The sequence below is a fragment of the Silene latifolia genome, chromosome 11 (genome assembly GCF_048544455.1).
Source record: "Silene latifolia isolate original U9 population chromosome 11, ASM4854445v1, whole genome shotgun sequence".
Taxonomy (NCBI): Eukaryota; Viridiplantae; Streptophyta; class Magnoliopsida; order Caryophyllales; family Caryophyllaceae; genus Silene; species Silene latifolia.
Genome location: NC_133536.1, coordinates 6,267,288 through 6,755,841, shown reverse-complemented (window position 1 = coordinate 6,755,841; position 488,554 = coordinate 6,267,288). Strand labels below are relative to the sequence as shown.

Below are 488,554 nucleotides of genomic sequence, written 5' to 3'. Positions count from 1 at the left end.
ATCAAGATGATAAGAGCCCCTTTTACAAGGCTTACTCCTAATTTTTGAAGTTCCAAAGCAAGTTCAGAGGTAATTCTAAAAGAATTCAAAGAATGACAGGATTTTCTCGCTAAGAGCATCAGCCACCACATTTGCTTTTCCTTCGTGATAAATTAGATTGGCATCATAGTCATTCACCAATTCTAACCATCTTCTTTGTCTCATGTTCAGATCTTTTTGGGTAAAGAGATATTTCAGGCTCTTGTGGTCGGTGTAGATGTTGCAATGGACTCCAATGAGGTAGTGTCTCCAAATCTTCAAAGCATGTACTACCGCAGCTAATTCAAGATCATGAGTCGGGTACTTAACTTCATGAACTCTAAGCTGTCGAGAGGCATAAGCAATGACTTTCCCTTTTTGCATCAAGACACAACCTAAACCATGCTTAGAAGCATCACAGTATACATCAAAGTCCACTTCTTCTTCAGGTAAGGTCAACACCGGAGCGGTAGTCAACCTCTTTTTCAATTCCTGGAAGGCATTTTTACATTCTTCAGACCACACGAATTTAGACTCTTTCTTCAACAGCTGAGTCATCGGCCTAGCAATCTTTGAAAAATCCTTCACAAATCGCCGATAGTAACCCGCCAAGCCAAGGAAACTACGGATTTCAGAAACATTGGTTGGACTTTTCCAATCAACAACGGCTTCAACTTTGGTTGGATCTACCATAACACCCTCTTTTGAAATGACATGCCCAAGGAAGGTCACTTTAGGTAACCAGAACTCACATTTAGAGAATTTAGCATACCATTTTTCATGGCGCAAAATCTCCAAAATAGCACGAAGGTGTTGGACATGTTCTTCTTCAGATTTAGAATAGATCAAGATGTCATCAATGAACACTACAACACACTTGTCGAGATGTTCTCTGAAAGTACGGTTCATCTGATCCATGAATACAGCTGGAGCATTGGTCAAACCGAATGGCATCACCGTAAACTCGAAATGACCATATCTCGTATCAAGGCGGTTTAGGAATATCACTTCTGGATCGGAATTTGATGATAGCCCTAACGAAGATCAATCTTAGAAAAAGTAGAATCACTTTGAGTCGGGTCGAAAAGATCATCAATTCTAGGAAGAGAATATTTATTCTTGATAGTAACTCGGTTAAGTTCACGATAATCTATGCACAATCTCATAGATCCATCCTTCTTTCTTACAAAGAGAACAGGAGCACCCCAAGGTGAAAAGCTGGGTTGAATAAAACCTTTGGCAATCAAATCATCCAGCTGAGTCTTCAGCTCTTTCATTTCAGATGGTGCCAGCCTATAAGGAGCTTTAGCAATAGGGCCGGTACCAGGAATAAGATCAATAGCAAATTCAACTTCCCTTTCAGGAGGAATTCCCGGTAGCTCATCAGGAAAAACATCGGGAAATTCACATACTACTGGAATGTTCTCTTTAGGAGGCAAAGAGGAAGAATCAGAAATAGTCACCATACACAAAAAGGCTTGATGACCCTTTTTCATTGCATTGACAAACTTCATAGCAGAAATTAGTTTAGTACCGGTTTGTCTTTTAACCATTTGATAAGACACACGGTGACCTGAAGGGCTTGTAAGAATTATTTTCTGATCTCTACATTCAAATCGAGCATGATAAGTATGTAACCAATCCATGCCTAAAATGACATCAAATTCTTCAAATGGAAATTGGAAAAGATTTGCTGGAAATATAGATCCCATAATAGAAATAGGAACTTCCGGATAGATTTTAGAACAGGAAAAGATATCACCAGAGGGTAAGGATATAGATGTGCTTTCTTCTTGTGATGATTCAAGTGATAATTTATTGGAAAGTTTTATTGAAATAAAAGATAAAGAGGCACCCGTATCAAATAGTACCAAACAAGGAGCATCAAAAATAGAAAATGTACAAAGAATGATATCGGGATGTGCCTCTACTTCACTGCTCATGACAAAGATACGGCCCTTCGGCCTCACTGGCCTCACTGGGACAACAGGAGTAGTAGGAGCTGTCACCTTCCTCTCCGGGCAAACATTAGCCTTGTGGCCCGGTTTGTTACAAGAAAAGCATATAATAGGATCAATGAAGCATTTACCAGGGTGTGCTGGTTTCTTGCAGTTATAGCACAGTCGGTCTCTAGTACCTTTATTATCATTAACAGCTGAAGATTGACCACCCCGGTTAACTTGCACATTAGAAACAAATCTCCTCTTGTTTGGGTCAGATGGAGATGAAATGAACCTAGGTGAAGGAGTAAAGGGCCTAGAAGAGGGATATAAAGGCCTCTTGCCAAGATTAGAACTAGTTACACGAGCTTCATTTTCAATGTCTTTTATGGAATTTTCAGCCCACAAAGCATCGTTGTAGATTGAAACAAAGCTAGTGGAATCCCGACGGACCATGCTTTTGATCTTAGGGGAGAGCTTTTCAAGATAGAAGAAGGCTTTTTCATTGTCATCCTTCACTAATCTAGTGGCATAATGAGCCAACTCATTGAATTTATCGTTGAAGGTCCTGAATCGAAGGCTTCCTTGCTTCAACTCCATGAATCCCTTCAACTTTTGTCTGTTTGAGTTCTTGAGGATAGAAACGGCCTCCACTAACTCCTTGAAACGTATCCGGTCAAATCTGGTTCAATTTGAAACGGTAGGCCCGATCATGGACCACCACCGTCTGCTTCTCGTACTAGGAAATGAGAGGCTAGCTTCACTTTATGTTCCTCCTTGACATCATACAGTGTAAAGCTTTTCTCCAGCTCGAAACCATCCTCGAAGAGCAAACTGGATCAATCTCTCCACCATAAGTGGGAGTGTTGATTCGGTCACTGATTAGCCACCCTGCATAGGTGCTGGGAGTACCCTCAAAGAAAGCGGAGGAGGAAGAGGAGCTTGTTGATTTTGTTGATTTTGTTGATTTTGGAGAATTTGAGTAAGAACTAGTAAGATAGCATCATCAATGTCTCTTCTTGGCGGAGCCATCTTTCAAAAGGGAAAAATTTAATTAGTACCTATCAATTAGCAATCACAAACAGACTACCATATAAAATCCTAATTCTACCCATCCTACCCTTCTCTCAAGTTTATTTTTAAAGGTCAAGTGATCCTAAGTGGGGTGCACAAACGTGCGTCGGGAGCAATAGGCTCTGATACCAACTGTGACACCCTTAAAAACTAGCGTTATCTAACTACTTAAAGGCGTAAATTCTACGGAAAAACTGGTAGGATATGTTTGTAAATGGTTCAACTAGATGAAACCTGCAATTTCAAAAAAATTTCTAACTAAACCATTCACGACATTTCCAACGTTCCCAATAGACAGGTGCCAAAACCTGCAATTGCTAACAATCTAACTTACTTACACCGCTAAAGGTAAGAAAATACATAATGTTACAACCCAAAATAGAAAAGGGAGACATATGTCCCTTCAAATTATATACAAAACCAAAACTTAAAAGGTTATATACATAACCAAAAGATAAAAGGTTTCTACAAAAGAAAGCCAAACTAGGTCCAAGGTTCCTTGCTCACTAGCTCGTCTGTGACCCCAACTAAGCATCAACAACCTGTCATTCGCATTTTATACAAACACGAAAGCCGCAATTCAGTGGGGAGTAACTTCGAGTCCTCCCAGCCACGAATCGTCAAAATTAATGTAACATGTAATGTAACATGTAAACAATTTGATAAACCATTTACTTATCATGTATTCCGACAAATGACCCTAAACCGACCAAACTAAACTATCATGTGAATCATATAACAAATAGTAATCCAAACTTTATCAATCAGAATCGGCTTACATCTCACCTATTACGCTTCATAAAATCACCATACAAGAAAAGGCAATATACCAAAGACAGGCATAAGTTCTTAGCACCGTCAATAGTCACTTTGTAACTCGAGTCTATACCACGAGGTAGGGAAGGTAATCGAACCGGTATCCTGGCTCAGCGGTTAATATTAATAAAACATGGCCAAGAGACAACACAACCCTAGCCTAAAATCTGCGCAGACCTAGACATGCGGATACACACCACCGCACCCAAGACCCACAACTTTTTTTAAAACAAAGTGAAGTGAGTACCCTAAGGACACCACCGAAGGGTTGGCTAGTACTTAAGCCGACCACTTACTATCAAAATAAGTAACGAGGTCATGCCCCAACTTGGATAAACATCCACTAGTCAGAACACAAAGGCTATCAAGCGTTGAACATATACTCGTCAAAGACTATAAAGACCTATCTATGATGAAGGCCGAAGTACTCACCTAGGACCTAGTCCCAGCTAGTCCCAGCTTGAATACTTTAGCCCACACCACACAAGACTCACCACATAAGTCAATTAAGACACCCACTTAACCATAAGAGGGCAAAAAGTCCTACTTACCAACATGAATTCTAACATTATATCATGTGAAAGGCTATATAAATGTCTATTCAGCAGATAAACCAACAGTTCCTCAATAAGAATTCAATACTAACTTCCAATTCTAGCAATTTTAACAATATTAAAGGCTTTAGGGGAATCTAGGGCCATTACCACAAAATAAGAAGCTATTTAAATTCAACTAACTAAATAAGAAGCTATTTAAATTCAACTAACTACACATGTGAAATAGAGATATAATAAATGGCCTAAAACAAGAAAAAGGCCGATTATCTAATTCATTCAATCGAATTTTTACCCGCAACCCCACTGCGACAGTGCGGTCAAAATTGCGGGCCGACTAATCACTCAATTAATCGACATCGCATCGCTTAAAGGGACTAAGGCTCGCCAAGCACAATCAACAAAACATTACAATTATCACTATAAAATTCATTTTGAGCCTATTAATTACAATTTCATTTTGTAAACTATCCTAACATGTGATAATTATCCATATAACATAATTTTTCTACCATTAACATAACTTTTAGTTACTATTATGATTCACTTCACAAGTTTAACCATGTGTACATATTCTAATTACATCCTTAATGAACCTAAAATGTCGGACAAAACATGGAAAACCGCGAAACAAGCAATGCACCGACCCGGCCAACCGGCTAGCTAGGTCGTGGCACTTGCCACGGCTCCATGCCTGCTGCCCGTCCCCTACACCACCATTTTTTTCCATTTTTATTTAGTAAAAGACCGTCTGAACATTAATTAATCGTTCCCAATTCAACTTTGTTAATTTAAACTAACAAAAGGCATAATTTAAGCATAGTTTAAGCATGCATGCAACAAATTTATTATGTGAAAACTACTATTCAAACAAAAATCACCAAACATACAAAAACAACAAAGATTGTGACGATAATCCGTCGAGTAACTCGAAATATGTTACCTTAAGCTAGAAAAAAGAGCAATTAGCACCTCAAAACCCAAACCCTAACGACACTAGCCGCTATCCTCTACAATATACGAGTCCCCGAACTCGTCCTCCAATTCTTCACCTAAATAGCCGCTATCCTCCAGTTCGATTTCAGGAATAACCTGTTCGATTTCAGCCTCAAATAACGAGCTCTAACACAATTTTCACGATAATCTGAGTTTCGGCGAATGCTGGTTTGTGGCACACCGGCACCCCCAAATGTCTTCCGTTGGTGCTCAAACATTGCGTGGCCGCTTTATCTGACCTAAGAAACTTTCTATCTGATTTCCGGAGATTTTTGTTCCGGGACCCCGAAATCCCGAAAAACCGTGTATTATACACTTCAGTGTCATCTGTTCGGAAGGTCGTACCGGACTCTGTTTCTTTTTCTCCCTGTTTTTCTATCACGTGTTCGAGCTCATTTAAGGAATCAACCTGTTCGATTTCAGCCTCAAATAACGAGCTTTAACACATTTTTCACGATAATCCGAATTTCGGCGAATGCTGGTTTGTGGCACACCGACACCTCCAAATGTCTTCCGTTGGTGCTCAAACTTTGCGTGGCCGATTTATCTGACCCGAGGAACTTTCTATGTGATTTCAGGAGAATTTTGTTCCGGGACCCCCTAATCCCAAAAAACCGTGCATTATACACTTCAATTTGAGTTGTTCGGAAGGTCGTACCGGAACCTGTTTCTTTTTCTCCCTGTTTTTACATCACGCGTCCGAGCTCATTTCAGGAATAAACCTGTTCAATTTCAGGAATCAACCTGTTCGATTTCAGTCTCAAATAACGAGCTTTAACACATTTTTCACGATAATCCGAGTTTCGGCGAATGCTGGTTTGTGGCACACCGGCACCCCCAAATGTCTTCCGTTGATTGCTCAAACTTTGCGTGGCCGCTTTATCTGATCCGAGGAACTTTCTATGTGATTTCCAACGAATTTTGTTCACGAACCCCGGAATCCCGAAAAACCGTGTATTATACACTTCAATTTCAGACGTTCGGAAGGTCGTACGAGACCATGTTTCTTTTTCTCCCTATTTTTCAATTACGCGTCCGAGCTCATTTCATGAATCAACCTGTTCGATTTCAGCATCAAATAAACAGCTTTAACACATTTTTCACGATAATCCGAGTTTCGGCGAATGCTGGTTTGTGGCGCACCGGCACCCCCAAATGTCTTCCGTTGGTGCTCAAACTTTGCATGACCGCTTTATCTGACCCGAAGAACTTTCTATGTGATTTCCGGAGAATTTTGTTCCGGGACCCCGAAATCCCGAAAAACCGTGTATTAAACACATCAATTTTTGCCGTTCGGAAGGTCGTACCGGACCCTGTTTCTTTTTCTCCCTGTTTTTCAATCACGTGTCCGAGCTCATTTCAGGAATCAACGTGTTCGATTTCAGGAATCAACCTGTTCGATTTCAGCCTCAAATAACGAGCTTTAACACATTTTTCACGATAATACGAGTTTCGGCGAATGGTTTTTTGTGGCACACCGGCACCCCTAAATGTCTTCCGTTGGTGCTCAAATTTTGCGTGGCCGCTTTATCGGACCCGAGGAACTTTCTATGTGATTTCCGGAGAATTTTGTTCCGAGACCCGAAGCTTAGAAAAACCATGTATTATACACTTCAATTTCAGGCGTTCGGAAGGTCGTACCGGACTCTGTTTCTTTTTCTCCCTGTTTTACAATCGCGCGTCCGAGCTCATTTCAGGAATCAACTTGTTCGATTTCAGGAATCAACCTATTCGATTTCAGCCTCAAATAACGAGCTTTAACACATTTTTCACGATAATCCGAGTTTGGGCGAATGCTAGTTTGTGGCACACCGGCACCCCCAAATGTCTTCCGTTGGTGCTCAAACTTTGCGTGGCCGCATTATCTGACCCGAGGAACTTTCTATGTGATTTCCGGAGAATTTTGTTCCGAGACCCCGGAATCCCGAAAAACCGTGTATTATACACTTCAATTTTCAACTGTTCGGAAGGTCGTAGGACCCGTTTCTTTTTTCTCCCTGTTTTTCAATCACGCGTCCGAGCTCATTTCAGGAATCAACCTGTTCGATTTCAGGAATCAACGTGTTCAATTTCAGCATCAAATAACGAGCTTTAACACATTTTTCACGATAATCCGAGTTTTTGGCGAATCGGGTTTCTCAGGCACACCGGCACCCGGAAATGTCTTCCGTTGGTGTTCAAACTTTCCGTGGCCGCTTTATCTGACCCGAGGAATTTTCTATGTGATTTCCGGAGAATTTTGTTCCGGGACCCCGGAATCCCGAAAAACCGTGTATTATACACTTCAATTTCAGCCGTTCGGAAGGTCGTACCGGACCCTATTTCTTTTTCTCCCTGTTTTTCAATCACGCGTCCGAGCTCATTTCAGGAATCAACCTGTTCGATTTCAGCCTCAAATAACGAGCTTTAACACATTTTTCACGATAATCCGAGTTTTGGCGAATCTTTGGTTTCAGGTACACCGCACCCCGAATGTCTTCCGTTGGTGCTCAAACTTTGCGTGGCCGCTTTATCTGACCCGAGGAACTTTCTATGTGATTTCCGGAGATTTTTGTTCCGGGACCCCGTAATCCCGAAAAACCGTGTATTATACACTTCAATTTGAGCTGTTCGGAACGTCGTACCGGACCCTGTTTTTTTTTTCTCCCTGTTTTTCAATCACGTGTCCGAGCTCATTTCAGGAATAAACCTGTTCGATTTCAGGAATAACCTGTTCGATTTCAGCCTCAAATAACGAGCTCCAACACATTTTTCACGATAATCCGAGTTTCGGCGAATATTGGTTTGTGGCACACCGGCACCCCCAAATGTCTTCCGTTGGTGCTCAAACATTGCGTGGCCAGTTTATATGACCTAAGGAACTTTCTATCTGATTTCCGGAGAATTTTGTTCCGGGACCCCGAAATCCCGAAAAACCGTGTATTATACACTTCAATTACAGCTGTTCGGAAGGTCGTACCGGACGCTGTTTCTTTTTCTCCCTATTTTTCAATCACGCGTCCGAGCTCATTTCAGGAATCAACCTCTTCGATTTCAGCCTCAAATAACGAGCTTTAACACATTTTTCACGATAATCCGAGTTTCGGCGAATCTTTGGTTTTCAGGCACACCGGCACCCCCAAATGTCTTCCGTTGGTGCTCAAACTTTGCGTGGCCGATTTATCCGACCCGAGGAACTTTCTATGTGATTTCCGGAGAATTTTGTTCCGGGACCTCGTAATCCCAAAAAACCGTGCATTATACACTTCAATTTGAGCTGTTCGGAAGGTCGTACCGGAACCTGTTTCGTTTTCTCCCTGTTTTTCAATCACGCGTCCGAGCTCATTTCAGGAATAAACCTGTTCGATTTCGGGAATCAACTGTTTCGATTTCAGTCTCAAATTACGAGCTTTAACACATTTTTCACGATAATCCGAGTTTCGGCGAATCTTTGGTTTCAGGCACACCGGCACCCCCAAATGTCTTCCGTTGATTGCTCTAACTTTGCGTGGCCGCTTTATCCGACCCGAGGAACTTTCTATGTGATTTCCAGAGAATTTTGTTCCGGAATCCCGAAAAACCGTGTATTATACACTTCAATTTCAGCCGTTCGGAAGGTCGTAACGGACCCTGTTTCTTTTTCTCCCTGTTTTTTCAATCAGGCGTCCGAGCTTATTTCAGGAACAACCTGTTCGCTTTCAGCCTCAAATAACGAGCTTTAACACATTTTTCACGATAATACGAGTTTCGGCGAATGCTGTTTTGTGGCACACCGGCACCCCTAAATGTCTTCCGTTGGTGCTCAAATTTTGCGTGGCCGCTTTATCGGACCCGAGGAACTTTCTATGTGATTTCCGGAGAATTTTGTTCCGAGACCCAGTAAGCCCGAAAAACCATGTATTATACACTTCAATTTCAGGCGTTCGGAAGGTCGTACCGGACTCTGTTTCTTTTTCTCCCTGTTTTACAATCGCGCGTCCGAGCTCATTTCAGGAATCAACTTGTTCGATTTCAGGAATCAACCTATTCGATTTCAGCCTCAAATAACGAGCTTTAACACATTTTTCACGATAATCCGAGTTTCGGCGAATGCTAGTTTCAGGCACACCAAGCACCCCCAAATGTCTTCCGTTGGTGCTCAAACTTTGCGTGGCCGCATTATCTGACCCGAGGAACTTTCTATGTGATTTTCGGAGAATTTTGTTCCGAGACCCCGGAATCCCGAAAAACCGTGTATTATACACTTCAATTTCAGCCGTTCGGAAGGTCGTACCGGACCCTGTTTCTTTTTCTCCCTGTTTTTCAATCACGCGTCCGAGCTCATTTCAGGAATCAACCTGTTCGATTTCAGGAATCAACGTGTTCAATTTCAGCATCAAATAACGAGCTTTAACACATTTTTCACGATAATCCGAGTTTTGGCGAATGCTGGTTTGTGGCACACCGGCACCCGGAAATGTCTTCCGTTGGTGTTCAAACTTTCCGTGGCCGCTTTATCTGACCCGAGGAATTTTCTATGTGATTTCCGGAGAATTTTGTTCCGGGACCCCGGAATCCCGAAAAACCGTGTATTATACACTTCAATTTCAGCCGTTCGGAAGGTCGTACCGGACCCTATTCTTTTTCTTCCCTGTTTTTCAATCACGCGTCCGAGCTCATTTCAGGAATCAACCTGTTCGATTTCAGCCTCAAATAACGAGCTTTAACACATTTTTCACGATAATCCGAGTTTCGGCGAATGCTGGTTTGTGGCACACCGGCACCCCCGAATGTCTTCCGTTGGTGCTCAAACTTTGCGTGGCCGCTTTATCTGACCCGAGGAACTTTCTATGTGATTTCCGGAGATTTTTGTTCCGGGACCCCGTAATCCCGAAAAACCGTGTATTATACACTTCAATTTGAGATGTTCGGAACGTCGTACCGGACCCTGTTTTTTTTTCTCCCTGTTTTTCAATCACGTGTCCGAGCTCATTTCAGGAATAAACCTGTTCGATTTCAGGAATAACCTGTTCGATTTCAGCCTCAAATAACGAGCTCCAACACATTTTTCATGATAATCCGAGTTTCGGCGAATACTGGTTTGTGGCACACCGGCACCCCCAAATGTCTTCCGTTGGTGCTCAAACATTGCGTGGCCAGTTTATATGACCTAAGGAACTTTCTATCTGATTTCCGGAGAATTTTGTTCCGGGACCCCGAAATCCCGAAAAACCGTGTATTATACACTTCAATTACAGCTGTTCGGAAGGTCGTACCGGACGCTGTTTCTTTTTCTCCCTATTTTTCAATCACGCGTCCGAGCTCATTTCAGGAATCAACCTCTTCGATTTCAGCCTCAAATAACGAGCTTTAACACATTTTTCACGATAATCCGAGTTTTGCGAATCTTTGGTTTCAGGGCACACCTAAGCACCCCAAATGTCTTCCGTTGGTGCTCAAACTTTGCGTGGCCGATTTATCTGACCCGAGGAACTTTCTAGGTGATTTCAGGAGAATTTTGTTCCGGGACCTCGTAATCCCAAAAAACCGTGCATTATACACTTCAATTTGAGTCATTCGGAAGGTCGACGGAACCCGTTTCGTTTTCTCCCGTTTTTCAATCACGCGTCCGAGCTCATTTCAGGAATAAACCTGTTCGATTTCGGGAATCAACTCGTTCGATTTCAGTCTCAAATAACGAGCTTTAACACATTTTTCACGATAATCCGAGTTTCGGCGAATCTCGGGTTTGGCACACCGGCACCCCCAAATGTCTTCCGTTGATTGCTCTAACTTTGCGTGGCCGCTTTATCTGACCCGAGGAACTTTCTATGTGATTTCCAGAGAATTTTGTTCACGGACCCCGGAATCCCGAAAAACCGTGTATTATACACTTCAATTTCATTGCTCGGAAGGTCGCTAGGACCCGTTTCTTTTTCTCCTTGTTTTTTCAATCACGCGTCCGAGCTTATTTCGGAACAACTGTTCGCTTTCACCTCAAATAACGAGCTTTAACACATTTTTCACGATAATACGAGTTTCGGCGAATGCTGTTTTGTGGCACACCGGCACCCCTAAATGTCTTCCGTTGGTGCTCAAATTTTGCGTGGCCGCATTATCTGACCCGAGGAACTTTCTATGTGATTTCCGGAGAATTTTGTTCCGAGACCCGAAGCCCGAAAACCATGTATTATACACTTCAATTTCTAAGGCGTTCGAAGGTCGTCGTAGGACTCTGTTTCTTTTTCTCCTCGTTTTACAATCGCGTCCGAGCTCATTTCAGAATCAACTTGTTCGATTTCAGGAATCAACCTATTCGATTTCAACCTCAAATAACGAGCTTTAACACATTTTTCACGATAATCCGAGTTTGGGCGAATGCTAGTTTCAGGCACACCGGCACCCCCAAATGTCTTCCGTTGGTGCTCAAACTTTGCGTGGCCGCATTATCCGACCCGAGGAACTTTCTATGTGATTTCCGGAGAATTTTGTTCCGAGACCCCGAAATCCCGAAAAACCGTGTATTATACACTTCAATTTGACCGTTCGGAAGGTAAAACGGACCCGTTTCTTTTTCTCCTGTTTTTCAATCACGCGTCCGAGCTCATTTCAGGAATCAACCTGTTCGATTTCGGGAATCAACGTGTTCAATTTCAAAGATCAAATAACGAGCTTTAACACATTTTTCACGATAATCCGAGTTTTGGCGAATCCTGGTTTGTGGCACACCGGCACCCCCAAATGTCTTCCGTTGGTGTTCAAACTTTCCGTGGCCGCTTTATCTGACCCGAGGAATTTTCTATGTGATTTTCAGAGAATTTTGTTCCGGACCAGGAATCCGAAAAAACCGTGTATTATACACTTCAATTTACCGTTCGGAAGGTCGACCGGACCCTATTTCTTTTTCTCCCTGTTTTTCAATCACGCGTCCGAGCTCATTTCAGGAATCAACTGTTCGATTTCAACCTCAAATAACGAGCTTTAACACATTTTTCACGATAATCCGAGTTTCGGCGAATCTTTGGTTTTGGCACACCGCACCCCGAATGTCTTCCGTTGGTGCTCAAACTTTGCGTGGCCGCTTTATCTAACCCGAGGAACTTTCTATGTGATTTCCGGAGATTTTTGTTCCGGGACCCCGTAATCCCGAAAAACCGTGTATTATACACTTCAATTTGATTATTCGGAACGTCGTCACGGACCCGTTTTTTTTCTCCTGTTTTTCAATCACGTGTCCGAGCTCATTTCAGGAATAAACCTGTTCGATTTCAGGAATAAACTGTTCGATTTCAAACCTCAAATAACGAGCTCCAACACATTTTTCACGATAATCCGAGTTTCGGCGAATGCCGGTTTGTGGCACACCGGCACCCCAAATGTCTTCCGTTGGTGCTCAAACATTGCGTGGCCAGTTTATATGACCTAAGGAACTTTCTATCCGATTTCGGAGAATTTTGTTCGGGACCGAAATCCCGAAAAACGTGTATTATACACTTCAATTCAATTTGTTGCTCGGAAGGTCGTACCGGACGCTGTTTCTTTTTCTCCCTATTTTTCAATCACGCGTCCGAGCTCATTTCAGGAATCAACCTCTTCGATTTCAGCCTCAAATAACGAGCTTTAACACATTTTTCACGATAATCCGAGTTTCGGCGAATGCTGGTTTGTGGCACACCGGCACCCCCAAATGTCTTCCGTTGGTGCTCAAACTTTGCGTGGCCGATTTATCTGACCCGAGGAACTTTCTAGGTGATTTCAGGAGAATTTTGTTCCGGGACCTCGTAATCCCAAAAAACCGTGCATTATACACTTCAATTTGAGCTGTTCGGAAGGTCGTACCGGAACCTGTTTCGTTTTCTCCCTGTTTTTCAATCACGCGTCCGAGCTCATTTCAGGAATAAACCTGTTCGATTTCAGGAATCAACCTGTTCGATTTCAGTCTCAAATTACGAGCTTTAACACATTTTTCACGATAATCTGAGTTTCGGCGAATGCTGGTTTGTGGCACACCGGCACCCCCAAATGTCTTCCGTTGATTGCTCTAACTTTGCGTGGCCGCTTTATCTGACCCGAGGAACTTTCTATGTGATTTCCAGAGAATTTTGTTCACGGACCCCGGAATCCCGAAAAACCGTGTATTATACACTTCAATTGTTGTTGGAAGGTCGAAATGGACATTTGTTTCTTTTCTCTCCTATTTTTCAATCACGCGTCCGAGCTCATTTCAGAATCAACCTCTTCGATTTCAACCTCAAATAACGAGCTTTAACACATTTTTCACGATAATCCGAGTTTCGCGAATCTTTGGTTTGTCAGGGCACACCGTCACCCCCAAATGTCTTCGTTGGTGCTCAAACTTTGCGTGGCCGCTTTATCCGACCCGAGGAATTTTCTATGTGATTTCCGGAAAATTTTTTTCGGGATCCCGAATCCCAAAAACCGTGTATTATACACTTCAATTTCATCGTTCGGAAGGTCGACGGACCCTGTTTCTTTTTCTCCCTTTTTTTCAATCACGCGTCCGAGCTCATTTCAGGAATCAACCTGTTCGATTTCGGAAATCAACCTGTTTGATTTCAAACCTCAAATAACGACTTTAACACATTTTTCAAGATAATCCGAGTTTTGAGAATGCGGTTTTCAGGCACACCGCACCCCAAATGTCTTCCGTTGGTGCTCAAACTTTGCGTGGCCGCTTTATCCGACCAGAGGAACTTTTTATGTGATTTCCGGAGAATTTTGTTCCCGGACCCCTAATCCTAAAAACCGTGTATTATACACTTCAATTTCAGCCGTTCGCAAGGTCGTACCGGACCCTGTTTCTTTTTATCCCTGTTTTTCAATTACGCGTCCGAACTCATTTCAGTAATCAACCTGTTCGATTTCAGGAATGAACCTTTTTGATTTCAGCCTCAAATAACGAGATTTAACACATTTTTCACGATAATCCTATTTTCAGTGAATGCTGGTTTGTGGCACACCGTTACCCCCAAATGTCTTCCGCTGGTGCTCAAACTTTGCGTGGCCTCTTTATCTGACCCGAGGAATTTTCTATGTGATTTCCGGAGAATTTTTTTCCGGAAATTCGGAATCCTGAAAAACCGTGTATTATACACATCAATTTCAGCCGTTCGGAAGGTCGTACCAGACCCTATTTCTTTTTCTCCCTATTTTTTCAATCACGCGTCCGAGCTCATTTCAGGAACAACGTTCGCTTCGCCACCTCAAATAACGAGCTTTAACACATTTTTCACGATAATCCGAGAGTTTCGGCAGAATCTTTCAGGTTTGAGTACACCCAAGCACCCCGAATGTCTTCCGTTGGTGCTCAAACTTTGCGTGGCCGCTTTATCTCACCCGAGGAACTTTCTATGTGATTTCAGGAGAATTTTGTTTCCGGATCCCGTAGAAAAACCGTGTATTATACACTTCAATTTGAGTTGTTCGGAAGGTCGTACCGGACCGTTTTTTTTTTCTCCTGTTTTTCAATCACGCGTCCGAGCTCATTTCAGGAATCAACCGTTCGATTTCAGCCTCAATAACGAGCTTTAACACATTTTTCACGATAATCCGAGTTTCTGAATAACTTTGTTTTTGTGGCACACCAAGCACCCCGAATGTCTTCCGTTGGTGCTCAAACTTTGCGTGGCCGCTTTATCTGACCCGAGGAACTTTCTATGTGATTTCCGAAGAATTTTGTTCCGGGACCCCGTAATCCCGAAAAACCGTGTATTATACACTTCAATTTGAGCTGTTCGGAACGCCGGACGACGTTTTTTTTCTCCCGTTTTTCAATCACGTGTCCGAGCTCATTTCAGGAATCAACTGTTCGATTTCGGGGAATAACTGTTCGATTTCAAACCTCAAATAACGAGCTCCAACACATTTTTCACGATAATCCGAGTTTGGCGAATCTTTGGTTTGTGGCACACCGCACCCCCAAATGTCTTCCGTTGGTGCTCAAACATTGCGTGGCCAGTTTATCTGACCTAAGGAACTTTCTATCCGATTTCGGAGAATTTTGTTAGGGACCCAAATCCCGAAAAACCGTTTATTATACACTTCAACCAAATTGCTCGGAAGGTCGCATCGGACGCATTTGTTTCTTTTTCTCCTCGTTTTTCAATCACGCGTCCGAGCTCATTTCAGAAATCAACCTCTTCGATTTCACCTCAAATAACGAGCTTTAACACATTTTTCACGATAATCCGAGTTTCGGCGAATCTTGGTTTTCAGGGCACACCAAAGACCCCCAAATGTCTTCCGTTGGTGCTCAAACTTTGCGTGGCCGATTTATCTGACCCGAGGAACTTTCTAGGTGATTTCAGGAGAATTTTGTTCTGGGACCTCGTAATCCCAAAAAACCGTGCATTATATACTTCAATTTGAGATGTTCGGAAGGTCGTACCGGAACCTGTTTCGTTTTCTCCCTGTTTTTCAATCACGCGTTCGAGCTCATTTCAGGAATAAACCTGTTCGATTTCAGGAATCAACCTGTTCGATTTCAGTCTCAAATAACGAGCTTTAACACATTTTTCACGATAATCCGAGTTTCGGCGAATGCTGGTTTGTGGCACACCGGCACCCCCAAATGTCTTCCGTTGATTGCTCTAACTTTGCGTGGCCGCTTTATCTGACCCGAGGAACTTTCTATGTGATTTCCAGAGAATTTTGTTCACGGACCCCGGAATCCCGAAAAACCGTGTATTATACACTTCAATTTCAGCCGTTCGGAAGGTTGTACCGGACCCTGTTTCTTTTTCTCCTTGTTTTTCAATCACGCGTCCGAGCTCATTTCAGAAATCAACATGTTCGATTTCAGCCTAAAAAACGAGCTTTAACACATTTTTCACGATAATCCAAGTTTCGGCGAATGCTGGTTTGTGGCACACCGTTACCCCCAAATGTCTTCCGCTGGTGCTCAAACTTTGCGTGGCCTCTTTATCTGACCCGAGGAATTTTCTATGTGATTTCCTGAGAATTTTTTCCGAACCGGAATCCCAAAAACCGTGTATTATACACTTCAATTTCAGCCGTTCGGAAGGTAAACGGACCCCGTTTCTTTTTCTCCTGTTTTTTTCAATCACGCGTCCGAGCTCATTTCGGGAACAACTGTTCGCTTTCGGCCTCAAATAACGAGCTTTAACACATTTTTCACGATAATCCGAGTTTTGAATCTTTGGTTTCAGGCACACCGTCACCCCCAAATGTCTTCCGTTGGTGCTCAAACTTTGCGTGGCCGCTATATCTGACCCGAGGAATTTTCTATGTGATTTCCGGAAAAAAAATTTCCGGGATCCCGGAATCCTGAAAAACCGTGTATTATACACTTCAATTTCAGCCGTTCGGAAGGTCGTACCGGACCCTGTTTCTTTTTCTCCCTGTTTTTCAATCACGCGTCCGAGCTCATTTCAGGAATCAACCTGTTCGATTTCAGAAATCAACCTGTTTGATTTCAGCCTCAAATAACGAGCTTTAACACATTTTTCACGATAATCCGACTTTCGGAGAATGCTGGTTTGTGGCACACCGGCACCCCCAAAAGTCTTCCGTTGGTGCTCAAACTTTGCGTGGCCGCTTTATCTGACCTGAGGAACTTTCTATGTGATTTCCGGAGAATTTTGTTCCGGGACCCCGGAATCCCGAAAAACCGTGTATTATACACTTCAATTTCAGCCGTTCGTAAGGTCGTACCGGACCCTGTTTCTTTTTATCCATGTTTTTCAATTACGCGTCCGAGCTCATTTCAGTAATCAACCTGTTCGATTTCAGGAATGAACCTTTTTGATTTCAGCCTCAAATAACGAGCTTTAACACATTTTTCACGATAATCATATTTTCAGTGAATGCTGGTTTGTGGCACACCGTTACCCCCAAATGTCTTCCGTTGGTGCTCAAACTTTGCGTGGCCGCTTTATCTGACCCGAGGAACTTTCTATGTGATTTTCGGAGAATTTTGTTCCGGGATCTCGTAATTCCGAAAAACCGTGTATTATACACTTCAATTTGAGCTGTTCGGAAGGTCGTACCGGACCCTGTTTTTTTTTCTCCCTGTTTTTCAATCACGTGTCCGAGCTCATTTCAGGAATAAACCTGTTCGATTTCAGGGATAACCTGTTCGATTTCAGCCTCAAATAACGAGCTCTAACATATTTTTCACGATAATCCGAGTTTCGGCGAATGCTGGTTTGTGGCACACCGGCACCCCCAAATGTCTTCCATTGGTGCTCAAACATTGCGTGGCCGCTTTATCTGACCTAAGGAACTTTCTATCTGATTTCCGGAGAAATTTGTTCCGGGATCCCCGGAATCCCGAAAAACCGTGTACTATACACTTCAATTTCAGCTGTTCGGAAGGTCGTACCGGATTCTGTTTCTTTTTATCCCTGTTTTTCAATCACGCGTCCGAGCTCATTTCAGGAATAAACCTGTTCGATTCAGGAATCAACCTATTCGATTTCAGTCTCAAATAACGAGCTTTAACACATTTTTCACGATAATCCGAGTTTCGGCGAATGCTGGTTTGTGGCACACCGGCACCCCCGAATGTCTTCCGTTGGTGCTCAAACTTTGCGTGCCGCTTTATCTGACCCGGGGAACGTTCTATGTGATTTCCGGAGAATTTTGTCCGAGACCTCGGAATCTCGAAAAACCGTGTATTATACACTTTAATTTCATCCATTCGGAAGGTCGTACCTGACCCTGTTTCTTTTTCTCCCTGTGTTTCAATCACGCATCCGAGCTCATTTCAGGAATCAACCTGTTCGATTTCATCCTCAAATAACGAACTTTAACACATTTTTCACGATAATTCGAGTTTCGGCGAATACTGGTTTGTGACACACCGGCACCCCCAAATGTCTTCCGTTGGTGCTCAAACTTTGCGTGGCCGCTTTATCTGACCCGATGAACTTTCTATGTGATTTCCGGAGAATTTAGTTCCGTGACCACGGAATCCCGAAAAACCGTGTATTATACACTTCAATTTCACCCGTTCGGAAGGTTGTACCGGACCCTGTTTCTTTTTCTCCCTGTTTTTCAATCACGCATCCGAGCTCATTTCAGAAATCATCCTGTTTGATTTCATCAATCAACATGTTCGATTTCAGCCTCAAATAACGAGCTTTAACACATTTTTCACGATAATCCGAGTTTCGGCGAATGCTGGTTTGTGGCACACCGGCGCCCCCAAATGTCTTCCGTTGATTGCTCAAACTTTGCGTGGCCGCTTTATCTGACCCGAGGAATTTTCTATGGGATTTCCAGAGAATTTTGTTCACGGACCCCGGAATCCTGAAAAACCGTGTATTATACACTTCAATTTCAGCCGTTCAAAAGGTTGTACCGGACCCTGTTTCTTTTTCTCCCTGTTTTTCAAACACGCGTCCGAGCTCATTTCATGAATCAACCTGTTCGATTTCAGCCTCAAATAAACAGCTTTAACACATTTTTCTTTATAATCCGAGTTTCGGCGAATGCTGGTTTGTGGCACACCGGCACCCAGAAATGTCTTCTGTTGGTGCTCAAACTTTGCGTGACCGCTTTATTTGACCCGAGGAACTTTCTATGTGATTTCCGGAGAATTTTGTTCCGGGACCTCGGAATCCCGAAAAACCGTGTATTATACACATCAATTTCTGCCGTTCGGAAGGTCGTACCGGACCCTATTTCTTTTTATCCCTGTTTTTCAATTACGCGTCCGAGCTCATTTCAGTAATCAACCTGTTCGATTTCAGGAATGAACCTTTTTGATTTCAGCCTCAAATAACGAGCTTTAACACATTTTTCACGATAATCCTATTTTCGGTGAATGCTGGTTTGTGGCACACCGTTACCCCCAAATGTCTTCCGCTGGTGCTCAAACTTTGCGTGGCCTCTTTATCTGACCCGAGGAATTTTCTATGTGATTTCCGGAGAATTTTTTTCCGGGACCCCGGAATCCTGAAAAACCGTGTATTATACACTTCAATTTTAGGCGTTCGGAAGGTCGTACCGGACCCTATTTCTTTTTCTCCTTGTTTTTTCAATCACGCGTCCGAGCTCATTTCAGGAACAACCTGTTCGCTTTCAGCCTCAAATAACGAGCTTTAACACATTTTTCACGATAATCCGAGTTTCGGCAAATGCTGGTTTGTGGCACACCGGCACCCCCGAATGTCTTCCGTTGGTGCTCAAACTTTGCGTGGCCGCTTTATCTGACCCGAGGAACATTCTATGTGATTTCCGGAGAATTTTGTTCCGGGATCCCGTAATTCCGAAAAACCGTGTATTATACACTTCAATTTGAGTTGTTCGGAAGGTCGTACCGGACCCTGTTTTTTTTTCTCCCTGTTTTTCAATCACGTGTCCGAGCTCATTTCAGGAATAAACTGTTCGATTTCGGGGATAACTGTTCGATTTTGACCTCAAATAACGAGCTCTAACATATTTTTCACGATAATCCGAGTTTCGGCGAATGCTGGTTTGTGGCACACCGGCACCCCCGAATGTCTTCCATTGGTGCTCAAACATTGCGTGTCCGCTTTATCTGACCTAAGGAACTTTCTATCTGATTTCCGGAGAAATTTGTTCCGGGATCCCCAGAATCCCGAAAAACCGTGTATTATACACTTCAATTTCAGCTGTTCGGAAGGTCGTACCGGATTCTGTTTTTTTTCTCCCTGTTTTTCAATCACGCGTCCGAGCTCATTTCAGGAATAAACCTGTTCGATTCAGGAATCAACCTATTCGATTTCAGTCTCAAATAACGAGCTTTAACACATTTTTCACGATAATCCGAGTTTCGGCGAATGCTGGTTTGTGCCACACCGGCACCCCCGAATGTCTTCCGTTGGTGCTCAAACTTTGCGTGCCGCTTTATCTGACCCGAGGAACTTTCTATGTTATTTCCAGAGAATTTTGTTCACGGACCCCGTAATCCCGAAAAACCGTGTATTATATACTTCAATTTGAGCTGTTCGGAAGGTCGTACCGGACCCTGTTTTTTTTCTCCCTGTTTTTCAATCACGTGTCCGAGCGCATTTCAGGAATAAACCTGTTCGATTTCAGGGATAACCTGTTCGATTTCAGCCTCAAATAAACAGCTTTAACACATTTTTCACAATAATCCGAGTTTCGGCGAATGCTGGTTTGTGGCACACCAGACCCCCAAATGTCTTCCGTTGGTGCTCAAACTTTGCATGGCCGCTTTATCTGACCCGAGGAACTTTCTATGTGATTTCCGGAGAATATTGTTCCGGGACCCTGGAATCCCGAAAAACCGTGTATTATACACATCAATTTCTGCCGTTCGGAAGGTCGTACCGGACCCTGTTTCTTTTTCTCCCTGTTTTTCAGTCACGCGTCCGAGCTTATTTCAGGAATCAACCTGTTCGATTTCATAAATCAACTTGTTCGATTTCAGCCACAAATAACGAGCTTTAACACATTTTTCACGATAATCTGAGTTTCGGCGAATGCTGTTTTGTGGCAAACCGGCACCCCCAAATATCTTCCGTTGGTGCTCAAACTTTGCGTGGCCGCTTTATCTGACTTGAGGAACTTTCTATGTGATTTCCGGGGAATTTTGTACGAGACCTCGGAATCCCGAAAAACCGTGTATTATACACTTCAATTTCATCCATTCGGAAGGTCGTACCTGACCCTGTTTCTTTTTCTCCCTGTGTTTCAATCACGCATCCGAGCTCATTTCAGGAATCAACCTGTTCAATTTCAGCCTCAAATAACGAGCTTTAACACATTTTTCACGATAATCCGAGTTTCGGCGAATGCTGGTTTGTGGCACACCGACACCCCCAAATGTCTTCCGTTGGTTCTCAAACTTTGCGTGGGCTCGATTCGACCCGAGGAACTTTCTATGTGATTTCCGAAAAATTTTGTTCCGGGACCCCGGAATCCCGAAAAACCGTGTATAATACACTTCAATTTCAGCCGTTCGGAAGGTCGTACCGTACCCTGTTTCTTTTTCACCCTGTTTTTTAATCACGCGTCCGAACTCATTTCAGAAATCAACCTGTTCGATTTCAGCCTCAAAATAACGAGCTTTAACACATTTTTCACGATAATCCGAGTTTCGGCGAATGCTGGTTTGTGGCACACCGGCACCCTCAAATGTCTTCCGTTGGTGCTCAAACTTTGCGTGACCGCTTTATCTGACACGAGGAACTTTCTATGTGATTTCCGGAGAATTTTGTTCCGGGACCCCGTAATCCCGAAAAACCGTGTATTATACACTTCAATTTGAGCTGTTCGGAAGGTCGTACCGGAACCAGTTTTTTTTTCTCCCTGTTTTTCAATCACGCGTCCGAGCTTATTTCAGGAATAAACCTGTTCGATTTCAGGAATCAACCAGTTCGATTTCAGGAATCAACCCGTTCGATTTCAGGAAACAAACTGTTCAATTTCAGCCTCAAATAACGAGCTTTAACACATTTTTCACGATAATCCGAGTTTCGGCAAATGCTGGTTTGTGGCACACCGGCACTCCCAAATGTCTTCCGTTTGTGCTCAAACTTTGTGTGGCCGCTTTATCTGACCCGAGGAAAATTCAATGTGATTTCCGGAGAATTTTTTTCCGGGACCCCGGAATTTCGAAAAAACGTGTATATACACATCAATTTCAGCCGTTCGGAAGGTCGTACCGGACCCTGTTTTTTTTTCTCCCTGTTTTTCAATCACGCGTCCGAGCTCATTTCAGGAATCAACCTGTTCGATTTCAGGAATTAACCTGTTCGATTTCAGTCTCAAATAACGAGTTTTAACACATTTTTCACGATAATCCGAGTTTCGGCGAATGCTGGTTTGTGGCACACCGGCACCCCGAAATGTCTTCCGTTTGTGCTCAAACTTTGCGTGGCCGCTTTATCTGACCTGAGAAACTTTCTATGTGATTTCCGGAAAATTTTGTTCCGAGACCCCGGAATCCCGAAAAACCGTGTATTATATACTTCAATTTCTGCCGTTCGGAAGTTCGTAGCGGACCCTGTTTCTTTTTCTCCCTGTTTTTCAATCACGCATCCGAGCTCATTTCAGGAATCAACCTGTTCGATTTCAGCCTCAAATAACGAGCTTTAACACATTTTTCACGATAATTCGAGTTTCGGCGAATGCTGGTTTGTGACACACCGGCACCCCCAAATGTCTTCCGTTGGTGCTCGAACTTTGCGTGGCCACTTTATCTGACCCGGGGAACTTTCTATGGTATTTCCGGAGAATTTTGTTCCGAGACCCCGGAATCCCGAAAAACCGTGTATTATACACTTCAATTTCAGTCGTTCGGAAGGTCGTACCGGACCCTGTTTCTTTTTCTCCCTGTTTTCAATCACTCGTCCGAGCTCATTTCAGGAATCAACCTGTTCGATTTCAGCCTCAAGTAACGAGCTTTGACACATTTTTCACGATAATCCGAGTTTCGGCGTATGCTGGTTTGTCACACCGGCACCCCCAAATGTTTTCCGTTGGTTTTCAAACTATGCGTGGTCGCTTTATCTGACCCGAGGAACTTTCTATGTGATTTCCGGAGAATTTTGTTCCAAGACCCCGAAATCCCGAAAAACCGTGTATATATACTTCAATTTAAGCCGTTCGGAAGGTCGTACCGGACCCTGTTTCTTTTTCTCTCTGTTTTTCAATCACGCATCCGAGCTCATTTCAGGAATCAACCTGTTCGATTTCAGGAATCAACCTGTTCGATTTCAGCCTCAAATAACGAGCTTTAACACATTTTTCACGATAATCCGAGTTTCGACGAATCTTTGGCTCAGGCACAACGGCACCCCCAAATGTCTTCCGTTGGTGCTCAAACTTTGCGTGACCGCTTTATCTGACCCGAGGAACTTTCTATGTGATTTCCGGAGAATTTTGTTCCGGGACCCCGAAATTTCGAAAAACCGTGTATTATACACCTCAATTTCAGCCGTTCGGAAGGTCGTACCGAACCCTGTTTTTTTTTTGTCCCTGTTTTTCAATCACGCGTCCGAGCTCATTTCAGGAATCAACATGTTCGATTTCAGCCTCAAATAACGAGTTTTAACACATTTTTCACAATAATCCGAGTTTCGGCGAATGCTGGTTTTTGGCACACCGGCACCTCCAAATTTATTCCGTTGGTGCTCAAACTTTGCGTGGCCGCTTTATCTGACCCGAGGAACTTTCTATGTGATTTCTGGAGAATTTTATTCCGGGACCCCGGAATCCCCAAAAACCGTGTATTATACACTTCAATTTTAGCCGTTTGGAAGGTCGTACCAGACCCTGTTTCTTTTTCACCCTGTATTTCAATCACGCGTCTGAGCTTATTTCGGGAATCAACCTGCTCGATTTTAGGAATCAACGTCTTCGATTTCAGCCTCAAATAACGAGCTTTAACACATTTTTCACGGTAATCCGAGTTTCGGCGAATGCTGGTTTGTGGTACACCGGCACCCCCAAATGTCTTCCGTTGGTGCTCGAACTTTGCGTGGCCACTTTATCTGAACCGAGGAACTTTTTATGTGTTTTCTGGAGAATTTTGTTCAGGACCCCGGAATCCCGAAAAACCGTGTATTATACACTTCAATTTCAGCCGTTCGGAAGGTCGTACCGGACCCTGTTCCTTTTTCTCCCTGTTTTTCAATCACGCGTCCGAGCTCATTTCAGGAATCAACCTGTTCGATTTCAAGAATCAAACTGTTCGATTTCAGCTTCAAATAACGAGCTTTAACACATTTTTCACGATAATCCGAGTTTTGAGAATCTTTGGTTTGTGGCACACCGCACCCCCAAATGTCTTTCGTTGCTGCTCAAACTTCGCGTGGCCGCTTTATCTGACCCGAGGAACTATCTATGTGATTTCCGGAGAATTTTGTTCCGAGACCCCCTGAATCCCGAAAAACCGTGTATTATACACTTCAATTTCAGCCGTTCGGAAGGTCGTACAGGACCCTGTTTCTTTTTCTCCCTGTTTTTCAATCACGCGTCCGAGCTCATTTCAGGAATTAACCTGTTCGATTTCAGGAATCAACCTGTTCGATTTCAGCCTCAAATAACGAGCTTTAACACATTTTTCACGATAATCCGAGTTTCGGCGAATGCTGGTTTGTGGCACACCGACACCCCTAAATGTCTTCTGTTGGTGCTTAAACTTTGCGTGGCCGCTTTATCTGACCCGAGGAACTTTCTATGTGATTTCTGGAGAATATTATTCCGGGACCCCGTAATCCCCAAAAATCGTGTATTATAAACTTCAATTTCAGCCGTTCGGAAGGTCGTACCAGACCCTGTTTCGTTTTCTCCCTGTTTTTCAATCACGCGTCCGAGCTCATTTCAGGAATCAACCTGTTCGATTTTAGGAATCAACCTGTTCGATTTCAGCCTCAAATAGCAAGCTTTAACACATTTTTCACGATAATCCGAGTTTCGGCGAATGCTGGTTTGTCGCACAGCGACACCCCCAAATGTCCTCCGTTGGTGCTCAAACTTTGCGTGGCCGCTTTGTCTGACCCGAGGAACTTTCTCTGTGATTTCCGGAGAATTTTGTTCCGCGACCCCGGAATTCCGAAAAAACGTGTATTATACACTTCAATTTCAGCCATTCGGAAGATCGTACCCGACCCTGTTTCTTTTTCTCCCTGTTTTTCAATCACGCGTCCGAGCTCATTTCAGGAATCAACCTGTTCAATTTCAGGAATCAACCTGTTTGATTTCACCTCAAATAACGAGCTTTAACAAAATTTTCACGATAATCCGAGTTTCGGCGAATCTTTGGTTTTAGGCACACCGCACCCCAAATGTCTTTCGTTGGTGCTCAAACTTTGCGTGGCCGCTTTATCTCACCCGAGGAACTTTCTATGTGATTTGGAAAATTTTATTCCGGACCCGTAATCCCCAAAACCGTGTATTATACACTTCAATTTTAGCCGTTCGGAAGGTCGCATCGGACACTGTTTCTTTTTCTCCTTTTTTCAATCACGCGTCCAAGCTCATTTCAGTGAATCAACCTGTTCGATTTTAGGAATCAACCTGTTCGATTTGACCTCAAATAGCGAGCTTTTACACATTTTTCACGATAATCCGAGTTTCGGCGAATGCTGGTTTGTGGCACACCGACACCCCTAAATGTCTTCCGTTGGTGCTCAAACTTTTCGTGACCGCTTTATCTGACCCGAGGAACTTTCTATGTGTTTTCCGGAGAATTTTGTTCCGGACCGTGAATCCCCAAAACCGTGTATTATACAATTCAATTTCACCGTTCGGAAGGTCGTCGACCCTGTTTCTTTTCTCCCCGTGTTTCAATCACGCGTCCGAGCTCATTTCAGGAATCAACCAGTTCGATTTCAGCCTCAAATAACGAGCTTTAACACATTTTTCACGATAATCCGAGTTTCGGCGAATGCTGGTTTGTGGTACACCGGCACCCCCAAATGTCTTCCGTTGGTGCTCGAACTTTGCGTGGCCACTTTATCTGAACCGAGGAACTTTTTATGTGTTTTCTGGAGAATTTTGTTCAGGACCCCGGAATCCCGAAAAACCGTGTATTATACACTTCAATTTCAAATTAGTTCGGAAGGTAAATCTTGGGACCCGTTCCTTTTTCTCCCTGTTTTTCAATCACGCGTCCGAGCTCATTTCAGGAATCAACCTGTTCGATTTCAAGAATCAAACTGTTCGATTTCAGCTTCAAATAACGAGCTTTAACACATTTTTCACGATAATCCGAGTTTCGGAGAATGCTGGTTTGTGGCACACCGGCACCCCCAAATGTCTTTCGTTGCTGCTCAAACTTCGCGTGGCCGCTTTATCTGACCCGAGGAACTATCTATGTGATTTCCGGAGAATTTTGTTCCGAGACCCCCTGAATCCCGAAAAACCGTGTATTATACACTTCAATTTCAATTGCTAGTTCGGAAGGTCGACGGACCCTGTTTCTTTTTCTCCCTGTTTTTCAATCACGCGTCCGAGCTCATTTCAGGAATTAACCTGTTCGATTTCAGGAATCAACCTGTTCGATTTCAGCCTCAAATAACGAGCTTTAACACATTTTTCACGATAATCCGAGTTTCGGCGAATGCTGGTTTGTGGCACACCGACACCCCTAAATGTCTTCTGTTGGTGCTTAAACTTTGCGTGGCCGCTTTATCTGACCCGAGGAACTTTCTATGTGATTTCTGGAGAATATTATTCCGGGACCCCGTAATCCCCAAAAATCGTGTATTATAAACTTCAATTTCAGCCGTTCGGAAGGTCGTACCAGACCCTGTTTCGTTTTCTCCCTGTATTTCAATCACGCGTCCGAGCTCATTTCAGGAATCAACCTGTTCGATTTCAGAAATCAACCTGTTCGATTCAACCTCAAATAACGAGCTTTAACACATTTTTCACGATAATCCGAGTTTCGGCGAATGCTGGTTTGTCGCACAGCGACACCCCCAAATGTCCTCCGTTGGTGCTCAAACTTTGCGTGGCCGCTTTGTCTGACCCGAGGAACTTTCTCTGTGATTTCCGGAGAATTTTGTTCCGCGACTTTAATTCGAAAAAACGTGTATTATACACTTCAATTTCAGCCATTCGGAAGATCGTACCCGACCCTGTTTCTTTTTCTCCCTGTTTTTCAATCACGCGTCCGAGCTCATTTCAGGAATCAACCTGTTCAATTTCAGGAATCAACCTGTTTGATTTCAGCCTCAAATAACGAGCTTTAACAAAATTTTCACGATAATCCGAGTTTCGGCGAATGCTGGTTTGTGGCACACCGGCACCCCCAAATGTCTTTCGTTGGTGCTCAAACTTTGCGTGGCCGCTTTATCTGACCCGAGTAACTTTCTATGTGATTTCAGGAAAATTTTATTCCGGGACCCCGTAATCCCCAAAAACCGTGTATTATACACTTCAATTTTAGCCGTTCGGAAGGTCGTACCAGACCCTGTTTCTTTTTCTCCCTTTTTTCAATCACGCGTCCAAGCTCATTTCAGGAATCAACCTGTTCGATTTTAGGAATCAACCTGTTCGATTTCAGCCTCAAATAGCGAGCTTTTACACATTTTTCACGATAATCCGAGTTTCGGCGAATGCTGGTTTGTGGCACACCGACACCCCTAAATGTCTTCCGTTGGTGCTCAAACTTTTCGTGACCGCTTTATCTGACCCGAGGAACTTTCTATGTGTTTTCCGGAGAATTTTGTTCCGGGACCCAGGAATCCCCAAAAACCGTGTATTATACAATTCAATTTCAGCCGTTCGGAAGGTCGTACCTGACCCTGTTTCTTTTTCTCCCCGTGTTTCAATCACGCGTCCGAGCTCATTTCAGGAATCAACCAGTTCGATTTCAGCCTCAAATAGCGAGCTTTAACACATTTTTCACGATAATCCGAGTTTCGGCGAATGCTGGTTTGTGGCACACCGGCACCCCCAAATGTCTTATGTTGGTGCTCAAACTTTGCGTGGCCGCTTTATCTGATCCGAGGAACTTTCTATGTGATTTCCGGAGAATTTTGTTCCGGGATCCCGGAATTCCGAAAAACCGTGTATTATACACTTCAATTTTAGCCGTTCGGAAGGTCGTACCAGACCCTGTTTCTTTTTCTCCCTGTTTTTCAATCACGCGTCCGAGCTCATTTCAGAAATCAACCTGTTCGATTTCAGAATCAACCTATTCAATTTCATCCTCAAATAACGAGTTTTAACACATTTTTCACGATAATCCGAGTTTCGGCGAATGCTGGTTTGTGGCACACCGTGTAACACCCTCTCATACCAAGGTGCCTTACCAGGACCACCCCACTTTGAAAGTGTGTTACCATCTCGGTTGCCCGAGATTAGAACATATCAAAAGCGTCTGAACTGAGCACATTTATTAAAATACCATAAAGTGTTAAAGTTTACATCAAACCAAAATCCAAAACTGATTCAATAAAACAACTCCAATGTCTGGCAACTAAAGAAATCAAAACAAAGACTCAGACGGTGATGCTACGACTTGTGATGACGACACTCCCACGACTGCCCCAAGCTCACCACTAGCAATACCTGACAAGCCTGCTCACCATCCCCGAATGGATCACCGCAGATTCCACAAACAACAACGGGGTCAGTATTACTCAAACCATATAAGACAAATAAACAAGGTAACTAGTTGATCATCCTCCACCCCCAGTCTCCCGATCTCACACAGTAACCGACTACACACTGAAATGTGTAGCCCTACCAGATTACCCACTGCAACAGGTAATCCTCGCCGCCAGTGGGTGACCGCAGCCGATCCCATCTAGTCCAGCTCATCAACGAGCGACTAACAATCCCTGTCCCTTAATGTGCACATCCCCTCCCGTGGCGGGTTCCACGGAGGGCGAACTAGGGTGTGAAGCCACTCCCGCAAGTGACTCCACCACAAACATAACACACACAGCATCACAGCTGTCACAACATCTCCACACCAACACCGTCACAACAAATCCCGAACACCGATGATCAGGAGATAACAACAATCACAACACAATTATATCTTAAGCAATGAACAGTAAACTGAGTAGGGAAAACCCTACCTTAGCAATCAACTGCAGACGGAAACCGAACAATCAGAAAGGCTCTTCTATGAAATCTTCTCCTATACAATAACCACATAACACAATTACACATTGCAAAATCTCCCCCATATTTCCCAAATTCCATACACACAGTAACCCCAAAAGAATATAAATAACATGGGAATAACACTTACCAACAGTAGAGTGAGAGATTACACGCAAGCACCACAACGATTGCACACACAATGAGATTATGGAATGATTTGGGGAGTGATTAGAGTGTGATTAGGGAAATCGTAAAGTGATTAGGGTAGAAAATGACGTTTTAGAAACTGACTTTGAATATAAAATAACCCTAAACAATCCCGCCTCAAACCGCTGAATTACTACTAACCAGACCGGATACTCGGTCGAGTAAAGTGTATACTCGGCCGAGTATCCTCTACTCGGTCGACTATTCACTATACTCGGCCGAGTATTCCTCGGCAGAACCAAAACAGACTACACCATCAGCACTACTCGGCCGAGTAGGCTCTATTCGGTCGAGTATTCACTTAAGAAAATCCGTAGTATTACACACCGGCATCCCCAAATGTCTTCCGTTGGTGCCAAAACTATGCGTGGCCGCTTTATCTGAACCGAGAAATTTTCTATGTCTTTTCCGGAGAATTTTGTTCCGGGACCCCGGAATCCCGAAAAACCGTGTATTATAGACTTGATTTGGTAGCCTTCGGAAGGTCGCACTGGGACCCTGTTTCTTTTTCTCCGTATTTTTCAATCACGCGTCCGAGCTCGTTTCAGGAATCAACCTGTTCGATTCCAGGAATCAACCTGTTCGATTTGAGCCTCAAATAACGAGCTTTAACGCATTTTTCACGATAATCCGAGTTTCGGCGAATGCTGGTTTGTGGCACACCGGCAGCCCCAAATGTCTTCCGTTGGTGCTCAAACTTTGCGTGGTCGCTTTATCTGACCTGAGGAACTTTTTATGCGATTTCTGGAGAATTTTATTCCGGGACCCCGGAATCCCGAAAAACCGTGTATTATACACTTCAATTTTAACCGTTCGGAAGGTCGTACCAGACCCTGTTTCTTTTTCTCCCTGTTTTTCAATCATGCGTCCGAGCTCATTTCAGGAATCAACCTGTTCGATTTCAGCCTCAAATAACGAGCTTTAACACATTTTTCACGATAATCCGAGTTTCGGCGAATGTTGGTTTGTGGCACACCGGCACCCCCAAATGTCTTCCGTTGGTGCTCAAAATATGCCTGGTCGCTTTATCTGACTTGAGGAACTTTCTATGTGATTTTGAAAATTTTGTTCCTAAGCACCGGAATCCCGAAACACCGTGTATTACACACTTTAATTTCGGTAGCTCGTAAGGTCGCATCGATCCTCGTTTCTTTTTCTCCCTGTTTTTCAATCACGCGTCCGAGCTCATTTCAGGAATCAACCTGTTCGATTTCAGGAATCAACCTGTTCGATTTCAGCCTCAAATAACGTGCTTTAACACATTTTTCACGATAATCCGAGTTTCGGCGAATGCTGGTTTATGGCACACCGACACCCCCAAATGTCTTTCGTTGGGGCTCAAACTTTGCATGGCCGCTTTATCTGACCCGAGGACCTTTCTATGTGATTTCTGGAGAATTTTATTCCGGGACTCCGAAATCCCGAAAAACCGTGTATTATACATTTGATTTTCAGCCGTTCGGAAGGTCGTACCAGACCCTGTTTCTTTTTCTCCCTGTTTTTCAATCACGCGTCCGAGCTCATTTCAGGAATCAACCTGTTCGATTTTAGGAATCAACCTGTTCGATTTCAGCCTCAAATAACGAGCTTTAACATATTTTTTACCTATAATCCGAGTTTCGGCGAATGCTGGTTTGTGGCACACCGGCACCCCGAAATGTCTTCCGTTGGTGCTCAAACTTTGCGTGACCGCTTTATCTGACCCGAGGAACTTTCTATGTGATATTCGGAAAGTTTTGTTCCGAGACCCCGGAATTCTGAAAAACCGTGTATTTATACACTTCAATTTCAGCCGTTCGGAAGGTCGTACCGGACCCTGTTTCTTTTTCTCCGTATTTTTCAATCACGCGTCCGAGCTCATTTCAGGAATCAACCTGTTCGATTCCAGGAATCAACCTGTTCGATTTGAGCCTCAAATAACGAGCTTTAACGCATTTTTCACGATAATCCGAGTTTCGACGAATGCTGGTTTGTGGCACACCGGCAGCCCCAAATGTCTTCCGTTGGTGCTCAAACTTTGCGTGGTCGCTTTATCTGACCTGAGGAACTTTTTATGCGATTTCTGGAGAATTTTATTCCGGGACCCCGGAATCCCGAAAAACCGTGTATTATACACTTCAATTTTAACCGTTCGGAAGGTCGTACCAGACCCTGTTTCTTTTTCTCCCTGTTTTTCAATCATGCGTCCGAGCTCATTTCAGGAATCAACCTGTTCGATTTCAGCCTCAAATAACGAGCTTTAACACATTTTTCACGATAATCCGAGTTTCGGCGAATGTTGGTTTGTGGCACACCGGCACCCCCAAATGTCTTCCGTTGGTGCTCAAAATATGCCTGGTCGCTTTATCTGACTTGAGGAACTTTCTATGTGATTTCTGGAAAATTTTGTTCCGGCACCCCGGAATCCCGAAACACCGTGTATTACACACTTTAATTTCAGCCGTTCAGAAGGTCGTACCGATCCCTGTTTCTTTTTCTCCCTGTTTTTCAATCACGCGTCCGAGCTCATTTCAGGAATCAACCTGTTCGATTTCAGGAATCAACCTGTTCGATTTCAGCCTCAAATAACGTGCTTTAACACATTTTTCACGATAATCCAGGGTTTCGCGAATCTTCGGTTTATGGCACACCGACACCCCCAAATGTCTTTCGTTAGCTCAAACTTTGCATGGCCGCTTTATCGACCCGAGGACCTTTCTATGTGATTTCGGAGAATTTTATTCGGGACTCAAAATCCCGAAAACCGTGTATTATACATTTGATTTTCACCGTTCGGAAGGTCGTACCTGCACTCGTTTCTTTTTCTCCCTGTTTTTCAATCACGCGTCCGAGCTCATAACAGGAATCAACCTGTTCGATTTTAGGAATCAACCTGTTCGATTTCAGCCTCAAATAACGAGCTTTAACATATTTTTTACCTATAATCCGAGTTTCGGCGAATGCTGGTTTGTGGCACACCGGCACCCCGAAATGTCTTCCGTTGGTGCTCAAACTTTGAGTGACCGCTTTATCTGACCCGAGGAACTTTCTATGTGATATCCGGAAAGTTTTGTTCCGAGACCCCGGAATTCTGAAAAACCGTGTATTTATACACTTCAATTTCAGCCGTTCGGAAGGTCGTACCGGACCCTGTTTCTTTTTCTCCCTGTTTTTCAATCACGCGTCCGAGCTAATTTCAGGAATTCACCTGTTCGATTTCAGGAATCAACCTGATCGATTTCAGCCTCAATTAACGAGCTTTAACACATTTTTCACGATAATCCGAGTTTTGGCGAATGCTGGTTTGTGACACACCACCACCCCCAAATGTCTTCCGTTGGTGCTCAAACTTTGCGTGGCCGCTTTATCTGACCCGAGGAACTTTATATGAGATTTCTGGAGAATTTTATTCCGGGACTCCGGAATCCCCAAAAACCGTGTATTACACTTCAATTTCAGCCGTTCGAAAGGTTGTACCAGACCCTGTTTCTTTTTCTCCCTGTTTTTCAATCACGCGTCCAAGCTAATTTCAGGAATCAACCTATTCGATTTTAGGAATCAACCTGTTCGATTTCAGCCTCAATTAACGAGCTTTAACACATTTTTCACGATAATCCGAGTTTCGGCGAATGCTGGTTTGTGGCACACCGGCACCCCCAAATGTCTTCCGTTGGTGCTCAAACTTTGTATGGCCGCTTTATCTGACCCGAGTAACTTTCTATGTGATTTCAGGAGAATTTTATTCCGGGACCCCGTAATCCCCAAAAACCGTGTATTATACAATTCAATTTCAGCCGTTCGGAAGGTCGTACCAGACCCTGTTTCTTTTTCTCCCTGTTTTTCAATCACGCGTCTGAGCTCATTTCAGGAATCAACCTGTTCGATTTTAGAAATCAACCTGTTCGATTTCAGCCTCAAATAACGAGCTTTAACATATTTTTCACCTATAATCCGAGTTTCGGCGAATGCTGGTTTGTGGCACACCGGCACCCCGACATGTCTTCCGTTGGTGCTCAAACTTTGCGTGACCGCTTTATCTGACCCGAGGAATTTTCTATTTGATATCCGGAGAATTTTGTTCCGGGACCCCGGAATTCTGAAAAACCGTATATTTATACACTTCAATTTTCAGCCGTTCGGAAGGTCGTACCGGACCCTGTTTATTTTTCTCCCTGTTTTTCAATCACGCGTCCGAGCTAATTTCAAGAATTAACCTGTTCGATTTCAGGAATCAACCTGATCGATTTCAGCCTCAATTAACGAGCTTTAACACATTTTTCACGATAATCCGAGTTTCGGCGAATACTGGTTTGTGGCACACCACCACCCCCAAATGTCTTCCGTTGGTGCTCAAACTTTGCGTGGCAGCTTTATCTGACCCGAGGAACTTTATATGTGATTTCTGGAGAATTTTATTCCGGGACCCCGGAATCCCCAAAAACTGTGTATTACACTTCAATTTCAGCCGTTCGGAAGGTCGTACCAGACCCTGTTTCTTTTTCTCCCTGTTTTTCAATCACGCGTCCAAGCTAATTTCAGGAATCAACCTATTCGATTTTAGGAATCAACCTGTTCGATTTCAGCCTCAAATAACGAGCTTTAAAACATTTTTCACGATAATCCGAGTTTCGACGATTGCTGGTTTGTGGCACACCGGCACCCCCAAATGTCTTCCGTTGGTGCTCAAACTTTGCGTGGCCGCTTTATCGGACCCGAGGAACTTTCTATGTGATTTCAAGAGAATTTTATTCCGGGACCCCTGAATCCCGAAAAACCGTGTATTATACACTTCAATTTCAGCCGTTCGGAAGGTCGTACCAGACCCTGTTTCTTTTTCTCCCTGTTTTTAAATCACGCATCCGAGCTCATTTCAGGAATCAACCTGTTCGATTTCAGCCTCAAATAGCGAGCTTTAACACATTTTTCACGATAATCCGAGTTTCGGCGAATGCTGGTTTGTGGCACACCGGCACTCCCAAATGTCTTCCGTTGCTGCTCAAACTTTGCGTGGCCGCATTATCTGACCCGAGGAACTTTCTATGTGTTTTCCGGAGAATTTTGTTCCGGGACCCCGGAATCCCGAAACACCGTGTATTATACACTGCAATTTCAGCCGTTTAGAAGGTCGTACCGGACCCTGTTTCTTTTTCTCCCTGTTTTTCAATCACTTGTCCGAGCTCATTTCAGGAATCAACCTGTTCGATTATAGGAATCAACCTGTTCGATTTCAGCCTCAAATAACGAGCTTTAACATATTTTTCACCTATAATCCGAGTTTCGGCGAATGCTGGTTTGTGGCACACCGGCACCCCGAAATGTCTTCCGTTGGTGCTCAAACTTTGCGTGCCCGCTTTATCTGACCCGAGGAACTTTCTATGTGATATCCGGAGAATTTTGTTCCGGGACCCCGGAATTCTGAAAAACCGTATATTTATACACTTCAATTTCAGCCGTTCGGAAGGTCGTACCGGACCCTGTTTCTTTTTCTCCCTGTTTTTCAATCACGCGTCCGAGCTAATTTCAGGAATTAACCTGTTCGATTTCAGGAATCAACCTGATCGATTTCAGCCTCAATTAACGAGGTTTAACACATTTTTCACGATAATCCGAGTTTCGGCGAATGCTGGTTTGTGGCACACCACCACCCCCAAATGTCTTCCGTTGGTGCTCAAACTTTGCGTGGCCGCTTTATCTGACCCGAGGAACTTTATATGTGATTTCTGGAGAATTTTATTCCGGGACCCAGGAATCCCCAAAAACCGTGTATTACACTTCAATTTCATCCGTTCGGAAGGTCGTACCAGACCCTGATTCTTTTTCTCCCTGTTTTTCAATCACGCGTCCAAGCTAATTTCGGAAATCAACCTATTCGATTTTAGGAATCAACCTGTTCGATTTCAGCCTCAATTAACGAGCTTTAACACATTTTTCACGATAATCCGAGTTTCGGCGAATGCTGGTTTGTGGCACACCACCACCTCCAAATGTCTTCCGTTGGTGCTCAAACTTTGCGTGGCAGTTTTATCTGACCCGAGGAACTTTATATGTGATTTCTGGAGAATTTTATTCCGGGACCCCGGAATCCCCAAAAACCGTGTATTACACTTCAATTTCAGCCGTTCGGAAGGTCGTACTGCACTCGTTTCTTTTTCTCCCCGTTTTTCAATCACGCGTCCAAGCTAATTTCAGGAATCAACCTATTCGATTTTAGGAATCAACCTGTTCGATTTCAGCCTCAAATAATGAGCTTTAAAACATTTTTCACGATAATCCGAGTTTCGGCGATTGCTGGTTTGTGGCACACCGGCACCCCCAAATGTCTTCCGTTGGTGCTCAAACTTTGCGTGGCCGCTTTATCGGACCCGAGGAACTTTCTATGTGATTTCAAGAGAATTTTATTCCGGACCCCCGAATCCCGAAACCGTGTATTATACACTTCAATTTCACCGTTCGGAAGGTCGTACTGACACTGTTTCTTTTTCTCCCGTTTTTAAATCACGATCCGAGCTCATTTCAGAATCAACCTGTTCGATTTCAGCCTCAAATAGCGAGCTTTAACACATTTTTCACGATAATCCGAGTTTCGCGAACGCGGTTTCAGGCACACCAAGCACTCCCAAATGTCTTCCGTTGTTGCTCAAACTTTGCGTGGCCGCATTATCCGACCCGAGGAACTTTCTATGTGATTTCCGGAGAATTTTGTTCCGGACCGAATCCCGAAACACCGTGTATTATACACGCAATTTCAAACCGTTTAGAAGGTCGACTAGGACCCCGTTTCTTTTTCTCCCGTTTTTCAATCACTTGTCCGAGCTCATTTCAGGAATCAACCTGTTCGATTATAGGAATCAACCTGTTCGATTTCAACCTCAAATAACGAGCTTTAACATATTTTTCACTATAATCCGAGTTTCGGCGAATCTGGTTTCAGGCACACCGCACCGAAATGTCTTCCGTTGGTGCTCAAACTTTGCGTGACCGCTTTATCTCACCCGAGGAACTTTCTATGTGATTTCCGGAGAATTTTGTTCCGGACCCCGAATTAAAAACCGTATATTTATACACTTCAATTTCACTGCTCGGAAGGTCGATCGGACCCCGTTTCTTTTTCTCCCCGTTTTTCAATCACGCGTCCGAGCTAATTTCAGGAATTAACCTGTTCGATTTCAGGAATCAACCGATCGAATTTCAGCCTCAATTAACGAGCTTTAACACATTTTTCACGATAATCCGAGTTTCGGCGAATGCTGGTTTGTGGCACACCACCACCCCCAAATGTCTTCCGTTGGTGCTCAAACTTTGCGTGTCCGCTTTATATGACCCGAGAAACTTTATATGTGATTTCTGGAGAATTTTATTCCGGGACCTCGGAATCCCCAAAACCGTGTATTACACTTCAATTTCACTGTTCGGAAGGTCGTACTGCACTGTTTCTTTTTCTCCCGTTTTTCAAGCACGCGTCCAAGCTAATTTCAGGAATCAACCTATTCGATTTTAGGAATCAACTGTTCGATTTCAAACCTCAAATAACGAGCTTTAAAACATTTTTCACGATAATCCGAGTTTCGGCGATTCTTTGGTTCAGGCACACCGGCACCCCAAATGTCTTCCGTTGGTGCTCAAACTTTGCGTGGCCGCTTTATCTGAACCGAGAAATTTTCTATGTGTTTTCCGAAGAATTTTGTTCCGGGACCCTGGAATCCCGAAAAACCGTGTATTATACACTTCAATTTCAGTCGTTCAGAAGGTCGTACTGGACCCTGTTTCTTTTTCTCCCTGTTTTTCTATCACGCGTCCGAGCTCATTTCAAGAATCAACATGTTCGATTTCTGCCTCAAATAACGAGCTTTAACACATTTTTCACGATAATCCGAGTTTCGGCGAATGCTGGTTTATGGCACACCGGCACCCCCAAATGTCTTTAGTTGGGGCTCAAACAATGCGTTGCGTGGCCGCTTTATCTGACCCGAGGAATTTTCTATGTGATTTCTGGAGAATTTTATTCCGGGACCCAGGAATCCCGAAAAACCGTGTATTATACATTTCAATTTCAGCCGTTCGGAAGGTCGTACCAGACCCTGTTTTTTTTCTCCCTGTTTTTCAATCACGCGTCCGAGCTCATTTCAGGAAGCAACCTGTTCGATTTTAGGAATCAACCTGTTCGATTTCAGCCTCAAATAACGAGCTTTAACATATTTTTCACCTATAATCCGAGTTTCGGCGAATCGGTTTCAGGCACACCCAAGCACCCCGTAATGTCTTCCGTTGGTGCTCAAACTTTGCGTGATCGCTTTATCTGACCCGGGGAACTTTCTATGTGATAACCGGAGAATTTTGTTCCGGGACCCCGGAATTCTGAAAAACCGTGTCTTTATACTCTTCAATTTCAAAACCGTGTCTTTATACTCTTCAATTTCAGCCGTTCGGAAGCGTACCGGACCCTGTTTCTTTTTCTCCCTGTTTTTCAATCACGCGTTCGAGCTAATTTCAGGAATTAACCTGTTCGATTTCAGGAATCAACCTGATCGATTTCAGCCTCAATTAACGAGCTTTAACACATTTTTAATTATAATCCGAGTTTCGGCGAATGCTGGTTTGTGGCACACCACCACCCCCAAATGTCTTCCGTTGGTGCTCAAACTTTGCGTGGCCGCTTTATCTGACCCGAGTAACTTTATATGTGATTTCTGGAGAATTTTATTCCGGGACCACGGAATCTCCAAAAACCGTGTATTACACTTCAATTTCAGCCGTTCGAAAGGTCGTACCAGACCCTGTTTCTTTTTCTCCCTGTTTTTCAATCACGCGTCCAAGCTAATTTCAGAAATCAATCTATCGATTTTATTAATCAACCTATTCGATTTCAGCCTCAATTAACGAGCTTTAACACATTTTTCATGATAATCCGAGTTTCGGCGAATGCTGGTTTGTGGCACACCACCACCTCCAAATGTCTTCCGTTGGTGCTCAAACTTTGCGTGGCCGCTTTATTTGACCCGAGTAACTTTATATGCGATTTCTGGAGAATTTTATTCCGGGACCCCGGAATCCCGAAAAACCGTGTATTATACATTTCAATTTCAGCCGTTCGGAAGGTCGTACCAGACCCTGTTTCTTTTTCTCCCTGTTTTTCAATCACGCGTCTGAGCTCATTTCAGAAATCAACCTGTTCCATTTCAGGAATCAACCTGTTCCATTTCAGCCTCAAATAACGAGTTTTAACATATTTTTCACCTATAATCCGAGTTTCGGCGAATGCTGGTTTGTGGCACACCGGCACCCCGTAATGTCTTCCGTTGGTGCTCAAACTTTGCGTGATCGCTTTATCTGACCCGCGGAACTTTCTATGTGATATCCGGAGAATTTTGTTCCGGGACCCCGAAATTCTGAAAAACCGTGTCTTTATACTCTTCAATTTCAGCCGTTCGGAAGGTCGTACCGGACCCTGTTTCATTTCTCCCTGTTTTTCAATCACGCGTTCGAGCTAATTTCAGGAATTAACCTGTTCGATTTCAGAAATCAACCTGATCGATTTCAACCTCAATTAATGAGCTTTAACACATTTTTAATTATAATCCGAGTTTCGGCGAATGCTGGTTTGTGGCACACCACCACTCCCAAATGTCTTCCGTTGGTGCTCAAACTTTGCGTGGCCGCTTTATCTGACCCGAGGAACTTTATATGTGATTTCTGGAGAATTTTATTCCGGTACCACGGAATCCCCAAAAACCGTGTATTACACTTCAATTTCAGCCGTTCGGAAGGTCGTACCAGAGCCTGTTTCTTTAACTCCCTGTTTTTCAATCACGCGTCCAAGCTAATTTCAGGAATCAATCTATCGATTTTAGGAATCAACCTGTTCGATTTCAGCCTCAATTAACGAGCTTTAACACATTTTTCAAGATAATCCGAGTTTCGGCGAATGCTGGTTTGTGGCACACCACCACCTCCAAATGTCTTCCGTTGGTGCTCAAACTTTGCGTGGCCGCTTTATTTGACCCGAGTAACTTTATATGCGATTTCTGGAGAAATTTATTCCGGGACCCCGGAATCCCGAAAAACCGTGTATTATACATTTCAATTTCAGCCGTTCGGAAGGTCGCACTGCACCGTTTTTTTTTCTGCTGTTTTTCAATCACGCGTCTCGAGCTCATTTTAAATCAACTGTTCCATTTCGTGAATCAACCTGTTCCATTTCACCTCAAATAACGAGTTTTAACATATTTTTCACCTATAATCCGAGTTTCGGCGAATCTTTGGTTTGTGGCACACCGCACCGAAATGTCTTCCGTTGGTGCTCAAACTTTGCGTGACCGCTTTATCTCGACCCGAGAAACTTTCTATGTGATATCCGGAGAATTTTGTTCCGGACCTGGACTCGAAAAACCGTGTATTTATACACTTCAATTTCAAACCGTTCGGAAGGTTGTACGGACCCTCGTTTCTTTTTCTCCCGTTTTTCAATCACGATCCGAGCTAATTTCAGGAATTAACCTGTTCGATTTCAGGAATCAACCTGATCGATTTCAGCCTCAATTAACGAGTTTTAACACATTTTTCACGATAATCCGAGTTTCGGCGAATGCTGGTTTGTGGCACACCACCACCCCCAAAATGTCTTCCGTTGGTGCTCAAACTTTGCGTGGCCGCTTTCTCTGACCCGAGGAACTTTATATGTGATTTCTGGAGAATTTTATTCCGGGACCCCGGTATCCCCAAAAAGTGTGTATTACACTTCAATTTCAGCCGTTCGGAAGGTCGTACCAGACCCGTTTTTTTTTTCTCCCTGTTTTTCAATCACGCGTCCAAGCTAATTTCAGGAATCAACCTATTCGATTTTAGGAATCAACTTGTTCGATTTCAGCCTCAAATAACGAGCTTTAAAACATTTTTCACGATAATCCGAGTTTCGGCGATTGCTGGTTTGTGGCACATCGGCACCCCCAAATGTCTTCCGTTGGTGCTCAAACTTTGCATGGCCGCTTTATCTGAACCGAGAAATTTTCTATGTGTTTTCCGGAGAATTTTGTTCCGGGACCCCGGAATCCCGAAAAACCGTGTATTATACACTTCAATTTAGTCCTGTTCCAAAGGTCGACTGGGACCCCCGTTTCTTTTTCTCCCTGTTTTTCTATCACGCGTCCGAGATCATTTCAGGAATCAACCTGTTCTATTTCAGGAATCAACCTGTTCGATTTCAGCCTCAAATAACGAGCTTTAACATATTTTTCAACTATAATCCGAGTTTCGGCGAATCTTTGGTTTCAGGCACACCAAGCACCCCAAATTTCTTCCGTTGGTGCTCAAACTTTGTGTGGCCGCTTTATCTGACCCGAGGAACTTTCTATGTGATATCCGGAGAATTTTATTCCGGGACCCCGTAATCCCCAAAAACCGTGTATTTATACACTCCAATTTTAGCTGTTCGGAAGGTCGTACCGGACCCTGTTTCTTTTTCTCCCTGTTTTTCAATCACGCGTCCAAGATCATTTCAGGAATCAACCTGTTCGATTTCAGCCTCAAATAGCGAGCTTTAACACATTTTTCACGATAATCCGAGTTTCGGCGAATGCTGGTTTGTGGCACACCGGCACCCCCAAATTTCTTCCGTTGGTGCTCAAACTTTGCGTGGCCGCTTTATCTGACCCGAGGACTTTCTATGTGTTTTCCGGAGAATTTTGTTCCGGGACCCCGGAATCCCGAAAAAACCGTGTATTATACACTTCAATTTCAGCCGTTCAGAAGGTCGTACCTGACCCTGTTTCTTTTTCTCCATTTGTTTCAATTACGCGTACGAGCTTATTTCAGGAATCAACCTGTTCGATTTCAGCCTCAAATAACGAGTCTTAACACATTTTTCACGATAATCCGAGTTACGGCGAATGCTGGTTTGTGGCACACCACCACCCCCAAATGTCTTCCGTTGGTGCTCAAACTTCGCGTGGCCGCTTTCTCTGACCCGAGGAACTTTATATGATTTCTGGAGAATTTTATTCCGGGACCCCGGAATCCCCAAAAAGTGTGTATTACACTTCAATTTCAAATTGTTCGGAAGGTTGTACTGCACCGTTTCTTTTTCTCCCTGTTTTTCAATCACGCGTCCAAGCTAATTTAAGGAATCAACCTATTCGATTTTAGGAATCAACTTGTTCGATTTCAGCCTCAAATAACGAGCTTTAAAACATTTTTCACGATAATCCGAGTTTCGGCGATTGCTGGTTTGTGGCACACCGGCACCCCCAAATGTCTTCCGTTGGTGCTCAAACTTTGCGTGGCCGCTTTATCTGAACCGAGAAATTTTCTATGTGTTTTCCGGAGAATTTTGTTCCGGGAACCCGGAATCCCGAAAAACCGTGTATTATACACTTCAATTTCAGCCGTTCGAAAGATTGTACCGGACCCTGTTTCTTTTTCTCCCTGTTTTTCTATCACGCGTCCGAGATCATTTCAGGAATCAACCTGTTCGATTTCAGGAATCAACCTGTTCGATTTTAGCCTCAAATAACTAGCTTTAACACATTTTTCACGATAATCCGAGTTTCGGCGAATGCTGGTTTATGGCACACCGGCACCCCCAAATGTCTTTCGTTGGGGCTCAAACTTTGCGTGGCCGCTTTATCTGACCCGAGGATCTTTCTATGTGATTTCTGGAGAATTTTATTCCGGGACCCCGGAATCCCGAAAAACCGTGTATTATACACTTCAATTTGAGCCGTTCGGAAGGTCGTACCAGACCCTGTTTCTTTTTCTCCCGTTTTTCAATCACGCATCCGAGCTTATTTCAGGAATCAACCTGTTCGATTTTAGGAATCAACCTGTTCGATTTCAGCCTCAAATAACGAGCTTTAACATATTTTTCAACTATAATCCGAGTTTCGGCGAATGCTGGTTGGTGGCACACCGGCACCCCCAAATTTCTTCCGTTGGTGCTCAAACTTTAAGTGGCCGCTTTATCTAACCCGAGGAACTTTCTATGTGATATCCGGAGAATTTTATTCCGGGACCCCGTAATCCCCAAAAACCGTGTATTTATACACTCCAATTTTAGCTGTTCGGAAGGTCGTACCGGACCCTGTTTCTTTTTCTCCCTGTTTTTCAATCACGCGTCCAAGATCATTTCAGGAATCAACCTGTTCGATTTTAGGAATCAACCTGTTCGATTTCAGCCTCAAATAGCGAGCTTTAACACATTTTTCACGATAATCCGAGTTTCGGCGAATGCTGGTTTGTGGCACACCGGCACCCCCAAATTTCATCCGTTGGTGCTCAAACTTTGCGTGGCCGCTTTATCTGACCCGAGGAACTTTCTATGTGTTTTCCGGAGAATTTTGTTCCGGGACCCCGGAATCCCGAAAAAACCGTGTATTATACACTTCAATTTCAGCCGTTCAGAAGGTCGTACCTGACCCTGTTTCTTTTTCTCCCTTTGTTTCAATCACGCGTACGAGCTCATTTCAGGAATCAACCTGTTCGATTTCAGCCTCAAATAACGAGTTTTAACACATTTTTCACGATAATCCGAGTTTCGGCGAATGCTGGTTTGTGGCACACCGTGTAACACCCCCTCATACCAAGGTGCCTTACCAGGACCACCCCACTATGAAAGTGTGTTACCATCTCGGTTGCCTGAGGTTAGTACATATCAAAAGCGTCTGAACTGAGCACATTTATTAAAATACCATAAAGTGTTTAAGTTTACATCAAACCAAAATTCAAAACTGATTCAATAAAACAACTCCAATGTCTGGCAACTAAAGAAATCAAAACAAAGACTCAGACGGTGATGCTACGACTTGTGATGACGACACTCCCACGACTGCCCCAAGCTCACCACTAGCAATACCTGACAAGCCTGCTCACCATCCCCGAATGGATCACCGCAGATTCCACAAACAACAACGGGGTCAGTATTACTCAAACCATATAAGACAAATAAACAAGGTAACTAGTTGATCATCCTCCACCCCCAGTCTCCCGATCTCACACAGTAACCGACTACACACTGAAATGTGTAGCCCTACCAGATTACCCACCGCAACAGGTAATCCTCGCCGCCAGTGGGTGACCGCAGCCGATCCCATCTAGTCCAGCTCATCAACGAGCGGCTAACAATCCCTGTCCCTTAATGTGCACATCCCCTCCCGTGGCGGGTTCCACGGAGGGCGAACTAGGGTGTGAAGCCACTCCCGCAAGTGACTCCTTCACAAACATAACACACACAGCATCACAGCTGTCAACACATCTCCACACCAACACCGTCACAACAAAGCCTGAACACCGATGATCAGCAGATAACAACAATCACAACACAATTATATCTTAAGCAATGAACAGTAAACTGAGTAGGGAAAACCCTACCTTAGCATTCAATTGCAGACGGAAACCGAACAATCAGAAAGGCTCTTCTATGAAGTCTTCTCCTATACAATAACCACATAACACAATTACACATTGCACAATCTCCCCCATATTTCCCAAATTCCATACACACAGTAACCCCAAAAGAATATAAATAACATGGGAATAACACTTACCAACAGTAGAGTGAGAGATTACACGCAAGGACCACAACGATTGCAGACACAATGAGATTATGGAATGATTTGGGGAGTGATTAGAGTGTGATTAGGGAAATCGTAAAGTGATTAGGGTAGAAAATGACGTTTTAGAAACTGACTTTGAATATAAAATAACCCTAAACACTCCCGCCTCAAACCGCTGAATTACTACTCGCCAGACCGGATACTCGGTCGAGTAAAGTGTATACTCGGCCGAGTATCCTCTACTCGGCCGAGTATTCCTCGGAAGAACCAAAACAGACTACACCATCACCAATCCTCGGCCGAGTAAGCTCTACTCGGTCGAGTATTCACTTAAGAAAATCCGTAGTATTACACACCGGCATCCCCAAATGTCTTCCGTTGGTGCTAAAACTATGCGTGGTGGCTTTATCTGACCCAAGGAACTTTCTATGTGATTTCCGGAGAATTTTGTTCCGGGACCCCGGAATCCCGACAAACCGTGTATTATACACTTCAATTTCACCGTTCGAAGGTCGCAGGACCCGTTTCTTTTTCTCCCTGTTTTTCAATTACGCGTCCGAGCTCATTTCAGGAATCAACCTGTTCGATTTGAGCCTCAAATAACGAGCTTTAACGCATTTTTCACGATAATCCGAGTTTCGGCGAATGCTGGTCTATGGCACACCGGCACCCCTAAATGTCTTTCGTTGGGGCTCAAACTTTGGATGGCCGCTTTATCTGACCCGAGGAACTTTCTATGTGATTTTTGGAGAATTTTATTCCGGGACCCCGGAATCCGGAAAAACCGTGTATTATACACTTCAATTTTAGCCGTTCGGAAGGTCGTACCAGACCCTGTTTCTTTTTCTCCTTGTTTTTCAATCACGCGTCCGAGCTCATTTCAGGAATCAACCTGTTCGATTTCAGGAATCAACCTTATCGATTTTAGGAATCAACCTGTTCGATTTCAGGAACTCATTTCAGGAATCAACCTTATCGATTTTAGGAATCAACCTGTTCGATTTCAGCATCCAATAACGAGCTTTAACACATTTTTCACCTATAATCCGAGTTTCGGCGAATGCTGGTTTGTGGCACAACGGCAGCCCCAAATGTTTTCCGTTGGTGCTCAAACTTTGCGTGGCCGCTTTATCTGACCCGAGGAACTTATTAAGCGATTTCAGGAGAATTTTATTCCGGGACCACGGAATCTCGAAAAACCGTGTATTATACACTTCAATTTTAGCCGTTCGGAAGGTCGTACCAGACCCTGTTTCTTTTTCTCCTTGTTTTTCAATCACGCGTCCGAGCTCATTTCAGGAATCAACCTGTTCGATTTCAGGAATCAACTTGTTCGATTTCAGCCTCAAATAACGAGCTTTAACACATTTTTCACGATAATCCGAGTTTCGGCGAATGCTGGTTTATGGCACACCGACACCCCCCAAATGTCTTTCATTGGGGCTCAAACATGGCGTGGCAGCTTTATCTGACCCGAGGAACTTTTTATGTGATTTCTGGAGAATTTTATTCCGGGACCCCGGAATCCTGAAAAACCGTTTATTATACATTTCAATTTGAGCCGTTCGGAAGGTCGTACCAGACCCTGTTTCTTTTTCTCCCTGTTTTTCAATCACGCGTCCGAGCTCATTTCAGGAATCAACCTGTTCGATTTTAGGAATCAACCTGTTCGATTTCAGCCTCAAATAACGAGCTTTAACATATTTTTCACATATAATCCGAGTTTCGGCGAATGCTGGTTTGTGGCACACCGGCACCCCCAAATGTCTTCCGTTGGTGCTCAAACTTTGCGTGGCCGCTTTATCTGACCCGAGGAACTTTATATGTGATTTATGGAGAATTTTATTCCGGGACCCCGAAATCCCCAAAAACCGTGTATTTATACACTTCAATTTCAGCCGTTCGGAAGGTCGTACCAGACCCTGTTTCTTTTTCTCCCTGTTTTTCAATCACGCGTCCAAGCTAATTTCAGGAATCAACCTATTCGATTTTAGGAATCAACCTGTTCGATTTCAGCCTTAAATAACGAGCTTTAAAACATTTTTCACGATAATCCGAGTTTCGACGATTGCTGGTTTGTGGCACACCGGCACCCCAAATGTCTTCCGTTGGTGCTCAAACTTGGCGGGGCCGCTTTATCTGAACCGAGAAAATTTCTATGTGTTTTCCGGAGAATTTTGTTCCGGCACCCCGGAATCCCGAAAAACCGTGTATTATACACTTCAATTTCAGCCGTTCGAAAGGTCGTACCGGACCCTGTTTCTTTTTCTCCCTATTTTTCTATCACGCGTCCGAGCTCATTTCAGGAATCAACCTGTTCGATTTCAGGAATCAACCTGTTCGATTTCAGCCTCTAATAACGAGCTTTAACACATTTTTCACGATAATCCGAGTTTCGGCGAATGCTGGTTTATGGCACACCGGCCCCCCAAATGTCTTTTGTTGGGGCTCAAACTTTGCGTGGCCGCTTTATCTGACCCGAGGAACTTTCTATTTGATTTCTGGAGAATTTTATTCCGGGACCCCGGCATCCCGAAAAACCGTGTATACACTTCAATTTCAGCCGTTCGGAAGGTCGTACCAGACCCTGTTTCTTTTTCTCCCTGTTTTTCAATCACGCATCCGAGCTCATTTCAGGAATCAACCTGTTCGATTTTAGGAATCAACTTGTTCGATTTCAGCCTCAAATAACGAGCTTTAACATATTTTTCACCTATAATCCGAGTTCCAGAGAATGCTGGTTTGTGGCACACCGGCACCCCCAAATGTCTTCCGTTGGTGCTCAAACTTTGCGTGGCCGCTTTATCTGACCCGAGGAACTTTCTATGTGATATCCGGAGAATTTTGTTCTGGGACCCCGGAATTCTGAAAAACCGTGTATTTATACACTTCAATTTCAGCCGTTCGAAGGTCGTACCAGACCCTGTTTCTTTTAATCCCTATTTTCCAATCACGCGTCCGAGCTCATTTCAGGAATCAACCTTTTCGATTTCAGCCTCAAATAACGAGCTTTAACACATTTTTCACGATAATCCGAGTTTCGGCGAATTTGGTTTCAGGTACACCAAGCACCCCAAATGTCTTCCGTTGGTGCTCAAAATTTGTGTGGTCGCTTTATCTGACCTGAGGAAATTTCTATGTGATTTCCGGAGAATTTTGTTCCGGCACCCTGGAATCCCGAAAAACTGTGTTTTATACACTTCAATTTCAGCCGTTCGGAAGGTCGTACTAGACCCTGTTTCTTTTTCTCCCTGTTTTTCAATCACGCATCCAAGCTAATTTCAGGAATCAACCTATTCGATTTTAGGAATCAACCTGTTCGATTTCAGCCTCAAATAACGAGCTTTAAACCATTTTTCACGATAATCCGAATTTCGGCGATTGCTGGTTTGTGGCACACCGGCACCCCCAAATGTCTTCCGTTGGTGCTCAAACTTTGCGTGGCCGCTTTATCTGAACCGAGAAACTTTCTATATGTTTTCCGGAGAATTTTGTACCGGGACCCCGGAATGCCGAAAAACCGTGTATTATACACTTCAATTTCAGCCGTTCGGAAGGTCGTACCGGACCCTATTTCTTTTTCACCCTGTTTTTAAATCTCGCGCCCGAGGTCATTTCAGGAATCAACCTGTTCGATTTCAGGAATCAACCTGTTCGATTTCAGCCTCGAATAACGAGCTTTAACATATTTTTCACGATAATCCGAGTTTCGGCGAATGCTGGTTTATGGCACACCGGCACCCCCAAATGTCTTTCGTTGGGGCTCAAACTTTGCGTGGCCACTTTATCTGACCCGATGAACTTTCTATGTGATTTCTGGAGAATTTTATTCCGGGACCTCGGAATCCCCAAAAACCGTGTATTATACACTTCAATTTCATCCGTTCGGAAGGTCGTACCAGACCCTGTTTCTTTTTCTCCCTGTTTTTCAATCACGCGTCCGAGCTCATTTCAGGAATCAACCTGTTCGATTTCAGCCTCAAATAACGAGCTTTAACACATTTTTCACGATAATCCGAGTTTCGGCGAATGCTGGTTTGTGGCACACCGGCACCCCCAAATGTCTTCCGTTGGTGCTCAAACTTTGCGTGGCCGCTTTATCTGACCCGAGTAACTTTTTATGCGATTTCTGGAGAATTTTATTACGGGACCCCGGAATCCCCAAAAACCGTGTGGTATACACTTCAATTTTAACCGTTCGGAAGGTCGTACCAGACCCTATTTCTTTTTCTCTCTTTTTTTCAATCACGCGTCCGAGTTATTTCAGGAATCAACCTGTTCAATTTTAGCGTCAAATAGCAAGCTTTAACACATTTTTCTCGATAATCCGAGTTTCGGAGAATGCTGGTTTGTGGCACACCGGCACCCCCAAATGTCTTCCGTTGGTGCTCAAAATATGCGTGGTCGCTTTATCTGACCCGGGGAACTTTCTATGTGATTTCCGGAGAATTTTGTTCCGACACTCCGAAATCCCGAAAAATCGTGTATTATACACTTTAATTTCAGCCGTTCGGAAGGTCGTGCCGGACCCTGTTTCTTTTTCTCCCTGTTTTTAAATCATGCGTCCGAGCTCATTTCAGGAATCAACCTGTTCGATTTCAGGAATCAACCTGTTCGATTTCAGCCTCGAATAACGAGCTTTAACATATTTTTCACGATAATCCGAGTTTCGGCGAATGCTGGTTTATGGCACACCGGCACCCCTATATGTCTTTCGTTGGGGCTCAAACTTTGCGTGGCCGCTTTATCTGACCCGATGAACTTTCTATGTGATTTCTGGAGAATTTTATTCCGGGACCCCGGAATCCCCAAAAACCGTGTATTATACACTTCAATTTCAGCCGTTCGGAAGGTCGTACCAGACCCTGTTTCTCTTTCTTCCTCGTTTTTCAATCACGCGTCCGAGCTCATTTCAGAAATCAACCTGTTCGATTTCACCTCAAATAACGAGCTTTAACACATTTTTCACGATAATCCGAGTTTCGACGAATGCTGGTTTGTGGCACACCGGCACCCCCAAATGTCTTCCGTTGGTGCTCAAACTTTGCGTGGCCGCTTTATCTGGCCCGAGGAACTTTCTATTTGATTCCCGGAGCATTTTGTTCCGAGACCCCGGAATTCCGAAAAATCGTGTATTTATACACTTCAATTTCAGCCGTTCGGAAGCTCGTACCGGACCCTGTTTCTTTTTCTCCCTGTTATTCAATCACGCGTCCGAGCTTATTTCAGGAATCAACCTGTTCGATTTCAAGAATCAACCGTGTATTATACACTTTAATTTCAGCCGTTCGGAAGGTCGTACCGGACCTTGTTTCTTTTTCTCCCTGTTTTTCAATCACCCGTCCGAGCTCATTTCAGGAATCAACCTGTTCGATTTCAGAAATCAACCAGTTCGATTTCAGCCTCAAATAACTAGCTTTAACACATTTTTCACGATAATCCGAGTTTCGGTGAATGCTGGTTTGTGGTACTTCGGCATCCCCACATGTCTTCCGTTGGTGCTCAAACTTTGCGTGACCGCTTTATCTAACCCGTTGAACTTTCTATGTGATTTTCGGATAATTTTGTTCCGGGAACCCGGAATCCCGAAAAACCGTGTATTATACACTTCAATTTCAGCCGTTCGGAAGGTCGTACCGGACCCTGTTTATTTTTCTCACTGTTTTTCAATTATGCGTTCGAGCTCATTTCTGGAATCAACTTGTTCGATTTCAGGAATCAAGCTGTTCGATTTCAGCCTCAAATAACGAGCTTTAACACATATTTCACGATAATCCGAGTTTCGGCGAATGCTTGTTTGTGGCACACCGGCACCCCCATATGTCTTTTTTTGGTGCTCAAACTTTGCGTGGCCGCTTTATCTGACCGGAGGAACTTTCTATGTGATTTCCGGAGAATTTTGTTCCGGGACCCCGAAATCCCGAAAAACCGTGTATTATACACATCAATTTTAGCCGTTCGGAAGGTCGTACCCGACCCTATTTATTTTTCTCCTTGTTTTTCAATCACGCATCCGAGCTCGTTTCAGGAATCAACCTGTTCGATTTCAGCCTCTAATAATGAGCTTTAACACATTTTTCACGATAATCCGAGTTTCGGCGAATGCTGGTTTGTGGCACACCGGCATCCCCAAATGTCGTCCGTTGGTGCTCAAACTTTACGTGGCCGCTTTATCTGACCCGAGGAAATTTCTATGTGATTTCCGTAGAATTTTGTTCCGGGACCCCGGAATTTCGAAAAACCGTGTATTATACACTTCAATTTCAGCCGTTCAGAAGGTCGTACCAGACCCTGTTTCTTTTTCTCCCTGTTTTTCAGTTACGCGTCGGAGCTCATTTCAGGAATCAACCTGTTCGATTTCAGAAATCAACCAGTTCGATTTCAGCCTCAAATAACAAGATTTAACACATTTTTCACGATAATCCGAGTTTCGGTGAATGCTGGTTTGTGGTACACCGGCACCCCGAAATGTCTTCCGTTGGTGCTCAAACTTTGCGTGGCTGCTTTATCTGACCCGAGAACTTTCTATTTGATTTCCGGAGAATTTTGTTTCGGGACCCCGGAATCCCAAAAAACCGTATATTATACACATCAATTTCAGCCGTTCGGAAGGTCGTACTGGACCTTTTTTATTTTTCTCCCTGTTTTTCAATCACGCGTCCAAGCTCATTTCAGGGATCAACCTGTTCGATTTCAAGAATCAACTTGTTCGATTTCAGCCTCAAATAACTAGTTTTAACACATATTTCACGATAATCCGAGTTTCGGCGAATGCTGGTTTGTGGCACACCGACACCCCCAAATATCTTTTTTTGGTGCTCAAACTTTGCGTTGCCGCCTTATCTGACCCGAGCAACTTTCTATGTGATTTCCGGAGAATTTTGTTCTAGGACCCCTGAATCCCGAAAAACCGTGTATTTATACACTTCAATTTCAGCCGTTCAAAAGGTCGTACCGGACCCTGTTTTTTTTTTCTCCCTATTATTCAATCACGCGTCCGAGCTCATTTCAGGAATCAACCTGTTCGATTTCAGCCTCAAATAACGAGTTTTAACACATTTTTCACGATAATCCGAGTTTCGGCGAATGCTGGTTAGTAGCACACTGGCAACCCCAAATGTCTTCCGTTGGTGCTTAAACTTTGCGTGGCCGCTTTATCTGACCCGAGGAATTTTCTATGTGATTTCCGGATAATTTTGTTCCGAGACCCCGGAATCCCGAAAAACCGTGTATTATACACATCAATTTGAGCCGTTCGGAAGGTCGTACCGGACCCTGTTTCTTTTTCTCCCTGTTTTTCAATCACGCATCCGAGCTCATTTCAGGAATCAACGTGTTCGATTTCAAGAATCAACCTGTTCGATTTCAGTCTCAAATAACGAGCTTTAACACATTTTTCACTATAATACGAGTTTCGGCGAATGCTGTTTTGTGGCACACCGGCACCCCCAAATGTCGTCCGTTGGTGCTCAAACTTTGCGTGGCCGCTTTATCTGACCTAAGGAACTTTCTATATGATTTTCGAAAAATTTTGTTCCGGGACCCTGGAATCCCGAAAAACCGTGTATTACACACTTCAATTTCAGCCGTTCGAAAGGTCGTACTGGACCCTTTTTATTTTTCTCCCTGTTTTTCAATCACGCGTCCGAGCTCATTTCAGGGATCAACTTATTCGATTTCAAGAATCAACCTGTTCGATTTCAGCCTCAATTAACGAGCTTTAACACATATTTCACGATAATCCGAGTTTCGGCGAATGCTGGTTTGTGGCACACCGGCACCCCCAAATGTCTTTTTTTGGTGCTCAAACTTTGCGTGGCCGCTTTATCTGACCTGAGGAACTTTCTATGTGATTTCCGGAGAATTTTGTTCCGGGACCCCGGAATCCCGAAAAACCGTGTATTTATACACTTCAATTTCAGCCGTTCGGAAGGTCGTACCGGACCCTGTTTTTTTTTCTCCCTATTTTTCAATCACGCGTCCGAGCTCATTTCAGAAATCAACCTGTTCGATTTCAGCCTCAAATAACGAGCTTTAACACATTTTTCACGATAATCCGAGTTTTGCGAATCTTTGGTTTCAGGTACACCAAGCACCCCAAATGTCTTTCGTTGGTGTTCAAACTTTGCGTGGCCGCTTTATCTGGCCCGAGGAACTTTTTATGTGATTTCCGGAGAATTTTGTTCCGGGACCCCGGAATTTCGAAAAACCGTGTATTATACACTTCAATTTCAGCCGTTCAGAAGGCCGTACCGGACCCTGTTTTTTTTTCTCCCTGTTTTTCAATCACGCGTCCGAGCTCATTTCAGGAATCAACCTATTCGATTTCAGAAATCAACCAGCTCGATTTCAGCCTCAAATAACAAGATTTAACACATTTTTCACGATAATCCGAGTTTCGGTGAATGCTGGTTTGTGGTACACCGGCACCCCCAAATGTCTTCCGTTGGTGCTCAAACTTTGCGTGGTCGCTTTATCTGACCCGAGGAACTTTCTATGTGATTTTCGGATAATTTTGTTCCGGGACCCCGGAATCCCGAAAAACCGTGCATTATACACTTCAATTTCAGCCGTTCGGAAGGTCGTACCGGACCCTGTTTCTTTTTCTCACTGTTTTTCAATCACGCGTTCGAGCTCATTCCTGGAATCAACTTGTTCGATTTCAGGAATCAAGCTGTTCGATTTCAGTCTCAAAAAACGAGCTTTAACACATTTTTCACGATAATCCGAGTTTCGGCGAATGCTGGTTTGTGGCACACCGGCACCCCGAAATCTCTTCCGTTGGTGCTCAAACTTTGCATGGCTGCTTTATCTGACCCGAGAACTTTCTATGTGATTTCCGGAGAATTTTGTTCCGGGACCCCGGAATCCCGAAAAACCGTGCATTATACACTTCAATTTCAGCCGTTCGGAAGGTCGTACCGGACCCTGTTTCTTTTTCTCACTGTTTTTCAATCACGCGTTCGAGCTCATTCCTGGAATCAACTTGTTCGATTTCAGCCTCAAATAACGAGCTTTAACACATTTTTCACGATAATCCGAGTTTCGGCGAATGCTGGTTTGTGGCACACCGGCACCCCCAAATGTCTTCCGTTGGTGCTCAAACTTTGCGTGGCCGCTTTATCCGACTCAAGGAACTTTCTATGTGATTTCCGGAGAATTTTGTTCCGGGACCCCGGAATTTCGAAAAACCGTGTATTATACACTTCAATTTCAGCCGTTCAGAAGGTCGTACCGGAACCTGTTTCTTTTTCTAACTGTTTTTCAATCACGCGTCCGAGCTTATTTCAGGAATCAACCTATTCGATTTCAGAAATCAACCAGTTCGATTTCAGCCTCAAATAACAAGATTTAACACATTTTTCACGATAATCCGAGTTTCGGTGAATGCTGGTTTGTGGTACACCGGCACCCCCAAATGTCTTCCGTTGGTGCTCAAACTTTGCGTGGCCGCTTTATCTGACCCGAGGAACTTTCTACGTGATTTTCGGATAATTTTGTTCCGGGACCCCGGAATCCCGAAAAACCGTGCATTATACACTTCAATTTTAGCCGTTCGGAAGGTCGTACCGGACCCTGTTTCTTTTTCTCACTGTTTTTCAATCACGCGTTCGAGCTCATTCCTGGAATCAACTTGTTCGATTTCAGGAATCAAGCTGTTCGATTTCAGCCTCAAATAACGAGCTTTAACACATTTTTCACGATAATCCGAGTTTCGGCGAATGCTGGTTTGTGGCATACCGGCACCCCCAAATGTCTTCCGTTGGTGCTCAAACTTTGCGTGGCTGCTTTATCTGACCCGAGAACATTCTATGTGATTTTCGGAGAATTTTGTTCCGGGACCCCGGAATCCCGAAAACCCGTGTATTATACACATCAATTTCAGCCGTTCGGAAGGTCGTACCGGACCCTGTTTCTTTTTCTCCCTGTTTTTCAATCACGCGTCCGAGCTCATTTCAGGAATCAACTTGTTCGATTTCAGCTTCAAATAACGAGCTTTAACACATTTTTCACGATAAACCGAGTTTCGGCGAATGCTGGTTTGTGGCACACCGGCACCCCCAAATGTCTTCCGTTGGTGCTCAAACTTTGCGTGGCCGCTTTCCCTGACCCGAGGAACTTTCTATGTGATTTCCGGAAAATTTTGTTCCGGGACCCCGGAATTTCGAAAAACCGTGTATTATACACTTCAATTTCAGCCGTTCAGAAGGTCGTACCGGACCCTGTTTCTTTTTCTCCCTGTTTTTCAATCACGCATCCGAGCTCATTTCAGGAATCAACCTGTTCGATTTCAGGAATCAACGTGTTCGATTTCAGCCTCAAATAACGAGTTTTAACACATTTTTCACGATAATCCGAGTTTCTGCGAATGCTGGTTAGTGGCACACCGGCACCCCCAAATGTCTTCCGTTGGTGCTTAAACTTTGCGTGGCCGCTTTATCTGACCCGAGGAATTTTCTATGTGATTTCCTGATAATTTTGTTCCGAGACCCCGGAATCCCGAAAAACCGTGTATTATACACTTCAATTTGAGCCGTTCGGAAGGTCGTATCGGACCCTGTTTCTTTTTCTCCCTGTTTTTCAATCACGCATCCGAGCTCTTTTCAGGAATCAACGTGTTCGATTTCAGGATTCAACCTGTTCGATTTCAGTCTCAAATAACGAGTTTTAACACATTTTTCACGATTATACGAGTTTCGGCGAATGCTGTTTTGTGGCACACCGGCACCCCCAAATGTCTTCCGTTGGTGCTCAAATTTTGCGTGGCCGCTTTATCTGACCCGAGGAACTTTATCTGTAATTTCCGGAGAATTTTGTTCTGGGACCCCGGAATCCCGAAAAACCGTGTACTTAAATTTGAGCCGTTTGAAAGGTCGTACCGTATCATGTTTATTTTCCTCCCAATTTTTCCACCATGTGTTTGAGGTCGCTTCATAAGTTACCATATTCGATTTCGACCCTAAATAACAAGTTATCATCTATTTTAAAGGAGTACTCGAGACTGGTTTATCGCATACCGGCACACTCAAATGTCATTTGTTTTTTCTCAAAATTTATGTGGTTGCTTTATCTGACCCGAGGAACCGTCCGTGTGATTTACGGACCTTTTTGTCTCGAGATCGGAAATTACCGAAAAGCGTGTATTATATACTTAAATTTGAGCTGTTTGGGAGGTTATATCAGGTCATATTTCTTCTCCTCCCATTTTTTCTATCACGTGTCGGGGGTCGCTTTATGAATTACCGTATTCGATTTTCAACCCAAAATTTGAAATATTCATCATTTTCCGAGTACCTGATTTTCGTCGAGACTAATTTATCGCATCCCGGCACCCTCAAATGTCCCCTGTCTCTTTTTAAACTTTGTGTGGCTGCTTTATCTAACCCGATGAATTGTCCGTATGATTTTCAAACATTTTTGTTCGTGACCCTAAAATCCCAAAAACCATCTCTATACATTTAGCTCGTACAGGATCATCAACCAAAGTTAAGATTTCGATTTATTTATATTTTAACTTTATTTTAATAATATTATTTTATGATAGATACGACATTTAAATCAACAGGTTATCAGTATAAATATTTAATTATCAAAACAAAATAATTTTTCTCAAATTTATTAACTACTTTTGTTGGCTTTTTGTTAGCAGGTTAGTCCTATCCTCCTACAGTCTTATTAATTTTTGTTACTGGTTTCCTTGTTCGGCTTTGGATTTGGATTTGCATTGGCTTGGGTTTGGTCCATATTAGTAAAAAATAGAACCACTTTATTTTGTCATTTAACTAACTAAAACTAGTACCAACACAAGACGAAAACTAAGGCAGGCCTCAAAATCATGTTGATGGAGCATAATCCACAACATTTACATTATCAAGGAGTACTATTGTCGACATACTAATCATATACGGAGTATTATTCTTGGAAGAACTAAGCTCAAAAAATTAAAGCTTGATGTGAAAATATTCTGGGTCACAATGATGTAATCTCACATAACCATCTTCACCTCCACTCGCAAAACTGCACATCGAGAAACAAGAACGTTTTAAGAGCTATGCGCTTGTGCGGCATAAAAATAAAAAATGAGACAATACTTGTGAACAATTCGGGTTAGGCCAAACTCAACAGTAAGCCTAAATAGTTGGTCATTTTGGATTTGGGTAGTTTTGGACTAGGTAGCACGGACACTTCTCCAAATCAGCCGTCCCGTGTCCGACACCGACACTCCTCGGACACACGCCGAAACGTGTCGGACACCTATGAAGCCGTGTCTAACTTTCTACATTTATTCGGGCACATGTCCGACGCGTGTCCATGGTATTTGGGCCGTGTCCGACGCGTGTCCATGACATTTGGACATCGTTTGAGGTGAATGATGTTCTTTAAAAGAGAAATGAGTTGTCAAAAGAGATTGATTAGAAGGTGCGCTTATATGGTAAATGAAAATGAGTTATAATTAATGGCAATTTTTAACTTCACTTATTTAAATTTAATATCAAATACTTTTATAAAAATAAAATTGAACATTTATAATTATAAAATATATATTTTATTAAATTTAAATAACGTGTCCCGTGTCCTAAATTTCATGGGATGCCATGTCACGTGTCACGTGTCCGTGTCGTGTCCGTTTTGGTGCTACTTAGGTTTTGGATCACAAGTCTACCCTGAAAAGCGGGTTGGGTAAGATTTTGACAGGTCTACTTGGAAACAAAACACACCATTATATTCTCACCTCATCAGGTGAGAGTATACAGTAATACCCCAAAAAAATCAATTGGAATCAAAGAGACCAAATGGTCGCATGCACACTAAGAGGTCCTAACTTTTGCATCGGGGAGGAAGACTTGCATTATATCAATGTCAATTATCAAAACATGTTCTGGTGCAGTAACGAAGCATGTTAAGATAAGTTGTTTACCTCTTGCCATCAGGATTGAATGCTAGCGCATTCAGAGGACCAAAATGTCCTTTAACTCCTCCAATTTCTTCTTGAAGAATCTACACAGACAAGTTCAAAATACAAGTTGGATAAATGATCAAGGTTTAAAGATATACAAAACGGGCGAGCAACATTTAAGTTCTCCTCGATGGTTTCCAATTCAGAACATCAAAATTTCACAGAATCAATCTAAGCTAAAAAAAATATACGGGTAGAAGTTCAGATGTGGAACTTTAAATGTGAGTCGACAATCTAATAGTTCAGTTTTGGCGCGAACAAAAGTGTAGAAAGGTCCAAAGGTTAATTGTCCCACAATCTAATAGTTCAGTTTTGTCTAATGAAGAACGAAAGGCTTCCAACTTCTTCACTTCATCTCCCCATGGCCGCGTTGATTACAGACATAAGTGTATAACTGAACATATTTCGTTAGCAAAAGCCTGGTATAGTCACGGGCTCAGCTAAAGCTCTCTTTCAAAGAGCCCAAGCCCAGATTTAAGCAAAATGAAACCACGCCCATGCTCAAATAGTTTGGGTATTAAGATGTTAGACAGCTTAGTTACCTTGTCATAAAATTTGGCTTCAAATTTTCCGGCAGAACGATCAATGGTCACTTTACTAGCATCCAGACCACCTCCAAGCACAACCTGTAAAGAGAGTTAGCAATGAGATCAAATCAAATACTAGAATCACTCTTATCACGTTATCAGAATATCTAGTGTAATTGTTGGATTAAAGCTTTTCAGTGTGATAATATGATCTGAAAATAAACTAGATGACCAACAAGCAGAATGACCGAGAAACAAAAACAAATATGACTATGGTCAAATAAATGACTCAAGAGGTCCACACTAGCCATGTAAACATAACCACGCATAAGTGACAGCAAAACAACAAACAGAGAATAATGGATACATACATGATCAAGAAGGGGAGACATTGTGACTGCCAACACTGGCCGCTCTGAAGCATAGGTCTTTAAGAGAGTAAGGGTTCTGGTGTCCCACAGCTGTGCAAGGGAATAGCCATATTAGCAAAAAAAATGTACACATGCCCAACACAAAAATTAAATCTTGGTAGAAATTACGCATTCACCTTAGCAGTTTTATCATGGGAGCCAGTCAGGAAGTGGGACCCATCAGCCGATAAGCAAATTGATGTAACAGAATCCGTATGACCATTCACATTGTCTTTTGTTGACCTTATCTCTTGACCAGTCTGCATTGTTCAAGTACAAAAGGAAGAGGACGTCAAGATGGCAGCTCAAGCAAACGGGTGCAAGACTAAAAGTAAACAACTACGGTGTATATTTCACAAAGCTTAAAAGCTTTAGGCCAGTGCATAACCCTGTTCAGTATCAACAAGAAACTGGAAGAAAATCTACTTACCACAGGATCCCAAATACGAATGATGGCATCTTCACCACCACTGATAATGGTCTTGTTCAAGGGCCCCCAAACAGCTCTATTGATTCGTCCAGTTGGGCCCCTCACAACAAGAACAGAGGCAGCAGTCTCTGCAAATTAAATAACACATCAGTTATCATCAGCTCTTAGGGTGTGTTTGGATAATAAAAGTGGAGGGAAAGGGAGGGGAGGGGGAAGGAGGGAAGGGAAAGGGAGGGAAGGGGGAATGGAGTGTGGTTGTTTGGATACAATTTCCCTCCAAATCTTGCCTATTGTGGAGAGATCTTGATTAGGCTTGGAGGAGGGAAATGGATCCCTCCAAATCTCTCCCCCTAAATTTCCTTTCATCCTCATTTGCTATTCAAACAAGGGATTTTAAATCCCCTAGTTTCCCTCCCTCCCTTTCTTTTCCCTCCAAATCCCTCAATCCAAACAGGACATCAAAATTTAGAATTATATTAAACTCACATATATATGGCAGATGCAACCAAGAAAAAAGCCACATTGGTAATTACTAAGACACACCAACATCCATAATAGATAACATCTTGAAATAATGTCTTTTCATTTTTGATTTTTGTTGTTTTCTGACCTCTTTCAAAATTATGTGAATGCAAATTTGAAAAGTCAGACGAAAACAGAAATATAGAGTACTTCCTCTGGCTACTCCTCACATATATTAGAGAAATGGGAAGAAAATTTATGTCCGAAAGGAGTAAAAGACTAAATTAATCCATCTATAAACACCATTTAAATGCAGCAAGCAAGTTGATCAGGTAGAGACTTACGGTCAGCAACATCTTCTGCAATTTCTTTCACGTGAATTTCTGAAGGCCTTTTCATGAAAGGATCAACGGTTATAACAGCTCGTCTATCACCAACTGAGAAGTCAACAGACCTAGCAGGACCGTCAAAATCGAAGGTAAACAATTGCTCTCCTGTTTGGACATTCCATAGCTTCACTGTCTGATCAGCACTTGCAGTAAGAAGACGCGACGAATCCCCTGATGTAATGAATGAATTCCTCATTAATGAACAACAAGGCAATATAATAAAACAAAAAAAATTCGTCAAACAAAACAACCACAAACCAAATTAATACATAAATACTTCCAAATTCCAAATGCAAATTAGCCGAAGCAAAGGAAAATCCTTGAGAAACAAAGAAAACCCGAATTTTTATAGGCGAAATTTTAATTCAAAGAAGCATAATGAGCTAAAATTTTCAATTCTTCACCAGTTTTCATTGACCATAAATTTTCTACAAATATACAACTATAAACAACCCAGGAAAAACAATCAATTCAAATCAAAACACCCAATTTAGCGAATCAAACAACCGCCATTTAACCCTTTTCAGAGCCTCCTCCAAAATTCAATTTTTCACCAATTTTCACTATCAACCACATTAATCATACAATCCAACAAACCAACAAAAATAACCAATTAAGCAAAGGGGTATCAAAACAAAGCTAACAAATCATCTTTTTCACAATACCCACAAAAAAGTCGACGCAAAATTATAACATAGAGAACGAAACCCTAATTCAAATTAGGTAAAGAAAAAACAATCAATTCACGCTAACAATTAAACATAGAGGTGTCAAATTTATTAACCAATCATCAAACGCAAAAAAAAAAGGACCCTAATTTCGCGGACAATCAAATCCGAGAAAATGAAATAGGAGAAGACTAAATTACGAGAAATCGAGCAGGTCGAAACGGCGCCGTTATGGCCTTTGTAGTTCCCAAGACGTTCGCCATTATCAGCGAACCAAACAGTAGGATTATGATCTTTAGCACACGAGAACAGAAGATCGCCATCTCTGTTGTATTGGAGAAACGTTAATGGCCTTTCATGGCCCTTCATCAAAATTGGCCTCATATTTGACTTGATTTGGGATTTCTAGGGTTATTTGAAGATAAAGATTGGATCTTGCGGTTGATTGAGGATGCAAATATGCAATTGATCGAAAAATTTGGATGAATTAGGGTTTTTGTGTTCTTCCCTCTTTTGGGAATTTTGCTTGTATATATATATGATGCGGACGGCCGTACGGGTTAGTGTAAGAGAGGTGATGGCGGTTTTATCGTTTTGTTGAACCAGGCTCAAAATTGTTCTTTTTGGTTTAATCTCGGCCTATTTCAGCCCAATTAAGGATATTAATGAGACGATACACCTCGCGAGTAATTTGAGACGGTCAAAGTTTCTCGAGAGAACTTAACGAGTCAAAAAGCAAAAACTCGGGTTTCGAGAAAGTTCACGAGAAACTCGATCTTGTGTGATTAGATAATATATTGCTGATATTTTATAAAAATATTTTATCATGATTATATCTTTGTATCACATATATCTAATGTCTCACTTATTTGCCAAATATTTTTACATATACCTTTGAGCCTTGTTATTGAAAATATCGGAAGAAAAAAAAATAAAAAAAATAAACAATTATATGTATATGCTCGATTTGAGCTCTAGTTTGGCTCGAGCTCGCGTTAAAGCTCGTCAGCTTGATAACGAGCACATTTTTTTCAAGCTCGGGTAAGCTCGAGATCGGCTCGAGCCTCGAGCTCGGATTTTGGTTCTTGGGCATAAATTGAGCAGTGTCAAGCTCGGGCTCGGCTCGTTAACACACCTAAGCCCAAGTCTATTTAGTTTAGTTTACCTTCATTCAGTTGAGTTCAGTTCAGCTCTTCACAAATTAACTCTTGCTTCAACTTCATTCGGTTCAATTCAGCTTAGCTCCATCCAGTTCAGTTCCTATCAGCCGAAAAGTACGGAGTATGATGATAACATATTTAAAATGCAATTTGTCACTATGAAATAATCGTATTAGTCTAAAAATAAAACATTATTGTATATTTTTATTCTATTAAAAGATTAAGTTGGAATTCTTTTATTTATCAGTCTTATATATAGTCCGAGATAAGATGATCTTATACAATGAGGATTAGCTTTTGACCTCCATTATTGTGGCGTAGACTACCAATAAAAAGAACATTTTTTTTTTGAGAAAACCTAAAGCGTGTTCAATTCATTCCATTAGCTTTTGAAATTACAATATCAACAATATAGTTCCGAAAATTATGTGACCGATAGTGCATATCAAATAACAACGGTCAAGTATGAGCAAGTTCATGCACTACCCTATTAAACTTCTTACTAACAAAAGGCCATACGACCGAATTAAACTAATTTGGATTAGTGACAATATGAGTCTTGGTTCGGATTTGAATTTGGATTTGGTCCTAATTTTCATTGAGCCTAAATTTCGTGGCAACAAACTACATCTAAAAATAGCACTACTCGTACAACTTTTTTGGCTCTCTACTTAACACTTATAGATCATTTTAATTTTTAACTAAAATTCCCGCTACCGCAGGGAAAAAAACTATGTCTGCGTGTCAAAAATCACGGGGGCGTACCGTAAATTGGGCACAAACTTCAAGATTCACAACATCGACAATGCTAAGGGCATCAACAATAGAGGTTTGTCAACAAAGGTTTGTGTACTTTTTAGAGGTTTGTTGACAAACCTCTCTATTGTTGGAGATGGGGTTTGAGGTTCATCCATAGGAATGGTTACACATTTGTATACGGGTTTGTTGATTGACATGGCAAGTGGTCCCCTAAAAGTTAGTATATTTTTATTCTCCAACAACATATATATGAGGGGAAAAAAATGGGTAATTTTATGTGGGTCCTATGATATGAACCTTGAAAAGGTTTGTCTATTGTTGTATATGGGTTTGTTATTGAAGAGGTTTGTTAAATTGATGATGTGTCATGTGACAAACCTCTTTAGAGGTTCATCTATTGTGGATGCCCTAACAACTCTCAAAGACCATCACGACATTTTAGATGCCGGGTTTGATCTTTATCATACAATCCCATCTCAAACTTATCCGAGCTCAACAATGGTTTGGCTAATTATCCGACATAACTTAATTTTAATAACCATTTTATTTTTCTAAATGCATCCATCTATTGAAAGGAAGATAAAAAAGTTCGCCAAAAAAAAAAAACATAAGCTCCAACTCATACTTCTAAAAAAAAAAAACTAATAAGCATCTTCGAGTTCCGGTGTCTCGACTTCAGCTCGCTCTTTCTCAGCCTCGGCAACCTCTTTCTCGCTTTTCCGTCCCTTCTTAGACTTGTAATATACATTCATAAAGGTTCCTACAGCTCCATATTTTCTCCTAGTCTTGTCATACAATGAGACATCAAACATCCTCCAGAAATCCTTCTCATTCAGTTCAGAGACGGTATACTGTGGCTGGAATCCGTGGTTTTCTATCAGCCAGTTCTCCATTTTACGCACAGCTTCAACTCCGTCAAATTCCTCTCCTCGGAAAATGGGCTCTGGGGTGTAGTAGACTCCTATATCGGTGTACATTTGTGCATAAGGCGTGTCGCCTTGTCTCCTGTGCTGTTCGAAGCCTGGTTCAGGATATATCATGGTTTTGATGGGCAGCCTGAATAGTTTGTGTGGACAAATCCAAATCGGGTACACCTAGCGTAACATAAAATTTTCGGGTTAAATTATAAAGAACTCGGGATTCCTAGCATTCTAGCAAGCATTGTAGTTATTCAGATGGGATATTCTATGTAGTAACCCCGTGTTTTTTTTTTATTTTCTACACGTTAACCTCATTTTCACCAAAAACGCCTTTGACTGGCCATAACTCACAACCATGAGTTCCGAAAACGACGATTTTTTTCCAAATCAAAGATATCATAAACGCGGTCAATTTGAAAAAAAAAATGTCGCATTCGGAACTCGCTCCAAAGATGTACGGTCAGTTAAAGTTTAAAGTTTGACTGACCGTAATTTTTACCACGAGTTCAGAAACTGATATTTTTTTTCCAAATCAAAGCTCTCGTAAAGCCGGTCTATTTGAAAAAAAAATCGCCGCTTTCAGATGTTTTGATCGTGAGTTATCGCTAGTCAAAGGCGTTTTTGTTAAAAACGAGGTTACCATGTAGAAAATAAAAAACACGAGATTAACACGTAGAATATCCCTATTTCGAACATGTTTCGCTACTGATCAAGATTCCTGCAGTTCAGTAGGTCACACAGCAAACATATTTTTCCTGGCCTTTATTGTCGCCTACACTGACAGTTTGATACGCTTCAAAATGTAAATAGATTATGATTTGACGGAAAAATGACTTTACCTCCATATTATGATGGATCCATTCAAGAGCGTCTCCAACCTTGTAAAGAGGCACAAGCATATCCTGAATAACATGATTCTCATGGTAGTAATTTCGGATGGCTTCACCTTGAGTAGCTTTAAGGAGCGAAACTTTTGGCGGCATCAGCCACCCGAGAAGAAACCTAAACCAAAACTGGTCGCCAAATGGGATAATAAGCTTTCCTTCCCAATACAACGACCGTGTATGCCTGTGGTAATACTGCCTGGTCGGAATATACTCGACAAAGGTCCCTTTTGTCAGCGCTTCCTGAGCGTGTTGGTAGAACCACTGTTTGAACCACCATCCGCAGTTATTGATCACATTTCCCGTCTTCTTCGCCTCTTTAGTAGAAGCATACCGTCCTGTCATCATTACTCCTTCAGAGGAATTGTAAAGCATACCTTCTACAAAATCAGGGACTTTCTCAGGATTGTCCTGATCTCCGTCTTTGGGCGCAAATGAATCTACATAAGCCTGCGCTAATTCTTTCAAGTTTCCTCTGACTGGCATATACGTCACTTTCATGTACTCTTTCACCGGAATCAGCTTAATTTCAGCGGAAACAAGAAGTCCGAGAGTACCCTGAGACCACGGAATGGCATAAAACAGGTCAGAATACTCGTTATCTTTGGTTGCTCTGACAACACGTCCATCGGCCAAAACTATCTCATACGCGACAACTGTATCAGAAAATAGACCGTAAATATGGGAACTTCCTTCGATCCCATACCCGTTAATAAGGCCACCGACAGTGAGATCGTCTAGTTCCGCAACTACTGCAAGAGAAAGATTCATTGGCACAGTCGCCCTCGAGATCTGACCCATGTTAACCAGAGGCTCAACTCTGGCTACCATTCTTTCCTTGTCGATTTCAAGAATGTTCCTAAAAGCCGAGAGATCGACTTCAAAGTGGCGGGCCCTCTTGTAATCAACATTTCTCATTCCCACAGCAATCCATGGTTTCCTGGCTGTGCAGACCAAACCATCTTTAGCAGGATTACGTTCTTTGAGGCGCTTGACGACTTTCTTCACATTCTCGTCGTGGTCTTGCTGACGTCTTTTGTAGGATTTCCATTCGGATTTTAAGTCGCCGAGATATATTAGGAAATAAAAGGTGGCGGAGAATGGGAGGACAACAAATATAACGAGAATCCATCGGAACTGGACTAGAAAGTCCACTATTGTTTTCTTTCGCTTTGGACGTACTACTTCTGCAGCCTGAAATTTCGACATCTTCAACAAGATCGGCTCCTGTCAACTGCAGTTCATGGATGAATTACAGTAAAAAAAATCAGATATCGAACCAGTTCTGCTTTACACAGTTGTGGAAAAGCTTGAAAGTCGAAACACAGTAAAAGAAATAATACACTGATGCACAACAGAAAGAACACCAAGGCCAAACAAGAAGAATATCGACAGTAACACAAATTTTGACAGCTGTAAATTTTAGTATTTACCAAACATCAAGGTCGAGAGGTCACAAAATGAACCTCAAAGTTAAAAAATACAGAATTATAATTAAAAGACTAGCTAAAATACCAAAATGTATGGAATGTATCACAACCGCGTCAATTTTATTTCAAATTAATGTACGCAACCTTGTCGCTAGCTAATGAGTCCATTTTAACATAAATGTACTCGAAACCTATGTTACTCTGACTCTTCTGATTCACCCACGTATCCGTGTCCGACCGTCTACACTCAGACAAGGGTATCAGGGTCGACACCTTATTTTAAGCCAAAATATGCATATTTAGATGAAAAATGGCCAAGTCGGACATTTAGACACGCACATGTATCGGATACTTCTAAACGAGTCTGGGCAACATAGCCCGAAACCTTCCACACAAAAAATAATTGCTAAATATACTAAAAGTTAGTACAAAGGTAAAAGCACAACTCACATTAACCTGTGCTTGCTATAAAACCCACTTGAATTATAGAACTCTGTGATTGCTTAAACCTGCAATTTATTTACTTGTTGAATTAGATATACAATGAATGGTAAAAATCATGAATCGACGAAAGTATCTCAATATATACTGAGTTCATGGATTATTTATTTCCTCTAGTATGCATGTAATCTGGTAGCCATTCTGTACTATTTTTATTACTCCAAATTTTTTACCAATATTGTGCATTCTATAATCTATATGCAGATGGTAAACTATCAAGTATGAATGTATAATTTTCGAGATTATGATTACATTATGCATTTAGAAACATTTTTGAGAATGAGATTACATTCATGCACTTGAAAATTGCATTATGTACTTGTCAACATATCGGAAGTATTACTCATGAGCTCTTAGATCAACCGGTAAGGGGGTTGTAACTTAGCTAAAGGCCTCGGGTTCGAACTTGGGAATGCAGCAACATTAAAACTAATAAGGAAGAATATTATACCATCTTAGTGGTCCTATCAAGCTCGAATGACACTAAACTCACACTTGGACTTTTAAGTAAAAAAACTGCATATTTTTCATAAAATTAGCCGAGTCTAAAACTTTGACACCCATTTATATCGGATACTTTTAAACAAGTCTGAGCAACATAATTTACTGCCTAATTAAGTGAGCTCACTATGTACCCCCCTAGCTAGGGTCAACTTGAAATTCTAAGCACACGAATCAAAATCAAATTAATTGAGATGATACATGGGATATATAAATAAATACGGAGCTCCGTATTTGGTAAAAAGACTTTACACAAATATTACTATTATAAAATGACATCTTACTTAAATAATCCTATTGAATATATTTTCGCCCACTACTATTATAATAAGGTTATCTTTGTCTTTCATCGATGATTTTACAATGCTTTATTATAAAATCGTAGGACATAATTTAAAACAGACTTACCCGATGTGTTATATAATACCATAGAAATGGAGGGTCTCTTTTCCAATTATTTCAAAGCCCCTTGACTGACTTTCTGTAGATAAAACTAAGGTGCCATATAGTATAACATATCCATGCATCTTTCTGTTACAACCTGTGCTTCTAATATGACATATGTCAAAGCAATATGCCCATGTGTCAAATGTAAAACAATCACCATGAAAAAGAAAAGGGTAGTTTGGAAAATACAAAAGGGGCATCATAAAGACACAAAATCCCCTATTTACTACAAAAAAAAAATAGGGAAAACTCTAACTTTTTTCGCCTAAAACATATTTTCTAAAATAATGCTTGATATTTTTATCATATACTATAGGTGTAGATATGATAAGTTATAAATAGATATATAATCTTTGTATTTAAATATTTATAACATTTAATATTTCACATTCTGCACAAATTTATCTCCGATATTTTTAGGATAAGGAAATTCTTTTTTTTTTAAAGAACTTATTGATACAAATTTATTGACTTTTTATGATAAGAAGTCGCGGCTAAAAAATATAGTATTAGTAAATATTTGTAAAAATTAATTGACTTTTTATAATAAAAATTTGGAGCTAAAAAAAATTCAAAAGAAACACTCATTTTATTTTACTTCTTACGATTTAAATTTTTATTTATTTCTCTAACCAACATACATTAAGGAGAAACATGAAAAATAAGTGAATTGTCAATTTAAATTCTATAAATAATACACTAAAACGTAAAACTCTATAAATACCGTGCATATAATACACGGGGTCTATGGTGAGCCGAAGTCGTATGCTCCCAAAGATAGTATTTATAACACTTAAAACCTCTAACTAAATGATAGTATATGGTAATAAGGATCGATCCACAGAGAAGGCGATGTAATTTACGTGAATTAAAGTATAGAAAACAGGTAACCAAAATGGGGGGATTTTAAACGATTGAGTAACTAAACAAGAGATTTAAATAAACAGTTGAATGAAGAATAATAAATGTGAATTCAGATGGTTTAAACGGTCTCGGGGTAAGAATTTCCACAAACTGATTATCAAATTGATCATAGACTAACAAGTTCCAATTGACTCTTGAGCAAACTATCGTGGGAACAATTTCCCAATTCCTTTGTAATATTATTTGACTCGAAACGCGATAATCAAATAACCTAATTATCAAACAACCTAATACACGCGATTAAGTTTAATTTAATAACAGCATGAACGAATAAGGAACGATAGAAGTGACGACCAATAAAACACGCGATTATTAGTTCGAATCACAAGTTAATTCTCTCTTTAACCTAGATATGATGAAACGCATCCAATACGAAGGGTAAAGATTGTTACTTTATCTAGCGAGGTTGAACAATTACGGATTCATTCACTAGAATAACAATAGATTGATAATTGTGAAGATTAATTAGCTACTTTAATCTAAACATCCAACAACCATAAAATTGAAACAGAGAATTAACAATACTCAAGAGATAAAAGGAAGATGAATAATAGTCTCACAATTTGAATAAATCAGATGCTTCAAATCTTAATCCGAGATGGAAGGATTAGTTGCTCATGTCTTTCTTGCTAGCAAAATACCTAGGGTTCTTGTCTCCAAAATAATACCTAACACTCCATGCTAGAGTCTAACCAAGTACTTAACCTCATAACAATTATTCCTAAAAATAATAATAATCATAATTCCTAGCTGAAAGTTTGAAACAAAGGAAATAAAACACGTCTGAAGCTGTGACACGGGCGACCCGCGCCTGGACCCGCGACCCGCGCCGATTCCTGTAAAAAGGCGTGTTGCTTTTTTCTCTTCTTCCGTCTTTCTTTGCTCAACAATGGGCTTTCCTCCTTGCTTGATTCATTCACCTGATGGGCCATAAGGGACAAAACCATATGCAAAAGATCCATCCATACAACATACTCCAATCCAAATAATACCCAAACTTCATTGATCCATAATCTCTTCTAATTATCCCAATATAGTACCAACAACTTAATAAGAGTATTAATGCAATTATTCCTCCAACAACCAATTTATACCATAGTTATTCGCATAATTCACGACTCTTAAACCCGTGCTAAACACGGCATATCAAACTTCCCCACGCTTAGACCTTTGCTCGTCCCCGAGCAAAACTCGGAAACAAACAATAGACATACCCAAGGTCCTAGAAGAGTAGCATGGAAGAAATCCGAACACAAATAACCACACAACATCTCTCACTCGCCCTCCTTATATCATCCCTCCAACATAATGACAAAGGTAAAATCAACAAAGCTCCTGCATCCCAGCAAAACACGGCTCACACCGTCACCAACAAGCTTCACTTGGCAAGTACATATGTCTACACCCCTTATGTCTCCGACCTAGACAATAACAAAAAATTCTCATGGCCACAAAAATGATCATGTCAACTCAACAACCAACCTAACATGTCTCAACAACATATTAACCACATGCCATGAAAAATTCCCTAGACGCCTCTACTCCTTAGCTAGCATACTACCAACAACCGCATCAGCAAGGTGCACCCAACAACAACGCACCGCGGTTCTCCTCACCTTAGCCACTAGTCCTACCCAAACAACCTTCTTTCGCACCCTTCTTATGACGCCACATCAAAAATGGAAGAACTTAGTGCTTTTTGTTTTTTTCCTATTTCTCTCATTTTGCCTAGAGCGCCCGCCCTTGCGGGTTTTCACTCTAGCTATTTCCTCACACTAACTCTCGTGGCACGCTTCTCAATTTTTCATTTTGCTCGGAGCGCCCTTTCGGGTTTTCACTTCGTCCTCGGCCACTTTTCCCATTTTTGCCTAGGCGCCCTTTCGGGTTTTCACCTAGCCGGGTATTTCTCTTTTTTTTTTTTTCTTTTCTTTCTTTTTTTTTTTTTTTTTTTTTTTTTTTTTTTTTTTTTTATCAAACCCGCGTCGTAGTTCGGCAACTGCTGACACATGCCCAAAGTTTATCATCTGCTGGCGTATGTCCAAAATTCATCATCTTCTGACATTTGCCCAAAATTTATCATCTGCTGGCAGGTGCCAAAATTCATCATCTTCTGACATTTGCCCAAAATTTATCATCTGCTGGCAGGTGCCAAAATGGGACGGGACTTTCCGAGGAGGTTGCCGCCACTTCCATCATTTGCTTTCAGCTGCGGAATTCTTCCATTTCATACTCTTGTATCGAATTGAATTCTTGGTGGATGTCATCCTTTACATCTTGATAATGGTCTCTGGAGCCAACGGCTTCAGAGCCCCCAGTTTGCAATGGCTCTAAAGTCGAAGACTTTAGAGCCCCCAGTTGAAGCATATCCTGCTATATTTGAAACATAAGAAATGTACGAGAAATAATCATCACTTAAGCACATTTGGATCATCGATCTTGAAATTGGATCATTTGAAAGATTGGGTCATCGACCCGAAAATTGAATTTGAAAATTTTGAATAATTGGGCCATCGACCCGAAGTTTAAATTTGACATCACTTGGTATGTTGGGTCATCGACCCGAAATTTGAGTTTGAAAGACTGGGTCATCGACCCGAAATTTGAACATGTTGAAACTTTTGAATAATTGGGCTATCGACCCAAAAAGATTCTACTACTTGGATCATCTATCCACAATTCGCAAAAAGTTTTTGAAATTTTGAAATTTTTGAAATCGAACCTTGATGGGTGAGCATGAAATACGACTCAGACACTCTGTATGACTCGTAAACCACGTGGGCGTAGCCCGCTACCGTAAAACAAAAAAGGAAAATAAAACCGTAAGTGTGCACGAGTTTAAATTCAATTATTGACTTGTTGGGGGTAGAAATGTAAATTGGCCATTCTGGCGCCAAAAGATGGCAAATGGCAATCACAAGGCCATCGGACTTGAGACAGGGATATCGTATGGCATGGGCGTGCTCCCGAGGGCACACGGGAATCAAGATCACTTGACATTGACAAGGTGGATTAAACTCACGGAGCAACAACGTTAGCTTCGCCCGACACTAAACACAGACTGATCTTATGAAAGCACTTAGACATCACACATCACTCTTGTTGGGAACATTCTGTCACTCTTCTCCTCGCCTCCTTTCTTTTCAGCGAGTTTCATCATTTCTTGCCACCGCCTTCTTTCTTTTCAGCGGGCTTTTACTATTTTTTCTTCCACGCCTTCTTTCTTTTCAGCGGGTTTTTCATATTTTTTGTTCCCAACACAAACCCACATCTATGTGCCTCAGCATCTTTGCCTACACCGTTAGATAAAGCTCATTCTGAGACTTGATACTATTCATCCGAACCTATATTCTTATCCTAGCCTACATCGAGTGCTAAGACCGATCAAACAAAGGTGGCTTCATTTGTACTTGGTTAAGACCCGTAATAAACCGACAAGATGACAACTTGGTTGATGAGTGGATTGAATCCCTTATTCTGAAGGACTGCCTACGTATTCGCGTGGAGCGAAATCAAATCCGACGTAGTTCGATCATGGTGCATAAACATGGCATTTTCATTGTGTGTACACACTCGAAGGTTTCACCTAAGGTATCATGTCGTATCCCATTCTAGCCTGTAAGGTACCGTTGTATCCCGTGTCTACGGTTGGTACAAAAGGTTGTGATTCTTTGGGATGTGGAGCTTGGTAAAAATAGGTTCGCAAGGTAAACCATCATTCTGAAGGTTCGTTTTGTGGTGCTAAGGCCAAGGGCTATGGCTTATAACGTGGTTGGAAATGGTGTCTCAGGCTTGATGAAACCCGAGTACAAATAGGTTGGGAATTGATGTGGGTTCGAATTTCCATGTCTGGACCCTAAAGGCTGGGTGTAACGACACAAGCGGAATAATTCTCAAAATTCCCGACTATCCCTTTTCAGAATCGTCTCAGGAAGGACTTAGAGGGTAAAGAGGTTACTACTTAAGCTTTTGGGCTTCGCCCATTGAACTTCAACTATGGGTACTTGACTTGAATTCTGGCTTCCGTAAATTCGACATTCAACCAAAGGCGTTCTGCAATGACTTCAACATCTTTTTCTCTTTTTTTCCTTTTCCTTTCATCACTTTTCTTTTTTTCTTTTTTTTCTTTTTTTCATTCTTTTTTCATTCTTTTTCTTTTGCTTTTTTTTTTCGTCCTTTTTTTTTCTCATCTTTTCATTCTTTTTCACCTTTTTTTTTTTTCTTCTCTTCTTGAAAATGATCTTCTATTCATTCTCTTAGTCATAAATGGATACACCTTGAAAACCGGGCTTCGCCAACTAATTTGGGTAAGAACTAACAATTCCTTGTTAGAACGGGTTGATATCTTCTCTCTTCGAGATGGGATGATTTTGGTGGGGAAAAGGCTTGCCTTCCATCATCGATAGGGGAAACAAGGAGCTAGTCCGGGTTTGTCATAGAATCATCTAAAAGCTTGTCACAAACACTGGTTCTGATGGAGGTTTTCTACCGCCAGACATGGAATAGGTAAAGGAATCAAACACAGGATCCTAGTGTACCTTACATTTTGAAATGGGACATATTTCTACCCCAGGGATGCCTTTGAGTGTGTTGTGCATTTTATCATGTTTTCGGAATGATTGAGGATTGAAAACAAGACATATTGGGAAACGAAACTGCAACTTTTTATTGGAAAGGCAAAAGCTTAAGAGACTCGAAAGAACGATTCCTAGGACACACCCTAGGTCATCGCGGAACAAACGACTCATCTCCAAGAAAAGAAAGTCCTAGACTCGACTCGACTAAGATAAGAAAACAGATCCGACTCATAATTTTCAAATCTAGTTTTGAGCTTTCCCTTGTTCAGTTGTCAACTTAGATGCTCGGCTCTTGTCCTTGATCCCTGTGATGGTTTGCCTCCATCCCGAGGTAGTCCTCTGAGGATCTACGCCAGTGATGAAAGTTGGTGAATCGAATTGTCCTTTATTAACTTCGTTAACGAGAGGAGTACATTCTAGAGCGAGACTCCCGACTTGAATTTCATTCTTCGGGTTTAGCAAGAATTCGATGCAATCCACAAATATTTTCCCGATAAACACCCCTTTCAAGTGACATGGGCGGATAAGATGGGAATAATCGACATTGTCTTCGACAGAAACAAAGTTGGCGTGATCGCCAAATGGATTGGTGATGTTATTGGGTTTAACGGCTGGGATTGGGAGCGTTCCATTCTCAATCATGTCTTGAATTTCGTGCTTCAGTCGATAGCACCTTTCAGTATCATGGCCTTTCCTTGATGAAAGGCACAAAGAGGCATTTGGTTTATACCATTTACCTTGTTGATCAGCGGGAGGGTCCGGAGTTGGACCAATAGGCTTCAGCTTTCCTTGGGCTATGAGCCTTTGGAGAGCGTATGTATAAGTGCATCCGATATCGGTGAATGCCCTAGGTGTTTGGCGCTGCGACTTCTTCGATTGCCTTTCTAAGAGATTGATGGCTTCATCAATATGGGCCGCTGCGGGTGCTTTTGCTTTTGATGATGAAGCCCCTTGGTATCCCTTTGGCTTCTCAGCTTCAGCAATTCGGACATCGTCCTCTACCTTTATCCCGATCCTTATCAATTCTTTGAAAGAACCAAAATTTTGGTATTTCAGAGCATTACGGTAAACCGATCGTAAATTCTTCACGAACTTATCTACCATTTCGACTTCATCAGGCTTCTTAGCTAGCTTCACGCTTTCAGCGCGCCATCTTGCGAGGAATTCAGTAAAACCCTCCTTCTCCTTTTGTGTCATAACCTCCAAAGTTCTTATGTTGGTTTGAATCTCAACATTGTCAGCATAGTGCTTACAGAACTCCACCGTAATATCTTCGAAAGTGGGGAAGTTCTTGAGGTCAAGATTATAGAACCAAGCCTTTGGGTGTTCACCCAGAGATTGGGCGAAAATTTCAGAGAGCATATCAGCAGGTACTCCTTTCAGTGCTAAGTACCCTTTATAGGCCTTAACATGGTGGACTGGATCTTCAGTGCCCTTGAACTTTGGGATGTCAGTGAGTACCATGTTCGTGGGCAACTTGTCCTGAACTGGGGCATAGGCCCTAGCATTCTCATAGTGGATATTCTTCCCTTGGGAGAACTTCAAACGGTCCTCGATGAACTTGAACTGTTTCTCCAAATCAGTCAGAGGTGGAGTAGATGAAGAGGAATCTTCAACCAACTTAGACTCGATCACATCCATTCGGGTCATCATGAGGTTCACGGCCTCCGTGAGCTTGTTGATAGCATCTTCCATTGCTTGACGTCGGGTTTTTGGCGGCCTTTCTACAAGAAAACCCCGCATCGAGTCAATATTTAAAGTAAGAGCCCCTGCACACTTAAGGACACGACCCTAACTTGACTTGAACAAAGACTCGACTTGAGATTGACTAACCAAAGGTTCGACTCACGGTTTGATTTAGACATCGGTTCATTTTAGACAAAACGACATGACTCAAACTGTCATAACTCGATTCTAAACTGGACTTGATGTAACTAAACCCGTGATTGGGCTAACATAGCCCAGGGTTCGAGTGAAACGTCCATAAGGCCTAGCTTGGACGTTTTTTTTTTTTATGGACTATTCTAGACCAAAAGGTCGACCAACATGACTCAAAGCCCAAGAGGTGAGTTTGGGTGACCCAACAAGGTCGTGTTCTAGACTCTTGAAACAAACCCGGCCTAACACGGCCATGACCCGGACACGACTCGACGCATTTCATGCTTGGTTGAGGTTCGAGAAACATTTTGGATTGATTTTGAAAAACGAATGATCGATTTGAAAAATGAGATTTGAAATGGGCAGCATGCCGGCTATAAAAGCTTGTTTTGGGCCGAAAATCCTAGTCCTATTTGGGCAGCATTCCGCGTTTTTAAAACCATGTTATTTTGAAAGTAAGTTGTTCAAAAGTTCGGTTTTGAAAGGGACATGGGAATTTTCGAAAAACAAGACTCGGGAAAACACATTGCACATTGTCATTCTCATGTTATAAGGATGTATGCTCCTAGACATCTCTAGGTCTCGGCAAGTCTTCTATAAGAAGGTCTATGCCCTCCATCCTTTTGCGGTCTAATAGAGCGAGGTGTCTTAAGGTAAAGTACCTAGAAGATCGTCCCCACCCTCGAGAACCACGCGAGGCGAAGTGGAAGCGAGCAATGTGCAGCTTCCTGGCATAGTGGGACGTCGCCCCCCACGCATCACGAAGAAACGCTGGGACGGCCCGGGCAAGTCCTTAAGGGTTTATGCATAAATATTTGTGGGCCATGATGCCCGAGAGTCACAGCCACCCGGATTGGCTGGAGATTTTTCTGTCCGGGTGTGAGAAACACCAAAAGGCTGCTTCTGGAAATATTCCATTGGGGGGCATGGTTACCTTACTTGCTCGTCACTTTGAAATTGAGGATCCTGAAGATGTGGTTGCAGGAGAGATCTCGGTTAGTCTGGAGTTGATGAAGAGTTGTGAAATGGTTGTGTGGGTGGCTGATTTTGCGGGGTATGTATGGACCCGTGGCACTGATCATCGTTATTACTTGCGGTTACCTAGAGGCAGAGAGGGTCGGCCACTGCCGTTAGGACCCACTCCGGCCCATTTCTTCATTCCACATGATGTAGAGCTCGGAGATTCTGAGCGAGCTTTACCACGAGTGTCACCATTTGTGTCTTCTCCTCTTGAGGCGGCCGGTCCATCTCGTTCATCAGATTTCGAGAAGTGGGGTGAGTGGAGGGAGAAGATGGAGGATATGCAAGAAGAGAGCTTAGATAATTCTCTTCTTTGTGCTGAGATGAACCGGTGTGTGAACCAGTTTTACTTGAAGAGGTACCCGGGAGAGTACGTGGAGCCTTCTTCGGAATTCTATGCTGAGCTAGCTGCTAGGAAGGAGGCCCGGTTGGCTAGGAAGACGGCACGTGAGGCTCACTCACGTGGCGCTACTTCCTCTCCCCCTTCTTGAGCTTATGAGGTGCTCCCTTTCCTTCTTTTTGTTTTGTCTTATTTTCACACATTTGAGGACAAAGTGTCGTTCAAGCGTGGGGAAGGGAGTTACACTCATTGTATATCGTTTTACTTGTAATTGTTGTTACATACTTTCTTTCATCATCGCATCTTCAAAAAAAAAAAAAAAAAAAAAAAAAAATCAAAAAAGTTTACATCAAAAAATTCTTCCTTCATCGTCATTCACCTTTCACAAATTCCCTCACCATTATTGCTCCTTCTACTCCCTAATTCACCATTGTTATTCTTATCTCATACTCTCCCTTCATACACATCAAAAATTCGTCCCCAAAAACACCCCTAATTGCTGCTCCAATTACACAAAACGCAATTCCACTGCAAACCCTAGAAATTGGGGTTAATTGCGAATAAAAAAAAAAGTATGTAACAACAATTACAAGTAAAACGATATTCCACATCCGGCCCTAATTCACCATTTTTTTTTTTTGAAGATGCGATGATGAAAGAAAGTATGTAACAACAATTACAAGTAAAACGATATACAATGAGTGTAACTCCCTTCCCCACGCTTGAACGACACTTTGTCCTCAAATGTGTGAAAATAAGACAAAACAAAAAGAAGGAAAGGGAGCACCTCATAAGCTCAAGAAGGGGGAGAGGAAGTAGCGCCACGTGAGTGAGCCTCACGTGCCGTCTTCCTAGCCAACCGGGCCTCCTTCCTAGCAGCTAGCTCAGCATAGAATTCCGAAGAAGGCTCCACGTACTCTCCCGGGTACCTCTTCAAGTAAAACTGGTTCACACACCGGTTCATCTCAGCACAAAGAAGAGAATTATCTAAGCTCTCTTCTTGCATATCCTCCATCTTCTCCCTCCACTCACCCCACTTCTCGAAATCTGATGAACGAGATGGACCGGCCGCCTCAAGAGGAGAAGACACAAATGGTGACACTCGTGGTAAAGCTCGCTCAGAATCTCCGAGCTCTACATCATGTGGAATGAAGAAATGGGCCGGAGTGGGTCCTAACGGCAGTGGCCGACCCTCTCTGCCTCTAGGTAACCGCAAGTAATAACGATGATCAGTGCCACGGGTCCATACATACCCCGCAAAATCAGCCACCCACACAACCATTTCACAACTCTTCATCAACTCCAGACTAACCGAGATCTCTCCTGCAACCACATCTTCAGGATCCTCAATTTCAAAGTGACGAGCAAGTAAGGTAACCATGCCCCCCAATGGAATATTTCCAGAAGCAGCCTTTTGGTGTTTCTCACACCCGGACAGAAAAATCTCCAGCCAATCCGGGTGGCTGTGACTCTCGGGCATCATGGCCCACAAATATTTCAAATCAGCTCGAGGAAGATGTGTTGGTTCACCCTTACACAAGAAGGTAGAAGTCAAAACTCTATGAATATAACGAAGGGCCGGATGTGGAATATCAGCATTTTTCTCACCAGCAGGACGGAATCCTTCTCCCCCCGTAATAGCCTTCCAAAAAACCTCTTGCTCTAGTGGGCTCAACTTTTGACACTCTCCATCACCTTTCTCATCAATCCCAAAAATCTCCCTCAACTCCTCATAATTCAATTCCCTCTCCTCGCCATCAAGATGAAAGGTGATCCTAGGTGGGTCATCATCTCTGTGTATTTGCAAAGTGGAGAGGAATTCTAAGGTAAACCTCCGGAAAGTGGGCACTTTGAGGTCACAGAACGCTCCCAAACCAACCCGACCAAGCAACTCCTCCACTGCATCTTCAATCCCAAGCATTTCAGTGGCAAAGGGATCGACAAACTTAGTAGCCATAATAACCCTATCATACAAAATTCTCCACACTTTCTTATGCTCAGCACTCAAATTCCCACACCCCATAAAATCAACAACCGATTTCTTTGGCTTCTTATTACCCATAAGAACAATAATCAGCTACCAAACAACAACTCTCAGCAACTTTGTGAGAGGTCAGCAATTAACCGACTGAACTATCAGAAATAGACCAACTCAACTGTCAGCGATTAATCCAACAAAAATTCAGCAATAGACCGACACAAATCCAGCAATAGTTCGACTCAATTGCAGCAATAAGCAACTCAACTTTGCAGCACTGACCGACACAATTTTCAGCAAGAGACCGTCACAAATTTAGCAATTAATCTAACACAAATTTCAGTAATAAACCGTATGACGGACAGAAATTTCAGCACTTAGACGGACACAAATTCAGCAATAAACAATTTCAGCGAGAGTCCGACGCAATGCATATCGACTAGACCGATACAAATTCAAAGAAGGGGTGAAAATCAAACAAACCTTGAACAAGAAGGTCCCGAAACAGACCCAAAGACCACTAAAACGAACCAAGTAACCCGAAAAATCGCCCCTTACTTCGTTTTTTTTTTTTTATTCGCAATTAACCCCAATTTCTAGGGTTTGCAGTGGAATTGCGTTTTGTGTAATTGGAGCAGCAATTAGGGGTGTTTTTGGGGACGAATTTTTGATGTGTATGAAGGGAGAGTATGAGATAAGAATAACAATGGTGAATTAGGGAGTAGAAGGAGCAATAATGGTGAGGGAATTTGTGAAAGGTGAATGACGATGAAGGAAGAATTTTTTGATGTAAACTTTTTTGATTTTTTTTTTTTTTTTTTTTTTTTTTTTTTTTTTTTAAGGGTAGAATAAGGAAACAGGCGGGTCGCCTCTAGGACCACGGGCCGCAGCTCGGTCTGACTTTTTTTCCTTATATCGTCCTTTTTTTTTTTTTTTTTTTTTTTTTTTTTTTTTTTTTTGGAATAGACGGGATAGCATTTTCCGACCTGAGACAAAAACACACAATTAGTATAGAAAATGATTAAAAACGGTTGAAATAAATTAACTTGAAATTGAAAGAAGAAAACTAATAAACATAAATAAAACCCGGGTTGCCTCCCGTAAGCGCTTTTGGTTATAGTCGTTTGCTCGACTTAGGGGCGAGATTTAGTCTTCATAAAGAGGCTCGTAGAGAGTCAAACTCTCCACCGTCTCAACTTGGAACCCCTCGTAGTAAGGCTTTAATCGTTGACCATTTACTTTCAAAACTTTGTTAGTAGCCAAACTACGTATCTCAATAGCTCCATGAAATGCTACATCCGTAACCACATACGGTCCAACCCAACGCGACCTTAATTTACCGGGAAATAGCTTAAAACGAGATTGAAAAAGGAGTACTTTTTGACCAACAGTGAACTCCTTTCTAGATATCATCTTGTCATGCAATAATCTCGTCTTTTCCTTGTAAATAGCCGCGTTCTCATATGAGTCATTTCGTATTTCTTCAAGCTCTTGTAACTCCAATTTTCGACTTTCACCCGCTCCTATCATGCTTGTATTAAAACTCTTCACTGCCCAATAAGCTCGATGCTCCAACTCCACTGGCAAATGACACGGTTTACCAAACACTAATCGGTAGGGAGACATACCTATAGGCGTCTTATAAGCAGTACGGTATGCCCACAACGCATCTTCCAAGCGTTGACTCCAATCCTTACGATTAGGATTTACCGTCTTCTCTAAAATAGATTTAACCTCTCTATTAGACACCTCTGCTTGGCCATTAGTCTGCGGGTGATAGGCCGTCGAAACCTTGTGGGTAACATGATACTTCTTCAGTAAAGCACCAACTGTTCTATTGCAAAAATGCGTCCCACGATCACTGATTATAGCTCTCGGAAATCCAAACCTAACAAATATGAAAGACTTGATAAAATCTGCAACCACTTTAGAATCATCAGTCTTAGTGGGTATTGCTTCTACCCACTTCGATACATAATCAACAGCAAGTAATATGTAAATAAATCCAGAAGAGTTAGGGAACGGTCCCATGAAGTCAATCCCCCATACATCGAAAATTTCACAATATATAATGGGGGTTTGAGGCATTTCATTGCGTTGGGATATATTCCCCACTCTTTGACAGTTGTCACAAGACTTACAAAACCCATGAGCATCTCGAAACAGATGTGGCCAATAGAAACCACAATCGAGCACCTTCTTTGCTGTTCTCTTCGACCCAAAGTGGCCACCACATGCATGAGAGTGACAAAAAGTGAGAATAGAAGTCATCTCACTCTCAGAAACACACCGTCTAATAATTTGATCAGAGCAATGCTTCCATAAATATGGGTCATCCCACACATAGTATTTCGCGTCACTGCGAATCTTATCTTTCTGAGCTTTAGAAAACCAAGCAGGAAACTTGTTAGAGACCAAATAGTTAACAATATTAGCATACCAAGGTTCGATAGTACGTAAAGCAAATAAAGTTTCATCAGGAAAAACTCCCTTTACCACCTCTAAACCTTGGTCATGGTCATCATTCCTTACCAACCGGCTCAAGTGGTCAGCAACCACGTTCTCTGCACCTTTCTTATCTCTCACCTCAATGTCGAACTCACTTAGGAGGAGAATCCAGCGTATTAACCTCGGCTTGGCTTCCTTCTTCACCATCAAGTGGCGAAGTGCAGTGTGATCTGTATAAATAACAACTTTAGTGCCAAGCAAGTAAGAACGAAATTTTTCTAAAGCAAACACAACAGCCAACATCTCTTTCTCAGTAGTAGAGTAGTTGCGTTGTGCATCATTTAGGGTCATAGATGCATAATGAATAACATGGGAAGCTCTCCCATTCTTTTGACCCAGGACCGCTCCAAGAGCATAATCGCTCGCATCACACATGATCTCAAAAGGGAGAGACCAATTAGGGGCCTGAATAATCGGAGCAGTTGTAAGACGGGTTTTCAGCTGATCAAATGCCGTCTTACAAGCCTCATCAAACACAAAGTCAACCTCCTTTTGCAGCAATTTGCACAATGGTTGTGCAATCTTCGAAAAATCCTTAATAAACCTTCTGTAAAAACCTGCATGTCCAAGAAAGGATCGAACTTCGCGCACATTAGTAGGGTAAGGTAAACTCTTAATTGTATCAATTTTAGCTTTATCTACCTCTATTCCCTTGCCCGACACAACATGTCCCAAAACTATACCCTGTTCAACCATGAAATGACACTTCTCAGAATTAAGCACAAGGTTAGTTTCAATACAACGCTTCAAAACAAGTGATAAATGATTTAAACATGCATCAAAAGAGTCACCATGCACAGTAAAATCATCCATAAATACCTCAATGAAATTTTCCACATACTCAGAGAAAATACTAATCATACAGCGCTGAAATGTTGCGGGTGCATTACACAACCCAAATGGCATGCGCCGATACGCGAATGTGCCAAAAGGGCATGTAAAAGTAGTCTTCTCCTGATCCTCAGGAGCAATAGCGATCTGAAAATAACCTGAATATCCATCCAAAAAGCAGTAGTATGCCTTTCCAGCGAGTCTCTCTAACATCTGATCAATGAAGGGGAGGGGAAAATGGTCTTTCCTAGTTACCGTGTTCAGCCTACGGTAATCTATACACACCCTCCACCCATTCTGGACTCTAGTAGGTACTAAATCCCCATCTTTATTCTCTACAACAGTGACTCCACTTTTCTTAGGGACAACCTGAGTGGGACTAACCCACTTGCTATCAGAAATAGGATAAATCATACCTACTTGGAGAAGTTTCAATACCTCCTTCTTCACAACATCCATCATAGGAGGATTCAACCGCCGCTGCGGTTGCCTTACCGGTTTTGCCTCATCCTCCAATAGAATCCGATGCATACAAGTTGATGGACTTATGCCTTTGATATCAGCAATCGTCCAACCTATTGCTTGTTTGTGCTCCTTCAACACTTCAACCAACCTCTCTTCTTGTTCCTCGGTGAGCTTACTAGAGATGATTGCAGGCAATGTATCTCCCTCACCAAGAAACACATACTTCAAATGATCAGGGAGTGGTTTCAATTCTACAACGGGTGCCTGCAAAATAGATGGTAACAAGGTTTCACTAGGCACGGTTAGTTTTAAAGGAGGTGGCTCTGTGTGCATGAATGACACCCCCGTCAACTCAGTAGCTCTTTCCTGCAGGTTAGTAGGCAATAAATCATCAAAATCATCTTCTACTATACCCTTCTCAATCACAACCTGGTACTCATCTGGATTGTCAAAATCAAAGGTATCCTGCACTAATGGCTCAAACGTATCAATAAGACATAAAGAATGGTCATCAGTGGGGAATTTCATAGCATCAAAAATATTATACTCCACCACTTCACCATCAAACTCCATAGTAAGAGAACCGCTAAAAACATCAATCTTAGTTTTTGCAGTTTTCATAAATGGTCTCCCTAACAGTATAGGGGTAGCATGTCTATCGTGCTCCATATCTAGCACATAAAAGTCCGCAGGGAAAATCAATTTATCAACCATAACTAATACGTCCTCAACTATTCCCTTTGGATAAACATTGGACCGATCCGCCAATTGAATGACAACATTTGTTTTACTCATAGGTCCAAGTTTTAATGATTGATAGATGGAATGGGGAATTACATTAATAGAGGCACCCAAATCTAACATAGCATTATGAATTTTGGTGTCTCCAATAGTGCAAGGTATTGTGAACATTCCCGGATCTCCACACTTAGTGGGCAATTTTTGTTGAAACATTGCCGAGACATGTTCACTTACCTTCACCTTTTTAACTCCCTTAAGCCTATTATTCCTCTTTATAGTACAAAGTTCTTTTAAAAACTTTGCATATCGAGGGACACTTTTAAGCAACTCTAGAAGGGGAATATTTACCTCACATTTACGAAAGGTTTCGTAAACATCGTTGTCATGCTCCTTCTTCCGAGTATCCTTCAATGCTTCGGGAAAAGGTGGTGTGGGCTCATAAATCTGGACCGGTGGATCCTTAGCAATCGAACTAGGCACCACAATATCTTCCTCAATCACTTGTGAACTCCCTTCTTCTATCACAATCTCCTCTTCCTCCTGGATTGTAACTTCTTTAGACTTAGCTTTAGGCTTCTCTACTTCTACCAATTGCCTTCCATTTCTCAAGGACACTGCACTCACATTCTTCCTCGGATTCTCTACCGTTTGAGATGGTAAAGCACCTGACTGTTTAGCTTCCAACCGATTGACAGCAGTAGCTAGTTGACTCACCTGGTTTTCAAGATTCTTAAAGTTTTGCTTATTATCAGCTCTATCTTGAGTAACATTGAGAGTAAGAGCCCGAATCATATCCTCCGTGGACATTGATGAGCTCGGTGGTGCTTGCTCAGCTGCTTGTTGAGGTACTTGTTGATTAAATTGTTGTCCTTGTGGTCTTTGGAGAAACTGGCCTCTGGGAGGGCCAGACGATGGACCGGCTTGAGAATTTCCCCAACGGAAGTTAGGGTGAGCCTTCCATCCTTCATTGTAGGTCTTGGAATATGGATCCCATTTCTTGTTATTTGTAGTACTCTCCCAAACACCATTCACCTCTTCTTGGCCACTCTCTCGCAAGTAAGGGCACAAATCATTAGGGTGACCCTCAGTAGCGCATATGCCACAAACAGTGGCCATTTGTCTCCCAGATAACATGTCACGGAGAGTGGAAACAATATTATCAACCTTTTCCTCTAAACCAGGACTAACACCCATAGCATTCACTCCTCTTCGTGATGGTTTCCTCTCAAACTGTCTAGAGGTCTCGCCTAGCTAGCTCGAAATAACCTCCCAAGCCTCATCTGGATTTTTGTTGGCTATATTTCCTCCACAAGCAGAGTGAATCATGCGACGGTCATCTTGGTTCAGTCCACCACAAAAATACATAATGAGATCCTGGTCAGAGTAACCATGATAAGGGCAACTAGCACAGAGCTTCTTAAATTTCTCAAGGTACTCATACATAGTTTCCCGTCTTCTTTGTTCAACATTACTAATGGCTCTTTTCAGTTGAGATGATCGAGAAGGAGGAAAATATTTCTCCAAGAATGCCTTCTTCATACCTACCCAAGTAGTGATACTTCCCGGTGGTAGATAGTTTAACCAGTCTCTCGCATTGTCCTTCAAGGTGAAAGGAAATGCTCTCAATTTCAATCGCTCACAATAAGCAGTGGCTTCATACCAAAGTGCACACAATATGAAAGTCTCGAAAGATGCTTATTTGGATCCTCAATGCTCATCCCACTGAAACTTGGTAATTGATGTATCAAACCAGATTTCAGTTCAAAAGTAACCCCATCATCCAATGCTGGAAAAGTGATGCACAATGGTTGAACGTTAAGATTTGGAGCTGTGAGCTCCCTTAATGTTCGAGTCTCCCTAGCCATATTCTCAGTAGTAACAGGAATTTCCGCAGTATCTGAATCAGAGTGTATATCCTTCTCGGAATCTGAATGCTCAAAAACAACTAACGAACCTTCTCCAATTTGCCTTAACCTGAAAAGTGTGCGTTCAATCTCTGAGTCGTAAGGCTCGAGTGGTTGGTCAGAAGAACGAGTATTAGGCATAAACTAAAACAATAAAGTGAAAGTCTATACTAAAGAAACACAAAAATTAACTATTGCCTTCCCCGGCAACGGCGCCAAAATTTGGTGAGCCGAAGTCGTATGCTCCCAAAGATAGTATTTATAACACTTAAAACCTCTAACTAAATGATAGTATATGGTAATAAGGATCGATCCACAGAGAAGGCGATGTAATTTACGTGAATTAAAGTATAGAAAACAGGTAACCAAAATGGGGGGATTTTAAACGATTGAGTAACTAAACAAGAGATTTAAATAAACAGTTGAATGAAGAATAATAAATGTGAATTCAGATGGTTTAAACGGTCTCGGGGTAAGAATTTCCACAAACTGATTATCAAATTGATCATAGACTAACAAGTTCCAATTGACTCTTGAGCAAACTATCGTGGGAACAATTTCCCAATTCCTTTGTAATATTATTTGACTCGAAACGCGATAATCAAATAACCTAATTATCAAACAACCTAATACACGCGATTAAGTTTAATTTAATAACAGCATGAACGAATAAGGAACGATAGAAGTGACGACCAATAAAACACGCGATTATTAGTTCGAATCACAAGTTAATTCTCTCTTTAACCTAGATATGATGAAACGCATCCAATACGAAGGGTAAAGATTGTTACTTTATCTAGCGAGGTTGAACAATTACGGATTCATTAACTAGAATAACAATAGATTGATAATTGTGAAGATTAATTAGCTACTTTAATCTAAACATCCAACAACCATAAAATTGAAACAGAGAATTAACAATACTCAAGAGATAAAAGGAAGATGAATAATAGTCTCACAATTTGAATAAATCAGATGCTTCAAATCTTAATCCGAGATGGAAGGATTAGTTGCTCATGTCTTTCTTGCTAGCAAAATACCTAGGGTTCTTGTCTCCAAAATAATACCTAACACTCCATGCTAGAGTCTAACCAAGTACTTAACCTCATAACAATTATTCCTAAAAATAATAATAATCATAATTCCTAGCTGAAAGTTTGAAACAAAGGAAATAAAACACGTCTGAAGCTGTGACACGGGCGACCCGCGCCTGGACCCGCGACCCGCGCCTGGACCCGCGACCCGCGCCGATTCCTGTAAAAAGGCGTGTTGCTTTTTTCTCTTCTTCCGTCTTTCTTTGCTCAACAATGGGCTTTCCTCCTTGCTTGATTCATTCACCTGATGGGCCATAAGGGACAAAACCATATGCAAAAGATCCATCCATACAACATACTCCAATCCAAATAATACCCAAACTTCATTGATCCATAATCTCTTCTAATTATCCCAATATAGTACCAACAACTTAATAAGAGTATTAATGCAATTATTCCTCCAACAACCAATTTATACCATAGTTATTCGCATAATTCACGACTCTTAAACCCGTGCTAAACACGGCATATCAGTCTATATTAGTAACTCTATAAATACCGCACATTCATTGCGCGAGATCTAAACTAGTTATTAATTACCTGTAAAAGAATTTTACATTAAGCCTTGTTCTTTTCAACACACTAAGCCCAGTTCTTTTATGTTCTTTTCAGTTTTCAGTTGAAAAGAGCTTAATTGAACTTAATGGTGCTGAACTAAATTGAATATAAATTGATCACTACAATATAATTGAATGAAACTGAGCTAAATTGAATAATATAACTGAAGTTAGAGTTAATTTATGAAGAGATGAGTTGAATTATATTGAATGGAACTGATCTAAATAGTGCTGAGTAGAAACGAAACGAGTTAAAATCAAGCCAGAAAAACAATGGACTTTCTCCGATTCCTTGAAAATAATGCTCTATATTTCTTTTTGGACTATTCACCAGAATGCCCCATTTTCTTTCTAATCATGTTTATGTTAACAAAATTTACTCTACATTATTATTGAAATTCACCATCCATTCACAGCCTTAATCTTTGTGCAAAAATAAATAAATAGTGATGGGGCATATTCTGCACCCGCTGACCGAGTCAACATATTGACCAAAGTCAAAGTCATAAGACAACAAGTCAACAAGAAGGACGGCCTAGCCGACGAAGCATGCCGGCCTGTCACTTGGGTCTTGGCCTCGGCAACTAGCCAGCCGAGAGACATATCCGTGTACTCACATCCAGTCCCCTCGGCATGAAGACAACCAGGCCTGCCGGCCTGCCATGGGTCACCCGGCCGAGGGTAGAACGGTCTTTCCACCTGCTCTGCCACTTGGCCACTTGGCCACTACGTGACAAAAGGTGAAAGTCTATAAATACTCCACTTCTCTCAACGAGAAAATGATCCCAAATCTATCCCAAATCTATCTCACAAATCACATAATCTGGTATAAACTCCCTTATCTCTCTACAATATACTTCGCCAAGTAACATACAACTTATCTCTCTAAGTTTACTGACTTGAGCGTCGGAGTGAGTACACTTGGCCCCAAGCCGAGTCCTCAGTTTGTTCATCTTAAACAGGAAAGAGCGAAAGGAAGAGTCAAGTCAACGGCATCATTCAACAAGCTCACGTGGTAACAACACTGCTCCGAAATTACACCCGGAACAATTGGCGCCGTCTGTGGGGATTAGATACTAAAAGCTAATCACCTCCTATAAAAAAAACCCAAAACCCATTCAAAAAGCTACGAAGATGTCAAAACAGCCAGAACTTGTGAGTGTAGAAACTGAATTCTACCAGGACGAGACGTTCCCTAATTCTGAGATCGGGCAGTCCCCCACCGGCCGAGTGATTGAGCCGGTGAAGTACGGGATGCCAAGAGAGCCACAAACACCTGCCCCGCCGACCAAGTCATTTGTCATGATACATGTGGTTGATGCGGCCCAAATCGAAGCTATTCCTGGACACGATGGGTAGTACGCCGCTAACCCCGTCGCAAACGGTTCTGTTAACGCACCCAAAGGTGACCAGGGCCCCTAAGGTGACTCCGAACAACCTGTCCGGAGCAATGCAAGATGTTGGGCGTACCAAAACGCCAGCGGTGCCCGTGTTGCCAGTGGCTGACCAAAGTCCTTCCCCTACTCACGGGAGGATAGCGTCGCCACGGAGACAACGAGGCCCGCCCCGAAGAGAAGAAAGAAGTCCGACTCACCAAAGTCGGACAGGAAGCCCTTCCCACCAGAGGGAGGCAAGCCGGACAAAGGGTGCGAGGAGCCGATCGCCGCGTGTCATTCGACACGTGGTCGGGCGACCCCTCGGTGCTGCGTCCTCGAAGTCCCGGTGCCGACTAAACTGAAGCTGCCGCCCATATCATACAAAGGGGATAACGACCCCACCGACCATGCCGAGGGTTTCGAGTCGTACATGTCGGTGTGGGAGCAACCCGATGAGGTGTGGTGCTGAGTATTCCCAACGACTCTTCATGGCATGTCACAGAGTTGGTACAAGGGGCTACCCAATGGCTCGGTATATTGTTATGCCGACCTAAGAGACAACTTCATGGCCCAGTACGCTTGCAACAAGCGAAGGGCCGTGCAGACGTCTGATCTCCTGACTATCCGACAGGGGGAGGACGAGTCCCTCCGGAGCTACGTCAAGAGATTCGACGCAAAGGTTCAGCAGATCCGAGAGCTGAACACTGAACTGGCGGCCTTCGCGCTGATGAAAGGCCTACCGAAAGGCGATTTCAAAAACGAGCTCATCAAGTGCGAGGACCTCAACTTAGACTCCGCCAGGAAGATGGCCGACCGAGCCATAAAGGTGGAAGACTATCACGGGACTGGGTAGGCCACGGTGAATCGGGCACCCGAGAGAGGAAAGAGCGCCGGACGACGTAGATGAAGACCACCGTGACGGGAATAAGTCACGGTCCGAGAGATTTAATAGGAAACGAGAACTCGGCGGGTGCGGGGAGTTCGGGACCATACACCCCGAGCGATGCATGCCAGTCTCACCCCCTGGTCAAATCACCGGCCGAGGTCTTCACCCTAAGCAAGAACGACGGACAGAAGTGGGCAAGGCCCCCAAGAGACGAGGGGGGGAGGGACGGTGACACGAGCCGATCTGCGAGTACCACGGCCATACCGGCCATAAGACCGACTTTTAAATCGGCACCTAAGGGACGCCATCGAGGAGCTAATCCGAAAGGGGAGCCTCGGCAAGTATGTAGTGGAGACCCGGGGAGCAAGCTCGACGGGCGGATAGAAAATCCGTTTTTCAACGGATGAGAGTAATCCGGTGATGCCCATCAGCCCCCGACACTAATTTACGTCTCGGGCCAGGGGAAGCACAAAAGAGCCCATCCTTACGGCGGGGAGGGCAAACCGATGAATACAGGTCGACAGAGACACGGAGGGTGTTCCTCTAATGAGCCATTGGAACACAGACAATCTAAGGAAATACTTCGTATAGCGGCAGAGGTGTCCAAAACCGTTGTGAGCACCCCAACGCATGATTATACCTTATGAAAAATGATCCAAGTTTTCCATCAAAGTACTTGTCCCCTCCATAAGTCATGCCAAAGAAGACGCCACGGCCAAGCCCGTGCAGTCACTACAAGTGCAGTTAAGACTCGCGAAAGCGGCCAACATGCTTAGGAACGTATAAGTACAGTTGAGACGCAAATCTATCCGCCTCGGCCAACCGAGGGTCTGGCAGAGGAAGCGATCAATATGTCTACAGATACGAACGCTGTCGAGCCGTAACCCCGATTGCCTCGGCCAAGACCGGGAGCGACGGGGACACATCGACCGATACGCTAACATGTTCACAACGGTGGTTGGGAAACGCAAATCTGACCGCCTCGGCTAAGACCGTGCGCGGAGGAGGAAGCGACCAACATGCCAACATGTTGATAAACGTTTAAGTACAATTGAGTGCGCCTTCTAACTGCCTCGGCTAAGCCGAAAGTAAAAATGAAATAAGCGCTCAATATGTTGAATCGTAATACCTCGGCCAAGCCGAGGACCAACAAACAAACTTTATTGAAAAAATGTTTACAGGTGAGGAGAATACAGACGACGGCCGTCCCCATAGGGATAGCCTAAACACAACCTACCAATGTTTAAACAAAAACAAAAAGGTACAACAAAAGATTACAGACATAAGATTTGAAGCGCCAAAAGGATGGCAGGGAGGAAAGGCTCAAAAGTTGGCCCCCGAACAGCTGAAGCTATCCGAAATGCCGGGTGAATCCGGTGACGACCGCCCGTCTCCCTATGCCTGTCCCTGCTCGCCACCGGCAGCAGTGGCAGCATCACCAACAGCGGGTGGCTCAGAAGCCGACTTGGCAGCTTGACTTGCCTTAGCCCTCTCAGCTTCCTCCCTGGCCTCCTTCACTTTGGCATCCATTCACAGCCTTAATCTTTGTGCAAAAATAAATAAATAGTGATGGGGCATATTCTGCACCCGCTGACCGAGTCAACATATTGACCAAGGTCAAAGTCATAAGACAACAAGTCAACAAGAAGGACGGCCTAGCCGACGAAGCATGCCGGCCTGTCACTTGGGTCTCGGCCTCGGCAACTAGCCAGCCGAGAGACATATCCGTGTACTCACATCCAGTCCCCTCGGCATGAAGACAACCAGGCCTGCCGGCCTGCCATGGGTCACCCGGCCGAGGGTAGAACATTCTTTCCACCTCCTCTGCCACTTGGCCACTTGGACACTACGTGACAAAAGGTGAAAGTCTATAAATACTCGACTTCTCTCAACGAGAAAATGATCCCAAATCTATCCCAAATCTATCTCACAAATCACATAATCTGGTATAAACTCCCTTATCTCTCTACAATATACTTCGCCAAGTAACATACAACTTATCTCTCTAAGTTTACTGACTTGAGCGTCGGAGTGAGTACACTTGGCCCCAAGCCGAGTCCTCGGTTTTTTCATCTTAAACAGGAAAGAACGAAAGGAAGAGTCAAGTCAACGACATCATTCAACAAGCTCACGTGGTAACAACACTGCTCCGAAATTACAACCGGAACAAATAGAGCATTTCTAAATCAGACGGAGTATGTATCATTATTTTTCAATTTGAATACTTTCTCTCCATTTCTATAAGATAGTCTCAGCTTAAATGTACGGTAAAACAACGATATTCTAATCTGTAAAGCACAAATTTCATCCTATAACCACTTGTATATGAGCATTATACAACTGTCCAATTATCCAACCCAATAGTAAAAAAAAAGAAAAAAAATCATAAACCTCTCAAAAAACATTCGTTCAGCCTCTCAACTCTCCACATTTCTCTCAGAAAACCTCCATTACTCTCCAATTTGTTCTATAATGGAAAAAGATATGCAATCGACAATATATTTTAGTTTTATATTCTTGATGATTTGGGTTTAGTGCTCGTTTGGTTCATGCAGGAGTTGAATTCATGTGGTAATTTGCAACTCACCGGATTCCAAATTCTGTACACAATTCCCATGAAATGACAAAAATATGTTTGGTTAGCTTTAGGGGAATTTGTTTTTCCCATGAATTAAACTCCAATGTTATGTTTGGTTAAACTACTCCAATTCACATGATTTTGATTTATAAATACAAATATACCTTTATCTAATCTAAATAACATATTTTATTAAGGGTAAATTGGGTGGGGGAATAAATGAAGGAGTTTTCAATTACCTAAGAGGGGTAGGTAATTAAACTCTTATATAATGTAGGAGTTGGGAACTTCATGGGATTTGAAAACTTCTCCATTTTGCAATATTTGGGGTAACCAAACAAGTTCCAAATAATGCAATGCATGAGATTTTGATGGGCAAACAAACAAGCACTTATTGTTACTGAAATAATATGATCTCTTGCGTTATTCTTTGCATTTTTCATTCCGGGTTTTGGTAAACCTTGGTAATCTAGAAAAATCTAGAGGCATAAACCTAGGTAATCTACAAAAATTTCGAGTTCATGAATGCTAACTTCGTAGAACAATTATATATTACAGACTGGTTGTATGTTACTTTTATATCACAATTCATGTTGTCTATTCCCTCTCTTAGGTAGGGATGTCAGGGGGCGGGTATAAGTGGATATCGCCCCGCACCCGCCCCAGTTGGGGCGGGGATGGGTAGAGCTTTGGCGGGTGGTGAGGCGGGTGCAGGTACGAAAATTGTACCTGTAACACCCCGACCCAAATCGGATCGGGAGCGGTTACTTATGATAGCTCACCAGGTTGTGTACATGGCCCACAAATCAACACGGGTCCTTTATAGCGCATTTTGTCCTCACTCATACGCATCCCGGGAACCCTATCACTGGACCTCTTCAATTATCGTGGGGTGTTACAGTCACCCCCACTTGAAGAACGCAACGTCCTCGTTGCGCCTGGGAGCATAACCGCTATCCCAGAATCCTCCCCGCTCGGTGTGTGATCACAATGGAGCGTATAACCACTGCCTCCAGGAGCGTATAACAACTGCCTCCGATCACCACACGGTCGCAGGGTTGCTCTGATACCACTTGTAACACCCCGACCCAAACCGGATCGGGAGCGGTTACTTATGATAGCTCACCAGGCTGTGTACATGGCCCACAGATCAACACGGGTCCTTTATAGGACATTTTGTCCTCACTCATACGCATCCCGGGAACCTTCCCAGGAGGTCACCCATCCTGAAACTACTCCCAGCCAAGCACGCTTAACTTTGGAGTTCTTTCGCATGGATGACCATAAAAGAAAGTGCACTTTGTTGATATGAGTAGTACTTCCAATCCCTTTAAGCACTAGTCATTTAAGCCTATCACTGGACCTCTTCAATTATCGTGGGGTGTTACAGACTTACAGTACCCGCCACGGGTAATGGGGCGGGGATGGATTTTGCATCTTACCCGCCTCATACCCGCCAATCATTAAAAAAATTAATACGATTAAAACAATTTTTTAAATCTTATTTAGTTATAATTAAGATATAATGTTAATAATAGCTATTTTATAAAGTTTTTTACTAACTTTGGTAAAAAACTAAAATTATAATGATAAATTTTAAAAAAATGGAAATTAATAATGATTAAATCAACCTTTCCGAAAAAATGTATCGAATAAAATTATGGTGTAGCAGGTTAATGGGTAAGCGGGGAGGGTACGGCTTTATATTTCCGCCCGTTGGGGCGGGGATGGTTTTGGAAACTTCTACCCGTCACGGGTGGTGGGGCGGGGATGGGTACGAGTTTTTCTGGGTGGGTACGGGTACGAGGGAATCTATATCCACCACCGCTCCGCCCAATGACATCCCTATACTCTTAGGCCTTCGAAAAGACAAAAAATGGTGAAGAAGAAGACACTGATGATGACAATGATTTGGGCTCCGTAAGAAAGGTTCCGAGCTCCGTACGTGACTATTCGAGCTCCGTAAGAATGGTTTCGAGCTCTGTAATTTTATACGCTAAAATTGCAATAAACCAAGACTATGTACAATTTTTTTAAGAAAGGGTTCGAGCTCCATACGTAACTATTTGAGCTCCGTAAGAAAGATTTCGAGCTCTGTTAGGACTATGTAAAAATTTTGGTAAGAAAGGTTTTGAGCTCCGTAAGAAAGGTTTCGAGCACTGTAATTTTATATGCTAAATTGCAATAAAACATGACTATGTATTACATAAGCTTCATCATCCATCGATTGTAATTCTTTGTATAGATATTTGATTATGATTAAAGATCGTGACTTAATATAGATGAAAAAATAATATTGAAGAAATAGATAATTGAGTAACTGCATAATTAAGAATCAGTTAGAAAAATATGGAGAGAGGGAGAGAGAAATTTTTTGACTGCGTTGAATATCCAGTTACTGAATATAACTGAATATTGATTTAGGCTACATAAATTAGGGAAACAAAAATTAGAGTGAAAAAGACTAAACTAACATTGGTTGTATAATAACACTATACCAGATGAGGTATATTATAGTCTACTAACTGACAGGGGGAAAATGTAACCACAACTTATGTAAAGAGGTTTTACAGTATTGATACCGCTTCATCAATTATTCCTTTTTCTTAATTTAATCGTAAATTTATATAAGGTTGTGCTTTTTCACATGGGTCGTGCTTTTTCACATACGGATTTTACTCTTTCACATACGTCTTTTACAATTATACCCTTGTCATTTCCCCAACTCAATTAATTTTTGCAACTCCCTACCCTTCACCTCCCTCCGTACAACCGTACTCCGACGACCCGTGCTCCGGCCGACCTCGTTGCCTCCTTTCTCCGACGACCCTTGTCCGACCTCCATACACTCCCCTCTGCCGCGCGCTCCTCTTGTCCGGACCACCCCGCTCCGTCTGACGACCACCCCGTTCTTGTCCTTCTCCGACAACACCTCTCGTAACACAAAATTGCTGGTATTAGTAAAAGGAGCAACAAGTGTTATGACAATCCCTTGATTTTTTGAACTCAGCGTAATCGATGTTTGCCCATTACTATTTGATATCTTCAAGTCACCATTTTCTATCAATTTAGATGATTCCAATGACTCACAACTCACATTGTTAAACAATTGATAAACATCTCACCACTTAATCTCATATGTTAATAGGTTTTAAGACAGCACTCGTATCAATTGGTAATTGGTAATTAGTTTAACTAATTAATAAACCCTACTTTTAACAAAACAAATTAATGATTGTTAAACAACAAAATTAATTCACTAATTGAAGAATTATAATCCATTAGTCAAGTTTTTGGAACAATTAGATTCGATCTTGGGGAAAAAAAATACATATAAGAGTTAGTGTGTTTAGGTTTTAAGTAAAGGGTATGATATGGAAACTTAATGAAAAAATGTATGTGAAAGAGTAAAGTTCGTATGTGAAAAAGTAATTCCGTTTTCACATACGAATTGTATTCTTTTATATACGAATTTTACGATTTTACCCTTGTCATTTTTTCTCTATTCGAAAAACAATTACCCACACCTTTGCACCCCACCCAGCACTGCCACCACCACCTTCGTAGCCGACAAACACCAGTTGGCTACCTAGTTCGACCAACAATGACGTCAATTAGGTCGGCTTTGCCACCAATCACCCAAAGTGTAACCCTAGAAATTAAACGTCACATTCACAAAACCATCAACAACAACTAGTCCCAGTTCCTCGGCTCAATCACAAGAAGAAAATAACCTGGAGCGAAGAGACAAACATGACAATATTCATGAACCCAAAACTTGAAGAAATATTGTATTTTCCACAAAGATTGTTATGACTGTTGCTCACATAATGATAATCATGACAACGAACCCATGAACAAACGCTAGTGCTGATTACATCATCATGATTGGTGCTGATATGTTGATAATGGCGTTGGTTCAAGTAATTTATCGCCAATTTATCGGTTCAATTTGTTAATTACTTCGTAATTTATTAATTGATTAATGGAAAAATTGACGGGAATAATCCCACCTTTAGCTCATCTTCCAAGAATAATCCCACCTTTTAATAATCCAAAAATAAACCCACCTTTTAACCCTATCTTCTTTAAACAATCCCTTTTACCTATTACTTGCTTAAACGGTTTTAAGTGTCTTAAAAGAGAGTTCTTTATATCGCCCGCAAATTGTATATTTCGCCCGAGTAAAGGTTAAAAATACCCCTTCCATTAATCTCTTTCACCTCCCACCATAATTCATCTCCGACTTTCATACAACTTCACGTTCACCTATAATCATGACAAACAATATATCTCTTTTTAGTTTTCCATCATTTAGTTTACTTATCATACTTGGTAATTCATATAAATTTTTGCAACATTATTGTAGATTAATTGAAACTTTGTCATTGTCCATGAAAAAAAATCAGGGAAAAAATTGAGACAATACGCTGAATGCACACGAACAAATAGGTGGGAATAAATTGATGCACTTAGAATAAATCAGCAGACCACTTTCCTCCCCACCAAGAAAACTAATCAACTTGAATGACACATCAATTAATGTCACTGACCAACGGTAGTCCCGTGCGTTCTACACGACAATTCCATGGCGGTTCGTGTACAGTACACAACACGATTACGTTGGTCCCGTGCATTGGGCGCGAATGGCCTTGTAATAAACCGAGATAAAAGGAGATGAAGAGAGATTTAAAGGAGGTAGAAAGGGTTGGTAATGAACTAAAAGAATTAAAAGAGAAATTCATACTGTCACTCATGTTATTACCTTCTATAACAAGTCATTTTTATAAGGGGATTGTTCAAGGAAGATGAGGTTAAAAGGTGGGATTATTTTCGGATTATCAAAAGGTGGGACTATTCTTAGAAGATGAGTTAAAGGTGGGATTGTTCCTGTCAAATTTTCCTTGATTAATTCACCAATGTTCCAATTCTTATTTTTGTCCGAATGTGAAAATCTGTCTAACAACTAACAAGTAAGTTATCAGGGTAATTCGCGAAGTAAGATTCATTGTTCAGCTTTTTTTGGAGCAAATGGATTAGATTTTAGGAAATATGTTGAAATAGGTTTTTGGTAAGGAAGGGTAGTGGATGAGAAGGTAATGAAAAAGTTTTCACAAAATCTTATTGAAGACGGCACATATCCGTCACTTTGGAGTGATTGATACCATTTTCTCTCACAAATGACCCAAGTAGAGGAGAGAGGGAAGCACATGGGGGTGCCCCCACCTTGTCCCCTTATCCGTTTTGTGAGTGGCATTACCCGTCCATTGCTCCGACCCGTCTTCAGTAAGAGTAGCTGGTTATTCTTATTCTCAACTTTTTCTTGATACAAACAAAATGAGCACAATAGTCAAGAGGTGATGAGATCTATGGAGCAAAACTAAATTTTAATTATCCAATCGTGAACTGCCACGTCTAATTAGGACCGTCAATTTTTCATTAAATAAACTGTCAGCCCTTAATTAGCGGAGAATTGGAGATAATGTCCATTGATCGGTAAAATTTATACGACAAAGTTATGTGCACTAATGCAGGCGTGCAGGATTGGCTCAAAAAGTTGAAATTTAGTATATAATAAAGCCGAAAGTTATACGACTAGTAGTATAATCCCCTTTGTACTAAAAGAATAAGAGATTCCAAAATTTTTCCGCTTAAATGAATTTGGCTATAATTGGACTTTCATTATATTATATCTGTAATTGGACTTTTATTATATCATATCTGTAATTGGGCTTTCATTATAGTATTATATTTACAACTGAATTATACTGAACTTTCTCTTTTCCATCGATTAATACAAAATATTAATAATAATAAATTTTACAATTAAATTTCAATTTGAGTTAAATATTAGTTTGTATAATTGTTATTTTCTTTAATATTCCTATCTAAAAACCGCGCATTCGCGCGGGATCTATACTAGTATGCCAATATGAGCTTTCCATTTCCAGGGCCGTCTAATAACAAGTTCAGAACACAAAAAATATTTGAAGCTGATATAAAACTTGCATTACTTGCTGAATATTTTCTTATTATTTGGAGGGCTTAAATCGACTTTTTGAACCGAGCCCCTCAAATTCATTAGACGAACCTGTTCATTTCTTTCACCTAAATAAACTGATACAACTGTGAAGAAACAACCGTGAGAGGCTTGATGGCTGAATCGATTGTGACGGAGCTGGTTAAAATTATTGCAGACAAAGTGAGTTCGGAAGTTTGCAGAAGAATAGCGGGCGAAGCTGATATCGATTCCCAAATAAAAGGGCTTAACGATATCAAAAATACCCTTGAAGCGACTCTTCTTGACGCAGATTCATTGCTGCAGGTGTGCAGTCAATCTCAACGAGATGTGATCGATAAGCTTGAACGTGGACTTGCTAAATTAATCGATTTTCAAGATGCAAAAGCTGCAAAAGCCAAGCAGAAACAACTCATGGTTGGAAGTAAGCTCACCAAAGAGACGCGCTTGTTCTTTTCTGCTTCAAATCAACTTGTCTCCTCCTTTAAGGATGCTAGGAAGATTAAGGGTATTACGGAGGAGCTAAGTCTTATTGCAAGAAACCATGAGCAATTTGGAAGCATATTTAGCTCGTCATCTTTGAACCAAACCCGAACATTGAGCAATGTATCAGGGTCTTATATGAGTACTGATATGGTGATTGGACGAGATGGAGACAAGGATAAGATGGTAAGCTTGCTGTTAGACTCCTCCAACGCGGCAGGGATCCTCTCTGTTGCTCCTATAGTTGGGATGGGTGGAGTTGGGAAGACTACATTAGCTCAATATGTGTACGGTGATGAAAGGATTAAAAGATATTTCGATTTGCAGCTTTGGGTTTTCGTCACCCAACATTTTAGTGTAAAGTCCGTGTTACAGAAAATAGTAGCATGTGTCACACGTGAGCAGCGATCTCTTGACTGCGAGATGGATCAGCTCCAACGACACCTATTTCAGGCGATTGCCGGGAAGAGGTTTCTGCTTGTTTTGGATGGTGTATGGGATGAAGATAACTTGAGAACAAAATGGTTAGAATTGAGAGCATTGCTCAGGGTCGGGGCTCAGGGGAGTCAAGTTCTCCTTACCACACGTAGCAACACGGTTGCTAAAATTATTGGAACCCAAGACCCATACCTGGTTGATGAATTAGGAGATGATGATTCTTGGAGTCTCTTTCGACATGTGGCTACAACAGAGTGGCATGAGCCAGGGGTGGAAAGCATCGGAAAGGAGATTGCAAAGATGTGTCCCAAAGTACCCCTTGTTATACAGGCAATTGGAAGCGTTTTAGCTGGGAAATATACTGTTCGGGAATGGCGTGCGTTTAGGAATGATCAGCTTAAAAATTTTGCCTCTTATGGCCAAGATGTCATCGGCACACTTAAACTCAGTTATGATCAATTGGGAATAAGGCTAAGACTTTGTGTTGCATACTGCTGTTTGTTCCCAAAAGGGTTTCTATACCAAAAAAGTATTCTCATTCATCTGTGGATCGCCATGGGATATGTTGAGGGCGAGTATACAGACCAAAGTCTAGAAGAAGTGGCGGAAGGATATGTGTTGTGCTTACTAAATCGAGGATTTTTCAAAACTACCGACTGGGATGGATTTAAGTTGCCTAAATATTTTTGGATGAACAGCCTGATGCATGACTGGGATGGATTTAAGTTGCGAAGACTGACAGGTCTTGAAACATTATACCATTTTGTTGTAGGGAAACCAAGCAACTCTCTCAGTCTATATGGATCTAAGGCTAATCTTGCGTGTAGTTTAGCGGACCTAAGTTACTTGGAAAATCTTAAGGGCTGGTTGACAATCGTTTTGGTTGATCGATCAAGTAATATAGTTTCAGAAGCCAAAGCTGCAAATCTGAATAACATCCAAGGGATTAAGCGCTTGCGTATGAGATTTAAAAGGAGCAGAATACAGGATGAGATGGTCCTAGAGAACCTCAAACCCTGTGCTGAACTAAAACAACTCTTTATAGAGAACTACGCAGGGACGAGGTTTCCGTGTTGGATGAGAGAACAAATCCATTTATGGCTTCCAAATCTAGTTATAGTTGAAATCAATGGGTGCCAAGAATGCATATTTATGTGCTCCTTTGGGAGACTTCCTCATCTAAAACATCTAATCTTAGACAATTTGGATAAGGTGCACTACATAGAAAATGATAGTACCAACAACAACGACATGGTAGCCGCTCTTATGGATGAGCATCATCCTTCCACTCCCTTATTTCCGTCTCTTACATATCTCACCCTAAGGAACGTACCTCAGTTGAAGGGGTGGCGGAGTGTTACAGAGTCTGCTCAAGATCGAGGTCGTCTAAGCCAACTCGTGGAATGGACGCCTACGTTTCCCAAATTGGAGAAGTTGGATGTGGAAATGGAGTTTATCAAATCATTGGCCAAAGTTTTTCCACAAGGCATTTCTTCTGTGTCGCATCTCATTGTTTTTGGGAAAACGACAAAGGTTATTGCAGAACAAACATCTCTTTCAAATGTGCCACCTAAGCAGATACAACCCGTCATCCTCCTCAAAAACTACCTTCCCATGCTCCAGGAGGTAAATTTTTCGGATGACCAAATGGAACTTCTTCCTGAGGAGTTTCGAGGAATGACTTCTTTGGAAAGGCTAGATATATATAACGCAGAAGCATTTGAGGCACTTCCAAAGTGGATTGATAGCCTTACCTGCCTTAAAATACTCACTATATACATATGCCCCAGATTGAAAATGTTGCCGTCCGAGATCAGCAACCTATCCAACTTGAAGTCACTAATCCTTAAAGAATGCTCCTGGCAGCTTGCGGAGAGATGCTTGAAGCCATCAGGTGAAGATTGGCCTAAAATTCAACATATTCCCAATATCGTCATTGAACCGCTAACAAAATGATGATTCAATTAAGTAAAGAGCTATCTCTATCAAGACGATCTTCAGGATTTAGAAGACCATACAAACCAGACCATTTACAAGGTGTCTTATCATTATTTTTGTCGAGTCCATCTTGTAGGAACTCTGTCGAGTCTATCATTATCTTTCGCATACTTGCTTTTGTTATGAGTTATTTTCTGATGACATTATGATTTATAAAGGTTGTTAGTCCCCGTTAGAGCCGCAATACCAAGGATGATGGATGAAGGAAATAAATGATCGGGATGGAGGGAGTAGTATGCTAGATCAAGGAAATAAAAAACTTGATGAGTATTGTAGGCATAAATGCCATTCAAATTACATTTTGATGCTGTGCAACAATCATGTATGATTAGTATTGTATAAGTAATTTGTAAGAAAATGTATAATCTTTGCCCTTGGGTAAGCTTGTATCGAAATTCGAGCCCGAGTGCTCTTGGTTACTTAAGTTTCCATCATATGAGGTTTCAATGCACAATCCAACTGTCCTGTAAAAGCTGCTCTAACAGTTTTCACAAGATCAGCATATTGAATACCCTTATAGATTGCTGGATTTTCCGGGCTTATCACTGCTTTCGCTGGTTCAACCCGACAGTCATTTCTCGGTCCAATGAAGAACGCTGCAGTTGTTCGAGCTTCTTTTGCATTCGTCACTACTCGATGCTCCACACTCCTCAACTTTCCATTACTAATTATCTGTCAGAAGTCAGAACATACAAATTTACATGTTACAGACTGTTTATCAGGAGATTAATCTACTCATGACTGCTAGCTTAGCTCGTAAAGTTAATCCCAGTACGGGTCTAGTCTCCTTACACATCATGACTTGGGTCCGACCCTTGTGCCGGTTAGAACTGGCACAACGGGTCGCGTTCGGGTCGGGCCAATTTGGGTCGGGTCATTTCGGGTTTCTCGAATTTTCGAGTTCGTTCGGGTCGGGTCATTTTGGGTTTTCGGGTCAAGCGGGTCGGGTTATTTCGGGTTGGGTCATTTTCGGGTCAATGATTAAGAGAGCAAAAGGCATTTCATGGTCTTTTGGGGTCAATTAAAGTTTTATTTTGTCGGGTCATTTTCGAGTTGGGTCATTTTCGGGTCGGATCAGGTCAATTTGGGCTTCGGGTGTTATTCGGGTTCGGCCGTTCAGGTCGATTTGGGTCTCAGATCAGGTCGGATTGATTTTGCTAGGTCTGGTGCCAGACTGCCAGTTATAGATAAATACACTGTTTATCAGGAAATTAATCTGAAGTGTGCAGACAATATAATTCACCTGTAATTGATATCCAATGTTTACGACAAATGCGTCAGGAATAGGCTCGATTCCAATCCAACTGCCATTATTGTAGACTTGGAGACCGGAAACATCATCTTGAAGAAGTAGGGTGATGAGGTTCGGATCACAATGCTTTCCAACTCCCAGCGTTAGACTAGGATCCGGGCATGCAGGGTAATGATTGACTGTCAAAAGCGGGACTTGACTCAGTTCATCAAAATATCCTCGTTCAAGCCCTAGTCCTTCACATATCAACTCTAGAATTCTTGATCCCAACTCGGTCAGATTCACAACATAATCTCCCACAACCTTCCTGAAATCATGTTATTAAGGAAAAACCATCAAAACAGTCACCCAATTTCTATTAGGCGACTAAGGCCCGCGACTGGTATTGGGCGACTATTTACAGTCGCCAAATAGGATTTGGCGACTGTTTTCAATGGCCCTTTGTAGTCGCCCGAGTGGTTTTTTCTTGTAGTGTTTTTTTACTCTTTAACAATTTCGACACAATTTTCCTTATACCTGTAGTTAAGGGGAGTCAGGGGCCAGTCTTTCTTGCATTCTTCAATCGGAGTACAAGAATGTCTCAAAGCATCCCGCCAATAATGAACAGCTTCTGTATCGTAATCAATACTACCCGTGAATAGTATGGACTTTTTATGGAGATCCACAGAACAGAATTTGGCTTTCTCCTCACCAGGAAGCTCAAAAAATTCTTTCAGAACACGTCTCGTTTCTTCCATTAATTTTCTCGGCACTCCATGATTAATCACCTATTTACACATATCAGTACATCACAAATTCACAACAGAAGACATTCACTTGGGTTCGGCCTTATATAAGTTATAATCTCTCCTTTCGCGTCTTTTACAAAATTAACTGATAGAGTATGAACAAACCTGAAAGAAACCGAAGTGCTGGGAAGCCTGAACAATCTGCTGAACGATATAATTGCGATCTTGATCTCCCGACTTGCTGAAATCAATGACAGGTATAGTCTGAGATGTCGGAACAACATGATCGCCTGGTCGTTTCCCTGGCGGAAAAGCATAATTGTCAGGCAATGTCTTACCATCAGCACAAGTAGAAACAAGCCTCTCCATAATTTGTTTATTTTGCAAATACATGATTTCAAAAAGTATGTCGAAATGGTACATATAAAAATCACAAATATTCATTACTCCAAATTTTTTACCAATATTGTGCATTCTATAATCTATATGCAGATGGTAAAGTATCAAGTATGATTTTCGAGATTATGATTACATTATTATGCATTTAGAACCATTTTTGAGAATGAGATTGCATTCATGCATTTCAAAATTGCATTATGTATGTCAACGTATCGGAAGTATTTACTCATGACCTCCTAGATCAGCTGGAAAAGGGCTTTTGTAGCTTAGCTAGAGGTCTCGGGTTCAGACCCTGGGAATGCAACAACATTAAAACTAATCAACAAATCTCATTGAAGACGGGCGAATGACACTAAACTCAGACAAGGGTATGACACTTGGACTTTTAAGTCAAAGATTGCATATTTTTCATAAAATTAGCCGAGTCTGAAACTTTGACACCTATCCATATTGGATACTTTTAAACGAGTCTGAGCGACATAATTTACGGCCTAATTCCAAATGAGTTCACCATGTACCCCTAGCTACGGTCAACTTGAAATTCTAAGCAAAGGGAATAAAACAAACATGATATCATAAATTTATTTTTTAAGTCGCATTATAATAGAGGCAGTCCGTTTTTCTTAAGACCATTGCTTTTGGTCTGAAATAAGACGGGTAACATGTCATCATTTTACAATAAAATGTTGTTATTTTCTGATAACATGTTACCATTATTGTTCACATCATTTTCAGGGTAAAAAATGACAACTCTAGTCATAACATTTTGTGAATTAATTGGTTACATTTTCTTAAAAAATGGCAACATTTTATCCGTCTGACAAATAAGACCAAAAGTGTCCGTCTGAAACAAGAATTTGTGTAATAGAGGAGAGGGAAAATAAACTTATGACCTATTATTCACAATAGGTTTGTCTTAACCATTGGTATAAGACATCTTCGATAAAACAAAATATCATAATTGAACACATGAATCGAATCAATTAATTGAGATAACACATGGGATATATAAATAAATACTCCGTATTTGCTAAAACGATTTTACACAAATATTGTTGTTACAAAATGACATTTTACTTCAATAATCCTATTGAATATATTTTCGCCCACTACTATTATAATAAAGATATCTTTGTCTTTTATCGATGATTTTATAATGTTTTATTATAAAATTATAACACATAATTTAAAGAAGACTTACCCGATATGTTATATAATACCATAGAAATAGAAATAGAGTGTCTCTTTTCCAACTATATTTCAAACCCCTTAATTTTGTGTAGATAAAATTAAACTAAGGTAGCCATATGCCCGGTATGCCATAAATCAAAATTCGTCGAACCTTGGATAATCGTGAAAAAATTATTAATACTCGTTATCCGAGGCTGAAATCGAATAGGTTAACTCCTGAAATGACCTCTGACGCGTGATAGAGAAACCGAGAGAAAAAGAAACAGGGTCCGGTACGACCTCCCGAACGACTGAAATTGAAGTGTACAATATACGGTTTTTCGGGATTCCAGGGTCCCGGAACAAAATTCTCCAGAAATCACACAGAAAGTTTCCCAGGTCAGATAAAGCGGCGACGCAAAATTTGAGTACCAACGGAAGACTTTAGGGGGTTCCGGTATGCCATAAACCAGCATTGGTCGAACCTCGGATAATCGTGAAAAATGTATTAATACTCGTTATTCAAGGCTGAAATCGAATAGGTTAACTCCTGAATGACCTCGGACGCGTGATAGAAAATCCGGGAGAAAAAAAAACAGGGTCCGGTACGACCTCCTGAACGGATGAAATTGAAGTGTATAATACACGGTTTTTCGGGATTCGAGGGTCCCGGAACAAAATTCTCCGGAAATCACACAAAAAGTTACTCAGGTAAGATAAAACGACCCCGCAAAATTTGAGTAGCAACGGGAGACATTTGGGGGTGCCGGTATGCTATAAACCAGCATTCGTCGAAACTCGGATAATCGTGAAAAATGTATTAATATTCGTTATTCGAGGCTGAAATCGAATAGGTTAACTCCTGAAACGAACTCTGACGCGTGATAGCAAAAACCGGGAAAAAAAGAAACAGAGTCCAGTACGACTTCCCGAACGGCTCAAATTGAAGTGTATAAATTCATGGTTTTTCGGGATTCCAGGGTCCCGGAATAAAATTCTCCGGAAATCACACAGAAAGTTCCTAGGGTCAGATAAAGCGGTCACGCAATATTTGAGTAGCAACGGAAGACATTTAGGGGTGTCGGTATGCCATAAACCAGCATTCGTCGAAACTCGGATAATCATGAAAAATGTATTAATATTCGTAATCTGAGGCTGAAATCGAATAGGTTAACTCCTGAAACGAACTCTGACGCGTGATTGAAAAACCGGAAAAAAAAGAAACAGGGACCGGTACGACTTCCCGAACGGCTGAAATTGAAGTGTATAAATTCATGGTTTTTCGGGATTCCAGGGTCCCGGAATAAAATTCTCCGGAAATCACACAGAAAGTTCGTAGGGTCAGATAAAGCGGTCACGCAATATTTGAGTAGCAACTGAAGACATTTAGGGGTGTCGGTATGCCGTAAACCAGCATTCATCGAAACTCGGATAATCGTGAAAAATGTATTAATATTCGTTATCCGAGGCTGTAATCGAACAGGTTAACTCCTGAAACGAATTCTGACGCGTGATAGAAAAACCGGGAGAAAAAGAAATAGGGTCTGGTACGACCTCCCAAACGGCTGAAATTGAAGTGTATAATATACAGTTTTTGGGGATTTCAGGGTCCCGGAACAAAATTATTCGGAAATCACACAGATAGTCCTCGTGTCAGATAAAGAGGCCACGCAAAATTTGAGTAGCATCGGAAGAGATTTGGGGGTCCCGGTATGCCATAACCTAGCATTCGTCGAACCTTGGATAATCGTGAAAAATGAATTAATACTTGTTGACCGAGGCTGAAATCGAATAGGATAACACCTTAAATGACCTCGGACGCGTGATAGAAAAACAGGGAGAAAAAGAAACATGGACCAGTACGACCTCCCAAACGGCTAAAATTAAAGTGTATAATACACAGTTTTTCGGGATTCTAGGGTCCCGAAACAAAATTCTTTGGAAATCACACAGAAAGTTCTCGCGTCAGATAAAGCGGCCACGCAAAATTTGAGTAGCATCGGAAGAGATTTGGGGGTCCCATTATGCCATAAACTAGCATTAGTTGAACCTTGGATAATCGTGAAAAATGAATTAATACTCGTTGACCGAGGCTGAAATCGAATAGGATAACTCCTGAAATGACCTCGGGCACGTGATACAAAAACAGGGAGAAAAAGAAACAGGGATCGGTACGACCTCCCAAACGGTTGAAATTGAAGTGTAATACACAGTTTTTCGAGATTTCAGGGTCGCGGAACAAAATTCTTCGGAAATCACACAGAAAGTTCCTCGAGTCAGATAAAGCGGTCACGCAAAATTTAAGTAGCAACGAAAGACATTTGGGGCTGTCGATATGCCATAAACCAGCATTGGTCGAACCTCGAGTCTCTTTTCCAACTATATTTCAAAGCCCCGTAACTTTCTTCAGGGTCGTCCCGGTAATTTTGGGGGCCCTGTGCGAAATCTTAAAAAGGGCTCCGGGTACCATTTTTATTAATAGAATAATTGAAAAAATATATTTTTACTATTTTGAGTACTTTTATATGACTAGTTTTTTTTTCTTCATTCTAGAAAAAATGTAGTACATTGTTAGGCCCAGTTTAGCCTGGTCTGACCATAACCTGGCCTGACTTAACAAGGCTGATTGGTTAAGACAAGGGCCGGACAAATCTAACTGTTATCTAGCTGTTGAGAAATATTATAACGAGCAGGCCATTAAATCCTGGAGGAAGAGCCTGATGGTCGGTGTGGAATAGCTTGGCGGAGTATTGAAGCAGGCTGGATTAAGAAGATAAACAAGAAATATAATTGCATAAGTCAAATAACCATGCCCTATTCTCAAGGAAGACCAAGTCCAAACTTAAAACTATATAATCTATGAATTTGGACGGAAAGAAGAGGAAAGGCTATAAATTGGTTGAGATTGGAACGGGTCAAGCGAGTAAATAGGGAGCATGACCTATTAATCCGGCAACAACTCCTATAATGGATAAAGACGTTGAAGAAGGCAACGGTATCATTTGTAGAATGATAAATAGCAGAATCTAAACATTTGTAAAGTCATTCAATCTTGGTCAATTATTTTACACCTTATCTCTTTCCATTCTTGATTACATAGATTTTACATACAATATTGTACTCGGCTGATCAAGATAATAAAAACGTTATTCTATATACTTAATTCTTCTTCTGTTATTTGCTCATATTATTCCAAATATATATAGAACTAGATACCCTGATTATTAAATTATCAAGTCGGACTCCTTTCAGGAAAATCCTGTTAAAACAATTGGCGCCCACCGTGGGGCATCTAGTTCTTCAATCAATAAAATTCTCCTTATCATCTTTCATTTAATATTCACACACAAAAAATGGTAGAACTTACCGCAGAACAACAATTAGCGGCTGCCCTGGCCAAGATCAAAGAATTGGAAACAATCCAAGAGAAGGCAGCCCAGGCTGAAACAGAAATCAATAGGTGTGGACAGCGGGCCGCCCACGGGGGCGCTTGGTGAGGAGCGAAAACAAGCGTTTGCATTTTGTATGGAGTCGCCACCAATTTTTATGGGAAATTGGAACCGTTCGAATACCTCATGTCATGTCAAGACATAAAGTAATGACATGAACACTAAGCAATCGTTACCCTTAGCATTCTATGTCTAGAATGACTCTCGTGGATGCCAATGAACACGGGTGCTCACGAGAGATCCGGGAGTAAGGGGTGAGGGGGTACGATTAGGAAGCTCTTTTGATCGAACACCTAATCCCGCCCGCCTCGATAGCGGCCTCTACTAATGATTAGGGAAGTTATTCGTACTTGATATATCGTCGGCTATATGCATGCAATGCAACATCCAAGTTTTAATCCTAACATGTGAATATTAGGCTAAGTCGGTGAACAATTAGTTTAGCATACAATTAATGTCGAAGTAGGATTTAATATTGATTTACATGTGAAAACATACAAGGAATATGAAATACAATAATTATAAATTACAATAATGAAAATTACAATGATTACATTTGGAAAGGTGATTTATGTCGAAAATACCTTTAAAACGGATAATTTGAGAAAAAGGAATAAAAGAATAAAAAGACAGATCAGAAGGTGATAATACGAATATTAGTTGATCAATACATGAACTAATTAAACTACGTCAAGGCGAAAGGAGTTCGAGAGTAACTCATCTGGAACAGCGAAGAGACATCACTGCGCCCTTTGGAAGAGGCGCGGCGATTCTTTGCGTCTGTTCCAAGGGTGAACTCTGGCTGTGAAGCCGGAACGCAAACCGTTAATGTTAATTGGTAATTTTAATGGATTGATTGCGATATTTGACTCGGATGAAAGTTATTAGCAAATTATTTACATATGATTGAGGTCATAAAACAGTAAAACATGGATGAGACGGAAATAAATGGATTAATTATGTGAAGGGCCGATGTTAATGAATGATTAATTAAACTAACTAACGAAACGAATTATTAACCAAACATGATGAATGACGACGGATTAATGAACAAACAGGTGAAAATATATCAACAATGAATCCCAGAAACTCAATATGAACGAATTGAATTTCTAAAACTCGAATTGAATTTAATGACGAAAAACCCGCAAATATTAATTATTAGGGATTTGAGTCGGATTTATGATGAATTAAAACATGTTAATTAATGATGAATAAATATACATGTGAATTATTAAATTATCATGATGAACGAATTAACAAACGAACAAAACGAAAGAAATCAATTTGATACGAATTACAGAGGACGGAGGAAGAAGAAAAGAAGCAGAATGCTGGCGGCCCTCACGAAGAGGCTAAAGCAGTGCTGCGCTCCTTCGAAGAGGCGCAGCAGTTGCTGCGTCTTTTCTCGACGTCTGTCTACTGGGAATCCGCAAAAAAAAGGTTTTGAAGACGGTTTTAGAAATCGGTTTTAACGAGGTACTTTCGACATAAACCTTACAATTGTTATACAATAATAAAATACAATAAATAAAAGAGAGATTAATACACCCTCAGACTTACATGTTGACGGAACGAGAAGAACTAAGAAGATCGATTAGTGATGCTCGACGCGAACGTAAGGAAAGAGTGCCCTCGTAAGAGGAAAACGATTTAACAAGTTGATTAATTAGATTGATTGAGTGTAGTGGTCAAATTGGTCGGTCATGCAACGGAGAGGTGGTACCGGAAGATCCGAGCTTACGTGGTCGGAAGTCCAAGCACGTAGGCGCCAATTAGTAAGAACAAAGTCTAGAATGCAAAGGGAGAAGAGAAGGGCGGACACTCGCGTGAGAAATATGAGGAACGAAAGCTCCTATTTATACTAATCACACGGAGGAATAGGGTTTCGGAGACTCTTTGGAAGTGAATCTCGGAAAGATATAAAAAAGATACGTAAATCATGCAAAGAAGGGCATGGGAAGAGGCGCGGCGAGCCCATCGCGTCTCTTGGAAGAGGCGCAGACTCTGCGTCTATTCCCGTGGGAGGTTTCCTCCTGTTTAAGAAAGATTTCCGTGTTTAAGTTATGGTAGGACGGATTTAATTCGATTATCTTTTGAATATTACGGGATATTATTTGCCAAAAGATAAAATTTGAGAAATATGGAATAGAAATATCCAGGAACATTCCGAACATTCGACTCGGGATTTAGTTATCGAGAAAATGGAGACGGTTTTTGACCGGACTCGAATGTACTCTAATTATCGCCAAAACGACCGTATCGGCACGTAGATGACAACTAAGAGGTTGACATTAATTTTTGAGCAATCACTTGACGATAATCTTACGAACTGTCACAAATCGTTCCGCGTACCAAACATGCGGCCCAATCATCACCGGGTGGTTTGCGAGAGGTGCAGAAACGAGGTGTCTACAGAGCCCCCACTTTGACTGAGGCTTGGACAAGGCGAAAGTCAAAGTATAGCCATCAGGTCAATCGAAGATTACAACCTGACGACTATGGCGACGCGAGGCGGCTCAAGGGGTCTGAACCAAGGACCTGTCGTCGGGAACATTTTAGAGTCTGTCGACTATCGGGGAGGGTCGTTTAAAGTCCATTAGACTACGTAAGGAAGCTCGCCAGCCATAAGAAGAGACCATACCTGAGACTTCTTTCTCGAGATGCTTCTGGAGGTGCATAGGAGCTAAGGGTAAGCGTAGGAGCTAAGGTTAAGACCTAAAAGTTAAGTAAGGATTTATGCTAGGGCGTGGGGACCCTAAAGGAAAGCATCGACGGGAAGGAAGCCAAATATAAGTTCAATTTAAGGGGTAACCAAGGTTTGGGTGTAGGAACTCTAAGGAAGTGTGATTCTAAAAAGGAATGTGATCCTAAAGGAATGTGATCCTAAAGGGAAAAGGTAATCCTAAAGGAATATGATCCTAAGAGGAAAAGGTGATCTTAAAGGAATGTGATCCTAAGAGGAAAAGTGTATGAACTCTAGGGAGTTTGGGAACCTAAAGAGCTAGATGTGTGAACCTGGGTATATGAAACTAAAAGGACGGTCGGTATGGGAACTTAAAGGCTTGTGAACCTAAGAGGATTTGGGATTCTAGGGTTAAGTTTAGGAACTACTGGGTTGCTAATTCTTGTTTTAAACACGTGAGGTATGAGAACTCCTAAAGGATTTATGGGTTTATGAACCTAAGGTCGTTGGTGTGGGAGCTTAAAGGCTTATGAACCTAAAGGAAGCCATTTTGGGATCTAAGAATCTAGGGGTAAGAATCCTAACTTTGGGTTTACGAACCTAAGGAATGAGGCCTTGGCTTGGGAACTTCTGGAGAACGACACCTTCGCCGAACTCCGCGGGGAAACAAGAAATATTGAAAACAGCAGGACGTCGGTAGAAACTGCTGGGGAATCCGCTTGCGTTGGTCTCAAGCGAACTCTGGCAAAACTTGAGGTTGAATCTGCTTGCGTCGGTCTCAAACAAACTCTTGCTGGGGAATGACTTTGTCTGGATTGAATCATTTGGAAAATCGCAGATCGCTTTCAAACAAACTCCGTCTCTCGAGAAGTGCAATCGGCTGTCATGAACTCTCGCTGGGGAATATATTGACGACTAGGAACATCTTGATCGTCATGGGAAAAATCTTGAGTGAGCAATACTGCAAAATACTACTGCGCTGGATATAAGGATTCGAGCAATCTTGCGCAAAAATCTCGCTACTGGATATAAGGATTCGAGCAATACTGCAAAATACTGCTGCGCTGGATGCTCACCTGCATGGTTAGTAGCCACACAAGAATGCGATCCAATAGGAAAAAATAGCACATAAGCACATATGCACGTAAGCAATTATCACATGGACCTCAAATGAGGAAACACATAGGTTTAGCAAAAGTTGTTTCTTTATAAAAGTCGTTTAAAACTTGTTCAAAGAAATTTATCGCTTGTAATGCGTTTATGCATATTCAATGGGATTTAGACATAGGGCTTGACATGACGTAGACCTTATGCGGACGCGACGCGAAATGTGGACTTAGATTGGTCTGACGCGACACCAACTTAGACTTGACGCGACACATGGATGACTTTGACAGACTTTGCTTAAGTACGCGCAACCCCTAGCCAAGTATGGGTGACAACGCGTATCAATTCCAAAGGTAGAAGAATTGCAAGAAAGATGGGGGCATATAAAAGCAAGACATGAGCCATAGATTAGCTTTCTACTTGGACATCCTTTGCCATCGTTTGCTGTAAAAGAGACCCCTCTTGAAGCACGATGACTTGGAGAATCGATCTAAAACCTTTGTCATTGTCCGGACCGAGTACTAGCTAGACTTAGAGGAATAAAGGATGGGTGGCATCTTGGAAGAGAAGCCCCCAGGATGAGAAGATGACTCTGGAATTTTGGTAAAAAGGGAGACTGGGCGACAATAAGGAGCCCCCAGTATAGAGGTGTTGGTTGTGGAAGGGATGTTAATTGAGGTTGAAAGGTTGAAAATTGGGATGGTTGACAATTGAGATTGAAAGTTGGGATGGTTGTGTCCATGAGGACTGCCTACGTATTCACGTAAAGTGAAATCAAACCAGATCGTAGTTCTGAGGTTTGGTTAATTTTGTTTGGGTGTTGTGGTTGTATCCTTCTTGTGTAAGAAAGGACTGCCTACGTATCCACCTGAAGAGGTGAAATCAAACCATGCTCGTAGTTCAGGTGTGTGCCTAAGCTATGTTGTTAGGACCTTAAAATGCAGGGGTCACAAGGGTAATATTCCTTTGGTGACTCGAAGAATCGACTTGAGATAATTCCCTCTGATCATAGACCAAAGAGGTATAATTAATTTTGTAAAAAATTTCCTTGTCGCGTGAGCACACCTAAAAGTGGACCCTAAGGATGATATGGGTATGTCCCGTTCTAGGTAGCAAAGTATTTGAAGACTCCGTGTCTGGGGTCAAGGTGAAACTGGATTGGATATTTGGAATGTGGAGCTCGGTAATAAGAGGCTTTGATGAACTAATCTCTGGAGCTTTGATTTTGTGGAGTTAAGGCTTGATGGGGTTATGGCTTGTAATATGGCTTGGAAATAGAGTCTCTTGGCTTGATGTAGCCTGAGCACATAAAGGTGGGTTAATTGACGTGGGATCAAGTTTCCATGTCTTGGCCCTAAAGGATGGGTATACTTGACGAGCTTGAGAGGATTCTCAAAATTCCTAACTATCTCCCTGGTAACGGTCTCGAGAAGGACTTAGGGTGTGTGATGTATGAAAGGCTAAGCGAGGGTGCTAGATGACCATCTTCATTGATGTCTTGATTCTTCAGCAGTATTCTGTATAGCATTTGATTTCAGGCTTGTTCTTGACTCAGACTCAGATTCTTGGTCTGGAATATATCTCGGCTTTTTGCTCAGATTTTTGATTCGGGTTTTTGATGATAACTTTAACCTTGGGTATTGACTTGACTTGCTTGATCGAACCTTGTTCTTATGACTCTTTCGTCTTGGATTACGGGCATAACTACGGCCTATGAATATTGACTTTGGGCATTTCTCTTGATTGAGCCTTTGCCTTTGAGTATGGCTCGTATTGTCTAGGATTTTCTTGTTACTATGAATTTGGGTCAAACTAGCACCTTTGGTGTGAAACAGGTTGGTTTTTTAGTAACATGGGTTGTTTATTGTGGGGAATGGGCTTGCCTTCCGTCATGGATCGTAAACAAGGGAGATGGTCTGGATTCGTCCTAGAATCTCTTGAGATAGGCTCGTCCTAAATTAGGGTTATATTGTGGTTTCTATTGCCAGACATGGAATAGGTAAAGGAAAGAACACGGAGTCTCAGGTCCTCTACAACTCAGAACGGAACATCGTCCAAGTATACTCACAACGACTTGGGACGTGTGGTTGTTGTTCATTTTTAAAATGTCTCAAACCAATTCTTGTTGTCACAGGAAACGGTAAAGGAAGAGATATGATTGAATATGTGGATGGAAAATTGTACTTTTATTGAAATGGATAATAAATGTATATAGACTCGAGAAGATATGTGACTCGTGGGACAGCCCCCAGGTTGTCACTGGAAATGGAAATGGACACGAAGAAAGATACTAGAACAAATATGAGATAGAAAGCCTAAGACTCGGACTCGGACTCGGACTTTGACTCGATCCTAGAACTAGACTCGTAATCATCGGCCCATGATTGAACATTTTCTCTTCCAGCAACTGGCTTCGGCATCTGACTTTGAGCATTCACCCATTTGAGCACCCCATCCTCATCATTGGGAACATTGGAAGGGTAACAATCAAGAAGAGTTTCTTGATAAGTGGTATATCCATGAGGATTGCCTAAGCTACCTTGTGGGTTAAAAGTAGAGAGAGACAATTTCCCGTTTTCAATCATATCTTGGATGACATGTTTTAATTTGTAACATTTCTCTGTATCATGCCCTTTGCCTCTATGGTATTTGCAGTAGGCGTTCTCATCCCAGAACTTTGATTTCCTTTCAGGGTTAGGCGTAGGTCCTATAGGCTTCAACATTCGTTGTTCCATGAGTCTCTGAAGGGCATCGGTGTATGTAATACCAATGTTGGTAAATTTCCTAGGAGATGTGCCTTTATTTTCGGTAGCCTTTGTAAATGACCTTGGAGGGTTGTTAGGAATAGATCGTTCACTAGTTACTTTCTCCTTAAGACTGCCAAATTGAGGGTTTGTCTGGACACTTTTCATCTTGAAAGATTGGGTCTCAAGCTTCCTATCCATTTCAGCAAATTGATTCTCCATCTTGGAAAGTCGAGAGTTTAGGATATCAATAGCTCCCTCTATTTTGGAAAATTTATTGTCAAAGGCCCTGGAAAGCATGAGCATTCCATCTTGGATATCTCCGTCTTCGAGGACATTGATTTCTTTATCATCATGAGGATCGAGGAGATGAGAACAGTCTAGAGATGACGCTTCGTCATGTTTAATGACATTGGACCCAAGAGGGTCGGTCTTCTTGGATTTTCCGACAGAAGGTGGCTTAGGAAGCTTGCCCTCTTCGATCATATCTTGGATGGTGTGTTTCAAGAGAAAACACTCTTCAATATCATGGCCTCTACCTTGGTGATATAAGCAGTATTTGTTGCCCTTCCAGAGGTTTACTTGCTTCTCTAAAGGTGGATCCGGAGTCGGCCCTATTGGATGCAGCTTGCTTTGGGTAGAGAGTCTCTTCAAAGCATCGGCATAAGACATGCCTAAATCAGTAAGCACCCTTTGATGCCTCCCAGGTTTCCTTTCAGCTGTTTTCGGCTTTCTAGGACGATGGTTATTACAAGAGGTAAACTTTGGACGACCTAGACTATAGGTTTCTCTAGGTGGTGTGTTCTTTTCCACCGTTCCGTTTTCGAGGGAGAGGACGCGAATGCTCAAATTTTCTACTGTAGCTTGAACTTGCAGGACCATGGCATAAACGTCCTGGAGAGACACGGTGATGGTGGCTTGAGCTCCTTCATGACTTTGCTGATTGACGGAACTTGCTGGATTCCTACTTGACAGAAATGACGCGCATTACAACTCGATTTGACATGGGATCACGCATACTAGAGCAACAAACAAAGGAAGGGACAAGATGGCAAATCTAGACTTGACTTGTGAATTCATGAAATGTCGTGAGCGACTTCTTGTGTTTGAATTCACGGTGCTTGACTTTAAATTAGACTCGAGTGTTGACTTTGACGGAGTGACCCTTATATGATTGACCTTATTGACGGGATTGATGACACATGTTGATTCTGGACTCGAGGTTTGCTTATAGGTGTTAAGAAGATTGTTGTAGTTTAGACTCAAATATGAGGCCCATTGAGACTCGTGTGTTAAGCCTCGGAACGTGTGACTCGAGTGTTTAGATCCTAACTGAATTGGGGTAGGGGGTCCAAAATGACGGCGTGACGCCTTAGGACTTGACTTGAATTTGAAAAGACCCAAAAAGTAAAGGAAGACGGGTTTATGACTCGACAGAGTTCCGACTAGGACATAGTCAGTTTGAACTTCGACTCTAACTTAGCCCAATTGAATTTACATATTTACATTTACATGGTTTGAAAAATATTTTGGTTTTTTTTCGTTTTTTGGATTTTTTGTTTTTTTGTTTTTTTTTGTTTTTTTGTTTTTTTTTGTTTTTTTTTTTTTGTTTTTGGTTTTGAAATGGGTTTTAGGCCCGAAGTTTGACTCAACATATGGACAGAGTTTCGACTCGGTTTTGCGCTAAATAAAAGCCTATTTTCGAAATTTTTGTTTGAAAAAAGGTTTTGATTTTTTTTTTTGAAAATTCGTCATGGTATTGTTTAGAAATGGTGATCACGTAAGGTTTACACATTTATACAAGCATTATAACGGGATGCTGAGTGCATTTAGAAGGGTTTTGGTTTAAAGGGTGGGTTGCCATACCGAACCATCAAACCCGAAGTCTGTGGAGAGGCTCGTGCCAAACAAGAGTAAGGCCGATTCCTAGTCCATTTCCTCAAGTAGTGAAGGCCCTTGATACAAACAAGAGTAAGCATCATGGTATGGATGACGTCAATCGCTATCCATCCTTAGGCCCAAATAAGAATTAGGACCGTTTAGACGGGACGATTGGTCGAATGGGTTGGGTTGGGCCTAGGAAGGCCGAATAAACGATCTAGGAAGACCGAGTTATGAAAACCGACAATTGTCTCGTACAAACTTATTCCCTAACCTTGTTCAAGTTTCACCCTAGCTACACGTAAGTGTATTTCCCAATGAGTCGCCAAAGCGTGGACAGCGGGCCGCCACGGGGCGCTTGGTGAGGAGCGAAAACAAGCGTTTGCATTTTGTATGGAGTCGCCACCAAATTTTATGGGAAATTGGAACCGTTCGAATACCTCATGTCATGTCAAGACATAAAGTAATGACATGAACACTAAGCAATCGTAACCCTTAGCATTCTATGTCTAGAATGACTCTCGTGGATGCCAATGAACACGGGTGCTCACGGAGATCTGGAGTAAGGGGTGAGGGTACGTATTAGGAAGCTCTTTTGATCGAACACCTAATCCCGCCCGCCTCGATAGCGGCCTCTACTAATGATTAGGGAAGTTATTCGTACTTGATATATCGTCGGCTATATGCATGCAATGCAACATCCAAGTTTTAATCCTAACATGTGAATATTAGGCTAAGTCGGTGAACAATTAGTTTAGCATACAATTAATGTCGAAGTAGGATTTAATATTGATTTACATGTGAAAACATACAAGGAATATGAAATACAATAATTATAAATTACAATAATGAAAATTACAATGATTACATTTGGAAAGGTGATTTATGTCGAAAATACCTTTAAAACGGATAATTTGAGAAAAAGGAATAAAAGAATAAAAAGACAGATCAGAAGGTGATAATACGAATATTAGTTGATCAATACATGAACTAATTAAACTACGTCAAGGCAGAAAGGAGTTCAGAGACAGAACTCATCCTGGAACAGCAAAGAGACATGCGCCCTTTGGAAAGAGCGCAGCGATTCTTGCGTCTGTTCCAAGGGTGAACTCTGGCTGTGAAGCCGGAACTGCAAACCGTTAATGTTAATTGGTAATTTTAATGGATTGATTGCGATATTTGACTCGGATGAAAGTTATTAGCAAATTATTTACATATGATTGAGGTCATAAAACAGTAAAACATGGATGAGACGGAAATAAATGGATTAATTATGTGAAGGGCCGATGTTAATGAATGATTAATTAAACTAACTAACGAAACGAATTATTAACCAAACATGATGAATGACGACGGATTAATGAACAAACAGGTGAAAATATATCAACAATGAATCCCAGAAACTCAATATGAACGAATTGAATTTCTAAAACTCGAATTGAATTTAATGACGAAAAACCCGCAAATATTAATTATTAGGGATTTGAGTCGGATTTATGATGAATTAAAACATGTTAATTAATGATGAATAAATATACATGTGAATTATTAAATTATCATGATGAACGAATTAACAAACGAACAAAACGAAAGAAATCAATTTGATACGAATTACAGAGGACGGAGGAAGAAGAAAAGAAGCGAAGCTGCGGCGGCCCTCACGAAGAGGCGCGCAGCAGTGCTTGCGCTCCTTCAAGAGGCGCAGCGATTCTTGCGTCTTTTCTCGACGTCATCTCTCCGGGAATCCGCAAAAAAAAGGTTTTGAAGACGGTTTTAGAAATCGGTTTTAACGAGGTACTTTCGACATAAACCTTACAATTGTTATACAATAATAAAATACAATAAATAAAAGAGAGATTAATACACCCTCAGACTTACATGTTGACGGAACGAGAAGAACTAAGAAGATCGATTAGTGATGCTCGACGCGAACGTAAGGAAAGAGTGCCCTCGTAAGAGGAAAACGATTTAACAAGTTGATTAATTAGATTGATTGAGTGTAGTGGTCAAATTGGTCGGTCATGCAACGGAGAGGCTGGTACCCGGAAAGATCCGAGCTTACGTGGTCGGAAGTCCAAGCACGTAGGCGCCAATTAGTAAGAACAAAGTCTAGAATGCAAAGGGAGAAGAGAAGGGCGGACACTCGCGTGAGAAATATGAGGAACGAAAGCTCCTATTTATACTAATCACACGGAGGAATAGGGTTTCGGAGACTCTTTGGAAGTGAATCTCGGAAAGATATAAAAAAGATACGTAAATCATGCAAAGAAGGGCCTGGGAAGAGGCGCAGCGAGCCATGCGTCTCTTGGAAGAGCGCGCAAAGACTTGCGTCTATTCCCGGGGAGGTTTCCTCTGTTTAAGAAAGATTTCCGTGTTTAAGTTATGGTAGGACGGATTTAATTCGATTATCTTTTGAATATTACGGGATATTATTTGCCAAAAGATAAAATTTGAGAAATATGGAATAGAAATATCCGGAACATTCCGAGAACATTCGACTCGGGATTTAACAGTTATCGAGAAAATGGAGACGGTTTTTGACCGGACTCGAATGTACTCTAATTATGCCAAAACGACCGTATCGGCACGTAGATGACAACTAAGAGGTTGACATTAATTTTTGAGCAATCACTTGACGATAATCTTACGAACTGTCACAAATCGTTCCGCGTACCAAACATGCGGCCCAATCATCACCGGGTGGTTTGCGAGAGGTGCAGAAACGAGGTGTCTACAATAGGCTGAAGGAATCTGAGTCTAGCCTGAAAAAGAAATTGGAAAATCAGGCTTCGGGTTCCAGGACCAGATTCGAACCAGGAACTCCATTCTCATCCATTATCAAAAACATAGATTTCTCTAATTTTGGAACCCCGGAGAAGGATACCCTATCCGGCACTCCAACCATTCCCAATGATGAGACAAACAAAACTGAAGCAGCAATAATGATGGCTATGCTTCAGGAAATTCAAAAACTCCACAACAAAATAGAAAATATACCCGGAGTACCAGACCCTGTGACTGAAGTAGAAGTTGACAGCTTTGCAGATTCACCTTTTGCAGATGAAATTGCAAAGATTGATCTTCCCAAGAAATTTACTGTCCCATCCATGAGAACTTATTATGGAACCTCTGATTCACAAAATCATGTTGCCATATTCAAACAAAAAATGTTGGCTGCCTCGATACCCAGTGAGCTCAGGCAAGTCTGCATGTGCAAAGGCTTTGGCACAACCACGACCGAGCAAAGACATTACGGTGGTTCATCAATCTACCAAACGGAGGTATCAAGAATTTTGCAGAATTGATCAATGCCTTCAATCAACAATTCGCAAAGCGGCAGAGATATGGCCAAGAGACCCAAAAGAACTGTTGGGGTAAAACAACTTCCTGAAGAATCTCTCAAAGAATTCTTGGCCAGATTTGTCAAAGAAAAGGTGGCCATTCCCAGATGCGATGAAGAAACAAAGAAGAGAAGCATTCAGACAAGGAGTCCTTGCGGTGACATCTATGCAGATCGACCAAGAAAGCATGTCCAACCTTTGCCACATTGTCCAATCCATCGCCCTAGAGCATGTCGATTAGAAGAAGATCTCAACTTCGGGACGAACTCATCCGGAGGAAAGCAAGGCTATGGACACACCAACGGGAAAAGTTCATACCAGAAAGGAGGCAATCCTAGATCAAGCACCCTATTCTAGGCCCGAACGATCCAAGTCAATATGGCACAAGAACATAAAGGTAACCTTTCTAGCCTCCCAACTATTCCTGAATATAACTTTTCTATTAATCTGCGGGATTAATCAAACGCCGGAAAACACGGGAGATACGGTCGGATGGCCGAAGAAGTCGATAACCCCGGGAAAGATCCAACGAGATGGTGTGACTTCCATCGGGATATCGGACACACAACGGAAGAATGCATCCAACTCGGGAAACATGTGGCATATCTCCTAAAGAAAGGCTACTTGAAAGACATAATCCAACAGCCAAAGAACAAAGATGAAGGACAAAACAAGAGAGACCCTCCTCCTCCTCCTCCCATCTATGAAGTCAAATTCATAAATGGAGGATCGAAATCTGATGGTGACCAGCTCGGCCCGCCAAAAGAATATCCAGGGAATCCAGACTCCAACCTCCTCCCAGGCCAAAGTCATTGCCTGCTATTACCTTTGATGACTCGGATTTGCAAGGAATATCAGATCTACACCATGACAGCCTGGTAATCACCATGCAATCCAGACAAAAGTGTCAAGAATCCCGATAGACGGAGGCGCTCAATCAACCTGGTGATGCTTGACGTCCTTAAAGCTATGAAGATAGACGAAGGAAAGATCATCAAAAAATCCAGCGTCCTGGTTGGATTCAGTGGAGAAACAAAGAACACCCTGGGAGAAATCAACTTGCCTACCTATGTGGAAGGCGTGGCTTCATATGAGAGATTTGGAGTAATGGATTGCCTATCCTCGTATAATGTAATCTGGGCGGACCATGGATCCACAATGTCAAAGCAATCCCATCAACATACCATCAATGCGTGAAAATTCCAACAGAATGGGGGATAACCACCATCAGAGGAGAACAAAGGACGGCTCAGGAATGTTACACTCAGGCTTTGAAACCCTCAAAGTCAGGTAAGTCCCCTGCATAGCAATTAAAGTCACTGTCGGGAGAAATTTATAGCACAAACGAGATGGAAACGGGAGAAGTCACATTAGATCCAGAATTCCCGACGGAAAGTACTTGTAGGGTCGATGCACCGACTCAATCGGACCAAATCTGGTCGACTTTCTCAAAACTAAAATGTCTTGTTTTGCTTGGTCGCATTTTGATATGACTGGTATAGATGCTGATGTTATTACTCATAAGTTGAACATTGACAAATCTTTTAAGCCCATGCAAAGAAAAAAAAGAAGAAAATTTCTGCAGAGAGGCACGAAATCATCAACCAAGAAGTTGACAAGCTATTGGACATGGGAATGATCGGGGAAGTAATGTACCCGACCGGCTTGCAAACGTGGTAGTTGTCCAAAAGAAAAATGGCAAATGGAGAGTCTGTGTAGATTACATGACCTAAACAAAGCCTGCCCAAAAGATCCATTTCCTACCACACATCATCGAGATGCAATGGTAGATGCCACTGCAGCCACGAAATGTTGACATTCATGGATGCCTCCAGCGGATTCAATCAGATAAAAATGCACCCAGCAGACCAGGAAAGCACAGCCTTCATCACTGAAAGAGGTATATATTGTTATACTGCTATGCCCTTTGGATTAAAAAATGCATGTGCAACCTACCAAAGGCTGGTCAACATGATGTTCAAAGATCAGATAGGAGACACCATGGAAGTCTACATAGATGACATGGTAGTCAAATCAAAAAAGGCAGAAGACCACGTCAAAGACCTGGAAGTAGCCTTTCAAATACTGGAAAAATTCAACATGAAGCTCAACCCACAAAAATGCCACTTGAGTCTCGGCGAGGCAAATTCCTGGGCTACATGGTGACAAAAAGAGGAATAGAAGCCAGCCCTGAACAGATCAAAGCTATCCTGGAGCTAGAACCACCAAAAACAGTCAAAGACATACAAAAGCTGACTGGAAGGATAGCAGCCCTAAACAGGTTCATTTCAAGATCATCAGAAAGATGCAAATCATTTTATAACCTGCTAAGGAAAAACAAGGACTTCCAATGGACCCCTGATCATCAGGCTGCCTTTGAAGACTTGAAGATATACCTATCCTCCCCCCCTTGTTGGCAAAACCAATCAAAGATGAACCCCCTGGCAAAGTATACATCGATCACTGACTATCGCTATCGGTGCGAGTCCTGGTCAAAGAAGCAGACGGACAACAACACCCCTGTCTACTATGTAAGTAAAAGTCTCTGGATGCGAGAGATCGGTATGGATTACTTGAAAAATATGTTTTAGCTTTAATTATGAGTTGCACAAAATTGAGACCATATTTTGAAAGTCACCCAATAATAGTCAGAACCAATCTCCCTATCAAGTCTGTACTTAGAAAACCTGAATTGTCCGGACGAATGTGCAAATGGTCAGTCCAGCTAAGCACATACAATATAACATTTGAACCAAGGACAGCAATTAAATCACATGCATTGGCTGATTTTGTGGCTGATTTTAGTCCGACCCTAGAACCAGACCTAATAAAAGAAGTGAATAAACTGACCAGCGACCAAATAGACCTAGAATGGACCCTATTCATCGATGGTGCAGCCAACATGAGGGGCACAGGACTGGGGTTAGTACTAAAATCGCCACGGGGGATAAGATAGCACAAGCTATTATTAGCGCATTTGAGGCCACCAACAATGAGGCGAGAATATGAAGCCCCGATAGCTAGGATTAAAGGTATGTATTGACCTTGGTGTGCAAAACCTAAAGGTACGCACTGATTCCCTTCTTATCTCCAACCAAGTAAATGGAATATATACTGCAAAAGACTCCAAAATGATACTTTATCTAGACGTTGTCCGAATTTTAAAAAAAAAATTTAGAAAATTTAATATTGATCAAATACCCAGGGATTTGAATACCCAGGCCGATGCCCTAGCCGACCTAGGATCCAACTTTAGCCCCCTTGAATTCGACAAAATACTCATCGTGCATCTATTAGAACCTGCAATAAATAAACAAGATGAAAGTTTCCCAATCTATATTGCTAATTCTTGGACAAAACCTTACTATGATGGCTACAACAGGAATCCTTCCCTTAAATAAGCAAGATGCCACAAAGACTAAAAATAAAAGTCGCTTCATATACTATTATTGCGTGCTTTTTAAGAAATCGCAGCCGGGCCGTATCTCGGATGCCTGGAACCACAAGAAGCCGAGCAAATATTGTCGAAATCCATGAAGGATACGTGGAAATCACAAAGGTGGAAGAAGCCTGGCAAGCAAAGTACTCATAACAGGTTATTATTGGCCTACCTTGAGAGCCGATTGCCACGGATTTTAGCTCTAAATGCAAAGCTTGTCAGATTCACGGACCATATATCCATCAACCATCTGAAGAACTACATTCCATATCCGCACCCTGGCCATTTATGAAGTGGGGCATGGATATAGTGGGAAAACTACCTCAAGCACCCGGACAGAAAGTTTTCATGCTAGCAATGGTGATTACTTCTCCAAGTGGATAGAGTTTGAATCATACAAGCAAGTCAAGGAGAAGGATGTCATAGCATTCATCAAACACAACATCATATGTAGATATGGCATCCCCTCTGAAATAGTATGCGACAATGGCACACAATTTGTGGGAAAAAGAAAATGACCTTACGTGCTCAATGGAACATCAATCTGGTAACATCCACACCAGGATATCCAAAGGCTAACGGTCAGGCAGAATCCAGTAATAAGGTGGTAATCAGCTGCATAAAGAAAAAGCTGGAAAGAAGAAAAGGCAGATGAGCTGAAGAACTTCCCCTGGTCCTTTGGGCTGACAGAACCACACCTAAAACATCCACAGGCCAAACCCCCTACTCCTTGGTCTATGGATGTGAAGCAGTAATCCCAGCAGAAGTGGACGTTCCATCAGCCAGATGCAGTCTGAATACAATAACAAGCAATATACCTCTAATGGAAGACAGCCTGGACTTATCAGAAGAGCTAAGAGATGCAGCCAGCATCAGATTAGCAGCATACCAGCAAAGGGTTGCGAAAAGCTATAACAAGACTGTCAAAGCCAGGGTATTCAGGGTAGTAGACCTTGTCCTCAGGAAAGTCTTCCAAAACACAAAAGAAAAGAATGCTGGCAAATTGGCCCCAACCTGGGAAGGTCCCTACCTGATTGACTCAATAGTCGGCCAGGGAGCCTATAGATTACAAACCCTGGAAGGCGAAATGATCCCAAGAGCTTGGAACATTGCACACCTAGAATTATTTCACATATAAAATATATCTCCCAGTTCAGGTATAATTTTCATGTTCACATTTCCTGTCTAGCCTGATTTGAAATTACATGTATGATACTTGCCATTACATGAATAAATGCAATACATGATTTTTCATGCTCAAATACTGATCTATGTTCCATATCTTTGCAAAGTAGAATCTTCAATACTTGTTTTTACATACTGCATTTTATTTAAAACAAATCTTAAAGATTGGGGGCTACCCCCACCAACATTCAACTAATATCCAACTGATATCCAAAATTCAGTTGCAAAATAGGCCTTATAATACTGAGCTCAACTAAACATACAAACCTGGAAAATCTATTCCTGGATTGTATAAATGGGTCATAAGCCCTCCAGACAGGCAAGGGACATAAGCCCTCCAGACAGGCAACTATCCCACCCATAACATATTAAAGCGGCGAGATCAAGACAAAACGGCTTGATCGGTCGAATAAGCGGCAGATCCGATGACGTGTCCAACATCACAAAAGTACCTTGTCAAAACACAAAAAGAAACAAAACAAAGACCAAATATTTATTCACCCAAAATAATTGGTCCTACCTAATAACCATCCATTCCAGGGACATTCCCCCTGGATGGGCCAAAATTAATAATTAAATATTCATTCCAGAGACATTCCCCCTGGATAGACCAAAACCCAAAAGAAAAAACTAAGCTATTTTTGAGCCAGTAACCGACTCACAACCATCCACCATTTCATGATCACCTGACTTTGCCTTGGAAGGAGGAGAATCCACTTCTTCTTCTTGACCCATACTGGCCAAATCAGGATACTGAGTATCCAAAGCCATCTCATCCCGGTCCGGATTCCAATTAGCCCGGTCAGATTCTGGATCTCTCATAGCATCAACCCGGCCTTTCCCGAAGAAGTATTGAGCAAAGATCGCCCAACCTCGCCTCCACCAATTCCTTTTCAGCAGCAAGCTCCTCATTTTTTCTCAACTGATCCTGCATTGCCTGCTTCTCAGCCTCCAACTCCAGCCTGACAGCCTTCTCAGCATTTTTTGCGGCCACCTCACAAACTACAGCAGCCCTGACCGCCTCCTTAGCTGTCCCCAACTGAGATTGAAGTACCACTTCATTACCCCTGGATGTGTGCAGGTCACGGTTTAGCTTATCCAGCTTTTCCTCCAAATTAGTAACCTTGGCCTAGGCATCCCTAAGCCGACAAGCGAAGAGCTGCCCGACATCCAACCCCTACATACATACGAAATCAATTAGCCAAATACAAGGTAAAACAAAAAGCACATAAACAATTAAAAATATCCCTTTACAACTAACCTCCCTAGCCTGGGAAGCAAGAGAAGCCAGAATAGAAACCACCCTGGTAGACGACTCAAGGGTACTAGCAGACAATAGCTGGTCGCTCATCTTCGCAGAAAACTCATCTATCCGTACCCGGGCAGCATCCATATCATCAATCCTGGCGGGCACCTGCCTTATACTCCTGAGAGGCTGAGCTTGGATAGGCTCTTTCCCTCTCTCTTCCTCTTCCAAGATCACATCTTCCCTCTTCCTTTTTTGAGCCTGGACGACCTCAGGCGACGCTATCCTGGGTAGATCTTGGGTAGGTTGGATATCGGAGACCAGAATATCAGGTGTCTTGTCACTCCCACTAGCCTCCTGGCTCTTAGACTGTTCAGCAATCATAGCCACCCCGGCCTTCAAATCTTTTGCAGAGAAACTGGCCAGCCTAGCAGAAGACCTAAATACTGAATGTATAAAAATACATATATGTGAGTATCAAACAAGAAAACGACAAGAAGATAACAGATAAACATAAAAACATATAGAAGACGTACAGAAAGAGCAAGAGAACTAGGCTTGCCTTTGGGTACTTTAACCCTTGATCAACTTGGTCTTCATATACCAGGGGCAACAATTCCGCCCAAACAAGTGGCGGGCCCTCTCTTCCTCAGGAATAGCGAGGAAAGCATCTATCCTGGCAACGGCCTCTTCGTCCAGAGGATCATGATTCCAATCAGGAGCTACAAACATTACAGGAACAAAATATACAGGTAAGACCTATATACCTCACTCTCATTCAATACAATTACAAATTAAAAGTACAGGAAACCTACCACTCTCCAAGGGAGGATATCTCAGGTAATCAAAGCCTGATCCCAGAGTCTCAGTCCGGATAAACAGGAAAGTCTTTGCCCAACTCTTGTCATCTCCAGAATCCAGGTTAGTAATTAATGGAGACATCTTTGACTTAATTCTCAAATTAAAACGACCAACAGAAGGATTTTTAAAATGATATACTGCCTTGATATCATTAAGAGTAATCACAAGATTGTGTTTAGCACATAAATTTTCTATGGAATGAACAAGTTTCCAAACCATCGGCATAATCTGAAAAGGTGACACTTCCATAGCACGAATGGTGTCAATCATTAAGGGAGTAAAAGGTAACTTACACCGCTTTGAATGCCCATTCGAAAATACGAGAACCAACCAGGTGATACCCGTTAGCCCGATCTGGACAAAACTCGGAATCCATACCTCGTCGACTCAGAATTATTTTCTTCTCCCTTAATATCTTGTCATAATTTGTTTTTAACAAGTTCTCTTCAGGAAAGTAAGGATCCAAAGATTGAAGGGCGGTGAAAGAAAAGAATCCTGGTACTTAAAAGCCACAAGACGACGAGCGGGGAGGATCAATCTCCATCACTTCTTCTTCCCGGACGCCGAAGGTTCAGCTCTCAGCTCAGCAGATTTGCGGGATGCGGGCGTTTTTGGCTCCCATATTTCTAAGTGTTTGATTTATTATGATTGAAATTGTTGAGAAAATACAAAGTACTCAGAACAGGATTACTGAGAAGAATTTCAGAAGAATTTCAGAAGAATTTTAGAGGAATATTCAGCAAAGAAAGTGGAAGAAATTTGGTGAAAAATAAACTTGCCCTAAATACCGTATTTATAGGAGATGAATAACGGCATGAAAAACCTAGGAATTGCAAAACTGTCAGCGTGATGTCATTTAGCCGTTGTAGTGTTCAACGGTAAGTAGGAGTCTAAGAGTCACTGAATAAATATGACTCTTCTTCTTGTTTAACCCGGTAAAGTTGACATCTCACCCCTGGCCAGATCCAGCGCGGGTAAAATGTCAAGGGCAATTGTTAGGCCCATTTAGCTGGTCGACCATAACCTGGCCCGACTTAACAAGGTGATTGGTTAAGACAAGGGCCGGACAAATCTAATGTTATCTAGTTTGTTGAGAAATATTATAACGAGCGAGGCCATTAAATCCGGAGGAAGAGCCGATGGTCGGTGTGGAATAGCTTGGCAGAGTATTGAAGCGAATTTGGATTAAGAAGATAAACAAGAAATATAATTGCATAAGTCAAATAACCATGCCCTATTCTCAAGGAAGACCAAGTCCAAACTTAAAACTATATAATCTATGAATTTGGACGGAAAGAAGAGGAAAGGCTATAAATTGGTTGAGATTGGAACGGGTCAAGCGAGTAAATAGGGAGCATGACCTATTAATCCGGCAACAACTCCTATAATGGAGAAAGACGTTGAAGAAGGCAACGGTATCATTTGTAGAATGATAAATAGCAGAATCTAAACATTTGTAAAGTCATTCAATCTTGGTCAATTATTTTTACACCTTATCTCTTTCCATTCTTGATTACATAGATTTTACATACAATATTGTACTCGGCTGATCAAGATAATAAAAACGTTATTCTATATACTTAATTCTTCTTCTGTTATTTGCTCATATTATTCCAGATATATATAGAACTAGATACCCTGATTATTAAATTATCAAGTCGGATTCCTTTCAGGAAAATCCTGTTAAAACATACTCCCTCCGATCCAGACCAAAGGTAACATTGACTTTTTGACACTATTCATGGTCGTAGGGAATTTTCGATATTATTCTTAATCTATAAGACAAAATATATTCATGTGAGATCTTGTTTGATTCATCGTCATGAATGCTATAAGAATATCAATTTTTTTATAATTTTTAATAATGTGTAACTAAAGATATTTACGTTGCAAAATGTGCCTCGACAAGTGTGAAAAAGTCAATGTTACCTTTGGTCTGGATCGGAGGGAGTACATAAACAAATTTCTTTTCCATTCTTCAACAACAACTAAGTGGTATAATGGTTAGATAAATGATAAAGAGGCAATACCACCCGAGTTCGATTCCCTGTAGCAGCTTTATTTTGCTAAATATTGAACAACTCCATTGTGTAAAAATTAAAAAAAAAAAAATTCTTAAGGCAGGAATCGAACCCGAGACCATTCACAATATATACCATTACACTCACCACTTAGTCAAGCTGATTATTATGTTAAAAATACGCGTTACATTATTTATTAACTAACAAGTAATTTCTTACGATTGGGGCCCCTTCAAGTCGGGGGCCCTGTGCGGCCGCACCGCTTGCACGCCCGGCCCTGACTTTCTTATGTAGATAAAACTAAGATAGCCATATTGGCCATATACTATAACATATCCGTGCATTTTTCTGTTACAACCCAAGTTTTTAATATGCCACATGTCAAAGCAATATGCCCATGTGTCTAATGTAAAACAAACACTATCAAGAATTGAAGGGTAGTTTTGAAAATACACAAGAATTACTTTTTTATACGAGTTATTCTTGTATAAGACCGTCTTATATAAATAATGGGTAAAATGGAGTTATTGATACAAATATCATAACCCAAGTGAAAACAAAGTTAGTTGATTAATGGATTGGCTCACAAAAAACTTCTGTATAAAACCGTCTTACACGTACGATGGTCACACAAAAGAATTTGTGAACCAACCAGTAATTTTCTTCTATGACGGTTTTTTCCGTGTTCTTTTGTAAAAAAATGGCCACTTTTTGGTAAATAGTGATAACCCTTTTATGAAATACTTTCTCTGCTCCATTCATTTGTTTTAACTTTTTTTATTCTTTGTAATAGAAATTTTAATTAAAAGTAAATAAATGATCGGGATGGAGTGTGAGTAGTATGCTAGATCAAGGAAATAAAAAACTTGATGAGTATTGTAAGGCATAAATTCCATTCAAATTACATTTTGATGCTGTGCAACAATCATGTATGATTAGTATTGTATAAGTAATTTGTAAGAAAATGTATAATCTTTTCCCGAGATTGATTAAGCTTGTATCGAAATTCGAGCCCGAGTGCTCTTGGTTACTTAAGTTTCTATCATATGAGGTTTCAATGCACAATCCATCTGTCCTGTAAAAGCTGCTCTAACAGTTTTCACAAGATCAGCATATTGAATACCCTTATAGATTGCTGGATTTTCCGGGCTTATCACTGCTTTCGCTGGTTCAACCCGACAATCATTTCTCGGTCCAATGAAGAACGCTGCAGTTGTTCGAGCTTCTTCTGCATTCGTCACTACTCGATGCTCCACACTCCTCAACTTTCCATTACTAATTATCTGTCAGAACATACAAATTTACATGTTACAGACTGTTTATCAGGAGATAATTAATCTACTCATGACTGCTAGCTTAGCTCGTAAAGTTAATGCCAGTACGGGTCTAGTCTCCTTACACATCATGACTTAGGTCCGAACCTTGTGCCAGTTAGACCTGGCAAAACAGGTCGGGTTCGGGTCGGGTTATTTCGGGTTTCTCGAATTTTCGGGGTTAGTTCGGGTCGGGCCATTTCGGGTTTTCGGGTCAAGCGGGTCGGGTCGGGCCATTCGGGTTGGGTCATTTTCGGGTCAATGATTAAGAGAGCAAACGACATTTCATAGTTTTTTGGGGTCAACTAAAGTTATATTTTGTCAAGGTCATTTTCGAGTTGGGTGGTTTCGGATCGGGTCATTTCAGGTCTATGAAAGCTCGGGTCATTTTCGGGTCGGGTCGGGTCAATTCGGGCTTCGGGTGTTGTTCGGGTTTGGCAGTTCAGGTCGATTTGGGTCTCGGATCAGCCTTTTCGGGCCGGATCGATTTTGCTAGGTCTAGTGCCAGTTATAGCTAAATACACTGTTTATCAGGAAATTAATCTCTAAGTGTGCAGAGAATAAAATTCACCTGTAACTGATATCCAATGTTTACGACAAATGCGTCAGGAATAGGCTCGATCCCAATCCAGCCGCCATTATTGTAGACTTGGAGACCGGAAACATCATCTTGAAGAAGTATAGTGATGAGGTTCGGATCACAATGCTTTCCAGCTCCTAGCGTTAGACTCGGATCCGGGCATGCAGGATAATGATTGACTGTCAAAAGCGGTACTTGACTCAGTTCTTCAAAATATCCTCGTTCAAGCCCTAGTCCTTCACATATCAACTCTAGAATTCTCGATCCCAACTCGGTCAGATTCACAACATAATCTCCCACAACCTTCCTGAAATCATGTTATTAAGGAAAAACCATCAAAATTTTAGCAAAATTTGGCCGTCGCCAAATTTAGCGACTGCTTTCAGTCGCCCGATTTCTATTAGGCGACTAAGGCCCGCGACTAGTATTGGGCGACTATTTACAGTCGTCAAATAGGCTTTGGCGACTGTTTTCAATGACCCTTTGTAGTCGCCCGAGTAGTTTTTTCTTACAATTTTTTTAGTCCAACAATCTCGACACAATTTTCCTGATACCTGTAGTTAAGGGGAGTCAGGGGCCAATCTTTCTTGCATTCTTCAATTGGAGTACAAGAATGTCTTAAAGCATCGCGCCAATGATGAACTGCTTCTGTATCGTAGTCAATACTACTCGTGAATAGTATGAACTTTTTACGGAGATCCACAGAACAAAATTTGGCTTTCTCCTCACCAGGAAGCTCAAAAAATTCTTTCAGAACACGCCTCGTTTCTTCCATTAATTTTCTCGGCACTCCATGATTAATCACCTATTTACACACATCAGTACATCACAAAACAGAAGACATTCACTTGGGTTCGGCCTTATATAAGTTATAATCTCTCCTTTCGCGTCTTTTACAAAATTAACTGATATACTTGCAGGAAATATGTTCAAAGATACAGTATGATCAACAAACCTGAAAGAAACCGAAGTGCTGAGAAGCCTGAACAATCTGCTGAACTATATAATTGCGATCCTGATGTTTCGACTTGCTGAAATCAATAACAGGTATACTCTGAGATGTCGGAACAACATGATCGCCTGGTCGTTTCCCTGGCGGAAAAACATAATTGTCAGGCAATGTCTTACCATCAGCCCAAGTAGAAACAAGTTTCTTCATAATTTGTTTATTTTGCATATACATGATTTCAAAAAGTATGTCGAAATGGTACGAAAACTCGAAAAATTCAACAAATTAGTTGAACAATGAAGATGTTAATCAACATTTAATGCCAGATGGAAGTTCATATGAATATGGTTATATGGTGCAACTATAGTAGTTGGATAATGTTTATTAAATTAAATCAAGTATTAGCTTAACTTGTTGGACTTGCAAATCCTCCAATCATATACATATAAAAATCACTAATACTTCTGTCGGACTGTCTTATACAAGTATATTGTCAAACGGGTCTTTTTCACAACGACTTCTATCTAGTAATATAATTATGCTTGGATCTATTCTATACATTTTATATATGTAAAACCGTCTTATACAAGATTAGTCAGCAAATTAAAATGTCAACAGTCAACTGCTGGATTAAATAAAGAAAAGCAATATGCTTCATGTTTAAGACTTTGCATTCAGTCAACCTTCTACCAGATGCATTATTTTTTCTCTGTGGGAAAACACAAGCAAAGTCTACTGGTGGATCCAATTATATACTTCAATTAATACTCCATCCGTCTCAATCAATCATCTGTATATCTTTGATTAAAATACCTCTCACAAAAAATAAAAATGATAAATAAATGATTGAGACAGAGGGAGTAGCGGATTATAAAACTGAAGTCAATGTTGCTATAAGTTTCATAGGTCAACATTCTATCAACACAGAATAATTTAAACAATGAAGCTTAAAAACCGCGATGTCAAATTTTTTTTTTTTTTTTTTTTGGTAACGAGGGAACAAGCAGCCGCTACCTTCGGTGCGCACTGAGTAAACTCGCGGGTGTACGTGGTAGCCTGCAAACCACGTATACCAGGTAAACCACCCGAGAGGGTGACAGACTCAAAGTCTATTACTCTATTAGGCATGGACTCGGTTTGTCAGCCCGTTATGTGTTGGTATCTACAGGAGATCATGATATGAATATTGAGAAAGATGAAGATTAGGGAAGAATAGAGAATCAGAGAGCTTGTATTTAGAGAGAGAAGCAGTATTGTATATTAGGAATTGTATTATGTGTTGTGTCTTATGTTGGGTAACAGGCGTAAATATTGAGCGGAAGCGTGGACCTATTACCCTCTTGCGGAAGTGTAATTATAAAATGGACAAGACGATAATAAATACGTCAACAAAATAGAGAATATGGACACCGATTTTCTACGTGGAAAACCCCTTTGAATAAGGGTAAAAACCACGGGACCCTTAGGCCGCTTAATATCTCCACTATAAGCAAAATAATGGGAACACAATGCCTTTCCTAGTACCCACTAGGAGATTACAAATATTATTCTGGCTACCCAGATAAACACTCGGACCCTCAGAAATAATATTCTAAATGTGTGGGACTCAGTCGGAGATTTTACGCCTTTCCGACTGGATACCGTACTGACAGGATTATTTGAGCAGTACCACACTAACTCTCAAACTCTCTGTATTTTCCTCAGTAAGTAGATTAATGCTTACTCACTGGATTTTGTGGGATTGTTGTGGATGTGGGATGATTTGCAATGCTCCGAAGCTTGGTATTTATAGTACTCCATGGCACTGCACATTTTGCAACTGAGCACGCAGAGTTTGAAAAATGAGTATGCTACACCGTCCTACTACTGACACCGTCCTACGCTCACTACTTATAGCAAACTCCAGCAATCCCATTTTTTTCTTCTATCATTTAATGCATGTGGCCCCCACTTGGAGGGACCCCATTATTCCAACAATTCTCCCCCTCCCGACTAGGTGGGGACATCGCCATACCCGCTTTCTTTCGACACACATCGAGCTTCTCCATGGGTAACGTCTTCGTCATCATATCCGACCCATTATCGTCGGTATGGATTTTCTCGAGCTCTAGGAGATTGGAATCTAACACATCTCGGATCCAATGATATCTGACATCTATATGCTTGGACCTGGAATGGAAGGTGGGATTCTTTGCGAGATGAATCGCACTCTGACTATCACAATATAGTCGATACTTCTCCTGTTCTTGCCCTAACTCTTGTAAGAACTTCTTCATCCATAAAAGTTCCTTACAAGCTTCAGTTACTGCAATGTACTCCGCCTCTGTAGTGGACAAAGCTACACACTTCAGAACCTGGATTGCCATGATATCGCTCCCCGCATAAGTCATCGGGTATCCCGAAGTTGATTTTGGGAGTCGGATCTCGGCTAGATCGGCATCGTATATCCATCTAGCACGTGGTCACCTTGACCAAAACATAAACACATCTTGGAGGTACCGCGCAAATACCCGAGGATCCATTTGTGACTTCCCAAAGGCGCTTTTCCCTGGATTTGAGAGGAACCAGGCTAACGACACCAATCGCATAAGCTATGTCCGGTCTTGTGCACACCATCGCGTACATAAGACTTCCAAGCTGCAGATGCATAAGGAACTTTCTGCATCTCTTGTTCATCGGCCTCATTTTCAGGACATTGTCGAGAGCTCAACTTGAAATGACCAGCTAGTGGAGAACTTAATGGCCGCCTTATACATGTTGAACCTCTCTAATGACTTCTCAATATACCTCTCTGTGACAACCATATTTTCTTATTTTCCCTGTCACGGGAGATTTTCATTCCAATTTCCAAGGATTTGTTTTGCAGGACCCAAGTCTTTCATAGCAAAGTACTTGGTCATCGCCTTCTTCAAATTAGCGATCTTCATAGTATCACGACCAATGATCAGCATATCGTCAACATATAACAGGAGAATAATATTATCCCCGTCGGGAAACTTCTTCACGAATACACAAAGTGGTCCGATCGTCTTCGATAGCCATGATCTATCATGAAGGATTCAAATTTCTTATACCCTTTGTCGTGGAGCTTGTTTTAGACCGTACAAGCTCTTGTTCAACCGACACACTAAGTGTTCATTTCCCTTCTCCTCAAACCCCTCATTTGCTCCATGAAAATTTCTTCTTCCAAATCACCATGTAGGAAGGTTGTCTTCACGTCGAGTTGTTCGATCTCCATATCCATGCTTGCGGCCATGCCAAGCACAACTCGGATCGAAGACATTTTCACGACCGGAGAAAAAATTTCATCGAAATCTATTCCCTTCTTTTGACTGAACCCTTTCACAACCAACCTTGCCTTGTACCTTGGTTGTGAGCTATTTTCTTCAGTCTTCAACTTGAACACCCACTTATTCTTGAGTGCTTTCCTGCCCTTTGGCAACTCTACCAGATCATATGTGTGGTTCTCATGCAAGGATTTGATCTCGTCTTGCATGGCTATTTTCCACTCTTTCTGGTGAACATCCGCAATAGCCTCATTATAAGACTCTGGCTCTCCCCCGTCACTAAGCAATGCCCATATATCAGGTGAAAGGAGGGAGTTTGGCTTTCGATGCCTATCAGATCTCCTCACTTCTTGAGGTTGTTGTTGAGGCTGTTGAATCACTTGATCTTGTGGTGGCTCTGGCTCATCACCGTCAAGATCATCATAGTGATCTTCTCCCCCATGATCATCATTCCCTTCAGGAGCTTTTGGATCCACATTAGTTGGACTCATGGGGTCAGACTTTGGTTTTCTTGGCTTCTCAAAGTCTTCTATCGTCTGATCTTCGAAGAATACCACATCTCTACTTCTGAAGATCTTCTTATCTACCGGGTCCCATAGACGATAACCGAAATCTTCTTCCCCATACCCAACGAAGATGCATTGCTTCGTCTTGCTGTCAAGCTTGGCTCTTTCGTCTCTCGGGATATGAGCAAACGCTCTACATCCGAAGACTCTCAAGTTCTTGTAGGAAACATCTTTTCCCGTCCAGACTCTCTCTGGGATATCACCATCCAGAGGAACTGAGGGGGATCGGTTAATCAGGTAGACATCTGTCCTTAGTGCTTCTTTCCAAAACGTTTTTGGAAGCTTTGCGTGAGAGAGCATGGATCGAATCCTTTCTCCGATTGTCCTGTTCATTCTCTCTGCTACACCATTCTGTTGTGGTGTCTTGGGAACCGTTTTCTCGAGCCTAATTCCATGGCCTCGGCAATACTCTTCAAACGGACCCCGATACTCACCGCCGTTGTCTGCTCTAACGCTTTTCAACTTCATGCCAGTTTCTCTCTCAACTTTAGCATGGAACACCTTGAATGATTCTAGTACTTGGGACTTGTTCGCCAAAGCAGAAGCCCATATTTTTCTAGAATGATCATCAATGAAAGTCACGAAATACAATGCACCGTCATGTGACTTTTTCATTATGGAATGTACATCCGTATGGACTAAATCCAAAACGTGGCTACGCCTTTTCCGAGGCGTTCTTTGAAATGCCACCCTATGTTGTTTCCCAGCCAAACAATCAACACAAGGTTTTAGGAGCACACCTTTTACTTCAGGGAGGATTTGCTTGCGAGCGAGGATTTGTAGGCCCTTCTCGCTCATATGCCCGAGCCTTTTGTGCCAAAGCTCGGTAGAGGCATCTGGTGCAACAATGTTTGCCTCTCCATGACTCACTTTCGCTTGAGTCATATAAAGTGTTCTCTGCTTCTTTCCTCGCGCCACGATCATAGAACCTCTAGTCAACTTCCACTTGCCATCATTGAGTTGACTGCAATAACCTTCATCATCTAACATCCCGGCAGACATTAGGTTTAACCGGATGTCAGGAACATGTCGGACATTCTTCAGTACCAACTTATGCCCAGTGTTGGTTTGCAAACAAACATCTCCAATACCAATGATTTTGGAGGAACCATCATTTCCCATTCTTACACTACCGTAGTTTCCGCAAAGAGATAAGAAGAGAAGAAGTCGACATTTGAGGTGATGTGGTATGACGCGCTAGAGTCAACAACCCACATAGTATCCTCACATGCCACATTTAGGTAACCATCGTCACCTATGAAAAATACTTCAGCACTGGCAGCTACGGCACTGGTTTCACCTTGGCTTTCGTGATCATTGTTGCGAGATTTTCCTTTCGCTAGATCACGTTTCCTTAGCCGACATTCATTTTGCTTGTGGCCCGGCTTCTCGCAATAGTAGCAGGTAACTTCTTTTCTGGCCTTCGATCTCCCCCTGGATTGATCGCGCTTTTGCGACCCTTTGCTTTTACCTCTTCCACGAGAGGTTTCTGCAACATGGACTTCCACAGAGTTGGAAGTACCAAATTCTTTTCTTCTAGCTTCTTCATTAAGCAAGCTATCTTTCACAATTGTCATTGTGAGGTTTCCTTCTGGAACGGAGTTGCTTAAGGACACCACGAGCGTTTCCCAGCTGTCCGGGAGTGAGCTGAGGAGTAAGAGTGCCTGAACCTCATCTGCGAGACTTATCTTCATGCTTGTTATCTGATTTAACAAGCCCTGGTAGTCATTGAGGTGCTCCACCATGCTACGACCGTCTTTGTACTCCTGTCTCACTAGTCGTCTAACTAGAGAGGCTTTGTTGAGAGCCGTCTTGCGTTCGTACATGGACTCCAATCTATTCCAGAGTGTATTAGCCACTGTGTCACTGGCTACATGCTGAAAAACACTCTGATCGATAAATTGACGGATCAATCCGACAACCTTTCGATTTAATGTATTCCACGCATCTTCCGTTTTATCAACGGGTTTCGTCGAAGATGCGACGACATGGTACATGTCCTTACAATAAAGAATATCCTCCATTCTTGGCTTCCATATTGGATAATTGGTCGCCGTTAATTTTATCATGCCACTAATTGTGACGGTATCCTTCATTTTAAAAAATTACACAAAGTATACCGAGAGCTACCAGAGCTCTGATACCACTCTGTTGGGTAACAGGCGTAAATATTGAGCGGAAGCGTGGACCTATTACCCTCTTGCGAAAGTGTAATTATAAAATGGACAAGACGATAATAAATACGTCAACAAAATAGAGAATATGGACACCGATTTTCTACGTGGAAAACCCCTTTGAATAAGGGTAAAAACCACGGGACCCTTAGGCCGCTTAATATCTCCACTATAAGCAAAATAATGGGAACACAATGCCTTTCCTAGTACCCACTAGGAGATTACAAATATTATTCTGGCTACCCGGATAAACACTCGGACCCTCAGAAATAATATTCTAAATGTGTGGGACTCAGTCGGAGATTTTACGCCTTTCCGACTGGATACCGTACTGACAGGATTATTTGAGCAGTACCACACTAACTCTCAAACTCTCTGTATTTTCCTCAGTAAGTAGATTAATGCTTACTCACTGGATTTTGTGGGATTGTTGTGGATGTGGGATGATTTGCAATGCTCCGAAGCTTGGTATTTATAGTACTCCATGGCACTGCACATTTTGCAACTGAGCACGCAGAGTTTGAAAAATGAGTATGCTACACCGTCCTACTACTGACACCGTCCTACGCTCACTACTTCTAGCAAACTCCAGCAATCCCATTTTTTTCTTCTATCATTTAATGCATGTGGCCCCCACTTGGAGGGACCCCATTATTCCAACATCTTACAATAATGATGAGCTTTCCTTATATAGTTAGCTTAACCAACTAATACCATAATTAGGTAACTAATTAACTAACTAATAATCAACTTTGACTTTACATAAACTAGTTTTGACTTATATATTCCAACACCCCCCCTCAAGTTGGCGGGTGTGAATGAAACAGCCCCAACTTGCGCTGCAATTGATGATGTTGTGGTCCTGGCAATGCCTTTGTGAAAAGATCAGCTGGTTGCTGAACAGTAGGAACATAAGACAAGCTGATCAAACCATCTAGTAGCTTTTCTCGTACAAAATGGCAGTCAAGATCTATGTGCTTCGTCCTTTCGTGGAATACTGGGTTCTTAGCTATGTGTATAGCTGCCTGACTATCACACTTAATAGGAATTGCTTGTATATTTGGCACCTGTAGTTCTTTTAGTAATCTGCTAAGCCATGCCAATTCTGTTGTTATCCTTCTTAAAGACCTATATTCTGCCTCTGCGGATGATAGAGATACTGTTTGTTGCTTCTTTGACTTCCAAGAAATGAGGCTACCACCCATAAACACTAGAAAACCACTAACTGACCTTCTAGTTTGGGGACAAGATGCCCAATCAGCATCACAGTACCCTGTGAGTGTATAATCTGACCTGTTATTGAGAAGAATTCCCTGAGCAACATCCTTAGCTACATACTTCAGAACATGGATGGCCGCATTCCAATGTTGCTCCCTTGGGAAAGACATAAATTGACTCAAGAGCTGAATTGCAAAGGCAATATCCGGTCTTGTATGTGTTAAAAAATTCAACTTTCCTACCAGTTTTCGGTATTCAGCAGGATTTTCTAGCAAGTTGCTTGATTCAGCATCCAATTTGATTGAAACGTCTAATGGACAAGTGACAGGCTTGCAGTTGCTGTAACCAAATTCCTCTAATAACTTTGTGGCATATTTCTTTTGAGTGATAGCCACACCATTTTTGACATGCTGAAACTCCAACCCTAAGAAGTAGCTGAGTTTTCCCAAATCTTTGATCTTGAAAGTATTGTCCAGAAATGTCTTTAAGTTAGCAATTTCTGTATCATCATCTCCAACAACTAGTATATCATCCACGTAAATTGCTAAATAAACCACTTTCCCATTGTTCTTCTTACTAAACAAACTGTAATCATTAAGAGATTGCTTATAACCCTTAGACTTGAGAGCATGACAAAGCTTGGCATTCCATTGCCTTGAAGCTTGTTTTAAACCATAGAGTGATTTTTGTAGTTTACATACCATATGTTTCCCTTTGACATGCAAACCCGGAGGAATCTTCATGTAGACTTCTTCATGTAAATCACCATGTAAGAACGCATTGTTGACATCTAGCTGAGCCATGGTCCAACCCTTCTTGACAGCCACGGCAACTAGACTTCGTATGGTTGTCATCTTCACCACAGAAGAAAAGGTCTCTGTGTAGTCAATGCCTTCTCTTTGAGTGTAACCTTTAACCACTAATCTTGCTTTGTAACGTTCTATACTTCCATCTGACTTGTGCTTCACTTTGAACACCCATTTACAGGAAATTGATGACTTCCCAGCAGGCAAAGGTACTATGGACCAGGTATTGTTCCTGTCAAGAGCTTGGAATTCTTCTTCTATAGCCTTCTGCCACTCGGGATATTCAGAGGCTTCTGCATAACTTTTTGGTTCCTGCACAGGCATCACTGGACTATTTCCTGTACTAGGGACAGATGCAGCAGACAAACAAACAGAAGAAGGCAAATGCTGGTTCTCACATAGAGAAGTTAATGTATGGCTACAGTAATGGTTGTGAGCATTATTACAACTTTTATTTGGTATCTGACAAACATAGTGTTGTAAGTAAGTAGGAGGTTTAGAAACTCTTGAAGATTGTCTAGCATTAGGAATGGTGTTGTCAACCACATTATTACCGTCATTAGTGCCAGGAGATGCATTTGTACTAATGATACTACCCGTGTTAATATTGCTATTGTTAGAATATAGTGTAAATAAGTTATTATTTACTAAATATATTGGATGTATTATATTAGGTAAAATATCTCTTGTAATTAGGGTTTGGTATCTCTTAGTATCGTATGTCTATATTGTATATATACCGCATTGATTTATCAATAATAATCAAGCATTACAATCTTTCATGGTATCAGCTTCCTAGGTTAAATCGATCTAACAAATCGCTTCCGCTACCCTAGTCTCCTTCCTCTCGGCTGCATCTTCTCCCTCGACCTCTCGTCCCTAAACTTGCAGCCATGTCGAAGAAGAACCAGTATCATCCAGCCCTAGCCGTCACGCAAATTCGCAATCACGTCACCGTTACCCTTGGAATGGATAACGATCAGTATCCTCTCTGGGTCGCCCTATTCACGAATCATGCGAAATCTACTCGTGTGCTTCATCATATCATTCCTCCAAAATCAGGGAAGCCCGCTCCTCCTGTCACGGATGATGAAAAAGAGATGTGGGAGACAATTGATGCGATGGTCCTTCAATGGATTTATGCGACGGTTTCTACGGACTTGCTTGAAACTATTGTTGAACCCGATTCCACCGCCATGGAGTGTTGGAAACGGATCGAAGACATCTTTCAAGATAATCAACACAGCCGTGCTGTTACTCTTGAGCAAGAATTCTCCTCTACCTCTATGGGGGATTTTGCATCTGTCTCCGCTTACTGTCAGAGGCTAAAGAGCCTTTCGGACCAGTTGAAGAACGTTGGTGCTCCTGTTTCCAACAATCGTCTGGTTCTCCAACTCGTGTCCGGACTCTCCTCTGCCTATCAAAACGTAGGAACAATTATTCGCCAAAAAAAACCCCTGCCTCAGTTTTATCGTGCTCGCTCCATGCTCACTTTAGAAGAAGCGAGCATCGCAAAAGCAGCTGCATCCTCCTCCGCGCTATATGTTCGACACCCTGATGATGGCTCTAATTCCTCATCTCAATCAATTCTTGGTAAACCCCCTGCCTCTTCAAATAAAAACAATGGGAATAAGAATGGGAATAACAAGAAGAAAGGTAACAACAAGGGCAAGAATGGGAAGCAGAATGAGACGAACTCAGGCAGCGGTTCAGCAACCAGTGGCGGCACTACTGTTTCTGCACCGTGGGGTGGCTATGGCGGCTGGCCATGAGGTCCTTCAAACTGGCCCTATCCTCCTTGTCCATATCCGACTCAAGGGTATGGTACTTGGCCTAGGCAGCCTAGTCCACGGCCCACTGTCACTCCAAGACCTCAGGCTTACTCGGCTGAAAATCCTCCTAGTGCGACGGATATTGAGCAAGCTATGTATACTCTTGGTTTGAATCCTCCTGATCCGAGATGGTTTATGGATACCGGTGCCACTTCGCATATGACGTCTGATGCAGGTAAACTCTCATCTTATGTTAATTCGAGCATTAATAACGGTATAATTGTTGGAAATGGTCAATCTATTCCTATTAGTGGTCATGGGCACGCTACTCTAGACAACCCGCACCCTCCCCTTCACCTTAAGAATATCATACATGTACCCCAAATTGTCAAAAATCTTGTCTCTGTCCGAAAGTTCACTAAAGATAATTCGGTCGCCGTAGAATTTGACCCGTTTGGTTTTTGTGTGAAGGATTACAAGACGGGGACGCGTCTCATGAGATGTGATAGTCGTGGCGAGCTCTACCCTATTACCTTGACGACACACAAAATTCCATTTGCTTTCACCGTTGTCTCTCCTTCCCTTTGGCATGACAGATTAGGACATCCGGAGCTCCGTTTTTAATTCGTTGCGTATTAAAAATTGTATTCCGTTTAGTTCAAATAAAATACCTTTAGTTTGCTCTACTTGTTCAATTGGAAAAATAATAAAACAGCCATTTTATGCTTCAAATACTCGCACTGTATTGCCATTCGACATTATTCACTGCGATCTTTGGACGTCTCGATTTCGAGCTCCTCGGGTCACGGGTTTTATTTGGTTTTACTAGATGATTATACCAATTTTGTTTGGACTTTTCCCTTGTCTCACAAATCTAAAGTCTATGACATTTTTGTCACTTTTCGAAAATTTATTAAAACCCAATTTGAGCGAAATATAAAAACTATACAATGTGACAATGGTAGGGAATTTGACAATGCTCCATTTTGGGCGTGGTGTGAGAAACACGGAACCTCGTTTCGTTTTTCGTTCCCATATACATCACCCCAAAATGGAAAGGCCGAACGCAAAATTCGTACCATAAATAATGTTGTTAGGACTTTACTACTTCGTTCATCCGTTCCATCGAATTTTTGGCATCACGCTCTTCAAATGGCCACCTATTTACTTAATATTCTTCCAAATAAACAACTAGCAATGAACTCTCCTGTTTATGCCCTTTACTCGAAATTGCCTTCATATGAACATCTTCGAGTCTTCGGTTGTCTTTGTTACCCACTAATTCCGTCTACCAAAATTCACAAACTTCAACCTCGGTCCACTCCGAGTGTGTTTCTTGGTTATCCGGAAAATCATCGTGGTTACAAATGTTATGACCCTCTTACAAAGAAAATTCAAATAAGTCGTCATGTTATTTTTGATGAGTCCCGTTTTCCCTTCACTGAAAAACAACCATCTCGCTTGCCCGACTATGATTTTCTTGAGAGTGTCGTTCACCCTGCTGTTATCCATCACCAGCTAAACCATACCCCTGCCCCACCCGTGTCACCCACCAATGGACAACCCGCAACTTCCCCTGCGTCATCCACTAGTGGCCAGCCTAGTCCTTCAGTGTTGTCCCCTACCCCTGCTCCTATCCCTCCGTCTCCTACCCAGCCTCAAACCGTGCCCAATACCCCACATAACGACCCCCTGCATTCAAGTCCCACTTCGTCCCCTGTTCCAAGTCCTCAACCGGTCACGAAAGCAGTCACACGCGGCGACCACGGCATCCGTAAACCAAAACCTATTTTTGATCTAAACACTACTGTTGTTGTTTCACCATTGCCCCGTAATCCCGTGTCTGCCCTTAATGACCCTAATTGGAAATTGGCTATGGATGACGAATATAATGCTCTTATTAGCAATAAGACGTGGAGTTTAATACCTCGTCCTTCTCATGTAAATGTTATTCGGTCTATGTGGATTTTTCGTCATAAATATAATTCTGACGGTTCTTTTGAGCGGTATAAGGCTCGCCTTGTAGGTGATGGCAAGACTCAGCAAGTAGGTGTGGATTGCGGTGAGACTTTTAGTCCGGTTGTCAAACCGGCCACGATTCGTGTCGTTCTTTCTCTTGCCCTATCTCACGGTTGGGATATCAATCAACTTGATGTCAAAAATGCGTTTTTACACGGTGACCTCCATGAGACCGTGTACATGCACCAGCCGGTTGGCTATAGGGATCCGAAGTTTCCTAACCATGTGTGTCTTCTACATAAGTCCCTTTATGGTCTGAAACAAGCCCCTCGAGCTTGGTACACTCGGTTTGCTAATTTTGTTTTGAAAATGGGATTTACTAATAGCAAGTGTGATCATTCTTTATTCATCTACAAGAACGGGAGAGACACGGTTTTTCTTCTCCTATATGTCGATGATATAGTACTTGTTTCATCATCAGCTGCTTTACGTCGCACTATCATTGCTCAATTAAGCTCGGAATTTGCAATGAAAGATTTGGGTCCTCTTAGCTATTTCCTTGGAATAGCGGTTCGTCGACAAGCCTCGGGTATGTTTCTTTCTCAGTCCAAATATGCTAAAGAAATTCTTGAACGCGCGGGTATGTCGATGTGCAAGCCCAGTTCTACACCAGTTGACACAAAGCCTAAGTTGAGCTCGGCACCCTCCACTCCTTGCTCCGACGCATCCTTGTATCGCAGCCTTGCTGGTGCGTTACAATATCTCACCTTCACCCGACCGGATATTTCCTATGCAGTTCAGCAGGTATGTCTCTTCATGCACAATCCCATGGAATCGCATATGAACGCTTTAAAGCGGGTTTTGAGATATGTTCAGGGGACTATTGAGTATGGTCTTTGGCTTAATCGGTCCAAAACCGATTCCCTTGTCACGTATACTGACGCTGATTGGGCCGGATGTCCTGACACTCGCCGTTCTACAAGCGGCTATTGTGTGTTTCTCGGGACCAATCTTGTTTCGTGGGCTTCGAAACGGCAACCTACTTTGTCAAAGTCGAGTGCCGAGGCCGAGTACAGAGGGGTCGCTAATGTTGTCTCCGACTCTTGCTGGTTACGCAATTTGTTGCTAGAACTTCACCATCCTTTGGCTAAAGCTACTATTGTTTATTGTGATAATGTCAGTGCCATTTATCTCTCCGGAAATCCAGTCCAACATCAACGGACTAAGCATATTGAGCTTGACATTCATTTTGTCCGTGAAAAGGTAGCTCGCGGTGATGTTCGTGTCCACCATGTTCCCTCACGATCGCAAATTGCCGATATTTTTACTAAGGGCTTGCCCGGTGTTCTGTTTCTTGACTTTCGAGACAGTCTAAGCGTTTGCAAGCCTCCCGCTTCGACTGAGGGGGTGTGTTAGAATATAGTGTAAATAAGTTATTATTTACTAAATATATTGGATGTATTATATTAGGTAAAATATCTCTTGTAATTAGGGTTTGGTATCTCTTAGTATCGTATGTCTATATTGTATATATACCGCATTGATTTATCAATAATAATCAAGCATTACAATCTTTCAGCTATTATGTGTTGTGTCTTACAATAATGATGAGCTTTCCTTATATAGTTAGCTTAACCAACTAATACCATAATTAGGTAACTAATTAACTAACTAATAATCAACTTTGACTTTACATAAACTAGTTTTGACTTATATATTCCAACATTATGTTGTTGTTGTTGTTGACAATTTCCATGCCAATTGTGAGCATCCGCAAAGCTGGGGAACTTACCTCCCCAAATGCCCTCTCTCATCAAATGGGGATACTCACCATTGCACATACCTCCCCATAATATGAGGTTCCACCATTTTTAGGGGAGATCCCCAAAAAATAAGATTAATTTGTATATTTTTGGAGAGGTTCCCAAATTTTTAGGTGTAAATTAATATTGTTGGGGAGCTCAATTGTTGCATAGATGTAGATTTAAATTGGGGAGTATAGATGAAAAAGTTAGTGAAAAATGAGGTGGACGAATAAGAAAAAGAGAGATAAAATATGGGACACTTCACCTTTACGGATACTCTTAGTGCCATCACTATGCTTAAAAATAGATCCTCACACTTGAGTACCACGTCATCATACACCCCGTCTTATGATCATTGATCAAAATTAGCTCATTTTATTTTTGCTAATTTGTTTCGATTTTATGGAATAATCTATAGAAATATGAAACATTTTCTTTCTATATATCTAAAAATTCTCACAGCAAAAACCTTAAATTAAGTGATCATTGTTCTGTTTTAAAAACCTACCAAAATGCTTCACCCGTTTGCCACCTCTACAGTATTATTTATGGGGGTGTTAGGTAAACTGATCCGCCATTTACCTAACACCCCGGCTTGTATAAACGTGGCAAAAAATTTACGGAGTATTAATTTTTAGATATTTTGCTTTTATCTCATCAATCATATTTGTCTCGTTTCAAGTTTGAAACGACTATGTCTATATTAAACACGAATTTGTGTACCTACCTTATTAATATGCCTAACCCGTTTATTTTTATTGCAATCGACATTTCATCATGTGGAATTATTTCCTTTACAAAATTATATATTCGTAATTAAGATGATAAAGATTGCATGGTTGGCACGTGAAAAAAATTACTTCCTTGAATAAATTTCGTTTCGTATTTTCTAATCGCTCGTACAATGATCGTACGTTAATTTTTGCGTAAAAAGGTGGCCTCACTCTCACACTCACCTTATCACTCAAACTCATATAGTGTGTGTTTGACACTACTTTTCAAAGTGTTTTTAGACTTAAAAACACTTTTTGGTCAAACATATCATAAATTTAAAAGCTAATACTCCCTTCGTCTTAGTCAATAGTTTACATTTGATTTATTTCCCCCTCACAAAGAAAAGCAAATGTAAACTATTCACTGGAACAGAGGGAGTAGTAGATTCTCAAAAGCTCAAATATCATCTTTTTGCCTATAAAAATAGAAGCATTAATTTGTTGTTTCTGTTTCTTGAAAACTACGGAGTACTTTTGAAAAATTAAGCTTAAAAAATAGAAATTCATTTTAAGCAAACTATGTCAAACATGGTCATAGTCAGATGCAACAACAGATCACTAGTTTTTCAAAGTGATTAGTGACGCATTAACATGTTGTTCACGTCATTAACAAATGTTAATCACGATCCTTGATTGAAACTTCGTCGACATTAAAAGTGCGCTAAAGGCGGATTAAATATCATCCCAAATAAGTATATATATAATACAAATCTTTTTGCTTTTCTCCCCTATATTCTACTTTTTTCTCATTTATCTCACATGAGCACATTTAACTTGTCAAGCTTAATTAAAATGGATATCCCACTCATAAATGAGTGCTCAATGACTCAAATCACATTTATTGAAACAGAAAATGCAACATATTTGCATAGAAAATTTAGCAATCACGTAAGATGAAGAAAGTTCTATATATAACGTCTAGTAGTTTATGCTCGTACGTAAAGAGTTTAGACAATAGATTAGACATCAACTAGTAATCCCTACATTTCTTCAATGGCTATTTTTATACTATATAAAAGCATCGTCTCAACTCTCACATTGTAGGTCTTTACTTGTTTAGACAATTATAAAAGTTCAAATATTAATTAATTTTGAGATGGTATATTGCCATATTGGATTATTGATCGTATTTGTTCATGTTAAATTCAATAACGGATTTGGATTGCACCCGAATGAATGAGAAAAATTAAAGTTCACAATATAAGCCGAAGAGGGTTCCACTCTAAAATCAATTAGCAATAGAGAGAGTAACCAATTGCCTTATATAGTAGAATACTCTTATATAATTATCCAATGTGAGATCCTTACATGTGTAACTCATATAGGTTGGAGCTTTATTCTCAATGAGTTAAAGCAAAAACTAGCGTCTTTTTAAGGCCAATTTACTGATCAAAATAGTTTCATGATTTATAATAGAGTAATTTAATAACTTATACCTTGAATAAGTCATTTTTTCAAATCTTATACCTAAGATAATTTTCTTTAATATCTTATACCTAAAATAATATTTTCTTCCAAACTTGATACCAAATCTGAAAAAAAGCCTTAAAATGACAATTTTACACTTACTAATTTAACATTGTCATCATTTGCCTCACCCATTAACACACATATCTACGATTACCACCACTAAAAGCCATCAAATTAGTAAGGGCAAAATCGTTAATTTAGGGATTTTTATAAGATTTGGTATCAAGTTTGTAAGAAAATGTTATTTTAGGTATAAGATTTTAAAGAAAATTATCTTAGGTATAAGATTTGAAAAAGTGACTTATTCAAGGTATAAGTTATCAAATTATCCTTTATAATATTATATTCGTGTCCAGTAATTATTATATAAAGCCGTTTTACAATACAATCCTTTTGTAAGTTAGATACCTCTTTCGTGTTTAATCAATCCAAGTGTCATTGATCGGAGGAGAATTATTTAATAAAATCGTACAAATACATATGTGCATTATTTTCACCCTCTTATTCAAACCAAATGTTACATTCACTTTTTAATAGTTAAAAAACTTTGACCGCAAATACCGGTAAAATTATGAAACTTAAATACATATAGATCTGTTATGAATTTTCTTTTTTATAAAATTTTATTTAACATCACTCTTGCAGCAACTGTAAGTCATGCATCATACTTTATATATTAACAATGTCTTAACGTTAATTTTAATTGCATGCATGGAGTCATGGTGGTGGTCACGAGAAAATTTTATATTTCCTTGCATGAAATTTGTTTTTTACTTTGTGAAAATGAGGTGTAAATGAGTTTGGATAGAGATCGATCAACTGATCAAGCTAATAATATCTTTTTTTTTTTGGATGAAGGGAACATGCATTAAAAAGAACAAAGTTTAGAGTACATCACGGGGCGGGTCGGGGGATAACGGCTCAGAGGCCAAAACAGAGTCACTAGTACAAAGTTCAACAACAAAAGGAGGGGCAAGAGCCCACTCAAAACAACCTAAAAGAGAACTAGTATCATGGACGGAGTGATGAGCAATAGCATCCGCCACACGGTTAGCAGTCCTCTTCTCAAAAATCAGCTTCAAATGGGGAGAGTCCTGCAAGAGGGCCCTACACTCAAGGATGATGTTAGTATAAGGGCCACAAGGGGCAGTAGACTGCAAGATAGAGTTAACGGCATCCAGACAATCAGACACAATCAAGACATTGTTCACAAGGACACTAGAACGTAAAAGCCCATCACGGATGGCAAGCACTTCACACAGGAAGGGGTCGCTCCCAGGGAAGCGGAGTGACCACCCTAAAACCCAAGACCCAGAACAGTCTCTAATGACACACCCCAGACTGGCTAAACAAGAAGAGGGAGAAAGGGCCGCATCAACGTTGGCTTTGAGCCAACCCTGCGGCGGAGGGGCCCAGCTAATAGGAAAGCTAAAAGCATCAAGAGGGGCGGTACCGGTGCAGGGGGAAGTGGGGGTGCGGTCAATGGCTCTAGTCCAGGTAAAGGCTTGGGAGAAAATAGAGGCGCAGAAAGAAGAAAAGGGGCAAAGGTTAGGAGAGGAGAAGATCGGTCGCGGCGCCTCACCCAAAGGCGCCAGATGGCAAAAGTGAAGAGGGTGTTCCAGCTAGGGGAAGGGGAGTTACAGTTATCGAAGATCCAGGAGTGAAGGTCAGGGGAGAAGAAAGAGTTTGGGACATTAAGTGAGGCCCAAAAATCAGAGGCAAAACCGCAATCACGGAGGACGTGAAGAGATGTCTCAGGGAGGGAGGGACTGTGACAGAGAGAGCAAGATGGACAAAAGATGATGTTTCTAGCAAAAAGGGAAGCCTTGTGCGGTAATTTGTTCCACCACACGAGCCAAAGGAAAACTTTGATCCTTGGTTGGGTATGAAGATCCCACAACCAGGACAAGTCAGGGGAAAGGGAGGGGCTGGGTGGCAAGGGGTTGGTTGGGGGTCCAGAAAGGTGATGGTAAGTGTCCCCCACAGAGAACTTGCCTTTGGGGGCAAGGGAGGTGGAGAGGATGTCACATCTAGGAGAGGAGGGGATAGGGATTGAGAGAATGACTTGGGTAATATGGTCGGGGAGCTCGAAGTCAAGGGAGTCAAAAGACCACGTTCCATTGCTGATAATGGTGCAAAGTCTCGCGGTAGAGGAAGTAAAGCTAAGTGGGCCAGTGATGGCAGCCCGGAGAGGCCCCAGACTGGTCCAAGGGTCATCCCACAACCGAATAGTGGAGCCATCTCCTATAGACCAGGTGAGGTGATTCTTGAGAAAGCTCCACCCAATTCCCACATTTTTCCAAATATGGGAACCATAGGAGAAAGAGCGAGGACGGGGGGTGAGGTATTTACTGTGTAAGGCTTTGGCGGCAAGGGAGGACTTGTCAAGGAGGACTTTCCAGCTCAGTTTAGCGGAAAGGGAATCATTGTGCGGCTTGGCGGCCTTAATACCCAGTCCACCCAAGGAGAGGGGAAGGGTAACAAGATCCCAATTGGCAAGGTGGAGTTTCCTAGAAGACTGGCTAGACCAAAGAAAGCTTCTTGTGATTTTATCAATGTCGCGAAGAATGGAGGAGGGGAGGCGAATGCACTGCATAATGTGACTGGGAATGGCGTTGAGGGTGGATTTGATGAGACAGATTCTCCCAGCTTTAGATAGGAAGCGGGATTTCCAGGGGAAGCTAATAATATCTTTGATAACGCTTTATTTTACGTATTTGATAGCTTCAGCTCCTCACTGGTGAGCAGCGACAGACATAGGGAGGCGGGCGGTCGTCACCAGGCTCACCCGGCGTCTCTGATAGCTTCAGCTCCTCACTAATACCATGGGCTGCTTGATGAGAACAAGTTTACAGCAGATCTGCTTCAGCTCCTCATACACTACCATGTGTTGCTTGATGAGAACAAGTTTACAGCAGATCTGCTTCAGCTGTTCGGGAGCCAATTACTTAGGCCTTCCTCCCTGCCATCTTTTGGTGCTTCAAATGACGTTTGTAATTTTTGCTTTTCTTTGTATTTTGTACAACTTTGGTAGGTTGTGTTTTGGCCTATCCCGACGGGGACGGCCGTCGTCTGAATTCTTCTTGCCTGTAAACTGTTATTATTAATAAGAGTTCGTTTCTTTTGCCTTCGGCGTGGCCGAGGTTTTTACCTCCTTTTTGCTTGTCTGAGTTGTCCCCTCACGTTTTTAATTGAGTCTCTTTTATTTCCGCCTTGGCTTGGCCGAGGCAGTTTAGAGTGTGCATCTCAACTGTTAACGCTTTTAAGGCATTTTGATTTGTTTATCAATCATGCTGGCCGCCGCGACGTCGCGGCATCGCTCGATGGGGACCGCCGCTCTTGTCGATACGACAAGTATGAGTCGGCGTCCGGATAGCGTGTTACGCGGCGTCTACCACTTTAAGTGATGCAGGAAGCGTCTACTATTTGGGGTGGCCTTACAGCGCTACATTTCTTCATGGGGACCACCGCTCTTGTCTATGACGAGTGTGGTGGCGTCCGGATAGCGTGTTACGCGGCGTCTACCACTTTAAGTGATGCCAAGCGTCTACTATTTGGGGTGATCTGCTCGGCGCTACATTTCTTCACGATGCCGCTCTTGTCAATCTTGAGTATGAGACGGCGTCGGCGTCTTCACAACGATGCCGCTCTTGTCAATCGACAGTATGAGACGGCGTCGGTTTCTTCACAACGACCGCCGCTCTTGTCAATCGGCTTAAAAGTATGAGACAGCGTCGGTTTCTTCACAGAAGGATGCCGCTCTTGTCCAATCGGCAGTATGAGACAGCGTCGGTTTCTTCACAACGATTGCCGCTCTTGTCCAATCGACAGTATGAGACGGCGTCGGCGTCTTCAACGATGCCGCTCTTGTCCAATCGACAAGTATGAGACGGGCGTCGGTTTCTTCTAACGATGCCGCTCTTGTCAATCGAAGTATGAGACGGCGTCGGTTTCTTCACAACGATCGCCGCTCTTGTCAATCGACAAGTATGAGAGGCGTCGGTTTCTTCAACGATCGCCGCTCTTGTCCAATCGACAGTATGAGACGGCGTCGGTGTCTTCACAACGACTGCCGCTCTTGTCCAATCGACAGTATGAGACGGCGTCGGTGTCTTTCTCCATGCTAGTGACTTATGGGGAAAATGGACATCTTTATGGAAGACTTGGTCGACTTTACATTAGATATAAACATGCGTCGGGGTGCCCACAACTGTTTTGGACACCTCTGCCGCTATACAAGGTCTACCCGGTTTCCTAACGCCTCACTAGAGGCACTCCTCCCCGTCACCGTCGGTCGCATCCATGAGGTCGCCCTCCCGCTTTGAAAACGAGCTCTTCCCCTTCTCCGACTGCTTCGCCACTTTGAGGGATTGCATGTTGCATCCTCTGGCAGATATCTGGACGTTGACTACCTCGTCCTTCTCGTCTTTGGAGACGAGCTTATGCGCTTCCCCCCGGTCCGAGACGTACACCAGTGTGAGGGCCCGGATGGACATTCTTTGCGTCGGCGTCGCTTAGAGTGACTCGGCCTATGAGAACGTTGTAGGCGGACGAGCCGTCAATGACCACGAACTCGGCTAAGACATTCTTAGCCGCATTCCCCTCGCCGAACATCACCGTAATCCGATTGAACCCGGGGTACCGTGCGGCCCCGGAGAAAGCTGTATAGTGGATTGGTGCGGGGGCTCAAGTCCTTCACTCTCGGCCGAGACTAAGGAAGCACTCCCGAACATGATGTTCGTGTAGGCGCTGTGTCAATCGGCACCTCTTCACCAGGTGGTTGGATATGTCCAAGTTGACTACGAGTGGGTCACTGTGAGGGGCGATGACTCCCTCGTAGTCCCTCCTCCCAATAGTCATATCGGGAATGTCGGGGCGGTTGCGTGTTGGGCACAAAGTTGATGGCCCGATCTGATTCGTTTAGGTGCCGTTTGTGCCCATGAGTGACCCGCCGTTCTCGTCCCCCGATGACCACATTGATCACTCCTATCCGTTGAAAAACGGATTTCTTATCGAGCCGTGGCGTCGGTCTTCTCGCCTTTGGCCACATACTTGTCGAGGCTTCCCTTCCGGATTAGCTCTTCGATAGCATTCTTGAGATCTGCAGTTGTCGGTGAGGTGGCGGTGCTACCGTGGTACTCGCGATCGGCTCGAGTCACCGTCTCCTTTTGGCTTGGGAGGCCGTTCCCACTTCTGGCCCTCGCTTCGGCTCAGGGCGAAGACCTAGGCGGCCGATGCGACCAGAGGGGTTTTGTCATGGTAATGCCTTTGGTAAAACATTCCCGAACTCCCCCCGGCGCCCGTCGAATCCTCGCTTCTTGGCGCAGATCTATCCGACCGTGACTGTTATTGTCACGGCGTTTCTCATCGGACCGTGACTCGTTATTGTCACGGCGTCTCTCATCCGGCCGTCATCCCGCGATTTTTCTTCTCGAGGGCTCGGCCTCGCCTGGGGCCTACCCAGGTCGTGTGGTAATCTTCCACCTTGATGGCCTGGTCGGCCAACTTCCTCGCGGCGTCTAGGCCGTGCCCCGTGCTTGATGAGCTCGTCTTTTAAGCTTCCCTTCGGGAGGCCCTTCATCGATCGAAGCCGCCAATTCGGGGTTAATCTCCCGAATCTGCTTTGTACCCCGTCGAACCTTTTCACATAGCTTCGTAGAGACTCGCCCTCTTCCTGTTTGATAGTTAGGAGGTCCGATGTCTCCACGGCCTTCCTCTTATTGCAAGAGTACTGGGCCAAGAAGGCGTCCTTTAGGTCGGCAAAGCAGTATACCGAACCGTCGGGAAGCCCCTTGTACCAACTCTGAGCCATCCCATGCAGAGTCGTCGGGAAAACCCGGCACCAGACCTCATCGGGCTGCTCCCATACCGACATGTAAGACTCAAAGGCCTCGACGTGGTCGGTTGGGTCCTTGTCTCCTTTTGCGTGAACGCCGGCAACTTCGACTTAGGTGGCACGGCGATGTCTAGGACATAATCACTGAGGGGCTGCTTGACCACGTGTCGGATGATACGTGGCGACCGACTCCTCGCATTCCTAGTCCGACTTCTCTCCTCGTAGCGGGAAGGACTCCTTCTCCGGCTTGGGCTTCTTCTCCGACTCTCCGAGTCGGGCCGCTGGTTCCCGGGGTGTGCCTCGTCGGTGTTGCGGCGGCGATGTCCTCTCCCGAGTGCGAGAAGGACTTATGTTTACCACGACCACTTTGGGCTCCTCCGGCGTCTTGATAGGGTCTGCCTCCTCCAGTGCTCCGTTCAGGTTTCTGGGAGTCACGTTCTGGGTCCTGGTCTCCTGGACGGCTTCCGCCGCTCGTGTCGGCGTGCCTGTGTGAGCTGGTGTACTCCCAATTAGGTCCAGGAGTGTCTTCAATTTTGCCACGTCAACCACCTGTCCCATGATGGTGACCTGGTTGATGGGCGGCGGTGTGTCCGGTATTATCGGCATTCCGAATTCCGGTTGGATTACTCCGCCGGTGGAGGGCTGCACGACTCCAGAATTGTGAAAGGTATCATCTTGGTGGAATGTGGTTTCGTCATTCTCGAATACCTCTTGTTGTTTTGACATCTTCGTGGCTTCTTGGGTGGGTTTTTGTGTTTTTGTTTTTGTTGTTTGGGAATGAATGTGACTAGCTTCTAGTGTCTTCCCCACAGACGGCGCCAATTGTTCCGGGTATGATTCCAGAGCAGATATTTGTTACCACTCGTAGCCCGTAGAATGATGTCTTTGCTTGAATCCTCCTTGCGGTCTCCTGAAACGATGAACAAACTGAGGGCTCGGCTTTGGCCGAGCGTACTCACTCCGACGCTCAAGTCAGTAAAACTTAGAGAGAAGTTGGTGTAACTTGGCTAAGAGTGTATTGTAGAGAGATAAGGAAGATATTACCAGATGAATAGTGGTTATTAGGTTAATTTGTGGATCCTTTCCTCAATGAAGGTTGAGGAGTATTTATAGGCATTCACCTTTTGTCACGTAGTGGCCAAGTGGCCAAGTGCTTATCAGGTGGAAAGACCGTTGTACCCTCGGCCGATGGACCTGTGGCAGGCTCGCCGAGGGTCTTGGATATGAGTACGCGGATATGTGCCCCGGCTAACTGGTTGTCTGGCCGAGACCCAGGTGACCGGCCGATGGATTGCATCGGCTAGACCGTCTAAGTTGTTGACTTTGCTGTGGATATCCTTGACCTTGCTCAATATGTTGACTTGGTCAGCGGTGCAGAATATGCCCCATCAACATGATTTCTCAAATGCTACATTTCAGGTACCTTTTTAGGTAAAAAAAGGTAGTTGCCAAACACTCTAAAAAAAATAAGGTACCTGATTTTTTTGACAAAAAAGCTACTCGAGGCAAATCAGGTACCTGAAGTGTACTGCCAAACGGAGCCTTAGATCATGTGTGTGAATAGGGAAGAAAAATAGGGGTCTGCGTGAAATATTTTGTTTCAAATGAGAAGATGGGGGCCAAGACTATTGCTATAGAGAGGGGGTCATAAGCAGCCCTAGGCATGAAGTATTGCGTCGGAATTTGGTTCATATTCAAACGTACTTCTATAGTTTGACCGGGAGTTATAACATTCTAACTACCTCTAAATGTTTTTACATAATTACAATTTGATCCATCAATGATTAAATTATGGTTGTTATTCGCAAGAAGGAGATTTGTTGCATTATTGAGTTGATTATGCAGAGTAGATATTATTGTTTTCCTTGACCAATTAAAAAACAAACAAGTATTAATGAACAAATTTTAAAAACTATCAGTCCAAGTATCATATATATAAACTTCATATTGGTTTTATTTTCCTAAAAAAAAGTATTTTATTAATCAAACACTCTTTTATTCTTATGTCAATATTATGTTAACGAGAATTATTTGTTGTTCATACGGCATACATAAAATCTTAGACATGAACGATGTACTATATGTCTATATTCCATTTTATTGTGAAATTTATCACATATTATTTTAATATCCGTGCAACGCACGGGCAAGAAAACTAGTTTACACTATAAGTTAATATTAGCCGTTTAACGTTTAACTTACTCGACTTACACCAAAAGAATAATATCTCAACAGATAAAGAAGTTTTATCAGAAAAAAGATTCAATTAACAGTATAATAACTCTCAACCCCCTCGTCATCAAAAAAAAAAAAAAAAAAAACAGTATAATAACTATGAGCACAATATAAATATTTGCTCATGTTGTCAAATAATTAAAAACGAAAATACATACTGCAAAAATCTCAGAAATGGGGAGAAACCCAGAATCAATTGAAAAGCGGCAAAAAAAGAACAAATTTTTTCATAAAATCGACGAAAATGGCCAATAACTTGACGCACTATACTATTAAACCCCAAATTAAACCCCCAAAATTAAATGTCATTCAACCTTAAATCGACCTAGAAATTTAAATCTTTATGTCAAAATAGACAGAATGAAATAATTTACTCGATTTATACCAAAAAAAAATAGCATCACGATTCACAACAGATCCAGATGTTTAATCAAACCACATATCCAATTATGACTTTAATTATTATTGAAAATAACAGGTGCAAGGTTCACTATAATTTTTAAGAGACCAATATAAATAATTATATGTGGTCAAAATAATTAAAAACGAAAAATTAAATGGAAAAATCGTGGAAAATATTGAACTCAAAATAATTAAAGTTCGGTATCCAAATACATGATGAAAATTAATAAAAAAAAAAGCTAATGAAATCGAAATCGGAAATTAATCAAATAATTAGAGTTCATTTTCAAAACGAAATTGAAAATTTAATCGAGAATCAGAAATCAATATCAACATGCATGATGGCTTTGAGAACAGATGTAAAGTATTTTCAATAGCAAATCCAATTATCAACAACATCCAATGATCTATTGATGATTTTCGTAGTTTTAGATGAGAGAAAATAAGAGGATGAGCGAGAAGTAAAAAAACGTAGCGAGAGGTAAAAAAACGTAGCGAAAAGTAAGAAATTAAAGTGATCGGAAATTGTGGAAATTGAGGGTTGATATGGTAATTTTAAGGAGAGAAATAGAGTGATGAGAGGACGATTAAACCAAGTTTGAGAGGTCAAGTGAGAGTGACAGTGATGCGAGTTTAGGGTTTACCCAATATATAGTGATGTATTTATATACTCCCTCTCAGTCACTATAATGTTCCCTCTTTCCCGAAACGGATTATTCTACTAATGTTCCCCTTTCTATTTTTAGAAACTTTTACTCTTATTTTATTCATTCCTCTCTCCTATCACCAAACCCCACACAACTCTTTTACTCCTATTTTATTACTTTTCTTTATATTTTGGCCCCACAATTCTTTATTTAACTACTAATAATTCACTATCTCTCCTATCACCAACCCCACACAACTCTTTTACTCATATTTTAATACTTTCCTTAAGTATTGTGTCCATATCAAATGGGAACAATATAGTGAATGAGAGGGAGTATGTGACTGGTTAGGGTTTTAATGAAGGATTATTATGGGTCATTGTTAATTGTTTTCGGATTGGGCCAAGTCTTGATAACGGGGAGTTCTTACTTTTAGTGTTGGGATTTTGGGCCATCTACAATGCCCTCTCAAAAATATTTTGTTTATCTTTATACATTTTAATTTTGGTTTATCTACTATATTTGACCCGTTTTAAACTTGAGACAAATACTTTCGTTTTAAATGAGAATCCATGTCATCTTAATATTGTCAAAATAAGTGTCAGTTACTTTAGTTATTTGTTTAGGTAGTGTATGTATATGGATTACGTATATAATTTTTAATACATAACGTTATTTACGACGTGTTTTATATTTTAGTAAAATTTATGAAGGATATAATATTATCCCTTACTTTTTAGTTATTAAATATTTATAAGATAGTATCACGGGTTTGAATATTTAAGTTTTCGACTGAATCATTCTAAACGTGTACAGGCCAGAGTTTTAAATTTTTTCCTATTTCACTATTTACTAGATAATAATACTCTTTCTCATCCATCATATGTTCTTTACATTTGCTTTTGATGCGAATTTTTACAACCTCACATACATGTAACTTTTAAGGGTGCTTATATTGTAATAATTATACATATTAGCCCAAGAAAAGGAAATGTCAAATTTCGATTGAATATACCGAAAAAAGAAAAATGTAAAAAAACTAATGAATACGAGAGAATATGTTATATACTTATATGTACTAAACGAAAAAGGGGTTGAAACTGCCATTTTAAACGTGCACGGGTTAAAATCTGCATGTTATCCGTGCATAAGTCCTACAACCGTCTAAGAGTTGGACTGAATGAAAATTAGTTTTTGACAATTGCACGGGCTTCCAACTTTATGACAAAATAGTTTTAACAATCGCACGGGCTTGCAACTTTATTAAGACCCGTTCAATTTTACAAACTTTGCGTTATTTTTCATCCGAATAATTTTGACTCATATATAAGTCGGGTTTGTATGAAGCCGCCTTATTAATAAAACAAAGAATAAACTTAATTTTGGTTAAGCAATACGACATATCGAACCACAATAACTACTCAACCAAGTGACCCTAATGCATCATTTAAGCTGATTGCAAATGAAATTTATGATTCAAGTCTAACTTAAATATGTCTTTAATTTAAAATTGTTTGACAAAAAGTGGAAATTTTTTATTACTTTATTTTAAAACTTTATTTCTAAAGATAATTAACTTTAAAATGAGATAACTAATTAATATAAATATTATCAATGTAGTTGAGAATATTTCATGATGCATTAGGGTGAGTTGGTAATTGCTTAACCAAAATTAGTTAAATATTCAAACTCTATGTCGCTATTTCAAGAGTCACAAGAAAAAAGGGATTGAAGATTCTGATTTGCGATAATGATAAACGCGTGTCCAATAGAACAAATAAGTACTGTATAAAGAAGTTTTTGAGAAGCTATAGTTCAATTAATTTATGATTGTACCCCGTAACAGCTTTTTGTTGTACTTATTTCTTTCTTTTTTTATGTATTTCTAGAATTGCCAAACTAATACTACCATGAAAGAGCATTCCCTATTAACAACCCTACTTCTCAACCCTAAACGACAACCCCGTGCAATTTGCACGGGCATAAAACTAGTGAATATAACAGTGTGATATCGTGAATGTAACACTACATAACACTTAAACTGAATATAAAAGTGCTAATTTTCTTAAAAGTGGAAATTAACTTTTTGTTTTATGGAAAAAAAAAGTTGAAGAAGTTGAGGATAAGTGGGGAATTGAAGCAGCCACACAAAAGAGAAAATTAATTAAATAATTGTACGATGAAAATGACATTTTTTTTGATGAAACTGCCTTGAAAGATTCCAAAACCAATAATTCATTCGCAATTTCGTACGACAATATTTTAATTTGTCATTGTCAGAATTTTTAAAAAATACTCCCTCCTATTCTGAATAAGTGTCCCATTTGAACAGTGACACGAAAATTAAGGAATATAGTTAAAATAATGAAAATTATTGTATAGGGGTAAGAATATATGAGTTAAATAATGAAAAGTATTGAATATGATGAGTTATGGGTGGTTGGGTGGTAAATAAAGAAAAGAGCTAAGGGTAGGAAAGTAAAAAATCATGTCCAAATATGGCAAATGGGACAGTTATGTGAATAGACAAAAATGACAAATGGGACAGTTATTTAAAATAGAAGGGATTATATTAAAATTAATTTCACATGTTGAATCCTATAACACAACAGTATTCATCCAGAAAACTACTGAAATGTTAGGTCGGTATTCGGATCCTTTATCCCTTTTTCGTGTCTTCTGAAATATGGCCGTAAAGGCCAATTTCTTGAAAAAAAAGGAAGAAAATAATACGTACCCAATAGTTATATTACTTCGACTTTTCTCAATTTGTCGCACTCGATATCAGCCAAAATAAGCATATTTTTTTTGTAAAATAATCGAGTCTGATACTTAACTCGATGTTATTTGGTATGGGTACGACGACGTCTAGATAACTATCATTGATTTTAAATTCCCAATCAACCATTGATCCTAGGAGAATCCCCCTTACTACTAAGAGAATAAAACTCTTAGTAGTTTTTCCCGCCTAAAAGAATAACTCTCAAATGGGCTTATTTAATTGGATACATACTGGGAATGAGATTGGTAATGAGATTATTAACAGCCCACTGTAGTGGATTTCAATTATCAAGTTAAACATGTGCCAAAACTATATATAGAAACAATAACAATCGTCTTTTAAATGCGTGGTAAAATGTTTTTACCTGTTTTTGTTATAAGGTTAATATTCTTTTTAATTAGATTTTACAACACTTAATTGTATTTTAATTTTTAATGTCATAAATTAGTTTCATGCAATGATATAGCATTATAGAGTTTTTTTTTATAGTAAAGTAAAAATAATTTAAGACAAAAATAACTTAACTTAAAGTGTCTTTTGATGGTAGTAAACTTTTATTTTCTACCTCTTATTAAGATTATATTAGTACATTATAACATTAAACTGCAAGTACAATTAATTTATGCAGTTAATTTAATGAGAACGTCTCTTTATAAAACAAAACTAAAAATACCGTGATGTAGCACGGGGATCTACACTAGTTATATATTGAAATCGTACAAATTACAAGTGCATGAAAGTTCAAGGAAAACGAGTAAATTTACACGTGAAAACAACAATTTAAAATAGAGTAAATTATCGATTACCCCATGCTTAATCCATTTTTTACGTTTACTCCCACGTTTAATCCACTTTTTTACGTTTACTCTCACGTCAATTTTTTTTATTAAATTACACCCAAATTAATATCTCAGGTTATAATATCGGATTCAAAGCCAAATTTCCGTCAAATTTCAATTTTTTTGGTTTAAACATTTAACTTATGACGATTTTGCCCTTATTCCTTCCTTTATAAAGCATATATGTGTTCATGCTTCTCCTCATTCATTCAATTCTTCATCATTCTCTCTCATTCATTCCCAATTTGATTTTGTTCATTGTGTTCCTCGTTCTCAAGGTATCTCATCCCCCATTGTTTTGTTTATGTGTAATTAATTAGCAGTCAATAAATTTCGTTTTCGTTTTATTTTGTTATGCCAGCAATTATAAACCCACAAATTAGGGTAGAAAAACAATGAACAGTTTTAACCTAATTCAATCAATGCCAGCAATTATAAACCCACAAATTAGGGTAAAAAATAATGAACAATTTCAGAGCAATGATATCAATTTCACGACATTTCCAAATTAACAGAAATCAAACAATAACTTACAAACAAATTCAAAAGAAGAGATAAAAAGACAACTTACATCAATTACTAAAGTGATAGATGGTGATGGATGAACAATTGATCAATAATTATGGTTTAACTTGGATTATTGCGGAATTTTGGGGGGATTTTTTGGGGGAAATATTTTGATGAAATTATAGGTTAAACGGGTGAAAGAAGAGAAGTAAATGAAGAGTCACAACTTGAGTGATGGTTATAAACGTGGGAGCAATTTCTACTTCATAAATTTTTTTTACTTGAAAATAGCTTTGGGTGCCAATTATAAACTGAGAGTAAATGTAAAGAAGCGATAATTTACTTTTAAAATAATTGTCGTACTATTTTTAATATATTTAATGCCTATTTAAGCAAATAAATTTAGTGTCGAGTACAAGTGAAGTAATCCATAATCAGATTCCTAAGTTGTAATCTTTCATACAAATTCAAGTCCAGCTACTGGCTACTGCAGCAAACTGTAAGTCATTCATCGTACTTTATTTAATACTGTTTAACGTCAATTTCGACGGCAATCGAACATTTCTCGTATAAATTTTTTTTTTCTTAATACGGAGTAATAAACTCTATTTTAGTACCTTGCTATATTAATTTCTTTCAAAGAAATTAATTTGTACACACTCCCTCCATTCCATTTATTTTTCCCATTTTTAAGGTCAAATTTATCAAACATTGATCTTGAATAAGTTAAAAAATAAAAATATTATTAAGACTTAAAGACATAAATATTTAGATTTGTCATCAAACAAAATCTTTCACAAAACATATTTCAACAAAACGGAATTACTTTTTCACATACGGACGGACCCTACTATTTCCCATACACTTTTTCATAAATTTTCCATATTATACCTTGTTTCTAAATCTAATCAAATTAATTCTTCCAAAAAAAACCTTTTTCCTTAGAATCAAATTTAATTATTCTATAAACTTGAACAATGGATTATAATACTCAAATTAAAGAATTGATTTTGTTGTTTAACAATTATTAATATATTTTGCTTTTTTGAAATTATAAAAGTTTATCAATTAATGAAATTCATGTTTACTTGTTTATCAATTACGGAGTAACCGTCATTGTTCGCACCATACTAAAGTTGGAAGTATTCGTGTACTTCGTATCATTTAGCAATGCCCAGATTTATAGATAAGCATTTGCACTATTATTATCAATATTATGTGATGATTTGCATATGATGCTGTAGGCCACCAGTGTAATATGCAGACTTGGTTTTTCATTAATTTTTGTTGCTAAATCAAGTAGATCGACTTTGTTTTTTTAATTTGTTGCTAGATCAAATACCTTTAATTTCATCCTCGATCATTGTATTGCTAACCCGACGGAGCAAGGGGTGGTCGGAGCGAGGTCGGCCGGAGAAACATCGACCGGTGACTAGACTGACCGAGCAAAGGGTGTTGAACGGAGGTGGTGTTGGTGGTGAAGGGAGATGAGGGAAGGGAGAAAAAAATCATTTGATGAGAGAATGACAAAAAAATGACAAGGGTAAAATTGTAAAAAACGTATGTAAAAGAGTAAAATCCGTATCTGGAAAAGCACGTTAAAAAAAAAAAAAAAAATGGGTTAGTGGAGAAAGGGGACCACATGAATAGTGTTGCAGAGAGAGAAAAATTGGATACTTTGTGAGATAAAATGGTATCCGTCACTCAAGAGTGACGGATATGCTTGGTCACAAACAAGAATTTGTGACTATATATATACGGAGTTACTTTTTCACATACGAATTTTACTCTTTCACATACATTTTTTCATTATCTTTCCATCCGCTACCCTTGCCTAAAATCAATTAACTCCTCTTCCAACTTTTTTTTTCCCTAAAATCTAATCCAGTTACTCCAAAAAAAAAAACTGAACAATGGATCTTAATTAGCAAATTATTGTAACTTACTCCGTACTTGTTAGACAGATTTTGACATTCGAAAAGAAAACTAATCGGAATATCGATCGATCAATTAATCAATAAATAAATCAGTTAACAAATCTAATTTCTTCATGAATTCATTGTGCAACAATCATGCATGATATGTTATCAAAATTAGCGTTTCATTTCTTCATAAATTCATTGTCATCATTATCATCAAGTAAGCAATGATCCTGACAATCTTGTGGAAAATACAACATTTGTTCAAGTTTTTTGTTCATGTATTCATTTTTTATTGTGCGTCTTAATTAATGGCAATTGAACGAAGGAAATGCGAATTTTAGTTATTGATGATTTGCAGATTGTGTCGTTTTTAGGGTTAGAGTTTGGGTGATTATTGTTGTCATTGTTGATAACCTAATTCGGCTAATTGTTGTCTTTGTTGGTCGAACTAGGTAGTCGGCTGGTGTTTGACGGCTGGAAGTTGGTGGTCGCCGCTGGCCTATTGGGTGGGGGAGGGAAACTGTGGGTAAATTGGTCTTGGCAGAGGTAGAAAAAATGGCAAGGATAAAATCGTAAAACACGTATGTGAAAGAGTAAAATCCGTATGTGAAAAAGCACAACCCATATATATATAGCCGAAATTGATATAAAAATACAAAAAATTGAACAACACCCATAGCAAAAATCAATCGTCAGTGACAAATCTTTTGCGTTTCCTTCCGCTTTCTGGTTTTCTTTTTCATATTATTTAACTCGTCTTAATCTTAAACTAAGACATATACACCCGTTTGAAACAAGAATTTGTCATTAGATCATTTAGTACATGACTATTAAGTCTACCAAACTATTTTTTTTTTAAAGTAAATTTGTTTTACAAGTGTAAATATTTCAATATCTTATTAAAATTCATTATAATTTTTTTTTCACAAAGACTTTGGAGAGACGGTCTCTCAATAATATTATGACTCTCAGACCTCTCCCTCATGATGGGGTGAGCAAGTTGGAGTTTTGCCATTTCCCTTTTATGTCTCACTAAATTAGTGAGAGACGGTCTCTCACAAGACTTACTGTTTTTTTTTTTAATTTCGTGTTTGTGGTCAAATACTACCAACTTTGATTTCGAGAAGTAAAATAAAAGAACTCAGAAAAACTCAGACTCGACAATTCAGATGTTCGATCTCTAACGCAAGACAATTGTACACTGAAGTTGCAGGCAGGCTAAGCAGTGAAGTGCAGAAAGAAATCACTATGAATCTGTTATTAGTTGTGAAAATGGTCACAATATGCATGATGGTGGTCGCGCCTGCGACTTGTGCCATAACTTTCGACTTAAACACGCTCTCAAAGTACGCGCCATTTGTGGCAGAAGTGCGAGATGAAGTCAAGGATACTACAAGGAGTTACTATGGCTTACCCATCATAAAACCACCTGCCACCGACATCAAGAAAAAATACTTGTACATTCAGATTGATGCTAAAGCACAAGGCACAAAACCAGCCATTTCAGTAACCCTGCAACTGAAAACAGCAGACTTATACTTAGTCGCATATCGCGATAAAGACGACAAGGGCAAAGACCGAGCGTTTTACTTCAAGAAAATGATAACTGAAGGAGAAGTTTTCCCTGATGTCAAGGGGATTGCAAAAGAATTAATGAAATTTGATCACGACTATGCAAGCATTGAAGCTGCAGCAGGGAAACAGATCAAACAACTGGTGTTCCGATTATCAAACCTGGAAGAAGCCATGAGAAATGCATATGGTAAGAGCACAACACAAGGAGACTTCAAGAAAGCACAGGCTTTGTTTGTTCTGTACAGCATTGAGATGACTGCAGAGGCAGCACGGTTCAAATATATCGAGAAGAAGACAGTAAATGAAGCCTCGAGTGATGTCGAGGTGGCTAGCTTGGTACAAAAGTGGGATAAACTTTCAGGGCAGATTGTCGGTTCTAACGCTGGCGTCTTTCAAACACCCATTGATATACAGGTTGCTGAAAACCCAACCAAGTATTGGACAGTAACGAACGTGGACCAAATAAAGCCTGACATTGGCATCTTGAGTTACATCAAGCCAAAGATTGCAGATACTTGAGGAATTGATGAACTGTAATATTAAAAACTGCTATATGGCTACTACATGTATCTTCTGTTTGAAATAAAATAAAGGCATCATATTTTCTTCCGAGTTAATAACTACAATTGCATTTCTTACCACATGAGACCATGAGTAAGTATCAATGTTTTGAAACCCTAACCGAACAAACAGAATCTTGGAGGAACAACAGTCATTCAACAAATATAAGCAGTAAAGAACACCAATTCAACAGCAATCATGTACTGTAATGAGTCTAATGACGAGTTGACGACAGTAAAGACTCGACAATTAAATCTAAGGCATTAGATTGGCCTAGTTTTATTTTCATTACACATGACAATATGACATAGCTCAACCGAAAAAATATTACCCCAATGATTAAGACGGAGGTATCAATAGGTTACGGGCTTAAATCCCCTTCTATATATTGTACTGGTCTTGCGCCCCATCCCCCTTATACTTCCCCCTTATACTAAAAGAATAAGAGTTCTCCAAAATTTTCCCGCCTAAATGAATTTGATTATAATTGGGCTTTTATTATATCATATCTGTAATTGGGCTTTTATTATATCATATCTGTTATTGGGTTTTCATTATATTATATTTACATCTGGATTATACTGAACTTTCCCTTTCCACCGATTAATACAAAACATTAATAATAACAATTTTACAATTAAATTTTAAATTGAGTTAAATATCAGTTTCATAATTATTATTTCTTTAATATTCCTTTCTAAAAAAACCGCGCATTCGCTCGGGATCTATACCAGTTTGATACTAAAAATTACAGGATATATAGTAGCTCAGTTAAACAAATAAGACCGACAAGGGGTTATGCCTTATGGGTTTGGATCTTCGGATCTCCCTCCCTCTTATATTATATTGGGCCATTGGGCTTGCGCTTCATTAAATAAAAAAATATGACTTGGGATGTTGGGTTACTTGACAAAAAGCCCATGCAAAATCAATGTTGAGTTGTCTTCGGCCCTTCGCATCATTTTCTCTCTATACAACTATTTTAAATCAACAAGTTACCCGTCACAAACTTGCGTCGGATATATCCGTCACAAGCGACGGGTCAAGTAATAATATCCATGTGGTTATATAAGATAAAACAATTGCTACTCCTTAGGCATTCTGCTTTTGTCTTATCAAGTCCACACGGGTAATACTTGGCCCGTCGCAAACTTGCGAAGGATATGCTCGTCACAAATGAAAATTTCTGATTTTAAATCGTATCTTTTTCACTCCATCAAATACTTGAAAGTTATTGAACTCCTTTGTAACAGTGAGGATCCTCTGTCCCACTTTTGCGTCCCATTCTGTGTTCCACTCCGTACACATCTTGACACATGTTGCAAATAAAAAATACACAATAAATGTGGTAATGTGTTGAACTATTGATGTGTCACAATGTGCATGGAGTGGGACACGGAATGGGATAGAGGATCCTCACTGCCTTTGTAAAGTCAATGCCGAGCTTCTTTGCAAAGTTACAAGCGCAGTAACTTTGTGAAGGAGCTCAGTATGGACAACAACTTTACAAAGGAGCTCAACAAAAGTAATCTAATTGTAATTACAAGCGGTTGTAGGATCGGCTTAGTTTTGCTAATTTAGTTGTTTGGTCTCTAACACAAGGAAAGGAGGCAGGGGCGTCTCAACTAATTTGGAGGCCCTATGCACGAACAAAACGGAGGCCCCCAAAATATGTTAAGATGATGTCGATATTTTAAAAGGGGGAAAAAAGTTACACAATGGGAATCGAACACGGACCACTTGGCTGGCATACAATAATTGTACCACTACACCACTCTATTTTTGCTAATAATATCATAGGTTAATATCTATTTATTCTGTAAACAAGCATTTTGGAGGCCCAAAAAAATTGGAGGCCCAGTTCCTGGGCTCAGCCTGAACCAGCCCATAGCCGCCCCTGAAAGCAGGGGAACAGAAGCAGGAAAACATAATGAGTTTGATACTAGTAGTGAAGGTGGTCACACTATGCCTGGTGGTGGTTGCACCAGCAACCCGTGACATCATTTTCGACTTGAACACGCCGAAAAATTATGCAAAATTCGTGGCAAAAGTGCGAAGTGAAGTCCAGGATAAGACGCAGAGTTACTTTGGCTTACCCATTATAAAAGCACCTGATTCAACGAAATGCTGTTGGAAAAACTACCCCAAAGTTCCGTTTCTGGCTACGCCTCTGAATTTATTTGTCTGTAATGTTGTTGAGGAAACTGGTTGAGTTAACAGCCTGCAGAACAGATCTTTGGCTACGTCGATAAGTATCACATGTGAGATTCCACATTCCAAAATTCGGAAAATAGGAGCAAGCAGCATTACACCATTATGATGAGCATGGAAAATTGTTAATGATCATTAATCCTAAGCAGCCACACAAAAGAGAAAATTAATTAAATAATTGTACATGAAAATGACATTTTTTTGATGAAACTGCCTTGACACATGTAAAGCTCAAAGATTGCGAAACCAATAATTCATTCGCAATTTCGCACGACAATATTTTAATGTCTTTGTCAGAAATGAAAAAAAATATTATCATTAATCTTCACATGTTGAATCCTATTACACGACAGTATTTATCCAGAAAACTACTGAAATGTTTCGTGTCTCCTGAAATATGGTCGAAAAGGCTGATTTCTTGAAAAAAAAAAAAAGAAATGAAGAAAACAATACTACCTAATACAGTAGCTATCAATTTGTCGCACTCAACATAAATCAGCCAAAATACATATTTTTTCCCAAAATAATCAAGTATGATAGGGCCCTGTTTGGCAAACAGCATAAGCAGATTCATGATAGCGGATAACGTTAGCAGAATACGGTTAGCAGATTTTAGTAGCAGGTTTGACTATCAAACAAAATAGTAGAATTAGAAAAGAATATTTGGTAATTAGCAGATTTTGGGATAATTAGAATGATTTCATGAATAAATTGAATATGCTAATGCAATCGGAAAATTCTTAGGTCCTCCGGGAGGACCATCAATGTGTCCTCCTTAACCAATAAGAAGCATTATCTCCATTTAAAAGTTATAAATATAAAGATAAATATAAGGAAAATATTCTTATTGGTTAGGGAGGACACATTGATGGTACTCCCGGAAGACCTAAAAATTTTTCAATGCAATATGCTGCTATTCAAAAACAGCATAAAAATAGTAGATTGCTTTGTCAAACTACTAATTACGCCGGAATCTACTAATTTCGCTCAATATGTTGTTTACCAAATATGGCCTAGACATGCACCTGTACCATCTAAATTAATACAAGTTACATAACTTAACTCTGTTTTATTTGATAAATGAATCATTTTTTGAAAATTGTAAAGTTAACAAAGTCGCTAATAAATGGTAAAACAATAGTCACTATTTTTAAAATCTACAAATGAGAAACACTAGAGAGCTTAAAAAAAAAAGAATGAAACCAAAACTAACTAACTGAAGAAAAGAAAGACACTTACTTGAGTGAATCAATCAAACTCTTCAGTCATCAACAGAATTACAGAAACGAGAATCGAACCACAGACTTTTGTGGAATGCGAACAACCCAATCAAGAAATTGATGTACCTTAAGGTGATGGTTGAGGCCTAACTATTATAATTATTCTTATTAAGCCCCCTCACACAAATGCCCATTGGGCTTGAAGAGTGGTTAGTGTCAGGCTCTCCCGTACCGTGTGCTAAAATTCCACTTCGTGAGTTATTGAGGTTGCCAGGATTCAAACCTCTGACCTAAGGTCAACCTGGCTCGCTCTCCCGTACTGTGTCGAACCCGTGACCTAAGGTCAACCTAGCTCTGATAACATGATAGATGAATCATCAAAATCAAAATCTTAAAGTGATGGTTGATGCCCAAATATTATAATTATACCTATTAAAAACAACAGAAACGAGAATCGAACCGAATAGAACACGTTACGAGCCGCCCTAACTTAACACGTGAAACAACAATTTAAAATAACATCATACTGTACTATTTTTATTTTTTTAATATATCCAACAATGATTATAATGCCCATTTAAGCAAATAAACTTAGTGTCGAGTAAACACAAAAAAAAGAGTACAAGTCAAGTAATCAAATCTCTCGTACAAACTTTTCAAGTGCAGCTATAGTAAACTGTAAGTCATTCATCAATTCATTTTACTTTAATTAACAATTTTTGACGTTAGTATAATTTCTTGAATAATTAGTTTCCTTAACGTATAATTTAATTACTTCGTATATAAAAGGGTTGTTTGGTTCACTGCAACTCTATATAAGGGCGACTAAAACAGACGTCTACAATGTCTAGTCGCCAATTTAACAACGGAGCAAAAGTGACGGCCACAGAAGTTATTGAACTGTTTTGTAAAGTCAATGAGCCAGCTTCATGCCGAGCTTCTTTGCAAAGTTACAAACTCAGCTAAGCTGACGCAGTAACTTTGTGAAGGAGCTCGGTATGGACAATAAACTTTACAAAGGAGCTCAATAAAAGTAATCTAATTGTAATTACAACCGGTTGTAGGATCCTTTCAGTACTAATGAATCCATTATCGATCCTCGACTTAATTTTGCTAATTCAGATGTTTGGTCTCTAACACAAGGGCAACGGTAAAATGAAGTTGCAGGTAAAGCAGGGGAACGGAAGAAGGAAAATACAATGAATTTGTTACTAGTAGTGAAGGTGGTTACACTATGCCTGATGGTGGTTGCACCAGCAACCTGTGACATAATTTTCGACTTAAACACGCCGACAAATTATGCAAACTTCGTGGCACTAGTGCGAAGTGAAGTCCAGGACAAGACAAAGAGTTACTTTGGCTTACCCATTATGAAAGCACCCGACTCCACGAAAAAATACTTGTACATCCAAGTAAATGCTAGAAAAAATGGCAAATTACCAGCAATCTCAGTAACCCTACAACTCAAAACAGCAGACTTATATTTAGTCGCATATCGTGATAAAGACGCAACGGGGAAAGACCGATATTTTTACTTCAAGGGCTTAATAGACAAAACAGAAGTTTTCCCTGATGTCAAGGGGATTAATCCAGAACCAACGAAATGCAGTTACGACTATCCAAGCATTCAAACAGCAGCCAAGAAAGAAATCAAAGACCTAGAGTTTCGATTACCAAACCTGGAAGACGCCATGAGAAATGCATATGGTAAGAGCACAACACAAGCAGACTTCAAGCAAGCACAAGCTTTGTTCCTACTGTATAGCATTGAGATGACAGCAGAGGCAGCACGGTTCAAGTATATCGAGCTGAAGACTGTAAATAAGCAAAAAAGCGATGTCAAGGTCGCTAGCTTGGTGTTACTCTGGGATAAACTTTCAGTGCAAATTGTTGGTGCTGATAAAGACGGCAACTTTATAAAAACTATTGAGGTACAGATTGCTGAAAACCCAACCAAATATTTGGAAGTAAAGAATGTGGCAGATATAAAGCCGGATATTGGCCTCTTAAAATACATCAAGCCGTAGAAAATAACTTCGTGAAAGACCGTTCTATGGCTAAATCAATGTACTCGTATGTTTTATTGAAAATTAAATAAAGGCTATGGCTAAATCAAGGCATCGTATTTTGTTCCCAGTACATTTCTTGCTACATACGGATTAAGTACTTTTGAAACCCGAATCAGACATCAATAGATTGTCTTGGGAGACTTGAACTGGTCGAACTGCATGTTGGAATAAAATTGCAGTAACAATGTAAAAGGAAAAGAGATAACCGATTCGTAGTGACGTGTTATGAGAGCCACTGCCTTGAAAACTATATTTCCGGTACGACCGTGGTGGCGATCAGCAAATGACCGGTAGTTCCCCAAGGATTTACACTACTGCACTCAGGCGCGCCCACTCGAGACTGAGAGCATTGGAACGACAGAATTTATCTTTACCCAGAAATTATATAGAGGAAGAATAAGACGAGAAGAAGAGAAGAGTGTTGTTGTGTGATTCTGAAGTGAAAGGCAGGTCCTATTTATAGGAGAAGTGGAGCAGGAGAGGAGCCAAAAACGTGTACCTGGACACAATTAAGGAACATTAACACAAAAGATTCAGCTCAAAAGATTCAGCTCTTAATTGCATTGTACCTGGACACTTGTCTATCTAAGAACCTGGTCACTTCAATCCAAAACAAAACACGCATCTCTGGCCCAAAAAGATAGGCACAGCCCGCCGCAGGCGATTGCCAAATCCCAAATCACGGATCCGGGCCGGGCACGGGCACGCGCGCGTGCGAGCTGAATTAAGCACCTCGCAAGGCTTCCACAAAAGCCTCCCATGACCCACTAGTGATATGGTATGATAAGGGTTGTTATATAAACAAAAGAAACAAGCCTTTCACTACCAATGTGGGACAAATGAAAAATACTCAAGGCATAAAAAAGCCCCTATTTTCCAACACTGCATTGGTTCAACACCAATGACAACTTTCAACGAACTCTGTATAAAACGGTTTCATATGAAGTATTAGTAATATTATATTAACATCTTAAGCTACACGAAGTCAAAGCTGGTAAAGAGTCCGAACACTGAAGGACTGTAATGCTGTTGATCAAACTGTTTGAGTTAACAGCCTGCAGAACAGATCTTTGGCTAGCTCGATAAGTATCACATGTAGGGATGTCAATTTCACTCGCATCCATCAAAATCTGATCCACCCGATCCTAAAAGATGGATGAAAACCCGACTTAAATGGATGATGGATGGATGACGGATGAAACGGATGACGGATGGGTTGGATGAAGAAATTTCACCCGCCATCCATCCATCACCCGATTATATTACTTTTTATTTAATGTTTTTTTTTACAAATAACACATTATTAAGATATAAAAGATTCAAATTGTCATATTTTTATACTTTCAATATAACTATTTTGTGAACCTACCCACTTGAAAGTTAAACTAAAATAATAATCTAACTTTATTTTTGTAGAGAATAAAAAATCATCATTTTTTTTAACTTGAAACATATAAATACGCAACACCCGTTTATCACCCGATCCATCCGTTTCATCCATGGATGATGGATGGATGGATAATGGATGATATGTTTCATGGATGACGGACGGGTTGGATGAGATTTTAAAAGAACGGATGGATGACGGATGAGGCTTCACCCGACCCGAACCCGATCCATTGACATCCCTAATCACATGTGAGATTCCACATACGGAAATTCCAAATATAGGAGCAAACGCCACTACACCATAACGGCGAGCATGGAAAACTGTTAATGATCATTAACCCTTAAGCAGCCACACAAAAGAGAAAATTAATTAAATAATTGTACGATGAAAATGACATTTTTTTGATGAAACTGCCTTGAAAAATATAAAGTTCAAAGATTCGGTAACCAATAATTCATTGGCAATTTCGCTCAAGAGTATTTTAATTTGTCTTTGTCAGAAAAGAAAAAAAAAATACTATCATTAATCTTCACATGTTGAATCCTATTACACGACAGTATTCATCCAGAAAACAAATGAAATATTAGGTCGGAATTTGGATCCTTTATCCCTTTTTCGTGTCTCCTGAAATATGGTCGAAAAGCCGATTTCTTGAAAAAAAAAAAAGAAATGAAGAAAACAATACCCAATAGCTATGTTACTCCGACTTTTCTCAATTTGTCGCACTCGACATCAGCCAAAATATACATACTTTTTCGTAAAATAATCAAATCTGACACGTAGACAAGCACACGACCATCTAAACGAATTTGAGTCATAACTTAACTCAGTATTAATTGGTACAAGTAAGACGTGTCTAGATAACTATCATTAATATTAAATTTCTAATCATTGATCCTAGGAGAATTATATATTGAAATCGTACAAATTACATGTGCATGAAAGTTCAAGGAAAACGAGTAAATTTACACGTGAAAATAACAAGTTAAAATAATTATCGTACTATTTTTAATATATTTAACATGATTATAATGCCTATTTAAGCAAATAAATTCAGTGTCGAGTACACACACAAAAAGAGTACAAGTGAATTAATCAATAATCCAACGTTGTAATCTCTCATACAAACAAATTCAAGTCCAGCAGTAAACTGTAAGTCATTCATCAATTCATCATACTTTATTTAACAATTTTTAACGTCAATTTCGACCGCAATCGACCAAACATTTCTTGTATAATTTTTTTTCCCCTTAATATACAATTATATTATATACAAATAAACTATAAAAGGGGAGTTTTTTATTTTTAAAATTGCGATGAATTGAAAAGATTTCCTTCTTAGGAGTATGTTCTCCACGATTTATTAGAGGAACTCTATTTTAGTACCTTGCTATAGAAAGAAATTTGTACTCCCTCCAACACATTTATTTTTCCCATTTTTAAGGTCAAATTTATCAAAATTTGATCTTGAATAAGTTAAAAAATAAATTAATTGATGTTTTGCAAATATTTGAGTTACCCTACTATATATATAGCCGAAATTGATATAAAAATACGAAAAATTGAAAACCACCCATAGCAAAAAGCAAATGTCAGTGACAGTGACAAATCTTTTGCTTTTCCTTGTGCTTTCTGGTTGTCTTGTTTATATTATTTGACCCGTTTTAAGTTTAAGTTAGACATATACACCCGTCTAAAACAAGAATTTGTCATTAGATCATTTAGTACAAAAGGTAGATATTGCATCAAATTTCTTTTGCAAAAAAAGTAAATGCTGACAAAACAGATAAAAATGGCCACACGTGACTATTAAATCTACCAAACTATTTATTTTTTTTATTTTTATTTTTATTTTTTGCAAAAAGTAAATTTGTTTTACAAGTGTAAATATTTCAATATCTTATTAGAATTCGTTATATTTTTTTTTAATTTCAAGTTTGTGGTCAAATACTACAAGTTTACAACTTTGATTTCGAAAAGTAAAATAAAAGAACTCAGAAAAACTCAGACTCGACAATTCAGATGTTCAATCTCTAACGCAAGGCAATTGTACACTGCAGTTGCAGGCTAAGCAGCAAAGTGCAGAAAGAAATCACTATGAATTTGTTATTAGTTGTGAAGATGGTCACAATATGCATGATGGTGGTCATGCCAGCGACATGTGACATCATTTTCGACTTAAACACACCAGCAAACTATGAAACATTCGTGACACAAGTGCGAAATGAAGTCAAGGATCCTACAAGGAGTTACTATGGCTTACCTATCATAAAACCACCTGCCACCGACGTCAAGAAAAAAATACTTGTACATTCAAGTCAATGCTATAGCACGGGGCGCAACAGCAGCCATCTCAGTAACCCTGCAACTGAAAACAGCAGACTTATACTTAGTTGCATATCACGATAAAGACGACAAGGGCAAAGACCGAGCTTTTTATTTTAAGGAATTAATAGTCGCAGGAGAAGTTTTCCCTGATGTCAAGGGGATTGCAAAGGAATTAATGAAATGCGATCATGACTATGCAAGCATTGAAGGTGCAGCAGGGAAAGAAATCAAACAACTGGAGTTCCGATTACCAAACCTGGATGATGCCATGAGAAATGCATACGGTAAGAGCACAACACAAGGAGACTTCAAGAAAACACAGGCTTTGTTTCTTCTGTACAGCATTGAGATGGCTGCGGAAGCAGCACGGTTCAAATATATCGAGCAGAAGACTGTCAAACAGCTCCCGAGTGATGTTGAGGTGGCTAGCTTGGTCACCAAGTGGGATAAACTTTCAGTGCAGATTGTCGGTTCTAACGCTGGCGTCTTTCAAACACCAATTGATATACAGGTTGCTGAAAACCCAACCAAGTATTGGACAGTAAAAAACGTCGATGAAATAAAGCCTGACATTGGCATCTTGAGTTACATCAAGCCAAAGATTGCTGATACTTCAGGAATTGATGAACTGTAATATTAACACCTGCTGTATGGCTAATCCATGTATGTTCTGTTTGAAATAAAATAAAGGCATCGTATTTTCTTCAGAGTACCAATACATTTCTTACCACATGGGTAACTAACTTGAACACCAACTGCATAAATATCAATCTTCTGAAAACCCTAACCGGCTTGTGGAACGGCCAGCATAAAACACTGATACCACATTTCACAGAAACAATGTATGAAACGATTTCATACTCGGTCTACTGGTTTCATATTGGTACTTCCTAAACTTTAAAGAGCTCATTTCACCGGAGACGATCTCACTCAATAAAAGGGTGAGACAAAACCAATCACCCATTAGTTAATCATATTGACCAATAATGCTGTAAGATCGTCTGTCTCAAGTTTTGTTGATCCCGAAAAGCAGGGGCGGATTAGGGGGGTGTAATGGGAGGGCAAGTGCCAGCCCTGAAATTTTAGAAATAAGTTCTTATTGATACTTATTAATAACATTAATCTTTTAAATGGTTCAATGGTTAAAGCTTTAATATCCAAACAAGATCACTCAGGTTCAAATCCCACCAAGATCATTAATTTAGCATTAATTTTTGGTTTTCTTATTATCGTAGTGAAATGCATTATAATATCAAAATTCAAATAGATACTAACCATAATATACACACATTTAATGTACTTGTTGGAAAAAAAATGCAAAACCAAATATTGTTTTAGTAAAAAAAATTTCTGGTGCCCTCCCTCAAGTAAAATCCTGCATCCGCCCCTGCCGAAAAGGCTGGTCATTTTCAATATAACATGGTAGTCAGCATATTATACTCCTTCGACATATAACTTAACCCAACTAGATATTAAATCGATCTTTTGGGCATGGAGGATTTATGGCTCAGTAACACCGCAATCAAAGAAACCAACAATCATTCTGAAAGTCAAATTGCATAAATCAAGGAAAACACTTTCTAACTTGTAAAAAGATGACCTTATGAGATGAACTTATTCAATTGGAAGTCGGAACATAGATAAAAAAAAGAAGAAAAGAACAGCGCAACCGCAAAAGTTTGGTCACAAATTATTCAGCTCAAGAAGTTCAACCAAAACAAATTTCACATTATTCAGCTGATGGACCATATGTCTGATATTACATTCATGAAGGGGCTCTGAAAGCATTGCCTCTCCATCCAGCAATACGGTTACACGCCTGAAAATCGCAAATGAAAAGCAAGTGAGCCTCACTTGCACTCTCTGATCTCAGATGCAACATATCAAAACTTTGGCACAGTCCGACATCAACATGATCCGTCACGTGCTACTCAAGTCAGTAAGAGGTGTCAATCATGATCCTTGATTTAAACCTCGTCGACTTTAAAAGTGCCCTAAAGGCTTCCTTTTCACCCCAAAAGGACATGCTCAAGCACATTTACTAAAAGAGCAAATGCTACACAATGACACAAGTGAATTAAGCAGTCACGTAAGAAGAAAAAAGTTCTACAATGCCTAGTTTATACTTGAAAACAGTTCGAACATTACCTAGTTGAAAAGTGGGTGAAGACAAGCCCATTAAACTGAGATGCTAAGTGCCTATGTGGGCTATGTCCCATGACCATTAGTTTATGACCACTAGCACACAAAAGTGGAGAGAGGGGGCTAGTAAATTATGTTTTTTCTACGTTACTTCACTACATTACTAATTTATCCAACCTATACTATTCAATTTATGTTTTAGCCCCCGTAACTTTCAGCGCTGACTCCTACACTACTAGTACTAGTACAAAAGGGACGTTGGTCTACACAAAGACTCGTATTATCATTCTGTAAACAAGATTCTGATAAAGGCAACCTCCACAAGCCACAACTATCGAGTCAAAAGGGAGCTTTGAGTGTGCAACTGCGCACGGAGGAAACATAAAACACCGAATATTTTGTACAGGGTGATTGTATCAGTCTAGATGCTACAGTACTCCAAAGTCCAAAAGTTTAAGGTGTTGATTGATTCGTCCCATGTCAGATTGTCAGCACCTTCAGCCATGCAGCAACAAGTTCTACTTTTTGTTTGCTAAGACAAGTTTAGTGTCCTGGTAGGCTGATGTCATTAAAAAAATGAAAACTGAGAGCCGCCTACATTTTTTTTCGTTCTAAATGTTGTACTTATATGCAAATATAATCTGCCTATAGAGGGATGCTATCCAATATCTTTGCGCAGATGGCTTCTATATAACATGTCCGATGAAAGCCATGTATCCCATAATGGAATAAATAACAACTGATATCGTCATCCCAATACTTATAAAGCGCCCTCATTCTAAGAAAGGTGAGGAAAAAGTTCGATTTAGATTCCCCAATTCCAAATTCTACATAGGCTTCCAAATGAGCTACTCCTAGTTACCATTTTAAACTTCCAACTAACTAGAGTTGACCATATTTAAACTTGCCACATGTAATCTTTCCTTTTTTTAGTACATTATTTGTAGCTGTTAAGACATATGACCAACAAAGTCACCTGTAATTCTGTAAAGCAAACACCTAACATCCAACTCAACCTAAGGCAGAACAAAGATGGACCAGAACTTGAATTGCAGTCACACAACCGAAATCTGATGAGAAACGTCAAATCAGCTGTAAATCCTCTAGACACGTCTCATTACAAAGAATAGCCTAATTGTACTTGTAAGTTTTACAATACTCAATACCCCAGTGAAGATTAATATACTTTTTTTTTTAAATCAAGTCAAACATTTCGCATTACATGGCCAATTTATAGTCATGTGGTTCACGTTGTTTGGTAGTTTCCCACGTTCCATTCACAGAGAAATCAGATGTAACCTAGCAACACACAACATGCAAAATCAACACAAAGGATACAAGTCTGAGCAAATACAAAAAAGAACCCACCTAGTGTCCATGTCCATGATCGTCATGCCCATCCCAGGGATGCCTCCAACCCTAAAACAGGCATAAATGTCCATCAGGCCCAATAGTCAACACAAAGAGACCTTCTAGTATACCTAACAGGACAAATCCGAAAGAGACGATCATGAAAAAAGTCAAATTAAGCTTACCAGCACAACGGGGCCATCCTGCTTAGCTCTGTACAGTACCCAGAACCTGAAACATCAATAAGATAGTTTTCAGACAACCTAACTCTGAATTTGATAACGCTTTAACCCACACTCAATAGTCGAGTGCTCAGTTCGTGAATCGTTTATAGCATATTCTATCACAGAACTCTATTAAAAATCTATATATATTTACACTATGAAAAGCGTATTGCGAATTGAATGTGACGTATCCTTATAAAATTAGACAACCTTAGTTGAGAGGAGCTTTGCAACTATCACAGACAAAAGAAGACATTTTGGTGTGCATATGCGTTCAATTCATCCAAAAGAAGACATTTTGGCATGCATATGCATTCAATTCATCCACCATCATTCATTCTTTTGATATAATGGCAGCATAGTCAGAAACTGAGGGGAAATCAACAATTAAACACAAAAGCAAGTATATTTTTGATGCACTCACGCACCTACAAGGTTACCACCAACCTCAAACAACTAGCCTAAGAATTAAATTTTCCTACACATAATTTTTTTATTTCGTTTCGTCTATTTCAAATTTGAAACCCTCTTCAGATACAAGGACCGTGAGACACAGAGACAAATACGGAATACGGATTACTTGTTACCTCCAAACATCCTTGTATAATAAAAAAGGCCTGCGACTTCGGCATAGGCAGGTCACATTCCAAGGATATACAATTCAATCAAACTCAAAAATCATACCCATTACATCAGAAACCATTTTATACCAAGATCAATTATCCCATTACATCAGAAAGCATTTTATACCAGTACATGACGGTTTCAAAGGAAGATTCATGTCCGCCAACCCCAAATCAACTCGGGATTAATGCTCAGATGTTGTTATTGTTGTTGCATCAATACTAAGATCACTGATTCTACCCAAAGTCCATATAAATCAAAACCCAATTCTCACACACATTCAAAGAAAAGAAACAAAACTCCCACAATTGATCTTCATGAGTCAGAATAGTCAGTTATACACTAGTACACTACCAGTATAAAACGGATCCACAAACAAAAAATTGGTTACAAAAACTAAAAAAAGTGGTTACCAAAAAACCCATTTTACACAATAATTAGTGAAACCCCCAAAAGCCAACCCCAAATCAATTCATATCTATCAACCCCAAATCAATTCGGGATTAAGGCTCTGATGATGTTGTTGTTGCATCAATACTAAGATCACTGATTTACTACCCAGAACTCTATATAAATCAAAACCCAATTCTCGCACACATTCAACGAAACCAAACAAAACAACAGTCCCACAATTGGTCTCCTATGAATCGGTTTTACACTAATATAGCATAAAACGGATCCACCAACAAAAAATTGATTGCAAAAACTAAAAAACCGGTTACCCAAAAACCGTCTCACACAAATTCTTGTGTAAAAAAAGCTGAAAATCCACAAAAATGCAAAAAAATAATCATGAACCCACCAAATTGAGACATCAAACAACAAGCAACAATGATCAGATAAAAAAAAACACTAACAAAGATTTGATCTTTTTCAACAACAAATTCAATAACAAGAGATTAATAAAGAAAGAACAATAATTGGATCAGAAAAAAGAGGGGAAAAGGAGAAAAGAGAGAGAAGTTCATACCACATAAGAGCACACATGCCCTTTCCTGTGACTGAATGCCAGCGTTTGGGAGCGTGTATTGTCATTCCTCTGTATGTTTGATCTCCATGTCCACCACCCATTTTCTCTTTCTTCTCTTTCTCTCTGTAAATCTTCTTTTGTTGTGAAATGGTGATTTTCAATGGCAAGCTGGGTTCGGTGACTGGGAGAACGGAATTGATCCGAGACCCGAAATTGATGTTGATTGTAGAACTCGAATGTGACCCAAAACTTTAATTGGCCCGATTAACCTCTAATTTGGCTCGAGCTTTCTTAGATAAGGATTGCTATCCAGCTTTCCCCTCCCACCTCCTTTTCCACATTTTTCTGTACCCTCTCACAATCGATATCAAATACCACAATCTATATCAAATATATCGGGAGGGGGTCGGAAGGCAGGTGGAAGAGCCAAGATATATAATATTTTAACCGATTATTAGAGGAGAATGTAGGTGCTGTTTGGCCAAGTTTATGTGAAAGAGTTTTACTTCTTAAAAGGAGTTTTTTCATAAACTACTTTTTGGAAAAGTTGTAGGTGTTTGGCCTAACTTTTGTAAAAACAGTTTCTTAACAAATGGATGTGTTTGGCCTACTTCCTATTTTCCAATTTTTTTTCCTTTTTAAACTAACATTATTAATAACATCTTTTGAATAAGAAAACTTGGGTTAAGAAGATCAAAATTTTGGTAAAGTTGCATTATTAATCTCCAACTTAAGAAATTCAAGCAAATATATAATTATGACATATCGAAAATAAATTATTATGATTACACATCCTCGTCAAATCAAAAGTGTGCCAACAAATAGATAGATAAAGTTAACATTTGTAATAAAAATTTTAAGATCATCTCATGTTCATAAGAGACGTAGCAATAGAATTACGAACAATAGACATATTTTCATCATCTGCAGCATCGCCATGCTCATCTGAATCATCTTCATCGCCATGCTCATTTAAATCATCATCATCTTCTACGCTAGGCATATAATTTGGATCTGCGTCACACTTATCAAACTCTTCATCTTTCAGCGCATTTTTTCGAATAAAATTATGTAGCGCCATAGTTACAACCACTATTTTACATTGTGTAGAAAACTTATAACTGGGTATGTTAAATAATATTCTCCATCTGTTTTTCCAAACGCCAAATGATCTCTCTATAACATTTCTAAGAGATGCATGTGCAAAATTGAATATTTCAAAATACCCAGTTGGAGGTTGACTCGATCGCTTATAATCAGCAAGATGGTAACGTGCATTTTTTCCCTTAAAAGGTGCCAAATATCCTTTTGAATTTGAGTAACCTGCATCGACTAGATAATACTTACCTGAAAAGAAAATCACATTTAGTACTAAAAGATAAAATAAAATATAAATTGAAATGAAAGGGATAAAAAAAAACTATGTAACTGACCTTCCGGTGGATATGGAAATATATTTTTCCCTTTTAATTTTGCTAAAGTTTCAGTGAGAATTCGAGAATCGTGTGCAGACCCTTCCCATCCAGCTTCGACAAATGTGAATAACATGTCAAAATCGCAAATTGCCATGACATTTTGAGTTGCATAACCCCTTCTACATATATAAGGGATCTCGTCTTCTTTTGGTGTAACTACTGCACGAACATGAGTACCATCCATAGCACCTATGCACCCTCTGAAATGAGGCCAAAACTTGTAATCATCTCGAATCTTTCTAGGAATTTCTTTAAAATTGTAATCAGCCGGTCTTATGATGTCTCTAGAAAACTTCACTAAAGACGTTAAGACCTCATTAAACTTTCTACTAATTGTTTCCCCTGAATGTTTGAATCTAGTTTGGAGAGTACGATTTGATTGATTATGTGCACAAACCCAAAGAAATATTGCGAGCGCCTCTTCTGCACGCATCTCTCTAGTGGGATGTAATCCATACTTAGTCACTAATAATTCAGCTAATCTTATAAAGACATGTGACTCCATTCTAAACGTCCTGTAGCTTTCACCCGGTGTATTTAGCACTTCAATCACAAATTGCCAACCTGAGCAAATTGAAGTCCTTATGTTTTGCTTATAAATATATTTAAGGTAGTATTGTATGCACACAATCAATCCCAAGGTAGCAAGCACATACATCATTAATTTTTCATGGGTTTGCTGAAGCAATATTTCACCATCCATGTCCTGATCTTCCTCAGCTGCCTCATCTTCACTCATTGACTCGATATCCGATTGTTCTTCATTATTCTCATTATTACCCGTTTCGTTTTCTTCCACATCTTTGTTCACTTCCTCAACTCTATCATCTTCAGCAAACTAAAAAAAATAAAGATTAAAAGGTAAATAGATGATAATAACTTTATACAATAAGAACTAAATGTCATACTCCACTCAAGAATTCAACAAAAATTATTACACTGTTGCACCAACTCTGTCAACCTGCAAGACAATGAAAAAAAAAAAAGACAACTGATCTCTTTAATTTGAACTCCTACGCTACTTGACAATGAAATTATAGTACGGACAAACTAAATACAAGGTAGAGTGATATAGAAGAATCCCAAGGCTGACACACTAAGAGCAAAGACATAAATTTGCCAACAAGTCAAACAACAAGAAGAATATTATTAATTCACCCGAAATTGAAAGAAATGTCAACTGTCATACTTCTACAAATCGGGAAATCAAAAGCAAAAACTTGGAATTAACGAAAAACAATGGTAAACATGATAAGATAGCACAAGTAGAATCTAGCGGCGTGGAGTGTGATTTTTCTCTCTTTTAAGCTCTTCGTCCAACCAATTAACTCGAAGATCATCTTCTTCAAGTGCAATAAATATTTCTCTGTACTCGCGCTTAACAAATAAACGGGTACCCAACATGAACAATTCACTTCTAGGCTGAATTGACGGGATCTTTTTTAACACAGTTATGCACTCGCTAATACTATATCCAGATTGATCCTTTGTTTGACTGTTAGCAACTGTAGACTCCATCACAGTACAAATTCTGTCCAGCTGACTTTGCATTACCAAGGCGGTACTCACTTTTGATTTCTTACCCTTACGTGTTATATGACTTTTCCTGTCATTTTCAGCTGTTTCTTTTCTCTTCTTAACATGCTGGTGGTCTTTTTCTAAGGGCAAATCATTACTTACCTCAATGTTCTCCAAGTCAACATTACTCTCATCACCTACCATATTATCATTAAAAACGTCATTACTTGCATCATAACCTTCGTCATCTTCCGTCTCAGTCACCATGTACGGATTGAATGAATTATCACCAGTTGCAAATGTCTTAGAAAACATTACTTCCATCTCAGTTAAATTGTCAATACCATTATGCCGAAAGCTAGCAACCTCAGGATCAACCTGCAATGTTTAAAATAATATCTTCTAAGTCTTACAAGACAAAATTCCAAGTCTAATGGTAGTGAAGATGGTATTGAGGTACTCATAGTAGTTACTTTAGTAAACTAACCTTTTCTTTTTCGGCCCACCATGCATCATCAGCATCCACAGTTCCCTTGTTATGGTCCCATCCTAATCCAGTCTCGGAACCAATTAATTGCTGCCATGCCTTATACTGATTTTTCAAAGATTCCCATTTGTTCTTTAATTGCTTCTGGTCATACTTTCTTCTAGTTCTACGCTGAAACTTATTAACTACATTTTCCCATCCTACCCTATTGAAGTGTGTGTTAGGCCTATTTCCAGCATGTACCTCCTCAGCACACACTTCACAAAATATCTTTGTTGTTAAATGATCCCAATTTGCCTTCTCCTTTTTCGTTACAAAGTTTGACGTACCAGTAGGTGCTCGAGGTTGACCTTTTGTCATCTTTTGATTACATGCCTAATGCAATTTACATTCACAATCGTGTTCAAGACAACATTTCTATTTGAACTATATACAATTTTAAATACGTAAATCATTTTTCAGCTACATAGAACATTTACCTCATCGTTCATATGAGAAGTCAACAGTCCAGTGAAAGTTTGGGATGAAGGAAAATCACGGACACTATGACGAACAGGTTGTTTCACCTAAATGGTAGAGTTTAAAAACGAATAAAATGTTACTACTATCGCACTTTGAAAAGTTAGAGATAATAGGATAAAGTATTTACCCTTTCTAGTGATGCTCTAGCCAAAAATCGCATATTGGAATCATTATTCATCTCTTCAGATGCAAATTGTTGAGTCGATGCAAACTGATGATTCATAGCTTGATGATAGTAGTTTTCTAGTATGAAACAAACAAAGATTTTCAGTCAATAGAATAGATTCCATTTGTACAAGTTGACAGCCATACGAACAATCATTCATTGAACTTAAGACACCATTAAAGCCATTGTGTAGTAAACTGAACATATACATTTTGACTCCATTTTAATCTGAGTCATTTAAAAGGAAGAAAGCTAGAAAAAAGTGTGAGAGATGGCACAAAGTTATAGAAAGTACATTATTTTACAGAAAAGTAATCCAATCCAGAAAATCAATCTTTGAGTCCATTTCTGTACTAATATTACTCGTATTAAGCAAAGAATGAGATGAGCAAGATGCTTGGATGAGTGGATGACTAATGCACAATGGCAGAGATGAATTACCAACTTTAAACCTGGCCAAACTCCTCCAGGAAATCAGAGAAATAGGAGCTGCCTTTCTACATTTCTAGCTATAATATTTTGACCATTCAATTCATACAAATGGGACACTAATTGATTTATTTAACCTTAAGACGGATATACATCGTCTTAAGAGAGACTACTTGAAAAACGGAGTCAAATTTGTATCAGCCTTACCTTAGTGTTGAACAATAGTATCTCATAGATGTTGCCCATTTAAGACTAACGTAAGGATGTTAATTGTTAATGACTCAAATTTAAATTATAGAACAAGCAAGGAGAGGCACAAAGACTAGACTAGCGTTCCGACTTCCGACCCCTTATCAAATAAAACTAGCACAATCATTTGGGCTGCTTTTTCAAAGAACAAAGAAAAAGATAGAAAATTATGCACAGTTGAAGCAGCTTGGCAGCTTGACCCAAGTCAAGGTCAAAAAGATTATAATTAACAGGGAAAAGCAATCTAGTAAATTAAACAACACAAAATATCATTGAAGACGGCGATATCCGTCACAAGCTTGTGACGGATACCGTTTCCTTTCACAAAAAACCCAATGAGAGGTGAGTGGGAAGCACATTGGGGGTGCCCCACCTTGTCCCCTCTCCCTTTTTGTGAGAGGTCTTCAGCTTGTGACGGGATTAGTCCGTCACAAGCAAGACGCTTTGATTAAACAAAGGCTCTTGAAGACTTGAAGCAGGCCTAACAAAGACCTTACCTATACATGAAGAGTTTAGCACTATACATCTTCTACTGACAATGGCAGTCGGTAATCTTGACATACAAATGGGAGGACGACTTGAAATTTTGACAAAAAAATTAGGTGCAGGGCTTGAATATTGGAGATTAGGCATAAATCATGCAGAGTGTGTATAGTAATATTAGATCACAATCAAAAGCAAAATACATACAGAGTAATTTACAAGGGAGGGGAGTCTACCCAACCTCCTATCTGAATCATGCTACAAGAAAACATTTTGAAAAACCTATTTTCTTGGCGAGGAGTGATTCGAAAGATTTGATGGGTGCTAACCTATTTTCTTCAATTTCTTCAACTTAATCAAATACTACTAGATCAAAATAAAAAAGTAAAATACATCACCATAATTATTCAACATCCCTTTGACGATTTAACAATACAGATAAACTAAAAAATAATTAAAGGAATAGATGATTACCTGGTATTATAGAGAATAATTAAAGAAGCAGATCAACAAATTTGAAAGGAGAGAAAAATTGAGTTCTATAGCAATGAAATATATAAGGGTATAAGAAAGGGTTTGTTGTATATTAATGGCGGTAAAAAAAAATTGGTTTTGGCGCTCAATATTTGTGGAATCAGTGGGAAACAGAAGCAGAAGCAGCAATTTAGTGCTTCTGTTTCTAGGGGCTTTTTTTTAGGTTTTGACTTTTTAAAAGTAGTTTTACAATCTCTAAAAATATAGTGTTTGGCCAAATTTCTCCTTTTACATTTACAAAAACACTTTTTAAACTTGGCCAAACACCCCCGTAGATAGGAGAAGGTAGATAACAATCCTCGTGTTAGATTTTAATTGACCCACATGATGATTTACCATCTAACTCAAACCACTTGATCTGAAAATAACCGGTTTTAAAAGACTTAAATGGTGGATTTGAAATCAAATTTAATGTTATTTAAGTTATAATAGAAGATAAATTGTAAAACATTTTTATATAAAATTGTCCTTAATCACATACCCTTTCCGAAAGACTCGACCTGAATGACCTATACAAGAAAATGCAAAATAACCTATATAACTAATCCGGAAATAAAATCAAAACATGAATGACCCGAATACATGACACATCTTACCCAAACTCGACTATTAATTTAGAAGTATTGTCATTATTATCTCAATGTCTCGAGGTCTTCTACAAGTGACATGGAAAGGAGAATAGATGCCCACAATCTTACTCATATATTAACAACAAAAACTTTTTCTTGAATTACTCATAATGAAAATTGCATTGAAAAGTGCATCAAGAACAAGTGCTTTACTAATAAACAAACAAAAAACCACTATTTTGCTTTTATTTCATTATAAATTACAAACCAAAGCATTACTAAACCATTGACTCCTTAGGAAATGGTACATATATACAATATACATTATACACATGCTTGATAGTACTATTTATTTTTCTAGCATTCAATGATTCCATTTTAAAGGAATATCATTAGGAATTACTCCCTCATAATAAATATAAAAGGTAAACAAATGACTGGGACGGAAAGAAAGAGTATACAAATTACTCAAAGAATGAGCTTGTTGTCACTGTCAAACTCTTGCTCCTCCATAGTATCATACAACACCTTACCCTTAGTTTCTGGCAAACACAGCACCAAGAACCCACAGAGAAGCATTACCAACCCGAAAACGCCATAAGAGTAGATCATATTATCCCTTCCAACTAGAATCAACATTGGATCAAAAACCGACCCTAAGATCATAGACTGCCTTACCAAAGACGACGTTGAATTTCTTACACAGGTCGGAAACAGCTCTACCATGTACATCAGCACCATATTATACGCCATACAGGCGCAAAACAGCGACACCAACTCCAGCGCGATAAGCATTAGATTATCGTCTTTGCCTAACAATGACATCGCGATGCTCAGTGCTCCGCTGATAGTGCAGAAACCGAGTAAAGAGGTTTTTCTATTGCAGTTTTGCATCCACCAGAGGAAAAACAGTACGTAAGACGACAGCGACAGAAGTGAATGGAATACCAGGGTTAAGTAGATATTGTAACCCAAGTTTTCGACACCCAAGAACATTCCAAAGTACATCATTCCGATACCAAAAGCTAAAAACATTATTGCTAGCAGTCGCTTCACAGCCCATCGTCTACTCAGTATGACCATGAAAGAAATGAAGGGATTCGTGCTAGTGTTAGCTACCTTCTGTACTGTTTCAATGTTTGACAAGCGCGGTATAATTTGACTGACATCTCCTAGACATCTTAACACCTCCATGGCATCCTTTCCTCGGCCATGCATGAACAGCCATCTAGGGGAATCATACAGACAGAAATGACACAGTATCGCGCATATAATTCCCGGAATTGAAGTCCAAAGATACATAGCTCTCCATGAAAGTCCTCTGGTTAAAATAGCGATCCCACTCAAGCTTAACATCCCAAGAGAGAAACAGGTGAATCCAATCATGGTCGCCTGGGGGCGGGATTTTTTCCCAACTCTTTCCGTTAAGAGGACCAGGGCACATGTTCCTATTGACGCGCGCCCGGCCCCACAGAAAAAACGGAAAACTGAGTACACCCAAATATTAGGAGAGAACGAGGAAGCGAAAGCTGCTAGGGACATGACCAGGGTTGAGATTGTCAGCAGGTTTTTTCGTCCAAACGATGAATCACCTAACGTTGCCAGCACCACGCCACCTAATAAGCAACCAGTAAAGTAGGAAGTTGCTGGCATGCCGGCAAATATTGAGCTGGCACATTGTAGGTCCCACTCTGATATGATTGAAGTGTGGACATTTCCGGAATCCCAAGTCCAGTCGGTCTTGGATAGGTCGCATAGGTTGGACGTGGGCGTGCAGGAGGAGGAGGAGGAGGAGGAGTTGTTACTGGTGCAATGCCATGTTGGTTGTGCATGAGTAAAGACACTGATGAAGGTTTGTTGATTGTCAAAGAAAGACGGCATTGAAACCAGGAAGGTTTGCAGGATTTGTGTCAAATTTAGACGTCCAATGCTCTGCTGAATTACGTCATCCAAGGACAGTATCAATGGAGCTGTGATCTCTTCTTCCGCCTTATGCTCGTCCCGCTCCATGACCGATCAATTTGTTAGACCAGGACTGTCTTGCTTCTTTCCTACAAGGTTTTTCAGGAGAAACACCACAAAAGAACAAGCATTAGTCCCAACATAATTCGGGTTGGCTGACATGAATCATCGCTTAAAAACATCAAGGGATATTCTCTCGTATACCCTTCAATTTTTTCATTTTCTAAGATGTACCCCTCTTTTTTTTGCAAAAAAAAACTTTGACAGTCAAGAACTCTTGGCTACAAGTTCAGAATACGATAAACTTTTTTTTCAAATTGACCGTCTTTAGGAGGTCTTCAGTTTGAAAAAGAATTCACTGACGTCTCAACTCGTAGTCGGAAATTATGGTCGGTCAAAGTTTATTCGTTAAAAATCTTTGACCAGTCATAACTATCAGCTACAAGTTCAAAAAGCGGTGAATTTTTTTTTTCAAATTCGAGGCCTTGGCGATATATTGGTTTGAAGAAAAAAATTGCCGCTTTCTGAACTCGTAATAGAGAATGATTGTCGGTCAAAGTTTTTTTTTGTGAAAAACGAGTGGTATACCTTAGAAAACGAAAAAGTTCAGGGGTACACGAGAGAATATCCAAAAAAATATGACATACAGTACAAAAGAACAAGCATTAGTCCCAAAATAATTCAGGTTGGCTAACAGGAATCATCGCTCAAAAAATATCCATTTGAAGTAAAACAATGCAAATATATATGAAATCAGAAAAAAACAGTTAAGGAAGATAGTTGGAACTTCTACTTACCAATGTTAGGTTTCGGATATCCGAATGAAGCTCAACATACCCCAACTGTAGTACAGAAGCATCATTTTTATAGCCTGAAAAAATGTGACATCATCAAAATTTATATATTTTGGAATCAGAAAAATAATATTCACATTCCGCACACAAAACACTACAAAAAATAAAGTCTTCTGATGTGCAAACCATGCAGAATTAAAGTAAACATAAAACAGCTCTAGTTGCTGCAGTCTATGTCACCAATATGAGTTATGCAAAATTCCTAGTTGGTCCAATTGTGTAATACATCTACACCTTATGATAACTCTTACGGAGTATAATCTTATACTAGTAGTGGTTGATGTAATTCTCGACGCAATTTTTATTATGAGTCATTTGAAAACCGATTCCATAAGTCCGAGATGGCCTGGTGTGACTTGTGAGTGGTAGGCATCTCATCTCTTAAACGCGTTCTCAGGGTTTGGCTTAATAGGAATATTTATAATAGTTGGGCCTCAACCGTCACCTTAAGGTTTTGGTTGAGATGGTTCATCTATCATGGCTTACCGGATCCACTATGAATACGCCCTTAGTGATTCGTTATTCGCTCTTTTAGAATGTGTGTTATATGTATTATCATAAACAACGGGATAGAATTCGCTCTTTAACAATTCGTGATTCGTACGGTACATGAGCGAATCCGATGACCCTGCTTTTAACTCTTCCGAATGAAAAATCCAACTTGGGAAAGTCTACCCATTAACTTGACTTACGTACCCGGAAAGAGATTGTCGCGATTGTAGATAAGATAACTTTAAATCAAGACCAAAAGAATAAAGTTTGGTAGGAAAAAAATAAATCCCAAAGGGCAAAGATTGAGATTAGAAAATTATTGTGCACATTCCTTGCAAGAAATACTTGAAAATTAAAGTAGTGTTCTCTTTAGTATTCTGATGTGCAAATCATGCAGAATTAAGTAAACTTAACTACTTAAACCTCCATAACACATGCAAGATACCTTGTGACAGCTCTATTAAGCTTATACTCCTCCCGTCCGGTCAATAGTTTATACTTTCCTATTTAAAGTGTATCAGCCAATGACACTTTTCTTTACTAGTAAATAAATCAACTCATGTGGTTGAGGACCATTACATTTCTCCTCATTTTAAGGTGCTTTTGATTTTTTAATAATTATAAACACATTCCTCTCTCCTTAACTTAATAACGTGTATAAAGCAATTGTAAATTATTACCCGGAATGGAGGGGCTTTTAAGGCGATTGTGTTAAATTGTTAATGTCGCGGATGTAATACACTATTATCGGCTAATTTTTCAGGAATTAACAGACTTGCAGGAAATTGCAACTAGACTGTAAACAAATAAACATGACATATCACCTGTAACAATACTTTAATTTACAAAATCTCATGGCTCTTGCATTCTTTTTAATATCCTCAGTCAACTAGGGAAGTGTAATAACATTAACAATCACATATTTATTTAAATTTAGACGAAAGAGCCAACCACTCGAAACATCCAGGAAGTCGAAACTACTCATAATATAAGATCGATAACAATATTATCAAGAGACGAGTCCATATGAAATGTAAATACATTATTACTGTCGTGCAAAGGCACATAAACGGTCACTTATTTAATCTCGCACCAATCTACGTGGATACGAAGAAGAAGCTCATTTGTCTCGATGGTCTTGCAATCTTCTCCAATCTCAATCTCTTTGACATATGACAAATTCAGGCCGGATGCTCCAATTGATAAGTCGAGATTGATAATAAGAGAAGTATAGGACGGTACAACAAGCATAGACCTTGAAAGTGGTATTGATCCATCAAGGCCTAGTTGTATTGCTTTATCTCGAATCCTCTCAAACAACACTACTCGGTAGTAATCTTTGTTATAACGCGAAGAGTAGTCAAAGTCGCGATATTGAGAAATAAGACTACCATAAATCCCATATTGTCCCAAATCCAAATTTGAACCCGCTTTTAGATTTACAGAAATCTTAATCACGGCTGCAACTGCGCGTGGGAAAATTGAATAGTGCACTGCTGCAAATCCATTATTACCTTGAACGAAACAACACAACTGCTGGTCACGCCAATACTCAAGTTTCGACTCATCCCACTCTTTAAAACCTTTGATAACTATATGATTATCAACATCTTTTATGTCAAATCTCAGCTCCAACGTGCTGCAATCATCATATTTCCTGGAACCGTCAAATATCAATGATGATCTCGTATCTTGTGTTAATTTCAAAGCATCATTTGCATCTCTTTTGAAAATATAACAGACTTTTTCGTCGTTGGATAATAGTTCAATTGAACCATGAATTTGTATTTCTTTTAAATTGTCTTGACTAATTATCACAACCGAGAAAATCTTCACGGCTTCAGATATCGCTGGCTTGTTCTTGTGGACACGGAGATCCCTAATAATGAATTTTAATTAAAATTAAAGAAGAAATTAATCCCCAGAGGAATTGCAACGTAGCGAAAGGTGAGTAATCCTTGTTGAGAGCATATGCTCATAGATTTGACTTGTTCGTTACAACCTCCCATATCGGTATCCTCCAAAGTAAACGACTCTTGCATAAATATATTGTCCGTCCCATCAAATAGTTTCACATATATCCTAGCTCTAAACATTGGGACGAATGCTTCATCAGGATCGATAGAAAATTTCGGAAACGGGTGTAAATATCGACGTCCACCATACGACCATATACGGAATCCCAGAACTCGGCATTTATATTTCCATAAATAGCAAACGTTCCATGCTTCTTCGTATTCGGGTGAACGGTAACCGAAATTATGTGTACTAAAGGGCCGGGTGAGAGAGCAAATCTGCTAACTCCCTTGTCCTTCTCCAAGTCCATGAAATTAGATTAAAACTATATTTTAATTTTAATATTTAATGAAGTGCCTGCAAAAATTTCAATAATAAAATCAATTGGAGCAAACGATACCCTAAATTAACGACGTCCAAACTCAAACTAATTCAATTAATTTTTTACAAGAAGACATAAATAGTAAAATAAATAGAAAATTAGGGTTTGGGTAAAACAGTAAAAGAATAAATAAAGATGAATGAAAGAAAATTAGGGTTTACCATGGGAGGAGGCTCGGGAGGTGAGAGCAGAGCTTACGGGTGAAACACTGGGGTTTTGTACTTTTCCAAAAAATCAAAACTATTTAATTACGTTGGTTTTTCGGACGTAATATGGTAAAATTAACAAGATATTACCATTATTTAGGTTTTAATGGGTTATTTCTTCTTTAAACAAGAATTAGAAAGTAAATTTTTACCATATAAAATACACTACCCTACCTGCAATTGAATTTGGAAAACACAACACACTACCCCACCCGCAAAAAAAAAAAAAATAAAAAAAAAAAAAAAAAATAAAAAAAAAATAAAAAAATGTATTATGAATTGACGAAAAATTTATTAAGAATGGGAGGGAGTAATAAAAAAGAAAACACTATATGAGGTTCAGCCATTCAGCCCAGTTAATTATTCGGAATGGAACGGGTTTCGTAGTTCAGTATGAAGAGTATTCGGGATTACTTTCTGCTCAGAAAAGTGCAGCATATCTTTGCACATCTGTTTGTAACCTGCGCTCCAAGAAGTGTTGCAGGTCTTCCAATGATTTGAAAATAACAAAGTAAATAGGTTGCTCTCGGAGCCACAAACGGAAAATTACATACTCGACAATAATTGCCTTGAATGACTGCTACTTCATCAATAAAAGAAACACGACCAATCTACAGAACCATTTTTATATACAGACATAACAGTATTTCATAATAATTCAAATCAAACAGTTGTACAAATCGCTCTTTAGCTACATCGGAAATATTAACCATCAGTTTCTCAATTATCGAAACAATACATCGCTATTCCTGCAATGTCATCAGAAAAGTAACTTCGTGTCCTGGTCGACTAACTCTTGCTCCTCCATGGTATCGCAAAGTACCTTACCCCTAGTTTCTGAAAGCCAGAGAACCAGAAACCCACACAGTAGCATCACCAACCCGAATGTTCCATACGAGTAAATAATGTTTTTCGTTCCTAACATAACCAGCATCGGATCAAAAACTGAGCCTAAGATCATGGCCTGCCTTACTAGAGACGAACCAGAATTTCTAACGCATGTCGGAAAGAGCTCTACCATGTACATTAATACCAGATTGTTAGCCATAGAAGCACAAAATAGAGATACTATTTCTAGCGAAATGAGTATACCCTTATGGCTAGTTCCCATGACTGAAAAGATTAAGCATGTTGCTCCACTGATCGTGCAGAACCCGAGTAAAGAGCTTCTACGGTTGCAGTGTTGAATCCACCAAAGGAAAGTGAGAAGATAAGAAAAAAGGGTGAGTATTGCATTGAATACAGAGGTCAAGTAGATATCGAAACCCAAGTTTCCAACACCCAAGAACATACCAAAAAATATCAATCCGATGCCAAAAGCTAGTAACATGGACGCTATCAAACGTTTCACAGCCCATCGTCTACTGAGTAGAATCTTAAGGGAAATGAAAGGATTTGTTTTAGGTAGTTTTTGTTCGGTTTTGGCATTTAGTAAGCTCGGGCTAATTATGGTATCAGATCCTAGGCCTCTTAAGACGGCCATGGCATCCTTTTCTCGTCCCTGCATGAGAAGCCATCGAGGGGACTCGTATAGAAAGAGATAACACAGTACGGAACTTATAATTCCCGGAACTGAAGTCCATAAATACAGAGTTCTCCATGAGAAATCCCTGGTTAAAAAAGCAATACCAGTCAAGCCCAATATTCCAAGAGAGAAGGTCACGAATCCAGCCATAGCGGCCTGGGCACGCCACCTTTTAGAAACTCGCTCTGTCAACAGAACGAGGGCACAGATGGCCACTGGTGCGCGCCCAATCCCACATAAAAAACGAAATACCGAGTAAACCCAAACATTAGGAGAAAATGCTGAGGCCAATGCAGCTACGGACATTACCAGGGATGAAATACAAAGCAAGTTTTTTCGACCTAGTGATGAGTCACCAAGGGTGGCAAGCAACAAGCCACCCAGAAAGCAACCAATAAAGAAGGCGGTCCCTGGCATGCCGGCAATTATAGAGCCGAGACATTGAAGGTTCCATTCTGATATGATTGAAGTGTAAACATTACCGGAATCCCAAGCCCATTCGGTCTTGGAAAGGTCACATAGGTTGGAGTTGGAGGCGCAGGAGGTGTTACTACCGGTGCAGTGCCATGTTGGTTGGGCATGAGCAAAGACGCTGATGAAGGTTTGCTGGCTGTCAAAAAAAGATGGCAGTGAAACGAGGATGATTTGCAGAATTTGAGTAAAATTCAGGCGTCCAATACTCTGCTCGATTATCTCATCCACGGACAGTAGCAGTGGTACTGTGATCTCTTCCTCAGTTGAACTGTCTACCCGGTCCATGATCGATCTGTTTGTCAGACCAGGGTATCTCTGCTTCTTTACTGTAGGGATTTTCACGAGAAGCACGAATGTTATTATGAGAACCCATGGGATAAGTACAAAGACTAAATCATTCCGGTTCTGGATTCTAATGGAATAAATTAAAATGGCTCACTAAACATCACAGACTCGATAACTAATCCACATACAAATAATAGCAAAAGCATAGCACAAAAGCATCATTTTCATTGACAGAAAATAATGCAAAAGAATAGTAAGTACTTTCATGAAAAAGTATTCCCTCCGTCTCGATCATTATTTTACCATTTAACCCTTACAAAGAATATCAAAATAAACAAATGATTGTGACGGAGAAAGTATGTGATACAGTGCAAAAACATATAAAGAACTTGAAACTAGCATTTACCTATATAGGATTTCCTAGAAGAAAGAACAATAATGCAGAGTTGCAGACTCTTCTACGTACCATCTAGTATATTACAGTAACATCATATTTATAGCAAGAGATAACTGTTGAAGGTCAATGATTATGAACTTCAAAATACTTGTAAAATATTATGCACATTCCATGCAAGAGTCACTAGAAAAATAAAGTCTTCTTCATACTCTTGTGCAAATCATGCATATTAATATAAACAGATACTAATCTGAGTTCTGAACTTCTGACCTGTCACCATAGTTGACAATTTGACAGTGTGTATGGAATATGAAATGTTCAGTTGGTCTCTCTTAAGACGGTCATATTCGTCTTAAGTGTAGAATGGGTCAAATACTATCCCATATAGGTAGATGAGAAAAGAATTTACCATTCCCGAGGCATTCTGCTTTTTGTCTCATCTGCGTCTTAAACAAGAATTTGTGATGAAATTATTGTTCATTTAATTATTATGAATTATGAATTATGATACACATTGTCACAGCTCAATTCAAACACTCATACATTATTGATGGGTCCTCATAGATACAAGGGGCCCTCCCACTTGCATTTTGTAAGAGGATCACTATCCGTCTTCAGCTTGTGACGGATAATAGCCGTCTTCAATGAGACGGACTCTATTTGAAATCGCCCATTTAATAGAGATTCAAATATTAAGGAATGTAAATAGGGGTGACTATTTGATGGGTCTCAATCTCACAATCACATTGGATACCCCACTTGAAACAATCGCCAGAAAAGACGACGCACTTTGTTCATATGAGTAACACTAGTAATTTAAGCTTATCAATGGAACATGGGTATTACAATCGCCCTCACTCACTTGAAGAACGATACGAGGACGTAAAAATGAGGCAATTTCTACATTACTCCTCTGATTTTTCATAGACTATACTTGCTAAATTAAAATACATTGACCATTTAAGGCATAATGATTAATGACCCACAAGGACAACGCCAGTACGCCACAATAAACAAAACAACATGATAAATTAGAAAATTGGGTTTTTTTAACAAGTGAAGTACCTTGCAATTTAAATTACTCCCATGTTAGAGGCGGGTCGCGTATCCGATTGTCACACCTCGATACGAGTTGATACCCTGACACTTCATTTTAAGCCAAAAACATGCAACATTTCCATTAAACGGAGTATGTGGCCCGTAATTTGTAGGAAAATTTCGTCGTTGAACTGCTACCTTAGCCATCCCCGGTGATTGGAATTTGGAAAGACGATATTCGTTTAAATACCCACCCAGATTTCTATAGCAAAGAACTTGATTTGTTTCAGTAATTTGTAACATAATTGATAGTTATTTGGATTGATGGTTGTTTCACATACCTTTTTTTCTGTATGTATGCGGGTTGTTTAGCAATTGGGTGGGTTTAGTCGTTTAGAGGTATTTGCTATCTACCCTTTCCTTTCTACCTTCTTTTCTAATAATCGCTTAAAATATTATTATATATCTCGACTCTGGTTGCTGGTCCATCCGATATAGCAATATATATATATATATATTAGATTAATCGATTGTGATAGAGAGATGAAGGAGAAAGAGATTTTGTGTAATTGGTTTAGTATTCACTATTCACCTTCTCCTTCCAATCTTCTCATTTTACCCTTTCACACTCAATCAATTAATTAATATTTTCAACGTTCATAATCTTTTTTTTTTAAAGAAAGAATCAATCATTTTTTTTTTTTTTGGTGAAAGGTAAAAATTCCATTAAGCACAAACAACTATTACAAGCTACTCGTACATTTTACAAACAAACTGTTTAAATATCCCAACGGATATTACATTACATTTTGAAGACTAGTAAACCATGCTCTATCCCTACTATCCATAGCCAGTTCAGTTTTAGTCCTCAACCAGACATTCATCTCCTTGATTAGCTGCTTGAACACCAATTCAGGTCTAAGAATGCATCCCTCAACTCTAGCTTTGTTCCTCTGCATCCAAATTTGATACAAGACAGATTGCAGAAAAGCCAACAACACTCCTTTTCTAGTCTTGGAAACTGAACACTGCCCAATCCACATGATAAGACTGGTATTAGGCAGCACCAATCCACACTTCTGAGCAAACAACTCCAGAAGCCTTCTGCTATACTCACATTCCTGAAATAAATGCTCCACAGTTTCAGGTTCATTAGAGCATAACACACAGAGATCATCACTCACAATGCCCAGATGAAAAAGTTTTTCCTTCAGTTGCAAGGCATTCCTTTGAATCAACCATCCAACAAATTGATGCTTGGGAAATGGGAATGCACCAACTATTCCATATATGGTTAGCCCATACCATACACTGGAATTTGTTTCTCAAAATCTCATACCCTTGACTGACAGAGTACCCCTGTGTACCTAAAGTCCATTGTCCATTAGAATATCCAGATGCCAACATATCCCTTACTCTACAAACATTCTTCCACCCCCAACTATTAATCAATCATTAATAAATAGTCATACGACATCTACAACATGTATCAAATTTGACCGGATACAACTCGACTAGACCCAAATAAAATAAAATCTCGTTCAAAGAAAGATCTGTAAACTTGAATTGCTCCAAAGCACGTCCTCTATTATATCGCCGCAAACAGCTTTTCACAAGAGGATCGTAGGATCTTGAGCCTTGACGAGAGACGATTCCATCTGACCAAAGCGAGTGTAACCAACAAATCGACATCATATGTAATACCATATAACGATCCGTTACGAAACTGATCTTCCGTATCTTCACCATATAAGAAACGGCCAAGGCGTTCTTATCTATATTTTCAATAGAACTAAAACCTAGAAAGACAAGGACTGAAAAAACTCCGAAAATAGAGACAGATAAACAGATCTCACAAAAAGGGAGACTTTTATTGATTAATCCATAAAGTTTCATACTAAGAACTGATAAATAAAGCTTTTGGGGGGCTTACCTTCGGTCAATTAGGGGTGAACAAAAAGTGGTCCGGACCAGCAAACCGGACCGACCCGGACCGGCCGGTCCGGTCCGGTCCAGACCGGATACATACCAGTCCGGTCTCCGGGTCCCAAAAAATATGGTGACCGGTCTCCGATCCGGTCCGGTCCGGTCCACATTAAAAAATAAAACTAAATTTGCCTTATAAATTAGTACCGGTCCGGTCCAAACCCGGAAAAAACCGGACCTAAAGGGTTCCGGTCCGGTCCGGTCCGGGTCCCCTTCTAACCGGTCCGGTCCGCGGTCTTGGGATATGTGGTTATCCGGTCCGCGGGTTCATCCGGTCCGGTCCGGTCCGGTCCGGTTTTGGACCGGTGAACACCCCTACGGTCAATAGTCGATGGAAGCCCCAAATTTGATTGATGAGGGCTAGGGTTTTTTAGAGAAAAGAGGAGGAAGTATGATATTTGATAAGTAACTTCAACGTTCATAACTTGTTTATCTTTGATTTTGCCACAAAGAAAAAAAAAAGGGAGATGGGATTATTTACACTGAGTGGACTATACATTTGATGGTGTAGTTTCTGAACATTTAGATAAAGTTTTCGAGTTTTGTTTTAAAAATTAATTATGAGTTTTATTATGAAGTTTCTGACTTCATTTACTTAAACATTAAACTCAAAAAATTAAGTTAGAAGTCAAAAAATTACATATAAGCTCAGAAAAATTTGAGTTTTGACTTTAGAAAACTAAAATAGAACTTATAACTCTATAGAACTTAAAAAAAATACACATAAATTCAGAAACCCATTGAGTGATGTATAATCCTTTTTTCCGATTATTTAGGCTGGTTGTTAGTGGATGACAGGTTGACTATATAATGAATTTATATGGTGAAATTACTCGTAAAAAAATCTTTCTAAAATAGAAAAATAAACAAATAATTGAGATACAGAATAGATGTGATTATCTGAATTACATCTTTATCAATTTGTATATAATTAATTGGAATAGAGGACTACTATGTTGGGTTGGAAGACTATTGAATCAAGCAAGGATGCATTTATAATAATCTTCGTTCAAGCCTAAAGACAAACGTGTAACACCCCAAAAACAACTGTGAGATCAGGGAATTGAGAAGGCTATGATATGTTTATAATAACTTTCACTCACCATATTAGTAACAAGGTCTCGTGTTTTTAGACTTAAGAAAGCAATACAAGGTCAAAGGTGCACACCCATCTTATTGGGATTGTGTTATGAGTTATGACGGTGTTAGGTCGGACTATTACAAGGGGTATTAGAGTAACCTTGCGACCTTGTGGTGAGCATGTACCTAGATCACCCACCTAGCACGGGAAGATTAAGAGGCTTGAATGCGGCGAGCTGCCAGCCTTCTAGACACAATGAGCCAGACACAACGAGGACGTTGTATTTTTTAAATGGGGAAGTTTGTAAAATACCCCAAAATATTGTGAGAAAGTTGTTCTACATCAGAAAATTGAGGAGTTTATGATATGTTTATAACTTTCACCTGCCACATTAGTAACAAGGTCTTATGTTGTGGGGTTAAGAGAAGACAATACCGGCCCAAAAATGCACACTTATCTTCTTGTATTTTTAGGCTTAAGCTAAGAGAAGATAATAGAGGTCCAATGAAATAGCCATAAAATTTCAAGTCACAATAACAATCTTTTTTTTTGTACACTCAATAACAATCATATATTCATAGAGGTGGCAATCAGGTCAGTCGGGTCGTGTTTGGGTCGGGTCACGTCGGTTCGGGTCATATCGGGTCAGCATACTCTTTCGGGTCGAGTCGTGTCGGGTTCGGGTCGTTATCAGGTCGGGTCATTCGGGTCGAATGATGTATCGGGTCGGGTCGGGTTTGGGTCGGGTCATTATCGGGTCTGGTAACTTAATCGCATTACTATTATTTTTTACCATTAAATTTATTTTTTAACCTATTATTTGGTTTAATTAATTCATTACTAAGTCAAACATATCAATCTAAATACAAAATCACTTTCATTTTGATCAAAATTAAGCTTAATAATTATCGGGTCATCAATTTAATCGGGTCAGTATCGGGTCGGGTCAATATCGGGTCGGGTCTAGGTCGGGTTCGGGTCACTGATAATCGGGTCGTGCCGGGTTACGGGTCGTCATCGGGTCGGTTTCGGGTCACAATATTTTCGGGTTCGGGTCGGGTTTGCTCGGGTTCGGATCGGGTCAGACTTGCCAGCTCTATTAATATTCATATGGAGTGCAACAAGAGAAGGTGACAGGCGGTGGGGGTGACTAGTAGTTAGACCTGGCAAAACGGGTCACTCGGGTACGGGTTGGGTCTATTTGGGTCGGGTCATTTCGGGTCTATCACATATTTCGGGTCGGGTTGGGTCGGGTCGGGTCACTTTCGGGTTTCGGGTCAATTTCGGGTGACCTGTTGTCGGGTCATTTTGGGTCGGGTCATTTTCGGGTATAGGTCATTTTGGGTCGGGTTGCTTTTGAGTTAATGGCTAAATACTTAAGTTAATACTATTTTGATTAAGAAATACTATTTTGCAAATTTAACTATTTATTAGGGATTATTGTAACCAATGAAACTTTATTTTGATATATTACATATATATAGTATTAATATGAGTTAGTACTAGTCGTTTCGGGTCATTTTAGGTCACTTCAAGTCATTTGGGATCAGGTCAGTTATGAGTCGGGTCTTTTCGAATTGGGTCACCTCGGGTCGGGTCAACATTGGGTCAGACAATGTTCGGGTCAGGTTTGGGTCGGGTCGGGTCATATTCGGGTCAAGCAAGTTCGGGTCATTTTCGGGTCTCGGGTCAGCCTTTTCGGGTCTGACCCATTTTGCCACGTCTAGACGTCTAGTTAGAGCTGGCAAAAGTTGACCCGACCCGAGGAACCCGACCCGATCCGCCCGAAACCCGACCCGATACAACCCGGAAATTGGGTGAACCGAAACTGAACCGACCCGAACCGAACCGACTCGATAACCGATAGCAGCCTTATTTTTTCCTAACCCGAACTGAACCGACCCGACCCGTGACTCGATATTTTCTCAACCCGATAGATGACCCGATAATGAACTAGCTTAATAATGGTTTAAATAACATCAAATTGACATTCATCTTAATTATTTTCACTTAAAACTACAATTAATACACCAACCCATTATTTAAACATAAAATTACCATCTAAAACTAAATATATAAGATAAAATATATGATGATAACCTGACCCGACACTGACCCGCTAATGACCCGACCCGACTTGCCACCCGTTGATGACCCGACCCGAAGATGACCCGACATGAACCGAACCGACCCGAACCCGTCACTGACCCGACATAACCCGAACCCAATATAACCCGACCCGTAACCGACCCGAGTGACCCGATTGCCACCTCTAGGTCTAGTCAGTAGTCAGTAGACCTGGCAAATCGGGTCAACGGGTCGGGCTCGGGTAGAGTCGGGTCATTTCGGTTTTATGGGTCTATTTCGGGTTTGTTGGTCGGGTTGTTTCGGGTCAAGCGGATCGGTTCATTTTCGGGTCAATGATTAAGAAGGAAAAAGGCATTTCAAAGCTTTTGGGTCCAATTAAAGTTATGTTTTGTCGGGTCATTTTCGGGTTGGGTAGTTCCGGGTCGGGTCATTTTGAGTCGGGTTAATACGGGTCTATGAAAGCTCGGGTCATTTTCAGGTCGGGTCGGGTTAATTCGGGTTTCGGGTGTCATTCGGGTGCGGCAGTTCGGGTCAATTTCGGGTCTCGGGTCAGTCTTTTCGGGTCGGGTCAATCAGGTCGAGTTGATTTTGCCAGATTTAGGCCAAGTGGGCTATAGCCCAACATAATTTGATGTCAAATAATTTTTACTATCTAGTAAAATCATTATAATACAGTGGCATAGTTGGTTGTTGCTAAGCATATAAATGTGAATGTATCAAAGGTTGTGTGTTCAATCCTTTTTTCCATCCTTTTTTGTACATTTTTAGAAGATCTCTTAAACCTATACATACATAAGGAAATATATTTTCGATTGTTCATTAAACTTAATATCTAGTACTCCCTTCCTTTAAAAAAAAAAATCTTCTACATTGTTTTGAGGGCTCAAGTAAATAATCATAAAAAAAATCTTCTACATTGTTTTGAAGGCTCAAGTAAATAATCATACAAATACACATATATAATTATGATGTAATCTTAAGATATTTCAGTTATATATTTGTTATAAAAATTTATTAACTTTCTAAAACCTGTGTCTCTAAATAAAGTTTTTGTATTATAGTAAAATATCTATCTATACATTATGATTAGACACTAATGAGGACTTCTTGCATGAACAAGTCTTAAACCTATAATTAACATTTTCTAATGATTCAACAACCTCAACAAATTATAAACAAATAATGAAACGGAATTAACCATTAAACACAGCTACGAGTATCTCTTGATGGAATTGCAAAATCACAAGATAGCTTATAATAATCTTGCAGTCTTGCTCTGGCGATTTGGTTTGATTTTGTAGTACATATAATGCAGCGCATTATTGTAAAAAAAATTTATACAAATGGACCGTCATTGCTGTAGTACATGCAGCTGATTGCATCGTCAACCGATAACACTACTATAAATAACAAGCATGGCATGCATGATTTGAATCAACAATTTTAAGTTTATTTATTCTCATAATTTTCCATTTTAATTTAACACAATTAGCTCTCAAAATTGCGCAACATGTTGATCTCCTCTAAACTTGCCGTCATTACTATGATCTTACTCATTGCATCAGGTTCCTTTTATTGTTTTACTTACCTTATATTGTCCTCATTTATGTTTTCAATAATCTTAATATGAGCCGGTTTAATTTTAACACTTTTACGTGACATCTATCAGTATTATATTAGATACGTTAATGGTAAAAAACGACATGAAATAATCCTCGATTAAATACTGACAAGAACTTTGACAAGGAGTACCAGATTTGTAAAAGCCAACTAGCTTAGTTTTTTTACCAGGTGTACACTGCGTAAACCCTTCCCTATTACGTACATTTGTTTTGTTTCCTTAACATTCTTTTTTGCATGACCTTAGCCGTGCAAACATATGGAAGCATCAAATTCACAAAAGAACTAATGGAGGTAGAAACAGAAACAGACTCATCCAAGAATAATGTGACAAACGTATCAGAAGAAGATTTGATCACGGTGGATTATGTAGATTATGTAGAAGAAACTGAAGGAGGCTCACTTAAAAAAACTATTAAAAAAATTGTTCGAAAAAAAAAGAATAATGTGCCAAACGTATCAGAAGAAGATTTGATCACGGTGGATTATGTAGATTATGTAGAAGAAACTGAAGGAGGCTCACTTAAAAAAACTATTAAAAAAATTGTTCGAAAAAAAAAGAATAATGTGCCAAACGTATCAGAAGAAGATTTGATCACGGTGGATTATGTAGATTATGTAGAAGAAACTGAAGGAGGCTCACTTAAAAAAACTATTAAAAAAATTGTTCGAAAAAAAAAGAATAATGTGCCAAACGTATCAGAAGAAGATTTGATCACGGTGGATTATGTAGATTATGTAGAAGAAACTGAAGGAGGCTCACTTAAAAAAACTATTAAAAAAATTGTTCGAAAAAAAAAGAATAATGTGCCAAACATATCAAAAGGTGATAACGAGGAGGTTGATTGCGTTGACGAGAGTGAACAACCTGTTCTCTGCGAGAAGTGTAAGAGATGTTGTACAAGATGTACGACTCTTGCAAATACTAATAACATGTGTATTTGTGGAGGCGAATGAACTCGACTACGTATTACTTAGCTTATCCGTTTATTCAAGTAAATTTCATACATTTGTTCAACATATATGAGAGTTGTATTTTAATTAATTAAACGTATAAAAGCAAGCTGTATTTTAATTTAATCTTTCATGAATAATACATGTACTTTTTAACATATCAATGGAGATACTTTAATTTAGTTTGAGTTTGAAAACGGCAAGCGGATTGTTTAACCTAATGTTTTTTCTTTTGTCTCGCTCATATCGTATTTTTTCTGCAATACAATCTATCCAAAAGACGATTACGAGGAGGATTATTGTTTTGACGACCATGAACATGTTCTCAAGGAGGAGTGCAGCCGGTGTTGTACCATATGTACGATGAACATGTTCTCTGCCATTTAATCGACTCTAATTTGGCCAAGAAGTCCAAGGTTGAAGAGTCAAGGACGAGAACACCTAAGAGGGGGAGGGGGTGAATTAGGTGTCCAATTAAAATTTTTAAGCTTGAATTAAGCTTCTTTGAAATCTAGGACAATAGACTGAACTGATATGGACAATACGTTAAATGATAGAGGTGTTTATACTTAGAACTATTTGAGTTAGAAGTATATACACACGAATTCAGCTCAGTATATGTCACAGTAAAGTCGACTGTTGCACATACCAGAAAAGTATGAATGAAAGAGTATTTTTTCTTCAACTTAACAATGAAGATATTAAGTGAATACTTTTTAAGTTAAATACTCTTAGCAATCAAAATCTTAAGTGAATCTCTTTTAAGTTGAAAACTTGAGATACTTAATCGTTTTAAGTTCACAAGATTGAATCAATCAAAGAGTGTCCGAGACACGGTATTGAACACGTGACACATGCATGATTGCGAGATAAACAATATATAAATAAGGAGAACAAACGTAAAAGTAAATGAACAAACAAGACGATGTTTAAAAAATTGGTTCAGCCTCTACTCCGAGGCCTACGTCCAACCGTTATTTTATTGCTTGTTTAGAAATTTACTCAAACAACTAAACCCCTTACATTGAAAATAACTCGCCAACCTACTCCGGTTGCATTTGCTTGAAGCTACTCCGCTTCAAGACTTTCACTTGCTCAAAGCTACTCCGCTTCAAGACTTAAGTTCTATCTCACAGGTTTACAGAGTCTTTGAATCTCAATCGTTAACTTAATGAACATGGAGATCACAATTAAGACCTAAACACGAGAATTATGGAACAAGCTCATATACCACAGTGCAGCGAACTGATACATGGAGATTTACAGCTCTTTTGAAAAACGATTGAAGACTTTTAAAATAGAAAACAGTTTTGCAAATAAGTTGAAGATTTCATTTGTGGCAGCGGATTTAATGGGAGAAGGCATTTGTTTCTTTGAATTTTCTCTTTTCTTTGGGTCATAAGAATCTTGAAGATTTTGAAGTCTCGGTTGTATGAGGGTTTTGGAGGCTTTTTTTGAAGTGTTGATTCGGACGGTTTTAGTGACATGCGAGAGGTGGAGAGGTTTGATTTTTGAATGTGGGTTGAGTGGCTCAATGCAATAACAATTCAAATGCAAGCATAATTATTCATATTTTTCGAACCATATTTTTGCATGAAGTAAACTAATTAACAATTAGGGTAATCACATGTATGTCCTCATCTTTAGTCAATCATTAAGGAAAATAAAATAATATGAATCACATATCACCCAATAAACCAATTTCCAACCGAAGTTTTACGAATTGTGCTCTTTCAAACGGTTTTGTAAAAATGTCCGCTAATTGATTTTCCGTTCTACAAAAACTAAGACAAATATTCCTTTTTACAACTTGATCATGTAAACATCATGTCTTATGTCGATATGTTAAGTTTTAGAATTTTGTATTGGATTCTTTGAGGTGTTAATTGCACTAGTGTTATCACAAAAGATAGAAGTTGTGTCGAAGATAATACCATAGTTATGCAATTATTGTCATACCCAAAGAATGTGTGCGCCACAGAGTACTGCACTGTTGTATACATTTTCAGCCGTGTATAGTGCAACAACTTCTTGCTTCTTGAAGGCCCATGAAATGAGGCAAGGACCCAAGAAAGTGTCAATACTCAATGTGTTCATTGTATTCATCACCGTGCTACCCGCAAAAACCTACAAGATCAAGATCGTAATGAGATGGATATCAAATATATAGGTTTATGTTCCAATCAAGTACTCAAAAATCCTTTTGACGGCTTTGAAATGTGATTCCGTAGGACTTGATTGGAAGCGGGCACACAAGCATACACTTAATTGTATGTCGGGTTGACTAGCGGTTAAATAAAGTAATGAATCAATCATACCTCGATACATGATTTCACTAACACTCTTACCATTTTCGTCTTTGTCAGGATTGATGTTAGAAATCATTGGTGTAGCAAGAGGTTTAACATTAGTCAACCCAAACATACTTAGCATTTCCTTCAAACACTTTTGTTGATGAATCATTGTACCTTTCTCACTTTGTTTGATTTGAAGACCAAGGAAAAATCCAAGTTCTCTCATCATGGTCATCAAAATCAGAACTTATTAGATCCAAAAAAAGTATTTAAAAAGGACGCCATTTAATGCACTAAAAATAATGTCATTGACATATCCTTGCACAAGCAACAGTTCCTCGCACTGTGACTTGATAAATAATGTCTTATCAACCAAACCACGTAAACAACATTTTCCTAATAGAAACTTTGAAAGCTTATCATATCAGGCTCATGAGCCTGTTTTAAACCATAAAGTGTTTTATTAAGTTTTAAAACGTGGTTAGGGAACTCATTATTTATAAAGCCCGATGATTGTTCGACAAAAATCTCTTCTTCAAGATATCCATTTAGGAAAGCAGTTTTTACATTCATTTGAAAAAGGTTTTGTCAACATGAGATGCAAAAGCTATAAGCATACGTATGGCTTCAAGCCTAGCTACCGGTGCAAAGGTTTTATCATAATCGAATCCCTCTTATTGGTTAAAACTTTGCACCACTAGTTTAGCTTTGTTCCATACGATTTCGCTAAAATCAGCAAGCTTATTGCGAAAGACCAATGTTATTGTACCAATTACATTACACTGGCCTAGGGGTAAGATGTCATACCTCATTCCTTTGATTTAATTCCTCTTTCATGGTTGTCACCCAAAGATGCAACAAAGTGAGTGCTCTTTGTGACATTGACAAGTTCAATTTGAGAGAGGAATGCATTGAAGGCACAAAAGTTTTGGAGTGAGGATTTGGTTTTCATTCCAAAATTTAGATTACTGGTTAGATTTGAGATAGGGTGAGCTTTGGTGTTTCCATTTTTCCTTTTTGGAATAAGTGGGTTTGAGGAATCGGTTTGTTCTTGTGTAACAGTCGAGGTGACTGTTGCATGGGGATTATTTGAAGAGGATGATTGTGATTCGTTCATTATTTGGTTGGGCTGTTCTTCACCATCCACATTCCCCCTGGATGAGTTAGCATCTTCTTGTGTTGGAGGACGATTAGTTCCCCCTGAATTTTGGATATCATCCTCAGACAACAGTCGCTCCAACTGTTGCTCAGCCTCTTCCACCACTTGATCCATATCTTAACAAATCATCCCAATCTCGAAATCATCATCCTAATCTTCTTCAACCTGTTCATTAGACACAAAAAGGACTAGATTCATCAAATATGAAATGAATGTTTTCTTCCATTTTAATGGTTCTTTTATTGTGTAGTTTATAGGCCATTGAAACGTGCATTTTATATAGTCTTTTTAGCCTATTTTATGCACGTATTTCTACGCTTTTATCGTAGTTTTATGCTACGAAATGCCCCGAATATGCTACTTTGGTTTATTTTGTCTTAATTGCAGGAATGGATCAAAAAGTAGTGAAATCAAGCCTTTTACCGTCTGATTTGCATGAATTTGGAGGAAGAGTGAATTTGGAGCGGGAATGTAGCTATTTTGAGATGCGCAAAGAAGAAAGATAGCTAGGCGAGAAAAGGAAGAACTTCAAATTGTTAGTGCCTAATTTGAAGAGCCATATCTCGCGTTCTACAACTTATATTCAGGTGATTCCAATTGGAGATAAAAGCTTGTCCTCTTAGCTTTCCAACGCCACCGGAATCGCTCTGTTTGCCCAAGTAACGAAGAAATGGCAGCCATTTGAAGTTCAGTGCGCAAAGCAGGAAATTGTTGCTGGAAAGTACTCGATCGAGTACAATTATGTTCGATCGAGTCCTTTTTCTACTCGATCGAGTAGTTGCATTTTAGGATTTACTCGATCGAGTAGATTTTCTACTCGATCGAGTGGTTTGAGCTTTATTTTACTCGATCGAGTGGTTTTAAACTACTCGATCGAGTAGTTTATGTTATTAGGCTTGAGTCCGTGACGCATTAGGTCTAATTACGCATATGTTTATTATAAATAAGGAGATTAGTCTTGCTAATCAGGCGGATCTCTTATCATTATCTCGGATCATACATCTCTTAGTTTACATCTCAAACACTTTGCTACAATTTCCGATCTACAACTTTGTAACCGTACTCTTTCCCTTTTAATTCATTCTTGTTTCTTTATTGCTTTTATTATTTCTCTATTTAGTTATCATGTCTTATGTTATTAGATTAGCAATTTCTAGTGTAGTATTCCGAGCCATGCGTAGCTAATTCCTTTAATATGTTAGGATTAAGGAAACCGTGGTAGCAATATGTTAGGATCGACATGATTAGATTAGTTTTGCGACAAGAATTTTATTAAGCAATATAATTGTGATTAGGTTGAATGAATGCATGCAGGAGACCGATTAACTAGTTACCCCCGACCTAGATCGAAAGATTGGAAGGGAAGGCTTGCTTAATTAAAATAGGTGATACCTAATTAGGGCGAAAGCTAAGTTAGGGAGACCCTAGGGCGATTAGAGACCGAAAGGGTATAATCGTAGGTTTAAGGACCGAAAGGTGACGACCTCGCTCTTCTTATCAATAATTTAATCGACTCAGTTGACCCGATAGTGTAGCTGCCACGGTAGACCGAGTCCTACCATATTTCTCTCTTTTATCTGATTTACCCCTGTATTTCTTCCTTATTTTCTCTTGTTTTGATTTCTCTCCCCTTAATCCTCGTAGTGTAGTTACAAAACAACTAAAACCCCTGTATTCGTTACATAGATGGACTAGATATTACTAATAGAATATATACCTCCCTGTGGATTCGATACTCGACTTCCTCTACTACATTTTAGTTGAGACCGTTTGGTTTTATCTTTGACAGGGTTGCGACAGCCGTGTCAAATTTTGGCGCCGTTGCCGGGGAGGCAATTGTTTTCTGTTTGTTTTGTTTAGTTTGTCTTCTGTCTCAAGGAACTTCGGTGCTTATATAGACAGGTTTGGTGCTTATATAGACAGGTTGGAGGAGTTTCTCGAACCAAGACGAGGAAGGTTTTCGGGACTCCAAATATGCCAGTCTATCATCCAGGGAATTAATGCCCCTACGCGAGCATACCTCGAGGCTAATGGTAAGTGGGATTTCGAAGGAATCCCCGTAAAAGAGGTATTAGAATTTTTTGATTGGTTTGCTGCTGAAACCGTTAAACCCAATTTCTCTCTTCATGTTGACTCAGACGAGGGGATGGGTGAGACTTTAGAAACCAATATAGAGGATGCCATAATTTTTTACGGAGACATAAAGGAGACTTCTAGCATGGTTGACAATCCCTTCTATAGGGAAAATCTAGAACCCCTTTATGATTCTTTCACAGACAGTTAGGACGACTGGGAGGGTCTCTTTGAGGACTTCCCTACTGACGAGTCTAGCGCTAGGGGGAGTGAGGAGACAATTGCAGACTGTCTTGAGGTTAAATGGGATAGTTACGATGATATAGTTGATGAACCTATTATAGAGGACCCAATTGACCCAATTGCCTTAACCGTCCCTTGCATCTGGGATGAATACCCACCTTCCCCTTTAGCGAGACTGATTCCTCCGCCTCACCGTTTCTACCCGTTTGAGCATCCGAATTCTACTCGCGTTATTTTCGAGTCCAATGCTCCTGAGCTTTTTCCACTTGCGGTTAAGTCCAGCTTTTATATTCCGCCCTTAATTGGAGGGAGGAATAATTTTGTGGATATTTTTAGGAGCTGTCATAGGAAATTTGTTAGACTTAAATGTTATTACATTTTAATTTCCTATACTATCACTGTTTTATGGTGCTACTTACATTTTTGTGTAGCACATGCGCAGATTTATGATCTAATGCTGCGCGCTTTGAAATTTATTTTGATTATGGTGATTAGAGAGGCTCGAAGAAAAAGAAGGTCGAGCTGGGACCTGACTGAAGCTAGCGCTACCCGGGAGGCAACCCAGAGACTTTATTTTACATTTTATTTCATTTCAGTTGTAATAAATGGTTTTCATACCATAGACTATCTCAGTATGCTTGTTTAGTTAGTTTGCGGGCTATTTTTATTTGCGTTTTGCAGGAATACACTGAGGATCACTCGATCGAGTACTTTTTGTACTCGATCGAGCACTTTTGCTGATAAATCCTCTCGATCGAGCATTTATTTTACTCGATCGAGTACCTGCAAAGAGAGAAACCGTTCGATCGACCACTATTCCTCTCGATCGAACTATTTTTGATGCCCACTCTACTCGATCGACCACTATTCCTGTTGATCGAGTGGTTTTGACTTGGATTCGCTTCCTGTGACGATATTCGGGCTATTTAGCGACCTCCCACGTTGCCGGTTTGGTTTGGGGAGGTCCCTTATTCGCGCAATCTTGTGAGCTTTCCGTATTTACTCTCTTTCTCTTTCAGTTTGCATTTCCTTTCCATGTTTTTGTACAATGAGGGCTTTGTACGGTTTGGTTTGGGGAGGTTATGCATCCATATCTGTGTCTGCATCTTGTTTTTATTTGCATTTCTGTTATCACGATTAATTTCCGTATGCATTGTTGTTTATTTTTCATATAAAATTTAAAATTCCATAAAAATTAAAAAATTGAAAATTTCAAAAATTTCACGTTTATTTTAGCATGTAGGTTGAGTCGGAACGGTTGATTTCAATGATGAAATTGCACTATAAATTGTCTTTTTGCTTAAGCCCTGCATTGAACTATTATTCTTATTAGCATTGTTTTATTGCATATCTACGAGTTTATGTTAAAATTAAGCTGAACATATAGACTTGACCTGAAATTTTGGCAACCTACTTATAAATTCTAAGGATTAGAGCCTTATAAACTGGTGTCATTTATGACTGGTTTCATGTAGGATTGTGAGTAGTTACTCCTTGCATAACATGTATCATTAATTTGCACGTATATGAAATTCAATTGCTTTTTGCCTTCATACATTCGGATTAGTGGTTGGTGTCACATGCAGGGAGGTGCTTACAATTTACCTTTCCTTTCATTTTTACCCATAAACTCCACATTAGCCAAATCTGCCTGTTGACCCTTAGCTACATCCCAAATTTAGTCTGCATTGTCAAGCTAGTTTAGTGTATGTTTTTTGCGGTATATATTTTATTGTGCCAAGTTTGGCTTATTTCATATTGATTGGGAGTTGGTATTTAATGAAGAAAAGGAGGATGATGAAAAAAGAATTGAACTGAACAAAAAAAAAACGTTAAAAAGAAAAGAGAAAAAATTCGAAAAAAAAGAAGATAAGAAACCGAGAAAAGATATAGAAAAATGAAGAAAAAAATGTTGTTTGATGAGACGGTTTCGCTCCTATGCTCTATCTGTATTTATTGAGGAGTATTTTCAGTTTGGTTTGGTGAGATTTTGTGCCAAATGAAGGGCGCATGTGCTTAATTTGTAATTGAGTTGGAAATGGATGTTGTCATATGGTTTTGTTTAGGTACTAGCTTGGCCGCCTATACCTCTACATTCCCATAACATGTTTTGCCTTTTCTTACCCATTGCCTCACTTTACCATATTTTTGTAAGCCCTCGGCTCTGACAGGACCTTGTTTGGTTGGAATGTGTGTACGGTAGTTAGAATTGTCTATCATATTAGTTGCATGCATGTTTATGCAGGTCGTAGTCTAGGTGAGCGACTATTTTTCTTTCTCTCTTACATATATATGTTCACCCTTTGCTTCATGAGAGAAGAGTGACCCGTGAGAGTCCATTGTTAAAGGTCTTGCAAGGTCGACGGTTCAGCTTTATTATAAACATCTTACAACTCGTTTGCATTTGACTATTTGCTATAAGTGTTAGTTTGCTTGCATTAAATTGGTTTAAGTGGGCATTTGTAGCTAGCTCTGAGTTATCTTTTCCATTCCATTAGTTGCATTTAGTTTACTCGAGGACGAGTAAAGGTTTGGTTTGGAGATATTTGATACGTGCATTTTATATAGTCTTTTTAGCCTATTTTATGCACGTATTTCTACGCTTTTATCGTAGTTTTATGCTACGAAATGCCCCGAATATGCTAGTTTGGTTTATTTTGTCTTAATTGCAGGAATGGATCAAAAAGTAGTGAAATCAAGCCTTTTACCGTCTAATTTGCATGCATTTGGAGGAAGAGTGAATTTGGAGCGGGAATGTAGCTATTTTGAGATGCACAAAGAAGAAAGATAGCTAGGCGAGCAAAGGAAGAACTTCAAATTGCTAGTGCCTACTTTGAAGAGCCATATCTCGCGTTCTACAACTTATATTCAGGTGATTCCAATTGGAGATGAAAGCTTGTCCTCTTAACTTTCCAACGCCACCGGAATCGCCCTGTTTTCCGAAGTAACGAAGAAATGGCAGCCGTTTGAAGTTCAGTGCGCAAAGTAGGAAATTGTTGCTGGAAAGTACTCGATCGAGTACAATTATGTTCGATCGAGTCCTTTTTCTACTCGATCGAGTAGTTGCATTTTAGGATTTACTCGATCGAGTAGATTTTCTACTCGATCGAGTAGTTTGAGCTTTATTTTACTCGATCGAGTGGTTTTAAACTACTCGATCGAGTAGTTTTTGTTATTGGGCTTGGGTCCGTGACGCATTAGGTCTAATTATACGCATAGGTTTATTATAAATAAAGAGATTAGTCTTGCTAATCAGGCGGATCTCTTATCATTATCTCGGATCATACATCTCTTAGTTTACATCTCAAACACTTTGCTACGATTTCCGATCTACAACTTTGTAACCGTACTCTTTCCCTTTTAATTCATTCTTGTTTCTTTATTGCTTTTATTATTTCTCTATTTAGTTATCATGTCTTATGTTATTAGATTAGCAATTGCTAGTGTAGTATTCCGAGCCATGCGTAGCTAATTCCTTTAATATGTTAGGATTAGGGAAACCGTGGTAGCAATATGTTAGGATCGACATGATTAGATTAGTTTTGCGACAAGAATTGTATTAAGCAATATAATTGTGATTAGGTTGAATGAATGCATGCAGGAGACTGATTAACTAGTTACCCCCGACCTAGATCGAAAGATTGGAAGGGAAGGCTTGCTTAATTACAATAGGTGATACCTAATTAGGGCGAAAGCTAAGTTAGGGAGACCCTAGGGCGATTAGAGACCGAAAGGGTATAATCGTAGGTTTAAGGACCGAAAGGTGACGACCTCGCTCTTCTTATCAATAATTTAATCGACTCAGTTGACCCGATAGTGTAGCTGCCACGGTAGACCGATTCCTAGCATATTTCTCTCTTTTATCTGATTTACCCCTGTATTTCTTCCTTATTTTCTCTTGTTTTGATTTCTCTTCCCTTAATCCTCGTAGTGTAGTTACCAAACAACTAAAACCCCCGAATTTGTTACATAGATGGACTAGATATTACTAATAGAACATATACCTCCCTGTGGATTCGATACTCGACTGCCTCTACTACATTTTAGTTGAGACCGTTTGGTTTTATCTTTGACAGGGTTGCGACAGCCGTGTCAAATTTTGGCGCCGTTGCCGGGGAGGCAATTGTTTTCTTTTTGTTTTGTTTAGTTTGTCTTCTGTCTCAAGGAACTTTGGTTCCTTGAGACCGTTCTTATGTCTTCCGTTCTTAGATTTCCGCAGGATGAGAACGAAAACTTTGGTGCTTATATAGACAGGTTGGAGGAGTTTCTCGAACCAAGACGAGGAAGGTTTTCGGGACTCCAAATATGCCAGTCTATCATCCAGGGAATTAATGCCCCTACGCGAGCATACCTCGAGGCTAATGGTAAGTGGGATTTCGAAGGAATCCCCGTAAAAGAGGTATTAGAATTTTTTGATTGGTTTGCTGCTGAAACCGTTAAACCCAATTTCTCTCTTCATGTTGACTCAGACGAGGGGATGGGTGAGACTTTAGAAACCAATATAAAGGATGCCATAATTTTTTTACGGAGACATAAAGGAGACTTCTAGCATGGTTGACAATCCCTTCTATAGGGAAAATCTAGAACCCCTTTATGATTCTTTCACAGACAGTGAGGACGACTGGGAGGGTCTCTTTGAGGACTTCCCTACTGACGAGTCTAGCGCTAGGGGGAGTGAGGAGACAATTGCAGACTATCTTGAGGTTAAATGGGATAGTTACGATGATATAGTTGATGAACCTATTATAGAGGACCCAATTGACCCAATTGCCTTAACCGTCCCTTGCATCTGGGATGAATACCCACCTTCCCCTTTAGCAGACCAGATTCCTCCGCCTCACCGTTTCTACCCGTTTGAGCATCCGAATTCTACTCGCGTTATTTTCGAGTCCAATGCTCCTGAGCTTTTTCCACTTGCGGTTAAGTCCAGCTTTTATATTCCGCCCTTAACTGGAGGGAGGAATAATTTTGTGGATATCTTTAGGAGCTGTCATAGAAAATTTGTTAGACTTAAATGTTATTACATTTTAATTTCCTATACTATCACTGTTTTATGGTGCTACTTACATTTTTGTGTAGCACATGCGCAGATTTATGATCTAATGATGCGCGCTTTGAGCTGTTTTGATTATGACTGATTAAAGAGGCTCGAAGAAAAAGAAGGTCGAGCTGGGACCTGACTGAAGCTAGCGCTACCCGGGAGGCAACCCAGAGACTTTATTTTACATTTTATTTCATTTCAGTTGTAATAAATGGTTTTCATACCATAGACTATCTCAGTATGCTTGTTTAGTTAGTTTGCGGGCTGTTTTTATTTGCGTTTTGCAGGAATACACTGAGGATCACTCGATCGAGTACTTTTTGTACTCGATCGAGCACTTTTGCTGATAAATCCTCTCGATCGAGCATTTATTTTACTCGATCGAGTACCTGCAAAGAGAGAAACCGTTCGATCGACCACTATTCCTCTCGATCGAACTATTTTTGATGCCCACTCTACTCGATCGACCACTATTCCTCTTGATCGAGTGGTTTTGACTTGGATTCGCTTCCTGTGACGATATTCGGGCTATTTAGCGACCTCACACGTTGCCGGTTTGGTTTGGGGAGGTCCCTTATTCGCGCAATCTTGTGAGCTTTCCGTATTTACTATCTTTCTCTTTCAGTTTGCATTTTCTTTCCATGTTTTTGTACAATGAGGGCTTTGTACGGTTTGGTTTGGGGAGGTTATGCATCCATATCTGTGTCTGCATCTTGTTTTTATTTGCATTTCTGTTATCACGATTAATTTCCGTATGCATTGTTGTTTATTTTTCATATAAAATTTAAAATTCCATAAAAATTTAAAAATTGAAAATTTCAAAAATTTCACGTTTATTTTAGCATGTAGGTTGAGTCGGAACGGTTGATTTCAATGATGAAATTGCACTATAAATTGTCTTTTTGCTTAAGCCCTGCATTGAACTATTATTCTTATTAGCATTGTTTTATTGCATATCTACGAGTTTATGTTAAAATTAAGCTGAACATATAGACTTGACCTGAAATTTTGGCAACCTACTTATAAATTCTAAGGATTAGAGCCTTATAAACTGGTGTCATTTATGACTGGTTTCATGTAGGATTGTGAGTAGTTACTTCTTGCATAACATGTATCATTAATTTGCACGTATATGAAATTCAATTGCTTTTTGCCTTGATACATTCGGATTAGTGGTTGGTGTCACATGCAGGGAGGTGCTTACAATTTCCCTTTCCTTTCATTTTTACCCATAAACTCCACATTAGCCAAATCTGCCTGTTGACCCTTAGCTACATCCCAAATTTAGCCTGCATTGTCAAGCTAGTTTAGTGTATGTTTTTTGCGGTATATATTTTATTGTGCCAAGTTTGGCTTATTTCATATTGATTGGGAGTTGGTATTTAATGAAGAAAAGGAGGATGATGAAAAAAGAATTGAACTGAACAAAAAAAAAACGTTAAAAAGAAAAGAGAAAAAATTCGAAAAAAAAGAAGAAAAGAAACCGAGAAAAGATATAGAAAAATGAAGAAAAAAATGTTGTTTGATGAGACGGTTTCGCTCCTATGCTCTATCTGTATTTATTGAGGAGTATTTTCAGTTTGGTTTGGTGAGATTTTGTGCCAAATGAAGGGCACATGTGCTTAATTTGTAATTGAGTTGGAAATGGATGTTGTCATATGGTTTTGTTTAGGTACTAGCTTGGCCACCTATACCTCTACATTCCCATAACATGTTTTGCCTTTTCTTACCCATTGCCTCACTTTACCATATTTTTGTAAGCCCTCGGCTGTGACAGGATCTTGTTTGGTTGGAATGTGTGTACGGTAGTTAGAATTGTCTATCATATTAGTTGCATGCATGTTTATGCAGGTCGTAGTCTAGGTGAGCGACTATTTTTCTTTCTCTCTTACATATATATGTTCACCCTTTGCTTCATGAGAGAAGAGTGACCCCTGAGAGTCCATTGTTAAAGGTCTTGCAAGGTCGACGGTTCAGCTTTATTATAAACATCTTACAACTCGTTTGCATTTGACTGTTTGCTATAAGTGTTAGTTTGCTTGCATTAAATTGGTTTAAGTGGGCATTTGTAGTTAGCTCTGAGTTATCTTTTCCATTCCATTAGTTGCATTTAGTTTACTCGAGGACGAGTAAATGTTTGGTTTGGGGATATTTGATACGTGCATTTTATATAGTCTTTTTAGCCTATTTTATGCACGTATTTCTACGCTTTTATCGTAGTTTTATGCTACGAAATGCCCCGAATATGCTAGTTTGGTTTATTTTGTCTTAATTGCAGGAATGGATCAAAAAGTAGTGAAATCAAGCCTTTTACCGTCTAATTTGCATGCATTTGGAGGAAGAGTGAATTTGGAGCGGGAATGTAGCTATTTTGAGATGCACAAAGAAGAAAGATAGCTAGGCGAGCAAAGGAAGAACTTCAAATTGCTAGTGCCTACTTTGAAGAGCCATATCTCGCGTTCTACAACTTATATTCAGGTGATTCCAATTGGAGATAAAAGCTTGTCCTCTTAACTTTCCAACGCCACCGGAATCGCCCTGTTTGCCCAAGTAACGAAGAAATGGCAGCCGTTTGAAGTTCAGTGCGCAAAGTAGGAAATTGTTGCTGGAAAGTACTCGATCGAGTACAATTATGTTCGATCGAGTCCTTTTTCTACTCGATCGAGTAGTTGAATTTTAGGATTTACTCGATCGAGTAGATTTTCTACTCGATCGAGTGGTTTGAGCTTTATTTTACTCGATCGAGTGGTTTTAAACTACTCGATCGAGTAGTTTTTGTTATTGGGCTTGGGTCCGTGACGCATTAGGTCTAATTATACGCATAGGTTTATTATAAATAAAGAGATTAGTCTTGCTAATCAGGCGGATCTCTTATCATTATCTCGGATCATACATCTCTTAGTTTACATCTCAAACACTTTGCTACGATTTCCGATCTACAACTTTGTAACCGTACTCTTTCCCTTTTAATTCATTCTTGTTTCTTTATTGCTTTTATTATTTCTCTATTTAGTTATCATGTCTTATGTTATTAGATTAGCAATTGCTAGTGTAGTATTCCGAGCCATGCGTAGCTAATTCCTTTAATATGTTAGGATTAGGGAAACCGTGGTAGCAATATGTTAGGATCGACATGATTAGATTAGTTTTGCGACAAGAATTGTATTAAGCAATATAATTGTGATTAGGTTGAATGAATGCATGCAGGAGACTGATTAACTAGTTACCCTCGACCTAGATCGAAAGATTGGAAGGGAAGGCTTGCTTAATTACAATAGGTGATACCTAATTAGGGCGAAAGCTAAGTTAGGGAGACCCTAGGGCGATTAGAGACCGAAAGGGTATAATCGTAGGTTTAAGGACCGAAAGGTGACGACCTCGCTCTTCTTATCAATAATTTAATCGACTCAGTTGACCCGATAGTGTAGCTGCCACGGTAGACTGATTCCTAGCATATTTCTCTCTTTTATCTGATTTACCCCTGTATTTCTTCCTTATTTTCTCTTGTTTTGATTTCTCTTCCCTTAATCCTCGTAGTGTAGTTACCAAACAACTAAAACCCCCGAATTTGTTACATAGATGGACTAGATATTACTAATAGAACATATACCTCCCTGTGGATTCGATACTCGACTGCCTCTACTACATTTTAGTTGAGACCGTTTGGTTTTATCTTTGACAGGGTTGCGACAGCCGTGTCAGCCATGTTATGATCAGAATATCCAATAAAGACGACCTCGTCACTATGAACATCGAACTTATCCGAGTTGTCTTTCCCAATTTTTGAACAAAGTATTTGCAGCCAAAACATCTTAAGAGGGAATATTCGGATTTCTTCTTTTCAACAAATCGTAGGGAGTTTTATTAAGAATTTTACGTATGATAACATGGTTATAAATTAAGCATAAAAGTGTTGATGGCTAAAAAATAACTTCTTTGGCAACTTACTACTTAGAAGCATGGTCCTAACCATATTCTCAAGATACGGTTCATACGTTTAACAAACTCATTTTGTTGAGGTGTTTTACGTTGGAAAAGTTATGACTAACACCGTGTTCATCACAATGGGTTTCAAATGATGAATTCTTAAATTTCGTTCCATGGTCGGGTAAAAAAAATCAAATTTATTTTACACACTTTTCAACCAAAAAAGAAATTCATCAAATGTTCCATGTTTAAAGATCAAGTAAGTAGCCAAACATATCATAAAATTATATCAACACACATGCACAAGAACCGACTTCTACCTCTACTTTTAATATACATTGCTCCACACAAGTCTATACAAAAGAGTTTTAGAGGTTTTAGAAGTACAAGAAAAATAATTTTTTGGATTTAAGGAGCATCTTACTTGTTTTACTCTAGCACAATCATCATACATCTCTTTAAAATTGAATTTTAATGTTAGGAATGTCATCAATAATGTCAAGCTTTCTAAGGGTGTTCAATGTTGTAACATTTACATGATCTAATTGTTTATGCCAAAGCCACGAGTCATTCTTTAAGACACACATACAAAACATGATTGGACCGGACAATGAACAAAAATTAGTCAAGTAAACATCATTAGCATGTTTTCCTTCAAGAACAAGTTCCCTTGTTTTTGCATCAAGAATTCTACATTCACTAACAAGAAATTCAACAACATTATCATGATCACACAAAAAAGAGACACTAAGAAGATTGTGCTTCAAACCTTTGACAAGCAACACTTTGTCGACACGTTGTGACGATGACTTACCAACTTTTCAATACCAACAATTTCACCTCTTTTTGTTATGGTCAAACGTCATGGTGCCACCTTTGTAGGCTTCTAGTGAGAGAGATTGGCTTTCACTTCCGTCCACAATCAAAGTACCAATTGATGCTGCCTCTCACTAATGCCTTTAACAAATCAAAAATTTAGTTTAGGAACCCAAATTAATTCGGGTCCCTTCTTGTGAATCATGTCCTTTACCAAGTCTTTTCGGATCCACACTTGCTTGACAACCTTAATGTTTGTTTTAATGCCATTCATTCTGTTTGTACAACCATTAAATACATGACCAATCTTGCCACAATAATTGCAAATAACATATTCATGAAATCCAACATGTTTTCTTCTTCAGAAATATGTTTTGCTTGGTTCTTGGTTTCGAATGCAACAGTGCATGTTACTGTTGCATTTGAAAACGAGTCCAGCATTCTTTTCACTTTGTTGTGACTGGCTCGTAGAAAACTTTAAAACAGTTTGACTTCCTTCCTTTTTCTTGTAAAACTCTTTTGCATCATTTAACTCTTTGTTTAAAATCTCAATTTTGGCAAGATAGTCAAGATTTAATGTTTGCTGATACGTGCATTTTGTATAGTCTTTTTAGCCTATTTTAGCACGTATTTCTATGCTATTATCGTAGTTTATTGCTACGAAATGCCCCGAATATGCTACTTTGGTTTATTTTGTCTTAATTGCAGGAATGGATCAAAAAGTAGTGAAATCAAGCCTTTTACCGTCCGTTTTGCATGCATTTGGAGGAAGAGTGAATTTGGAGCGGAAATATTGCTGTCTTGGGATGCGTGAAGCTATTTCGGGAGCTAAAAGGACAAGTCAAAGCTGAAAACTAACGAACAAGTAGTTGCTGGAGTCATATTTCACTCGATCGAGTACTTTATTGGTCGATCAAGTGGATTTAGATTAAATAATAAGTCGATCGAGTACTTTTCTTAGTCGATCGAACAGTTGCTTTTTAGTGTTTACTCGATCGAGTAGATATTCTACTCGATCGAAAGGTTTGAGTCAGGTTCTACTCGATCGAGTGGTTTTAAATCACTCGATCGAGTGGTTTCTTTTACGGGCTTGGGCTTTTTAGTTTTATTCCGTCATTAGGTCAAATAAATCATATTTTCTTATAAATAGGAAAGTAGGACGTCATTTGTAATCGGGCTCCTCTCTTCTCTCTCACTCTTCACTACCTCTTATCAATTTAATACACTGTTTTTCGTTACTTCTTTACTGTTCTCTTCTCCCGGATTCCTTTCCTCTGTAATTCTCTCTTTTCCCTTCTCTCTTTATTTAATGTTTATTATTCCCCTCCCCTTTGTTTTTGTTCTTCCCTTATTTATGTCTAGCTAATTCTTTCTGCTAGGATTAGGTGATTCGATGGACTAACGTTAATTGCTAATTAGGTTTATAGATCTGTCGTTGTAGTTATGTCTATGTTGTTAATCACTGCCTTAACTGTATCCTGCTAGTTGATTCGAAGCAATTAGCCTTTTAATATTGGTAAACCTTGACCTGGACCGAAAGGTTGGAAGGGGTGAGACCCGCAGTGAACAATAGGATGCTTTAATGAGGGCGAAAGTTAAGCTAATAGCATTTTAGGGTGAATTGAGACCGAAAGGAGATATTCATTGCCCCTTAGACCGACACATCGACTAATCTGTGACCTTAGCTGCAACTAACTGACGTTCATTGATGACCCAAAATCCTAGTTTTCCCTTCTCTTCTGTTAATTTCCCTTAATTCTTTCTCTCTTACCTTAGCCTCATTAGTTTAGTCAAAATACATCAAACCCCCAGATCGTGACATTAGACAGACCAGAATAGACAAGTAGATAGTGACCGCCTTCCTGTGGAGATCGACCCTACTTACCGCTGACTTCTGTTAGTAGTAGCTAGGTATTTATTTTTGGTACATAACGACCGTATCAAATTTTGGCGCCGTTGCCGGGAAGGCAACTATTTATTTATTTGTTTAATTTTGTCTGTTTTTAGCCTCAGGGGATTTTTCCCTTGAGGCCGTTCTAATCTTTTCTTTAGTGCTGTTTTGATAGGCCTTACAGGTTCTACCTAGACAGTTCTAGGTAAAATATCGTCAAAGGGAAGGCTTGAGTACCTTTGACCCGTCACCTATGTCCCATTATATGGCGCAGCAGGTGATTTACTGCGGGAGATGTGGTGCTGCTGAGCACAATGCAGCCTTTTGCATGGCAGAAAATGACGAGGTCCTCGAGTTCAGGCTTTGGGGACGAGCTAGCCATTCCTCTCTAGTTGTGCCGCCGCATCTTCCCTACCAACGAGGCTATCAAGAGCCTCCGTTTGTCTGGCCACCGCAACAACAAATTCCTCCTGGCATACGGAAATAAGAGATTGCGGAGTTGAAATCTTTGTTGAAGACACTTGCATTCCAAGTGCAAGAAGATGATAGACGCACTTGTGTGCGATTTGATAAGCTCGAGTCTGAAATTGCTCAGTTAGCTGTTGAGTCGGATAATAGGCAACCAGAAGAGGTATATCTTACCGAGAGCGGTTTTTCCCATGAAGAGCCCGTGTTGCCCAATGCTGAGGATGATTTTTATGACTCGGATTACGAAGTTCTATCATTTTTCAATGCCTTACACGAGGATTTCAGCACTGTACAAGAAGAATCACTCGATCAAGTGACTTATATTAGTCGATCTAGTGAATTTTCAAAAAAAGCATTCGATCGAGCAGTTCAAAGCACTCGATCGAGTGAAAATCAGGAAGAAAGTTCTCGATCGAGTGACAATTCTACTCGATCGAGTAGTCTGGCCAGCGAGAGCAATGATTTGTTACTTGGGTTCGTTTTAGACGACAATTTCGATGATGACAACGGTTACGGTGAATCGCCCCTATTCAAGGCCGAGTTGGATGCACTTGAGGCTGCGATTTACGGGACGAAATCCACTGAGGAGGCAGCTGAGTCGGTAATTGCTCTTAGCACGGAAGAGTTAATAAATTCCTTTATCTACGATTCCATCGTTGAGAGCAACCAACCCGAGGTAGTAAACGATAATTCTATTATTGTTTGTTTGAATAGTACAATGCCTCGTTTTACTCATGCTTCGTATTTTAATAATATACCTTCTCCCAGATGGTTAAGGAAATTTGTTAGACTTAAACAGTTGAACATTTTTATTTCCTATATTTCTATTCCACTGTGGTGCTACTTACATTTTTGTGTAGCACATGCGCAGCTGTTTGATCGGTTGCTGCGCGCTTTGAGTTGTTTTGATTATGACTGATTAGAGAGGCTCGAATAAAAAGAAGGTCGAGCTGGGACCTGACTGAAGCTAGCGCTACCCGGGAGACAACCCGGAGATTTTATTTTACATTTTATTTCAGTTTTAGTTGTAATAAATGGTCTTTGTACCATAACTTTTTATCAGTAATGCTTGTCTTGTTAGTTTGCGGGCTATTTTTAATGCGTTTTGCAGGAATACATTGAGGATCACTCGATCGAGTACTTTTTGTACTCGATCGAGAACTTTTGCTGCTATATTCACTCGATCGAGCAATTATTCTACTCGATCGAGCACCCGCAAAGAGAGAACAACTCGATCGACCTAATTTCCTTTCGGTCGAGCAGTTTTGGATGCCCATTCACTCGATCGACCACTAAATCCTCTCGATCGAGTGTCATCGAGTGTTTTTGACTTGGATTAGCTTCCTGTGACGGTATTTCGAGCCTTTAGCAACCTCCCATGTTCATGGTCGGTTTGGGGAGGTCCCTCTTTCATGTATCTTGCAAGCTTTCCGCATTTTACTCTCTTCCTCCTTTAGTTTGCATTTCCTTTCCATGTTTTGGTACAATGGGGGCATTGTACAGTTTGGTTTGGGGAGGTTATGCATCCATATCTGTGTCTGCATGTTGTTTTTATTGCATTTCTGTTATCACGTTTATTGCATTTCCGTTTGCATTGCCTTTTATTCTTAAAAAAAAAAAAATCCATAAAAATTGAAAAATTCGAAAAATTCCAAAATTTCACGTTTACTTTAGCATATAGGTTGAGTCGGAACGGTTGATTTTAATGATGAAATTGCACTATAATTTATCTTTTTGCTTAAGCCTTGCATTAAACTGTTATCTTTTAGCTATGTCTTATTGCATATCTACGAGCTAATGTTCAAATTTAGCTGAACGAATAGACTTGACCTGATAAATTGGCAACCTACTCTATAATTTCTAAGATTTAGAGTTGTATAAACTGGTGTCATTTGTGACCAGTTTCATGTAGGATTGTGAGTAGTATACTCCTTGCATAACATCACTACTACAAATACAGGCTATAACAACGGTTAAAAACCGTTGTTATATAAAAAAGCGGACGTTGTTAAAGCGTCCGTTGTAAAAGGTTTTAACAACGGTTGGTTTTCTTAAGGAACCCGTTGTTAAAACTATTAACAACGGTTTTAAATATAAAAATCCGTTGTGGAAAGTGTGACTCAATTTTGGGGGGAAAGTTATAACAACGGGTTGTAATATACAAAACCGTTGTTATAACTAAAGACAACGGGTTTTTTATAAATAACCGTTGTTGTTTGTTCTTAAAAAAAAAAAAAAATTAAATATTACTAGATGCATGCATAATTACGGCCCGTTATAATTCCGATGCATGCATTATTACTGCCATCCCCGTGCATATGAACGGACAATATGGAATGAGAAGGGTTAGTAATAAGATTTGAAGCAGCAGAGAGAGATATGATGATGATTATGGCACAACTTCCTAACATATATATTAATTAAAAAACAACTCAAACCACACATTGCTTAGTATAAATACATGCATTATCTCAACTAACATTCCATTATCTCACTATACATCTCCAAACCCTAACTGCTAAAACAAACTCCAAATAAACCCTACTTAATCTTTCAAACAAACTCCAAACTCCATCAACAAAATGAATGATTTCATCCTTAAGACTCTTACTATGATCGAGAACAACAACAGTTTTATCCGCCGGTTGCTCCACATTGAGGAAAGTTTCAGGAGCTACCTTGTGGATGCTCGATCCGTACTGAAGGACGCCAAAAAAGATGGCTTGACAGAGCAGCAGCAGTTGCAGCTATATGACGATATAGCAAATGCTGAACGGAACCTCCAAATAGCCAAGGAGGAGAGGACCGATATCATAGAAGAGAATAAGACTCTCTATGAAAATATAAGAATTGCATTTTTATTGATGTAATTTATTTATTTTAATTTATGTATTTATATATATATATATATATATATATATATATATATATATATATATATATATATATATATATATATATTATGTTTATCATGCATTCCTCTCTATCATGTTGCTTCTTCTTTGTTTTAGTTTATTTAATTTGTTTTACTAGCTAATTAAGCGAATAATACTTAAAGAAATAACATAATGGTCGATAAAAACACATACATGCAAATGAAATAATTAGAAAAAGAAAATAATGACGATGAAAAACGATGAAACCAACAGTGACGGCGAGATTTACCTGATAATTAGAGAAATTAAGAGACGATGAAATCAACAGTGACGGCGAGAAGATAAAGCGACGATGAGAAAGAGAGAAAGAGACGATGAGAAAGTGTGTGTTTTGTGTTTGTGTTTGTGTTTGTGTTTGTCTGCTGTGTTTGTGTTTGTGTATTAAGGTTTGTGTTTTGTGGCTGTAGCAGATTTGTGTTTGTGTGGTTTATAGTATGGAAGGTATTGACAACGGTTATTAAAAAACAACCGTTGTCAAATAAGTTTTAACAACGGGTTTCAAAAGTAACCGTTGTGATTACTTTTCACTAACTTTGCGTCAATTTTGCGCCAAATTATTAACAACGGTTGTGCATGTGTTACCCGTTGTTAAAACTTATAACAACGGTTTTTATAACCATACCCGTTGTAATTAATTTTAGTAAAATTCGCGCCATACATTCTACAACGTCTATTGTGATTTTCGTGAATAATCGTTGTTAAAGGGGCGTTGTAGTTGCCTGGATTTGTAGTAGTGCATGTTCATAAATATAATTATAAAGCGGCTTCACTTGCGGATTTAAAAAAAAGCACCATCACACATACATTCACCCAATGCCCACCTACAATCACACATGCACAAACAAACCCCAAATGCCCAAACATACACTCCATCACACATACATTCACCCATGCACAAACTTTCAATATGATTTACACAATGCCCAAACATACACTCCAAACACGGGATTGAAATCCGGAAATGCAGTTCATGTCATTGATAACAAACTAAACCAACTAAAGTTCATACAAAATAAACCAACTAAAATTCATACAAACTCCACCAACTAAAGTTCATACAAATTAAACAAACTAAAATTCATACAAATTAAACCAACTAAAGTTCATACAAACTAAACCAACTAAAGTTCATACAAACTAAACCAACTAAACTACTTGGCACATTAGCCTAATCTTGAGCGAGTCTTCTTTGGTCTTGAACTTGAACCGGTAGGTGTCTCCTCCTCACGGATAGGGGGTAAGCCTATGCTCCAAGTGACGTAAATGATATCTAGGAGGAGGTTGGTGTGGAGGGCTTGGATGATCGGCTTCAATGGGTGGGACTAGATGCCCGTGTCCCGTGCGTTGCAAGCATTCGAGTGACATTGTCTGCATCTCTCGCAACATGCCTACATGTGATAGTGGAACATCCTCCGGCATGTTACCAAGCATAGTAGTAGCATGCCTATAGTTGTATAAATGACCCTCCGTCTGCAAAATTTAACAAGTACAATTCTTGCTAAAATTAAACTAATACTAAACAAATTGAAATTGTGTCTCTTCTTGCTAAAATTAAACTAATGCTAAAGTTAAAATTGAAGAAATACTTACAAGTAGCATGTTGTCCGCCGCATTCGGATAGAAATTGTGTCTCTTCTCATACAAGTCCTTGAATTGTGTTTCGGTACTGAGGTTACTAACTACTAGACGAGTGACGGCACGATACCACGCATTGTAGGTATGCATCATTGTAGTCAAGGTAACCATTGTAAGGGACACCTCTAGGGGTCAATCTAGTCTTGCGGTTGTTCCACTTCACAATGCTTTCTTTATGCATGTCCTCATAATCAGTGGCATTTCCCCGACGATCAATTTTATGCAACTTTTTAGATGTTTTACACATAGGGGGAATGGTAGGATGCCAACCAAATTGCCTAACGACCCTATTAGGAAAATGCCACTCAACGGCTTCAAAGCAAATGAGTGGTGCATTTACAATCCACTCAGTAGGGTCTTCGGTACAAATGGCGGGAAGAAGGGAAAGGACCTTCGTAGGGTAGGGTTCCCAAGTGAACATGGTATCGGTCATTGTATCAAGAGCATGCCTACATGTGCATGAAGATGTTGCTCGGTTCCATCTTGTGGTAGGCCTTGAAAATGTGCTCTTAACCAAGAAAGTTTCAAAGTTTTCCCCTTAAATGCATTAGGTGGTGGTCTAATACCTAAGTGATGCTCCAATAACTCAGGCCAAAAGTAATCAGATTTACCAGTTATAGGTAATCCCCCGACCTTTAGACCCAACAAAACATTAACATCTTGCAAAGTGATGGTGGCTTCTCCGACTGTTAAATGAAAGGTGTGGGTTTCTTGTCTCCAACGCTCAACTACTAATGCGGTTATCATATCAGGACGAGCTACAACATAAGCTAACCTATGAATACCATGAAACTGGGTTCCACTAATGAAATTCTCAACAGCTGGGGCTACGGGGAATTTAGATTTGGAATATAGATGATTTCTACATTTTAGCTGCTCGATATCCTTCAAAAAAATGAAACATATACGTTTTAAAATAAGTTCAACAAGTAAATATTATTTTTTTAAACATAATACTAAGTTTAAAGAACCGTTAATTACCTCTCCTTCCCAAATAACCGAGCTTCTATGTTTCTCTTGCAATTTCAGAACGCTATCATCTACTGGACCCGGCTCCATTTGACCTAAACACATCAAAAAAAAATATTAACATTGTCAAGGATAATGAAAGTTTTGCCACTTGTTACAAGTACAAGTCCTTTCTGTCAATCGTACCGTGTGACTTCTTCCACCACTATTTCCAAGCCTACGACCTTGACTTGTAGTCACTTGATAAAGGCCTTGCTCAAAATCGCATTCATTAACTTCATGATGGGCGGCAATTTCTTCAATTTCATCAAGTGTCTTAGTTACCTTATCCGACCATTTAAAACCACCTAACAATCTATCCCTTGTCATTTTTCTTCTATCAACGAAATATTTGTTAACTCGTGTAAAAGTGGCTTTTACAAGGGCTTGAATTGGGAGAAATCTTACCCCCTTTAGCACACCATTGAAACATTCACACATATTCGTTGTCTTCAAACCATATCTTTTACCACCATCATGAGCAAGACACCACTTACTTGGAGGAATGCTCTCTAACAAAGCTCTCGCATTTGCATTGATCATACCAATTTTCTCCATACCTAAGTCAAATTTTCTAATTTGGTGTTGCATAACGGTGTCGGTGAAAGCTGATTTCAAATCTGAATTTTTGAACATCGTGTTAATGTTGGATGCATGATGTCGAATACAATACCTAAGAAAGGCATATGGCTCTTCCCAACCACTCCCCACTTCATTCATTGATTTTAAGATACCCGGATGACGGTCGGACAAGACATAAAGACCTCTACGCCGTGTCACATAATGTCTTATGCAAGCCAAAAACCAACTCCAATTCTCATAGTCTTCCTTCTCAACAATGGCAAATGCTAATAGAAAGAGTTGGTCATTTGCATCAACTCCCATTGCAATCAACATAACCCCTTTATATTTGCCATATAGATGAGTGCCATCTATGGTAATAATGGGCCTACAATGAGGGAAGCCTTTGATTGAGGGACCAAATGACCAAAACACTTTATCAAGTAGTTGGATGTTGGGATCATTAGTTGGCTTATTGACAAAATGGACAGCGGTTCCCGGATTTGCCTCTTTTAAAGCATCTAGGTAACGAGGAAGAAAAGCATAAGACTCCTCCCAGTCTCCATAAAGTTCCGCCATCGCTCTTTGTTTAGCCACCCAAGTCTTCCAATAAGAAATCTTGAAGTTGAATTCCTTTGTTATGGATGCCCTTAACAAACTCACCTTAGCCCCCCAATCTTCTTTCACAAGATGCTTAATAGCATTGCTAATAAACTCCCCCCTTAAATTTGGATGATCAAGAGATGGTTTCCGAACCACACAAGACGCTTCATGTGGACCTTTTTATGACACAATTGTGAAAACATCCATGGAAATGTATTTTTTACTCGCTCTCAAATACCAACTACAAGCTAAGGGTTGTCTATTACACTTATAAGTCACGGTGTGAGGTCTTGATTCGGTAATTTTATAAACTTGGTTTCTAAGAACATTGTAGGATGTGACAACTTGTCGCAAAATCTCTTTGCTTGCAAATTCTTGCCCAACAATAAATTCCCCTCCATTCTTAAATGGAGCCACACTTGACTTATACCAACTATTTTCATAATCAACCTCTAAAGCATGAACCTTGATGAATTGGGTGTTAGTACATGGTTGAGAAACAAGGTCTATCATATCATCATCATCACTCAACAACAACATTGCATCCTCCTCTTCAATCACATTTTCAATTTCATCTCCAAAAATATTTCCATCAATGGACGCTTCATCAACATTATTAGATGACAAAGACAAAAACCAATTTGGATCCTCAACTTGACTAAGCATATTTGTGAATGACAAATTAGAGGGTTGTGTAGTAGTTTGAGTTATTTCAAGAGGCATAAACTCAATAAACAAATCCATCGATGCCGCTTTCGATTGACACACACTTGCCAACATAGCTTTCAAACTACGATCATTACCCAAGGATACTACTTTATAACCTCTTACACTTGGGAATTTCATTTTGATATTAATCTCATATTTTGTTTTATCTACCTCTAAAGACTCATATATTTCACTCTTGAGCTCATTAAGACTAATAGTACTATTAACAATAACAAAGCTTTCACAACCACCCTTATAACTAATATCTTCACCATTTACCTCTACTTCACCATTCCACCAACAAGTCAATGGAAAATTATTTAACTCCATTGTAAATAATCAAACTAAATACAAACTATATCAACCAAGCTACTAATTTGAACTATCAAAGTAACAAACTAAGCTAAAAACAATTACAAAACTAAGCACAAAATAATTACTAAATTGGGGGAAGAATTACTTAAGTATGCACGAAAATTAGTAAATTAGGGTTGAATTATTACCTTTAGATGAATATAGGATGAATTAGGTTGATGGAGATGAATTGATTGAAAGAAATTTGGTGGATTTTGGGTGAGAAATTGGGTTTTTCGCACAACTAGGGTTCCGGGTTTGAAGAGAGCAATTGGGGATTTTGTTGTTCAATAGAATGAATGAAGATTCCCGTGTTTTTTTTTATAGACCCAGGAAAGCCGCTATACTTCTTAGCGGCTTATGGGGTTTGTTTTTTTTTTTTGTGAAAATTACAGAAAGCCGCTAATAATCTCAGCGGCTTTGCCTGTATTTTTTGAATTTCTTGAGTCCAGTACCAGTACATTGTTCAAGCTTTTTTTTGCCAAATCCACAAGCAAAGCCGCTAATAAACTCAGCGGCTTATTGGGTTTGCTTTTTTTTTTTTTGAAAAGTTGACAAAGCCGCTAAGAACCTTAGCGGCTTTACCTCTTATTTTTGCAATTTTTGAGTCCAGTGTACTGGATTGTGGAAAGTGGTTGCGTAGTAAAAAAAGAAGGAAAGCTGCTAAGAACCTCAGCGGCTTTGTTGAAAATCTGCGAAAAAAAAAGTGCTGACGTGGACACTAGAAACGTAAATAGTTTCAACTCAACACTAATTACCTAATTAGTTTGCTTAATAACGCTAATAAACCAAAAAATTCACTACTTTTGCTGTTATTGTAGGCCATGCATGCACAAAATAGAGATATAATAATCTCATCCAGGCCTACGATTACACACTCCGTCCCAATCATTTTCACGAGATATAATAATCTCATCCAGGCTTCTTTACTGCAGGGATTTTCACGAGAAGCACGAATGTTATTATGAGAAACCATGAGATAAGTACAAAGACTAATCGTTCTGGTTCTGGATTCTAATGGAATAAATCAAAATGGCTCACTAAACATCACAGACTCGATCACTATTCCACATACAAATAATCGCAAAAGCATAGCACAAAAGCATCATTTTCATTGGTAGAAAATAATGCAAAAGAATAGTAAGTACATAAAAAAGTATTCCCTCCGTCTCAATCATTATTTTACCTTTTAACCCTTACAAAGAATATCAAAATAAACAAATGAACCCTTACAAAGAATATCAAAATAAACAAATGACTGCGACGGAGAAAGTATGTGATAAAGTGCAAAAACATATGAAGAACTTGAAACTTATATTTACCTATATAGGATTTCCTAGAAGAAAGAACAATAGTGCAGAGTTGCAGACTCTTGTACATACCATCTAGTATATTACAGTAACATCATATTTATAGCAAGAGATAACTGTTGAAGGTTAATGAATATGAACTTCAAAATACTTATAAAATAATATGCACATTCTATGCAAGAGTCACTAAAAAAATAAAGTCTTCTTCCTCCTCTTGTGCAAATCATGCATATTAATATAAACAGATACTAATCTGAGTTCTGAACTTCTGACCTGTCACCATAGTTGACAATTTGACATAGTTCAGTTGGTGTCTCTTAAGACGGTTATATCTGTGTTAAGTGTAAAACGGGTCAAATACTATCCCATATAGGTAGATGGGAAGAGAATGTACCATTCCCTAGGCATTCTGCTTTTTGTCTCATCCATCTATTTGATCTGTTATACTCCCTCCCAGTCGCTATAATGTTCCCTCTTTCCCAAAACGGATTATTCAAGTAATGTTCCCCTTTCTATTTTTAGAAACTTTTACTCTTATTTTATTCATTTCTCTCTCCTATCACCAAACCCCACACAACTCTTTTACTCATATTTTATTACTTTCCTTTATGTTTTGGCCCCACAATTCTTATTTAACTACTAATAATTCATCCCTCTCTCCTACCACCAACCCCACCCAACTCTTTTACTAATATTTTAATACTTTTCCTTAAGTATCGTGCCCATATCAAAGGGGAACATTATAACGACTGGGAGGGAGTATTGTTTAAGACGGAGATGGATATGTCCGTCTTAAACGAGAATTTGTGATGAAATTATTGTTCATCTAATTATTAGTCTGCACATTGTCACAGCTCAATTCAAACACTCATACATTATTATTGATGGGTCCACATAGATTCAAGGGGCAAACATATATTATTTCAAGGGATTTGTTTGCCTGTTACCAATTAGGGTGGCCTAACGGCTAACGCTACTCGGAAATATACTATACCAGTCGCTTTTATCCGTGACGTAGATTGCTTAATTCCAAGCATAGACATTCCTCAGGAAAGTGACTGTCATATCATTAGCAGAATAAACAAGGCTTAGCATACCTGCAGGCTGCAGCAATACTTTGTTTGAAAGTCTCATGGTTCGTGTTCTTCCATATAAAATATATCAGCAGCGTCCGCTTCAACTTATTGAATGATCAGATAAGGACTTCCTCTTGCAGACCTCAATGGCTAGGGCATCAGAAAGAGACTATCTGTGAAAAACACCAGCAAATCCGGACCAGATCAGATCACGGAAGAGATGACTCATAAGGACCTAAATTGGGACCGTGTCAGAATGCTTGTACAGGATATCTCATGGCTCTTTCTTAAGGTTCGTCACAACCTGCACAACCCGCACTCTTCAAATGATTTTAATCATCTACAACAACAATAGTGAGTGCCTCAAGGATCTCAAAAAATAGTGTTAAGAGGGCAGATTAGAAGAAGATTCATATTACACTTTCACACAAAACTATCATTTATTCAACAAACATATTACACCGACACGCCGATAGTTCATTTATTTTGTCACAAGGGCAATTAAAGAAAAGAAGGGCTAATGTTTCGAAACTAGAAAAAACTCAAGAAAGAACCTTCTTTTAAGAATCCAAAGACTCTTGCTCCTCCATAGTATCACAGAGCACTTTTCCCCTAGTTTCTGGCAAAAATATGACCAGAAATCCACAGAGAAGCATTACCAATCCGTAAACCCCATAAGAGTAAATCAAATTAATCTCTCCCAGAAGAACCAACACGGGATCAAAAACTGAGCCTAAGGTAATGAACTGCCTTACCAAAGACAAAGTCGAACTTCTAACGCAGGTTGGAAACAGCTCCACCATGTACATTAAAAACAAATTGTAGGCCATACAGGCCCAAAACAACGACACTAGCTCCAGCACAATCACCACAATACCGTGACCTTTGCCTATAAAAGAAAAGGCTATACATAGCACTCCACTGACAGTGCAGAAGCCAAGCAAGGAGGTCTTACGATCACAATGTTGAGCCCACCATAGGAAAGTAAGTACAGCAGAAGAGAGGGACAACAATGCATGAAATACTAAGGTCAAATAAATATCGGAACCCAAATTTTCGACACCCAAGAACATGCCAAAATACATAAGTCCAATGCCAAAAGCAAGCAACGTCAATGCCACCAATCGTTTCACATCCCATCGTCTACTGAAAATGGCCTTCAAAGAACTGAAATGATTAGTAGTAGGTGCCTTCTGTTCTATGTTGATGTTTGGCAAGTTCAACCTAATTTGTCTCATACCTCCTAGGTGTCTTAAGACCTCCACGCCATCCTTTTCTCGGCCTTGCGTGAAAAGCCATCTAGGAGAATCGTACAAAAAAAAATGACACAGTATAGTGCATATAATTCCAGGAATTGAAATCCAAAAATACAGAGTTCTCTAAGAAAAATCCCTGGTTAGATAAGCAATACCAGTCAAGCTAAACATCCCAAGAGAGAAACCCGCGAAGATAATCATGGTTTCCGGGGGGGCCACCTCTTTCCAACTGTCTCCGACAACAGAACCAGGCCACAGCTTCCGATAGGTGCGCGGCCAATCCCACATAAAAATCGAAAAATCGAGTACACCCAAATATTAGGAGAAAACGCTGAGGCTAATGCAGCTAGAGACATAACCATGGATGAAATACAAATTCGACCTAGCGATGAGTCACCAAGGGTGGCTAGCAACAAGCCACCCAAAAAGCAACCAATAAAGTAGGCAGTTCCTGGCAAACTCCCCTCCTAACCACTACCGCCCTTGGTATCCCCACCGGAGGTTATGACAAACTCCCCTCCGAAACATGGGTTGCTTTACCTTATGCCTCACCTCTTAATGTTGCTCAAACCGTGTGTCCCAAAGTCATCTCTCCTGGTCCAATTAGCAATACCCAAATCCCACCTTCCCTTCGAATCATCTTCAATATGCTTTGTCGGTCTCTTTATCCCTCGGGTGATCGGAGAAAACTCACCATAGCCTCACAATATTTAATCTATCATATTGCAACTCACAAAAAGGTGAACCTAGTTGGGTTAATGTTTAAACGCTTTCATCTTATTTCAACCAAACTTCGTAGACCCTCTTCTAGCATGATTCACTTGCCCTATGGAATGTGGTTATCGGTTGTGCTCAAGGCACAAGGGGTTTTAGTGAACACTAGCTTGGGTTCGTTGGATATGTGTGATGTTATGAGTGATGGGCAAATGGGGAAGATGCTTATCAAAATTGAGAATGATGAATTAATTTCGGTGAAAATTAAGAAGGACCCGGAGGTTGGGTCATCAAGTCAAGTGAATACGGGTGGTATGCGGGAAGTGCTTAATGCCGTGGATGAGTTGGGTGCGTGGCTTAAGGAAGATGCTCGTCAAAAGGACTTGGCAATCTCGGCCCTTGCTTCTACTATGGACCTCATCCGTGGTGAGGTGGATATCATTTCCACCCTTGTGTCGACAAAAGAAGTTGGTGATGATGCTCTTGTGGATGATGATCCTTTGGGTAGTGGCTCGGATGGTGAACAAGCCTCCTCCCCTTAGCCTTTCCCTTCCCTCTCGGCCTATTAACCTTTTATCCGTACCCTTTCATTTTGTCCCACCGGTTGTGCCTTTCTAAGACAATATTTTCTTTGCTTGTTATCTTGACATTTGGTGGTGTATTTTAAACTTTGTTTAGCTATGTTGAACTTTGGTTAGCTTATGCTTAATCCTTGTTTATGTTGACTTTGTTACCTTGTCACAATTCCATGTGTCTTTTTTGTGTTTTCTTGTGAAATATCTGCACTCTAATGCTTTTGACATCCCTATCCGTTTGATGATGTCAAGAGGGGGAAAAGGTAAACTCATGCTTTGAATCTCTTTGCTTATTGATTAAACTAATGTCTTGTCTAACCTTCTTAGCTTGATTCTTGTTTTGGGGCAATGTAAATTTGTCATGGTAATTTGATTCTAACTTTTGCCTTAGGTAAGGTAATATTGTCCCTTCTCTATCATTTGATCTTGCTTGCTTAAAATCTTGAATTAAGGTGTTTACATTGCTTATACATTCGTTTGGGGCTTGTCATCATCAAAGGGGGAATTTGTTGGGTCCCTTATGTTGATGATAACATGCCCATTTGATTTGTGTCTTCTTAGTTTACCTTTTCAGGATATATGATCATATCAAGCATGGATTAAGAAGTGTTGAAGTTGTTATTAATCCCATTGTATTAAGTCATGTGTCATCTAATGTACAAGTGAGAAAGTAGAGTATATTAGAGTAATAGAAACAGTCCAGACGACTGTTGCTTTTACAAGTAAACAGCTGCTTGGATTGTTGCCACAACTCGAGAAACTTGAAGTCCCTTTTTATCTTTCAAAAGCTTTCACGTGACTCTTATTTTCAAAGATAAAAAAATCAGATTTTTATTAAGGAGATGGTATTCAATAAAGAGTGGTTTGAATTATTATTTTCAAAATGTTTCCTCTTTATGCAAATTCAACCCTTTGAGTCTTTAAGAAAACAAAGAATGCTTTTTGCCATTTTAGTGTCAACTTGTCATCATGTGACTTGTCTTTTCTCTCTTTGTTTTCTGAATTTGCATGAGCTTTTAAGGATATCTTTCAAACCATCTTTCCCTATTCTTGCCTTTGCAAAAGAGGCCTTTTTGGTGCAAGTTTTGGGTGGTTGCTATTGCCCTTCACATGTGAGGTCTTTGACCCTTCAAAACCCTAGCAACCCCTTCACTCACCTCCTCTATATAAATCGTGCATCCTCTCCATAAATCCTTAAGACTTTTCTGAAATAATTCTTTCATCTTTGCAAATCGTTTTTAAAGCTTAAAAATTGTGTTTATTTGCAAAAACTTTTAAAAGTCTTCAAGTGTCTTCAAGTTTCTACAGTCGTGGCTACTGTTACTTTTCTATACTAAACTCTCTTGCTTATGAATTGTTGATCTTGTAAAAGTTGTCCATCTCTATTCTTTGTTAAGAATATGTTAGTGGAAACTTGATCCTATAACATTCTAAGTGTGTTAGTAGAGTTTAGGACGGAGTAGTCTTTAACTCTTTGGCAACCGGAGTAGGTTGTGAGTTGTTGAGTTCTAGGACGGAGTAGTCCTTTAACTCTTGGCAATCGGAGTAGATTGCGAGTTAGCTTGTCATAAGAACGGAGTAGTTCTTGTACTAGCTTTGCAACCGGAGTAGGTTGGCGTCTTTTATTACAAGGGTCTTTTAGTTGTCGGAGTAGATCGCTAAAGGAAAGTAATAAAAAGGTAGATTGGACGTAGGCACTTGAGTATTTGCCGAACCAATTCAAAAATCTCGTGTTCATTGTTTTTACTTTATTTCCGCTGCAATTTACTTTGTTTGTTTTGCTTTGCTTTGCTTAACCTTAGAAGTAATTCATCATCATCTTTGTCGCATTTGGTCTGCAGTCATATTCCACAAACTGAGACAAATAGATACAGTCAGAATGATTGTTGCTTTCATACTTCAGCAAACATTCATCGTGATACTTGTTCAATCTTTCAATATTATTCAAAGTATCCTCTAATCTCTTTTGTTCTATTAACTTACTTTAATCCAATAAAGTTGAAGTTATAAATTTTTAAAAGAGTACCTAATTCACCCCCTCCCCCTCTTAGGTACTTGAATCCATAAACTCAACAATTGGTATCAGAGCCTCGTGCTCTTGATCGAGGCTAACCGCCTTAGAGTTTGATTCGTGGGTAATGGATTCCGAGAAACACTCCAAGATCCCGGTCTTTACCGGTTCGAATTTTGGATGGTGGAAACTCAAAATGGAACATTACATCAAAAGTATCGATTATCAATGTTGGAACATCATCCAAAATGGACCTTTTGCCATTGAGGAAACCGATATTCTAAACGGTTTCACCAAGACAAAAGAGGAAAGAAATTACAATGAGAACGACTTCAAGCTTGCCGAAAAGAATTCCAAAGCAATGTCGATTCTTCAATGTTGTGTTGGTGAGGGGGAAGTTAGTCGAATCTCCGGATGTCCTACGGCAAAAGCTATTTGGGATTCCCTTGTACTTGCCTATGAAGGGACGTCCCAAGTACGAAAACACCGTATTGACCTTCTCATGCAACAATATGAGATGTTTAGAATGTCAAAGGACGAGTCTTTAAATAGTTTCTCTTCTCGTTTTTCTTGTATTATTAATGAGCTTAAAAGTCCAGGAAGGAATTTCGAGTCCGAGGACATCATTCGAAAAATCCTTCGTAGTCTAACCCCTAAATGGCAACCTAAAGTCACCGCCATAGAGGAAGCTAAAGACTTGTCAACCCTATCTCTTCATGAACTAATGGGATCACTAATGGCTCACGAGTTTAACCTAGATAAGCATTCTAGTGAGTCATCAAAGGGAAAGAGTCTCGCTCTCACATCTTCTCCAAGTGATGAAGAAGATGAGGAGGAAGACGAGTTTGCTATGTTCACAAGGAACTTAGCCGGGTTGGTCAATGGACAAGGTAACAAAAGGTTCACTAATAATTACTCGATAAAACGCTTTCTTAAGAAATGACCTACCTCCACCGTGGGATGCTTTAAATGTGGTGATAAAACTCATCAAATTAAAGAATGTCCCAAGTGGGAAGAAATCAAATCTAAGGAAAGAAGAGAAAAGGTTAAAAAAGACTATAAACATAGAGTCATGAGTGCTATACGGGGAATGTCCGACTCCGAGGAAGATGAGGAACTCATCGAGGAGGAACTTGAGGCTAAAATGTGTCTTGCAAATCATGATAAAGAAAAAGTCTCAAAAACCTCAAAATTTGAACACTTAAGATGCCTCATGGCTAACCCCGACGATTCCGACTCCGATTCCGACAACGAGGTAAATCATCTAAAGGCCAAGGCTAGAACTTACTCCAAAGAGAAAGTATGTAAGCTTCTTGACCAACTTTTTGATAAGTGTCTGTGACACCCTTAAAAAAATAGCGTTATCTAATTACTTAAATGCGTAAATTCTACAGAAAAACTGGTAGGATATGTTTGTAAATGGTTCAACTAGTCAAAAACCTGCAATTTCAAAAAATTTTCTTCCTAAACCATTCACAACCAATCCAACTCAAAAAGAGTGTCAAAAACCCTGCAACAGCTGATAAACTAATTTACATACATAACTAAAGACGCGGAAATATAAAGATACAAACCAAAAATAGAAAAGGGAGACATATGTCCCTTTAAATAATATACAAACCAAAAGTGTAAAAGGTTTACTAATAGAATAGCCAAAACTAGGTCCAAGGTTCCTTGCTCACTAGCTCGTCTGTGACCCCAACAAAGCATCCACAACCTGTCAATCGCATTTTATACAAACACGAAAGCCACAATTCAGTGGGGAGTAACTTCGAGTCCTCCCAGCCACGAATCGTCAAAATTAATGTAACATGTAAACAATTTGATAAACCATTTACTTATCATGTATTCTAACAAATGACCCCTAAACTGACCAAACTAAACTATCATGTGAATCATATAATTCAAATAGTAATCCAAACTTTATCAACTGTAACCGGCTTACATCTCACCTATTACAGTTCATAAAATCACCATACAAGAAAGGGCAATATATCAAAGACAGGCATAAGTTCTTAGTACGGTCAATAGTCACTTTGTAACTCGAGTCTATACCACGAGGTAGGGAAGGTAATCGAACCGGTATCTTGGCTCGGTTGATTTATTAAGAAAACATGGCCAAGAGACAACACAACCCTAGCCTAAAATCAAGAGACCTAGACATGCGGATACACACCACCGCACCCAAGACCCACAACTTTTTTTAAAACAAAGTGAAGTGAGTACCCTAAGGACACCACCGAAGGGTTGGCTAGTACTTAAGCTGACCCCATACTATCAAAATAAGTACCTGAGGTCATGCCCCAACTTGGATATAAATCCACTAGTCAGGAACACAAAGGCTATCAAGCGTTGAACATATATACTCGTCAGAGACTATAAAGACCTATCTATGATGAAGGCCGAAATACTCACCTAAGACCTAGTCCCAGCTAGTCCCAGCTTGAATACTTTAGCCCACACCACACACGTCTCACCACACAAGTCAATTAAGACACCCACTTAAACATAAGAGGGCAAAAAGTCCCACTTACCAACATGAATTCTAACATTCTATCATGTAAAAGGCTATATAATATTGTCTATTCAGCAGATAAACCAACAGTTCCTCAATAAGTATTCAATACTAATTTCCAATCCTAGCAATTATAACAATATTTAAGGCTTTAGGGGAAACTAGGGCCATTACTACAAAATAAGAAGCTATTAAATTCAATAAGCTATACATGTGAACTAAAGCTTAATAAATGACCTAAAACAAGAAAAAGGCCGATTATCTAAATCATTCAACCGAATTTTTACCCGCAACCCCAGCCCTGCGACAGGTACGGGTCAAATTGCGGCTGACCAATCACTCAATTAACTGACATCGCATCAGTCAAAGGGACTAAGGCTCAGTTTTCGGCACAATCAACAAAACATTACAATTATCGCTATAAAATTCATTTTGAGCCTATGAATTACAATTTCATTTTGTAATCTATCCTAACATGTGATAACTATTAATATAAGCACAATTTTACCATTAACATATTTTTTTTATTACTAGAATGATTCAATTCAAATTACTACTCACTTGTTACTTATACTAATCATCACATTAATCAACCTAAAATGATGAACAAAGCTTGGAATACCACGAAACAAGCAACGGACCGACCCGGGTCAGCCGTGGGCTAGCCGTGGGCCTGCCACGGCCTGCCGGCCTGCTGCCCGTCACCCTATTCCTCTTTTTTTTTCCGTTTTTTCTTCATTTTAACTCGTTTTAACATCATCTAATCATTAATTAATCGTTCCATTACTAATATCCTAACTTAAACTAACCAAAAGGCATAAATTAAGCTTACAATTGACATGCATGCCACCATTCTAAACATGTGAAAATTACTACACCAACAAAAATAACAAAACATACAAAAATCAAAAACATGTGACGATCTTTCGTCGAGTAACTCGAAATATGTTACCTTAAGCTAGAAAAAAGAGCAATTAGCACCTCAAACCCAAACCCTAACTAGCAACCATCCGTTTTCCTCTACAATATACGAGTCCCCGAACTCGTCTTCCAATCCTTCACCTAAATAAACAATTAAAACACAATAATAAGCATATAAAACCGAAAATACCGAAATTTGGTCTTAAAACAACTTCAAGAAAACTGAAATTAAATTGTACCAAGTTGTAGATCGCGACGAGGGGATTCCGGAAAGGTAAATTTCGCGAAAAACCGATAAGAAACGAAGAAAATGTGACGAAAATGAGCTTGAAAATGGAAAATGGTGTTTGTTGGAAGGTAGAAGAAGAAGTAAGTAAGAAAATCAGAAAAAGAAAGAAAAGAAAGGGGGAGGGTGCCGTGTAAGAGGAAAAGAAAGGAGGAAAAAGGAAGTGCGGGATTATTAGTCGGGATTTTTACGAGTCGGGTTTGACTTGTTTCAATAATAATTAAATCCGTAAGTCAAATGCAAATTCCGTCAAGACCAAAGTCTTTAAACACGAGATTACAATAAAATTGAGTATGCATACGACCCATTTCCAAATTCGTTTACCCAACGTTCAAACGAATTGTCATTTTCCCTCCGATACGCCCTTATTTCGAATTAAACTGTTTTACACGGTTTAAACTATTTTTAAACATTTCAAAACTATCAAAATAAATACTTTTCTTCAAAATATAATAAAATTATATTTCTTTGAATTATTTTTACTTTAAATACATTAATGTCAAATTTTACTTGATTAATTAATTATTTTCGAAATATATTAATGATCCGAAATTACGGGGCGTTACAATCACCCCTCCTTTTAAAAAGTTTCGCCCTCGAAACTTAGAAGGAGAAATTATAGCAATAAGAAAATATAGGTATCTTTTCAATGAAACGGTGATACTCTTGTTGATCAGACAAGAACATCCATATTCATATCAAGATATAAAAATATTTCTACACCAATAAATGAGAAAACTCATTATTGGGACGTCACCAACAACGAGATTCAACATTCACTAATGTTAAAATCATTGAAAATCATAAAAGCATTTTCAAAATTTTAGTTTAAAGTTCTATAATAAGAATAATAATCAAAAGAGCTATATGAGTTTCATGAGGTAAGAATTGAAGTCGAACCTAAATGGGTGTCAAAGATGGAGTTTCATAGGTTACCAACATCAAACTTATGAGAGGAGTATGATGAAGTAAGGAAAAGAGGTATGAGCGGTAACGCTCATAATCAAGGAAGAAGGAAAATCAGACAACAAGGAAATGTCAGACACCTTTATCACAAACTACAACAACACCCAAAACGGTTCCAAAAACTTCCTAACAACAAAACTCTTAACCACATCACTCCCAAGGATTTCCTCAATTGCTTATGTTACCTCATCCAAATCTATTCCCTGAAACAAGGTATTCCACTATAAGTGTGATCTCATCGTTCCAAATCCTCAAACATCCAGAAACAACTTCCACAAGCCTCAGGTCAAGGCTTCCAACAAAGTTATATTCGTATCCAACTAGTGTCAATCTATGGTTTCCTCAAAAAGTAAACCTTCAATCAAGAATCCAAATACCAAGCTATAAACTCCAAGAGAAAGTTCTTCAAATATTCCACAAGTCTCTCATTTCAAAATAAGGTAGTAACATACCAACCCCAAACTCTGAAAAATCAATAGGATCTCAAGTTTTCTATCCTTTTGCTTATTAAGGATTGCCAAAAGTGGATCTACACTCAGCTACAACATCATCCCATCATCTCAAGTACTCAATGCGACCTCAAGGTCTATAGAACTATAGGATTAACAAAATCTTCTCAATACTAAGTCTCTCTTAACTCAAGAACTCTCAAGAGTCAACTAAAATACCAAATCACATAACCAAACCTTTATGGTCATCAACATCTCAAGGAATATTCTTTCAAATTTGACATCCTAAAACTTACTTATCATCAAATTCCCAAGGAACAAGGTCTTAATTGTAACAACACTTTATCACCTCAAAGTTCCTAAAACCATAAGTGAAACTATATTCTTTAACCTAACAATTGGTGTCAACCAAAACCATTACCCTTTCTAGTTACCAAAACAAGTGCTAAGACTTCCCAACAATGTAGCTTACTCTCACTCTCATAACATACTTCACGTAGTAATCAATATCACCCTCTAAAACCAACAAATAATCCCACATTTAACATTTCCCACATGATAACATATACACTATCAAACCCTCATATCCAAAATGATTATGGAAGCCCAACCCAAACTCGGCTACTTAGTCAAACCTATATCCTCAAATCACATCTCACAAACTCTGTAAACATGGTCAAGTGGTACCAACTATACTAAGGAGGTAAGGAGTGATAACGGAATAGAGAAAACAAAAACATTTCTGAAGGGTGCATGCATCTGACAAGTTAGGAAACTAAGGAGTCAGACCGTAAAGATAACGGTTGACAAAAATAAGAGGTATTCGAGTTAAGAAGATATCTCGGGAAAGAAGAAGATACGTAAAATTTAGCATAAAGACAAGGTTCAACGATCGTTAAAGAGAAGGAAAGGAGAATAGAAGCGGCACAATGAAAGGGTTCCCGCTTACCAAACACTCATCAATGCTTATGATCGATATGATAAGGTTACTTCACTAAGCTGCTCAACAAAGCCCCAAAAGTCTACCAAATTATAAGACTAACAAGGACTCCACAATGGTAGGTATTCCTCAACTCAATTGGTTCTAAGAGCCAAAATCAATTCACCACACAAATTCATTTGTTACCACCCATGTCCCAAAGTATCTTCTTTACAATTCTCGTCCTTGAACTTCACTTACTATGTCATCCCCAAGTATATCACCTCACCACTTAATACTTCTAGTCTCCGATACCATAAATTGGAATCACATCCTTGAACTCACGAACTACATTGAACAACATTCCACCATAATTCCCAAATCCAGATATGATTACTAAGATCAACCACGTGTTCTCAAATTTCGAAAGGTCAACAAGGGCTACTCTATACTAGATTTGGTCAACTTAAAAGGTTTAACAAACTAACTAATTCCAAAGTACAACACCAATTCATTAAGCAACATCAATGTCCTATTGTATTCCTTTCAAGGCCTACAAGGATTAGGGCTAACTATCATACCTTTAATTCTCCACAAGAAATATCGAGACCCTCAAATGAAGTAACTTAGGTTCATTCCATATTATGTGCTAAGGTAGTACCCATGCTTAATCATCTATAACAAACAAGCTCTCTATAGACATAAATCCCAAGGTATTTCTCAATTCACTAAATTCTCATATCAAGCACAACTAACAAGACTAACCAAAGGATCCCAAATTATATTCTCCTATACAACTCCAACCTTAAACAATCAATTTCTCCACTCGTTCACGCCCTCCAATGATACATTCTCTCAAAACTGGGTTCTCTTGAACAAGGGAATTATCCTGCGGAATAAAAGGAAGGTGTCCACATGGACTTTATTATAAGAAGAAAACGAACCTAAGATGAAACGGGAGAAAGAATTGAAAGGTAGTTACCAAGGCGAGATAAGAGGAATTTGAAAGACGAATGACCAACGAAAATGGAAGATTAAGGTAAGATACACTGAATACGAAAAGAAATATCAAGAAAGTGGAAGCATTCTACATTTGGCATAACCAACCTTTAGCGGCACCAAAACTAATAACTAACAATCAACAAACCTAACAATTAGCAATCACAAACAGACTACCACATAAAATCCTAATTCTACCCATCCTACCCTTCTCTCAAGTTTATTATTTAAAGGTCAAGTGATTCTAAGTGGGGTGCACAAACGTGCGTCGGGAGCAATAGGCTCTGATACCAACTGTGACACCCTTAAAAAAATAGCGTTATCTAATTACTTAAATGCGTAAATTCTACAGAAAAACTGGTAGGATATGTTTGTAAATGGTTCAACTAGTCAAAAACCTGCAATTTCAAAAAATTTTCTTCCTAAACCATTCACAACCAATCCAACTCAAAAAGAGTGTCAAAAACCCCGCAACAAATTGGTGATAAACTAATTTACATACATAACTAAAGACGCGGAAATATAAAGATACAAACCAAAAATAGAAAAGGGAGACATATGTCCCTTTAAATAATATACAAACCAAAAGTGTAAAAGGTTTACTAATAGAATAGCCAAAACTAGGTCCAAGGTTCCTTGCTCACTAGCTCGTCTGTGACCCCAACAAAGCATCCACAACCGTCAATCGCATTTTATACAAACACGAAAGCCACAATTCGGTGGGGAGTAACTTCGAGTCCTCCCAACCACGAATCGTCAAAATTAATGTAACATGTAAACAATTTGATAAACCATTTACTTATCATGTATTCTAACAAATGACCCCTAAACTGACCAAACTAAACTATCATGTGAATCATATAATTCAAATAGTAATCCAAACTTTATCAATCAGAATCCGCTTTACATCTCACCTATTACATTCATAAAATCACCATACAAGAAAGGGCAATATATCAAAGACAGGCATAAGTTCTTAGTACGGTCAATAGTCACTTTGTAACTCGAGTCTATACCACGAGGTAGGGAAGGTAATCGAACCGGTATCTTGGCTCAGCGGTTACTATTAAGAAAACATGGCCAAGAGACAACACAACCCTAGCCTAAAATCTGCGCAGACCTAGACATGCGGATACACACCACCGCACCCAAGACCCACAACTTTTTTTAAAACAAAGTGAAGTGAGTACCCTAAGGACACCACCGAAGGGTTGGCTAGTACTTAAGCTGACCCCATACTATCAAAATAAGTACCTGAGGTCATGCCCCAACTTGGATATAAATCCACTAGTCAGGAACACAAAGGCTATCAAGCGGTGAACATATACTCGTCAGAGACTATAAAGACCTATCTATGATGAAGGCCGAAATACTCACCTAGGACCTAGTCCCGACTAGTCCCACTTGAATACTTTAGCCCACACCACACACGTCTCACCACACAAGTCAATTAAGACACCCACTTAACCATAAGAGGGCAAAAAGTCCCACTTACCAACATGAATTCTAACATTCTATCATGTAAAAGGCTATATAATATTGTCTATTCAAATAGATAAACCAACAGTTCCTCAATAAGTATTCAATACTAATTTCCAATCCTAGCAATTATAACAATATTTAAGGCTTTAGGGGAAACTAGGGCCATTACTACAAAATAAGAAGCTATTAAATTCAATAAGCTATACATGTGAACTAAAGCTTAATAAATGACCTAAAACAAGAAAAAGGCCGATTATCTAAATCATTCAACCGAATTTTTACCCGCAACCCCACCTGCGGACAGTACGGGTCAAATTGCGGTCGACCAATCACTCAATTAATCGACATCGCATCGATCAAAGGGACTAAGGCTCGGCTTTTTTCAAGACAATCAACAAAACATTACAATTATCGCTATAAAATTCATTTTGAGCCTATGAATTACAATTTCATTTTGTAATCTATCCTAACATGTGATAACTATTAATATAAGCACAATTTTACCATTAACATATTTTTTTTATTACTAGAATGATTCAATTCAAATTACTACTCACTTGTTACTTATACTAATCATCACATTAATCAACCTAAAATGATGAACAAAGCTTGGAATACCACGAAACAAGCAACGGACCGACCCGGGTCAGCCGTGGGCTAGCCGTGGGCCTGCCACGGCCTGCCGGCCTGCTGCCCGTCACTCTATTCCTCTTTTTTTTTCCGTTTTTTCTTCATTTTAACTCGTTTTAACATCATCTAATCATTAATTAATCGTTCCATTACTAATATCCTAACTTAAACTAACCAAAAGGCATAAATTAAGCTTACAATTGACATGCATGCCACCATTCTAAACATGTGAAAATTACTACACCAACAAAAATTACAAAACATACAAAAATAAAAAACATGTGACGATCTTTCGTCGAGTAACTCGAAATATGTTACCTTAAGCTAGAAAAAAGAGCAATTAGCACCTCAAACCCAAACCCTAACTAGCAACCATCCGCTTTCCTCTACAATATACGAGTCCCCGAACTCGTCTTCCAATCCTTCACCTAAATAAACAATTAAAACACAATAATAAGCATATAAAACCGAAAATACCGAAATTTGGTCTTAAAACAACTTCAAGAAAACTGAAATTAAATTGTACCAAGTTGTAGATCGCGACGAGGGGATTCCGGAAAGGTAAATTTCGCGAAAAACCGATAAGAAACGAAGAAAATGTGACGAAAATGAGCTTGAAAATGGAAAATGGTGTTTGTTGGAAGGTAGAAGAAGAAGTAAGTAAGAAAATCAGAAAAAGAAAGAAAAGAAAGGGGGAGGGTGCCGTGTAAGAGGAAAAGAAAGGAGGAAAAAGGAAGTGCGGGATTATTAGTCGGGATTTTTACGAGTCGGGTTTGACTTGTTTCAATAATAATTAAATCCGTAAGTCAAATGCAAATTCCGTCAAGACCAAAGTCTTTAAACACGAGATTACAATAAAATTGAGTATTCATACGACCCATTTCCAAATTCGTTTACCCAACGTTCAAACGAATTGTCATTTTCCCTCCGATACGCCCTTATTTCGAATTAAACTGTTTTACACGGTTTAAACTATTTTTAAACATTTCAAAACTATCAAAATAAATACTTTTCTTCAAAATATAATAAAATTATATTTCTTTGAATTATTTTTACTTTAAATACATTAATGTCAAATTTTACTTGATTAATTAATTATTTTCGAAATATATTAATGATCCGAAATTACGGGGCGTTACATGTCGGTTTCAAAATGATAAGCTTGAGGTAATGCAAAATGAGATTGAGGAAATTGCTCAAGAGAACTTTAATCTGAAAAATGAACTAAAAGCAACAGACTGCGTCACTGTCACCTCTGAGGCATATAATGAAGTTAAAAGAGTCAACAAGTTAAACAAACACTTGACTAAAGAACTAGAGCGTCTTAGGTCGACACCCACGGACGTCTCCGACCTTGAAAATGTCAACACTACCTTGGTGATGCAAGTTTCCTCACTAACCAAGGAACGTGATGATCTTTTGAAGGTCAAAGATGATCTTGAAAATGAGATCTATGACCTTGTAGTTGAAGTTGTAGACTTAAGAGAAACAGTGTCTAAGACTGTTGCTTCTGACCATGATTTAGACAAGTCTAAAAGAAAGAGTGAATGGTTGGAAAATGAAAACGAGTGCCTTAAGAGTGAGGTTGTTTGTCTCAAGAATGAAATAGAAGATCTCCATGATAGGCTTACCTTCTTTCAAAAAGGTATGCCCGAATGTAGCTCTTCTAGCTCTTCTCCTCACCATAGATCCGATGAAGTCGTTGATCTAAACAAAAGACTTGACGAGATGACATCTAAATATGAAGAGTCCAAAGAAAGAATCATATATCTCGTGTCTAAACTCAACAACCACACCCATGACTTCATTGTTGAGAAAAGATTGTCCATTGAAAGTGTCAACAATGATGAACTCAAAAGAGAAAAAGAAAAGAATTTGCATCTCCTCTCACGTGTCAAAGACTTGACCAATGAACTTGTTAATGCTAAGAGCATCACTGAAAAGTGGGAAGGAAGTCAAACCGTGTTAAATTTCCTCACGAATCAAACCGAGAAATGTGATAAAACTGCCGGTTTGGGCTTCAAATGGAACGGTCAGACTGACTGTTGCATCCAGAAGCCTAAAACTGATTTTAGAGGAAGAAAATACGTGGGTCTTCCCGAATACATCATTTGCAATTATTGTGGTGACAATGGTCATGTTTTTAACGGATGTACAAAACGATTTGATGACATTGATAAGAACACCAAAACATTAAAAGAAATGAACATTGAGGAAGACACCACAAGTTATGTTGATCACAAAAAGGGACCCAAATTTATTTGGGTTCCTAAACTCAAAAACTAATCTTGTGTAGGGCTTGGTGAGAGGCGGCCGCAATTGGTACTTGGATAGTGGATGCTCTCGTCACATGACGGGTGATAGAAGCCAATTCCTCTCACTTAAAGCATATGATGGTGGCACGGTAAGGTTTGGTGACAACAAGAAAGGTGAATTAATTGGTATTGGAAAAGTTGGTAAGTCATCCTTACTTTGTGTCGACAATGTGCGGCTTCTCAAAGGTTTGAAACATAATCTCCTTAGCATTTCTCAACTTTGTGATAAGGGTAATGTTGTTGAATTTCGTGCCAATATGTGTCGAATTTTTGATGCCACTACTAATGAACTAATACTCGAAGGAAGACGTGTCAAAGATGTTTACTTAACTAATTTGAACTCTCTATCCGGTCACACCATGTCTTGCATGAGTGTAATGAACAATGATCCTTGGTTATGGCATAAAAGGTTTGGTCATGTTAGCACAAAAACTCTTAATACTCTTAAAAGACTCGACTTAGTTGAAGGTATTCCTAACATAAAGTTTGATTTTGATAAAGTGTGTGATGAATGTGCTAGAGGCAAACATGTTAGAAGTTCCTTTAAATCCAAAAGAATTATGAGTACATCTCAACCTTTGCAACTTTTACATATCGACTTATGTGGTCCAATGAGAACTAGAAGTAGAGGTGGTAGTCGTTATGTGTGTGTCATTGTTGATGATTACTCTAGGTTTGTTTGGGCACTCTTCCTAAGCTCTAAGGATGAGACATTTGATGAGTTTCTAATTTGGTTAAGAAAGATTCAAAATAAACTTGGTTTAAAACTTGTTTCAATGAGAACCGATCACGGAACCGAATTCGAAAACTCATCATTTGGTGCTTATTGTGATGACAATGGTGTAGACCATAACTTCTCGGCTCCTAGAACCCCACAACAAAATGGTGTGGTTGAAAGGATGAATAGAACCCTTGAAGGAATGGCTAGAACAATGTTATTATCTAGTAAGTTGCCTAAGAATTTTTGGGCCGAAGCGGTAAATACCGCTTGCTACATTCATAATCGTGTCATGATAAGGAGTATATTAAATAAAACTCCCTATGAATCGTTACGTGGAAGAAAACCCAACATTTCATATTTTAGATGTTTTGGAAGCAAATGTTTTGTTCATAACAATGGTAAAAACAACTTGGGTAAGTTCGATCCACGTAGTGATGAAGGAGTATTTATTGGGTACTCCGATCATAGCAAGGCCTATAAAATTTACAATAAACGAACCTTGTTAATTGAAGAAAGCATCCATGTCATTTTTGATGAATCTAGTGTGCTTGGACAGGTACAAAACATGGATAACGATGATGAGGATGAAGATGATGAGTTTGAGATTGGTCTTGTTCGAAAGGACTTCGTGTTCACGGATGAAGAAGCTCCCAAAGATGAATTGCAAATGATACGTAGACTGTCACCTTCAAAGGAGATCAAGAAGCTCAGGGGGAACACGTAGCAACTCTGCTATCGCTTCTTCTCTCGAAGCAACAGACCAACGATCGTTGCTTCTACCTCCGTAATCAAGAAAACCAAAACAGTGAGGATGAAGAACCTTCCAGGCCAATAGAGACAGTCACTGTGACTGATGTTGCTGAGGGGGAACAAGAAACCATTGTTCCAAAGAAGTGGAAACATCAAAGCTCTCATCCACTCACTAATCTCACAAGTGATCTCAACTCGGGAATTCGAACAAGATCATCCCTCAACAATCTCGCTCATCTCAACGAGTATTGTGCCCACAATGCGTTCCTTTATCAAATTGAACCTTCAAATGTGAGTCGCCTTGATCGATGCAGATCTGGTTGCTTGCCATGCAAGAAGAACTTAATCAATTCAAAAGGAATGAGGTATGGCACTTAGTCCCTAGACCGCCTAATCGTACCGTCATTGGTACTAGGTGGGTCTTTCGCAATAAGCTTGATGACTCGGGAGAAATTGTAAGGAACAAGGCTAGACTAGTGGTGCAAGGTTATAACCAACAAGAGGGTATTGATTACGATGAAACCTATGCACCGGTAGCTAGACTTGAGGCCATACGATTGCTTATAGCTTTTGCGGCTCACAAAGGCATTAAACTCTTCCAAATGGATGTCAAAACCGCTTTCTTAAATGGATATTTGGAAGAAGATGTCTTTGTAGAGCAACCACCGGGTTTTGAGAACAATGACTTGCCTAACCATGTTTTCAAATTAGACAAAGCTCTTTATGGTTTAAAACAAGCACCAAGATGTTGGTATGATAGATTGTCTAAATTTCTTATTGAAAATGGTTTTAAAAGAGGCTCCGTTGACAAAACATTGTTCTTAAAGCAACAGTCCAGTGAACTGTTGGTTGTACAAGTATATGTTGATGACATTATATTTGGTGCAACAAATGAACTCCTTTACTTATATTTTTCGGAACTAATGAAATCGGAGTTTGAAATGAGCATGATGGGTGAGCTAGGATTCTTCCTTGGGCTCCAAATTAAGCAATCAAAGGATGGAATCATGATCCATCAACAAAAGTACATCAAAGAAATGCTTAAGAAATTTGGGATGACTAATGGTAAGCCTCATGATACACCCATGGTAGCCGGGTCCAAATTGGACAAAGATGAACTCGGTAAGAATGTTAGTGATAAGGTGTATAGAGGTATGATAGGCTCACTTCTCTACTTGACCGCAAGTCGTCCCGACATTCTCTTTAGTGTTTGTTTATGTGCTAGGTTCCAAGCAAATCCGAAAGAATCACATTTCAAAGCCGTTAAACGAATTCTTCGGTATTTGATTGGAACACAAAATCTTTACCTATGGTACCCTTTACATTGTCCTTTTGATCTTATAGGCTTTTCGGATGCGGACTATGCGGGGTGCACGGTGGATAGAAAGAGTACCTCCGGAATTGCAACGTTCTTGGGTCCTTGCTTGACTTCTTGGGCCTCAAAGAAACAAAACACGGTAGCTCTTTCTACGGCCGAAAGTGAGTACGTTAGCGCGGCACATTGTTGTTCTCAACTCCTTTGGGTGAAACAACAACTCTTGGATTTTGGTATTATTTTTGACTCCATTCCCTTAATGTGTGATAATACGAGTGCAATAAATATTTCCAAAAATCCTATTCAACACTCTAAAACTAAGCATATTGATATCCGTCACCATTTTATTCGTGATCATGTGGAAAAAGGACATATTAAACTTATCTTTTGCAAAACCGAAAATCAAATTGCCGATATTTTTACTAAGCCACTTGCAAGAGAACATTTTGAGAAATTTAGGCTAGAAATTGGGTTAATTAATAGCTCGTGATTTTTAGTGTGAGTTTTACAAAATTCCTTAATTGATTAAATTAAAATTGGATATATGTTATTAAGTGTTCTAAGTGCATTGACATCATGTTTAGACCAAAAATTGACACCGTATTTGTGAGTCGGTAATCACTCAACCTCATATCTAAATTTACGTTTATTATATGCTACCTTGCGTTTTTATTTCGAGTGATTAAATTTGTCTAGTTGGGCCAACCACCTCACTTACCACATTTAATGGGCCATTTACTATCTCAACCCACCTTACAGGCCTACCCGTCCAAACATCCCAATCCATTAAACCCTTCATCTCCAAATCCACTAAAACTCCCTCATCTTACCTACCTATTAGCCTATTAACCCACCATGGTCAAGACATCCTTCAATACCCACATACCCATCAAACCAACAAACTTGACCTCACCACCTGTCACATCACACCCACCGACATCAACAACTCCAACAATGACCCCAACCAAAATCTCCTACGCATTCCCTCCTCAAACCTCAAACACGACTCCTTCAACAAACCCAGATCCACCAAACCCTCAACCATCACCGAACCCCACTGACCCTCCATCATCCGACGACATTCCCATCTCCACAATGGTAGAACGGCGCACACGTGGTGGTCGGAAGAAAAGCTCCACTGTTCCGAGTTCTTCCACTGAACCGGTATTGGTAAATATTGAATATGTTGAAGAAGAATCCGAGTTTGATTTGAATGAGAATCCCTCTAAGTCCGGCGAGTCTGGCCCGACTCCGGCGAAAAAGAACCTCAAAAGAAAAGAAAAAGCCTCTTCATCCCATTTACCCCCAATCTCAGAAAGTATCGAGCAGAGTAATGTCGATAACCCCATTGTTGATACTCCAATTGAAAATCCTAGTGAACCTCCCCAGAAAAAATCGAAACCTTTGAAGAAAAAACTTGTATACCTTTCTCCCTCTGATCCGGTCTCCCTAACCTCGAAATGGGACTTGGCCATTGTTTGGAATCATCTTGAAAGTATCGACCTCCCTACCTCCATTTACAAAAACTGTGAAAGGTTGATGAACATCAAAGCAATCCACTCTCCTCGGGTTTACAACCAAACATGGTTCGAGCCGCCTGCTTTTCACTCAGTCCGTGACATGGTCTTAGCTCAAGGTTGGGAAAAATTATTGGAAATGCGTGAACCGGTCTTTGTGAGCGAGGTAATTCAATTCTTTGCAACTGTCCGTGTTGATAAATCGGGTGAATTTCTTACGGCTAAGGTGAACGGTAAGCCTCTTAAACTGTCTCAATCTGATTTTGCTACCGCCCTTGGTATCCCCACCGGAGGTTATGACAAACTCCCCTCCGAAACATGGGTTGCTTTACCTTATGCCTCACCTCTTAATGTTGCTCAAACCGTGTGTCCCAAAGTCATCTCTCCTGGTCCAATTAGCAATACCCAAATCCCACCTTCCCTTCGAATCATCTTCAATATGCTTTGTCGGTCTCTTTATCCCTCGGGTGATCGGGGAAAACTCACCATAGCCTCACAATATTTAATCTATCATATTGCAACTCACAAAAAGGTGACCCTAGTTGGGTTAATGTTTAAACGCTTTCATCTTATTTCAACCAAACTTCGTAGACCCTCTTCTAGCATGATTCACTTGCCCTATGGAATGTGGTTATCGGTTGTGCTCAAGGCACAAGGGGTTTTAGTGAACACTAGCTTGGGTTCGTTGGATATGTGTGATGTTATGAGTGATGGGCAAATGGGGAAGATGCTTATCAAAATTGAGAATGATGAATTAATTTCGGTGAAAATTAAGAAGGACCCGGAGGTTGGGTCATCAAGTCAAGTGAATACGGGTGGTATGCGGGAAGTGCTTAATGCCGTGGCTGAGTTGGGTGCGTGGCTTAAGGAAGATGCTCGTCAAAAGGACTTGGCAATCTCGGCCCTTGCTTCTACTATGGACCTCATCCGTGGTGAGGTGGATATCATTTCCACCCTTGTGTCGACAAAAGAAGTTGGTGATGATGCTCTTGTGGATGATGATCCTTTGGGTAGTGGCTCGGATGGTGAACAAGCCTCCTCCCCTTAGCCTTTCCCTTCCCTCTCGGCCTATTAACCTTTTATCCGTACCCTTTCATTTTGTCCCACCGGTTGTGCCTTTCTAAGACAATATTTTCTTTGCTTGTTATCTTGACATTTGGTGGTGTATTTTAAACTTTGTTTAGCTATGTTGAACTTTGGTTAGCTTATGCTTAATCCTTGTTTATGTTGACTTTGTTACCTTGTCACAATTCCATGTGTCTTTTTGTGTTTTCTTGTGAAATATCTGCACTCTAATGCTTTTGACATCCCTATCCGTTTGATGATGTCAAGAGGGGGAAAAGGTAAACTCATGCTTTGAATCTCTTTGCTTATTGATTAAACTAATGTCTTGTCTAACCTTCTTAGCTTGATTCTTGTTTTGGGGCAATGTAAATTTGTCATGGTAATTTGATTCTAACTTTTGCCTTAGGTAAGGTAATATTGTCCCTTCTCTATCATTTGATCTTGCTTGCTTAAAATCTTGAATTAAGGTGTTTACATTACTTATACATTCGTTTGGGGCTTGTCATCATCAAAGGGGGAATTTGTTGGGTCCCTTATGTTGATGATAACATGCCCATTTGATTTGTGTCTTCTTAGTTTACCTTTTCAGGATATATGATCATATCAAGCATGGATTAAGAAGTGTTGAAGTTGTTATTAATCCCATTGTATTAAGTCATGTGTCATCTAATGTACAAGTGAGAAAGTAGAGTATATTAGTAAGTAAAGAAATGACCCAGACGATCATCGTTGCTTTTACAAGTAAATTTTGCTTGGATTGTTGTCACAACTCGAGAAACTTGAAGTCCCTTTTTATCTTTCAAAAGCTTTCACGTGACTCTTATTTTCAAAGATAAAAAAATCAGATTTTTATTAAGGAGATGGTATTCAATAAAGAGTGGTTTGAATTATTATTTTCAAAATGTTTCCTCTTTATGCAAATTCAACCCTTTGAGTCTTTAAGAAAACAAAGAATGCTTTTTGCCATTTTAGTGTCAACTTGTCATCATGTGACTTGTCTTTTCTCTCTTTGTTTTCTGAATTTGCATGAGCTTTTAAGGATATCTTTCAAACCATCTTTCCCTATTCTTGCCTTTGCAAAAGAGGCCTTTTTGGTGCAAGTTTTGGGTGGTTGCTATTGCCCTTCACATGTGAGGTCTTTGACCCTTCAAAACCCTAGCAACCCCTTCACTCACCTCCTCTATATAAATCGTGCATCCTCTCCATAAATCCTTAAGACTTTTCTGAAATAATTCTTTCATCTTTGCAAATCGTTTTTAAAGCTTAAAAATTGTGTTTATTTGCAAAAACTTTTAAAAGTCTTCAAGTGTCTTCAAGTTTCTACAGTCGTGGCTACTGTTACTTTTCTATACTAAACTCTCTTGCTTATGAATTGTTGATCTTGTAAAAGTTGTCCATCTCTATTCTTTGTTAAGAATATGTTAGTGGAAACTTGATCCTATAACATTCTAAGTGTGTTAGTAGAGTTTAGGACGGAGTAGTCTTTAACTCTTTGGCAACCGGAGTAGGTTGTGAGTTGTTGAGTTCTAGGACGGAGTAGTCCTTTAACTCTTGGCAATCGGAGTAGATTGCGAGTTAGCTTGTCATAAGAACGGAGTAGTTCTTGTACTAGCTTTGCAACCGGAGTAGGTTGGCGTCTTTTATTACAAGGGTCTTTTAGTTGTCGGAGTAGATCGCTAAAGGAAAGTAATAAAAAGGTAGATTGGACGTAGGCACTTGAGTATTTGCCGAACCAATTCAAAAATCTCGTGTTCATTGTTTTTACTTTATTTCCATTTGCAATTTACTTTGTTTGTTTTGCTTTGCTTTGCTTAACCTTAGAAGTATTCATCATCATCTTTTGTCGCATTTGGTCTGCAAGTCATATTCCACAAACTGAGACAAATAGATACAGTCAGAACGATTGTTGCTTTCATACTTCAGCAAACATTCATCGTGATACTTGTTCAATCTTTCAATATTATTCAAAGTATCCTCTAATCTCTTTTGTTCTATTAACTTACTTTAATTCAATAAAGTTGAAGTTATAAATTTTTAAAAGAGTACCTAATTCACCCCCTCCCCCTCTTAGGTACTTGAATCCATAAACTCAACAGAACTACACCATGCTACAGCTCAATGCGCGCGCGCACACACACACACATTTAAATAATGAAAGACAGTATAAATGACGGCGGGTTTTTTGCGTGGAAAAACCCTATTTAAATAGAGGTAAAAAAACCACGGGCCAGAGGGCCAAAACTTCCACGATATTAAAATGGGAGTACAACGATATAATGATCCAAATATTATTCTATCAATGGGTTAAACACTTATACCCGAAATAAATGAAAGAGAGAATACGAAAGAGGAAAGAAGAGAAGTAGAAGTAGTAGTGTTGTGGTGCAGGGTGCACTGAGTATGACTTTCGCAGGAAATTTATAAAACCCAAAATTACACAAGGCATGTGAGAATTTCATTAAATACACCAGTATTTCACCTAAATCTTTTAATACTGCAAAGATTGGAAAAAAAACACATGGCATAATACTCTACTCAATAGATGCTGCTGGACCCGGCTGGACCAAGCAACCGAGGCTGGGCCGGCTGAAGCGTGGCCCTAAACTAAGCCGTTCGACCTGTTTTCTGATTTTTTAGCGGGTTAGGCCCCACAAGTTATTTTTTTTAGCAGTGGACAGAAATTATCAAAATGTAACGATCAAACAGATCAAGATGCAACTTGCACACAATCGGCCTTACCAATTTAGACCTAGTAAACGGGTCATTCTCTTAGTTGGGCAAGGTCATTTCAGGTGCGTATCTATCAAGCCATTTCCGTGTCAGGTCATTTTGAGTCAGTCTGAGTCATAATTATGAAGGATTTTGTTTCAAATTTGTCTCTTAAAAGTCCTATCAGATCATTCCGAGTCGGGTTATTTTTATTCGACCCGTGTTCAGGGTCGATTCGTTTTTAGGTCAACCTCGGGTTGCAAGTTTTGGGTCTGGGTCGATTTAGCTTTGAGAGGTCTACATACCATTCAATGAGGCCATTACAATTATGAACACACAGCAAATAAGAATTGACTAACTTAATGCAGATACTCCCTCTGCCTCTATCATTTGTTTACCAAAGATTAAATTACATCTCACAAAGAATAAAAAAAGGTAAATAAATGATTAAACGGAAGGAGTAATTATTCATTATTTCGTCACATATCATACACATTCTTGACACGCTTTCTTGTACAAAAAAAATAGCAGGGAAGTTAAAGAAAAAATGAAGCTATTATTTCAAACAGATCAAGGAGTAATTTGAAATTGTCAATGTTAAGTACCCTGTAAAACAATGGAACAAACGAAACAAGAAAACAATATAAAAGATTTAAGGAAGAAAGACGGCACTTCTACATACCGGTAGAGGATTTCTTAGAACAATAAAGCAACAGACGTACAGGCTTCTCGGCTACATACAGTTAACCTAACCGCCTTATTCCTGTGACAATTAAGACACCATTTCCGGAAACCAAATTTAAATGTCCAGGATAGAAACTAGCAAGGAGCAAGGAGGTGGCAGGCTATGTTACTCGGACACTTCACTTAACTGCCGTGTCGCGTATCAGACACGTGTCGGTGTCCGACACGACACGACACTTCGACACTTCAGTTTAGACCACAAAACAGGAAAATTCACCCCAAATAGCCGTGTCCGACACGCCGACACGTGTCGGCGTGTCTGAGTAACACAGGTGGCAGGCGGCCAGGCGCTCTCTATTTACCAATGACATCATTTTCATAGCCTGAAAAAAAATTCGTTGATTTGAGTTGTAACGGCCTCATCTCTTAGACAAGTGAACAAGGGTTCGATTCATGATTCTTGTGAATGAAAAATCCAAACCTGGGAAGGGTCTATCCATTAACTTGTCTTCCGTACCTCGAAGAAGATTGCCTCCAGTTGTCGATATGAGAACTCCTGGTCAACATAAAAAAAATCCAGGAATAAATCAATTATTATGTAATTTGGAATCAGAACTCTAGAGTATTCTGATGTGCGAATCATGCAAATTAAGTAAACATAAGTCGGTCTGTTTTTGGCGTTCATTGACACCATGACACATGCAAGATATGATACGTCATAACGAATAATGAATACGAGTACTTACCATTAAAATTTCTCTACATGGCCTTGAATGCTTCAACTGTGCTGACTGCTGACTGCAGGACAGTCTTAATCAAGTTTCCGTTTGTAATCAGAGACGAGTAGACTTGATTTATCTTCTGCAGATATTAAAAAGTAGCTGAGAATTGATATGTAAAGCAAAAAATACATGTTCTCCGAACATCAGAGGCTCAAATTCACAATAGCAGAAACAAAATTTCAGGAGAGACAGAATAATTAGCAGCAGACACAACATAGACACTGGTAGATTTGCTCGTGTTAATCTTGATGAGTTGATGTTTCCATGGCACACCACTACGACATCTAGATCGTGAATACATTTAAAGAGAAGCAATATTCAGCCAAATTAACCAATTATTTGGAGAATAAAGAGGCTTTCATTGTTAGGGAAATTTTACCAGCTTCACAGAAATCAGTAATTCAGCTAAATCGACACGCAATTTTACAGGAAAAAAAAAATGCAGAAAGGTTCGGTGCAGATGGTCCTTAGCAGAAAGGTCCAATGCAGTACAAGCAGGGTTTTCATGGATTGTAGTGAAAATTACAAAGACAATAGCGCCGAATGACTGTTACTTCACAGTAAAAGAAACACAACCAGTTCAATGAGCCATATTGCTACAATTCATTATAAATTGGAACCAAGGATTATTGTCTTTAGTAACACGGGAAACGGGTACAAGTGAAATTAGCTCTTACAAATAACAAAAAACCTCAAACACAACATTTGCTAGTTACTGATATGATCAAAGCAATACAAAATTAAAGCCAAACACCATTACTCCATTTTACTTAGGGTTTTTTGTCAAAAGCTACCTTATATTTAGGTGTATTTGTAAAAATACTACTGTACCTTATATTATTTTTTTTGTTTTCAACTACCTTTGTTTTCTTTATTTTTGGTCAATAACTACCTACGCTAAGAATCTAGACATATTTGGTCTATTTTCCGGCTTTAACATATCTCACATGACTCTTTTATGTTTTAATCTTACTAAGGCCCGATTTTGGGAAGTCATAAAGTACTTACGCTAAACTTTAGTAGATGTTTGTAGTTATTATTGAAATTTGAAATTCATTAATTTTGCTTATCTAAAGTTAAATTTTGGTTTGGATGCAGTTGATCATTGTTGTTTGATGTTAAGAAAGTCATGTAAGATAGGTTAATGTCACTAAATCGACCAAATCTCGCCATATTTTCAGCGTAGGTAGTTTTTGACCAAAAAATGAGAAAACAAAGGTAGTCTAAAACAAGAAAAATAATATAAGGTAGGTTTTTTACAAATACCCCTAAATATAAGGTAGTTTTTGACAAAAAACCCTTTTACTTAATAGTTACTACATTGTATTAGAAAATTTTATCCTGGTCCATGAACTCTTGCTCCTCCATGGTATCACAGAGCGCCTTACCTCTAGTTTCTGGCAGACACAGAACCAGGAATCCACACAGTAGCATTGCCAACCCGAATGCTCCATACGAGTAGATCATATTTTTCCTTCCTAACAAAACCAACATTGGATCAAAAACCGAGCCCAAGATCATGGCCTGCCTTACCAATGAAGTTGCAGAATTTCTAACACATGTTGGAAAGAGCTCTACCATGTACATTAATACAAGATTGTAGGCCATACATGCACAAAATAGAGAGATTAGTTCCCGACCAATGAGTACACCTCCATGGCCCTTTCCTATGACTGAAAAGATTATGCATGTTGCTCCACTGATTGTGCAAAACCCGAGTAAAGAGCTCCTTCGGTTGCAGTGTTGAATCCACCATAGGAAAGTGAGCATATAAGAGAAAAGGGAAAGTAATGCATTGAATACAGAGGTCAAGTAGATGTCAAACCCTAAATTTCCGACACTCAAGAACATTCCAAAGTACATCAGTCCGATGCCAAAAGATAACAACATTGATGCTATTAAACGTTTTACAGCCCATTTTCTACCGAGTAGAATCTTGAGAGAAATGAAGGGATTTGTTTTAGGTAGTTTTTGTCCAGTGTTGTCATTTGGTAAGCTTGGACTAATTAGGGTATTGGATCCTAGGCCTCTTAAGACGGCCATAGCATCCTTCTCTCGTCCCTGCATAAGTAACAATCTAGGGGACTCGTACAGAAAGACGTAACACAGTAGAGAGCTTATAATTCCAGGAATTGAAGTCCATAAATACAGAGTTCTCCATGATAAATCCCTGGTTAAAAAAGCGATACCAGTTAAGCCTAATATTCCAAGAGAGAAGGACATGAATCCTGCCATGGCTGCTTGTGCACGCCACCTTTTGGAAACTCTCTCCGTCAACAAAACAAGGACACAGATTGCCACTGGAGCGCGCCCAATCCCACATATGAAACGAAATATCGAGTAAACCCAAATATTAGGCGAAAATGCAGAGGCAAATGCAGCTAGGGACATTACCAGAGTTGATATACAAAGCAGGTTCTTTCGACCTAGCGATGAGTCACCAAGGGTGGCAAGCAACAAGCCACCCAGAAAGCAACCAACAAAGTAGGAAGTTGCTGGCATGCCGGCAAATAAAGAGTTGGCGCACTGAAGGTCCCACTCTGATATGATTGAAGTGTGCACATTCCCGGAATCCCAAGCCCAGTCGGTCTTGGAAAGGTCGCATAGTTTGGAGTTGGAGGTGCAGGAGGTGTTACTAGTGGTGCAACTCCATGTTGGTAGCGCATGAGCAAAGACGGTGATGAAGGTTTGCTGACTGTCGAAAAAAGTTGGTATTGAAACTAGGAAAATTTGCAGGATTTGAATTAAATTCAGGCGTCCAATACTCTGCTCGATCATCTCATCCACGGACATTATCAGTGGAGTTGTGATTTCTTCCTCAGGTGATTTTTCATTCCGCTCCATGGTCGATGAGCTTGTTAGACAAGGGTATCTTTGCTTCTATCCTGCAGGGTTCATATTATTACGAGAATGTATGAGATAAGTACAAAGACTAACTATTCTGAGGTTACGGATTAAAATACCCCTCAAAGAATAAAAAAAAGGTAAAAAAAAATGATTGGGACGAAGGGAGTATGTGAAACAGTGCAAACAAATAACGAACTTGGAGCTAATACTTACCAATGAAGGATGGCCTAGATGAAAGAAGATGTACAGACTCTTGTACATACCAACTAGTATATCACAGAAGCATCATATTTATAGCTGGAAAAAAAAAAGTCAAAGATCAAAACAATGTGGACATCATATTATAAAATATTGCACACATTCCAGGTGATGATCGAAAGGGAAAGACTTCAATGCAATAAGAATCTCTAAACAAATACATACAAAATCTTGGAGTATTATTGTTCTTCCAATTGCATTCATGCATATTTAAATAAACAAAAAAATTAGCATAATATATACAAAATCTTAGTGTTATTGATCTAACAACTTGTCACAGCTCATTTCAGACACACATACATTAATAATGGGCCTTTATAATGCCAAGGGGCAAACAACTTCCACGGAACTTCCACGGAAGTTGTTTGCCCAATATCGAATTGCCCTCATCTTCATTCGTCGACTTTAAGTACTTACGTAGAAAAGTAGGGTCAATTTAGTAACTTTTATCAGTTTTACAGTAGCTTAGGCCCTGTAGAGCTGTATTTTTCCATTTAATTTTCATTCAGCTTACATCAGCTCGGCTCAGTTCAGCTCACTGCAGTTGAGTAGAACAGGGCCTTAACATATACACGGGAGACATGATTCCATGATTCCAAACATATATATTCTTTAAGAACGTGAACGTGAACGTGACAGTCATATGACTCATATCATAGGCAGGATACATAGGCTTAGTATACCTGTAGCAATATTTTGTGCATGGTTTTAAATTTCGGCTGTGACATACGCGACCAAGATATAAAGGTTTTGGAGTTTACCATTAAGCACTTTACAGTGATATAGGCCTTTAGCAAGATTAGGACTCGACAACCTATATTACGAGTCTGGATATGTCAGTCCTGCAAATAATAATTGTTCACATAAAATCCTTGCAAGAATCGCTTCTCCGTATAAAATTAAATTCTCCTTCCCCTGTCACCATATAATATGCGATTTTATACGCGATCTACACCTTGTTACAGCTTGCACTCACCCCGGCCTGTCAATAAAATTAAGTACACTTGTATTATAAGAAAAAAAAAAAACTGCCATATTCAAAAGAAAATTTGTCATTCATACATGACTGTCGACTGATGACTCCATAGCATATTCACAAGAACGTTTTTTCTAACGTGTACCCAATATACAGTGTTTGTTAGAACACATTTGGTTGATGATGCCAAGTTTCATTTGTTATTTAATTGTTTGCCTCTTAGTTAAATTGTTTAGCAAAATTGAAGCTATTGATGATCAATCAAAGAGTCCACAAGCTAATCAAAGTAACAAGATGATCAAGATGAAGGCAAGACAAGAAAGCCCATTGCCTAGAATGAATGTTGTAAACGAGGTAGTTAAACATATCCTCTTTATGCATAAGTGATTGCAAAACCATGCAACAGTTCCTGTGACTGTTGCACCATGGTTTCTGGTACTAACGTATGGAGAATTTTCGGGAAAATTCACAAGTGTTTGAAATTCTTTAAAAAGCTTTTCTATGTTCAAGTGGAACATTATTTCAAAATCAAGAAGAACAAAAAGAACAAAAAGAATATGCTTGCACAATAATTTAAAGATGTCAATCCCATTTGTGCAAGTTGTTTTTCATGCTAAAAATAGGTCTTATGCTTTTTCCATTTGTGGCAAAATTGTGAGTTCCCATAAATTTTATGGAAAACACTCCTTTGCTTCGAAAATTACTGACCACCTTGAGCCTCACAAATCTGATTGTTCTTTTATAATTTTAAATGAAAATGCATACTACAAACCTATGGACATTAGATTAAAGTAGTGTTAAGATCCTTCTCTTACACACTACCTTTCTCTATAAATAGCCACTTCATTTATCATTTATTGCAAGACTTTTCAGAACACTCATTGTAAAACATTTGCAAAATCATTTCAGCATTTTAAGCTTTGTTCTTCAAATATTTGCAAAACCGTTTTCTGTTTTCAAAAGTCTTCACTTGTTTTTCAAAGTCAGTAAAATCTCCAAGTATCGTTCGCTTAATCGTTGCATAAAGAATATGTTCAATGATTCTCGTGTTTAGGTCTTAATTGTAATCTCCATGTTCTTAAGTGAACCACTGAGATTCTGACTCTGTAAACCGTTGAGATAGAACTTTAAGTCTTGAAGCGGAGTAGCTTTGAGCAAAGGAAAGTCTTGAAGCGGAGTAGCTTCAAGCAATTGCAACCGGAGTAGGTTGGCGAGTTATTTTCATTGTAAGGGGTTTAGTTAAGTTTGAGTAAATTTCTAAACAAGCAGTAAAATAACGGTTGGACGTAGGCTCCGGAGTAGGAGCTGAACCAATTTTTAAAACATCGTCTTGTTTGTTTATTTACTTTTACATTCGTTTATCCTTTGCATTTTTAATCTACCTATCTCGTTGCCAGTGTTGTGCAACAGTTCATCATACTGTTGCATAGACCTGCTGTACCGTTTGTGAACTTACAATCCATTAAGTTTCTCAAACTCGTACCTAATAGATCTTACTTGTGTTAGTCATTAACCAAGTAAACGAGAAAATTTTTAAAAGGTACACCTAATTCACCCCTCCCCCTCTTAGGTGTTTATCGTTCTTAACTCTTCAATTGGTATCAGAGCCTCGTGCTCTTGATATTGGTTAAAACCAAAGAGTTGATCCTATAGTTATGGACGATTCAAAACATACTAAGTTTCCCATCTTTAAGGGGGAAAACTATGCTTGGTGGAAACACCGCATGGAGCACTATGTCAAAAGTGCGGACTACGAATGTTGGTTGATCATTCAAAAGGGTCCCCTCAAAATTGAGATGACTAATGCCGATGGCACTAAGTCCCTCAAAAGTGAGGACAAATATGTTGAAGCCGATTATAGGAAAGTCGAGAAAAACTCTAAAGCCATGTCCATCCTTCAATATGGCATCGGTGAACAAGAGATTAACCAGATATCCGGATGTGACTCGGCAAAGGAAATTTGGGACACCCTTAATCTTGCTTATGAGGGAACGTCACAAGTCAAAAAATACCGTGTTGATCTTCTCATGCAACAATATGAGATGTTCAACATGGGAAGAGATGAGTCAATTAATAGTTTGTCTTCACGCTTCTCTAGTATTGTTAATGACCTCAAGAGTCTAGGTAGAAACTTTGAATCCGAGGATTTAGTCCGTAAAATCCTTCGTAGCCTATCTGAAAAATGGCAACCGAAGGTTACGGCTATTGAGGAAGCTAAAGACCTTTCCTTGTTGTCCTTTGATGAACTTATGGGCTCACTCATGGCTCATGAGTTAACTCTCATGAAGCGCTCTAGTGAAAGCTCTAAAGGGAAAGGACTCGCTCTCAATGCTCTCTCAAGTGATGAGGAGGATGAAGATGATGAGTTTGCAATGTTCACCAAAAACATTGTTGGCATGATTAATGGTCGAAACTCACAAAGGTCAAATAACTATACTAGCAAAAGACGTTTTCCCAAAAGAAGATCTAGTTCCACTATGGGTTGCTTCAAATGTGGTGACAACGGTCACCAAATAAAAGAATGTCCTAAGTGGAATGACATCAAATCTAAAGAAAAGCGTGATTTTGCTAAAAGAGAATACAAGAATGAAGTAATGACAGCCATTTGAGGCATGTCCGATTCCGATAAGGACGATGTCCTTGAGGAAGAATTAGACGCCAAAATGTGCATCTCTTCTCAATCAATCAATGATGTTCCAAAGTCAACAAAGAAACAAAATGTCAAATGTCTTATGGCTCACTCCGTGAACTCGATTGATTAGACAATGAGGTAAATAAGCTCAAGAAAAAGGTTCGATCTTTCTCTAAAGACAAAGTTTGTCTCCTCTTAGACCAATTCATTGATAAGTGTCGTGTCCAAAACAATAAATTAGAGGCTATGCAAACTGAAATTGAAGACATAGATGAAGAAAATGTTGGTTTGAAAGAATGTCTAAATGAGATTGATCAACCTAGTACATCATTGAGTCTTGAAAAGGAGATTAAAAAGCTCCGAAAAAAGAATTTGTTTCTTGCTAAAAGTGTTGATGAAACGCATGCAACTGAGCACTGCACTGTTGCATCTGTGTCTAACAAAGGAGATGAGTCCCTCGTCAAAACTGTGTCCTCACTAACAAAAGAACGTGACCAACTCTTGATTGATCTTGCAACATGCGAAATTCAAAAAGATGATCTTGTCAAAATTCTTTGAAATGTTGAACGACGAGTCAAGTCATGTTAAAAGTGCTTTAGATCGAGTGCAAAAATCAAACGATGACCTTCTTGTTCAAATTGAAACTCGAAAAAGGTGAACAAATCCATGCAACAGATGATGATGCAACTGTTGCATCTGAGTCTAAAAGGGAAATTGAGACTCTCACAAAACATGTGTCCTCGCTAATTAAGGAACGTGACTCTCTGCTAGCTGACCTCACTTTGTGTAAAAGAGATAATAAGCAACTTGAGCAAATTGGTTTATTGCTTAGTGATGAAGTAAGACATGCTAAACATGCTTTCGACAAAGTAGGTCAACTAAATCTTAATCATCTTGCTAAAATTGATACATTAACCAAAGAGCTAGATGAGGCTAAGATGTTTCACCTAAAATGGGAAGGAAGTCAGAATGTTTTAAAATTTCCTCTAAAACAGTCCCCAAGAGTATGAAAAGCTTGCAAAGAATCTTTGAACTTGGTTTCAAATGCAACAAGAGCACGCACTGTTGCATCCGAAACCAAGACCCAAGCAAAAGCGATTTTAGAAGACGAAAGTACGCTGGACTTCCGATTTTGTTATTTGCAACTACGTGGTAATACTGGTCATGAGCTTAACAATTGTGAAAAGAGAAAACGTGACCTAGAAAAGAACACTAAATTAGCTAAAAAGGTATGGATCAAGAAAGACTTGGTGAAACAAGCTAGTGTCAAGAAGGGACCCAAACTTGTTTGGGTTCCCAAACTAACTGTTTGATCTTGTATAGGCATTAGTGGGAGGCAGCAGCAATTGGTACTTAGATAGTGGATGCTCTCGTCACATGACGGGAGAAGAAAACCAATTCCTCTCGCTAGAAGCCTACAAAGGTGGCATGATGACTTTTGGTGACAACAAACGAGGTGAAATCATTGGTATTGGAAAAGTTGGTAAGTCAAAGTCACTATGTGTCGACAAAGTGTTGCTTGTCAAAGGTTTGAAACACAATCTTCTAAGCATTTCACAATTGTGTGATTGAGGTAACACTGTTGAATTTCATGCTAGTATATGTAGAATACTTGATGGTAAAACTAGAGAGTTAATTCTTGAAGGTAAGTGTGTCAAAGATGTGTACATGACTAACTTATGCTCATTGTCGGGTCAAACTTTATCATGTATGAGTGTTCACAAAAATAACCCTTTGCTTTGGCATAAAAGGTTGGGTCATGTTAATGCTAAAACCCTTAATACTTTCGAGAAACTTGACCTAGTAGATGGCATGCCTAACATGAAATTTGAGTTTAAATCACTTTGTGATGATTGTGTTAGAGGTAAACAAGTTAAATGCTCCTTTAAATCCAAAAATTGTGTTAGCACTTCTCATGTCCTTGAACTTGTTCACATTGATTTATGTGGACCCATGCGTATTGTTAGCAAGGGTGAAAGTCGCTATATTTGTGTGATTGTAGAGGACCTTTCAAGATATCTTTGGCTACTTTTCTTAAGTTCCAAAGACCAAGCAATTGATGAATTCTTAATTTGGGTCAAAATGGTTCAAAACAAATTTGGTCTAAAACTTGCATCCTTAAGATCCGACCATGGAACCAAATTTGAGAATTCATCATTTGAGGACTATTGTAATGATCATGGTATTAGCCATAATGTTTCGGCCGCAAGAACCCCTCAACAAAATGGGGTTGTGGAACGAATGAATCGAACTCTTGAAAACATGGCTAGGACTATGATCATTAGCTCTAAAGTACCAAAGAACTTTTGGGCCGAGGCCGTAAACATCTTGTTACATCTACAACCGAGTCATGATTAGGAAAATAATTAACGAAACACCTTATGAATTACTACGAGGAAGAAAGTCTAACATCTCACATTTAAAATGCTTTGGTATTAAATGCTTTGTTCACAACAATGGCAAAAAACAACCTAGGTAAATTTGATGCTCGTAGTAATGAAGGAGTATTTGTTGGTTATTCTAGTCATAGTAAAGCTTACAAAGTTTACAACAAAAGGACTATGAAAATGGAATAAAGCGTTCATGTAATATTTGACGAATCTAGTCTTTTTTATGTCTAATGAACAGGCTGATGATGAAGAGAAGGATGCTGATTTCGACATTGGAATGATTTGTCATGACATGGACATGGTGGAAGAGGTTGAGGAAGTTGTGCAACAGTCAGAACCTCTGTTGCATGAAGAAGCTGGCCAAAATTCAGGGGGAACTAACCCTTCCTCGTCTTTAAATGGAGCTAACTCATCCAGGGGGAATGAGGATGGTAGTGAACCATTCACTACTCAAACAGAAACTGATCCACAATCACCCTCACAAAATCACCCTCATGCAATGATCCATCAGAAGCAATTGTTGCATCAGAACCAAACGAAACAAATGAAGCCTCCAACACCATTGTTCCAAGAAAATGGAAACGCCAAAGCTCCTATCCTCTCACAAATCAGACTAGTGACCTTGAATCAGGAGTAAAAACCAGGTCATCCTCCAAAACTTTTGTGCCTACAATGCCTACCTCTCACAAATCGAACATCCACATCACCATTAATCTTAATGACTCATGTTGGGTGACGACCATGCAAGAGGAGCTAGATCAATTCAAGAGGAATGAGGTATGACATCTTGTCTCTAGACCATCTAATCGTACTGTAATTAGTACTAGATGGGTCTTCCGCAATAAGCTTGATGATAGTGGAGAAATCGTAAGGAATAAAGCTAGACTAGTGGTGCAAGGTTATAACCAACAAGAAGGAATCGATTATGATGAAACCTTTGCATCGGTAGCTAGGCTTGAGGCCATACGAATACTCATAGCTTTTGCATCACATCATGGTATTAAACTTTTTCAAATGGATGTAAAAACCGCTTTCCTAAATGGTTATCTAAATGAAGAAGTTTTTGTTGAACAACCACCGGGCTTCATAGATAATGTTTTTCCTAACCACGTCTATAAACTTGATAAAGCATTTTATGGTTTAAAACAGGCTCCTAGAGCTTGGTATGATAGGCTTTCAAAGTTTTTATTGAAAAATGGATTTAATTGTGGTTCGGATGATAAAACATTATTTATCATGTCACAGTGCGATGAACTGTTGCTTGTGCAAATGTATGTTGATGACATTATTTTTAATGCAACAAGTGAAGTTCTTTACAAATACTTTTCGGATCTAATAAACTCTGAATTTGAAATGAGTATGATGGGAGAACTAGGATTTTTCCTTGGTCTCCAAATCAAACAAAGTGAACAAGGCACCATGATCCATCAACAAAAGTATTTGAAGGAAATAAGTTTGGGTTGACTAATGCCAAATCCGTTGCTACACCAACGGTATCTAACATTAAACTTGATCAAGACAAAAATGGTAAGAGTGTTAGTGAAACGGTGTATCGAGGTATGGTTGGTTCATTGCTTTATTTAACCGCTAGTCGACCCGACATTCAATTTAGCGTATGTTTGTGTGCTTGTTTCCAATCAAATCCTAAGGAATCACACTTTAAAACCGTCAAACGGATTTTTTAGTATTTGATTGGAACACAAGACTTGCATCTTTGGTATCCATCTCATTAAGAACTTGATCTTGTAGGATTATATGATGCGGCTTACGCGGGCAGCACGGTGGACAGAAAAAGGACATCCGGAATTGCTACATTCATGAGCCTTTGTTTAACCACTTGGGCATCCAAGAAGCAAAACACGGTATCATTGTCCACGGCTGAAAGTGAATACAACGGGTAAAAAGACTCTGTTGCACACAAATCATTTGGGTTCAACAACAATTGCACGACTATGGTATGATCTTCGAAACAACTCCGATATTTTGCGATAATACTAGTGCAATTAACATTTCAAAGAACCCAATACAACATTCATGTACTAAACATATTGAGATTAGGCATCATTTCTTACGTGATCAAGTCGAAAAAGGAACAATTAGTCTTAACTTATGTAAAACGAAAAATCAAATTGCAGACATTTTTACAAAACCGTTGGAAAGAGAACAATTCGTAAAACTTCGGTTGGAAATTGGTTTGTTGGGTGATATGTGACTCTAATGAATTTATTTTTCCTATATGATTGACTAGAAAAAGGGATATACATGTTTAAAGTTTAAAATGTCAAAATCTCCAACATGCAAAATGGATCGAGAATTTTAATTAAAATCGTGCACTTGCATGCGAATTATTTCATTGAGCCTCTCAACTTCATCTTATTTCAAATCAAGATAATCCCTCCATCTAGCCTATTTTTTTGAGCATCAATTCTTCACTCTTACACTCAACTAGCGCTCATTACCCACACCCTCACTAAACCAATCGACCCTTCTATTAACTCCTTCAACCCAGAATACATTGCCAAATTAAAAGTGGTCACCCAATCCGCTGCATATATCGAAAAATCCGACAAAACCCAACCGTCCCCTACCAAGCTGCTGTGATCAAGGCCCTTTGTTGCATGAAAGAAAACCATGACATGCAAAGGGCGAGGTCGTGGTGGATTAAAGAGGAGTCCCCAAATTTCAATGATGTTGGACTCTAATGTCGATATTGATTCTGAGAAAGATAAGCTTACACTTAATGAATTGGCAAGTGAAATCAATAAAGAGAAAGTGATCGTTGAAGATGTTTTTGAAGAAGTGGTTGTTATCGAAAAAGGAAAAGAAAAGGAGAATGTTGATGATGTTGAGAAAGAAAAAGAAGCTGAAAGTATTGTTGAAAAGGAAGTTGATGTCGAAAAAGAAAAAGGAAAAGGAGAAAGATGGAGTGAGTGAAAAAAAAAAAAAAAAAAAAAAAAAAAAAAAAAAAAAAAAAGGTGTTGAAAACGAAAAGGAAACCGAAGGTGGGAAAAATGATGATGTTGCTGAAAATATGGATACTCCAGTCAAAAAAAAATCAGAAAAGGAGGTTATGCATGAAGATGAGTTCATCCCAAATGATGAACAAATTGATGAACCAAACAATTATGACAAGGTACTTGATAATGGTCTTGATCCCCTCTTTACCGAAAACCCCCAATTCCAAATCCAAATCCAAAATCACAGAACTTTTTGGTGATGGTGATGAACCACTTGTTGCATCTCATCTCAAACCAAACACAAAACCCAAACCCATTACCAAAAGAAAATGAGGATCAAATCCCAAAGCGGCCAAGAAGCTTAAATCGGTGCTTGATTGGATCAACTGTTGCAATGGGTCCGGTAATGCGAAGTTAGACAAGCTTTTGACCATTGTGACTAGGCTTGCTGTCAATAATGAGACCCTTAAGAAGTAAGTTGTTGCGCTCAAAATCATCAATGAATATCTCATAGAGTGTGTCCAAATCCTTGGAAGAAATGTTCCCAATGATGATGAACGAACCATCTTTTGCCCAAATTGCCTTCCTAACCCTTTTGGCTTCTTGTCTTAATATCTCATGCAATCTGTGAACTGTTTTTAAGCTTTTCTCGAACAATTTGCTGGTGGTTTATCTTGTACAACTTGAACATGTTTTCATCCTTCTTTTGATGATGTCAAGAGGGGAAAATATGTTAATTATGTGTTTATGTCCATTCAATGACTCTTAGGCTAACGTTCACCGTGGAAATGTCTTAGCTATAATGATTAGATGTTCTACTTAGGATAAGCATGTTGACCCTCATTCACCTTGATCATGTCATGTTTATTTGATGTCTTATTGAATATGGTTCAAAGACCGACTCACCATGGGCTTAGGGGGAACTTAACACATATTTAAAACTTGCCATCATCAAAGCGGGAATTTGTTAGAACACATTTGGTTGATGATGCTAAGTTTCATTTGTTATTTAATTGTTTGCCTCTTAGTTAAATTGTTTAGCAAAATTGAAGCTATTGATGATCAATCAAAGAGTCCACAAGCTAATCAAAGTAACAAGATGATCAAGATGAAGGCAAGACAAGAAAGCCCATTGCCTAGAATGAATGTTGTAAACGAGGTAGTTAATGTGACACCCTTAAATCTAGCCTTAATTATATACGTAAATTCTACAGAAAAACTGGTAGGATATGTTTGTAAATGGTTCAACTAGTCCAAAAACCTGCAATTTCAAAAAATTTTCTAACTAAACCATTCACAACCAATTCCAACTCAAGAAGAGTGTCATAACCCGCAATGCAAATTGTGATAAACTAACTTACATATATAACTAAAGACGCGGAAATATATGGATACAAACCAAAAATAAAAAGGGAGACATATGTCCCTTCAAATTATATACAAACCAAAAGTATAAAAAGTTTACTAATAGAATAGCCAAAACTAGGTCCAAGGTTCCTTGCTCACTAGCACAAATCGTGACCCCCAACAAAGCATCAACAACCTCATCAATCGCATTTTATACAAACACGAAAGCCACAATTAGGTGGGGAGTAACTTCGAGTCCTCCGACCACGAATCGTCAAAATTGATGTAACATGTAATGTAACATGTAAACAATTTGATAAACCATTTACTTATCATGTATTCTAACAAATGACCCCTAAACTGACCAAACTAAACTATCATGTGATTCATATAACAAATAGTAATCCAAACTTTATCAATCAGAACCGCTTACATCTCACCTATTACGGTTCATAAAATCACCATACAAGAAAGGGCAATATATCAAAGACAGGCATAAGTTCTTAGTACGATCAATAGTCACTTTGTAACTCGAGTCTATACCACGAGGTAGGGAAGGTAATCGAACCGGTATCTTGGCTCAGCGGTTACTATTAAGAAAACATGGCCAAGAGACAACACAACCCTAGCCTAAAATCTGCGCAGACCTAGACATGCGGATACACACCACCGCACCCAAGACCCACAACTTTTTTTAAAACAAAGTGAAGTGAGTACCCTAAGGACACCACCGAAGGGTTGGCTAGTACTTAAGCTGACCCCATACTATCAAAATCGAGCACGAGGTCATGCCCCAACTTGGATATAAATCCACTAGTCAGGAACACAAAGGCTATCAAGCAGTGAACATATACTCGTCAAAGACTATAAAGACCTATCTATGATGAAGGCCGAAATACTCACCTAGGACCTAGTCCCAGCTAGTCCCAGCTTGAATACCTTAGCCCACACCACACAAGACTCACCACACAAGTCAAGTAAGACACCCACTTAACCTTAAGAGGGCAAAAAGTCTTATTTACCAACCTAAATGCTAACATTCTATCATGTGAAAGGCTATATAAATGTCTATTTACAGCATACAATCCCAACAGTGTCCTCAATACTAATTTCTAATTCTAACAATAGTAATCATATTAAAGGCTTTAGGGAATCTAGGGCCATTTCTACAATACAAGACACTATTAAATTCAATAAGCTATACATGTGAACTAAAGCTTGATAAATGGCCTAAAACAAGAAAAAGGCCGATTATCTAAATCATTCAACCGAATTTTTACCCGCAACCCCAGGTCTGCGGCAGTGCGGGTCAAATTGCGGTGACCAATCACTCAATTAATCGACATCGCATCGATCAAAGGGACTAAGGCTCAGTTTTCGGCACAATCAACAAAGCATTACAATTATAGCTATAAAATTCATTTTGTAAACTATCCTAACATGTGATAACTATTAATATAAGCACAATTTTTCCGTTAACATAATATTTGTTACTAGTATGCTTCAATTCAAATTACTACCCTTTTGTTACTTATACTATTCTAATATTAATTAACCCGGAAAGACCAAGATTGCACGAAAACCCGCGAAACAAGCACGGACCAACCCGGACCAACCCCAAGACCGGCCGGGGCTGCCGTGGGCCTGCCGGCTGCTGCCGGGCCCGCTGCCGCACCATTTCTTCTCTTTTTTTTTCATTTTTATACATTATAAGACCGTCTGAAAATTAATTAATCGTCCCCAATTCAACTTTGATAATTTAAACTACCAAAAGGCACAAATTAAGCTTGCATGCAACTAAGTTTAACATGTGAAAATTACTACCCAAACAAAAATTCACCAAACATACAAAAATCAAAAACATGTGACGATAATTCGTCGAGTAGCTCGAAATATGTTACCTTAAGCTAGAAAAAGGCAAAATAACCCTTGAGAAAACCCTAAAAACAGTAGATACCCATCATCCTCTACTATATAGGAGTCCCCCACATCATCCTCATAATCTTCACCTATTAAAAACAACAAAAACACAACAAAAATCACCAAAACCGAAATTATACCCAAAAATCGTCTTAAAGCAACTTCAAGAAAACTGAAATTAAATTATACCAAGTTGTAGATCTCGGCGAGAGGATTCCGGAAAGGTAAATTTTGCGAAAATCGGACTAGAAACGAAGAAATTATGATGAAATTACGATTGTAAGGTAATTTTCTTTTTTTTTTTTTTTGGAATTTCGGCCAAGATGAAGAACAAAGGAAATTTAGGAAGAAATGGGAAGGAGGAAGAGGAGGTGGGCTGCCCAAGAAAGAAAGGAGACGGGTATTTTTGACGGGATTTCATTAGTCGGGATTTTACGAGTCGGTTTTGGCTCGTTTCGATAATAATTAAAACCGTTTGTCAAACGCAAATTCTGACAAGATCAAAGTTCTTAAACATGAGATTACAAGAAGATTGAGTACTCATATGACCTATATCCTAACTCATTTACCCAACGACCGTAAGAGATAGAAAATCTCATGTTTACGACTTTTCATCGAAATACCCTTTTATTAAAGAAAAGGTTCAAATATAGTTTAAATTACTTTTAAACATTTCCAAACTATCAAAAATAATTATATTACTTCAAAATAGAATAAAATTATATTTTATCGAATTATTATTATTTCAAATAAATTAATATTAAATTAAAGTTGATTTAAATATTACTTTTAAAATATAATAACGGTCCAAAATTACGGGGCATTACAATCACCCCTCCTTTTAAAAAGTTTCGCCCTCGAAACTTAGAAGGAGAAATTATAGTTATAAGAAAATATAGGTATCTTTTCAATGAAACGGTGATACTCTTGTTGATCAGACAAGAACATCCACATTCATATCAAGATATAAAAATATTTCTACACCAATAAATGAGAAAAACCATTATTGGGATGTCACCAATAACGAGATTTAACACTCATTAATGTTAAAACCATTAAAAATCATAAAAGCATTTTCAAAATTTTAGTTTAAAATTCTATAATAAGAATAATATCTTTACTAATTATGATTAAACACGGCTTAGTAACGTGGATAAAGAGTAAGAAAAGGAATCATTACACAAAACGAGAAATAGCTTAGATATCCAATCGAACACTAGGGTTGAAAGAGAGTGAGAAATCATTTTCAAAATTTTTAGAAAGAGGTCAGTATGTAGCTTTAACTCCCAATTTAAAATATTGAACGAAAAGTTTACTCAAACTAGATAGAATCTATGCAAGATGGAAACAACTCGGGAACGAGAAGTGCAATTCGCGATAGGAAACTCACACCCAACAGACAAGAAGGAATTGAACTCTTAAAGGTGGAATTTTTGGATGAAGTCAATAAAGATGTCAACGAACAAGACGCTTTACTCAGAAAGTCAAATGAGTTCCAAAAAGGCGAACTCAACAGAATAAGCCAGAATAGCAAGAATGACAATTGTCGGAGATCGGAATTAGGAAGATCGGTACCTCGAGAAAGGTTCACTCAATTTCCAACCACAGAGGCATCCTACTAGGTCCTCCGAACATCAACAGGGCAACAACTAGAGGCCACACTAATCCAAAGAGCCATCAAAATCACTCAACGACAAATCTACTTATAAGCTAATCTTTGAGACAACCACATCCTCTACAATTATAACTTAACAATTTCCCAATCAAAATGTTTCCACCAATATCCTCCACCGAACAAAATCAAAATCTAAAGTCGAAACTAGCAACAATAGTATACCCTTACCAAGATTCAACATTCCCAAATGCATTCATGCTTGAAACCAACCCACAAGCAATAAGTTGCACTATCCAATCCATAATTAGCACTAACTATAAGATAAATGGGTTCATCACACAAATCATCTGATCGGTTTACTCAAGATTCACTATCCTACTTCCCAACAATATTCCAATAGAAAGATTCCTCAAAGGATTAAATATAAGGTCCAAACTTACAATAACATTCCACAAACTTAGCTATCAATCCCCAATACCGTAAAGTAAGGTTCAAATAACAAACGAACAATCCCCGAGCGAACAATGGCCAAAACAAATCTAAAATAACCATAGAAATACCCCACCAAGGTAAACTAATCCCATTAGTCTCATCATCAAATCGAAACCAAAGTGAGCCTTGTGACAGCTTGTAACAACTTCAAATCGTGCCAAATTAGCCCCGACATAGCTCATTAAGACTCACATAGCAACTCACCCAAAACGGTATGACCACAAGTGACAATGACAGTTTGTCCTTGCATTTGGCTTGGTTTTTCTGCTCCCACATGCTTCATTCTTGATGCCAATATTATTTCTTCATCCAAGCATCATCATAGGACTAAGGTACATTTATTGGACGGGTTATACATAGCATATGAATGGCCAAAAACCTTTGAACGTTCCTGGTTCAAAACAGAACTGATGCATTTTACTCAGCAACACTTCCAGTTTCTATGTCAATTTGCAGACCCCATATCTTGCTCCTCAAGTTGAATTAGACTGTCCCATAGGTACCAAATGAAAGGTACTTAAGTTAGCTACCACCCCCAAAAAGAATTACCCCTATATGTTTGTCGACTTGAGAGGTATGATTGTTTTAGTACCGACAGGTCAGGCTGAACCTCTGCTGTACTTTTCAGCACGCAGGGGCAGTTTTCAGATGGCATAACTCTTGACTAAAGATGAACCACAAGGTGAACCATATACCAAATCGAAGCTAGATGAGTTAACTATCATCTCCAACTGGAATAACGCAAGAAAATGGCCTGGATCTTGAGTTATTAAACTGTTTGTAAGTCCAGGCCAGAAATGCTTTAACTGCAACATGAAATCATGCCAGTCTTTGAGGGATTACTGAGGAAAATTCACACGGTGAAACTTGACCATTCCAAGTCCATGAGAAAGATGACATTCTCAACATTTTATACATATAAAGAACATAATTTTTGGCCAAGTAAAACTCAAGATATGAGCGTTTGAACAAAGCCATTCCTCAGCTCAATTCTACCAGAATGTTATGGAAATGCTATTGTTTCGGATAATCTCATGGCTTGTTTACTCCATCATCACACCACTTAATACTTCTAGTCTCCGATACCATAAATTAGCATCACATCTTTGAACTTACGAACTACTTCGAACAACATTCCACCAAAATTCCCAAATTCAGATATGATTAATAAAATCAACCACATGTTCCCAAATTTCGAAAGGTCATCAAGGGTTACTCTATACTAGATTTGGTCAACTCGAAAGGTTTAACAAACTAACTAATTCCAAAGTACTATACCAATCCATTAAGCAACGTCAACGTCCTATTGTATTCCTTTCAAGGCCTTCAAGGATTAGGGCTAACTATCATTCCTTAAATTTTCCACAAGAAACATCGAGACTCTCAATGAAGTAGCTTAGGTTCACTCCATCTTATGTGCTAAGGTAGTACCCATGCTCAATCGTCTATAACAAACAAGCTCTCAACAGACATAAATCCCAAGATGTTTCTCAACTCACTAGGCTCTCATATCAAGCACAACTAACAAGACTAACCAAAGGATCCCAAGTGATATTCTCCTATACAACTCAAACCTTAAACAATCAATTTCTCAACTCGTTCACGCCCTCCAATGATACATTCTCTCAAAACCGGGTTCTCTTGAACAAGGGGGCTATCCTGCGGAATAAAAGGAAGGTGTCCACATGGACTTTATTATAAGAAGAAAACGAACCTAAGATGAAACGGGAGAAAGAATTGAAAGATAGTTACCTAGGCGAGATAAGAGGAATTTGAAAGACGAATGACCAACGAAAATGGAAGATTAAGGTAAGATACACTGAATACGAAAAAGAAATATCAAGGAAGTGGAAACATTCTACATTTGGCATAACCAACCTTTAGTGGCACCAAAACTAATAACTAACAATCAACAAACCTAACAATTAGCAATCACAAACAGACTACCACATAAAATCCTAATTCTACCCATCCTACCCTTCTCTCAAGTTTATTATTTTAAGGTCAAGTGATTCTAAGTGGGGTGCACAAACGTGCATCGGGAGCAATAGGCTCTGATACCAACTGTGACACCCTTAAATCTAGCCTTAATTATATACGTAAATTCTACAGAAAAACTGGTAGGATATGTTTGTAAATGGTTCAACTAGTCCAAAAACCTGCAATTTCAAAAAATTTTCTAACTAAACCATTCACAACCAATTCCAACTCAATAAGAGTGTCATAACCGCAATGTGGTGATAAACTAACTTACATATATAACTAAAGACGCGGAAATATATGGATACAAACCAAAAATAAAAAGGGAGACATATGTCCCTTCAAATTATATACAAACTAAAAGTATAAAAAGTTTACTAATAGAATAGCCAAAACTAGGTCCAAGGTTCCTTGCTCACTAGCTCGTCTGTGACCCCCAACAAAGCATCAACAACCTGTCAATCGCATTTTATACAAACACGAAAGCCACAATTCAGTGGGGAGTAACTTCGAGTCCTCCCAGCCACGAATCGTCAAAATTGATGTAACATGTAATGTAACATGTAAACAATTTGATAAACCATTTACTTATCATGTATTCTAACAAATGACCCCTAAACTGACCAAACTAAACTATCATGTGATTCATATAACAAATAGTAATCCAAACTTTATCAATCAACCCGCTTACATCTCACCTATTACGAGTTCATAAAATCACCATACAAGAAAGGGCAATATATCAAAGACAGGCATAAGTTCTTAGTACGATCAATAGTCACTTTGTAACTCGAGTCTATACCACGAGGTAGGGAAGGTAATCGAACCGGTATCTTGGCTCAGCGGTTACTATTAAGAAAACATGGCCAAGAGACAACACAACCCTAGCCTAAAATCTCTTGAGACCTAGACATGCGGATACACACCACCGCACCCAAGACCCACAACTTTTTTTAAAACAAAGTGAAGTGAGTACCCTAAGGACACCACCGAAGGGTTGGCTAGTACTTAAGCCGACCCCATACTATCAAAATCGACACGAGGTCATGCCCCAACTTGGATATAAATCCACTAGTCGGGAACACAAAGGCTATCAAGCAGTGAACATATACTCGTCAAAGACTATAAAGACCTATCTATGATGAAGGCCGAAATACTCACCTAGGACCTAGTCCCGGACTAGTCCCGACTTGAATACCTTAGCCCACACCACACAAGACTCACCACACAAGTCAAGTAAGACACCCACTTAACCTTAAGAGGGCAAAAAGTCTTATTTACCAACCTAAATGCTAACATTCTATCATGTGAAAGGCTATATAAATGTCTATTTACAGCATACAATCCCAACAGTGTCCTCAATACTAATTTCTAATTCTAACAATAGTAATCATATTAAAGGCTTTAGGGAATCTAGGGCCATTTCTACAATACAAGACACTATTAAATTCAATAAGCTATACATGTGAACTAAAGCTTGATAAATGGCCTAAAACAAGAAAAAGGCCGATTATCTAAATCATTCAACCGAATTTTTACCCGCAACCCTGATCTGCGGCAGTGCGGGTCAAATTGCGGCTGACCAATCACTCAATTAACTGACATCGCATCAGTCAAAGGGACTAAGGCTCAGTTTTCGGCACAATCAACAAAGCATTACAATTATAGCTATAAAATTCATTTTGTAAACTATCCTAACATGTGATAACTATTAATATAAGCACAATTTTTCCGTTAACATAATATTTGTTACTAGTATGCTTCAATTCAAATTACTACCCTTTTGTTACTTATACTATTCTAATATTAATTAACCCGGAAAGACCAAGATTGCACGAAAACCCGCGAAACAAGCACGGACCAACCCGGACCAACCCCAAGACCGGCCGGGGCTGCCGTGGGCCTGCCGGCTGCTGCCGGGCCCGCTGCCGCACCATTTCTTCTCTTTTTTTTTCATTTTTATACATTATAAGAAAATCGAAAATTAATTAATCGTCCCAATTCAACTTTGATAATTTAAACTACCAAAAGGCACAAATTAAGCTTGCATGCAACTAAGTTTAACATGTGAAAATTACTACCCAAACAAAAATTCACCAAACATACAAAAATCAAAAACATGTGACGATAATTCGTCGAGTAGCTCGAAATATGTTACCTTAAGCTAGAAAAAGGCAAAATAACCCTTGAGAAAACCCTAAAAACAGTAGATACCCATCATCCTCTACTATATAGGAGTCCCCCACATCATCCTCATAATCTTCACCTATTAAAAACAACAAAAACACAACAAAAATCACCAAAACCGAAATTATACCCAAAAATCGTCTTAAAGCAACTTCAAGAAAACTGAAATTAAATTATACCAAGTTGTAGATCTCGGCGAGAGGATTCCGGAAAGGTAAATTTTGCGAAAATCGGACTAGAAACGAAGAAATTATGATGAAATTACGATTGTAAGGTAATTTTCTTTTTTTTTTTTTTTGGAATTTCGGCCAAGATGAAGAACAAAGGAAATTTAGGAAGAAATGGGAAGGAGGAAGAGGAGGTGGGCTGCCCAAGAAAGAAAGGAGACGGGTATTTTTGACGGGATTTCATTAGTCGGGATTTTACGAGTCGGTTTTGGCTCGTTTCGATAATAATTAAAACCGTTTGTCAAACGCAAATTCTGACAAGATCAAAGTTCTTAAACATGAGATTACAAGAAGATTGAGTACTCATATGACCTATATCCTAACTCATTTACCCAACGACCGTAAGAGATAGAAAATCTCATGTTTACGACTTTTCATCGAAATACCCTTTTATTAAAGAAAAGGTTCAAATATAGTTTAAATTACTTTTAAACATTTCCAAACTATCAAAAATAATTATATTACTTCAAAATAGAATAAAATTATATTTTATCGAATTATTATTATTTCAAATAAATTAATATTAAATTAAAGTTGATTTAAATATTACTTTTAAAATATAATAACGGTCCAAAATTACGGGGCGTTACAATCACCCTCCTTTTAAAAAGTTTCGCCCTCGAAACTTAGAAGGAGAAATTATAGTTATAAGAAAATATAGGTATCTTTTCAATGAAACGGTGATACTCTTGTTGATCAGACAAGAACATCCACATTCATATCAAGATATAAAAATATTTCTACACCAATAAATGAGAAAAACCATTATTGGGATGTCACCAATAACGAGATTTAACACTCATTAATGTTAAAACCATTAAAAATCATAAAAGCATTTTCAAAATTTTAGTTTAAAATTCTATAATAAGAATAATATCTTTACTAATTATGATTAAACACGGCTTAGTAACGTGGATAAAGAGTAAGAAAAGGAATCATTACACAAAACGAGAAATAGCTTAGATATCCAATCGAACACTAGGGTTGAAAGAGAGTGAGAAATCATTTTCAAAATTTTTAGAAAGAGGTCAGTATGTAGCTTTAACTCCCAATTTAAAATATTGAACGAAAAGTTTACTCAAACTAGATAGAATCTATGCAAGATGGAAACAACTCGGGAACGAGAAGTGCAATTCGCGATAGGAAACTCACACCCAACAGACAAGAAGGAATTGAACTCTTAAAGGTGGAATTTTTGGATGAAGTCAATAAAGATGTCAACGAACAAGACGCTTTACTCAGAAAGTCAAATGAGTTCCAAAAGGCGAACTCAACGAGAATAAGCGAGAATAGCAAGAATGACAATTGTCGGAGATCGGAATTAGGAAGATCGGTACCTCGAGAAAGGTTCACTCAATTTCCAACCACAGAGGCATCCTACTAGGTCCTCCGAACATCAACAGGGCAACAACTAGAGGCCACACTAATCCAAAGAGCCATCAAAATCACTCAACGACAAATCTACTTATAAGCTAATCTTTGAGACAACCACATCCTCTACAATTATAACTTAACAATTTCCCAATCAAAATGTTTCCACCAATATCCTCCACCGAACAAAATCAAAATCTAAAGTCGAAACTAGCAACAATAGTATACCCTTACCAAGATTCAACATTCCCAAATGCATTCATGCTTGAAACCAACCCACAAGCAATAAGTTGCACTATCCAATCCATAATTAGCACTAACTATAAGATAAATGGGTTCATCACACAAATCATCTGATCGGTTTACTCAAGATTCACTATCCTACTTCCCAACAATATTCCAATAGAAAGATTCCTCAAAGGATTAAATATAAGGTCCAAACTTACAATAACATTCCACAAACTTAGCTATCAATCCCCAATACCGTAAAGTAAGGTTCAAATAACAAACGAACAATCCCCGAGCGAACAATGGCCAAAACAAATCTAAAATAACCATAGAAATACCCCACCAAGGTAAACTAATCCCATTAGTCTCATCATCAAATCGAAACCAAAGTGAGCCTTGTGACAGCTTGTAACAACTTCAAATCGTGCCAAATTAGCCCCGACATAGCTCATTAAGACTCACATAGCAACTCACCCAAAACGGTATGACCACAAGTGACAATGACAGTTTGTCCTTGCATTTGGCTTGGTTTTTCTGCTCCCACATGCTTCATTCTTGATGCCAATATTATTTCTTCATCCAAGCATCATCATAGGACTAAGGTACATTTATTGGACGGGTTATACATAGCATATGAATGGCCAAAAACCTTTGAACGTTCCTGGTTCAAAACAGAACTGATGCATTTTACTCAGCAACACTTCCAGTTTCTATGTCAATTTGCAGACCCCATATCTTGCTCCTCAAGTTGAATTAGACTGTCCCATAGGTACCAAATGAAAGGTACTTAAGTTAGCTACCACCCCCAAAAAGAATTACCCCTATATGTTGTCTGACTTGAGAGGTATGATTGTTTTAGTACCGACAGGTCAGGCTGAACCTCTGCTGTACTTTTCAGCACGCAGGGGCAGTTTTCAGATGGCATAACTCTTGACTAAAGATGAACCACAAGGTGAACCATATACCAAATCGAAGCTAGATGAGTTAACTATCATCTCCAACTGGAATAACGCAAGAAAATGGCCTGGATCTTGAGTTATTAAACTGTTTGTAAGTCCAGGCCAGAAATGCTTTAACTGCAACATGAAATCATGCCAGTCTTTGAGGGATTACTGAGGAAAATTCACACGGTGAAACTTGACCATTCCAAGTCCATGAGAAAGATGACATTCTCAACATTTTATACATATAAAGAACATAATTTTTGGCCAAGTAAAACTCAAGATATGAGCGTTTGAACAAAGCCATTCCTCAGCTCAATTCTACCAGAATGTTATGGAAATGCTATTGTTTCGGATAATCTCATGGCTTGTTTACTCCATCATCACACCACTTAATACTTCTAGTCTCCGATACCATAAATTAGGAAAAAGTTGGTATTGAAACTAGGAAAATTTGCAGGATTTGAATTAAATTCAGGCGTCCAATACTCTGCTCGATCATCTCATCCACGGACATTATCAGTGGAGTTGTGATTTCTTCCTCAGGTGATTTTTCATTCCGCTCCATGGTCGATGAGCTTGTTAGACAAGGGTATCTTTGCTTCTATCCTGCAGGGTTCATATTATTACGAGAATGTATGAAATAAGTACAAAGACTAACTATTCTGAGGTTACGGATTAAAATACCCCTCAAAGAATAAAAAAAAGGTAAAAAAAAATGATTGGGACGAAGGGAGTATGTGAAACAGTGCAAACAAATAACGAACTTGGAGCTAATACTTACCAATGAAGGATGGCCTAGATGAAAGAAGATGTACAGACTCTTGTACATACCAACTAGTATATCACAGAAGCATCATATTTATAGCTGGAAAAAAAAAAGTCAAAGATCAAAACAATGTGGACATCATATTATAAAATATTGCACACATTCCAGGTGATGATCGAAAGGGAAAGACTTCAATGCAATAAGAATCTCTAAACAAATACATACAAAATCTTGGAGTATTATTGTTCTTCCAATTGCATTCATGCATATTTAAATAAACAAAAAAATTAGCATAATATATACAAAATCTTAGTGTTATTGATCTAACAACTTGTCACAGACTCATTTGAGGACACACATACATTAATAATGGGCCTTTATAATGCCAAGGGGCAAACAACTTCCACGGAACTTCCACGGAAGTTGTTTGCCCAATATCGAATTGCCCTCATCTTCATTCGTCGACTTTAAGTACTTACGTAGAAAAGTAGGGTCAATTTAGTAACTTTTATCGTTTCTGATGAGCTTAGGCCCTGTAGATTTGTATTTTTCCATTTAATTTTCATTCGACTTACATCGGCTCGGCTCGATTCGACTCACTGCGGTTGAGTAGAACGGGGCCTTAACATATACACGGAGACATGATTCCATGATTCCAAACATATATATTCTTTAAGAACGTGAACGTGAACGTGTGGTCATATGACTCATATCATAGGCGGGATACATAGGCTTAGTATACCTGTAGCAATATTTTGTGCATGGTTTTAAATTTGGCAGGCTGTGACATACGCGACCAAGATATAAAGGTTTTGGAGTTTACCATTAAGCACTTTACAGTGATATAGGCCTTTAGCAAGATTAGGACTCGACAACCTATATTACGAGTCCGGATATGTCGATCCTGCAAATAATAATTGTTCACATAAAATCCTTGCAAGAATCGCTTCTCCGTATAAAATTAAATTCTCCTTCCCCTGTCACCATATAATATGCGATTTTATACGCGATCTACACCTTATTCTGACTTGCACTCACCCCGCCCTTTGTCAATAAAATTAAGTACACTTGTATTATAAAAAAAAAAACTGCCATATTCAAAAGAAAATTTGTCATTCATACATGACTGTCGACTGATGACTCCATAGCATATTCACAAGAACGTTTTTTCTAACGTGTACCCAATATACAGTGTTTGTTAGAACACATTTGGTTGATGATGCCAAGTTTCATTTGTTATTTAATTGTTTGCCTCTTAGTTAAATTGTTTAGCAAAATTGAAGCTATTGATGATCAATCAAAGAGTCCACAAGCTAATCAAAGTAACAAGATGATCAAGATGAAGGCAAGACAAGAAAGCCCATTGCCTAGAATGAATGTTGTAAACGAGGTAGTTAAACATATCCTCTTTATGCATAAGTGATTGCAAAACCATGCAACAGTTCTGTGGATTGTTGCACCATGGTTTCGGTACTAACGTATGGAGAATTTTCGGGAAAATTCACAAGTGTTTGAAATTCTTTAAAAAGCTTTTCTATGTTCAAGTGGAACATTATTTCAAAACTGAAGAACAAAAAGAACAAAAAGAATATGCTTGCACAATAATTTAAAGATGTCAATCCCATTTGTGCAAGTTGTTTTTCATGCTAAAAATAGGTCTTATGCTTTTTCCATTTGTGGCAAAATTGTGAGTTCCCATAAATTTTATGGAAAACACTCCTTTGCTTCGAAAATTACGACCACCTTGAGCCTCACAAATCTGATTGTTCTTTTATAATTTTAAATGAAAATGCATACTACAAACCTATGGACATTAGATTAAAGTAGTGTTAAGATCCTTCTCTTACACACTACCTTTCTCTATAAATAGCCACTTCATTTATCATTTATTGCAAGACTTTTTAGAACACTCATTGTAAAACATTTGCAAAATCATTTCAGCATTTTAAGCTTTGTTCTTCAAATATTTGCAAAACCGTTTTACATTTTCAAAAGTCTTCACTTGTTTTTCAAAGTCAGTAAAATCTCCAAGTATCGTTCGCTTAAGCTGTTGCATAAAGAATATGTTCAATGATTCTCGTGTTTAGGTCTTAATTGTAATCTCCATGTTCTTAAGTGAACCTTTGAGATTCGACTCGTAAACCGTTGAGATAGAACTTTAAGTCTTGAAGCGGAGTAGCTTTGAGCAAAGGAAAGTCTTGAAGCGGAGTAGCTTCAAGCAATTGCAACCGGAGTAGGTTGGCGAGTTATTTTCATTGTAAGGGGTTTAGTTAAGTTTGAGTAAATTTCTAAACAAGCAGTAAAATAACGGTTGGACGTAGGCTCCGGAGTAGGAACTGAACCAATTTTTAAAACATCGTCTTGTTTGTTTATTTACTTTTACATTCGTTTATCCTTTGCATTTTTAATCTACCTATCTCGTTGCCAGTGTTGTGCAACAGTTCATCATACTGTTGCATAGACCTGCTGTACCGTTTGTGAACTTACAATCCATTAAGTTTCTCAAACTCGTACCTAATAGATCTTACTTGTGTTAGTCATTAACCAAGTAAACGAGAAAATTTTTAAAAGGTACACCTAATTCACCCCCTCCCCCTCTTAGGTGTTTATCGTTCTTAACTCTTCAATTGGTATCAGAGCCTCGTGCTCTTGATATTGGTTAAAACCAAAGAGTTGATCCTATAGTTATGGACGATTCAAAACATACTAAGTTTCCCATCTTTAAGGGGGGAAACTATGCTTGGTGGAAACACCGCATGGAGCACTATGTCAAAAGTGCGGACTACGAATGTTGGTTGATCATTCAAAAGGGTCCCCTCAAAATTGAGATGACTAATGCCGATGGCACTAAGTCCCTCAAAAGTGAGGACAAATATGTTGAAGCCGATTATAGGAAAGTCGAGAAAAACTCTAAAGCCATGTCCATCCTTCAATATGGCATCGGTGAACAAGAGATTAACCGGATATCCGGATGTGACTCGGCAAAGGAAATTTGGGACACCCTTAATCTTGCTTATGAGGGAACGTCACAAGTCAAAAAGTACCGTGTTGATCTTCTCATGCAACAATATGAGATGTTCAACATGGGAAGAGATGAGTCAATTAATAGTTTGTCTTCACGCTTCTCTAGTATTGTTAATGACCTCAAGAGTCTAGGTAGAAACTTTGAATCCGAGGATTTAGTCCGTAAAATCCTTCGTAGCCTATCTGAAAAATGGCAACCGAAGGTTACGGCTATTGAGGAAGCTAAAGACCTTTCCTTGTTGTCACCATATAATATGCGATTTTATACGCGATCTACACCTTGTTACAGCTTGCACTCACCCCGGCCTGTCAATAAAATTAAGTACACTTGTATTATAAGAAAAAAAAAAAAAAACTGCCATATTCAAAAGAAAATTTGTCATTCATACATGACTGTCGACTGATGACTCCATAGCATATTCACAAGAACGTTTTTTCTAACGTGTACCCAATATACAGTGTTATTTTAAGATCACACTTCAATTTATCATGAGAATATCCTATGTAGCTTTTCCAATATAGCTTCTTAACTTGTGGACACATGTTAGAAAAACCGATATAGAATTTGAACGGATCAATATATTAGGAAAGTCTCCTTATTACTCTTCTGATGTGCCAGTCTGGATATGTCAATTCTGCAATAAAATATTGTTCACATTTTTTGCAAGAATAACTATAAAATTAAAGTCTCCTTACAAGTTGTCACCATAAAATATGCAATTGTTTACCCTCAATGCAAACACACACATTACTAATTCAACCAAAGATTACAAAATTAATGAAAGACGGTAAAATGACACCCGGTTTTTAGTGGAAAAACCCTCTTTAAGTGAGAGTACTACGATATAACGACGCAAATACACCAGTATTCCACCTACATCTTTTATGGCTGCAAGGATTGGAAAAAAAAACATGGCATATTTTAGTGGTCGAGCGGGTGGGGGAGGGAAAAAAAACAAGGCATATTCTACAAGGTTTGTCAAGAAAAACATAAAGGCTGTTACAACAACAACAACAACAATAAAGACTTCGAATCAAAATGATTTGGGTAGGCTAACATGAACAGTGAATTGAAACCGTCAAAGTTAAGTTACCCGTAAAACAATGAAAAAAAAAACTTTATAAAAATCTAAGGAAGAAAGATGGCACTTCTATTTACCAGTAGATAACTTCTTAGAACAATGAAGCAACAGGCGTACTCACGTACAGGCTTCTCAACTGCATACCAACTGCACCACAGAAGCATCAGATTTATAGTCAAAAAAAGGTTGTGGGAATTAAATCAATAATTATGAATTTCAAATCAGAAAGATATTTTGCATATCTCTTGAGAGAACAACTATAAAAATAGTGATAAGCCGGGGTGGCGCTTTAAAGTCAAAGTCCACCGTCTCACATGCATTCTTAATCGAAGGGCCCCACTCACCCACGTGTGAGAGGGTGGCGCTGGAAATTGAAGCGCCAGCCGGTGGCGCCTTTCAATTTCCTAAAAATAAAGTATTCTTGTTACTCTTCAGGCGTGCACATCATGCAGATTTAAATAAACAAAAACCAATAACAAGAGATGTTCATATTGTGATAGCTCAACAAATAATTTTGTATATATATACACACACACACAAAAACATGAGACGCTGCGATGATTGACACGGTCAACATAATTTTTATATAGATTACACAAAAAGATGCGGCGTCCCATCAATCAGAATGAGGCTAAAACATGGGTATCTCATCCGTCCCAATCGTTTGTTTACCTTTGAATAAATTACTTCACAAAGATTATAAAAGGTGAACAAATGATTTGCACAGAACAATCTGATAACTAATTGTGCCGAATATGCTAATCTATTTTAGTTGAATATCATAGTTCATTTTGGTGAATATCATTGTTACCTACTGATAATTACATCGATGAGCCGATGACTGCTACTTCACAATAAAAAGAAAGGTAACATGTTTAGTGAGCCATTTTGCAGTATTTCATTTTCATCATAATCCAGAGCCAAGGAATATTGAATTTTTAGCTCCATTGGTATATATGGACTATGGAGACACGGAAAATTAGCTCTTATGTATTTAAAAAAAAAGTCTATAAAACTATACTAACTAGCTCTTTAAGTTATTAGCAATATATCATTTTTTTGTCAAAAACTACCTTATATTTAGGTGTATTTGTAAAAAAACTACCTTATATTGTTTTTCTTGTTTTAATCTACCTTTGTTTTCTCTTATCTTGGTCAAAAACTACCTAAGCTCACGAGATGACGAGATTTAATCGATTTAGCGACATTAACCTATCTCACATGACCCTGTTAACATCAAACAACAATGGTCAACCGCATAAAAACCACGATTTAACTTCAGATGACCAAGATTTATGTTTTTCACATTTCAATAATAACTACGAGCATCTACTAAAATTAAGCGTAAGTACATCATGACTTCCCAAAATCTGGTCTAGGCATGATTTAAACATTAAAGAGTCGTATGAGATAGTTTAAAGCCCAAAACTAACCAAATTTGTCTATACTATTAGCATAGGTAGTTATTGACCAAAAATAAAGAAAGCAAAGGTAGTTGAAAACAAAAAAAATAAAATAAGGTAGTCTTTTTACAAATACCCCTAAATATAAGGTAGCTTTTGACAAAAAAACCCTTATTCCATTAACACTTAATGCAGTGTAATCAAAAACTTAGCTTCCCGTCCTCGTCCATAAGCTCTTGTTCCTCCATGGTATCGCAAAGCACCTTGCCCCTAGTTTCTGGAAGCCAGATAACCAGAAACCCACAAAGGAGCATGGCTAACCCAAATGTTCCATAAGAGTAGATAATACTTTTCCTCCCTAACAAAACCAGCATTGGATCAAAAACCGATCCCAAGATCATCGCCTGTCTTACCAGTGATGAAGCAGAATTTCTAACACATGTTGGAAAGAGCTCTACCATGTACATTAATACCAGATTGTAGGCCATGCATGCACAAAATAGAGACACAAGTTCTAGCGGAATGACAACACCCAGATGGCCCTTTCCAACGACTGAAAAGATTATGCATGTTGCTCCACTGAGCGTGCAAAACCCGAGCAAAGAGCTCCTCCTGTTGCAGTGCTGAATCCACCATAGGAAGGTGAGCATATAAGAAGAGAGGGACAGTGATGCATTGAAGACTGAGGTTAAGTAGATGTTAAAACCCAAGTTTCCGACACCCAAAAACATGCCAAAGTACATAACTCCAATGCCAAAAGCTAATAACATTGATGCTAACAATCGTTTCACAGCCCATCGTCTACTGAGTAGAATCTTGAGAGAAATGAAAGGATTTGTTTTAGGTAGTTTCTGTTCAGTGTTGATCTTTGGCAAGCTTGGGCTGATCGAATTAATAGATCCTAGGCCTCTTAAGATGGCCATGGCATCCTTTTCTCGCCCCTGCATGAGTAGCCATCTAGGGGACTCAAATAGAAAGAGATAACACAGTACGGAGCTTATAATTCCCGGGACTGAAGTCCATAAATACAGAGTTCTCCATGAGAAACCCCTGGTCAGGAAAGCAATACCAGTCAAACCCAATATTCCAAGAGAGAAGGAAATAAATCCAGCCATGGCCGCCTGTGCACGCCACCTTTTAGAAACCCTCTCCGTCAACAAAACAAGGACACAGATTGCCACTGGAGCGCGCCCAACCCCACATAAAAAACGAAACACCGAGTAAAACCAAATATTAGGAGAAAATGCTGAGGCCAGTGCAGCTAGGGACATTACCAGGGTTGATATACAAAGCAGGTTCTTTCGCCCTAGCGATGAATCGCCTAGTGCTGCAAGCACCAAGCCACCCAATAGGCAACCAACGAAATAGGAAGTCGCAGGCATGCCAGCAAAAATTGAGCTGGTGCATTCAAGATCCCATTCTGATACGATTGAAGTGTGCACATTTACAGAATCCCAAGCCCAGTTGGTCTTGGGGAGGTCACACAGGTTGGACTTGGATGTGCAGGAGGTGTTATTAATGCAATGCCATGTTGGTTGAGCATGAGCAAAGACGCTGATGAAAGTTTGCTGACTGTCGAAAAAAGTTGGTAGTGAGACGAGGATGGCTTGCAATATTTGAGTAAAATTTATGCGACCAATACTCTGCTCAATCATCTCTTCCACTGACAATTCCAGCGGAACAGTGACTTCTATCTCAGGTGAAACTCCATCCCGCTCCATGGTCAATAAGTAAATATTTCTACAAGGTTTAGATGAGAAAAACAAATGTTAGTAAAAGAATATGAAAGAGTTCAGTCAGTTTACAAACAAATATTTCTTGAGTGGTAAAGTGGCAGAGTGTTGATGCATTTTAAGACGCATGTTTTACTATGGTCAGAACAAAGAAATAGCCTCCAGTGGCTTTACAAGGGTAAAGTTGCGCACATATGATCCCGCATTATTATCCCATCATCGGCGAGAATCATTGAGGCATGCGGATAGTGATGGTGTTACACGCCCTAACAACATCAAAGACTTTGTCCCAGAATGATTTGGGTAGGCTAACATGAATAGTCACTGAAACCGTCAATTTTACGTGAAAACATGACAAGCAAAATTACAGGCAAAACATAATTATAAATTGAAGGAACAGAGTTGGAACTTCTATTTACCACTGGTGGATTTCCTACAAGAAAGAAGCAGCAGAAATACAATCTGTTTTACACACCAACTATATCACAGAAGCATCAGTTTGACAGTTTTTATAGCCAAAAATAATGTTAAAAAACAAAGTATTCTTGTTCCTTTTTTAGTGTGAAAATCATACAGATTTAATCTACCAGTCTGGGGTCCCACCGTCCAACGGTACCTGGCACTAGATAATAACAGGAGGGAGTATCACGACCTCGCTTGGATTAGGAGTAATTATTACGCGGAAAGGAACTCAAAATAAACGAGAAAAGGAGTAAAATAATCCGTAAAAGGGTAATTACTTAGGGATGAGGTGGTAACGATTAACTCATTAATGGGGACGTAATTAGTCCTAATCCGCAAAAGGGTAATTACTTAGGGACTAATTATTACTCAAAAGGGTAATTACTTAGGGAGGAGGCGGTAACGATTAACTCATTAATGGGGACGTAATTAGTCTATTTTCATCTCCCCTTTATCCACCATTACAAGTAGTCGATTACCTCCCAATTTTAACAATTGCCCTGAATTAACGAAAGCCCTTAAGCACGCTTATCCAGGAGTTAATGTTACGGGAATAATAGACCTCAAAACAATCGACATTATTAACATCAGATATTCAGATGCAGTCATGAGTCATGAGTCATGAGTCATTTAAAAACAGACTCGGTGGTACCAACCATGATAAGGTTGAAAACATCCAACCTTAAGTCGACTGTGGTAATGGGGTAATGTTGTCGACGTATGAAATGAGATATACAGTAAACTCACAGTAAAATTAATCAGAAACTACGGTATAGTGCACAGAGTTGGCATACCAACTAACAATACTTGTTTATATTATTGAAATTTACAAGAATTCTTGTGGTCTTTAAATATTCAGTCAAGTAGAGCTACTACAAGAATCTCCCGATTAAAGGTCTAATTAAACTAATCGAAAGGATGACTTTGTGAATGTCTATAACTATCAAAAGAAAGTGATTGATTACCCCTGCCATTCTCAGGAAATTGGAATATTCTCTTCGATTATTTGAAATCGCCCCCATTTACTATCATTCAAATATATTAAGAAATGTAAATAGGGGTGACTATTTGATGGGTCTCAATCTCACAATCACAATATTGGATACCACTTGAAACAACCCGCTCAGAAGCGTACTTAACTGTGGAGTTCTACCATGCACTTTCCCAACATTGGATACCACTTGAGACAACCCGCTCAGAAGCGTACTTAACTGTGGAGTTCTACCATGCACTTTGTTTATATGGGTAGTACTTCAATCCCGCTAAATACTACTCGTCATTTAAACCTCTTTAATTAATATGGGTTATTATAATCACCCCCATTTGAAGAACACAACGAGTACGTAAAAATGAGGCAATTTCTACATTACTTGTCTCTGGATCTTCATTGAATACATATACTACTTGCTAAATTAAAATACATTGACCATTTAAGGCATAATGATTAATGACCCACAAGGACAACGCCAGTACGCCACAATAAACAAAACAACAGGATAAATTAGAACACAAAATCTCATTTGTGACGGCACGTATCCGTCACTCCAAGTGACGGGTGACGGATACCATTTTGTCCGTCTCATTGAAGACGGCCGCTATTCGTGTCACAAGCTGAAACGAATAGTGACCCTCTCACAAAATGTAAGTGGGAGGGATCCCCAATTGACTATTCATTTTGTTCCGGGTGTAATTCCAGATCAAGTATCGTTACCACCCGTGGCTTGTAGAATGATGTCTTGAGTTGAGTCCCTCGTCTCTTTATCGTTCCCCTCGGCCTCTCCTGCAACAATGAACGAACTGAGGGCTTGGCTTTGTGCCAAGCGTACTCACTCCGACGCTCAAGTCAGTAAACTTATAGGGATAAGTTGTTGTTACTTGGCTAAGGATGTATTGTAGAGAGATAAGGGAGATATTACCAGATGAATAGTAATTCTTAGGTTAGAATGTGGATCCTTTCCTTAATGAAGGTTGAGGAGTATTTATAGGCTTTCACCTTTTGTCACGTAGTGGCCAAGTGGCCAAGTGGCTAGCAGGTGGAAAGACCGTTCTACCCTCGGCCGATGGACCCATGGCAGGCCGGCCGAGGGGTCTTGGATATGAGTACGCGGATATGGTGTCCCTTTGGATGGTTACCAGCCGAGACCCGGGTGTGAGCCGATGGGTTGCATCGGCTAGTCTGTCTAAATCGTTGACTTTGCTGTGGATATCCTTGACTTGGTCAGCGGTGCAGAATATGCCCCATCAATTTGCCCCCAGCGTAGTCTATGCCGTGGTATGGGCTCCGGTGTATGCTGAGCGTATATTCTGCGCAAGTAATTTCGAAACTTTTCAGATCGGCTTCTTCTATCTCGGCCTGGTTCTTATTAGGCCGTACCATATATATCCCCCTCCGCATGGATGTGTAAAGGGCATCCGATGTGGAAAGAAAGTGATTGTTGGCCGAGACCAGGGTTGAGAGTCTTAGGTTGTTTTTGATTGCCCCCGGCCCGGTGCTACTTAGCTTGGTTGATCATGTGGCGGCGGAGAAAGATACGAAGAATTTGTTGAGGAAGATGAATAGGCGAGAGAGATATGAAGGGCGTGTTGAAGACGCTTGGTCACATGTTGCATTGATTGACGTTTGGTTATTGCGACGATTGACTTTCCGTGGTTGCATGTCCGACACGTGTCATTTCTTGATTGGTTTGGCGCTTCATGGGTACATTCTCGATTGGTCCTTCTTCATGGGCTTTTTCTATAAATAGGCGGTTATTCCGTGAAATTGGCCATCAATTTCATTCTCTCCAAAATTTTCCTCTAAACTTTCAAGGGCTTCTTTGTCTTCTAATTTTTAGAGTTGTTGCTCCGGCGAGTGTTTTTCCTCAAGGTAAACAAACAGATTTCCTAACTTCTTATTTTGTTAAGTAACCATTGCTATCATGTCTTCTCGACGCCGGGACTAGCATTTCTGCGCCGGGGGTTCCCGTCGCGTCTTGATGGGGAGGGGATACTAGATGCCATCCCGATAAGGTTTGGGGGCCCTAGGTCTCCTTCTCCCGAAGTTGATCCTCAAGTTTTGCAGGAATGGGAGGATGACGATGATGTCGATCATGACGCAGACGATTTCGGTGGTGATGCTGAAAGGGCTCGTCCTAATGAGGGGAGGCAGTACGTTATGAATCACGGCGACGCCTGTAAGGTCCGCCTTGACCGTGCTTGGACCCATAAGTTCGCCAGTTGTTCCGGCGAGACATTTTTCGAGGGCCATTTTTTCTTTGGCAGGGGATACACAATTGTTATCCCTGAGGAGGGTCAGGCGGTCTGTTGCCCTCCCCCGGGTCACATCGGCGTATACATGCGGCACTTGGAGTACGGACTCCGGTTTCCGCTGAATGAGTACGTTATGGCCATCATTAGGGCCATGAACGTTGCTGTTGCATCTAGTATCCCCTCATTAGGACCGCTGACCAAGTCAAGGATATCCACAGCAAAGTTAACGATTTAGACAGACTAGCCGATGCAACCCATCGGCCTGTCACCTGGGGTCTCGGCCTGGTAACCATCCAGCCGGGACACATATCCGCGTACTCATATCCAAGAACCTCGGCCGGCCTGCCATGGGTCCATCGGCCGAGGGTAGAACGGTCTTTCCACCTGCTAGCCACTTGGCCACTTGGCCACTACGTGACAAAAGGTGAAAGCCTATAAATACTCCTCAACCTTCATTAAGGAAAGGATCCACATTCTAACCTAAGAATTACTATTCATCTGGTAATATCTCCCTTATCTCTCTACAATACATCCTTAGCCAAGTAACAACAACTTATCCCTATAAGTTTACTGACTTGAGCGTCGGAGTGAGTACGCTTGGCACAAAGCCAAGCCCTCAGTTCGTTCATTGTTGCAGGAGAGGCCGAGGGGAACGATAAAGAGACGAGGGACTCAACTCAAGACATCATTCTACAAGCCACGGGTGGTAACGATACTTGCTCTGGAATTACATCCGGAACACATTTGTATTTGCATACTTTGAGATAGGGATATTATCCGTCATCGGCTTGTAACTTATAGTGTCCGTCCTCAATGAGAATTTGTGAATTAGAAAATTGGGTTCTTTAAATAAGTAAAGTACCTTGCAATTTACATTACTCCATGTCGTGGTTGACACTCTAACACCGTGTCGGGTCCGTAATTTGTAGGACAATTTCGTAGAACCGCTACCTTAGCCATCACCGGTGATTGGAATTTGGAAAGACGACATTTCTTTAAATACCCACCAACAAGATTTCTCTTGGATCATGAAACTATAGCAAAGAAATTGATTTATTTCAGTAATTTGTAACATAATTGATAATTTGGATTGATTGTTTGTTGAAGAAGTTGTTTAGCAATTGGGTAAATGGGGTTGATATTTACCTTCTCCTTTCAATCCTCTCAATTAAATTAATATTTTCCTTTCGAGTATGGATGTAATCCGCTTCTCTTCACCAAAAAAAAAAAAACCATCAATTAAATTAATATTTTCTCCATCTTTGTAACTTGTTTATGTTTGATTTTGGCAAAAATATTATGAAAAAGAAAATGGCATGCTTAGGCCTCTTTGCTAAAACTAATTGAAAAGGGAGCTGAAACCTAGAAAGGTAACTGAAAAGGTAATTGATAAGTTAACTCAAAATTAGGAACCGATAAGGTAGCTGATTATATAAAAAAATGTTTGTCAAACTAACTGAAAAAGTAAATGGTTTTAATGAAATGACGTAAAAGGATATGATAATTGTTTAATAATATAGATTTAAGGGACAAAAAAGTAAAATAAAAGCAAACCAGGTACCTGAAATCTCAAATTCTAACCTATGTAGCATTTCATTTCAGGTACCTTATTTGGTTAAATAAGCTACTTGTCAAACGCTTACGAAACCTGAAATTTTGGTCAAATAAGCAATTTTAAACAAATCAGGTACCTGCAATGTCTTGTCAAACAGAGCCTTAGGCTGGTTGTCAAGTTGATGACAAGTGGACTATAATGAATGTATAGGATGAAATCACCCGTAAAAAAACGAGAAAAAAGATTGTATATCAGATGTAATACCTCACATTTAATGACTTTTTGAGTTTTTGTGTATTTTTTTTTAGTTCTATAGAGTTTATAAATTACATTTTATTTTTATGATATCAAAAATCAAATTTCTCCGAGCTCATATGTAATTTTCTTGAGTTATAATGTAACTTTTTGAGATTAAAGTTTAAGTAAATAAATTCAAAAACTTTATAAAAAAACTCAAAATTTTTAGATTAAAACTCAAAAATCTTATCTTTATAAAAGCAAAAGACAATACTCATCAGAGAACGCGCCACGTCATTAATACATCTTTTTTTTTTCAAAAATCGAGATTATGGTGGGACCCATGTGTGTGCAACGTATTTAATTTCTGAGATATCCGTCTTTCAAAGCATGCGCTTAAATCCGTCTCGCAACAAATTATATAAAGTCATCTTACAAAATAAAAACATGAATAATAATAATAATAATAATAAAACAAAAATAACAATCTCAGAAATTAGAAATTACAAAACTTTACAAAATAAAAACAGGCTTAGATTTCTTTAAAAAAAATATAATATAATTAAAAAACAAAAAAAAATGACAGATCTTCGAATTAAAAAAGAAAATTAAAAATAATATCCGACTTGGTTTGTTATTAAGTTAGGGGGGTAAATTTTACTTTAAACAAAAATGTTTAAAGAAAACTAAAAATAATTGATGGGGCATATTCTGCACCGCTGACCAAGTCAACACATTGAGCAAGGTCAAGGATATCCACAGCAAAGTCAACAACTTAGACAGTCTAGCCGATGCAACCCATCGGCCTGTCACCTGGGTCTCGGCCAGGCAACTAGCCAGCCGGGACACATATCCGCGTACTCATATCCAAGACCCCTCGGCCAGCCGGCCATAGGTCCATCGGCCGAGGGTAGAACGGTCTTTCCACCTGCTAGCCACTTGGCCACTTGGCCACTACGTGACAAAAGGTGAAAGTCTATAAATACTCCTCAACCTTCATTGAGGAAGGGATCCAAAAAATAAACCTAATAACCACTATTCATCTGGTAATATCTTCCTTATCTCTCTACAATACGCGTTTAGTCAAGTAACACATACTTACCTCTCTAAGTTTACTGACTTGAGCGTCGGAGTGAGTACGCTCGGCAAAAGCCGAGCCCTCAGTTTGTTCATCGTTTCAGGAGAGATCAAAGGAGGATTCAAGCAAAGACGTCATTCTACAAGCTACGAGTGGTAACAAATATCTGCTCTGGAATTACACCCGGAACAATTGGCGCCGTCTGTGGGAAAAAGACACTAGAAGCTAGTCACATTCATTCCCAAACAACAACAAAAACAAAAACACAAAAAAACCCACCCAAAAAAGCTAAGAAGATGTCAAAACAACAAGAGGTAGTCGCGACCGACGAAACCGCATTCTACCAAGATGATACTTTTCACAATTCTGGAGTCGTGCAGCCCTCCACCGGTGGAGTAATCCAACCGGAATTCGGGAGGCCAATAATACCAGACACGCCGCCGCCCGCCAACCAGGTCACCATCATGGGACACGTGGTTGACACAGCAAAACTGAAGACGCTCCTGGACCTAATTGGGAGTACGCCGGCTCACACTGACACGCCGACGGGAGCCGTGGAAACCGTCCAAGAGACCAGGGCCCAGAAAGTGACTCCAAGAAACTTGAACGGAGCACTGGGAGAAGCAGATCACGCCAAGACGCCGGAGGAGCCCAGAGTGCTAGTGGTAGACCTGAGCCCTCCCCGTACTCACGAGAGGACAGCGTCGCCGCAGCATCAACGGGGCCTGCCACAAAGAAGCCTGAGTCGAAGAAGAAGTCCTTCCCGCTACGAGGAGAGGAGCCGGACTAGAAATGCGAGGAGCCGGTCGCCGCATGTCATTCGACACGTGGTCAGACAGCCACTTAGTGATTATGTCCTTGACACCGCCGTGCCAACTAAGCTGAAGTTGCCGGCATTCACATACAAAGGAGACAGTGATCCCACCGACCACGCCGAGGCTTTCGAGTCTTACATGTCGGTATGGGAGCAGCCCGATGAGGTCTGGTGCCGAGTCTTCCCGACGACTCTGCATGGGATGGCTCAGAATTGGTACAAGGGGCTTCCCGACGGCTCGGTATACTGTTTCGCCGACCTAAGAGACGCCTTCGTAGCCCAGTACTCTTGCAACAAGAGGAGAGCCGTGGAGACGTCGGACCTCCTAACTATCAAACAGGAGGAGGGCGAGTCTCTACGGAGCTATGTGAAGAGGTTCGACGGCAAGGTTCAGCAGATTCGGGAGATCAACCCCGAACTAGCGGCCTTCGCACTGATGAAGGGCCTCCCAAGGGGAGACTTAAAAGACGAGCTCATCAAGTACGGGGGTTTGGGCCTAGACGCCGCTAGGAAGATGGCCGACCAGGCCATCAAGGTGGAAGATTACCACAAAACCTGGGTAGGCCACAGCGAGACATTACACTCAGAGACGAGGAGCCACCGGGAGGACAACCCGGATGAAAGGCGTCGTGACGACAATAGGTCACGGTCCGACAAGTCCGCCAGGAAACAGAACTCGGCGGGCGCCGGGGGGAGCTCGGCACCATACTACCGAAATCAGTACAATGATCACACCCCCCTGGTCGTATCCGCCGCGAGAGGTCTTCGCCCGAGCGAGCGAGGGTCGAAGTGGGAACGGCCCCTGCCGAGGGCGACGGTGACAAGCCGATCTTTGCGAATACCACGGCTACACCGGCCATTTAACGAACGATTGCCGACACCTGAAAAATGCCATTGAGGAACTGATCCAGAAGGGGAGCCTAGGCAAGTACATTGCCGGAGGCCAAAGAGAAGACGCCGGCGGATCAAATAAGAAATCCGTCTCGGAACGGGTAGGAGTAATCAATGTTGTCATCGGGGGCAACGAGAACGGTGAGTCCACTCGTGGGTACAAACGGCACCTGAATGAGCTATATCAGGCCATCAACTTTGTGCCCAACACAGTAACCCCCGCTTCCAACATCCCCGATATGACCATCGGGAAGAAGGACTACGATGGAGTCGTCGCTCCTCACAGCGATCCACTTACAGTCCACCTGGACATAGCCAACCACTTGGTGAAGAGGTGCCTAATTGACACAGGGGCCTACACGAACATTATGTACGGAGAATGTTTTCTCAGCCTCGGTCTGACAGTTGAAGACTTGACCCCCTGCACCGGCCCGTTGTACAACTTTTCTGGGGCCGGCCTGGTACCCCTGGGATCAATCAGGCTGCCAGTAATGTTTGGGGAACGAGGTGCAGCCAGGAACGTTATGTCGGAGTTCGTGGTCATTGACGGTTCATCCGACTACAACGTCCTCATAGGTCGAGTCACTCTGAGTGAGGCTGACGCAGTGATGTCCATCCGGGCCCTAACATTAGTGTATGTCTCGGACCGGGAGGAGGCGCATAAGCTCGTCTCGAAGAACGAGGAGGATCCCGGTTTATGGGAGGTTTACGCTAACGGCCCCTCCACGACGAATAGCTCGAAGGCCGACATCGTTATTATCAGCCCAAACGGGGACGTGTTTGAGCACGCCATGAAGCTTACCTCATTGGCCTCAAACAATGAATCCAGGTACGAGGCGGTGATAACCGGAGTTGAGCTAGCTAAAACCGCAAGGCGGGCGTATCATGGTGAAGACAGATTCACTCTTAGTGACCAACCAGATCAGAGGAGAGTGCGAAGCCCGGGACTACGGGACGATAAAGTATCTAGAGAGGGTGAGAGATAGCGCTTCGGAACTCAAAACCTTCCAGATACAGTACACCCCCAGATCCGGAAGCGACCGGACCATCGGCATGGTCGAAGGAGCAGAGACCGAGGAGGTAGAGATTGATCCGGGCCGCACCGTAACCGTCGGTGTGTGGGTTAATATCCGTATACTACCCTTTAATTGCAGGACTATAACGTAAATTTAAACATGCAATTTATAGTCATAAAACGATAAAAACAATATAGAAACGATAAGGAATTAGAATCAACCTCGGGTCCTTATAGTGCGGCGTAAAAAAACGAGTAAATCAAATGAGATTCCCTCCTAATTGTTGCACCCAAGACTTTGTCCGAGATATGCCCTTGTGCTAGAACGTGTTCTCCGATTGCCTTGCAATATTGGGAGAACTGATGTGAGTTTTGTTGAGATGAGAGATCTCAGGTTTTTCAGAGAAGAATACTCTTCAAAACCCTAGTTTTTCTGTAAATGAAATTGTCTAGGTCAAAAGGAGAGGGAGTCTCTCCTTTTGTTTGGTTCGGCCGGACCGAATGCATGCATGGGGAAGTGGGCTTCCACTTCCTCTTAATTTTAGCTCGAGGTCCAGTTCACCAAATGCTAAAATGTATATGACGGGTTTATATTATAAACTGTTATCGGTTATCGGAAATTAAGGCATCAGCTAATAATACGGGTTAGCTGAATTATTAATACGTGTCCGACAAAACAGTATTGTATAATTATTTTTAATATACATTTAATTAAATATAAATCACGTATATTTAATTTTGAATTAATTACTGGTTAATTCGCCTTAGCCCATGATATTTAATCCGTATTAAATATAATATCTCAACATCACATATTTGACTAATTACTTAGTCAAATAACTCGGACTAACTGGTTAGTCAATTTTGGCATCTACATGACAGTATTTTCATACCGTCACATCTCTCGAACGTATCCTATAGGTGTGACTTTTAGGGACCAGTTGATCACCGCCATCTGTATGACAATAACGTCAAACTTATCTAGCAAGCCAACCGTTATTGATAAACGTGGATCAAGTGATAATAATACCAAAATATGCCCTTTGATCCTTTTAGAGGTTTATAAGTCCTTGCACTAACTGTTAAGGACACCAACCCCAACAAGCTCCCACTTGTCCGTACAAGTGTATGTGCAATGACGTTATCCGCACTAACTGGAGGACACAAGCTCCAACAAACTCCCACTTGTCCGAACAAGTGTAGGTGCGATAACCGATTCTCATATTCATTTAAAATCTCTCCCACTCAATGTAAAACAATTTGCAGATCTGGATCCACAAAGGTCGTATTTTACAATCGATCTGTATCTAGAGTGGTTTCCCCGACTAGAGAGTAACTTAACTGATAAAACGAATCCGTATCCGAGCATGGCCATGCATTTCGATTCTGACTCCTCGAGTGGCCCTGAGAAATATCGAGTACCTGATAAAGGCTGAATATTTCCTTCAACTCGACTCCTTCCGATCTAAGCACAGCATGAAATGACCCAGAAAAAATCTACTTGGCCCCCTGTTACGGATGACCGTGAGAAAGAAACCAAAGTCACCCAAAATCTGCCGTAGTCTCAAGAGACAGTCGATAGTCAAAGAATCGACTCTTAGGATCACTATGGAGGTCCTATCCACGACCGGGCAACGAATGTTATAAAACATTTAGGACTCCACGTCGATGTCACAATTGTGTCCTACGAAATATCCGTATAAATCGCCTCTGTGATTGGGTCCAACTGTTGACTTATGGCTCGTTGAACCCACCATCAACCAACGTCACAGAATAATTGCCAGAGTTATCAGCTCATGTGGGCAATTAAGGACTGAAAAGATATAATGTTTGTTCAGTTCACTTTGTGGTGTTCAAAATTTGTCGTACAAATCCACATGAAAAACAAAATATATGTATAAAATATCAAAACGATGATGTCGTATAGAGTACAAAGGAGAATGAATCTGATCCATAAGAGAGTACTACAACTCAGGAACACGTTTGATTCCCATGGAATTTACGTGCCCTTCATGCTTATCTTGTCGTAATGCTTTAGTGAGAGGATCTGCTATGTTATCATCATTAGCAATCTTTTCTATCACTCTTTTGTCTTTTGCTCCACGTAATCCGGATTAGATGAGCTTTCCGTTGTACATGTCTAGACTTGTTGCTAGACTTTGGCTCCTTAGCTTGGAAGATGGCACCACTATTGTCGCAATAGATGGTGATCGGGTCATTCGAACTAGGCACTACAGAGAGCCCATGTAAGAATTGACGCATCCATATCGCTTCCTTTGTTGCTTCGGACGCGGCATAGTACTCGGACTCGATCGTAGAATCTCTGCATGTGTTTTGTTTCGAACTCTTCAGTGACTGTAGCGCCATTAAGAGTAAAAACGAATCTGACCGAGATTTCGAGTCATCACGATCCGTTTGGAAGCTAGCATCTGCAGAATCGGTTGCGCATAGCTTTTGTTCGCCTCCATAAGTCAAAGCCCAATCTTTAGTCCTCCGTAGGTACTTAAGAATGTTCTTTGACCAACCAATGTGGTTCACCTGGTTCTTTGTTGGAATCGACTTGTCATACTCAATGCATATGCCACGTCCGGACGTGTGCATATCATGGCATACATGATTGATCCTATTGCCGAAGCATAAGGAATCCGTGTCATGCGTTCTTTCTCTTCCGGTGTCTCTGGTGCCTGAGACTTGCTCAAATGCACCCCTGGAGCCATAGGAAGAAACCCCTTCTTGGAGTTAGTCATGCTGAATCTCTCTAGGACTTTGTCTATGTAAGACTCCTGACTGAGAGATAACATCCGTCGTGATCTATCTCGATAGATACGGATGCCTAGAATTCTCTGTGCCTCTCCCAGATCTTTCATCTGGAAATGGTTCTTCAACCATACTTTCACCGAAGTTAAGAGAGGTATGTCATTCCCAATCAGGAGTATGTCGTCAACATACAATATTAGGAAGACAATCTTGCTCCCACTTGACTTGATATATAGACATGGTTCCTCGACAGATCGAGTAAATCCATTTTCTTTTATCACTTGGTCGAGACGATGATTCCAACTCCGAGATGCTTGCTTAAGTCCATAGATGGAACGCTTAAGCTTGCACACTTTCTTAGGATGTTCAGGATCGATGAAACCTTCGGGTTGTACCATGTACAACTCTTCCTCCAAAAAGCCGTTTAAGAAGGCGGTTTTCACATCCATTTGCCAAATTTCATAGTCATGAAAAGCGGCAATCGCTAAGATAATCCGAATGGAACGCAGCATAACTACGGGTGCAAAAATCTCATCGTAGTGCAAACCTGGCACTTGGGTGAAACCTTTAGCAACTAGTCGTGCCTTGTAGATATCTTCTTGCGACCTTCCACAGAATGCTTTATCTTGTAAAGCCATTTGCATTGAAGGGGACGAACCTTAGCGGGTAAGTCAACAAGATCCCACACGTTGTTCTCATACATGGAGTCCATCTCGGATTGCATGGCCTCAAGCCATAGCTTTGAGTCGAACTGGTCATGGCACCTTTATAGGTTGCGGGTTCTTGCTCGTTAAGAGTAGAACGTCATCTATGTCATGTTCCTCGACCATACCGATGTATCTGTCCGGAGGAATAGAGACTCTTCCCGACCTCCTAGGTTCCTCAGGAATATTCACCGCAGCCGGGATTGAAGGAATTGGTTCCTCCAATGGTTGCTCGGTGTTTGGTTCTGGAATCTCCGACAGGTCGAAGGTTCTATCACTCTTTGCATTCTCGAGAAATTCCTTCTCTAAGAATGTCGCACTAGCCGCAACAAAAACACGTTGTTCGGTTGGCGAATAGAAGTAATGACCACGTGTTCCTTTAGGATAACCTATAAAGTATGTCTTGACCGATCGCGGGCCGAGCTTATCCTCGTGTCTCCACTTGACATAAGCCTCGCAGCCCCAAACCCGTATAAAGGACAAGTTAGGGACCGTTCCCTTCCATAGTTCATATGGAGTCTTGTCATGAGCTTTAGACGGACTTGATTAAGTATTAGAGCGGCCGACAAAAGAGCATAACCCCATAATGAATCGGGTAAAACCGTGTGACTCATCATGGATCGAACCATATCAAGTAGTGTTCGATTTCTCCGTTCGGACACACCATTCAATTTGTGGTGTTCAGGTGGAGTTAAGCGTAGGGCAATCCCACGAGTCCTTCAGGTGTTGATCAAACTCGTGAGAAAGATACTCGCCACCACGATCCGAACGCAGTGTTATTATCTTTCTACCCAACGGGTTACGTACCTATTTTGGTATTCCTTGAATTTCTCAAAGGATTCACTTTTGTGCTTCATTAAGTAGACATAGCCATATCTACTCAAATCGTCCGTGAAAGTGATAAAATACCTATAGCCTTCTCGTGCGGTGATTGACATAGGACCACATACATCCGTGTGTATGAGCCCTAATAGGTCAGCAGCGCGCATTCCAACACCTTTGAAGGAAATCCGAGTCATCTTACCGATGAGACATGATTCACACGTGCCAAATGATTGAAAATCAAAGGCCGAGATAGCTCCATGTTTGATGAGCTTTTTTACGCGTTTCTCATTAATGTGTCCCATGCGGCGATTGCCATAGATACGTTTGATCTTTGTCACCAACCTTTAACCTTTTATTCATTACGTGTAATATTTCGTTGGTCTGATCTAAAACATAAATTCCATTCATGGAAAGCGCCTTGTCAGTAAATCATATCGTGTAATGAGAAAATGCAAGCATTGTTTTCTATTACAAATGAAAAACCAAGTTTATCAAGCGCAGAAACTGAAATAATGTTTTTGGAAAGACTAGGTACATAATAGCAGTCATATAATGACAACTCAAATCCGCTTGGAAGCTGGATCACATATGTCCCCTTGGAGATGGCAGCTACTCTTGCTCCATTCCCAACACGCAGGTCCACCTCACCCTTTACGAGGGGTTCGATGTTTGGAGCCCCGCACATGATTACAGGAGATGAGAACCACAACCGAGTATCAAGTACCCAAGTTCCGTAACTTGCGTGGTTAATCTCAATCATATGAATAAAAGTAGAAGAGAGAGAAGACATACCAACAGGTTTAACACGACCTGCCTTTAAGTCCTCATGATAAACAGGACATGTGCGTCTCCAATGCCCAGTCTTGTGGCAATGATGGCATTCCATGTTTTCACTCTTGCTCTTTGTCATGCCTGATGAGTTGCTCGCCTCACCAGGACCACTCTTACCTGAACCTGACTTCTTGAACCTCGCCTTACCTACTGTTAGGTTTGCCGGAGCTTTGCCCTTACCTTTCCCTTTGTTTGACACAACGAGAACATCTGTTTGAGCTCCCCATGCACTTCATGTCCTTCTCGGTGCATGTACGAGGAGGAGTGCGATTCATGGGGAGTTTTCTTCAAATCATTCATATAGTAATTCGCTCTAAATTGCGAAAAACCATCGTGGAGTGAGTGAAGCATGCGGTCGATAACAATGTTCTCGCTGATGTTACAATTAAAGGTCTCCGGCTTCTCGACATTCTCAATCATCTTTGAGAATGTGTGGGCTAACCGGTTGGCCCTTCGGAGTCTCGCATCAAAGAAGCGAGTGGTATGCTCATAGGTCACGATTCTCGGTGCTTTCGAGAATTCCTTAGTGAGCGTGGTGAAAATCTTGTTTGCACCATGGGCTATGAAGCGCTTCTGCAAATTGGATTCCATTGCAAAAATGAGTACGTTTTTAATCGCACCCGCTTCCATACAGAAATCGTTAAACTTGGCGATTTCGGTAGCTCTAGCCGTGGGACCTGGGTTTGCCGGGAGGGGCTCTAACAAAATTTGAGCTTCCGTCGGCGGTGGCGGCATTCCGTAATGCCGCCTCCCGATCCCGAAGTTGGATCCATCATTCTTGATCGAGTAGGCGATTCATCCGATTCATGAAGATCCTAAGCCAGGACTCACGGTCCAATGTGGCACTTGGCATTGGGTTATCACTTGAACCAGCCATTTGATGTTTAGCAGTTAAAACGTGATCTACACTGAAAAAGAAAGAAAAACAAAACGAAATAAGCAACTCATCGAGGTGATTTAAGTCTATTTTAAAATTCATTTTAAACATGTAGACTCTCGCACTTGCATAATTGATCTCCCTCAAGAATGATACAAGTGATCCCAAGACTCAATTTCAGTAAATTGATAAGCCAACTGTTTAGCTAATTCTTCCGGAAGAACTCTTGGTCGATAGATTTCTGTAAATCCTATCTATAGTCCACCATGATCACAGGATCGTACGAGTGACCATAGTGTTGAGATAAAATAGGTCAATCGGTTCCAACTTACCCGACGTAGAAGGGGTCATAGTATGCCTACCGACGAAGAAGGGACTCATTGGAGTTTGACCTATAAAGACCGTTCTCAATTTTAGTTTATACGAGGAAGATCCCATCAACAAAATTATAATTCATTTTAAGTGAACGAATAACTAGCGTCTGTCGTGAATGAATTTATTTGGAAGATGGCTTAAAAACGTGTGACATGAGAATGTCAATGAAAACTAACTCGTGACCTCTATATGTGTCAGTTTTCATGCAATAAATTATAGGTGGTTTGGTTTTTAGGCGGAATATGATGCATATTATCGTTGCATAAAAATAAATAAAGGAATGCGATACGTAAATAAAAAATTCCTAGTGTGGCCTATCCTAGTATAAGAACAAGATACAACTTTGGAATCCACCGTTGGACCCGAAAAGCTCGTCTTGTTGTTCCATCTTGATCCAAGTAGCGGGAGTGAGCATCCGGTCTCCATCTTTGGTCTTCTCAAAAATTACAATTTAAAATTACAAAATATAAACCTATTTACATTCTAATTAAAACTGTAATTACAAGTGAAAAATCCAAAACGGAGATACAAGATCTCAAAATACAACCAAGACCGTGTTCCATCATTACGGTAACACGTTCTACTAAGGCCACACTAAGTTACAATTGATTGTAAAAATTAAATACGTAATTAAAATGGCATTCACGGCATTCAACAAAAACGATAAATAAAAATGCATCAACTAAAAACAAATTCATTCGTGACATAATTCCGTAATTATGTTAAATTTATCCAAACCACCTTTTAATGATTAAAATTCGTGTGATAAAACCGCTTCTATCATTTAATTTTAATCTATTATAATCCGTTACTTTAAATATAATTTAAAATAACTTAATGGTACGTGTGTGAACCGTTTCACAATCATAGCGAGTGTACTATATCCGGATAAAGTACATTTTGAAGCCAAAAGAAAATTTAAATCAAAAGAAACAAATATTCAAAGCTTGTTAAAGACGACATCCCTCGATCCAGGGACACGAGTGCTCGATCGAGGACAGAGGGCTCGATCGATCGAAGCGCAAGTCGATCGAGAGGTAAGCTAATCAGGAGGTGCTCGATCGACTAAACTGGAGGTCGATCGAGTACCTATATCAGCAAAACTACTCGATCGAGTACGAGGACAACTCGATCGAAAGCGGAGGGTTTTGAAAGCGGTCGATCGAGTACAAAGAAGGACTCGATCGAGCAAAAAGGTTTTGAGCGAGGTCGATCGAGTACAACATGGACTCGATCGATCAAAAACAAGAAAAAGACACTCGATCGAGTAGAAATACGCTCGATCGAATGCTAAAGTGGCTGAAACTTCAAAACCCTCGTGAAAACTATATTTCGAGACAAAATCAAATGTAATTTTGATCAAAAACGCCTCAAAACAAATTTAACAATTGACAAAAACTTGACATGTTGCTATAATCTCTGTATAAAATAACAACATGTAAAAACAACATGAAATTTGAAGCAAAACAGCCGTGTAAAACATGGCACGGTTTGGTTTTCGAGACAAAACAACAACAAGAGCAACCGTGTAAACAGGACACGGTTCCCAAAGCAACCAAAAAAACGCAGCAAATTAAAAAATTTCTGCCGAGTAAAAAAAAATGGCTGCCGAGACAAATTTTTAACCAAAAATCATCGTTTCAACAATCGTTTGATGAAAAACACACATAAAAATTTACGTGGCCTCGCTCTGATACCACTTGTGGGTTAATATCCGTATACTACCCTTTAATTGCAGGACTATAACGTAAATTTAAACATGCAATTTATAGTCATAAAACGATAAAAACAATATAGAAACGATAAGGAATTAGAATCAACCTCGGGTCCTTATAGTGCGGCGTAAAGAACAGAAATCAAATGAGATTCCCTCCTAATTGTTGCACCCAAGACTTTGTCCGAGATATGCCCTTGTGCTAGAACGTGTTCTCCGATTGCCTTGCAATATTGGGAGAACTGATGTGAGTTTTGTTGAGATGAGAGATCTCAGGTTTTTCAGAGAAGAATACTCTTCAAAACCCTAGTTTTTCTGTAAATGAAATTGTCTAGGTCAAAAGGAGAGGGAGTCTCTCCTTTTGTTTGGTTCGGCCGGACCGAATGCATGCATGGGGAAGTGGGCTTCCACTTCCTCTTAATTTTAGCTCGAGGTCCAGTTCACCAAATGCTAAAATGTATATGACGGGTTTATATTATAAACTGTTATCGGTTATCGGAAATTAAGGCATCAGCTAATAATACGGGTTAGCTGAATTATTAATACGTGTCCGACAAAACAGTATTGTATAATTATTTTTAATATACATTTAATTAAATATAAATCACGTATATTTAATTTTACGAATTAACTGGTTAATTCGCCTTAGCCCATGATATTGAATCCGTATTAAATATAATATCTCAACATCACATATTTGACTAATTACTTAGTCAAATAACTCGGACTAACTGGTTAGTCAATTTTGGCATCTACATGACAGTATTTTCATACCGTCACATCTCTCGAACGTATCCTATAGGTGTGACTTTTAGGGACCAGTTGATCACCGCCATCTGTATGACAATAACGTCAAACTTATCTAGCAAGCCAACCGTTATTGATAAACGTGGATCAACTGATAATAATGCCAAAGTATGCCCTTTGATCCTTTTAGAGGTTTATAAGTCCTTGCACTAACTGTTAAGGACACCAACCCCAACACGGTGTCAACCTGGAACCCAAATTCAGAGCCGACCTCCTGGACTTGCTGAAGAAGAATAAAGATGTTTTCGCCTACTCAGCGGCCGAGATGCCAGGCGTGAGCCGGGAGGTGATTATTCACAAGCTGAACGTACTCTCCACCGCTCGCCCAGTCAAGCAGAGGATGAGGAACTCTTCGGCCGAGAAGGATGAAGCGATCAAAGCCGAAGTAGATAAATTACTAGCGGCGGGTTTCATCATGCCTTGTACTTATCCTGAGTGGTTAGCCAATGTTGTAATGGTGAAGAAGTCGTCGGGGGCATGGAGAATGTGTGTAGACTTTACCAACCTTAACAAAGCATGCCCCAAAGATTGTTATCCCTTGCCTCGAATAGATAGTTTAATAGACGCCACGGCAGGCTACACCATGCTGAGCCTGCTGGACGCCTTCTCAGGGTATCACCAGGTATTCATGGCCGAGGAAGACATGCCTAAATGCGCATTTATCACTGCTAACGGCACATACATGTACAAAATGATGCCGTTTGGTTTGAAGAACGCCGGAGCAACGTACACAAGGCTGGTGGACAAAGTGTTCCAAAATCAAAAAGGACGGAACATCGAGGCTTACGTCGACGATGCTATTGTAAAGAGCAAGTCTGACAGCGAGCACTTGGCCGATTTACACGAGACATTTTGTTCACTAAGGAAATACAAGATGAAGCTCAACCCAATGAAGTGCAACTTCGGTGTCCGGGCAGGTAAATTCCTAGGTGTACTCGTCGGTGCGAGGCATTGATGCCAATCCGGACAAAGTCCGAGCAATCCTAGACTGCGGAACCAAGGAATCGAAAAGAGGTTATGATCTTTGGCGAGGGAGAGAATGGCGGCTCTCGCCCGTTTTATCTCTCGGTCACCGACAAGAGCACCCCATTCTTCAAAGTGTTGAAGGGGAATAAAGACTTCAGCTGGGGGGAGGAACAGAGCACAGCTTTCAAGCAACTAAAAGCTCATCTTCAGACTCTCCCAACTCTGTCCAGGCCGACACTGGGGGAGACGCTATACCTATACATAGCGATTACCTCGGCCACGGTCGGTCTGCCGTGATCTTCGTGGAAGAAGACAAACAAAGAACACCCAATCTACTTTGTCACCATACACTATTGCCCGCCGAGAGAAATTACCCACTAATTGAAAAAGCGACTTTCGCCGCCGTCGTCGTTGCCGCAAGGAAGTTAAAACCCTACTTCGACGCTCATCCCGTAACGGTCCTAACCGACCAGCCTTTGGAAAAAGCTTTGGAGAAATTCGAACAATCCGGTAGGCTTATCAAATGGGCAGTGGAACTCTCTGGCTTCGGCATTCAGTACAAACCAAGGCCTTCGATAAAGGGGCAAGCACTTGCAGACTTCCTGGCCGAATGCACGTATCAAGAAGAACCAAACCCAGGTGTATGGGAGGTTTACACCGACGGCTCCTCCACGACGAACAGCTCGGGAGCCGGCATCCTTATCATCAGCCCAAACGGGGACGAGTTCGAATATGCCTTAAAATTCACCTTCTCGGCCTCGAACAACGAGTCCGAATACGAGGCGGTGATAACCGGAGTCGAGCTAGCTAGGGCTGCCGGAGCAGAACACATTGTGTTAAAAACAGACTCACTGCTGGTTACTAACCAAATCAGAGGAGAGTTTGAGGCTCGGGACGACGGGATGATAAGATACCTGGAAAGGGTAAAAGCTGACATAGCAAAATTGAAATCCTTCCAAATCCAATGCGTTCCCAGATCTGAGAACAACCGGGTCGACGCTCTCTCAAAACTTGCCAGCTCAACCATCAAGAATGTCAGCCGAACCGTGCTGGTAGATATCAGGAATACGAAGAGTATCAATGAGGATGTCGGCATGGTGGGCAACGTAGAGACCGAAACAACGTGGATGACTCTGATAATGAAATACAAAGTTACAAGTGAGTTGCCGGAGGACCGCAATCTCTCGGCCAAGATAAAAAGGATCGCCGCCAGATACTTGGTGTTCGATGGGGAACTGTACAGAAGGTCCGTAATAAGACCACTCTTGAAATGTGTCGGTCCGACCGACGCAGAGCTAATACTGACGGAGATTCACGAGGGCATATGCGGACACCACATGGGGGCAAGAACACTAGCCCACAAATCTCTCCGAGCCGGCTACTTCTGGCCCACCATGCTTCAAGACTCCAGAACGAAGACCAAGAAGTGCACGAACTGCCAGATGCATGCCCCGGTGATACATGCTCCCTCCCGAGACCTACAACCGGTGCTTAGCCCCCTTCCTTTCGCACAGTGGGGGATGGATATGCTAGGGCCGTTTCCAACGGCCTCCGGAGGAAGAAAGTTCTTGATCGCCGCCGTTGACTACTTCACCAAATGGGTTGAAGCGGTAGCAGTACCGGCGAAGACCACAGCGGCCGTCAGAAAGGTAATCTGGGAAAATGTTATAACCCGTTTTGGATTGCCCCAAGTCATGGTATTTGACCACGGCCGAGAATTTTGGAGTGACCTGATAATGAACTGGTTATAAGAGCTTGACATCAAGTTTGCGTACTCCTCCGTCTGCCACCCACAGAGCAACGGACAGGCGGAGGCAGCCAATAAGACGATCCTCAATGGTTTGAAGAAGACAGTAGAAGACCTTAAAGGAAGATGGGCCGATGAACTACCCGGCGTCTTGTGGTCCCTACGGACCACGGAAAAAGAAGCAACGGGGTACACTCCTTTCCACTTAGTCTACGGATCCGAAGCAGTCCTACCAATTGAAGCGACGGTGCCAACATTCAGAACGGCTACTTTTAACCCAGTCGAAAATGAGGAAGGCCTTAAAGCCTCCCCGGATCCGGTCGAAGAAAGCCGAAATACAAAGACGCCTCAACTTGGTAAAGTATACCAAAACCGGATGAGAAGAGCCTACAACCGAAGAGTCCACAAGAGGGACTTAAAAGTAGGAGATCTAGTCCTAAGAAAGTCGGCCGCCACCAACAAAGGAAATATTCATGGTAAACTAACGGCCAATCGGGAGGGTCCTACAAGGTGGTTGAAGAAATGAGGCCGGTACATACCGCCGACAGACATGGAGGGTGTGCCTTTGATGAGCCATTGGAACACCGACAACTTAAGAAAGTACTTTGTATAGCGGCGGAGGTGTCCAAACCCAATATGGACACCCCAACGCGTGATCATAAATGAAAAAACAACCAAGTTTTCCATCCAAGTGCTTGTCCCCTCCATAACTGCCACCCAAAAAGAAGAATTGCTATCGAGCCGTAACCCCGATTACCTCGGCGACTTCCCGAGAGCAACGGGGACACAACGACCGGTATGCTAGAAGAATTGCTATCGAGCCGTAACCCCGATTACCTCGGCAACTTGCCGAGAGCGACGGGGATACAACGACCGGTATGCTAGAAGAATTGCTATCGAGCCGTAACCCCGATTACCTCGGCCACTTGCCGAGAGCGACGGGGACACAACGACCGGTATGCTAGAAGAATTGCTATCGAGCCGTAACCCCGATTACCTCGGCAACTTGTCGAGAGCGACGGGGACACAACGACCGGTATGCTAGAAGAATTGCTATCGAGCCGTAACCCCGATTACCTCGGCAACTTGCCGAGAGCGACGGGGACACAACGACCGGTATGCTAGAAGAATTGCTATCGAGCCGTAACCCCGATTACCTCGGCAACTTGCCGAGAGCGTGGGATACAACGACCGGTATGCTAGAAGAATTGCTATCGAGCCATAACCCCGATTACCTCGGCTACTTGCCGAGAGCGACGGGGACACAACGGTCAATACATCAAAGATGTTACACAGTTGAGATATGCATTCAAACTGCCTCGGCCATACCAAAGATAAAAACGAAGGCACTCAGTTAATAGCGCAAGAAGACAGACAAAGAATTGTGATCAAAGCCTCGGCCAGGTCAAAGGCCAATAGGACAAACTTTGTTAAAAATAATTGAAAGAAGAATACGACGACGGTAGTCCCCATAGGGGTAAGCCTAAACACAACCTACCAAGAGAGTTTTTACAAACAAGGAAAGGAAAAGCAAAAGGTTACAAGCATATCAATTGAAGCGCCAAAAGTTGGCAGGGAGGAAAGGCTCAATAGTTGGCCCCCGAACAGCTAAAGCTATCCGAGATGCCGGGTGAGTCTGGTGACGACCGCCCGTCTCCCTATGCCTGTTGCTGCCCTCCATCAGAGGCAACAGCATCTTCGGTGGCCGGCTCAAGAGAAGGCTCGACATTTTCGAGCGCCTTTAGCCTCTCAGCCTCCTTTTCGGCCTCCTTTGCATCATAGGCCGCCTTGGCCAACGCTATCTGAGCCGCCTTCGCCGCCTCCGCCTTCTCAGCAGTCGCTGCTTCCGCAGCATCAGCCATCTCATCCAGGAGCTGATCAAATTTATCCCACGGGAAGGAGCCGTCGGGGATGAGCTGTCTGATTGCCTCCCTGGTCGCCTCCTCGGCCTGGTCCCGGAATTGGACGCACATTTTAGGGAGGAGATCATCTTGAAGCATTTCAATATCCTTCTCTTTTTGAGCAAGGATAGCCTGTGCGTCCCTGAGCGTCTCCGCCTGCTTCTGGAACCGATCCTCCCACTCGTCCCTCTTGGCAACCACAGCGTCGTAGGCGCCCTTATACCTGTCCCGCTCCTCCATCATCTTGGCCGTGGCGCCATCAGCATCCTCAACCTTGGCCCTCTCGGCCCTCAGCAGCTTCTCAGCTTCCTCCACACGCTTCTCGGCAGCAAGGAGATCCCGCTTAGCCTTCCCGGTTTCCCCCCTCGCAGCAGAGAGATCAAGCTTAAGCTTTGCGATCAGTGGCACAGATTGGGCCATGGTCCTCTCCTGCTCCATGACGTGGGAACCGGCTAGACGGATCCACTTTCCCAACCTCTTATATATTCTCTCACCCTCCGCCACGAGCTCGGTGGGAGGAATTGTCTGAGCTGAGGAGTCAACGGTGATATTTCTATCACCCGCCTTCTCAATAACCTTCTCAGGCTGCTTCCCTGATTGCCGTTCGTCGGAACGAACGCTGCCGATGATGGATCTACAAAAAATTTACACAGGGCATCCATGTCACCGTGCATTGACACATCAGAAAGTCTGTCATCAGGAATGTCCAACGAGCCGGCTAAATCCGAACCATAAGTTAGATCCGTACCAGTTTGGACCCTCTTAGTTGGAGGGCTGGTTGAGGCAGGCTTCTCCCCGGCAACGGTGGAAGCGGACGGTGGCTCTTTCCTCTTCTTCGGAGAAGGGACCTTAGCAACGGTCACCTCCCCCTCAGTAATATTGATGACCTCCACATGATCCTTTTGGACCACCGGGGTCGAAGAGGGAGTTGGCATTGATACCGCCGCCGACTTGACGCTTTTGCCTTCTTTGATCTCTTGCACGCTCCGAGAACCCGTGCATGGGCCGTCTCCTGATCCAACCCCCTCGTCTGCTTATCCATGATTTCGTTGGGGGCTAGTCTACGATCACGAAAATCAGCCGTAGGACGCCGCTGTAAGACCTTCCCGTCCTTGTCAAGCCCTAACCTCTCCAAGTCCCTCTCAGACAGATCCTGACCGAACCGATCTGCAAGAAATCAAACAAGATTTACATAAAAGTAGAACAAAGCTCTAAAAACAGGAATATAGCAAGCAAAGGTGGGCCTCACACCGACCCCACTCACCCTGGTTGAGGGCCGGTATGAGGCCGACGCGGCAAAGCAGCTCGTCTTGGAGAATGATCTGAGTCGGAGGCGCCATCCTTTCTCGGCGTCAAACACAACAGACGCCCGCCTCTCATCCCGGAAGGGGGACCAACGAAGCGTCCATCTTAACCTTACCCCGGGAGGTACATTTCTCGTATTCTTCCCGGTTCTCACACCGCAAGTAAACGGGGCTCTGGAAAGACCGAGGCAATGGGTAGTCCTCCGGCACTTGGACGTACACCCATCGCCCTTGCCAGTCTTTGCAAGAAGTAAGTTTGTTCACGGAGACGTAGCCTGGCTCCGTCTGTACGCTATACCACCCCACTTTGCCGGCTTTCGACGGCCGAAGACTATGGAGTCGGCGGAATAAGTTAACCGTAGGGGTCTCCCCCTTGAAGAGACAGAGCCACACAAAGCCAACTATCGTCCTCATGGCCAACGGATGCAGTTGGGCCACGGCAACGTTCATAGCCTTTATGATGGCCGCGACGTGTTCGTTCAAAGGAAACCGGAGCCCATACTCCAGGTGCCTGATATATACACCGATATGACCAGGGGGAGGGCAACAGACCGCCTGACCCGGCCTCCTCAGGAATAACGATTTTATACCCCTCACCAAAGAAGAAATGACCTTCGAAAAGAGTCCCACCGGAGGAGCTGGCTAATGTCCAGACACGATCAAGACCAGTCGTGCAGGCCTCGCCGTGATGCGTGATAGTCTGCCTCCCAACATCAGAAGGAGTTCTCTCATCATCATCCTCATCGGCATCACCATCCTCATCCTCCCATTCCTCCAAAATGGGCAGATCAACTACGGGAGGAGGAGGCCTAGGGCCCCCAAACCTTAGCGGGATGGCTTCCAGTACCCCCTCCTCATCAAGACGCGACGGGGAACCCCCCGGCGCAGAAGTACTAGTCCCGGCATCAGCAGAAGACATGTTCACAACAAATTACTAGCAAGATAAAGGAAAAATTTGTTTGTTTACCTCGAAGAAAAACACTCGCCGGATCAAAGACTCTGAAGATTGGAAGAAAAGGAAGCTCTTGAAAGTTTAGAAAGATGAAGATTTTGGAGAAAATTTGAGAAAATGAAATTGGTGGCCAAAACCACGGAATAACTGCCCTATTTATAGGAAAAAGCCCATGAAGAGGGACCAATCAGGGCACAGCCCATGAAGCGTCAACCAATCAGAGAACAGACACGTGTCAGACATGCAGCGACGGAATGTCAATCGTTGCAACAGTTGAACGTCAATCAATGCAACAGTGACCAAGCGTCTTCAACACGCCCATTCACATCTCTTCGCCTACTCATCTTCCTCAACGAATTCCTAGGTATCTGGTCTCCGCCGGCCACATGACCAACCAAGCTAGGAAGCACCGGCCGGGGGCAATCAAAAACAAACGGCACTCTCAGCCCTGGTCTCGGCCAGCGTCATATTCTTTTCCACATCGGATGCCCTTTACGCATCCATGTGGAGGGGGGATATGGTACGGCCTAACAAGAACCACGCCTATGCACTAGAAGAAGCCGATGCAGAAAATTTTGCAAAAATACTTACGCAGAATATACGCTCAACATACATCGGAGCCCATACCACGGCATAGACTACGCTGGGGGCAAATTGATGGGGCATATTCTGCACCGCTGACCAAGTCAACACATTGAGCAAGGTCAAGGATATCCACAGCAAAGTCAACAACTTAGACAGTCTAGCCGATACAACCCATCGGCCTGTCACCTGGGTCTCGGCCAGGCAACTAGCCAGCCGGGACACATATCCGCGTACTCATATCCAAGACCCCTCGGCCAGCCGGCCATAGGTCCATCGGCCGAGGGTAGAACGATCTTTCCACCTGCTAGCCACTTGGCCACTTGGCCACTACGTGACAAAAGGTGAAAGTCTATAAATACTCCTCAACCTTCATTGAGGAAGGGATCCAAAAAATAAACCTAATAACCACTATTCATCTGGTAATATCTTCCTTATCTCTCTACAATACGCGTTTAGTCAAGTAACACATACTTACCTCTCTAAGTTTACTGACTTGAGCGTCGGAGTGAGTACGCTCGGCAAAAGCCGAGCCCTCAGTTTGTTCATCGTTTCAGGAGAGATCAAAGGAGGATTCAAGCAAAGACGTCATTCTACAAGCTACGAGTGGTAACAAATATCTGCTCTGGAATTACACCCGGAACAATAATATCAGCCGTATTTCTTTAAAGATTAAATGTTTCAGTATTTATTTAAAGAAATACTAGGAAATACTCCGTAAGTTTTAAAGATAATATCAGCCGTATTTTTTTAAAGATTAAATTACTAACAAGTTTAGATTTTAATAAAAATGAAAATTAAAAATAATAATAATATAAAAACCAAAATTGACAGATCTATAAAATAATAAAAAATAATATTGATAATAAAAATCAAGAGAGTTTACTAGCGAGAGAAGTAGCATATGGGCGAAAACGGCGGACGATGATGGTCGGAGTAAGGCGGACGGTGATGGTCGGAGTAAGTCCAATGATAAAGATTTGATATATAAATGTAGAATATAAGATGAATTGGAAGACGAAATACAATGAATGTTTCACTTAGAAGTATTTATTATTTATTACTAGGGAAAAAAAGAAGAAAATTTTAGGGAAAAAAAGAAGAGCTTGGTATTTGCCTGTTTGGTGTGCATAGGCGGCGAGAAAGAAGTAAATTTTAGTAGTGGGTAGGATTTAGTTATCTTCTTATTTTTTTCTTTTGTTTAAAGTAAAACTTACTCTCTATTAATTTGGATTTGTAAAGGGTAGTTTTATGGGCTTAGGCCTTAGATTATACAGAATATGTGGGCAATTTTGTTATTGATTTACACGTTTTTCTATTAGAGCAATCCAAATTGTCGGTCTTTTCGAATTCTCACTAGATACTATCCATATTAAGGATCATATTATATACCAAATTACATGATAAATTACGTAGGAAATGCCAAAATTTTTGTCTTTATTACTACCATGTGATAATATTTGACCCGTTTTAAGATTTAAGACGGATACTCCGTCTTAAGTAAAACTGATTGTCTCAACATGTAAAAGTGATTTCATACTAATATACATTTTATCATATTAACTTATATATTTTGACGAGTATTGAATTGTTAAGTGAATACGAGTAGCTCGAAATGTTAGAGTGAAATTAGTTGTTAGCATGTATAAATTTCAGTCGGGTCAGTTGAGCGGGCTACACGATCGGAGTAGCATTGTATTCAAATACTACGGGGCGGGTGTGTTTCAAGTTTAGAAAATACAGGTCAAATTTATACGGGTTACAATAGACGCGGGTTTAGTAACACATTTACATGGATCGAGTAACACATTTACAAAATTATCGTATTCGTTATTATTTGTTCTTTACGTAACAATGATTTTACAACAATCGTTTTGGAAGGGTATGAATTGCTTTGTCAAAATGATCGCTTAGGCCAGTCATATTAAATCTCTTAATTGCAAATGTGATATTTAGTTCAACTATTAGATCTTAAATATAGTCCGTTTTATTGAAGACGGCCACTATTCGTCACAAGATGAAGACGGATAGTGACCCTCTCACAAAATGCAAATGGTGGGCAAGTGGAGGTATTCATTCCCCCCCCCCTGCACTATTCATTTACATTTTGTGAGAGAGACACTATCCGTCTTCAGCTTGTGACGGATAGTGTCCGTCTTCAATGAGAATTTGTGTCTTAAATATGATTTTCTAAACTTAATCATAATATTTTACACATATTTTATATCACAAATTCTCATTATAGACGGGAGACATACGTCTATAGTTATAGACGAACCAAATATCCACCCACTTTAAGCTTAAAACAAGCAATAACTTGCATGGTAGGGCCCAAAAATATCAACACTTTAAGCATATTTGACCCGTCTTTCACTTTAGACAGCTATATCCGTCTATAGTGAGACTAATCTTATCTTTATTAATTCAGAAGACAATGCTGAATGGAGAATGCGCCACGTCATTTGCACAATTTTTTTTTTTTTAAATTCAGGTTATGTTGGGTCCCGTTAGTGTGCAAATAATTTATTTCTTAAAATCGTCTGCCAATACAACCATGCGACAATTTATGTCTTAAAAATATTTATGAAATAATTATATACAATCGGAATAAATGAAATTAATTGCATATAATCAGAATGAATTACAAATCGGAATAAATGAAATAAATTACATTTAATCGGAACGAATTACATATTAATAATAAAATTACATAATTACGAGAATGAATTACATTTAATTACGGGAATAAATTACATATAATGGGAATATATTACAGAAATTAATGAAATTAATTATTACAAACAATGCGAATAAATTAAATAACTTAAATAATTTTTAAAACTAGATAGTACGGTGTTGTTAAGCGCTTAGTGAGAGATCTATGTGCCGAATATGGTGAAACTCTTACTGATGTTAATCCGTCTGTAACTGGAAATGAACATTCACCCGATAGTTGTGGTTTTAACGCATCTTATTTACGTGGAGAATGTTCATTTCCAGTTAGATCACCGATCTACATTAACATGTAGATCACTGATATTAAACTATTAGATAATTACAATAGAAATTTAAAAATAAAACATTCATCAAAAAACATTCATATCGTCCTAAATACAAACCCGTGCAATTTGATGTAATAATTCATATCATCAAAAAACATTCATATCGTCTTAAATACTCAAAAACTATATCATCTGATGTAAAAAAAAAAAACTTTTTAACTTTTTAATATAAAAAGATAAACAACAAATAAAGGAGACACTATAAAATGAATAAGTAACAAGTGACCAGACCAAGGTGGAAAGAGTACTCCCAAAGAGTACTCCCCTTCGTTCCATTCATTTCTAATTTTCTATGCAGAATAGATGTGTCTATCTAAATTATATTTTAATTAATTTGTATATAATTAATTGGAATAGATGACTATTAGGTTGTGTTGGAAGACTATTGAATCAAGTAAATTATTTATTTTAACGGTTGTAAGAGGAGAAGTAAAGGAGAAGGTTAAAAACAGAATGTAGATAGTAATTCTCGCTTGATAAATGGGAAAATTACTTATGAATACCCATCGGCACATTACAAACACGTTTTTCACATGTTAGCAAAAATAAGAGGTTTTTTTTTGGGGGCTGATTTATATCGACGACGTTTTAGTAAATATCGACGACGTTTTTCATAAAAAAGACGATGAATGCCCTTTTCACTTTATCTCTCTAAAAAAAAATTCTCTCAAATTCAACTAAATAAAAAACAAAAAACAACAACAACAACAACAACAATTAACAATATGTCGGATCTCGATTCAACGGTATGTAAACAACTTAATCATTTGCTTAATTTTTCAATTTTTTTTTGCGCATCGTTCATTCTATTCGATAGTTGAATTAATTGACGTATTAACTTAATAGTAGCGAATGTTAGAATTTGTTGCGTAATCTGAAAAATGTCCCCCGAAAGATGAACCATGGCCAAAGTTGGAAACCAACGTTCAGACCACGGTCCAAACGTTGGAAACCAACGTTTGCCACGGACCAAACATTGATTTCCAACGTTTGGCCATGGTCCAACATTGGATTTCAACGTTTGGCCATGGTCCAACGTTGGAATTCAATGTTTGGCCGTGGTCAAACGTTGGAATTCAATGTTTGGCCGTGGTCAAACGTTGGATTTCGTTGTTTGGCCGTGGTCAAATGTTGATTTTCATTGTTTGGCCGCGGATTAAAGTTGTATTTCGTTGTTCGTCCGCGGTTGATCGATGGAAAGTAATGTTTTGCCGATGTCGTTTATTGAGTCTCGTTGGAATTCAATGTTTTAGGCATGAATTACTCGTTTTTACATGTTTTTCTTTCGTTTTACGCAACTTATGTTGTTTATTAATCCTTTTTATTGTCTTACTATAGTCCTTATTGCTTGTAACAGGAATCGTGGGAGGATTTTGGCGAGAATCCAATTGATTACAACCCGTTGTTCGAGACTACTATAGATTTCGAAACGCGTGACGATGCTTTCAATTGGGCTCAGAAAATCGCATTCGAGAATGGGTTTGCTTTGGTTAAAGCAAATAACGGAGCTAAAAATAGGAAAAAGAACGGGTTGTTGGCAAGTTATTTTCGATGTAAAAGACATGGTAAACCAAAAGAAACGGACGATCTTGAAAAGCCAAGGAGGTCGCAGAAGTGTTCATGCAAGTTTCGTATTCGTGCCGTTCAACATTTCGTGTCTAAAAATGATAAAGAGACGATGGTGTGGAACATTCTAACCTCCGAGGGTGGTGGACTACACAACCACAACGTAGCCGTTTATAAGGACGGGGATCGGCACTTTGCGGGATTGGACGCGGAAGAGAAGGCATATGTTAGGCAACAAACATTGGCCGGGGTTCAACCGAGGGATATTAAAAATGGTCTTCATTTGAGATCCCCTGATAAACCTCAACCGTCAAGCACCCAAATCGTATAATGAAACAAGGAAAATTAAGAAAGAAGAAATGGGTGAAATAAACACCGCTCAGCAAATGTTGGCTCTAGCGGTGGCAGCGAAATACGTCCACTTCTACGAGATTTCTTCCGAGGAGTCAAAAGAGTTGACTCACATTTTCATGGCTCATCCTGAAGCGATTAAGTTGTTCCGGGCTTATCCTTATGTGGTCCTCATGGATTCGACTTATAAAACCAACATTTACCAGAATCCACTCATTGAGATGGTTGGTGTGACACCCACGGGATCGTCCTTCTTAATTGCATGTGCGATGATTCCTAAGGAGAATGACGTGAATTACCAAAGTGGTCGTTGAGAAAGTTAGCTGCGATTTTAGATGCCACCGGAGTTGCGTCCCCTGCTGTATTTGTCACCGACCGGGAATTGGGTTTGATCAGCGCTCTTGAGCAAGTATTTCCCCGGGCTGAGCATTTGTTGTGTAGATGGCATGTGAACAAAGCCGTCAATGCAAAAGCCTTGACAACATACCAAACTGAAAGTATGAGGAAATTTGTCATCTCAAATGATGAATCCGGTTGGTTTAAGGTGATCAATTCAACCACCGAGGAATCGTTTCAGCGTACGTGGCAGTGTTTCCAACGTAAGTGGCCAAAAATGGTGGATTATGTACGGACAGCATGGGGTCCACACGCAGGGAAGTTCGTTTTATGCTATACAAACGAGGTCTTACATTTTGGTAACACGGCAACTTCCCGTGTTGAGTCAGCACATTCTCTATTGAAGGCTTGGTTGAAGTCAAAGCATCTCACACTTGACTCCATGTGGTCCCGTATCCACGGCATGCTTGAAAGTCAACACTCGAAGATTAAGAAAGAACTCGAAGATGAAATGAGTAAACCTAGGAGAACATCTCGTACTTTCTCCTTATTGCAAGGAAACGTGTCTACTAAGGCCATAGAGTTAATGGAGAAAGAACTTACTAGAGGCCTTGGTTTGGGTATCGGATTGAATAATCGTTGCCGACACGTGATGCGAACGACTCATGGATTACCTTGTGCATGCAATTTGGTATCTTTGCACGGAAAAGGTAGGAGGGTCCATCTCGAGGATATTCATGTCTTTTGGAAGACATTGGTGTATGATATTCCTCAACAAATGCCGAAAAATGACGGTGATTTATGGGATGAATTAGCGAATGATATGAGGCACAGTGACCCGGTTAAACTAAGGGCGGCCATAGACTTGTTGCGTGATTTCCAAAGACCCGGAGGACCAAGAGATTTTGCCACCCCCTATTAATGAGCACCCGAAAGGTCGTCCAAGAGGTTCAACCACTAGAAACAGGTCGGGTTTTGAGCATGCAGAAAGGAAGTTCGGGACACCAAGTACTCACTGTTCAACAAATGCAGAGGTTCAACAAAGAATTGGTGATTTCGAATCAGAACTCCGGTGCTCCTTTGGGAATGAACTTTACCATTGGCTTTATATCAACATGGGTCAAACGGTGGGGTATACCTGAGATTTTGTGGGGCCACTTCGATGGTTGGGTGGATGTTGGAGATGACGGTCATTGTGGATTCCGGGTAATATCGCACGCCCAGCGAGGCCGAGAGACAGATTATATAGTTATGCGGGAATGGTGTTCGAGGGAGATGAGGTCCGACTCTATCTACGCAGAGTTATATGGAGGTTTTCTATCACCACTCAGCGGTATGTCGGGTTAGATTTAGCATTCGACGAGTTGAGTTTTTTTCAGCAGATTGGTTGTGGGCGGGACCATTGGATGTGTAGCGACGATTTGCTAGTTTTTGCAACGATGTTCAACTGGACGATATGTGTGATTGGTCATACACTGCGAGACGGGAAGAATGTTTGGGAAGGAAGTTGCAAAACTATCATGCCATTGAAGACCCGAGTTGAAGGCCGACTACCGTGTGGTATTTTGTGGTTTGTCCTACATCATAGCCATTGGATGCGGTTGCATTCTAGCAGCCCCCTTGAGAGTCTCCCTATGCCGCCACTTGATCCCGCTTGGTTGACCTTCCGAGATCCCAGTGTCGTTCACCTAGAGACTTTGTACCAACATAACATTGAGATTTGGCAAGCGTTCATGTTAGAAACTCCGAGAACACGTCGTAGAAGTCAGGTGTCTGATAGTGCGACAGTTATCTCAGTTAGTAGTTGTTCGCATTGAAAAAACAAACAATTCTATTGTGTAATGTAATATATTAATGAAAATCATAACAATTACTAATTTCTGAAATTTCTGGAATTCAAATGTTACCGTTATAATTCAAATGTTACCGTTATAATTCAAAATAACCGTTATAATTCAAATGTTACCGTTATAATTCAAATGTTACCGTTATAATTCAAATGTTACCGTTATAATTCAAAATAACCGTTATAATTCAAATGTTACTGTTATAATTCAAATGTTACCGTTATAATTCAAAATAACCGTTATAATTCAAATGTTACCGTTATAATTCAAATGTTACCGTTATAATTCAAATGTTACCGTTATAATTCAAAAATAGCCGTTACAATTACAAGCTTATAAATAGGCCATTCTATTTCAATTTCAATCACAACATCCAATTCTAATCACAACATCCAATTCTATTCACAACAAACAATTCTAAAATGGATCTCACAAATGCACAAAAAACCAGAGTTTATCAAATAAGAATCGACCTAATTGTTCAAAATTTACCAATTCTAATTGAGCGTCTTGAATCAGTGGTTCCCAGTGCCACTGTATGGCACATGCTTGAAGAGCCTCCAATTGGTAGCCTTTGTATAATTTTACAAGGAAACCGAGAAGATGTGCTAACTCCAGCAATTACAGATGAGGTTGTCTCTGATGAAGCATTAACCGAGAAGATGTGGGAGTTTCGTAGGTTAAAAAGTGACATCTTAACATATTTTGAGCGCATTCTCACCGTGATCGATTACCCAACCTGAAGAAATTGAGGTTCATGACCATGAAGAAGATAAGGAATCGTCGTCTTCATCATCGGAAGATAATTAAGTTCGATAGTTATTTAATTATGTTATGTTTTAAGTAATAATCGTTTATGGTTTGGGGTTTAGGGTTTAGGGTTTAGGGTTTAGGGTTTAGGGTTTAGGGTATGAGGTTTAGGGTTTAGGGTATGGGGTTTAGGGTTTAGGGAATGGAGTGTTGTTGTTAGTTTTGAATTTATGTTTTAAGTGGTTTATGTTTTAATCATATTTTAAGTGCTTTATGTAATGTCCTTGTATTTCAATTAATGAATGTTTTAATTAAATTATGTTTAAAGTCATTTAATTAAATATCGTTGCATTTACTTAAATACCGTCTCCAAACAATAATAAAAATAAAACATAAAAATTATCCATACAAAGATACTAAAAAACCATACAAACATCATCCAAACATACATAATCCAACGAAATAGAAAAACATAAGAAAATGAAAAGAAACTAGTCATCATACACGTCTGCATAGTAAGGACGCATCCCCGCAAACAAATCCTCTAGAGTCTCTCTCTCGGTCTCTCATCATCATCTTGGAAGACCGTCTTCAACTTACGACTAACAGCTAGGGCGACTTAGGCTCCTCATGAAACTCGACAGCCGAAAATGGACGCGGTGTGAGGGGGGATAAAAGTAGGGGTGTGAATGCTCTACATACCAAGACATGTATCCCTTAGTACACTCGAAAGGCATATATGCCTTCTTTGACAGGTGTCGGAGGTGTATGATGGATATCTCGGACATCCATGTCCTATCGGGCTCTTGCCCGAAATCCAGCCTGTAAGTCCCGTTCGCGGGCCGAGACTCCTTCACCGCAATAGGCATCGAGGCCGGGACATCCGGACGGTACCCAAACTGACGCATGCATCGATCCGGCTGGTACGGCTCTACTATATCAAGATGTCTGATAAAACCCGAGTAAAGCGATACTCTGCAATCTCCATGAGGACGGTTCCCGTAAGGCAACCATCGGACATGCTCTGCCCTAAGATCGTCCAAACTATGACGATACAACTGAAAAGCACGAGACTCGCCCTTACTCCGAGGCAAGTTGGCCCAAGCCTCAACAAGAGGACGGTCCTCAAAAAGAATCCAAAGACGGTCGGAACCTGGGAAAGTACTCGTATATCCACGCCTGGAGTAACGGTAGACACCCACTAACACCCGAATAATCTCGGCGCGATGCCATCCCTAGCTGTCGGTACAAGTAAGCCAAACAAGCCGCACCCCAAGCATATGAACCAACCCGCTCAAGACTATCAAACAAGGGCAACAACTGAGCGGACACCCTATCACCACTCTTATCCATGAAAAGAGTCTGACCCAGTAACATCAAGAGGTAAGCCCGTAACGAGTCATGCTCGTTCCCTAGGTAAACAACACGACTCAACTCCGATGTTAGTAAACCGCCATTCTTGTAGAGCGGTGGTACAACATCGGACTCAGGAACTCCATAAAACCTCGCAATCTTGCCCCTCAGACCACTGTCATCATCCTCGCCCGAACCGCCACAAGCACCCGATCACCACTAACATGGTATCCCAAGAATATCTTTGGACATCATGGAGCATGATACTAATCTCTCCAAAAGACATATGGAAAGTGTTAGTATCCGGGTGCCACCTCTCGATAAAAGCACTAAGGAGGTTATCATCTAGACCGGTGGTAAAACACTCCTTCAAAACCCCAAGCCCGCCGCTTTGTACCCCCTAGCCGCAACACCCTCAGTGAGAACCATGTTCCTAATCTCCCTCGCAGCTTTCGGCCTCTCGTAGACCTTGATCCACGACCTCATATTCTCCGGGTTAGGGTCCGACCAACGGTTGAACGCAACGTGACCACCAAAACTCCGTAGGGTGCTAATGTTCCTAGGACCACCAGGAACGGGCTCTCTCAAGATCCAAGAACTATCCTTCCTCGGCCTCCTCGACCTATCGGTGCTAGAGGACTCTCTAACACTCGAATAACGTCCACTCCTATCCCGGCCCAACTTCAGACTCAACACCCTCGGCGGTGCCGGGTTCGGTTGGACCACATACTCTCCAGCGTCCTCCTCCTCCTCCCCGTAACCGTCATCCGACGGCTCATCATCTCTATCATCTTTGGTAACTACCAAAGAACCTCCCGAGACCTCGCCTCCTCCGACTCGCTAACGACGTGACCGGGAGTAGGCATCATAACCATACCAGACGTCTCTCGAAGTGGGGGTGGCTGCTTGTGGGCTTGCTTAACTCGCAAACGACGCTGAGCTCAGAACATAACGCCCAAAGAAGACGGTCGTGTATGTTAGGCGGAGCCGGAGCATTCATGATTGCCTTTCCTCTCTCATTTCGATCTGCCATCTGCATTACGAAATTGGAAGTTGTTAGAAAACACGTTAATCGACTAAATATCATATAAAGTAACAAAAATCGGCAAATAATAGCATAAAACACGGTTTTTTAAAAAAAAAAAATTAATTTACCGCGGACAAACATTTTTTTTTTTTTTTTGACCGCGGTTGAACAAAAAAATCCCTTAGTTGACGGTGGCTAAACATTTTTTTTTTTTTTTACCGCGGGCAAACATTTTTTTTTTTTTTTTTAACCGCGGCCAAACAACGAAAATGGATGTTTGACCACGGCCAAACAATTTTTTCCAACGTTTGACCGCGGCCAAACCTCCAAATCCCACGTTGCTCTGCCCTTAAACGTTGGAATGCAACGTTTCACCACGGCCCAAACGTCCATTTCCCACGTTTGGCCGTGGTTTCGACCACAAAACGCAACAAATTCACTCCCAATCCGATTAACAACAACAAATTTCGACTCAAAAATCAATCCCAATCAAATATATTTCGCAAACAACATAGTTTGGCCATGAATTTACATAATAACAACTAATTAACATGAATTTTAATAGAAAAACTATCAATTTCTAAACTAATTCAATTAATTTTAATAAAAACCTAACACATAACCTAATTTCAATTCTAAAACAAAACCCAATCAATTTAATCGATTAACAAAAACAATAAAGGAAAGAAAACTATTTAATTTCATAGTTTAATTCAATTACTTTCAATTTTCTAAACTAATTTAACCAAAAAAAAAAAACGCCACTTACCTTTCTATGTAGCAATGGCGGCGGCGGGGCGTGGTGTCGGGCGGGGTGGTGTCGGCGGCGGGGCCGTGGTGGTAGCAAGTGGTGTGGTGGTTGGCATGGGGTGTGGTAGTGGTGTTGGTGGAAGGTTGATTTTTAGTTGTTTTGAGTTAGAGAGAATAAAGAGAGAATTGGTGAAAGGTTAGTGAGATAGTAGGGGCATTCATCGTCTTTTTTTAAAAAAACGTCGTCGACGTTTACTAAAACGTCGTCGATATAAACGAATCCGGTTTTTTTTAGGTTTTTAGCCGGACATTAACTTTTATTTTCGGATATCTTTTATATCTAATTCCCCTATATACTAAGATAATAAAAATTCTCAAAAGTTTTCCCTCCAAACTCATCTACTTATATACGGAAAAAATGAGATTTTTACCATTAAATTATCATATTTCTTTAAAGTATATTATTTTCTCTAAATTCTCAATTGTAATATTTTAATCAAAATAAAATAAAACTGGTATAAAATTATAAAATACAAATTGCTAATATTTCTTAGAGAATGCTTGATACATTTTTACACGGTATAAAATAGAAATATAAACTAATATTATTTTTTTTCGTGAAAAAGGTAAATTCATTAAGATGATTTAAGAACGAAAAGTTGCATTAACTTTGTGATAAAAAATTCATTAAAATACAGATTTATGACATACTCAATTTTTTATTAGTTTTGTTTTTTACGGCTTCATTTTTTCTCATATCAAAATACAATATAATGAGGTAAAATATATATATAAAAAAAAAACGTATAAATTTGGAACGGATTAGTAATACACACTAAAAGGTAAAAATTTTATAAATATCGCGCATTTATTGCGCGGGATCTCTACTAATTTTTATAAAAAGTTTAAATTTTTTTTGAAGTTGAACGTATAATTCGCACAAATGAAATATCATTGATTGAACATTCATTTGCCTAGCCAGCCCAAGCCTAAAGAGAACGGAAATTGATCCTCTCCATTTCCCCTCACAATCTCTTTAAATAATAATTTTTCCTTTCACTCTTATTTTCCTTTATCTTTATACGTAAATTTAGAACCGTTAGATGTTATTCTAATGCGATCCGGACCATTGATAAAAACTTTCCTCTCTATTTCTTTTTAGGAAATGGAGAGGAAATGGGTCAAAGACATTCGCCTTTGCCTCCACGTCGTACTTGGAGGAGAGTCCACCTCAGGATACCACCATCCACCTGATGTGTCTCGTAACACTGCCTAATATTCACGAAATCAGCATAGTAGGCCCTATAGGCTATATTATTCGTTCTATTCTAAAGTCTTGTAACACCCCAAAAACTTGTGAGATCAGGGAATTGAAAAAGCTTATGATATGTTTATAATAACTTTCACTCACCATATTAGTAATAAGATCTCGTATTTTTAGAATTAAGGTCCACACCCAACTTATTGAGATTGTGTTACGATAGTGTTAGGTCGGACTGTTACAAATGGTATCAAAACAACTTTACAACCTGGTGATGAACCAGTGGTCAGGAGTACGCTGGTCACCCACCTAGCAGAGGAGGATTTCGAGGCTTGAATGCGGTCAGCTTCCACCCTTTAAGGCACACCGAGGGCGTCGTGTTCTTTGGGAGATTTTGTATAATACCCCAAAAGTTTGTGAAAAAGTTGTCCCACGTCGGGAAATTGAGAAACTTGTGATATGTTTGTACCTTTCACTTGCCACGTTAGTAACAAGTCTTGTGTTTTTGGGCTTAAGAAAAGATAATACAGGCCCAAAGATGTAGACTCATCTTATTGAGGTTGGTTTTTGGGCTTAAGGGAAGATAATACAAGCCCAATGAACGAGCCATAAAATTTCAAGTCACAAGAACAATAATAACAATCTTAGGGGTGTTTGGTTCAATAGGTCGAAATTGATTGGATTCGAATGAGATGCCATGGGGGGATGGATTTAGAATCGTATACGTGTTAATTGTTGTTTGATTCACTCTAGAATTGTATGGAGGGAAAATGGAGTTAAAAACTTGAGCGGGGAGGTGGTCAGGTGAGTATGGAATTTCAAGGGTTTGAGGTGGAATTAGAATCATATCATTCCAAAATGGCCCAACTAGACACCAGAATTACTAGAACCCATTCCTTCAATTCTAAATCTTCCAACCAAACACCCCCTTATTTTGTTTGGTACTCAATAACAATCTTATGGAGTGCAATAAGAGAACAACGACAACATAAAGTACGCTATTTGTCTCGGTAATTTATTTACATATTATATTTATGAGTATCTCAATCAATTGTTTACATTTCTATTTTTGGAATGTCTTGGTGGATAATTTGATTATCCACACTCAATTTGATCTATTTATCATCTAAGTATGACCCATCCTTTGATTTTTCTCAGTCTTTATGACACAAAAAATTATAAATAAATGACCGGAACTAAGGTATTACTCGTATAATTTTTCAAATGTATTCGGATATTTTTTATCGGTTTATCGGGTTTGGTTCTTGTGAGTTGTTCTTTTCGCTTTACTTTTTTTTTATTAGGTAAGAAAATTAGGTTGATCCTCTAGGGTAGGACCAACCTATCTCATCCTTTCGAATGAGTGAGGTAAGTTGAAGCCACCGGCTATCAAATCACCTCGAAAGAGTTGGACATGAATGTCCAAAAGAAGCCATGAAGTCAGCAACTTTGTTGGCTTCACGAAAGCAATGTTTAATTATCACTTCATCGAAAAACTGAAGGTCTAATTTCACATCCTTGATAATACTAGAAATTTCCCAAAGAATTTGCCAAGTATCTCGAATTGAGTTAATCTCCCTTTAACCAAAAGAATAAGAAACTCTAAAATTTTCCCGCTCAAATTTTTAGTAAGGAATTGAACCTCCTATATTTGGCTATATTATTCTATTGAAATATTCTATATAAATTGGGCTTAACAAGTGAACATATAATTTTTAATAGAAGTAAATTGGGCTTAACAAGTGAACATATAATTTTTAATAGAATTATCTTTCAAGACTAATGTGCGAAATAAGATTGCAATATACTCCCTCCATTCAACTTCACACTACACATATTCCATTTTCATCCATTCAACTCCACACTACACCTTTCTAAAAAAAGGATTGATAAATAACCATTTTATTCTAATTAAAACAACTTATTTACATAAATTGCCACTCATACCCCACTAAACCCCACCTTTTCTTACTAATAAAACCACTTTATTTACCACAATTTGTACCTTTAATAATTTTCTAATTTTTTTCTTAAAACTTGTGCAAAAATGATATGTGTAGTGTGGAGTTGAATGGAGGGAGTACCAAATTAAGTAGCATAAAAAATCTTCCACCTTAAATAAAATATACCAAATAATATTCTTACGAGATTTAGTTGTTGCCCCATTTTTAACTCATCCCCACTAAACTAAAATAATAAGAGTTGCTCACAATTTTCCCGCTCAATTCAGTTGATTGATAAATATGATAGACACACATTAAAATTACGTAATTGCTATTTTCTACACACTAATTTACTCAATCTTACACAGAAATACCGATTTTTCCGAATATGCCCCTTCCATTTCACCCAAAAAAAAAACTAAACCTAACTCAAACCCAAATTTGATGCCTTAATCATACTTGAACAAATCGTCTTCATCTGCATCACTCTCCCAGGCCACACCATTCTTCATCTTCATCGTTTTCCAGCGTCAATTGCATAATTGCATTTGACCTGTATTCCGCTTTAAAATGGTAGTATTATTAATTATAGTAGTAATTAAATACTGTAATTTTTTCGATGATTTTATTCGTCTTCGAATTTTTCCTATTTTATACTCAGTGTAACAATGATTTGGTCAAATTGATGAACAATTAGGTCAAAGACTTGTCCAATATGTGTTTCTAATCATGTACACATATGACGAAGTTTTGAAACGCGAGACTTTGCAGTACAATGAATTGACGGAGTTTTTAATTTCTAATTAATCGTTTGCGGTGGTCATTGTCGGTGACCATGGTGGGCCGGGGGAGGGGAGACGAGGCTAAGGGGGGGAGGGAGACGGGTGGTTAACATTGGGGTTTGAGTTGGGTTTAATTATTCTCTCTTTTTTCTCTCTTGGTAGGGTGAGAAATGAGAGGGGTATATACGGAATAATGGAAAAAAATGTGCGGGATTAAGTAAATTGGCGTGCGGGATTTAGTAAGTCCCTAAAATTATGGCTTTTAATTTATTGACAAAAAAATTCATCCACAGAATAAAATATTGCAATCAAATCAAATGTCAACTAAAAATAGGATTAACACTGCCAATCTGCCATTATTCACGCTTAATATATCAGTAGTATACTAATTTGTTCCTTTTTAAGTTGGTGCTTGGAGTTGATAAAGTTTTAATTCTATTTGTTTTTTAGTTTTTTTTTTCTAAAATAAATTGTCCTTTTGTTTTACGTTAACTAATCTTTATTAATATGGGTTGTTATTAATAAAGGATAAGGAGTAAGAATCAAGTGAACTACTTAAAATTAATTAAATTTTAATTAAGATAGATTATACAATCAAAAACACCATCCTCCTATACATGTATGTACAGAGTACGGTTGCATATCAACTCAAATACATATTGGTATTTGAGTTGTTCACAAACTAAAATTTTGTGAGAATAGCAACACTAAGCAAAAGCAATTACCTCTACGTGTATATATATAATTCCTTCTTCTCTTAAAACATATGATTAATCTGCATGTTTTTGATTATTTTTCTTCTTATTTTTGTGTTCTCTAATTACGTATTTACGTACTAATATTGTTTAGTATTAATGTGTATGTATATTGTTATGCTAATCGTATGTTTGCTTATATACGGCCATACAAATATACTTTTAGTGTAGTTTGGTAAAAATTTCAGGTTCAATATGAAGTTGAGTGCATGTATCACACGGTTTTTCAATTCAACGCGAAACAAATATTCAATGATTTTATTGGAAAGGGTAAGCATTCAATAGCCATATTACTTTTATAATGCTTTCAGATCATTTAAACTTTCATCGGTTAAATATTAAAGTTTATGATATTGAAACTTCTTAGATTACAAATTTTCTGTATACATCATTCTTTTACATCAAGAAAAAGAGTAAAGAGTATGGAGTAGTAATGCATATTTTTTGTAGACAGCATTATGGTATTTATAGAAATACATTCGGAATATACAAAGAGGTAGTATTATAGTTCTTTTTTAATTCCTTTTCTGTTTAGTTTGATAGCCGTTTTACACACAATTTTATTCATCCCTATCTATGCTTTTTAACAAGCCTTCCTTTAATCACACACTCGAAACTTACACAAACAAACGAACACGCCTTTACTCACGCTCGATAACATGGCATACTATTAATTCTGTACAGCCCATAATACGATGTTAATACGACTCGAAAGTGTCACAAAAACATGCCCAAATTAAACGGCCTCCTTTCGTCACCCGATCAACCCTCCATCAACATCCGAGCAATCCTATGCAAAAGTCGACCGAACCGCTACATATATAACTCGAAAACAGAGCAGTAATGACACGACTTTAAACTCGAGATTTCAGCAACCTATGTTATGGAAATATATTGTCGGTCATATTTTGGTAGTTGTTATTTAGGAAAACACGGTCTTGGTAAATATTCGGGTTTCCTTAAGTCGTGATTAGGGTTGTATTGTATGCACTATAAATACGTTGTTGTATCGTCTGTCAAACACACAATAATAATAAAATACAATAAAATTCCCAAACCTTCTCCTGTCCGTTTTGCGTCTTAACTTGGTAATCAGAGCCGTTTTTTTCTCCTTGTCTGGTGTCTTGCGTCTGTTGTCATGACGAAGGATGGAGAAGCCAAGAACTCTAAATCAATCAGTCCGTATTTTCTGTCAACTAGTGATAAACTAGGGGATAAAGTCATTCAAGTTGTGCTCAATGGTGATAATTATGACGAGTGGTCAGTCAAGTTTCGCGGTGCTCTACGCGCTAGGAAGAAGACGGGTTTTATTGATGGCTCAATCACAAAACCCGATGACAAGTCCGACGAACTCGAAGATTGGTATATGGTGAACGTGATGGTTGTCAATTGGATTTTTAATGTCATTGAACCGGGCTTGGGTTCCACAATCACGTATGTTGATGAAGCTAAGGTGTTGTGGGATGACATCGAGCAGCGGTTCAGCGTAGGTAATGGACCCAAGCTACACCGTGTCAAGGGTTCCATATCGTCGTGTAAGCAAGGTGAGAAAGAACTTGTGTCTGAATATTATGGTCGTCTTAAACGTCTATGGGATGAATGATACCCGTCGCTGTGAGTACCAAAGATAAAATTTATAATTCCTATTAAGACTAACCTAGGCTAGTGGTAACAGGGTCGATCCGCAAGGAGACAGTTGTAAACTTTAGTTGTCTAATGAAAGTCTAAGGTAACAATTATGGGGGTTGATTTGAATTGTTCTATAGCTAATGGCAATAAAAGGAAAATAAACTAAAATACGAATTTAAACAGATAAAAGAAGGGTACTAGGATGATCGGGTCATTATAGCTTGCGGCAAAGAAACTAAGTCGGTCTGAAATAAACACAGGTAAGGCGGGAAATAAGAGGTCCTTTCGGTCCACTCCTAACAAATAGCATCTCTCGATCTCGCTAAAGGTCCCTAATGTCACTAATACTAACTTTCGTCCTGAAAAGCGACTAATGGTCTAAACTATACCTATCTTTCGATCTTAGCACAGTTTAGTCGAATTAATTGACGGTCAAGCAACCTACCCTACCTTTCGGTCTAATGGGTCAGTCACAAAATAGGTATCTAACTGGTCGCATGCATTCGATTCGTTAAACACAAGGTTAAAAACAATTAAAACGAAAGATGACCTTACAAGGTCAGTCGATCGACCAACAATGTCAGTCGATCGACTGACACGCGGGTTCAGTCCGTGATCAATCTAATGCCGCCTAGCCATAAATCGCCTACATCCTAGCACTAACTATTTAGCTACTCATGGTGAATGTAAAAACAGCAATAAAACTCATGATTATTACGGAATTCATACTTAAAATAAATAGCAACGATGATGAAGCGATAATTGGCTTGGGAATGCTAACTATCAATTCTACGCTAACAATGGAAGTAAAGCAATAAAAACTGGAATTAGGGCAGAACGATTACCAAGATTCAAAGGAAAGATTAAGAGCAAAGGCAGAAATCCAATGTTAAAATCGATAACCCGAAACCCTAACTTGAAATAAGCTAGAACTAAAAGCACTGTATTGTGATTGAAACTTAGATGCAAAACTTCCTCTCAAACTAGATGTTGGTGTTACGTTATATATCAATAAACGCAGCAACCTCTTCCTAAAACCTAAACTTCACGGGCTTTTAGATTCACGACTTTCTAATTCTCGTCTTGTAACGAAATCGGGTCGATCGACTACTCAGGATGGTCGATCGACTGCTCCTCAGCAACAGTAGCTTCTGGGATCCGATAGTTGGTCGATCGACTGATTGGACTAGTCGATCGACCGGATGAGCTGCTACTTGACTTCTTTATTCTCGTGGACTTGTCTTTTGGGCCTTGGATCGCGCACCAAGCTCGTTCCTTAAGTGATTCTTTTACGTCATTTGCAATGCAGATTACGGGGTTGATTTGGCTTGATTTCCGTCGAATTCTTCACATTTCGCAATAAAGCACAAAATACGTATAGACGGAAATAGGGAGAAAAGCAACAAATATTACACAAATGAGCTCTGAAATGCGTGTAAAAAGAGATGTAAAACATCATATAAATGACACGCATCAAATCTCCCCAAACCAAACCTTGCTTGTCCCCAAGCAAGAACTAGACTCGATCTAATGACCTAATGGAACGAGTTCAATCTCAGAGCGAATTGACAACTGTAAAGCCTAAACCAATTTAATGCACAACCAACAATCAATTAGTAATGTGAATCATGCAAACGAATTATAAAATCGTTAAAAGGCTGCTGAACCGTCAACTGTAGAGACTTATCAAATTGGGCTCTCGCGGGTCGCTCAAATCACTCAATTAAGCACAGGTGATATATATGTAAGATAGAAAGAATTCATTTTGTAGTGACACTCACCTAACTACGACCTATGAAAACATGCCAGCAATAAAATATGAAAATGACCTCTATGACCGTACATATGCATTCCAACCAAACAGATGACCATTGACACATGCCGAGGTATAATTATGGAAGTGTGAGGTATGGGTAAGAAGGGGCAAAACATTTTATGGTAAAGTGGAGGTACAGGTGATCAAGCTAGTACCAAAACGGAACCAAAAGAACAACATCCAGCTTCTTGCTCATAAACAAACGAAACGGTGCTATAGCAAGCACGAATCTCACAATCTCCAGAATAGAAGTAATCAATTAACTCCCCATAAAATATGAATAATACATGGGAGCAAAAATCGCCAAAAGATAAGGATTAAATTATGCGAATTGATTTTTCTTTTTTTCGATTCTCAGTCGATCGATCATGTGTGGCAGTCGATCGACTGCTTTGAACAGTACATGACACTTTTTTTTTTTTTTTTTTCGAATCATTTTCTCTTTCTTTTTTTTTTCCTTTTTTTTTTCTATTTCCATTTCTTTCTCAATCTTTCTTTCCTTTTTTTCTTTCATTTCCCAACAACATCTCAATAAGAGCATATACCACCAAAAACGAGTAACAATCCCAAAAACTAGGCTACTAGCTTGACAAAGGCAGGCTATGTGTAGTATGTAGTAGATAGGACAAAAAAGGATATTTTTGGCATAGTGAAGCTTATGGGCATAATGAATAAAAGGAAACCTCTACCACATGTGTCAACTAACCACAAACCGAATGCATACAGGTATTAAGTAGATCAAATTCATAATTATGCAAATTAAGGAAACATGTCTCATAAGGAGTACTACTCACATTCCTAGATGAACTGGTCATGAATGTCACCAGTTATAGGCTCTAAAACTCAGAAAGTATGATGTAGTTTGCCAATTATTAAAGTCAAGTCTCAAGTTCAGCAAGAATGTAACGAAAATTCGTAGATATGCATATGTGATTCTACTAATAACATGTCAATCAAGCACGGCTCAGGCAAAACAGATGCAAAAAGCAATATCATCCTAGAAATACTACCGCTCCGACTCAACTATATGCTAAAATAAACGTGCATTTTACGGAATTTTTTTGAAATTTTTCAATGAAATTTTTCAATTTTTTTTTTTGAATTTTTCTTTATATATGAGAAATGAAATAAACAATGCAAACTGAAATGTAAACGTGAATGCAAGCAAATGAATGAAGTGCGACGCAAAACCCTTCCCCAAACCAAATCGCACAATGTCCCCATTGTGCAAAATCATGTAGTGAAAGCTAAGAGAAATGGGAATTTGCGAGAATATAAAATGAAACGTAATGACATAAAGTAAAGACTTTGGGAACTTACAAGACTTTAAGCGCAGCAAAGGAAACCTCCCCAAACCAGCGTGAGCTAGGAGGTTTCAGTAGCCAGCAGTGCTACCAAAAGTGTGCCTGAAAGACAGAAAGTACCACACATGAGACTGAAGAAAGCAATTTTGAAGCGTAAAATTGTGCAAAAATGAGGCAATAGAAGAAATAGACAATTCGACGGAAATAAAGTGGAGTAGAAGACTCCCTTAGGACCGCATATCGACCAAACACAGCAGGGGAGAGGTCGTGAATGAACATAGCAGCAGCAGTGGTCGATCGACCTAAAGAGGCAGTCGATCGACCAGGTGGGCGTGAACAGTAGCTCCTGTAAACCTGCAATTCAGTCGATCGACCCATTGTGCCAGTCCAGCGCAGCAGTATTTTGCAGTATTGCTCACCCAAGGCTTCTTCGACGATCAAGATGTTCCTAATCGTCATTTCTCTCCAGCGCAGCGATATTTTGCAGTATTGCTCACCCAACGAGAGTTTGCTTGAGGACGAGACAGCAGATTCCCCAAAGTCATCGTTTCATTCCCGGTGAGAGTTTGCTTGAGGACGAAACAGTGAGATACCCGTGCGATCCTTCATCCCTTTAGGTAACCCTTTCAAAATAAACCTTTAGATCTTTTAGATCCTTTAGATATCTTTCAGAATAATCCCTTCAGATAACCTTCACATAATCCATTATCCTTCAGATCTTTCAGGAACTTACCTTAATTTTTCAGATAACCCTTTAGATAACCTTCAGGATAATCCTTCCTTCAGCCTTATCCCTTTCAGAATAATCCTTTCAGTAATCCTTCAGATAACCCTTTTTCAGTTAAGTTCCCTTTAGTCCTTTCCTTTAGAGAGAAGTATCCTTCAGCCTTCCCTTTAGAGAGAATTATCCTTCAGCCTTCCCTTTAGTGAGAGGTAGCCTTCAGAGTTAACCTTCGAAAGTGTTAAGAAGCTTCTTCAGAATCCCTGTGACCCCTAATGCCTTGGACACCAAGTTATCTTAGACAAAGAGTTTTTTGCCGAAGCGTCTTGATTCCGCTTCACCCAGGGGTATCTCGGTATGGTCTCTTCTTATGGTGGCGAGCTTCCTTACGTAGTCTAATGGACTTTAAACGACCCTCCCCGATAGTCGAGAGACTCTAAAATGTTCCCGACGACAGGTCCTTGGCTCGGACCCTTGAGCCGCCTCGCGTCGCCATAGTCGTCGAGGTTGTAATCTTCGATTGACCTGATGGCTATACTTTGACTTTCGCCTTGTCCAAGCCTCGGTCAAAGTGGGGGCTCAGAGACACCTCGTTTCGCACCCTCGCAAACCACCCGGTGATGATTGGGCCGCATGTTTGATTCGCGGAACGATTTGTGACAGTTCGTAAGATTATCGTCAAGTGATTGCTCAAACATTAATGTCTACCTCTTAGTTGTCATCTACGCGCCGATACGGTCGTTTTGGCAGTAATTAGAGTACATTTGGAGTCCGGGTCAAAAACCGTCTTCATTTCCTAAAACCGTCAAATCCCGAGTCAAAGCAATGTGCTTATCTACCTAAGGTTAGGATGTCATAAAATGTTGAGATTATGTCTCATTTTGAGTCTCATGTCACTTCATTAGGCTAAACTAAGAGTTTACATTACAAAATGTGCATTTCATTTAGCTAAAATGATAACCCGACCTTTAGGCCCGTTTTACGAGGTCATAACTACTTTTGTGGGTCAGGCCTATTTCACAGAAAGTTCTAGATCTTTCTCTTAGCTTTCCAACGCCACCGAAATCACCTAAATATGAGTCTTGTAGAGAAAGTTATGCCTAAAATACGACAGGCTGTCAAACGCGTTTTCTACGCGCAGAGGAACCTACCCGGGAAAGGACGCAGCAAGTGCTGCGCCTCTTCCAAGGAGCGCAGATGCTCGCCGCGCCTCTTCCCAGGGCTTTCTTTTTGTCCAAGTTTCCGCGTTAAACCTAAGTCGGTTGTTTCCGGATCTTTCCTTCCGTATCCTAGTCTTACCATAATTCCTTCGCGTGATTAGTATAAATAGGAGCTTTCGTTCCTCATATTTCTCACGCGAGTGTCCGCCCTTCTCTTCTCCCTTTGCATTCTAGACTTTGTTCTTACTAATTGGCGCCTACGTGCTTGAACCTTCGACCACGTAAGCTCGGATCCTTCCGGGTACCAGCCTCTCCGTTGCATGACCGACCAATTTGACCACTACACTCAATCAATCTAATTAATCAACTTGTTAAATCGTTTTCCTCTTTCGAGGGCACTCTTTCCTTACGTTCGCGTCGAGCATTCACTAATCGATATCTTAGTTCATCTCGTTCCGTCAACATGTAAGTCTGAGGGTGTTAAATCTCTCTTTTATTTATTGTATTTTATTTATTGTACATCATCGTTGTAAGGTTTATGTCGAAAACACCATTAAAACCGATTTCTAAAACCGTACTTTAAAACCTTTTTTGCGGATTTCCAGTAGACAGACGAAGAGAAAGGACGCAGCAACTGCTGCGCCTCTTCGAAGGAGCGCGGCACTTTCGCCTCTTCGTGAGGCCGCCATTCTCGCTTCTTTTCTTCTTCCTCGTCCTCGTAATTCGTTCTTGTTTTGTTTATATTCGTTTGTTCTGTATTTCTTCGCCATATTAGCATATAATTCATATGTATATTATTCATCATTGATTCACATGTTTATTTGTCATAAGTCCGACTCAAATCCTAAGTAATCAATATTTACGGGTTTTCGTCATTATATTCAAACCCGGATTTTTAGAGGTTCAATTTAACCATGTTGAGTTTCTGGAATTCGTCATTGATACATTCTAATCTGTCTTTCATCACACTTTCACCTGTTTAGTCATTAATCCGTCATATTCATCATGTTTAGTCTAATCAATTAATTAATTTGTTTAGTTGTTTGTTGATTTCATTCATTAACATCGACCCTTCACATAATTAATCCGTCTTATTTCCGTCTCATTCATGTTTTACTGTTTTATTGACCCATTCATATGTAAATAATCCATTAATCACTTTCATCCGAGTAATTATTTTAATTTATCATTAAATCATCAATTACCATTAACGATTTGCAGTTCCGGCTTCACAGCCAGAACTCACCCTTGGAACAGACGCAGCAACTGCTGCGCCTCTTCCAAAGGGCGCAGTGTCTGCTGCGCCTGTTCCAGGATGAGTTCTGTCTCTGAACTCCTCTTCTGCCTTGACTTAGTTATTTAGCTACGTATTAATCGACTAATACCTGTATTATCACCTTCTGACTTATTCGTATCTCTTTCTAATTTATTCTTTTATTTCTTTTTCTTAAATTATCCGTTTTAAAGGTATTTTCGACATAAATCGCCTATCCGTTGTAATCAATGTAATTTTCATTATTGCAATTCATAGTTATTGTATTTCTTTCATTGCTTGTATGCTTTCACATGTAAATGAGCATTAAAATCCTACTTCGACCCAATTGTATGCTAATTATGTGTCAACCGACTTAGTCTAATTCTCACATGTTAGGATTAATCCATGGATGTTGCATTGCATGCATATAACCGACGATATATCAAGTACGAATAAACTCCCTAATCATTAGTAGAGGCCGCTATCGAGGCGGGCGGGATTAGGTGTTCGATCAAAAGAGCTTCCTAATACGTACCCTCACCCCTTACTCCAGATCTCCGTGAGCACCCGTGTTCATTGGCATCCACGAGAGTCATTCTAGACATAGAATGCTAAGGGTAACGATTGCTTAGTGTTCATGTCACTACTTTGTGTCTTGACATGACACGAGGTATTCGAACGGTTCCAATTTCCCATAAAAATTGGTGGCGACTCCATACAAAATGCAAACGCTTGTCCCTCGTTTCTCGCCAAGCGCCCCCGTGGGCGGCCTGCTGTCCACACACACTTACTCGATCGAGTAACTAACGTACTCGATCGAGTGCCGCTTACTCGATCGAGTACCAAGGCTACTCGATCGAGTACCCAACAGGTCAGAAACTATTTTAAAACGCAAAACACACTTACTCGACAGAGTAAGGCCCACTCGATAAAGTACCCAGAGACACATAAAACCGTGGTATTACAGTCTTCCCTCCTTAAAAAGAACTTCGTCCCCGAAGTTCAACCCATACCTAAAAACAAACATACTAACTTGATCAAGATACAACAACCAACTAAGAACTCAAAACAAAACCCCAACCGACCAAACATGAACTCGTAACCCCAACTCCATCAACTATTCCTACTTCCACAACGTGGCTCACGATATCGTACCAACTCCATTATATCTCTCTCGATCCTAACTCCATCACCGGGTGGTTTGCTTTGACTCGGGACTCGAAGTTGCACATTACCCCTTTCTTGCAACAGATCCTGAGGCAAAAGTGTTGCTAAATTGATACCGTCCGTGATTTCATATGTGACTACGGGTAAACTGTGGACAGCGGGCCGCCCACGGGGGCGCTTGGCGAGAAACGAGGGACAAGCGTTTGCATTTTGTATGGAGTCGCCACCAATTTTTATGGGAAATTGGAACCGTTCGAATACCTCGTGTCATGTCAAGACACAAAGTAGTGACATGAACACTAAGCAATCGTTACCCTTAGCATTCTATGTCTAGAATGACTCTCGTGGATGCCAATGAACACGGGTGCTCACGGAGATCTGGAGTAAGGGGTGAGGGTACGTATTAGGAAGCTCTTTTGATCGAACACCTAATCCCGCCCGCCTCGATAGCGGCCTCTACTAATGATTAGGGAGTTTATTCGTACTTGATATATCGTCGGTTATGATGCATGCAATGCAACATCTATTGAATTAATCCTAACATGTGAATATTAGGCTAAGTCGGTGAACAATTAATTAGCATACAATTAATGTCGAAGTTGGATTTAATGTTGATTTACATGTGAAAACATACAAATGAAAGAAGAAATACAATAAAAGAAAATTACAATAATGGAAATTACATTAATTACAACGGATTAGGTGATTTATGTCTAAAATACCTTTAAAACGGATGATTTGATAAAAAAAAAGAATAAAAGAATAAAAAGAAATAGGAACAAATCAGAAGGTGATAATACGAGTATTAGTGGATTAATACGTAGACTAACTAAACTAGGTCAAAGCAGAAAAGGAGTTCAGAGACAGAACTCATCCTGGAACAGGCGCAGCAGGCACTGCGCCCTTTGGAAGAGGCGCAGCAGTTGCTGCGTCTGTTCCAAGGGTGAGTTCTGGCTGTGAAGCCGGAACTGCAAATCGTTAATGTTAATTGTTAATTTTAATGGATTGATTTAAATTAATTGACTCGGATGAAAGTAATTTAACAGGTTAATTTCATATGAAGGTGTCATGAAAGCAGTAAAACATGGATGAGACGGAAATAAAGACGGATTAATTATGTGAAGGGTCGATGTTAATGAATGAGTAATAAACAAACTAAACAATTAATTAGACTAAACATGACGAATGACGACGAATATGGATGCAAATATATCAATGACGAACCTCAGAAACCCAATATAAACAGATTGAACTTCTAAAATTCGGGTTTGAATATTAATGACGAAAACCCGTAAACATTGATTATTAGGGATTTAAGTCGGATTTATGACAATTAAAACATGTTAATGATGATGAATAATATACATATGAAATTATATACATGTGAATTATTAATGTCGACAATTATACGAACGAATTAAAGAACAAACAAAAGAAAACAAAACAAAAGACGAATTACAGAGGACGAGGAAGAAGAAAAGAAGCAGGAACTGCGGCAGCCTCACAAAGAGGCGCAGCAGGTGCTGCGCTCCTTTGAAGAGGCGCAGCGATTCTTTGCGTCTTTTCTCGACGTCTACATCTCTTTGGAAATCCGAAAAAAAAAGATTTTGAAGACGGTTTTAGAAATCGGTTTTAATTGGTATTTTCGACATAAACCTTACAATTGTGATACAATGAAATAAATAACAATAAATAAAAGAGAAATTATCACACCCTCAGACTTACATGTTGACGGAACGAGAAGAACTAAGAAAATCGATTAGTGATGCTCGACGCGAATGCGAGGAAAGAGTGCCCTCTAAAGAGGAAAACGATTTAACAAATTGATTAATTAGATTGATTGAGTGTAGTGGTCAAATTGGTCGGTCATGCAACGGAGAGGCTGGTACCCGGAAGGATCCGAGCTTACGTGGTCGAAGGTTCAAGCACGTAGGCGCCAATTAGTAAGAAAGAAGTCTAGAATGCAAAGGGAGAAGAGAAGGGCGGACACTCGCGTGAGAAATATGAGGAACGAAAGCTCCTATTTATACTAATCACACGGAGGAATTATGGTTTCGGAGACTCTTTGGAAGTGAATCTCGGAAAGATATAAAAAAGATACGTAAATCATGCAAAGAAGGGCCTGGGAAGAGGCGGCAGCCCATCTGCGTCTCTTGGAAGAGGCGCAAAGACTGCTTTGCGTCTATTCCCTGGAGGTTTCCTCTGTTTAAGAAAGATTTCCGTGTTTAAGTTATGGTAGGACGGATTTAATTCGATTATCTTTTGAATATTACGGGATATTATTTGCCAAAAGATAAAATTTGAGAAATATGGAATAGAAATATCCAGGAACATTCGAGAACATTCGACTCGGGATTTAACAGATTATCGAGAAAATGGAGACGGTTTTTGACCCGGACTCGAATGTACTCTAATTATGCCAAAACGACCGTATCGGCACGTAGATGACAACTAAGAGGTTGACATTAATTTTTGAGCAATCACTTGACGATAATCTTTAATCATGTCACTAATCGTTCCGCGAATCAAACATGCGGCCCAATCATCACCGGGTGGTTTGCGAGGGGTGCGGAAACGAGGTGTCTCTGAGCCCCCACTTTGACCGAGGCTTGGACAAGGCGAAAGTCAAAGTATAGCCATCAGGTCAATCGAAGATTACAACCTGACGACTATGGCGACGCGAGGCGGCTCAAGGGGTCTGAACCAAGGACCTGTCGTCGGGAACATTTTAGAGTCTGTCGACTATCGGGGAGGGTCGTTTAAAGTCCATTAGACTACGTAAGGAAGCTCGCCAGCCATAAGAAGAAACCATACCTGAGATACCCCTGGGTGAAACGAGACTGAAGACGCCGGCAAAACTCTTTGGTCCGAAGATAACTTGTGTGTACGAAGGCATTAGGGGTCACGGGATTCGAAGAAGCTCCTTAACACTTTCGAAGGCTAACTCTGAAGGCTATCTCCCTCTAAAGGGAAGGATGAAGGATAATCCTCTCTAAAGGGAAGGCTGAAGGATACTTCTCTCTAAAGGATTGAAAGGGGACTTAACTGGAAAGGGTTATCTGAAGGTTACTGAAAGGATTATTCTGAAGAGTCTGAAGAAATAAAGGATTATCTGAAGGGAGGAAGGCTGAAGGAAGGATTATCCTGAAGGGGATATCTAAGGGTTATTTGAAAAATTAAGGTAAGTTTCTGAAAGATCTGAAGGGATAATGGATTATGTGAAGGTTATCTGAAGGGTCATCTGAAGATATAAAGGATTATCTAAAGAATCATGTGAAGGGTTGTCTGAAAGGATTATTCTGAAAGATATCTAAAGGATCTAAAAGATCTAAGGGTTTATCCTGAAAGGGTTACCTAAAGGTAGGAAGGTCTATCCTGAAAAGGGTTACCTAAAGGGATGAAGGATCGCCTGGGGGTATCTGCCTGCTTCTGTCCTCAAGCAAACTCTCACTGGGGAATGAAACGATGACTTTGGGGAATCTGCCTGTCTCTGTTCTCAAGCAAACTCTCACCGGGGAATAAAACGATGACTTGGGGGAATCTGCCTGTTTCTGTCTTCAAGCAAACTCTCGTTGGGTGATTATATTGACGACTAGGAACATCTTGATCGTCATGGGAGAAATCTTGGTGAGCAATACTGCAAAATACCGCTGCGCTGGAGAGAAATGACGATTAGGAACATCTTGATCGTCATGGAAGAACCCTTGGTGAGCAATACTGCAAAATAATGCTGCGCTGGATATAAGGATTTGAGCAATACTGCAAAATACTGCTGCGCTGGGGAGAATGGAGACTTGAGCGAAGCCCCCAGTTAGAGCGAGCACTGCTTCTGATACTTATCTGCATGGTTAGTAGCCACACAAGAACGCAATCTAATAGGAAAACAACACACATCACATGAGGAAATGCAATTAGCACATGGACCTCAAATGAGGAAACACATAGGCTTTGCAAAAGTTGTTTCTTTTTTAAAAGTTGTTTGAAACTTGCTCAAAGAAGTTTGTCATTTGTAATACGTTATGCATATTCAAATGGGCTTTAGACACGTGACTGACGCGACGTAGACCTTATGCGGACGTGACGCGAAATGTAGACTTAGGTTTGACGCGACACAGGGGATGACCTTGACAGACTTTGCTTAAGCATGCGCAACCCCTATCCAAGTGTGGGTGGCAATGCGTATCAGTTCCAAAGTAGAATAATTGAGAGAATGATGACGTCATATAAAGGCAAGGCATGAGCCATGGATCAGCTGTCTACTTGGATGTTTTCTGCCGCCGCTTGCTGTAAAAGAGACCCCTCTTGAGGCATGATGGCTTGGAGAATTGATCTAAGATCTTTGTCATTGTCCGGACCGAGTACTAGCTAGACTTAGAGGAATAAAGGAAGGGTGACATCTTGGAAAAGAAGCCCCCAGGATGAGAATATGACTCTGGACTTTGGTAAAAAGAGGTTGGGCGACAATAAGGAGCCCCCAGTATAGAGATGTTGGTTGTGGAAGGGATGTTAATTGAGGTTGGAAGGTTTAAATAGAGGTTGAAGGTTAATGGTTAAGGATGGTTGTGTCCTTGAGGACTGCCTACGTATCCACCTGAAAAGCTGAAATCAAACCAGATCGTAGTTCTGAGGTTTGGTTAATTTTGTTTGGGTGTTGCGGTTGTATCCTTCTTGTGTAAGAAAGGACTGCCTACGTATTCACGTGAAAAGGTGAAATCAAACCATGCTCGTAGTTCAAGTGTGTGCCTAAGCTATGTTGTTAGGACCTTAAAGTGCAGGGGTCACGAGGGTATATTCCTTTGGTGACTCGAAGAATCGATTTGAGATAACTCCCTTTGATCATAGACCAAAGAGGTATAACTAGGTTTGTAAAAATTTTCCTTGTCATGTGAGCGCACTTAGTGGACCCTAAGGATGATATGGGTATGTCCCGTTCTAGGTAACAAAGTATTGAAGACTCCGTGTATGGGTCAAGGTGAAACTGGATTGGATATTTGGAATGTGGAGCTCGGTAATAAGAGGCTTTGGTGAAACAAATCTCTGGAGCTTGATTTTGTGGAGTTAAGGCTTGATGGGATTATGGCTTGTAAGGTGGCTTGGAAATGGAGTCTCTTGGCTTGATGTAGCCTGAGCACATAAAGGGTAGGTTAAAATGATGTGGGTTCAAGTTTCCATGTCTTGGCGCTAAAGGATGGGTATATTTGTGAGCTTGAGAGGATTCTCGAAATTCCTAACTATCTCCCCGTAACGGTCTCGAGAAGGACTTAGGGTATGATGTGTGAAAGGCTAAATGAGGGTGCTAGATGACCATCTTGATTGATGTCTCGATTCTATACCGTAGCTTGATTCTATATAGACTTTAGGAGTATTCCGTTTAGTATTTCTTGATTGATTGATTCTTGGTCTAAAATATATCTCGGCTTCTTGCTTAGATTCTTGATTCGGTTTTGAAGGATTACTTTGTCTTTGGGTATTGACTCTGACTTGCTTGATTGAGCCTTCTTCTTTTGACTCTTTTGTCTTGGATATTGATCTTTGGTATTTCTCTTGATTGAGCCTTTTGTCTTTCATCATGGCTCATATTGTCTTGGATTTGTTTGCTACCATGGATTTGGGTCATACTAGCACCTTTGGTGTGAAATGGGTTGGTCTTTAGTAACACGGGTTGTTTATTGTGGGGAATGGGCTTGCCTTCCGTCATGGATCATTAACAAGGGAGATGGTCTGGATTCGTCCTAGAATCTCTTGAGATATGCTCGTCCTAAACTAGGGTTATATTGTGGTTTATATTGCAGGACATGAAATAGGTAAAGAAAATGAACACGGAGTTTGGTCCTCTACAACCTAGAATGGAACATCATATAAGTGCACTCACATCGACTGTCGTACGTTGTTTATTTTAAAATGTCTCAAACCAATTCTTGTTGTCACAGGAAAAGGGTAAAGGAAGATATAGGATAGAATATGTAGAGTGAAAATTGTATTTTTATTGAAATGAATAATGAATGTATTTAGCATAGGCTTGAGAAGACATGTGACTCGTGGGGGACGACCCCAGGTTGTCACTAGAAATGGAAATGGACACGAAGAAAGATACTAGAACAAATATGAAATAGAAAGCCTAAAACTCGGACTCGGACTCGGACTTTGACTCGATCCTAGAACTAGACTCGTAATCATCGGCCCATGCTTGAACATTTTCCCTTCCAGCAACTGGCTTCGGCATTTGGCTTTGAGCATTCACCCATTTGAGCACCCCGTCCTCATTATTGGGAACACTGGAAGGGTAATAGTCAAGAAAAGTTTCTTGATAAGTGGTATATCCATGAGGATTGCCTAAGCTACCTTGTGGGTTAAAGGTTGAGAGGGACAACCTCCCGCTTTCGATCATATCCTGAATGACATGTTTTAATTTGTAACATTTCTCTGTATCATGCCCTTTGCCTCTATGGTATTTGCAGTAGGCATTCTCATCCCAGAACTTGGATTTCCTTTCTGGATCTGGTGTAGGTCCAACAGGCTTCAACATTCGTCGCTCCATGAGTCTCTGAAGGGCATCGGTGTATGTAATACCAATGTTGGTAAATTTCCTAGGCGGTGTGCCCTTATTTTCGGAAGCCTTTGTAAATGACCTTGGAGGGTTGTTAGGTTTCTTTGACGAAGGATCCATGGGGATGCCTTTATTGATTTTGACTCCCGGATAAGAAGAACTAAGAATAGATTGTCTACTTATTGCTTTCTCCTTAGGACTGTCAAATTGAGGGTTTGTCTGGACACTTTTCATTTTGAGAGGTTGGGCATCAAGCTTCTTACCCGTTTCGGCGAGCAGGTTTTCTATGTTGGAAAGTCGAGAGTTTAGAGTATCAATAGCTCCCTCTATTTTGGAGAATTTATTGTCAAAGGCCCTGGAAAGCATGAGCATTCCATCTTGGATATCTCCGTCTTCGAGGACATTGATTTCTTTACCATCATGAGGATCGAGGAGATGAGAACAGTCTAGAGATGACTCTTCGTCATGTTTAATGATATTGGACCCAAGAGGGTCGGTCTTCTTGGATTTCTTGGCGGAAGGTGGCACAGGAAGCTTGCGATCCTTGATCATATCCTGAATAATATGCTTTAGACAAAAGCATTCCTCCGTATCGTGTCCCCTACCTTGATGGTACTGACAATATGAATCGCCTTTCCATCTAGGGAATATCTTTTCAGGGTCCGGGGTTGGACCGATTGGATGAAGTTTTCCCTGGGAAACCAGTCTTCGTAGAGCCACTTCATATGTGGTTCCGAGGTCAACGAATTCCCTATGGCCTCGTCCCGGCCTTCTGGGTGGAGTTTCCAAGAGGTTGACTCCCTTGCCTTCATTGGCCTTCTTAGATGGGTGAGTCGTGTTGAAGCTATAACTTGGCCTTAGGGTATGAGAAGATGGTAAAAGTTTTATCATGTCTATCTTCTTTTCCATATTGATGACACGAGCGCTCAAGTCTTCGACGGTGGCTTGAAGCTTAATGACTGCAGCACTTAGTCCCTTGACGTCGACAGATAAACGCTCTTGAATACTTTCATCGAAAATTGCAGAATTCCTACCGAGAAGAAAATGATACGCATTACGACTTGACTTGACATGGGATCACGCATACTAAGGCAACAAACAAAGGATACATGACGAGACGAGATGACTAGACTCTTGACTTGTGAATCCAGGAGACATCGTGAGTGACCTCTCGTGTTTGGACCCACGGTGCTTGACTTTAATTTAGACTCGAGTGTTGACTTTGATGGAGTGATGTTTATGTGGTTGACCTTATTGACGGGATTGATGACACGTGTTGATTCTAGACTCAAGGTTTGCTTATAGGTGTTAAGAAGACTTGTTGTAGTTTAGACTCAAATATGAGGCCCATTGAGACTCGTGTGTTGAGCCTCGAAACGTGTGACTCGAGTGTTTAGATCCTAACTGAAATGGGGTAGGGGGTCCAAAATGACGGCGTGACGCCTTAGGACTTGACTTGAATTTTGAAAAGACCCAAAATGTAAAGGAAGACGGGTTTACGACTTGTGAGTTCGACTAGGACATAGTCGGTTTGAACTTTGATTCTAACTTAGCCCAATTGAATTTACACATTTACATGTTTTAAAATATTTTGAATAAAACATTTTTTTTTTGTTTTTTTTTTGTTGATTTTTTTTTTTTTTGATTTTTTTTTTTTTTTTAAAATGGGTTTTAGGCCCGAAATTTGACTCGACAAACGGACAGAGTTTTGACTGGGTTTTGCGCTAATCAAGGCCTATTTCGAAAATATTTATTAAAAGAAAAGATTTTGATTTTTGCAAAATCGTCATGGTTTCGTTTAGAAATGGTGATCACGTAAGGTACAAACATTCATACAGGCATTATAACGGGATGCTGAGTGCATTTAAAAGGGTTTTGGTTTAAAGGGTGGGTTGCCATACCGAACCATCAAACCCGAAGTCTGTGGAGAGGCTCGTGCCAAACAAGAGTAAGGCCGATTCCTAGTCCATTTCCTCAAGTAGTGAAGGCCCTTGATACAAACAAGAGTAAGCATCATGGTATGGATGACGTCAATCGCTATCCATCCTTAGGCCCAAATAAGAATTAGGACCGTTTAGACGGGACGATTGGTCGAATGGGTTGGGTTGGGCCTAGGAAGGCCGAATTAAACGGTCTAGGAAGACCGAGTTATGAAAACCGACAATTGTCTTGTACAAACTATTCCCTAACCTTGTTCAAGTTTCACCCTTAGCTACACGTAAGTGTAATATCCCAGTGAGTCGCCAAAGCGTGGGACGGGCCGCCCACGGGGCGCTTGGCGAGAAACGAGGACAAGCGTTTGCATTTTGTATGGAGTCGCCACCAATTTTTATGGGAAATTGGAACCGTTCGAATACCTCGTGTCATGTCAAGACACAAAGTAGTGACATGAACACTAAGCAATCGTTACCCTTAGCATTCTATGTCTAGAATGACTCTCGTGGATGCCAATGAACACGGGTGCTCACGGAGATCTGGAGTAAGGGGTGAGGGTACGTATTAGGAAGCTCTTTTGATCGAACACCTAATCCCGCCCGCCTCGATAGCGGCCTCTACTAATGATTAGGGAAGTTATTCGTACTCGATATACCGTCGGTTATATGCATGCAATGCAACATCCATAGATTAATCCTAACATGTGAGAATTAACTAAGTCGGTTAACAATTAATTTAGCATACAATTAGGTCGAAGTAGGATTTTAATGCTCATTTACATGTGAAAGCATACAAGCAATGAAAGAAATACAATAACTATGAATTGCAATAATGAAAATTACATTGATTACAACGGATAGGCGATTTATGTCGAAAATACCTTTAAAACGGATAATTTAAGAAAAAGAAATAAAAGAATAAATTAGAAAGAGATACGAATAAGTCAGAAGGTGATAATACAGGTATTAGTCGATTAATACGTAGCTAAATAACTAAGTCAAGGCAGAAGAGGAGTTCAGAGACAGAACTCATCCTGGAACAGGCGCAGCAGACACTGCGCCCTTTGGAAGAGGCGCAGCAGTTGCTGCGTCTGTTCCAAGGGTGAGTTCTGGCTGTGAAGCCCGGAACTGCAAATCGTTAATGGTAATTGATGATTTAATGATAAATTAAAATAATTACTCGGATGAAAGTGATTAATGGATTATTTACATATGAATGGGTCAATAAAACAGTAAAACATGAATGAGACGGAAATAAGACGGATTAATTATGTGAAGGGTCGATGTTAATGAATGAAATCAACAAACAACTAAACAAATTAATTAATTGATTAGACTAAACATGATGAATATGACGGATTAATGACTAAACAGGTGAAAGTGTGATGAAAGACAGATTAGAATGTATCAATGACGAATTCCAGAAACTCAACATGGTTAAATTGAACCTCTAAAAATCCGGGTTTGAATATAATGACGAAAACCCGTAAATATTGATTACTTAGGATTTGAGTCGGACTTATGACAAATAAACATGTGAATCAATGATGAATAATATACATATGAATTATATGCTAATATGGCGAAGAAATACAGAACAAACGAATATAAACAAAACAAGAACGAATTACAGAGGACGAGGAAGAAGAAAAAAAAGGAAGCTGCGGCGGCCCTCACGAAGAGGCGCGGCAGTGCCGCGCTCCTTCAAGAGGCGCGCGATTCTTTGCGTCCTTTCTCTTTCGTCATCTCACCGGAAATCCGCAAAAAAGGTTTTAAAGTACGGTTTTAGAAATCGGTTTTAATGGTGTTTTCGACATAAACCTTACAACGATGATGTACAATAAATAAAATACAATAAATAAAAGAGAGATTTAACACCCTCAGACTTACATGTTGACGGAACGAGATGAACTAAGATATCGATTAGTGAATGCTCGACGCGAACGTAAGGAAAGAGTGCCCTCGAAAGAGGAAAACGATTTAACAAGTTGATTAATTAGATTGATTGAGTGTAGTGGTCAAATTGGTCGGTCATGCAACGGAGAGGCTGGTACCCGGAAGGATCCGAGCTTACGTGGTCGAAGGTTCAAGCACGTAGGCGCCAATTAGTAAGAACAAAGTCTAGAATGCAAAGGGAGAAGAGAAGGGCGGACACTCGCGTGAGAAATATGAGGAACGAAAGCTCCTATTTATACTAATCACGCGAAGGAATTATGGTAAGACTAGGATACGGAAGGAAAGATCCGGAAACAACCGACTTAGGTTTAACGCGGAAACTTGGACAAAAAGAAAGCCCTGGGGAAGAGGCGCAGCAGGCACTGCGCTCCTTGGAAGAGGCGCAGCACTTGCTGCGTCCTTTCCCGGGTAGGTTCCTCTGCGCGTAGAAAACGCGTTTGACAGCCTGTCGTATTTTAGGCATAACTTTCTCTACAAGACTCGGATTAAGGTGATTTCGGTGGCGTTGGAAAGCTAAGAAAGAGATCTAGAACTTTATGTGAAATAGGCCTGACCCATAAAACTCGTTATCACCTCGTAAAACGGGCCTAAAGATTGGGTTGTCATTTTAGCTAAATGAAATGCACATTTTGTAATGTAAACTTTTAGTTTAGCCTAATGAAGTGACATGAGACTCAAAATGAGACATAATCTCAACATTTTATGACATCCTAACCTTAGGTAGATAAGCACATTGCTTTGACTCGGGATTTGACGGTTTTAGGAAATGAAGACGGTTTTTGACCCGGACTCCAAATGTACTCTAATTACTGCCAAAACGACCGTATCGGCGCGTAGATGACAACTAAGAGGTAGACATTAATGTTTGAGCAATCACTTGACGATAATCTTACGAACTGTCACAAATCGTTCCGCGAATCAAACATGCGGCCCAATCATCACCGGGTGGTTTGCGAGGGGTGCAGAAACGAGGTGTCTACAGAGCCCCCACTTTGACTGAGGCTTGGACAAGGCGAAAGTCAAAGTATAGCCATCAGGTCAATCGAAGATTACAACCTGACGACTATGGCGACGCGAGGCGGCTCAAGGGGTCTGAGCCAAGGACCTATCGCCGGGAACATTTTAGAGTCTGTCGACTATCGGGGAGGGTCGTTTAAAGTCCATTAGACTACGTAAGGAAGCTCGCCAGCCATAAGAAGAGACCATACCTGAGATACCCCTGGGTGAAGCGGAACTGAAGACGCTTCGGCAAAAAACTCTTTGGTCTGAAGATAACTTGGTGTCTGAAGGCATTAGGGGTCACAGGGATTCTGAAGAAACTTCTTAACACTTCTGAAGGCTAAACTCTGAAGGCTACTTCTCACTAAAGGGAAGGCTGAAGGATAATCCTCTCTAAAGGGAAGGCTGAAGGATACTTCTCTCTAAAGGATTGAAAGGGGACTTAACTAAAAAGGGTTATCGAAAGATTCGAAAGGATTATTCGAAGAGTCGAAGAAATAAAGGATTATCGAAGGAGGATATCTAAGGGTTATCTCGAAAAATTAAGGTAAGTTTCGAAAGGTATGAAGGGATAATGGATTATGTGAAGGTTATCGAAGGGTCATCTCGAAGATATAAAGGATTATCTAAAGAATCATGTGAAGGGTTATGCGAAAGGATTATTGAAAGATATCTAAAGGATCTAAAAGATCTAAGGGTTTATCCTGAAAGGGTTACCTAAAGGTAGGAAGGTCTATCCTGAAAAGGGTTACCTAAAGGGATGAAGGATCGCCTGGGGGTATCTGCCTGCTTCTGTCCTCAAGCAAACTCTCACTGGGGAATGAAACGATGACTTTGGGGAATCTGCCTGTCTCTGTTCTCAAGCAAACTCTCACCGGGGAATAAAACGATGACTTGGGGGAATCTGCCTGTTTCTGTCTTCAAGCAAACTCTCGTTGGGTGATTATATTGACGACTAGGAACATCTTGATCGTCATGGGAGAAATCTTGGTGAGCAATACTGCAAAATACCGCTGCGCTGGAGAGAAATGACGATTAGGAACATCTTGATCGTCATGGAAGAACCCTTGGTGAGCAATACTGCAAAATAATCTTTTGCTTTTGGATATAAGGATTTGAGCAATCTTTGCAAAAATCTGCTGCTATTTGGGAGAATGGAGACTTGAGCGAAGCCCCCAGTTAGAGCGAGCACTGCTTCTGATACTTATCTGCATGGTTAGTAGCCACACAAGAACGCAATCTAATAGGAAAACAACACACATCACATGAGGAAATGCAATTAGCACATGGACCTCAAATGAGGAAACACATAGGCTTTGCAAAAGTTGTTTCTTTTTTAAAAGTTGTTTGAAACTTGCTCAAAGAAGTTTGTCATTTGTAATACGTTATGCATATTCAATGGGCTTTAGACACGTGACTGACGCGATGTAGACTCTATGCGGACGTGACGCGAAATGTAGACTTAGGTTTGACTGACGCGACACTAATTTAGGTTTGACGCGACACAGGGATAACTTAGACAGACTTTGCTTAAGCATGCGCAACCCCTAGGCAAGTGTGGGTGACAATGCGTATCAGTTCCAAAGATATAAGAATTTCAAGAATGATGAAGGCATATAAAGGCAAGGCATGAGCCATGGATCAACTGTCTACTTGGACATTTTTTTCACTACCGTTTGCTGTAAAGGAGACTCCTCTTGAGGCACGATAACTGGGAGAATCGATCAAAGACCTTTGTCATTGTCCGGACCGAGTACTAGCTAGACTTAGAGGAATAAAGGAAGGGTGGCTTCTTGGAAGAGAAGCCCCCAGGATGAGAAGATGACTCTGGACTTTGGTAAAAAAAGAGACTGGGCGACAACAAGGAGCCCCCAGTATAAAGGTAAATTTGGTTGTGGAAGGGATGTTAATTGAGGTTGGAAGTTTGAAAATTGAGGTTGGTTGATAATTGAGATTGAAAGTTGGGATGGTTGAGATGGTTGATAATTGAGATTGAAAGTTGGGATGGTTGTGTCCATGAGGACTGCCTACGTATTCACGTGAAGTGAAATCAAACCAGATCGTAGTTCTGAGGTTTGGTTAATTTTATTTGGGTGTTGTGGTTGTATCCTTCTTGTGTAAGAAAAGACTGCCTACGTATCCACCTGAAGAGGTGAAATCAAACCATGCTCGTAGTTCAAGTGTGTGCCTAAGCTATGTTGTTAGGGCCTTAAAGTGCAGGGGTCACAAGGGTAATATTCCTTTGGTGACTCGAAGAATCGATTTGAGATAACTCCCTTTGATCATAGACCAAAGAGGTATAACTAGGTTTGTAAAAATTTTCCTTGTCATGTGAGCGCACTTAGTGGACCCTAAGGATGATATGGGTATGTCCCATTCTGGGTAGCAAAGTATTGAAGACTCCGTGTATGGGTCAAGGTGAAACTGGATTGGATATTTGGAATGTGGAGCTCGGAAATAAGAGGCTTTGATGAACAAATCTCTGGAGCTTGATTTTGTGGAGTTAAGGCTTTATGGGGTTATGGCTTGTAATATGGCTTGGAAATGGAGTCTCTTGGCTTGATGTAGCCTGAGCACATAAAGGTAGGTTGAAATGACGTGGGTTCAAGTTTCCATGTCTTGGCCCTAAAGGATGGATATATTTGACGAGCTTGAAAGGATTCTCAAAATTCCTAACTATCTCCCTGGTAACGGTCTCGAGAAGGACTTAGGGTGTGTAATGTGTGGAAGGCTAAGTGAGGGTGCTAGATGACCATCTTGATCGGTGTCTTGATTCTTTATAGACTTCAACCTTATTCCGTTCTGTATTTGACTTCAGGCTTATTCTTGATTCAGATTCTTGGTCTAGAATATATCTCGGATTTTTGCTCAGATTCTTGATTCGGTTTTTGAGGATGACATTGACTTTGGATATTGACTTGACTTGCTTGATTGAGCCTTCTTCTTACGACTCTTTTGTCTTGGGCTACAGGCATAACTATGGCCTTGGATATTGGTCCTTAGTCATTTCTCTTTATTGAGCCTTTATCTTTGATCACGGCTCGCATCGTCTTGGATGGACTTGGGTCAGACTAGCACCTTTTGATGTGAAACGGGTTGGTCTTTTAGTAACACGGGTTATTTATTGTGGGGAGTGGGCTTGCCTTCCGTCATGGATTGCTAATAAGGGAGATGGTCTGGATTCGTCCCAGAATCTCTTGAGATAGGCTCGTCCTAAACTGGGGTTATATTGTGGTTTCTATTGCCAGACATGGAATAGGTAAAGAAAGAACACGGAGTTTCGGGTCCTCTACAACTCAGAACGGAACATCATTTAAGTGTACTCACATTGACTTGGCATGCGTTGTTGTTCATTTTAAAATGTCTCAAACCAATTCTTGTTGTCACAGGAAAAGGGTAAAGGAAGAGATAGGATAGAATATGTGGATTGAAAATTGTATTTTTATTGAAATGAATAATGGATGTATTTAGCATAGACTTGAGAAGACATGTGACTCGTGGGACAGCCCCCAGGTTGTCACTAGAAACGAAAATGGACACAAAGAAAGATACTGGAACAAATATGAGATAGAAAGCCTAAGACTCGGACTCGGACTCGAACTTTGACTCGATCCTAGAACTAGACTCGTAATCATCGGCCCACGCTTGAACATTTTCTCTTCCAGCAACTGGCTTCGGCATCTGACTTTGAGCATTCACCCATTTGAGCACCCCATCCTCATCATTGGGAACATTGGAAGGATAATAGTCAAGAAGAGTTTCTTGATAAGTGGTATATCCATGAGGATTGCCTAAGCTACCTTGTGGGTTAAAAGTTGAGAGGGACAACTTCCCATTTTCGATCATATCCTGAATGACATGTTTTAATTTGTAACATTTCTCTGTATCATGCCCTTTGCCTCTATGGTATTCACAATACGAGTTCTCGTCCCAGAATTTGGATTTCCTTTCGGGTTCGGGAGTAGGTCCTACAGGCTTCAACATTCGTCGCTCCATGAGTCTCTGAAGGGCATCGGTGTATGTAATACCAATGTTGGTAAATTCCCTAGGAGATGTGCCTTTATTTTCGGAAGCTTTTGTGAATGACCTTGAAGAGTTGTTAGGTTTCTTTGATGAAGGCTCCATGAGGATGCCTTTATTGATTTTGATTCCCGAATAAGAAGAACTAAGAATAGATTGTCTACTTATTGCTTTCTCCTTAGGACTGTCAAATTGAGGGTTTGTCTGGACATTCTTCATCTTGAAAGATTGGGTCTCAAGCTTCTTATCCATTTCAGTAAATTGATTCCCCATGTGGGAAAGCCGAGAGTTTAGAGTATCAATGGCTCCCTCTAACTTGGAAAGCATGAGCATTCCACTTTGGACATCGTCCTGCTTTGGTGCTTTGATTTCTTTGTCATCACGAGGATTGAGAAGATGAGAAATGTCTAGGAACGATCCTTCATCGTATTTAGTGCTATTAGACCCAGGAGGGTCGGTCACATCGAATTGCTCCACAAATGGTGGCATTGGAAGCTTGCCATCCTCGATCATATCCTGAATGGTGTGTTTTAAGAGAAAACACTCTTCAATATCATGGCCTCTACCTTGGTGATATAAGCAGTATTTGTTTCCCTTCCAAGAGGTTCACTTGTTTCTCTAAAGGTGGATCCGGAGTCGGACCTATTGGATGTAGCTTACCTTGGGCAGAAAGTCTCTTCAAAGCATCGGCATAAGACATGCCTAAATCAGTAAGCACTCTTTGATGCCTCCCAGGCTTCCTTTCAGCTATTTTTGGCTTTCTAAGACGATGGTTATTGCAAGAGGAAAGCTTTGGACGACCTAGACTAGAGGTTTCTCTAGGTGGGATGTTCTTTTCCACCATTCCATTTTCGAGGGTGAGGACGCGAATGCTCAAATCTTCCACTGTAGCTTGAACTCGTAGGACCACGGCATAAACGTCCTGGAGAGACATGGTGATTGTGGCTTGAACCGCTTCGTGACCTTGCTGATTGACGGAACTTGTTGGATTCCTACTTGACAGAAATGACGCGCATTATAACTTGATTCGACATGGGTTCACGCATACTAAGGCAAACAACAAAGGAAGGGATAAGATGACACATCTAGACTTGACTTGTGAATTCATGAAATGTCGTGAGCGACTTCTCGTGTTTGGATTCACGGTGTTTGACCTTTACCTTTAGACTCGAGTGTTGACTTTGACAGAGTGACCCTTATATGATTGACCTTATTGACGGGATTGATGACACGTGTTGATTCTAGACTCGAGGTTTGCTTATAGGTGTTAAGAAGACTGTTGTAGTTTAGACTCAAATATGAGGCCCATTAAGACTCGTGTGTTGAGCCTTGAAACGTGTGACTCGAGTGTTTAGATCCTAACTGAATTGGGATAGGGGGTCCAAAATGACGGCGTGACGCCTTAGGACTTGACTTGAATTTTGAAATGACCCAAAATGTAGGAAAAGACGGGTTCATGACTCGACGGAGTTCGGACTAGGACGTAGTCGGTTTGACCTTCGACTCTAACTTAGCCCAATTGAATTTACATATTCGCATTTACACGGTTTGAAAATATTTTGTTTAAAACGGTTTTGGTTTTTTTTTTTTTTTTTGGTTTTTTTTTTTTTATTATTTTTATTTAGTTTTGAAATGGGTTTTAGGCCCGAATTTTGACTCGACAAACGGACGAGTTTTGGTGGGTTTTGCGCCAATCAATGGCCTATTTGAAATTTTTATTTGAAAAAGGATTTTGATTTTTTGAAAATTTGTCATGGTTTTGTTTAGAAATGGTGATCACGTAAGGTTTACACATTTATACAAGCATTATAACGGGATGCTGAGTGCATTTAGAAGGGTTTTGGTTTAAAGGGTGGGTTGCCATACCGAACCATCAAACCCGAAGTCGTGGAGAAGCTCGTGCCAAACAAGAGTAAGGCCGATTCTAGTCCATTTCCTCAAGTAGTGAAGGCCCTTGATACAAACAAGAGTAAGCATCATGGTATGGATGACGTCAATCGCTATCCATCCTTAGGCCCAAATAAGAATTAGGACCGTTTAGACGGGACGATTGGTCGAATGGGTTGGGTTGGGCCTAGGAAGGCCGAATTAAACGGTCTAGGAAGACCGAGTTATGAAAACCGACAATTGTCTTGTACAAACTATTCCCTAACCTTGTTCGAGTTTCACCCTAGCTACACGTAAGTGTATATCCCCAGAGTCGCCAAAGCGTGGATGGAGCGGGCCGCCCACGGGGCGCTTGGTGAGGAGCGAGAAACAAGCGTTTGCATTTTGTATGGAGTCGCCACCAATTTTTATGGGAAATTGGAACCGTTCGAATACCTCATGTCATGTCAAGACACAAAGTAGTGACATGAACACTAAGCAATCGTTACCCTTAGCATTCTATGTCTAGAATGACTCTCGTGGATGCCAATGAACACGGGTGCTCACGGAGATCTGGAGTAAGGGGTGAGGGTACGTATTAGGAAGCTCTTTTGATCGAACACCTAATCCCGCCCGCCTCGATAGCGGCCTCTACTAATGATTAGGGAGTTTATTCGTACTTGATATATCGTCGGTTATGATGCATGCAATGCAACATCTATTGAATTAATCCTAACATGTGAATATTAGGCTAAGTCGGTGAACAATTAATTAGCATACAATTAATGTCGAAGTTGGATTTAATGTTGATTTACATGTGAAAACATACAAATGAAAGAAGAAATACAATAAAAGAAAATTACAATAATGGAAATTACATTAATTACAACGGATTAGGTGATTTATGTCTAAAATACCTTTAAAACGGATGATTTGATAAAAAAAAAGAATAAAAGAATAAAAAGAAATAGGAACAAATCAGAAGGTCATAATACGAGTATTAGTGGATTAATACGTAGACTAACTAAACTAGGTCAAAGCGAGAAAAGGAGTTTGAGGAGAATTCACCTGGAACAGCGCAGAGACATGCGCCCTTTGGAAGAAAGCGCAGCGATTCTTGCGTCTGTTCCAAGGGTGAGTTCTGGCTGTGAAGCCGGAACTGCAAACCGTTAATGTTGATTGTTAATTTAGGGATTGATTAAATATTTGACTCGGATGAAAGTAATTAGCAGATTATTTAACATATGAAGGGGTCGTAAAAACAGTAAAACATGGATGAGACGGAAATAAAGACGGATTAATTATGTGAAGGGTCGATGTTAATGAATGAGTAATAAACAAACTAAACAATTAATTAGACTAAACATGACGAATGACGACGAATATGGATGCAAATATATCAATGACGAACCTCAGAAACCCAATATGAACAGATTGAACTTCTAAAATTCGGGTTTGAATATTAATGACGAAAACCCGTAAACATTGATTATTAGGGATTTAAGTCGGAACAATGATGAATTAAAACATGTAGATGATGATGAATTATAATACACATGAAATTATTAATGATGATGTGAACGAAGAATTAACAAGAACAAACGAAACAAGCAAAAACACGAACGAATTACAGAGAATAAACGAAGAAGAAAGGAAGCAGGAACTGCGGCAGCCTCACGAAGAGGCGCAGCAGAATCGCTCCTTCAAGAGGCGCAGCGATTCTTTGCGTCCTTTCTCGACGAGTTTTTACTCGGAAATCCGTAAAAACAGGTTTTAACAAAGGGGTTTTAGAAATCGGTTTTAAATGGTATTTTCGACGTAAATCTTACAACGATGAATACAATAAAATAAAAGTACAATAAATAAAAGAGAATTATTACACCCTCAGACTTACATGTTGACGGAACGAGATGAACTAAGAAAATCGATTAGTGAATGCTCGACGCGAATGCAATGAAAGAGTGCCCTCGTAAGAGGAAAACGATTGATTAGTTTAGATTGATTATTGTGTAGTTGGTCAAATTGGTCGGTCATGCAACGGAGAGGCTGGTACCCGGAAAGATCCGAGCTTACGTGGTCGGAAGTTCAAGCACGTAGGCGCCAATTAGTAAGAACAAAGTCTAGAATGCAAAGGGAGAAGAGAAGGGCGGACACTCGCGTGAGAAATATGAGGAACGAAAGCTCCTATTTATACTAATCACACGGAGGAATTATGGTTTCGGAGACTCTTTGGAAGTGAATCTCGGAAAGATATAAAAAAGATACGTAAATCATGCAAAGAAGGGCACGGGAAGAGGCGCGCAGCGCCCATGCGTCTCTTGGAAGAGGCGCAAAGACACTTTGCGTCTATTCCCGGAGGTTTCCTCTGTTTAAGAAAGATTTCCGTGTTTAAGTTATGGTAGGACGGATTTAATTCGATTATCTTTTGAATATTACGGGATATTATTTGCCAAAAGATAAAATTTGAGAAATATGGAATAGAAATATCCGGAACATTCCGAACATTCGACTCGGGATTTAACGGTTATCGAGAAAATGGAGACGGTTTTTGACCGGACTCGAATGTACTCTAATTATCGCCAAAAACGACCGTATCGGCACGTAGATGACAACTAAGAGGTTGACATTAATTTTTGAGCAATCACTTGACGATAATCTTACGAATTGTCACTAATCGTTCCGCGAATCAAACATGCGGCCCAATCATCACCGGGTGGTTTGCGAGGGTGCGTAAACGAGGTGTCTCTGAGCCCCACTTTGACCGAGGCTTGGACAAGGCGAAAGTCAAAGTATAGCCATCAGGTCAATCGAAGATTACAACCCGACGACTATGGCGACGCGAGGCGGCTCAAGGGGTGTCGAACCAAGGACTGTCGTCGGGAACATTTTAGAGTCTGTCGACTATCGGGAGGGTCGTTTAAAGTCCATTAGACTACGTAAGGAAGCTCTTGACCATAAGAAGAAACCATACCTGAGATACCCCTGGGTGAAACGAGACTGAAGACGCTTCGGCAAAACTCTTTGGTCTGAAGATAACTTGGTGTCTGAAGGCATTAGGGGGTCACAGGGATTCTGAAGAAGCTTCTTAACACTTTCGAAGGCTAACTCTGAAGGCTATCTCCCTCTAAAGGGAAGGATGAAGGATAATCCTCTCTAAAGGGAAGGCTGAAGGATACTTCTCTCTAAAGGATTGAAAGGGGACTTAACTGGAAAGGGTTATCTGAAGGTTACTGAAAGGATTATTCTGAAGAGTCTGAAGAAATAAAGGATTATCTGAAGGGAGGAAGGCTGAAGGAAGGATTATCCTGAAGGGGATATCTAAGGGTTATTTGAAAAATTAAGGTAAGTTTCTGAAAGATCTGAAGGGATAATGGATTATGTGAAGGTTATCTGAAGGGTCATCTGAAGGTATAAAGGATTATCTAAAGAATCATGTGAAGGGTTGTCTGAAGGGATTATTCTGAAAGATATCTAAAGGATCTAAAAGATCTAAGGGTTTATCCTGAAAGGGTTACCTAAAGGTATGAAGGTCTATCCTGAAAAGGGTTACCTAAAGGGATGAAGGATCGCCTGGGGGTATCTGCCTGTCTCTGTCCTCAAGCAAACTCTCACTGGGGAATGAAACGATGACTTTGGGGAATCTGCCTGTCTCTGTTCTCAAGCAAACTCTCACCGGGGAATAAAACGATGACTTGGGGAATCTGCCTGTTTCTGTTCTCAAGCAAACTCTCGTTGGGTGAGCAATACTGCAAAATACCGCTGCGCTGGACATAACAATTTGAGCAATACTGCAAAATACTGCTGCGCTGGAGAGAATGGAGACTTGAGCGAAGCCCCCAGTTAGAGCGAGCACTGCTTCTGATACTTACCTGCATGGTTAGTAGCCACACAAGAACGCAATCTAATATATGCACGTAAGCAATTATCACATGTACCTCGAGTGAGGAAACACATAGGCTTTGCAAAAATTGTTTCTTTATAAAAGTTGTTTAAAACTTGTTCAAAGAAGTTTGTTGTTTGTAATACGTTATGCATATTCAAATGGGCTTTAGACACGTGACTGACGCAACGTAGACCCTATACGGACGTGACGCGAAATGTAGACTTAGATTTGACGCGACACAGGGAATGACCTTGACAGACTTTGCCTGCGTATGCGCAACCCCTAACCAAGTGTGGGTGATAATGCGTATCAGTTCCAAAGGTATAAGAATTGCAAGAATGATGGGGACACATAAAGGCAAGGCATGAGCCATGGATCATCTGTCTACTAGGACTTCTTTTGCTGCCGTTTGCTGTAAAAGAGAGCCCTCTCTGAGGCACGATGACTTGGAGAATTGATCTTTGACCTTTGTTATTGTCCGGACCGAGTACTAGCTAGACTTAGAGGAATAAAGGAAGGGTGGCATCTTGGAAGAGAAGCCCCCAGGATGTGAAGATGACTCTGGACTTTGGTAAAAAGAGGCTGGGCGACAATAAGGAGCCCCCAGTATAGAGGTAAATTTGGTTGTGGAAAGGATGTTAATTGAGGTTGGAAGGTTGAAAACTTGAAAGTTGGAAATGGGGATGGTTGATAATTGAGATTGAAAGTTGGAATGGTTGAGATGGTTGATAATTGAGATTGAAAGTTGGAATGGTTGAGATGGTTGATAATTGAGATTGAAAGTTGGAATGGTTGAGATGGTTGATAATTGAGAACTTGCTTGATTGAGCCTTCTTCTTTTGACTCTTTTGTCTTGGATATTGATCTTTGGTATTTCTCTTGATTGAGCCTTTTGTCTTTCATCATGGCTCATATTGTCTTGGATTTGTTTGCTACCATGGATTTGGGTCATACTAGCACCTTTGGTGTGAAATGGGTTGGTCTTTAGTAACACAGGTTGTTTATTGTGGGGAATGGGCTTGCCTTCCGTCATGGATCATTAACAAGGGAGATGGTCTGGATTCGTCCTAGAATCTCTTGAGATATGCTCGTCCTAAACTAGGGTTATATTGTGGTTTATATTGCCAGACATGAAATAGGTAAAGAAAATGAACACGGAGTTTCAGGTCCTCTACAACCTAGAATGGAACATCATATAAGTGCACTCACATCGACTGTCGTACGTTGTTTATTTTAAAATGTCTCAAACCAATTCTTGTTGTCACAGGAAAAGGGTAAAGGAAGATATAGGATAGAATATGTAGAGTGAAAATTGTATTTTTATTGAAATGAATAATGAATGTATTTAGCATAGGCTTGAGAAGACATGTGACTCGTGGGACAGCCCCCAGGTTGTCACTAGAAATGGAAATGGACACGAAGAAAGATACTAGAACAAATATGAAATAGAAAGCCTAAAACTCGGACTCGGACTCGGACTTTGACTCGATCCTAGAACTAGACTCGTAATCATCGGCCCATGCTTGAACATTTTCCCTTCCAAAGCAACTGGCTTCGGCATTTGGCTTTGAGCATTCACCCATTTGAGCACCCCGTCCTCATCATTGGGAACATTGGAAGGATAATAGTCAAGAAGAGTTTCTTGATAAGTGGTATATCCATGAGGATTGCCTAAGCTACCTTGTGGGTTAAAGGTTGAGAGGGACAACCTCCCGCTTTCGATCATATCTTGAATGACATGTTTTAATTTGTAACATTTCTCTGTATCATGCCCTTTGCCTCCATGGTATTTGCAGTAGGAATTCCCATCCCAGAACTTGGATTTCTTTTCGGGGTCAGGTGTAGGACCGATTGGCTTCAACATTCGTTGCTCCATGAGTCTCTGAAGGGCATCGGCGTATGTAATACCAATGTTGGTAAATTTCCTGGGTGGTGTATCCTTCTTGTCAAAAGCCTTTATGAATAACCCTGGAGAATTGCTAGGTTTCTTTGACGAAGGATCCATGAGGATGCCTTTATTGATCTTGATTCCCGGATAAGAAGAACTAAGAATAGATTGTCTACTTATTGCTTTCTCCTTAGGATTTGTCAAATTGAGGGTTTGTCTCGGACACTTTTCATTTTGAGAGGTTGGGCATCAAGCTTCTTACCCGTTTCGGCGAGCAGGTTTTCTATGTTGGAAAGTCGAGAGTTTAGAGTATCAATAGCTCCCTCTATTTTGGAGAATTTATTGTCAAAGGCCCTGGAAAGCATGAGCATTCCATCTTGGATATCTCCGTCTTCGAGGACATTGATTTCTTTATCATCATGAGGATCGAGGAGATGAGAACAGTCTAGAGATGACTCTTCGTCATGTTTAATGATATTGGACCCAAGAGGGTCGGTCTTCTTGGATTTCTTGGCGGAAGGTGGCACAGGAAGCTTGCGATCCTCGATCATATCCTGAATAATATGCTTTAGACAAAAGCATTCCTCCGTATCGTGTCCCCTACCTTGATAGTACTGACAATATGAATCGCCCTTCCATCTAGGGAATATCTTTTCAGGGTTCGGGGTTGGACCGATTGGATGAAGTTTTCCCTGGGAAACCAGTCTTCGTAGAGCTACTTCATATGTGGTTCCGAGGTCAACGAATTCCCTATGGGCTCGTCCGGCCTTCGGGTGGAGTTTCCAAGAGGTTGACTCCCTTGCCTTCATTGGCCTTCTTAGATGGGTGAGTCGTGTTGAAGCTAAAACTTGGCCTTGGGGTATGAGAAGATGGTAAATGTTTCATCATGTCTATCTTGTCTTCCATATTGGTGACACGAGTTCTCAAGTCTTCAACGGTGGCCTGAAGCTTAATGACTGCGAGCACTTAGTCCTTGACGTCGACGGATAAACGTTCTTGAATACTTTCATCGAAAATTGCAGAATTCCTACCGAGAAGAAAATGATACGCATTACGACTTGACTTGACATGGGATCACGCATACTAAGGCAACAAACAAAGGATACATGACGAGACGAGATGACTAGACTCTTGACTTGTGACTCCAGGAGACATCGTGAGTGACCTCTCGTGTTTGGACTCACGGTGCTTGACTTTAATTTAGACTCGAGTGTTGACTTTGACAGAGTGACGTTTATGTGGTTGACCTTATTGACTGGATTGATGACACGTGTTGATTCTAGACTCAAGGTTTGCTTATAGGTGTTAAGAAGACTTGTTGTAGTTTAGACTCAAATATGAGGCCCATTGAGACTCGTGTGTTGAGCCTCGAAACGTGTGACTCGAGTGTTTAGATCCTAACTGAAATGGGGTAGGGGGTCCAAAATGACGGCGTGACGCCTTAGGACTTGACTTGAATTTTGAAAAGACCCAAAATGTAAAGGAAGACGGGTTTACGACTTGACAGAGTTCCGACTAGGACATAGTCGGTTTGAACTTTGATTCTAACTTAGCCCAATTGAATTTACACATTTACATGTTTGAAAATATTTTGAATAAAACATTTTTTTTTTGTTTTTTTTTTGTTGATTTTTTTTTTTTTTTTTTTTTTTTTTTTTTTTTTTTTTTTTTAAAATGGGTTTTAGGCCCGAAATTTGACTCGACAAACGGACAGAGTTTTGACTGGGTTTTGCGCTAATCAAGGCCTATTTCGAAAATATTTATTAAAAGAAAAGATTTTGATTTTTGCAAAATCGTCATGGTTTCGTTTAGAAATGGTGATCACGTAAGGTACAAACATTCATACAGGCATTATAACGGGATGCTGAGTGCATTTAAAAGGGTTTTGGTTTAAAGGGTGGGTTGCCATACCGAACCATCAAACCCGAAGTCTGTGGAGAGGCTCGTGCCAAACAAGAGTAAGGCCGATTCCTAGTCCATTTCCTCAAGTAGTGAAGGCCCTTGATACAAACAAGAGTAAGCATCATGGTATGGATGACGTCAATCGCTATCCATCCTTAGGCCCAAATAAGAATTAGGACCGTTTAGACGGGACGATTGGTCGAATGGGTTGGGTTGGGCCTAGGAAGGCCGAATTAAACGGTCTAGGAAGACCGAGTTATGAAAACCGACAATTGTCTTGTACAAACTATTCCCTAACCTTGTTCAAGTTTCACCCTTAGCTACACGTAAGTGTAATATCCCCAATGAGTCGCCAAAGCGTGGACGGGCCGCCCACGGGGCGCTTGGTACGAGGGGAGCTCGGAAACAACAAGCGTTTGCATTTTGTAAGGAGTCGCCACCAATTTTTATGGGAAATTGGAACCGTTCGAGTACCTCGTGTCATGTCAAGACACAAAGTAGTGACATGAACACTAAGCAATCGTTACCCTTAGCATTCTATGTCTAGAATGACTCTCGTGGATGCCAATGAACACGGGTGCTCACGGAGATCTGGAGTAAGGGGTGAGGGTACGTATTAGGAAGCTCTTTTGATCGAACACCTAATCCCGCCCGCCCCGATAGCGGCCTCTACTAATGATTAGGGAAGTTATTCGTACTTGATATACCGTCGGCTATATGCATGCAATGCAACATCCATTAGATTAATCCTAACATGTGAGAATTAACTAAGTCGGTGAACAATTAAGTTAGCATACAATTAATGTCGAAGTTGGATTTAATGCTCATTTACATGTGAAAGCATACAAATGATAGGAATGCAATAACTATAAAATTACATTAAAGGAAAATTACAATAATTACAACGGATTAGGTGATTTATGTCGAAAATACCTTTAAAACGGATGATTTGAGAAAAAAGGAATAAAAGAATGAATTAAAAGAAATTACGAACAGGAATTAGCGATATTACGAATATTAGTAAATTAATACGTAAATTAATTAATTACGTCAAGGCAGAAAGGGGTTCAGGGACAGAAATCACCCTGGAACAGGCGCAGCAGGCACTGCGCCCTTTGGAAGAGGCGCCGATTCTTTGCGTCATTTCAAGGGGTGAGTTCGGGCCGTGAAGCCGGAATCGCAAAACCGTTAATGTTGATTGGTAATTTTAAGGATTGATTGATAATAATTACTCGGATGAAAGTGATTAATGGATTATTTACATATGATTAAAGTCATAAAAACAGTAAAACATGGATAAGACGGATTAAAGACGGATTAATTATGTGAAGGGTCGATGTTAATGAACGATTAATAATTACAAACTAAACAAATTAATTAACTAAACAGGATGAATATGGCGAATTAATGATGAATATGGATGCAAATATATCAACGATGAATTCCAGAAACTCAATATGATGAAATTGAACTTCTAAAACTCGGATTGAATATTAATGACGAAAACCCGCAAATATTGGATTATTTGGGATTTAAGTCGGATTGATGGATGAACTAAACATGTTAAATACACAATATACATGTGAATAATATGCTAACATGGCGAAGAAATACAGAACAAACGAATATAAACAAAACAAGAACGAATTTCAGAGGACGAGGAAGAAGAAAAGAAGCAGGAACTGCGGCAGCCTCACGAAGAGGCGCAGCAGGTGCCGCGCTCCTTCGAAGAGGCGCAGCAGTTGCTGCGTCCTTTCTCTTCGTCTGTCTACTGGAAATCCGTAAAAAAAGGGTTTTAAAGACGGTTTTAGAAATCGGTTTTAATTAGATGTTTTCGACATAAATCTTACAATGGTGATTACGATAAAATACAATAAATAAAAGAGAATTAATACACCCTCAGACTTACATGTTGACGGAACGAGAAGAACTAAGAAGATCGATTAGTGATGCTCGACGCGAACGCAAGGAAAGAGTGCCCTCGAAAGAGGAAAACGATTTAACAAGTTGATTAATTAGATTGATTGAGTGTAGTGGTCAAATTGGTCGGTCATGCAACGGAGAGGCTGGTACCCGGAAAGATCCGAGCTTACGTGGTCGAAGTTTCAAGCACGTAGGCGCCAATTAGTAAGAACGAAGTCTAGAATGCAAAGGGAGAAGAGAAGAGCGGACACTCGCGTGAGAAATATGAGGAACGAAAGCTCCTATTTATACTAATCACACGGAGGAATTATGGTAAGACTAGGACACGGAAAGAAAGATCCGGAAATAACCGACTTAGGTTAAACGCGGAAACTTGGACAAAAAGAAAACCTTGAGGAAGAGGCGCAGCAGGCACTGCGTCCCTTGGAAGAGGCGCAGCACTTGCTGCGTCCTTTCCCGGATAGGTTCCTCTGCGCGTAGAAAACGCGTTTGACAGCCTGTCGTATTTTAGGCATAACTTTCTCTACAAGACTCGTATTTAGGTGATTTCGGTGGCGTTGGAAAGCTAAGAGAAAGATCTAGAACTTTATGTGAAATAGGCCTGACCCACAAAAGTCGTTATGACCTCGTAAAACGGGCCTAAAGCTCGGGTTGTCATTTTAACTAAATGAAATGCACATTTTGTAATGTAAACTCTTAGTTTAGCCTAAAGAAGTGACATGAGACTCAAAATGAGATATAATCCCAACATTTTATGACATCCTAACCTTAGGTAGACAAGCACATTGCTTTGACTCGGGATTTGACGGTTTTAGGAAATGAAGACGGTTTTTGACCCGGACTCCAAATGTACTCTAATTACTGCCAAAACGACCGTATCGGCGCGTAGATGACAATTAAGAGGTAGACATTAATGTTTGAGCAATCACTTGACGATAATCTTACGAACTGTCACAAATCGTTCCGCGAATCAAACATGCGCCCAATCATCACTTAGGGTGGTTTGCGAGGGTGCGTAAACGAGGTGTCTCTGAGCCCCACTTTGACCGAGGCTTGGACAAGGCGAAGTCAAAGTATAGCCATCAGTCAATCGAAGATTACAACTCGATGACTATGGCGACGCGAGGCGATTCAAGGGGTCTCGAACCAAGGACTGTCGTCGGGAACATTTTAGAGTCCGTCGACTATCGGGAGGGTCGTTTAAAGTCCATTAGACTACGTAAGGAAGCTCGCCAGCCATAAGAAGAAACCATACCTGAGATACCCCTGGGTGAAACGGAATCAAGACGCTTCGGCAAAACTCTTTGGTCTGCGAAGATAACTTGGTGTCACGAAGGCATTAGGGGGTCACGGGGATTCGAAGAAACTTCTTAACACTTTCAAAGGCTAACTCAAGGCTATCTCTCTCTAAAGGGAAGGTCAAGGATAATCCTCTCTAAAGGATTGAAAGGGGACTTAACGGGGGAATCAAGGATTCCGAAAGGATTATTCTGAAGTGTCTGAAGAAATAAAGGATTATCTGAAGGGAGGAAGGCTGAAGGAAGGATTATCCTGAAGGGGATATCTAAGGGTTATCTGAAAAATTAAGGTAAGTTTCTGAAAGGTATGAAGGGATAATGGATTATGTGAAGGTTATCTGAAAGGATCATCTGAAGGTATAAAGGATTATCCAAAGAATCATGTGAAGGGTTGTCTGAAGGGATTATTCTGAAAGATATCTAAAGGATCTAAAAGATCTAAAGGTTTATCCTGAAAGGGTTAGCTAAAGGTATATGCAAGTTTATGAAAGATCTGAAGGGTTTATCCTGAAAAGGGTTATCTAAAGGTATGAAGGTCTATCCTGAAAAGGGTTACCTAAAGGGATGAAGGATCGCCTGGGGGTATCTCGCCGTCGTCCTCAAGCAAACTCTCACCGGGAATGAAACGATGACTTTGGGGAATCGCTGTCTCGTCCTCAAGCAAACTCTCGTTGGGTGAGCAATATCGCAAAAAATACATTCTTACTGGAGAGAAATGACGATTAGGAACATCTTGATCGTCATGGAAGAACCCTTGGTAAGCAATCGCAAAAAATACCATTGCGTTGGACATAACAATTTGAGCAATCTTTGCAAAAATCGCTACTGGGAGAACAATTTGAGCAATATCGCAAAATATCATTGCCATTGGGGGAGAATGGAGACTTGAGCGAAGCCCCAGTTAGAGCGAGCACTGCTTCTGATACTTACCTGCATGGTTAGTAGCCACACAAGAACGCAATCTAATATGTGCACGTAAGCAATTATCACATGGACCTCGAATGAGGAAACACATAGGTTTTCAAAAGTTGTTTCTTTATAAAAGTTGTTTAAACTTGTTCAAAGAAGTTTGTCGCTTGTAATGCGTTATGCATATTCAAATGGGCTTTAGACACGTGACTGACGCGACGTAGACCTTATGCGGACGTGACGCGAAATGTAGACTTAGGTTTGACGCGACACAGGGGATGACCTTGACAGACTTTGCTTAAGCATGCGCAACCCCTATCCAAGTGTGGGTGGCAATGCGTATCAGTTCCAAAGTAGAATAATTGAGAGAATGATGACGTCATATAAAGGCAAGGCATGAGCCATGGATCAGCTGTCTACTTGGATGTTTTCTGCCGCCGCTTGCTGTAAAAGAGACCCCTCTTGAGGCATGATGGCTTGGAGAATTGATCTAAGATCTTTGTCATTGTCCGGACCGAGCACTAGCTAGTCTTAGAGGAATAAAGGAAGGGTGGCATCTCGGAAGAGAAGCCCCCAGGATGAGAAGATGACTCTGGAATTTGGTAAAAAAGAGACTGGGCGACAATAAGGAGCCCCCAGTATAGAGGTGTTGGTGGTGGAAGGGACGTTAATTGAGATGGAAATTGAGGTGGTTGAAAGTTAATGTTTGAGGTGGTTGATAATTGAGATTGAAAGTTGGAAGTGGGGATGGTTGTGTCCTTGAGGACTGCCTACGTATCCACCTGAAAAGGTGAAATCAAACCAGATCGTAGTTCTGAGGTTTGGTTAATTTTGTTTGGGTGTTGCGGTTGTATCCTTCTTGTGTAAGAAAGGACTGCCTACGTATTCACGTGAAAAGGTGAAATCAAACCATGCTCGTAGTTCAAGTGTGTGCCTAAGCTATGTTGTTAGGACCTTAAAGTGCAGGGGTCACGAGGGTATATTCCTTTGGTGACTCGAAGAATCGATTTGAGATAACTCCCTTTGATCATAGACCAAAGAGGTATAACTAGGTTTGTAAAAATTTTCCTTGTCATGTGAGCGCACTTAGTGGACCCTAAGGATGATATGGGTATGTCCCGTTCTAGGTAACAAAGTATTGAAGACTCCGTGTATGGGTCAAGGTGAAACTGGATTGGATATTTGGAATGTGGAGCTCGGTAATAAGAGGCTTTGGTGAAACAAATCTCTGGAGCTTGATTTTGTGGAGTTAAGGCTTGATGGGATTATGGCTTGTAAGGTGGCTTGGAAATGGAGTCTCTTGGCTTGATGTAGCCTGAGCACATAAAGGGTAGGTTAAAATGATGTGGGTTCAAGTTTCCATGTCTTGGCGCTAAAGGATGGGTATATTTGACGAGCTTGAGAGGATTCTCGAAATTCCTAACTATCTCCCTGTAACGGTCTCGAGAAGGACTTAGGGTATGATGTGTGAAAGGCTAAATGAGGGTGCTAGATGACCATCTTGATTGATGTCTCGATTCTATACCGTAGCTTGATTCTATATAGACTTTAGGAGTATTCCGTTTAGTATTTCTTGATTCAGATTCAGATTCTTGGTCTAAAATATATCTCGGCTTCTTGCTTAGATTCTTGATTCGGTTTTGAAGGATTACTTTGTCTTTGGGTATTGACTCTGACTTGCTTGATTGAGCCTTCTTCTTTTGACTCTTTTGTCTTGGATATTGATCTTTGGTATTTCTCTTGATTGAGCCTTTTGTCTTTCATCATGGCTCATATTGTCTTGGATTTGTTTGCTACCATGGATTTGGGTCATACTAGCACCTTTGGTGTGAAATGGGTTGGTCTTTAGTAACACAAGTTGTTTATTGTGGGGAATGGGCTTGCCTTCCGTCATGGATCATTAACAAGGGAGATGGTCTGGATTCGTCCTAGAATCTCTTGAGATATGCTCGTCCTAAACTAGGGTTATATTGTGGTTTATATTGCCAGACATGAAATAGGTAAAGAAAATGAACACGGAGTTTCAGGTCCTCTACAACCTAGAATGGAACATCATATAAGTGCACTCACATCGACTGTCGTACGTTGTTTATTTTAAAATGTCTCAAACCAATTCTTGTTGTCACAGGAAAAGGGTAAAGGAAGATATAGGATAGAATATGTAGAGTGAAAATTGTATTTTTATTGAAATGAATAATGAATGTATTTAGCATAGGCTTGAGAAGACATGTGACTCGTGGGACAGCTCCCAGGTTGTCACTAGAAATGGAAATGGACACGAAGAAAGATACTAGAACAAATATGAAATAGAAAGCCTAAAACTCGGACTCGGACTCGGACTTTGACTCGATCCTAGAACTAGACTCGTAATCATCGGCCCATGCTTGAACATTTTCCCTTCCAGCAACTGGCTTCGGCATTTGGCTTTGAGCATTCACCCATTTGAGCACCCCGTCCTCATCATTGGGAACATTGGAAGGATAATAGTCAAGAAGAGTTTCTTGATAAGTGGTATATCCATGAGGATTGCCTAAGCTACCTTGTGGGTTAAAGGTTGAGAGGGACAACCTCCCGCTTTCGATCATATCTTGAATGACATGTTTTAATTTGTAACATTTCTCTGTATCATGCCCTTTGCCTCCATGGTATTTGCAGTAGGAATTCCCATCCCAGAACTTGGATTTCTTTTCGGGGTCAGGTGTAGGACCGATTGGCTTCAACATTCGTTGCTCCATGAGTCTCTGAAGGGCATCGGCGTATGTAATACCAATGTTGGTAAATTTCCTGGATGGTGTATCCTTCTTGTCAAAAGCCTTTATGAATAACCCTTGAGAATTGCTAGGTTTCTTTGTGAAGGATCCATGAGGATGCCTTTATTGATCTTGATTCCGGATAAGAAGAACTAAGAATAGATTGTCTACTTATTGCTTTCTCCTTAGGACTGTCAAATTGAGGGTTTGTCTGGACACTTTTCATTTTGAGAGGTTGGGCATCAAGCTTCTTACCCGTTTCGGCGAGCAGGTTTTCTATGTTGGAAAGTCGAGAGTTTAGAGTATCAATAGCTCCCTCTATTTTGGAGAATTTATTGTCAAAGGCCCTGGAAAGCATGAGCATTCCATCTTGGATATCTCCGTCTTCGAGGACATTGATTTCTTTATCATCATGAGGATCGAGGAGATGAGAACAGTCTAGAGATGACTCTTCGTCATGTTTAATGATATTGGACCCAAGAGGGCCGGTCTTCTTGGATTTCTTGGCGGAAGGTGGCACAGGAAGCTTGCGATCCTCGATCATATCCTGAATAATATGCTTTAGACAAAAGCATTCCTCCGTATCGTGTCCCCTACCTTGATAGTACTGACAATATGAATCGCCCTTCCATCTAGGGAATATCTTTTCAGGGTCCGGGGTTGGACCGATTGGATGAAGTTTTCCCTGGGAAACCAGTCTTCGTAGAGCTACTTCATATGTGGTTCCGAGGTCAACGAATTCCCTATGGGCTCGTCCCGGCCTTCTGGGTGGAGTTTCCAAGAGGTTGACTCCCTTGCCTTCATTGGCCTTCTTAGATGGGTGAGTCGTGTTGAAGCTAAAACTTGGCCTTGGGGTATGAGAAGATGGTAAATGTTTCATCATGTCTATCTTGTCTTCCATATTGGTGACACGAGTTCTCAAGTCTTCAACGGTGGCCTGAAGCTTAATGACTGCAGCACTTAGTCCCTTGACGTCGACAGATAAACGTTCTTGAATACTTTCATCGAAAATTGCAGAATTCCTACCGAGAAGAAAATGATACGCATTACGACTTGACTTGACATGGGATCACGCATACTAAGGCAACAAACAAAGGATACATGACGAGACGAGATGACTAGACTCTTGACTTGTGACTCCAGGAGACATCGTGAGTGACCTCTCGTGTTTGGACTCACGGTGCTTGACTTTAATTTAGACTCGAGTGTTGACTTTGACAGAGTGACGTTTATGTGGTTGACCTTATTGACGGGATTGATGACACGTGTTGATTCTAGACTCAAGGTTTGCTTATAGGTGTTAAGAAGACTTGTTGTAGTTTAGACTCAAATATGAGGCCCATTGAGACTCGTGTGTTGAGCCTCGAAACGTGTGACTCGAGTGTTTAGATCCTAACTGAAATGGGGTAGGGGGTCCAAAATGACGGCGTGACGCCTTAGGACTTGACTTGAATTTTGAAAAGACCCAAAATGTAAAGGAAGACGGGTTTACGACTTGACGGAGTTCCGACTAGGACATAGTCGGTTTGAACTTTGATTCTAACTTAGCCCAATTGAATTTACACATTTACATGTTTGAAAATATTTTGAATAAAACATTTTTTTTTTGTTTTTTTTTTGTTGATTTTTTTTTTTTTTTGTTTTTTTTTTTTTTTTTAAAATGGGTTTTAGGCCCGAAATTTGACTCGACAAACGGACAGAGTTTTGACTGGGTTTTGCGCTAATCAAGGCCTATTTCGAAAATATTTATTAAAAGAAAAGATTTTGATTTTTGCAAAATCGTCATTGTTTCGTTTAGAAATGGTGATCACGTAAGGTACAAACATTCATACAGGCATTATAACGGGATGCTGAGTGCATTTAAAAGGGTTTTGGTTTAAAGGGTGGGTTGCCATACCGAACCATCAAACCCGAAGTCTGTGGAGAGGCTCGTGCCAAACAAGAGTAAGGCCGATTCCTAGTACATTTCCTCAAGTAGTGAAGGCCCTTGATACAAACAAGAGTAAGCATCATGGTATGGATGACGTCAATCGCTATCCATCCTTAGGCCCAAATAAGAATTAGGACCGTTTAGACGGGACGATTGGTCGAATGGGTTGGGTTGGGCCTAGGAAGGCCGAATTAAACGGTCTAGGAAGACCGAGTTATGAAAACCGACAATTGTCTTGTACAAACTATTCCCTAACCTTGTTCAAGTTTCACCCTTAGCTACACGTAAGTGTAATATCCCCAGCGGAGTCGCCAAACTGTGGACAGCGGGCCGCCCACGGGGGCGCTTGGTACGAGGGGAGCTCGGAAACAACAAGCGTTTGCATTTTGTAAGGAGTCGCCACCAATTTTTATGGGAAATTGGAACCGTTCGAGTACCTCGTGTCATGTCAAGACACAAAGTAGTGACATGAACACTAAGCAATCGTTACCCTTAGCATTCTATGTCTAGAATGACTCTCGTGGATGCCAATGAACACGGGTGCTCACGGAGATCTGGAGTAAGGGGTGAGGGTACGTATTAGGAAGCTCTTTTGATCGAACACCTAATCCCGCCCGCCCCGATAGCGGCCTCTACTAATGATTAGGGAAGTTATTCGTACTTGATATACCGTCGGCTATATGCATGCAATGCAACATCCATTAGATTAATCCTAACATGTGAGAATTAACTAAGTCGGTGAACAATTAAGTTAGCATACAATTAATGTCGAAGTTGGATTTAATGCTCATTTACATGTGAAAGCATACAAATGATAGGAATGCAATAACTATAAAATTACATTAAAGGAAAATTACAATAATTACAACGGATTAGGTGATTTATGTCGAAAATACCTTTAAAACGGATGATTTGAGAAAAAAGGAATAAAAGAATGAATTAAAAGAAATTACGAACAGGAATTAGCGATATTACGAATATTAGTAAATTAATACGTAAATTAATTAATTACGTCAAGGCAGAAAGGGGTTCAGGGACAGAAATCACCCTGGAACAGGCGCAGCAGGCACTGCGCCCTTTGGAAGAGGCGCAGCAGTTGCTGCGTCTGTTCCAAGGGTGAGTTCTGGCTGTGAAGCCGGAACTGCAAACCGTTAATGTTGATTGGTAATTTTAAGGATTGATTGATAATAATTACTCGGATGAAAGTGATTAATGGATTATTTACATATGATTAAAGTCATAAAAACAGTAAAACATGGATAAGACGGATTAAAGACGGATTAATTATGTGAAGGGTCGATGTTAATGAACGATTAATAATTACAAACTAAACAAATTAATTAACTAAACAGGATGAATATGGCGAATTAATGATGAATATGGATGCAAATATATCAACGATGAATTCCAGAAACTCAATATGATGAAATTGAACTTCTAAAACTCGGATTGAATATTAATGACGAAAACCCGCAAATATTGGATTATTTGGGATTTAAGTCGGATTGATGGATGAACTAAACATGTTAAATACACAATATACATGTGAATAATATGCTAACATGGCGAAGAAATACAGAACAAACGAATATAAACAAAACAAGAACGAATTTCAGAGGACGAGGAAGAAGAAAAGAAGCAGGAACTGCGGCAGCCTCACGAAGAGGCGCAGCAGGTGCCGCGCTCCTTCGAAGAGGCGCAGCAGTTGCTGCGTCCTTTCTCTTCGTCTGTCTACTGGAAATCCGTAAAAAAAGGGTTTTAAAGACGGTTTTAGAAATCGGTTTTAATTAGATGTTTTCGACATAAATCTTACAATGGTGATTACGATAAAATACAATAAATAAAAGAGAATTAATACACCCTCAGACTTACAGTTTCAATCTTACAATGATGTTTTTTTCTTACGACTCTTTTGTCAAAGTTTAAACCGACTATGTCCTAGTCGGAACTATGTCGAGTCATAAACCCGTCTTCCTTTACATTTTGGGTCTTTTCAAAATTCAAGTCAAGTCCTAAGGCGTCACGCCGTCATTTTGGACCCCTTATCCCAATTCAGTTAGGATCTAAACACTCGAGTCACACGTTCCGAGGCTCAACACACGAGTCTCAATGGGCCTCATATTTGAGTCTAAACTACAATAGTCTTCTTAACACCTATAAGCAACCCTCGAGTTTAGAATCAACACGTGTCTTCAATCCCGTCAATAAGGTCAGTCATATAAGGGCCACTCCGTCAAAGTCAACACTCGAGTCTAAAATTATAGTCAAGCACCGTGAATTCAAACACGAGAAGTCGCTCACGACATTTCATGAATTCACAAGTCAAGTCTAGATTTGTCATCTTATCCCTTCCTTTGTTTGTTGCTCTAGTATGCGTGATCCCATGTCAAATCAAGTTGTAACGCGCATCGTTTTCTTCTCGGTAGGAATTCCGCAATTTCCAATGAAAGTGTTCAAGAACGTTTATCTGTCGACGTCAAGGGACTAAGTGCTGCAGTCGTTAAGATTCAAGCCACCATCGAAGACTTGAGCGCTCATGTCACCAATATGGAAAACAAGATAGATATGATGAAACCTTTACCATCTTCTCATACCCCAAGGTCAGGGCATAGCTTCAGCACGACTCACCCATCTAAGAAGGCCAATGAAGGCAAGGGAGTTAACCTCTTGGAAACTCCACCCAGAAGGCCGGGACGAGCTCATAGGGAATTCGTTGACCTCGGAACCACATATGAAGTAGCTCTAAAAAGACTGATTTCCCAAGGAAAGCTTCATCCAATTGGTCCAACCCCAGACCCTGAAAAGATATTCCCTAGATGGAAGGGCAAATCATATTGTCAGTACCATCAAGGTAGGGGACACGATACGGAGGAATGCTTTTGTCTAAAGCATATTATTCAGGATATGATCGAGGATCGCAAGCTTCCTGTGCCACCTTCCGCCAAGAAATCCAAGAAGACCGACCCTCTTGGGTCCAACATTATTAAGCATGACGAAGAACCATCTCTAGATTGTTCTCATCTCCTCGATCCTCATGATGATAAAGAAATCAATGTCCTCGAAGATGAAGATGTCCAAAATGGAATGCTCATGCTTTCCATTGCCTTCAACAATAAATTCTCCAAAATAGAGGGAGCCATTGATAGTCTAAACTTCCGACTTTCCAAAATAGAGAACCAGTTCGCCGAAATGGGTAAGAAGCTTGATGCCCAACCTCTCAAGATGAAAAGTGTCCAGACAAACCCTCAACTTGACAATCCTAAGGAGAAAGCAACAAATGGACAATCTATTCTTACTTCTTATCATCGAGGAATCAAAATCAATAAAGGCATCCTCATGGATCCTTCGTCAAAGAAACCTAACAACCCTCCAAGGTCATTTACAAAGGCTTCCGAAAATAAGGGCACGCCTCCTAGGAAATTTACCAACATTGGTATTAGATACGCCAATGCCTTTCAGAGACTCATGGAACAACGAATGTTGAAGCCTATAGGACCTACACCCGAACCAGAAAGGAAATCCAAGTTATGGGACGAGAACTCATACTACGAGTACCATAGAGGCAAAGGGCATGATACAGAGAAATGTTACAAATTAAAAAACGTCATTCAGGATATGATCGAAAGCGGGAGGTTGTCCCTCTCAACCTTTAACCCACAAGGTAGCTTAGGCAATCCTCATGGATATACCACTTATCAAGAAACTCTTCTTGACTGTTATCCTTCCAACGTTCCCAATGATGAGGACGGGGTGCTCAAATGGGTGAATGCTCAAAGCCGGATGTCGAAGCCAGTTGCTGGAAGAGAAAATGCTCAAGCATGGGCCGACGATTACGAGTCTAGATCTAAGATCGCGTCAAAGTCCGAGTCCGAGTCCGAGTCTTAGGCTTTCTATCCCATAATATTTATTCTAGTGTCTTTCTTTGTGTCCACTTCCATTCTTAGTGACAACCTGGGGGCTGATCCACGAGTCACATGTCTTCTCGAGTCTGCGTTAAATACATTCATTATTCATTTCAATAAAAGTACAATTTTCAATTCATATACTCTATCCTGTCTCTTCCTTTACCCATTTCCTGTGACAACAAGAATTGATTTGAGACATTTTAAAACAAACAACAACAACACGTTCCCAGTCGATGTGAGTACACTTAGACAATGTTCCATTCCAAGTTGTAGAGGACCTGAAACTCCGTGTTCTTTCTTTACCTATTCCATATCTGGCAATAGAAACCACAATATAACCCCAATTTAGGACGAGCATATCTCAAGAGATTCTAGGACGAATCCAGACCATCTCCCTTGTTAACGATCCATGACGGAAGGCAAGCCCATTCCCCACAATAAACAACCCGTGTTACTAAAGACCAACCCGTTTCACACCAAAGGTGCTAGTCTGACCCAAATCCATGGTAGCAAGCAAATCCAAGACAATACGAGCCATGCTCAAAGCCAAAGGCTCAATCAATAGGAATACCCAAAATCAATATCCAAGGCCACAATTATGCCCATAATCCAACACAAAAGAGTCAAAAGAAAAAGGCTCGATCAAGCTAGTCAAGTCAATATCCAAAGTCAAAGTTATCTTCAAAAAAAAAAAACATGAATAAAAAATCTGAGCAAAAAGCTGAGGTATATTCTAGACCAAGAATCTGAGTCTGAATCAAGAACAATATTGAGCGGACTAATGCTGAAGTCTATACAGAATCAAGACATCAATGAAGATGGTCGTCTAGCACCCTCACTTAGCCTTTCGCACATCACACACCCTAAGTCCTTCTCGAGACCGTTATGGGGAGATAGTTAGGAATTTTGAGAATCCTCTCAAGCTCGTCAAACATACCCATCCTTTAGGGCCAAGACATGGAAACTTGAACCCATGTCATTTTAACCTACCCTTATGTGCTCAAGCTACATCAAGCCAAGAGACTCCATTTCCAAGCCGCATTACAAGCCTTAACCCCATAAAGCCTTAACTCCACAAAATCAAGCTCCAGAGATTTGTTCATAAAAGCCTCTTATTACCGAGCTCCACATTCCAAATATCCAATCCAGTTTCACCTTGACCCATACACAGAGTCTTCAAATACTTTGCTACCCAGAATGGGACATACCCAACATCCTTAGGGTCCACTTCTAGTGTGCTCACATGACAAGGAACTTTTTACAAAATTAATTACACCTCTTTGGTCTATGATCAGAGGGAGTTATCTCAAATCGATTCCTCGAGTCACCAAAGGAATATTACCCTTGTGACCCCTGCACTTTAAGGCCCTAACAAAATAGCTTAGGCACACACTTGAACTACGATCTGGTTTGATTTCACCTTCTCAGGTGGATACGTAGGCAGTCCTTTCTTACACAAGAAGGATACAACCACAATACCCAAATAAAATTAACCAAACCTCAGAACTACGATCTGGTTTGATTTCACTTCACGTGAATACGTAGGCAGTCCTCATGGACACAACCATTCCAACTTTCAATCTCAATTATCAACCATCTCAACCATTCCAACTTTCAATCTCAATTATCAACCATCTCAACCATTCCAACTTTCAATCTCAATTATCAACCATCTCAACCATTCCAACTTTCAATCTCAATTATCAACCACCTCAACCATTGCAACTATCCCAATTTTCAACCTTCCAACCTCAATTAACATCCCTTCCACAACCAACACCTCTATACTGGGGGCTCCTTATTGTCGCCCAGTCTCTTTTTTACCAAATTCCAGAGTCATATTCTCATCCTGGGGGCTTCTCTTCCGAGATGCCACCCTTCCTTTATTCCTCTCTCATTCGAGTCTAGCTAGTACTCGGTCCGGACAATGACAAAGATCTTAGATCAATTTTCCAAGTCATCATGCCTCAAGAGGGGTCTCTTTTACAGCAAACGGTAATGAAAGAAGTCCTAGTAGACAGATGATCCATGGCTCATGCCTTGCCTTTATATGTCCCCGACATTCTTGCAATTCTTATACCTTTGGAACTGATACGCATTGTCACCCACACTTGGCTAGGGGTTGCGCATGCTTAGCCAAAGTCTCCAAAGTCATTCCCCGTGTCGCGTCAAATCTAAGTCTATATTTCACGTCCGTATAAAGTCTACGTCGCGTCAGTCCTATGTCTAAAGCCCATTTGAATATGCATAACGCATTACAAACGACAAACTTTTTTGAACAAGTTTTAAACAACTTTTAAAAAGAAACGACTTTTGCAAAGCCTATGTGTTTCCTCATTCGAGGTCCATGTGATAATTGCTTACGTGCACATATTAGATTGCATTCTTGTGTGGCTACTAACCATGCAGGTAAGTATCAGAAGCAGTGCTCGCTCTAACTGGGGGCTTCGCTCAAGTCTCCATCCTCCCCAGTAAGCAGAAAATATTTTGCAAAGATATTGCTCAAATTGTTATGTCCAAGCAAGCGATATTTTGCGATATTGCTCAAATTGTTATGTCCCGCAGCACGATATTTTGCGTATTGCTCACCCAAGGCTTCTTCGACGATCAAGATGTTCCTAATCGTCATTTCTCTCCAGTATGACGATATTTTGCGTATTGCTCACCCAACGAGAGTTTGCTTGAGGACAGAGACAGTGATTCCCCAAAGTCATCGTTTCATCACCCGGTGAGAGTTTGCTTGAGGACAGAGAGGCGAGATTCCCCAAAGTCATCGTTTCATTCCCCAGTGAGAGTTTGCTTGAGGACAGAAACAGGCAGATACCCCCAGGCGATCCTTCATCCCTTTAGGTAACCCTTTCAAGATAAACCTTTAGATCTTTTAGATCCTTTAGATATCTTTCAGAATAATCCCTTCAGATAACCTTCACATAATCCATTATCCTTCAGATCTTTCAGGAACTTACCTTAATTTTTCAGATAACCCTTTAGATAACCTTCAGGATAATCCTTCCTTCAGCCTTATCCCTTTCAGGATAATCCTTTCTTATCCCTTCAGATAATCCTTTACTTCTTCAGACACTTCAGAATAATCCTTTCAGTAATCCTTCAGATAACCCCTTTTCAGTTAAGTCCCCTTTCAGTCCTTTAGAGAGAAGTATCCTTCAGCCTTCCCTTTAGAGAGAATTATCCTTCAGCCTTCCCTTTAGTGAGAGGTAGCCTTCAGAGTTAGCCTTCGAAAGTGTTAAGAAGCTTCTTCAGAATCCCTGTGACCCCTAATGCCTTCAGACACCAAGTTATCTTCAGACCAAAGAGTTTTGTCGAAGCGTCTTCAGTCCCGTTTCACTCAGGGGTATCTCAGGTATGGTCTCTTCTTATGGCTGGCGAGCTTCCTTACGTAGTCTAATGGACTTTAAACGACCCTCCCCGATAGTCGACGGACTCTAAAATGTTCCTGACGACGGGTCCTGGCTCGGACCCCTTGAGCCGCCTCGCGTCGCCATAGTCGTCAGGTTGTAATCTTCGATTGACCTGATGGCTATACTTTGACTTTCGCCTTGTCCAAGCCTCAGTCAAAGTGGGGGCTCTGTAGATACCTCATTTCTGCACCTCCCGCAAGCCACCCGGTGATGATTGGGCCGCATGTTTGGTATACGGAACGATTTGTGACAGTTCGTAAGATTATCGTCAAGTGATTGCTCAAATAGTAATGTCTACCTCTTAGTTGTCATCTACGCGCCGATACGGTCGTTTTGACAGTAATTAGAGTACATTTGGAGTCCGGGTCAAAAACCGTCTTCATTTCCTAAAACCGTCAAATCCCGAGTCAAAAGCAATGTGCTTGTCTACCTAAGGTTAGGATGTCATAAAATGTTGAGATTATATCTCATTTTGAGTCTCATGTCACTTCATTTGGTCTAAACTAAAAGTTTACATTACAAAATGTGCATTTCATTTAGTTAAAATGATAACCCAACCTTTAGGCCCGTTTTACGAGGTGATAACGAATTTTTTGGGTCAGGCCTATTTCATAGAAAGTTCTAGATCTCTTTCTTATCTTTCCAACGCCACCTTAATCCGAGTCTTGTAGAGAAAGTTATGCCTAAAATACGACAGGCTGTCAAACGCGTTTTCTACGCGCAGAGGAACCTACCCGGGAAAGGACGCAGCAGGTGCTGCGCCTCTTCCAAGGGACGCAGCTCTGCTGCGCCTTTTCCCAGGGCTTTCTTTTTGTCCAAGTTTCCGTGTTTTAATCTAAGTCGGTTATTTCCGGATCTTTCCTTCCGTATCCTAGTCTTACCATAATTCCGTCGTGTGATTAGTATAAATAGGAGCCTTCGTTCCTCATATTTCTCACGCGAGTGTCCGCCCTTCTCTTCTCCCTTTGCATTCTAGACTTCGTTCTTACTAATTGGCGCCTACGTGCTTGAACCTTCGACCACGTAAGCTCGGATCCTTCCGGGTACCAGCCTCTCCGTTGCATGACCGACCAATTTGACCAACTACACTCAATCAACTTAATCAATTAATCAATCGTTTTCCTCTTACGAGGGCACTTTCTTTGCATTCGCGTCGAGCATCACTAATCGATATCTTAGTCCTTCTCGTTTCGTCAACATGTAAGTCTGAGGGTGTATAATCCTTATTTATTTATTGTATTTTATTTATTGTAATCAATTATTGTAAGGTTTACGTCGAAAATACCCCATTAAAACCGATTTCTAAAACCGTCTTTAAAACCCCTTTTTACGGATTTTCAGAAGACTGACAGTCGAGAAAAGACGCAGCAACTTCTGCGCCTCTTCGAAGGAGCGCAGTTCCTGCTGCGCCTCTTCGTGAGGCTGCCGCAGTTCCTGCTTCCTTTCTTCTTCCTTCGTCTTCTGTTATTCGCCAATTCTTTTTATTTGTTTCGTTTATTTGTTAATTATCCATCATATTAGCATATAATTCACATGTATATTGTATATAATTCATTCGCATGTTTAATTTATCGTAAGTCCGACTTAAATCCCGAATAATCAATATTTGCGGGTTTTCGTCATTAAATTCAATTCCGGATTTTAGAGATTCAATTTGTTCATATTGAGTTTCTGGAATTCGTCTTTGATACATTCTAATCTGTTTATTCACATGTTCATTGTTAATTCGTTATTAATCCATCATGTTTAACCTATTTCATTCACCATGTCACTAATTAATATCGTTCATTCATGTAAATTAATCCGTTTGCTTCCGTCTCATTCGTGTTTTACTGTTTTATGACCCATTCATATGTTAAATAACCTATTAATCACTTCCATCCGAGTAAATAATTTAATCCATCATTAAAATTACCAATTAACATTAACGATTTGCGGTTCCGGCTTCACAGCCAGAACTCAGCCTAGGAACAGACGCAGCAACTGCTGCGCCTCTTCCAAAGGGCGCAGCTCTGCTGCGCCTGTTCCAGGTTGAGTTCTGTCCCTGAACTCCGTTTCTGCCTTGACCTAATTAATTAGTTTACGTATTAATTGACTATTAACCGTATTATCACGCTAATTCCTGTTCGTTAATTTATTTATTTCTTTTAATTTTTATCCTTTTATTCTTTTATTCTTTTTTATCAAATTATCCGTTTTAAAGGTATTTTCGACATAAATCGCCTAATCCGTTGTAATTATTGTAATTTTCATTATTGTAATTTATAATTATTGTATTTCTTTTATTGTTTATATGTTCTCACATGTAATTGAGCATTAAATCCAACTTCGACCAAATTGTTTGCTAATTAATTGCTCACCGACTTAGTATTAATTTTCACATGCTAGAATTAAAACTTGGATGTTGCATTGCATGCATACAACCGACGATATATCGAGTATAAATGATATCCTTAATCATTAGTAGAGGCCGCTATCGAGGCGGGCGGGATTAGGTGTTCGATCAAAAGAGCTTCCTAATACGTACCCTCACCCCTTACTCCAGATCTCCGTGAGCACCCGTGTTCATTGGCATCCACGAGAGTCATTCTAGACATAGAATGCTAAGGGTAACGATTGCTTAGTGTTCATGTCACTACTTTGTGTCTTGACATGACACGAGGTACTCGAACGGTTCCAATTTCCCATAAAAATTGGTGGCGACTCCTTACAAAATGCAAACGCTTGTTGTTTCCGAGCTCCCCTCGTACCAAGCGCCCCCGTGGGCGGCCCGCTGTCCACAGTTTGGCGACTCCGCTGGGGATATTACACTTACGTGTAGCTAAGGGTGAAACTTGAACAAGGTTAGGGAATAGTTTGTACAAGACAATTGTCGGTTTTCATAACTCGGTCTTCCTAGACCGTTTAATTCGGCCTTCCTAGGCCCAACCCAACCCATTCGACCAATCGTCCCGTCTAAACGGTCCTAATTCTTATTTGGGCCTAAGGATGGATAGCGATTGACGTCATCCATACCATGATGCTTACTCTTGTTTGTATCAAGGGCCTTCACTACTTGAGGAAATGGACTAGGAATCGGCCTTACTCTTGTTTGGCACGAGCCTCTCCACAGACTTCGGGTTTGATGGTTCGGTATGGCAACCCACCCTTTAAACCAAAACCCTTTTAAATGCACTCAGCATCCCGTTATAATGCCTGTATGAATGTTTGTACCTTACGTGATCACCATTTCTAAACGAAACCATGACGATTTTGCAAAAATCAAAATCTTTTCTTTTAATAAATATTTTCGAAATAGGCCTTGATTAGCGCAAAACCCAGTCAAAACTCTGTCCGTTTGTCGAGTCAAATTTCGGGCCTAAAACCCATTTTAAAAAAAAAAAAAAAATCAACAAAAAAAAAAAATCAACAAAAAAAAAACAAAAAAAAAATGTTTTATTCAAAATATTTTCAAACATGTAAATGTAAGTATGTAAATTCAATTGGGCTAAGTTAGAGTCGAAGTTCAAACCGACTACGTCCTAGTCGGAACTCTCTCGAGTCATAAACCCGTCTTCCTTTACATTTTGGGTCTTTTCAAAATTCAAGTCAAGTCCTAAGGCGTCACGCCGTCATTTTGGACCCCTACCCCAATTCAGTTAGGATCTAAACACTCGAGTCACACGTTTCGAGGTTTAACACACGAGTCTCAATGGGCCTCATATTTGAGTCTAAACTACAACAGTCTTCTTAAACACATATAAGCAAACCTCGAGTCCAGAATCAACACGTGTCATCAATCCCGTCAATAAGGTCAATAACATAAACATCACTCCATCAAAGTCAACACTCGAGTCTAAATTAAAGTCAAGCACCGTGGGTCCAAACACGAGAGGTCACTCACGATGTCTCCTGGATTCACAAGTCAAGAGTCTAGTCATCTCGTCTCGTCATGTATCCTTTGTTTGTTGCCTTAGTATGCGTGATCCCATGTCAAGTCAAGTCGTAATGCGTATCATTTTCTTCTCGGTAGGAATTCTGCAATTTTCGATGAAAGTATTCAAGAGCGTTTATCTGTCGACGTCAAGGGACTAAGTGCTGCAGTCATTAAGCTTCAGGCCACCGTTGAAGACTTGAGAACTCGTGTCACCAATATGGAAGACAAGATAGACATGATGAAACATTTACCATCTTCTCATACCCCAAGGCCAAGTTTTAGCTTCAACACGACTCACCCATCTAAGAAGGCCAATGAAGGCAAGGGAGTCAACCTCTTGGAAACTCCACCTTAAGGCGGGACGAGCCCATAGGGAATTCGTTGACCTCGGAACCACATATGAAGTAGCTCTACGAAGACTGGTTTCCCAGGGAAAACTTCATCCAATCGGTCCAACCCCGGACCACGAAAAGATATTCCCTAGATGGAAGGGCGATTCATATTGTCGTACTATCAAGGTAGGGGACACGATACGGAGGAATGCTTTTGTCTAAAGCATATTATTCAGGATATGATCGAGGATCGCAAGCTTCTTGTGCCACCTTCCGCCAAGAAATCCAAGAAGACCGACCCTCTTGGGTCCAATATCATTAAACATGACGAAGAGTCATCTCTAGACTGTTCTCATCTCCTCGATCCTCATGATGATAAAGAAATCAATGTCCTCGAAGACGGAGATATCCAAGATGGAATGCTCATGCTTTCCAGGGCCTTTGACAATAAATTCTCCAAAATAGAGGGAGCTATTGATACTCTAAACTCTCGACTTTCCAACATAGAAAACCTGCTCGCCGAAACGGGTAAGAAGCTTGATGCCCAACCTCTCAAAATGAAAAGTGTCCAGACAAACCCTCAATTTGTGAGTCCTAAGGAGAAAGCAATAAGTAGACAATCTATTCTTAGTTCTTCTTATCCGGGAATCAAGATCAATAAAGGCATCCTCATGGATCCTTCGTCAAAGAAACCTAGCAATTCTCCAGGGTTATTCATAAAGGCTTTTGACAAGAAGGATACACCACCGTGAAATTTACCAACATTGGTATTACATACGCCGATGCCCTTCAGAGACTCATGGAGCAACGAATGTTGAAGCCAATCGGTCCTACACCTGACCCCGAAAAGAAATCCAAGTTCTGGGATGGGAATTCCTACTGCAAATACCATGGAGGCAAAGGGCATGATACAGAGAAATGTTACAAATTAAAACATGTCATTCAAGATATGATCGAAAGCGGGAGGTTGTCCCTCTCAACCTTTAACCCACAAGGTAGCTTAGGCAATCCTCATGGATATACCACTTATCAAGAAACTCTTCTTGACTATTATCCTTCCAATGTTCCCAATGATGAGGACGGGGTGCTCAAATAAATGGGTGAATGCTCAAAGCCAAATGCCGAAGCCAGTTGCTGGAAGGGAAAATGTTCAAGCATGGGCCGATGATTACGAGTCTAGTTCTAGGATCGAGTCAAAGTCCGAGTCCGAGTCCGAGTTTTAGGCTTTCTATTTCATATTTGTTCTAGTATCTTTCTTCGTGTCCATTTCCATTTCTAGTGACAACCTGGAAATTTTTGTCCCACGAGTCACATGTCTTCTCAAGCCTATGCTAAATACATTCATTATTCATTTCAATAAAAATACAATTTTCACTCTACATATTCTATCCTATATCTTCCTTTACCCTTTTCCTGTGACAACAAGAATTGGTTTGAGACATTTTAAAATAAACAACGTACGACAGTCGATGTGAGTGCACTTATATGATGTTCCATTCTAGGTTGTAGAGGACCTGAAACTCCGTGTTCATTTTCTTTACCTATTTCATGTCTGGCAATATAAACCACAATATAACCCTAGTTTAGGACGAGCATATCTCAAGAGATTCTAGGACGAATCCAGACCATCTCCTTGTTAACGATCCATGACGGAAGGCAAGCCCATTCCCCACAATAAACAACCTGTGTTACTAAAGACCAACCCATTTCACACCAAAGGTGCTAGTATGACCCAAATCCATGGTAGCAAACAAATCCAAGACAATATGAGCCATGATGAAAGACAAAAGGCTCAATCAAGAGAAATACCAAAGATCAATATCCAAGACAAAAGAGTCAAAAGAAGAAGGCTCAATCAAGCAAGTCAGAGTCAATACCCAAAGACAAAGTAATCCTTCAAAACCGAATCAAGAATCTAAGCAAGAAGCCGAGATATATTTTAGACCAAGAATCGAATCAATCAAGAAATACTAAACGGAATACTCCTAAAGTCTATATAGAATCAAGCTACGGTATAGAATCGAGACATCAATCAAGATGGTCATCTAGCACCCTCATTTAGCCTTTCACACATCATACCCTAAGTCCTTCTCGAGACCGTTACAGGGAGATAGTTAGGAATTTCGAGAATCCTCTCAAGCTCGTCAAATATACCCATCCTTTAGCGCCAAGACATGGAAACTTGAACCCACATCATTTTAACCTACCCTTTATGTGCTCAGGCTACATCAAGCCAAGAGACTCCATTTCCAAGCCACCTTACAAGCCATAATCCCATCAAGCCTTAACTCCACAAAATCAAGCTCCAGAGATTTGTTTCACCAAAGCCTCTTATTACCGAGCTCCACATTCCAAATATCCAATCCAGTTTCACCTTGACCCATACACGGAGTCTTCAATACTTTGTTACCTAGAACGGGACATACCCATATCATCCTTAGGGTCCACTAAGTGCGCTCACATGACAAGGAAAATTTTTACAAACCTAGTTATACCTCTTTGGTCTATGATCAAAGGGAGTTATCTCAAATCGATTCTTCGAGTCACCAAAGGAATATACTCTCCTGACCCGTGCACTTTAAGGTCCTAACAACATAAGCTTAGGCACACACTTGAACTACGATCTGGTTTGATTTCACCTTTTCAGGTGGATACGTAGGCAGTCCTTTCTTACACAAGAAGGATACAACCACAACACCCAAAAAAATTTAACCAAACCTCAGAACTACGATCTGGTTTGATTTCACTTTGCGTGAATACGTAGGCAGTCCTCAAGGACACAACCATCCTTAACCATTAACCTTCAACCTCTATTTAAACCTTCCAACCTCAATTAACATCCCTTCCACAACCAACATCTCTATACTGGGGGCTCCTTATTGTCGCCCAACCTCTTTTTACCAAAGTCCAGAGTCATATTCTCATCCTGGGGGCTTCTTTTCCAAGATGTCACCCTTCCTTTATTCCTCTAAGTCTAGCTAGTACTCGGTCCGGACAATGACAAAGGTCTTAGATCGATTCTCCAAGTTATCGTGCCTCAAGAGGGGTCTCTTTTACAGCAAATGGTGGCGAAAGATGTCCAAGTAAACAGTTGATCCATGGCTCATGCCTTGCCTTTATATGCCTTCATCATTCTTGAAATTCTTATTCTACTTTGGAACTGATACGCATTGCCACCCACACTTGGATAGGGGTTGCGCATGCTTAAGCAAAGTCTGTCAAAGTCATCCATGCGTCGCGTCAGTCCAACCTAAGTCTACGTTTCACGTCGCGTCCGTATAAGGTCTACGTCGCGTCAGTCACGTGTCTAAAGCCCATTGAATATGCATAACGTATTACAAATGACAAACTTCTTTGAGCAAGTTTCAAACAACTTTTAAAAAAGAAACAACTTTTGCAAAGCCTATGTGTTTCCTCATTTGAGGTCCATGTGCTAATTGCATTTCCTCATGTGATGTGTGTTGTTTTCCTATTAGATTGCGTTCTTGTGTGGCTACTAACCATGCAGATAAGTATCAGAAGCAGTGCTCGCTCTAACTGGGGGCTTCGCTCAAGTCTCCATTCTCCCCAGCGCAGCAGTATTTTGCAGTATTGCTCAAATCCTTATATCCAGCGCAGCATTATTTTGCAGTATTGCTCACCAAGGGTTCTTCCATGACGATCAAGATGTTCCTAATCGTCATTTCTCTCCAGCGCAGCGGTATTTTGCAGTATTGCTCACCAAGATTTCTCCCATGACGATCAAGATGTTCCTAGTCGTCAATATAATCACCCAACGAGAGTTTGCTTGAAGACAGAAACAGGCAGATTCCCCCAAGTCATCGTTTTATTCCCCGGTGAGAGTTTGCTTGAGAACAGAGACAGGCAGATTCCCCAAAGTCATCGTTTCATTCCCCAGTGAGAGTTTGCTTGAGGACAGAAGCAGGCAGATACCCCCAGGCGATCCTTCATCCCTTTAGGTAACCCTTTTCAGGATAGACCTTCCTACCTTTAGGTAACCCTTTCAGGATAAACCCTTAGATCTTTTAGATCCTTTAGATATCTTTCAGAATAATCCTTTCAGACAACCCTTCACATGATTCTTTAGATAATCCTTTATATCTTCAGATGACCCTTCAGATAACCTTCACATAATCCATTATCCCTTCATACCTTTCAGAAACTTACCTTAATTTTTCAGATAACCCTTAGATATCCTCCCTTCAGAAAATCCTTTATTTCTTCAGACTCTTCAGAATAATCCTTTCAGTAATCTTTCAGATAACCCTTTTTAGTTAAGTCCCCTTTCAATCCTTTAGAGAGAAGTATCCTTCAGCCTTCCCTTTAGAGAGGATTATCCTTCAGCCTTCCCTTTAGTGAGAAGTAGCCTTCAGATTTAGCCTTCAGAAAGTGTTAAGAAGTTTCTTCAGAATCCCTGTGATCCCTAATGCCTTCAGACACCAAGTTATCTTCAGACCAAAGAGTTTTGCCGAAGCGTCTTCAGTCCCGTTTCACCCAGGGGTATCTCAGGTATGGTTTCTTCTTATGGCTGGCGAGCTTCCTTACGTAGTCTAATGGACTTTAAACGACCCTCCCCGATAGTCGACAGACTCTAAAATGTTCCCGACGACAGGTCCTTGGCTCAGACCCCTTGAGCCGCCTCGCGTCGCCATAGTCGTCAGGTTGTAATCTTCGATTGACCTGATGGCTATACTTTGACTTTCGCCTTGTCCAAGCCTCAGTCAAAGTGGGGGCTCTGTAGACACCTCGTTTCTGCACCTCCCGCAAACCACCCGATGATGATTGGGCCGCATGTTTGGTATACGGAACGATTTGTGACAGTTCGTAAGATTATCGTTAAGTGATTGCTCAAATATTAATGTCTACCTCATAGTTGTCATCTACGCGCCGATACGGTCGTTTTGGCAGTAATTAGAGTACATTTGGAGTCCGGGTCAAAAACCGTCTTCATTTCCTAAAACCGTCAAATCCCGAGTCAAAGCAATGTGCTTGTCTACCTAAGGTTAGGATGTCATAAAATGTTGGAATTATATCTCATTTTGAGTCTCATGTCACTTCTTTAGGCTAAACTAAGAGTTTACATTACAAAATGTGCATTTCATTTAGTTAAAATGACAACCCGAGCTTTAGGCCCGTTTTACGAGGTCATAACGACTTTTGTGGGTCAGGCCTATTTCACATAAAGTTCTAGATCTTTCTCTTAGCTTTCCAACGCCACCGAAATCACCTAAATACGAGTCTTGTAGAGAAAGTTATGCCTAAAATACGACAGGCTGTCAAACGCGTTTTCTACGCGCAGAGAAACCTACCCGGGAAAGGACGCAGCAGGTGCTGCGCCTCTTCCAAGGGACGCAGTGCCTGCTGCGCCTCTTCCCCAGGGTTTTCTTTTTGTCCAAGTTTCCGCGTTTAACCTAAGTCGGTTATTTCCGGATCTTTCTTTCCGTGTCCTAGTCTTACCATAATTCCTCCGTGTGATTAGTATAAATAGGAGCTTTCGTTCCTCATATTTCTCACGCGAGTGTCCGCCCTTCTCTTCTCCCTTTGCATTCTAGACTTCGTTCTTACTAATTGGCGCCTACGTGCTTGAACCTTCGACCACGTAAGCTCGGATCTTCCGGTACCGACCTCTCCGTTGCATGACCGACCAATTTGACCACTACACTCAATCAATCTAATTAATCAACTTGTTAAATCGTTTTCCTCTTTCGAGGGCACTCTTTCCTTGCGTTCGCGTCGAGCATCACTAATCGATCTTCTTAGTTCTTCTCGTTCCGTCAACATGTAAGTCTGAGGGTGTATTAATTCTCTTTTATTTATTGTATTTTATCGTAATCACCATTGTAAGATTTATGTCGAAAACATCTAATTAAAACCGATTTCTAAAACCGTCTTTAAAACCCTTTTTTTACGGATTTCCAGTAGACAGACGAAGAGAAAGGACGCAAAGCAATCGCTGCGCCTCTTGAAAGGAGCGCGGCTTTCGCCGCGCCTCTTCGAGGGGCCGCCGCATTCTGCTTCTTTTCTTCTTCCTCGTCCTCGAAATTCGTTCTTGTTTTGTTTATATTCGTTTGTTCTGTATTTCTTCGCCATGTTAGCATATTATTCACATGTATATTGTGTATTTAACATGTTTAGTTCATCCATCAATCCGACTTAAATCCCAAATAATCCAATATTTGCGGGTTTTCGTCATTAATATTCAATCCGAGTTTTAGAAGTTCAATTTCATCATATTGAGTTTCTGGAATTCATCGTTGATATATTTGCATCCATATTCATCATTAATTCGCCATATTCATCCTGTTTAGTTAATTAATTTGTTTAGTTTGTAATTATTAATCGTTCATTAACATCGACCCTTCACATAATTAATCCGTCTTTAATCCGTCTTATCCATGTTTTACTGTTTTTATGACTTTAATCATATGTAAATAATCCATTAATCACTTTCATCCGAGTAATTATTATCAATCAATCCTTAAAATTACCAATCAACATTAACGGTTTTGCTCGTTCGGCTTACAGGCGAACTCACCCTTGGAACAGATGAAAGAATGCCGCGCCTCTTCCAAAGGGCGCAGCGTTCTTGCGCCTGTTCAGGGTGATTTGTCCCCGAACCCTTTCGCCTTGACGTAATTAATTAATTTACGTATTAATTTACTAATATTCGTAATATCGCTAATTCATGTTCGTAATTTCTTTTAATTCATTCTTTTATTCCTTTTTTCTCAAATCATCCGTTTTAAAGGTATTTTCGACATAAATCACCTAATCCGTTGTAATTATTGTAATTTTCCTTTAATGTAATTTTATAGTTATTGCATTCCTATCATTTGTATGCTTTCACATGTAAATGAGCATTAAATCCAACTTCGACATTAATTGTATGCTAACTTAATTGTTCACCGACTTAGTTAATTCTCACATGTTAGGATTAATCTAATGGATGTTGCATTGCATGCATATAGCCGACGGTATATCAAGTACGAATAACTTCCCTAATCATTAGTAGAGGCCGCTATCGGGGCGGGCGGGATTAGGTGTTCGATCAAAAGAGCTTCCTAATACGTACCCTCACCCCTTACTCCAGATCTCCGTGAGCACCCGTGTTCATTGGCATCCACGAGAGTCATTCTAGACATAGAATGCTAAGGGTAACGATTGCTTAGTGTTCATGTCACTACTTTGTGTCTTGACATGACACGAGGTACTCGAACGGTTCCAATTTCCCATAAAAATTGGTGGCGACTCCTTACAAAATGCAAACGCTTGTTGTTTCCGAGCTCCCCTCGTACCAAGCGCCCCCGTGGGCGGCCCGCTGTCCACAGTTTGGCGACTCCGCTGGGGATATTACACTTACGTGTAGCTAAGGGTGAAACTTGAACAAGGTTAGGGAATAGTTTGTACAAGACAATTGTCGGTTTTCATAACTCGGTCTTCCTAGACCGTTTAATTCGGCCTTCCTAGGCCCAACCCAACCCATTCGACCAATCGTCCCGTCTAAACGGTCCTAATTCTTATTTGGGCCTAAGGATGGATAGCGATTGACGTCATCCATACCATGATGCTTACTCTTGTTTGTATCAAGGGCCTTCACTACTTGAGGAAATGGACTAGGAATCGGCCTTACTCTTGTTTGGCACGAGCCTCTCCACAGACTTCGGGTTTGATGGTTCGGTATGGCAACCCACCCTTTAAACCAAAACCCTTTTAAATGCACTCAGCATCCCGTTATAATGCCTGTATGAATGTTTGTACCTTACGTGATCACCATTTCTAAACGAAACCATGACGATTTTGCAAAAATCAAAATCTTTTCTTTTAATAAATATTTTCGAAATAGGCCTTGATTAGCGCAAAACCCAGTCAAAAAACTCCGTTTTGTCGAGTCAAATTTCGGGCCTAAAACCCATTTTAAAAAAAAAAAAAAAAATCAAAAAAAAAAAAAAAATCAACAAAAAAAAAACAAAAAAAAAATGTTTTATTCAAAATATTTTCAAACATGTAAATGTGTAAATTCAATTGGGCTAAGTTAGAATCAAAGTTCAAACCGACTATGTCCTAGTCGGAACTCTGTCAAGTCGTAAACCCGTCTTCCTTTACATTTTGGGTCTTTTCAAAATTCAAGTCAAGTCCTAAGGCGTCACGCCGTCATTTTGGACCCCCTACCCCATTTCAGTTAGGATCTAAACACTCGAGTCACACGTTTCGAGGCTCAACACACGAGTCTCAATGGGCCTCATATTTGAGTCTAAACTACAACAAGTCTTCTTAACACCTATAAGCAAACCTTGAGTCTAGAATCAACACGTGTCATCAATCCCGTCAATAAGGTCAACCACATAAACGTCACTCTGTCAAAGTCAACACTCGAGTCTAAATTAAAGTCAAGCACCGTGAGTCCAAACACGAGAGGTCACTCACGATGTCTCCTGGAGTCACAAGTCAAGAGTCTAGTCATCTCGTCTCGTCATGTATCCTTTGTTTGTTGCCTTAGTATGCGTGATCCCATGTCAAGTCAAGTCGTAATGCGTATCATTTTCTTCTCGGTAGGAATTCTGCAATTTTCGATGAAAGTATTCAAGAACGTTTATCTGTCGACCCCGGACCCTGAAAAGATATTCCCTAGATGGAAGGGCGATTCATATTGTCAGTACTATCAAGGTAGGGGACACGATACGGAGGAATGCTTTTGTCTAAAGCATATTATTCAGGATATGATCGAGGATCGCAAGCTTCCTGTGCCACCTTCCGCCAAGAAATCCAAGAAGACCGGCCCTCTTGGGTCCAATATCATTAAACATGACGAAGAGTCATCTCTAGACTGTTCTCATCTCCTCGATCCTCATGATGATAAAGAAATCAATGTCCTCGAAGACGGAGATATCCAAGATGGAATGCTCATGCTTTCCAGGGCCTTTGACAATAAATTCTCCAAAATAGAGGGAGCTATTGATACTCTAAACTCTCGACTTTCCAACATAGAAAACCTGCTCGCCGAAACGGGTAAGAAGCTTGATGCCCAACCTCTCAAAATGAAAAGTGTCCAGACAAACCCTCAATTTGACAGTCCTAAGGAGAAAGCAATAAGTAGACAATCTATTCTTAGTTCTTCTTATCCGGGAATCAAGATCAATAAAGGCATCCTCATGGATCCTTCGTCAAAGAAACCTAGCAATTCTCAAGGGTTATTCATAAAGGCTTTTGACAAGAAGGATACACCATCCAGGAAATTTACCAACATTGGTATTACATACGCCGATGCCCTTCGAGGAGACTCATGGAGCAACGAATGTTGAAGCCAATCGGTCCTACACGACCCGAAAAAGAAATCCAAGTTCGGGATGGGAATTCCTACCGCAAATACCATGGAGGCAAAGGGCATGATACAGAGAAATGTTACAAATTAAAACATGTCATTCAAGATATGATCGAAAGCGGGAGGTTGTCCCTCTCAACCTTTAACCCACAAGGTAGCTTAGGCAATCCTCATGGATATACCACTTATCAAGAAACTCTTCTTGACTATTATCCTTCCAATGTTCCCAATGATGAGGACGGGGTGCTCAAATGGGTGAATGCTCAAAGCCAAATGCCGAAGCCAGTTGCTGGAAGGGAAAATGTTCAAGCATGGGCCGATGATTACGAGTCTAGTTCTAGGATCGAGTCAAAGTCCGAGTCCGAGTCCGAGTTTTAGGCTTTCTATTTCATATTTGTTCTAGTATCTTTCTTCGTGTCCATTTCCATTTCTAGTGACAACCTGGGAGCTGTCCCACGAGTCACATGTCTTCTCAAGCCTATGCTAAATACATTCATTATTCATTTCAATAAAAATACAATTTTCACTCTACATATTCTATCCTATATCTTCCTTTACCCTTTTCCTGTGACAACAAGAATTGGTTTGAGACATTTTAAAATAAACAACGTACGACAGTCGATGTGAGTGCACTTATATGATGTTCCATTCTAGGTTGTAGAGGACCTGAAACTCCGTGTTCATTTTCTTTACCTATTTCATGTCTGGCAATATAAACCACAATATAACCCTAGTTTAGGACGAGCATATCTCAAGAGATTCTAGGACGAATCCAGACCATCTCCCTTGTTAATGATCCATGACGGAAGGCAAGCCCATTCCCCACAATAAACAACCTGTGTTACTAAAGACCAACCCATTTCACACCAAAGGTGCTAGTATGACCCAAATCCATGGTAGCAAACAAATCCAAGACAATATGAGCCATGATGAAAGACAAAAGGCTCAATCAAGAGAAATACCAAAGATCAATATCCAAGACAAAAGAGTCAAAAGAAGAAGGCTCAATCAAGCAAGTCAGAGTCAATACCCAAAGACAAAGTAATCCTTCAAAACCGAATCAAGAATCTAAGCAAGAAGCCGAGATATATTTTAGACCAAGAATCTGAATCTGAATCAAGAAATACTAAACGGAATACTCCTAAAGTCTATATAGAATCAAGCTACGGTATAGAATCGAGACATCAATCAAGATGGTCATCTAGCACCCTCATTTAGCCTTTCACACATCATACCCTAAGTCCTTCTCGAGACCGTTACAGGGAGATAGTTAGGAATTTCGAGAATCCTCTCAAGCTCGTCAAATATACCCATCCTTTAGCGCCAAGACATGGAAACTTGAACCCACATCATTTTAACCTACCCTTTATGTGCTCAGGCTACATCAAGCCAAGAGACTCCATTTCCAAGCCACCTTACAAGCCATAATCCCATCAAGCCTTAACTCCACAAAATCAAGCTCCAGAGATTTGTTTCACCAAAGCCTCTTATTACCGAGCTCCACATTCCAAATATCCAATCCAGTTTCACCTTGACCCATACACGGAGTCTTCAATACTTTGTTACCTAGAACGGGACATACCCATATCATCCTTAGGGTCCACTAAGTGCGCTCACATGACAAGGAAAATTTTTACAAACCTAGTTATACCTCTTTGGTCTATGATCAAAGGGAGTTATCTCAAATCGATTCTTCGAGTCACCAAAGGAATATACCCTCGTGACCCCTGCACTTTAAGGTCCTAACAACATAGCTTAGGCACACACTTGAACTACGAGCATGGTTTGATTTCACCTTTTCACGTGAATACGAGGGATCCTTTCTTACACAAGAAGGATACAACCGCAACACCCAAACAAAATTAACCAAACCTCGAACTACGATCTGGTTTGATTTCACCTTTTCAGGTGGATACGTAGGCAGTCCTCAAGGACACAACCATCCCCACTTCCAACTTTCAATCTCAATTATCAACCACCTCAAACATTAACTTTCAACCACCTCAATTTCCATCTCAATTAACGTCCCTTCCACCACCAACACCTCTATACTGGGGGCTCCTTATTGTCGCCCAGTCTCTTTTTTACCAAATTCCAGAGTCATCTTCTCATCCCGGGGGCTTCTCTTCCGAGATGCCACCCTTCCTTTATTCCTCTAAGTCTAGCTAGTGCTCGGTCAGGACAATGACAAAGATCTTAGATCAATTCTCCAAGTCATCGTGCCTCAAGAGGGGTCTCTTTTACAGCAAGCGGCGGCAGAAAACATCCAAGTAGACAGCTGATCCATGGCTCATGCCTTGCCTTTATATGACGTCATCATTCTCTCAATTATTCTACTTTGGAACTGATACGCATTGCCACCCACACTTGGATAGGGGTTGCGCATGCTTAAGCAAAGTCTGTCAAGGTCATCCCCTGTGTCGCGTCAAACCTAAGTCTACATTTCGCGTCACGTCCGCATAAGGTCTACGTCGCGTCAGTCACGTGTCTAAAGCCCATTTGAATATGCATAACGCATTACAAGCGACAAACTTCTTTGAACAAGTTTAAACAACTTTTATAAAGAAACAACTTTTGAAAACCTATGTGTTTCCTCATTCGAGGTCCATGTGATAATTGCTTACGTGCACATATTAGATTGCGTTCTTGTGTGGCTACTAACCATGCAGGTAAGTATCAGAAGCAGTGCTCGCTCTAACTGGGGGCTTCGCTCAAGTCTCCATTCTCCCAGTAAGCAGATATTTTTGATATTGCTCAAATTGTTCTCCCAGTATGAGATATTTTGCAAAGATATTGCTCAAATTGTTATGTCCAACGCAGCGGTATTTTGCAGTATTGCTTACCAAGGGTTCTTCCATGACGATCAAGATGTTCCTAATCGTCATTTCTCTCCAGCGCAGCGGTATTTTGCAGTATTGCTCACCCAACGAGAGTTTGCTTGAGGACAGAGACAGGCAGATTCCCCAAAGTCATCGTTTCATTCCCCAGTGAGAGTTTGCTTGAGGACAGAAGCAGGCAGATACCCCCAGGCGATCCTTCATCCCTTTAGGTAACCCTTTTCAGGATAGACCTTCATACCTTTAGATAACCCTTTTCAGGATAAACCCTTCAGATCTTTCATAAACTTGCATATACCTTTAGCTAACCCTTTCAGGATAAACCTTTAGATCTTTTAGATCCTTTAGATATCTTTCAGAATAATCCCTTCAGACAACCCTTCACATGATTCTTTGGATAATCCTTTATACCTTCAGATGATCCTTTCAGATAACCTTCACATAATCCATTATCCCTTCATACCTTTCAGAAACTTACCTTAATTTTTCAGATAACCCTTAGATATCCCCTTCAGGATAATCCTTCCTTCAGCCTTCCTCCCTTCAGATAATCCTTTATTTCTTCAGACACTTCAGAATAATCCTTTCAGTAATCCTTCAGATTCCCCCCAGTTAAGTCCCCTTTCAATCCTTTAGAGAGGATTATCCTTCAGCCTTCCCTTTAGAGAGAGATAGCCTTCAGAGTTAGCCTTTGAAAGTGTTAAGAAGTTTCTTCAGAATCCCTGTGACCCCCTAATGCCTTCAGACACCAAGTTATCTTCAGACCAAAGAGTTTTGCCGAAGCGTCTTCAGTTCCGTTTCACCCAGGGGTATCTCAGGTATGGTTTCTTCTTATGGCTGGCGAGCTTCCTTACGTAGTCTAATGGACTTTAAACGACCCTCCCCGATAGTCGACAGACTCTAAAATGTTCCCGACGACAGGTCCTTGGTTCAGACCCCTTGAACTGCCTCGCGTCGCCATAGTCATCAGGTTGTAATCTTCGATTGACCTGATGGCTATACTTTGACTTTCGCCTTGTCCAAGCCTCAGTCAAAGTGGGGGCTCTGTAGACACCTCGTTTCTGCACCCCTCGCAAACCACCCGGTGATGATTGGGCCGCATGTTTGATTCGCGGAACGATTTGTGACAGTTCGTAAGATTATCGTCAAGTGATTGCTCAAACATTAATGTCTACCTCTTAATTGTCATCTACGCGCCGATACGGTCGTTTTGGCAGTAATTAGAGTACATTTGGAGTCCGGGTCAAAAACCGTCTTCATTTCCTAAAACCGTCAAATCCCGAGTCAAAGCAATGTGCTTGTCTACCTAAGGTTAGGATGTCATAAAATGTTGGGATTATATCTCATTTTGAGTCTCATGTCACTTCTTTAGGCTAAACTAAGAGTTTACATTACAAAATGTGCATTTCATTTAGTTAAAATGACAACCCGAGCTTTAGGCCCGTTTTACGAGGTCATAACGACTTTTGTGGGTCAGGCCTATTTCACATAAAGTTCTAGATCTTTCTCTTAGCTTTCCAACGCCACCGAAATCACCTAAATACGAGTCTTGTAGAGAAAGTTATGCCTAAAATACGACAGGCTGTCAAACGCGTTTTCTACGCGCAGAGGAACCTATCCGGGAAAGGACGCAGCAAGTGCTGCGCCTCTTCCAAGGGACGCAGTGCCTGCTGCGCCTCTTCCTCAAGGTTTTCTTTTTGTCCAAGTTTCCGCGTTTAACCTAAGTCGGTTATTTCCGGATCTTTCTTTCCGTGTCCTAGTCTTACCATAATTCCTCCGTGTGATTAGTATAAATAGGAGCTTTCGTTCCTCATATTTCTCACGCGAGTGTCCGCCCTTCTCTTCTCCCTTTGCATTCTAGACTTCGTTCTTACTAATTGGCGCCTACGTGCTTGAACCTTCGACCACGTAAGCTCGGATCTTTCCGGTACCACCTCTCCGTTGCATGACCGACCAATTTGACCACTACACTCAATCAATCTAATTAATCAACTTGTTAAATCGTTTTCCTCTTTCGAGGGCACTCTTTCCTTGCGTTCGCGTCGAGCATCACTAATCGATCTTCTTAGTTCTTCTCGTTCCGTCAACATGTAAGTCTGAGGGTGTATTAATTCTCTTTTATTTATTGTATTTTATCGTAATCACCATTGTAAGATTTATGTCGAAAACATCTAATTAAAACCGATTTCTAAAACCGTCTTTAAAACCCTTTTTACGGATTTCCGTGAGAGACGACGAAGAGAAAGGACGCAAAGAATCGCCGCCTCTTGAAGGAGCGCGGCACTGCCTGCGCCTCTTCGTGAGGCCGCGCAGATTCTCGCTTCTTTTCTTCTTCCTCGTCCTCTCGAAATTCGTTCTTGTTTTGTTTATATTCGTTTGTTCTGTATTTCTTCGCCATGTTAGCATATTATTCACATGTATATTGTGTATTTAACATGTTTAGTTCATCCATCAATCCGACTTAAATCCCAAATAATCCAATATTTGCGGGTTTTCGTCATTAATATTCAATCCGAGTTTTAGAAGTTCAATTTCATCATATTGAGTTTCTGGAATTCATCGTTGATATATTTGCATCCATATTCATCATTAATTCGCCATATTCATCCTGTTTAGTTAATTAATTTGTTTAGTTTGTAATTATTAATCGTTCATTAACATCGACCCTTCACATAATTAATCCGTCTTTAATCCGTCTTATCCATGTTTTTTGTTTTTATGACTTTAATCATATGTAAATAATCCATTAATCACTTTCATCCGAGTAATTATTATCAATCAATCCTTAAAATTACCAATCAACATTAACGGTTTGCGATTCGGCTTCATGACGAGAACTCACCCTTGGAACAGACGCAAAGAATCGCCGCGCTCTTCCAAAGGGCGCGAGTACTCTTGCGCTACTGTTCAGGTGATTGGCGTCCCGAACCCCTTTCGCCTTGACGTAATTAATTAATTTACGTATTAATTTACTAATATTCGTAATATCGCTAATTCTGTTAAGTAATTTCTTTTAATTCATTCTTTTATTCCTTTTTTCTCAAATCATCCGTTTTAAAGGTATTTTCGACATAAATCACCTAATCCGTTGTAATTATTGTAATTTTCATTATTGTAATTTATAATTATTGTATTTCTTTTATTGTTTATATGTTCTCACATGTAATTGAGCATTAAATCCAACTTCGACCAAATTGTTTGCTAATTAATTGCTCACCGACTTAGTATTAATTTTCACATGCTAGAATTAAAACTTGGATGTTGCATTGCATGCATACAACCGACGATATATCGAGTATAAATGATATCCTTAATCATTAGTAGAAGCCGCTATCGAGGCGGGCGGGATTAGGTGTTCGATCAAAAGAGCTTCCTAATACGTACCCTCACCCCTTACTCCAGATCTCCGTGAGCACCCGTGTTCATTGGCATCCACGAGAGTCATTCTAGACATAGAATGCTAAGGGTAACGATTGCTTAGTGTTCATGTCACTACTTTATGTCTTGACATGACATGAGGTATTCGAACGGTTCCAATTTCCCATAAAAATTGGTGGCGACTCCATACAAAATGCAAACGCTTGTTTTCGCTTCTCACCAAAGCGCCCCGTGGGCGGCCCGCTGTCCACGAGTTTGGCGACTCCGCTGGGATATACACTTACGTGTAGCTAGGGTGAAACTCGAACAAGGTTAGGGAATAGTTTTGTACAAGACAATTGTCGGTTTTCATAACTCGGTCTTCCTAGACCGTTTAATTCGGCCTTCCTAGGCCCAACCCAACCCATTCGACCAATCGTCCCGTCTAAACGGTCCTAATTCTTATTTGGGCCTAAGGATGGATAGCGATTGACGTCATCCATACCATGATGCTTACTCTTGTTTGTATCAAGGGCCTTCACTACTTGAGGAAATGGACTAGGAATCGGCCTTACTCTTGTTTGGCACGAGCCTCTCCACAGACTTCGGGTTTGATGGTTCGGTATGGCAACCCACCCTTTAAACCAAAACCCTTCTAAATGCACTCAGCATCCCGTTATAATGCTTGTATAAATGTGTAAACCTTACGTGATCACCATTTCTAAACAAAACCATGACAAATTTTCAAAAAATCAAAATCCTTTTTCAAATAAAAATTTCGAAATAGGCCATTGATTGGCGCAAAACCCAGTCAAAACTCTGTCCGTTTGTCGAGTCAAAATTCGGGCCTAAAACCCATTTCAAAACTAAATAAAAATAATAAAAAAAAAACCAAAAAAAAAAAACCAAAACCGTTTTAAACAAAATATTTTCAAACCGTGTAAATGCGAATATGTAAATTCAATTGGGCTAAGTTAGAGTCGAAGGTCAAACCGACTACGTCCTAGTCCGAACTCCGTCGAGTCATGAACCCGTCTTTTCCTACATTTTGGGTCATTTCAAAATTCAAGTCAAGTCCTAAGGCGTCACGCCGTCATTTTGGACCCCCTATCCTAATTCAGTTAGGATCTAAACACTCGAGTCACACGTTTCAAGGCTCAACACACGAGTCTTAATGGGCCTCATATTTGAGTCTAAACTACAACAGTCTTCTTAACACCTATAAGCAAACCTCGAGTCTAGAATCAACACGTGTCATCAATCCCGTCAATAAGGTCAATCATATAAGGGTCACTCTGTCAAAGTCAACACTCGAGTCTAAAGGTAAAGGTCAAACACCGTGAATCCAAACACGAGAAGTCGCTCACGACATTTCATGAATTCACAAGTCAAGTCTAGATGTGTCATCTTATCCCTTCCTTTGTTGTTTGCCTTAGTATGCGTGATCCCATGTCGAATCAAGTTATAATGCACGTCATTTCTGTCAAGTAGGAATCCAACAAGTTCCGTCAATCAGCAAGGTCACGAAGCGGTTCAAGCCACAATCACCATGTCTCTCCAGGACGTTTATGCCGTGGTCCTACGAGTTCAAGCTACAGTGGAAGATTTGAGCATTCGCGTCCTCACCCTCGAAAATGGAATGGTGGAAAAGAACATCCCACCTAGAGAAACCTCTAGTCTAGGTCGTCCAAAGCTTTCCTCTTGCAATAACCATCGTCTTAGAAAGCCAAAAATAGCTGAAAGGAAGCCTGGGAGGCATCAAAGAGTGCTTACTGATTTAGGCATGTCTTATGCCGATGCTTTGAAGAGACTTTCTGCCCAAGGTAAGCTACATCCAATAGGTCCGACTCCGGATCCACCTTTAGAGAAACAAGTGAACCTCTGGAAGGGAAACAAATACTGCTTATATCACCAAGGTAGAGGCCATGATATTGAAGAGTGTTTTCTCTTAAAACACACCATTCAGGATATGATCGAGGATGGCAAGCTTCCAATGCCACCATTTGTGGAGCAATTCGATGTGACCGACCCTCCACGGGTCTAATAGCACTAAATACGATGAAGGATCGTTCCTAGACATTTCTCATCTTCTCAATCCTCGTGATGACAAAGAAATCAAAGCACCAAAGCAGGACGATGTCCAAAGTGGAATGCTCATGCTTTCCAAGTTAGAGGGAGCCATTGATACTCTAAACTCTCGGCTTTCCCACATGGGGAATCAATTTACTGAAATGGATAAGAAGCTTGAGACCCAATCTTTCAAGATGAAGAATGTCCAGACAAACCCTCAATTTGTGATCCTAAGGAGAAAGCAATAAGTAGACAATCTATTCTTAGTTCTTCTTATTCGGGAATCAAAATCAATAAAGGCATCCTCATGGATCCTTCGTCAAAGAAACCTAGCAATTCTCCAGGGTCATTCACAAAGGCTTTTGACAAGAAGGATACACCACCCAGGAAATTTACCAACATTGGTATTACATACACCGATGCCCTTCAGAGACTCATGGAGCGACGAATGTTGAAGCCTGTTGGACCTACACCAGATCCAGAAAGGAAATCCAAGTTCTGGGATGAGAATTCCTACTGCAAATACCATAGAGGCAAAGGGCATGATACAGAGAAATGTTACAAATTAAAACATGTCATTCAGGATATGTTTGAAAGTGGGAGGTTGTCCCTCTCAACCTTTGACCCACAACGTAGCTTAGGCAATCCTCATGGATATACCAAATATCAAGAAACTCTTCTTGACTATTATCCTTCCAATGTTCCCAATGATGAGGATGGGGTGCTCAAATGGGTGAATGCTCAAAGTCAGATGCCGAAGCCAGTTGCTGGAAGGGAAAATGTTCAAGCGTGGGCCGATGATTACGAGTCTAGTTCTAGGATCGAGTCAAAGTCCGAGTCCGAGTCCGAGTTTTAGGCTTTCTATCTCATTTTTGTCCTAGTAACTTTCTTCGTGTCCATTTCCATTCCTAGTGACAACCTGGGGGCTGTCCCACGAGTCACATGTCTTCTCAAGCCTATGCTAAATACATTCATTATTCATTTCAATAAAAATACAATTTTCAATCCACATATTCTATCATATCTCTTCCTTTACCCTTTTCCTGCGACAACAAGAATTGGTTTGAGACATTTTTTTTAAAAATGAACAACAACACATGCCAAGTCGATGTGAGTGCACTTAGGTGATGTTCCATTCCAAGTTGTAGAGGACCCGAAACTCCGTGTTCTTTCTTTACCTATTCCATGTCTGGCAGTAGAAACCACAATATAACCCTAGTCTAGGACGAGCCTATCTCAAGAGATTCTAGGACAAATCCAGACCATCTCCCTTGTTTACGATCCATGACGGAAGGCAAGCCCATTCCCCACAATAAACAACTTGTGTTACTAAGGACCAACCTGTTTCACACAAAAGGTGCTAGTCTGACCCAAATCCATGGTAACAAGCAAATCTTAGATGATACGAGCCATGATCAAAGCCAAAGGCTCAATCAAGAGAAATGACCAAGATCAATATCCAAGACAAAAGAGTCCAAATAAGAACAAGGCTCAATCAAGCAAGTCAAGTAAAAATCCAAAGTTATCATCCTCAAAACCTGAATCAAAAATCTGAGCAAAAGCCAAGATATATTCCAGACCAAGAATCTGAGTCTGAATCAAGAACAAGCCTAGAACAATGTTATACAGAATACTGCTGAAGTCTAGGTAGAATCAAGATACCAATCAAGATGGTCAGCTAGCACCCATTTAGCCTTTCGCACACCCTAAGTCCTTCTCGAGACCGTTATAGGGAGATAGTTAGGAATTTTGAGAATCCTCTCAAGCTCGTCAAGTATACCCATCCTTTAGGGCCAAGACATGGAAACTTGAACCCACGTCATTTTAACCTACCCTTTATGTGCTCAGGCTACATCAAGCCAAGAGACTCCATTTCCAAGCCACCTTACAAGCCATAATCCCATCAAGCCTTAACTCCACAAAACCAAGCTCCAGAGATTTGTTTCATCAAAACCTCTTATTACCGAGCTCCACATTCCAAACATCCAATCCTGTTTCACCTTGACCCATACACGGAGTCTTCAAATACTTTGCTACCTAGAACGGGACATACCCAATTCATCCTTAGGGTCCACTTTTAGGTGTGCTCACGTGACAAGGAAATTTTTACAAACTTAATTATACCTCTTTGGTCTACGATCAGAGGGAGTTATCTCAAATCGATTCTTCGAGTCACCAAAGGAAATTTACCCTTGTGACCCCTGCACTTTAAGGTCCTAACAACATTAGCTTAGGCACACACTTGAACTACGAGCATGGTTTGATTTCACCTTTTCACGTGAATACGTAGGCGGGTCCTTTCTTACACAAGAAGGATACAACCACAAAGACCCAAACAAAATTAACCAAACCTCGAACTACGATCCGGTTTGATTTCACTTCACGTGAATACGTAGGCAGTCCTCAAGGACACAACCATCCCAACTTTCAATCTCAATCTCAACCATCAACTTCCAACCTCAATTATCAACCATCCCAATTTTCAAATTAACATCCCTTCTACAATCAACACCTCTATCTTTGGGGCTCCTTATTGTCGCCCGTCTCCTTTTTACCAAAGTCCGTAATCATATTCTCATTCTGGGGGCTTCTCTTCCAAGACGCCACCCTTCCTTTATTCTTCTAAGTCTAGCTTTTACTCGGTCCAGACAATGACAAAGGTCTTAGATCGTTTCTCCAAGTTATCGTGCCTCAGAGAGGGGTCTCTCTTGCAGCAAGTGGCAGCAAAAGATGTTCAAGTAGACAGATGATCTATGCCTCATGCCTCGCCTTTATATGCCTTCATCTTTCTTGCAATTCTTATATCTTTGGAACTGATACGCATTGTCACCCACACTTGGCTAGGGGTTGCGCATACTTAAGCAAAGTCTGTCAAAGTCATCCCTGTGTCGCGTCCAACCTAAGTCTACATTTCGCGTCACGTCCATATGAGGTTTGTGTCATGTCAAGTCCTATGTCTAAAGCCCATTTGAATATGCATTACAAGCGACAAACTTCTTTGAACAAGTTTAAACAACTTTTATAAAGAAACGCCTTTTGCAAAACTTATGTGTTTCCTCATTTGAGGTCCATGTGCTAATTGCATTTCTTCATGTGATGTCTGTTGTTTTTCCTATTAGATTGCGTTCTTGTGTGGCTACTAACCATGCAGGTAAGTATCAGAAGCAGTGCTCGCTCTAACTGGGGGCTTCGCTCAAGTCTCCATTCTCCCCAGCGCAGCAGTATTTTGCAGTATTGCTCACCCAACGAGAGTTTGCTTGAGGTCAGAGACAGGCAGATTCCCCGAAATCATCTTTTATCACCCAGTGAGAGTTTGCTTGAGGACAGAGATAGGCAGATTCCCCGAAATCATCTTTTATCACCCAGTGAGAGTTTGCTTGAGAACAGAGACAGGCAGATTCCCCAAAGTCATCGTTTCATTCCCCAGTGAGAGTTTGCTTGAGGACAGAAACAGGCAGATACCCCCAGGCGATCCTTCATACCTTTAGATAACCCTTTTCAGGATAAACCCTTCAGATCTTTCATAAACTTGCATATACCTTTAGCTAACCCTTTCAGGATAAACCTTTAGATCTTTTAGATCCTTTAGATATCTTTCAGAATAATCCCTTCAGACAACCCTTCACATGATTCTTTAGATAATCCTTTATACCTTCAGATGACCCTTCAGATAACCTTCACATAATCCATTATCCCTTCATACCTTTCAGAAACTTACCTTGATTTTTCAGATAACCTTTAGATAACCTTCAGGATAATCCTCCCTTCAGATAATCCTTTATTTCTTCAGACACTTCAGAATAATCCTTTCAGTAATCCTTCAGATAACCCTTTTTTCAGTTTAAGTCCCCTTTCAATCCTTTAGAAAGAAGTATCCTTCAGCCTTCCCTTTAGAGAGAATTATCCTTCATCCTTCCTTCAGTGAGATAGCCTTCAGAGTTTAGCCTTCAGAAGTGTTAAGAAGTTTCTTCAGAATCCCTGTGACCCCTAATGCCTTCAGACACCAAGTTATCTTCAGATCAAAGAGTTTTGCCGAAGCGTCTTGATCCCGTTTCACCCAGGGGTATCTCAGGTATGGTTTCTTCTTATGGCTGGCGAGCTTCCTTACGTAGTCTAATGGACTTTAAACGACCCTCCCCGATAGTCGACAGACTCTAAAATGTTCCCGACGACAGGTCCTTGGTTCAGACCCCTTGAGCCGCCTCGCGTCGCCATAGTCGTCAAGTTGTAATCTTCGATTGACTTGATGGCTATACTTTGACTTTCGCCTTGTCCAAGCCTCGGTCAAAGTGGGGGCTCAGAGACACCTCGTTTTTGCACCCCTCGCAAACCACCCGGTGATGATTGGGCCGCATGCTTGGTACGCGGAACGATTTGTGACAGTTCGTAAGATTATCGTCAAGTGATTGCTCAAACATTAATGTCGACCTCTTAGTTGTCATCTACGCGCCGATACGGTCGTTTTGTGATAATTAGAGTACATTTGAGTCCGGTCAAAACCGTCTTCATTTCCTAAAACCGTCAAATCCAGAGTCAAAGCAATGTGCTTGTCTACCTAAGGTTAGGATGTCATAAAATGCTGAGATTATATCTCATTTTGAGTCCTATGTCACTTCATTAGGCTAAACATAAAGTTTACATTACAAAATGTGCATTTCACTTAGCTAAAACAACAACCCGATCTTTAGGCCCGTTTTACGAGGTCATAACGTCTTTTATGGACCAGGCCTATTTCACAGAAAGTTCTAGATCTTTCTCTTAGCTTTCCAACGCCACCGAAATCACCTAAATATGAGTCTTGTAGAGAAAGTTATGCCTAAAATACGACAGGCTGTCAAACGCGTTTTCTACGCGCAAGAGGAACCTACCGGGAAAGGACGCAGCAAGTGCTGCGCCTCTTCCAAGGAGCGCAGTGCCTGCTGCGCCTCTTCCCCAGGGCTTTCTTTTTGTCCAAGTTTCCGCGTTAAACCTAAGTCGGTTGTTTCCGGATCTTTCCTTCCGTATCCTAGTCTTACCATAATTCCTTCGCGTGATTAGTATAAATAGGAGCTTTCGTTCCTCATATTTCTCACGCGAGTGTCCGCCCTTCTCTTCTCCCTTTGCATTCTAGACTTCGTTCTTACTAATTGGCGCCTACGTGCTTGAACCTTCGACCACGTAAGCTCGGATCTTTCCGGTACCGGCCCTCTCCGTTGCATGACCGACCAATTTGACCACTACACTCAATCAATCTAATTAATCAACTTGTTAAATCGTTTTCCTCTTTCGAGGGCACTCTTTCCTTGCGTTCGCGTCGAGCATCACTAATCGATCTTCTTAGTTCTTCTCGTTCCGTCAACATGTAAGTCTGAGGGTGTATTAATTCTCTTTTATTTATTGTATTTTATCGTAATCACCATTGTAAGATTTATGTCGAAAACATCTAATTAAAACCGATTTCTAAAACCGTCTTTAAAACCCTTTTTTTACGGATTTCCAGTAGACAGACGAAGAGAAAGGACGCAGCAACTGCTGCGCCTCTCTTGAAGGAGCGGCTTTCGCCGCGCCTCTTCGTGAGGCCGCGCAGATTCTCGCTTCTTTTCTTCTTCCTCGTCCTCTGAAATTCGTTCTTGTTTTGTTTATATTCGTTTGTTCTGTATTTCTTCGCCATGTTAGCATATTATTCACATGTATATTGTGTATTTAACTTGTTTAGTTCATCCATCAATCCGACTTAAATCCCAAATAATCCAATATTTGCGGGTTTTCGTCATTAATATTCAATCCGAGTTTTAGAAGTTCAATTTCATCATATTGAGTTTCTGGAATTCATCGTTGATATATTTGCATCCATATTCATCATTAATTCGCCATATTCATCCTGTTTAGTTAATTAATTTGTTTAGTTTGTAATTATTAATCGTTCATTAACATCGACCCTTCACATAATTAATCCGTCTTTAATCCGTCTTATCCATGTTTTACTGTTTTTATGACTTTAATCATATGTAAATAATCCATTAATCACTTTCATCCGAGTAATTATTATCAATCAATCCTTAAAATTACCAATCAACATTAACGGTTTTTGATTAAGCCCGCTTCACACAGAACTCACCCTTGGAACAGACGCAAAGAATCGCCGCCCTCTTCCAAAGGGCGCATCTTTCTTCTGCTGTTCAGGGTGATTCGTCCCCCCGAACCCCTTTTTCGCCTTGACGTAATTAATTAATTTACGTATTAATTTACTAATATTCGTAATATCGCTAATTCTCGTTTCGTAATTTCTTTTAATTCATTCTTTTATTCCTTTTTTCTCAAATCATCCGTTTTAAAGGTATTTTCGACATAAATCACCTAATCCGTTGTAATTATTGTAATTTTCCTTTAATGTAATTTTATAGTTATTGCATTCCTATCATTTGTATGCTTTCACATGTAAATGAGCATTAAATCCAACTTCGACATTAATTGTATGCTAACTTAATTGTTCACCGACTTAGTTAATTCTCACATGTTAGGATTAATCTAATGGATGTTGCATTGCATGCATATAGCCGACGGTATATCAAGTACGAATAACTTCCCTAATCATTAGTAGAGGCCGCTATCGGGGCGGGCGGGATTAGGTGTTCGATCAAAAGAGCTTCCTAATACGTACCCTCACCCCTTACTCCAGATCTCCGTGAGCACCCGTGTTCATTGGCATCCACGAGAGTCATTCTAGACATAGAATGCTAAGGGTAACGATTGCTTAGTGTTCATGTCACTACTTTGTGTCTTGACATGACACGAGGTACTCGAACGGTTCCAATTTCCCATAAAAATTGGTGGCGACTCCTTACAAAATGCAAACGCTTGTTGTTTCCGAGCTCCCCTCGTACCAGCGCCCCGTGGGCGGCCCGCGTCCACGTTTGGCGACTCATTGGGATATTACACTTACGTGTAGCTAAGGGTGAAACTTGAACAAGGTTAGGGAATAGTTTGTACAAGACAATTGTCGGTTTTCATAACTCGGTCTTCCTAGACCGTTTAATTCGACCTTCCTAGGCCCAACCCAACCCATTCGACCAATCGTCCCGTCTAAACGGTCCTAATTCTTATTTGGGCCTAAGGATGGATAGCGATTGACGTCATCCATACCATGATGCTTACTCTTGTTTGTATCAAGGGCCTTCACTACTTGAGGAAATGGACTAGGAATCGGCCTTACTCTTGTTTGGCACGAGCCTCTCCACGGACTTCGGGTTTGATGGTTCGGTATGGCAACCCACCCTTTAAACCAAAACCCTTTTAAATGCACTCAAGATCCGTTATAATGCCCGTATGAATGTTTGTACCTTACGTGATCACCATTTCTAAACGAAACCATGACGATTTTGCAAAAATCAAAATCTTTTCTTTTAATAAATATTTTCGAAATAGGCCTTGATTAGCGCAAAACCCAGTCAAAACTCTGTCCGTTTGTCGAGTCAAATTTCGGGCCTAAAACCCATTTTAAAAAAAAAAAAAAAAATCAAAAAAAAAAAAAAAATCAACAAAAAAAAAAAAAAAAAAAAAAAAAAAATGTTTTATTCAAAATATTTTCAAACATGTAAATGTGTAAATTCAATTGGGCTAAGTTAGAATCAAAGTTCAAACCGACTATGTCCTAGTCGGAACTCTGTCAAGTCGTAAACCCGTCTTCCTTTACATTTTGGGTCTTTTCAAAATTCAAGTCAAGTCCTAAGGCGTCACGCCGTCATTTTGGACCCCCTACCCCATTTCAGTTAGGATCTAAACACTCGAGTCACACGTTTCGAGGCTCAACACACGAGTCTCAATGGGCCTCATATTTGAGTCTAAACTACAACAAGTCTTCTTAACACCTATAAGCAAACCTTGAGTCTAGAATCAACACGTGTCATCAATCCCGTCAATAAGGTCAACCACATAAACGTCACTCTGTCAAAGTCAACACTCGAGTCTAAATTAAAGTCAAGCACCGTGAGTCCAAACACGAGAGGTCACTCACGATTTCTAAAAACCGTCTTTAAAACCTTTTTACGGATTTCCAGTAGACAGACGAAGAGAAAAGACGCAGCAACTGCTGCGCCTCTTCGAAGGAGCGCAGCACCTGCCGCGCCTCTTCGTGAGGCTGCCGCAGTTCCTGCTTCTTTTCTTCTTCCTCCGTCCTCTGTAATTCGTATCAAAAATATTTCTTTTGTTTTGTTCGTCTGTTAATTCGTTCGTATAATTATTCATCGTTAATAATTCATATGTATATTATTCATTCATCATTCACATGTTTAGTTCATTATCATTCCGACTTAAATCCCTTATAACCAATATTCGCGGGTTTTCGTCATTAATATTCAATTCGAGTTTTAGAAGTTCAATTTCATCATATTGAGTTTCTGGAATTTACCTTTGATATACTTTCACCTGTTTAGTCATATATTCGCCATATTCGTCATGTTTAGTAATTGATTAGTTTAGTTAGTTTGTTTTATTAATTATTCATTAACATCGGCCCTTCACATAATCAATCCGTTTATTTCCGTCTCATCCACGTTTTGTCGTTTTTATGACCTCAATCATATGTAAATAATCTGCTAATCACTTTCATCCGAGTCAATTGTCGTAATTAGTCAATAAAATTAACAATTCACATTAACGGTTTGCAGTTCCGGCTTCACAGCCAGAACTCACCCTCGGAACAGACGCAGCAACTGCTGCGCCTCTTCCAAAGGGCGCAGTGCCTGCTGCGCCTGTTCCAGGATGAGTTCTGTCCCTGAACTCCTTTTCTGCCTTGACGTAGTTTATTTGGTTTACGTATTAATTCACTAATATTCGTATTATCACCTTCTGATCTGTCGTGTTTTATTCTTTTATTCCTTTTTCTCAAATTATCCGTTTTAAAGGTATTTTCGACATAAATCGCCTAATCTAATGTAATTAATGTAATTTTAATTATTGTAATTTATAATTGTTGTATTCCATTTATCATCTGTATGTTTCCACATGTAATTGAGCATTTAAATCCAACTTCGACCCAATTGTATGCTAATTATGTGTCAACCGACTTAGTCTAATTCTCACATGTTAGGATTAATCCATGGATGTTGCATTGCATGCATATAGCCGACGATACATCGAGTACGAATAACTTCCCTAATCATTAGTAGAGGCCGCTATCGAGGCGGGCGGGATTAGGTGTTCGATCAAAAGAACTTCCTAATACGTGCCCCCCTCACCCCTTACCCGGATCTCGTGAGCACCCGTGTTCATTGGCATCCACGAGAGTCATTCTAGACATAGAATGCTAAGGGTAACGATTGCTTAGTGTTCATGTCACTACTTTGTGTCTTGACATGACGCGAGGTATTCGAACGGTTCCAATTTCCCATAAAAATTGGTGGCGACTCCATACAAAATGCAAACGCTTGTCCCTCGTTTCTCACCAAGCGCCCCCGTGGGCGGCCCGCTGTCCACAGTTTGGCGACTCCGCTGGGGATATACACTTACGTGTAGCTAGGGTGAAACTCGAACAAGGTTAGGGAATAGTTTGTACAAGACAATTGTCGGTTTTCATAACTCGGTCTTCCTAGACCGTTTAATTCGGCCTTCCTAGGCCCAACCCAACCCATTCGACCAATCGTCCCGTCTAAACGGTCCTAATTCTTATTTGGGCCTAAGGATGGATAGCGATTGACGTCATCCATACCATGATGCTTACTCTTGTTTGTATCAAGGGCCTTCACTACTTGAGGAAATGGACTAGGAATCGGCCTTACTCTTGTTTGGCACGAGCCTCTCCACAGACTTCGGGTTTGATGGTTCGGTATGGCAACCCACCCTTTAAACCAAAACCCTTCTAAATGCACTCAGCATCCCGTTATAATGCTTGTATAAATGTGTAAACCTTACGTGATCACCATTTCTAAACAAAACCATGACAAATTTTCAAAAAATCAAAATCCTTTTTCAAATAAAAATTTCGAAATAGGCCATTGATTGGCGCAAAACCCAGTCAAAACTCTGTCCGTTTGTCGAGTCAAAATTCGGGCCTAAAACCCATTTCAAAACTAAATAAAAATAATAAAAAAAAACCAAAAAAAAAAAACCAAAACCGTTTTAAACAAAATATTTTCAAACCGTGTAAATGCGAATATGTAAATTCAATTGGGCTAAGTTAGAGTCGAAGGTCAAACCGACTACGTCCTAGTCCGAACTCCGTCGAGTCATGAACCCGTCTTTTCCTACATTTTGGGTCATTTCAAAATTCAAGTCAAGTCCTAAGGCGTCACGCCGTCATTTTGGACCCCCTATCCCAATTCAGTTAGGATCTAAACACTCGAGTCACACGTTTCAAGGCTCAACACACGAGTCTTAATGGGCCTCATATTTGAGTCTAAACTACAACAGTCTTCTTAACACCTATAAGCAAACCTCGAGTCTAGAATCAACACGTGTCATCAATCCCGTCAATAAGGTCAATCATATAAGGGTCACTCTGTCAAAGTCAACACTCGAGTCTAAAGGTAAAGGTCAAACACCGTGAATCCAAACACGAGAAGTCGCTCACGACATTTCATGAATTCACAAGTCAAGTCTAGATGTGTCATCTTATCCCTTCCTTTGTTGTTTGCCTTAGTATGCGTGATCCCATGTCGAATCAAGTTATAATGCGCGTCATTTCTGTCAAGTAGGAATCCAACAAGTTCCGTCAATCAGCAAGGTCACGAAGCGGTTCAAGCCACAATCACCATGTCTCTCCAGGACGTTTATGCCGTGGTCCTACGAGTTCAAGCTACAGTGGAAGATTTGAGCATTCGCGTCCTCACCCTCGAAAATGGAATGGTGGAAAAGAACATCCCACCTAGAGAAACCTCTAGTCTAGGTCGTCCAAAGCTTTCCTCTTGCAATAACCATCGTCTTAGAAAGCCAAAAATAGCTGAAAGGAAGCCTGGGAGGCATCAAAGAGTGCTTACTGATTTAGGCATGTCTTATGCCGATGCTTTGAAGAGACTTTTCGCCCAAGGTAAGCTACATCCAATAGGGCCGACTTCGGATCCACCTTTAGAGAAACAGGTGAACCTCTGGAAGGGAAACAAATACCGCTTATATCACCAAGGTAGAGGCCATGATATTGAAGAGTGTTTTCTCTTAAAACACACCATTCAGGATATGATCGAGGATGGCAAGCTTCCAATGCCACCATTTGTGGAGCAATTCGATGTGACCGACCCTCCTGGGTCTAATAGCACTAAATACGATGAAGGATCGTTCCTAGACATTTCTCATCTTCTCAATCCTCGTGATGACAAAGAAATCAAAGCACCAAAGCAGGACGATGTCCAAAGTGGAATGCTCATGCTTTCCAAGTTAGAGGGAGCCATTGATACTCTAAACTCTCGGCTTTCCCACATGGGGAATCAATTTACTGAAATGGATAAGAAGCTTGAGACCCAATCTTTCAAGATGAAGAATGTCCAGACAAACCCTCAATTTGACAGTCCTAAGGAGAAAGCAATAAGTAGACAATCTATTCTTAGTTCTTCTTATTCGGGAATCAAAATCAATAAAGGCATCCTCATGGATCCTTCGTCAAAGAAACCTAGCAATTCTCCAGGGTCATTCACAAAGGCTTTTGACAAGAAGGATACACCACCCAGGAAATTTACCAACATTGGTATTACATACACCGATGCCCTTCAGAGACTCATGGAGCGACGAATGTTGAAGCCTGTTGGACCTACACCAGATCCAGAAAGGAAATCCAAGTTCTGGGATGAGAATTCCTACTGCAAATACCATAGAGGCAAAGGGCATGATACAGAGAAATGTTACAAATTAAAACATGTCATTCAGGATATGTTTGAAAGTGGGAGGTTGTCCCTCTCAACCTTTGACCCACAACGTAGCTTAGGCAATCCTCATGGATATACCAAATATCAAGAAACTCTTCTTGACTATTATCCTTCCAATGTTCCCAATGATGAGGATGGGGTGCTCAAATGGGTGAATGCTCAAAGTCGATGTCGGCCGATTCTTTGGAAGGGAAAATGTTCAAGCGTGGGCCGATGATTACGAGTCTAGTTCTAGGATCGAGTCAAAGTCCGAGTCCGAGTCCGAGTTTTAGGCTTTCTATCTCATTTTTGTCCTAGTAACTTTCTTCGTGTCCATTTCCATTCCTAGTGACAACCTGGGGGCTGTCCCACGAGTCACATGTCTTCTCAAGCCTATGCTAAATACATTCATTATTCATTTCAATAAAAATACAATTTTCAATCCACATATTCTATCATATCTCTTCCTTTACCCTTTTCCTGCGACAACAAGAATTGGTTTGAGACATTTTTTTTAAAAATGAACAACAACACATGCCAAGTCGATGTGAGTGCACTTAGGTGATGTTCCATTCCAAGTTGTAGAGGACCCGAAACTCCGTGTTCTTTCTTTACCTATTCCATGTCTGGCAGTAGAAACCACAATATAACCCTAGTCTAGGACGAGCCTATCTCAAGAGATTCTAGGACAAATCCAGACCATCTCCCTTGTTTACGATCCATGACGGAAGGCAAGCCCATTCCCCACAATAAACAACTTGTGTTACTAAGGACCAACCTGTTTCACACAAAAGGTGCTAATCTGACCCAAATCCATGGTAACAAGCAAATCTTAGATGATACGAGCCATGATCAAAGCCAAAGGCTCAATCAAGAGAAATGACCAAGATCAATATCCAAGACAAAAGAGTCCAAATAAGAACAAGGCTCAATCAAGCAAGTCAAGTAAAAATCCAAAGTTATCATCCTCAAAACCTGAATCAAAAATCTGAGCAAAAGCCAAGATATATTCCAGACCAAGAATCTGAGTCTGAATCAAGAACAAGCCTAGAACAATGTTATACAGAATACTGCTGAAGTCTAGGTAGAATCAAGATACCAATCAAGATGGTCAGCTAGCACCCATTTAGCCTTTCGCACACCCTAAGTCCTTCTCGAGACCGTTATAGGGAGATAGTTAGGAATTTTGAGAATCCTCTCAAGCTCGTCAAGTATACCCATCCTTTAGGGCCAAGACATGGAAACTTGAACCCACGTCATTTTAACCTACCCTTTATGTGCTCAGGCTACATCAAGCCAAGAGACTCCATTTCCAAGCCACCTTACAAGCCATAATCCCATCAAGCCTTAACTCCACAAAACCAAGCTCCAGAGATTTGTTTCATCAAAACCTCTTATTACCGAGCTCCACATTCCAAACATCCAATCCTGTTTCACCTTGACCCATACACGGAGTCTTCAAATACTTTGCTACCTAGAACGGGACATACCCAATTCATCCTTAGGGTCCACTTTTAGGTGTGCTCACGTGACAAGGAAATTTTTACAAACTTAATTATACCTCTTTGGTCTACGATCAGAGGGAGTTATCTCAAATCGATTCTTCGAGTCACCAAAGGAAATTTACCCTTGTGACCCCTGCACTTTAAGGTCCTAACAACATTAGCTTAGGCACACACTTGAACTAAGAGCATGGTTTGATTTCACCTTTTCACGTGAATACGTAGGCAGTCCTTTCTTACACAAGAAGGATACAACCACAGCACCCAAACAAAATTAACCAAACCTCAGAACTACGATCTGGTTTGATTTCACTTCACGTGAATACGTAGGCAGTCCTCAAGGACACAACCATCCCAACTTTCAATCTCAATCTCAACCATCAACTTCCAACCTCAATTATCAACCATCCCAATTTTCAAATTAACATCCCTTCTACAATCAACACCTCTATACTGGGGGCTCCTTATTGTCGCCCAGTCTCCTTTTTACCAAAGTCCAGAATCATATTCTCATTCTGGGGGCTTCTCTTCCAAGACGCCACCCTTCCTTTATTCTTCTAAGTCTAGCTTTTACTCGGTCCAGACAATGACAAAGGTCTTAGATCGTTTCTCCAAGTTATCGTGCCTCAGAGAGGGGTCTCTCTTGCAGCAAGTGGCAGCAAAAGATGTTCAAGTAGACAGATGATCTATGCCTCATGCCTCGCCTTTATATGCCTTCATCTTTCTTGCAATTCTTATATCTTTGGAACTGATACGCATTGTCACCCACACTTGGCTAGGGGTTGCGCATACTTAAGCAAAGTCTGTCAAAGTCATCCCTGTGTCGCGTCCAACCTAAGTCTACATTTCGCGTCACGTCCATATGAGGTTTGTGTCATGTCAAGTCCTATGTCTAAAGCCCATTTGAATATGCATTACAAGCGACAAACTTCTTTGAACAAGTTTAAACAACTTTTATAAAGAAACGCCTTTTGCAAAACTTATGTGTTTCCTCATTTGAGGTCCATGTGCTAATTGCATTTCTTCATGTGATGTCTGTTGTTTTTCCTATTAGATTGCGTTCTTGTGTGGCTACTAACCATGCAGGTAAGTATCAGAAGCAGTGCTCGCTCTAACTGGGGGCTTCGCTCAAGTCTCCATTCTCCCAAATAGCCAGCAAAGATATTTTTGCGATTGCTCACCCAACGAGAGTTTGCTTGAGGTCAGAGACAGGCTGATTCCCCGAAATCATCTTTTATCACCCAGTGAGAGTTTGCTTGAGGACAGAGATAGGCAGATTCCCCGAAATCATCTTTTATCACCCAGTGAGAGTTTGCTTGAGAAAGAGACAGCAGATTCCCCAAAGTCATCGTTTCATTCCCAGTGAGAGTTTGCTTGAGGACGAAAATGAGATACCCCTGGCGATCCTTCATACCTTTAGATAACCCTTTTCAGGATAAACCCTTCAGATCTTTCATAAACTTGCATATACCTTTAGCTAACCCTTTCAGGATAAACCTTTAGATCTTTTAGATCCTTTAGATATCTTTCAGAATAATCCCTTCAGACAACCCTTCACATGATTCTTTAGATAATCCTTTATACCTTCAGATGACCCTTCAGATAACCTTCACATAATCCATTATCCCTTCATACCTTTCAGAAACTTACCTTGATTTTTCAGATAACCTTCAGGATAATCCTCCCTTCAGATAATCCTTTATTTCTTCAGACACTTCAGAATAATCCTTTCAGTAATCCTTCAGATAACCCTTTTTTCAGTTTAAGTCCCCTTTCAATCCTTTAGAAAGAAGTATCCTTCAGCCTTCCCTTTAGAGAGAATTATCCTTCATCCTTCCTTCAGTGAGATAGCCTTCAGAGTTTAGCCTTCAGAAGTGTTAAGAAGTTTCTTCAGAATCCCTGTGACCCCTAATGCCTTCAGACACCAAGTTATCTTCAGATCAAAGAGTTTTGCCGAAGCGTCTTGATCCCCGTTTCACCCAGGGGTATCTCGGGTATGGTTTCTTCTTATGGCTGGCGAGCTTCCTTACGTAGTCTAATGGACTTTAAACGACCCTCCCCGATAGTCGACAGACTCTAAAATGTTCCCGACGACAGGTCCTTGGCTCAGACCCCTTGAGCCGCCTCGCGTCGCCATAGTCGTCAGGTTGTAATCTTCGATTGACCTAATGGCTATACTTTGACTTTCGCCTTGTCCAAGCCTCAGTCAAAGTGGGGGCTCTGTAGACACCTCGTTTCTGCACCTCCCGCAAACCACCCGATGATGATTGGGCCGCATGTTTGGTATACGGAACGATTTGCGACAGTTCGTAAGATTATCGTTAAGTGATTGCTCAAATATTAATGTCTACCTCATAGTTGTCATCTACGTCCGGATACGGTCGTTTTGGCAGTAATTAGAGTACATTCGGAGTCCGGGTCAAAAACCGTCTTCATTTCTTAAAACCGTCAAATCCCGAGTCAAAGCAATGTGCTTATCTACCTAAGGTTAGGATGTCATAAAATGTTGAGATTATGTCTCATTTTGAGTCTCATGTCACTTCATTAGGCTAAACTAAAAGTTTACATTACAAAATGTGCATTTCATTTAGCTAAAATGACAACCCAATCTTTAGGCCCGTTTTACGAGGTGATAACGAGTTTTATGGGTCAGGCCTATTTCACATAAAGTTCTAGATCTCTTTCTTAGCTTTCCAACGCCACCGAAATCACCTTAATCCGAGTCTTGTAGAGAAAGTTATGCCTAAAATACGACAGGCTGTCAAACGCGTTTTCTACGCGCAGAGAAACCTACCCGGGAAAGGACGCAGCAGGTGCTGCGCCTCTTCCAAGGGACGCAGTGCCTGCTGCGCCTCTTCCCCAGGGTTTTCTTTTTGTCCAAGTTTCCGTGTTTTAACCTAAGTCGGTTGTTTCCGGATCTTTCCTTCCGTATCCTAGTCTTACCATAATTCCGTCGTGTGATTAGTATAAATAGGAGCCTTCGTTCCTCATATTTCTCACGCGAGTGTCCGCCCTTCTCTTCTCCCTTTGCATTCTAGACTTCGTTCTTACTAATTGGCGCCTACGTGCTTGAACATTCGACCACGTAAGCTCGGATCCTTCCGGGTACCAGCCTCTCCGTTGCATGACCGACCAATTTGACCACTACACAATAATCAATCTAATTAATCAACTCGTTAAATCGTTTTCCTCTTTCGAGGGCACTCTTTCCTTGCATTCGCGTCGAGCATCACTAATCGATTTTCTTAGTTCTTCTCGTTCCGTCAACATGTAAGTCTGAGGGTGTAATAATTCCTCTTTATTTATTGTATTTTACTTTATCGTATCACAATTGTAAGATTTATGTCGAACACACCATTAAAACCGATTTCTAAAAACCGTCTTTAAAACCTTTTTACGGATTTCCAGTAGACAGACGAAGAGAAAAGACGCAGCAACTGCTGCGCCTCTTCGAAGGAGCGCAGCACCTGCCGCGCCTCTTCGTGAGGCTGCCGCAGTTCCTGCTTCTTTTCTTCTTCCTCCGTCCTCTGTAATTCGTATCAAAAATATTTCTTTTGTTTTGTTCGTCTGTTAATTCGTTCGTATAATTATTCATCGTTAATAATTCATATGTATATTATTCATTCATCATTCACATGTTTAGTTCATTATCATTCCGACTTAAATCCCTTATAACCAATATTCGCGGGTTTTCGTCATTAATATTCAATTCGAGTTTTAGAAGTTCAATTTCATCATATTGAGTTTCTGGAATTTACCTTTGATATACTTTCACCTGTTTAGTCATATATTCGCCATATTCGTCATGTTTAGTAATTGATTAGTTTAGTTAGTTTGTTTTATTAATTATTCATTAACATCGGCCCTTCACATAATCAATCCGTTTATTTCCGTCTCATCCACGTTTTGTCGTTTTTATGACCTCAATCATATGTAAATAATCTGCTAATCACTTTCATCCGAGTCAATTGTCGTAATTAGTCAATAAAATTAACAATTCACATTAACGGTTTGCGCTTCCGGCCGAGAACTCACCCATTTTCGAATACGCAAAGAATCGCCTGCGCCTCTTCCAAAGGGCGCGATTGCCTGCTGCGCCTGTTCCAGATGAGTTCTGTCCCTGAACTCCTTTTCTGCCTTGACGTAGTTTATTTGGTTTACGTATTAATTCACTAATATTCGTATTATCACCTTCTGATCTGTCGTGTTTTATTCTTTTATTCCTTTTTCTCAAATTATCCGTTTTAAAGGTATTTTCGACATAAATCGCCTAATCTAATGTAATTAATGTAATTTTAATTATTGTAATTTATAATTGTTGTATTCCATTTATCATCTGTATGTTTCCACATGTAATTGAGCATTTAAATCCAACTTCGACCCAATTGTATGCTAATTATGTGTCAACCGACTTAGTCTAATTCTCACATGTTAGGATTAATCCATGGATGTTGCATTGCATGCATATAGCCGACGATACATCGAGTACGAATAACTTCCCTAATCATTAGTAGAGGCCGCTATCGAGGCGGGCGGGATTAGGTGTTCGATCAAAAGAACTTCCTAATACGTACCCTCACCCCTTACTCCAGATCTCCGTGAGCACCCGTGTTCATTGGCATCCACGAGAGTCATTCTAGACATAGAATGCTAAGGGTAACGATTGCTTAGTGTTCATGTCACTACTTTGTGTCTTGACATGACACGAGGTATTCGAACGGTTCCAATTTCCCATAAAAATTGGTGGCGACTCCATACAAAATGCAAACGCTTGTCCCTCGTTTCTCACCAAGCGCCCCCGTGGGCGGCCCGCTGTCCACGGTTTGGCGACTCATTGGGGATATACACTTACGTGTAGCTAGGGTGAAACTCGAACAAGGTTAGGGAATAGTTTGTACAAGACAATTGTCGGTTTTCATAACTCGGTCTTCCTAGACCGTTTAATTCGGCCTTCCTAGGCCCAACCCAACCCATTCGACCAATCGTCCCGTCTAAACGGTCCTAATTCTTATTTGGGCCTAAGGATGGATAGCGATTGACGTCATCCATACCATGATGCTTACTCTTGTTTGTATCAAGGGCCTTCACTACTTGAGGAAATGGACTAGGAATCGGCCTTACTCTTGTTTGGCACGAGCCTCTCCCAAGACTTCGGGTTTGATGGTTCGGTATGGCAACCTACCCTTTAAACCAAAACCCTTCTAAATGCACTCAGCATCCCGTTATAATGCTTGTATAAATGTGTAAACCTTACGTGATCACCATTTCTAAACAAAACCATGACAAATTTTCAAAAAATCAAAATCCTTTTTCAAATAAAAATTTCGAAATAGGCCATTGATTGGCGCAAAACCCAGTCAAAACTCTGTCCGTTTGTCGAGTCAAAATTCGGGCCTAAAACCCATTTCAAAACTAAATAAAAATAATAAAAAAAAAACCAAAAAAAAAAAAACCAAAACCGTTTTAAACAAAATATTTTCAAACCGTGTAAATGCGAATATGTAAATTCAATTGGGCTAAGTTAGAGTCGAAGGTCAAACCGACTACGTCCTAGTCCGAACTCCGTCGAGTCATGAACCCGTCTTTTCCTACATTTTGGGTCATTTCAAAATTCAAGTCAAGTCCTAAGGCGTCACGCCGTCATTTTGGACCCCCTATCCCAATTCAGTTAGGATCTAAACACTCGAGTCACACGTTTCAAGGCTCAACACACGAGTCTTAATGGGCCTCATATTTGAGTCTAAACTACAACAGTCTTCTTAACACCTATAAGCAAACCTCGAGTCTAGAATCAACACGTGTCATCAATCCCGTCAATAAGGTCAATCATATAAGGGTCACTCTGTCAAAGTCAACACTCGAGTCTAAAGGTAAAGGTCAAACACCGTGAATCCAAACACGAGAAGTCGCTCACGACATTTCATGAATTCACAAGTCAAGTCTAGATGTGTCATCTTATCCCTTCCTTTGTTGTTTGCCTTAGTATGCGTGATCCCATGTCGAATCAAGTTATAATGCGCGTCATTTCGCCAAGTAGGAATCCAACAAGTTCCGTCAATCGCAAGGTCACGAAGCGGTTCAAGCCACAATCACCATGTCTCTCCGGACGTTTATGCCGTGGTCCTACGAGTTCAAGCTACAGTGGAAGATTTGAGCATTCGCGTCCTCACCCTCGAAAATGGAATGGTGGAAAAGAACATCCCACCTAGAGAAACCTCTAGTCTAGGTCGTCCAAAGCTTTCCTCTTGCAATAACCATCGTCTTAGAAAGCCAAAAATAGCTGAAAGGAAGCCTGGGAGGCATCAAAGAGTGCTTACTGATTTAGGCATGTCTTATGCCGATGCTTTGAAGAGACTTTCTGCCCAAGGTAAGCTACATCCAATAGGTCCGACTCCGGATCCACCTTTAGAGAAACAAGTGAACCTCTGGAAGGGAAACAAATACTGCTTATATCACCAAGGTAGAGGCCATGATATTGAAGAGTGTTTTCTCTTAAAACACACCATTCAGGATATGATCGAGGATGGCAAGCTTCCAATGCCACCATTTGTGGAGCAATTCGATGTGACCGACCCTCCTGGGTCTAATAGCACTAAATACGATGAAGGATCGTTCCTAGACATTTCTCATCTTCTCAATCCTCGTGATGACAAAGAAATCAAAGCACCAAAGCAGGACGATGTCCAAAGTGGAATGCTCATGCTTTCCAAGTTAGAGGGAGCCATTGATACTCTAAACTCTCGGCTTTCCCACATGGGGAATCAATTTACTGAAATGGATAAGAAGCTTGAGACCCAATCTTTCAAGATGAAGAATGTCCAGACAAACCCTCAATTTGACAGTCCTAAGGAGAAAGCAATAAGTAGACAATCTATTCTTAGTTCTTCTTATTCGGGAATCAAAATCAATAAAGGCATCCTCATGGATCCTTCGTCAAAGAAACCTAGCAATTCTCCAGGGTCATTCACAAAGGCTTTTGACAAGAAGGATACACCTCCTAGGGAATTTACCAACATTGGTATTACATACGCCGATGCCTTTCAAAGACTCATGGAACAACGAATGTTGAAGCCTATAGGACCTACTCCCGAACCCGAAAAGAAATCCAAATTCTGGGATAAGAATTCGTACTGCAAATACCATAGAGGCAAAGGGCATGATACAGAGAAATGTTACAAATTAAAACATGTCATTCAGGATATGATCGAAAGCGGGAAATTGTCTCTCTCTACTTTTAACCCACAAGGTAGCTTAGGCAATCCTCATGGATATACCACTTATCAAGAAACTCTTCTTGACTGTTATCCTTCCAATGTTCCCAATGATGAGAGCGAGGTGCTCAAATGGGTGAATGCTCAAAGCCGGATGTCGAAGCCCGTTGCTGGAAGAGAAAATGTTCAAGCGTGGGCCGATGATTACGAGTCTAGTTCTAGGATCGAGTCAAAGTCCGAGTCCGAGTCCGAGTTTTAGGCTTTCTATCTCATTTTTGTCCTAGTAACTTTCTTCGTGTCCATTTCCATTCCTAGTGACAACCTGGGGGCTGTCCCACGAGTCACATGTCTTCTCAAGCCTATGCTAAATACATTCATTATTCATTTCAATAAAAATACAATTTTCAATCCACATATTCTATCATATCTCTTCCTTTACCCTTTTCCTGCGACAACAAGAATTGGTTTGAGACATTTTTTTTAAAAATGAACAACAACACATGCCAAGTCGATGTGAGTGCACTTAGGTGATGTTCCATTCCAAGTTGTAGAGGACCCGAAACTCCGTGTTCTTTCTTTACCTATTCCATGTCCGGGCAGAAAGAAACCACAATATAACCCTAGTCTAGGACGAGCCTATCTCAAGAGATTCTAGGACAAATCCAGACCATCTCCCTTGTTTACGATCCATGACGGAAGGCAAGCCCATTCCCCACAATAAACAACTTGTGTTACTAAGGACCAACCTGTTTCACACAAAAGGTGCTAGTCTGACCCAAATCCATGGTAACAAGCAAATCTTAGATGATACGAGCCATGATCAAAGCCAAAGGCTCAATCAAGAGAAATGACCAAGATCAATATCCAAGACAAAAGAGTCCAAATAAGAACAAGGCTCAATCAAGCAAGTCAAGTAAAAATCCAAAGTTATCATCCTCAAAACCTGAATCAAAAATCTGAGCAAAAGCCAAGATATATTCCAGACCAAGAATCTGAGTCTGAATCAAGAACAAGCCTAGAACAATGTTATACAGAATACTGCTGAAGTCTAGGTAGAATCAAGATACCAATCAAGATGGTCAGCTAGCACCCATTTAGCCTTTCGCACACCCTAAGTCCTTCTCGAGACCGTTATAGGGAGATAGTTAGGAATTTTGAGAATCCTCTCAAGCTCGTCAAGTATACCCATCCTTTAGGGCCAAGACATGGAAACTTGAACCCACGTCATTTTAACCTACCCTTTATGTGCTCAGGCTACATCAAGCCAAGAGACTCCATTTCCAAGCCACCTTACAAGCCATAATCCCATCAAGCCTTAACTCCACAAAACCAAGCTCCAGAGATTTGTTTCATCAAAACCTCTTATTACCGAGCTCCACATTCCAAACATCCAATCCTGTTTCACCTTGACCCATACACGGAGTCTTCAAATACTTTGCTACCTAGAACGGGACATACCCAATTCATCCTTAGGGTCCACTTTTAGGTGTGCTCACGTGACAAGGAAATTTTTACAAACTTAATTATACCTCTTTGGTCTACGATCGAGGAGTTATCTCAAATCGATTCTTCGAGTCACCAAAGGAAATTTACCCTTGTGACCCCTGCACTTTAAGGTCCTAACAACATTAGCTTAGGCACACACTTGAACTACGAGCATGGTTTGATTTCACCTTTTCACGTGAATACGTAGGCAGTCCTTTCTTACACAAGAAGGATACAACCACAGCACCCAAACAAAATTAACCAAACCTCAGAACTACGATCTGGTTTGATTTCACTTCACGTGAATACGTAGGCAGTCCTCAAGGACACAACCATCCCAACTTTCAATCTCAATCTCAACCATCAACTTCCAACCTCAATTATCAACCATCCCAATTTTCAAATTAACATCCCTTCTACAATCAACACCTCTATACTTGGGGCTCCTTATTGTCGCCCAGTCTGATTTTTTACCAAAGTCCGTAATCATATTCTCATTTCGGGGGCTTCTCTTCCAAGACGCCACCCTTCCTTTATTCTTCTAAGTCTAGCTTTTACTCGGTCCAGACAATGACAAAGGTCTTAGATCGTTTCTCCAAGTTATCGTGCCTCGAGAGGGTCTCTCTTGCAGCAAGTGGCAAAGAAAAGATGTTCAAGTAGACAGATGATCTATGCCTCATGCCTCGCCTTTATATGCCTTCATCTTTCTTGCAATTCTTATATCTTTGGAACTGATACGCATTGTCACCCACACTTGGCTAGGGGTTGCGCATACTTAAGCAAAGTCTGTCAAAGTCATCCCCGTGTCGCGTCAAACCTAAGTCTACATTTCGCGTCACGTCCATATGAGGTTTGTGTCATGTCAAGTCCTATGTCTAAAGCCCATTTGAATATGCATTACAAGCGACAAACTTCTTTGAACAAGTTTAAACAACTTTTATAAAGAAACGCCTTTTGCAAAACTTATGTGTTTCCTCATTTGAGGTCCATGTGCTAATTGCATTTCTTCATGTGATGTCTGTTGTTTTTCCTATTAGATTGCGTTCTTGTGTGGCTACTAACCATGCAGGTAAGTATCAGAAGCAGTGCTCGCTCTAACCGGGGGCTTCGCTCAAGTCTCCATTCTCCCAAATAAGAAGAAGATTTTTGCGTATTGCTCACCCAACGAGAGTTTGCTTGAGGTCAGAGACAGGCAGATTCCCCGAAATCATCTTTTATCACCCAGTGAGAGTTTGCTTGAGGACAGAGATAGGCAGATTCCCCGAAATCATCTTTTATCACCCAGTGAGAGTTTGCTTGAGAACAGAGACAGCAGAGATTCCCCAAAGTCATCGTTTCATTCCCGGTGAGAGTTTGCTTGAGGACGTAAAAAACAGCGAGATACCCCCTGTGCGATCCTTCATACCTTTAGATAACCCTTTTCAGGATAAACCCTTCAGATCTTTCATAAACTTGCATATACCTTTAGCTAACCCTTTCAGGATAAACCTTTAGATCTTTTAGATCCTTTAGATATCTTTCAGAATAATCCCTTCAGACAACCCTTCACATGATTCTTTAGATAATCCTTTATACCTTCAGATGACCCTTCAGATAACCTTCACATAATCCATTATCCCTTCATACCTTTCAGAAACTTACCTTGATTTTTCAGATAACCTTTAGATAACCTTCAGGATAATCCTCCCTTCAGATAATCCTTTATTTCTTCAGACACTTCAGAATAATCCTTTCAGTAATCCTTCAGATAACCCTTTTTTCAGTTTAAGTCCCCTTTCAATCCTTTAGAAAGAAGTATCCTTCAGCCTTCCCTTTAGAGAGAATTATCCTTCATCCTTCCTTCAGTGAGATAGCCTTTGAGTTTAGCCCTTGAAGTGTTAAGAAGTTTCTTGTAATCCCCGTGACCCCTAATGCCTTCAGACACCAAGTTATCTTCAGATCAAAGAGTTTTGCCGAAGCGTCTTCAGTCCCGTTTCACCCAGGGGTATCTCAGGTATGGTTTCTTCTTATGGCTGGCGAGCTTCCTTACGTAGTCTAATGGACTTTAAACGACCCTCCCCGATAGTCGACAGACTCTAAAATGTTCCCGACGACAGGTCCTTGGCTCAGACCCCTTGAGCCGCCTCGCGTCGCCATAGTCGTCAGGTTGTAATCTTCGATTGACCTGATGGCTATACTTTGACTTTCGCCTTGTCCAAGCCTCAGTCAAAGTGGGGGCTCTGTAGACACCTCGTTTCTGCACCTCCCGCAAACCACCCGATGATGATTGGGCCGCATGTTTGGTATACGGAACGATTTGTGACAGTTCGTAAGATTATCGTTAAGTGATTGCTCAAATATTAATGTCTACCTCATAGTTGTCATCTACGTCCGGATACGGTCGTTTTGGCAGTAATTAGAGTACATTTGAGTCGGGTCAAAAACCGTCTTCATTTCTTAAAACCGTCAAATCCCGAGTCAAAGCAATGTGCTTATCTACCTAAGGTTAGGATGTCATAAAATGTTGAGATTATGTCTCATTTTGAGTCTCATGTCACTTCATTAGGCTAAACTAAAAGTTTACATTACAAAATGTGCATTTCATTTAGCTAAAATGACAACCCAATCTTTAGGCCCGTTTTACGAGGTGATAACGAGTTTTATGGGTCAGGCCTATTTCACATAAAGTTCTAGATCTCTTTCTTAGCTTTCCAACGCCACCGAAATCACCTTAATCCGAGTCTTGTAGAGAAAGTTATGCCTAAAATACGACAGGCTGTCAAACGCGTTTTCTACGCGCAGAGAAACCTACCCGGGAAAGGACGCAGCAGGGTCTTTGCCTCTTCCAAGGGACGATGCCCTCGCCGCGCCTCTTCCCAGGGTTTTCTTTTTGTCCAAGTTTCCGTGTTTTAACCTAAGTCGGTTGTTTCCGGATCTTTCCTTCCGTATCCTAGTCTTACCATAATTCCGTCGTGTGATTAGTATAAATAGGAGCCTTCGTTCCTCATATTTCTCACGCGAGTGTCCGCCCTTCTCTTCTCCCTTTGCATTCTAGACTTCGTTCTTACTAATTGGCGCCTACGTGCTTGAACATTCGACCACGTAAGCTCGGATCCTTCCGGGTACCAGCCTCTCCGTTGCATGACCGACCAATTTGACCACTACACAATAATCAATCTAATTAATCAACTCGTTAAATCGTTTTCCTCTTTCGAGGGCACTCTTTCCTTGCATTCGCGTCGAGCATCACTAATCGATTTTCTTAGTTCTTCTCGTTCCGTCAACATGTAAGTCTGAGGGTGTAATAATTCCTCTTTATTTATTGTATTTTACTTTATCGTATCACAATTGTAAGATTTATGTCGAACACACCATTAAAACCGATTTCTAAAAACCGTCTTTAAAACCTTTTTACGGATTTCCAGTAGACAGACGAAGAGAAAAGACGCAAAGAATCGCCGCGCCTCTTGAAGGGAGCGCAGCACCGCGCGCCTCTTCGTGAGGGCCGCGCAGATTCTCGCTTCTTTTCTTCTTCCTCCGTCCCTCGTAATTCGTATCAAAAATATTTCTTTTGTTTTGTTAAATCATTAATTCGTTCGTATAATTATTCATCGTTAATAATTCATATGTATATTATTCATTCATCATTCACATGTTTAGTTCATTATCATTCCGACTTAAATCCCTTATAACCAATATTCGCGGGTTTTCGTCATTAATATTCAATTCGAGTTTTAGAAGTTCAATTTCATCATATTGAGTTTCTGGAATTTACCTTTGATATACTTTCACCTGTTTAGTCATATATTCGCCATATTCGTCATGTTTAGTAATTGATTAGTTTAGTTAGTTTGTTTTATTAATTATTCATTAACATCGGCCCTTCACATAATCAATCCGTTTATTTCCGTCTCATCCACGTTTTGTCGTTTTTATGACCTCAATCATATGTAAATAATCTGCTAATCACTTTCATCCGAGTCAATTGTCGTAATTAGTCAATAAAATTAACAATTCACATTAACGGTTTGCGATTCGGCCACGGCCCAGAACTCACCCTCGAACAGACGCAAAGAATCGCCGCGCCTCTTCCAAAGGGCGCGTTCTGCTGCTTTGTTCGAGGATGAGTTACGTCCCCGAACTCCTTTTCCGCCTTGACGTAGTTTATTTGGTTTACGTATTAATTCACTAATATTCGTATTATCACCTTTCGATCGTCGTGTTTTATTCTTTTATTCCTTTTTCTCAAATTATCCGTTTTAAAGGTATTTTCGACATAAATCGCCTAATCTAATGTAATTAATGTAATTTTAATTATTGTAATTTATAATTGTTGTATTCCATTTATCATCTGTATGTTTCCACATGTAATTGAGCATTTAAATCCAACTTCGACCCAATTGTATGCTAATTATGTGTCAACCGACTTAGTCTAATTCTCACATGTTAGGATTAATCCATGGATGTTGCATTGCATGCATATAGCCGACGATACATCGAGTACGAATAACTTCCCTAATCATTAGTAGAGGCCGCTATCGAGGCGGGCGGGATTAGGTGTTCGATCAAAAGAACTTCCTAATACGTACCCTCACCCCTTACTCCAGATCTCCGTGAGCACCCGTGTTCATTGGCATCCACGAGAGTCATTCTAGACATAGAATGCTAAGGGTAACGATTGCTTAGTGTTCATGTCACTACTTTGTGTCTTGACATGACACGAGGTATTCGAACGGTTCCAATTTCCCATAAAAATTGGTGGCGACTCCATACAAAATGCAAACGCTTGTCCCTCGTTTCTCACCAAGCGCCCCCGTGGGCGGCCCGCTGTCCACAACGGGTATGTCCTCTAGGACTCCTATGGGTTCGACCGCAGAGCGGTCGGCCATCTGGACTGTCATCTCAGTAATAGCAAACCTGGTCAGTTTAAGCTTCCTAGCTAGACTCAAGGGCATGACACTTATGCTAGCTCCTAAATCACATAAAGCCTTTTCGATAGAAAAGGTGCCTATGCTACAAGGGACGGAAAAACTGCCCGGGTCTTCTAACTTATGGGGCGCAGTGTGAGACAAGTAGGAGCAAGACTCTTTAGTTAACGCAACAGTATGAACATGTTCAAGTGATTTTTTCTTTGACAACAACTGTTTCATAAACTTAGTATATGCTGGCACTTGGTTAACTAACTCAAGAAAGGGTACCTGAACATTTAAGCTACGAATAACTTTCTCAAATTTGCTAAAGGATACCTGTTCCTTGGTCGGCACGAGTCTCTCCGGATATGGGGCTGTAAGGAGCACCTTAGCCCTCTCCTCTAATTCGCGCGCGCCGGCGTCCTTGGACTTTGGCTGGAAGTCCGTCACCTTTTCTTTGTTGAAGCTAGACCCCTCCTCGGACCGTCTCAAATGAGACCCATTAACCGTCATTGGATCGAACTGAGCCGGATCGACCCATCAAGACTCGGGTCCGCTTTCAAAACTTTCGGGACGGTGGTACCCCGAAACAAGTGGTCTCGTAAATTATTTGGCATTAAAGGACGAAACTCTTTAATATCAGCAGTGATATGGGTCGATCGACTACCCTCATCAGTCGATCGACTGGGTTGCACAGTTCCAGAAGCTCCTGTAACCCGTGTTTCAGTCGATCGACTAGGTACGTCAGTCGATCGACTGAAATACCTGGCAGAGGTATTTTTTTTTTATTTATTCATTCTGACTTTGTTTGAACTCGGATCCGCCTCATTCTTCTCAACAGCTTTCTCGACCATGGCAGGACCATCAAGGGTGGACCCGCTCCTCAAGGTGATGGCATGTAGGGTCTCCTTTTGCTCGGGTTGAGTGGGTAGGTGCCCAGGAGCTCGAGTGTTACTCTTGCTAGCCAACTGAGCTATTTGGCTCTCTAGCAACTTCATCCCGGCCTCTCTTGCTTGGGACTCCTTTAGCAACAGATTTTTCAAATTTTCGGAAAACTCGAATTTTGCGTTTGTTGCTGCTGCGGCACATAAGGAGGCTTTTGGTATTGCTGTTGCTTTTGATGCGGAGGTACATATGGCTGCTGCTGCGGCGGAGGTTGAGTTGGATTCAAAACATTCTGGCTTCTCCAACTCAAGTTTGGATGCGGTGGCTCGTAGTAGGTGTTGTTCTGCCTGTAGTGTTGAAAGGCAGCACAAGATTCAAAGGGACTAGGGGGTTCTTCGAGACATGGCCCTCTACTCCACACCTTTCGCAAAGGAAGGGACCGTCTGAAACAGCGTTGACTTGGTATATCCCACCCTTAGAGGCTCCTCCTAGCTCATACTTGTCAAATCTCGCGGTGAGAGCCTCAAGTGCAGCAACAGAGGAAGATTCAGCAGCTCTCCTCTGGTTCCCTCTCGAATTCCCATACTCGGCCTTGTGGGTAGCTAGATCGTCAATGATCTTCCACCCCTTGGTTGCTCCCAAATTTTCAGCAAATCTCCCATTGGCTGCAAAGATCCAAAATGGCCCTCGATCGTCGTACAACCCATTGTAAAAATGATTGCACAAGCTCCACTTTTCAAATCCATGGTGCGGTATGGTTCGCACTAACTTCTTAAATTGGACCCATGCCTCATGGAAATTCTCATCTGGCCCTTGTTTAAAACCCGTGATTTGGGCTCTAATAGCGATCGTCCTTGAAGCAGAAAAGTACTTCTTGTAGAACGCCAATGCCAATGTATTCCAATCGGTGATCTCGAGCGGCTCGGCCCGATCTCTATACCACTCCCTTGCAGCATCACGAAGGAGAAGATGAACATGGTCTCTTTGATTTGATCTCGGGTCACGCGGACTGGTGGGGGAATGGAGCAGCGAGAGTCAATAAAGGTCTCCATATGTCTAGCCGCATCTTCATTTGCAGCTCCCCAAACCGATTTCTCTCGACCATGGTGATGTAAGCAGGCTTTGGTTCGAATTTCCGGCATCTCCCGTAACTCGAACCCCTTGTATAAATTGTCGGTACTGTCGGCTCGGAAAAACTAGCTATACTTGCTTCCTCGGCCATGACTGGAATTTCCGGAGAAGTAACCGTCTCTTACCAAGAAGTGGAAACGGGTGAAGATTGTGGGTCTTCTTGAACATTCGTTTCGTGATAGCTTGACAGAGTACTCAGCTCTTCCTCTGTCGGTAATACTCGTCGTGTTTGCCTCAACTCGCGCAAGGATCTCTCAATCTCGGTGGTTCAATGGTACTAATTCTCCACCCCGTGACTGCGCATAAGAGGAAACTACAACAAAATATAAGAACTGTTTAAGGAACGGATGTTCCTTAAACTAAGAAAGACTGAAAATTAAACAACTAAAATTAGGACTATTGCCCCCAAGCAACGGCGCCAAAATTTGATACCCGTTTTGTGAGTACCAAAGATAAAATTTATAATTCCTATTAAGACTAACCTAGGCTAGTGGTAAGTGGTCGATCCGCATGAGGAGACGCTTGTAAACTTTAGTTGTCTAATGAAAGTCTAAGGTAACAATTATGGGGGTTGATTTGAATTGTTCTATAGCTAATGGCAATAAAAGGAAAATAAACTAAAATACGAATTTAAACAGATAAAAGAAGGGTACTAGGATGATCGGGTCATTATAGCTTCAATGGCAAACAAACTAAGTCGGTCCTGAAATAAACACAGGTAAGGCGGGAAATAAGAGGTCCTTTCGGTCCACTCCTAACAAATAGCATCTCTCGATCTCGCTAAAGGTCCCTAATGTCACTAATACTAACTTTCGTCCTGAAAAGCGACTAATGGTCTAAACTATACCTATCTTTCGATCTTAGCACGTTTAGTTTCGAATTAATTGACGCCAAGCAACCTACCCTACCTTTCGGTCTAATGGGTCAGTCACAAAATAGGTATCTAACTGGTCGCATGCATTCGATTCGTTAAACACAAGGTTAAAAACAATTAAAACGAAAGATGACCTTACAAGGTCAGTCGATCGACCAACAATGTCAGTCGATCGACTGACACGCGGGTTCAGTCCGTGATCAATCTAATGCCGCCTAGCCATAAATCGCCTACATCCTAGCACTAACTATTTAGCTACTCATGGTGAATGTAAAAACAGCAATAAAACTCATGATTATTACGGAATTCATACTTAAAATAAATAGCAACGATGATGAAGCGATAATTGGCTTGGGAATGCTAACTATCAATTCTACGCTAACAATGGAAGTAAAGCAATAAAAACTGGAATTAGGGCAGAACGATTACCAAGATTCAAAGGAAAGATTAAGAGCAAAGGCAGAAATCCAATGTTAAAATCGATAACCCGAAACCCTAACTTGAAATAAGCTAGAACTAAAAGCACTGTATTGTGATTGAAACTTAGATGCAAAACTTCCTCTCAAACTAGATGTTGGTGTTATCCTAAAACCTAAACTTCACGGGCTTTTAGATTCACGACTTTCTAATTCTCGTCTTGTAACGAAATCGGGTCGATCGACTACTCAGGATGGTCGATCGACTGCTCCTCAGCAACAGTAGCTTCTGGGATCCGATAGTTGGTCGATCGACTGATTGGACTAGTCGATCGACCGGATGAGCTGCTACTTGACTTCTTTATTCTCGTGGACTTGTCTTTTGGGCCTTGGATCGCGCACCAAGCTCGTTCCTTAAGTGATTCTTTTACGTCATTTGCAATGCAGATTACTCGGGGCGGATTTGGCTTGATTTCCCGTCGAATTCTTCACATTTCTGCAATAAAGCACAAAATACAGAAGTATACGGAAATAGGGAGAAAAGCAACAAATATTACACAAATGAGCTCTGAAATGCGTGTAAAAAGAGATGTAAAACATCATATAAATGACATGCATCAATGAACTCGATAAATATGATCGTAATCCCGTCTGTGAGTGCCGTGGTTGTAAGTGTGATATTAATAACAAGTTGGACAAGAAACGTGATGAAGGTAAGGTGCACGAATTTTTGCCGGGTCTCGTGTCACAAAGATGCTACTCACAGACGCTCTAATCTCTTAATGCCGGAACCTCGCCTCTCTTAATCGAGCCTATGCCTCCATTGTTCAAGAGGAGGGTGTGCGAGGTGACGATGTTGGTACCAGTTCAGGCGTTCGTAGTGAGAGTCGGTCTGACCCAGTCGGTTTCAATGCTACCACTGCCCATAACGTGCATTCTGATTCTCGTAATGACGGAGCTTCTCGTACTGATGGTTATACACGACCCAAGTGTGATAAATGCAATCGATGGGGACATGTGAGGGCATAGTGCTTTGACATCATTGGCTATCCCAAAGATTGGAAGGAGAGAGGTCGGTCGAATTATAGTGGTAATTATGGTGGAGGTCGTGGTGGTGGACGCGGTCGTGGTAGAGGTTATGGGCGTGGTTCCGCGAATAATGCTAATGCAGGTGACGAAAATACGGATAACCCCCGTGGAGAGCAGCAGTATGTAAGTGTTCCAAAGGAGAAGTGGGACGCGTATGTTAACAATGTCAAAGGTCCTACGTCCTCTAGTTCCAATGCCCGAATGTCTGGTAAGATACATAATCCCGCACTTTGGTTGTTAGATTCGGGTGCTACCCATCATATGACGGGATGTCGCGAATTATTGAGTCACATACGTAAAATAACTCCCTGTAATGTCACTTTGCCTAATGGAAAATTATCGACATCGAATGAGGAAGGGCAGGTTGACTTAGGCGGCAAACTCCGGTTGCATAATGTGCTCTATGTGCCGGATTTTACGTGTAATCTTGTATCTGTCTACCAGTTAAGTATTGACCTTGATTGTATTGTTCAATTTACAAATTCATCTTGTGTTATTCAGGACCGCGTATCGATGACGACGATTGGTGTGAGTGAGCAACATGGGAGACTGTACCTTCTTCACGGCGTGACTGGTCAAGCTTGTGGGTCGAAAAAGACGGACGATGAGGTTGCTGTTTGGCATCGTCGATTGGGTCATCCTTCGAAGAAGATAGCACAGTATTTGCCATTTATTAATAGTAAAAATATTAGTCATACTTCTGTTCTTTGTGATATTTGTTTTCGCGCTAAACAAACACGGGAAAAATTTGTCATCAGTGATAATAAAGCAGCTCGCATTTTTGAATTGGTTCATTGTGATTTGTGGGGCGATTATCGTACGCCTTCGTCTTGTGGTAGTCGTTATTTTTTAACCATAGTCGATGATTACTCACGTGCTGTTTGGGTTTATTTGGTGAAAACTAAAGATGAGGTCTCTCAATTATTAAAGAATTTCATTGCTATGGTACGGCGTCAGTTTGAGGTTAATGTTAAAATTGTTCGTACCGACAACGGCACCGAGTTTACATGCTTAAAATCGTATCTTGCTGAAAATGGAATTGTTTTTCAAACTACTTGTGTTGGCACCTCGCAACAAAATGGTCGAGTCGAGAGAAAACATCGTCATATTTTGAATGTTGCAAGGGCGTTGCGTTTTCAGTCGGGTCTCTCTACACGGTTTTGGGGTGAATGTATTTTAGCAGCTGGTTATTTAATAAATCGCACACCATCTGTCTTGCTTCAAGGGAAGACTCCTTTTGAAATGCTATTTGGAAAACCACCGGTTTATGATAATATTCGGGTTTTTGGTTGTTTGTGTTTTGTCAAGCATCCCCGTAGAGACGGTGATAAGTTTGCCTCGCGTAGTCGTCGTTGTATATTTGTGGGTTATCCTTATGGCAAGAAAGGATGGGAAGTCTATGATATCGAAACACATGAATTTTTTATCTCTCGGGATGTCGTGTTTGATGAGAATGTTTTCCCATTTCATGGCACATCTAATACTCTGTCTCCTGACCATGAGCCTCGGCCAACTGTTTTTTATGAGAGCGATACGGACTGCGATGGTGATTTCTTATTAACGAATATGTCTAGTGATGAGACGGGTGCGCCGGTAGAGAGTGAGCAGCCTGTTCCGGGCAGTGAGGCCGTGGAGCAACCTGTCACGGACAGTGGGACCGTGGAGCAGCGGTCTGTCCCGGGTAGTGAGCCCACGGGGTCTGGTAGTAATGGCAACAACGGTGAAGGTGTTGTAGCCGGCTCGAGTAATGAAGAGAATGCGTATGGTCGTGGGAAGCGACCTCATGTTCCTTGGTCTCGGTATGATGAGGAGGATTATGTCACTGGTACAGCCCGTGTTGTTTCTCCCACGAAGGTACAGTCCAATGCCCATGTTGCGTCTCTTTCATCTTCGTCGTCAGGTATGCCCTATCCTCTAGCACATTATGTAAAGTATGAACAATTTTCCATTGCGCATCGTTGTTTTCTCACCGGTCTTGATACTAATATTGAGCCCAAGTCTTATCGAGAGGCTGTGCAGCATGAGAAGTGGCGTGAGGCTATGCAGGCTGAGGTCGATGCTTTGGTTCGTAATGGTACCTGGGAAGTTGTTGATTTTCCTAGCCATAAAAAGGTCATTGGGAATAAATGGGTATATAAAGTCAAATTGCGGGCTGATGGATCCATTGAACGGTACAAGGCAAGGTTGGTCGTGCTTGGAAATAGACAAGAAGCCGGGATTGATTACTCGGAGACTTTCGCTCCTACTGCTAAGATGGTAACTGTCCGTGTTTTTCTCGCTCTTGCTGCTGCCCGTCAATGGGAATTGCATCAGATGGATGTGCATAATGCTTTCTTACATGGGGACTTGGAGGAAGAAGTGTATATGCGACTTCCTCAAGGTTATTCTGTCCCTGGAAAAGGTAAAGTTTGTAAGTTAAAAAAGTCGTTATACGGGTTGCGTCAGGCTCCTCGTTGTTGGTTTGCTAAATTATCTGCTGCTCTCACTGGTTATGGTTTTGTCCAATGTCTCTCCGACTACTCACTATTTTGTTATATAAGGGATAACGTTGAAGTTTATATTCTGGTTTATGTGGATGATCTCGTGGTCGGGGGAAATAACAGTGCGGCTATAGCACATGTTAAGTCATACTTGAGTACTTGTTTTCACATGAAAGATCTTGGCTCGTTAAAATATTTCTTGGGCATCGAAGTTGCGCGTCGTTCCTCTGGCATATTTATCTGTCAACGGAAATATGCACTGGATATTTTATCTGAGACCGGTATTATTGGTGGAAAACCGGAAAGTGTTCCTATTGAGCAGAATCATCATCTTGCATTGTCCAAAGCTGCCGACTTTGAAGACCCAGAAAAGTATCGACGTCTTGTTGGTCGTCTCATTTATCTTACTATTACTCGGCCCGAATTGTCATATCCTATCCATATTCTGTCACAATTCATGCAACAGCCTCGTCAAGATCACTGGACTGCGGCGCTCCGTGTGGTACGCTATTTGAAGCGTCATCCTGGGCAGGGTATTTTGTTTCGAGCTGATTCTAATTCGGAGCTCTCAGCCTATTGTGATGCGGATTATGCGAGTTGTCCTTTGTCACGTCGTTCGTTGACTGCTTATTTCGTTTTTTTAGGAGGCTGTCCTATTTCCTGGAAAACAAAGAAGCAGCCAACAGTTTCCCGTTCCTCCTCTGAGGCTGAGTACCGTGCCATGGCCGTTGCCACATGTGAAGTAAAGTGGTTACTTGGTTTATTTCGGTTTCTTCATATTGATGTCACACGTCCAGCTGTGCTTCATAGTGATAGTCAGTCTGCTTTGTCTATTGCGAATAATCCCGTTTTTCATGAACGTACGAAGCATATCGAGGTGGATTGTCATTTTGTCCGGGATGCCATTCGTGATGGCCTTATTAGTCCTTCGTATATTCATACGTCCGAGCAAATTGCTGACTTGCTTACAAAAGCTCTTGGTGTTCGACAGTTTGAATATTTGGTGTCCAAGTTGGGCGTTCTTGATCCCCACGCTCCAACTTGAGGGGGGGTGTTATGGAAATATATTGTCGGTCATATTTTGGTAGTTGTTATTTAGGAAAACACGGTCTTGGTAAATATTCGGGTTTCCTTAAGTCGTGATTAGGGTTGTATTGTATGCACTATAAATACGTTGTTGTATCGTCTGTCAAACACACAATAATAATAAAATACAATAAAATTCCCAAACCTTCTCCTGTCCGTTTTGCGTCTTAACTACCTAAAACAGTGATTCCATGCCTTATAACCATACTAATAAGCTTATAAACATTCAGACCAAAAGATGCTAAAACAAAAGTACAATAACACAACGAATATCTAGGGACGCTGACATAAAACAGAGTAAGCACTGCCGCTACTCTCCAGCCCCTTTTCTTTTGTCAAAACAACCGCTACTGTCCAGGCGTCCAGCCCCCTTTTTTTTTTGTTAAGAGTTCTTGTGAAGTTCGTTAAGTAAATAAATGAATGGGGAATGCTTTGTTTATGAATTCTAAACCTGGAGTGCAGTTTAAAATCCTACGTATATATGTTAAAGCCGATTTATTACAATTTGGAATTTGAATTTGTAATTGTTCCGGGTGTAATTTCGGAGCAAGTATCGTTACCACCCGTGGCTTGTAGAATAATGTCTTGAGTTGAACCCTTCTTGCTTCTATCGTCCCTTTCGGCCTCTCCCGCAACAATGAACGAAGGCGAGGGCTTGGCTTTGTGCCAAGCGTACTCACTCCGACGCTCAAGTTAGTAAACTTAAAGGATTAAGCTGTGTTACTTGGCTAGATATGTATTGTAGAGAGATAAGGGAGATATTACCAGATGAATAGTGTATTTAGGTTAAGTTGTGGGATCCTCTCCTCAAAGAAGGTTGAGGAGTATTTATAGGCTTTCACCTTTTGTCACGTAGTGGCCAAGTGGCCAAGTGGCTATCAGGTGGAAAGACTGTTCTACCCTCGGCCGATGGACCTATGGCAGGCCGGCCGAGGGTCTTGGATGTGAGTACGCGGATATGTGTCCCGGCGGGTTGCAGGCCGAGACCAGTGTGACAGCCGATGGGACGATCGGCTAGTCATCTAAGTCGTTGACTTCTTTGTGGATATCTTTGACCTTGCTCAGTGTGTTGACTTGGTCAGCGGTGCAGAATATGCCCCATCAATTTGCCCCCAGCGTAGTCTATGCCGTGGTATGGGCTCCGATGTACTTTTGAGCGTATATTCTGCGCAAGTAATTTTCACAAATTTTCTGTATCGGCTTCTTCTTGTGCGTCGGCGTGGCTCTTGTTAGGCCGTATCATACACCATATCCCCCCTCCACATGGATGCGTAAAGGGTATCCGATGTGGAAAAAGAACATATTTGGCCGAGACCAGGGCCGAGAGTCTTAGGTTGATTTTGATTGCCCCCGGCCGGTGCTTCCTAGCTTGGTTGATCGGGTGGCCGGCGGAGACTAGATACCTAGGAATTTGTTGAGGGAGATGAATAGTCGAAGAGATGTGAATGGGCGTGTTGAAGACGCTTGGTCACTGTTGCATTGATTGACATTCAACTGTTGCAACGATTGACATCCCGCGGTTGCATGCTTGACACGTGTACGTTCGCTGATTGGTTGACGCTTCATGGGCTGTGCCCTGATTGGTCCTTCTTCATGGGCTTTTCTCTATAAATAGGGCGGTTATTCCGTGATTTTGGCCTCCATTTTATTTTCGAAATTTTTTCAAAATCCTCATCTCTCCAAACTTTCAAGGGTTGTCTTTGTCTTCTTAATCTTCGGAGTATTTGATCCGGCAAGTGTTTTTCTTTAAGGTAAACAAGCAAACTTTTTATTTTTCTTGCAAGTAATTTGTTGTGAATCATGTCCTCGATCCGGATGGTATTTCTGCGCCGGGGGGTTCCCCGTCGCTTCTTGATGAGGAGGAGGGACTGGAGGCCATCCCGCTAAGGTTTGGGGGCCCTAGGTCTCCTTCTCCCGTAGCTGATCTGCCCCTCCTGGAGGAGTTGGAGGATGAGGATGATGCGGATGATGATGAGGGGGCTCCCGGTGATGGTGGGAGGATTACTACTCCGGATCCTGGTGAGGGGGCTCCCGTTGATGGTGGGAGGATGACTATTCCGGATCATGGTGAGGCCTGCACGACTGGCCTCGACCGTGTCTGGACAAATAAATTCGCAAGCAGCTCCGGAGAAACTCTTTTCGGAGATCACTTCTTCCTTGGTGAGGGGTATAAAATTGTTCTCCCTGGGGAGGGTCAGGCGGTCTGCTGTCCTCCCCCGGGTCATATCGGCGTGTACCTCAGGCATTTTGAGTACGGGCTCCGGTTTCCTTTGAACGAACACGTCATGGCCATCATCAAAGCTATGAATCTTGCCGTGGCCCAACTGCATCCGTTGGCCATGAGGACGATAATCGGCTTTGTGTGGCTCTGTCTCTTTAAAGGGGAGGTCCCTACGGTCAACTTATTCCGCCGACTTCATAGTCTTCGGCCGTCATTCGCCCGAAAGGTGGGGTGGTACAGCGTGCGACGGAGCCGGATATGTTTCCGTAAACAAGCTTACTTCCCGCAAAGATCGGCAAGAGCGATGGGTGTTCGTCCAGTCCGGAGGACTACCCATTGCCTCGGTCTTTTTGAGCCCGTTCACTTACGGTGTGAGACCCGGGAAGAGTATGAGAAACACGTCTCCCGGGGTAGCAAGGTTAAGATGGACGCTTCTTTTGTCCCCCTATCTGCGGATGAGAAGCGGGCAATGCGGCTATTTGATCCGAGGAGGGATGGCGCCCCCGACTCGATTATTCTTCAAGACGAGTGCCGCTATGCGCGTCGGCTCTCATACCGGCCCTCAATTTGGGGTGAGTGGGGTCGGTGTGAGGCCCACCTTTGCTTGTTATGTTCCTTTTCGGAGCCTTGTTTTACTTCCTTTATGTAACTCTTGTTTGATTTCTTGCAGATCGGTTTGGGCGGGTGCATCGAGAAGGACTTGAAGAGGCTAGGGCTTGACAAGGACGGGAAGGTTGTCCAGCGGCGTCCTACGGCTGAGTTGAAAGATCGCCGACTGTCCCCTAACGAACTCATGGACAAACAGACGAGGGCGTTGGATCCGGAGACGGCTCAAGCACGGGTTCTTGGTGGCGTGCCGAAGAGATCAAAGAGGGGCGTCAAGTCGGCGGTCAGATCAATGGCAACTCCTCTTCGACCCCGGTGGTCGAAAAGGATCATGTGGAGGTGATCAACATTTGCGAGGGGAGGTGACGTTGCTAAGGTCCCTTCTCCGAAGAAGAGGAAAGACCCACCGTCCGCTTCCACCGTTGCCGTGGAGAAACTCCGTTTCCACCAGCCCTCCAACTAAGAGGATTCGAACTGCACGGATTTAACCTGTGGTTCGGATTTAGCCGGCTCGTTGGACATTCTTGACGACAGGCTTTACGACGTGTCAATGCATGGTGACATGGATGCTCTGTGTAAATTTTTGTAGATCCATCGTCGGCGGTGCCGTTCTCACTGAACGGCAAGTAGGGAAGCAGCCTGAGAAGGCGATTGAGAAGGCGGGTGACCAAAACGTCGTCGTGGACTCCTCACCCCAGAAGGTTACTCCTACCGAGCTCGTGGCGGAGGGCGAGAAAATATATAAGAGGTTGGGGAGATGAAGTCGTCTAGCCGCCTCCCTCATCATGGAGCAGGAAAAGGCCATGGCCCAATCCGGGCCGCTGATTGCAAAGCTCAAGCTTGATCTTTCTGCTGCGAGGGGGAAGCCGGGAAGGCTAAGTGGATCTTCATGCCGCCAAGAGGCGTGCGGAGGAAGCCGAGAAGCGCCGAGGGCCGAGAGGGCCAAAGTTGAGGATCTTGATGGCGCCACGGCCAAGATGTTGGAGGAGCGGGACAGGTATAAAGGTGCCTACGACGCTGTGGTTGCCAAGAGGGACGAGTGGGAGGATCGATTCCAGAAGCAGGCGGAGGTGCTCAGGGACATGCAGGCTATCCTTGCTCAAAAAGAGAAGGATATTGAAATGCTTCAAGATGATCTCCTCCCTAAAATGTGCGTCCGATTCCGGACCGGGCCGAGGAGGCGACCGGGGAGGCAATCAAAGGGCCGTCCCCCGACGGCTCCTTCCCGTGGGAGAAATTTGACCAGCTCCTGGATGAGATGGCCGAGGCCGCGGAAACAGCGGCTGCAGAGAAGGCAGAGGCAGCGAAGGCGGCTCAGATAGCTGAGGCCAAGGCGGCCGATGATGCGAAAGTGAAGGAGGGTGAGGGGAAGTTGCTTGAAGATGCTCGGCCTTCCCAAAACCGGCCACCGAAGGTCTTTGTTGCCTGCGATGGAGGGCAACGACAGGGCATAGGGAGACGGGCGGTCGTCACCGGACTCACCGGCGTCTCGGATAGCTTTAGCTGTTCGGGGCCAATTATTGAGCCTTCTCTCCCTGCCATCTTTTTGGCGCTTCAAATCCCAAGTCCGTAATCTTTTGCTTTTTTGTTTCTTCGCTTTTGTAAAGCTTTGGTAGGTAGAGTTTAGGCTACCCTCATGGGGACGGCCGTCGTTTGTACTCTCCTTACAATCATATTTAATAAAGTTATCTTATCGGCCTTTGGCTTGGCCGGGGCTTCGATCACAGTCTCTCGTTTGTCTTTTCGCGTTATTAATTGAGTGCGTTCGTTTTTACACTCGGCATGACCGAGGCAGTTTGAACGCATGTCTCAACTGTGTTCAACGTCTTTAGCGTTAGAATCGTGTAGGCATATTGACCGCTAGATTGGCGTCTCAATTGCGCTGAGTATACGTTTCTCTTTTAGCGTATCGGCCGGCGTGTTCCCCGTCGCTCTCGGCTTTGACCGAGGTAATCGGGGTTGCGGCTTCGATAGCGTTAAAGAATGTAGGCATATTGACCGCTAGCTTGGCGTCTCAATTGCGCGAGCATACGTTCTCTTTTAGCGTATCGGCCGGCGCGTTCCCGTCGCTCTCGGCTTTGACCGAGGTAATCGGGGTTGCGGCTTCGATAGCGTTAGAATCGTGTAGGCATATTGACCGCTAGATTGGCGTCTCAATTGCGCCGAGTATACGTTTCTCTTTTAGCGTATCGGCCCGGCGTGTTCCCGTCGCTCTCGGCTTTGACCGAGGTAATCGGGGTTGCGGCCGATAGCGTTAAATAGCTGTGTGTAGGCATATTGACCGCTAGATTGGCGTCTCGGTGCGGCGAGTATACGTTTCTCTTTTAGCGTATCGGCCGACGTGTTCCCCGTCGCTCTCGGCTTTGACCGAGGTAATCGGGGTTCCGCCGATAAGCGTTAAATCTGTGTAGGCATATTGGACCGCTAGATTGGCGTCTCAATTGCGCGAGTATACGTTTCTCTTTTAGCGTATCGGCCGGCGTGTTCCCGTCGCTCGGCTTTGACCGAGGTAATCGGGGTTGCGGCCGATAGCGTTAAGAGCTGTGTAGGCATATTGACCGCTAGATTGGCGTCTCAATTGCGCTGAGTATACGTTCTTCTTTTAGCGTATCGGCCGACGTGTTCCCGTCGCTCTCGGCTTTGACCGAGGTAATCGGGGTTGCGGCCGATAAGCGTTAAGAATCTTGTGTAGGCATATTGACCGCTAGATTGGCGTCTCAATTGCGGCGAGTATACGTTCTCTTTTAGCGTATCGGCCGGGCGTGTTCCCCGTCGCTCTCGGCTTTGACCGAGGTAATCGGGGTTGCGGCCGATAGCGTTAGAATAATGTGTAGGCATATTGACCGCTAGATTGGCGTCTCGGCTGAGTATACGTTTCTCTTTTAGCGTATCGGCGTGTTCCCGTCGCTCTCGGCTTTGACCGAGGTAATCGGGGTTGCGGCCGATAGCGTTAAATAGCTAATGTAGGCATATTGACCGCTAGATTGGCGTCTCAATTGCGCTGAGTATACGTTTCTCTTTTAGCGTATCGGCCGGCGTGTTCCCCGTCGCTCTCGGCTTTGACCGAGGTAATCGGGGTTGCGGCTTCGATAGCGTTAAAGAATGTGTAGGCGTATTGACCGCTAGATTGGCGTCTCAATTGCGCCGAGTATACGTTTCTCTTTTAGCGTATCGCCGACGTGTTCCCGTCGCTCTCGGCTTTGACCGAGGTAATCGGGGTTGCGGCCTCGATAGCGTTTCTTCCTTCGAGTTTCCGTCGGTGGCAAATTGTGGAGGGGACAGACACTTTGATGGAGAACTTGGACGATTCATTTGTTTGTTATGATCGTGCGTTGGGGTGTCCACAATGGGTTTGGACACCTCCGCCGCTATACAAAGTATTTTCTCAGGTTATCGGTGTTCCAATGGCTCATCAAAGGCGCACCTCCCATGTCTGTCAGCCGGTATGTACCCGGCCTCATCTCTTCGACCACTTTGTAGGGACCTTCCCAGTTGGCCGTCAGCTTGCCATGAATATTTCCTTTGTTGGTGGCAGCCGACTTCCTTAGGACTAGGTCTCCTATTTTTAAGTCCCTTTTGTGGACTCTTCGGTTGTAGGCTCTCTTCATCCGGTTCTGATATACGGCCAAGTTGAGGCGTGCCGTGTCTCGGCTTTCTTCGACCAGGTCTAGGGAAGCTCTTAGGCCCTCCTCGTTTTCAACTGGGTCAAAAGTGGCCGTTCTGAACGTTGGCACCGTGGCTTCGATTGGCAGGACCGCTTCGGAGCCGTAGACTAGGTGGAAGGGGGTGTATCCCGTTGCTTCTTTCTCCGTGGTTCGAAGGGACCATAGGACGCCGGGTAGTTCATCGGCCCATCTTCCCTTAAGGTCTTCAACTGTCTTCTTCAAACCGTTGAGGATGGTTTTGTTGGCTGCCTCCCGCCCGTTACTCTGCGGGTGGCAGACGGAGGAATACGCAAACTTGATGCCAAGCTCCTCTAACCAGTTCATTATCAGGTCGCTCCAAAATTCTCGGCCGTGGTCAAATACCATAACTTGGGGCAATCCGAAGCGGGTTATAACGTTTTCCCAGATTACCTTTCGACGCCGCTTTGTGGTCTTGGCCTGCATCGCCACGGCCTCAACCCATTTGGTGAAGTAGTCAACGGCGACGATTAAGAACTTCCTTCTCCCGAGGCCGTTGGAAATGGCCCTAGCATATCCATCCCCCACTGTGCGAAAGGAAGGGGGCTAAGCACCGGTTGCGGGTCTCGGAGGGAGCGTGTATCACCGGGCGTGCATCCGTTCGTGCACTTCTTGGTCTTCGTTCGGAATCTTGAAGCATGGTGAGCGTAGTAGCCAGCTCGGAGAGCTTTGTGGGCTAGTGTTCTTGCCCCATGTGATGTCCACAGATGCCTTCGTGAATTTCACAAGATGTCGATTCTGCGTCGGCCGGACCGACACACTTCAAGAGTGGTCTTATTACGGATCTTCTGTACAGTTCCCCTTCGAACACGTGTACACTGGCGGCGATCCTTTTTATTTTGGTGAGGATTGCGGCCCTCAAGAATTCACGTGAGCTTGTATCTCATTATCGGAGTCATCCACGTTGTCTCGGTCTCTATGTTACCCACCATGCCGACGGTCTCAGTGATGCTTTTCGCATTCTCGATATCTACCAAACACGGTTGGTGACATTCTTGATGGTTGGTGGCGGTTTGGAGAGCGTCGGCCCGGTTGTTCTCGGATCCGGGAACGCACTTTGGATTTGGAAGGATTTCAATTTGGCTACGTCGGCTTTTACCCTCTCTAGGTATCTTACCATTCCGTCGTCCCGGGCCTCATACTCCCCCGATTTGGTTGGTAACCAATAGCGAGTCGATTTTCAACACAATGTGTTCTCGCTCCGATGACCCTAGCTAGCTCGACTCGGTTATCACCGCCTCGTATTCGGACTCATTGTTCGAGGCCGAGAAGGTGAATTTCAAGGCGTACTCAAACTCGTCCCCGTTTGGGCTGATGATAAGGATGCCGGCTCCGGAGCTATTCGTCGTGGAGGAGCCGTCGGTGTAGACCTCCCATATGCCTGGGTTTGGCTCTTCCCGATACGTGCATTCGGCCGGAAATGCAAGCGCTTGCCCCTTTATCGAAGGCCTTGGTTTGTATTGAATGCCGAAACCAGAGAGTTCCTTGCCCATTTGATGAGCTGCGGATTGCTCGAATTTTTCCAAAGCTTTCTCCAACGGTGATCGGTTAGGGACCGTCACGGGGTGTGCATCGAAGTAGGGTTTTAACTTCCTTGTGGCAACGGAAGCGGCGAAGGTGCTTTTTCAATTAGTGGGTAATTTCTCTCGGCGGGCGAGTGATGTGGCCGACGAAGTAGATTGGGTGTTCTTTGTTTGTCTTCTTCCCGACGATGACGGCGCCGACCGTGGCCGAGGCTCGCTATGTATAGGTATAGCGTCTCCCCGATGATCGGCACAGACGAGTTGGAAGAGTCGAAGGTGAGCTTTTAGTTGTTTGAAAGCCGTGCTCTGTTCCTCCCCAGTGAAGTCTTTATTTCCTTTCAAAGCACCTTGAAGAATGGGGTGCTTTTGTCGGTGACCGAGAGATGAAACGAGCGAGAGCCGCCATTCTCCGGTCGACATCATAACCTCTTTTCGATTCCTTGGTTCCGGCAGGTCTAGGATTGCTCGGACTTTGTCTGGATTGGCATCTATGCCCCTGGCGCTGACAAGTACACCTAGGAATTTACCTGCCCGGACGCCGAAGTTGCATTTCATTGGGTTGAGCTTCATCTTGTATTTCCTTAGTGAACAAAATGTCTCGTGTAAATCGGCCGGATGCTCATTTGTCGGACTTGCTTTTTACAATAGCATCGTCGACGTAAGCCTCAATGTTCCGCCCTTTTTGGTTTTGGAACACTTTGTCCACCAGCCTCGTGTACGTTGCTCCGGCGTTCTTCAAACCAAACGGCATCATTTTGTACATGTATGTGCTGTTGGCGGTGATAAATGCGCATTTAGGCATGTCTTCTTCGGCCATAAACACTTGGTGATACCCGAGAAGGCGTCCGCAGGAAGCTCAAAGCATGGTGTAGCCGCCGTGGCGTCGATCAAACTATCTATTCGAGGCAAGGGGTAGCAATCTTTGGGGCATGCTTTATTAAGGTTGGTGAAGTCTACACACATTCTCCATGCCCCCGATGACTTCTTCACCATTACAACATTGGCTAACCACTCAGGATAAGTACAAGGCATGATGAAACCCGCCGCTAGTAATTTATCTACTTCGGCTTTGATGGCCTCGTCCTTCTCGGTGGAGGAGTTCCTCATTCTCTGCTTGACTGGGCGAGCGGTGGAGAGTACGTTCAGCTTGTGAATGATCACCTCCCGGCTCACGCCTGGCATCTCGGCCGCTGAGTATGCGAAAACATCTTTATTCTTCCTCAGCAGATCCAGGAGGTCGGCTCTGAATTTTGGTTCCAGGTTGACACCGACGGTTACGGTGCGGCCCGGGTCAATTTCTACCTCCTCGGTCTCCGCTCCTTCGACCATGCCGATGGTCCGATTATTTCCGGATCTGGGGGTGTACTGTATCCGGAAGGATTTTAGTTCTGTAGCGACAGCTCTCACCCTCACTAGATACCTTATCGTCCCGTAGTCCCGGGCTTCGCACTCTCCTTTAATCTGGTGGCCACTAAGAGTGAGTCGTCGTCACCATGATACGCTCTGCTCGGCGGTTTTAGCTAGCTCAACTCCGGTTATTACCGCCTCGTATTTGGATTCATTGTTTGAGGCCAATGAGGTAAGTTTTAAGGCGTGCTCAAACACGTCTCCGTTTTGGTGATAATAATGATATCGGCTTTCGAGCTATTCGTCGCGGAGGGGCCATTAGCGTAAACCTCCCATAAATCGGGATCCTCGTTCTTTGAGATGAGCTTCTGCGCCTCCCCCCGGTCCGAGACATATATCAGTGTCAGGGCCCTGATGGATATCACAGCGTCGATTTCGCTCAAAGTGACCCGCCTATGAGAACGTTGTGGGCGGACGTGCCGTCGATGACTATGAATTCAGACATAACACTCTTGGCTGCACTTCCCTCGCCGAACCTTACGGCAATCGGACCGACCCTGTGGGTACCAGGCCGTCCCGGAAAAGTCGTACAACGGGTTGGCGCAGGGCTCAAATCTTCGATCCCCGGCCGAGGCCGAGAAAGCACTCTCTGTACATGACGTTTGTGTAGGCGCTGTGTCAATCGGGCACCTCTTCACCAAGTGGTTGGTTATGTCCGGCGGTTTGTAAGTGGGTCGCTATGAAAAGTGGCGACTCCATCGTAGTCCCCTTGTCCGATGGTCATGTCCGGGATCTTTGGGAGCGGGGTTCTTTGTGTTGGGCACAAAGTTGATGGCCGGATAAGGTTCATCCTGGGGCCGTTTGTGCTCATGAGCGGACCCACTGCTCTCGTTGTCCCCGATGACGACATTGATTACTCCTACCCGCCTCAGGCGGACTTGCTATTCGATCCGCCGGCATCGATTTTTGGCCTCGGCAACATATTTGCCGAGGCTCCCCTTTCGGATCGAGTTCTTGATGGCATCCTTGGTGTCGGAAATCGTTGGTTAGGTGTCCGGTGTGGCCGTGGTACTCAAGATCTTGGCTCGTGTCACCGTCACTCCTCGGCCTAGGGGTCTTTCCCATTTTGGCCCTCGTTCTTGCTCAAAGCGAAAACCTCATACGATACGACTAGGGGGTGTGATCTTCGTGCCGTTTTTGTAGTATGCTCCCGAGTTTCCCGGCATCCGCCGAGCTTTGTTTCAGCAGGCTTGTCCGACCGTGACCTATCGTTCCCACGGCGTCTTTCGTCGGACCGTGACCCGTTGTTGCCACGGCGCCTTTCCTCCATTTGTCCTCCCGCGCTCTTTTTCCGAGTGCTCGGCCTCGTTGGGGCCTACCAGGTCTTGTGATAGTCTTCTACCTTGATGGCTTGGTCACCCAACCGCTGCTGGCGGCGTCCATGCTCGAGGCCTCCGCACTTGATGAGCTCATTTTTAAATCTCCCTTGGGAGGCCCTTCATTAGTGCGAAAGCCGCGCGATTCGGGATTGATTTCCGAATCTGCTGGACCTTTCCGTCGAATCTTTTTACATAGCTCCGCAGAGACTCGCCTCCCCCCTGTCTGATAGTCAGGAGGTCAGATGTCTCTACGGCTCTTCTCTTGTTGCAGGAGTACTGGGCTAGGAAAGCGCCCTTTAGGTCGGCGTAATGGTACACCGAGCCATCGGGAAGCCCTTTGTACCAGCTCTGAGCCATCCCATGCAAAGTTGTTGGGAAAATTCGGCACCAGACCTCATCGGGCTGCTCCCATACCGACATGTAAGACTCGAAAGCCTCAGCGTGGTCGGCTGGATTATTATCTCCCTTGTATGAAATAGGTGGCAACTTGAGCTTAGTTGGCACCGGGACTTCCAGGACATAGGCGTTGAGGGGTTGCCTGACCACGTGTCGAACGACACGCGGCGATCGGCTCCACGCATCCCTAACCTGGCTCCTTCCCCCGTAGCGGGAGGGGCTCCTTCTCCGACTCGGACTCCTTCTCCAGCTCTGCTGAGTCGGACTCCTCTGGCTCCTTCGGGGTGAGCCTCGTTCGTGTGGCGGGGACGCTGTCCTCCCACGAGTGCGGGAAGGACTTAGGTCTACCGCGCCCACTTTGGGCTCCCCCGGCATCTTGACTGGGTCGGCCTCTCCTAGTGCTCCGTTCAAATTTCTCGGAGTCACGTTTTGGGCCCTGGTCTCCCGGATGATTTCCGCCGCTCTTGTCGGCGTGACAGCGTGAGCGGGCGTATTACTGATTAGGTCCAGGAGCATTTTCAGTTTCGCTACGTCAACCACCTGTCCCATGATGGTGACCTGGTTGGCTGGCAGCGGCGTGTCGGGTATTATTGGCATCCCGAACTCTGGTTGGATTACTCCGCCGGTGGAGGGCTGCACGACTCCAGAGTTGTTGAAAGCATCATCTTGGCGGAATTCGGTTTCGTCCATCACGACTACCTCTTGTTGTTTCGACATCTCCTTAGCTTTTTGGGTGGGTTTTTGTTGATTTGTTTTTTTTTGTTTGGGAATGAATGTGACTAGCTTCTAGTGTCTTTCCCACAGACGGCGCCAATTGTTCCGGGTGTAATTTCGGAGCAAGTATCGTTACCACCCGTGGCTTGTAGAATAATGTCTTGAGTTGAACCCTTCTTGCTTCTATCGTCCCTTTCGGCCTCTCCTGCAACAATGAACGAACTGAGGGCTTGGCTTTGTGCCAAGCATACTCACTCCGACGCTCAAGTTAGTAAACTTAAAGGATTAAGCTGTGTTACTTGGCTAGATATGTATTGTAGAGAGATAAGGGAGATATTACCAGATGAATAGTGTATTTAGGTTAAGTTGTGGGATCCTCTCCTCAAAGAAGGTTGAGGAGTATTTATAGGCTTTCACCTTTTGTCACGTAGTGGCCAAGTGGCCAAGTGGCTATCGGTGGAAAGATCATTCTACCCTCGGCCGATGGACCTATGGCGGGCCGGCCGAGGGTCTTGGATGTGAGTACGCGGATATGTGTCCTTTGGCGGGTTGTCGGCCGAGACCCAGGTGACAGCCGATGGGGACGATCGGCTAGGTCATCTAAGTCGTTGACTTGCTGTGGATATCTTTGACCTTGCTCAGTGTGTTGACTTGGTCAGCGGTGCAGAATATGCCCCATCAGTAATACAAATAAATGTTTGTAAGCTACGAGTCTAAGATCATAATTTCAAAGATGACATTCCTACGGTTGATCTTATATCATTATCTGAGGGCAAGTTCTCATATAGACGAGTGTATTCGTTTTAACCTTAAAACGGGTCAAATAGCAAGGATAAATAAAAGTAAAATACAAAATGAAAAGTAAATTCTTTATACCCACCCAGGAGATTATGATACTTGATCCGTTTTAATATTAAGACAAATATCTCCGTTTTAAGGGAGACTAACAGTAATCTCTAACTTGGAAAATGATTTAGATATAACAAAAATAGTTACATATACACCCCGGTTTCTTTGTTTGTTCCACTTAGGACGTAGGACTAAGTATTTGTCAATAAATTAAAATCTAATGTACAAAAAGAAATTTGATATCCATCCTTACGAAATCTATGCTATCACAAATTCTACAATTTCAGTCATCTCCATGTACATCGCTAACACAAACAGCAGAATTTTGTCAATACAATAAAATACTCCCTCCAATTCATCATAATGATCCCCCTTGAGATGGGCACAATACTTAAGAAAAATGAATAAAGGACAAATGTGGGGTTTGTTGATAGGAGAGAGAGAGATGAATTATTAGGAGTTAAATAAGGAGTTGTGGGGCCAAAACATTAAGGAAAGTAATAAAATAAGAGTAAAAGAGTTGTGTGGGATTTGGTAATAGGAGAGAGGCATGAATAAAATAAGAGTAAAAGTTACCAAAAAAAGGAAAGGGAAACATTACTTGAATAATCCGTTTCGGGAAAGAGAGAACATTATAGCGAATTGGAGGGAGTATTAATTTGTGTGTGTAAATCAAATTTACCAAACAAGTACACCGCATCTAATATGCTTTGGAAAAAAAATATAAATATGGAAGAGTTTTCTTCTTTGGGCAACGTCGAAAACCATCACCACTACGTTTTGCAAGTACCAGAGCCTAGAGGATAACAATTTTATTAGACTGTAGAAAATCACAATAGGTCGAATAAACACAGTACAAACGTTATGTAGTTCTAACCGCTGAAGCTATAGTGTGTTATTGACGTTACCTTTTATTTGTTTACTTCTAGCATTTAGAATGTAATTTCATTGTTTTTATTTGTTTCTTTCCAATTTTAGTTGGTTTTAGGACTTTAAAGACATCTAATCTGAATAGTTTTACAAGTTCTTGAAGACTGAGATTATATATAGGCTTGTGCATCGCACGGGCATTAAATCTAGTATATATATAAAAGAGAGTTTTTTCGAGCGATCTGAGAGCGTCCACATCATCAAAAAATCAATTTAGGAAAGTATAATTTTTGATGTAAAAAATAAAGTGGAAAATCTTTTAATTATTATTATAATATGTATATTTCCTAAATTATATTCAAGTGATATTTCCAATTTTTATATCAAACTTTTACATTTCATTTGGCAAAAAAATATCGTTAAAAAAATTATGAAAATAATATAATTAGCTTTGTGTTAAAAAATGCTATCATTAGAGTATAAATTTCATATTATTTGCACATGTTAAAGATGGTGTACTTTTTTAATACGTAAAATTGTATAATTTTTAGTATGTTTTGTCCCACATTGGAAAATAAGTAGGTGTGGTGAATATACTACATATAAATAGTAGAATTGTCTCACATCGAAAGATTAGAATAAGGTGATGTGATCTTATGATTATAAATAGGATGCATATTTGGAACTTATGTATCCACCAAAATTTTTTGAGTCTCATAAATATTGTTTTAAAGAGCTCTTAAGATTTTCTATCGTTATCTACGATATGATATAAAAATAAAGTGGAAATCGTTGGGAATGACTCGGGAAAAAGTTAAGAATATGAACAAGAAAATAAAAAAATAACTAAAGGTTGAACAAGAAAATCAAAAAATAAAAGGTTTTACTAATGGTAGTCTCCTGACACAATACAAAACTAAAGATTTTCCTAATGGTTGTCTTCTGAATGCAGTAATATAGCTTTAATGAGTCGTTATATGTACAATGTAGAGATCCATATCTAATGATCGAGACTAAGTGGTTTTTTACCTTCAAAGAAAAATAATATGTATACAATAGTGGTTTTTTAAGAAGAGACATGTATTTCTTGGTATGTTATATCTTTCACATTGAAAAATAATGTAGGCATTATGAACATACTACGTCTAAATAATTAAATTATGTATCTCACATTGAAATAATAGTATACGGTAGGGTGATTCTATAAATATAAATAGGAGACATCCTTGAAACTTAGGTATTAATCCAAAATTTTTTTGATATAAAAGATATAGACTTTTTAGTATGTTATATGTCCCACATTGAAAAATAATGTAGGTGTTGTGAATATATTATGTATAAATAATAGAATGTCCCATATATATACATTTTCTATATTATATTAAAGTGATGTTTATTATTTTGATATAAAAACTTTATATTTCATTTGAAAAAAAATATCGTATGAAAATTATATAATTAGATTGTGACAAAAAAATTCTATCATTAGAGTGTATATTGTATTGTATTGTATTGTATTTTCTCATTATTAAATCGGGTTGATCTCAAAGTAGGTACAAAAAAAAAATGGTGTACTTAGTAGTTAGTATGTTATTTGTCCTACATTGAAAAGTAACGTAAGTGTGGTGAATATACTATGTATAAATATTAAAATTGTCCCACATCGGAAGATTACCGTAAGACATGGTGATTTTATGATTATAAATAAAAGTCATAACCCAAAATCTTTTGATTCCCTTAAGTATTGTCAGAGATAACTCTTAAAAGAGTTTATATTACTGTTTCTACAATAATGATTTCTAACCTAAGTTAATGTTTGGAAAATCTTTTAGTTATTATAATATATACTATGTATTTCTTATTTTATATTCAAGTGATGTTTCTAATTTTCATATAAAAACTTTTAAATTTCATCCGACAAAATAATGTCGGTAAAAAAATTATGAAAATAATATTATTAGATTCATGGTAAGAAATGCTATCATTAGAGTATATATAGATTTCATATAATTTGTACATATTAAAGATGGTGTATTTCATAGTATGTTATATCTCCCACATTGAAAAATAATATAGGTGTGATAAATATACTACATATAAAAAATAGAATTTTCCCACATCAAAATATAGCATAAGGTGGGTGATTCTATGAGCATCCTTGGAACTTAGGCATCAACCCAAAATCTTTTGAGTCGCTTAAGTATTGTCTTGGAGAGCTCTTAAAAGTTTATATCATTATATTTTCTACCTATAGAATTTATATGTCCCATATTGAAAAATAATGTAGGTGTGGTAAATCCGTAAATATACAATGTTTAAATAATATAATTAGAATTGTGTTAAAAAATATTCTATCATTAGAGTATAGATTCTTATCATTTGCACATATTTTGATTATGATAAAAAAATAGAAAACAAACGTCAATGGTAGCATGTGTAATCTATCAAAGTTCTAGGTTACCATGAGAAATTTCCAATATTATAATGATATAGTTAATTAAATTTGCATTTAAAAGAGAGATATCAGTACCAATAAAACAATAAAGGGGGTATTATTTTTTAATTGTTATTTTATTGCCACGCCATCAAACTTAACGTCCATTTAACAGCCTTTACATTAGAGGGTACCATGGGCAAGAAAATGGAACCTCAAGGGTACCATGGGCAGATTTTTAAAAGTAGGGTTAGCATGGAAAATCTAACAAAACTAAGGGGTACTACGGAAAATTTCTGTATCTCAATTATTTTAATTTTTTTTTTGAAGAAAAACAACGTACAAATATTAATGGAGAGTACTTGATCATATTATTAAATTTAAATATAACTATTAGATATAATGAGTAGCAATTGTCTGTATTCGGTATTCGAGATCTGGTTGGATGTCGAACTAAGTGCAAAAAAGATGGTGTAATTCTGAGTATGTTATTTGTCCCACATTGAAAAATAATGCAGGTTTGATAAATATATATTACGTATAAATATTAGAATTGTCCCACATCTGAAAAAAAAATCCAATTTTTGTGAATATATTAGTTATAAGTAGTAGAATTGTCCCACATCAAAAGCTTAATATAAGGTAGGGTGATTATATAATTATAAATAAGAGTTAACCCACGTATATATTAATCTTTTTTTTTTGAAAGAGATATTTTAATAATATGTAAACAAATCATTAGACATATAATGTAAACATTACGCTTATAACGTTTTTTTTTTTTGCATTATAAATAAGTTAATTACCCCGTTGCAACGCACGGACATTCAAACTAGTTTTCTATTAAAAATAAAAGTAAAAAGAATATAGGGGTAAATAATATTTTAGTTGTTTGTAAATCCTTCTTCTAAATGTGTCGTATACTGTTTATATATGTTTCCGTTATAAGGTCAACTAGGTTTAGTGCCCGGCTCCGCCCGGGCTACCTCTATTTACCGTTAAATTTTATTTTTAATGAAATAAACTATGTTGGAGTTGTCTAACTCACACGTTTACTATTTGTAATATATTTTTCTACGGCATATCTTGTAATTATGATGAAATGTAAAATTTATTTTCAAATTATGAGACACGTTCACTACCCCGCTGTTAATATTATTACTTTCACGACATTCTTTCTTAATATCATTACGTTCACTACTCCCGTGGTTACTATTGTTTCTTTTACTAATTCCTCTATTTTTTTCTGTTAAATTCATTATTCCCGTTAATTTTATCCGGCTTATATTTAAATAAATAAAATATTTTCTTGAGTCGATTGGTTATTTAATTGTTCATATTTTTTCTCATTGTTACCACTGTTACTTTTACTACATTCGTAGTTACTTTCACTACTCCATTATTATAACTGTCACTACTCCCACATTAATACCGTTAATTTTATTAATCTCGTTGCTGCTACTATTACTTTTACTACATTTAATTTAATGTATAATTCTATGATGATAGTAATTAATTTCATAAGTGGGGCATGTTAATTTTAAGGAAAATCACTATATTCTTGTGTTTTCTTAATTTAATTACTTTAATTTAATGTAATTTCCATAAATATTCTTCATCAAGGCATCTTTATATTATACTTTTAACCAAAACTATATAATATTTACATTGAGATCCCTTTATCAGGTCCATCACACGGTGCTATCGATTTAAAACTATATAGTATAATTAATTTGTATAGATTTCTTTAATTACATTGAAGTCCCTTGGTTTCTGGAATTAATATATAGTATTGATTGATATGTGCTTTATAATAACAGAGTACTGACCCTATATTAGATCATGTTATTCCATAATATTTAGCTATCGTTATTTTTAATAATAAAAATAGATTCACACAAAAATAATTTAATCTAAAAGTCGTTTGAATATTAAACTTTTTTTTAGAATTTTATTAATATTATAATCAATACATTACAACATATTACTATAATTGTAACTCATTTATGTAAAATTTTTCAATTTTTACAAACTCAATTAATTTAAACCTCACAAGTACCGTGTTTTAGCACGGGATCTCAACTAGTAACATATAAATTCACTTTCCATAATTAACTTAAGTATTTAGCTGCTAAATAGCTGGTTTTCGCTTTACTTGGTTTTCGCTCCATCTCCTACGGCTACGCTCCAAAATCTCAGTTCTCGAATGATTCAAATCCCTAATTTAATTCAATTCAATTCAATTCGATTGGACGCCAATTCATTGACGCTAAAGTATGCATCTCTTCTCTCTTTTCCACCTCTCAATCATCATTATTTTTCTCTTTGAATTGTTGACAGTGATTTCATTTTCGCTTGTTTCTTATTGAATTTGCTCAATTATTACATAATTTAGGGTTTTAAATTGGTGATATGATATGATACGATATTATATATGACTGTTAGTGTTCTTATTGCTGATTTTTTTATTGTATACGAATGTTACTTGGGATGTTTGATTTAATTTTGATACGAAGCTGGCGAATTGAATTTACGCGAAATTTACTGTTTTAGGCTTAATTTTAAGCCTGTTTGCCTTTTTAATCTGAGGGGAACTGTTGAAAAACGGGGCGTGTTGATCACAAATAATAGGATTATACATCCAGTTGTACCATAAGCATGGTACAACCAAGGTATAAGAATCCGAGCTTATATGTATTCTTTCCGAGTTAATTTAATGTTCATGTTTTTAATGTGTAAAAATGTGTAAATGGATGAGTTCAATACTTTCTAATAAAAGCTCATATTCTTTAACATAAAGCTCGGATACTTTATCACAAAGCTCAAATTTTACATCGTACAACATATACAACTGATTGTATAGTCCATAAATTGCATATTGATGAAGGGAGTATGAGATATCCCTCTCAGTTCCATTCATTTGTTTACGTTTGATTAAAATTACCCAACGTTGAATAAAAAAGGCAAACAAACCATTGGGGCGACATTTTTTATTTATTTTAATGTTGGTAATATGTTTGGGTTTTTATTCCATGGTTTGTGAAGAATGCTGGTAGAGAATCAATTAAGTTTGTACTGCAAAAATTGATGGTTCTTAGTAGAATGTTTTGATTCAGTACTAGCAGAAGTGTCATGGTTTGTAGTAATGAATGCAGATTCTGGGATTATATTCGCTGCAGAAAACTGCAGCATGCCTTTGCACATCTCTTTGAAGACTGATCTTCAAGAAGTGTTGTATGTCCTACAATGATTTCAATAGGCTATTTCCGGATGATTTTGTAATGAAAACAGATTACGCATCCAATGACTGCTAGTTCATACAAGTAATAAAAAGAAATACTCCCTCCTATTCAGGGTTTTTTTACCTTTGTTTGTGGGCACGGGTATTAAGGCGAGGAATAAAATAAGAGTAAAAGAGTTGGGTGGGGTTGGTGATAGGGGAGATGGATGAATAATTAGGGATTAAATAAGGAATTGTGGGGCCAAAACATTAAGAAAAGTAATAAAATATGGATAAAAGAGTTCAATGGGGTTTGGTGATAGACTGATAGAGGAGAGGGATGAATAAAATAAGAGTAAAAATTTCCAAAATAAGAAAGGGGAAGAAAACCTGAAAAATCCGTTTTAGGAAATAGGAAAGAAAACAGTGAATAGGAAGGAGTACAAGAAGTTTAATGAACCATGTTGTTGTAGGTCATTATAATCCAGAATCAAAGAATAGCATGTCTTTAGCTACAAAGGAAATGGATAGAAGAAAAGTTTGCTTATGGAGAAAAATCTTCGGTTGTCAGAAAGTGATATTCAGTGTTCCATTTTACTTCCTAATGTAATCAGGGAATTAACTTTCTTTCCTGGTCCATGAGTTCTTGCTCCTCCATGGTATCGCAAAGCACCTTACCCCTAGTTTCCGGCAGAGAGAGAGCCAGAACCCCAGACAATAGCATTGCCAACCCGAAGGTTCCATATGAGTAGATAATACTTTTGTTCCCTAACAGAACCAGCATCGGATCAAAAGCTGAGCCCAAGATCATTGCCTGCCTTACCAGCGATGAACCAGTATTTCTAACACATGTCGGAAAGAGCTCTACCATGTACATTAATAATACATTGAAGGCCATGCATGCACAAAATAGAGATGTTAGCTCCAGACCAATGAGTACACCTTTATGGCCCTTTCCAACGACTGAAAAGATAATGCATGCTGCTCCGCTGATCGTGCAAAACCCGAGCAAAGAGCTCCTTCGGTTGCAGTGTTGAATCCACCATAGGAAGGCGAGCATATAAGAAGAGAGGGATAGTGATGCATTGAATACTGAGGTTAAGTAGATGTCGAAACCCAAGTTTCCGACACCCAAGAACATGCCAAAGTACATAACTCCAATGCCAAAAGCTAATAACATTGATGCTAACAATCGTTTCACAGCCCATCGTCTACTTAGTAGAATCTTAAGAGATATGAAAGGATTTGTTTTAGGTAGTTTCTGTTCAGTGTTGATCTTTGGTAAGCTCGTGCCGATTGAAGTAATAGATCCGAGGGCTCTTAAAACGGCCATGGCATCCTTTTCTCGCCCCTGCATGAGGAGCCATCTAGGAGACTCATATAGAAAGACATAACACAATACGGAGCTTATAATTCCCGGAACTGAAGTCCATATATACAGACTTCTCCATGAGGCACCCTTGTTTAAAAAAGCAATACCAGTCAAACCCATCATTCCAAGAGATAAGAAGATGAATCCAGCCATGACTGCCTGTGGACGCCATTTTCTAGAAACTCTCTCCGTCACCAAAACAAGAACACAGATTGCCAATGGAGCACGCCCAATCCCACATAGAAAACGAAATATCGAGTAAACCCAAATATTAGGAGAAAATGCAGATGCTAATGCAGTTAGGGACATTACCAGGGTTGATATGCAAAGCAGGTTCTTTCGACCTAGCGATGAATCGCCTAATGCTGCAAGCACCAAGCCACCCAATAAGCTACCAACAAAGTAGGAAGTTGCAGGCATGCTAGCGAAAACAGAGCTGGTGCATTCAAGATTCCACTCTGATATGACCGAAGTGTGCACATTCCCGGAATCCCAAGCCCAGTCGGTCTTGGTGAGTTCGCACAGGTTGGACCTGGATGTGCAGGCTTTGTTATTAGTGGTGCAATGCCATGTCGGCTGAGCATGAGCAAAGATGCTGATGAATGTTTGCTGACTGTCAAAAAATGTTTGTAGTGAGACTAGGACTGCCTGCAAGATTTGAGTCCAATTTACGACACCAATACTCTGCTCAATCATCTCTTCCACAGACAGTTCCAGCGGAACATTGACTTCCGCCTCAGGTGAAATGCTATCCCGCTCCATGATCGATCACCTTACTAGCTCCTCTACTTACCAACTACAGCCAGGAATTTGTACTTCACATCTGATCTGCATCTGCATCTTATAGACCATGTGCAAATCCATCAGTTAAGGAAAGTCAAGCGAGTCCCAAGTAATATTACAAAATATTTTAGTTGGTCCGAGGTATTTCGCTTTTTGTTTCATCCATTTATTTGACCCGTTTTTATTGTATAAGACGCATATGTCATCCATTTACTTGACCCACTTAAAAAGGATATGTACGTCAAAAACAAGAACTTGGGATTTTTATCTCATTTATTTATTTGACCCGTTTTATTGTTTAATCGGGCACGAAAAACTGGAATAAGCCGTGGTTGTTTATTTCTAAAATAGGCCGCCATCTGTGTTGAAAGGTGACAGTTTTTGAAAAAAAAAAATATGAATGGTGAAGCCGCTAGGTTTCTTAGCGGCTTACTATAAAAACTGGAAAAAAAATAAAAAGTGATGACGTAGACGGTGGACCTATTGGGGCAAAATAGTTTCAAACGAATCCCAACTACCTAATTATTTTGCTAATGAACACCGATTCGCCAAAAAATTCCAGTTTTCTCCTAAAAGGTTTGGAGAAGAAACACATGTTAACAGCTAGTCTTGCTATAGACGGATATATTCGTCTATAGCAAGAGACGGGTCAAATACCCTTAAAGTGATCACATTTTTGGATCCCACCACGCAAGTTGTTGTTTGTCTTATGCGTAATATGATATGTTACTTGACCCGTCGTTAGTTATAGACGGATAGTTCCCGTCTATAATGAGATTTTGTGTTATACTCCCTCCTATTCTCTATTTTCTTCCCTATTTCCTAAAACGGATTATTCAGGTTTTCTTCCCCTTTCCTTTTTTGGAAACTTTTAATCTTATTTTATTCATTCCTCTCTCCTATCACCAAACCCCACCCAACTCACAATTTCTTATTTAATTCATAATTATTCATTTCTCTCTCCTATCACCAAACCCCACCCAACTCACAATTCCTTATTTTATTCATTCCTCTCTCCTATCACCAAACCCCACCCAATTCATAATTCATATTTTATTCACTTCCTTAAATATTGTGCCCCATCCAAAGGGGAAGAAAAAGAAGAATAGGAGGGAGTACTTTTTACAAGAACATTGACAAAAAAATACCATAAATAAAAATTGAAGTAATTAAAGCTAGAATTTCTATTTACCAATGGTAGGTTTTCTATAAGAAGAAAGTTGTAGAGATACAAGCTTACAAGCTTCTCTACTTATCCAGTAAGTGAATTATACATCTGATGGTATAATTTTTGAGCATTAACATAAAGTTTTTGAGTTTTTTTGACCCATAAATCTGTAACACCTGAATGTGATTACTTCCAAGTAGACCTGGCAAAACGGGTCACTCGGGTCGGGTACGGGTCGGGTCATTTCGGGTCTGTCACACATTTCGGGTCGGGTTGGGTCGGGTCGGGTCACTTTCGGGTTTCGGGTCACTTTCGGGTGTCCTGTTGTCAGGTCATTTCGGGTCGGGTCATTTTCGGGTATTGGTCATTTTTTTTTTTTTGAGAAAAGAACAATTCATTAATAGAACGCCATACGGCACTTACAAAGAATAACTATAATCGAAAACAAATCTAATGAAAACCAAAGAAAAATAATTTTCTTATAAACTAGGGATGTCAAACAAAGATCCGACAATTAATTCGTCCTATTATCGCTATCTTCATGTAGCTTTTGAGGGGATCCTTCGTTTGATTTATGAGATACAATTTACCTCTGACTGGTTCCAAAGATCGTTGACAAATCACTTTTACCCTTTGAAAGAACACGCTGCAAACCATCAACGAACTACTCCTGACTATATTACTGATGAAACTAAAACCACGAATAAATGGAAAACCCCCGAAATAAGGGATGGAAAAACGATTCTCAAAAAAAGGAGACACTTATTGAATAGAAAATAGGTATGCATACTATTGATTAAAATTTGAAACAATTTTGGGGCTTACCATCGATTGATTGATAATCGATGGAGCCCCTTGTATAATTTAATGGAGGCTAGGGTATTGGTCATTTTGAGTTAATGGCTAAGTACCTAAGTTAGTACTATTTTGATTAAGAAATACTATTTCGCAAATTTAACTATTTATTAGCGGACAAATTCTCATTGAAGACATGACATATCCGTCACAAGCTGAAGACGGATACCATTTTACCTCACAATGTACCCACTTTTTCTCTCTCTGCAACACTATTCATGTGGTCCCCTTTCTCCACTAACCCATTTTGTTACCATTTTATCTCACAAAATATCCGTCACAAATGGTAACCCGTCACAAGGGAGACCAATTGTTATTAGCGATTGTTGTAACCAATGAAACCTTATTTTGATATATATTATATTAATATGACTTAGTACTAGTGGTTTCGGGTCATTTTGGGTGACTTCAAGTCATTTGGGATCAGGTCAATTATAAGTCGGGTGTTTTTGGGTTGGGTCACCTCGGGTCAGGTCAACATTGGGTCCGACAATGTTCGGGTCGGGTCTGGGTTGGGTCGGGTCAATTCGGGTTTCGGGTCGTATTCGAGTCAAGCAAGTTCGGGTCATTTTCGGGTCTCGGGTCAGCCTTTTCGGGTCGGGTCATTCGGGTCTCACCCATTTTGTCAGGTCTACTTCCAAGTGCATTAACATAAAGTTTTTGAGTTTTCTTGACCCGCAGATTAGATGATTACTTCCAAGTGGATATGGTAAATCAACCCATCCGAAAAGGCTGACCTGATACCTGAAATTGACCGAACTACAACACCCGAATGTGATTCGAAACCCGAACTGGCCAGAGCTTTCTTGACCCGTAAATCCATAACAGGCTCGGTCCGAAACCACCAAAATAAAAAATGACCCGATAAAACATAACTGTGATTCAAATAAGACTTAAAATGACTTTTTTTTCTCTTAATCATCAATCCAAAAATAACCCAACCCAAAAAGACCCTAAACAAACCCGACATCTAAATTAACCCGACCTAATCTGAATTAACCTGCTTACCGGATCTACTCCAAAGTCCCAATCTTTTTCTGGTGTACAGTGACTACAGTTCAAATTCAAATCGGGTCCGTAAAATCCTCATAGCAGTAAAGCTCTCCCTTTGGAGACTTTAGCCATCTTTTCAACATTCTGGAAATCTTCAGAATTATTCCAGTCTTCCTTACGACAACAGGTTTTCTCCCATTTCTTTCCTAAATTACTACCGTTTACAGCGTGAGACGGTCCTTTTATTAGTCAAACCTAAGCGCTCGTTTATTACGATCAAATGATCAATAAATAAACGAGTTCTTTTATAAATAAAGAAACCGTCTCACGAAACCGTCTTATACCTTGTTATAAAATAGCGATCAATTTAGTTGCGGGATTAATTTTTTTTCCTTTTTGATCAAATCAGGTGTCTACCGTCGACAATAGTGATTAATTTGCTCGCGGGTGCTCTCCGAAAAGGTAAACTTCCCATTGGTAGGAATCGAACCCTGATCTCATGATTAATGAATTTGGTACAGTTGTACTCCCTCCGTCCCAATCATTTATTTACCTTATTTCTTGAGGAGTATTTTAATTGAAGGTAAACAAATGAGGTAAAAAAGTAAATAATTGATTGGGACGGAGAGAGTACAATGCCAAATACTGTCAAGAATGGTTGTTATTCATTAATTGAATGGGGATTATTGTTTAATTATGATATTGGATTATGATTAGCGACTCATCCGGGATTGTAATTATAATTCGTTAATTGCATGTGGAATATGGCTTAATTATGATTTTGGGTCATGGTTAGTGAGTAGTGACCCTGTATATTGTTTTCGACTTTTATATATTGGGGATTGTAATTATAATTCATTAATTGGTTGTGGTATATGGCTTAATTATGATTTTGGGTCATAATAAGTTTATATATCAAGGTTTATAATTATAATTAGACCCTTTTTTATGTTTATATTGTTATAATTTTAATTAGTTATGGTTATGCGCGAATGTGTATTTGTACTGCGAATGCAAAGTGGTCATATTAGGACCGTGGTAACCTTGCTAGCGTAAAATGTGAAGGGACTTGGTTGTAGTTTTTTAGAAACTGTGTCATTACCAATTCAAAGCTGTCGTATTACGTATTTACGTATATGGTACCCTGCTATAGTGTAAACTGTAGAGGGGATTGGTAGTAGTTTCACAAGGTTCTCATGTTGGATAATTTTTCCAGAAGCTATGTCATTACCAATTCAAAGCGGTCATATTATGAATGTGGTACCCTGCTAGTGTAAAATATTTGAAGGGAATTGGTTGTAGTTTCACAAGGTTCTCATGTTGAATAATTTTTGTAGAAGTTCTATGTCGTTACGAATGCCTCACAAAACATAATGCGTTTTTTTTTTGTTTAATGTCGGGGGTGGGCAATTTTACAACAATTGGGGTACAGTTTTGATGGAAGTTCATGTATTCCTAGGGTAGTATGATAGTATCTGAATGTAAGTTTGGTGTTTTCGTCTGAAGCCTCTCTTAGAACATCTGGGAACCAGTTGTTGATGTCCCACTATGACCTCCTTTCATCACTAAATCTAAATATTGACGTCTAGTCAAATAGGGACAATATAAAGGAGATGGGGGATTCGGATTATGTTGCTATGGGGGTTTTGTGAGTTGGGAGCAACATGGGAGAGATTGATTGCCGATAAGTGCCGAGTTTTGAAGTAATTTAGCGCTGCCATGTTTTAAACTGTTTATCGTATTTTTTAAGCTTTCAGAATATTTCTTCCATAAAAAATGAAGATAAACTAAATCACTAATTAGGGTTTTGTATCTGTTGCCTACTTGCCTCACTCGCCTCTGCAAATTGCAATTATTCAGATCATATTATCTTTTAAGCTTTTCTATTGTCGTGTCATCCAGGACTTAAATTCTTCAAGAAACATGAATGAGGGGGGAAGACGGCAGTTGCCATCATGGATGTTGAGGCAATGTACTGCTGCGCAACCGAGCAATTCGGAAGTAAAACAACAAAATTCAGAGGTACCATTGCTTGAGAATAAATCACATGTACTTGAGAAGTCTGAAACGAGAACAAGAGATAGAGAGTCAAGCCATCAGGAAGCAGATCAGCATGACGAAGAACCTTATCTACTTAAGCTAGGTAGAACGGTTAAAAGAAAAAGAACGAATAAGCGAGTCAATGATAAAGGGTATAACTTGCCTAAGAGTAATCTGGAGGCAGATAAGGGTTCCAGGAGGAAAAGATATCAAGGTAACTCGTCAGGGAAAAAGAAAAAAAAGAAGACAGGCGTATCTATGGAGGGTTCTTATGATGGAGCAGTTCCTAGTGAAGATGAACTTACCGTGGAAGATTTAGTGAGCATTGCTGAAGAGGTATGTCTTTGAAAGCACTAATTATTCTGATGTCCATACCTCAAATTGTTATAGTCTGTCAATTTATTTGTCTGTGCATATAGCTTTTAGGGTGTGTTTGGATAGCAAAAGTGGAGGGAAAGGGAGGGGAGGGGGAAGGAGGGAAGGGAAAGGGAGAGAAGGGAGGGGGAGGGGGAGGGGGAATGGAGTGTGAGTGATCCCTCCAAATCTCTCCCCTCCACCCTCATTTTCTATACAAACAAGGGTTTTTAAATCTCCTACTCTACCTCCCTTTATTTCTTTTCCCTCCAATTCCCTCAATCCAAACACGTGACGTGTTTGGATTGAGGGAATTGGAGGGAAAAGAAAGGGAGACTTGTTTGGATTGAGGGAATCGGAGGGAAAAGAAATAAATGGAGGTAGAGTAGGAGATTTAAAATCCCTTGTTTGGGTAGAAAATGAGGGTGGAGGGAAATAGAGGGGGAGAGATTTGGAGGGATCCAATTTCCCTCCTCCAAGGCAAACCAAAATCTCTTCACAATAGGCAAGATTTGGAGAGAAATTGTATCCAAACACCCACCCCCATTCCCCCTCCCTTCTCTCCCTTTCCCTTCCCTCCTTCCCCCTCCCCTCCCTTTCCCTTCACTTTTTCTATCCAAACACACCCTTAAAGTTTACTCTTATCTTCTTTAGATATAATTAGTACCACATACTCGCAGAGTATTTGTATCATTGTGCGTAGGAGTTAGCCGTGCACAATATCTGATGGTCCTATGATTTAAGTTTCCGAGTGATCATTCAAATGTTTCTTATTTGTTATTAAATTAAGATTTGGTTGGGAACTTCTGATAGACATGTCTTGCCTTGGACTGCAGTATCTGAGTGCTGATATGATGGAGCCAGAAAACTTGCGATTAAATTCCAAGACGAGATCAGAGAAGGATCCCACTGCACAAACAATAGATTTGAAGCCACATACCCATAATGCACTTTCTACAAAATCTAGTTTGACAGATCCTCTGTGTAGTGAAGACAGCATCATTTATGATACCGGTGATCCTGCTCAAGACATGCTTAATTTATTGCTTGGTGGTTTTCTTAAAAAGTCGAAGGAAGCAGAAAAGAAGGATGATGCAATAACGAAGAATCTAATTCTCGACTATGATGTTAGCAGAAGAAGTCAGTATGATACTATAGGAGAAGTGGTCCCAGTAGTGAGGAAGAAAGCTAGCTTCAAAGACAAAGTGGCTATGCTTTTGGATTGAGTTGTTGAGCTTCTCAAGCATAAATATTGTCTGTCAAAGAAATTCACAGCTCACCTATTGAGGTATGCATATACCATTATACCTCTCTCTCAACTCTTTTTACTTCTGGTTGTCGATGCATCCATTTTTGTTAAGAAAAATACATCTCATGTAGCATGATAGTTCGCAGCCTCAAATCAAGATATATAGTCAACCAAACAGTGATGTCAAGATGTTGATAATTTATAGACTGCCATTTAGTTGTGCTGGATTGCCGATCAAACAGTCATGTCATATATTCCAATTTTACGCAGATATTAGGTTCAAGGAGGCAACATGTTAGTAGACAATTTAATTAGGCCAGTTTGTTTGAGTGCTGTAGTAGCCTATGAATTTATGTTGCTGCTGCTACTACTGTTCTGCTTTGCCTTTCTCTTTAACCTATATGATACAGGGATTTGGATTTGGTAGATATTTGTATTGCACTTGAGCAGATATTTGCATTGCACTTGAGCAAGCGGCTGATTTCACTATGTGTCTGTGGCCGGCTGATTTCACTATGTGTCTGTGCCTGTAGTGTCTTACTGGATGGAGATGAGCCGATTATTATGACTCGTAATATGAATATTAAAAACTACTCCATAATAGGTTAACTACTTTAAGTAGTACTAGTTTCACCCTATATATTCTGTTCCCATTTAATTTTGATGGTGAATTATGGTCAACTTATTTGTTATAATTGATTATTTGAAAAGTTGTAACCATTGTATTTTGTGAGAAATTGGCCGGCGTTGAACTTCAATGGACTGATGGATATTTTAATTAGGATCATATATATGGGATGGAAGGAGTAAACGTAATGTTTTAATATGTTTTAACGTTTTGCCCTATAAGTTTATGGCATCATTGACTAAATTATTACTGAACTTGTTATAAGGTTAGCTAGAAATGAATGCTTGCCTAGGTGCAAGGCTCAACGAGGTAGTTACTTTGGATGCGTTATGTGAAAGTGTGCAACGAGTGGCTAGCAAAACACATTACTATGCAATTTCCGCATAGTTTTCTCGGAATTTTTATTCCGACGCCTTTCCATCATTGAGAGTTAATACTTGTTTACATGTTAACTCTTTAAATCGAAAATTATTATTGTTACCCAATGTTTGATATTGAAAATACAAATATGTTAGCAAAAATTATGCGCCTTATGTACATGAGGTGTATACCATCGCCTCATGTTCTCCATCCGTAGTTACCCAGCTATTGTGGTTCCATGACGTTAATCGTCTACTGTTCATGTGCGATTCACCTTTTTGACTTCTTAGATAACTTAAATTCGAACTTGCAGTTAAGTCCTCCGTCTCAATCAAAAATTATCATGGTTTGAAATTGCGAGGGAAATTTTGAATAATACTCCGTAATAACTTTTGACTGGGACGAGGGAACATTGAAGAGGAAGAGAAAGTAAGGATTGTCTTGTTGAGGCGTATTTATATCTCTCTGTCCATTTTTCATCACATGCATTTATGGGAAGGTTATGTATTAAGAACCCTTGTTAACGAATTCAATCAAGTCAGTATTATACAGCTGGTAAACCATTCCTAAGTACATCTCTAGTTATTGCTAGAGGCACTTAATTTCATTTTTCAACATGTACATGCTGAAGAACGGTGGTTATTATTTGTTAGAAAAAGTGGAGACTCATATTACCGTAATTGGTATTATTTACGGTAACATCATTATTTCTCTTAGATTGTTATTTAATTAACGTCTTTATATTGTTTTATGTATGCAGCATGATTTTTATTTGACCGGTATTGAATGGTAAAATTTGATCTACTTGATAGGTCTGTAAAAACGCTTGAACTTGAGACTTTTGGTTACACTAGTGACTTGCATAAACTAAATAGAGTGTCAAACTCCCATCCGTCTTGATCATTTATCTGCATTCACTTGTGACCCAAACACGAAAGTAACGTGATGTATGTTAATTTTACTCTTTGCTCTTGTTCACCCACCAATCGAGCAACCCCCTTCTCACTTCCCCTTGCCTAAAGTGCTATGCTTTTGCCTTTCCCACATCTTATTTTCATACCTTGAAAGCTGTGAAGAAACCCAAAGTTTCACATGTGAGGGTTGTCCCACATTGATAAAAGAGGAGAAGAATTACCACTTTATAAGGCAAGGGGCTACTCCCCCTATTGCCAATTGGTTTTAGAGTGGAACCCTCTCGGGCCTACGTTGTGGACTCTTTCTCTTCCGTTTGGGTGCCCAGGCCCGTTATTGAATTTAACAAAAGCGTCTCTCTCTATCTCTCTCTATATATAGCCTAAAAAGTCTTGAATATTTCTCAAGGGTTTGTGTTTTATAACCAGCTGCAAAAAATCAATATTTTTTCTATATAAAAAATGGAGTCATATTGGAACTTAGGGAAAGAGGAGGAAGAAATAGCAGCCTCATTTGCCTTTTCTTTAGCTAGTGATTTTACAAGATTGGAGGTGCTAATTGTAGTTATTGATCTTCAAGTGTTTGAGATCATTAAGGAACATGGGCCTGGAGCTTGTTTGTCGGCAGCCGAGATTGCTGCCAAGCTGCCCACCACTAACATAGAGGCTGCCCAGTCTTAGCTCAGCCGCATGCTTGACATCTTGGTCAGCAATTCTATCCTCACCGTCTCCTTAGGCACAGTTGAGAAGCGTTATGGGCTTGCGCCTGTCTGTAAATTCCTCATGCCGAATGAGGATGGTGTTTCTTTTACCCCTTTGATGGATACTACCATTCGCAGTAGTGTGCATCGCAGCTTGTAAGCAATTTATTATACTCTTCCCATCATGTAAAACATGATTCTTGATGGAAATACCCAGAAATTCTACAAAGTGTACATAGTTAACTTGGTAGTCATAAGATGTCAACTTCGACCAATGTTAATAATATGTTATCCAGCAATAATTCACTTTTTAAAACATTTTTGGTGATTATGTTAAAACCAATTTTCATAAACAATTAAAAAAAGTGATAATTTGAGCTCGGCTTTCTATTCTAATTAGTTCTACATGATAAGAACAGAGATTAGGGAAAAGGTAAAGGAAGACCGAGTGTTGGGCTTGCCTTACTTTACGGCTTCGAGTGTTGGGCCGTGAAGCATTGTCACATTCAAAAGATGAGTGTGGCGGAGATGCGCATGTTGAGGTGGATGTGCGGACATACAAGGAAAGATCGGTTAAGGAATGAGGTGATTGGGGAAAAGTTAAAAGTGGCGCCAATAGAGGATAAGATGATGGAAAACCGACTAAGATGGTTTGGCCATGTGAGAAGGAGACCTATGGACGCACCAGTTAGGAGGCTAGAGACTTGGAGAACAGAAAAGGTCCCTAGAGGTAGAGGAAGACCTAGACAGACATGGTTGAGAGTGATAGAGCATGATATGAGAGTTCTGGGGCTTGAGGAGAGTATGGTGACGGAGAGGGCACAATGGAGGGAAAGGATACATGTGGATTTTTAGTATTTGATGTTTTTGACATATTTAGTGTTTTTTTATTTAATTTCAAGAAATTAAATTATTTATTCTTCTCTCCTTTATTGCACTTTTTTACCAACCACTTTCTTATAGATTTTACTTGGTTCATTCCGGATCCTTAATTCTATTTCCGTTTTTAAAAATCGTTCTAATCTTTTCTCTTGATTTAAATTTTAAGTTTTTATAAAAGAAATCCGGAATTCGATTTTAAAACCCCTAAGTTTACCTTGACTTTCCATTACATTTTCGTTCTTCCCTTTTGTTTTTCATCTTCTCTTTTTTATTCGCATTTTGAGGCGTGCGTTCACCCATGGACGGTTCGAAAGGATGATTCATGTCAGCCGACCCCAAATCATTTTGGGATTAAGGCTCTGATGTTGTTGTTGTTGTTGTTGATAAGAACAGAGATTCTGTGGTATGACTGCATTACTTCTCTTATTCTTGATCATAGTTGTTCAACTCTGTTGGTGACTGTTCCTGTATAGTGGTTTTAAGCTTCAACCATTCTGACTAGAGATACTGTTTCTTGATGAGTACTTGGGAAAACCTCCGCTATTTGAAATATGCATTTCTCTTATTCTTGATCATTGGTGTTTTTGTATTGCAGCCGCTGCTTGAAAGATGCAGTTCTTGAAGGTTCAGTACCGTTCACTAAAGCATTGGGTATGTCTTATTATGAGTACTTGGAAAAACATCCTGAGTTTCAGATTCCTTTTAGCAAGGCAATGTCAGATCACTCTACACTTGTTATGCGTGGAATTCTCAAGAATTATAAAGGGTTTGAAGGTCTCTCGTCTTTGGTTGATGTGGGTGGCAACACTGGAGCTACGCTTGGCATGATTTGTTCTCAATACCCACAAATTAAAGGCATTAATTTTGATCAGCCTCACATCATTGCAGATGCACCACCATCTTATCCCGGTAAATTTGATGAGTTGATGCTTCGTAAAAAGAGGATTTTTTAAGGCGTTCAGAACTAACCTAGTCTAAATTTAGACATGATAAGTCGACTTTTTGTTTCCCCTACATTCCTTAATAAACTCACTCCTTTAGAATAACTAAACGCAAATTCTATTCATGCCTTGGTGAATGGTGGATAGTTTTTCAACTGAAAATATATCGCACATACCTTCCGAACACAAATTTCTTGTTTAAGATTGTCGACACTTATTTTAATCACATTATTTGTCTATATAGGTGTGGAACATGTAGGAGGGAGCATGTTTGTCAATATTCCCAAAGGTGATGCTATGTTCCTCAAGGTAATAATGTAAAATGGATTTCAATAAAATTACATTGTCTGATATTCCCTCCGTCTCAGTCATTTGTTTACCCTTTTCTAATTTCATTGGGACAAAGGGACTAGTTAGTACTTGACGGTTTAATTGTTAACTGGAAAAATCGTCTAATATGACGAGTTTAATTGTCGATGATTACAGTGGATTTTTCATGCCTTTACGGATGACCAGTGCATTAAGATCCTAAAGAATTGCTATGCTGCCTTACCCGAGGATCATGGCAAAGTTATAGTATGTGAATATCTTCTTCCTGGACCACATGAACCAACAACAAATATATTCGCCAAATCAGTCCTACAACTCAATACCCTTATGATGTGCTTGCAAGAAGGGAGAGAGAGGTCCAAAGTTGAATACGAGGCATTAGCATTCAAAGCCGGGTTTCAAGCCTTCCAAATTGTTTGCTCTGCTTATAATGTTTATGTGATGGAGTTCCTTAAGAAAATCTAGGCAAGCGGCTTCAAGTAAGATCGAGGTCCAAGTAGTCGTTTGATTGTCAGCGGAATAAGTAGCACTTTGCCTGAAGTGCAGACCTGTGAAGTTCATTATGCTCGGAGATTGTAGAGACTAGAGTGTACTGAAATTGTGTAATAAATGTGGATATCACATAAAATTTGTCAACTGGTTGGGTGAAAGGACTATTTTCATATATGATTATTTTCGAAAATTTGTAATATTAGTACATTGTGACAAAATATTAGACGAGGTTGAACTCAAGTCGATTTTTATAGTCATATTCAGACCGTGTATTCTGCACTACAAATCTACAAGTCTCGGACGTCCGTGATAAAATTATTTACTATTAAAATTATTTAGTATGAAACTATTATAAGCTTTGAACAAAACTGATTTATGCTATTTTTACGTAGCTTTGTTGTAATCCCTATTTTTCAGTTTGATTTTAGTGGTTAAATTTCAATTAAAATTATAACATGACAATATAATAGAGAAAAAAGGATTGTACATCAGATGTACTAACTCACATTTAAAGACTTTTGGAGTTTTTGTGTATTTTTTTTAGTTTTATAGAATTTATAAATTACATTTTAGTTTTATGATGTCATAAATCAAGTTTTTCTGAGCTTATATGTAATTTTTTTTTGAGTTAGTTACAATGCAATTTTTTGAGATTAATGTTTAAGTAAATAAACTCAAAAACTTTCTAATAAAACTCAAAAATTTTAAATTAAAACTCAAAAATTATAACATCTGATGTATTATCCATTTACTGCAATAGAATACTTGTATTCATCATTGAAAATATCTTTGCAAAGTATATATAGTTGGAGAAAATTCGAGTCAAACGGTGTCTTGGAGACTTTGCAAAGTCAAATGAAAGACTGGTTTTTGTAAGTCAAAGCAGAGTTATTATTTCTTTACATGATAACTATATCGGAAATTTTAATGTCAAAATTTCAAGAGTTATTTCTTTCCAGCTAGTCTTGCTTGTGACGGGCTAATCCCGTCACAAGCTTGTGACATCTCACAAAAAAGGAGAGGGGACAAGGTGTGACATCTCACAAAAAAGTATATTGTTAAAAAAGGGTCTGGATGAAGAAATTTTTCGTCCAGACCAAGGTCCGGACAAAGAAATTTTTCGTCCAGACCATGGTCCAGACAAAAATATTTTTCATCCAGACCCAGGTCCAGACGGAAAATATTTTCGTCCAGACGAAAAATATTTTCGTCCAGACGAAAAATATTTTCGTCCGGAAAAAAAAAAAAAAAAAAATTTAAATTTTTTTTTTTTTTTAAAAAAAAAAAAAAGTCTCCGGACGAAAATATTTTTCGTCTGGACCTGGGTCTGGACGAAAATATTTTCCGTCTGGACCTGGGTCTGGACGAAAAGTATTTTTGTCTGGACCATGGTTTGGACGAAAATTTTCTTTGTCCGGACCTTGGTCTGGACGAAAATGTTTTTCGTCCGGAATTTTTTTTTTTTTTTTTTTTTTTTGAAAAAAATAATCATTTTCTGACTTAGATTAATTTTTGGTGCGGTAATCGATAATCGCTAAGTTCTCGTTCATGTTGTTAATTACAAGTCCCGCTTTTTTTTTGAAAAACCGTCTTTTTTTTTTTTGAAAGATTTTAGTGAGACGTTAGTGAGACGGAAATTTACTTGTGTTTTAGTGAGACGGAAATTGCATTTTAGTGAGACGGAAATGGAGTTATGTTATGGAGGGCAAACTTGGAAATTTACATTAATTATCGACGATAATTAGTAAATTGTCGACGACGTATAGCAGGACCCCTCTATAATGGATCACAAATTCACAATATGTCGAGTTCATTCGTCTTATCAAATCGGGTCAATGATTGTCACCTCTCATCGGATTCATTTTCCGTTATTCTCTGAGTCATGACTCATGACTCATCCAGTCATCCTAGTGAAACAAACATAAACAGTTAAACACACAAAGGCTTCGCTTTCCATTTATTTGAATCCCTAATCCCCAATTCAATTCAATTCAATTCGATTGAACGCCATTTGTTAACGCTTAGGTATGCATTTCTACTCTCTTTTCTATCTCTTAGTCATTTCATTATGTTGTTTTTCTTAAATTGTTGCCAGTGATTTCATTTTGGTTTTTTATTTATTGAATTTGATCAATTATTACTTATTTAGGGTTTCAAATCGGCGATATGACATTATATATGATTGTTAGTGTTCTTACTCTTGAATTTCTGGATTAATCCAGTGATTCTACTACACTTCCCTCACTTGCTTTCAGTGGCGGAGTCAGGATTTGTAGTTACCGAGGGCGGAAACATTTCAAGGGAGCGAATGAATAATATGATAGAATAAACTCGATTCAGAAATTTTAAATGAAAATTATAAAATTATAAATTATAAAACTGCTTGCCTTAGGTGTGTTTGGAGGGAAAAAAAGGGAGGGAGAGTAGAGGATTTAAAATCCCTTATTTGGATAGCAAATGAGGGTGGAGGGAAATGAAGGGGGAGAGATTTGGAGGGATACAATTTCTCTCCTCCAAGCCTAATCAAAATCTCTACACAATAGGCAAGATTTGGAAGGAAATTGTATCCAAACAACCACACCCCATTCCCCCTCCCCTTCCCTTCTCTCCCTTTCCCTTCCCTCCTTCCCCCTCCCCTCCCTTTCCCTCCACTTTTGCTATCCAAACACACCCTTAGGGTTAAATGGTATAAGAATGTTACTGATAATGTTACTGATAGTGACGTTTGCTGGTTTAGGCGTAATTAAGGCCCCATTCACCTTTTTTTTAGCGGAAAATTGGAAACAAGGCGTGTTGAGTAAAATGGAGGGAGTGCTATACTTTAGCTTTTTGTTGGAAGTTTATGTCGTTAATAATGCTTCATCCATCATACACAGCAGCCGAAACCAACAGAAAGAGATTGTTTCTTATTAAATTTCAGGGGGGTTCGGTGATTTTACACCATCTTGGATATAATTTTGAAGGAAGTTCATTCATTCTCAGGGTAGTATTTGCTTTTCTGTTTTTCCAACTTTCTATGTACAGAATACTCCCTCCATCCCATTTACGTTGTCCCATCTGCTTTCTATGATTCTGTCCATTCCAAAATTGATGACCCCTTTCCATTTCTAGTGAAATAAAAAATGTCAAAATTCTTTTACTCGTATCATTCATTCTTATTTATTAATGTCACATGTAGTCTGGTATTTTCACATGTGAACTTAAGTGAAGGGATAATAATGATATTTCATTACTAAATATTAAATATTGACCTCTAGTCGTAGTATGTTGCTATGGGGTTTTGCGAGTTGGGAGCGAAATGAGAGATGTTTGATAAATGATCAGTGGCGAGTCTTGAAGAAATTTAATTTGCTGGCTTATGTTAAAATGGTTATCATATTCCTTAAGCTTTCAGAATGTTACTTCCATCAACAACAACAACAACATTACCCCAGTGCCTCAATGGCTCCCGCAAATTGCGGGGTAAGGGGAGGTCGGATGTACGCAACCTTACTCTTGTGTTAGTAACACAAAGAGGCTGTTTCCGAATGACCCGAGATGAAAATTGCTTCGAGAACTGCATCGAAGGACCACTACTTCACAAGAGAAAGAAGTGCAGCCACTTTAGTGAGCCATTTTGCTTTATTCCATAAGTTTAAAAAATGAAGATCCTTCATGATATTAATTAGGATTTTGTATCTGCTGCCACTCTTGCATCTTCAAATCCCAATTATTAAGCTGATATCATCGTTGAAGCTTCTCTATGGTCTTGTCATCTAGGACGTAATTTTTTCAAGATACATGAATGGAGGAGGAGGACGGCAGTTGCCATCATGGATGTTGAGGCATTGTACTGTTGAGAAAACGAGCAATTCGGAAGTAAAACAACAAAATGATTCAGAAGCACTGGATGACAAAACTTCTCAGACACGAAAAGTTCAGAAGAGGAAACACAACTCGGAGGTACCATTGCTTGAGAATAAATCACATGTACTTGCAAAGTGTGAAGCGAGAACAAGAGATAGAAAGTCAAGCCATCAGGAAGAAGATCAACATGACAAAAGAACCTTATTTGCTTAAGCAATGTAGACCGGGTAAAAGAAAAAGAACGAATAAGCGAGGCAATGATCAAGGATATGACTTGCCTAAGAGTGATCTGGGGGCAGATGAGGGTTCTATGAGGAAAAGGTGTCGAGGTAACTCCTCAGGGAAGAAAATAAAGAAGGCAGACGTATATATGGAGGATTCTTATGACGGAGCAGTTCCTAGTGAAGATGAGCTTACCATGGAAGATTTAGTGAGCATTGCTGAAGAGGTATGTCTTTGAGAGCACTAATTATTCTGTCAATAGCTCAAATTGTTAGTGTATCAATTTATTTGTCTGTGCATTAGCTTTTAATGATCTTTCTTTCAAGTTTACTTTCATCTTCTTTAGATATAATTAGTACCACTTGCTCGCAGAGTATTTGTATCGTTGGGCGTAAGAGGAGTTAGCCGTGCAGGATATTTGACGGTCCTATGATTTAAGTTTTCCAGTAATCGCTCATATGTTTCTTATTTGTTATTAAAGGTGTGAAATTCCTGATTAATATGTCTTGCCTTGGACTGCAGTATGTGAGTACTGATATGAAGGAGCCACAATACTTGCAATTAAATTCCAAGACGAGATCAGAGAAGGATCCCACTGCACAAAAAAAAGATATGAAACCACATACCCATAATCCACTTTCTACTAAATCTGTTTTGATGGATCCTCTATGTAGTGGAGAAAGCAGCATTTATCCGGTCAGTACTGGTGATCCTGCTCAAGACATGCTTGATTTGCTACTTGGTGGTTTTCTTAAGAAGTCGAAGGAAGCAGAAAGGAAAAATGATGCGATAACTAAGTATATAATTCTCAACCATGATGTTAGCAGAAGAAGTCGGTATGATACTGTAGGAGAAGTGGTCCCAGTAGTGAGGAAGAAAGCTAGCCTCAAAGACAAAGTGGCTATGTTGTTGGATTGAGCTGTTGAGTTTCCCAAGCATAAACATTGTCTGTAAAAGGAATTTCACAGCTCTGGTTATGGCTATTGAGGTATGCATTATGCCTCTCTTTGCTCCTTTTACTTCTGGCTGTTGACGCTTTCTGTTTTTGTTAAGAGCTAAAATACTTCTCATGTAGCATGATAGCATGATGTTATCAGGTTTTGCTATGATCGTGATTCTTGTTAAGGAGGCAACATATTAACAGACAATTTAATTAGGCCGGTTTGTTCGAGTTCTGTGGTATCTATTGTGCTGCTGCTAGTTTTCTGGTTTGTCACCCTCTTTAACCTAAATGATAGAGGGATTTGGATTGGTATATATACGCATCAGCGCTTAATCAAGAAGCTGATATCGCTGTGCGCCTGTGCCCAAAGTGTCGTAGCGGATGGAGATGAGCCGATTATATTGACTCGTAAGTCGTAACACGAATATTGAAAACACAACAGGTTAGTCACTTTAAGTAATACACTAGTACTACCTCTATCGTATTTATTTTGCTCCCATTTAACTTTGACGGTCAACTATTGAAACTACTATCTCTATATGATCATTTCTGAAAAGTTGTGACTATTGTCCATCGTGAGAGAATATTGGTCGTTGAACTTAAGTCAAATTAGGACAGTATCAACGGGATGGAGGGAGTAAACGTAATGTTTTAATTTATTTAGGGGGTTGTTTGGAAATGGAATGAGGAACCCTCATTCCAATTGTTAGTGTTTGTTATGCCAAGTCAGTCATTCCCTACAAGTCTATTTTATTCCTCTCAGGCTCTCACACACTTGGTGTAATTTTATTTTGAATTATTCAGTAATGATATTTTGGTGTTTTTTTCATGCTATAAATTTTATTACACCCCCATTCCATAAATCTTGGATCCGCCATTGGCATATGGCTCCTATACTGCTCACTGTTTGACCTCTTAGATAACTAAAATTCAAACTTGCAATTACGTCCTCCACCCCAATCATTATCATTGTTTTAAATTTGTAACGGAAATTTTAAGCAACTTGTTGAAGTTTTTTTTTTTCCTTTTCTGTCCATTTTTCTTCACATGCATTTATGGGAAGGTTAGGTATTATGAAATTCAGCCACAGCTCGCGTGAAGAACTAATGCTCTACACAACATGCATGTAAAAGTCAATTATATACGGCTGGTACTTAAATGACATTGCTACATATTTATTGCTAGAGGCACTTAATTTCATTTTTCAACATTTGCTTACTGAAGAACAGTGGTTATGATGCACTCCACACATTTCATTTCTCGTGCAAGTTTTTTTTATCAGGAGTACATGATAATAGCATGTACTATTTATTTGAGTGTTATGAATGGTAAAAATTTATCTACTTGATAGGTTCGTAAAAATGCTTGAACTTGAGACTTTTGGTTAAACTAGTGACTCTCACATAAACTCAAGAAAGTGTCAAATTCCCATGCGTCTTGGTCATTTGTTTACATTAACTTGTGACTCAAAGACGAATGTGACGTGGTGTATGTTAATTTTATTGCTCTTATTCACACCCTAACCGAGTAACCCCCGTCTCACTTTTCCTTGCCTAAAGTGTTACGATCTCGCCTTCCGTGTGCCCTATTTTCTTACCTTCAAAATGTCGCTTTTTTTTTGTATTCTCCCTCCACAGCTTTCTCTCCTCCTCGCCACTTCTTTTATTTTGTAGCTAGAGTCCAGGGCGTTTGGTATGGTGGCCAATGATGTACAAGGTAAGGGGTTGATGTTGTGAATTTGGTTGTGGGTGGAGGATGGTAAGGGACGGATATGGAGTGGTCCAAGGACGGTCGTGTGTTGATTTGAGATCGCCGTATTCAGTCGTGTGGTGGTAAGGGGTTGATGTGAGGCTGATGCGCATGTTAGACACGGTGGTTGCATGGGTATAGAAATAATGTGGAGCAATATTATTAAGAACCGACATTTGTAAAGATGACAATGAGGAGAATGTGGATGGGTGAATTCATATCCGATTATATTTGATTCATTCATATCCTATTCTTATGCCCGTTCTAATTGTTTTTATCCATCTATATTCATATATAGCTAGAAAATTTATTTTCATTTTCAACTTTAGGGTTATGAATATATAAAAATCATTACTAAAAAAATTAAAATGATCTAAAATCTATATAAATTTGGTATATCCACTACTACTACGGACTAGGGGGCTAAATATGTGATGGTTCTATCATCCATATTCCACCTTGAATTTACACGAAATTCATCATTCATAATCAATCCATTTTATATAGGGTGGATGGATATTTATAGGGTAAAGGTGTAATTGTCATCTCTAAGCACTATAGTCGTGTTATATATTAAAGATTTAATCCCTCTATCACGTATATATTGTCTTCATTTACCTAAAGGTCATGCTTGAAATATCACTGTTATTCCTTCACTTTAAAAGATGTGTATAGATACTGAAATACCCTTGCCATCATGTTAATTAATAGGGATAGCGTAGAAGTTTGCTTTTTAATTTTCAACTTACTCGATATAGGAAAAACGACAATTATTTTTGGAGTATCTACGAGAAAGATAATGAGGATCATAGGGTGGAGAATTTCTTAACCCAAAAACTGGCCTGAAAAGAAAATGTGAAGTCACTTGCGCATTGCAAAATATAAATATACATCGGTTTTTCTAACGTGTGCCCTAAGAGCACACATTAATAAGCTAAATAATACGTAAAGTAATTTACTCGGGAGTGAATACTCAATACTATAGCGAATAGACTTAATTAATGCAACTAGTTTCTTAGTGAAATAACCTTATATATATAGCTTGAAAAGCCTTGAATATTTCTCAAGAGTTTTAGTGTTTAATCCCAGCAGCAAAAAATCATATATTCTTTCTATGCAAATGGAGTCGTATTGGAACTTAGGGAATGAGGAGGAGGAAATAGCAGCCTCATTTGCCTTTTCTTTAGTTAGTGATTTTACATGTTCGGAGGTGCTAAAAGTAGTTATTGATCTTCAAGTGTTTGAGATCATTAAGGAACATGGGCCTGGAGCTTGTTTGTCAGCAGCCGAGATTGCCGCCAAGCTGCCCACCACTAACATAGAGGCTGCCCAGTCTTACCTCAGCCGCATGCTTGACATCTTGGTCAGCAACTCTATCCTCACCCTCTCCTTAGGCACAGTTGAGAAGCGTTATGGGCTTGCACCTGTCTGTAAATTCTTCATGCCGAATGAGGATGGTGTTTCTTTTACCCCTTTCATGGATACTGCCTTTCGTAATAGTGTGAAAGACGGCTTGTAAGCAACTTATATACTCTTCCCGTCATGTAAAACATGACCCTTGATGGAAATACCCAGAAATTCTCCATGAAGTTTGCATTTTTTGTGATAATATGAAAACTAATTTTCATAAACAATTAGAAAAAGTGATAATCTGAGCTTGACTTGCTATTCTAATTAGTTCTACATGATAAGAACAGAGATTCTATGGAATGACTGCATTACTTCCCTTATTCTTGATCATAATTGTTTTAACTCTATTGCTTTATAATGGTTTTAAGCTACAGTCATTGTTGACTAGAGATGCTTTTTCATCATGACGAGCCAGGTGTTTTTATTTTGCAGCCGCACCTTGAAATATGCAGTTCTTGAAGGATCAGTACCGTTCACAAAAGCATTTGGTATGCCTTACTACGAGTACTTGGAAAAACATCCTGACATTCAGATTGCTTTTAGTAAGGCAATGTCAGATCACTCTACACTTGTTATGCGTGGAATTCTCAAGAATTATAAAGGGTTCGAAGGGCTCCCATCTCTGGTCGATGTGGGTGGCAACACTGGAACTACGCTTGGCATGATTTGCTCTCAATACCCACAAATTAAAGGCATTAATTTTGATCAGCCTCACATCATTGCAGATGCGCCATCTTATCCTGGTAAATTTGATGTATTAAATTATTTATATTTCGAATGGCAAAAACTTTGGTCAGTTGGTGCTTCCAGAAAAAGAGATGAGTTATGTTTATCCATAGGCTCATATCGAGTCTTAACAACAATAAAATATTATTATTTTATCCTAACGAATCAACTCAGACTCTTTTATTTCTTCCGCTTTATCCCTTAGACCCATCAAAATTGTAAACGAAATTATATAGGACTTATCAAACCTACTTTATACACAAACAAAACACTATTTCCAAGACCAACTTAAGACTTGAGAAAAGAGACTCCACTTTATCCCAATTCTGAGCTTGAGACTTGGAAAAATCTGATCTAAGATTTAACTTCAGACTATGGATAATTTTAAGAACTAACCTTCTAAGGTTTTAATTTGGACATGACAATTTGACTTTTTGTTTCCCTACATTCCTTAAAAAAAAAACCCCTCCTATAGAATAATTAAACGCAAATTCTATCCATGCATGGTTGGATAGTTTTTCAACTGGAAATTTATTGCACATACCTTCCGAAACACAAATTTTTTGTATAAGATTGTCGACACCTATTTTATCACATTATTTGTGTTTGTGTATATATATAGGTGTGGAACATGTAGCAGGGAGCATGTTTGTCAATATTCCCAAAGGTGATGCTATGTTCCTCAAGGTAAGAATGTTAGATGGAGTTCAATAAAATTACGTTACCTGATTGTTAGACTATCTTTATCCACAAATTCTCATTGAAGACATGACATATCCGTCACAAGCTGAAGACGGATACCATTTTACCTCACAATGTACCCACTTTTTCTCTCTCTGCAACACTATTCATGTGGTCCCATTTCTCCACTAATCCATTTTGTTACCATTTTATCTCACAAAATATCCGTCACAAATGGTAACCCGTCACAAGGGAGACCAATTGATCTTTATCTCCATACCCAAGTTAGATCTGAGGACGAGACCCATGCAAGTCTAAGGACAAAATTAGGGATAAAGTGCTTTTACTATTGCAAAGACTTATGAATAGTAAAATGTGAGTGGTGAAGTGGTCCCATATAATATTGTACTCCGTAAATATATTTTTCATGAGTTTGAGCAAGTGTCTGGTGATAATGTGAAAAATATGAGAGTCTGAATTGAGTCTTAGAAATTAATTGTAATTTCTCAAGACCCATATCCATATTTCCAATGGAGCCAAAGACTCATTACTCTTTGGTTCTAGATTACGATGGAATAAATCAAAATGGGTCACTAAAGTGTTCGTGCTTCTTTCTTTTGTGAAATAGTAGTCCTTTGATGCAGTTTTCGTCTTAGGTCATTCGGAAACAGTCTCTTTGTGTTGCCAACACAAGGTTAATGTTGTTATCCTCAGACCCGTTTTTAAGTCTGTGGACAAATATAGCCTTAGCACTTGGCGGATTAATAGTTAAATGGAAAATTCGTCTAATACGTTGAATTTAATTGTTTGATGATTACAGTGGATCTTTCATGCTTTTACTGATGACCAATGCATTAAGATTCTAAAGAATTGCTATGCTGCCTTGCCTGAGGATCATGGCAAAGTTATAGTATGTGAATATCTTCTTCCTGGCCCACATGAACCAACAACTAATGTATTTGCTAAGTCAGTCCTACAGCTCAATACCATTATGATGTGCATGCAAGAAGGGAAAGAGAGGTCCAAAGTCGAATACGAGGCATTAGCATTCAAAGCCGGGTTTCAATCCTTCCAGGTTGTTTGTTCTGCTTATAATGTTCATGTGATGGAGTTCCTAAAGAAAATTTAGGCAGGCGGCTTTAAGTGAGATCGAGGTCCAAATTTTCTTTGGATCGCCATTTGAATAAATAGCACTCTTGACTGAATTGGAGACTTGTGATTCTGTCATTTTATGAAGTTCATTATGCTCTGAGAGATGTAGTCTTTGTAGAGAGTACTGAAATTGTTTGGTTCGTAATTATAAGAAACTGAGTTTATTTCCTTGATAATCTCCATTATTATGCACCTTTGGTATTGCTTGTCTACTCTCTTCTTTCCTTGATAATCTCCTTAGTTTATTTTTTGTGCTCAAAGTTTAAACACAAAAGACGGGAGTATACGGTTCAAGTACCATACCACTTGCATAGATAAGACAAAAATAAAATGCTATATTAGCAAAGACTTAGGAGATATGTAGACATCTCGGAAAACCAATTTGGATTTATGCCCGGGAGATCGACTATGGATGCGATTTTTATCATGAGACAGTTGATGGAATATCATCGGGACAAGAAGAAGGATTTGCATATGGTTTTTATTGACTTGGAAAAGGCATATGATAGGGTATCAAGAGAAGTACTTTGGTGGGCTTTGGCGAGAAAGGGTGTGTCGCGAAAATATATTGACCTCATAAAGGACATGTATGAGGGGGCTAGTGCAAGTGTTCGCACTAATGTTGGGAGAACGGAAGAATTTCCTATTACCATTGGGGTGCATCAAGGTTCCGCACTTAGTCCTTTTCTCTTTGCTATAGTTATGGATGAGTTGACAAGGGATATTCAGGACGACATCCCTTGGTGTATGATGTTTGCTGATGATATTGTGTTGATTGATGAGACAAAAGAGGGGGTGGAGAGAAAGTTGGAATTGTGGAGGCGAACTTTAGAGACTCGTGGGTTCAGTGAGTGAAGTAAAGACCGAGTATTTGAGGTGTCGGTTCACTAAGGTGGCGGGGTTGAGATCGACAGAGGCGGGGAGTATTATTTTCGATGGGAATGTTGTTGAGGTTGGATTTCTTGGATATCTTGGATCTATTATTCAAAAAGATGGGGAGTTAGACGGAGATGTGGCTCACAAATTAAAGCGGGATGGTTGAAATGGAAGAGTGCTTCGGGGTTTCTATGCGATAAAGATATGCCCCAAAGATTAAAGGGAAAATTTTATCGCACGGCAATTAGGCTCGCTTCTACTTTACGACTCCGAGTGTTGGCGTGAAACATTGTCACATTCAAAAGATGAGTGTGGCGGAGATGCGCATGTTGAGGTGGATGTGCGGACATACAAGGAAAGATCGGTTAAGGAATGAGGTGATTAGGGAAAAGGTAAAAGTGGCGCCAATAGAAGACAAGATGATGGAAAACCGACTAAGATGGTTTGGCCATGTGAGAAGGAGACCTATGGACGCACCAGTTAGGAGGCTGGAGACTTGGAGAACAGAAAAGGTCCCTAGAGGCAGAGGAAGACCGAGACAGACATGGTTGAGAGTGATAGAGCACGATATGAGAGTTCTGGGGCTTGAGGAGAGTATGGTGACAGAGAGGGCACAATGGAGGGAAATGATACATGTGGATTTTTAGTATTTGATATTTTTTTGACAGACTTAGTGTTTTTTTATTTATTTGATTTAAAGAAATTAATTTATTTATTTTTCTCTCCTTTATTACACACTTTTTCAACAACCACTTTCTTATAGATTTTACCTGGTTCATTCCGGATCCTTAACTCTATTTCGGTTTTTAAAAATCGTTTTAATCTTTTCTCTCGATTTAAATTTTAAGTTTTTATAAAAGAAAGACGGAATTCGATTTTAAAACCCCTTAGTTCACCTTGACTTTACATTACATTTTCGTTCTCCCTTTTTGTTTTTCATCTTCCCTTTTTATTCGCATTTTGAGGCGTGCGTTCACCCATGGACGGTTCGAAAGGATGATTCATGTCAGCCGACCCCAAATCATTTTGGGATTAAGGCTCTGATGTTGTTGTATTAGCAAAAACTCGTCTTATCTATGCAAGTGGTATGCTACTTGACCCGTTTAATCTTAAGACGGATATATCCATCTTGTGAGAGACTTTTACTTCTACCATTTTACTTCGTTGACCCGTAACTGACCCAACCCGAAACGATCCACCCCAAAAATGACCCGACAAAACATAACTCTAATTATGACTAATTTGATATAAAGAAATAATTATCAAAATTAAACTAAAAATAAGCAATAATTATTGTACTTTTTTCCTCGCTTAATCATTGACCCAAAAATGAACTGAGCCAGCATTAACCCGACCCGTTTGACCCGAATATACCTGAAAAACACTCGAAACAACCCGACCCCACCCGAACTATAATATGCAATTGGTCTTGCTTCAGACAGCCATTTTGGTCTGAAATAATAAGACGAGATTTTGTAACCATTTTACAACCATATGTGACCACTGTTGAAAAACAAGTTACCATAAGTTGTGATAATGGTCATACCATTATAGTTACATTTAACCATTAATGGTCATACCATTGTAGTTACATTTAACCATAAAATGATCACATATGTCCGTCTGAAAATTCGGCCGAAAAATGGCGGTCTTAAACAAGACGTAGCCGAACTGACCCAACTCAAATTGACTTGACCAAACCCAACCCGATTGACCCGTTTGCCAAGGCAATGGGTAGGGTCTGGGTCGGGTCCACCCGGGCCCGAGATTTTCCCTTTGGACCCGTACCCGACCCAGACCCGCAAGGGTCTAAAATTTGAGGACCCATACCCGGACCCTATGGATAAGGGTCGGGTCTGGGTCTACCCGCGGGTCCGAGTTTCAGCCACTTTAATAGTAGGATTAACAGTTATGGGGTCTATAATATTAAAAAAAAAATCATACTAATTTAACATTATGAGTTTATTAATCTCTATTGTACACTACCAAATCCAATATACATACCAAAGAGATTAAGAAAAACAAAGAAGACCTAAATTAATTTTACCTCCAAATACATGTGAAAGAATCAAACTCGAAACCCTAAAATCAATACCGTACTTGATAGCCGTCTCCATCTGACCATCGTTGGCTGCCATTAATGGTGGTTGTCGGTCGCCGCCTATTAGAGAGGTGGTTGCCAGTCGCGTATCCGTGATGTGGTGGTGGTTTCCCTTGTGTCAGTGGTGGTCTGGTGGAGTGGTGGTATTGTCAGAAGAGTTTGGTTGGGTTTTATCACTTTATGGGATGAGGCAAGAGAAAGAGACTTTAGTTGCTTTGGTTTCTACGGTCTGCCAATATGAATTCAGAAAAGTTGTGATTTTTTTTTTTTTTATTAATAAAGGATCGAGTATGGGTCTCATAACTTAGACCAGGACCTGAACCCGAAATTTTTTCTTAAGACCCATACCCGGCCCATACCCATTGGGTCTGAAAAAATGAGACCCATACCCGACCCAGTAGGTAGAGATGGCAATCCGGGCCGGGCTAAGGCGGACGGCACGGGCACGACACGACACAGATGAAGAATACTGACGGCACGGGCACGACAGGAACGGGTTGGAGGCGGGCCGCGACTGCGTTTTTTTGGGAATTCCCGTGCGCAGGCACGGCACGACCCAAGCACGGAGGGTCCGACACGAACCAGGCACGGCGGGCCTAGCACGGCACAGCCCGAGATTTGGCCCATTTCTTAATTATTTAATTAAATTCCTTTTTTTAATATCGTCTTTTAATTATTTAATTAAATCTAGTACATTAAAAATACAAGTAATCAACTTATCAATATATCAATTACATTAACATTTAATAAAATATATATTTAAATCATTAATATTCATCATTTACATAAATAAAAAAGTATTTAGAAAAAAAATACTAAGGTTATTGGGCCGGCCCACGTGCCAGGCACGATTAGCCCATGGGCCAGGCACGACACGAGCACGAAACTGGGCGTGCTAGGAGCGGGCCGCGGCGGGGTTTGGGTGAGTGGGCCAGGCACGGCACGGCACGGCCAGCCCAATATCCGTGCCTGGGCCGTGCCATTTTTTGTGGAAGGCACGAGCCGGCCCAATGCCATCACTACCAGTAGGGTCCGATCCTCAGGGTCTGGGTCGGGCTGCCATCCCTAGCCATGACTACTCAATTCACGACTGAAGAAAAACACAAAAAATCTCCGTTTTCGATTTATTTGAATCCCTAATTCATTTCAATTCAATTGAACGCCATTCGTTCTCGTTCAGGTTTGCATCTCTACTCTATTTTCTATCTCTCAGTCATTTCATTATGTGATTTTTTTTTTAAAATTGTTGACAATAATTTCATTTTGGATTGTTTCTTATTGAATTTGCTCAATTATTACTTATTTAGGGTTTTAAATTGGTGATTTGATATTAATTATATGATTGTTAATGTTTTTACTCGTGAATTTCTGAATTAATTCCGTGATTCTACAACCCTTCCCTCACTTGCTTTCAGTCGCGTAGTCAGGATTTGTAGTTACCAGGGGTGAATGAGTAATATGATGGGAGTAAACTCGGAAAAATTCGGAAATTTTGATTAAAAATTACTTGTATAAAATTTCCATCGTCGGGGAGACTAGAGCGAGCGCCCCTGCTAGCCCGTTGACTCCGCCACTGGTTGCCTTACGGTTAAATGGTATAAGAATGTTACTAATGATGTACTATAGTTTAGTTTCTTACGGAGTTGGCAAATAGAAGTTAAGCGAGATTTGCTGTTTTAGGCGTAATTGAAGCCCCGTTCACCTTATTGAGTGAGGGGAATGCCGGAATATTGGAAACGAGGCATTTTGAGTAAAATAGAGGGAATATTATACGTTAGCTTTCATCAAAGTTAATGAGCTATTTGTGAAGATGTTGGAAATATGTTTCAGATTGTGTTCCATACTCCATGGTTCGTTTATTTTTGAGAGGGTTGTCAAAATGATCGGTCTTGTTTGCCCCATGTAAGCTGGCTTCTCTCCTCGATAACTATTTTTTTTATCTTGTTCTGTTATACTCTTTTAGATAAGAGTAATCTTTTGTTATCAGGATAGATCAAAGTACTAATAGAGGAGAGAGTTTACGCCAACATGTAAAGTAATGCTAGAGACTAATTAGTCTGGAAAAGAAGTTTACAGACTTTACACCAACTTCCTCAGTAAATTTTATTTTCATTCGGCAGTAGTTCTTTTTCACCATGGAGATTCCGTAACGAGTTCCTTTTCACCATTGATGTATTTGTTGGGAAATTTACGCCAAATTTCCCACACGCAACGGAAGCACAATCGACAATATAAAACCAAAAGTAGATAACCGTAAACAACAATAAGACGAGACAGAATATAGGGTAAATACCAGGCAAAACCCTCCAAACCGGAGGTAAACCCACATCAATCGAAAGCAATCCACTATAATAATAGTACAAAGATAAATCGTCGTCCCGAATAATACACCAATTCGGAACCCACAATGATTTAGGAAAAACCAAATCTAAACCCTAGAACAATTGACAAATTCCACCAATGATCAGAAAGACGGCAGATTAGATTAAACCACCTAAATAATGTGCCAAATCAGATATCAAGACCGTAACAAACTATATCTTCGACTCGATTAACTGAACCCGAGATAAGAATCTCGACCACAAAATCACCTTGCTCCTGCCACCCAACCACACACTAACCCAAGACAAGAACCGTCTTGTGTCAAACCGTGTGTGAGAAGACCCAAGAAATACAGACCGTTTCTTGTTGAGAAGATGTGGCACCAATTTGAGCGCACGCTCAAATCAACCTGCAAAGTATTGGCTTTTTGTGTTGTGTAGAACACTCTTCGTGTATATACTGCCAAAACAAGGGATTTCCCTTTTATCAAATTTCCAGCCAACATAATTGGCTTCTTTGGTCAACCCGTGGGACCAAGCCCACTAAACAAACCAGCAACCTAATTTGATTTCCGTAAAGTTCTAATGTGAACTTTTACACATAACTTGGGCTGGACAATTTAAGTGGGTCACGACCCAACAAATCTCCCCCTCCAGCCCAAGGGAAACCGAGGAATCAACCATTGGCCTACCGTACTTACCAGCTGCACACCCGAGTTAGTAACCTCACCCTAACTCACAACCACGGCCAATGCACCGTGTACAGCCGTACCAAGTTAGTAGCATCACTCGAATTTGGAGAGGAGCCTCTCCCCCTCATTCTTACCAACCTTGCCCCCGTCTGCAACCTGGAAACTAACATGTCGACGCCTTTCGTTTTTCCAGCCAACATGTGAGCTCTTGAGACGGTATAACCCACGATGCAACTCCCCTTCATAAGGACCATTGAACCCTTAGTCACCTTCACCACTCCCCCATGAGCTTTGAACCCATAACCTTGAGAGTCTAATTGACTAAGTGAAATTAGATTCCGTCTCAACTTTGGAGCATAAGCAACCCGATCCAAAGTGTTCACCACCCCATTAGAAGTCTTGAATTTCACCACCCCAATACCCATGACATCCACCGTTGAATTATCCGCCAAACTCAACTTCTTAGTCACACCCAATTGGAGCTCTTCAAAACATTCTTTCCGGAAGCAAACATGATTGACACAACCCGAATCTAAAATCCATTCCTCCTTAGAAGAAGCATCGTGCCTATTTGAGACCGCAAGTAATTCATCACCATCGGTTAAGAAGCAGCTACTACTCCCTTCACTTCCTTCACCGACAACCAAGTTGGTGTCACTCTTGCCTTTCCCGCTTTTATTAGGACAAAACCTCCTAATATGCCCAAGTTCACCACACTTGTAACATTTCACATCCTTGCTTGTAGAAGCATTCCTGGATTGAGACCGGCCATGCTTTGACCCATCACCCTTTGTTTAATGATCGACCTCTCCCACCATGAGCAACGGCGGTAGTATCTCCACCGCCACTTTGCACCCCTGACCTTGTCCTTCTTCCTCGCATCAAAAGACAATAGAGCTGCTTGTGCTTGATCCATAGTAATGGTATCCTTCCCGCACAAGATAGTATCCACATAATTTTCATATGTATCCGGGAGAGAGTTAAGGAGTAACAATGCTTTGTCTTCCTCCTCCAACTTTACCTCGATTTTATTCAACTCATCTAAGAGTCCATTAAACATGTTCATATGCCCAATGAGATTTCCATCCTCATCCATCCTCAACCGATACAACCGCCGCTTCAAAAGCAACTTATTGGTCAAGCTTTTAGCCATATACAACTTTTCCAATTTTTCCCATATCGCCGATGGAGAGTCTTCATCAAGAACGCAATTAATGACTGAATCTGAAATACACAACCTGATGGTACTAGCACACTTAGTACACATCTCTTCCCAGTCATCATCACTCATCTTTTCCGGTTTACCACTGACCCCCTTCAAGGCTCTAGCCAAGCCAAGATGAACCAAGAGGTCTTTCATCCTCCTTTGCCAGAGGGTGAAGCTACTTTTTCCGTCAAACTTCGGTACACCAAACTGAGACCCCATATTTGACGTCATTGTCAATTAAACCGCCACCTAGGACGGAGCCCGAGTGGCTCTAATACCACTTGTTGGGAAATTTACGCCAAATTTCCCACACGCAACGGAAGCACAATCGACAATATAAAACCAAAAGTAGATAACCGTAAACAACAATAAGACGAGATGAATATAGGGTAAATACCAGGGCAAAACCCTCCAAATCCGGAGGTAAAACCTGATCAATCGAGCAATCCACTATAATAATAGTACCAAAGATGTCGCCGTCCCGAATAATACACCAATTCGGAACCCACAATGATTTAGGAAAAACCAAATCTAAACCCTAGAACAATTGACAAATTCCACCAATCGACTAGAAAAGACGGTCAGATTAAACCACCTAAATAATGTGTAAATCCGTATACAAGACCGTATACAAAGAACTATCTCGACCTCGATTAATCGAACCGAGATAAGAATCTCGACCACAAAATCACCTTGCTCCTGCCACCCAACCACACACTAACCCAAGACAAGAACCGTCTTGTGTCAAACCGTGTGTGAGAAGACCCAAGAAATACAGACCGTTTCTTGTTGAGAAGATGTGGCACCAATTTGAGCGCACGCTCAAATCAACCTGCAAAGTATTGGCTTTTTGTGTTGTGTAGAACACTCTTCGTGTATATACTGCCAAAACAAGGGATTTCCCTTTTATCAAATTTCCAGCCAACATAATTGGCTTCTTTGGTCAACCCGTGGGACCAAGCCCACTAAACAAACCAGCAACCTAATTTGATTTCCGTAAAGTTCTAATGTGAACTTTTACACATAACTTGGGCTGGACAATTTAAGTGGGTCACGACCCAACAGTATTATCTATTAAGCTTCAAGTGCACTCGTGCAAAATGTGAAGGGAATTGGTTGTAGTTTCGCAAAGTTCTCATGTTGGATCATTTTGTTTGAAATTTATTGTCATTACTAATGCCTCACCCATCATACGCAGCAGCCTAACCCAACCCAACAGAATGAGATTGTTTCTTGTTAAATTTCATGGGGGCTTGGTGATTTTACACCAAATTGGATATAATTTCGAGGGAAGTTCCTGCATTCTCAGTGTAGTGTTGAGCTTCCTGAGGATATAATCTCGACCATGATGTTAGCAGAAGAAGTCAGAATGATACTGTAGAAGTGGTCCCAGCAATGAGGAAGAAAGCTAGCCTCAAAGACAAAGTGGCTATGCTGTTGGATTGAGCTGTTGAGCTTCCTGAGCATAAACATTGTCTGTCAAACGGAACTTCACAGCTGTAGCTATTGAGGTATTCATTATGCCTCTCTCTTCACTCCTTTTACTACTGGTTGTCGGCTCTTCCTTTTTTGTTAAGAGCTTAAATACATCTCATGTAGCATGATAGCACGATGTTATCAGGTTTTCCTATGATCGACATTCTTGTTAAGGAGGCAACATATTAGGAGACAATTTAATTAGGCCAGTTTCTTTGAGTACTGTAGTTATCTAATTACCCTCTTTAACCTAAATGATAGAGGGATTCGGATTGGTAGATATTTGCCTCAGTGCTTGAGCAAGCAGCTGATTTGGCTGTGCGCCTGTGCCCCATGTGTCGTAGCGGATGGAGATGAGCCGATTATTTTGACTCGTAACACGATTACACTAATATTTAACAACACAACAGGTTAATCACTTTAAGTAGTACTACCTCCATCCTATTTATATTTTTCCACGGTCAACTTTGACCGTTTATGTTTCCCAATATATGTAGATTTATAACATAAAATCTGGTCCCAATTGATTTATTGGAACTACTATATTCATATGATCATTTTTGAAAAGTTTTAACCGTTGAACATCGTGAGAAAATATTGGTCGTTGACAGAGGCGTTTCCAGTGGGGGTTCATGCGGTTCAATTGAACCCCCACTGATTCCAAAAAAAGTAAAATATATATAAGTAAGAATGAATAAGAATCGCTAAGATTTATTTGTCATAGTGATTTATGTGTGACATTTTATTAAAAGGGTGTGGGTTCAAGTACCACTACTTGCAATTTTTGTAATTAAATTTGTTTATACACATTTTTTGAAAGCTAATTGGGCTACGGCTCAGTAGGCTGTGCGAATTCCTCGTAGACATTTTGTTCTTTGAATTATTTTTAATTGACTCTTCCTTTTATTATTGTTTTCATTCTAAATTTGTTGTTGTTAACATACCTAAATGCCAAGTATATATACTTCATAGTAAAATGGTGATTTTCGATTTTTTGAAATAGAACATTTTTATATGT

At 40.3% G+C, this 488,554-nt stretch overlaps 16 protein-coding genes, 4 long non-coding RNA genes and 2 pseudogenes across 26 annotated transcripts; 7 read left to right on the top strand and 15 right to left on the bottom strand.

Moving 5' to 3' along the window:
- Positions 1-3,387: 3,387 nt before the first annotated feature.
- Positions 3,388-270,115, bottom strand: LOC141610822 (uncharacterized). Of its 3 annotated transcripts, none has more exons than XR_012528416.1 (3): positions 269,675-270,108; positions 269,467-269,574; positions 3,388-3,574 (listed from the first exon to the last, which is right to left on the bottom strand). It is a non-coding gene; the product is annotated as an uncharacterized LOC141610822 (long non-coding RNA). The 3 variants fall into 3 exon arrangements; XR_012528418.1 differs by lacking the exon at positions 3,388-3,574 and adding an exon at positions 234,628-234,850 and having other exon boundaries at positions 269,675-270,115; XR_012528417.1 differs by lacking the exon at positions 3,388-3,574 and adding an exon at positions 267,567-267,761 and having other exon boundaries at positions 269,675-270,109.
- LOC141610816 (eukaryotic translation initiation factor 3 subunit I-like) lies at positions 55,376-60,040 on the bottom strand. Its single transcript, XM_074429079.1, has 8 exons — positions 59,674-60,040; positions 58,761-58,976; positions 57,955-58,082; positions 57,662-57,784; positions 57,486-57,575; positions 57,130-57,213; positions 56,549-56,628; positions 55,376-55,647 (listed from the first exon to the last, which is right to left on the bottom strand). Exons 1-8 carry the CDS (start codon positions 59,855-59,857, stop codon positions 55,572-55,574), a joined length of 981 nt encoding a protein of 326 aa, XP_074285180.1. The 5' UTR covers positions 59,858-60,040; the 3' UTR covers positions 55,376-55,571.
- Positions 62,034-64,405, bottom strand: LOC141612536 (delta(24)-sterol reductase-like). The gene is made up of 2 exons (XM_074431350.1): positions 63,152-64,405; positions 62,034-62,486 (listed from the first exon to the last, which is right to left on the bottom strand). The coding sequence occupies exons 1-2, from the start codon at positions 64,403-64,405 to the stop codon at positions 62,034-62,036; spliced, it is 1,707 nt and encodes a 568-aa protein (XP_074287451.1).
- LOC141612664 (hyoscyamine 6-dioxygenase-like) lies at positions 98,937-101,027 on the bottom strand. Its single transcript, XM_074431471.1, has 4 exons — positions 100,813-101,027; positions 100,436-100,686; positions 99,911-100,226; positions 98,937-99,339 (listed from the first exon to the last, which is right to left on the bottom strand). The coding sequence occupies exons 1-4, from the start codon at positions 101,014-101,016 to the stop codon at positions 99,088-99,090; spliced, it is 1,023 nt and encodes a 340-aa protein (XP_074287572.1). The 5' UTR covers positions 101,017-101,027; the 3' UTR covers positions 98,937-99,087.
- Positions 127,052-129,431, bottom strand: LOC141612663 (hyoscyamine 6-dioxygenase-like). The gene is made up of 4 exons (XM_074431469.1): positions 129,025-129,431; positions 128,624-128,874; positions 128,061-128,376; positions 127,052-127,459 (listed from the first exon to the last, which is right to left on the bottom strand). The coding sequence occupies exons 1-4, from the start codon at positions 129,250-129,252 to the stop codon at positions 127,208-127,210; spliced, it is 1,047 nt and encodes a 348-aa protein (XP_074287570.1). The 5' UTR covers positions 129,253-129,431; the 3' UTR covers positions 127,052-127,207.
- LOC141610815 (protein synthesis inhibitor PD-S2-like) lies at positions 157,761-162,210 on the top strand. Its single transcript, XM_074429078.1, has 2 exons — positions 157,761-157,867; positions 161,226-162,210. Exon 2 carries the CDS (start codon positions 161,267-161,269, stop codon positions 162,110-162,112), a length of 846 nt encoding a protein of 281 aa, XP_074285179.1. The 5' UTR covers positions 157,761-157,867; positions 161,226-161,266; the 3' UTR covers positions 162,113-162,210.
- LOC141610814 (L10-interacting MYB domain-containing protein-like) lies at positions 178,833-180,563 on the bottom strand. The gene is made up of 3 exons (XM_074429077.1): positions 180,163-180,563; positions 179,421-180,053; positions 178,833-179,207 (listed from the first exon to the last, which is right to left on the bottom strand). Exons 1-2 carry the CDS (start codon positions 180,520-180,522, stop codon positions 179,430-179,432), a joined length of 984 nt encoding a protein of 327 aa, XP_074285178.1. The 5' UTR covers positions 180,523-180,563; the 3' UTR covers positions 178,833-179,207; positions 179,421-179,429.
- On the bottom strand, positions 183,583-185,124 carry LOC141612535 (organic cation/carnitine transporter 3-like). The gene has a single exon (XM_074431349.1). It carries the CDS (start codon positions 185,122-185,124, stop codon positions 183,583-183,585), a length of 1,542 nt encoding a protein of 513 aa, XP_074287450.1.
- On the bottom strand, positions 189,624-228,881 carry LOC141610813 (organic cation/carnitine transporter 3-like). Its single transcript, XM_074429076.1, has 2 exons — positions 228,599-228,881; positions 189,624-191,346 (listed from the first exon to the last, which is right to left on the bottom strand). Exon 2 carries the CDS (start codon positions 191,308-191,310, stop codon positions 189,787-189,789), a length of 1,524 nt encoding a protein of 507 aa, XP_074285177.1. The 5' UTR covers positions 191,311-191,346; positions 228,599-228,881; the 3' UTR covers positions 189,624-189,786.
- On the bottom strand, positions 228,975-230,473 carry LOC141612534 (organic cation/carnitine transporter 2-like; annotated as a pseudogene).
- On the bottom strand, positions 253,544-254,504 carry LOC141612662 (uncharacterized). The gene is made up of 3 exons (XR_012529134.1): positions 254,123-254,504; positions 253,858-253,932; positions 253,544-253,759 (listed from the first exon to the last, which is right to left on the bottom strand). It is a non-coding gene; the product is annotated as an uncharacterized LOC141612662 (long non-coding RNA).
- Positions 255,479-258,243, bottom strand: LOC141610820 (organic cation/carnitine transporter 3-like). 2 transcript variants are annotated; one of them, XM_074429082.1, is made up of 3 exons: positions 258,025-258,243; positions 257,219-257,302; positions 255,479-257,043 (listed from the first exon to the last, which is right to left on the bottom strand). In XM_074429082.1, the coding sequence occupies exon 3, from the start codon at positions 257,000-257,002 to the stop codon at positions 255,485-255,487; it is 1,518 nt and encodes a 505-aa protein (XP_074285183.1). In that variant the 5' UTR covers positions 257,003-257,043; positions 257,219-257,302; positions 258,025-258,243; the 3' UTR covers positions 255,479-255,484. The 2 variants fall into 2 exon arrangements, with proteins under 2 accessions (XP_074285183.1, XP_074285182.1); XM_074429081.1 differs by lacking the exon at positions 258,025-258,243 and adding an exon at positions 257,429-257,792.
- A 3,715-nt stretch (positions 270,116-273,830) lies between the features above and the next one.
- On the bottom strand, positions 273,831-276,354 carry LOC141610821 (uncharacterized). Its single transcript, XR_012528415.1, has 3 exons — positions 275,939-276,354; positions 275,731-275,838; positions 273,831-274,027 (listed from the first exon to the last, which is right to left on the bottom strand). It is a non-coding gene; the product is annotated as an uncharacterized LOC141610821 (long non-coding RNA).
- A 2,604-nt stretch (positions 276,355-278,958) lies between these two features.
- LOC141610823 (uncharacterized) lies at positions 278,959-279,620 on the bottom strand. Its single transcript, XR_012528419.1, has 3 exons — positions 279,521-279,620; positions 279,311-279,394; positions 278,959-279,135 (listed from the first exon to the last, which is right to left on the bottom strand). It is a non-coding gene; the product is annotated as an uncharacterized LOC141610823 (long non-coding RNA).
- Positions 279,621-284,985: 5,365 nt separating this feature from the next.
- Positions 284,986-291,318, bottom strand: LOC141610817 (organic cation/carnitine transporter 3-like). The gene is made up of 2 exons (XM_074429080.1): positions 291,111-291,318; positions 284,986-286,544 (listed from the first exon to the last, which is right to left on the bottom strand). The coding sequence occupies exon 2, from the start codon at positions 286,523-286,525 to the stop codon at positions 285,005-285,007; it is 1,521 nt and encodes a 506-aa protein (XP_074285181.1). The 5' UTR covers positions 286,526-286,544; positions 291,111-291,318; the 3' UTR covers positions 284,986-285,004.
- Positions 291,319-317,167: 25,849 nt separating this feature from the next.
- Positions 317,168-318,417, top strand: LOC141612810 (protein FAR1-RELATED SEQUENCE 5-like). Its single transcript, XM_074431560.1, has 2 exons — positions 317,168-317,383; positions 317,464-318,417. The coding sequence occupies exons 1-2, from the start codon at positions 317,168-317,170 to the stop codon at positions 318,415-318,417; spliced, it is 1,170 nt and encodes a 389-aa protein (XP_074287661.1).
- Positions 318,418-329,101: 10,684 nt separating this feature from the next.
- Positions 329,102-329,566, top strand: LOC141612809 (uncharacterized). Its single transcript, XM_074431559.1, has one exon. The coding sequence runs from the start codon at positions 329,102-329,104 to the stop codon at positions 329,564-329,566; it is 465 nt and encodes a 154-aa protein (XP_074287660.1).
- Positions 329,567-454,011: 124,445 nt separating this feature from the next.
- On the bottom strand, positions 454,012-456,540 carry LOC141610812 (organic cation/carnitine transporter 3-like). The gene has a single exon (XM_074429075.1). It carries the CDS (start codon positions 456,207-456,209, stop codon positions 454,686-454,688), a length of 1,524 nt encoding a protein of 507 aa, XP_074285176.1. The 5' UTR covers positions 456,210-456,540; the 3' UTR covers positions 454,012-454,685.
- Positions 456,541-459,291: 2,751 nt separating this feature from the next.
- Positions 459,292-463,723, top strand: LOC141610810 (uncharacterized). Of its 3 annotated transcripts, none has more exons than XM_074429072.1 (4): positions 459,292-459,433; positions 459,656-459,708; positions 461,149-461,622; positions 462,477-463,723. In XM_074429072.1, the coding sequence occupies exons 3-4, from the start codon at positions 461,170-461,172 to the stop codon at positions 462,864-462,866; spliced, it is 843 nt and encodes a 280-aa protein (XP_074285173.1). In that variant the 5' UTR covers positions 459,292-459,433; positions 459,656-459,708; positions 461,149-461,169; the 3' UTR covers positions 462,867-463,723. The 3 variants fall into 3 exon arrangements, 2 of the variants coding, with proteins under 2 accessions (XP_074285173.1, XP_074285172.1); XR_012528412.1 differs by lacking the exon at positions 459,292-459,433 and having other exon boundaries at positions 459,471-459,708; positions 462,477-462,928; positions 463,160-463,723; XM_074429071.1 differs by lacking the exon at positions 459,292-459,433 and having other exon boundaries at positions 459,471-459,708.
- An 828-nt stretch (positions 463,724-464,551) lies between these two features.
- Positions 464,552-468,402, top strand: LOC141610807 (caffeic acid 3-O-methyltransferase-like; annotated as a pseudogene).
- Positions 468,403-469,963: 1,561 nt separating this feature from the next.
- Positions 469,964-473,586, top strand: LOC141610811 (uncharacterized). 2 transcript variants are annotated; one of them, XM_074429073.1, is made up of 4 exons: positions 469,964-470,159; positions 471,894-472,428; positions 472,725-473,190; positions 473,300-473,586. In XM_074429073.1, exons 2-3 carry the CDS (start codon positions 472,006-472,008, stop codon positions 473,118-473,120), a joined length of 819 nt encoding a protein of 272 aa, XP_074285174.1. In that variant the 5' UTR covers positions 469,964-470,159; positions 471,894-472,005; the 3' UTR covers positions 473,121-473,190; positions 473,300-473,586. The 2 variants fall into 2 exon arrangements, with proteins under 2 accessions (XP_074285174.1, XP_074285175.1); XM_074429074.1 differs by having other exon boundaries at positions 469,999-470,159; positions 471,870-472,428.
- A 64-nt stretch (positions 473,587-473,650) lies between these two features.
- Positions 473,651-479,031, top strand: LOC141610806 (caffeic acid 3-O-methyltransferase-like). The gene is made up of 4 exons (XM_074429068.1): positions 473,651-476,409; positions 476,737-477,047; positions 477,653-477,717; positions 478,532-479,031. Exons 1-4 carry the CDS (start codon positions 476,009-476,011, stop codon positions 478,838-478,840), a joined length of 1,086 nt encoding a protein of 361 aa, XP_074285169.1. The 5' UTR covers positions 473,651-476,008; the 3' UTR covers positions 478,841-479,031.
- Positions 479,032-488,554: the final 9,523 nt, after the last annotated feature.

Bases quoted from the DNA above. Each gene is read 5' to 3' on its own strand.
- LOC141612809 (XM_074431559.1), top strand. From the start codon at position 329,102: ATGACGAAGGATGGAGAAGCCAAGAACTCTAAATCAATCAGTCCGTAT.
- LOC141610820 (XM_074429082.1), bottom strand. From the start codon at position 257,002: ATGGAGCGGAATGAAAAATCACCTGAGGAAGAAATCACAACTCCACTG.
- LOC141612663 (XM_074431469.1), bottom strand. From the start codon at position 129,252: ATGTATATGCAAAATAAACAAATTATGAAGAAACTTGTTTCTACTTGG. The intron at 128,875-129,024 runs GTTTGTTGATCA...GTGTGTAAATAG, and splicing joins AGCACTTCGGTTTCTTTCAG to GTGATTAATCATGGAGTGCC. The intron at 127,460-128,060 runs GTGAATTTTATT...ATGTTCTGACAG, and splicing joins ACATTGGATATCAGTTACAG to ATAATTAGTAATGGAAAGTT.
- LOC141610817 (XM_074429080.1), bottom strand. From the start codon at position 286,525: ATGGAGCGGGATGGAGTTTCACCTGAGATAGAAGTCACTGTTCCGCTG.
- LOC141610815 (XM_074429078.1), top strand. From the start codon at position 161,267: ATGAATCTGTTATTAGTTGTGAAAATGGTCACAATATGCATGATGGTG.
- LOC141610814 (XM_074429077.1), bottom strand. From the start codon at position 180,522: ATGACAAAAGGTCAACCTCGAGCACCTACTGGTACGTCAAACTTTGTA. The intron at 180,054-180,162 runs GTTAGTTTACTA...TAAACATTGCAG, and splicing joins GGTGGGCCGAAAAAGAAAAG to GTTGATCCTGAGGTTGCTAG.
- LOC141612810 (XM_074431560.1), top strand. From the start codon at position 317,168: ATGGGTGAAATAAACACCGCTCAGCAAATGTTGGCTCTAGCGGTGGCA. The intron at 317,384-317,463 runs GTTGGTGTGACA...GAATTACCAAAG, and splicing joins AGAATCCACTCATTGAGATG to TGGTCGTTGAGAAAGTTAGC.
- LOC141612535 (XM_074431349.1), bottom strand. From the start codon at position 185,124: ATGGAGCGGGACGAGCATAAGGCGGAAGAAGAGATCACAGCTCCATTG.
- LOC141610806 (XM_074429068.1), top strand. From the start codon at position 476,009: ATGCAAATGGAGTCGTATTGGAACTTAGGGAATGAGGAGGAGGAAATA. The intron at 477,048-477,652 runs GTAAATTTGATG...GTATATATATAG, and splicing joins AGATGCGCCATCTTATCCTG to GTGTGGAACATGTAGCAGGG. The intron at 477,718-478,531 runs GTAAGAATGTTA...TGATGATTACAG, and splicing joins GTGATGCTATGTTCCTCAAG to TGGATCTTTCATGCTTTTAC.
- LOC141610812 (XM_074429075.1), bottom strand. From the start codon at position 456,209: ATGGAGCGGGATAGCATTTCACCTGAGGCGGAAGTCAATGTTCCGCTG.
- LOC141610816 (XM_074429079.1), bottom strand. From the start codon at position 59,857: ATGAGGCCAATTTTGATGAAGGGCCATGAAAGGCCATTAACGTTTCTC. The intron at 57,785-57,954 runs GTAAGTAGATTT...TGAACAATGCAG, and splicing joins TTCGTATTTGGGATCCTGTG to ACTGGTCAAGAGATAAGGTC. The intron at 57,214-57,485 runs GTATGTATCCAT...CTCTCTTTACAG, and splicing joins TGTCTCCCCTTCTTGATCAT to GTTGTGCTTGGAGGTGGTCT.
- LOC141610810 (XM_074429072.1), top strand. From the start codon at position 461,170: ATGAATGAGGGGGGAAGACGGCAGTTGCCATCATGGATGTTGAGGCAA. The intron at 461,623-462,476 runs GTATGTCTTTGA...CTTGGACTGCAG, and splicing joins TAGTGAGCATTGCTGAAGAG to TATCTGAGTGCTGATATGAT.
- LOC141610811 (XM_074429073.1), top strand. From the start codon at position 472,006: ATGATTCAGAAGCACTGGATGACAAAACTTCTCAGACACGAAAAGTTC. The intron at 472,429-472,724 runs GTATGTCTTTGA...CTTGGACTGCAG, and splicing joins TAGTGAGCATTGCTGAAGAG to TATGTGAGTACTGATATGAA.
- LOC141612536 (XM_074431350.1), bottom strand. From the start codon at position 64,405: ATGTCGAAATTTCAGGCTGCAGAAGTAGTACGTCCAAAGCGAAAGAAA. The intron at 62,487-63,151 runs GTAAAGTCATTT...ATGTTACGCTAG, and splicing joins GGATCCATCATAATATGGAG to GTGTACCCGATTTGGATTTG.
- LOC141612664 (XM_074431471.1), bottom strand. From the start codon at position 101,016: ATGGAGAGGCTTGTTTCTACTTGTGCTGATGGTAAGACATTGCCTGAC. The intron at 100,687-100,812 runs GTTTGTTCATAC...ATGTGTAAATAG, and splicing joins AGCACTTCGGTTTCTTTCAG to GTGATTAATCATGGAGTGCC. The intron at 99,340-99,910 runs GTGAATTATATT...GACTTCTGACAG, and splicing joins ACATTGGATATCAATTACAG to ATAATTAGTAATGGAAAGTT.
- LOC141610813 (XM_074429076.1), bottom strand. From the start codon at position 191,310: ATGGACCGGGTAGACAGTTCAACTGAGGAAGAGATCACAGTACCACTG.